Source organism: Podarcis pityusensis, assembly GCF_964106645.2.
Source record: "Podarcis pityusensis genome assembly, chromosome: 10".
Taxonomy (NCBI): domain Eukaryota; kingdom Metazoa; phylum Chordata; class Lepidosauria; order Squamata; family Lacertidae; genus Podarcis; species Podarcis pityusensis.
This window is the reverse complement of record NC_138035.1, coordinates 26,022,060-26,598,775: the sequence shown is the minus strand read 5'-3', so window position 1 is coordinate 26,598,775 and position 576,716 is coordinate 26,022,060. Positions and strand designations below refer to the sequence as shown.

Genomic DNA, 576,716 nt, shown 5'->3' with positions numbered 1-576,716 from the left:
CATGTCAGTTCTAACTACAAATAGACAGACATCTTCGGTGAGAATCAGGAGACTGAGAGGTGTTGACTGAGCAAGTGTGTCAGAAAAAAGAATTTTAAACGGTATTTTTTATTACAGCAGTAATTTACATTAATGGTGTGTATTTTTGTAATATTTGTTGTTGTTTTAGTGTGCTGTACATCACTTATTTTTATTCCTTTTTATTATTTCATTATATATTTATTTGCATATGTTAATTAATATAGAAAAAAAACCTAAGTAAATAAAACTTATTCCCAGCTCTTTTTCTTAATGCATGGCAGGGACATTTCTAGCCTTGCGTAATTCTGGATCCCTGAGTTGAGGCGTCTATGCACCTTTAAATGCTCCATGTTAATGAGTCTGTTATCCTAGAGCAGGTCTCAAGATATTTAAATTCTGGCAGAATTAAAACAGAACCCTGAGTACATGGCAAACCTTTATCAAGTCATGTTATTCCCTGATAGGGTTTCAGAGGCTGTGACTGATTCAGCTGTAAATTGCTATCACTTGGGTATTTCATGGGCACAAGGTCATCTCCACCGACAAGGAACGGGACGTGCAGATGCCGAGGCAACAAGCAAATCAATAGGTAAAAAGGCCATGGGACTAGAGACTCAATCAACAAAATTAGACTTCACCTATGGCAAGAAGCAAACCGCTCAACCAGCTTATAATGTGCTAATTGAAAAAGGGCACATTAATTTTTGGTCACCAGCTTGTTGGTATTCACAATCTCATAATGCAGGGATTCAGCAACCTGACATTATTTCAGAAGTCCTTTTACAAAAAAAAGCTCAGCAAGCAACACAAGGAAACATGGACAGCCCACCTTTCAGTAATTAACTCCGACAGCGCAGTGTAGCGGTTGGAATGTTGGTCTAGGATTTGCAAGACCCAGGTTCAAATCATGAAAACATAAGAATAGCTTGCTGGATCAGGCCAATGGCCTAACTAGTCCAGCATCCTGTTTTCACAGTGGCCAGCCAGATGCCTGTGGGAAACCAGGGAGCAGAACATAAGCAAAACAGCACTCTCCCCTCCCATAGTTTCCAGCAATTGGTATTTGAAAGCACTGCTGCCTCCAGCTGTGGAGGTACAGCACAGCCATAATGACTAGTACTAATGATAGTGTTTTCCTACATCAGGCATAGGCAAACTCGGCCCTCCAGATGTTTTGGGACTACAACTCCCATCACCCCTAGCTAACAGGACCAGTGGTCAGGGATGATGGGAGTTGTAGTCCCAAAACATCTGGAGGGCCGAGTTTGCCTAGGCCTGTCCTACATGAATCTGCCTAATCTTCTTTTAAAGCCAATCCAAGTTCACGGCCGTCAGTGCCTCTTGGGGGAGCCAATTCCCTAGTTTGACCATGCACTGCATGAAAAAGGACTTTCCTTTATCTGTCCTAAATCTTCCAACATTCAGCTTCATTCAATGTCCATGAATTCTAGCATTATGAGAACAACTTTGCCCTATCCATTTCCTCCATGCCATGCATAGTTTTATGAACTTCTATTAGGTCACCTTTTACTCATCTGTTCTCTAACCTAAAAAGTCCCAAACGCAGCAAACTTCCTTCATAGGGGTCACTCCATCCCCTGGATCATTTGGGTGGCCCTTTTCACACTCAAATCCTCACTCAGCTGTGAAGCTTACCGGGTGACCTTGGGCCAATTGTGATTTTGCAGCCTAGCCTACCTTGCAGGGTTGATGTGAGGATAAAATAGGAGAGAGAACATGTTCACAGCCTCCCCTGCCCCCAATTCTTTTTTTTAATTATTTTTATTAAAGATTTTCTTGATTTACAGAAGTATGTGTAATGTCTCTCTCTTGTATTTTTTCCATGTAACCTTTTTACAAATCAGTTTCATTTATTGAGAAATTAGGAAGAAAAGGGGGAGAGATGGGTGGGGGTGGGGTCAGGCGGTGATGCTTCTATTTTGCTTAATGTATGTAGGGTTTGTTGTCAGTGTTGCTGGGGCAGGTTCTCTGCTGTTCACTTGTGTTCCTTTGGTGGTGAGAGAGGTTGGGGTTGGCCTAAGGTGTGGTTGTTTGTTTGTGATTGGCTGTGGTGATTTTTTTTTCATGTGTGAGTGGGGTGGGTGGGTGTTTTGGATCAGGTTAGCCATATTGATTCATATGCTGTTGGTGGATTCTTGTCATTGTCTTGTTGGGCTGTGTATGTGATAAAGGGGAGCCATACCGGGGTAAAGGCTTCTTCATCTGTTTGTCTCCGTGCCAGTTTCAGTTTATTGGTTAATTTTTCTAGTAAGGCTGTTTCCCATACTATTTGGTACCATTGGTCCATGCTTACTCCTGACAGGTCTCTCCAGTGTCTGGTTATGGTGTTTCTGGCTGCTGAAAGTAGGTGGGTTATGAGTTCTTTGTGGTATCCCTGCCCCCAATTCTGAAACATCCTTCCATAATAGGCCGCCGTGAAGTTCATTCTCAGCATGTAAACTTGAATGTTGCCTTTAATCACCAATAGCTTCCTCTGGATAATTGCTACTCCCTGACAGTGCATCAATGTGCATCAAACAACACATGCAGCCTCCATATTGCTGCCCACATGATTGCACTAAGGAGCCTGCATGCACAACTGTCTTTGGGCCTCTTCCGGCATTACTTTGCAGCATGTGAACCAATTCAGAATGTGTCCCTTCTGTGCAACTCTGGTAATGAGAAGTTCATTATGCAATTACTTCCCATACCAATGCTGCAACTCCAGCAGGAAATAGGGCACTGCTGGACCCACATCCTGGGCTCTTGCAATGTAGCCTAGATCTTCTAACAATCCAAATGATGCAAAGGGGACACGGACTGCAGCAGCCCTTCTTATATCAGTAGAAGTCTGTAGTCTTCCTCCTAGCCTTAAAGAGCCAGAAACTCTTTGAAGGATGAAGGGGAAATTGAGAGAGCAGATCTTACAGATGAGATGTGGATATCAATCTGCATGAGAACTGCATAAACAATCAGTAATAGAGAAGTGAAAGGATAGCTGTTTGAAATTAATGAGCCAATTTTCTCCCATTGTGAAACTCAAATAAAATCAGTGACATACTGGCTTGACACAATATATGAATGTGACCCAGAAATGTCTAGCTAATTTCAAATTACCATTCTTTCACTTCATCTGCTTTTAATGTATCAATCCATATGAATATATAATATTATTTAGATTATAACCTTCAAGACTGGGGAGGCTTCACATTTTAATATTTTGTTAAATATATAGCCAGCAAACCTGTTAAAGCTGGAATGAAGATTGTCTGACAAAAGGAAATGCATAGTATGGACTCTGACCCATCAATTATCATTTCTTGAAATCCACAGAGAATTGATGAGATTCCAAAAGGAAGTAATGCTATGTAGGTCAAATGTACTCAACTAGAAAAGTGCTCAATTTATCAAGGTTCTAGGAATACTTGTTATATATTAAAGTGTCACATTGTTGTAGCTGCTACAACAGCAAAGGTGTACAAACAAGAGCATAGCTTTTTATGTAAACCTTCTCAAGGTCAGTGGTAAAATGCTTAATTAAATTCTGTTCTTTAAACTCTATCCCCATGGAAATATAAGGCTGCACACCTATATTTACACTGGATGAAGCTCCAATTAACTCAGTGAAGTTTAGATCTGAATAGACAAATACAGACTGAGTTGAAAAATAACTCCATAGTCGTACAGTGCAATCCTACCCATATCTACAGAGAAGTAAGACTGCAGATCAAAATGATCACCCTCCCAAAACTAACCTACCCATTCCAAACCCTCCCAATCTGGATTCCCCCAACCCAACTCCGTAAACGGTAGAAAAAACTACACTTATTTATCTTCTCACACAAAAAACCAATAATAAGCCACAAATACCTGCACCTCCCCTCCTCAGAGGGAGGATGGGGAATCCCCAACATATAAGCATATTACATTGCCAACAAAGTGTGCCACATAATCCCATGTATACTAGAAGATGAGACAAAACAATGGATACATCTAGAGAGGGACACAGTTGAAAACACCTACACCACAGCATACCCATTCCTCCCAAACAAACTAAGGAAAATTCCCACAAAACTTAACAGGTACACCCAGACCATGCTTAAAGCATGGAAAGCAAAAATAGGTAAACTGTCCCCAACCCCATCCCCACTAATTCCCCTGGCATACCATCCATTATTCCATCACGCAGCACAAAACCTCCAAATAAAAACCTGGCAAACCAAAGGCCTATATCGCCTAACAGACTTCTGTAAAAATAACAAACCCTTATCAACACAAGAAATACAAGACAAACTAGAAGACACCCAAATGCCCTGGTTAACACACCACCAATTACATGCCCTCTTAAACTATCCAGTAGTAAAATCAGCAGCGACTAAGTCCCTGACAACCTTTGAAAACCTCCTCCTAACAACAAAGGGACACGGCAAAGGGGTGTTATCTGCAATATACAAATTACTACTCCAAAACCCCACGAACCCCCTAGACATAATCAAAAAACAATGGGAGGACGACATAGGCTATGAGATTAACCCCACTCAGTGGACCAGAATGTGGTCTAAACCCCCTTTAAATCCATATCAATGAAAAGGAAAGAATTCACTCTAAAACTCACCTACAGGTGGTACCTAACACCAAGGAAATTAGCTCTAATACACCCAAGAACCTCAACAAAATGCTGGAGAGGGTACACCTCCACAGGCACATACTTCCACATGTGGTGGGAATACCCCAAAATCCAACTATTCTGGACAACAGCCATAAAAGAAATATGCAAAATAATTAAGCAAGTACTGTATTAGAAATAACCCCAGAACTGGCCCTATTAAACATATTTCAAAACAATAATGCCCACTCACATCACAAAGAACTTATAACCCACCTACTCTCAGCAACCAGAAACATCATAACCAGACACTGGAGAAACCTGTCAGGAGTAAGCATGGACCGACAGTACCAAACAGTATGGGAAACAGCCTTACTAGAAAAATTAACCAATAAACTGAAATTGACACGGGGACAAATAGAAGAAGACACCTTCACCCCAGTATGGCTCCCCTTTATCACATACACAGCCCAACAAGACAATGACAAGAATCCACCAACAGCATATGAACCAATATGGCTAACCTGATCCAAAACATCCACCCACTCCACTCACACATGAAAACAAAGATCACCACAGCCAATCACAAATGAACAACCACACCCTAGGCCAACCCCAACCTCTCTCACCACTAAAGGAACACAAGCGAATAGGAAAGAGAACCTGCACAAGCGACGCTGACACAAAACCCCACACATACATTAAGTAAAATAGAAACATCGCCACCTGACCCCACCCCCACTCACCATTCCCCATTCCACCTCTTTCCCCCCTTTCTTCCTAATGTAGCACTAATGTCTCAACAAATGAAACTGATCTGTAGAAAATGTAACTTGAAAAAAGAGACATTGCACATACTATTGTAAACCAAGAAATCTTTAATAAAAATACATTAAAAATAAGAAGAAGTAAGACTACTGAGTTCACTAAGACTTGCTGAGTGTGTGCATGCATGTATAGGATACTTACGGCCTTAATTTTGTGTATCTATATGTATATATAGCAGTATAGATGAAAACAGAGGCTAATCTAAATGGTTCAGCTTCTAAATGTGACAAGTGAATTGAATTGATAATGAAAACTGCCCAGTGGCCAGAGAACAAAACAAACTCCCTGTTACTTATCTTAGGATACAAAACTGCAAGTTTAGGGCTGCATTCCTATATGTCCATATACGGTACTCCCTTAACTAAAAATAAGGCTGTGCACACACCATACAATTCAATCACACTGCCTCCCCCAAAGAAGCATGAGAACTGTAGTTTGTTTTTTGGAATTATGTGAAGGATGCATAAGACATGCATAAAATTGCTCTATTAAGTTTTGTTCTCTCTCCACACTTGCAACTTTAAAAAAGGAACATAGGTTACCATTATACCAATTCTTACTAATTGCCTATCAGTCATGACAATGCTTTCTCTGACAGACAGCAGCTCCCTAGGTCTCAGGCAGAACTATTCCCCAGTGGAAAAGATGAGGATGCTAAGGCCAGGACATTAAGCATGCAAATAATGTACTATATTACTCGGCTAAGGTCAATCTGCATCCTTACAGACAAGTCACCATGAGACCAATAAGCCCATCATAAACCTGTATCTTTCTGTTATTGCTGACTCCCCACAACCAAAACCCCACCCACCACCTTGAAGGCATGCACAGTGCAAAATGACAACACAAAAGAGTTATTTTTATAGCTGAGATGGGGAACCTGTGCCCCTTCAAATGTTGGACTCCAACTCCCACCAGCCCCAACTCATGGTTTTATACACTTATACATATGTGTTCTACCAAGACAAAAAGCAATACATATTTTCAGTCACTATTAACAGGGAATAAATGTAGCTGGAAGACAATGAATTCAATATAGTTCAGTTTGACTCAACAAACCACTTCAAAGTTTGAGGAGCTACATGGCTTATCTTTAAATAATATGTGCTCATGACACAGCACTGCGTAATTTCAAGCACAGAGCAACTCTGTTAAGCGTCTGAACACTTCTGTGACATATGCTGAAGGCAAATGAATAAGGGTGGATAGAAGAAATCTGGGGGAGAACGATCTCTACAACATAACTAGCCAAATGGGCTGTTCCTATAATATTTTGGGCCAGCTCCCCACTTATAGAATTTCCAACTGAGATTAGATTTTCCCCAATACTGTGGAAGTTTCTGCATTGCTTAAAGACATATAAACTTGCTGAGCATTTGGTGGCTAGCTGTAGGTCTTGCTTTGCTGCTGTATTTTTAAAAGTTGATGTTGATTTGTTCTCATTTTAATTGTTATTTCATGATATTTGTATGATGTTACGACATTTGTATGGCTTTAATATTCTTGTTAGCTGCCCTAAGATGAAGGATTGGGTAGAAGTACAATGAATAATAGTAAATAAACAAACCAAAACTGTGAGGAAATCTGTAGGTGTGATGTGAGTTCAAAGAGCTGATCTTGGCTTGGCTCAGGGAATGATGGGCAGTAATGGACAGTAATGATCAGCCTTTACTCTAACAACCCAGCCTGTCACAACCATGGGCTCAAATGTTTGCGTAACTCTTGCCCTCAGTATCCCAGACATTGCCTTGTTAAAAATATTTTACTGTGAAGTTGGTTGAATGACCTCAAAGAAGAAGTGCATGACCAGAGGGAGTGCTTGGTACAGCTTCTATTCAATGCCTTCATTAAAAGCCAAGAGGATAAAGTATATTGTCCTTTGATCGAGTCTATAGATAACGCTAAACTAGAAGGATTTGCCAACGCAGTGGCAAAGAGACTGAAAGTACAAAATGATCCAGAGATCTAAGGGAGATGGGCAAATTCAAATAGGATCAGATTTCATTTAGATAAATGTACAGTAATATACTTAGGGAAAACAAATCACAGCACAAGTGCAAAATGAAAGGCATTTGCTCAGACAACAGGGACGAATTTGGGGAGGGCTAAGTGGATAGCAAATTGGAACGAAGCTCACTACACTGCAGCAGTGAAGCAAAGGCTGGTCTGCGATGTATAAAATGAGGCACACACAGAAGGAGTGACCTGTACTGTTTAAGTTAGGGCAATTTAAGAACTACAGGCCTGTACAGACACAATTCCAGTGGCTTCATTACAAAAAAGGGCAGGAGACAAAATGGACATGTTTGTATGTCACACACAGTTTATCATTATGTGACTAGGCTTAAGCAGCTCTTGGCCTTGCATCCTGCCCCTTTCTTTTTCCCTGCAGAGAAGGCACTCAGAAGCTTTCACTCCCTTTTTTGTTTAACTGTGGTTTGTCATTTCATCAGACTCAACTAACTGTGATTAAGATTAACTATATTTTGTTTTAAGGGGAGGGGAGCATGCAAGCCCAAGGCCACCTAGACTCATTCACATCACAATAAACTATGGTTTAGCTGCAAATTTTATCACGGTGTGTGAATGCAGCCATTGCTAATTTCAGAAATTAAAACAGAATATTTAACGTAATCTTATGAACAGAGCTTCTTTAAAAAGAAATAATCTACAGTAAGGCACAGGGAACGTCACCTCATGTTCTTCAAAAGGTTTTGATACCAAAGGAGTCCACTATGATCCTTCTGAGCATTAAAACATAATAATAGATCATAGATTTAGAAGTCACAGGCATTATTAGCATATAAAAACAAGCTAACAGCATAGCTACCTTGCGACAGCTGGCAGCTAATCTACACAGCTGGAGACTGTATCCACATAACATCTTTCTATTTACTGTTGTATGGAAATATTGATTGCATTGCAGAAGCTTGACATTAGAAATTATAACTTGAAGGTTCATTTCTATAGCTCCCACAACTTATGAGTTACAATTATTCTGTTACAAAAGCTATGTGTGCCCTATTATAATTGTTTTAAGTCAAAAGGCCAACAGATGCAAACATATGTTTGTTTTTCTTAATTGGAATAGGGGTCTTAAAACCTTAAGCAGATCAAATTTATCTAAACCGGTGTGGGCACTTCTTCTTTCTTTGTTCAGGTTCACTAGTCCTCATGAAAATCACCATTAAAATGTGCACATTTCCCTCCTTATCTTAGCGATTCTCAAACATCTCAGTATGGGCAAATTTAAAGATAAAAATCCTCAATCACCCATCAATTTTTCTTCCTGCCTGCATTGTCCATAATATCCCCTTTCCCAGAAGCCCAAAAGGAAGCCATCTTCATTTTCATGCATTTCATTCACTAAACCATATATTATTTCAAGTGACTTTTTCGTAGCCTTGGATCTCAGAACACATCTTTTAGTGCTGAAATATTCAATGTAAGCAGGATAATTTTGGGGCTAGCTTTAGAAATACCCATTCTCCAAGCTACAAGGACCCTCCTTGTGCTTCCTCTTTTCTAGATAGTGGAAACCAGGAGCAAAGATAACTTCTTCAAACTGCAAAATCATTTGGCTAAAAGCCACCCTTTTATCCTTTCTGTGTCAGTCAGACCTCATCTGATGCCTATAGTTCTGAGCACTCTAATTTAAGAAGGATGTCAGTAAACTGGAATGTGTCCAAGATGGTGAAGGGACTTGAGACCAACTCCTATAAGAAAAGGTTGAAGGCGTTGGATATGGCCAACGATAAAGAATTCTAGGAGGTGTAGTTCAACAATCCCTGCTTTAACATTACAACACGTTAAAATACAGTTTTATAAATTATTTGCCGTTTTCCAAACTTTTCTTTAAAAAGAAGCTGAGAAAATATTGTCATGTTCTCCTGGGACAACTGCTGTTTATAGTGGAAAATTACACTGCAATAGACATTTTGATAAGTGTTGCAAAGCATTTACAGCAGGTGTGTGAGCTTCTGAATGACTGGTGAATACCCGTCTCATTTGCTCTATATATGAAAAGAGTAGTTAACAATGACACAAAGACCCCAGTCCTCCAGTTACCTCTGCTGCTGCTCCTGGTTGTATTGTATGAATTATTATTATTCAGCCAATCATTAATCTATGCTACAGGGTTGGCAACTCCCACAATTTAATTAAATTTCAATATATTTAGCTGGTTCCCCACCCCCAACTTCTCAACTGATGAAGTTTTTAAATTAATTTCAACAAATTAAGTGAGGAAGGGTCAAAGGGCTGGGGTGATCAGGGACAAAGGGAAGGTATCCTATAGCTTTAAGAAAAATGAAAAATAGAATTTCAGCAGGCATATCTTGTCATGCAAGGGTTAGAAATGCTGCATAGAAGGGGGAATGGCAGCAAGCAGAATGCACCCATGGTATACAGGATTACATTTGGGCCTGCAACAGCCTTCAGCACCCAGGTGCCCCCCAGATGCTGGCTGGGGCTTGAAGTTGTAGCTTTAAACATCTGAAGAGCACCAGGCTACTGAAGGCTGCCCTAGAAGAACTCGATTCCTAAGTCAACAGTACAGTTTGGATGGCCTTTGGCAAGTTTTAATTGATCAATCTCTTCCCCCTATCTCTTAAAAGGAGAAAAATCATGACCTGTCACAGAATGATGAGGCAAGCACAGGGCCAGCCCGCCCATTAGGCAGACTGAGGAAACCACCACATAACCCCAGTAAGTGAGGCTTCTGCACCCTCCTATTTTGCCCCAGGGAACAATATGGGGCAGGCCACCCCTGGGCAAGTATATATATGTAGTCCACTGGGACCATATATAACACTGGTCCTAAAGGATCAGCATTGACTCCCAGTACATTTCCGAACACAATTCAAAGTGTCGGTGCTGACTTTTAAAGCCTTCAACAGCCTCGGCCATTTCTTATTGCAGAAGAGAACTTACATAGAACCAGGCAGAGGATCTTCACTGCGGAACACCCTCCCACCAGATGTCAAACAGATAAACAATTATATGACTTTTAGATGACATCTGAAGGCAGCCCTGTACAGGGAAGTTTTTAATATTTGAGGTGTTATTGTGTTTTTTAATTTTTTGTTGGGAGCCACCTCTAGGAAATCTCTTACAGTAGCAACTTTCTTTCACAACAGGACTGTGATTCACAGTGCCTTCTTAGGGCTGGGAGGACTCAAGGGAAGACTCAAGCTTTACTTCTTTGCTCTTAGGCGTTTTACAGAAGACCAATCAACAGGAATCGGCAGATGAAACTTCATGGCATGGAAAGAACATCATCACCTGCTAAGGTCTGCAGGTCGAGCTGTCATTAAGACGGTAGAACAAAAGAGTAGGCAAAAACAAAACAAAAAGTAAGTAGTCCTAGCTATGATAAGATGATGTCTTCTGTCTCGAGCTCCAGACATTCCTTTGGATCAATATGATGAACCATAGCTACAACAGCTCTTAGTAATTTTCCACTTCTGGGCTTGCAAGTCTTCTTTGCAGATAGCTCAAAAGTGACAGAAGTCAGAACTGGATCAGGGTGCAGGTAGAGAAGAAAAAGACAGTATGAGCAAATCCCTTTCGCTGACAGATGCCTGTCCTGTATCAGCTATATTTTATTGCTATTATTATTATTATTATTACTACTACTACTTCTAAAATATATCAAGGCAGCTCATGGCATGAAAATACAATACAACCAGTCTATAAATATATATAAAACATAATATAAAAACAGCAATAAAATATCAACAAATACTGGTTGGTTAAAAGAAAAATTCATAGAATCAAAGAATTGTAGAGCTGGGGAGAAGACCCAAGGGCCTCTAGTCCAACCCCCTGCAATGCAGGAATCTCAACTAAAGCATCCATGACAGATGACCACCCAACCTCTGCTTAAAAACCTCCAGTGAAGGAGAGTCCAAAACCTCCCAAGGAAGACTTTTCCACTGTTGAACAGCTCTTACTGTGAGAAAGCTCTTCCTGATGTTGAGTTGGCATCTCCTATCTCCTTTAACTTGAAGCCACTGGTTCGAGTTCTACCCTCCAGAGCAGAAGAAAACAAGCTTGCTCCATCTTCCATGTGACAGCCCTTAAGATATTTGAAGATGGCTATCATATCTCCTCTCACTCACCTTTTTTCCAGGCTAACCATACCCAGCCCCTTCAACCATTCCTCATAAGGCTTGGTTTCAAGATCTTTGATTATCTTGGTTGCCCTCCTCTGCACACATCCCAGCTTGTCAACATCCTTCTTAAATTGTGGCACCCAGAACTGGACACAGTATTCCAGATGAAGTCTGACCAAAGAATAGAGTGGTACTATGACTTCCCTTGATCTGGACACTATACTTCTATTGATGGATCTAGAATAGCATTAGCTTTTTTGCTGCTGCTGCTGCTGCTGCTGCTGCTGAATCATGCTGAGCTTGTGGTCCACTAAGACCCCTAGTTCCTTTTCACATGTACTACTAGGAAGACAGGTATCCACCATCTTATATGTGTGCAGACCTGGTCTAAATAGTACCACGTTCAGAAGGCATTTGAAAGAAGGCAGGGCTGGTTCCTGCTGAACCTCTAACAGTGAGTTCTACAGGGCAGGACCTGCCACCCTAAAAGCTTGGTCCCTTGTTTAGGACAACTGAACCTCATGGCCACATCAGAGAATCTCAGTAATCAAGATGGAGTATAAGCTACTTTGAACCCAAGGTGCTTAAGTCTTTGTGAATTAACTAAAGAACCTTCAACCTGGCCTGGTAGGTATACAGAGAAACCCAGAATCTAGAGGCAGCAGGTATTCTAATTAATGGCAAGCAGAAAGCAGAATGTGTGCAGTAGAAATATTTGTTGCTTATGTGGAATAATTCATAACGCTGCATACGTTATTCTATGAAGGCTGCATAATGCAAAGCAGCAGCTTTCAGTCCACAGCAGTCAGGTTAGTCTGCATATCTTTTAATATGCTTTAGGAAATCTCAGTGACAACAAGATTGATAGAAATAGAGGCTAAGGGTGCAAAATGATTTTAATGAATCAGTAATATAGCCAAAATTGCAAAGCATGATGGGGATCAACCTTAAAACTGGGTCATGGTTCCCACTTACAATGGAAGCATTGCCAACTCTGCTTCTTGTTCACTGTAGAAGCCATCACGAAATATAAGCTCTCATTTGAGGGTCAGGGAAATTTCTGGATTGTGGTTGCCAAAAGCCTGGATCATTGTTTAACTGCTAGGATTTAAGAACATAAAAAAAGCCCTCCTGGGGGACTTCCGGGTTGGCGCCATCGGTAATGGCGGATTCCCTCTGAGTTTCTGAGGGACCAGCTCCGCGGGATCGGGTCTGACCGCTGCGGCGAAGCGGGGACCCTTCAAAAATCACAGGCGGGTGAAGCCTGTGAACGTGGGGACTCGGCGGGCACCTTTTGCGCCCCCCCAAACTGCGAAGGGACCCTTTTATGGGCTCCAGAGCGAGACAGGGTGAGCGGCGCGGTGCTGAGAGTCGACTGCTGCTTCCGCGGAGTGAAGCCGCACAGCCGTTATCGGAGAGTGCTGACTTTTTCCTGGGACAATTTGACTTCTAAAGCAACTACCCGTGAGTAGGATAAAATTGGATTTAAAGGGGAAAATAACTTAATTCGGCACCGAAGCGGGAAGGTATAAACAGGAAGTCCGCCTTCCTTTCTTGTAAACAGAGCAAAGCAAAGAGACTGTAAGCAGAAACTTTGAAAGACGTTTGAAAAAAGACTTAAATCCTAACATCAGAAAAACAATCTCCCCTCCGGATTGCAGGAGAGGAGGGGGGAAAGGTTTGAACTGTATTTATCCGCAAAAAAAAAAAGAGGGAAAGGAAGCTAAAGTCCACCGCTTAGAGCCTGGGAACGGACTGCCCTGAGACAAGGAATGCCGCTCTGTGAAAAGCATTATCGGTAAACAGAGTACTTTTGACAGCTAACTCTGCAAGAGAGATACAGTGTTTCTGGACTTCTCCCGGCTTTAAAGTAACTGATTAAGTGCAATTGAAACTGTTGTTTTCTTGTGAATTGGGGGATTTATAAGGACTACTTTTTTTTAAAGTTGCAAGCTTTGACTGTTACTGTGTCCCCCTAGAGGAGGTTTGACATTGCTACAATAACAACTGGGCTAGGGGAATTTTCCATTTCAAAACAAATTCTAACCGTGGAACTGACCTTGGACTTCTATGAGAGTGTTATGGCAGATGGAAGAGGAAAGTTAGAGTTGATTCAGGAAAAAACTACTAGGTCTGGCAGACCCTATAGGACAGATACTGCGTCGCAGCGAAGAGCTTCAACATCTGGTCCTTCTGGACCATCTGGATTATCAGGGGCTGCACCCCCACAAGTTAAACCAAAAGTAATGTCGTCTGAAGATGTTTTGGCTCTGGCACTAGGAAAAATTAATGAATCTTTGGAAAATTTAACTAAACAAGTAGCTGAAACAAATAAACAAGTAGCCGAAGCATCAGTTAAAATTGACCAAAATACTACAAGTATTAATAATTTGGGACAGAAGGTGAATACCAATACAGAGACTATTGAGAAATTGTTACAGGAATCTGCTTTGACCCGAAAGACAGCCGAAGAAGCAAAAGACATAGCAACTGCTACTCAAGAGAAGATACCACCGATATATAGGCAACTCGAGGACCACGGTTTGACGTTGTCTATGATTGAATTGAAGGAGAAACAAAGAAATTTGAGAATCAGGGCTGTACCAGAACTTGAGAAAGATAACTTGACTGACTTTCTTACGCAGGAATTTGCAGACTTCTGGCAACAGGATTTGGGGAAGGAAGAATTTAAGATAGTGAGCGCATTTAGACTTGGAAGAGGAGGAAGGAAGAACAAGGTGAGAGACTGTTTGATTACCCTTCAAACAAAAGAGGAGAGAGACAAAATCTTGAATCTGCATTACCAAAAGACTTTGGAAATATATGAGTCAAGTGTGGAGATATTTAAGGACATTCCAAAACATCTTTTGGACTTAAGGCTTAATTACGGAGATCTGGTTGCCCTGCTGAGAAGTAATAGAATCATCTTTAGGTGGGAATTCCCTCAAGGCCTGTCCTTTAAATATAAAGGAAGAAAGATAAAAATAAGATCAGTCAATGACAAAGATAGATTCTTGAAAGACCACGGAGAAGATCTACAGAAAGAAGTGGAATCTGGAGAAGAGCCAAAAGCACCGGAAAGAGGAATACTAGATATAGCAAACTTATTTTTTGGATTGCATGGTTCAGAGAAAGTGACACCACCGACAGAACAAGAACACACACTTGGCGCAGTTGGAGGTAAAGCGAAGTAACCCCATCATGGCTCTGCAACTATTAAGTTGGAATTGTAATGGCCTCAACTCTCCTCGGAAAAGGAAAAGTGTTTTTCATTTACTAAAAAAGGAACAATTGGACTTGATTTGCCTACAGGAAACACACGTGATAAGGCTACACAGGAAAGTATTGATTAACAAGAGATTGGGACAGGAGTTTATTTCATCTGATAAAGTTAAAAAAAGAGGAGTAGTGATTTATGCAAAGGAGAGACTATCACCGAAATTCATTTTTAAAGACGATCAAGGAAGATTTGTGGCAATTGAAATTCAAGTTCAAGGAGAGAAATTTTTGATAGTAGGAATTTATGCACCGAATGAGGGGAAATCTGAATTCTTTAAAAAGTTGCATGAGACCTTAATGGATTATTTGGATTACAATCTGATTTTGATGGGGGATATGAATGGAGTAGTATCTACAAATATGGATAAGGCACAAAGACAAGTGGTCACCAAGGATGGTAGACTACCGAAAACATTTTTCGATATGACAGACAATTTGGACTTAGTTGATACTTGGAGAACAAAGAATCCCTTGGGAAGAGAGGGAACCTTATTTTCTGAAGCCAAGATGACATGGACTAGAATTGACCAAATATGGGTAACTAGAGGAATGGCACCAAAGATAAAGAAAGTGGAAATTTGTCCAAAAACCTGCTCCGACCATAATGCTGTAAGGATGGAGATGAAACTAATATCAACTGGCTCCTTCAGATGGAGGATGAATGACACCTTATTCAGAGATGAAGAAGTGTATAAAAAGGCCCAAAAAACCTTGAGAGACTATTTTGAGATAAATATGAATACTAATGTAGAAAAAAGAGTAATCTGGGACGCAAGCAAAGCGGTCATGAGAGGGTTTCTGATACAACAGAATGCTATAAAGAAGAGAAGCCAAAATGAGAAGAAAGATAAAATTCTGGAGAAAATAAAAGAAAGTGAGAAGAAATTGAGAGCAAAACCAAAGTCGCAGGAGATTTTGACAGAAATAAAGTTATATCAAGTACAATATATGGAAATGATGAATCAGGAAATAGAATGGAAAATTAAACAAATGAGACAAAAAACATTTGAATCAGCTAATAAATGTGGGAAATTGCTGGCTTGGCAAATGAAAAAAAGACAAAAATTAAATACTATCACAAACTTAGAAGTGGAAGGAAAGAACATACACAACCCAACTGAGATTAGAAACTGTTTTCAGAGGTACTTTAAACAATTATACACACAAGGGCCACAGAAAGAAATGGACATAGATCGATTTCTGAAGACAAATGGATTACAAAAAATCTCTCAAGAAAGTAAATTAATGTTGAATTATAAAATATCTGAACAGGAAGTAGAAGGTGCCATTCAAAATATGCAATTAGGCAAATCTCCAGGACCGGATGGGCTGACTTCTAGATACTATAGATTCTTGAAAGAGTGGTTAGTACAACCTCTAAAGGAAGTCTGCAATGAAATATTGGAAGGGAAAAGGGCACCAGAGTCGTGGAAAGAAGCGTATATTACACTTATACCGAAAACAGAGACTGAAAAGACTCAGCTTAAGAACTACCGCCCCATATCATTACTTAATGTGGATTACAAAATTTTTGCAGACATTTTGGCCAAGAGATTGAAAAAAGTGTTGATGGAAGAGATTCATAAAGACCAAGCGGGCTTTCTCCCGGGAAGACACTTGTCTGACAATTTGAGGAATATAATTGATATTTTGGAAAAACTAGAAGTGAACATAAATACTAAAGCAGTTTTGATATTTGTGGACGTGGAGAAAGCTTTTGATAATATCTCTTGGAGTTTTATGAAGAAGAACCTACAGGGGATGGGGGTAGGCCAAGGCTTTGAAAATGGTATAAGTGCAATTTATTCAGAACAAAAGGCTAAACTAATTGTAAATAATGTGGTGACGGAAGAATTTAAGATAGAAAAAGGGACACGACAAGGTTGCCCAATTTCCCCATTGCTTTTTATATCGGTCCTGGAGGTTTTGCTGAATATGATTAGAAGGGACCAGTTGGTTAAAGGTATACAAGTCGGAGCCAAACAGTACAAATTGAGAGCATTTGCAGATGACTTAGTATTGACGTTACAGGAGCCAGAATCTAGTACCAAAAGGGTTTTAGAACTGATTCAAGAATTTGGTCAGGTTGCAGGATTTAAACTGAATAAGTTAAAAACCAAGGTTTTAGAGAAAAACTTAACACCGATTGAGAGAGAGAGGTTTCAGAATGAGACAGGTTTAACAGTGGTTAAGAAAGTGAAATACCTGGGGATTAACATGACAGCAAAAAATGGGAATCTATTTAAAGACAACTATGAAAAATGCTGGGCTGAAGTGAAAAAAGATTTAGAAATTTGGTCAAACTTGAAGCTTTCACTGCTGGGTCGTATTGCTGCGATAAAAATGAATGTATTGCCTAGAATGTTGTTTTTGTTTCAAACATTGCAAATTGTGGACAAAATGGATTGTTTCAAGAGGTGGCAGAGAGATATTTCTAGATTTGTCTGGCAGGGCAAGAAGCCTAGAATAAAATTTAAAATTTTAACAGATGCAAAGGAAAGAGGTGGATTTGCCCTGCCAGACTTTAAACTTTATTATGAATCAGCAGCCTTTTGCTGGTTGAAAGAATGGCTGCTTCTTGAAAACACTGACATTTTGGATCTAGAAGGCTTTAACAATGTATTTGGATGGCATGCATATCTGTGGTATGATAAGGTCAAAGCACATAAAGCATTTAAAAACCATATTGTCAGGAAAGCATTGTTTAATGTTTGGATAAGATACAAGGACTTATTGGAAAATAAAACCCCAAGGTGGCTGTCACCGATGGAAGCGAAAGCTCTGAAAAAGCTCAATATGGAGGCCAAGTGGCCGAAATATTGGGAAATTCTGGAACAAGAGGGAGATAGACTGAAATTGCAGAGTTTTGAGAAACTAAAAAACAAAGTGCGAGATTGGCTTCATTATTATCAGATAATGGAGGCATATAATTCGGACAAGAAAATTGGTTTCCAGGTGGAAAAATCAAAATTAGAAACAGAACTGTTAGAACCCAAAACTAAGATTTTGTCAAAGATGTATAACTTGCTGTTGAAATGGAATACTCAGGATGAAACGGTGAAATCTGCTATGATTAAATGGGCACAAGATGTTGGACACAACATAATGATGGCTGACTGGGAACAGTTATGGACCACAGGTATGAAGTTTACGGCATGCAATGCCTTAAGAGAGAATATTATGAAAATGATATACAGGTGGTACATGACCCCAGTCAAGCTTGCAAAAATCTATCATTTGCCCGATAATAAATGCTGGAAATGTAAAGAAACTGAAGGTACATTCTTTCACCTTTGGTGGACGTGCCCAAGGATTAAGGCTTTCTGGGAGATGATCTAAAACGAACTGAAAAAGGTATTTAAATATACCTTCTTGAAGAAACCAGAGGCCTTTCTCCTAGGCATAGTCGGCCAATTGGTGCCAAAGAAGGATAGAACTTTTTTTATGTATGCCACAACAGCAGCAAGGATACTCATTGCAAAGTATTGGAAGACACAAGATCTACCCACTCTGGAAGAATGGCAGATGAAGGTGATGGACTATATGGAACTGGCGGAAATGACTGGCAGAATCCGAGACCAGGGAGAAGAGTCGGTGGAAGAAGATTGGAAGAAATTCAAAGACTATCTACAGAAATATTGCAAAATTAATGAATGTTAGAATGATGTTGGATAGAAATTAAGTGGTTTTCAGCTGTAATACTATAAGGGAATATGAAAAATGGATTATTAATAGGTAAAAATTTAATGTTACAATATTTTAAGATTAAAGACTAGGATAAACAAAGAGGGTAAGGATTTGCTGAACCAACAAACCGAACTGGAATACAAAAAAGGGAGGCGTGAGGAGGTCCGGGAAACAAGCTAATGAAAAATAAGTAATGGAAAGGTTGAGTTGTTTTTAACCATTTTTATTTTGTATTTTCTGCTTTTTTATTTTTATTTTGTAACATTTTGAAAATCTCAATAAATATCTTATAAAAAAAAAAAAAGCCCTCCTGTGTCAGAGCAAAGGCCGATCTAGTCCAACATTCTGTTCTTGTAGTGGGCAGCCTGATGCTTATGGGAAGCCCATGAGCAGGATATAAGTTCAACTGCACCATTTCTATTTGTGATTCCCAGCAAATGGTATTCAAAGACATTCTGCCTCTAGCCATCATGCCTAGTAGTGAGCGATGCCTTTTCATCCTCCATGAATTTGCCTAAAGCCACCCAAGTGCTAGCAAGCTCCATAGTTTAACTAACAAGTTTCCAGAGCATTGAATCACAGCAAAGTTAATACTGATTAAAACTGGAATAATATACCTGTTTAGAACGTACAAAACACCCAATAAGAGACACCTGTTTCAGCATGCCAGAAAAGTTGCTTGCATAACTGCATCAAGATAAATCTTTCTTCGCTAGGGAGACTGGCCCTACAGTATCTTGAAAAAAATTGTAGTCCCCACCCCCATACATCATATGTTCAGGATTTTCTGGATGTGGCCAATTGTCTTGGCAAGATTCTGATAAAGTCCCTGAAGGTATTATGGGATTTTATTTTTCCCTGGTCTGGCTTCCTGTGTTGCCTTTCTGACTATGCTAGAAACATATCTTCAGAAGGAGAAGAAACATATTTAAAAAGGAGCCTCTGCCTGACCTCCAATTCCCAAACAAGCCAGCTGGACAGGGTATTGTCCAGCAATTTCATAGGACTGGAAAGAACATGTTCTTTCCTCCTACAGTTTCTGCATGCATAAAGCAGCTAGAGCAAGCACAGTTTAATTTCCATTTGGTTTCCATTATCTGCTCTGCTCCAAGGCACAGAAATCTGGCTTCTCACGAGCAGTAAAACAATACAGTAAATTGCTACTATTAAGTAAACTGGCCCAAGGTTGCCCAGTACCAAGGGAGATGGGATACATGACAACACCATCCATTTGCTGTGGATGTAACCCAAATTTACATTTAAATAAAATTATTCAGCAGGAGCATCTCTAGAGCCTAAACTGCACTGGAGGCTGTAGACACAACCTGAGCCAGCTACTCCTCATTTCAGCAACCTGCTGTTGTGTTAGGTCTGTCTATGCTAAGATGAAGACAAAGACTGCACCAACTCCACAGTCAGTTCCCAAAAGCAGATTCAGGAACCATTCCCTTTTACATACAAAAGGTAGGGCGGGGAGCTCCTTTAAGGGATGTAAAAGAAAAAGCAGCACAATGAAATACAACCTTATCTGAGCAGGGTTGGCAAAAAACAAGGAAAGGAGAACTAAGTTGTTATTAAAAGGCTTGACAATGCACTTTTTAGAGCAGGATGTAGACATCAGCCCTGCCTATCAAACGTGTTGCTAGATGGCTGAAACCATACATGCATTTTCTCTCTCATGTAGAAGAAGATTGGAAGAAATTCAAAGACTATCTACAGAAATATTGCAAAATTAATGAATGTTAGAATGATGTTGGATAGTAATTAAGCGGTTTCTAGCTGTAATGCTCTAAGAGAATATGAAAAAAGGGTTATAAATGGGTTAAAATCTAATGGTAAGGATTTGCTGAACCAATAAATTGAAGTGGAATACAAAAAAGGGAGGTACGAGGAGGTCCGGGAAACAAGCTAAAGGAAAATAAGTAATAGAAAATATGTGTGTTTTTAACTGTTTTTATTTTGTAGTTTTCTCTTTTCTTTTTCATTTTTACTGTAATATTTCAAAAAACCTTAATAAATATCTTATATAAAAAAAAAAGAAACCATACATGCATTTTCAAACCCTTTCATAGCCACTTGGTAATATTTATCAGCGCCAGGTTTAATGCACACTACCTCCATTCAGGTTTTCTCACTTTAAAGGTCACCATATTCCCTCCAAGGGACGCAGGTGGCACTGTGGATTAAACCACAGAGCCTAGGACTTGCCGATCAGAAGGTCGACGGTTTGAATCCCCACGATGGGGTGAGCTCCCGTTGCTTGGTCCCTGCTCCTGCCAACCTAGCAGTTCAAAAGCACAAAGTGCAAGTAGATAAATAGGTACCACTCCAGCGGGAAGGTAAACGGTGTTTCCGTGCGCTGCTCTGGTTCTCCAGAAGCAGTTTAGTCATGCTGGCCACATGACCCGGTTCTGTACGCCGGCTCCCTCGGCCAATAAAGCGAGATGAGCGCCGCAACCCCAGAGTCGGCCACGACTGGACCTAATGGTCAGGGGTCCCTTTACCTTTACCTTTACATTCCCTCCAGCTACTGGGGGGAGAGGCCAGTCCCCTTTCCTCTTCTGCTTCCATGGCTGCAGCTAGCCTCCAATGCATGATGTGGTAGGCTACAGTCGATGGTCTGTGCCCTCTTACTGTACAGTCTGCCTCCCAGTTCCACTGTTGCTTTCCCTCACCATTGCAGTCCCCAGGGAAACTGACATGCCCGGGGAAAAGGTTTCTCAGTCCGTTCAATGCCAATTTCCTCCCTCCCTAACCCACTCCAGAGTCTAGTGAACCTGACACGTTTGAGGGAAAGCTTTGTCCATCTGTTAACAGGGTGACCTGTCAGAAACTGCTGGATCTGTATGCAGCGGCCTTGTGTCACTGAACCGCAGCTGGCAGCCTTCACAGTGAAGAATCTTCTGGCCCTGGGCTGCCTGCTGAAGGGCAGAAAGGACTATCAAAGACTTTCAGTTTCAGCTGAGCCATGCTTAAGCAAGAAGGCCATAGGGGGACATAGGAAGCCACCATATACGGAGTCAGACTGTTGGCCCAATTTAGGTCAGCATTGTATACACTCTGGGAAAGCCTTTTAACAAAAACATCTTCAGTAGGTGCCTAAACACTGGGTGCCTGTCTAATTCCTGCTGGTAATCTATTCCAGAGGGCTGGCACTGTGACATTAAAAAGTCAGTTTCTAGTACAAAGTAATTGCATCTTTGAGGCCTGTGATACTCTGAGCAGTGCCCCATCTGAGTTCACTTGCTAGACAGGGATATACTGTATGTGACAAGGTGGATCCATTAATTCACCTTGCTCCAAGTTGTTGAGACTTGCATACTGCCTGAAAGTCCGAAATGTAAAATCATTGCACAGCTACAAAGTTCATGGAGGATGACCTCAACATTCACCCATGTTCAGTGTTGTGCTTCTCCATCCAACACTAAGTCACCTTAGGACAAAACTGATGCCTAACTAGCTGAAGATCTGGACATTGCCCTAAGGCAGGAAGCCCTTAAAAAAAAAAAAAGAGTACCTGGAGAGGAATTTTGCCAGCTATTTCTGACAGCAAGTACCAGGCAATCTGATAGCAACAGGTCATTGTGCCACTTGATGGGAATGGCAAATTTGCCAGGTGAGGGGAGCATCCGTCTCAGCATTGCTTGCTACAGATGAGTGAAACACTAAAGCTTTTGATATAATATGTACTTATATCTGGTGTCAGTTGTTCACTTTGTGGATGATTAAGTGCATATCACTCCAGAGCTCTCCTCCTTCAATAGTGGCATTCAGAATACAACAAAGAAGAAAGTAACTGAAGATCAACTTGGGGGAAAAAAAACAATTTTCAAGCATCATTTTTTATGTCTGCAAGCATCACATTTGCGGAGTACACAACAGATTCAGGAACAATAAGTGATCATTCTAACTGTCAAAAGGAAACGTGTTCCTTTACTAAGACAGGCACTTCCATGTGATTCAGCCATTTTTTTCTGGATTCAGCCCCTGATTCTTGTATAGTTGTATTTGTTGAGGGCAAGGATGGGAGAACCTGTCAATTTCAGTTTTTCTCAATTTGTTATTTTTCTACTCTACAGTTCTTCACATTTCCATACCAGTTTGCATTTTAAAAAGGGGGGGGGGTTCTCATGAACATTCGTAGACATTTTAGTGTGAATTTCTCCTCATACACACATTTTTGTATGCAACCTTGCCTAATATACTCATTTTGCAAAGCATTTTCTAAAATAATCAATTTTTGTCTATTCTTTTCACTAAGACATGCATTTTTATGCACCTTCGTATATGTATTTTTGTATACATTACATTTTAAGAGAACTGCATTGCGAAATTCAGAGAAGTACAAATTTCAAATGATAGCTAGCTGCATTTCCGTTTGTACATTGTTTCGGAAAGGGAAGATTAGGTAGGTTCATATTAAACATGAATTGAGTAGAATTTCTTCCCCATCCCTAGTTATGGTATAGAACTTTCCCCTTCAATTCCAATGGAGAAAGCAGTTTTACACAAATATGTATCTTAGCTTTGTGATAATCTCTGCAGTCTCTAGTGTCACCATTGATCTTTGGGAGTCAGTGTGGTATAGTAGTAACAAGTGTCAATCTAGGATCAGTGAGACCCACAGTCACAAACTTCATTGAGTGACCCTGGGCCAGTCACTAACTCTCAGATAAACTATCTTGCATGGTGCTTACGAGAATATATGGGGGTGCTATGTATGCCATGCCACCTTAAGTTGCATTGCAAAAAGGCAGATATAAACAAAAGGAATGAAAATAAAATTATGCAATGTTAGTATAATGTGTGGCTTCAGAATGATTACTTCTCTTCCAGTAACCAAGTTGAAACCATGGAAATGTAATAACAAGTTGGTCTGTCCACACTTGGGATAGTCTCATACTTTATGTTTTATGATACACCTTAGAAATGCAACATGTGATTCTTAAAAGTACATGTCTGATAACAAGCATTCACTGGCAATAGGCACCTATTTCTTATTCTCATGGCTCCTTTAGTTATTGCTGAGACTTTTCTCTGTGCCAAACTACACACGATGTTAAATATGTGTACATATTTATCTACTGCTCTATCTATGTCATTTATATACCTTAGATAAGCGTTTCTAGGCAATGTACATAAAAAAGACCATAAATAGTAAAACAATAATCATTCACCATAAAGCCAAATGTAAAACTGATCACTACTTTAAAATGCCTGCTGGAATAAGAAAGTCGTTGCCATGCACCTGAAGTTCAACAAGGAGGGTGCCAGTCTGATCTCATTTTGGAGGGACCACAGCTACGGAAGCATGTTTTCTAATAGTTATGAGCTGTGTAGCTTAGCCCCAGGAGGAAAATTTCCACTGGCATCAATGGAAATTTTCCCTTCTGGCACTAATAGTAGGGCAAATATCCATGTGTCACAATCTCTACCCCTCTCCCATGGCTGCTATTTAAAGATTAAAAAGTGTGCACATTAAATGCCTATAGGCCTTTGACTAGCATGGCATTGTTTTCAGGTGCCTTCCCACTTGCCAAGGTCATGGCACACTTTGGTTTGCATGGGCTGTATGTCAAGCTACCTGTATCTGGAAATTTTGAGAGACATTTGTTCCATGAACACACAGCTTAGGATAGAGTCTCCTCCACTGTGACATTTGCTTGTCCCTCTCTGTGATCATCTTGGAGTCTGGTGCCTTAAAGGGAGTGGGGACAACATCAACTGCACCAGTGCAAAGGTTTTTCCTCACTCCTCTCATACATCAAGCAAAGCCAAACACCGTTTGCATTTATTGAACAGGTCAGTCCAGTACTTACTTGCACAGCAGTCTTGGCTGCTTTTCAGCACTGAACTCTTTTGCCGAGTTCCTTGAAAGTTTTGCTCGTTTATCGGTTTAAATGGGCTGCTTCCTTTGCTTTAATCACTGGCACAAACTTTGTTTGAGCAGGTCTCAAACCCAGCCTTGTAGAAGGTCTTCATCTAGTTAAAGGGAGCCACAGCTGTCTCACAGATGCATTTGTTAAAGGAGCCTGGGATTCAAGTGCTCACCATTGGTCCATATAGCTCAATATTGTCTACCAGACATTGAACCTGGGACCTTCCATAAGCAAATCAGATGCTCTACTACAGAGCTATGGCCCTTCCTGTAGGACGCCACGAGTGAAAAAGCTGGCAGAAGACAGATGGGGTGTTCTGGCCCTCCATTCCTCCACACCAACGCAAATAGCCAGCAGGCTGTTGGAGAAGAGGCCAAGTTTTTATCCCACCTCTGTCAACCCCCAACAGGCTAATTTTAAAAAATACAGGCTAGTAACTTTAGTAGACTTATTTACAAGGCTGTTTTAAAGAGCCCCAGACTTTGTAAACATTCCCTTGGAGGACTCTTTAGATATTATCTGCTTGGTAGTCTCTGCTTGACAGTCCCAGATGCCTTCCAGATTTTCACACTGCGAGTGTTGAAGCAGAGCTGCTGTGAGCATTGACTAGGGTGCAGTTAAATTAATAGACTAAAAACCTTTTTAAAAAGAGACAATGGTAAACACACTTTCTAGGCTAGAGACTAAATTTCACTTAACTCAATAGGATTGCCTCCTGAGTAAACATGTTTAGGGCTGCATTATAAAAAGGAATTCCTAATTAATCAGGAAGCAAGTTTTTAATTAAAATTTTGAATATTTTTGTGTTTATTTATTACAAAAAATTCTATAATCTGAGCCTCAGAGACTCAGAAGGGCCCCTCTCTAGACTACATTTCACAAGGGTAGGGTATTGCATTCTGGGTAAATTAAGATGGAAAGCATCCACTGCAGATGGGAGCCAGTATTAGATCCAATTCAAAAGCAGCACCTCCGCCCAGCCATCAAAGAGAGATGCCCAGGGGTCTCTGGGGGGTGGGTGGTCAGTGATGATGATGCTTCCACCTGCACAGCAGCAGGAATGACAAAGGGGGGAAATATTGCACAGCCACATGGAGGGGGTGTTGGGGGACTGGGAGCCCAGTGGCAGCGCAGTGTTGAGGATCTTCTCAAGTCTGGTACTAGCCCTGTAAATAACCAGTCCTGTTATACAGGACAGTTTTGCCCTGCCTGACAGATTGCTCACCATGTATGGAGAACACATCATCAAGCTAGTTTTATTTGGTTAGCTCAGAAACAGTAAAGTATTTGAGCTGTTCTGAGCATTCCCTTGCTTTCAGCAGATGGCAATCCCGGAAGTTATAGGAATAAATATTAGAGCTACTGTTCCCCAATTAAAAAAAAAATAATGGATGAGATTATCTGCATACATTTGCATATGTCTAAAACAATGGTTTGGAAGGGGAAAGGCATAATTTTAAGATGATGTGCATATTTATTTTTAAAAAGTTAATCGTGTTAAATTTAGAACATTTCAAAGTGGTATAACAAGAATTTAACACATCTGTATATAATAAAAATGCAGTTCTTACCATTCACATAAAATAACAGTATGCACAGCTGGGATCAATCCTCTAAGGCGGCTTGTCTAAAAATTTTTAAAGTCTTCAGTGGGCATCAAAAACCTAGTACTGCTGGTGCCTGCCAAATGTCCACCAGGTCAGATTTTCCACAGGTCTGGTTTTGCAGCGCCAAAGGCCCAGCTCTGAGATACTATGGGAGGGTTTCTAGAAAAGTTGCTCAATATGACAGCTTTTAAAATAGCTGAAGCAGCAAAATTCATGCAGAAACACCAAAACTATATTATACATGTATAACTATGTACTAGTAAGCAGAGCAAAGGCTTTTTATCTTATTTTTCTTTATTGTATTAAAACATATATACCCCGCCTTATTTCCAAGGAAGTCAAGGGGGCATACAGCATTCTCTCGTCCCTATTTAATCCTCACAACAACCTGGTGATGTTGCTTAGGCCAAGATTCTGCCACTGGCTCAGGGTCACTCCAGGTGAGCTTCGTGACTAAGTGGAAATTTAAACCCTGGTCTGCTAGGCCCTAGCCCAGTGTTTCTCAAACTTGGGTCTTCAGATGTTGTTGGGACTACAAAACTCCCACCAGCCCTAGCTAGCAGGACCAGTGGTCAGGGATAATGAGAGTCCAACAACGGCTGGAGTTCCAAGTTAGAGAAACACAGCTAGCCCAACACTCTAACCACTATACCACACTGGCTCCCCAGTGCTGGGCATGCAAAAGCTTCAATCCCTGGCATCTCCAGTTAAAAAGACCTGGTAACCGAGGTAGGGAAGACATAATGCATATACCCTGGTAGACAATACTGAGCTGGATAGATAGTCTGACCCTGGTACAAACCCATTTCCTATGCACAAATAAGAACAGTCCTCTTCCACTGATGTGAAGATGCATTCCACATCACTTGCATAACCCCATAGCTGCCAAATACAAAACACAGGTATTTTTTTGTAACCTGTGCCCAAGCTGCTTTTGAGAACATTCTAGGTGTTTTATTTCATTCAGTCCCTTTTGAGTTCTGAAGAAAGAAGCAGCTTAAGTCAGGAAATTAACATCTGATTCTCAAAAAGTATCCAGGTTTTGTACTAGGTTGCCATCACCTACAAATAGAGTCAGAAGAATATTATGCCTTAGAAATATCTGTCCGCGATGCAGCTAAATGTGTCACAGTTGCTTTTAAACTTAAATTAAAAGCTAAAACTCAGCTATTATTTCAACATTAAAGGAAGAAAAAAGTTACCCTCCAGCAGATCTGTGCCACTTGGAATCCTTTCGAAAAGTGACTGATCAATTTTCAAAGTGCGTTATGAAAGGACACTACAAAATACTGTTATAAATGTCTTCCTGTTATTTCTCTATTAAAGATAGGAAGGAGACAGACAAAGCCTACTGATGTGAAATCAGCAGGAGCTTTGCCCACTTAAAGTTGAAATCTGCTTCTTGATTCCATCCTGAGGTATAATGTCACATTAGAGTGGAAGGAGGGAACTTTTTGGCCCAGTGGGGTAAGATTCTTATCTCTTCCCATCCTGCAGGCCAACTTTGGCAGGTGGGCAGAACAAGCTACCTGTTAATTACCTGATATCATATTGACATCAGGTTACTGACAGCTGTCAAAGTCCCTTGCACAGTGTCTCCCAAATGCCCTACAACCAGCTTGAAACGGCTGTGCAGGGGTTTTGCCAGCCCTATGCTTGGCACTTGGGAAGTGCCAAGCATAAGGCTTGCAAAACGCTTTCTTTCCCAAGCACCCAACAGCCTGCTAGTTGATTAGAGCTTTCTGATTCATGGTTAGAGGTTTCATACTTAACCTTGTGCAAAACAGTTAAGTAAATTAACAACTTGGAAAACAGGCACCATGTGGCTCTGTAATGATAAACAGAACATAACTCTCAGTGGTGACCATCCTTATTTTTGGCAAGTGTGCTGCATCAAATCCAAAGCATGAAGGAGTGCACTTGATAATCATCACTGCTCATCCATTTCCTCCACTTCCTAAGGATAGTTTTGCCCTAGTGCTGGAGAAGCAGTAGGTAAGTACCGTATATAAGCTTAATGGGGTGCCATCCCTCTGAGGGGCAACCTTGCTCCTGTCCAAATTGCCATAAACACCTGCTTTCTGTTTCGTATGTGGTACCCATGCTTCATACTGAAGTCCGCACGGACTGTTTTGTGAGACACTTCCTCTTCATCTCCCCACCAACACTGAGGTTCCCTTTCATTCATGCTCTATCTGCCCCCATCAAGATTGTCAGGATGTATACTTCCTGTTGTGAAGGGGAGGCTTACTTCACATAGCTCTGTAATGATGCTTTGAGGACCTGCTCCCATTGCCCATTCTGTGTCTTTTACTAAGAACGTAAGAACCCTGCTGGGTTAGGCTGGTGGCTCATCTAGTCCAGGATTCTGTTCTCATGGTGGCCAGCCAGATGTCTATGCAAAAGCCTACAAGCAGAACCTGGATGCAACAGCACTTTCCCACATGTGAATATTTTCAGCCACTGATACTGAGAGGCATACTACTTCCTGTACTGAAGATTGCACACAGCCACCATGACTTGTGGCCATTGGTAGCTTTGTTTGACACTGCTGGATGCTGTTCACTGAAAGTGCAAGGAAGGTTCATCCCCAAAACAAATATGCAAAAAAACCCTGAATCTTAAAAACATACCCATTTTAAGATAAACTTTTGTCATCAGCATTTTCCCTCAATTTTAATAGCTACACTAGGAACTAGTCCAAACCCTCCTTTTAGAAGTTCAGAATGAGCTACCTGCCTTTTCTGCTAGGTTAAGAACAGCTGCATGTGGTCTGTTCCAAATGCTGTGACCTAGGATGTTCCCACATATGTGCCACAACCATATACCATCTGCCAAGTTCATGGTTGCTGACCTTCAATGCAGTCTAACAATTTCCTGTCCCCCCCCCCCCCCGCCAAGAGAAGCTTGTGAGGTGAGTGCTACAGGTTCCCCAAATAGAGAAAGGTCTAAGCTAGAAATAAAGAAAAAGAGATAGCTGACAATTCAAAAGCAATTTATAAGTGCAATCTTGTTTCTGCCCCATCTTTGTCATTCCAGCACAAAACCAAAACACACACAAGAGAGAGAAAGAAAAAGAATTTCAAATTAACACGGAAATGGCTTCTAAAAGGGAGGGCACACAAATCAAATCAAACAGGCTCTGTGATGACTGTCTTATAAGCATCCGGTCAGTCATAACTGGAACCCTGGGTAGCTCAGCCCTAAGCAGAAGTGAGTCCACCTGTGTTCAGTGGCTCTTACTCACAGGAAAACATGTGCAAGTTTGCATCTGCTCACTCTCTCTTCAGGCCATGTGCCAATTAGTCCATAAACATTCACCAGTTCTAGTAATTTATTCCCCCACCCACCAGGTATTATGGCATTTGATGACATAAAATAGGTTCTAGAATATATTTTAAAAAATAAACCTTCTCCAGTTGTTTTCTGTATTGTATTTTATTTCAGATTCACAAGCAGACCTTCTATCTTTCTTTCCTCTTTTTAGCTTTCTGATGCTGCTGAAAAACTTGGCATCCTCTCAGCAAAGGAAATATTACTCAACTCTTCAAGGATTTGCCAATCTCCTCTGCAGTGCATTGCAAGTGGCTCAGCAGGTTTTTAATATATATTTTTGCTAATCATCCACCTTGTGTTTCTAGCTCTGTTAATAAAAAAAGAAGATGGCACATGTGGCTGAGTGGGGATTTGAATTCAGCGTTAACAGATATCACTGCAATTCACAAACTACTGCCATCATAGCTTACTGGAGCATTTGCCAACCTGGTACAAAAAAATCTGGAGGGCACCAGATTATTTATTTACATACACACCCCACACACAGTTTAACATGAAACATTTCTATGTAGTTTACATAAAACACAGTAAAATGCTTAAAGAAATAGAAATGTCTGTACCACATTAGCGCCAAAAAAACAGAAATAACATCAACAAAAGCAGAGTATCCATTAGTAAAAAAAAAAAATCACTAAAAGAGAGCAGTGCACTGAATTTTGTGAACCAGAGAAATCCTGCACAATTAGATGGATCTTCAGAAAGCATTTGAAACTTGCCACTGTTTCCTCCTCATAAACACCATGTAGGAGAGTGTCCCAGAGAGTAGGTGCCACTACAGAAAAGGCCCACTTTCAAGTTATCATATGATTACATTCTGCCAATTACAGATATTATGAGCAAGGCCTCATTGGAATATCTGAGAGACTGGCCAGGGAGATAATGAGGAAGGTAAGGAAGGTGATCTGTTAGGTTTCTGGATCCCAAGCTATTTTGAGCTTTACACATCAGTAATGAAAACTTGAACATGGCTTGATACCTAACAGGCAACCAGTGCAGTTCTTTCAGCACAGCTGTGGTGTGTATATAACTATGGGTCTCACTGAGCACCCTAGCTGCTGCATTCTGTACTAGCTACAGCTTCCAAACCAAGAGCAACAGTAGCCCCACATACAGTGCCTTACAGTAGTCTAACTGTGATATTGTCAATGCATGATGGACCACAGTAGCACTAACACAGTCACTGTCTGGAGAGCAACTGAGTGACAGTACAGGATTTGGGTAAAGAAGGTACATAGACAAGAATCTAAATAAATGGAGGAACAGAGGAAGTATGGACCAAGGGGTAAAGGTGGGCAAACTTAATTGGGAAGGGCAACTGGAGCTGGTACTCAACCCCCCACTCAGACACTGCCCATCTTCACACACAAATTTCTGGGAATGTAAGTTTGAGATATTGAGGAATTACAGGAACCTGCCTTATACCAGGACAGATTATTTGTCCATCTAGACTAGAAGTTGCCAAAGTGGTTCACTCCACATAATGTCAAGTTTCAGCTCCCATCAGCCCCAGACACCATGGCCAATGGCCAGATTTGATGGGAGTCGTGGTCCAACTGTCTATGCTGATTGAAAGCAGTTCTCCAAGACCTTAGGAAAAAACCATATAGCATCATCTGTTACTACCTGATGCTTTTAACTGGAGATGCCACAAACTGAATGGGGCACCTTGTCAATGTGACACATATGCTCTACCACTGAGCTACAGTCCTCACCAGCCATCAGACCTGTATTCAGTGCTTTTTTTGTGGGGGGATATAGGGGTACGCAACCCTCTAAACATTTTGTGAATCTTTGTACTTTTGTCTATTTACTGTATTTATTTTTCCCGATTTGAACTATAAAATGGTGGTTTTCTTGAGTCAAAATGAGAGTACCCATTTTTTTAGAGAAAAAAAGCACTGCCTGTATTCATGCTTTGAACTTCTTTAGTATCAGACATGCCACTTGTGGGGGTCACCAAGAAGGCACTTCTGAGTTGTTTTACTACACCGGCTTGCTTGCACTTTTATTATGTTTTGTCTTCAGAGGGTTTCCTAGGTTTCTGCCCAGTAGCACTGAAACAGTCTGAGTGCCCAGGGCAAAATTAAATTACTTTTTTCTTCTTCCGCCATGGTGATTGTTTTTTTACGTCCTACCGCTCTCAATTTTCAGTAAGTGACTCCAGTTTCCCCCTTCTTAAATGCCCTACCAATCCTTGAAATTTATTGGTGGTACCAGGACTAAAAAAGACAATACAAAATGGCACCCCCTTCCCAAAGTCACAATGCAAAGTTTCAAGGCACAGGAAAGGTTGCTTTGGCACCTTAGGCAAAAAAATCCCACAGGCACATCTCCACCTCCCTGGCAGTAAAAATGCAAGAACAATACATTAAACAAGTCTCAGTTTGCTGCCCCTTCCTGTCACCCTATTTAGCTGCCTCTCTTTGCCTAACAAGGTCCTTATATAACATGTCATTTTTCAGAATTCCAAGTGCAACTGGACCAGGTCGCTTTAGGAAAGCAATGGAGGGCTATTTGGGGCCTCAGATCCTCTGGACAATGCTGATGATGTGTTATGAACAAAGCAGAGGATTTCTTTAAATGAGCTGTCTGAGCTGATATTTGTCTGAACAGCTTAGGAATTCCTTACCTCTGTGAAAATCAGTTTGGCTCGACCAAGCTGAAAAGACATGCAATCTATTATGTTTTTCATAGCAGACTGGCTCAATAGACAGGAAATCATTTGACAAGTAAAGCAGTAGGTACAATTTTTCAGATTTTGTGTTTGTACACACGAGTTCACATGCTTTGCTTGCATATTTCACTCTCTTACAAAGGACACTGGAAGGATAGGAAAGATTTTCAGACCCTCTCATTTTGCAACTGCCAAATCCAACAATATACTGTTAAGTTTGCACTGCTATTAATCTCTCTGCTTGAACTTCTATCAAGCAGTGCTTTAAATATTAATTGATTTTTTAAACGTTAACTTAATTTTTGAACAAAGGTTTAAATAATACAATGGCTTGGATCCAGAGTTGCTGAAGAAGAATAAAGGCTGTAGAAGGGGACTTTCCCATCCTCTCTACTCCATTGCTGCCACCTGCACGCGCGCGCGCGCACACACACACACACACACACACACACCCTTAAAAAAGAAGAGCATCTCTGGAAGATTGCTGGGCTCTGTTGGACAGTGTGAGAGGCATGGCACGCCCCAATAGATTTTGCTAGCTGAAGCAAAGAGCAAATTCCACATCCAGGAGCCAAACAGACTGGCCACTGCATCTTGCTTCAACACTGGCAATGAGAGAGCATCCTCCACCACACCTGAGGGCAGAAGGCTAGAAGGGGAGAGGAGGAGGCCATGGCAGGCCATGTGTCACACGTGCCTCTGTCCTCCAATTTCTTGCACCCACTCACTCACAACTCCACCTGGCACCTGATCCCAGGCTGCTCAAACAAATGTTGTAACAGGTTGGCAACAGCATAAGAACACGTCACCAGAGAATGTGTACGCATTTGCAATGCCATTTTAAGTACCAGGCAGACACAATGCCTGCTCACTCGGGTCAAGGGGCCTTCCCCCCCCCAGTGATGTCTCTGTCAGGAGCTCGTCCTACTCTTGAGTAGGACCCTGGCAGAGACACATGCCCAACTGGCGTGTTCTCTCACTCCTGGTAGTTCATTCAGGAGCTTCAAAAGCTTTCTTCTGCACGAACATCACAGCAAACGATGCCAAGAGACACCGGCACACTTAGGGATCTGCAGAGTCTTCGCATTTCACGTGACAGACCTCAGCAACTCAGCATTTTGGCTAATCTACTTTATTTACATATAAACACACACGAAGCACTGCAGCATGGCTCCCTATCTCTCTAGCATCAGACAGCAAAGAGAAAGAACAAAGGATAATAGTCCCACTTCACCAAACACAGTAACACAAACCTCCTGTCTCTTCCCACTTTGTGCAGTCAAAACATACACCGTCATGTGATAGACAAAAATCCCATGACTGCAATCATGGAGCAGGAATTCTAACAGTCTGTGAGACATTAGGAGAAAATGAATAGGCAAGACAGGCAACCTAGCCCAGGTCAGCAATGAACAACCACCGCCAACTCCAGGGTGACGGCTCTGGAGGCAAGGAATAGCAGGGTGGTTAGGGAGACCAAGAACAGGGGCTCCAATCACCACCCAGCATCTGCAACCACATGCAGCCACCTCACTCTGCCTGGTGGTTCAGCCAGCCCTAGTGGGATTGGGTGCAGGAGGAGTGGAAGCAACAGGAGCTTCTCAAAATCAGGAACCACCAGGAGCTTCCTTTCAAAGTCAAATAAAAGCTTCTGTAGGGAATGGCTTTCATCAAAACCACAGTGCTGGAGGAAAGGCATAACAGCTTGTCCACTAGCACTAAATCAGAGCAAACATCAATCCCATTGACGTTTGTTCCAATTCAGTGGTAAACACTGGGTTTTTCCTGGAGAAAGTGGCAGGGCAAGTGGAAGAGTTCTATGTGCCTCTCCCCATGTGCTACAGTCCCAATCGGAATTAGGCCACTTGGTGACCTTTCAGGGACATGTGCAGTTCTCATCAATGATACAAGGTAGCTACTATGCATAATTTTACAGCTTTTAAAGTGTTTCTCAGACACACATCCGAAGATGTTCATCCTACCACCCAAATGTTACAAAAGCTACCCATCTTCAGGCAGCTTACCAGGCGGACCTTCTTAAGAATGTGCGAAGGGAAAATTGATTGCAAGTTGTATTCCCAGGATACACAAACATTCATACACAACATTCTGAAAACAATCCACCCTGTGTGCAAGCCCCACTGAAATTAATAAGGACTAAGTTTTTTATTTTTAAAAAAACCATTTTTGCACAAAACCAATTCACTTCAGCGGGAAACTGTGCAAAGGAACTTCCCCATGGATTCCACACACCCATGCATCCCAGTGTTTGTAGGTCTAATATTCTTGCTAAGGGCTTGATAGAAAAAACACCGTTCTTACTTTCACAAATGAATATTGTGCAGTGGTAGATTTTGACTGTGCACAAGTCATAGATGTGCTTCAACCAGGGTCATATTTTCCATCAAGCCAAGCTATTAACCACAGTTTTGTGAGCATGCTACTGCTTCACCATATGGCAGCTCAGCCCACATGATGTCATGCTAGCTCAGTGATATCAGACCCCACACTATGCTTGTTTCTCTCACTCGTATTGCACATAGCTAGTCCTCAGAGATGAGCAAACCTGTCAGTTTCAGTTTCTCTCTGTTTCACATTTCCCCACTCTTTAGTTCTCTGTATTCCCTTTGTGATATTTTTTACAGCATTATTTCATTAGCATTTTAGCGTGAACATCTCCTAATTTACACATTTCTTTTGCAAAGGACTCCCTGCTAATATAATGCATATATAATATATTTGTAGTAGTACTATATGCACACATATGGCTAGTAGATGCATATTTGCTTGCTTTATTTTGCTAGAATTGCTGCTTTTGAATTATGGTGCTGGAGGAGACTCTTGAGAGTCCCATGGACTGCAAGAAGATCAAACCTATCCATTCTTAAGGAAATCAGCCCTGAGTGCTCACTGGAAGGACAGATCCTGAAGCTGAGGCTCCAATACTTTGGCCACCTCATGAGAAGAGAAGACTCCCTGGAAAAGACCCTGATGTTGGGAAAGATGGAGGGCACAAGGAGAAGGGGACGACAGAAGACGAGATGGTTGGATAGTGTTCTCGAAGCTACCAGCATGAGTTTGACCAAACTGCGGGAGGCAGTGGAAGACAGAAGTGCCTGGCGTGCTCTGGTCCATGGGGTCACGAAGAGTCGGACACTACTAAACGACTAAACAACAACAACAACAACATTTTGCTAGAGAACTACATTGCAAAATTCAGCTAAGTGCCAATTTTGAAGGAGGGCTTGTGTTCCGGTTCACATGTTGTTTTGGAAAGTGTGAAATAGGTATGTTCACCTTTAAAGAATCCCAGCTATACCTTAGGGGACTAGCAGCAGCCCAATAAAATTGTAAGCTATTATGACTTCATTACTCCTGGAGGACCAAGGAAAGAAAAACATGATAAGAGAACAAAGCAGTGGAGATTTTCCACAGCTGGGGTATGTAATGTAATGACAGACCCATCCACCTGTCTTCCATATCTAGTTCTTAAAAGCAAGAGAACACAAGCTCCAAATTCTCACCTGGAAGCATTACCTATAAATGCACATCTTGGATTTGATGCACATACAGTACTGGTCTCATCCTCCAGATGCCATCATTAGTATAATATCTGGTATAGTATGAGACACAGGATGTAACATCTCTTGGAGCACCCTTCAGTGATCTAGCAGGTTTCATACTGGATAACACCTTTATAGACCCAAGTTCCAGCAACAATAGTCGGCAAAGAACACAAGTTACTATATGCTTTCCAGGTTCATAGCCATGTTGGTTTGAAGTAGCTGGTTAAATATGAAGAGACTTGGTCTTTGTAGCACCCTAAAGATTAATGCACTTTATTTTTTAGAGCACAAGCATTTCGAGACTACAGTCCACTTCATCAGCTGTTTAAGTATTATGAGACTGTTAACCTGCTTTTCCAGTTTGAAGCACAGAGCACTCAACAGCAATTGACTAACCTCAATTAAAAATACATCAAGGTGGATATTGACTAACCTCAATTAAAAATGCATCAGCCTTCAACTCGGTATCCTCCAAATGTTTTGGACTACATCTCCCATCAGCCCTGATCACCATGCAGTTTTGGAGGGCACCAGCCTGGTGAAGGCAGTCAACATGCCGGGCTAAGGCTGATAGGCGCTTTAGTCCAAAACCTCAGTAGGGCAACAGGTTAGCAAAGGTTGCCATACTCAGTTATAAAAACAACAGCAGCAGCAACAACAACCATCACAAAAACAGCAAAGCAGCTGCCTTAAAAAAAGAAAAGTATCAGACGGTGCAAACAAAGGAAATCAAGGTAAGCGGAGAACAAGTTACCCAAAACAAAAATTGATAAATGGATCTCCAAAAACCAAGAACTCTACAGTCTGCTACTAAGTATGCCTATTTTGTATTTCTACCAGAAAGGTCTGTCCTGTTGGTTTCATTTATCAGCAATAAGTCATTTAAATATACTGGTCCCAAGTCATAATCAGCACTTTGAATGGTGCCCAAAAATTGTTAGGCAGTTCATGAAATCAATTCGTGTTTTGTATTATTCATTACTGTTTATATCCTGGCTTTCTACCAATTGCACCCAGTGCTGTAAACAATACAGTAAAGCACACATCTACAATAAACTAACAATAGTAGTACACAAAAGAGCAGCACAAAAGTGGAGAGACAGGAACCAAAAAGACTGAAATGGGTTAAACAGAAGCAACCAAGTGAGGGCAGCTGTTTTTAATTTTATAAAGAACTGCCTTGGCAGAATCTTCATTATGATGCAATACACCTTTATTCCTTCATCAGATATTTGAATGGAAAAGATACATACTTGTTCGGGGTGAAACCTTGATTAATGCAATTCCAATTTTGTGCCAATTCCTTGATCTACTACCTTATGTTCCATACCTGTACCTGAACCGAAGAGTTTCTGATGTATGAATTCAGCCATGAATCAGGGTGATATATGGGGCAGAAACCTCCCTTTTGGTATTCTAAAAATTCAGAGTATGTCTGAGCTTTCAACAAAGGGAAATAATCTTATCTACCTCCTTTGCTTTTAGGTTTTGTTCTTATCTTCTGAAAAAATGTTTACACTTCATGCAAGCCTTCTAAACACTATTCTTCTTTTAACATAAGATAGCATTGTGCTGTTTGGCAATAAACTAAGCCAAATGCAGGAGTATCCAATAAGACAAGATTCATTATTATAACCACTAACTAGCTCTACTATGAACATGCTGTCAATCCTATACACACTTATATTGGCGCAAAACTCATTGAACCAGTTCAGTATCTGAGTAAACACACATAGGATTGTACTGTAAGACTCAGTTGCCTCCAAAATCCAGGGTTAATGCACCAGTGTTGTGATGTTAAGTAACGCTATAGCACAGAAAGCTTTGCAAATGCTAAGCCTGACAGATCAAGGCAACCTCCATTGCAAGAACATGCCACTGCAATACAGATAGTGTGCCTAGATACCAAAGGGTAGAAGAGCTCTTGTAACTTTATACAAGGGAGCTTCAGTGAGTGCAACTCATCATGCAGGGATCAGGAAAGCTGTGACTGCTGAATTTTCCTCTACTTCTGCACAATGATTAAGAGGTACAGAATCTCTGGTCTCATTGCATCTGGTGATTCTAACAATAAGCTTTGCATGAGCTGAGCTGCTAGATTGAAGGAGAACTCTTTGTATGATGAAATCATCAAATCTTGCAAGAGGTAAGTATGTTAAAATTAGAATGTACATATAATAGCATGGCCAATGGAAATTGTAGTCCAACAACATCTGGAGGGTTCTGTCTTACAAATAAGGGAAGATTGACAATGACCAGGTACGTGCATTGAGTAGCAGCGAGCATTACTCTTGACCATTCGTAAATATTAGAGTAAGCTGCAACAGAGATGGTGTGATCATGGTCCATTGTATTCTAGTGACAGATGGACTCTTACTGTTAATTGCATGCACTATTATTTCACACTAGCTAAATTTGATTAGAAGGGATGGGAAGATTCTACTCCTTACCTGAATCCTTCTGCTCTACCCCTCACCCTCCCATCCATCAATGAAGTCATGCCCTAGAATTGCCATGCAGGGTTGGGACGGTGAGCTAGCAAGCATAATCTTGTCACATGCTGCTTTTTCATTTCCCCCATAGGAATGAATGTTAACCATTCACTTATACGACATGAGCTAAGGGATACAGTTTTTTATTACTATTAAAGATTTTCTTGTTTTACAGAAGTAAGTGTAACATCTCTCGTATTTTTTCCATGTAACATTTTTACAAATCCATTTCATTTGTTGAGACATTAGGGGGAGGGGGGAAAGGGGGTGGAGGGAGGGAAGATGGGTGGGGGTGGGGTCGGGTGGCGATGTTTCTATTATGCTTAATGTATGTAGGGTTTGGTGTCAGCGTTGCTTGTGTTGTTCACTTGTGATCCTTTGGTGGTGAGAGAGGTTGGGGTTGGCCTAGGGTGTGGTTGTTTGTTTGTGATTGACTGTGGTGATCTTTGCTTTCGTGTGAGTGGGGTGGGTGGGTGTTTTGGATCAGGTTAGCCATATTGATTTGTATGCTGTTGGTGGATTCTTGTCATTGTCTTGTTGGGCTGTGTATGTGATAAAGGGGAGGCATACCGGGGTAAAGGCGTCTTCTTCTGTTTGACCCCGTGTCAGTTTCAGTTTATTGGTTAATTTTTCTAGTAGGGCTGTTTTCCATACTATTTGGTATCATTGGTCCATGCTTACTCCTGACAGGTCTCTCCAGTGTCTGGTTAAGCTAAGGGATACAGTTAAACCTTGTCCTGGTAATCCATGAATGTAAAATGAGAAGGTCCTCCTTTCAGCTGTGTCTCATAATGCTACCTGTTTATCTCTTGCACCACCAGAGCCATTACGAACTAAGCTAAACTGTATATGGATGGTCTTGTTTTTAGCCGTCTGGACAAAGCTAAGCCACAAGCCCTGGCTTACGTGACACACTAAGCCAAATCATGGTCTAAGATCAGCACAGGAGCAGAATGACTGGAGGGGAGCAAAGCAGCGGCAATCTCCTCACCAGAAGCCTGAACATTGACTCATTCATGCTAGGTTTGGCTTTGTGTTATGTGCAAACTGGGCCATAATACCAAAAGGAAAGCTAACACTGTACAGTGTTCAACATGAGTCGGTCATTATGAAATATCCTTTTGTACCCTTTAGAAGAATCTTAAAATACAACAGAGTATCAGAACAAGAGATTCCAATCAGTTGCTTCAATTTGGTTCCCTTGATTTCAGCATTCTGCACCTTGGCTTGTTCAGATTCTGGTTTTGCCTCCCAAGGTTTATATCAGAAGGGTACATCTCTTGGTGGAGGTGAGACACACATAATAATGCAAACACAGCTCAGATCCCATTGAACGTGAAAGCTCATACCGCAGCCCTGCACCTACAGTATGCGTGCATCTGAATAACATACTGTAATGCCTTTCCCATTATGAAGCTGTCTGGATTTGTTGGCAGGGAGGAGAAGCATTACAGTTTGGTTGGACACCTTTTTTAAAAGATGAAAAACTATCCCAGGGAGGCTGATGCATCAGCTTTGTTGCATCTTCTGTGCCTGAAGCTTTCAGTAAACAAGCAGCGACATGAATGAAATCTCCCCAGCCAAAGACTGCGTTGAGCAGCTCCCACGTAACAAAATTTTATTTCTTCTCTCTCTCTGTCTCTCAGCTTCAGTTACAGTTCTACCATTTCCTGTGGAAAAACGAAGGCTTTTGAAGTGTGTGTGTGTGTGTGTGTGTGTGTGTGTGTGTGTGTACGCAATATGCAGCCCAAACATATGAGAAGCCTCTACAAAAATATACACAGCAGCGAAGAGGGAGACAAAACAGAGGTACTCAGCCAAACACTCGGTCCTGGAGTTCACTGCAGATGTTATAGTAAATAATGCTCAGAGACGTCCCCCTCCCCAAATATCTCTTTCCTCCCTCCCACCATGCCAACCACTGTAGCTGCAGTTTCTGGGGGAGGGGAGGGAGTACCACATGTGTTTTTTATCCTTATCCACACACATACCTACTGAAAAGGAAAAGCCAGGAATGTCAGGAAATCTCCACCACCAGTCCTTAACAGAACTGTGCACATTTCTGGAGATGCACAAGTGAAGATAATAATAACAATCCTGGTCCCCATCTCTTCCCCCCACCAGACATCCCTAGATCTGTATGATTCAAACCTTATGGGTAGCCATCAACAGTTCAGTGCTTTGCTCACAAATGGGAGTGGGGAGAGAGATGAGTAGAAAAGAGGCTGGTAAAGTGAAAAGAGGGTCAAAATTCAATGAAGAAGCTGGTATCCATCCCAGGTTCTCAGCTTTTCCATGTTCCATTAAAATTGTTAGAGGTAAAGGGGTAGAAAGGACTTGGGGACTGTAAAAAGGTAGGTTTCTTAAAATAATTATATTGCTACCTCACATTAAAAATAAAATAAAAACCTACTTAGCAGTCTCAGAATGAAGAGGACATAGGAAGGAACTGGAATGAGGAAGCAGAAGGGTGGGGCTTATTCATGATTGCCTCAAGCCCAAACCTGAAGGCAACCACCAAGCTCTGCCCTTGGTGAGCCACTAAGGAGAAGGAAAAATGGGACGGGATTCAAAGGCCTTGACCTGCAAATTGGAGGACACGTTGAGCTTTCCTTGAGCTGTGTGCACACGTGCATGGGGACAACAGCAATGGCTTTTTGAATGCACATGCACCCAGTTTTTAGAATCAGTTAAGGGCCGCATTCATATTTCAGTGTCCTCGTGTGCTTTCTGTGCCGCGTGTGCAAAAGGTTTGATGTGAAGCACACTGTCAGCCCTCCATTGTTCAGTGTAAAACCTACAGCCACAAACTTCCCCAGACTAGGCAAGCAGGAAAACTCTTCCAAACTAGCTGGCAGGAAATATGGTGACCGTCACAGCTGTGAACAGAGGGAGCATAAAGTACCTCTCAGTGGAGGCTGGTGCCCACTGGGACTAGTAAAACAGAAGGCAGAGCAGCCTACAGTAGGTGATGCCAAAGCCAATGGCAGGCATGGCCAGCTAATTTTGTCTCCTTCCTCCTCCTGACTCAGATGAAGGAAGAGGAAACCTGCAGCCAGAGCCACTCCCTGGATTGGATGTAAGTGAGGAAGTAGACAGATGGGAGCTAACTAAGGGCAGACTGAGCTCAGTGGGGCAGTGCCCCGTTCCACCCAACGCACTCGCTGCAGCTGGTACCTCTGCGGTTACATTTGTTGAAGAAAGATCACAAATTTGCACATACCCTCTGCTTTCCAGAGTATCCTTGGTATGAGAAAATCCAGACTGAGGGAGAGGAACATGTGTGGAGGTAGCAATTTGGAGGAGGTCATATGGACAATGGCAAATTAATGGAGGTGCAGGAAGCTTATAATCCACTTCAGACAACAGTATGGATGAGCCTCGTGTGGCTGAACTAGAGTAGTGGCAACGAAGATTAATCAGTGATATATCCAAAGCCATTTTGAAGTCGTTAATCTGAAGTCTCTGGGAAGCTGGGAGCTGGCACTTTTCCCATCACCTGGGCTGAGGATTCCTTCCCCTTTTGTAGCATGCCAAACCAGCTGCTTCTTAACTGGCTGTGGCACATCTGGAAAGTGTGCAAAGTCCAGTGGGATTTGGTGAAACCAAGGAGCCCAGCTCCCCAACAGTTGCTAATGCAACTATTTGCTTACTGTTTTATCCAACTGTGTCGTACTGCAATTGCTTTCTGTATGCTCGGCCTTTTAAAAATATTTTGCTGATTTTGTGTTTTACTGATAATTTTAGAGTGTACACCACTTAAGACAGTTTTATGATTCAGAGGTCTATACAAAATAAGAATAAATAAATGTAACATACTGAAGGTTTGAGGGAGGCTGAGGAGAACAACGTAGAAAGCTGCCTTATAGCGAGTCAGACCATTGCTCAAACCTGTCTACACTGACTGGCAGGGGCTCTCCAGGATTTCAGAGTATCCCTGCCTGGAGATACCAGGGATTGAACCTGGGCCCTTCTGTATGCAAGGCAGATGCTCTGCCCCTGAGCTATAGCCCTTCCCCTAAGAAGTAGGTTATTATTCTAGAAGCCAGCCAGGTTTACAGATGGGTAGATTTTAAAGCAGATCCCTGAAGCATTGTGAATAAAAGGATGCAAGCGATCTAAGATGGTGATGAAGCCAACCTAGGTGGAATAGTTCCCCCAGAATGCCCAACGATGCATCATACAGGGTACAGGAGAAAGACAGCCCTCTTGAGCACCCCTACCACCCCCCAAAAAACCACTTCCCTATTACCCACCTCCATGCACTACAGGTAGACATGAAGTGCGGCCATCTACAACACAGTCTCACCATTTCTACACCATTATCAGAGCAAGAGGCAATATTTCAGGAACACTTCTGTTCAGATTTCTTACCAGAACTACATTTTAGCTAGTGACTACACAAGTGGGTGCAAAGCACAACCACATTCAGCATGGCCATGAGCATCCCTGCACAAGAAATGTCTGGGCACAGGACACAACCCTTAGCTCCAAGCAGTTTAGATCAGCGTAGTTCACAAGCTTTCTCCTCAGCACTAGAACTGCAGTGTACATCTCTCCACTGAAAACAATTACAGGGATGCAGCCCACAGCCCGCTTCAACACAGATACTATCAGAGGAAACAGAATACCACCTTCTCTAGAACCACCTGACACCTTGTCTTTACAGTGTACAGCCCTTCTCCAAAGACAACCACAGAATACAGCTCTCCATCAAAATTGGGCACAAAGTATAGCCTTATGCAAGAACACTATTAACAGTAGACTGAAGCTGCCACATTCCAGAGCAGGGAAGAGACCTTCTTATTCAACAGCTGCACAGCAGGCAGAAACTGAAGCTTTTCCCTGTATGGAGATTCGGTGATGAGCAGCAACTCATTTCTCTCTGGCATGCTACACAGGAGCCCTGTCAGAGGGGTGAATTGGCAACCTTGGGAGAGCAGCTTATTCCATTGTTACAGGTAAGTGGAAATCAAGTTCAGCCACTTAGGGTTAGCATCAAGAGCATGGATGTAAAACCAACAACAGTGGATGAGAAATAACATCCCAACTGAACTGCCACTCCCCACCCCACCCCAACAACTCCAAGGTACCTCTCAGGAAATACCATTAATTTTCACAAGCAAATAATGAGTTCAATGGGAGCTGACTCCCAAGTAAGCACAACAAAAGTGCCTGGAGATGCCTCCGAGTTCATGTACAGATTTATAGCACAACTCTAGACACAAGTCTCATCTCTTCACTGAGGCTTCTCTCCCATAAGGAACAAGAAGACCACCAGCTCCGCATATAGATTGCAGTCTAATAATGGCAAGCAAACTTTGCAGGTGCAACTCCCATACAAGTCATCCTTTGGCCATTCCCCGCCCACAATATGTTTGGTCTTCTTCTGTAAGGGCCAAACACTGTGTGATGTCCCTCCTACTGGGTGGCCCTCGGAGGTGCACAGATATCTCCCCCATCCACCCCTAGTGGGCAGGCTGCGCGTACGCACGCCAAGCGCGCGCCCCGCCTGCAGCCCTCTCCCCCCCCCCCCGCCCGTCCCTGGCACTCCAACAACAGGTGGGCAGGGCCCTGCGCATCGCCCGCCTGACTCACCGCTGGCGTTTTTCCCGCAGATGAGGTGCTGGTAAGGCTGCAGCAGCCCCCACAGCTCCGAGTCGTTGTTGACCGTCTGCTCCAGGGACTCCAGCGTAAACTTTGGCGCTTCGTTGCTGTGGTGGTGGTGGTTGTTGGCGGCGGCGGCGGCGCTGCTGCTGCCGCTGCTCTCTCGGTCCTTGTTGTCCGAAGCGGCGGCAAGAGCGGCTCCAGGAGCCGGAGGAGGCAGAGCGGCGGCGGCGGCGGCGCCCGAGCACTGGCCCCGGTGGTGGTGCGGCGGTGGCGGCGGCGGCGGCGGCAGCTGCGGGGGGTTGTTTGGGTGCTGTTGCGCCTGGAGGTGGTGCAGGTGGTGGGGGTGCTGCTGGGGGTGGGGCGCGGCGGCCCCGGCGCCCAGCTGCAGGACCCTGGCGTAGATCTCTCGGAAGAGGTTCTCCATGCAGGCGGTCAGGTAGATGGCGGCGTGCTCGTGGATGCGCACGGCCACCCGGCTGTCCACCATCCAGCGGTAGAACTTGCCCACCGAGAAGGTGAGGCCGCAGCGGGTCGACTTGCCTCGGCTGAAGCGGTCGCCGCCGCTGCTGCTCATGTTGTAGAGCGAGAGCGCGCCCAGGGCGGCCGCCGTGCAGCTGGAAGCCAGGCTCCAGCCCAGGACGATCTCCATGGCGCTCTGCACCTCGTACCTGGTGCACTTGGCGAAGCGCAGACTCAGGCGCTGAGCCTCCCGGGCCAGCCGGACGAGCGCGCGGCTGACCAAGGTGGAGAGTCTGGCCAGGGCATCTTTGGAAGGGGGCGCTCCGCCGCCGCCGCCGCCGCTGCTGCTGCTGATGGTGGTGGTGGAGCTGGCGACGCTGCTGGAGCTGGCGGCGGCGGCGCCCACCCCCACCGGCCCCCTGGCCTCTTTGCGCTGCAGGAGGAGGAGAACCGCCTCCACCTCGTCGAGGCTCCAGGGGACCTCCTCAAGGTCAGGCAGCAGCCTGGAGCAGTGCTGCTCGGCGCAGTCCAGCACTTCGGAGTCTTCCACCAGGACAGTGTTGACGGTGTCAAAGCTGTTGTGTCTACTGTGCATCGAGTCAGTTAGATGCTGCCAGCCGTTTCCTCCATAGGGGTGAGCCGCGTGGGGGGAATCGGAGCAGCACAGAGACAAGTTGGAGGACCGGACGGAGTCTGCCGCACCACCATAACCCGAGTCGAGGGTCAGATCTTCCAGCGTCCTCACCACCGTCTTACCTCTCCTTGCCATCGCTGCACTTCATACTGCACCAGCAGGAAACTTTGAGAAGAGAAAGTAACAGACCTGCGCCCTCCTCCTCCTCCTCCTCCTCCTCTCTCACGTACTTATTTCGCAGCTTCCTCGCTTTGGCACGCGCGCAGAGCAGCTCCTTCGCGATCAAAATAAAGAAATGCCGCCGCCACCCGCAAACGCGATGCGCACAGGCATGGGAGAGCGCGCGCGAGCGAGCGCGGCCAAAGGATCGCGGCGTCGAAGGTCCCTCGGTCTCTTCCCCAACTCCCGGCGGCAGCAGCAGCAGCGTTGGCCGCCTCGGGTGCTTGTCTCCTCCTCGGTTCCCTGACTCCTGCACTGCACTAGCCCGCAAAACCCAAGCCAACCAAAGAACGGCAGAGGCGGGAGGGGCGGCTGGGAGAAGAGGCGAGGCTAATGCAAATCGCACGCAGAGAGATCCAATGGGAGCGCCGATGCTAATTTCATTGCTACCTTTCTCCCACCCAACCCTCCCTCTCCCCTCGCGTCACTTTCCCCTCCCCTTCTCCCCCTGTCTTCTTTTTGGAATTCGTAGTGGGATCCACAGGCTCTCCGAGCCTTCTCGCTCTCGCTCTCTCCCACGTTCGCTTGGGTGTGATGAGCTGGAAGTGGGTGGTGGGTTTCCTTCGTCGCTGTCTCGAGCCCGCTCCAGTGTGATTTTATTTGTCTTTCTCCGTTACTCTGCAGTTGAGAAGTGCGGGGAGAGAGAGAGAGATGAGGGGAAGGAAAAATAGGGCCAAAAGTGAGAGAGAGAGGAACCCGCAGGATATATTTAGCTGATCCAAAATAGACGATGGGAATGAGCAGCAGTGATTTATGTTTGCTGGACCAGCCCTACAAATTCCAGACTTGGCATGTATTTATTTCTCTGAAGCAGGTAGTAGAAATTAGAAACCAAGATACGAAGGCTGCAGCAGCGGCAGCTGCAGATTCTTGCCGGAGTGCCTGTCGTCTCCCCCCTTCAAGTTGCTTTGCACACTACAGCCCTGAAATATTAGCATTCCAGCTCAGAGCCAGGAAACCTTTTTGGGATGTGTGGCATCTCCTCTGCAGGTGAGGACCTGTAGTCTCATGCGTTTTCCTTAATGTGTGCTGTGGGGCTGCGGGGTGTGTGTGAAGGGATCCGAGCACCGTTGGCACTGGCTACAGAATGCATCGTTACAGGGGAGCCCAGATGGCGCAGCAACACGTACTTCAAAACAAGGAGGAGGGTGAAGAAAAAGAGCCTCTGCGTGGTGCAGAGTAATGGATTTGCTCGAGCCTTTCCCAACCAGCCCAAGATTATCTAACGCCAACTCAAAACACGAGCCCTCGAGGTGCCTGGTTGTAATACACATACATCCCAATCATGATTATGATGCTTTGTATTGATAGTTTATGTTTAATCCTGAGCTGCCTTGGAGGACGCAGTTCACTGTGGGGAAACTGTGTGCAGGTTACATTAAACTGAAAACGAAGCACTTGCCAGAAATATCTTGGCACTGGGATGCAGAAGCTGTAGCCTTCCAGATGCTGGCTCCAAATCCCCCCCCCCCCGTCCCTGACTGTTGCCCCTGCTAGCTGGGGCAGATGGGAGTTGGAGTCGCAACCTCTAGAGGGCTGCAGGCTTTCCCCAGCCTTCTGTCATCTATCCTTTAAGCCAGGATGTCAAACCTCAGGCCCTGCTGGGTAATCAGATTTGATACAGAGCATCTCAGTGCATTCTACACAATGGAACCGTTTCAGAGCCAAGAAGCCCCAAATGGGGAATGGCATTAAAAACAATGGCATCTAGTACTCCTGATGCTTCCGCATGGCTGAGAAGAAACTCAGCAATCTCAGTGTATTTCAGTGACCATTTGGAAAGGAAGGACACTTGCATGTCCACTTGGGGGTTTGCCTATAAAGCCCACTATTTAAACAGCAAAAGATCTTGCAGTGCCACCAAGATCCACTGTAACCCTACATTTACTCAAGATTTTAGATTGTAAGCACCTTGGGGCAGGGACCTGCCATCCTGTACTGTGTAAAGCACCAGCCACACTGGTGTTTGTGTCAGAAACAGCTGGTGCAGCAGCTCCCCGCTCACGCTGTCAGCTCAACAGTCAGCTGCAGAGGTGAGCCAAACAGCCTAGAAGAGGCTGGGCAGGGAAGTCCCACAAGAGAGTGAGATACACTCAAACAGCCAGGGGCTAAAAGCACAGCAAGCAACACATTTAGAGGCAGTTCCAAGAAGGGAGAGAAAGAAAGCAGTACAGATAACCATTTACAGCAGCGTTCCACTGCCACAGGTAAGCTCGCCCACATAGGAGGAGGGGCACTGACATAAAAAGGGCACCAGAAGATTGCGCTTTGCCAAGGGCCTTCTCAAACCTGGAGGCAGCCCTGGCAGGCGACATGCTTCACCCACAAACTTTTCACCTGAACCTGGCACACTGGCTGCCCAGGAATTCTTCTGCTCTCGACACACTGGATTAGCTAATTCGCCAGTGGGAGTGGTTGCAGCACCTTCAGGAGACCAGGTCCAGAACTAAGAAGAGGTTGCAGAAAGTAAAGGCATGACCAGTGGCAGGACATGAGGGTAGAGCTCAGAGGCAAACAGTGTAGACCAGGACAGATACCCTGCATCTTCGGGGGCAATATTTTTGAAGGGTGAAATAGAAATGTATTTGTCATCTATTTGCCATCAGAGACAGTGAGTCAGCAGATCCCTTTAAAATATAGTTTTATTTGGAACTGCTTATGATTTGAGACAGTTCAGGTTCCTACTCTGTATTTTATGTTACTGATTTATGTGCTACTCTCTCAATGGTTACCATCAGCATTCATTTCCTTGTCCATCTTTTCTCAAGTTTGCTCCTTTTTCTGTTACTGTTTATTTTTTAAAAGAATGTCTTAAATAAAGAAAACAAGTAGCAGATTTTGTCTCCCTCTATGGGACAGCAATTAGTCATGCCTGTCCCAAGCATACTGATCTGCCAGGGGGAAATGTCTGAGCAAATATTAATTATAACATGCAATAATTTCCCTGCAGAAATTCAGATTAGATTTCACCTGAAGCGACATAGATTAGATTTCACACAGCACACGTAAATAAAGAAGAAACTGACAGGAAGTTCACACAAATAGGAAATGCCACTGAGCTTTTCAAAGGCCCTTCCTAATGGGTTGGATTCCAAAATGGGAGTCCAAGAACCATTTTTTAGAATTACAATTAATAGTTGAATAATGAACACACTAGATATTACAGTCAACATACTGGAACAACTAGAACTGATGGAAAGGCTTTTGCTGACTCTCACAGCAAGAGTCCAGTGTGGATACTGTAGCTTTTGTTCCGTAACAGGAACAAATAAGGTCAAAATAACAAATCAGAAAGTAGAAATGTTTGAGGGCCTCTGTTTCCTGGGATGGAAAAACACTTTGGGTTTCTAGTCTGATGTTGTTGCTATTTTATTGATGATGATGGATTCCATCTATATTAGACACTCCCAAACTGCCTGAGCAGAATTAGGATGTAGCTGACCTCAACATTTATTTCCTAAAGTTTATTTTGCTCGGTGTCAGAAAGAAGTGAGCCAGGCATTTCAAAGTCAATCCATCCATCTGGACAGCAAACAGAGGCAGCTTCCACAAACCATACCAGGAGGAACATAACACTGACAGTGCCCCCCCCCCTTATGTATCATTATTTGGTCAGGGTAATGAGAAACGGATTGTGGGTGGAGGCCCACCCTTAAAAGGGGAGTAAAAATGAACTCAGCCAAAGGTTAGCTCCCTTCTCCACCCAAGAATAACTAAATCACTGTAAACAAAACAGTAAGAGGTCAGCATAGTTTATACTATGGAACAAGCCCAACATATATCTCCTTTGATGCAAGAGTTATTTCCCCTGCCCCCAGTTTCTCTAGCCTCTGATTGATATCTGTTTTTATTAACCAAAGGTGTTATATTTTCATAACTCTTGTGGAAACACTTTTTAGTCATTTATAAACATTCGCCTTATACTCATAACCATCAGTATAAACTGCAGTGATTAACTAAAGTAAGATCACATGACTTAACTTTTAATTGCATCTGCCCAGGCAAGTCTGGTCCAACCATTAGGCAGAGTGAGGCAATCACCTCAGATCTCATGTGCTGGGATGCAACATACCAACAACAACAACAACTATTATTATTTATTTATTCCTTACACCCCACCTATCTGACTGGGTTGCCCCAGCCAATCTGGGAAGATTCCAACATAAATATGGGGAAAACAACAACCACAACAATAACATCAAGCATGAAAAGCTTCCTGAAACAGAAGTCTACCAAAAATTATGCAGTTTTTTAAACTCTTTTACATCTGCCAGGAGGGCATCCCACACGGTGCGTATGACTACCAAAGCAACCTTCTGTCTGGTTCCCTGTTGTTTCACTTCTCACAGTGAAGGAACCGCCAGAAGGCCCTCAGAGTTGGACCTCAGTGTCCAGGCTGAACAATGGGGTGGAGACGTTCCTTCAGGTAAACAGGGCCAAAGCCACACAGGGCTTTAAAGGTTAACACCAACACCCCACCAACTCCTCTTGAACCCTGGCCATCTACAGGCCTGTCATACACCTCCTAAACTAGCCTGCTGCCCACAGGTGCCCTTGAAGATGTCATTCCATTGTCAAGGCTGACACAAGATTTACCTACAAGTCTAGTCAGCTTCTGTACATGGAACGAGCACGGGGCACCATCGTGTCTTTTGCCTCATGTAATAAACGGTGTTGGTCAGGCTCTCTGCCCAGGAAAGCATGTGAAAGGACTGGTGGCCTTGGCATTGGGACTTGTTAGTAGTCCCCCATGGGAATTTGCCCAAGAGCCTTCACCCTTTCCTCAAAATGGCCCTCTTGTGAAACTAGGGGCATAAAACAGGTCCACAGACTCATTCTGCTTTGTGTAAAAGACTAAAACCACATTCACACCATGCATTTAAAGCACTATGATACCTCTTTAAACACTCATGGCTTACTCCCAAATGATTCTGGGAGCTGTCATTTGTTAAGAGTGCTGAGGGTTGTTAGGAGAACCCTACTCCTCTCACAAAATTACAATTCCCAGAGTGGTTTAACAATCAATCACTCTTCACAGGGAACTCTGTATAGTGTGAATTTGGCCTTGAAGTAATCTGCTGTACTCCTTGTGGCCTCTCCACTTGCTATGGCAAAGCAGAAAGGGCCTAAGCTTGGGAGAAGAATGACTCCATATTTCAATACATCTTTCCTTGGCCGCTAGAATGCCATGCATCTTAATTGACAGAGAACAGTCCCCTTTGAGGAACTGTTAGAGGCTGTCGTCCATTTGAATGTGTTCTCTGTCCAAAGGGTTTCCTGATCCAAGTGTGGTTTCAAGATAAAGAACCATAAGAAGGGAGAGCAGCAGGAGCCTTGAAGCTGTCCCTCTACAACTAGCACATGGACAGCAGACCAAGAACATGCAGGTCACCTGGTCCCAGTCTTCCCTCTAGGTGAGATCTATTGCATTTCTATTTAAATCAAAGTGAGGGAACTTTTTCGGCTCCATGGACCAGGTTCTTATTGGATCCCAGCCTCGTGGGCCAAATTTGACAGGTAAGCAAAGAAGCCAACTTGTCAGTCACCTGATGTCACCCTTGGGAAACTTGCTGGCACTATTACTCCAGCACTGGTTGGTAAAATCAAAACCTGCTTTGATTTGCCAGTGCACAATCAGGAGCACACTTGAAGGCTCCAATTGAGCATTTGCAGCCAAATCTCTAGCTGCCCTGCACCTGACATCACATTTGATGTCAAGTGTTGGGGAGGACAGGATATTTTGGGGAAAACAACTTTACAGGTTAAATTTGAACCCCTTGTGGGCCAGAAGTTCCTCACTCCTGTTTTACAGGATAACAAGTATTTCTAAATATACAAAGGTAAAGGTAAAGGGACGCCTGACCATTAGGCCCAGTCGTGACCGACTCTGGGGTTGTGGCACTCATCTCGCTTTACTGGCCGAGGGAGCCGGCGTACAGCTTCCGGGTCATGTGGCCAGCATGACTAAGCTGCTTCTGGCGAACCAGAGCAGCGCACGGAAAGGCCGTTTACCTTCCCGCCGGAGCGGTACCTATTTATCTACTTGCACTTTGACGTGCTTTCGAACTGCTAGGTTGGCAGGAGCAGGGACCGAGCAATGGGAGCTCACCCCGTCCCGGGGATTCGAACTGCCGACCTTCTGATCGGCAAGTCCTAGGCTCTGTGGTTTAACCCACAGCGCCACCCGCATCCCAAATTTGCATATATACATATAAATCAGCAATTTGCATATATACATATAAATCAGCAAAACAATTTTTCTGCAACTACATGCCCTCTTAATGTACTATTTCTTAGTGGTGCGTTTTCTCTTTTTTGGCAATGTATGGGTGCACATACAGGCTGCACTGAGGAACCCCAAACCTCCTTTGTAATTTCCTCCTTTCTTCTCAGGGTTAAATGAAAAAGAGCGGAGGAGACAATCTGCAGTTTCTAAATGTGGCCTCCCTAGTGGTGCAAATAGAATGCATTTCTTCATTGGTCCCTGCACTGGGCCACATTGCTGGAGGTACCTAGTCTAGTATGGGAGAGAAGTGAGGAAATGCTCCCTTCCTTTTAACCTGGAACTAGTTCAATAAAATATATTTATTCCAGGCTTCTCAGTGCAGCAGAATTCATTAAACATAAATCAATGTAATTTATGAATAATCCCAAATGCCACATATCTCTGCATTCAATTCTGCATCATACAACTGCTTTGTGCAAGGCCATTACTTTATTTCCAGCAGCAGGGGTACCGCTATTGTTGTAGCACGCTGCCCTGTGCTGCTGTGACTACATGACATTCTGCTCCAGTGCATTGACACTGCTGACACAGAACCTATCGTAACCCTCCTAAACATGCATAAGGTGGCACAATAGCTCATAAGTCAGGCTACACATCTGTCATATGTGCTACAAGGACTAAGTGGAAGCTAATTTGCGTTGGTAGCCACAGTATCATGGCCGGTGTGTAGGAGCTGGTGGTAGATAAACTTAGAGCTGCAACATTTAATAGAGTAATAATTGGCTAGATTAATTTTAAAACATTGCAACAACTAACTGCAATTGAAGCAGCAGATTTTATCTATCTATCACATAGCCCCCTGCCTGAGACTCTGTAAGTGTGAACAATTCTGAACTAGATCGACCAGTGCACCTAATCCACATAAGGCAACTACTTATGTCCCTGATACAAGTGCTGATAAAAATAAGCTTGACAAGAAGCACCATCTTAAAAGAAGAGCACTCATTTCTCTCTTACACTAGAGGCAATACCTCTTGCTTTAGGATTATTTTCATGGATCGAATAGTAGGGTGGTGTGTTGTTGTTTTTTACTATTAACACACGCACACACACACACACACTGTATTCTTTATTTTATTTTACTGTCTTTAATTTTTTTTCCTCTTCCCCCATCCTTTTCTTCGTTAAATTTTCAAAGCAAACGAATATTTTATTTACCCAGATATGCACATTTACTCAACAGAATGGTCAGTTAAAATCCACACAATTAAGCAATTAATTGTTGTTGTTATTAAGTTCCAGCCCTAGTTAAAACGAGGTGTGTGTGTGTAGTTGATGAGCACAGAAGGTAATCTCACACATTAGCCAGCTGATCAGAGTTATTATAGTTGCTCAGTCAGCTTCATGCATTCTGTCACAATCCTTAATAAGTCTGGATCAGGATCCTAGAGGAATGTGTATGCAGTACATTCCATGAACACACCCATATATATTTTTTTTCCAACAGCGTTTTCTTTTGAGAAGGCGCCAGCCCCCTCACCCCACCCCAAATTGCCCTTGAACGTCCTGATCTCAGATAATAGCTTGAAGGTTAATTATGACACCTTAACAAAGGAGAAATTGAGGGGGGTGTGGAATAGGCTATACGCAGTGGTAGATTCCGTCCCTTTGAAAAACCCCTCAGGCAATCCCAAACACCACACCACCCTCACATACCAGTAGCAGACAAACTATTTAGAATATGGGAATGGACTGTGGTTTATTCACTTTGCACAGCTGGTGACTTAAACAGGGATTCATGTACTTAAGAGAAATATGATCCACCAAGCTGCCACTTCCAGTTCTTGTAACTTAAATATCCTTCAAGTCAGCAGATGCCTAAAGGCTTAGCAGTACAGAGGACTAGTAAAGTGGCAGAGTGTGTCCTAGTGGGAAAGGGGATATACTTTCTCCTTTGCAGCCCTACGGCTCCCCAATGAGCTGTATTTGAAATAAAAGCCTGCACACCATGCTTCAGTGATAGTGTTTTAATAAAGGCTTTTCAGCAGGAGCTCACCGCTGTTCAATGTAGCAAGACTGAAATTTGCAGGAATGGCTTTCACCACCAGAATAGGTTCTATTGTTTACATGCCACCCAGGGTCCCAGGGGAATTCACTTCCGCATCCTCATCAGAAGCATCTATTAGGTTCAGCGGGGCTGGAGCAGCAACACAATGCACACCCACCACATCAGCCACACCGATGCTCAGGGTCTCTCTCTTGCTGGATTGGAATGACAGTCTTGTGAAAAGGCTATTTTTACCCAGCCATTCACAGGATTTAAGGTGGCTGTCAAAATGGAAATAAGCACAATGAAACAAGCATAAGATCACAGTAAACAATAATTAAGAGGGAAACTGTCATTAGTAACAACAAGAAAGGAGTCATAAAGGTGGAGATTTAAGCATTTTTTTAAAAAAATGCTTGTTTATATCTAACAGTTGTTACCTGCTGACCAAAATTACATAAAGACTGGTGCAAACCTCCAAGGATCCTGTTCTACGAGTGTGACCTGCAACAATATGTTACAGGATAAACTCATAATAGGATTGCTCCTCTTCATGGTTCCAGCCATGCCTTCCTCCAGCAGGCCATTCTATTCCCCTATCTTCAGTTTCCATTTTTCTTTTCCAATTGACATTCAGCACCTGTCATGTTCTGGTCTGATTTCACAAAGGACAAGGAGAGGCAGGGTCAAAGCTTGCCAGACCATGGTTAGCTGTAAGTGAGAAACTTGCTCTAGCAAAGGTTGGAAGTAGAATAAGGCCTTTTAAGCCTCTGTCTCCAGATGCCTTCCTTCAGTCTCCACCTCTTTGTAGAGGCCTTCAGAGCCCTAAAGGGCCAGCTCCCTAGCCTGAAGATGGGGTCCCCCTCCTCTGTTCCATAGGCTTCCTCCCAGTGAACTCCTTGAACCACTGGACTGTTGACATGTGGTGGAAGGCACCCAGTCTCTGTCCCTATAGGCCTGGGAGTTTCCTGTAGGAGCTTCTGCCTAACAGCTTCAGGTACAATGCTCTCTCTATCATTAGCAATCACCTCTGTGCCCTGAAATGACTCCCCATCTGGTGCCTCTGCAGCTTCTGACTCGGTGTCTGATTACTGACAATATGCTCATTGGTCTGTGCCCATCCCCATTTTTTTCAGCTTCTCGGTGTTTCAACAAAATTTTTCTACTTCTGCAAACCTTGGAGTTCCCTCAAGAATTCTGATACCTCCCTGCTTTGGCTCCATGTCTCTTGGCACCCACCACCTGTGTGACAGTGGCAATTCCTTTTGCCAAAAAGCTCTTGTTCCAAACTGTGTTACACCCACCCCACCCCAAAAAAGAATCTGTAGATTTAAAAGATTGGCGGAGAAGGTGTTCTCTGACCACTGAACCTAATTGTGATTTAAAACTTCTTGCTTCATTTACTCCTGAAAATTCTATCATTTTCAAGTTGATCAGTCCTTTGTTATTTGCTGCAACAAGGGATGAACTCTTCAGTTTCTCATTTTTCCAGTCTTAAGTTCAGTTCACCCTTCCCCTAATTTCTCCCAACACTTGCAGGGTTGTTGTTTTTTTAAAAAAAATAATTTTAGAAGTCTGCATGAGAATTTATACAAATATTTATGTGCTTTTCTCCTAATATATACATTACAGGCAAAGCAATAGTCCCAGAGCTATATTCACTGACACAATTCCCAAGGATTTTTAGTCATGCTGCTGAGGTTTACCATGAACCTAGGGATCTTAGAGGTGGGTGAAGAGGGACTTAGAGGCTATTCTAGTTACTGATGGCATCTTTTAAGGATGGGACATTGAATCACTTGCACCTTCCATCTTTGAGTTTGAGGTGCACCAGGAAAGCCCTGCCATTAGGCAGAATGAGGCTGCCAAGGCATGGGGCAGATGCAAAAGAATAGCGAATTGCAGAAAGGTACTGTACTGGAGCTTTCTGTGTGTGCCACATAGCCTGCCCTGAACCCTGTAAAGTAGACCTCAAGTGGGGAGGGAGAAGATGCCCCATCATCAGAATTAAAGTAAGAATCAACTGTCAAAAAATCTGAAAGGGGGGGGTGCCACCTTGCCCTTTGTCTCAGGCAGCTAAGGAGGTTTACAAAGCACCTTGCCCTGTGCCCTGCAAGCTGATTGTCAGGGCTTGCATGGCACTGCAGACATAAGCTCCAGTGATCAGCTGATAATCAGAGCTTGCAAATATATGTCATCATGCATAGAACAGGTAGGAGTGGCTTGACCAAAACAGCCTGGTGGGCCTAATTAGATCTATGTGCTGGAAATTCCACACCACTATTCTAAAGGAGCTGGGGGGAAACAAAGGTATTCATGCAGTTCAACTATGATTTATGCCCACTAGCAAGAGCAAGACCTGCTTTCAAAGTGACAGAGCCTGAAGCTACTTTTGCTCCACAGTCCTATTCAGAATATTCACAGCAGCTGAGAGCAGATGACATACACATGGCACCTTCACAACTGAAATGAACCGTTTTTTCTCACAAGAAAAAAATCTGGTTCCATCTTGCACAATGCTGCAAGCAATTAGGAACATACATATTGCAACAGGAAGAGTCTCCCATAGCATACATCCAGTTCCCCAGTGGGGAGTACTTGAATCTATTGAACAAACTAGACCTTCACTTCAAAGGAATGGAGATCAGAGAGAATCACAATACTAATCTTTCCCACAAGCTTTCCTCATAGATGTTTCTTCATTAGCATGTGCAACTTCTTTTTTCAGTACAGTATACTATATTGAACAAATTGCTTAAGTGACGATCACACAGTTGGAGTGCTGTGGCCCACTGTACAGGTATGACGACTCGCCATGTTAGGTTTCCATGGCATTTGCTGCACACACCCATGTATCGCACAGCCACAAAGCTTGGGGGATAAAAATCTGGGCACTGCCTTGCATTAAGTTCTCACCCTGCAGCATAACATATTTCCACCATTCATACATCTGGTTGCTTTAATGTACTAAAGAAAACACCTGCTTTTCACCTATAGGTGTTGAACTGTACACATGTATACAATATTCAGATGTTCCACCTCCATTTATACATGCATGAATGGCAGAGCTAGGAAAAAGGTTTTGGGTGGGCTTAGAGGAGCTGGGTACACTAATTTGTATTGTCTAATTTGGCCCTTTTTCACTGATAATTCCGGGGCGGGGGGAATTCTGAATTACTCAGGAGACAAGATCAAGAGAAAAGTAGCTGCACTCACATATGTTTAGCACTGGAAATATCCACTATAATAGTTAGGTAAAGATGCTTTTTACAGTCTTACGACAGTGAGCAATTATGTATTGGACTGGATCAGGGGAGACATTCAGTCTAACCTAAGGGAAACCAGGATCCCTGTGTAACAGGGAATAGAAGAGGGGAATTGGGGCAGGTGTAAGATGATGACGACGACGATGACAATGATGATAATTTATTTATACCCCGCCCATCTGGCTGGGTTTCCCATAATATACCTACATTCCCCTCTTCTCTACATTTGGCCTGATCTGCCTTTACTTATGGTTAGCCTACTTCCACCTTCTGCTACCACAACCCTCCTTCCTTTTCCTCCCCACCCAACTCTAATCCCCAAGGGTAATTGGGGAGGAGAGGAGAGGTATGTGGAAGCCCTCTGTACCAGGATCTTGCAGGAGGGGGGGAAGAGACTGCCTAGAACAAACTCAAACAGGGCAGAAGAGCATTGTAGATGAGGTGTAAGATGAGGGGCAGTTATAGTTACAATATGTCCCCAATTCTACATCAGGGAGAGAACCCTTCTCATTCTGTAGATTCCATTCCTTTCTGAAGAGTTTGGATTTGATATCCCGAAGGAGTCTCAAAGCGGCTAACATTCTCCTTTCCCTTCCTCTCCCACAACAAACACTCTGTGAGGTGAGTAGGGCTGAGAGACTTCAAAGAAGTGTGACTAGCCCAAGGTCACCCAGCAGCTGCATGTGGAGGAGCGGAGATGCGAACCCGGTTCACCAGATTATGAGTCTACCGCTCTTAACCACTACACCACACTGGGCAACCTTCCAGGGGCAAGAGGCAAAAGTGGGCAGAGCAATGAGAACAAATGTTAGCACTGCACAGTACACCGTACACTCATTTCTACACATCATCATGCATACCCCTCTTCATCCTCCATTCAGGCAAGTAGGAGACATCAGAGGACACATTCCAGCCTGGCACAAACACTCTAGGATGGTGTAAAGCAAAGGCAGTGAGGGGTGTGACCTGGGGAGAGTCCCAAGGGCCAGAAGGAGATGTCTGAAGGGGAGAGTCCTGGAAGTTCAAATCCTATCAGCCTTTCAAAGGCTTCAGATGACTCTAAGCTGAGACAACTTCTTCCCAAATTCAGCTTGCAGGACTGCCCAGGAGCTGCTCAGGATCCTTAATGGCCTGGCTTGGAAGCAGCTTTGGTATTTATTATGACACCCACTCACACCTTGACGGCCTCAAGCCCCAGCAGAACAGGATACAAACTTTTCACCTAATGGTTAGGGGCCAGCTCTACCATTAGGCAGAGTCAGGCAGCAGTTGATGGTTTTAGACAGACAACAAAGGCATGACCCGCTCCAAGCCTCCTAAGATAGCTAGATGCTCTAGGTGTGTGGGGAGGGGGTTACCCCATCACCAATGTTGAAGTCAGATTCAACTGCCACTCCAGAATTGGGGGGTGAAGTTGACACCATTTTGTCATTTGCTTCAAGCAGTAAAATATATTGGGCCGGCCCTGTAAATGCTGCACATTTCGCAATAGTAATCACCTTCCTCAAACATAACTGATCTTTACTGAACCCATCCAGTCTGGAGACATACCTGTGGAAAACCACAAATTCACAGTCTCTTTGCCATTCCTAATCAGATATACCAATGCAACATTTCAGCTGGGAGGAAGGGAGGCAGTTACTGCTAACAATGAGCTCTCTCATCCATCCTATTAGGCTACTCTCTGACTGATCCCTGTTGGTGGTTATTATTAGTTTCCTGCACTTCTTGCGGTATTATAAAGCCCCAAATCAAGTTACTGCAGGATCTCCATCTAAGAAGATAATGGGCAATAAGCTTGCAACCTTTGCAAAGAAATAAAATAATTTAGCAAAGTTAACACTCAATTCAGCTTATGTTTGGAACCCAAGGGCACAGCTTGAGCAAAAGCAGTAATGGAGCCAGCCACTGTGACACCAGCAGCCACTCTCTCTCATTCATTAATCAGCTGCCACACCAGCTTGTGAAAGTTAACCAAAGCGTCAATTTTAATGTAGGGAGCAGAGTGAAGTTTCCACTTAACAGTTTTGTTGCTTGATTCTCTCTAATATCCCAGAGTTTTCATAGCATTCCCAAATAAGAACCATAACAACAACAACAAGCAGAAGGAGGCTACATTGTCTGGGAAATGTTCTGGCAAGCTTCCTTAGAACTTCACTGCTCAGTCACTTTTCACATACTTTTGCAATTTAAAGTTTCCCCAAAAAAAATTCCATAAAGGAACCAGACACAATTTTAATTTGTGTAGGTCATGCACATAGAAGCTTACAGTGCCAACGATCCATCCACATATGGATGGGCACATATCAAACACGAGTTCTGCTTTATGGTTGTGATGAGCAAGTGGTAGCGCTCAGTTTTTTAAAAATGGGACAACTTGCCATCCATGCAAAGGAACCCACCTTTCAGTACGGCAGCCCCTACTCTTTGGAACTCCCTGCCTATCTATATTAGACAGACGACTTCACTGTATTGTTTTTAGCACCTGCCGTTTTATTTTATTTTTGTTTCACCAAGCCTACCCAGACATGTAATTATACTTTAAAATGGCAGATTTAATTTATATACTTTTTTAAAAAAAAATATGATTTTATTGTTTGCTTTTATCAGAGTTTTTAAGAAACAGTTTTTACATTTTTATTTGTAAACTGCATAGATATCATCTACTGAGTTAGATATAAGTTAAATTTAAAAATCCAACCTTTTAGTCATAGTCATTAATTTCAATAAGTTTCCTCGGAGTAGAACTAGTATTGGATGCAACCCAATATGAATTTATTATGTATTTATTTACTGAATTTATATAGCTGCCCCATAGCATAAGTTATCTGAAACAGAATTCCACCAAAAGTAATATTTTGTAACATTTTCAAAATTCTGCAAGAATCAAAATGGAATCCATCACTGTCAGCTTACCAATGGATAGACTGCCTAATAAAATTCAAATATGTAAGATTTACATATTAAGGGTTTGCATTATGAATGAATAATGAATATTTTAAGAGTAAGCTACGGGTCATCCTACCAGATGCAACAGTAATCCACTAAAATTGCAGTTAAAAGATTAACTCTGATATTAACAGTGTCAATTACCGGTATATCAAGAGGGGAGAAATATTAAAGGGACTTGGTACTTCTGAAAATTTATTCCTGCAGCAATAAGAAAGTCACTGACCCATTCAGTGTCTGCCTTTCTGCTGTCTAACACTGGACCTGTTGAAGAAAGTGTATTGCCTAATAGATGTTTAATTTAATTACTATACTTAGCATTCGTGCACCACTTTTTCCAACGTGCTTGAAACGCTTCTCATACACTGTAAATAGCCTTCACAACAAGCTCTGTAGTGTAGGCCCATGCTATCATTCCAATAAAGAGGGCTGAAACAGAGATAGTGGTTCAATGTTAATTCTACAAAGACCAATAAGTCAATCATCATGCAAAATTTGGCTACCATATCTTAGAGGTGTCTTACGGTATCTTACGTATCTTAGACACCTATGGGAAACTTCCAGTGTGTGGAGAACACATTTTTTTCCAAAATGTATAGCAGAAGATTCTCCTGTCCTCTGCTACTGCTACATCTACTGCACAAATATTTTCATTCTGATTTTTATTTTAGTCAATAAGCATTTGAACTGAACTGCTTTGGAAATTATAACTGGAGTTTTTTAAAATAATGCAAAATGTAAATTGGGTTCATTATTAGTGTTAGAGCAGTAATACTATTTTCATGTGTAAAATACTTGTGAAATATTAGAGAGGACAAGATTATCTCTGAATATGTAAGGTACCGATTGCACTGAATGATGAAAAGACAATCAAAAGTGATCAGTCTTTGTGCATAACTGCACGGGACTCATTTGCACCATGTTTGAATAATACTTTTCATAAAATTACAGCCTAAGACCAAATGGTGCTGGATGGAGGACCTCATAGCTAGGGATAGGAGAGTTTGGTTCATACTGTTACAAAGGTTATGCACCACCACTAAACTCTGCTGAGTAGAATCAGGATTTCAGGGGGTTCCAGGCATTCAACCAAGGGTTGTGTTTCCATTGGGAAAATCAAGGCATTGGATTAGGCCAATGTCTAATCTAGTTCACCACCCTGTTTTCACAGTGGCCAAGCAGACACCTATGGGAAACTTCCAATTAGGACCTGAGCTCAAGAGCGCTCTCTTCCTGCAGTTTCCAGCAACTGGTATTCAGAAGCATTTCTTCTGAAGTAGAGCAGAGCTATCCTGAAATGAATCAGCATGACCAACACCCAAAATCTTGCAGGTATAAATAGTGCTGAAGGTGGGGTTGCATATGACCACTCCAATAGCATAACGAGCACCATCAATATGAACACACAATAAAAAGGACATTTGGAGGGGCTCCCAGAGACTTTTGATGTCCCCAGGTGTACCGTCTCCCTCATTTGTTTTTATGCTTTCCTTTGTGCTGCCTTCCGTGATCTTGTGTCTGCATTCAGGCTTGGCTCTGTAAACCTAGTCTTAAGCTTAAGGCCTTGATCATCTCCCTTTGGTACTGATGCTTGTTTGGAAAAGCTGGACAGCAGCAGCTTGGATCTGGCTAGCAGTGAGCTGGTTTGCTTGGCAGAATGCTTGACTGCTGCTACTTTGGGAATAACACAGACTGCCTGTGTGCTTGCTCCTTCAACCTTGCCATTCCTGCTCCACCTGTTCCCTTATTAAGAAAATATAGTGTTACAAAGTCACCATAAATCTCTAGTGTGCTCATCTATATTTTCCTAAGGTGTCTCAATGCATAGCATTGAGCTTTTTAGCTAAAGGGCTTTACCGCTCCTGGAAGCTTTCATAATAATAATAATTATTATTATTTTAAGTCTGAGCTGTCCCTTCAGCTGCTTTAGTTCATAAAGCTTAGTCAAGTGTTGGTTAGTCTTAGGCTCCCTTCCAATTGGCTAGTAGACTTCAGCTCAGGGCCAAATTATCAATCTTGCAGAATGCAGGTAGTCCATGATCCTATTCTGTGTTGAGCACTTTACAAGATCTTCTTTTATGCCAATCTCAAGGATGACATTTTGGGGTAGAGAGGAAGGAAGGTTTGCACTAGGAAGACTAGAAGGCTCTGTCAATTTTGGTTCTCCCATTTTCTCATTTTTCCAATCTTAAATTCACTTCTCCATATTTCTGAAGCAGTCTGCAGATTTTTTAAAACAAAATCCTCATGAAAATTAGCATTTAGTGCAAATTTCTCCTAACAAACAGATTTTTGCATGCAGTTTTAACTAAATTTTAAATCTATAAATCAAACTAATTTTTGCAAATGATTGATTTTTGTGTGTTTATTTTCTCTTAATATATTCATTTTTATGTGCACTTTTCCCTAATACATGAATTTTTGGTAAACATTATTTGGTTGAAGAACCGCATTGCAAAATTCAGAAAAGTGTGGATTTCGAAGGACAGTTGTTTCAATTCTCATGTTGCTTTGGAAAGTGTGGATTTGATAAAGTCACCTTTAAATGTGAACTCAAATAAATTTCTTCCCATCCCTTAAAGGTAAAGGTAAAGGGACCCCTGACCATTATGTCCAGTCATGACCGACTCTGGGGTTGCGGCGCTCATCTCACTTTATTGGCAAAGGGAGCCGGCGTACAGCTTCTGGGTCATGTGGCCAGCATGACTAAGCCACTTCTGGCGAACCAGAGCAGCGCACGGAAACGCCGTTTACCTTCCCGCCTGAGTGGTACCTATTTATCTACTTGCACTTTGACGTGCTTTCGAACTGCTAGGTTGGCAGGAATCCCATCCCTTAGTTTGCACTAATCCACCTTCATGTGACAAAGGAACAGTAAGTAAATCGTGTTCTAGATACTGAAGCTGTCAAATAAGATAATGGTTAGCAACTGCCAAACTTCAAACCAAATTTGGTTCGTGAAGAGCAGTTGCTAAGCTTGTCTTTGTTCATGCTACAGCAACTCCCTGTAAGCCACATGGGGTCGATGGCATTGGCTGGCAATCAAGAAAGCCCATGCATTGTTTTGGGTTTTTTACTCCTTCTTTGGGGGAGGCAACATAAAAAGCAGCGTTGTATCAGATCCTTGCCAGTCTCTCTCCCTGTATTCTCTGCTCTGACTAGCAGCTGCTCTCCAGGGTCTCAAACATTGGGTCTTCCACCTTATCGGCTACCTGATCTTTTCAATTGGAAATGTCAGGGATTGTACCTGGGACATTCTGCATGCTCAGGTCCATCCAGGCAGTTTTAAACTACGGGACTAGATAGCCCAATTCAACTTTTTGCAGAACAGCAGCATATACCTCAAATGGCACTGGACTCACACATTAACGCAGGTAAGGAGGACAAGTGTGGGCTTTACTGCCCTTCAAGCCATCCATTCAGATGTTGGAACTCAGCATAGATTAGCCCCAAATCAGATATGCAGGTCCCCAAAATCTGAAATGGGGAAGCTGCCTAGCTATTCTGAAGCAACTGGGATATCAGTCCTTAGCTGTGGGCACAGGTGGGGATATCGGGGTTCACATCTCATTTTCCTTTTTCTGTGCAGTTTATCCTGCAATAGATCCATAGTGTCCAAACTTTCTTCTTTCAGGGATTCTCTTAGTTTGTGTTCCAAAGAACACTTGCATATGTGTCAGAGTATTGGGGGGGCATATTCTAGGGTACACACAATTAACATGGCGCCCTGGCCAGGCTTATTAGGCTTCCCTGTTGCCTTGCATGAGTGAGGATCACACCCAGAGATGATAAGCCCCTTGGGCTATGCACTGCAGGGGGAGACAGGTAGTGCCGAACAAGCTGTCCCTCCAGAAAGGATGTCTGCCATGATTGAGGAATGCCTGGGCTCAAACAACAGTTTGGAAACCAATGAAGTAGGAGGAGAGCTGGTTTTACTGCCTCCCCATGCATTTCCCTGACATACCAAGGATACTATTAACAAAGGCTTCCTGCCCTCAGGAAAGGCACAGCTCCATTTTGTTAAGATTACAAAATGGAGGTGTGCCCTTCCTAAGGGTAAGAACTTCTCTGAGGGGAGCTGGGAGGTAAAGTCAGACTATTTATATTCACAGCTGGCTAAGGTGTTCCTGGGGGCCATGGACAACCAACACGAGCAGGTGAAGACAGGAAAATCCTTTAATTTACACTACAGACTGATTACACTACACTAAATAACCAGTGAATTCCAGGACTACAGTGACCAGAGTTCTTTCATTTTGCTTGCCCTCCAACAGCACCAGAATGACAAACCCTGAAACTGTAGCTTTTTTTTTTCAGTAGTTTGTTGCAGCAAAGTCCCAGGCTGGATCCAGACACATCAAAGAAGCGTTTCAGTTAAATGTGTTTTAAATTTTGTATGAGAAATCAGGTTGGCAAAAACAGAACTCCACAGCGCCATCTGGCGTCATAGTGTTAGAAAATGCATATAAAGCACTTTTATTTTGCCAATGTAGCTGAGTCCCCTGTTGCTCATATCCTGGCTAGTTTTCTCATAGTAAGAAGGAGAGAATGACAGGTTCTATGGGTAGAGTCCTGTCCCAGTGCTGCATCACGTTATGATTTTTGTACATCTGAAAATGTGACTACAACCAGGTGCATTTCTAGGTAGGCAACTAAACTAGTTGGAAACAGGCCCATGAAAAAGAATTGCATATGCTAATTTGTATGCATAGATGCCTCTAGTCTAGACGGATTAAGCCATAGTTAATCCCAGTTTGTCAGATGCAGACAAAATGTCAATGTATAATGCATCAAAAATTGAAGTGAAAGCATCAAAAATTGGGAAGAACTTTCTGACCATAACAGTGGATCAGACTACCTTGGAAGGTGGTAGCCTTTCCTTTATTGGATGTTTTCAAGCAGAGGTTGGATGGCCATATGTCTGGGATTTCTGCATTGCAGGGGGTTGGTCTAGATGACCCTTGGAATCCCTTCCAATTCTACAGTTCTAGGATTCCATTATGCAGACTCTCTTTGTGGCTACGCTGAAGGGAAAGAGGGGAAGGAGGAGCTAATGAACCCAGGGATAGGCTAATCTTAGTTACATTAAAAAATAAACCATTATATCTGAATGCAGGCACTATTTGGAGTAAACCTAAAATGAGAATTTTACTGGGCTCAATTTTCCATCTTTAGTATGCCTATCTTTCCCTGAAAGATGCCTGTGACCAGTTTCATGCAATTATCTCACATGTGTGCTTATAAATGATTTATTAAGATCTTCATCGGCTAGATATTTTAATCTGTCCTAATTAAAACTGGCAGAGGGGGAAGAGCCAGTGTGCTTTCCATAATTATGCCCTCAGCCATTGCTCAGCCACCATTTGCAATCGTGGCCTTGTGTTGAGACATCAAAAATGTTCTAAAGAAATAGATGATTATGGTTTTAATTGTTACTAATTACAGATATTGTTCTAGGGTTTTAGGCGAACCATGCTTTGTGGTTTCTCTCACAGAAGGGTGTTTTACAAGCATAATTTGTTACAGACATTTCAATTTTAATGGAAAAATCCAATCCTAAAACTACGGAACATATAGCCAAGTTCCTCACTGTAACCATCAAAACTAGGCCACTCATGTTAAAGGGGAGATAAGTTCTGAGTTAAAGCCGTTTAAAAACTATTTTTGATTGTGCTTTTCGAAATAAGAGTATAACAAAATCCACCATCTGTGCGCATGTATATTGTGTTCTTCTCTGCTGTGATTGTCATGATAACCTTATATTGTATTTCAGGGGTTGCAAACCTGATGCCTGCAAAAGCTTTCACTGGTGCCTCTGGGCAGGTGGCCCAAACTCTAAGCTTCATTTTAAACCAAGTAAGTTTCTAGGCCTCATGGAAAGAAAGTTATGGGGCACAATGTGCAGGTAATCTCTAAGCAATTCCTGTGACGTGAGAGTGAGTGTGGGGCTGCCACTTTGAATATTTTTCTTGGTACAGAGTAATGCTCCTTGTTGCTATTAAAGAGCAACAGCATCAATGTATACAAAACCAATATTGTATGATGTCCAAAATCAGAACCAGCAGGACATAGCTGACTTCCTATGGTAAGGATGAGGTTCTGAGGGAAGGTTCTCTAATTTTGTGTTATGACATGCTGCCCTTCCCCAGCATAGCAGCTTTTTGTTTTTGTTTTTTGGTAACTGGTGCCCACAGCACCCTCCCAAAATTCAAAGTGTGCCCACTGGTCCAAAAAGGTTGTATCTGACTTATATTGTCTGTAGACCAGGTACATTATTACATGCAAATTTGTTGTTGTTTAGTCGTTTAGTCGTGACCCCATGGACCAGAGCACGCCAGGCACTCCTGTCTTCCACTGCCTCCCGCAGTTTGGTCAAACTCATGCTGGTAGCTTTGAGAACACTATCCAACCATCTCATCCTCTGTCGTCCCCTTCTCCTTGTGCCCTCCATCTTTCCCAACATCAGGGTCTTTTCCAGGGAGTCTTCTCTTCTCATTAGGTGGCCAGAGTATTGGAGCCTCAGCTTCAGGATCTGTCCTTCCAGTGAGCACTCAGGCTTGATTTCCTTAAGAATGGATAGGTTTGATCTTCTTGCAGTCCGTGGGACTCTCAAGAGTCTCCTCCAGCACCATAATTCAAAAGCATAAATTCTTCAGCGATCAGCCTTCTTTATGGTCCAGCTCTCACTTCCATACATCACTACTGGGAAAATCATAGCTTTTACTATACGGACCTTACATGCACATATGAACTGCTTCTGTGGCCCTGGTCCTCATTTGGCTTATGAACATCCTGTGAGAAAGATTATGACCTATGTGTAAGGGTGGATCACTTAGTGTTCAGCTGAGCCCAGTTGACATGATGAGCTCAATGGAGGGCCCGCCCAATACATTTGGCTGTCTGAGGTGGAGTAGGAAATGACACACATATACCAAGTGCACACATCCAACACATACCAATTCTCTTCCAAGATGGAAGAGAAATTCACTTCAGTTTGCATTTAAGTACAAACTTACCTAATTCACACTTTTCCAAACTATACAAGAACCGAAACCCAGTTATGCTTTCAAATTCACACATCTCAGAATTTTGCAGTGCAGTTCTCCAGCCTAATGATGAGTACAGAAATGCATATGAAGCAAATATTAAGGGAAATTGCCCTGCAAAAATGTGTATATTAGGCAAAATTGCATGCAAAAGTGTATGTTAGAAGAAATTCAGATGAAAATGCTGGTGAATTTTCACAGGAAGTTAATTTTTCAAACTTTGCAGACTGATGTGGAAACATGAAAAAGTGAATTTAATACTGGAAAAATTAGAAATGGAAATGGACAGAATTGCTCATCCCTTGTGCACTGAACCAGTCTCGAGGTAGAAAACCCCACATGTGCTTCCCCTTCCTGCCAATACTAATGGATATTTATATTCGAATTATTTCCAAATATTTATATTTAGGGAAACACCAAGCCATGTACAAAATTTGCAAAGCACACAATATAAATCTTAGTAAGGCAACATAAAGCACAATATAAAAAACCTGCTTAGCCCCATACACACACAGAGAGAGAGAGAGAGAGAGAGAGAGAGATTGAGAAATGGCTCTGGGAAGTCTGTGTAAACAAATGAGCTTTCAACATTTGCCAAAGACTAAAAATCATTGGTGCGTGTCGAATATTCCACCTAGAGGGGTGCCACCACACTAAATGTCCTGCTTTGAACAACCACAGAGTGGAACTCAGTTGCATATGGCATAGTTTCAGATAATTTCCAGAACTGGGCAAGTCTAGTGATTGGGCAATGTGCCAGCTGGAAATGTTGGAAGCTATAGCTAAATGGGGGAGGCACCAGGTAAAGGATGCTCAAGGGCTATTTGTTGTTTTATGTAACTGGGAGTGGACTAGGGCCTCATGGACTTGAGCCATTTCCCATTCTCACTGAAGAACCTCCAGGAAAAACAGTTGCATTTACAGCAAGGATCATTTCCCATTCCACCATCCCTTTCATCAACATTGACGTTACCCCATGTTGGAAAAAATACAGAATTTTAATGTTTGTCTGATGGCGCTGGGATTGTTGTTTTTTCCAGGTATGTATCTTCCTGTAGACATGTGAAGGGGCCTAACACATTGTCAATATTCACATTAATTACATAGAATTTAGTGCATCAGCAAAAATGTAGTTGGAATTTAAGAACAGTCCATCTGTCAATCCAGTCTAATGAACTTTATTGATTATTACTAATATCATTTATTGGATTTCTTACCCGCCCTTTACCATAAGGTCCAAGGGACAACTTACACCAATATAAAGATTCAATATAAATATCTGTTGTTGTTTTTACAGTAAATGATAGAATGGATCCTATATTTCAGGTATCAAAGGCCAAGGTGAAGAGGCTCCATTTTGTCTATTGGGCAGTCTTGCACATCTCCCATTAATTTCTGTGTGACTGGATTGGAAGAATTTAAGAACAAGGGAAGCTGTCTTATTCCAGGTCAGAGCATTGGTCTATCTAGCCCACTGGTGTCTACCATGAATGGCAGCAGCTTTCCAGGGTCTTAGACAGCTAGAGGTCCTTCCTGTCATCTGTTCCTACAGTGGTAATCCATCTTTTTCAGCTCAAGGGCCATATTCCCTTTAAGACAACCTTCCAAAGACAAGGGCTGGGCCAGAGGCTAAAGAGGGAGAGCAATTAATGTACATTTTACCTGTGGGGCAACATAACTTACCTAGACTGGAATGTCTTTGGCATTAATCCAGTACCTGCAGAGAACCTGGTTTTGCTTATCTATTTCCTCTCCCTCCTAGTACATGCTAAGGATAGGCAGATCTCTAGGCTTCTCGTAAGAGGGAGCCCAAGTTTAAAATTAAGGGATTTCCTCTTATGCTCACCACAAAGATACGTTTTAGTACAGTGGTACCTCGGGTTACAGACACTTCAGGTTACAGACTCCGCTAACCCAGAAATAGTACCTCGGGTTAAGAACTTTGCTTCAGGATGAGAACAGAAATCGTGCTCCAGCGGCGCAGCAGCAGTGGGAGGCCCCATTAGCTAAAGTGGTACCTCAAATTAAGAATAGTTTCAGGTTAAGAACGGACCTCCAGAACGAATTACCGGTAAGTTCTTAACCTGAGGTAGCACTGTACTAGGAACCAGCTCGCACTCCTTTCACACATAAAAATCCAGTCCTGGTTTCCCCTCCCCACAGCTAAGCTTTCATTTCAGCAGTTTAATTTAGTGGGGGAGATTTAGTCTTTGCTGTTGCTACAACTGCTATCCTGTTGGGAATCAGCATGTCTTGCTAATCTTCTGCAAATAACCCCGAGAATATACCTTCTGCCCTTCCTGTGTTAAGGCACCAAAAACGAGCACAGGAAGCTTTCAGCTAGACATACCCTAAAGGCAGTCAAAATGGAATGAATGGGTTTTTGGTGCTGTTGGTTTTCTTTTGTTTTTTGCACAACGGGGCAGAGAAGAGGCAACTGCATACAATAGCTTGGCTTCTTCCTCCTCATCCCCATCCTTCTTATTCAGGAAGCTTAAGGTCCATAGTCTCAGCTGGCAGTATAAGTTGAAATCAGGTTTTTTAGGGCCCTTGCCAAGTCATCCTCTATGGACCCCCACCCATCCAGGCTCAGGGAGCCTATAGCCTCACTGCAGCCAGTCCAGGGGACTTGTTAGTGGCCCCTGCTGGGTTGAAGGCAGTTGTCCAGCCATGCTGACCCTTGAGACCAGCTGTTCATCATAGAATTGTAGAGTTGGAAAGAATCCTGAGGGTCATCTAGTCCAACTCCCTGCAATGTAGGATTATCAACTAAACTAAAGCATCCATAATAAGAAGCTTTTCTTGACATGTCAAACTCAGCATTGGTTCAGAGAGGAAGCTCACTGGAATTCTGTCCTCATTGGGGCTGGCTGGGTTCTTGCCGACTGGGGTGGCGATATATGTGACCTGTTGGGTCTTGTAAAAAACCACAGAGAGTTGCCTCATCTCATAGATAGAATTCCACAGGAACAGAGCAGAACACTTAACCTTTCTGATCTTGATTAGCTTCCACTGAAGCTTAACCATGGGCGACAAGCAAAAGCTACATCAGATAAGCTTGCCTGATAATAAGAACTTTTCCAGGCACTTTAAAGGGACATGCCAAAGGAGGAACAGTGAAAACATAAAGGTAAAGGTAAAGGTCTGACCATTAGGTCCAGTCGTGTCCAAGTCTGGGGTTGCGACGCTCATCTCGCTTTATTGGCTGAGGGAGCCGGCATACAGCTTCCGGGTCATGTGGCCAGCATGACTAAGCCGCTTCTGACAAACCAGAGCAGCGCACGGAAACAGTGTTTATCTTCCCGCCGGAGTGGTACCTATTTATATACTTGCACTTTGACGTGCTTTCGAACTGCTAGGTTGGTAGGAGCAGGAACCGAGCAACGGGAGCTCACCCCGTTGTGGGGCTTCGAACTGCCAACCTTCTGATCAGCAAGTCCTAGGCTCTGTGGTTTAACCAACAAACCTTGACTCATTTAATCTGCCTCTTCCTACAAATGTCACTCTAAGAGTATGTTCACATTAGCAGCTTAAAACATTTTCCCGGCTGCATTTCAAGCCACATTTGCATGTTATTCACATCAGAGAGGGGTAGTTAGCCAGTGGTGACTAGTAGGGTATAAGACATGGAGACTAACAGCAGATGGAGCTAGAGCCCATGACAGGCAGACACAACTAGTTCTCATTTTGCAGCCATCCTCCTTTCTGCTGAGTTCTAAAAGAGTAATACTAAGTAGGAGGAAGCTGGGAGCCAATGCCAGTCCCTGAACTGGTTGTAAGCAAGAAGGCAGGTGGGTTTGAAAGAATCAAGACCGAGGTGGAAGGGGCACCCCATTTACTCCAATGGAGCAGCCTCTACTGGCATTGGCATGGATGGGGAACCTGTGGTCCTCCTGGTGCAGTTGGACTGCAACTCCTACCAGCCCCAGAGAGCCACAAGCTCATGAGTCCTCTATAAAAGAATAGCTTGAAAACATGCATTCTCACTAAGAAGAGTGGATTACTTCAGTGACGCAAACACTTAATGCAGGGATGGAGAAACAGCAGCCCTCCATACGTGGTTCATTTTCAGCTCCCATCATCCCCAGCCTTGCTGACTGGGTCTGATGGGATGTGGAGTACAACAGTATCTGCAGGGCCCTATTTTAACACTATAAAACAGAAAATGGATCTATTTGGCTGATTCCTGGTGAGGTTCTTTTTTATCTTGGAGTATTTGCTTTGCATATGCATACGTACCACACACACACACACACACACACACACACACACACACCAGTTAAACATTACATTCAGAAGAGCATTAAGATTAAACAGAATTAAGTTGCCACCGCTTTTAAATGGCTTAGAATTTAAGAGTTTTAAAATAAGGTTTTATATTAATACCTAAGCCCTTTATGGAACTTATTATGTTTAGGAAGTTGGTATTGCAAAGGCATTATCTTTTCTCTGTATTTTCACTATAACCTGGTTGGGAAGGGGGAGAGCAGTGTGCAAAATAATCAGGCAATTTTGTGCCATGAAAATCTGCTTTGGAAGAGTCTGAAGTACAGTATTTGAAGATGTGAAAGGATACAATTCATGAAAGATGTAAGCTCTCTATTTCATAGAATCATAGGGCAATTATAGAGTAGGAAGGGACCCTGATTATCATCTAGTCCAACCCCCTGCAATGCAGGAATACACAGGGATCGAACCTGCAACCTTGGCATTATCAGCGCTGCTCTCTAACTAACTGAGCATATATACCAAGTACAGTCTGTACTCGTCCAGCTTAGGTTTTTGCAGGTGGTTTGCAGTGTGTGGGCCACTAGAAGCAGGCAGATGGATATAGTACAAGTAGGGGAGAAATTCAGTTCCGCTTGAATTCTAATGTGAATCTACCTAATTCATGCTTTCCAAAACAATCTGCAAACTAAAACACAGGTATTCTTTGAAACTCACACTTCTGCAAATTTTGCGATTCAGTTCTTCAAACAAATAATGTATAAAATGTTTTAATGCATAAAAATACATTAGTGAAAATAATATAAAAATGCATTATATTAGGGGAAACTGCACACATAAATGTGTACATTTGGAGAAATCTGCACTAAAAATGCTGGTGAATTTTCATGAGAACTTTTTTTTTAATGTACACTGTTGCAGAAATGTGCAGAACTGAACTTAAAACTGGAGAGAAAAAAACAAACTGGGTGAAACCAAAATTGACAGGTTCATCCATGCTTAAGTACAAGTCTTAGGTATTTGGACAGGTCCCCTAACTACTGCTTCTTCACCAGAGCTTCTACTTTTGATGAAGTGCTCCTGTTTAGCAGAGATAGTGCTGTATGTGGAAATGTACTCATAGACCAGGGCAGCAGCATGGGGGGGAAATAGGTTAGTGCAGCCAGCATGAGCCTCTCAGGTGCAGGAAATCAAACCTATCACCGAAGGAATAGTTTTTAATGATATTTTTTATCATTTTATCTCCCCATTTTCTGTGGATTGGTTTTATGGACACACCACTTAGAAATGCAAATAACTAATCAGTATATCAAAGTATTTAATTATGTAATTTATTATTATTAAGCAGTAAGATTCTATTTATTAGAAGAAATGCCTTAGCATATAACACAAATATAACAAGTGCCACAAGCATGCCACCCTAACCATTCAAAACTGCATAGGTTGAGGTTATTGGTCCACCACTTTTCACAGACAAACCGTGCAGAAAACATATGGCAAAAGCTGACACAAAAATTGTATTTCAGTAGAGAGAGACAAAAGCTAGTACAGTGGTACCTCGGGTTACAGACGCTTCAGGTTACAGACTCCGCTAACCCAGAAATAGTACCTTGGGTTAAGAACTTTGCTTCAGGATGAGAACAGAAATCATGCGGCGGTGACACGGCGGCAGTAGGAGGCCCCATTAACTAAAGTGGTACCTCAAGTTAAGAACCTCCAGAACAAATTAAGTTCTTAACCCGAGGTACCACTGTAGTTTGGTAAACTGCTTTTACAAACTAGCAAAGTAAAAGGATTACAGTTCCTCAATTTGTTTAAGAACCCATCCGGTGTCAAAAAACCCCCCACATGCTTTTCCCCAAGCGTACAACCCAGTTACAGGACCACCACACTCCTGTTCAAGGATTTGCCTCAGAGCAAACAGTGTTCATGCCAATTAGGAGCTTTTTAACAGGAAACTCAGCTAACCTTTTCTCAGCCTCTGCTCTCAGTCACTCTTCTCAGAATTTCCCGCCCTGGTCTGTTTTCTTTTGTAAAAAGTCCCCTCATTTAATTGGATATGCTCCAGATGCTATACACCTGTACAAGCTGACACTAATTAGACTGGACAAATAGGACATTTGTGTAGACCAAGAAGGAGTCAAGAGAGATAACTACTTATCCTTGTAAGATGATTTATACAGCTTTAAATCTTCCCAGAACATTTATAGGGAGGAATGGGGAGCCTGTGGCCCTCCATACATTGCTGGACTCCAACTCCCATCATTCCTGGCCCATGAGCAAAGCTGGCTGAAGCTGATGGGAGATGGAATCCAACAACATCAGGAAGGCCACTGGTTCCCCATCCCTGAAGTATAGGGCAAAATACACACGCATACAGCTGTAGCTTTATTTATTTATTGTACTCACCAATCTGTGTCACAAAATCAAAGTTTTGTGGGTGACTTCAATTGCTAGGGTCCCAGTCTCAGGAGGTGGAAGGAAGCCTCTTAGCAAAACGCTCCCAGAGATAGGAAGGGCTGCAGGTACAGTCCAGGCCAAACAAACCAAGGTTAAGCACAGAAATACCATCTAGGTTCAAAACACAATCCAGAGGCAAAGTCATGTAATGAGGAGTTCAGGCAAGGTACAGCACAGCAAGGAGAGGTGAGCGGAAATAAGCAGCAAGGTTCCAGAAGATTGTGTCATTTTCAACAGCTGGAAGACTCAAGAGGGAAACCCCAAACCCAGCTGCTTGTAGCGAAGGTGTTTCAGGGATTGCTTACTCACGAGCCACACAATGGCTGTAGGCACATGCTAGGCCATCGTTCTGCAGCTTGGTCCTTTTGCCACTCCTGTTCTGGAGGGCTGGGGGGTGAGCCCACCTCTTCCCCAGACAACTCCAAGCCTTCTTCAGCAGGGATCTCCCTTAAGGGAATCCTCAGCTCTGGTTCCAGAGGGTCCTGCCTGCTCCTCAAGAGCCTTGGCCTGTGGTCTGTGGTGTGGTTCATCCTCTGAGGACTCCGAGTCCAGTCAGGGCCTGCCGTGGCGACTATTGACCTGAAGGGCAAGTCAGCCCACAAACCTTGGAGGAAGTTGCTTTGTTAGTCAACCATCAGTTCAGTTTGCTCAGAGCCATGTTCTCCCTCACAGGAAACAGCAGCCCCACTCACAAAGCAGCCCTCCCAGTTGTAGGCCAGGCAAAGGCCTTTTGCTGTCTGAGGTGAAGGACAAGTTGGTTCTCCCACTTAGCAGGGTGACTGGAATAAAGCTGGCAGTCCAGAGAAAAAAAAGAAAGTAATAATACTTCATAATCTGAATAGAAACTTGAGGAAAAGTAAACTAGAGGTCAAGCCTACATAAATGAGGAAAACTGCTTCAGAACTCTCTTTCCCTCCAGTTCCAACGATCAAATAACAGTCTTCCTCATAGCTAAATCCCAGCTGACTACAATCTCCAGCCAATTAGAATCAGCTGCCATCCAGAACAATAACAGAATTAACTCCTTAAGTTACTTTCTTAATGGTCCCTGCTATTGTGCTTCCAAGACAATGGTCTCCACTGCAAATGAGGCTGCATTTATGGTTGCATTAACTCTTGTCAACTTTCTGTCCCATAGTATTTCCTGCCCAAGGCCTCATTCTGCCTCATGGTAGGGCCAACTCTCCACACGATACATGCCTGAGGTGGACTGAGAAGGAGGTGAACAGGTCACTTATAGGTTTGTGCATGCGCTTATATTGAGCTATGTTGTCTCATCTGAATTAATAAAAAGGACAAAGGCCAGGTGGACCTCAGTGATGATCCTCTCCTCTTAACCCGCAGGAGAAAGTGCATTACAGACTCTGTGACCTAAATGGGTATTTTTCTAAGGAAATAAAAAAGGAAAGGAAATATTTGCCGCGTATACTAACTCTGAAAACATCTCTTTCATTTTTTGTCTCCTGTTAGTGTTACCAATTTTCTTTCCCTTGTGTTTCTGGAACACTGTATGACTTTGCATCAGTTTCCTTTTTAATATTTTTAAAATAGATGTTCTTTATAATATACCTCTTTCACTCGCCTTAGTCATTTCTGTGAGCAGCGCTTCCTTTTCACTTTCATCTTTTGTATTTCTCATTCCTGACCCCAATTTCTCTTCTTTTTTTTCTTTTTTTGCCAGCATCATCACTATACAGTATCTCTTGCCTTTCCAAAGTGCTGCCTGCGGTTAGTGCTATAGAGCTGCTAGTGTTTATCAAGTCCCGCAAACAGCTAGGTCCCATCTTCACTAAATGAAAAGGGGTGGAGTCACCCATTTTCCTGACTGGCAATTGCCGATCAGTGAAATTTCACCTTCTCCTGCCACAGCATCATTCTAGCACTATGAGACAGGAAACCCATTAAGCTTCCTGACATGAAAAAGCAGTGATTGGAAAAGCTTCACCTGTTCTATTTCTGCCTGTTAGACTTCTTAAAGGCACAGGACCTCTGGGTGGGAGGAGGTAGAAATTAAGCAGCAATTAGCCACTGTGCTTCTGTTTGCCATCTATTATCAAGTAAGTAATAAAGAGTAAATGGAATACCAACCCAAATACGGAGGTCACCTATGCACCTTTCACTGATCTATGTAGCTGGGCATGCATTAGAATTCGTACCTCTAGCCCCAAGGCATCAGAGGGACCTCCTGAGCAGTAAAGGGTGGGGTGGGGTGGCTGCTAGAGGGAGGAGGGAGGAAATTCTCCTTCCACAACTTCCATATTCATGTAAGTATCTGATCACTGCATGCAGTTCTCCAATATGTGTGTGAAAGCCTAATTTCCCTGGATCAGGGCGACTGTATCTTGCTGCATAAAGTTGTGTGTCTTCAGTGAAATCTAGACTGCTTTGATTAATAATTGATCATAAAAAGAGAACTCTCTCACTGATCTGAGAGCCTCAAGTAAATGAAACAAATGATATGGCTGCAAGTCTGAGCACTGCTCTTAAAAGAAGAAACCACAGGGCGCTGCCTTATATCAAGTTAGACTACAGTGGAACCTCGGGTTGCGGACGTAATCCGTGATGGAGGCACGTCCACAACCCGCAGCATTCGCATCCTGAAGCGCCGCGTCTGTGCAGGTGCCAGCGTGATTTGGCGCTTCTGCGCATGCACAAAGCGTGATTTAGCGCTTCTGCGCATGCGCAAGTGACAAAACCCGGAAGTAACCCGTTCTGGTACTTTCGGGTTTCCCGCAATCCGCAACCTGAAAACATGTAACCTGAAGCGTCCGCAACATGAGGTATGACTGTATTGGTCCATCTAGCTCAGTATGATCAGCATTGATTGGCAGCAGCTGCCCAGGGTTTCAAAAAAAGGGACATTCCCCACTCCACAAGGAGATGCTAGGGACTGAATCAGGGACCTCCTGTATGCAAGGAAGATGTTGCACCACTGAACTATGGCCTCATCTAGAGAAACCATACTGCCTACACTGGGACAGCAGTGCCAACTTGGAGGGTTCCCTCTTGGAAGTGAGGAAGTGGAGAGTAGACAACAACAGAGAAAGGACTAGGATGTGCCACTGCTGCTCTCCCTCAAATTGTTAGGGCAATTTTGATTCCTGCCCCCTTTGCTTGCTGCAAACACGGATGGGGAACCTGTGACCCTCCACCAACCCTGCTGGCCATTTTCATTCACTCCCCTTCCTACATTTAACACAGCAACTTCTCTCTCTGTTGTCTACTGTTCACTTTCATTGGCCTGGACACTGCCAAATAAGTATGTCATAGAAGGACCTTCCTTGATCTTGGGCAACCAAAATTTGTTGGACTACAACTTCCATTATCCTCATCTAGTATAGCCAATGATCAAGGATGCTGGATTCTGTATTCAAAGCAAACATTGGAAATAGATAATTTAAATAAAATAAAATCTACTGCCATGGCCCCTGTGTCAACCTGAAGTCCATATGAGCTGAACCTTGGCTGCTGTGAGTTAATGTAAAACATCTCTCGAATACCATTCGCAGTTAAGACTTTGAACAATAAGTGAGATTGTGGTCCTAATTAGAGGGGACTGGTGAGAGTGAAACAGCACACCGTTATCTTATGCTCAACTTTGATACCACATGACCGCAACTGCTTTTATGTTTTTGTTTGGTTTTTTTCTTTTTTAGCCTTTTAAGTGAAGGAGTTAATTACAGGGGAAGTCTATTCATTTTCTTCAATTAATGAAATCTGTATGGATTTTAATTATGAAAATCTTAAGAGTTTTACTTGGCCAGAGGGGCCTATCAGAATTACTCAGTCTCCTCTATCTAGCTATAGAGTCATTAGCACATATTAGAGATAATGATGGAAGGAGGGATGCTTACTGTGTGTAGCTGCCGATATTCTTGCATCCTCTGTCCTGCATTAATGAATTGGGTTGTCAACAGCTGCCGGACAGTGCAACCCAAGACATGTCTGATCAAAAAGAAGTCCCACTGAGTTTGATAGGGCTCACACTCCCAGGTAAGTCAATTATTCCAGCCTTTAATTTTGCAAATGCAAATATTACAGTCTTCTGCTTTTTGGTACATTAAACTAAATCCAGTGGAAGTTAGCTGAATATTTCAATTACTATCTTTAACCACCACTACTTACTGCACCAGCTGCACAGAAGGAAGACCAGACTAATGCTTCCATCATTTTGTACTTCCCAAACCTAAATTATTTTGTATTGATTATGGCATTGCCCATGGTTCACCTTCTAAGCATCGCTTCAATAAGGAATCTGCAGGCATACTGTAGCAAATCAGTATCAAAGCTAAATGCTGAACCAATCACTGTACTATTTTAAGGCTCTGCTAGTGTAATTGGGAACACTTGGAAATTTCACAAACTCCCCACTGTGTTTTACCATCTTCCCAGGCTTCACTTGTTTTAAGCGGCCATTGCAAAATGTTACTCATCTCTTCTTACCTTCCATAATCAGTATGATGAAGCACCGTCTCCCAGCACCAAAGAAAAGCATCTGTGTATTCTTGATCCAGCCCTTTGCTTTTCTTCTCCTTGTGCAGAGTGAACAACGAATAATGCAATGGGGGAATGCAGGACCTGGTAGCACAATAGGAACCAGATCAGCATACTGCTAGCACACCTGGAGGGGCATACAAAAGGGAGGACACTGGTTTTTGCTTTAGGTTGGGAGCTGCTACTGCTTTAAGGGTATTCAGATTCATGCATGCAGTGGGGGGTTTTTAGTGTCCATGCGTTGCCTTCATCAAAAGGCCATTCCATATTTTCCCTCCACCATTTAATCAGTATTTGCTGTTTTTGTTTGACTTCAGATATTTTGTGTCAACGGTAAATCTCAATTAAATGGGAAATATGGGTCTGTATTTTCAAGAGAACAGTGGGTGGATGTTGTACAGAACCTGCATGCATGAACACCAGAATCCCTTGTAATCCAGCTTCTATTCCTCTTCTGAAGTCTGAAACCTGAAAACGTTACCTACAAAATGGGACTACAGCACGCGTGTTATGAAACTGCTTGCTAAATTGGTCACTTGTAAGGCCTTGTCAAAAGGTGAAAACTTCACTACTTCCCTTGATTTCTGCTTTAGGATTAGCATTTAGCAGGATGCTACAGACTTTCAAAGAGATGCATCTTGACTGTTCATTCAAATGTGTAGGTAGCAGGAAGGGGCATAGAATGCTGGGTACAAATGACACCTGAGGGAGGAGAGGAAGTGTCTAGACATTAGAAAAAACAAAAGTGAGGGGGGGGGAGCTGTCAAAAGCTGCTATTTGAAGAGCAACAGTTAACTGACACTTGCCACACAATCAACAATGGATCCGTTTTATTTACTGTCCCATCCCAACCTAACATTCTAAGAACAGTAATTTTTAAGACCTGGGTGCCAAAGATTACTTTTTTCCTTCTCCCTCCTCGTCTTTCCCTTTTGTGTTGTGTCTGTTAATTTAACGGTAAGGCTGAGGGCAGGGAGGGCCAAAGGCAGCTTGCTTATTTTTTTGTAAGTCACTTAAGATTCCTTTCTGACTGAAGAGCAGGACAAAAATGTATTAAAACAAATTATAAGGAACTGTTCTCATTACAATAAGGGATTTTTGTCCAGGTGGTAACAAAAAGCGTCAACTCTCTATCCAATTAGCAGGTCTGGGATGTAAGCGTTGATCCAACTGCATGTACGGTGTGCAATTACTTATAGGGATGCACAAGTGCCCTTTTAGTAGAATAAACTACTACCGTGCAGAACAGAAAACACTTTCTGGCTTACAATTTAAGAATGGTTTAAAAAACACTTCCCCACACTGCAAGACAGATGGAGGGGGGGGGAAAGACCTGCGGTTCTCAGAAATAAAGTGTTTCCTTCTGTGGCACTCATTCTTGTTTATATTAAAGATGAAAGCAGGCTTTCACATTCCCTTCAGAAAGGTAGCTATTGACCATCAGATGCACTCTTTCGCTCTTCACAAGAGATGAACTGAAGTTACTCTCTGAATCTAGATTATGGAGCACTGGCTGGGCATATTGTTTGTATACTGTTTACAAAAGTGCTGGCTATCCCAGAGATGTATGAGGTGAAGAAGAAGAAATCATACTTTAGCTCTTGGAGCACCCTCTATAGGTCAATTTGACAAGAACAGAGGTTTGATTTTATTTTATTTTTAAAAAAAGAACTCCACAAAAGCTTGATTACTTTCACCATTCAGATTAACAAATAAATTCATTGGATTTTTATTATTCCTAAAGATTTATATGGATAGTAATAAACCATAAAGAATGCTTTCATATGAACCATTTCTCTAGAACTGGTGTTTAAGTAGTTTATTCTGGTTTTCTGGAGAATCCAGACAAAATGGTTGCAAAAACTACTGCATTCAAGGGTTTTCCTGGGAGTCCTCCATGTTTCAAGACCTGGGCTGCAGTGTTTTTTCTAACTTTAAGTGCAACTGCAGTGCTAACCTCTAATGTGGGAACTGGGAAAGTGGTATTAACTCACCTTGCATGGAGGAGTGGAACTGTGAAGCAGTTGGTGACAGAGAAAAGCTCCACCTTTCTATGAAGCTTGCTCTATATTTTATGGTTGCACTTTGCTGCACTGCTGTCACAGTTAAATTCAAAAAATCAGCTACTTGGGAATTGCATACCAGATTTAGGCCTAGTTCCCTGTTCCTTACTATAGAACCAGGAGCATTTCAACCTACATTGCTACTATTTTATTTCTTGTAATATGTTACTTGTTCCCAGGAATTAAACAGGCAATGTTTGTCCTTTTCTTTTTATATCCTGTTTAAATTCTTTGTGTACTAAAGCAAATATTTACTACTAAAAACCAGAGCAAGTACAGTGGTACCTCGGGTTAAGAACTTAATTCGTTCCGGAGGTCCGTTCTTAACCTGAAACTGTTCTTAACCTGAAGCACCACTTTAGCTAATGGGGCCTCCTGCTGCTGCCGTGCCGCCAGAGCACGACTTCTGTTCTCATCCTGAAGCAAAGTTCTTAACCTGAAGCACTATTTCTGGGTTAGCGGAATCTGTAACCTGAAGCGTCTGTAACCTGAAGTGTATGTAACCCGAGGTACCACTGGCAGGATAGTAATGTAGAAGATAGCATTGCCACAAATGCCATATGGAACCAGGGATAAACCTGCTTCCAGCTGAATGCAGAAAAGAAATGCAGACGGACTCATTGTGAAAGGAATAACAGGAACTACTACCCTGATAAGAGGCAAAATATCAGAAGTAAACATGTTCCATACTTAAGTTCAGTAACTGGACTTCTGGAGCACTGTGAGAGTTGCTTTAAGTACAGTGGTGCCCTGCAAGACGAATGCCTCGCAAGACGGAAAACCCGCTAGACGAAAGGGTTTTCCGTTTTTGAGTTGCTTCGCAGGACGAATTTCCCTATGGGCTTGCTTCGCAAGACGATAATGTCTTGTGAGTCTTGAGATTTTTTTTCGCTTTCCCCCCCTTTTTTCTAAGCCGCTAAACCGCTAATAGCCTTTTAGCAGCTAAGCCGCTAAGCCTTTAATAGCTGCTAAACCGCTAATAGCGCTAATCCGCTAATAGGGTTGCTTCGCAAGACGAAAAAACCGCTAGACGAAGAGACTCGCGGAACGGATTAATTTCATCTTGCGAGGCACCACTGTACGCACTTTTGTCAGTAAAGGATTAGCTATCAGATATGTGCCTTCCTTGGCTGTGGGTGCTTAGGACAATAGCTAGTGAGGGTGATTAAACTCTTCAAATGCTATTTGAAGCTATAAAATTCTATAAACACAAGGTATAAGCAATTCAAAATTTGTATGCTAGCACTTCTTAAAAACTGTATTGACTAGACCAATACAAAATCTGCTCAAAAACAAGACTTAAATGAAACAACCTGTATATACATTTTTATTAACAAGGGCATCCTCACTGTGATTGAACAAGGCAGTGGGAAATACAAGGACAAAACATCAGACATGACAACTTCATAGTTTAACAAAATATTGGCATATGAGACTTATATACAGCTGTATTTTCATAGAGTAACATCTCTATTGTATTTTATACACAGACATATAAGAGCTGACCATTTTGAAAAGACAGTTTGGTTCATAAAGGGGTCAAAAATCCTGCCCCGAATCTAAAAATATTAAATCTAAAAATGATCACGGTCATCATTGTCTGGACAGTTTCCGTTTTATATCCATCCAATTAAAGCCTTTTCTGAAAGCCATACATGAAATATCAAAAATATATTGATGAGTCTATCACTAATCATGAATGCTTATATTTACAGAAAGTTACCAAATTCATCACCAAATGCTTTATTTACAATTCTCTATTTCCCCTTTGTGAGTCATTAAAAGTTTAAAAACCATAGAAATACCAGTTAGAAACAATGCATTAAAAAACATACTTGTTTACAACCATTCAGACTGTGTGAAAATAAATGCATGAAAATGCACATTTTAATACAAGTACTCTCACAAAAACTTTTAATTCCAATATGAAGTGAAATAATTTTGCCCTGAAATTTTAGGGTGTGGATCCTTCTCTTTCAGCAAAGCTGCAAGACAAAAATGAATCAGTCCATTAGGAATTAATTCTCCATAAATATTATATGTTTTCTCTTTCTGAAACTTGTTACCATACCTTGCATACATTTTAATATTTGTTAATATGTTTTTATATGAAATAAAAAAATTCCTTCCTGTAGCACCTTAAAGACCAACTAAGTTGGTCTTTAAGGTGCTACAGGAAGGAATTTTTTTATTTCGACTATGGCAGACCAACACGGCTACCCATCTGTAACTGGAACCATGTTTTTATATGTAATGAATCACATTTTCTGCATACATTGTCTGTTCATAATTTAATTTAATGACTGGTTCATCACTTGCATAAGTTGTGCTGCATGTAAGGTGCCATAAGACTACAATGTGTAGCTTCTTGCTAGCAGTGGAAGTCCAAACAAAAAAGAATGGTGATTTGGGAATTTCAGAACACAAGTAAGTGATGTCCATAGCACTGTCTAATCCTGTTATGTTCAATGAATTGTGGGCAAGGTGCTTGGATCAGTCAGGGTGACCACTTGTGTTCTGGACCCTTGCCCCTCTTGGCTGATAAAAACTAGCAGGGATGGGACAGCTTGCTGGGCAAGGGAGGTGATTAATGCCTCCTTGCGAGAGGGAGTGGTCCCTGACGACTTGAAGGAGGCAGTGGTAAAACCACTCAAGTAATCTAAGTCATTACTGCTCAGTTACCAACCTCCCCTTCTTGGGCAAGGTTATTCAACGAGTGGTCGCAGACCAGATCTAGGCACTCTTGGAGGAAACAAATTTTCTACATCCATTTCAATCGCAGTTTAGGCCCAGTTTTGGTGCAGAATTCAGCGGCCAGGTTGTTCATGAGGACAAGATGGTTTGAGCCTATAAGACCAGCCTTGGCCCGACTGCAGTGGCTGTCAAATAGTTTCTGGGCCCAATTCAAAGTGCTGGTTCTGACCTATAGTTATAAACAGCTCAAGACCACAGTACCTCAAGGACTGCCTCTCCCCGTATGACCTGACCCAGACCCTGCAGTAATCACCTGAGGCTCTTCTTCATCTGCCTCCTACACAAGAGGTCTGGAATGAGCCCTTTATGAGGTGGCTCCCTGGCACTTTTTTTGTTATGTATCTTTAGGCTCCAAGCAAAAAACATTCGTCTTCTCCCAGGCCTTTGGCTAATTAAATGATCTGTGGCTTAGTAAATGGGTGGGTGTAATTATGTGTATTATTATTATTTATGTTTATCATTATTATGCTATACATTTTTGTGTTTTATATTGTAAACAGCCCTGTCAAAAAATAACAGGTAAGAAAAAGAGGCAAAAGACAACTGTCCATAGACATACATGCACTGCAAACTAACAATGAAATTGCATGCATGTCTTCTCAGAAATAAGCCCCCCTGAGTTGAACTGGGCATACTCCCAGGGAAGTGTGTGATGCAGCCAAATATTTGCTGTGAAAGCTGAGTAGGTAAAAAATATTTCCAAATATAATGGGCAGCTACAGAATGCATTTTTTGTGTTTTTAAGAAGAGCAGACTGGTCTTTTTTTCCAGTCTTCAGTACTTGTGTAAGCTACCAAATTTTACATGATCCACACAATGCTATGTTAAACTTTCAGTAACTCACAAAAGTAAAGTTTTTCTAGAGGCCTATTGGAGAGATAATATGACAAAATTATCCATAAGAGCTTGACCTATAAGTCTAGATCTTAGGAACACAGAAAGCTGCCTTATACTTGGAGCACCTGGTCATCTTGCTCAGTATTGCTTACAGACTGGCAGCCGCTTTTCACAGTTTCTCTCCTAGCTCTACCTGGAGATGCCAGATTGAACTTGGGACCTGCTGTATACAAAGCAGATGCTCTCCCGCTGAGGTATAGCCCTACAACCTTTGGTGTGCCTCAAAGTGTAAAATAAAGGAGGGAGTCAATAAAACTTGAACAGAATATAAATAGTGCAGGGCAAATAGATGGCTGTTTTTATATCTTGTAAATTAGTCAAGAAGCTGCCGATTGAGGCAAAGGAGTGTGTAGAGTGGTAAAATGGATTGAATTTGATGGAAGCACAATGTTAAGTGAAGTCTGACAATATGTTTATCCATAATACCGATATGGCATATTTCAGATCACAATGCCACAATATTTTAAACAAAACTCAGAACTAAGGTGACACATCAAAACATAATTGCTGGAGCAATTCTTCATACTTACAATAAATATTTCAGGCATACAGAGAAAAATACAGCAAAATAAACTGTTCAACCCTTCTATATCAGCTGATAACACTCAGCAGTTATATGAATATTTAGGGTTCTTGGTATGGTCGTCATAGAAAGATAGGTGAGATTTCCCAACTATGCGGACGTTTAAGTAATTTGTTGTACAGAATAATTTTCTGTTAACTGCTCCAAACCCTGCTCTACAGCTGCAGAAGAAAACACATGGCCCCAGCTATTCTAAACAGGCTAGAACAGAGTAACTGCTTCAGTACAAAATATGCTTCAGAGCAGGCATGGCTACTTATTCTAAATGCACACTTCATAGGCCTACGGATGCACATTTGCAGCAACATAAAGACGTGCAAGAACTACAGAAAAATACTGCAACCAACCTAGATAAATCTATGTGCAGTGTTTACACTGGGTATGCATTTGGATATTATCTCTAAAGGGGGAGAGCAGAACATGAATATTTATGGGGGTGCAGATTCGAAGCTGCCAACAGGACAGTATCTTAGACCTGCTGCAGCTTAGGGAGGAAAAAAACAAGTTGCAGGACTGACAACTGTATAATGTAATGGTAATAAATGAAAGGAAACTTCCACTTTCTCAGTACAAAAACTATGCATAAGAGCATAAGAATGAGTGGAGTCAAATAAAACAAAATCGTTCCCTTTCCCTGCTCAAAGAAAGTTACACAAATACCTGATGACTGAAGTGGATGGTTATCATCACTCAGCAAGCTCAAAAAATAGACAAAGCTAATGCACAGTTTTAAGGGGTGGGGGCAAGTTAAGCTAAATGGAGCAGAACTGGCAATACAAGTCATATGGTAGTCCCATGCAACTGCTAAAAGCATAAACTGAATGTCAGGACTCTTGGCCACTGCCACGCAGGATGTTAGGTTCAATGATATTTGGTCCACTCCTCTAATGGAAGCTATGTTCTTAACCATTCAGGAGGCATGTTTAGTTTTTTCTTCTGACATCAGCATATGGTTTTCTATCATTAATATCTTCCTTCAGAGTTCTTATTTTTACCCAATTAATTACTGCTTTGTCGCTGGACTTTGGGACCAATGCTCTGAGTTTCCTCTTCTGGATTTGGACGTTTCCCAGTGCACACTCCAGCAACAAGAGATGCTCTTCCTGCAAATTGAAACCAAAGACCTACTTTAAGAATCTATTTGAGTTTCAGATAATGCCATCACACATGTTTATAGAACTTACCTTGCTGAATTAAGTGTGTTTTCTGGCCTTCCCCATGAGCGTAATGCAAAATACCACTCCCTTGAGGGTAACCTGCTAAAAACACATTAAAATATTTTTGAAATGTGTAATAGATCTGCAATAAATACTTCTGATCAAAGTTCTAGAAATTCTTCATACAATTATAATGTATTTTAATGTAAGTGCCTCCAACTGGACTGTCAACTGTGTAAGCTAGGCTTGGTAAATACATAGGGCAGGGGTCAGCAAACTTTTTCATCAGGCGGCCGGTCCGCTATCCCACAGAGCTTGGGGGTGGCGGACTATATGGGGGGGGGGTGAAGAAATTCCTATGCCCCACAAATAACCCAGAGATGCATTTTAAATAAAAGCACACATTCTACTCATGTAAAAACACACTGATTCCCAGACTGGCCGTGGGCTGGATTTAGAAGGCAATTGGGCCGAATCCAGCCCCCGGGCCTTAGTTTGCCTACCCATGACATATGGAAATCTAAAAATTAGTCTTGTTGCAGGTCATGTTGCGCGCCCGTGCCCTTGGCCCCAAGAAATAGCTTTTGGCTGTGTGCATACCTAAGAGGCTAAAATTTTGAAGTCCCATGTGTTCCTGCTTTACTTCCTTCTCCACCTTTCCAGCTGGGATCTGTGGTTAACTTGCATCGCTGAAAATGGTAGAACTCCAGCATATGGGTGGATAAATACTGACAGAACTATCTCACTTTCTCTAAAGCCAGTGAGATTTCAGTGCTTAATTATTCAGGCATACTTAGCTCTCTCTAAATGACAACCTGTATGATTGCTGGCAATACAATGCAAATCCCACTTGAGGAAGTCCCATTTATTTTCTAAAATTCTTCCTCTTGCACCTTGGTCCTCAACAACACACTTACACAGAGGGTAGCCAGGGAATTGGTACTAAAAGCATCTGAAACTTTGCAGGGGCAAGTGGGAGATAAACTTTTCTTTGATTTACAAACTCTGATGCTTCAGCATGAAGTTCTCTTGACTTCATTTTGGTTTCTCTTGGAGAGGGCCCGATATTTTTGCTCAGATACATTCACTTAAAGAAGGTTTAAAAGGAACCTGTCCTATAGAGACAAGGTGCACATAATTACAGGCGGCATGGCAGGAAACCCCTCATTCCTCCTGTTCAATTGGTATAATCCAAAGTACTGGAATAAGTAAGACTTCTGAAGAATTTAATGCAAAACTGAAGCAATGTTGTCTTACCTTGCTGCTGAATTCCACTAGTTCCTGTATGAGATTCTCCTAACGCGCATGTTTGAAGACTTCCTGTATCGGCTTCATTTGTTCCCATTTGAGATCCTGGAAGAACACAAATCTGCATGGTTAGCTCTACTAATTTCTGGGAAGGTATAGGCTTCCTATCAATAGTTAATTTGTTTTAATGGTATCTCTGTCCAAGTGCAATGCAGATACTTCCACAGTCACAATAAAATTAATTTCTGGCTAGACTGTCAATTCGTTTATGATCCTGCCCAAAGGAAGCATTTATTCCTTTGCCATTCAAGAAATTAGACTTTCTGGTCAGTCCCCCAAACTATTTTTGTTTGGTTTTAAAGATTATAATCTGAAAGCTATGAGAACTTCTTCAGCATGTGAAATACTAAACTGCCTGAGCTGATTATGTGTATTTGTGTGCTAGTTACATAGCCCATTTTCTTAACCAAATCCATGTGCAATCTCTACTTTTGCATGTTAACTGAACTTGGACAGGAATATTAGTACATGCAAACAATGACTTGCAAGTACTTTCCTCTTGGTTCAAAGTAACCAAGATAGAAAAGGCCTTAATCCCGATTTCGAAATACTGTATTGTAGAACTACATCTGCATATTATTTTGAAAAGAACTATTAAATATTTAGTCATCACAACTGCATTTTATGATATTATTAATATATATCCTATCAATATTAATATATACAGTGGTGCCTTGCAAGACGAAATTAATCCGTTCCGCGAGTCTCTTCGTCTTGCGGTTTTTTCGTCTTGTGAAGCACGGCTATTAGCGGCTTAGCGGCTATTAACGGCTTAGCGGCTTTAAGAAAAAGGAAACAAACTCGCAAGAACTCGCAAGGCGTTTCGTCTTGCGAAGCAAGCCCATAGGGAAATTCGTCTTGCGGAACGACTCAAAAAACGCAAAACCCTTTCGTCTAGCGAGTTTTTCGTCTTGCGAGGCATTCGTCTTGCGGGGCACCACTGTACATATAACATACTCAGATGTAAACACTAAGGAAGTTGAAGAGTTCCCCTTTTGTAGTGGAAAGGACCTCTACCTGCAACTGGGTATCAGTATAATGGATGCTGTACAAATAAAATGAAAACACTGCATTTCACTTTTCTGGGTTTTTTTAGACTGTGAGTGTTGTGTTGGAGTTCTTTTAACCTTTTATGGTTATGTACTTTATTGGAAACTACTTATTTAAACTGCCTTCAGTACGCATTTATTTGTGGGAAATGCAGTAATTGACTATTGGCTAATTGTGTTCCAGTCCAGGTGCTGAGATAAGAGGCATGATGCTCCCTCAAAAGCTGTGGAGTGAATTAAACCCTATCCCATCTGTAGTCTGTGTGTAGATGTCCACTGTACCTATTAACTGAGTGATTATGAATAATAATGACCATATGCTATTGAAGTTCTAATTTTCGAAAGTTGGTAAGATAGATTTGCTAAATAATACAATGTCATTGGAGTCTTAAGTAGATTTTACTGCTTTCTATTTCCCAGCCTACTTTTATTAAAAATAGGTAGAACTTACCACTGGCATTGGTACAACTAGGAAGGGTTTCCCCTGGTGAATATCCCATTAGGCCACTATTTCCATTCCCATTCCCATTAGAAGGCACTGATGCAAGCAGACCTAATCAAAACAAAATACATTAGCATCAGAATGAAGAACATACATTTTTGTTTAGTCACTATCTTTTCCAATTCTGCTGGTGGCCTTTCTGTATTTCATCCAAAACGAAAATTAGGTCCTCCAAGAAACAGATCATAGAAGAAAATTACAAGGATTGGCAGTATTGTTAAATTTATGACTGTTCATCCAGGCATGAGAACATAGTCCGAATTCGAATACAAAGATTTTAAAAATGCAGGAACGGGGGAGGGGGGGCCGCAAAGGCAGCACCAAGATCAGTATCTGGAAAGTATGTAAAAGCAGCAAATTCTCCTTTCATATGGATGTTCATTTTCTCTTTCCAGACAGAAGAATGCAATGGGCTGTATCCAACTAAGTTAGACACTTACTATGACTAAAAAATGGATCCAACTCCCATGTTTTCAAAAAATCTAATCCAATGGATCATTGAAAATTTCCGATTTGCATCTGGTCAAGTCATCCTCAGAGTACTCTCACCAAATCAACTGAGTTATGTAATTCCATTGATTTCAATGGGTCTACTCAGAGTATACCTTAGCTGGATAAACCCTTTATAGAGTGGTTCACAAAATTTAACACAACAGTTCAACATAAAACAGTTGACATGAATGAAATGCACAAGAGAAACAGTTTTTCATTTGCCAATCCTTTCAATCACCTAGTTACACTCATCATGCCTGGGCCCTGTGGCTATAGAGAAGCAGTCAAGTACAGAAAGAAGTGAACTTCTCTAAATCAAAACATTTTACCATACCTAATCCTCTGTATCGTGATAGTTGCTGGTAGATTTGTTTCATCCTTTCAATATTCAAGCGACTTGCCTCAGCATGATTTACCATTGGTTTAGGGTAATTCACTCCAATTACACATTTTGCAACCTTCTGGACACCCTCGGGGGCATTCCAAGGATCATAGATGTACTTTGCAGGAAACCCTCTGAGTACAGGCAGATAGCGTCTTATAAAGAAAAGAAGAAAAAGTTTAAGTCACCAAGTCCTTTATAGAACAGCTTGTTTAACCCTTTAATTTTTCTAATAATTGGCAATGGTACTTAACCTGATATAGTCCCCATTAGGGTCAGTTCTTCTGCCAAAGCCCACAGGGCAATAGCAATGGAAAAATTGCTGGAAGAAGGAGCTACAGGACAGCCACATCCAACTGCCTGCATTCACACTCCAGTCAGCATCCAGGAGCAATTCTTCAAATACCTTTAAAACAAACACTCTGTTATCCCAAATAGTTTTTGAGAAATACTTTTTCAATGCTGTACAGTTTTGAAGCATTAAGACAAAGCCATCAGAGTCATGGCTGCTAAAATGACTATGACGAGTTACATAAAACTCCTACTCTTGACATAATGCAGAGGAACATATACTGTAAATTCTTGTTCCAAATCCCTGTTGAGGCAAGGCATATGAGGATAACAGCAGAGCCCAACAGAATTCCAAACTGTGCTTAATCAGCAGTAATAATTTTATCTAGGTGAGTTCATCTGCACCAGAAGCACAAAGTGGCTCATATACATAAACTTAGACTAAAAATGAGAAACAAAACTAAGGAGATCTTAAGATGGGCATCACTGCAAAAGGAGTGATCCTAGACTGTTCTGCTGGCCTGGACACTGTTGCCTGCTCACCTGGCTTAAATATAAGATACGTACTGTACTGAATAAATGTGAACATAATAGGTTCGTTCAGTTCTTTGAAAGCAAGGCAGTAGTGGGAGATGCTGCCCCTTCGCTAGTGTCTTAACTTGATTTAGAAGCACTGGGCCAAGCAACTGCTCATATTGTTGCAGCTATGAAGACAGTCCACAGGATCAGATGTTCATGGTATTATTCTCAACTGCTTTAGAACTGTGCATTTGTTTTTGAGGGAGGGAGCAGTGTAAAGAAAAGGAAAATTCACATAGGAAGCTTTGAGCGTGGCATGTAATAATGCCTGTTCTCCACTAGATGATGCTATTTAGCTAGCCTTGCTTAAGTTATATAACAAGTAGCGCATAGCGTTCACTATTTTTTAAGGGGCTATAAATTCCACTCTAAAGCCATAGCAATATCTACCGTTACAGTATAATCCTAAGCATGTTTACTCAGAAGTAAATTCCATCATCAGTGGGATTTACTTCCTAGTATGTGTGTTTAGGACTGCCTTCTCAGAGTATTTATTCAAAGGATGAGACAAATACCATGGCCTAATACTATTATATATAACTTGATGAACAGAAAAACCAACAATACAGCACTAGATACAACATATTCTGTATAAATAGGTTGTGTAGCAAAAGCTGCCTGAAATTTAGAAATATCTGCATAACTAAAATATCAAACTGAAATCTTAAAATGCCAATACAAAAGAAAAATCATCATCAATTAAGGAACAAAGAAATGTACCTTCATCCCTTCTTCCCAACTAATCCACAGATCGCCTCGAGTCAAGAAGCATGCTACAGCATGCCTGGCCAAGTGGTGGATCCAGCCTTCCTGACGTAGTTGGGTCATAATAGCATCAATCCAAGGGAATCCTGTCCTGCCCTCTGCCCATTTTGCCAAAGCCTCAGGATTCCTGTCCCATGGAATCTGCACACATATGGGATTGCCTTCCATTTTATCAAAGCGTGGATTATTAGTGGCTGCTGTGTAGAAGAATTCACGCCACAACAACTGGCCATAGAGAGAAAGAGGAGGAGAGCTGTTCTTTTTTACCTGAAATGATAGCACAATAAATTATTCATTTTTTAAAAAAACAAGTTTTTTTTTATTATTAAATGAGTATTTGACAGTTCAAGTTGGCTGGTTCATACCTTTTTGTATAAGTCTGTTAACTTGAAGTAAAACAGGCGGCAGGACAAACAGCCAAATCGTAGGTAAGGACTAAGTCCCGTGGGACTTGCAAGAAGAGAATTTGCATTCATTCGTGGTCGTTCAAAGTTCGCTACCCAAGCCTTAAGAAAAATGAAAAGGTTATGTACATTTTTCATTCAGGTTTTTTCCCCCTTATAATCACTTTTTTAAAAAAGGAAACTTGGCAACAGCTAATGGCAAACCTAGATTTCAGAATTTGGAACCACTGACGTTTACCAGCTTCAGTTTATTTACCTGTAAATTCTAGAAGCAACAATTGGTCTTAAATCAAAAGGTACTGAGAAAAGGTGAACTCTATGTGAAAATACAGCGACAATACAATACTGACACCTCCCTCAAGGGCCATATGCTTGAGCCAGTTAATAAAGGCATAAACAAGCAGATGAATTATATTTCTTTAGAAGAGTTAACAAGAATATTTGGAAGATCACCTCTACAAGGGAGATACATTTCACTCCTCCCCATCTGCTTTTTAGGTAGGTGTGAAAGAGCTTTTTATTTCAGTTCATCTTTCTGGGAAATGGTGGGTACAATTTAAATTGTTTGTCTGTTGGCCTACTTTGTTCTATGCTGCTCTTTGTGTTTTAGTATTTAATATTTTGATGTTATTTTAGTTAGTTTTTGTACCGAACTTTAGCCTTCATGGGATGATGTTGTGTTTTGAAAGGTAGCATAGAAATCCTCAGATGCTAGTCAGTACCTTTTTACCTCTATACAAGGTATTAAACCACGATTAACTGATGTCTGCTAAGGCTCGTGAATGTACCTTTCTTTCCAAATGTCTTTCCAATCTTGTAAGAGCTTCTGTTTCTCCACCTGGCCAAACAGCAGAAGGCAATCCATCCGTATCAAAACCTGCAAGATAAAATAATTATAAATATAGCAGCCAAACAATTTTGGCAAGAATCTCATTTTCCCAAGTGAGAAATTGTTCGCTAGCATATCAATGCTAAAAATCAAGGATAACAGAGGGGGAAATATCCAAATACTACAAGCTTCTAGGTTCCAAAAAGATTCCAAAGATGTGCATGGCTTCAAAAGTGCTACATATTTACCCACCAAATTAATAAAGATCTTTTATTTCCTTTTCTAATTAACAGACAAGTGGCTACATCCATAAGTACCCTTCGACATATGAAATGATTCCTTCCATTTGCAGATATAGTGGTACCTCGGAAGTCGAATGGAATCTGTTACGGAAGTCCATTTGACTTCCAAAATGTTTGGAAACCAAGGCACAGCTTCTGATTGGCTGCAGGATGGCTTCGGGTTCCAAAGAACGTTTGCAAACCAGAATACTCACTTCCGGGTTTGCAGCGTTTGGAAGCCAAAATGTTTGAGTCGCAAGGCGTTCGTCAACCAAGGTAGGACTGTACTCTCTGAATACCACAGGTCTCTGCTGATGTGGGGAAAGAAGGTGATTCCCCATTTCCCTTCAGCTGTTTTTCAACACACTACCCAAGGGTCTCTTAACTCTCCAAAGCTGGTTTACAGGGTGCAGAAATCTACAAAAATCACTCCGCCCCCCCCACCACTATGAGAGGTCTCTGTTGAATGAAATGGGCTTCTGAAAATAGAAGGGCACCACTGAACACAGCCCAAATTTTGTTACTGCTGTGTCTGAAACGTTTGCTGTAATGCAATAATGTCTAGCAAGTGAACAACAGAGAGCTGTTTTCATTTCGTAATAAAACAGCTTCCCTCAGAATTTTTAAGATAAACGATAGCAATCAACTTCACGTATTTTGACTAGGTTTCTTTTTAAACACATTTTCTTGTTATTTTTAATTGTTTTAGCTGTTTATTATATTTTGTACATCTCCTTAAGAGGGATGTGGAAGGTGATTAATAACAATAATTTTACATTCGTCATCTCAGAAGTAACCCTGCTATGGGGAAAAATGATTATATGCATATGGATATAGCATTAATAAAAGTAGTAGTACTAAGAGCTGTTCAACAATGGAAGAGACTCCCTTGGAAGGTGGTGGCCTCTCTTTCACTGGAGGTCTTTAAGCAGAGGTTGGATGGCCATCTGTTATGGATGCACTGCATAGCAGTAGGCTGGCCTAGATCAGGCATCCCCAACCTGCGGCCCTCCAGATGTTTTGGCCTACAACTCCCATGATCCCTAGCTAACAGGACCAGTGGTCAGGAATGATGGGAATTGTAGTCCAAAACATCTGGAGGGCCGAAGGATGGGGATGCCTGGCCTAGATGACCCTCAGGATCCCTTTCACCTCAATTCTATGATTCCAAGAATTGCTGAATACAGAATTTATAATTGGTCTCTAATGCCCATGCATCTAGATTGATATCCTTTGACCAAATGTTTGTATTTAACTGAAATAAAAGATATGTGATCCCCTACAAAGTTTACAGTCTTACTCATATTTCTTGTCAAATAAGCAAACCAGGTCTATTTTCTGTTATAATAAAAGTTTTTTTAAGTCAATGGTTGTAAGTGTCCTCTGAAGAGAGATTGTTCATTCTTCTTGTAAAAGTTACTAGCTTTAGACACTCCACCTTGAATACAGTACTGGGAGAATAAATTAAGTGTATTAGGAAAAATGCTTCTCTTGACATTCAAACTGTGAATTAATTTAAGGATATTTCTATCAACATGATACTAACTAACCAACAGCATTTGCTCATTATTCTTCTTCAAGTCAGCTATTGTATCCTACAGTGTCAGGGATTTATAATCCCTTTGGTCACAGGTTGAGGGAAAACCAGGGACAGACTTTTTGCGTGCAGCCCTGATTGTCAATTTTCTACGAATAAACACAGACAGTACAACAGAAGGGCCATTAAAAATACTGGCATTTATTTTTGTAGTGTGGGAAGAATATTAATGAAGTTTCTTGGATTACCTAGTTCTTCCAAAGATGGAACACCATATTTTTCATCATGGTCATCAGAAACTGGAGTGGTACACTTTGACATTACTTCCGCAGTAATAGTTTCTACAGGCATCTCCAATGGCTCCATTCTACTTATTAAAGTCTGGAATCTCTTATAGGTAAGGGGTGGCTGTCCTCCATTTAATTCTATAATCCTAAAAACATGGAAGAAAATTTTAACTTATGGTAATGTTGTTACAAAACACTGTAGGAAACTGCATATTTTTCTTACCCTTGACATGAATTCTCTTATATCTACAAATAACAGTCCCATTATATTGCAATTACAGAGCTTACATTCCTTTATCAAATGTCCACAGAAAAGCCTAAAGAGTCAACCACTGTAGTTGTATTAGACTGCAAGTGTAAGCATTACCACCCAGGCAAATAACCAACCTATGAATTAATGATAGAAATAAGTTAGACAAGAAATATTTATAAAAAGTTGACAAGAAAACTAGTGAAAGCCATACACTGCAGTTTTCATCTGGAATGAAGAGCCAATTTTGGCCTGCAATGCCATTTCCCCCAGACTATGCCCACCTATTCATCGGCTGATGCCTCTCATGAGGTCAGCTGATGGGTGAAAGTGCAGAGTCCAAGGGTTTTCTCCCCCCCCCCCCCCGCCGCTGAAATTTCCCAAAAAGTTCCTTCTTTGCTCCTCTCCCTATCAGGGGATTGAGAGGGGAGGAAAATCTATCTTTTGGTAGCATCGCAAGACTTAGGGCTCAAACAGGAGGCAGGAGCGCTGCCTGGGAGTGCTTCGCAAAAGAAAGAAGCTTGGTGTCCATGCACTGCTTTCAAAGGACAGCTTTTGGGGCAGCTTTTTTTCCTCCCCAGCTGGAATTATTATTCTTTTTTGTGAATACTGAGTACTCCAAGATGCGATAAATAAATAGAACACACTTTCCACACTTTGAAAACACTGGTAAGTAAGCTGTCAAATTTGACTGGTATGGAACCAAATCATTATGTGACAATATTTATGAAAACAAAAAAATTCCTTCCAGTAGCACCTTAAAGACCAACTAAGTTAGTTCTTGGTATGAGCTTTCGTGTGCAAGCACACTTCTTCAGTGTGTATCTGAAGAAGTGTGCTTGCACACGAAAGCTCATACCAAGAACTAACTTAGTTGGTCTTTAAGGTGCTACTGGAAGGAATTTTTTTGTTTTGACTATGGCAGACCAACACGGCTACCTATCTGTAACTGGAAATATTTATGAAGCAATACATTCATAAATAGGAACATATTCATGGAAAATATGGTAATGATTTTTTTCCACATCATTGCTAAAACTTATATATATTGCATATTATGTTACCAGGAAGCTTTTCTTTCTCATTTTAAATTCACAAAACTATTAACTTACTTATCTAGGTCATATAAAGTATGTGAAATTCGTACAATGACTTCCACTCCTGCTTCACTAGCCAACTTCTTAATTGCTGCATCTCTCTCCTTCCCAAATGGCTCAGAGTCATACTCAATAGAAAGTTTTGTAATGTTCCATTCCTGCAGTTTTGAAAAAGGGTTAAAAGGATAGTTGTTACAGATCATGGAGAAATAGGGATAACATATATGAACATTAATACAGTCAAACCAAAAACACAAGTGGCCAAATGTATACAGTAGCATATGAACAGCCAAAAAAATTCAGAATTTCTGCAACTGTAGTTGGCTGCACAGAATATGTGAGCCAAGAGTTCTGCCATGAAAGATTTAAGCAAACTGAAGTAGTATCTATAGCTCCCTCCTCTCAGGAAGCTATAGGTGTAACAGTACAGGCTTGCAGAAAAATGAACATCTATCCCAAATGCAGTCTCAAAGGCCTTAAGAGTATAGTGGTACCTTGGGTTAAGAACTTAATTTGTTCTGGAAGTCTGTTCTTAAACTGTTCTTAACCTGAGGTACCACTTTAGCTAATGGGGCCTCCTGCCGCCGCCGCAAGATTTCTGTTCTCATCCTGAAGCAAAGTTCTTAACCCGAGGTACTATTTCTGGGTTAGCGGAGTCCGTAACTTGAAGTGTCTGTAACCTGAAGCGTCTGTAACCCAAGGTACCACTGTAAATTGACAAGTATATCCCTAATATTCACTTTTTTCAGCCACTAACTGAAAAGACTAACTGATCAGATGCATAATCCAGATTAACAGAATCATTAATATATGGAAGCAGGCCTTTCCTCTTTCATAAGTCTTTTTGCACACACTCTACCTTTGTTTCACTTGAAAAATATCTACCAATTTTTGATAGCTTTGTAGGAAGGAAGAACAAAAGAGAAAGGAATGAGCAGATACAACTGTTACCAAAACATACCCTAAGCAGCTTTTTGTTTGTCACTACAAACATCTTAATGTTTGTGTACATGTACAGTGTATTGTGACAGTATTGCATCACAATGAAAATAAAACAATTTTTGAAGAGAGTTTTAATTTTGAACATTTTTATATATATCTGAGAAATGTTACACACCTGAACTTGTGTGTGTACTGCTTTTCGAATTTTGCCATAGCACTAAAAAAAAAACAAAAAAAACCATTGATCCAGAGTAGCTGGATCTGTTCATGTTCCTGTGAGTTTCAAGAGCTCTCCAAATCAAATGTGAATACATTATGTTACGTTGAAACAACTTCATAAATGTATAGAAGTTGCACAGAAACAGCACTGGAGGAAAGCATCGGATTTTACCTTAAAGAGCCTTGGAAACACATCTGCAGGCTGCCCTCGAATCACAAATAAACGAGAATTTAACTTTCGTAAATTGGCATCCAAATCTTCAAGACACTGAAGCAAAAACCTGTAAGGAAGATATAAGGGGGGGGGACACATTTATTTTCTGAAAAGCCTCTCTGAAGTTAACAAGATTTTCTGCATGAAGGAACAGTTGTGACCCAATTGTCACAATTATGCACACATTCAAGGGTTCATGTAAATGTTCTAATAGTGTAAAAACTGGTGTTATAATAAAACCTCACATTTTAGCAGCCTTCCCCAACCTTGTACCCCCTAGATACTGCTGCACTTACATCAGTCTTGGCGAGCATATCTTATGGTCAGGGATTATTATTTCCAGACCAACAGCATGTAGATGGGCACTAGGATGGGGAACACGAAACTGCTCACATCTTCTCAGTGCATAGTCTCACTGTGTAGATGATTTGCCAAAAAAATCTATAGTCAAGATTATTATTATTAAATAAATTTAAATATTGCCCATCTGAGGATCACAGAGCAGTTTACAGTGCTGCCAAAGATGTCAGCAAATTCAGAGAAGATATATTACTCTGTGATATCTGTAATGGAATAATAGCAGGACCAATATGCACTTTTGGAACTCTTAAGACGATTAAGCTCAGACAGGATTTAAATGTTTTGCACAGAATGTTTTCCACAGAATCTATTAGCTGTCAAACACCTTTGCTTTCTTCATCAAAGCAAATTCAGGTACTTTGTTACATTAATTATAATTTCATATTATATTATATTTCAGGTACAACAATTCATGGGAAACTACTGAATTTTATGTGCTGCTAAATGTGCCTAATACATGCGGGTGGCACTGTGGTCTAAACTACTGAGCCTAGGGCTTGCCGACTGGAAGGTCGGTGGTTCAATTCCCCGCAATGGGGTGAACTCCCCTTGCTCGGTCCCAGCTCCTGCCAACCTAGCAGTTTGAAAGCACGTCAAAGTGCAAGTAGATAAATATGTACCGCTCTGGCGGGAAGGTAAACTATGTTTCCGTGCGCTGCCCTGGTTTCACCAGAAGCGGCTTAGTCATGCTGGTTACATGACCCGGAAATACTGTCGGCCAGTAAAGCGAGATGAGCGCCGCAACCCCAGAGTCGTTCACGACTGGACTTAACTGTCAGGGGTCCTTTACCTTTAAATGTGCCTAATACAGTTAGCTTGATTTTCCTGAATGGCAGAAGAGTGATCTTACATTGTAAGAAATTCCAGAATGGTAGCCAGGTTAGTCTTTTGCAGCAAAAACAAAGAATCCTATGGCACCTTAATGATAACAGATTTATCACACTATTAATTTTTATGGACCAGAGTCTGGTTCAACACAGAATGCTTAAGTAGAGATATAATAGCAGGGTCAACTGGAATGAATTTAGAGATACACTTTAAAATGCATTTTTCTCCTGAAACAATTTTAATTTAAGCATTAAAAAGTTGCTAACCTATTTTTTGCTTTCAATTAAGCATGAGATAGCCAAACCCCAGGGGAAGGGGGCTGAGATCAGCAGTTTTGTTAAGAAAGGTATAAGTCTTTACCTTTAAGCTTTTTCTAATTCATCTCATATATTTATGGTAGCATTCCTAGAAATGTTTAACAGTTCATTGTTGCATAATTACATTCCTTTATTAAATTGAATTATCAGACTTAGAACAATTGTAATTATAGAATAGCAATACTAAGTCAACTGCCTGCCTTGCTTAATCCTACAGGTCTTCTGCAATATTCCTATAGTTTGATGGGTAAGTTTCTCATTTTTCAGAAACACAGATGTGCACTGATATTTAAGACAGACTTATATTTCAACTATTGTTTTAAAGGATTGCATTAAAACCTACTCACTGACCAAAAAAATGCAGCTGAGTGGCAAAGAGAGAAAAAACTGCAAACTGGAATGCTTTCTTTCTAGCAATCAGTATTTTTTGTTTGTTTGTTTGTTTCATAAAAGTGATAAACAGCTTGATTGTAAAACAAAAACAAAAAACACCTCACCATGGTTTACAAAAAGATAAATAAAATTCTTTAAAACAACAAAATATTAAAATACTAAAACAGATTAAAATTCACACCAGCATTTCTAAGCATCTCAGTAGCCTTGCCTAAATAAGAATGTTTTTAGTAGGCGCCAAAAAGAATACAAAGAAAATGTCTGCTAGATATCAATAAGCAGGGAGTTCCAAGGTGCAGGTGCTGCCACACTAAACAACTGAGTTCTCACAAATGTGGAATGGGTATTTTGTGGCACCTATACTAGTGCCAATTCCGCTGATTGAAGCAGTCAAGTGGGCACATGGGGGGTAAGGCAATCTCGTAGGTAAACTGGTCCCAAGTTATTAAGGTTTTTGTATAATAATAGCAACACCTTGAACTTGGGCCCAGTAGCAGACTGGCAACCAGTTGAACAGCCACAATTCAACAACAATTCATTCTTAGAGGACTTCTATTATGTACACTACAAGTCTGATATTATGACCTGAGTGCTCTTAGCCCATATAATCAGAGATGAAGCTATAGGAGATATTTACCGTATTTTTCGCCCTATAGGACGCACTTTTTCCCCTCCAAAAATGAAGGGGAAATGTGTGTGTGTCCTATGGGGCGAATGCAGGCTTTCGCTGAAGCCTGGAGAGCAAGAGGGGTCGGTGCGCACCGACCCTTCTCGCTCTCCAGGCTTCAGGAAGCTCTGCACAGCCCTTGGGAGTCGCGCTGGTCTCCCGAGGGTTGCGCAGAGCTGCCTACAGTCCGGGGCTTTGTGCAGCTCTGCGCAACCCTAGGGAGCCCAGCGCAAAGTCGTGCCGGACTCCCAAGGGTTGCGCAGAGCTGCCTGCATTCCGAAGCCTGGGGCACGCTGAAGAGCACGCCCGGGCTTCGCGCAGCTCTCCGCAAGCCTGGGGAGACCGGCGCAACTTCCCGCCGGGCTCCCTAGGCTTGCGGATAGCAGGCTGTTCTGGGGGCTGGGGTCGGGGGAAGCTCAGGTTTCCCCCGCACTGGGGGGGGGATTTTTTTCTTTATTTCCCCCCCCAAAAACCTAGGTGCGCCCTGTGGGGCGAAAAATACGGTATGTAACACCTATCTTATTTGCGAACATAGTACTTCAGTCAAGTGGAAGAGGAAGTTGTTCTTATTCAACAGTAGTGATGGTCTGTATGCAGTCTTAAGTGTCAAAAGTGACCTATAATCTGTATAGCAACCATACAACTTTATGAATTTATTAAAATGTAAATTAACAATTTTAAAGAACGGTTCTAAAATTATCACCCAAGTCTGATCAAAATTACCTCATTTCAAATAAACAGTGCCAACCTCCAAAAGTGGTTCTTTTCTAGAGCAGAGGCAGAGATGCCCATAGCTGCTGGATCCTAGACTCTCATTCCCAGCCCCATTTACCCCCCAAACTTCCATTATATGCTCTAATTTTTGAATGGTGAAAGCTACTATTCATAACCTATAGTTCTTAGATATCTTGTGCTATGAAAAATATTATTTGCACAAGCTCAACTGATATTCTTTATGCACTTATTATTCATTTGCAATTTTTATATCCTGCCTCTTCTTCCAAGAAGCACATGCTTCAAGATGCAGCACACAGACAGCTGTATCTAATGCTGTACCAGTAAAGATCTGTTTATGCAACAGGACTCTCTTCTCCTCCTCCCCACCCCAAATCTGCTCCAGAAGGTCCCCAATACACAGGAGCAGATTTTGAAGATGTGCAGGGTACTGGTTCCTCCCTCCATATTATCCTCACTACAATCATGTGAGACAGGTTAGGCTGCGAGACAGTGATTGGCCCAGGGTCCACAAGTGAACTTATTGGCTTTAAGAATTTGATCCCCCACTCCATCTTGATCTGATTCTCAACTTCAGATCACACTGGTTCTTTGTTTGTGAATCTAGAGGGCAAAAATAAACAAAGAAAAAATACACAACTAATTATTAGCTTTTCTGTTCACCTAATACAGATGAAAGGAAGACACTGCCACTACTGACAATCCCTTCTGAGATTCTAGAAGTGTTTTCTACCCTGCTCTCGCATCTATCTTTTCAACTTTTACAGAGTAGACAAATGCTACATTGAAAGCTGATCAAAGCATTACTCTGCTGATCAATCAAAGATTTTCAAATACGTATGTATCCGTTTTTGTTACTCTGTGTTACTTACAGTGTAGTGCAATGACTAGAGTCTGGATGTGTGAAATCCAGAATCAAATCTCCTCACTAACTACAGATACAAACATATAATCTCTCAGCCTCAGCTACTTCTTTCAGAATTGTTTTAAGGTTAAAATGCCATTTTCACTTTCCCAGAGGAAAAGGCAAGCTATTAACATAACATTCAACTATTTCATTGCACATAATCAGAATTACATTGTTCTATTTAAAATGTCTAAGTACTTTGCATGAAAACTCAATATACAGACACACTGAATAATTTGTAATACAGTTTATCAAGTTAGAATTAAATGAAACAATACTATGCATGCTTTAAGAAAAATGATAATCAATCTAAGTGTGCAAAGGAGGCCTAAATGGAAAGAGAACCTCTTGAGAACAGAACATATACAATTTAATCTTCAAAGTCCCCAACAGATTGGGGAAAGGGAGTGGGGAAGAGAAAGACACCCAGTATAACAAACCCTTAATATTTCTCTCCATCTGTGTTAGCTTTTAATTCATTTCCTTATATGATTTCTAAAGGATTGTTTCAATATGAATCAACAGAAAGGGCTTCTTAAATAGGTCGTTGCTCTAGCAACCAGCAGCCTGTTTGGACTACTCCCGTCACAATGACCTACTTTAAGGATCATGCTACAACACAGTTTCATAACTAGAATTTCAAGTTAATCACTGCAATGTTTTGAAGAGATCACACTGCATTACCAGCCAGAAATAAATCAGACATTTGCTGAAACAGAAAAAGGGTACCACAGCTGAACTATCTGCCATAATTTGCAGAAAAATTACATCTCTGAACACACAATATTCAAATTTCAAAAAGACTTATTTTAAAATTACAACTGTGCTATGAAAGGTGTAAGAAATAGTATAAGAAAGCCTTCCACAATATGAAAGAATATAATACAGTGTAAGGAAGCCAACCAATCTAGTTTTCTTCCATTCTCCCAAATGCATGTGATCAAAACTAGTATCACAAATAGTAATTTTTACCGTTTATAGGCAACAGTCAGAACAATATCTATGTAGGGCTACTGACCAAAGTGCTACAGTACAGACTAAAGAAGTTCTTCCTTTCTTATGGCATAATGGATCAAAGTGCCCAATAAAACTATAGTTCAGATTTTCTATCATGAAAGTTCTAGGACTCAAAAACTTTGCTCATAAGTCTGGATGCACAGAAGTTAAACCTGAATATTGAAAGTCAACATATATAGAGCAGTGGTGTCCAAACTTTTTTCAAAGAGGGCCAGATTTGATGAAGTGAAGGGCCGGATTAGGCACCTGAAACGGACTTTGGATGTGCCTGATATAAAGAGTAGGCAATACCCACTTAAGACATACTAATGCTCACCTACTGAAATGTATGACTAACATGGAATTTCACCCTTTTTTTTATTTTGAAAAAAATGGGGGGGTCACCTTGCGAATTAAGATGTTTTTATTGCTTGTCATTAGTTTTTCAATTTTCAAAAAATGTTAATTTTATTACCTATTAATTACCTCTTTTTTGATCTGATACAATTGGGGTGGGGGAGTCTATCAACTGAGCTAGGAAATCCACTTCCACCCAAATTCCCTCAACTTCTCTAAGGCAGTGTCACAAAATCACTTTTGTGTGTGTAAGAAACACTCATTTTTGTACATAAATTTCTGTAGTTAGCATCTAGTTACAATATTACATATTTCAGTTCTGACAAAACACTATTTTTTGAACCTGGGAAAATATGAAACATCACTAGATAGAATGTAATTATAACATAGAATTTAGGTGAGTAAGCATAATTAGCATTTATAGCCCAGATGGTGGGACAAGGAGTGCCTTTTACCAAGTTCAGCTGGTGTACCAGCAGCAGCTCTACTTAGATTAAACTGATCTTGAATCAGTTAGTGATGTCCTGGTTAAATCCAGACTGACTACTGCAAAGCACTCCATGTGGGGGTGCCTCTGGAGATACTTCAGAAACTTCACCTAGGGTAAAATGCCGTTGCCCAAATGTTGATTGGGTGAGGTACTCAGAGCATATAACTACAATAGTTTAACAGCTGCAGTGGTTGCCAGTTCATTTTTAGGTCCAATTCAAAGTGATGGTTATGACCTTTGAAAACCTTAATGGTTTGGGACTGGGATAATTGAAGGATCACCTACAAATAGGAAGCTGCCTAGATCTTAAGATCAGCCTTGGAGGCTGTGGGTACAATTAGCCTGGCAGACATATAAGATAGGATTTTTGGTGGCAGTCCCATCTACAGAACTTCCTTCTCTGACAGCTGTTCAGATTTGTTTTAGACAGATCCTACAAACTACATTTCCAATTGGTTAAGCTGGTATCCTATACAGTGGTATCTCGAGTTACAGATGCTTCAGGTTACAGACTCCGCTAACCCAGAAATAGTACCTTGGGTTAAGAACTTTGCTTCAGGATGCGAACAGAAATCGTGCTCCGGCGGCACGGTGGCAGCAGGAGGCCCCATTACCTAAAGTGGTGCTTCAGGTTAAGAACAGTTTCAGGTTAAGAACGGACCTCCGGAACGAATTAAGTACTTAACCTGAGGTACCACTGTACTAAGAGTGAGGGGGTAGCTGTAATACATATGGTTATACCATCTGCTGTTGGTTTGTTTTTATTTAGTAATATCAACATTGTATTGATTTCAATTCTGTAGTTAACAATGTTGCATTATTGCTGCCACCTTTTATTTTAAGTACCGTATTTTTCGCTCTATAGGACGCACTTTTTCCCCTCCAAAAATGAAGGGGAAATGTGTGTGCGAATGCAGGCTTACGCTGAAGCCTGGAGAGGGAGAGGGGTCGGTGCGCACCGACCCCTCTCATTCTCCAGGCTTCAGGCAGCTAGCCGCAAGCCTTCTGAGCGCAGCGGGAGTTCCCGCGGGCTCCGAAGGCTTGCGGATAGCAGCCTGAAGCCTGAAGTCCGGGGAGCGCAGCGCCAATTCCTGCTGCGCTCCCCAGGCTTCAGGCAGCTATCCGCAAGCCTTTGGAGCCCAGAGGGAGTTCCCGCCGCACTCAGAAGGCTTTCGGATAGCAGCCTGTTCCGGGGGCTGGGGTTGGGGGAAGCTCGGGCTTCCCCAGCCCCGCAAGCTCCGGGAGTGGCGGCGAGGTTGCGCGCAATCTTGCCGCTGCTCCTGGACCTGTTCTGGGGGGCTGGGATCGGGGGAAGCTCGGGCTTCCCCAGCCCGGCAAGCTCTGGGAGTGGCGGCGAGGTTTCACGCCATCTTGCCGCCGCTCCCGGACCTGTTCTGGGGGCTGGGGTAGGGGGAAGCTTGGGCTTCCCCCGCCCCAGCCCCGCGGCTAAAAACGAAGCCAAGGCAGCGAGCAGGATCCATCCCACTTGCTGTCTTGGCTTCTGCCAAAGCCGCACGCAGCCTCTCCCGGCTGGAGACATTGCGCACAGCTAAAGAGGAAGCCAAGACAGGCATCGGGATGGATCCCGCTCGCTGTCTTGGCTTCTTTGCTCTTTGGGGCGGGGGGGGGGAAATAAAATTTTTTCCCCTTTATTTCCTCCCCCCCCAAAAAAAACTAGGTGCGCTCTATGGTCCGGTGCGCCCTATGGAGTGAAAAATGCGGTATAAATTGCCTTGGAAGGATCCATGATCCTGAAAAGCAGAACTGATAATGCTTCAATGAATGAGAATTAAACTAGTGAGAACATTTACTCTAGTCATGCAATTAAAAGCAAACACAAAAACTAAAGTTAAAATCTTCCATATTTGGATTCCCATTAATGAAAATTAAAATGCTATTTAAGAATGTCCATTGCAATGACAACTAACAGTAGAAAGAACTCATGGAAGAAAAAGTGCTGTGAAGTCTATTTACCGTACATGTGCTTATCATAAATAGAATTTATGCCAGATAAAAAGGTTAAGGTTTCTAGGACAGACTCTTCCATCATCTATATATCACATTGAATATAGCAGGTAAACACATTTGCTCATTGCAAGGAAAGTCCATTGTGTCACTATCATTGTACAAACTATGCTGTATTTATACATAACTGAACAAACTGGTCTTCTCCGATATAACCAAATCTTTATATACTGCTTGACATTATTTAGTTCTCAAAACACTTGCTTCTTTAACAGATGACTCATTCAGTTAGTTATACAACTGTACTGGTCTATGGTGTCTTAGCTGAAGTATTCAGGCAAATAAAGGTCTCATGATGCTACTGCTTTTGTTCATTTTATCATCTTACACAGAAGCCATTTTTCTTTTTTTAAAAGTGATATCCCAGACAGCAGTATCAAACTGTCCTATGAAGAGCTGAATATGCTTCAGAATGTCAGTCTTGTAGTTTCAAAAGCTCTCATCAGCATTCACCATGTATAAGGTTGATAAAGCATGATGTTCTAAAATAATTCCTTTTGATTTCAACAGGCTTATTTCACTCTTTTGTTGATCAACTAAACATTTATTTACATTTTTGGTCCAGAAATAAAGTCAGTAAAATTAAATCCCAACTTAAGAGACAAAATAATTGCTAAAAGGCAGCACCTTAGTTAATTACCAAGAGAAAGAGAAAACTACCTACCTACATTCTACCTGCCAGAATCTGTTTCTTGAAGTGACAGTTATGTAGCTTGAGTACCAGGAGAACAGAGTTTACAAGTGCAACAGCACCATGACTGTCTGTCCCCTCTTGCCCAAGCTGGAAGTAGTGCTTGTATGAACTGTTCATCTGACCTCCATGGCCTGTAGTTATATAGTGGTTATGATTACAATCACCCACCACTCCCTCACCAACAACAGGAGAGGAGCAGTGACCCGGTCAACTGCAAAGCAGGTTAAACTCTCATTACCATCTTCCTGCTTTGCTTTCTACCTTTCTCCCCATGAAGGGAGAGGAGAGATGCCAGATCACCCCTGGAAGACACTGGACCCACCCACTGATTTCTAACAGATGGTGTTGACACCATACTTCTGAGTGGAGTACAGCGGTTAAAATGGGGAGGAGGGTGTTGTTTTTATGTGAATGATTTTTGGACTGGGGAAGCTTGAGGTTTTGTTTATTTGCTAATTAATGGGTCTGAGTATGACTTTGTTATTTGAGTATTGTTAATGCTGTTTGCTACCCCTCCCAGATGTTATGTTATATGAAATATTGATGTATTATATGATTTCCCTCTTATGGTATTGTGTATTGTATATCTTTTTTTGGCTGTAAGTAGCTTACAGACCTTTGGGTAAAGGTAAAGGGACCCTTGACCATTAGGTTTAGTTGTGACAGACTCTGGGGTTGCGGCGCTCATCTCGCTTTATTGGCCGAGGGAGACAGTGTACAGCTTCCGGGTCATGTGGCCAGCATGACTAAGTCGCTTCTGGCAAACCAGAGCAGCACACGGAAACGCCGTTTACCTTCCTGCCGGAGCGGTACCTATTTATCTACTTGCACTTTGACGTGCTTTCGAACTGCTAAGTTGGCAGGAGCAGGGACTGAGCAACGGGAGCTCACCCCGTGGCGGGGATTCGACCCGCCGACCTTCTGATCGGCAAGTCCTAGGCTCTGTGGTTTAACCCACAGCACCACCCGCGTCCCTCAACCTTTGGGTAACAAGTGACTAATAAATGTGGGGGGGGGGGGGGAGAGAGAGAGATGGAAATTTGCCCGAAGCCTAGAGAGTGAATCACAATGAGAATTTCTTAGAATTTTAGGGATTCCTTCAATTACTATAATCTGAAGCACATAATGACCTTTTTGCTGATGCCTAGTCAATATGAAAGTAAAGTAAACCAGTGCCACCAGACAGAAACAGAGTAACTCAATATGGTTATGATTTTTTCTCAAATTTGTTTTATATTTTTCTAAACCACTTTAATATTTTTTCCCAATCAAGTGGTATATGTATGTATGCATAAATAAATAAATAAATAAATAAATAAATAAATAAATAAGTGCAGAGAAGGCCTAACAACAGGCTATTCCACAGGTGACCACACATACTTGTAAGTAAAAAGCTTATACCTATTAAATCTGTGGTTACTGAATACTGTTCCACATTTAAACAGTTATGTGTTTTACTTGTAGACTATTTTAAGAGTGCTGAAAGCAATTTAAGATAAGGGTTAAAACACTAGAGATAAAAATGTAGGAAGCAAATAACACAAGACAGACTTCAGTCCTGGCTTGGTATTCTGGCTTGTTAGCAATCTGTAATGTGAATAAACAACTCCTTGCCAGTTTGGGTGCAGCAACAAACAATATGTTGCTAACCAGTAATACAAGCTTTATATCATTTCTCATGGAGTAAAAAGGGAAAGAGGTTGGCAAGTGGGCCTGCAGTTCATGTCAGCTCATTCATATTCAGACTATAGCATGTTGTTACACTGGGCCAGTACGCAAATTTGGAGCCATATTGAACAATTCTTCCCTCCCAAAACAGCCTTGTCCACATGCAATACAGGAATAACCCTAGGCTACAATTCATGGTTAGCGAGGCGAGTGCTTAACCACAGCACTGGATTAAAACTGCTAGCTAAGTCAAACTTTTGCTTAGCTCACCATGGGACTATTCAAGACTGGGGAGGAGCAACGCAGTTTAGAGCTTCTCTCCAGGAGCCCATACAACTCCAGGAAGTCAGTCTGGTTTACCATGTCATGGAAACCAGGCCAGTATAGTCCCCTTGTGGGCACTATACTCCAGCCTCCTGATCATTTTGATCTTCCCTATCCTTTCAGTTCTTGATTCTCTCAAAAAATGTTAGCAGGGCAGAAGCTTGTTTGATAATTTGATAGTGCTTTCTACCCATTTATACAGAACTGTTGTTATAATTAGCTGGTAACTTCCTGGATGTTCAATTAGCTACTTTCCAGCCCTCTAGTATAGAAGCTAATGTTAGGAACAAGTTATACATTATTGAATGTATCTAACAATATACTCAATTCCTTCCCTCTGCTTCCCTCTTTTGCATAATATTTTGCTTCTTTTTGCTTTCATGTTCTCTTATTCAATTTTCGGGGGGGGGGGTGCCTTCTTGCCCCTGAATCTGTAGCATATGTTCTATTGCCATGGCTTTAAATAACCTCCAAGCTTTTAAAAGAGATGAGATTCTCTTGACTCTCCCTGTCATAATCATTTTTAAAATAAGTTTACTTTTCGAAGTCAAATGTGACTGTTTTGAACTGTGTACACACTATAGTTTTAAAGAATGTTCAAAACACATTCTTTCTCTCAAAGAATTCTGGGCGCTGTAGCTCAGCCCTCACAGAGTTACAACTCCCATCAACTCCTCATTACAGTGCCCAGAATTCTTTGAGGGAAAGAATGTGCTTTAAAGATATAGTGTATACAGAACCTTGGATTTCTACTGGCAATTTTCCAGTTATATGTATATTGAATTTCATATTACTGTGGTCACTGTTCCCCTTAGTTTAGCAACACTTACATCTTGCTCTAGGTCCTCGTCAACACAATTCCAGCTCCATGCCCCACTCATTCCCTAGCCAACTGTTTTAAAAAATCAGTCATTTAGGGTATCTAGAAATGTTGTCTCTTTGTCATTATATAACTCTATGCAATATCACCCACTATTAACACTTTGGATCCCTCTGATTTATTTCTCCATTTCAAGTTCAACTTGATGGGGGGGAGGAGCATGATAATATGTCTCCATTATGACATTATTTTTCAAACCTTGCTTCTGTGGAGGAGTCTGCACCTTTTCTAGATTGACTTCTATGCCCTCCTTGACATGCAGTGCTTAACCACACTTAAGACACATTTCATCGCTCTGTGTATTCGGGAGAGCCCTGAATGATTATCCCCGTTCCACCAGATTCCTCTTATACCCACTATATTTACACAAAAACGTAAGAATAGCCCTGCTGGATCAGGCCAGTGATCCACCTAGTCCAGCATCCTGTTCTCACAGTGGCCATCCTGATGCATATGGAAGCCTGCAAGTAGGACCTGAGCACAACAGCACTCTTTCCTCCTGAGGATTCCAGGAACTGGGTTCTATTTGCTTTACGAGGGGATTTTCAGGGGGAGTAGGGAAGCCATTCATTTAACGTATTGTCATCAAAATATAGTGAATATACTCCCTGCTCTACACCAGAATCATGCACCCATTTCAGAAAACATGGGTTAAAACACAACATGACTCTTGCAGAGGGAAATCAATTAAAAACATGTTTGAAAGATTCTTGTTCCAAATGCAAAAAATAAAATTACATATCTGATCAAGGTTAACATTTATTTATTTACAGTGGTCTGTTCTTAAGCCAAAACTGTTCTCAACCTGAGGCACGCTTTTGCTAATGGGGCATCCTGCTGCAGCCGTGCCACAACTTCCGCTTGAATCCTGGGGCATAGTTCGCTACCAGGAGCATCTACTTCCAGGTTAGTGGAGCTCGTTACCCGAAGTATTCGTAAGGAGGACAGTACGTAACCCGAGGTTCCACTGTAATTTTAAAACATGTCTACAAATGATTATATTGCCCAGAACAAGGCATACATACACTTCCAAGAAGACTAATTTAAGTAATACAGCAGTAGCAGTTATGTTTGTTTGCTACTACACAAAGTTACAATATATTGTATTTATGTAGTGGAACCTTTCAGTTCTCAACTCATTCTTAATTCATATTTACAGCACCCGCTGCAAATGCTCCCCTCCTTTCATTTTACAAATGGGCAAGTCACTGAATCTGTGGCTAGCTGAGACAGAAGTCCAGTGTTCTATTTAAGCTTTCCCAACCTGGTGCCCTCCAAATGATCCAAATTCCAACTCCCATCAGCCTCAATCAGCATGACACACTGTCTGGGATGATGAAACCTGAATCCAAAACATTTGGAGGGCAGCATGTTGAAGAAAGGCTGTTCTATCTACTTCCTCCAGTTACGCTGTCACAATGAATTTCCTTAACTCAAATTATGATGCCACTACCCGTTAACTTTTATTTATTTATACTCCAACAAACTCTACAGTTCTGTGATTCTGTGATTCTTTCCTCAACTGCAGGACCCAAGGCAACATTCATAAGGCACTCAATTTTGATGATGGTAATGCTTACCTCGGGTATACAGTGACAAATCAAAGAGACAATAAAAGCATGTGAAGTTTTGTTGGTTAAATAAAAAAAATCAAAAATCCACTATCAGGCAATACCTTTATTAGAACTTCAAAAAACCTTAAGTCTTGCAAGCTAGCTAACTAAAGAACAAGACACTGAAGGCCCCTGGGACTAATGATAGAAATGGCCCCATGATATATGTCTAACCAGCCTCCTAAGCATTTTAACAAGTGACTACAATATTATTTTCTTTTAAGAATTAAGTACACTTCTGGCCTAGATCTAATCTTTTAAAAAATAACTGATAAGCCCCAACCTATGAAATCCTTTTGTTGGGGCTAATTGTTTAACCAATAACTGGTATTGCATTTTACCAGAGTTCAAAAACAAAAAAGAGAATGCTTCACGTTGCCTTTATCTACTACCCCTGGCAATTAAAAAGTTTTGAAATGATGATTATTGGTTTCTTTTTTGAAATATTTATTGCCATGTATGACTCACTTCACTTAATATGTCTCAAAGTAGAGTTTTAAATTAATATACTATCTCAATGTTGATTTAATGCAAAACTTGAGAAATTCTAAAACTGTTCTGACTCCCATAACAGCATCCAAATGAAAGCTAGCCACTTAATTCAAAGCAAGATTCACAGAAGTCTTACTACAACAACACACTGCAGAATGAAGTACACAGGATCTGTCACAAATATTCTGAGCCACTTTCGTCTTGAACAACTTGTTAGCTAAGAAATAAGGTGCATTAAAAACATTACACAAAGAAACTCAAACTCAACTTTAAAGCTTTTACATTATGAGAACTATAACAAATGCACCAGGAATGGGGACAAGAGAAAGGAGGTCAGTAACACCACGCAAGGCATCTGGCATGTCAGTATGGCAGCAATAGACAAAATTCATTCACAAGTGTACTATGCATTTTCCTTACATCTTACAGTTTTAAGCATCTCCACTAGTATTTCCTTGTGCCTACTATACAGTGTTGATATATTTTACCAAGTATTCATTCAATACCCTATTTTTGACTTCTAAAATCACAATTTTTAAAATGGTGAACAGATGGCAACATACCTTTAGCAGCTTAAATCCAGACCCAAAAGAGGCCCTGGCAGAAATATTTACTATCTGCCATGACCAAGAAATTGCTACCAACCATACTGCATAGTAAGTAGCATAATATAAACTAGAAGACTAGACTAGACTCCCGTCCCTGCCCCCACATCAGTTCTACTTCAAGTAAAAGTTGCCCAGCAGCATTATGTACCAAGTTTTCTAGTTATCTGTGAATTAGCCATGGAACACATGTGGATATCTAGCAGTTCTGGTTCACAATAAACTGGTTTAATTAGTTCAGAATGCAACTAAGAAGCTTCCTTTGAAAGACCTGCACACTCCTTACAGCAATTGATAATCCTCTTCATCTTTATTGTGTTCCACGAATGTCAAAGTAGTCCATATCATTTGTCTACCTTTGCTACTGACCAGACACCAGTTTTGAACAGTGTTTTTGTGACAAGAACTAACCTATTAAGTTTGAACTCACCAAAAAAAAGTCAGATACAGCTCTCATTGCCTAATTTTTCAGCACCATTTGGAACAGCTACATACAAATATACACAAATTTCCCCAATGTTTTATTGATTCGAAGCAACTTTTAGTAGGCCTCTTAGCCTCACAATGTCTGTGGTTGGAAAATGAGCATAACACTGCTTGCGAAATATCCAAGTGAGGTTATGTCTTGCTTTGCACAGCAACAGAAGGAACTGCAAGTACAAGGAAGAGGCTGGAAAGGGCATAATTAGGAGTAGGTCATAGCTAGAAAGAGGAAGGTGAGCATCATGGCCACACATATATAACCTAGGATGGCAAAGCCTCTGTTGCACAGCAAGGGCATTAAAGTGAAAGCTAAGACTCAAGATTACATCTTTAAAGCGGACAGTGACAAACATGTAATGGGTATAACTTTTGGAGCCTTTCACAAATATCTGTTACCCTGTTCGGCTGGAGAACAGGAAACAGAGGTAAGGTTTAGTGGGTTTTTATTTGTTTTTTAATTGGGCCAGCTTTGTTTGTACAAGTATTAAACTATACAATTTTTCTGAGTTCTCAAAAATCCTTTTGACAACACCAACATGGGCTAGAATTTATTCATCGCTTTAAATAAACACTCTTTTGCATGCAGTGAGAGAAGCGCAGTTGCTTAAGAAGTTAACGACGCAATCCGTTCCCATGGGAAATGGCAAGCTTTAAAAATCAAGTCATGCTGAGAACATAAGCGGGTGGCCGAAGTGCGCCGTCGTTTCATTAGCTCCGAGTGCCAGGACGTCAAGATTGATTTCACCGGCGTTACATAGTACCTGAAACGGCGTTGTATAACCAGCGGCCAACGCGCGTGCGCAGACGACGCCCAAACCTCTCCCATTTCCTCCCCCCCCCCCCCATTCCTACCCGCAACCGGGAACCTTCTGAATGGGGATTTATAAAAACCGACCGGCTAAATAAAAAAAGAGCCGCATCCTCGCGCTCACTCATTCACTGACCTCCACCGGTTGATCCCCACGTTGGAGGAGCCCGCGAACCAGGGGTCCAGGATGTAGACGCAGCGCACCGTGTCGGCGCCTTGGATGACTTCCCTCAGCGCCGGGTTGTCGTGGAGCCGGAGCCCCTTGCGGAACCAGTGCACCGCGTTCACCCCCATCTTCCGAGGGGCGCCCGGTTACTCCCCTCACAGGTTCTCCTGGCGGCGGAGGCCGGTGGATGTTGAGGCGGCGGGTGGGGGAAGATAAGTCGGAGGGAAGAGCTGCCGGCTGTTCAGGAATAAATGAAGTCGGCGTCGCGGCTCATGCCGAGCCGGGGTCCCGCCACTGAGGGAAAACACCCTCAGGGGGGGTTATACAGAAGAAGGAACAGGGGAGCTAAGGGGAGCGGGGGGCCGTAGGCAGCGGCGGCTTTAGGACCCGGTGGAGGCGGCAGCTGCGGCTGTGGAGGCGGCGGCAGCTCCAGTAGCAGTGGCGATGGCCTCCAGCGAGAAACGCATTACCCCTTCTTTCCTCAGCCCCGCGCCCGCTCCACGCAGTCGGCGGTTAGGAGATGGAGGGGGGTTCGAAGAGCTCCGCGGAGTTCGACGCAGACCCGGCTCCAGCTGAACGGACAGCGGTTAGTTCCTCTCCTGGGTTTTTCCCCCTCACACGCAGCCACAAACCGGCCGCCGCTCTCCTCGCCGCCCGCCCTGTGACTCTACGCAGCAACCCTGCACTACAGGAGCCGCCCAGCGCCGCCCCCTCCTCCCCATTGGCTGCCCGCGCGGCACGTGACCTCCGGCCGCCTCACGTTTCTGAAATGTGTTTACGGGTTTCTGGCGGGCGGAGGGAGGGAGGGAAGGAAGGAGCGGGTGTCTCCGCGCGCGCGCGCAGCGCAGAGCTCAGGAGCCACGCGGGGCTGAAAGAACCAAAGCCACAAAACTTAACGGCTTACTTTAAAGCACTGTCAACACACACACACGGAGGAACGAGCTCGTCCGAAACGGCGAAGCTCCAGCCGCGAGCCGCCCTCAGTCGACGGACAAACATAAAATGAGGCCAGGGGGCGTGGTTAACCGGCCTCCAGGCCACGCCCTCAGGGCGTGCGCGAATGTCCCGGATGAGCACGGGGCTTCGGTGGAGGTTTCTGTTAAGCGCGTGGCGAGCCGCGTAAATGCGCGCGGGCGCCGGAGCCGCTGGGTTACATATGCGCGCGTGCACGTACGCACGGGGTGCGCGCACTGGTGTCTCTACTCCCCGTCCCCGTCCCCGCTTTTATTGCAGCCGCCTGGGCCAGCCCGTGCGCGGCTCGTGTTTGCAACACATGGGTGAGGCGTGGGCGCGCGCGCCGTTCGGGTCCTTCCGCTCGCACGGATGGCGACGGGGGCGGCCTGGAGCGCGCGGGCGGCGAGAGGCAGCGCTGCGAACCTTGGAGAAGTCGTCGTTATGTAACTGAAGTGCGTGAGGCGGCTGCGGCCTCCCTGTCACCTCGCAGCGGTGCTTCCGCCCTGCTACTGTTACGGTCCGCGTCAGGCGCTGCATTTTAATTTAAATATTATTACTTAGTTCGCCACGCTCTACAGTCAAATAAAAACTCAGAACCTCTTCCGTAGGGCAAAAAACCCCCACCTCTGCTCGTGCTTTATTTATCAGTGCCAGTTCACTTAAAGGTTCGCCCACCAATATGAGGATGCATTTGAGAGTTGGTAATTGTGGATTGGAAATGGACTTTTGCAGACCTTTCTCCAAAGATAGTTTCAAGACCTTCGATGTACATTGCTGGCGTGTTTTTACAAAAAGCATAAACTCTCTCGATAACCCAGATTATGTCATCTGAGAGCCCCTCTAGGCCAGTCCCTGGCTGCCAAGGACCTGCAGCACTGACGGAGATGCTGAGGCAAATGAGGAGACACAGATGGGAAGGCGGGTTTTGGTACTTATTTCTACCATGCAGATTACTCTCGTGTGGGAACATTTCATGGCTCCTGTTTGGAAACTGTACTGTTTACACTGCCTCGGTAATCTGGAGCATCTAATGGCTCTCCAACTCTATCACACTCCACAGAGAAAGGGAGACAATAGCACAACAAAAACAATTACAACATAATAAAATAACAGTAATGTGGTTGCAAGAGTGGAACCATTGTCCTACTTTCTCCCCTCACAGCTTCCATAATGGGACAGGAGAAAGCCAGTTTGATGGGATAAATTGCTCATTCCCTCTCCAAAGCCTAACTTCATAAATGAAAAAGTCTATATTTGATAAAGTGGATACCCTAATCTTGCTCTGAACAAGCTAGACAGAAATAGGAAGTATCTCCTATGCCAACAACATTAGATTAGACAGACTTTAGATTAGTCAAGGCTATCCTGCATTTTCATCCACTTTGCACCAAAATAAACCCATACCCTGTCATTTCTTACTACGCAGAAGCCTTTAAAAAAACTTGCTATTCTACACCATTTGGAAAGTAGCTGCAAGCAAAACTATTAATTCACATACTTTTCCCAGAGTGCATTTTTTCTCAGAATATCTGCTTTCAAAGCCACTTGAAGATACCATGCATTTAAACACATGACTTCCCTTATTAGACTTAGAGAATCATGGGGTCTGTAGCTTTGCCCCTCACAAAACTACAATTTCCAGTACCCTTACTACACAACAGTTGCCTGGATTCTTTGGGGGAACCTTTAAATGTATGTCAGTAAGTTGAGGTGCTGATTTAGTGGGAATTTGAAAACAAGGGTTGTATACGCACAAAGCATTTGAAACACATTCTTTTCTGCGAAGAATTTTGGGCACTGTTAGTTTACCCTTCACAGAGTTACAATTCCCAGCAGCTCCTAACAAACTACAGTGCTCAGAATTCTTTGAGGGAAAGAATACCCTTCAAATGTGTTTTCTAGGTTTAGTGTGTACGCAGCCTATGGCACATCCAGATGATTGTGCAACAGAATAATATCTTTAACATTATGTGAAGAGAGTTTGCCTTAGGGACTTTGGTTTCATGATAATGAGGTATATAGGTGTTCACATCCAAGCCACCTTGGGTCACACCCACTTTGGAAGCATGCCTGGTCTAACAGTACCTAAGAGGCTTGGGAGAGGGAGGGGGTTGCAGACAGCTTCTGTTTAATACACTATAAGGTGGTGTAGGTTTTATAGGGCCAAAATAATGTCGCTGGGAATCTAGTATTAACTGTGTGCTTGACCTGCTCAGCATATTCACTTGCAATTAAGTGGATTACTACAAAGACACCACAAATCTCCAGTGCTCCCTCTTTCATAGGAAACTAATCCTATAAAAAGACGGACCTGTATTTTTAACAATTCAGGGCTTCTTCAACCACAGCTTCCTACATTTTCACTTTTATGCTAAATTTGAAGCTGGGGCATATGAAGATTGTGTATCTTAAGAATGTAGGTACTGCATTATTTATTGAAAAAAATATTAGCTGATCTTCAGTTTTGTCTCTCGGGGTGAGGTACAGCATAAAATACAGTAAATACAATCAAATAACAAATTGCATCAGCAGTTTAAAAATGTGCAAGTTTTGCAGTTTTCCACATGTTTGGAGACTTAGCTGCTGGTATCATGGACTGCAAAGCCTATGGTTGCTCATTCTGCAGTTGGCACGGATTAATAGTGACACATGTGTCACTACAGTAGGATGAAGTTGCAGGCACAGGCTGACCACTGGAGTTAGATGTGTGCTAGATGTAATCTACCTCCATCCCCTTCAAAAGTACCATGCAGATACAGAAAAGGAACTGAGGAATTCAAGAGAGAGAGCATGGCCCACTGTCTTTAAGGGTAGACCTCTACTTGAAAGACATTCCTTTAATAGCCAAGGGAAGGGTTTCTCCATAAGCCTAACGCAGTGGAGGAATGTGAATGAAGCACTGTGTGTCTACCTCAAAATGTTTGCAGGTGCAAACATTATGCAAGGCAAGATCAGGTATAACCACCCAGATACCATCACAAGCACAAATAATAATGAATGCACAATAAAAAAGATGTCCAGAGGGATGCTTAAGTAGATGGGAGGATAACACTTGTTCTAGAATGCTACCATACCTTTCCTTTCCTTATGCAAAAGAAGGCAGATTACAGGTGAGAAAGTTACTTCTTCATTATAGGCCAGGGATTCCAAAATGAAGGCTGAATACTCACCAGTGTGTTGCAGAATTTAAACCACGTATGTGTGTGAAGGTCTTTAAGATGCCAACAGTTTGTACTGAAGCAAACGTCTGGCAGCCAGCGTTGCAGAACTTCACTGAGCATTAAGTAAGTGTGTTTTATTTTTTCAAAATTTATTTTTTCATAATGTCTTTTGCCATAACACACTTCAAAAAAGTCCAAACTGTGGCATAATGAATCACTGATACAAATGGAATCGGAGCACTTCTCAGACACAATACACTTCTTCAAAACAATTCAGATCCCTTTTATTGTTATCTTTGCCACAATAAACCCCTCCCAAATACAGTAATGCTAGATCTTTGAGAGGTCTAATTGCAACTATGCCTTCATTCACACAGATTAATAATAATAATAAATAATAATAAAATTTTATTTATATCCTGCCCTCCCCAGCCGAAGCCAAGCTCAGAGCGGCTAACAACAATAAAAGAAACACAATTTACATAAAATCCCAATCAATTAATTGAAATGCAATCTAAAATCAACTCATTCTAAAATCAATTCAAAATCAAATTAATGGCAACCATTAGGCTAGAGTTCTGTGAGGGTTAACAAAGGAGGGGGTCAGGCTGTGCCCTGGCCAAAGGCCTGGTGGAACAGCTCTGTCTTGCAGGCCCTGCGGAAAGATGTCAAGTCCCGCAGGGCCCTGGTCTCTTGTGACAGAGTGTTCCACCAGATCGGGGCCACGGCCAAAAAAGCCCTGGCTCTGGTTGAGGCCAGCCTAACCTCCCTGTGGCCCGGGATCTCCAATATGTTTTTATTTGAAGACCGTAAGGTCCTCCGTGGACCATAGCAGGAGAGGCGGTCTTGTAGGTAGGAGGGTCCTAGGCCATATTAATGTGTGATTTGTTCAAACAACCCAACATTTGGGGAACCCACCATTTGGGGAAAGGCCTTCCCTTTCCTAAGAAACAACAGTTGGTGGGACACCCCATGCAGCCCATAATAACAATAGAATACTTGCTGATAAGACACACCACTAGTTAAACTGAGGAACAGAGGGAATTGCTGAGCAAAAAGAACAACAAAGTTCTGATTGTATGCATGGTTCTTTCCTCAGTGTAAAATTATTTCAGAGCTGCGCAGTGGAATAGCACCCAACATAGCAGTGTTTGATAATGAAATTTACATGTTAAAACAACAATGCGATTTCCATATTTCTGCTACAATCCATGACCACTAGCTCTTGGCAGTTCTGCCCCTTTTGATGTCTGTCATAGCCACACCCCTATGGAGAGTCTAAAAATGTAGGCAGCTGTGTTAAGCCATATATACGCAAATACAAGCACCTTCCCACCCCTGGAAGAAAAGCAGCAGTACAGTGGTACCTCGGGTTACAGCCGCTTCAGGTTACAGAAGCTTCAGGTTACAGACTCTGCTAACCCAGAAGTAGTACCTCGGGTTAAGAACTTTACCTCAGGATAAGAACACAAATCTCGCCGCGGCGGCAACAAGAGGCCCCATTAGCTAAAGTGATACCTCAGATTAAGAACAGTTTCAGGTTAGGAACGGACCTCCAGAACAAATTAAGTTCTTAACCCGAGGTACCACTGTACATAGAAAAACACCCAATTCATTGAGGTCTGCTGACAGTCATTGAACAGACACTAATAGGATAAATTCAACTCGCAAAACTCACTGAAATTTAACAAAAGATCTTCAGCCAGCTGAAATGCAGCCCTTAGTAGGAACCCCATGAAAGAAAAGGGGGGAAATATATCCAACCTTTCCTTATTTCCCTGACTTCCTGTATGCTAGTCTATTGGAAATAATAGGAAAATGTGAAAGAACTCTTGAAGAAGCATAGTTGTACCACACTCAGTGCCAGATTTATGTATATAAGCTAAACAAGCTATAGTTTAGGGGCCCACTCTCTTGGGGGCCCAAAAAAAATTAAAGGGAAAAAAACCCTGGATGTACATTTCCAAAATACTGTATAAGATAAAAAACAAATAAAATAAAACCTACATACAGTTAGAGCTTAATAATTATTTCACTATTAATATCCTTCTTCTTAGTTGTATTTCACTATTAATAGCCTTCTTCTTAATTGCATTTCAAAAACAGTGACAAATTGTTATTCCCAAAGGACAGCTGGACAGCTGGACATATAAAGGGCCCCATTACCTTCAGTAGCTTAGGGCCTCATCAAACCTAAATCCGGCCCTGACCACACTAGTTCTCTTTGCACTAAGTACTGTACTAAGGCTTGGCAGAACATTGTGTACCATGAAGCAAGAAAGAAATCCAAAGCATCTAATGTCTTTGAAAGCTAGGAGTATAACAAACCCTGTAATTTGCTAATCATATGGTGCTTGTTATGACGTTAAGTGCAAGGTGGTGTTAGTGTTGCCTGAGTGTGCTTTTAATGACATGTTTCCACACCTGAAAAGTTTTGTTTCTTTTTAAGATTTCCACGTGATGCAGTTTCCTGCAAGTTGCTTTTATAATAATTAGAATGTATACCTGTAGTATTTTGACTACTGCGTTACTGATCTAGCTTAAAATTATGTAAAAAGAACCTCTCCTACTTCTTAAAAATTAGGCAGTTATATTAACATTTACTTTTATGTTTAGTTTGCATACTAAACTGCGTGCTTCATGGCTTCAGGAAGGAATGTATTCTATTTGTGCTGGTGTCAGTCAAGATTGACAATCAGATGAAGGGAGTTTCATCAATTAACCGGTCCAAGTGAAGCCATTGTCCACTTTGCACCATTTCAAATTTCAAAACTTGCTGCTGAATAAATGTCAGTCCATGCCAATGCTCACTTAAACAGCTCTCCCAGAAGAGTCCTGGGAACGGTAGCTTTTTGAGGGTGCTGGGCATTACATACACTACAGTTTCCAACACTCTTTGGGGGAAAGCCATGAGTGTTAAAAGTGGTAGAAATGTGCTTTAAAAATGTATGCTGTGAATAAGTATCTCAGTTTCTCCCACTCTTTTGCAAATAAGTGTTTCTGTCCTTTGCGGTTATTATGGAAAAGTGGTGGTTGCAGGGAACGGTGTGTTCTTCTTGTGCTTATTTTTCCTTTTTTAAAAAATCACAACATCAACAAATCCGTTTCAAATCACTCCTCTGGCTTGCCACCAACCCGAGTTGCAAAAGTGGAAATGGTTCGCTCCGCCAGCATTACACCCCTCCCTCTGCCTCGCACAATGAATGGTATGGCCAAGAAGCGTGCCCGGGTAGCTGTTACTGCCGCCTCTCCATTGGTGGAAATGCAGACGCCCCTTTGCTGCGCTTCCGGATCTCCCCTCGCGCTTTAGGCCCGGAGGAGCTGCCGCGCGCGCGGGGTCTGCACTGAGGATGGGGATCCCGGACGGGGCAGTGCAATGTCAAGCGCCCAAGGGATCGCCGAGGCCTGATCTGGAGGGAATGGCGGAGGCAGCAGCAAAGCCCGGCCGCAGCAGCTTTACGGAAGGGAAACAGACGGTCACCCAGCAAGGGCGGTGTGTGGGTTGAGCTCCGACCTAGTAAGTATCTCTCGCTGGAAGGGACAGTCCGTTGTTTGGCACACACCTGGCCACCAGTTCAGTGCCGGATTTACGTATCAGCTAAACAAGCTATAGCTTAGGGCCCCACTCTCTTGGGGGGGCCCCCAAAATGGAAAAAACAACCAGGATGTACATTTCCAAAATATAAGACAAAAAACAAATAAAATAAAACCTACATACAGCAACCGTGTTTTGTGTTGTGTAGGCTCCTGTGATGTAAGTAATGGGCCCCCAATCATTTTAAGTTAGGGCTTAATAATTATTTCACTATTAATATGCTTCTCCTTAATTGCATTTCAGTTCAACAATTACTTTGATAAAATACGTATTCTGTTATGTGCAAATGGCTTTAGATACCTGTTAGGTCCATAAATTACCATATAGCATATATTCAACACAAAAAACAGCGACAATTTGTTGTTGACAAATGACAGCTGGACATATAAAGGGGGAATCCAATCACTGTTCTTTTGGTCTTCTGTCTGAGACCATCAGGGTTGGCATAGCAACTGGGCAGGGCTCCTGTGTATGTACTGGTATGGTCAAGGATTATGGCTGCCCTGTATCAAACCTTTCCCATTTTGTAGTCCTTCCTTCATGGAGTAAAATAAAAGTGGAACAGTGGAAATCCGCTGTATGGTTGATTTTCTATGAATTTATAAAGAAGCGTAGCGTATGTAGTGTGTGTGTGTGAAGTTTGTACAAACTGAATGATTGGGGGGGGTGTTTCCTGCTACAACCTTAAAGATAAAGGAACTGGTTTGGCAAGCTTGCACAGATCCAGGATCTCAAGGATTAGAAGGGACTCGGGCCTCATCCAGACTGACCCCCCCAAAAAACTCCTATCAATATAAAAAAGAGGTGCATCTTCAGCATATAACAAAAGTTGTACAATAGGGGAGCCTCTGTGGGGAGGGTTTTTCAGTAACATGGCTACCTCCATGGTACTTCAAGGGACTGAAGCTCTTTTCAAGTTTTGCCAAAAACATAGTGCATGTCTCCTGAAGTTCTACCTGCTTCTGTGATGGTGAAAAAATAGAGGCCTTGCAAAATAGGCGAGAGTAAGGTTGTGAAATGGGACCTTTAAAAAAATGAAAACAAATAGATTTAACTGTCATGGGTGTGTGAAGGTGACTGGTGCACTTACCTTAACAATACAGATGTAGCAGATGGTTGTGCTTTCCCATCCATTCCTTGGTCCTCTTGATCAATTCCTCCGGCAGTTAAAGCGTGCGGTTTTATTTTACCCCCTATTAGGTCTCAGGAGGTGTAGCAACAGGCACCCAGCCTCTTGCATTGCAAGTTTCTGTTGACCTACTAACATAAATTCTGCTACAGATTAACAGTCGTTTATCATTTATATCTGGCTGAGACAGAAGGTGCAAAGTACTTCACAGCATGCCCATTATTTAAATATGAATATTTGAATGCAGCTGACACAGAGTGGAGCATAATTACAGCCTGGAAAGACTGTTGTTAAACAGGAGCAGAAATCCCCTAAGTGGGGAAAAGATTGTTTTCTTGTTCTCCCCCCCCCCCCAAAAAAAAAAGTTGAACAGGCACAGCATTAATATTATCTCAAATGCTTTCATTCTTTCAGGCCTTCTCAGACGTAGTGCTAAATCACAAACTGAAATGACCCACGTTGCTCCAAATCTATTTATGCGATCTCAGCCTCGCCTGCTGTTGACAGCTCTTTCAGCCTTATGGAATCAAAGACAAAACAGAAACTTTTTACTGCATTTTAGATATACATCTGATGTTGCTGCTGGAGAGAACAAGGCCACTGTACAAAGCCTCTATGAGCTATCTGTGGATATCAAGAAGATCCGTAGGCTAAAGCCATGGGTGCTCTCAAAAGAGGTGACACACGTCAAGGAAACAGCTAAGATTTTGCAAGAAATGGGAGCTGACAAGAGTTCTGTGGCATATATTTTTGAACGCTGTCCTGAGGCAATTCTTTGTAGCCCTACAGATATCCATTATCAGAGAGAATTGTGGTTATCAGTCTGCCAAAATGAAAAACAACTAGTTGAATTAATAAAACGGTTCCCAGACTCCTTTTTTACAGTTAAAAACTATGAAAACCAGAAAGCCAATGTTAGGTTCTTCAAAGATCTGGGACTGAAAAATGCGGTTATCAGCCGGCTCCTAACAAGTGCATCAAATATTTTTTATAATCCTGTTGCAAAGAACAAGCATATGATAGAAACCCTACAAAGTAACTATATAAGGCTAGGAGGTTCACAGGAGAATATGAAGAACTGGATGATGAAATTACTGAGTCAAAACCCATTTATTTTGTTAAATTCTTCGGCTGCTGTTGAAGAAAATTTGGGTTTTTTTCAGAAGAACAAATTCACTGACTTTGAAGTTTTGAGTCTGCTATCCAAGCTGAAGGGCTTTGTTTTTCAACTTAACCCTAGTAGCATGCAGAATAGCCTGCTGTTCTCCAAGAACATCTTCAAATGCAGTGATCAAGAGTTAAAAGAGCTAATAATAAAATGCCCTGCCCTTCTCTACTACTCAGTTCCAGTTCTGGAAGAAAGACTGGAGGGGCTATTGAAGGTGGGAATTTCTGTGGACCAAATTAAACAAACACCTGCAGTGTTAGAACTGTCAGCAGAAATAGTGCAATATAGGATTAAAAAACTAGATGCCATAGGATACAGTCTAAAAGGCAGAACTCTAGAATACCTGAATGGGACAAAAAAGGATTTTGAAGTTACTTACGGAAAGATACAAGAAAAAAAGGAGAGGCCAATATTTAATCCAGTTGCTCCTTTAAACATTGAAGATTAATTTCTGGAATGTATTTAAGAATGCCACATGGGAGTTTGAGATGAAAGAGGTTGGGTGACTTTTTATACTTGGAGAACACTGAATGTAATTGATACTCAAAATGGATTTTTATTCACACCCTACTTCTTTCAGTTTAAATGAATTTTTTAAAACATGGAACTCAATGAGTAATGGGATTGCAAGTTTCTCCACCAAATTGGACACCATCTTATCAGAAACTTAACTTGAAGATGCTGCTGTTAACAGTGTTGCTGATACTGAGTGCAATATACTAACCAAAAGAAAGATAAACCCACCAGGTCATTCTGTATCAGTTTTCAGTAAGTTGACAAATAAAAGCTTTCAAAACAATGTCTTAAGGAAATAGCCCTGTAGTGTCACAGTTGCATAATTTTAACATCCTATTATTAGGATTGCCACACTCCTTAAGAGTGCTGGGAGTTTTGGATTCTAAGCACCCCTCTTCCTATCCATCAACCAGCCTGGGTTTTCACTTTTTTGAAAGCTTTATACCTAAGCACACAAAATAAGCAGGCACTCAGTACCAGAGAGAACTAAGTAAGCTTGGATCAGTGAGGATGCTTTTAAAATCAGCCACATCAATTCTGAACGTTACATTTCTTTTATCCCCAGTAGGACTAAGCATATGTAACCAGACAATACTGTGATCACAATACCTCATTTACAGTTTAAGACCCTCAGTGGAGGGTTGCCACCTTGAATGGCAATTAATTTCTACAGCATTTTAAGTCTAAATATTTCTCTGTTCTATCTCTTTGTTTCAGTCTGGCTACTCATTCTAAAAATAATATCCACATACAAACCAATTAAAAGTCAAACATCTGGAAGACACTCAGAATTTTTTTTACAAAGATCCTTAACAAAAAGGAACAGGATGTTTCTGCTTTAATAAATGCTTTTAGGAGTCTTTGTTAGAGAGTGGTTGAACAGCATGGAGCAGTAAACTGAAATTTTCCAATATCTGCAATCATGCTAGTCAAGGTATCCCAGATGAAGAGCTCCTTTTAAGCTCTCATATAGCCATGGCCTTCTTACAGTCTTTTGCTGTCTTAATTCAGCTCCCCGAAAACACTTATTCAGAGAGTAGCGGTGATAAAATCATTATGTTGGGATGGTTTGGTGTATCACATTCTGGGTTTGAAGAATTCTGTTCTCTCACCCTTTACAAAAGTTTGATGTATAGAAATATTTTAAGTAAAATATTATGAAGCTGGCTTACCATTGTTCCAGCCTTGTCTTGTCTGACTGGCAACAGCTCCCCCCATGGTCTTGAGTACAGATGTTTCCCAGCCTTGCTACATAATTTATTTTTTTAACGAGAGAAATCAGGGTTAAACCTGCAGGCAGAGCATGAGTTCTACCACTTAAGCTACTGTCCTTTCCCTTGGCAGCTGAAATACAGATGGCAACAGCCGGATCATTTATATCAGACTGTTTAATGCACAAAATTCTAGAAACTAGAATAAGTGATTTTTGACAAACAATGGCTTTTGGCTGTCAGCAAAACAAAACAAAATTGAAAAACATGAATCCACTGTTTAGAATTAGAATCAATGAAGCGCAGGTGCTTAGCTTTTTCTTGATTTTAACACATACATTTTAGGAAATGCAGCATACGGAATATTCATGTGTACTTCAGCCATCTTTATACTACCAAAAACACTACAAAGTCAACAAGAACATGCTGAAGAGTTTCCAAATGAAATTTGCAGGGCATGAACCCCATTAACCCGCATTACAGTCCACTAATTTGAAGGCTACTTTGGAGTTAATGGATTATGAATTAGGAGCAAGAGAGCAAATGATAAATCTACATGTTGCTCAGGAAACCTTGAAAATGTATGTGTTAAATTAATTTCACCTAGTTATTTTTAATCACTTGGATTTTATCATTGCCAGTCTTCGGTGCTATTTTGTCGTCGTTCCCCCCCCCCCCCCCATTTTCAGCAAAACTACCTACTGAGCTGCCAATTCTAGGAAGGTCTGTGTTTTCATAGTGAAAATGGTATTGTCTAACCCATCAACCTGCACAGACTCTACTCATTTTCATTTGCAACACTGAAACAAATGATGCATAGCAGCAGCTGTTGTTGAATTCATGGCAGTGTTCAAGAAGCGGGTTTTAGAATCATTTGTATTGTTGGACTAGAAGCCACAAAAAGTGTTTTTATTCTAAGCTAGAAGTTATCCAGTAATGTATGGACTGTAAACTTGGACATACACTTCAGTTTAAACAAACTAACAGCACAAAGGAGTTTTCATTTTGAGGTGGGGGTTTGGAAACCAGCAAGTTACACCTGAGATTTAGCAGTCATCTCTTCAGTCAGTATGAACAGTGTTAAAAAAGTAAAGCTTCTTTCACAGACTGCATTGAAATGAGGGAAATTACAAAATCCTTCCAGTCACTAAGAAAAAATAGATTGTTTTTCACCGTAAGGCATGAATGATTGGTATACCACACAACTACATATATATAGAGACGCACACACATGCACACACAGAGTGAATGCAGTGACCATTCAGAGTTTATAGTGTGTATAAAAATAGTTTCAAAAAGCAAAGATATATGAAGACCCTTTAAGCAGTTCAATGATTCTTTATAAAAAAAAATACAGACGCCATAGGCTTGCAGCTAGAACATCAATATATTTATGGTACTGTAGAAGTTACCAACTGAGGACATGATCTAGCCAATATTTAAAGCACTTTAATGTTCAACTGATACTAAAGGGGCAGGTAAGCACAGGCTTTAGCCCCTCCCATTGGACCAACAGGACTTCAAAGTGCTTCACCTTTTGCTAGGTCATTCCCTCCCTTTTTATTTTCACATTTTTAGTTCAAGACTGCAAAAAAAATCTACAGTGAATTAATATTCATATGTGAGCTACCCTTTCAGATCCATGTACTTGATTCCATGTTCATCAAGTGTAACATTTCACAGATGAGTGCTTGAAGAAATCTATCGTTTTAAATGAAATTCCAGACACTGGGGTATCACACGGCTCTTGTCCCTTTCAGATGAAAGTCATTCACACAGCTCTTTATAGGAGTCTTAAGACCTGTGGCTTTGTAGCAGTCCATTTCTGCAGATTCCACAACCACAGAAGCAACTTCCTTGGCCTCAGTTTCTCTCTTTTAGTCAGACTTATCCTTCTTCTTCCCTGTTAAAGGCACTTTGCTTGTGATAGCAGATCCTACAGCTGTAACACCTCCTGTCACAGCAGAAACACTTCCTTTTACCAATCCTACTCCCATGGAAGGCACGGCTGTTACTGCTGTTTTGGTCATTTCTAGGCTTTTCCCTCCTATCCATGCTACACCACCAATTGTGGCACCAACAGCTCCCTTTGTTATGCTGAAGAGGCCACCAGTCACACGATAAAGCATGCCGGGCTGCTGCTGTGGATGATCTTTTAATGAATCTGAGAAGGAGAGAGATAGTTAAATGTTCAAATCATATTTTAATGTTTTTAAGACAAACAATTGCAGATCCTTCTAACATGACATATACCACATGGACTATAAGCATTCTATGGGATGGCTGTTAGAAGAAGCCATTGCAAGTTTTTTTTTTAAAGGATAACATTTTCAAAAAAGATATTAAAATATTTTGCGTAATTGTTAAACTTACACCACTTTTTCCTTTATCAAGCTGTTGTCTCTTTAGTTCAGTCTTGTAAATAAACTGGAGCAGTGCTTTTGGGGGGGGGGGATAACACAAATTTCCAGAGTCTCAGAACCTTTCAGGAGCACATGGAAGATTCTGTCTAACCCAAACCTACTTTTACAAATGGCCTCGTCCTTGATTTCCTCTCTAAGGAATCCTGCAACCTTTGGTTATGATTTGCTTGCATATTGTGTATGCTTTGGGAAGAACTAGGGTTTAACCATTTTCATAATTCTCTTTGGAAAAGAAAGGTTTTGACCTGCCTTTCAAAATATGGTAAGGAAGGAACATTCCCTCAGATAATCAGCAGCCAGGATGTTTCCTTATTTTTAATGCCTCAATGTCATTTCCAGGCTTCCAGATGTGCATGCCAGTTCCCCACTGGGAAGTAGTGCATATAAAACAGGGATGGCCAAACATGGCCCTCTAGCTGTTTTGTGACTACAACTCCCATCACCCCTAGCTAACAGGACCAGTGGTCAGGGATGATGGGAATTGTAGTCCCAAAACAGCTAGAGGGCCACATTTGACCTTAAAAGATCTACTCTGTGTATGGTTAATGTTGGATACACCCCCTAAGCACCAAACTCTGCATGACATGTTAGAAAAGAATAGGCTAGAATCCTGTACACACTTACTTGGGAGTAAATTCCACTGAACTCAATGGGACTTGCTTCTGAATAGCTCTGAATTAACACCATTTTTTTCTTGTTTTACCAGACTTAAACAGGTTCAGAGCAAATGAATAATAGGGTGCTTCCAGACATAACATTTTGTAGATTACTGGCTCTCCAGAGCACCCACAAGTCTCACTTCTACTGTCAGCTCCCATGCTGATAGCTGCTTGTCCGTGTAGTACAGAGAACACAGCTGCCATCATGCCAACACAATGACGGTAAGCTCTAAAATAATCACTAAGAAATGAGAGATACTTCTTTCCACACCCTTGTTATATGATGATGATGATGATGATGATGATAGGCATTACTCAACTGTTGCTACTGAGAGTGACTCAAGTCAAAGTATGTTCAAAAACTGCACAGTCCAGTATTAACAACCACTTAAACCTGATTGTGTATCTAAGTACTGCAGAGGAGACAGGAGAAAGCCTAACAGTGGTTGACAGATCAGTGAGGTGGTCACTCATTTCAGAAGCCTGTGAATTTCAGTTTTTGTAAGATTAGCTCTCTATGTGAAAAGTGTCGTAAGTTATCTGAATTTCTGAACCACATGCTATGAAGCACACAAGTCCATGAAATAAAATGGAATTGACCACTGTGAAACTCATGCCTATTGGATAAGACAAACTATGCAAGAAATAAGTTCCTAAATTTCATTTAAACCAATAAGCTGGTAATAGCAAGACATACGCAGCCTAAAATAGAAATTCAGGAACATAAGCGAAACCAATAGGCCAAGGTATGCAAGAAATAAAACAGGATTTATTGGCATATAAGCATGTACAGCTTCTGTGCTGTCCTATACGCTAACAGCAACTCATTCTCTGAATGTGGATCCTTATGCAGCCAAAACAACACCATCCATACATAGCAGGGAGGAATCAGCAGTGTTTTGGGAAACAAAGGTTTGCAGAATTTACCAAAAAGCATATGCCGGGGAAGATAAGATGCTAAGAGTTGGACCTGGTTGTTAAAAACCCAATGCCTCCTCAGCTGTGAAGCACACTGTGGAGGCATGGGCAAACACAATTTTAAACTAATCAAAAACATTTTTTTTTGGTGATTTTCTATGCAGAGTCAGCTATAGTCTTGAAATTGAAATACAGTGGTACCTTGGGTTACATACACTTCAGGTTACATACGCTTCAGATTACAGACTCCGCTAACCCAGAAATAGTACCTCGGGTTAAGAACTTTGCTTCAGGATGAGAACAGAAATCGTGCTCCGGTGGCGCGGCAGCAGCAGGAGGCCCCATTAGCTAAAGTGGTGCTTCAGGTTAAGAACAGTTTCAGGTTAAGTACGGACCTCCAGAACGAATTAAGTACTTAACCCGAGGTACCACTGTAAGTTCATAAGAGGGAAACTTATTCACAATTTAGTAAATAACTGATTAATAATGAATAGATGGACTACATTTCAGCCCCCACATTGCATCGCTCGGCTCCTCAGCACTAAGAGCAATCATTTTCTAAAGTAGGCTTGATGAAATCCTTCAAGCACTGTAACGTACGAATATTTCTTCTTCCTTTTTACAAGTTCACTCAGAAGTAAGTCTCACTGGATTCAATGGTACTTACACCCAGGAACACAGGGACAAACAGGTTTGTAGCCGAAACCTTAAAGCTGACAGAACCATGGTAAACTTGTTATTGAAATTTACCTTCTGGTGGCTCCTCATTAAGATATGCAGGAACATCTTGTTCATTTCTGTCTGTTTGATTCATTATTGCCTGTAGGAGAAAAACAACAACCGAGTTCTCATTTGCAATATAGGCACAAGTCAATCTTTCACTCATCTCCCTTTAAAATAGGAAAGATCATGTACAGCCTAATCCTAATACTTGCTACAACAGCCAGTTGGGTTGTACCAACTGCCATGCCAATCCAATATAATGACATTATATGAGTGCTACAATCCGATGTTCCAAGAGCCAGCAATGGCAGTTTTCACATTGTGCTAAGTTAAGCACAAACCTGCCAATCCAGCTTGCATTGGTTTAAAAAACAAACAAAAACATCACTGAATGGAATAAAGAATAATACATGATATACTGAATCAGTATTAAAAATGCTACCACGGGCAGCCATTCAAAGAGCACAAAACTGCAAGAATAGCTCCATACTTGAGGAACAGGCAACTTTGTCTCACTTTCTAACAACAGTACTTTACTGTCAAGAATTATACAGTGGTGCCTCGCAAGACGAAATTAATACGTTACGGAAGTATCTTCGTCTAGCGGTTTTTTCGTCTTGCGAAGCAACCCTATTAGCGGCTTAGCGCTATTAGCGGTTTAGCGGCTATTAAAGGCTTAGCGGCTAAAAGGCTATTAGCGGCTTAGAAAAAGGGGGGGGGGAATGAAAAAAAATCTCAAGACTCGCAAGACATTTTCGTCTTGCGAAGCAAGCCCATAGGGAAATTCGTCCTGCGAAGCGCATTGAAAAACGGAAAACCCTTTCGTCTAGCGGGTTTTCCGTCTTGCGAGGCATTCATCTTGCGGGGCACCACTGTACTGCACAAATTATACTTCACAAATTGAAGAGTCAGCCTTCCTTACTACAGATTTAGGCAATACAGTGGTACCTCAGGTTACAGATGCTTCAGGTTACAGACCCCACTAACCCAGAAATAGTACCTCGGGTTAAGAACTTTGCTTCAGGATGAGAACAGAAATCGCACGGCGGCGGCACAGCAGCAGCGGGAGGCCCCATTAGCTAAAGTGGTGCTTCAGGTTAAGAACAGTTTCAGGTTAAGAACGGACCTCCAGAACGAATTAATATCTTAACCCGAGGTACTACTGTATTCATTCAGACAAGTCTATCTCAAACCCAGATATTGGCACCCTATTCAAGATCTCCTGTTCAGCAAGCTGGTTTTTTTAGTTCACGGAGAAAGGTTCTACCATACATGAAACATCTCCCATCAGTTGCTTCAGGCATCTTGTAATGATAAAACTTTTTTGCTTAGTCTTTCCCTGACCAATAATACTGGGTCTTAACTAGAGTTTTGCATTTATGATACTATTTTACTGGGGTTTTTTGTGTATTTTTGTTCACTTGGCGATTAAAAATTTTAAACGGTTTGGAAATGCTTTTAAATAAATAAATAAATGTTTCCCTACGACTTAACAAAAATGATGTAAGAATTATGCTGAGAACAGGTTTCTCCTCAGCAAGAAAATCCAGTGGGTAGCCACATTGGAAGGGATCCTCAAATATGGTTATCGGGGCAACAATCAGTTTGGTTTGAACAGTCAAGAATTGAAAACATCTGGTAAACTCCACCCTAGAAATGGCAAGCTTTCAAAACAAAACAAAAAACACCCCAGAACAAAACACATTGGCAGCCACTGGAGGCAAAGTGCATGTTTTCCAAATAGGTAATAGGCTGCCCTGTGCTTGAACATATCTTCAGGGTCATGGGTTTGAGGGAAAGGGTTTCCTATACACACAGCTCCTGCTACTCTTCCCCTGTAAAGTCCACTCAGAAGGCAGTGGGTACAAAAGGGACACAGGAGACAGTCTTGCTGGCAACCAAATACAATGAATGTTACCAAGCCCAGCAAAAGTTATGGACTCCTGGACGCTAGCAGAACCTCACAGTTCTTAATTCCAACCATTTATATAGTTTTTCAATAAACAGGGAAGAGTTGAGGTTGCATGGATATTGAACAATTAGAAAATGCAAAAACAAAAGAAGTTTATTTAGTGGCATGCCATTGTAGTAGATTACATTGCAACCCTTTAAAAAATGCTGAACTAATGAATGAACTGACTTTTGGACTTTGATGGGCTATTAATATTAAAATCACCAGGACAAGCTCATCCTCAAGTGCAAATATTTATCAACTGCTGATGAAATGAGATCCTGTGAATATATAACATTCCTGCTCAGATGTCTGCGCCAGATGCAGATTTGTTACCGGACCAAGTTCAAGGTGTTAACAGCTTAGTAGCAGTTTACTGAAAGGATGACCTTACCCAATACCTGCCCATTCAACCACTCTGATCTGTGGAATAATATACATTCTGCACTTGTAAGGAAAAAATATTTTGGCATGGCAACTCCCATACTCTGAAATTTCCTTCCCACTGACATTAGGCAGGTGCTGTATTCCTTTCAGAACCTGCTAAAAACCTTTTTGTTAGTTGAGCCTAGCCAGACATGTATTTTAATCTGTAATTTTAACTTACAATGTATATTTTTAACTGAGGGTTTTAGTCATATTTTGATTTTTTAACTTTGATTTTTATTGACAATTTTAACAAATACATATTATTAGACGTTTTATTTACAATTACTGGTAAGTGGTATATAAATTTTGTTGACTTTAATTAATTAAAAGGGACACATTTTAAGTTATCTAGTTTTTAAATTGCTACTTGTTATTTTAATGTGAAACATACAGTTAAATGTGTGAGAGAGAGATCAGAACTATACCATGATGCTAAATATATCTGCTAAGACAAGTTCTGCGGAAGTCAGTAGGTCTTAATTCCAATTAAGTAAGTTTAAAATAAAGGTGTCAGACGCCTCCCCCTCATACCATACAAGGTTACCAGTCGGAAGCATTTAAAAGGAAGGCAGCCAAGTAATACCATCTAACAGAGTTAGTTCAATAATGCCATGCAGGACATGTTGCCTTATTAATTTCCCAGTCCTTAATTAGGGTCAATTAGATCAGATACAGTTTTGCCAAGAGATGTGGTATTAACACTACTGTATTGGCCACATTCCAGCCACATATCTCTTACAGTTTTAATTGGATAAAGCATTAATCTCTATTTCCTGTCTTTAGAATACAGTACAGTGGTACCTCGGGTTAAGTACTTAATTCGTTCTGGAGGTCCGTTCTTAACCTGAAACTTCTTAACCTGAAGCACCACTTTAGCTAATGGGGCCTCCCGCTGCCGCCGCGCCGCCAAAGCACGATTTCTGTTCTCATCCTGAAGCAAAGTTCTTAACCCGAGGTACTATTTCTGGGTTAGCGGAGTCTGTAATCTGAAGGGTATGTAACCTGAAGTGTATGTAAACCCAAGGTACCACTGTAGTATTAAAAAGCTTCTTTGAAAGCTGCTATTTTGGAAGTAGCACACATTTTAGAAGTGTACATATTCAGTGCTGAATAACAGGGTTTATTATTCTCATCGTATCTGTAATTCACTTCCCAAAATCAATGACGAATTTTTATCATTTAAGCAGAACTGAACATTCCGTTTTAGGCTTTTAGAAGAAATGCAGTACAAAAATAATTAAATTAGCAAAATTAAGCAGCTAACACGTAGATAAGTGTCAAGTACACTACATTTGTTTAAGAAGCATTATGCAGCACTAGAATTAAACAAGTAGTATTAAATATAAATATTTTACACCACATATAATGTACATACCTATTTAACGCCTTGCTGTTTAGCTTCAAGATGACCAGCACAAGTTCTCTCCTTGTTTCCCCTTATTATTAAACAGCAGTCTACAATTATAAACACTGGTCAAATCAACAGAAACAAAAACAGCACGTATCCAGTGAGATTAATAATATAAGAAATTTCCAGAAGTAAAAGAAAGGTTGGTGTGTCCTTATAAAAAAAATGTCCAAGACATTCTTTTTCAAGTGAGGCAACACTTCACTGGCTAATCTTTAAATCGTATATGTTTAACAAACAGGTATCCATATCTTTGAGAGCCACCCAAAGGAGGAAGACAAGAATTTTAATGGATGATACACATAAATATGTGTGCCCTTGCTGTTATTATGCAACTTCAGATTTCAACTGAAATGACAGGCGCTAAACTGTAAAAAAAAACACACAATTTTTTTTGTAGATTGATACTTATTCTGGGGGTGCCAAATGAACCATATACTAAAAGAGTCAAGGCTCCTGCAATCATCCAAGTTTCTATCAGTGTATAGGCACAAGGTGGAAGGTTGCACCAAAAGCTTAAAATATAAACATTTTGGAGCTGCTGCACATGTGTCCTTCATGGCCCTTCCTGTGTGGAAAGCTGCATGTTGCCTATCTACACATCACCATATGCAACAAATGTGCATAAGCCCATTTTGTCAGGGAACTCTGCCATCTACTGGGATTTTCACCATAAGTAGATGTGTGTCCATCCATCATGTTTGATAGTATAAAAGCAGATTTAATGGCATTTCTGACATGAAGTGGTATCCCATACAAAATCTGTCTCTCAGTTATTTTACTGAAAACAATTTCCACAATATCGATATAGTAAAAGTGTGTAAATAGGTCCTCCGTTTGTATAGTGTATAGGCTAAGAGCCCAAGCTGTGAGCCAGAGAGTTCCTGGTTCAAATCTTGCCTCTGCCATGACAAAAGGTCTGGGGTGGGGAATCTGCAGCCGTCCAGATGTTAGAATCCACTCTCCCGTGAGCCCTGCCAGTGTAGCCAATGATGGGAGTTGGGAGTTGTAGTCCAGCAACATCTGGAGAGCCTCATCCCTACACCTTATTATTCCAATTATAGGAACCCTCAGTTCCTTTCCCCATCCACAGTATATGGTTTATACAACAACCATGTAAAACAAGTGAGCAAACTGGCCAGATTATTGTTTTATGAGCGATTTTTCAGTATCTTAAATGTTTGCAGTAGGGTACTTTTCTTCATATTTACAGGTTCATATTTACAACATGCATAACAAACTATTTTGACCGGGTTAATTAGTAGAGTATTCCGAAATAAATTAAGAAATCTGGATTGATGTATTATCACTACACTGCAAACTGCCTCCCTGCAAATATTCAGCTAAATGCAAGACCATATTCTACACGAAAATGCATAACATTAATTCTATGTCAAAGTTTGGAATGGACTTGCACCTTTATGAACATTCCCTGCCTTTGCCTTCCTCCCTGGACTTCCCACACAGCTTTACTCTTCTGCCTTTGCAGTTTCCTATACTGATGGGATATTATCCAACAGCTGAGAGAAGTGCACATTTGCAACCTTGCAGCAGGCCATGTTTTGGGGGCTGGTGGTGGCAAATGCAGAAGTGAGGTCAGAATCACCCCTGTCTCCAATGCTTTTCTGCAAAGTTAGGTGGCATCTGTCATTGGCAAATACTCTCTTAATCCCCTCTACCCCCATTTAGGTTTCTCAGTGTCTACTTACGGTAGACCTACAATTACTTAAATCTAAATATATATAAAAACCAAGACTTACCAACTGTTTCTGTATTCAAAAGTCCTACTGTGGTTTCCTATATGAAAACCTAGGAAAGTAACATGCTTATTAACATTTATATACTGTACAACAGACTTCTCAGAATGTCAATTAAATCTCAGCTGCAACACACAATGGCCTGAAGAAATGCAAGTTATTTATGTGGTTTTTAAAGAACTATAATTAATGCAAAGCTTTGAAGATCTAAGAAAGGCGACTCAGGATGCCTCAGAGCAAGTTTTCCATTTAGCCATAATTTAAAATGTACTGTTTTAATAAACGAGTTCCTACACTCTATCTCTGTGGGCATCTATCAAGCTGCTTAACTATGAGGAAGCACAGGCAGTTCAGTTAGTAGTACTCAGCCTCCCCACATGCCTGGAAAATCAAGAGAAAAGGGAGGTTGTATAACCATTGACGTGTATGATGTACTTTAGTGTCCCAGAAAAGAAGGAATGGAAGAAAAGCAAATGGGGGGGGGGGGAGAGAACTGTGGTTTTCCCGTCACTTCCGTTGTCACAAAAAGTTGAATAAGTGGGATTGTTAGGCAAGAAAGTCAAATCTGAATGTGCAACCTGAAAGTTATGTGACTGAATCGCACCTGAAAATAGCAACCGTCTAGAAGAATGTGGTTTAGCAATTATTGCTAACTGGAGAATCTGCTGGCCAAATCACCACCACCTCAATTCTCCACTGAATTCTACCCAAACAAATTACATGTATTATTAAAAATTTCCATAGTTCTACTCACTTCCCCCCAAAGAAACACTTTGGCTAATAGTTACTCAGACTTTATAATAAAGCACTTTGTGGGGTGTTGAGCAACAGAATGTACTTCCAGCCGCTCTATATCCCACACCCTTCTGGAGAATAAAGCTTATCTATTCTGGGTTTAGAACAGCAAAAGCTGAAGTAAGCATCTCCTAGTGGTGCAGACATATAATTGCTAGCACACTTGCAAACTAAGCAGGGTCCAGTATGGTTTCAAACTGGATGAAGGATTGTGTGTTGAGATTCTTGCATTGCAGGGGTTGGGTTAGCTGACCCTCAGGGTGCAATCCGACTCTACAATTCTATGATTCTAAGGGCATTATCTAGATAGTGAGATAATCATAGAGTAAGATGTGGTATTGTAGGCTATCTAGTCCAAATACCTGCTTCATGCAGGAAATCCACCATCAGAGAATCCTTAGCAAATGGCTGTCTAGAGGGCTTGAATAGTTCCAAAGAAAGGGAGTCCATCATGTTTCTGAGTAATTTGTTTCATTGTGAAACCACTCATTAAGTTTCCTCTAATTTTCCACCAAAATCTACCTTCCAGTAACTTAAGCCAATTAGAGCTTGTGCTACGCTGTCCCTGAAGGCAGGTCAAATCTTTGTTTTCCAGTCTATGGGACAGCCCTTCAGATATCTGAAGATCATGTCCCCTATCAATCTTCTCTAGGTCTGGGACTCGCACAAACGGAGCCTTGCATGAATGGTCAGACAGTTTAATAAGCCTGGCCAGGCATCTAGCACTCAAGGTTTATGGAGCAGAAACTTTCAGGAATAGCATTAGGTACATCAAGTCAAAGGAGTCTTGGGAGAGAAAGAAGCAGAAAAACAAGCTGAGAACAGGCCTGTAAATGGCAGATTGGGAGCATTACTACTTTCTGCTGCAAAAAGCTTTAAATGGGAACCCTGAAGACACAAGGAAAAAAATCACGGATCTATATCACAGCAGTGACGTGGCAGGAGAGAGAGAGAGATGTAACCTGGAACCATGCAGCTGTTGACGTGCTGCTGCCTGGATTCTTTTGCCCGCCCTCTAAAGGGCTCTTCCACGTTGAACACGGTGCTCCTTTCTAATAGAGAAGGTGCTCAAAGTCTGCTGCCAGAACAGCACTGGCAGGAAACCCCCGCCTTCTCTCCCCCTGCCACAACCAACGCACCCCCCCTCCTCCATTTACAGATTCTCATGCCATCTGCACTCAGAAGCAAATTCTACTGTGAATTAATGCCTTTCCTCAAATCCCCCTCCCCCAGCGCTCCATTCAAGCTGTAAACAGAACTGCACAAACAGGCTCTCTAGGGAAGGCTGGTGGACATCATATACGGCAAATGTCTATAAGCAAAGACAAGCTTGGGAGCTTCTGATACTTGCACTGATTCCCCTCTCACACAAAACGCATCACAAGTTCTCCTGCTCCACGACGACCTACATCTGGCCATTTTAGGAGGTCAGCTTTTAAGGCTGCTGCTATTCCGTGCACGCTTACCTGGGGAGTCAGCTCCACCGAACACAGCGGGACTTAATCCGGAGAAAACACGGTTTTGGAGGGTGGGGGGGCTGCCCTGTAAACCGTTTATCCAGAGCAGGAAAGAAGAGCAACCGTTCCAAGGCAAAAACTCAACTGCATTTGTTTATTTTGGAACGAAACGGACATTCTTTTATTTTCCAGACTGCTCCTCCGAGCCCCCCCCCCCCGTTTTCCTCGCGTACCCCGAAAAGCTGTAGTTTTGGGAGCAGAGGAAAAGAGGCGGCGTCTGTGGGCGTCCTTATTCAAAACTGGTTCCCTCTGGCCATTTGTCTACACCCTGCCATTCAGTTACGAGCTCCCCTCCCAAAGCCACCCTTGGGGGGTGTCATTCTGTGCCCCCCATTTCCCTCCTGCCTTGTCCCCCCTTCCCCGGGTGGAGGGCGACGGGAGACCCCTTAAGGGTAGGGCGAGGTGGAGGGGGTCGCGCCCCTCTTTTCTCCCATAGAGAGGGGGGAGATGCTTTTGCCCAGCCCTCCTCGCCTCCCTCTTTCCGCGGCTGACTAGGCCGCGTCTCGGGCTCACCTCCGTCCTGCCAGCTCGCGGCTCCGCCTGGCCGAGGGATCTTCCGCTCGCCCCTCTCCTCTCCGGCGGCGGCAGCAGCAGCAGCTTCTTCCCCCACCGCGGAGCGAACTCGGGCTCCCCTCGCGTTGCTGTGGAAGCTGCTCCTTCGGCGCCTGCCGACGTGGCGACCTACGCACCTCGCCCTGTCTCCGCCCGGAGAACCCGCCCCGGGCCGGCCCCCAGCGCCCCCCGCCGCTCGGAGGGGCGCGCAGGCGCTTCAGCCTAGGCCCAGGCCCGTCTACACGGGCGCTTCGCTCCTCCAGCGGCGCCTCCTCGGCGACCGCTGATGCTGAGGAACCAAATATGAGGAGGGATGAAAGGGACAGCAGCCATAGATAGATATAGATATACCGTATACGTTTTATGTTCACACATACACACCTTTCCCCCATCTCCCAATTTTCCCGTCACTAAGGACGGGTTTATGTGTCCAAAAGTCAGCATTTGCCTGGCTAATTATTACAGTTGCCAACATTTCTTTCCTCAAGATAGCGACCCTGTGCCTTTCAGGCAGAAATGCAAGAGAGGCAAAGGCTTTTCTGCCAGAAGGGGCTACCACAGGGAAAACAACACCTGTCACTGAAAAAAGCAAAACAAAGAAAGAGGTGGCATTGCTGCTACCCGCTCACATGCATGGGGTTCTTGCCAGCAGTTGTCAGCTGGGTTTGGAAATAAGGAGACTATGCCCTAGGCATAGTCAGAGATCAGATCCCGAAAGGTTGGCTCGACCCAATGGCTTCTGTGCAGGTACAACCTATCTGAGTCATGAGCGCAGGAATTCCAGCAGCCATGCCAAAATCCACAACAATATGTGCACAAAGTCCCAATAACGGAAGCGCAGTTGGCAGCCTGTCCCAGGCTTCTAATGGCTAATTATTGTGGTGCCTTGTTTGTGCTCAGCAGCCGCTGATTTCTTTCTCCCAGGATGCTTGAGCAATTACTCATTTCAGGGACTGATGAAATGGCAATTGTATATTTTGCATCATGTACACAGCAGCGTAGACAGGTGTACACTTTGCCATATTCAGATACCACAAAAGGAAAATGTTGCTGGCCTTGGAGAAAAAAATCCATAATCTTTAAACTATAATTTTCATTCACAAGCCTCTCTAGAAAGCAAGAGACATGTCAATTGATAATGTGTCCTCAGATATCAGAATAACATATATGAGCTAGGTAACAGGGGAAAGCTATGGTTGAAGGCTGTCCACTTACATGGTTGCAGGGGACCATAGCTGAGCGGCATACTTTGCATACAGAAGGTCCCGAGTTCAATTCCTGACATCTCCTGTTAAAAGGAACAGGGCAGGTGATGGGAAGGCCTGTTCTCTGCCTGTGATCCTGAAAAGCCACTGCTAGTCAGAGTAGGTGTATGGGGTGTTAGTATCTCTGGTGTCATGCTCCTTCTGGGGTAGTTTGTCCACCTGGGGTTCCTAGAAGTTGTCAGCATGTAACAGCAGCCACACCTTGGGAACAGCTTTTACTGGCCAGCTAAACCAGGTGAGGTTAGCCGATGGCATGGGCAGGGGGGCAACTGTCCCCCTAGATCAAGTAAAACAATAGAAATACTTAACTAACTGAACAATCACATTGGTCCTGCCCCCCCAACAAAAATGCTGGCTATGCCCATGGTCGATGGGTCTCAAACCCTCAGTGAGTTATGTCACGGCTAAAATGGCCGCTGTTTCTTTAATGCGAATAAAGCTGGGTCAGCATGATTCAGCGGCTTGCAGCAGGTTGTATATATAGAGTGAGAAATTTTAGTTTGCTGAGGCTGGGGTTGGTTGGTTGGTTAGTGTTGGTGTGTTCAGTCGCTTTTGCACAAAGACTTTTAAGAATAAAACTCTGCAAGGATATTCTCATGGACTCTTTTGTGCCAACAAGGGTCCGAGGACCAGGCTGAGGAAACAAAGGGAGGTCAGAACCCTTTCCTTCTTCTTCTTCTTCTTCTTCTTCTTCTTCTTCTTTTTTTTTTTTTTTTTTGCTTTTTACAAACACTGACAAGTTAGGGATTTGCCCTGCATGCGAAGGCAGGCTCTGGTAGATTGAGTGGACAAATATTGTCAAGAAGGTGGTTTCTGCATGTGCTGTAGCAGAAAGTGAGGGGCAGATGAAGTTTGTCAACCTGAGAAGGTAGCCCATCTAGGAAAGGAAAACTGTGATCTTAAACCCCTGCTGTCTTGTGAGATATCTCTGGGAGAAGAAAAGGCTAAGGAGTAGCTACATAAATCTGGAGGGTGTTCCTAAGATGGCTCGATGGTGCCTTGTACACCTCCTTCTGGCAACTCCTGCAGCCAAGCTGGTGCCAAACATAATTGCTCAGCTTTCCTTGTTGTCTGGGCAGCCCAGGACCTCCATACACACTGTTGAGGCTTGTGCCCTGGGGAGTTCACTTCAGTTCTGCTAACAGTTAAAGTGGTTTGACTTCACCCCTGGAAGTGAGACAGGTGGATGCCAACAACAACAACAACAACAACACTCCATTAAAGTGAAAGCGTGTGACAGATATATTTTCGTTGTGACACCCAGATTTTAGTACTTTTCCTTGAGAAGCTCAGGTGGCCCCTTCTTTGGCATTTTGACGCATAATTAAACATATTTTTCCTTTGTGCCTTTGGTCTGAGTAACTGAACACTTTAGACCCTGTCTCTTAATATTCAAAACTTTTTATGCTGTTCCATTTTTGTATTTCATTATTTCTTCTTTGACTCAGTGCATTGTTTTTATCATAATCCATTTGTTTCTTTCCAAATTGTTGCTAGTCACTTTTGCCTAAAAAAACTTGATGCAGAAGAAAAAAATGATTGTATCCCGCACTTCTGTTTGAACTCCCCTTGCCCCCTACAGCCTCCTGTGCACCCTCAAAATCTGCCCCAGAGGGCTGGAGGACCATCTGGTGCTGATTTTAGGAATGCTTGGGGATGGGGAGGAAGGGGAAGTCCCATTACACAAATGGAACTTTGCTCCTTTAGTGTTTGTTTATATTATTTAAGGCACTTATATACTGCTTCATCATGAGTGTTTCTAAACAGTGTATATAAAGTGGTTTACAGTGTTGGACACATCCCAGAGTAAGGAACAAAACAAAAACAGCCCTAAAGATTGGCAGATTACTTTAAAAAAAAATCTGAGCAGGAAAAAATAGTACTGTAAAAGTAAAAAAATGCAGCAAAACAGCATATATTACTCTGAGTGAAAGGCAGTAAATCTCTCTTAGGCAATAGCTGGTGAAGCATACAGTGGGGGGAAGGTAAACAATGGAGGCCTTGCCTTCATTCATGGCCTGCTTGTGGACTTCATGGAGGCGTCTGGTTGGCCACTGTGGGAAAGAGGATTCTGGACGCATCATCATAGAGTTTTATTCATATGTGCATTTAATAGATCCATCCTCAGTTAACTAAAAGCCAAATCTCGGCTAACAGATTTTTCAGTGCCAAATTTTAGATGGGTTCTCGGCAAGTTTCTGCTCTCAGTGCAGCAAGTTTAGATGCTAGCAGAATCAACATATCTATTCTAGTAAAATTAAAGGATACAGTGATTCTATTTTTGGTGCCTTGAATGACAGGCTGGAACCGCAATCCCCTCTCTCTACTGCAAAAATTATAAGTATGCAATGGATTTTATTTTAGAAGGGCAAGATGATCTCAACCTCAAATTGTCCCATTCGAAAGGCAAGCACATAGAAAGCAAAACTGTTTACTTACCAGATGCAAGATATTTCAGACAGACTTCTTCTTTGGTGATCACTCGTAGCCAAGTAAGATTGTCTTCCATGAACACAGTTTAACAGTGAGTCCATAAGTGACTGTGGAGGCCAATTCTGGATCTACACGTCCTTCCATAGTGGGGACATAGGTTTCTGGGCGGGAATTGATCACGGTGAGGGTTTGCCAAGAGTGCCTTCCTCTTAGCACATTTCTCCGTGTCGTCCTGAGTTCAAGCGTCTTCAAAGCCCATGACACTTTTCAGATTCCTTCAGATTGAAGCATCACATTCCCAAACGTCTCTCTGCACTTTAGCAGCCATTGGTTCTGACAACCAGAACAGTTGCTCTGCTCTGGAGACCCTCTTCCGAGCCTCATAGCTAGCCTCATAGAAGATAGCGTATGTCTCATTTTGCCCTGCTATCCCAGCAAGGAGAGCATTGCCTATGCCTAGGCACCCATCCACATGCCTCATTTTTTGTTCAACAGTCAGCCAGGGGGAAATAAGTAAATTGGTGCCTTGGACTGGACTGTTTTGCTTTCTTGTTCTTTCTGGCTCATCTGCGTTTTCTTGCAATTGACACGAACCTTGAGTTATCAGAACGCTACAAAAACTATACAACACCTGTTTGAAGAATGAAAAGTGAGTGCATAAACCATAATGCATTTATCATACCACCCTTCAACTCCCTGAAAACATGTTATTGGTCTGTCTCCAGCCCAAATTAGAAAGAATCTGCCCGCATCACTTTTGTTAATGTGTTTGCTGAGAAGCAATGCTTTTAAAACGACAGCAGGTGGAGCCCTTGCAACAGCATTTCCTTGGAGCAGTGTGTTCTGTCCAGCTAAGCAACTGCTTTTTAAACAAGTTAAAAATAAATCAAATGAGTTAACAATATTAATAATACAAAAACAGATCCAATAAGGCCAATCCACAAAATATTTAAAGCAATGTACTTGAATTTAAATCATATAGTTGCTTTGGATTAATAACATAGTAATTAAAAGATAGAAATGTGCATTCATAGTTTGTGGTTGGGTGAAGAGTTTGTTGAGCCCCACATTGTTCATGGGTCCTGGGCTCAGTGGAATTCCTTCAGCACCCAGCAAGACAAAATTACCTGCATAGTTTTCAGTGGAGGTTGACCAGATTTAGCGTCTTCCTCTTCTTGCGCAATTCCAGGGGATGCGATTATCCTTCATTGACCGAGAAGAATGTAAAAATGGATCCCAAGTGAACCACATCGTTATATTACCAGAGGCTGAGAAATATGGCATGGCTGCCTCCCTTAAGCCTTGCCAGTGAGCGTCTAAGATGCACCTGGGTGTCAATGTGGCATAGCAGTTAGAGCGTCAGAACAGGAAACCTAGGCTCAAATCCCCGTTTGACCATTGAGTGACCATCTCTCAGCCTAACCTTCAAAATGGGGCAGTTGTGAGATTTAAACAGGTGTGGAGAGACAGAACGATGTATGCCACCTTATGTTCCCTGGAAGATGGGTGGGATTAGTAAGGGGGAAAGAATAATTAAACAATGTGGCTCACAGATGCTGTATCCGGACTCTCAGAGTAGACAAAACTGGGCTAAATGGACAGTTTGACCTGATATAAAATAGCTTAGCAATGGTGCCATCTCACAAAATTTTGAAAGGAGGTCCATCAGTGCACTTCCTTTTTGGTTTAAGAAGGGCATACTAAGCTATCCTGTCGTGGGCTATGAGGAATGAAGAATCTATCTTTGGGAGTTCTCTTGTTTTTGGATTTTGCTGCTGTTGCTGTTTTGGTTTTTCATTCTGTGCTGCATTAGTTCGCTGGTTTGCGGTCTCAGATGACACTAGTTTCATTTATTGTAAGCCTCCGTGGGCTCATTTGGAGAGACAGGTTAGAATAGCTAAAAACCAAATAAATACACTATCCTCAAGGAAGAAGCATTTCCTTGTACAGCTAGATGGCAGTAATGGCACATCCAATTAGTAGGTAGTTTTTGTAGCTTCTTGAAGGATTGGCTTTTGTTTTCTACAATAAAAGTAAGGGTATCTTTGATCAAAGTTTGTATAGATGGAGCTGGAAGAATGCCTTCATGTTTGTTCCGGATCTTGCCTATTTTTCCTTTGGGCTCCTTCGTCTGCTAGACCCCTTTGGCAGGTGGTAAATCTCAATACCTAAACAGAAAGACCTCCTATGTCCACACAGGCCTCTTCCAGCATAGTTGACGCAGAAGGTCACTTATCAGCAGAGGGGACAGAAACAATGCCAACAAACTATTTCATAAGGAGCGGGCTCTCTTTTGGAGCTGACAAGGTCTCTACAGTTCTTCCCTCCAATATGCAAAACTTCATGCCCAATTACAGTGGCTCAAAAGTGAATTTGCTGAGATGAAGGTAAGCAGAAGAAAGAGGGAAAGAGAAGCACACATTGGTGCCACTACTTGAAGCTATCTTGAAGAAGTGTGTTTTTATTTCTGCTTTAAAATACTGTCATGTAAACCACTTATGACTTTTTTGGAGACAAAGTGATATATAAATCTTGCTAAAATAAACACATAAAACGCATGTTTTGAATACAGAAGATCCCAAATTCAATCACTGGCATATCTAGTTAAGTATTTTAGGTAGATGGGATGGGGAAATCTTCCTTGTATGTTCCCTACTGTATATACACATATATATCCAAAGTACATCTGTGTATGCATTCACTGGAAATATACGTGCAGACATGGCTCTGGATGCATAGAGGACCACATGTGCAAAAAACATATAAACTCATGAATCTGGCATGTTTATTGCATGCCAGGTGCCCGCATTGGGTTTTTGATGCTGTTGTTGGGTGTGGAATTTGTAGTTTGGAACACTATGTGCAATCTAGAGGAAGATAGTCTTATTCAAGAGACTTAAATGGTGTATCTGCATATTTTACTTCAATGGTTTTATGTGGCACTAATGCTGCAGTTATATTCCTTGGGAATTAGTCTTGTTAAATTTAAAGGTAAAGGTAAAGGGACCCCTGACCATTAGGTCCAGTCGTGGCTGACTCTGGGTTTGCGGCGCTCATCTCGCTTTATTGGCCGAGGGAGCCAGCGTACAGCTTCCGGGTCATGTGGCCAGCATGACTAAGCCACTTCTGGCGAACCAGAGCAGCACATGGAAACGCCGTTTACCTTCCCGCCGGAGTGGTACCTATTTATCTACTTGCACTTTGACGTGCTTTCGAACTGCTAGGTGGGCAGGAGCAGGGACCGAGCAACGGGAGCTCACCCTGTCACAGGGATTCGAACCGCTGACCTTCTGATCAGCAAGTCCTAGGCTCTGTGGTTTAACCCACAGCGCCACCTGCGTCCCCTTGTTAAATTTACTTCTGGGTAAATGTGAATAGGCTTGGACTGCAACACATACAGCTTTGTTTGGGTCAAGCTCTAAGGACTGGACCCAAACATGAGCAAATTAAACTCCACTTGCATGGTAGGGTTTTCCTGCCTTCATTGCACCCTGAAAAACTATTCAATTGGATTAGGGGAACCTCTGGAAAGGTGTGGAATGTGGCATGGGGGGCTGCAGCAGGAAGGAGGAATTGGTGAAAATTGGGGGAGCCAATTTTCCATTCATGGCTTCCATTCATCTCTCCCAGCCTATATATAAAGGAAATAAAAAGTAAGTAGGTATCAGTAACAATTTTGAATATTGAAGCTTTCTTAGAAGTTAATACAGAAAATAAAATTGTAATTTAATTCAATCAGAATATTTCATCATTGTGTTCTCCTGCTGTAGCCATGCAGACAAACAATTAGAAGTACCAACATGGCTTTTTCCATTTGACAGTTTGGGAAAGATCCCAAAGCTTATCTAAGTCCCATTGATTTCAGGAGGACAGATTTCTCACTTTTTCTCACCTGTGGAGTATCTTCTTACACATTAATAAATGTCCATATATCTAAGGACCAAGCAACATTAATAAAAAACGTGTCATTTTTTTTTAATAGAAAAGAGGTAATATAGCATTTCACATATTAGGCACAATTCAATAAACATTAGTCATGAAAGCAATGGAATTGGATTAGTCACAACTAACTTCTGCAGGACTGTGTCCATTCTTTTTCCAATTCACTCCCCTTCTGTCTGTTACCCTGTTATTTTAAAAGATTAAAAAATGGAAACCCTGACTGGAAGTTGAAAGCCTGTATACCAAAGCAGGCTGTGAATTGAAGACCTGGTGTAATTAGATTACTGTAAATACTATAAGATGCTCACCCCTGGTGGTCCATGGATGGCATAGGGCACTAAAGTATTATGCTGCAGGATTTGGGAAAGTTTGATTGAAAGCAAAGAACAAAAAAACCCTCAAAATCCTTTTAATCTTTTTTTTTTTTTTGTGGGAGTAGTTCTTTGTGAATTTGTTTGCCATCAAATAACACTCCCGAGATAAAACTGTTCGAGCACATAAGTACTGCCACAAATTAATTTACTGCTAGAGATAAAGCTGTAAGATGGATAATATTTTAAACGAAAACTCCACTGTAATTATTATTGTATTAAAAAAGCAAAAAAGCAGCAGCCCTCATTGCGTTCCCAACGATCTTCTCTCTCACTCTTAAATTAGCAATTCCAATATGCTCCCTTCCAAAAGTGCAGCGGACTTGTTGCTATGTGTCTGGACTCAGCGCGTTTAAACTTTGCTTGGCCCATGCTAAACTAATTTGAGTCAATTTGTCTACATCATCTCAACAATCGTCTTGCGCGTTTTGAGTCGTACAAACAACACGACACGATAAAGGCCCGCCAAGCAGATGCCGACCACTCACTCTGCCGTGGCCGGGCTGTTGCTAGTTCTTCACCATGGTTTCTCCATATCCTAGTGACAATGTTAGTTTTTAGATGGCTGGGTTAAGTCCCTGCCTGGCTAGTTAAGACTTTCTTTACAGAGGACAGGCTCCTATACAACTGCCAACTCTCAGCCTGACCTTTCAAAATGAAAATGGGGGAGTGTCAGCCTGAGTAGCTTCTTAAAAAACAGTCTCCCCTGGGGGTTTAAACAAAACAAAACCAAGAAGATTTCGCAAAGAAGGCGGAAGCATGAATAAGAACAAGGCACCGATATCAGATACACTGCGTCTTATGAACAGTTGTTGGCCTAACGGGTTGAAATGAAACTGAGTATGTAATTTGCTTGCTTGGAGTACAAATGTATATATTACAGACACACACAGAGTCGATTTCGACATCAATATTTAGCAATATACATACAATCAAATGATGGAACAATCACTACTGGTAGAATTAGCTCTACTATATTATTTCACTCTTCAGATTAAGAACATAACCAATAACGACCTCATCCTCCTTTTATTAAATGCAGCTGGATTGGCGATTGCAACAAACTGGAAAATTTAAAATGCAAATATTTTTGAAGACTGGATTTCGCAAGTATGAGGCATCGTGCTTGTGGAGAAATTAACCATTTCACAAAAGAAATATCAATCTTGGGGGGGGGGGGGAGCCCAATCCAGATAAGAGTGAGAAACTGTAAGTGGGTGGTTCCCTAAAATGAATGGATGGGAGGTGACCTGCTGTTGACAAGGTTACACTCTCTCTGAAGGAGCAGGTATGTAGCTTGGGGGTACTCCTGGATCCATTGCCGTCTCATGAGGCTCGGGTGGTCGCAGTGGCAGGGAATGCCTTCCATCAGCTTCAACTGGTGGTCCAGCTGCACCCCTAACTGGGCAGAGATAGCCTAACTTCTGTTGTCTATGTTCTGGTAACTTCTAGATTAGATTATTATTATTTTTTCAATTTTTTTTATTGATTTTCCAAAATTTTTCAACAAACAAACAAACATAAATCTTAACTGTACTTAATCCAATCTTAGTAACATTGTTAAGTGACAGATGGGTAGCCGTGTTGGTCTGCCATAGTCGAAGTAAAAAATTCTTTCCTGTAGCACCTTAAAGACCAACTAAGTTAGTTCTTGGTATAAGCTTTCGTGTGCATGCACACTTCTTCAGATACTGAAGGTATCTGAAGAAGTGTGCATGCACACGAAAGCTTATACCAAGAACTAACTTAGTTGGTCTTTAAGGTGCTACAGGAAAGAATTGTTAAGTGACTTCCTCTAATCCCTTTGGATGAATTTCAATGTATATCATTGTAACAGTTTTCCAAAACCAATTTTCTCATAAAATTAACTTAATCACTTAACATCTTTCTTTCTTTTCATTTTAACTTTAAACATATTATTCTCTAACATCACATATTTAAATCCTAAGACAATCTGGTGTTTGCAAGTTTTTTCCAACTAAGTTATCTTAACATACAGTGGTGCCCCGCAAGACGAACGCCTCGCAAGACGGAAAACTCGCTAGACGAAAGGGTTTTCCGTTTTCTGAGCTGCTTCGCAAGACAAATTTCCCTATGGGCTTGCTTCGCAAGACGAAAACGTCTTGCAAGTTTGTTTCCTTTTTCGTAAAACCGTTAATACCCAGGGTGCATTGCTTGAAGAGGTGCAGTTGCGACTTGACTTCGAGGAGCAACACATTGCACGCGGTGTGGTAGCCTTTTCTGAGGTTTTTGAGGACTTTGCTGATTTTTGAAGCTTTTCCAAAACTTCTTTTGCAGCTGTTTGGTAAGTTAAACTTTTAAAACTTTTTGGGGGGTTTTTGGATTTTGGGTTGGGGTGTTTGGAATTCAAGGACTTGGTGTTGGGGAGAGGTTTGCAAGAATCTGGGAGCGTGTGTGGTTTTTTTCTGCATTTTTATGATTTTTTGTGACCATTGGGGCACTCTGCTGTTTTTTAAAAAAAAAATTCTGGGTTTGAATTTCTGTGTGGTGGGTGGCTGGGGGAACAGTTGAGGAGGGGTTTGCAAGAATCTGGGAGCTTGTGTGGGGGTTTTTTTTGAATTTTTATGATTTTCTGTGACCATTGGGCCATGTTGTTGTTTTTTAAAAAAAAAATTCTGAGTTTGAATTTCTGTGTGGTGGGTGGCTGGGGGGACAGTTGGGGAGGGGTTTGCAAGAATCTGGGAGCTTGTGTGGTTTTTTTCTGCATTTTTATGATTTTTTGTGACCATTGGGGCACTCTGCTGTTTGTTTGTTTTTTAAAAAATCTGGGTTTGAATTTCTGTGTGGTGGGTGGGCTGGGGGGACAGTTGAGGAGGGGTTTGCAAGAATCTGGGAGCTTGTGTGGGTTTTTTTGAATTTTTTTGATTTTCTGTGACCATTGGGCCATGTTGTTTTTTTAAAAAAATGTTTTCTGAGTTTGAATTTCTGTGTGGTGGGTGGGCTGGGGGGACAGTTGAGGAGGGGTTTGCAAGAATCTGGGAGCTTGTGTGGGTTTTTTTGAATTTTTATGATTTTCTGTGACCATTGGGCCATGTTGTTGTTTTTTTTAAAAAAAATTCTGAGTTTGAATTTCTGTGTGGTGGGTGGCTGGGGGAGCAGTTGGGGAGGGGTTTGCAACAGTTGGGGAGGGGTTTGCAACAGTTGGGGAGGGGTTTGCAATTTCTGTGTGGTGGGTGGGTGGCTGGGGGAACAGTTGAAGTTTTTGAAGACTTTGGTGATTTTTAAAGCTTTTCCAAAACTTCTTTTGCAGCCATTTGAGGATTTTGAAGACTTTGGTGATTTGCAGCCATTTCGTAAGTTAAACTTTTAAAACTTTTTTTGGGGTTTTTGGATTTTGGGTTGGGTGCTTGGAATTCAAGGACTTGGTTCAGGGTTTGAATTCCTGTGTGGTGGGTGGCTGGGTGCTTTTGAATTTTTTGGGTCTGAATCACTGATTTTTATTTTTTTTCTGAGTTTACGAAGCTAGGAGCTGTGCTGCCATGGGACCCAAGAAGACTGCTGCTGCAGAGGCCGGCGAGAGGAAGAAGGAGAAGGTGACGCTGGAAATGAAGAAGAAGATCATCTGGAAGCACGACGGTGGAATGCGTGTGACGGACCTCGCCAGGGAGTACGGCAGGAACCCATCGACCATCGGCACCATCCTGAAGATGAGGGAGAAGATCCTTGAGTGATGCAGCCAAGGGAGTCACCAGGATCGTGAAGAACCGCCCAGCTGTTCTGGAGGAGGTCGAGAAGTTGCTCCTCATCTGGTTAGAAGAGAAGCAGCGTGCAGGGGACACAGTGCCTGAGGCCGTGATTTGTGAGAAGGCCAAGGCCTTGCACGCAGACCTCATCCGGGAACAGCCAGGAACCTCAGGCGAGCCAGAAGTCTTCAAGGCAAGCAGAGGCTGGTTTGACTGGTTCAAGACGAGATCTGGAATCCACAGCGTGGTCAGGCATGGAGAGGCTGCCAGTTTTGATGTTCCTGCGGCTGAAGACTTTGCCTTGGAGTTCCTGGAGGTTGTGAAGACGGAGGGCTACGTTCCACAGCAGGTCTTCAACTGCAACGAGACCGGGCTGTTTTGGAAGAGGATGCCCAAAAGGACTTTCATCACTCAGGAGGAGGCCAAGTTGCCTGGCCACAAGCCCATGAAGGACCATCTGACCCTGCTCTTCTGTGCCAACTCAAGCGGCGACCTGAAGATCAAGCCCCTGCTGGTGTACCACTCGGAGAACCCACGGGCCTTCAAGAAACACAAGGTCGACAAGGAGCAGCTGAGTGTCATGTGGCGATCCAACAGTAAGGCTTGGGTCACACGTGTGCTGTTTGTGGACTGGGTCAATCTTGCTTTTGGCCCTGCTGTCAAACAGTACCTGTTGGACAACGACCTGCTGCTGAAGGCTTTGCTTCTGAAGGACAATGCTCCTGCTCATCCTAAAGGCCTTGAGGAGGATTTGTTGGAGGAGTTCAGCTTCATCAACATCATGTTCCTGCTGCCTAACACCACGCCACTGCTCCAGCCGATGGATCAGCAGGTCATCGCCAATTTCAAAAAACTCTACACCAAGGAGCTTTTCAGGCGATGCTTCGAGGTGACTGATTGCACCACCATCACCCTGCGGGAATTCTGGAAGGACCACTTCGACATTGTCACCTGCTTGAAGATGATCACCACGGCCTGGAAAGGGATCAGCCAGAGAAATTTGAATTGCGCTTGGCGCAGCCTGTGGCCGGACTGTGTGGCACCAAGTGACTCTGATGCACCAGAGTCAACAGTGGTGCAGGACATTGTTGCCTTGGGGAGGACCATGGGCCTGGAGGTCACAGAGGAGGACGTCAGCGAGCTGGTGGAGAAGCACGACCACGAGCTGACCACCCAGGAGCTGGTTGAACTGCAGGCAGAGGCTGCGCAGGAGCAGGCCTCGCTGGAAGAGGAGGAAGCAACTGAGGAATGGCTGTCCTCCAAAGAACTGAGGGACATTTGCCTGAAGTGGAAGGATGTGCAGGCTTTTGCAGAGCGGAATCACCCTAACAAGCACGTGACACGTGACCTTGCGAACACTTTTGATACAAGGGTCATGTCGTCTTTCAGGGAGGTGCTGAAAAGGCGGATGAAGCAGCAGACCATGGACAGGTTCTTAAGCAAGAAGCAAAGAGTGGAAGAGGAACCTTCTTCGAGTGGTCCCCCAGAGTCTTAGAAAATGTAATGTACACTTCGTTGATTTTTAAATGTTTTTCCTGTCATGTTTAGAAACCTAATTTATTGTTCCTTCAGTTTTTGAAATGCTCTTTACAGTATGTGTGACTTTAAAGAGCAGTTAATAAACTCTTGTTGTACCAAATTTGGCTTTGTCTGGACTTTTTTTGACCATAGGAACGCATTAATTGGATTTCAATGCATTCCTATGGGATTTCGTGCTTCGCAAGACGAAAAATTCGCTAGGCGAAAAAACTCGCGGAACGAATTAATTTCGTCTTGCGAGGCACCACTGTATTTAACTACATAGTCTTTAAATTTCATCCATTCCTCCTGGTACTCCTCCTCCTTCTGGTCGCGGACTCTTCCCGTCAGGTAGGCTAGCTCCGAAAAGTCCATCAGCTAGATTAAATTATTACAACTCATTATACACGGGACTGCCTATTATTATTATTATTATTCTTATTATTATTTTGTACCTCACCTTTTCCCTTGGCAAGACTCTGAAGACGGTTTGACGGTTATAGGCAAGCCTATAAGACCAATTCTGTCCCAACTGTACTGGCTGCTGATTAGGTTCTGGGCCCAGTTCAAAGCGCTAGAACCTGGTAGATATAAATAGTGATTCCCAAAAGGTGACTCTAGTGGAAAGTGTTCCCCCAAAATAGCCATTTCAAATAATTCATTTTAAAACTCAAATTCAATTTTAAGTTCCCTTGTGCCCACTATGGGCAGAACAACATCAGTTTTCTCCCCAGAAGAGCTACAATTCTCAGCCTCCTTAAGCTACAGTTCTCAGGATTCCTAGGGGGAAATAAATGTGTGTTGGGTGTGCTTTAAATGTATAATCTGGATTAGTCCCCAACTGGCACCAAGCAAAACCACGTTTGAGCTGCATATTTTCAGAAACTCTTCAATACATGTTTGAACTGACTTCATAGCTCACTTTTACAGTTGCAATAAACCATATTGCATAGTGCACAGAAATACTGGCTTTTGTTGACCAAAAATTAAAGTCTATTCCTCACCTAGCCAGCAGATAAGGTTTTAAAAGTTGGCTGGTGCATCCCCATCTAACTGTATTCTCGCTAGCCACAAGGGATAATGCACTCCAGATAATTTGGTAGTGCAATATATTTTGCAATATAAGTCTTTGTTTTCCCTTTTTCCGAGCTTCTCCCCTCTTTTTTGTGCTCAGTTTTGCTCATTTCTCTTGTAAGCTGTCTGGACAGGGAGAAAGGCTTTAGTTTTAGGCAATTCTCTCCCTTTTTTCAGCCTCCCTTTTATTGAATTCCAACCTCCATTTTCTTTTTCTTTTTTTTTTAAAATGGGAACATCATTTATCTTGGACTTTAAGTTGCAGAGGCCTGCAAGGGGCTTCTTTTTCTCTTTCCCAGCTGCATTTGTTGACACACACACAGTCATTCTGGGCTTGAGGTTTCTCTCTCTCCCCCCTCCACCTTGTCCTCCATCACTCACCCCCCCCCCCCACAAAAGCAAGACATAAAGAATCTACAGCTGTGCCCTTTATTAGCATAGTCATTCTAAGCACAAGAAGGAGAAAGAGACTAAATATATTACAGCCATTACCTCCGTCAAAAAGTGACAATTTAAAAACATTTTAGCTTTTCACTGGGAAAGCCAGGAGAACAAAAGCAAGAGCTATTAATTTTTTTGTAAACGCTTTTTAAAATATGGGTCACTTGGCCGTAATCAAGCAAAAGTGCGGAAGAGTTCAGCGCTTGAGAAAAGCTTGTCAGATATTAGTTTTCTGAAGAATAAAAAAAAGAAAGCAACAATCAGGCTTCATAATATGCTAATTTGTACAAAACACACAACAGTGTGATGTGTGCCCAGGAAGATGTGGGTTTGTTTGGCTCTGTGCTCACCAATTCCATCTAGTATAAAGCATGCATATAGCAATTTGGAATGAGCAAACCTTTCTTCTCCAGTTGGGAGTTAAAGACGGCTCAATAACAATAAATAAAAGAACAGCATTTGTGTTTTGTAAAAGAAAGTACTAATTGCCCTTAAAGATGTCTAGAAATCTGGAAGGAAAGCATTCATCCCAACTCTCCCTTTTTACAGTTGACATTTCTAGAAGTTGTTGCTGGTAAATTGTCCCTGGTTTGGCCTTTTAGGGATGGTTTGTTAAAATGTTTGTAAGTGCAAGTTTCTGGCACTGCTGTTCTTTCATTTTCAGCACTCTCTCACCCCAGCCTCTCTCAAACAATCCCCAATCTTTTGGCGGTTAGATTTTCAAAATCTAACAAACTGTCATGGGCACCACCGAATACTTTTGCCCTTCCATTGGCAGGGAAGTTAGTGGTGCTGACCCATGACAAGGCCTTCTTGATGGTAGCTCCCAATTTGTGGAATAATCTCCCTGAGGCACATCTGCTTTCCTTATTGTAAACCTAGAGGCGGAATTTAAGAGCATTCCTCTTTGTCCAACAGGAGAGACAGATATTGTTCTGGGCAATCGTTAAATTATTAGCTGTTTGGATAGGCAGATGTTTACAGATATTATTAATGAGTGGTCTTCAACTAACTATTACTCAGAGCAGACTCACTGAAATGAATGAGTGTGATTTATTAATATAAATAGGCCTGCTCTGCAGAAAGCTTAGTTGAATGCCACCCAATGTTTTGAAATGTTTATTTTTAAAATTGCATTGTTTTGCCGCTTTGTTGTTTGTGTTCCTCTGGGCTTCTCTGGGAAGAAGGAAGGATGAATTTTTCAAACAATAATAATGTCATAGACAAAAAAAATGGATAATGCTCAGAATCTCCTTCGAAACAGGCAAGCCATCCCCCCCCCCAAAAAAATTAAAACAGGCAAAAAAGCAGGGAACACCTCCAAATCACACAAACTCCTCCCAAACAACAGCAAAATGTCAAGAACTCTTAACATTATTATTATTATTATTATTATTATTATTATTATTATTATTTGACAGGTGCAGGGAAGGGTGTTTGTCTGGGTTTGCTGGGGTGACTCCAGCTTTAGAAGATAACAGTATGATCCCACACATACCGGTATTTATTCAGAAACTTTATTTAGTGCAGTTTACTCTCAGGTAAGTATTATATGGTTGGCACATCTATCTGTGACGGGACTGGATACATCTTAGAGGACACACCTACAAATTCATGGGCACGAATGCTGAAGTACTACATAGGGCATAGCCTGTTAATTTTACAACCTGTTGCAGTTATCATATGGAACCGTTGAAATCATTATTCGACAACCATGCTTTTCTAGCTTCAATGATTTTTATATGTTATTAAGGAGAACCTAAGCTTGAGATCAGTTGGTCTGTTCTGCTCCTTTACTTTTACATACCCTCCAATGTTTCTCCGATGAAAATAGGGACGTCTCATTCCATAATGATAATTTTACTATTTATACTCCACATCTTATTGGGTTGCCCCAGCCACTCTGGGCAGCTTCCAACATATATAAAAACATTAAAAAGCATTTAAAAATTAAAAAAAACCTTCCCTATACAGGATTGCCTTCAGATGGCTTAGGGGTCGGATAATTCCATACCCTCCAACATTTCTCCAATGAAAATAGGGACTTCCTAATGAAAAGCGACACATTCTGGGATCAAATCAAAAACCGGGACGACCTCTCTAAATCATGGACATCCCTGAAAATTAGGGGCACTTGGAGGGTCTGCATTTGGGGGTTTGTGAATTTTGATAGACATGCCTTCCTATCACGGTGGTTTCAGTGTGATGTATCAGCAGTGTAAAAGTCAAATTAATTTCAGAACTTGCTGATCCAAAGGCTGCATACCTGGTTGGCATAAATCAGTTTCTTTTTCTAAAAATCCCAAAGCAAATATTAGCAATTACTGTATTTTTCCGTGTATAAGACACCCTCTTGTATAAGACGCCCCCTATTTTTTAGGACTCCAAATTAAGAAAACACCCCTCAGCACTACCTGTGTATAAGACGAGCCCCAATTTTAAACCTATTTTTTTGGTAAAAAAACCCCATGTCTTATACATGGAAAAATACGGTATTTTCCATTAACAGCTTCTAGGGAGATGCTGACATACCTGCGCATTTGTGGAATTCTCTCTCCAGAGAGGCCTACCTGGTGCCATCGTTATACATCTTTAGGCACCAGGTGAAAATGTTTCTCTATAACCAGGCCTTTGGCTGATTAACATTCTATGCATTTTAAAATGTACTTGGGGGGGGGGGCATTGGTTTGTTTTTGTGTATTTTGTATTTTTATGTTTGGAACTGCCCTGTGATCTTTGGATGAAGAGTGGTATACACATGTAATGTAATAAAATAAAAATGCGTATCTTTGACAGGTGCATTAGAAAAGACTCAGTCTTGCACATTGGCTTGTTTAACTTGTTATTCATCGAAGATTTGTAAAGTCTGTTTTTCCACAGTTTGAGCAGTAGAACAGTCTTTTTACAGCCTGTCTTATTAAAGTCCAGGATTTCATTAGCTGTTTTGTGCTAAGAGAATCCGATGGAATTCTCATTTAGAATTCTGCATACACTACAGTTTACTTTGCTCTTTCTGAATAAGATGCAAGAGGTGGATTAATATGGTAATGTTTGCTCTACTGGAAGGGGGGGGGGAGGGAATGTCGTACATTAAAACCATTGTGGGTATTTACTATTTTAGTGAGGTAGCTCATAGCCATTAATTAAAAAAATGATAATTGGGTAGTGATTAAATAGAACTCATTAAAAACGTTTGTCAGGTCTACATATACAAAATCCATATTAAGTAAAAAAGAAAAAGAAAAATGGCCTCACATTAAAATGTGGCTTTTAAAATGGCAGCTTCTTTGCATTATTAATATAATGGATAGAATTCAACTTTGCACCATTACAAACATTTCCTTCAAGCAAGATTGTTCTGGTGTTCTCCTGATTCACCCAGAGCCAGTTTTAGGGGAAATCCCCATGGTACAAGCAGAAGCCACTGTGCAGGCCTCTTCTTGACAGGATTTGATAGTGAATCCTGCCCAGTTGTTTTTTAAAAAAATATTTTCAAAGTTTTAAAGGTTTTTTTTTATAAAAAATTAAAAAATCAATATCCACAGTTGTTGAAAAACTGAGGAAAAAGCAATGATTTCCATCAGGTTCACATATTAGAAAGTGCCCTCCTGTTTGTGATGCTCCACCAAAGCTCAGATTTGCCTGTGTTGATGTGACTGCGTAACATCGTAATAATGATGTCCATGCAGTATTGGGGAATTGAGGCAGGTTCATCACCTTCTAGAACAGTTTTGCTGTCTCTTTTTCTCTGTTCCCGCTGGAGAAAAAGGAGCATTGTTCTGACACACACACACATTTCTTATCTGACTGTCAAGGGAAGCTGTATAGAGCTGCAGGAGACAGTGAAGGCGTATGCTTGACCACTGGAAACCACTGCCCTCCAGCTTCAGTTTTTTAGCCCACTTTTGTATACTTAACTTTCATTCTAGCATCAAATGCTAAAAATTTTTTTTAAAGGTTGTCAAAGCTTCTGAATTCTGCACTCAGCATTTGCACCATGCAAATCACAGAATCGTGCAACATATATATAGTTGCGTATAAGAATACACATGTGCTCTTACATCAGACACAAAATTTATACACTTGTTATAATAGGATCCCTTGAGTTCACACTTGTTTTGCAAAGAATACCAAGGAGACCAGTATCAAGAAGCAGAGGCTGATTTCATTTCCCTTGCTTCATTTCTACTCCCTTTTCAACAGACGATTTCTGCAAGATCTCTGTTCCCTTCCAAACTGTGATATTTTAGAGCAATTCCTATAAGCTCTCTTTACAAGAGGAAAGCTTGTATTCATGTTACCCTACCTGTAGACTGTTTAAAAACAAGTGAGATTTAGAACAGGAAAACCTCAAGTATGTTGGAGAATCTTAATGCAGAACTACCAACAACTTAACTCGCTTTCTCCATGCCCTTTGCCCCTGAGGCAGGAAGAATTATACAGTCATCATCTACAATATTAGATCTGGTGGAGCTAGGGTAAGAAGTGCAAAGGGAAATATCTGGGCCAATAAAGGCACAGAGACTGTACTATTCGTTGGCTACTGTGAATAGGTCTGATGAAGGAATGTGATGGATTCACCATGGATTGGTAAAATTGGTACAGGGGCCTCTTTTCAGTCTGCCCTGGAAATCATGGCTAAGCATAGAATCATAGCTGCAAAAAACCATGAGAGTCACCTAGTCCAACCCCTTGCAATGCCAGAATCTTTTGCCCAGTGAGGGGTTCAAACCCACAAACCTGAGATTAAAAGTCCCATGCTGTACTGACTGAACTATCCCAGGTCCTTAAATGCCATGTAAACTCCCCACAACATGGCACTGATCCACACAAATGACAACTGCACACGACTGCCATAGCAGGCTGCAAACTCCCAGTGATGACTGCATGGTGGCTACTTGGTATAAAACCAGCCCATAGAATAGATGAGTTATTCACTGTTAGCCAACACCCTAGAGGTCCCGGGCCCTAAGGAAGTTACCGGTAGATTAGCCTCAACCAGAGCCAGGGCCTTTTCAACTCTGGCTCCGGCCTGGTGGAACGCTCTGTCTCATGAGACCAGGGCCCTGCGGGATCTGATTTCTTTCCGCAGGGCCTGTAAGACAGAGTTGTTCCGCCTGGCCTTTGGCTTAGAATCAATTTGATTCCCTCCCCCTCTTTCATTTTTCCTTTCACCTCCTGTAAAGAGGCTGCATCTTAATGTTTTAATGTTGTATTTTAATCTTGTTTTTAAAGTTGTATTTTAATCAACTTGTTTTTATTATTGGTTGTTAGCTGCCCTGAGCCCAGTCTTGGCTGGGGAGGGCGGGGTATAAATAATTTTTTTTATTATTATTATGTCTTGCCTCAATGTATTGAACCCAAACTTATTACAGACAGGGAAATGAATTGAGCAAGGACACAATCTACTAGGAAGTTCTACAGTGGAAACCCCATTGAAGTTAGCAAACACTTCTTGGTAGATTAAGGAGGAAAGGAGGAATGGCGAAATGACATGGGAATTTCAGTTCTAAAAATTCACAATGCTACATATTTAATTTATATAAAGTTTTATTGATAGAATGCAACACGTCCTCCACTGAGCATTTATTATAGTTAGGTTCTTTCCACATAAGCAACATAATTCAACACAATCTGCCCTCCATTTCCATTGCTTCATACATTAGAGACTATTTTCATACATAATTCTTTATAAAGACATCCGAGCAGCAAAAAAGGAATGTTTAACACGGCATTTTCCCAACTCTTTAGTTTAAGCCCCTATCAAGCCTTGTCAACCCATGTTTTCAGGCCAGCCACTGTCCCAAGACCAGGGGGTGGTTTTTTAAAAAACAGAATTATTCACCTAGGCAGGCATGGCCAAACTTGGCCCTCCAGCTGTTTTGGGATTACAACTCCCATCTTCCCTGGCTAGCAGGCCCAGTGGTCAGGGATGATGGGAATTGTAATCCCAACACAGCTGGAGGGCCAGGTTTGGCCATGCCTGACCTAGGCTATGTAGAGAGCCCCTCTGCAGCCACAGGATTCAAGCCCATTATCTAATGTGGATTTGGGGACAAATGAAAGTGTTCTAACAAAACAGATATTCAGTTGATCTAAATCTGAATGCTTTGAAAAGACTTGGCCATCCTTCAGAGACTGTTTAATTATGACAGCCAGGCGCACTCGCACACACACACAGACCAGAGATTTAAAAAGCTGCGCCGTTTGGGTAGCTTGTTCCTAAGCCAGTGACAATTTTACTGTGTCAACTTTTATTTAACATTTCCCCTAACATTTATTTAACATTTATCCATCTAATTAGGCAATCTATTTCCTGCCTTTTGACAGAGGGCTGATGTAAGGCAACTAAAAAAAGGGGGGGGGGTGTATCAGATAAATATTAACATTTATTTATTTTAAAATTTCACACTACACTTTTCATCCCACTGAAATACAATTAGCTTTTAAGTTAATAAATGGGGTGTTTTGTTGCTATATAAATCGAGGCCTTAGAAATGCTAGTATAGTTACACCACAAAATTTATAATTCAATCCATTTTGATGGATAAAACATTTGCTGCAACACTGAAGGGTCTAATATTTAGATAATAAAAGATGCTGTGGGTGAAGGGAAGGTGGGTGAGAAAGAAAAGCAGCTGATATTCTAGTCAGAGTCTGAACTCTCTTGCTCGTTGGTCTGATACTGACAGACTACTTCTTCCAAAGGCGTCATTGTGCCATCTGGTCGCACTCCCATTGGTGTTATAACCTTGTCCCTGCAAACAAGAAAAGTATATAAGTTTTTTTTTATTAAAAAACAAGAGCAGAGAGAACTAGCCTATTCACCTCACTTCAGTAGCTCTGTGCGTCAGATTAATTGTAGGCCTACAACAAAACTATAGGTTTCCAAACTTCCGCCACAGGTGGATGAAATCACTTTTATCTCTACCACAGTGCCAACATTTGCCATCTCTTCTCCTCATTTCCCCCCTAGGTAGCTATTGAAAAAGCAGACCTTATTAAAAAGAGAATTCAAAATGTCTTCTAATGCATATTTTTCTGGTCCATGGTCACCGACACTCTTAATTTTTAATTTTCAGTGAAATCTCATTGAATCCCCTCTTGTTTTTGTTGAATTATATAAGTAAAATAAAATCAAATAAAACCAAACCATCAGATCCAAGCACTGTATATTATAACAATGGTAAAAACCCTGGAAAAATAGCCAGAAACCTAATAGAATGGATTTAGTAAGGAAACTCTGGGAACGAATGACTTTAGTAAAATTAACTGAAATGACTAAAGACAGAAAAATGTTTAGAAATTATAAGGAGTTTGAATTTAGTAACACAACGTACAAAAAAGGATTAAAAATCTCAAGGGGTAGATCATTTGTTTATTTAAAAGAAGGAAAGGAATGAAAAGAAGTACCCTCTCTTGCTCTGAAGCATAATTAGGTAATAACATGTTTTATATTTATTGACAATTTGTCATAATTTTAATATGTATATTTAGAAGTATATAAAAGCATTAGCAAATAGACCAATTATGTATATACTGAACTGTATGTTTTCATTAGATAAAGAATAATTATCTAAATGAAAAAGCCAACACTAATTGGAAAAAAAAAATCCAGATATTAAGTCATTCTCATTTTTGAGGGAGCTCAAATCCTTACTATGAAAGAGTGAACAGAGCTTCATACAAAATTGATTGGTGGGGGAAACAGGAGCACAACACTAATAAAGACCTAATTCAGGCAGGCCACATTCATGGAGCCAATTAAGACCAATATGAAAAAAAGAGAAGTCAACCACTAATGGGCTAAGGACAAAGAACAGGTTCTCTGTTTAAGTAAAAATAGGGAAATAAAGAAACTGCCTTTGTTAATTCTTAAATCCTGCTAACATGGCTGTCGATGTTCCACCTGTCATGTGGGGAGCAGCTACCCCTCCGGCTTCAAAACCACAACTGCATACATATTCATTTCACTGAGTGAAAGTAGTCAGTCAGGAAAAGAGATCTGGGCTACACAGCCAGCCTCTAGTGGTGCTTAAGGACTTGTGGATTCATTTAGATTCAGTCAGCTTTCTCTCTCTCTCTCTGCCACCCCTCCTTTTTCTTTTTTAAACTGTTGCTTTTGTTTGCAGCTGTTTAATTACAGGATTGACAGCCATTTTAATCTCTTCAAAGCTCTGAAGGCCTCTCACAGCTAATCCAATTATATCTACTCCACAAGCTACAGCCTCATGTAAAGATGATTAATTATTGATTAAGCCAATCAAACAGTATTAGCAAAGATTTATTTAAGCCTTTCATTGCCTCACATCTGATTATAATCTCGTTTATTATATGTGGATTATGGAAAAAGCTGTAAGGCCAGGGAGGGCAACATTTTGATCCTCCAAAAAACACACACACACAAAAAACCCCACATCCCATCACCCCCACACCATATTTTCAGAGATTATTTTTTTAAGTATACATCACTCTTCACAGGTGTCTCTCAGGTGTTTCAAAACTGGTTTAGGAGAGGCCCATCACAGTGTCAAAATTGGTTATACAAAGAATGAAATCACCAAGATTATGAGAGAGACATGAAACAACTTCCACCAATTAAGGCTGCAACCCCTATACTTACCTGGCTGTAAATTCCATTAAGCTTAATGGAGCTCATTTCTGATTAAACATATATAACGGAGTGTACTGTAAGTGAGTGATGTCAGGGAAGCAGGAAAAGTAGCAACTTCTTATAAAATATAGCCACAAACCCAATAGCGCAGCAACACATGTTCTGAGTAATGCAGGTGCCAGGAAGATTACAGGAAAATTAAGAGAATAGTGGGCTTCATTCCTATGCAATACTTCCATAATACAGAACTACTTGCCACATTCCAAAAACCTGACCACCACAGAGTAGAAATTTTAGCTCTGTCCTCTAAAATATGAAGTACGGCCCATAATCCATCACTCTAAGAAAACTTTTTCACACACAGAATATTTTAATCTTCTAAATGAAGCAAGGGGGAAATCATCAGAACCAAACATTTTGCAAGGCAGAATTATGACTTCTGGGGCACTTTTCATATTTTTTTTCCAAACAGAGACACATGTATTAATATATTTTATGAACATGTTTGACTGACCCTTGATTGAGAACTGCCAAGTAAGTTTGGAGCATTTTTTATAAATAAAAAAGGATTATATTCAACAATTCTTAGAAAACATGCCATAATGAAAACCTTAACATGATGCATTCTCCTTCTCTGTTAGCAGATATCCCATTAATCCCTTCAGATTCACCTACACAATCTTTGCTTCTGCCTCCTGCTTGCCATTTAGCTTGATAACGACTCCAAAACCATTCCCTTGTTTTCAAGGGTCTTTCTTTCTTGCCTGCCCTGTGCACAACAGGTCAGTGTTAACACATGGAACTAATGGCGGTTCTCTGTAATGAAACAATCACATTGCAAACACCGGCCTGTTCCTTTGATAAAATAGTGTATTGGGGACCTATTCACCTCCCTATAATTGAGTGCTACATAATAGTGCCAATCCTTTTATGTACAATATTTTGTTCCACAATTAGAAAAGGCGAGGAAAAACCTATGGAAGCGTTGCTTTCTTCAGTCACTGCCATGATTAATTCTGTATTTTTAATGAGTAAGGCTGCTACTTAGGCCAGTTCTGTTGCATACTTGTTTTGTTGACTTCATGTCAATGTACAACAAAACCCAAACTATGGTAATTGGGACTGTTTCATCAGCAAAAGCATTCCTGCTATTAATACAACATTGGCTTGGAAAAAGCACTCTGTCGTTTTAATTCAGACTATTAATTCATAACTGTGCCACCAATTTATAACTGCAGGAAAAAGTATTTAATAAGCATTTTAATTAATACGGAAAACATCCAGGCATGCATGATGTGCAAAAACAAAGAATTGCAGACTAGTTGTTTAATTTAGCTATATTTTACATTTTATAAAACAGACGGCAGTTTTGGGAATGCCAGTGTTTGACAGATTAGGAAAAACAGATTCTTAAACATTAGATATCTAGCACTCTTCTGGAATACTGTGCAAAGCTTTCTACCGCTACTCTTTTGAGTATTTACATGATTCATCATTTAAAAGGAATCTTACTAAGACTCTCCAAGTCAAACAACCTTGATGTTCTTCATAACATCTAAATTATGAAGAAAATGTGTCTAGGCCCAGAAGAATACAAAACATTTATCCAATTATTTGGAAAGCTTCATGCTCATATATGGCTAATGAGGAATATTTGGGTTTGTGCATTTGCAGCAGCACAGCTGGACGTCTTTATCTGCCCCAGCTGCAACAAAACATATCTTTCCCATATCAGTCTCTACAGTCACAGCAGGTGCTACAACCTTCCAACAGCTTGATCTCACCCCCAAAGACAAACTCCTCCGCTGTCTCTCGAAATAGAATGCCACCTAGCCTCCAAATTTCCAGGTAACCTCATCAAGCAGCTTCATACAGATGTCAAACAGCATTGGAGATGGAATGGAACCCTGAGGAAACCCATGGATTAACTTCCACAGGGTCAATCAAACAGAAGCCTCTCAATGCTATCCTCTGGAACTGGCCTGGTTTGCAGAACCACTGCAAAACCGTGCCTTCTCCTTCCAACCCACCGAGTGTGTCCAGTAAAATACTATGGCTGATGGTAAAACCACTGACAGGTCCAGGAAAATTAATAAGAGACTCCATCTACCTCAGAAATCAGCTTTCAGGGCTACCCAGGCCATTTTAGTCTCAAGCCCAATCTACTGAGCCAAAGAATTTCTCCCTCAGAAATGAAAAGCAACTTAGTTACATTACCTAGAAAGCTTATCAAACATATTGACAAGTTTCATTGCTTCATATTCTTTTTGTTCTTCAGTCATTTCGTCCATTGGGTTGGGCATTGGTTCTTCTAAATGACCTGTAATAAGGTTGATGCTTTGTGGTCGGGGGGGCGGGGAGGGAAGGGGAAAGAGAATGTAAGAAAAAATAAGATTTTTTTCCATGAGGCAGCTTTAAAAAACCCAAATATAACCAATAATCCTTCACAAAGCTTATTCTTTATTGACTTTATAGCTGACATCTAAGACACATGAACATACCTAAATGCTTAATGGCACCAAAACCTGTGAGTAGCCCCAACTTTCGAATCTACATTGGCTTATCTAGTTTGGCTTATCTACCAAAGAACCCTTAGTAATAAGCTCACCAGGCAGGCAATTCTAGTATTTTTCGCTCTATAAGACGCACCTTTTCCCTCCTAAAAAGTAAGGGAAAATGTGTGTGCGTCTTATGGAGCAAATGCAGGCTGCGCAACTATCGCTGAAGCAAGAGGGAGAGCTGCGCAGCAATCCCTCTTGCTGTTCTGGCTTCAGGGATAGCCGCGCAAAGCCTCTTCAACAACATTTGATTCAGAATATTTTTTTTCTTGTTTTCCTCCTCTAAAAACTAGGTGTGTCTTATAGAGCAAAAAATACAGTAATCAAAGTTTTAGTCCACAATTCAGCCCTTTGTGATAAAACAGAGGTCCAAAAAATTAAAGAACATATCTTAGACAACGTTAGAGACAAGACCGGGGTGGCTAACATGGTACTCCTACAGAGGTTGTAGACTACAACTCTCATCAGCAAAGGTCACACGAGTTGTAGTCCAAACATCTGGAGGATACAAAGCTGACTACAACTAGTCTAAGCTTAATACACTGGAGGCGAGAGAGGGGTTGAGGTGAGAGACCCAAGCAGTACCATACTTTGGCTTTGCAGATTTGTATTCTTCAGTGTCTGTATCTTCGTCATCCGAGTACCAGGTTTCCCCTCTTCCTCCTGCTAATAGGCCCCTTGCTGCCAGTAGCCCAGCTGCATTGCCATAGCCAGTGTACTTCAGTAAGCTGTCAACTGAAAAGTGAGAGAGAGAGTTCTACAAGTTTGTTAAATTTAAGTCACATTCAAACATAAACGAAGTCTTCAGATTGTCTGAATGCTCCCTGTCTGATGTGGCATGGAACAGTTCTCTTTTTAAGATGCCAGTGAAGTTGGCATGTCTTCTGCTTTTCTACAGAACTTAAGAGTTGAGAAAAAGAAAAGAGAAAAAAGTTATTCAACTAAGAAAAGCAGCATGCATGGCTAAAGGAAAATATTGTCACCTAAAATAACCTAATTTAAACCTTGATTTTAGAATTTTACACTTCTTGTGCCAACTAAATACTTGTATTTCCAATTTCTTATATAAAATGCAAGATTTTTATATATAACTATATAGTACAACTGTCCATACTGGTGAAATGACAACACTGTTAATGTGTGTGTGTGTGGTTACAGAGTTGCCTCTAATTCAGACATGCAAAATAAACCCATTAGGTTTATTGTCCCACCTGAAAAACTTTTTTGTGTGTGTGTTATGTGAGTACCCAATAATCCCTCCCCCCTAAGAAAGAATCGTTGCAAATTACTGATCACAAGCAGGAGGATAAGAACTGTGTGGAAATTAATTACTAATCAAAGATATGGCTTGTGGGAACATCGAGAAAGGAAAGAAAGTTCTCTGTGACGCAGTCATAAAAAGAGATTGTTATGGCAGGCCTGCCCGCAGGAGGAATGAGGGGGAGGAGGACTATGGCTGTTACTATCATTGGAATGTGAGTTCGGCCTGGCAGGGCCCCCGGAGAAAATTTTTGAGAGCGGCAGGCCTGTGGAGATCAGGACAGACTGTGAGAAACGTTTTGTACGGAGGTGTTGAAATGATGTCTGTCTATTTTGATATGGCTCTTGGATGAGTGTAAAATCCACACAGGACATAACAACGTTTGTTTTTAACCCGCTTGTGGAGACTATCAGAGATCACAAAGAAAGGAATATATGATAACAACAAGAAGATGAGGAAAACAACAAAGAGAAGATTGAATAGAACTGTGAATACTATTTGGACAGAACTATGTATATTAAAGCAGCGGCAAGAGTGACATTTGGATCCCTTTTGGAGCTTGAAGCATGGGTACCCCCAACAAAAATTTTAAAATTTGGCTGTGTAATTTGGAATTAATGTGATTTGGAATTAATGTGATTTGATTGGCCTGTTAATAAAAATTATTTTTTTTTTTAAAAAAAAGGTTTATTGTCCCACCTGCCCATATTCAAGCAGGCATTTGTGACATATTAACAACTTCAATAAACTCTCTACCAGTTTAAAAACTTTCATTTGTGATTGTTCAGAAGCAAATTCTATTTGTCAGGAGATAACCAGGCAAGCAATTGTTCAGAAGTCTGGAATAACCACCCATATTCATTATAAGAACCAGCCTGTACCTCTCTCCTTGCAAAGAACAAAAAGGAATTCTGCAGCGATTTGCTTCACTCCTAGGTCAACGTGAGTCATGAGTCGCACTAGTTTGTTTCTCAGTGTTGTGCCAACTTCAGGGCGATTAGATACATCTCTCAAGGGAGGCAACACCTAAAGACAAAAACAAGTAATAAGAGCAATTAATCTCCAGTGGAAAGTGTTCACCACACTTTCTTATTCAAAAGTATTTGTAAAAATTCTGCTTTAACACTCTGCCTAGCTCTGCAATGAGGTCTTAGCCCCATTCCTTTGTTGCTGCTGAGCAACTACTAGTAAGAGAATACAGGGAAGAGACCCAGCTGCTCAGACCCACTCGCTTGTCTCAGAGGTCATCAGTGGGAGACAGTGCCAGGTAGGAGACCAAGGGGAAAGGATAAGAGCAAGAAATGCTGCCTGAATAATCTTGGTTCCATATGGGCATCATGCAGCTTCCGTTCCTGTACTCCAGGGATGGGAAACCTCCCCCCCCCCCGAAGCTGTTGGTTAACTCCTGTCAGTCTCAGTCAGCCTGGCCAATGGGCAGGGACGATGGTTGCTAGATTCCAACTCCATCTCAAGGGCCAAAGGTTCCCCCATTTGAGTGTGAGGTTTTTTGCAAGCAATAATTTTGCAAGCAACTCTAAGGGCTTCCCAAGGCTATAAAGCAAGATAAAGGTATTATAATACCTTGTGAAAATATAAACAAGATCCCTTAATATTTAAAATAGCCTTCCTGTCAAGTGTTTGTATTCCTTTGTTCTCTGTGGTATCTCTGTCTTCTTCATCTCTGTGGTATCTCACCTGAGCTTTAATAAACTTCCTTATGTTCCGGTGAGATCGGCAGCATCTTGTTAGCAAACTGAGAACTGGAGTGAGACCTTCCCGATAGCTGCTCCCCTAGAATAAGAAATCACAAGACACATCATTTTTCTTCCAAGAACATTGGGATTTTCTACCATACTCCATATTCCTGCTCTAGTGTTTCTCAAAACAAGTTTCCACAGCAGGTCCCTCGTGTCTTTCCCATACCATTTAAAGAGCATTTCCACACCTGAAAATTCACAAAGGAATGCCTCCAGAGCTGTGATTGGCTAATGTTCCCAGGCATGTTTATGACATGTTTTCAGACATGCGGATGATTTTCAAATATTCCTGATCATGATGTATGCATTGTACATTGGGCTGTCTCTGAAAAAGGTTCGAAATCAAAGCTACTGCAGAATGTAGCAGCCAAAACATGAACTGGGACTATGCAGTCTAAATTACATTGGCTGCCAATCTGAAGTGCTGCCTTTGACCTGCATGGTTCAAGACACCAATACCTTAAAGCCTCCTTTCCCCTGTATAAGCCTATCTAGACACTGAGATCATCATCTGAAGACACCCTGTGTGTCTCCACCAAGAGATACTCGTAGGGAGCAACAAGATAACAGGCCTTTTCTGTGGTAGCCCCCCCAATTTTGGTACACCTTGCACAAGGAAGCTCACTTGGTCCCAACACTGCCTTCCATGCATTAGACAGCACTAGTGGTCTGCAGTGGCGTAGCGTGGGTTGTCAGCACCCGGGGCAAGGCAAGTAATTTGCGCCCCCTAACCCGTGGATTTGCGCACCCTAACCCTAACCCCCAGATGTTGCGCCCAGCGCGGCCGGCCCCCCCTGCACCCCCCACACTACGCCACTGCTCGAGGCAGCGACGCTTCCACCCCCTGGAAACAGCAGGAAGGGAGAGCGCTCTTGTGCCCCGGTCCTGCTTTGAGTGCTTCTCATTGACGTGTCTGCTTGGCCACTCTAGATGGGCCCTTGTGGCCTTGATCCAGTAGCCGGGTCCTTCTTCGGAAAGAGCGAGCGCCTCCTAAGCATGTGCAGAGCGCCTCCCTCCGCCCCTGCCACGCGGAGCTCAGCCTGCGCGTGGGCAGGCCCTTTGCGTCACGTGTGCTTGGCAATCCCCGGCACCTCTCCTCTCCTCTCTCTCTCCCTGGAGAAATGAAGCAGTGACCCGACAAGGAGTAGCGAAGGATGGGCGTGTTTCGTCCCTGATCCGGATGAGATCAAGGCGCCGGCAACGGGAAGGAGGCGGGGGAGAAGCAGGAGCAGGCCAGCCGGGGCTGCTCCAGACCCCCCCCCGATCTCTCCCATCGCCGCTGGAGGGGTCATGGAGGCACTGAGCCCGGGAGGCGGGTAGCCAGCCAGGGCGCACCTACCCAACCTCGTCGCGCCCAGGCGCGCTGCTCTCTCCAGCTTCCTCCCGGCCGGGCCAGCGGCTCCACCTCTTCCTTTGCCTCTTTGAGCCGCTTAATTCCCAGCAAGCGATTAGCAGGCTCGGATCGGATCCTGCGGCAGGCGGCACCTCCACCTCCTCCTCCTCCCGGCTTTGCTGCTGCTGCTGCGCAGCTCTTTTCCCTCCACCGACGGCGCGCTGCGCCTTGGAGAGGTTCCCGCTTCCTCGAGGGGGGGCGGCCAAACGGAGACGACGACCCCCCACCCCAAACAAGCCTCGATTGCTTGTCCCTTCCCTCTGGACTCGCGCCCCCCCAGATGTTGCGCACGGTGCGGCCGGCACCCCTGGCACCCCCCACGCCACGCCACTGGTGGTCTGCCTTTCAATAGTTGTTTAGTGTTCATTCTTGTTTAGATAAGGAAATGATATTTTCTGATTTTGGATGAACGATATGTTCCATATGTACTGTATTATTTTAATGGCTATGTGATGATATGCTGGTGTGTGTGTGTGTGTGTGTGTGTGTGTGCGCGTGTGTATGTACACACACACAAGGACCTCTGCTGATTGTGGGAAGCAACAAATAGCTTTTACTTTAATAAAACTAATCAGTCTATGTTTCATTTGTGGGTTTGATATTAAAAGCAGTGCTTCAGTGAGAAATAGCTGTATGTTTGTGTGTGCACGTGCTGTTTTGTTTACTCTGCACAGAGGATCCCTCAAATATGGCATAAATATTTGTTTTTATGCCCCCCTAGTATCTAATCAAAATATTGATATCAATCACACTCATCTTTCTACACACTTGTATGTGATTTGGTTTGTAGGCAAACACTGAATATGTAACACAATTTTTAAAAATAAAAAACCTAGGTAGACCCAACTACCTGACGTTGCATTTCCCCAAGGCCATCTTCCAACCTTGAAAATATTAGATGGTTAAGAATAGGTAAAAACTTGGGGATTTCTGATTCAGGCCCATTTTTGTTATTAAGAGATAGCTTGTGTCAGCTTTTAAGGCCCAACAAGACATTATTACTGCAAACCATATAACAGGTTCGCAACAATGTGTGCTTTTATTCAAGTGACAAAAGGCCGTGAATGTGATTGGTGAAGTGACCAGGAGGTGAGGGGGATGCTTAATGCTTTTCTCCAAATCAAAGTCTTTCCAGAGGTGGCTTTTCCACGCACAGCTGTTTTAAAAGATGGCATTTGTCACAAGACAACGAACATCTAATTAATGTATAAAAACAATGATTTTAGCTCTTATATAAAACAATCTAACCTTGTCAATTCTCTTCTCCATGAACTTCAATAGCACCTGAATTGCATCCATATTCATGCCATTATATTTGATATCTGTGTCCTCGGGATCCTCTTGTGTTGATGGACTGATAAGGACATCCAGACAAGAAACTGGAACGTTGCTTAAAAGGTTGATTGCGTTGCTGAAACAGATTTTAAAAACATTCTCATTCATGACACTATTTTCTTCATACCGTGCCAGCAAACACCACATCTGAATGCCAAGCATTTGTGTTGAAGAACCTGTATGTTCTAGCATAACAGCAGATTATAACGCTGTACCTGTATAACACATAGTACACCCCATTCTAAGATTTCATCTTAGATTCCAAAGAATTTTCAGGGATTTGGTAGACTTTGGGGAGATTATCAAATAAAGGAAAAGGTAAATTCCAAAGTTTAAATAACAACAGGATTGCCGGTATACTTCAATGGAATGGAAGCATGAAGAGTAGAAGAAAGTACGGAATTCATCTTCCTAAAATTCTTAGCATTTTTAAGCAGCAGCAAGTTCTTAGCCTTTTTGAAATTTGTTTATTAGATTTATATGCCACACTTCCTCTCAAAGGAGCCCAAGAGTGGCAAACGCCCAAAGAATAACATGTCTACAAATAATTCCAATACAGATGCAGACTGGGAAAGATCTCTACTTTAAAGGCTTGTTTGAAGAGACCAAGCTACTCCCTGGTGTGAGAGCTTCCCATGAATGGGCACACACACAAAACCTCTGTTTTGTTTCTTTCACACACACCGAAGTCTTTGGCCATGTAACGAACACATGATGTCGCATGTAGTCTGGGGTTTGGCCCATCTGTGAGTATGTTTTGCCTTCTCATTGTGCCACATATATAGCCTGGATTGTGTTGTGGTCTGTGCAGGGGCCCAACAGCATGAACAGATAGTACTACTTGGTGGGCAGGAACTCAAATGAAATAGAGGCTTTCCTGAGATTATGTGATAAAAAAAAATAACAAATCCAGATCTCGCCATTTCTCTCAAACAAGCCCTAGGGCAGCAAGGACTGTTGTGAAGCCACAAAAGGATCACACTCCCCTAGGTGGGCCCTGCCTAAGTTCCATAATTTTTTACTTCAAGAACTGGCAATCCTACAGGCAACTGGCAGTAGAGAGAAAAGTCTTATGGGGAAGTAGTAAGACGAAGTCTGGGGAAAAGAACACAAGTGAGCAGTCTGCATTAGAATTTGTGCACCAGTGATGTTATACATATAACCCTGCCACCCATTCAGGCTTCTGGTTGGCCACTGTGAGAACAGGATGTTGGATTAGATGGGCCTTTGACCTGCTTCAGCAGGAGTCATCCCACGTTATTATACAGCAATAGCTTGGAGACAAAGGAAATAGCTGCTTTGGTAAACAGCAGCGTCAAGATTGTTAGCAGGCTTCAGTTCCCTAGATAAGAGATGCTTCTTGAAATGCACTGGGAATAGCAATTTATACCAATTTGTCTGTTCTGGGTTTGTTTTTTGCAAAAGAAAAACCTTTACAATGCTTACTCAGCTCTGGCAGTTGTGTTAGGATTTATATTGCATTTTGATAAGTGGTTTTGTTCTGTTTGTGTATAATTTGCATTCCTTTTCCTGTTGTATGTAAATTTTATGACCCAGCACTTTATGGTTTCTATGTATTAAGCAAATTAAAAGTTCCCATGCTGAAAAAATAATGCTCTAGAATAGCAAGATTCAACCTAGAGAAGGGTTTTAGGAGAAAATTGCATTGTTATTCTAATACACACCACTAAGATATCATGTAGTGGGAACTGCAATTTAGGCTTATCTAGTCTAGCTCATTTGTATTCCTTGTTTTGTGGTTTATTTCCATTCTGGGAAGTTGTTAGCTTGAAAAGCATTGCAAAAGGCTTTCTTAAGCAATTTTGATAAGCTTTGTTTTTCAAAATCTCCATTCTCTCAACCTCCACCCCCACCCAAACTACCTGTGTAGCTAGCTAATCTTAAAATCATACTTCCAAAGATTAGTGTGTTACAATTTTGATGGCTGAAAGATAACACTGTAGGCTAGACATCTCTTCTTGGCATTAAATTTAGAAGTTCACAAACTGCTTGCATTATGTACCTAGAAGGCACTTAAGCCACAACATTAGCACAGGCAAAGAGCAAACATACATTCACTTTTATTCTGATTCATACAGACCATACAGGCAAGTTCCACTGATTTCTAGTGTATCTAAGTCAGCAAATGGCTTCAGTCACTAATTCTTGTCTCTTATCTCACTTTGTGCAAACATTTTACTTAGAGGTAGTTACCAGAAGTTCTTTTTTGCACAACATCTTTCACCATGCCTGTGACCACAGTACTGTGTAGCTCATTCTCCTTTTTTACTTTCTGGAAGCAGCATCAAGAGAAAGTGAGATGCAGAACACAAGATGGGAGGCTGGGTTTTGTTGCAGCTACCTCACATTTTGCAAGATAACTTGCTTTCAGTAAAACTGAATTGGCAAGAAACAGCAAAATCGAATCAGGGGTGGGGACAGGGACTGGCAGCTTGGATAGTTTCCACAGAAGGCCCCTTTTTACTGGTTTCTTAATAAGAATGGCGTTCCCAAACACCTACAAAATTAATTTTCTGGATCACTGTGCTCGAGCTATTCTTTTCAATAACCAAAGCTTGGCTTTCTGATCTTTGTCACTCCGCCTGACAGTTTTATTTGTGGCCAAGAAGTGTATGAAATTCTCCAGCTACCAGGAAGTCAGTGACTGTGCACAGATCTGCACAATGGTGTTTGCATTCTTCCTCCAGGGGGTAGAAATGCTGTGTATATTATCCCCTCTCTCAGCTTCTTAGAGATCATTAATCACTGGGACATGACATCCACCTACTCACGCTCTCAGCCCCCTCCTGATATGCAAATATGAAAGCAAACAACTGTTTAGCACCACTGAAAGCCTTGATTAAAATCTTGTTAGTTGGCAAACATGGCATTTATTTTAATGCATACAATAATTTAAAGAGTACCTTCAAATATTTTAAGTGACATGATAGATAGCACTATAAGATATATAAGCTTCTCATATGCATCCTGTTAGAAACAGGGAGGAATAAAAAGTATTCTATAATTTAAAGGCAACCAATTTATATAAGTGTTTTTAAAATCGCTCTTCTCCCCGCGGCCCGCCTTCAGACCAGATCCGGGGACAGCGGGAAGACGCGCTGCACCTCCCAGCTGTCCCCGGGGCTTGTGGGGCAGGCAGCGGGGAGAAGCACGCGTCTCCCTGCCGTCAGCCTCCAAACCACATCGGAAGACAGCGGGATGGCGGCGTTCCGCCTCCCCACTGTCCCCCGACCTTGTGGGGCTGGCGCTGGGGCTCTCCTGAAGCCTGGAGAGCGAGAGGGGTCAGTGTGCACCGACCCCTCTCACTCTCCAGGCTTCAGCGAAAGCCTGCATTCGCCCCATAGGATGCACACACATTTCCCCTTCATTTTTGGAGGGGAAAAAGTGCGTCCTATAGGGCAAAAAATACGGTATACGACTAAGAAGCTCTCTGGGGTCTCAGGTAGACGTCTCCATCCCCTGCTACTTTTAAAGGTCAAGAATTCAACTTATGATAAAATGGCATGTACAGTGGTACCTCTGGATGCGAAAGCGATCCGTTCCGGAGCCCCATTCGCATCCAAAGCAGAACGCAACCCACGCCTGCGTGTGCCGCAATTTGCTGCTTCTGTGCATGCGCGTGACATCATTTTGAGTGTCTGCGCATGCGCGAGCAGCGAAACCCGGAAGTAACGCGTTCCGTTATTTCCGGATCACCATGGAGCGCAACCTGAAAACGCTCAACCTGAAGCGACTTTAACCCGAGGTATGACTGTATTGTCCTTCTATTTGAAAATGTTAAATTTTCAGGCTAGGCCAATAAAATAGAATGGCTATTTGTTTTCTATGTCATGCACACACACTATTCTGAAATAAATATCAGTTTTCGCATATAGAAAATTCTACTTCAAGCGGTTCTTTAGTTTCTTAAAGGTAAAGGTAAAGGTAAAGGGAACCCTGACCATTAGGTCCAGTCATGGACGACTCTGGGGTTGCGGCGCTCATCTCGCTTTACTGGCCGAGGGAGCCGGTGTACAGCTTCCGGGTCATGTGGCCAGCATGACTAAGCCACTTCTGGCAAACCAGAGCAGCGCACGGAAACGCCGTTTACCTTCCTGCCGGAGTGGTACCTATTGATCTACTTGCAATTTGACGTGCTTTTGAACTGCTAGGTTGGCAGGAGCTGGGAGCGAGCAACGGGAGCTCAACCTGTCGTGGGGATTCAAACCGCCAACCTTCTGATCAGCAAGTCTTAGGCTCTGTGGTTTAGACCACAGCACCACCCGTGTGTTTCTTACATGGGTATAAATTTTTAATTTCACAGTTGCACTCATAAGCAGTTGAGGGCTGCATAACCAAGGGTGTGGGTTGTGTTATTGGACAATGAAAATGTTCTGGGTTGTATCTGAGTAAATAATTGTGTATATCCGGGGTAGGCAACCTAAGGCCCGGGGGCCAGATGCGGCCCAATCGCCTTCTCAATCCGGCCTGCGGACGTGTGTTTTTACATGAGTAGAATGTGTCCTTTTATTTAAAATGCATCTGTGGGTTATTTGTGGGGCCTGCCTGGTGTTTTTACATGAGTAGAATGTGTGCTTTTATTTAAAATGCATCTCTGGGTTATTTGTGGGGGATAGGAACGCATTCATTTTTTCCAAAAAAATATTGTCCGGCCCACTACATGGTCTGAGGGACGGTGGACCAGCCCACAGCTGAAAAAGGTTGCTGACCCCTGGTGTATGTGGAACACAGTTTGTGAGTGAAAGAGAACTTCCTTGTTCTCCTCCTATATGATCCCCAATCCTCTGGAGCAATTTGGGGTCGGTGAATAGGGGGCAACATTTGTAAACAAAAAATTAAGTTGTTATAACCACCAATAAATTTCTTTGATAAAACCAACCCTTCTCTTTGACGACTTTGATACACCTTCTGTTAAGAGACCTAAATCTTCCATGCAAAGAGAGTGAAGCAGTTCTGCGCTCTCTCACCCCTCTGCGCTCATTAACATTTTTTGTTTGAGCACAGGACTATACCACCAATAAGCCTCCATCCATCTTATATAATTCATTGGGTTGACAAGGCTGATCATTTGCATGCTAACCACAATGAGTCAAGTATCTGTGTGTTCATTATAAAGTTTGCAATCCTCTATGGTTACAAAGAAACCCACCGCAAAATATTTTTAGGTTTTTAGATTGCTTTTCCACCTTATAGGCCTTCAAAGGAATACATAAAAAGCAAAATAAAAATACTAAAGTACAAACCATTTTTGTGCTCAAAGCAGTTTACTAAAATAATAAGTCTGTAATAGAGTCATAGTAACTTTTTATGGTTATGTACTCCAATACTAACAATTAACATATCATTCAAAAATACATCAGAAGTAAGCATAAAACTTCAGTTCAGACAGTTGCTCTTGAACAAAAATGTGGAGTAAGTACTACTTATACTTCCTAAATAAAAAAGGCAGGTGTGTCATCACATCAGAACTAGGCTTAATGTTATTTCTGCCATTAAATTTTCAAAGAGCAAGGAGCATTCCCTCACCAAATCTCATGGAAACACCTGGTAGGACATGTAGTTGTCTAGGTCTTCTACAGTCAGGAGCCTTCCTGACAGCTTGAGCTTAGCGAGCATGAAGCACAGTGATTTTGACCAAAAAGAAAGCGAGCAAATTGCCTCCTCCAGGATATATTAACAGGTCTACATGTTTCAGGATGATATAGAACAGGGACATAACAGAACAAGCAGAGAAACACCTGGCCTTTTTAGCCAAAGAAATATCAAGTCATGTGAGAGCCAAATATAAATATTAAAACGGCTACACACTACTACTACTACAGCACCAACCACTGGATAGTACCAAACAGGAGAGAATCCTAAAGGGTTTGTTATCCCACGGCCTGTTCAGATGTTACTCCCCCATCCTCACCTTCAAGCAAGATGAACCTTGAGGTTGTGTTCATTCTCTGTTCCCCATTCACTGTCAGAAGGGGGTGTGTGTGTGCGCGCGTGTGTGCGTGTTAGATATCCAGGTCAAGAGAGACCAAGTGTTCAAATGATGGTTTGGGCATCACCCCCTTTATGCACAAGAACACGGAGCAGAGATGCAGTGCATGAGTTTGAGGACTGTCCCTGAACTCACCATGTAGGGGAAGAGCAAAGTAATGCCTGAACAGGTCTTAAGGTAGATATGAGCAGGTAAGGGAACAGCACAAAACAACAACATATTAGCCCTATTCAGGTGTACGTATATGGGGCTTAAATGAACAGGTGAGAAGGAAAGAGTGCACAAGTTTGTTAGCTCTGCTCCATCCTTCCTATCTCCATGTGTTGAATGGCAACTGTTTGCAGAAGGGAAGCCTTCCTACTGCTGACAGTTGCCCTTGAATATGCAGAGGGAGAACAGTTATGCACATTCATGCATGCTCTATGCTCCTCATGTATTCATTTAAGCGACATTAAGAATGCCTGAATAGGGCTACTGAGAACAAGGAACAGAATTGTTAACTGCAGAGTGCAGGGTAGAAAGACTAGGTTATGATGAGCCATGGAAGACTGCAGAACTGGGTCTGGAGTCAGAAATAACGGAGCAGGGTTGATCAAAGAGTGCTACTAACACGGTAGTGTGGCTGCAGCTGTTAAATGCCTAACATAAGGGATCAGGCAGAGCTAGGCGTTAGCAAGATAAAGAAACTCACCTTTGGCAGGCTTTGCTTCAGGTTATGCTCTTAATGCCAAGGCCAACCCACAAATGTTTTGAGATATTGGCAGGGAAGAAGGGAAACAAGTGAGCAATTAATGAGGTTCTAGGTATCTCAATGGTACCTGGTACAGAAGGCCACTGTTTATTTATATCAGCTGCTGGAAACCATGGGGTCGGGGTGGGAAGCGGGGGGGGGGGGGGGGAGAGTGCTCTTGTGCTCGAATCCTGCTTGTGGGTTTCCTACAGTCACTTGGTTGGCCACTTAGAGAACAGGATGTTGGACCAGCAGGCTCTTATGTTCTTATTTACAGCAGATTCTGACTTTTACTTGAAGTACCATACATACATATGGAGGCTCAGAGCTTGAGGACCAAAGTATTAAGGGGCATGTTTGTGTGCCCATACACAAATGACTTGACTGTGCTGTCTATGGTTGTTGACCCCAGAACTAGAATTCTTACCAGACTGTGCCTTAAGCAGCAGCCCAACACCCCCCCCCCCCGCAAACCTATCTATCCTTAAGGCCAATTCACTCAGGTGAGCCCTGTTGGTTTCTATTTCCCTCACTGAGCAGCAACTGCAGTCACAAGACATTGTTTTGCAATCCACAGTCAGAGTTACTGTTGGGTTCCCACGGGAATGGGAGACTGGATGTGACGTTCACTGGTTTCCTGTTTTTCACTGTTCTCTCGGTGTTCTTTGTTTCCGAGAGGGAGTTGCTTCTCTGCTCTCACAGAGGCAAGATGCATGTTTGTATTCTCTCAGCATAGAGTGGAAATAAAGTTAAGAATGTGGCACATACTGCTTATCCTTCTGCTGTGTGGACTACTCTGTTTGGGCTCAAGATGAGACGAGCCTGTATCAGCTTCAGATGGCCCGAAGCTGGTCAAAATCTCACAAGCCCTTCCACCATTTTGTCAAGGCTGCAGAATCACAGAATTGGAAAGGACGCAGAGGGTCATCTAGTCCAACCCCCTGCAAGGCAGGAATCTCAACTAAAGCATCCATGACAGATGGCTATTCAGCCTCTGCTTAAAAACCTCTAATGAAGGAGAGTCCACCATTGGAAGCCATGTGCTGGTCCGGTGTACAAAGGAAATCTGCAATGGCAGGTACAGGGCCACACAACACAGTCTTATATTTCCAGAGCTTTTGAATCAAAATTTAATCTTCCATTTAATATGTACAACAGAGGAAAAAGCTTTCAAATATCCTCCAACACAAGGTTGTATCTTAAGATCCACACTTTTACTTAGATTCACCACTGTGAGTGCTTCGGGAAGGATGGAAATTAATCCTGGCTTAGACAATAAGTATCCAGTGCCAAGAAAAAAAAACAAATCATCAGCCTTTCTGGGCTTTCAGTATACATCCTTGCTCCAGCAGAGGTAATCTACTTCACTTCTCTGCACACATGTACACACTTGTTAGGTAAGTCGTTTGATTGGCAACATGTCCAAGTGCTAAGCAAACTACTGCCATTGAACAGTACTGCTTTTGAGGCAACTGGCAAAAGTCTTATTCCAATAATTCCGCATCCTTATGTTTTACTTATTCAAAGAAAAAGAAAAAGATTTTACAAGTATTTGATTTCACTGTAAAAAACAACCCAAAGGTTAACAGAGTGCTGCAAGCAAAGATGTATTAGATCAAGCAGACAATCACTTACCCCAAGGATGGGGAACTTGCGGCCTTGCAGATTTTGCTAGATGCCTGGGCCACCGGTTACCTAACCCTGACCTAGCCAAACAAGAAGCATTTATTTCTAAAATAAATGGACCTGCAATTTCACTAACCTGTGCAACTCTTCAGTTTTGTCTTCAGTAGGACCCAGAGTTAATAAGCAGTGACGAAGAATGGCAGTCATGTAACGAAATTCATGAGAATCGTTCTGTGGACATACAAATTATGAAGAGAAACATATTTAATTATCAAGGCTGCAAATGGGGACTTCTAAGAGTCCTAATTAGAACAGGGATTAAATTAAAAGGGCTGGCACAGTACAAAACCCATATGGGTGTGTGAACTTTGCTTCATATGTTCACATGTTTTCTCAGTCTTCAAAATAAGTAATAGAAGTAAGGCTTCAATTATTATTCATGCAAAATCATGCCATTCTTGCCAGGTATTATTTTCTCCACAACTGAATTGGCTCTTCTTGACAGTTCTTCAAATCTGGTGTTAAAACAAACAATTCCCCCACCGCAGCAACCCGGCCTTCTTACATACATAGTCGGATCATCCACGGTTCAGTCTTGCCCTTCCCCATAGCTTCCTTTGCTCTTCACCTTACTAAGGGCCAAAACAAGATGGGGCAGAACATGCAAGAAGCAATACTGTGCCCATGGGAAGAAATAGTATGTTACTTTCATTCATTTTGCCCCACAAAGAGCAAAGTTCATTAGGTCATAGTATTGCCATAACAACTCCATTGTACTTAATCACGTAATGTTTCACTAGAATTACTGTGCGTAGTGGAAATGTGAAAAATAGGCACAGAACTACTGGCTTCATTATTCTTTTCTCCCATCAGTACAGTACAACAATACTCTCCTTTGAAACTCTTACCCAAATTCTAATTTTGAAAATTACTACAAAAAAGGGGGGGGGGGGAGAAAATCAAGGCCAATTCAATTTTTCTCCCTTATAGATTTCATCTTTCCATCCTGAATTACCGTATTTTTCGCCCTATAGGATGCACTTTCCCCCCTCCAAAAATGAAGGGGAAATGTGTGTGCGTCCTATGGGGTGAATGCAGGCTTTCGCTGAAGCCTGGAGAGCGAGAGGAGTCGGTGCGCACCGACCCCTCTCGCTCTCCAGGCTTCAGGAAGCTATCCGCAAGCCTTGGGAGCCCACGGGAGTTCCCGCCGGGCTCCCTAGTCTTGCGGATAGCAGCCTGCATCCCGAAACCCGGGGCGCACAGCAGCGCGCGCCCTGGGCGACTTCACGCTGGGCTCCCACGGCTTGCAGAGAGCTGCCTACATCCCCAAAAAATTTTTTTTCTTTATTCCCCCCCCCCCAAAAAAAAACTAGGTGCGCCCTATGGGCCAAAAAATACGGTATATCTGCAACACCTTGCAATTCTGTAGTTAGTGTACCATTTACAGTACTTTTAGATTATTAGAAACGTAAGACAAGGTTTCTTTCATAATGAGCCATGCTGAATATCTTTTGGAAATGTCCACTTACAATTAAAACTTGGCAGTTAACAGTTACATATGGTGTGTTTTCTTTCACACTCAAACAGGAGTAGTACTTCTCTTTGGCACTGTTTGCAGGCCAGCACATTGGAGATTAAGTTACTCCTATTTCTTCTGGTGTGTCCACATCTCCCAAGAAGAATTACTTTTTTGCTTGGTGGTGGTGGGGCCTTTCTAGTCAGCCAAACTGCATCCAAACAATAGATCAAATAATATGGACAGAATATTCTGTGCCATAAAATGAGGGCACCATTGTGCAACACTTAGCTAAATCATAGGTCCTATTGTCCTGGACACTTGAGCTTGGACTCCAGCAACTGGAAAATTCAGTTTCAGATAAACAGAAGACTCTGCTTTTGAAATTTATGCTGCATCCTGCATTGCGTTTGGGATGCTACTCCCAATCAACTGTTGCAATGGCAAGGATGTAAAATTGTAGTCTCAGATGCAATCCTCTGGCAGAGAAATAACCCTGGGCAAGATATGTCAGACTCAAATCTTACCTCACTGTGTACATTCCAGCTGTCAAGAGTTACATTAAAGAGAGCTTTCAGTGCTTCGACGGCACAATCTGTCTCTTGCAGTGACAACGGTGACATTTCCTGGTCTTCAGCTGTGATGTATTTATCTGTCCATCTTATGCTAAATGCACTTTCCAAGGCCTGAGTCAACAGTGGCAATCCCTGGAGATCATAACGCAACTGTGACCTGATATCTGTGTGCAGAAGGGAGAGGAGGAAGAGGAGACGCAAATCAAAGCATTTAATGTCTTCGACAAATTGTTGATCCTTGCATTTTTTCAGGAGATTGCAAAGCATAGCTGCCAGGTTCAGTTCCAGACTGAGTTTCTGTGCGGCCGGACTATTAAAAACAATGTTGCAAAGGCATTTTAAAGCTTCCACTATGACAGGGAAATCTGTCACATCTTCCAAAGAATCCTCCATAGTGTCCAGCTTTGCCAGCTTCATCAAGATCTGCATATTTTTCTTTGTTGTTACAGGAACCAATACTTTTTTGTCTCTTGAGAGTATGCGGAGAGCCTCCAGGCAAATGACTTTACAGGATGTTTTTATATCTTTGTCCAGTAAAAGCAATATTCCTTCACATAGTTGCTGAACATACAGGAAAAAAGGAATGAGATTTTACCATTCTGCCTTGCAATGTAACACACCCATAACCCATCCCCACCTCTGATTTGTCATAGAGTATCAATGGTATTAAAAATATTTTAGCTTCAGCTTATCGTATGCTGTGTGGCTCACAGTTTGTGAAATTATATCAAAAGGAAGGCTGCATCAATCAGAACTAGATTATGTCTGATTTGATCAACAAATGGATTCAAATAAGAATAGTACAACTTGGCTTTTCTCTAGCATATCAATTGCTGGCTCTGATCTAAAGCATCAAAATACAGGAATGTCTTCAGTTGTGCCACAGAAAGTATAGGATGCTCCTGAATAGGATGATATAATCACAGGAACTCAGTTTTTTAAGTAAAAAGCAAGTTGCACCCATGCATATAGCTGTAGGCACTTTGGACTACAGTAACTACTCTACTACTACTATTGATGCATCCTTTAACTTAGGTTAAAAAAACAAACAAGATATTTTATTTATTTAACAAAATTTATGTACCACCACATTATAAAGTAGTTATCAAATCAAGAAGTTGTTTTTTTTTAAATTACCAGTTTTAGACTGCCTCTTAGGGTACAGCTCTCACAAACTTGCAAGTATATGGCACAAACCTACCACATTTATGTACAAATCATGGCCAAGTTCAAGGGCTGATGACCATATTAAAGCTCTACAAAGCTGTATAGTGGCTTGTGTCATTTTCAAGTAACAGTGCCAGGTTGCTAACAAATGTAAGCATAGTGTGTACTCTGTACAACAAAGATAATTTCTGAGACATGAGAAAATTCTCTCTTCAACATTTATCACCTACGCAGCTGAACTTTCTTTTATTTGCTCGGTGCACTAACTCAGACACTGATTTGTGTTAGGTTCATAAATGCTTAATAAGAGATTAGAAATAAAGCAACAAGTATCACTCTAAAACCAGTGAGTACTATGTTGGCCAGAGAGCATTCTGCTATCAACTCCAAATCCATTACCGTAAACAGATCAGATAAAGGCATGCAGGAATGCAGAACCCCCATGGGGTTGTCCAAATGCAGTTTCCCACATATAGCAAAGTAAAATACTTCATCTAGCCATTCTGGAATTGCAAAGATCTTACTGAACCTTGCAGCCATTTTGTTTTCATCGATGTAGAGACCAAACAATACAAAAAGGACTGTTTTGTGGAAGCTTCCACTGAAAATTCTACATGGTGGGGTGTTTTTTGCTCTAGAAACACTTGGGAAGCACAAAGAGCAGGGAAGCAAAACAAAAAACACCCTACAAAATTGCCCAGCCAGAAAAAAGTGTCACGTACCACACTACACAGGGCCACTGGCAGCCCCTAGTATTTTAGTCTCCTTGGGGATTATTTACTAAAGTACATGATGTTCCTAGCCTCCCGAACAAATAATAATTGGCATCATGTCATGCTTCCTTCTCCTGGCCTGGCCTTAAGATTTTGCAGTTCATTATGTCTTTTGACCCAGGGTCTTCTCAATTTTAAATTCTCAGTTGATTTTAATTAAGCCCTCCCTAGGGGGCTCATGAGATAGGCATGTTCTTAATTTATTGAATTCAATTGAGTTCTGCAGCCTTTCATTGGTCAGAATGACTATAATCAAGTCAATGAGAACTCTGGGAATAAAGTAGTCCATAAATAAGCTGGAATCTCTGTCTAGTTACTCTATAATTCTCACACCACTCTTGTACGGGCTAATAGCATTCCTACTGTTGCCTATGCAGGATAAAGAGGCTAGTTAAAATCTGACCTGAAAATAGCCCCTGAGAATAGCAAGTGCTATTCAAGTTGAACCCAAGTTGGCCTGGGAGGGTGGGGAAGGGAGGCAAAACATCCTATTCTGCCAAACACGGACCAGCAAGTTGTTGTGCCATGCAAACTGTAGCTGGCAATTGTCCATAACAAGCCACACCTACACAAACATCACCTAATATATCTGACAAAGTGAAAGTTTATACCACAAAACACGTAAGTCTCTATGATGCAGGAGGATTCTAGATATTTCTGAAATTGTCCAGCTACACACAATATGGATAGCAGCTGCCGCCAAAGCAGGTGTGCAGAGGGTATCCAACATGGTGACCTCCAATTCCCATCAACCACAGACAACATGATGAATGACCAGAGATGGTGGGAAATTGTGATCTAAAATAACGGCCAACACCCAGCTAACACTGACCTAAGATATATTAAAGAGAGAGAAATTCATTAATCTACTACGACAAGCAAGAAAGGTGGGTTTTGTTGACCCCTGGTGCCACTGAAACCACGGCACCTTAATTTAAGCTGCATGCTAGTGATTTAGAATCTAATAATAGAGTCCACTGTCAAATATTTTTGCATGCTGTGCTCCTGGGGTGGCTAAATTGGAGAGGCGGGGGGAGTATTGAGAGCATGAGAATGCAACAAGACACGGTAAGAAGGCACGTCACATCGTGTGGAGCCCTACACGGATAATTTGTTCCTGCTACCTATGGTTAGAGGAAAAAAATTTGGGGTTGGGCAAAAAATATTTACACTTTTTTCTTATCTGCATTGTTTAGGGGTCCTTTTGTCAGCATAGTATGATAATGGTGAAGACAACAAGGACAAACGTTTTAGTCATGGAGAAAATGAATTATGCTGAATAACTTAGTGACTAGAACAGCCAGCAATTAAGGATTTAAAAGAACAGAATTTGAACCACCCCTATTAAGTTGCAGATTAAGTTCATTTAGTGAGTCAGTGCCTCCATATTGTTCCAGACTGCCAGCATTCTCAGGGAGCCATAAGTCATCTCTTTACACTCAGTTCCTGTTTTTAGCGTTTATTTTCCCAATTACTTTCATTTCCCCACCTTAAGGCAAAAGCAATCAGGCCTAGACAATCAGCGTTCACCTATCTTTTAAGAATCTGATATGTACTTATTACAGTTAGAAGACAGCTTGTAATATGTGGGGGGTTTTTTAAAGCATGTTCTCCAGAGAAACCCCTGATTGCATTGCAACTGATGACTCATCTACTGGGGCGAGGGGGGCGGGGAGAGAGAAGGAAGAAGAGCAGACTCTGAGGAACAACAAAAAGGTCTCTAATACATTAGGCAGTAATTATACATACACTAGCAGTGCCAAAAAGGCTCCTCTATCAACCAACAGTACCAGCACTTATGTGAAATTTGCAGGTGAATATTATTCACTAATTCACCTGCATCTTCCACTGACTTTAGGTATACTATGGTGTCTCCCCATGTGACCCATAATCTAGATGTGCTGAAGTAGAGATGAAAAACCAGTTGCCCTCCACATGCACCCATCATCCCTGACAAGTGGCCATGTTGGGCGTTCTAGACCAGCAACATCTGGGGAAACCCAGCCAGATGGGTGGGGTATAAAATAATAATAATAATAATAATAATAATAATTTAAAAAAAATAAAATCTGGGGGTCACAGATTTTCACATCCCTGCCCTAAAAAGAGACGATGGTGAACAGGCAACCCAAGGCACAATTAAAAAAATCCTTGGCAGTCACAGAGTGGATACGGACATCTCCATGAACTAGCAAATTACCATTGTAACAAATTAGAAAGCTACTTGTCTATATCATTATGTTAAACTTCACCACAAATAAGGTGAAAAGGCAGAGTCACTGTCATGACCCATGAAGCCTTTTTTTTTTTCCAAACAAAGTGTACTGTCAGAAACATAACTCATCATCTCTTAAATCCAAATAGTTGTAAGAATACATCTTCTAAAGTAAAATAAAATGATCAATTCACATTAACTACAGATGTATGCATTGGGACAACTGATATGAAACGTTAATTCTTTAAAGATGTGGCAACTATGTCTCTTCCTATTTTAAGAGGCAAAAGATGTTACCTTCTTGCCCATTTCCCCACAGCTTTCAACTGTTATATTGTTGATCGGAAGGAACAAATTTACTACTGCTGCAATCAGAGTATATAAAACATGATAATATCTGTATAATTTCACATGCAAAAATAAGCCCTTCTATACATATTAATGCTTATTTTCTGGATTCATTGCAATTTGGAAGGTGTGACTTTTAAAAAGCCCAACATTACTAATGCCTAACAATGAATATTGTTCTAAATTTCAGCAACTTTGTGTTTACAAATTATGATACCAAAAAAAAGGTGAAACCTATATATAAACAAACAAAAAGGGGGCTGATTCCACACTGACATCTTCTAATCTTAGGGAACAGAACACCTGCTGATGGTACAATGCCACTGTAGCACTAGCTGCTTCCACTTCTGTATCACACTTTTGGCTCAGGTTAAGCTTGTGGTCTACTAAGATCCCTAGATCCTTTTCACATGTACTATTGTCAATACAGGTATTCCGCACCTTATATCTGTGCAGCTGGTTTTTCCTGCCTACATTTGCAGCTATTGAAGTTCTTTTTCTTTCTTTTTTTTTTAGTTTAGACCAAGTTCTCTAATCTGTTAAGGTCATATTGAAACCAGATTCTGTCTTCAGCTGCATTGGCTACCCCTACTAGCTTGGTGTCGTCTGCAAATTTGATGAGCATTCCCTCAATACCTTCATCCAAGTCATTTATAAAGATGTTGAACAACAACAGGCCCAGGCCCAAGTTTGATTTTAAGTTATTAAATTCAACAAACATCAAATATACACGACAGAAACAACCCTAAGTATAATGGTCGCCAACAAATCCTGGCATTGTTATAACAGACGCAAAGCAGGGAGAGGAAAAGCAGACTACTTATAGCCCGTAAGAACCCTATATCTCAGTGTACCGTGAAGAAACACCCCCCCCCCCGCGTTTCTGTGTTTCTTACCTTTCTTTTCTCTTCATCTGATGTTTCAAATTTGAAGGTGGACCTATTCTGAAAAAAAAAACAAAAAAACAAATATCCATTCTTAAAAATGTTTTAATAGTCCTCATACAAGCTTTCTGATTTTGCCAGAAAATGCTTTATCACCCCCTCAGAGGCTAACCTTAGGATGTCAACAGTGCAACTCTACGCACATTTACTCAGAAGTTAGTTCCACTGAGCTCAGTGGGGCTTACTCCCTAGTATATGCGTTTACTCAATTTATGATACTCAATTTATTAGCAAAGTGATGCTTGCCAAGACTATAGGTACACCACTTGCTAAGATGGCCTTTAATCACATTACACCGATCCAGCTATTATCTTTAAAGCCCTAAATGGCTTAGGACAGGGGGCACCAGTTAATTCCTCTTCTGCAAGGCTTTTGGCTAATTAAACAATCTATGCATGACCTTTTCAACTGTGGGAAGAATTATTTTTTATGTTTTTATATTGTAAACCCCCACCTCCTCTGTGATCCTTGGATGAAGGGTGGTATTGAAATTTATTAAAGAAAGAAAAGAAAAACAAAAAGTCCCTGGGAAATTTTCTGCGAAATTTATGAGAGACTGTTTGCGTGTCCTGCTCAGTTCCTATTTGCACTGGCTCAGCTTCTCCTATGTTGAAACCATTATGCCACACCCCTTCAGCAGTCATTTTTTGTGACATACCGGTATACCCACCCAACCTCCCAAAATTCCAAATGTGCCCCCTGATCTTAAAAGATTGGAGGCCCCTGGCTTAGAAGGATATTTTAAGGATCACTTCCTCCTACCCTGCTTGCTCCCGGAGATCAGAAGGAGAGGCCCAGTGGCACTGTGGGTTAAACCACAGAGTCTAGGACTTGCCGGTCAGAAGGTCGGCGGTTCGAATCCCCGCGACAGGGTGAGCTCCTGTTGCTCGGTCCCTGCTCCTGCCAACCTAGCAGTTCAAAAGCACGTCAAAGTGCAAGTAGATAAATAGGTACCACTCCGGCGGGAAGGTAAACAGCGTTTCCGTGCGCTGCTCTGGTTCGCCAGAAGCGGCTTAGTCCTGCTGGCCACATGACCCGGAAGCTGTACGCCGGCTCCCTCGGCCAATTAAGCGAGATGAGCACCGCAACCCCAGAGTCTGTCACGACTGGACCTAATGGTCAGGGGTCCCTTTACCTTTACCAGGATGAATGCACAGCTGGACCAGAACAAGAGAGAGGGCCTTTAAACATAGTGCGTAAGGAGCCTGACAATTTGACCTCCATATAGAAATGTAAAACTACTAAACATGTATCTTTATCTCCTGGTATGGGCTGCAACCTGAAATCTGAACCCAGATATAATACACTTTGAATATAATACACACCTATCAAGAAATAAATATTTCAACCAGTCGGCTTTAGATCTGACATTTTAATTACCTTTGCAATACACTAGAAAGCAATGTAGATCAGTGGAACAATGTTGCTATAGCTGGCACTCCAGTAACTAAGCAACCAGCTTGGTGGGCCAACTGAAGCTTCAAAGCTAACCTTGCTTAGAGCATTCAACTCAAAGAAGCATGGATGCTTAATGGATCAATCCACAGCACAAAGGGGGGGGGGGACGGGGGACGACGACAGCTGTCTAATCTAGCTAACAGGAAATACTACATAATAATAATCTAACTAACAGGAAATACTACAAATTTGGGAGAGGGAGCTTCTAGTAGCCACAACACTGTAGGAAGATAGCCATTATTTTAATGTACATTGGTGTTTTTTTTAAGTATTCCTTGTTTCCAAACCTCCTAATGCTATAATACGTGCCCTTTAGTCAACCCAGAGATGTGCATAGCTATGGTCACACATATTTGCTACAACACACTCTTTGAACTTGTTACAGATCTTACACAGCCATTTAAGAAAGGGAAGAGACCATTATCCTAAAGAAAAGAAAAAATAACAACATCTATTAGGAAAGTGTGCGTTCTGCTGTGGTTAAGATCAGATCTGAAGATGATTGGAAAACATAAAAAGAATCTTTTTAAATAAATAAATATAAGAGAAATTGCAGGCTGCTGATGGTGGTGACAGGGGAAGCAGGGCAAGTATAATTAGGATTACATACAATACGAAACGCAGTAGATTAGAGAAATAATGCTTCCCACAGGGAAAGAAATGCTAAGACTGCACAGAGCTGCTGCTAATAAATAATAATAATAATAATAATACAGTATATTAGTTATACCCCACCCATCTGGCTGTGTTTCCCCAGACACTCTGGGCGGCTTCCAGCAAAATATTAAGATACTGGGGTAAATGCTACAAGAATTAATCTGGGTTGATCAGATTGGATAGATTTGTTGTTTTTAAAAAAATGCTTTTTATTGATTTTCAAAAACAAAACAAAATTAAATATTTAATTTTGTTTTGTTTCAGATTGGATAGATTTGGCAAAGATCTGCTCACAGCCACGAAGGGGGCACCGAGGACCCAATTCTTCTGGCAAATGCAGCCTAAATGCGCTTCAGAGCGCCCCATGGCCAGAGAAGAGCTGTTGGGGGGGGGGGGCGGGAGGCTCCGAATCGCTTCGGAGACCCAAGAACTGGGCCTCCCGGTGCTCCGCCAGGAGCAGCCCACCGGGAAAGAGCAGCGCGAGGACGAGGGTCCCGCCCCTCCCTCCGCATTCCAACGGACCACCCGGCGCGGCGCCGCTTCGAGGGGCGAGAGAAGGGTGGGCGTTCTCCTGAGGGGCCATGAGCAAGGAAAGGCGCTCCGAGGCGGGGCGAGCCCAGCCGGCTGCCTCGTCGTTACCTGCTCATTGAAGCGACTCAGGTCCCGCTCGGCCCCGCCGCCGCGCCCACCGAGCGCCGCCAGCGCCGCTTCCAACGCCATCCCTGAGGCAGGGCGCGGCCAGGCAGCCCCTCCCGCCTCTTCTGCTCCGCTGCCGCCTCCTCCTCCCCTCCTCCCCTCCCGGCGCGCGGCAGCTTCAACGGCAACAGCCTCCGTGGCCGCCTCCCCTGACCCTTCTACCTTTCACCTCAGATTACGCCACGCGCGGTGGGAGAAGCAGCAGCAGCAGCAAGCCCCGCCCCCGGAGAGCAGTGTTGGCCCTCCGATTGGCTGGCAGAGGGCCGAGTGGGCGGGCGGCCCACTCGCTATTGGCTGGATTCTGTTTACCTCGGGGAGCGCTTCGCCGAGGCGGCTCTTTAGAGAAGACTACATTTCCCGAGGAGCTTTGCAAACCCTCCGGCGGAGCGCAGTGCATGGTGGGGATCCTTGCCTAGCTACCGATTAGGGCGCGGTCATCTTTGACAAAAGAATCCCTTGCGGGAGGCTCGTCTGGTTGACTGACGTTGTGGTTCTAGGGTTGGCGGACCAGTTTAAACTCTACTGAGCAACAGTGCAGTTCTGTATGTGTCTTCAGAAGAAAGGAGGGAAACCCTCATTGATTTCAATATAACCTGTTGTTGTTGTTGTTTAGTCGTTTAGTCGTGTCCGACTCTTCGTGACCCCATGGACCAGAGCACGCCAGGCACTCCTGTCTTCCACTGCCTCCCGCAGTTTGGTCAAACTCATGCTGGTAGCTTCGAGAACACTGTCCAACCATCTCATCCTCTGTCTTCCCCTTCTCCTTGTGCCCTCCATCTTTCCCAACATCAGGGTCTTTTCCAGGGAGTCTTCTCTTCTCATGAGGTGGCCAAAGTATTGGAGCCTCAGCTTCAGGATCTGTCCTTCCAGTGAGCACTCAGGGCTGATTTACTTAAGAATGGATACGTTTGATCTTCTTGCAGTCCATGGGACTCTCAAGAGTCTCCTCCAGCACCATAATTCAAAAGCATCAATTCTTTGGCAATCAGCCTTCTTTATGGTGCAGCTCTCACTTCCATACATCACTACTGGGAAAACCATAGCTTTTACTATACGGACCTTTGTTGGCAAGGTGATGTCTCTGCTTTTTAAGATGCTGTCTAGGTTTGTCATTGCTTTAGTGCAGTTCTGTATGTGTCTTCAGAAGAAAGGAGGGAACCCTCATTGATTTCAGTATCACCTACAAGTGTATGTCGGATTGCAGGCTACGTAAGAAGTGTTTTGCAGCGGGCAGTGCCTCCACCTAACTGCACACCTTTGCACTTATATTGCACCTTCCTAGCCGCTTTCAGTGAGATTTGGACTGGGCTTATCATAAGCACCCAAGAGCCTGTTCGATCAGGCCAATGGCCCATCTTGTCCAGCAGCCTGCTCTCACAGTGGCCAACCAGATGCCTATAGGAAATCAGCAAGCAGGTTCCCAGCACAAGAGCGGTCTTCCCTCATGTGGTTTCCAGCAACTGATATATGGAAACATTGCTGCCTGCGGCTGCAGAGATAGAGCACAGCCATCAAAAAGACATTTGCCCTTAAATACAATACAGTCCCTCAGTAAATTTAATTTATAGCATAACCCCTCATACCAATATTTTTAAAAAATCAAACATAAAAGAGCCTACTGGCTAATGTATGGGCTTACAATCTTCAGCTTGAATACTGAAAAATATTCACTTTACTTTCTAAATGATCATGGGAAATCTTGCCACTCAATCCCCCTAATTTGATAGAAGGAAAACATTTCACAGAATTCCCAAAAGTAATCTAAGTAAGTCCTCAAATAAACTTTTTTTAGTATTAGTCCCTAGATTCAGTGGCCTGGTTCACACATCTTGCTAAGCCAAAACCATGGCATGCAGACTCCCACAGTGGAATTTAGAACCTCCCATGTTTTTGCTGCTGCACTGAGCTGAACTAAGCCTTATTCAGCTGTGTACAGGCTGTAGCTTTAAAGCACATTTTGAAACACAGTCTCAATTCCCAACAACCCTTAGCAAACACTACTTTGATGCCCTCAGGCTGTGAAGCAGTTTATAAATTTGTACAATAAATAAATAAAAACAGCTTTAGCTCAGCTTCTGAAAGCAGTTTTTTTTGGGGGGGGGGGGTTAAATCATAATGGAATTGCTGAACTGGGGAAAGTCAGGAGTCATTTTGGACAAAGGTGAATAACTTCAAAGCCAGAGATAGACTGTCCCCACCACCCACCCACAAATGCCCCAGAGCCTGGAGACCTGATGCAAGTTGGAACGGGAGTAAACAGTAGGGGCATCTTATCACAGTTCTTTTAGGGACTGGTTGGATATAGAGGAATGGTGGAAGGAACCAGCTGGGGAACCACCAAGGAAAGAAGGCTCAGAGCAGTGGTGGGACAATGATAAGTGGTCACAGGGAAAAGATGGGGACGAGGAGGTGTCAGAAACTGAAGGGGTAACAGGGCATAGTGAGCTGGGAGAGCCTGTGCCAGAGAAGTCCACAATCAGAGACAGAGGATGAAGCAAGTGAGGAGGGAGGCTAAGAGGCAGATATGAGTCAGGCTGGTGAAAAGTCATGGGTGTCTCCCCTCCGACTGCAAAAAACTCCCCTCCCCCCTTGTTTCCTAGAATCAGAAGCATGAAAAGGATGGAGGAGAGATTGGTGGCAATGTGCAGACTTGGTCTCTGATTGCTTGGGGGAAAACCCTGGAGGCGAGGGGTGGGATGAGGCACAGAGAGAGCTTGAGGGGAAAGGAGAATGGGAAACAATGGGTTGTATCATCGCAAGGATTTACACTTGTGCAGTGAAACTTCCCTCTCTCTCTTCCCTGTCCATATGTCCCCTAAATCTGTTCCTGGGGGTCGCCTCAACTCTTCATAATTAGCAAGAGTGCAGGGGGAACGTTCCTTTGGGCATTAATCTTTGCACTAATGATACATCTTAGTTAGATACCACCATTTTTTTCTGTAAATCTCAAGTCCTTAAATTATCTAAGATCCAAGCCTAATTTAGGGCAATTTTTGCAAATCAGTTTACCTGCTGTCCCCTGGAACACAATTTGGGAATTGGTCTACATTGTGGAAACCACCTCACACATCACCAGCTTGCAACTCAAACTTTCTCCTATTAATCAAGCTAAGAACCTTGATTTCATTTTGGGGGGATTGTTTTTATTATTTAAGTGTGAAAATCCTTCATATACCTTGGGTAACAAATAACACATTTCCATTTTAACCATAAACACGGTTATCACCACTGTTGAGTGCTATCAAATATTTTATTTACAAAACAATTATTAAAATGCCTGATGTCATATTTCCATGTAATTATATCTTACCCATAGGGTAATAAGTCCACCATAATTGCTTGCTGCTTTTTCTTTTTTATATATATAATACAGAAGCAAAAAACCCCTATGTTAATAATTTTCTACAAACAAAAAAAATTGACAAAGAGCTATGAATCTGACAAAAAATACCAATGGGAACCCCCCCCCCCCAAAATACAATAATTTCCCGCACACACATACATAACACAGCATAGGTTCAAAGGCACAACTTTGAGTTCTGTACAAGTGTATGGAATTGTCCTGGCAAGAGATCTGGGAATGAAGTTCATTCTAAGCTGTAGGTAAGTAGAGGATTTGTTTAGGTGTGTATGTGTTGCATTGCAACTCTCACACATTTGTGCAGTTTGACAATACTGATCATGAGGTTTCCTGTGTGTCATTAGGCTGGCTGCAAAAATACTTGTCCCCCCATACAGAGAAGTGTGCCTTCAAAGGAGCTTGTATAGGCTTTCCCTCTTCTCAGCTGCTACCCTGCTGGGTGCATTTAGACCAAGATGTTCAGTCCATGAGACCCTTCCAAAGTTCCAGCATCTTGCGCTCCCCAAGACCTCACAGACAACTCCTAGAGAAGACAGGAATAGAGATTTGGGGGGGGGGGGGCTTAGAGAAGCTCAATCTCTGGGATATTCCCAAGAATGTGAATGTGTGGAAGGACCTCACCTTGGAGTGAGCCGCTTGGCCGATGCTACTTGCCCACCGGAATTGTGGAACTGCCAACTGGGGGGAAGGTATGTTGGTACCAATGAACTCTTGACACACGCAAGGTAGCAAGATGTTGCTTGTCATTATGGGCCCATTACCTTTATGGTGATCACGCAGCACGGAAACACAGCCAACAAGTCAGCACTTCACCCAGTACTCTATGTCTTCCACTTTGCAAACTAACATTTGATCAATAGAAAGATGTGTCATGGATACAAAGTTACATGTAAACTGGAGCACTGCCACATGCCGTTTTAAGAAGCCTCAAAGAGGAAACCGAGGACAACAGAAGAAGCCCAACAAAGCATCTTTAAGGAGCTATACCGGTAAGTTAAAGACTGGAGGCAATAATTTGGATCCATCTGCCATTAGTTAAAAGTATGGACTGGATTTCTCACCCCAGCACATTTCCTTAAAGACCATGTAAAATTTGTGAATAAGATTAGAATGGTGGACTAAAACATGGCGCACTTAGGACGCGACTAAATCCAAAGACTGCCAAAGAGTGCTTAAGTGGGATATCTCCTTGCTGCTCAGAAAGCTGCTTTGAGGTGTTTGAACGAACCAGGTCACATTGGCTAGCGGTGCAGGGCATGGCTTGCATTCCCCTTCACGTCACAGCTTGGCTCTATTTGGTTTGCTTCGTTCTTTGAACATACCAGGACCCCCCTGTAGCACACATCTTGCTTTCCGTATTTGCACTCTGCTTGGGAGGGGGCACAATAATTAGGGCTGTGTGTATGCTGCACTAATAATAATAATAACAACAATAATAATACCAAAACCTGTGCAAAGAAAACAAAACACTGTTCAATCTGAGTCCCTTATGCAAATTAATTGTATTTGCATATAGTTTCTCAATTTGCATAATTTGTTCTGAGGCTACTAATATTTAGCAAGTATATATTGTACATCAAGCACTCAGACACTTTCCATATATTATCCGTAGTCCTTACAAGGCTTGGGAAGGCAGGCTAATATCACCGCTGTCTGAGATAGGCTGGTGGAGAGAGAGTGGGTAGCCTAGTACCAGGCAGAGTCAAACACCTATAAAGCCCAGGAAGGGGGCTTAAAGCACAGCATAGGCAGGAGGAACATGCTGCGCCTTTCTGTCATCTGTGCAACATCCTGGATTTCTCCACAGATGTTTTTCTCCTAATGGGGCTTATTTCCAGCCTTAGCGCTCCCTGGAAGGAAAACAACAGGGAAGTGTTTTGCAGGGTAGGTGGGGAACGATGGGTGGGAGCAGAATATAAACACCCCTCTCCCACACACCTATGCTGCATTTAATTCCTCAACTACTTCTCTTTAGGGTAAATTGGCAATGACTCAGTACTAAGGCATGGGCTTGCTGCAGTCAAGCCTACCGTGCACCTTAGTGAATTAATAGCTGAGGCCAGGTTGCAACTACCCAGTTGACACTCCTAGTGTGATGTACAAGGCATTGAAGTGTTCATTTCTGGCCTTGGGAAATCCACTTCTCCTACCTCTGAGATCTCACTGTAATTTCTCCAACACTCCCAGGCCTGCCCATTTCTCAAGGGCTAGAAACTTATTTTTACAATCAATGAATTTTTCCCAGGATACCTATTTCTCCACTCAATATCCATTTCTGCACTCCTGTGGTGAGATTATAGAAATGCAGACTCCATACAGCTGCGACTATAAATTGGGGCTCACAAGCAGGAAAATGGGAGGAAGATTTATCGTAATTTGGGGCAGATGTGGGTTAATGAGCGGAGGAGTTTGTAGATTTATTTCTGAGAGTTAGATTGGATTGTTTTCAAGTCCGTTACACCTCTGGCATTCTCTGAGGAGCTTTGGCTCTTGTGAAGCTGGCAAATTGCAACAGCTATGTTTACGGAGCAGGAACTCAGTTCAGATACAGCAACTTTCAATGGTTAGTGAGGCTGTAACTAATTTAGGCCAATTGCATGACACCTGTAGAAAACACCAAAATAACCATGCTTTATAGCAGCAGTAAAATCTTGCTTGGTTGGAGTAACCCACCATACTACCCCATTTGTATTCCATAGAGGGATGCGGGTCATGCTGTGATCTAAACCACTGAGCCTCTTGGGCTTGCTGATTGGAAGATCGGCAGTTCGAATCTGCACGACAGTGTGAGCACCCATTGCTTTGTCCCAGCTCCTGCCAACTTAGCAGTTCGAAAATGAAATATATTCAGAGTCCTGCAGTGATTTCATGCTCTTTATTGCAGCTTGTAAAACAGTGATTGAATTTCCCCCAAAACCTCAGGCTTTTATGTACATTATTTACACAATGAGTTCTGTCTGATTGGCTGATTCTGCTTCCCTCCTGGAGCCTGATTGGTCTTTTCCTGCAGGCCAATCAGTTGTTGCATTCTACGATCCTACCAGCCTAATAGGCTGATTAACTTCCTCCTGGAGCCTGATCGGGTCTTCTCCTGTAAGCCAATCAGTTGCATCTCATTGTGTAAATAATGTACTGTACATAAAAGCCTGAGATTTTGGGGAAAATTCAATCACTGTTTTACAAGCTGCAATAAAGAGCATGAAATCACTGTAGGACTCAGAGTATTTTTCACTGGCGACGACGGTGGGGGGCAAGCCTGGCGCCACCACTGTGATAAACTACGGCGACGATTCCTGGGGGGAAACCGCGAAGAGGGCTGGACAGAGGAATCCCAAGGGGACAGCAGAGGGATGAGGCCTATAGAGCAGAAGGAGCAGGTAAGGGAGGCAGAACTAGGAAGTCCAGAGGTGACCCCCGAGGCCAAGCAGCCACAGGAACCAGAGCCATGACCGAGTGGACCAGCAGCGCCCGACCCAACAGCCCCGGAACAAGAGCCAGAACCAGGAACCCCTACCTGCCTATTGTTCTAGGATCCAAGCTTAGTACATAACAGAAAGCATACTAGCATGAGTAGATAAATAGGTACCACTGTGGTGGGAAGGTAAACAGCGTTTCCGTGCACCAGAAGCGGTTTAGTCATGCTGGCCACATGACCTGGAAAGCTCTCTGTGGACAAACGCTGGCTTCCTCGGCCTGAAAGCGGAGATGAGCGCCGCACCTCATAGTTGAATTTGACTGGACTTAACAATCCAGGGGGTCCTTTACCTTTCTACTTTACTTATACTTTCGTGTCCAGGATCTTTTCAATCTTCATAGCCATTAAAAAGGCCCATGTAGGAGTTCCGTTAACCTACAAGCCAGGCATTGAAAAGTTTTTGTGTGTCTGTCTTTATTAAATATGTAAGGCTGATACTATTTACCAAGTCATTTTCATTTTGCCCATCCTGTGGTGGCTTCCCCATTGATATAGGCAAAGCCAGGAAAGTGTTGCATGTGCTCATATTCGGAATTCCTCCGTGTGGTCAACGGCGTGTAGATGTCACTGGAATTTCCGTATCTCGTGGAGTGCATGGGTGGGCTTGTGTAGCAAGCATTTGCGGAGGGCACTTCTGGCCAGCGAGCAGTCACTGGGGTTGGATGCAGTCTTGGGGTGCTGCCCATCAAGCACGGCTCCATCCGGGACGACGGGCTGTTGAAGGGGTACTAGATGAAATGACATTGTAAAAATGTTAGGCACGCACACTTTTTGGAGGAAAAGAAAATGCAAGCCCTTTTAATGACAAGCCTCAAAGAGGGATTCGCAGATTTTGTCAGCACAGTGTCCATTTTCATGTAGTTCATAGTAGCATAATAGAATTGTAGAGTTGGAAGGGACTACGAGGGTCATCTAGTCCAACCTCCCTGAAATGCAGAAATCTCAGCTAAAGCATCCACGGCAGATGGCCATACAGCCTCTGCTTCAAAACCTCCAAGGGAGGAGAGTTCACCACCTCCCGAGGGAGACCATTCCACTGTCAAACAGCTTTTACGGTCAGAAAGTTCTTCCTGATGTTTAGCTGTAGTGTAGCTGATTATTGTCAACCAACAGCCCCTGCACTAACAAAAATCAGGTACAACAAAGCTAGCCTAATGCATTTTTAACTAATAATAATAGATTAATATACAATAAATCTCTACTTAACCTGTGCTGGCTCCCCATGCGATTTAGAACCCCCGATGGTACAGGGTTTCAAATTGCACAGGAAGCCAGAATGAGCAGGTCAGCCTCCCCTCTGAAGGAATTCAGTTTGAACATGTGAAAGGCTACAGGAATAAAGGCAAGGCGCATGCCCACACTCTCTGTGATCACACAACTGGAATTGCACGAGGGGGAACCACTGAATAGGGAAGAGTCTGGGTCTGGTTGTAAAGCATCGAAGGCAAGACATCTATAGAGATGCTCATAGGCAAGAACCACAAATCTACTCCTGAGCTCATCAGATGGGAGTGTGCTCAGCCCTCTGGCAGGCAGGACACCTGGCACCACAGTTTCAGACGTGGCTCCAGTCTAAGATGCAGTTCTAACCCCATTTACCCATAAGACCCATCAAGTTCAGTGCAATCCTAAACTCACTTACCCGGGAGTAGTCTCACGAGTTCCATAGGACTTACTCCTGAGCAGATATGGTTAGGACTGCAGCCTAAGTCTATGAAGCCCTAGGCTAGCCATGGGCCACATTTCATTCATCTCGTTGGCAGTGCCATTTGGCACAGAGAAGAACAGACTTCCTAATGTGTTGTTGGTGTGGCGTGCTGATCTGCCTTTCCACTTTTCATTAACATTCCAATGTGAGCATGCCTGACCAGAAAGGAAAGGCTAATAAATGACTGCAAAAACGGGGGGGGGGGGGGGGGCGACGACAGGAATACAGTGTGTTGCTTCTCTGTGTGGCCAAATACCCCCAGATGCAGCTGTGTTTATGAATGTGTCATGAATATAAAAAAGAATAATTGCTCAAAAATAATACGGACTCCCAAATATCGACTATTTTTACAATAAAATCTGTGACGGCTGAATCTCCAACATGGAAAGATTTGTAATGGTGGGTCAACTAATTGCAAATGAGTCAGTGACTTCTTTTTCCTTCCAGTGAAGAGACCATTGAGAGACAATATTTTTAAAGTCCGCCTTGGCCCCTGCCTGACTATTAGCTCAACCAATGAAGCATCTATTCAGCCTTGTTGGAGTGTCCAAAGCTTCGCCATCTGCGCGGATGCCGGCCCATGCTGCCTGAATCACCTTTCACACTTTGCATCCGGTTTAATGAAGAGTGCTTAAGCATGCTGATCTCAAAACACTGGGGCCTAGTGATCTTTGCCAGATATAAAGGCGACATTTGTTGGAGAGCCCTTCACAGGAAATTACCATTTTCTGGGTCAACTCTCTTGCCACCACCACGCTGTTGAGACCTGACAAGAAACACTAACCCCTTTAAGTTGGGGTGACTTTAAGCCGATTATTGTTAAGGCTCTTTCTCCCCCTACGCCCCAAATTAAAATTAGCTCTGTTTCTTTCCGTTATTATTTCAGAAAATACTATTTTAAGTGTCTCCTCCACCCAATGAAGCCTGAGTTCCTTCAGTTTCAGGCTGAATAATAATCCCTTTATTCTTGTCCTTCAGCTTGCCGGCTGATTATGCAAAGAGGTGAAAGGTGTCTCTGTTCAAACAGCAAAATATTTTCCTTCTGAATGCGGCTCTAACTTTATGCTGATTTTACTCATACTTTGGAAAGCGTGCTATTGCCCTTGTAATGTACATCAACATGTACTCTCAACATCTTGGTCTTGTTGTGGTGTTATAACGTGCATCCAGCCACCTTCAGAATAAAGGTCTATTAACTACATTTAAAATTGCATGGCAAAATCAGGACAGACTTAGGATAAATCTTAAATGGATGGATGCATATAAATATATTTCTGTCTCTATTGCTTCTTCGTCCCTTGTTGGAACCACTGAAAAGCGTTCAAAGTGCTTTTAAAATAGTATAGACTCTAACCCACATCCATCAAAATCAATGAAAACTCTGCTGGTGACCTCAGGGTGATGTTGGATCATGATGATGTTTGCTATCTTTTGATAGTTAAGCCATGTTTAAGGCAGTTTACAACATCAGAAGACTTAAAAATAATATAAAAATAATACAAAATTTAAGCAGCCATAAATAATACATGAAACATATCAGTATGCAATGAGATTACACAACCCCACATAATTCATAATTAGGCCTAGCAATAAAGATTAAAAAAAAACATAATATCAATGAGTGCAAAAATTAAACACCTGCAAAATTAAATCTAGACCCCCAACAAAAACGCCTTCACAACAGTTTCTCAGCATCCTGAGCAGTGGGTCTTTTAGGATCCACAGGTAAGATGGTCTCTCTCATTGCCCAGGATCTCAATGTTTAGCCTCCTTCCTCTTTTCTATCCTTATGGATTGATGTGTATGTGGGTTACATATAGTACAGCCTTTTCAGCTTCACCAGATCTTTTTGTCCTGTGTGTCAGGACCGCTACCTGGATCTCCTCCTGAGTGCATTTAACAGCAGCCTTAGCAAGACATATTTGTTGCATTTATATACTGCCTTTCTCCCAAGGCATTTTACAACATTAAAGTACTAAAATAAAACAAGGTTGGCCCTTTGGTGAGGAAGACATAATCTGTGTGGAGCAGGCCCTGATGTTGTCATGCCCAACCTCCTTTGCTTGCTTGCTTATGAGTCCAGGTGGTGTGAATTAGATTGGTTCACTTAAAAATTCTCCCTCCACTGATGGGGGTAGTGATGCTTCTGAATATCAAGTGCTGGGAATCACAAGTGGAAAGAGCACTGCTGTGCTCAGGTCTTGCCCAAATGCTTCCAATTGGCACCTTGAGAACAGGATGAAGGACTAGATGGACCTTTGGCAGGGGATCTAGCAGGGGTTTACTTACGTTCCTAAAAATGCAGGCAAAATTGACAAAATTCTTCTCCATGCCTACTTACAGATGGGAGCAGAGGATGAAGGGTACACAATCTGAGGGAAGGATCTCTTGCGCATGCCCTATTGAACTGAACGTGATGCTTTATCTCAACAAAAAGAGAGTAATTGATTTGGAAATGTAGAAATGCTAAAGTCGTAAGCTGTCTTGGGAATGCCTGCTTTTGAAAGCGGGATAAAAAAAGCTCAAATAAATAAAAATGGGGAATTCTTTACTGTCTCCCCTGTAAAAAAATAAAAGCTGTCATATCGGTCTATTTGAGTTGTTTGTGATATCCTAAGCAATAATGAAAGGATCAGCATTCGGACCACGGAACTGACCTGCGAAGAGCTTCTGTGATAAGCAGAGTAATGGAGGGGTGCGGAAATAGTGGTGTCGTGGGGAAGGGATGGATACTGGCTCTGCATTGAGTGGGGGTGCTGGTTTCCATAGCTGCCGTAGTTATAGCTCCCTGTGTACCTAAAAAGAAACAGAAGATCCTTAGCATTATATTTTAAAAAGCCTCATGTGCTACTAAGGCTGTAATCCTAACCACACTGACCTGGAAATAAGTCTTATTGAATTTAGTCGTTCTTACTGCCATGAATAGACATGGTTAGGGTTGGCTGCAAGATACCTACACTGCATTTTTACACCAGAGCATAGTGTAGCTTTGTAGTTGTTTTGTGTTTAAGGTATTTCCTCCCTTCCTTTTCTCTTAACCATCTTTTCTCTTTTTCTTCTCCATGTTCAAAACATATCCATTACTATCACTTTTACTCCACTAGGACTAGGGCTTTTGCCAGCACCACATGTGTCACAGTCCGGGTTGTAGGTGGCAGCAGTCCAGATATGACATGCTGGGACCAAGGTACGGATGGTAACAATAGCAGCAGTTCAATGGAGGACGGAAACTCGATGAGGCTGGAACTCAGGAAAAGAAACTGGAAAAGGAGAAGGAACTGGAGCAAGGACAGGAGCGTTTAAGCAGGATCAGGAACTGGAGCAGATCAGGAGCGAAAGCAGGAACTGGCAACAGCAGCGTATAAACCACGTTGCTGTGGCAAAGAACCAGGGGAAAATGCTCCTCCGGATACTGCACATCTCCTGATCTGGCCACACCTGCCAGGCCATACCCAATCCCCCAAGACAAACACAACAAGGGCCTTGTTCTGCAACTCCTCACTGCGCTCAGGGCCTGGCCCTGCAAATACTCATGGTACTCCTTACAACATGGCTGAAACCTGGAAGCAAATGCCCTTAGGACATTTTTATTCCTTAGGTTAAGGCTGAAGAACCTTTGGCCCTCAATATGTTGTTGGATTTGAATTCTCATCAGGCGCCTCACCACCAGCACAGCCAATGGTCAGAGATGATGGCGACTGTAGTCCAACCACAACTGGCGGTCCCAGTCGTACCTTAGGTGGAAAGTTCCAAATCTCTACCCCATCTACTAATGGAAAAGGGGCACAATCCACCAGCAAGTTCTTCTGTGCTTGCATACTATTTGCAGGGTATCAACAGCAGGAGGAGGCTACTGCCTTCATCTCCTGCTTATAGGCTTCATGTAGGTATTTGGCTACTGTAGAAAGCAAGATACTGGAATAGATGGAACTTTGACATGAGCAATGACGTATCAGAAAGTGATTATTGATGATGATGATAATAATAATATTGATGAGGCCCTCTACAATACACACAGACATGCAACAAATCTGTCCCTTTAGACATACAGTCTAATTTAGGGTGAACATTTGGTATATCTGATAATACAGATATTACTGTTTTCAAAAGAGATAGCTTTCTTTACCCCCCCCCCATACATATTTGTATCTGCTGCACCAGGAAACAAACCTGGGAATTCAAGCATGGCTGTTCAATTACTCTATTCACTGGCTATGCTGAAAAATGCAGTGGATGAACATGAAGCTTAGCGACCTACCCGTGTTCTTCTCTGTGTGGATAAACAGGTATTCTGTGTGTAACGGATGAAGGAGGCACATGAGGGTTTCTCATACAAGGCAGTTGTTGAGAGTTTTCAGCAGGTGACCCAGCAGCTGTTGTTACAGTGTATGTGAGAGACCATGTATAAGACTGCATGGCCCCTGCGTAAAATAGAAAGATCCAGTTAGCATTCATGTATTTTGTGAACCTCCACTAAAATATGCAAGCATTACAGATGTGGCAGATGCCAGGTGTGTGGGGTCAACTAACTGGGATCTTGGTGCAAGCCAGTATTTTGGGATATGCAACCAGACATGAAACAGTGCCTTAGGAGATGGAGCCAATTACCTGTTGTCCCTCATGAATAGGGATGGCTGAATATAGAAATTCCTGCTTCTCCCAGTTGTGCATTTTTCTAATTTTGAAAATTCATCAGGATTTTAGTGTGAATTTTTCTTAATCACATTTTTTGTTTTGTTTGCCATTTCCCATAGTGTAGACATTCGTGCAAAGCAATTTCCCCTAATGGAATGCACTTGTGTATATAATTTTCACTAATATGCACAGTTTGTGCTAGTATATGCATTTTTGTACACGTTACTTGGCTGGATAACTGCACTTCAAAATTCAGAAAGGTGCAAATTTCGAAAGGTGGAAGGTTTTGTTTCATGCATTGTTTCAGAAAGTGCAGAATAGATAGATTTGCCTTTAAAATATGGACTGAATTGAACATCTCCCCCAATGTCTTTTGAGGAGTGATTTCACTTCGTGACTGACATACAAATCTTAAGCACCTTTACAAGAAATGACCTTTATCTAGAAATGATTTTAGTAGAACTTACTTCCAGGTGTGCTTCTAGGATCACAACCTGTAATGTATATTGAGCCCAATTCTGCCTACTACAAGAAGACACACTGATAAGTAGGCAGCAAAATTATTAGTTATCCATTGATGAAGTTTTATGATTTCTATAAAGGGGTTCAGGCCCATCAAAGGACAATGAACCTGGCAAATGAGTAATCCCAGGACTTTAGAAAGCAGGGCGAGAGAACACCATATAGCCATTGCTTTTGTTCCAGAATTGATGTTGTCTGAGCAATCATTAATCGAGGCTTTGTAATTTAAAAAAGAATTAAGGCCTAATTATCCCTTTTCAGAATGCAGAAGTTCAACAAAAAGATTTAGGGGAAAAGGTTGCTGGGTCTTGCCAGATGTTTTACAACGGAGCAATTTGGCGATGGCTTGCCTTTAGGGAGTGTGCTGTCATGTAAAACTCGAGGATTTAATTGCCTTTTTGTGTGTGTCACTGATTGTCTACAGAAATTGTACTTTGCCGGGCTTTAGAGTTAACATGTATAGTTGATGCTACCAATAAGCAGCAATGTCTTAATGGAAGCTGAAAGAAGGGAATTGCAATCTGTTAGGAATAAAATATGATTAGCTTCCGAGTTATACAAAGGTATTCAGTTTTAAATTTACCGGAACCAATCTTAATAATGCTGACAATTATATAATACTTGCATGCATTCAGAGTGATTCATATATGTTCTTTCAGCAAGGCTGTGTATATGTCAAACAATTAAATCACATGTCTTCCCCTAAAGAACCCTGGGGATTTTAAGTTTGTTACAGATACTGAAAATTGCATCTCTATGAGGGGGCTAATTACAGAATTCTTTGAAGAAGCCATGTGCTTGAAATGTATGGTGTTATGCAGCCCATTTCTTTTCCATGATGAAGCTCTCTCAGACTCAGTCAGATCAATGGTCCAACTAATCGGCATTGGCAAATCTCTGGGCCAGGCTTCTTCAACCTCGGCCCTCCAGATGTTTTTGGCCTACATGATCCCTAGCTAGCAGGACCAGTGGTCAGGGATGATGGGAATTGTAGTCTCAAAACATCTGGAGGGCCGAGGCTGAGGAAGCCTGCTCTGGGCAGAAAGCTTTCTCAGTGCTGCTACCTAAAAACCCATTAAGTGGTGATGGCAGGAGTGATTGCATATGGGACTTTATGCACGTGCTCCACCACTGAGATGTGGGCCTCCCCTACAAGCGGTACAACAGCCCTGCAAAGTTGTTCTATATTATTGATCTACTGCACAGATAAAGGGCTGAAGGTCAGAAAGAGAAGATTTCAAAGGTGCAGCAACAGAACTCCTGCAGCTGCTTTTCAAATAAAAAGCAAGTTGTGGAGGGGATAATTTGGAGCAAAGAAGTGGTGTGGAGAAGGGGTGCTTAATGCTTTCCTTGCCTGACATTTTTCCATTTCAGCTAGCCTCCAAGACACGCTCCCCCTCTGATGGGTTTCCAGTACTCAAATGATGACGGGGGAGACTTGAGTCAAAATCATGCCCCCATCACATGGCCTTCAAAGACAGTAACTAAGGGCACCCCCCCAAATAATGTAGTTCCCCCTGTCCCTCCTGTAATTTGAGCACTGCCCCGTCCTGATTGGACGTCATAAGAAAGATCCATCTTCTTCATTCGCTGTAAATGAGCAGCAAACACACAACCATGCTTTTTCAGGTTTTGAATGTTACTCCCCCCCCCGAAAAGTGAACTACCAATCAGACACCTTCAGCCTTACCAACCTGTTGTCGTTGCTATGCCAACATACTCTGGAGACTGGTTGCTTACAGGTGAGGGTGCAGATGGGACGTCCACTGAGGTGGCAGATTTAGCTGGAGAGAAAGGCACTGGGGAAGGACTTGGAGGAACTGGTTCTGCCAGTATTATCTCTTCTCGTACTTCCACTGCAAAGAAGTGGGGGGGGGGGGAAGAAACAGATGCTGAAATACCACGCCTTTCCTTTTTTATTTCCTTTCTGTAAAAAGGATGTTAAACTTCAATAACAATGTCTAGATTACTATTCTTCTTCCAGCATTCTAAAGAAGACCCTTAGTTTGCCCCAGAGATCAGCCCAAGAACCTGTGAAGTCATAATAAAAGAAAATTTCCTCAAAGCCTATGTGGAGTGTCTGATCACAAACCAAGCATGGCCTGTCCACATACATTTAGAATTATGGCCTTCCCGAACAGCTGCCTGGCTCAGCGCTTCTCTTTACAGAGGGAAAATCTAAAGCTCTGAGTACCTTGAGAATGGACTTCAAAATTCAATTGTACTACTAGTAGTACTACATTGTACTACTACTACTTGTACTACTAATAATAGGGATTTACTCAGGATCCACTATTGTTGGGTTCAAAGGTATGGCCCACCTTGCCAAGCACTGAATACTGTATATTGTAAGATCTGACACCAATGACTACTATTGTAGTTTTTCTACTACAATACTGCAATTTTTTAAAATAAGTAGGTGGTATGAATGAAGAATAACTTTGGGGCATGTGCATCACAAATGAAAATAGTTTTCCTAGTTGTGGCTTCCCTCATCCCACCAGAATAGTGGCAAGGAGATGCATTTAGGAACGCAGAAAGCTTTCCTTCTACTGAGTCAGATCATTTGTCCCACTCAGGATTGTGGACACTGACTGGTAACAGCCTCCGCCCCCTGAGTTTCAGGCTGGAGACATTCCCAGCCCTACCATGAGATGGACCTGAGACCTTCTACATTCAAAACACATGTTCTGCCAATGACTTACGGCCCTTCCCCAATGGACCACTTAGTTTATCTTTGTGCTTAATAGTGATGCAAGTTTCCCCACCTCAAAAAGGGTATAGTAGATTTGGAGAAGGTCCAGAATAGGGCAGCCTAAAAGGTTAAAGGGGATGGAGCGACTCCCCTGTGAGTAAAGGTTGAGCATTTGGGACTTTTTAGGTTAAAGAAAAGGCAAGTAAAAGGTGACATGATAGAAGTTAAAAAAAATATGCCTGGCATGGAGATAGTGGAAAGGGAAAAGTTTCTCTCCCTCTCTCCTAACTCTAGAACTTGTAGACAACCATGAATGATGGAGGATCCAGGACAGATAAAAGTACTTCTTCATGCAGCATATAAACTATGGAACTCACTCCCACAGGAGGCAGGGCTGGCCACCAACTTGGGTGGCTTAAAAAAATGACTGGACAAATTCATGGAGGACAAGACTTTCAATGGCTACTAGCCTTGATGGCTTTTCTTTACCTCCTCCATCAGAGGCAGTATGCCTCTGAATAACAGTTGCGGGTAACTGCAGGTGTGCAGAGTGCCCTGCTTGCAGGCTTCCCACAGGAATTGGTTGGCCCCTGGGAGAACAGGATACAGAACTAGAGGGGCCAATGGCAGCAGCATTCAGGAGGTTCCTCATGTTCTTAAGCGCAAATGAAGCAGCTTACCTGTTCCTCCTTCTCCTTTCATTGCCCTCATGAGCTCATTGGCTCTTTCCTGGCAATGGAGTGATTCTAACAGGTACAATACGTAGTCATCAAACATCAGGTGAATAAGGTGAAAAGATCCTGATGACAAAACAGCATGAGCATAAAACCGTTAATGGAATCCTCGTGGCATTTAGAAACTCATTGGTCCTATGTAGTCCTTCTACTGGTCACTTTATGAAAGGGAATCCCAAACACAATTGGGATCAGACTAGAGGAAGTGGAATTTTGTTTTGTTCTGCTTTGGTTTCTCCCAACTGCTTCCTTCCCCACTCAGTTGAACTGTAAGGGTAACTAGTAGTTGCTACTAGAGAGCTACCTCTCCAGATTTGCAGAGTGTTATGTTCCTTCTGTGAGAAGAGGACACTGGCTTGATCCAGCAGGGCTCATCTTGTGTTCTTTTGACAGCAGTTAAACATCTACCTTTAGCCTCACTAAGCCATTTTTTTGCAACCAACTACCAGAAAAAGAAAGGGTGAGAAAACAGATGGAAACTCTAGGAACTAGACATTTATTGCCATTTTTGTCCTCTGTCTCTTCTTTCGAGTAGAAGTGAATGGGCAGTGGTTTGAAGCTTGCTGACTCAACAGGCTGTGAGTGGCAATGCAGAAAGAAATTGGGTATAGGGCACTATTCAATTGTAGTCTACATCTTAGGGTTCCATGAGCAACATGGTACATGAATAATCAGGTAACCACTTGAACAGACCAAATTTTGGTAATTGGTGATCCTTATGAAGGTGGAAAACATAGCCTTTTGCTCTGGAAAACAAAACAGCTAGATTGCATATTTTGAAAATCTTAATTCCACTTCCTGTTTTTATTATTTTTTAAAAATTGTTCTCTAAAAATATTTTTACTGTTGATATGAAGAGAAAGTACCGAAGCTGGGAGCACTGTGCAACGTCATGTCCCGAATAACCCTGGTGCCAAAACAAGACCACATCAAGAGGAATTGCTGAGCAACTTTCTTCAAAGAGCCTTGTCTCTTAGCAGCTACCTGCCAATAAAAAGAAATGGATGTGATTCAGATCAGATGTGTCTTCACTGTACTTACTTACAGCCAGCCAAGGACAACATTGCATGTGTTCTTCTATCTTCCTCTTAGATAGCTACATCCAATTGTAATTTCATATGAATAGTTATAAAGAAGATTTTTTAAAAAATAAAAGTCTGCAAGTCTACCTTCTCCTTTTGAATGATTTCACTGGTGTGGGTGGGAGAGATGCTAACATAAAGCAGAGAGGGAACAGAGAACCTGTCTTTGGGGGACCTCCAATCTTTCATCCGAGGGGGGGGGAGAGTACCACAAGTGCCCCTTCCCTCTAGGAACTGCACAGAGGAACACCCCTGCTTTCCCCTGTGTTGGGGGTATCAGAAGTGCCACCATGACACCAACAATCATTACACCAATTGTCATGCTCATCTCAGACCTATTTGCATGCCAAACAACCAGGACACCTTGCATCAAGGAAAGGGGAAACTGCCATATTTACCAGGCCTGGAAGCAAAGGGTCAAAAATTAGCATGTGCGCAGATATATATGCAACAGCTGTAGCTACATTCCAGCTGTTTGGTGGGCTTTCTGCTAGCAGAATAACTAAAAATCAACACTTGACAGCCGGCAACTAGTAATCACTTTTTATCGTTAGCGTTTTCAGAGTCAAGGCCACCCACACGAGCTACTTTTTTGGCCCCCCAGTACAATGCGACATAATAAGAGACCTGATATGAAGAACAAGGTAAGTCAAACTATGGCTTAGTGAGAATGTGTGCATACGCAAGCTGCTGTCACAGAGGTGCTCACAGCTGCTTTGCATCTCCCTGGTCATTTTCACTGCTGCACCAACCTAAGCCAAGGTCTGGCTTAGCATGTCGTCTGAACAAGGATACATGGTTAAGCGTTCTCCTAGCTAACCATGTGCTGTAGCTTTGTTTTTAGAAGGGAAATGGCTAGACACAGAGCTCCACACTCTGAGTGTTACCTTCGCCATTCTTTTTTCCTACTGACCTTTACGACGCATCTGTCCACCATGGAATCCAGCCATTCCACGTAGGATTCAATGGGCGACTGCTCTTCCAGAAGGTGATCGAACTCTTGATATACTGGCAGAAAGAAAACCCAAATACAAATAATAAATTACTGTTGCCCTCTTACTGGAGTAAAATGGGGAGGGGGAAATCAGTAACACTTTCCTTGTTTTCCGCACCATTTTTTGACAGTTTCTTCACTTTATAAAAACATGGGCTGTTCTTTCTTTAAAAACATGGAAAAGCAAAAAACATTTGCTGCGTTTGATCTCCCTCACTCTTTCTCTCCCCCCCCCCCATTTTTCCAGCGGTGCCTGCCTATAAGTAAATTAGAGACACAGCAATGATCGTCTTTCTTCCAAGAGCGAAAGCTAGGCTCTGACCCTTTTGATAAAGAAGGTCATGCATGAAATTGATTTAGAAATGCATCAAGATGCTATTGGAACCCAAGAGCGGCTGACGGCCTTCCCATCAGTAAACGCTCCACAAATACGTAACTGATGCTAGCAACATTTATTTATTTGCCATAGCTAAAAGGCAAGCTATTTCCTTTCAAAACCTACCAAACTGTCATATTTAATGACTTCAAAGAGATTACGGGATATTATCTACAAGACGAATGCCATCTTTCAGATTTGCCACAGGGAGGTAAACTTTAAAGATATGTATTTGCAATGGCTTTGCTTATGAAAAGTTTCAGGCTGCTTTTCGCAATGGATCGAAGTGGCTCAAAACCAACAAGAGCAACATTCCATTTAAAACACAGCAGGAAAATAAAATGTGATTAAAGCTGCAATTCTAAATACACCAGCCTGGGAGTAGGCCCCATTGCACAGAGTGGGAGTTACTACATCGTATTCTCACTCTGAACTTGCTTAATATGGTTTTCCAGAAAACTTAAGGCTCCACCTCCTGAGTCACCATTTTGCACCTGGCTCCATTTCCAAGACACTATCTTGCATCTGGGTCCTGTACTTAGTTCAGTGGCGTAGCGTGGGTTGTCAGCACCCGGGGCAAGGCAAGTAATTTGCGCCCCCTAACCCGTGGATTTGCGCCCCCTAACCCTAACCCCCGGATGTTGTGCCCGGTGCAGCTGGCCCCCCCTGCACCCCCCACGCTACGCCACTGGCTTAGTTTACATAAATTTTAACATGTGCATTAGAAGAGGCAGGAGGAATAAAAGCATTTTAGACTCTCCTATGCAACTGACTCACTTCGTCTTCTCTTTCTGCCCTGCAGGTGGGAGAGCTGCTGAGAGTAGGGAGGAAATCTGAGTGGACAAACGGCAGGGAGGGAAAGGGTTAAGCAGCTGCTCTTTCCCCAGGGATCTTCCTACTGCCAGCCACTTGTTGTCTTTTGCGCTTTTAATCAACAGATTAGGATGCACAGAGGAGCCTTGCTGATGTCAAAGAGCAACTACTTTGGCACGCTCTGTATTTGCCATGAGGTCCAGAGCTGCCCTCTCTCATCAGAGCTGAGGGTTTTTATATCCTTACATTGTATTATAAGTTTCCTGTGCTCCTCCCGTGAGTCTTCCATGGTGTATAGCGTTTGTTTGGTAATGCTGTTAAGGTCCACATTCCTCCAGTCTTCCAGCATTTGGAATGTGATGTCCGCACTGTGGATCACGGTTCTTGATGCCTATAATCCAGTCCAAGCAACTCATTAGCTCATGGTTTATTAGCTTGAAAAATAGACTTTTATCCCCTTACACGCTTCCTTGGCAAGTCTCACTAAATTGATTTTCTCATGGATTCTAATCTAGAAGCATTGTGGGTCACAACAGGCATCTATCCATCTATCTACTCACTACTAGGGATGGAAGGAGCGGTCCATTTCGGTTCCATCAGTTTCTCATTTTTACAATCCTAAATTGAGCTCACCACATTGCAACAGTTTGAATTTTTTTTTTAATCTGCATGAAAATTCAACAGCATTTAAGTCTGAATTTCTCCTAATAAACACGTGTTTATATGCAGTTTGGGCCAATGTGCACATTTTTGCAAGCAATTTTCCCCAATTTAATGCATTTTTGTATGTTATTTTCATGAACATCTTGCACACTTCCCCCTAATCTATGCGTATTTCTAAACAATGGTTGGTTGAAGAATTGCATCACAAAATTTGGGTATGTCTTTTGAAGGATAGCTGTGTTTTGACTTGCAAATTGTTTTGAAAAGTGAGAATTTGATAGCTTTGGCTTTAAATACAAACTGAATTGAATTTTCCCTACTTCTCTACTCACCTAAACAGATTACCTCCATTTGTTTGTGCTACAGTGTTGTTTGCTCTACAGTGTTGTTGCTGTTTTAATTGCAAATAAATGCCGTTTCTTTTTCCACATCAGTTGAAGAACAAACATGCACTGGAGTCGGAATCTCTGCCCTTGAACTGTGTCTGCAAGGGCCCTGTCGGTAGGCTTACTCCTTTAGACACACCAAAGGCTAATCCATACCTTTTATCACATCAAAAACAAAATCCTCACACTGTGAATTTGCTACTTCAGTTCCATGCAAAGAGGCACCTGAAATCACACACCTTCCACGTGAAACTGAGGCTGCAGGCACAATAGCACAAACACATTTGCAGCTCTGCCCCACCCCCCATATGTGAAATAATAATGGTGACTAGTATGACCATAACTAGCTCTGATGCTCCAGGGAGGGGGGCGGCTTTTAGGGAAGAGGATATCCCGCTTTATCACTACCCGAAGGAGTCTCAAAGCGGCTAACATTCTCCTTTCCCTTCCTCCCCCACAACAAACACTCTGTGAGGTGAGTGGGGCTGAGAGACTTCAGAGAAGTGTGACTAGCCCAAGGTCACCCAGCAGCTGCATGTGGAGGAGCGGAGACGCGAACCATCATCGTGTGAGAAGGTGTGGAGGAAGGGGGGTGCGGTGGGGGCGGGACGCCCGGGTGTCACTACTGAGGGGGGTGACAAAATGCCGGGCGGCACTCACAGTGTGCCTGAGCTACGTGTCTCTCCTGGGAATGACGCGGTGGCTTGGGCGCCTGCAGGCTCCATGTTGTCCCAAATGGTCCGCCCGCCGCCTCTCCCTCAGCTGTAGGGCGGCTGAGTGGGAGGAGGAAGGCAGACTCCTCAGAGGCCCCACGGAGCGTCTTGCCCCAGCTGGCCCCGCCCCTGGGCACAGGGCACGTGCGCCACCCCAGGCGCCCGATCAGCTTGCTTCACCGCTGCATATGAGGCCTTCAACACCGTATTTTTCGCCCCATAAGATGCACTTCCCCCCTCCTAAAAAGTAAGGGAAAATGTGTGTGCGTCTTATGGAGCGAATGCAGGCGGGAGGCAGGTGGGAAAAGCCCCCAAGACACACGCTCCGCGCAGCTCTTGGGGGCTTTTCCCCGAGGAGAGAGAAAGGACTGACGCGGCCAGCCAGTCCTTTCTCCCTCCTCAATCAAAGCCCGCAGGAGCCGCACACCCTTTAAAGAGCGCGCGGCTCTTGGGGGCTTTTCCCCGAGGTGGCAGCATTTTTACCAAAATTTAAGTGGCTACTCTACTATGAACCTAGAGATATACTTTAAACAATATTAAAATAGTTGTGTCCAGAGACCATGGAAGGCAACGTGGGAGAGGCTATTCTACCAAATATTCTCCAAATATTCTACCAAATATTCTGGAGATGTTTGAATTTCTCCAGTAGGGGAGAGGAGCTCATAAAAGAAAATTATGTCAGAAAAATGTTTTCTGAGAAAATTTGACTCGGCCCTGGTATTTATACAGCTGCCAAAGCAAAGGATCAATAAACCACAGATAAAGCGACCTTGTAATAAAGACAGACAAAATACCTGACAAAGATGATTTAAGGATGTCTGTCTCCGAAGAATTTGAGAAAACCTTCTGGATACTGCCAATGAAGAAGATATTTATTATAATAAACCAGACTGGTTATTTTTGTTATCAAACAAACAAAAGTATCTTAGTTGGAGTGGTACTTTTTGACTTTTTACTAAAATTCCTGTTTTTGGAATCCAAATCAGCACAATTAATTTTCTATGGACCAAGGCCAATCTGCCACTGAAATCCATGGTGCAGCCCAATCCTATCTACACAGAAGTAAGTTCTGCTGTGTACAATGAGGCATACCCTCAGGTTAACGAGGTATAGGATTGCAGGATTCACTGTGACCACCCTGTCCTGTTGATTTCAGTGGACTTAAGTGGGACTGATTTGGGGCTAGTAACTGTAGGACACTTATCACCTGAAATCTGGGTCCATTTATGCAAGCAAAATCCACATTATTTGCTGGTGTGTGTTTGCTTATTACTGGTATATAAATTCACATCTTTATTTTCAGGAATAAATCCAAATAATGTAATTTACATGATTAGTCTTTCATTTTCTTTTAAGAAAAATGTAAACAAATATTTGTTGATGTTTATGAACTTGTTGATGCATCCAAAGCTCTGCAGAATAAACTAAACATGTTAAGAGTATTTTTATACTGAATCACTGCAGTAATCTACAACTGAATATTGTTGTACAAAAAAAATTTAAATGCTTAATTAGGTCAACAACAAAACTTATAAATTGCACAGACCTAGAGTCAGAAAAAACTTTTTTCTGTAGCAAGTTATTTATTTATTACTTGCAAAGTTTTCTATGCCATCAACATTAAATATATATATCATCATAGTAGTGCATGACAAAAAACCAACAATAAAAATCTCATCTGTAAAACAAATGTAGAATACATCATATACTTAGTACTGACTTAACCAGGGGGAAAACATTCCAAATAATTCTCTCTGGATGCAGTTCTGCTTTAGTAAAGCTAATAGCAAACCACAATTAATTTTGAGAGAAGGACTGAACCTATAATATTTGAATAAATTATGAAATTACAAAAATATTATTGAGAAGTTTATATCCCAAGTCTCCTCCACAAAAGGTTATTTTAATTTTTCATGCTAATCAATGCCTAATCCTTTTCCTAAATTAGTTTTCCCTCCCCTTTCATCTCCTTCTCATTCTTCCCCCCTCTTTTTTAACTTTGTGATGTGGAATTTGGCACTTATAAAAGGAGAAGAATTGAGAGCCATGAAATAAAGCAGACTTTATCAATAGGTGATGTGCACTGCAGGCATCTACAAAGCATGCCTGAAAAGAGTGTGGTGCCCTTTCCCGTGGAGATAGGGTAATTTGATCGCCTCCATTTTTAACTCTGCCACCTTTTCTGAGCAAAGGCCTCGAGCTGTATTCAAACAGCCGAAAATCTGGAGAGTTGTTTAATGGTTTTGGATTCACTAAAACTACATCCAGGCCATCACGGAAGAGAAAGTTCAGCTTGGTTCACATAGCCAAAAGGAATTATCAGTTAATTTTGACTCAGTGCTGTGCCAAGTGTTATACCTAAAAGATTATCACACCCCTTATATACCCGACTGATCACAGACCCTCCAAGGGCCCCTATTTTCCAGGGACATCCCTAATTTAGAGAAGCCATCCCGGTTTCTGATTTGATCCCGGAATGTCCCACTTTTCCTTAGGATGTCCCTATTTTCACTGGAGAAATGTTGGAGGGTATGGAGTTATCCAATCCCTGAGCTATCCGAAGGCAATCCTATATGCGGAAGTTTGTTTAAGGTTTAATGTTTTATTATGTTTTTGTATATGTTGGAAGCTGCCCAGAGTGGCTGGGGCAACTCAGTAAAATGTGTGGGGTATAAATAGTAAAATTATCATTATGGAATGGGACGTCCCTATTTTCATCGGAGAAATGTTGGAGGGTTCGTGATTACTGTGCTCTGTAAGAAAGGAACTCCTTCAAATCTATCCTATACAATGCTGGAATTTGGCCCTTAGCATGGAAGAACCTTCCCTTTGGAACTCCTGTTTCATATCATATAGCCACCATCTCTATTGCATTTTTGGCGCTTTCAGAAAACTTTATTTTTTCAACAAGCCTTTTATGTGGATTTATTTTTTTACCCCAGCTTGTGTCAAATTTGAAATGGTTTTTCAAATGAAATGTTTAAAATTGTTTATGAACTTTTTGCATTTTTTTATTGTTGATTTTTTAAATTGTTAAATCCCTTCAAGGTATTTTCCAAGAAGTGATTCATAAATGGAAATAAATAAGTATTTGGGCACTTGTGCTGATGTGGGATGGCATATGGTCTGATGAAATGATGTAAAGATGAATGAGCAAGGAACTCCCGCCAAAAGGAACAGAATTTTTTTGGGGGGGAAATATTTTCTATGTTTGTTACCAATAACAGGTAACACCATGTTGTTTTCCTGACCAAAGTAAGAAATTATACAATACATACGCTCAAATTTGATATTTCGTAGGTTTTCCGGCAAGTCATGAAGAGCCACTTTTAGCCACTCGTCCAGTTGTTTGGCAAACTTGCGTATCACCTGTGTCAAGCTGAAAAGGAAAGTACCACTTCAGAAATCTATGCTGAACCTCTTTCTCTGCATTCATGCCTGCAGCCATGAGAAACTAATGGCTCACCTAATCTACCCTTTGCCCCAATGACCTTTTAAGTTATTGATGCTGCAGTCCCATACACAATTAACAGGGTTGGGGGAGCCCCACTGAACTCAGTGAGACTTGCTCCTTCTGAATATGCATGTATAGGTTTGTACCCAGAATGTGTTGCAAAACAAGAGCAATCTGAAGTGTACACAAAAGCACACAAAACATCGATCAACTCTACTCATTCTTGAAGGAAGGAAGGCAAGTAGTTTGTCAGAATAGTCAAAGACAGAAACAGGGTACAGTGGTGCCTCGCAAGACGAAATTAATTCGTTCTGCGAGTTTTTTCGTCTTGCGAATTTTTCGTCTTGCGAAGCACGGTTTCCCATAGGGTATTAATGGTTTTAAGAAAAAGGAAACAAACTTGCAAGACGTTTTCGTTTTTCGTCTTGCGAAGCAAGCCCATAGGAAAATTCGTCTTGCGAAGCAACTCAAAAAACGAAAAACTCTTTCGTCTTGCGCGTTTTTCGTCTTGCGAGGCATTTGTCTTGCGAGGTACCACTGTAGTTCAAACATGCAGGTGTTTAGTATTTAAAACATATAACTATCTTGCTTGTGAAATCTGCACAGAATATAAAGGTTGTTGTTTCTTCCAGGCTATTCTGCCCTATGTTCCCGTATGTGCAACTTTCACCTTTCCCCTCCTTCCCCTTTGAACTCAGTCCGAAACAACATACTGTATCAGATACATTTGGGTGGCTCTTTATAATAATGCTAATGTTATTTATAAATGTATGTTTCCCTAATAAATAAATAATAATAATAATAATAATAATAATAATAATAATAATTTATTATTTATACCCCGCCCATCTGGCTGGGTCCCCCCCAGCCACTCTGGGCGGCTTCCAACAAAACACTAAAATACAATAACCTATTAAACATTAAAACCTTCCCTAAACAGGGCTGCCTTTAGATGTCTTCTAAAAGTTTGGTAGTTATTTTTCTCTTTGACATCTGGTGGGAGGGCGTTCCACAGGGCGGGTGCCACTACCGAGAAGGCCCTCTGCCTGGTTCCCTGTAACTTGGCTTCTCGCAGCGAGGGAACCGCCAGAAGGCCCTCGGCGCTGGACCTCAGTGTCCGGGCAGAATGATGGAGGTGGAGACGCTCCTTCAGGTATACTGGACCGAGGCCGTTTAGGGCTTTAAAGGTCAGCACCAACACTTCCCCAGAAGCTGCTCACACAGTGGGCTGGAGCTGCAATGCCAGCTTCCCAGTAGCGGCATCACTTACCAAAAAGCAGAGCAGCTATGCAGCTGGGAGGTCAGCACGGTGTGGGCAAATCCAGTATCCCACCACCAATCCAGCATTCTACCACCTCACCCCTTCCCCTCCTGGAAAATGTCAAGCAGCAATGACCCTACAGCTGTGACCCACGGGACGAGCCACTTCTGGAAAGCCTCTTTATTAAACATTGTGCAAGTGCAACATTCTTTGACTCAAAGACATGTGTATGAGCACAGATGCACATACAGACTGGCCTATCAGAACAGACTCACCTATCAGGTAATGCCTGCAACACCGTTGGCATCAAGACTCCGGAAATAGCTTTGTACAATATTGAATCACAAACTCCAACAATGTTTACTACTGTGGAAGAACCCAATACAGGAAGCATGTGAGGTGGCATCCCTTGCCAAAAGTGCAGAAGAAAACTTTGAACCTAGAGGTGTGCCAAGACATAAGGAAGAAATGGAGCTGGTAATATTTTTTTTATTGCCTAGATAACCAAGCAACATCCACTAGCGGTCAGCAGGGCGGGGTGGTGGCCCTTACTTGGAGAGGGGCAAGGTGACAAGAGAGGTCAGTGCAGTGCAAATGCACCAGTGGAGCTGATCAGACACACATACCCCAATGCGTTTGCACAGCACCAACCTTGTGGTCCCCTCACACCTCTCCTTCTTCCTTGATGACATCAGCAATGGGAGGTCAGGTTAAGTGTTGTTACTCCGCTGACCACTACCAATAACATCACTTCACAGCAGGAAGGTAGTTGAACTCAGGGTACAGAGAAACAGCTATCAGACTCACCCCCACCCCCAGTTTATCTCATCCCACGTGTGCAGCTGTCAGCCGCAGACTATTTTTTATTGCATTTCATTTATTTACAAAGACTCAGAAGCCACTTAGTCAAAGAGCTCTCTAAGCAGCATGCATATTAAATCTGTAGATAAAATGCAGCGAAAATCCACAAAACTTTAAAAAAACAACCCCAAACATACATACAAATGAAGAACATTATGTGGCACTTGTAAAAGTGTAAGTTCCACAGGTCAAAGTGGTCAAATGTATGAGGCAAGGTGATCCCTTATGTAATCTGATCCCAAACTGTTTAGGTAGAGGTAGCCAACATAGATTCCAGATGTTGTTGGACTCCAATTCTCATTAGCCCCAGCCAGCATTGCAATGGTCAGCGTTGACAACAGGTGTAGCCCAACAACATCTGGAGGGCTCCACAATGGCTAATCCTGTGTTAAAGAGTTTGCATCAGACCTGTGCAAACAGTATCTCTCACACCTTTAAACAGAGCCTCCTCTAGGAAAATGTGTTGATACTGGTGCACAGATACTGGTCAGGTGGGCTGACTGGGAGGGAGAAGATTCTGTAGTTGAGAATGGCCTCATCCTCACATCACAGTAAGCCACTGTTTATCTTAGACCACTGTTTAATTGTGAACGTCCCTTGGTTTATTTCTGGCTTACCACTTGTGGTTTTGTTTGAAGCAAACAAGCTGCTTTAGACAACATGATAAGCCATATCATGGCTTATTTGAACCATGTAGGAGCCACATGGGGAGGGGGAGAAGCTGTGTGGAGGCCCTTGCGGCAGTGGGAGGCATGTTCATGATTAAACCATGGCTCAAAACAAACTGTGGCTTACCATGATGTGCAACCAGGTCCGTGTTTGAAATTCGGCATTTTAAACCATCACAGCAGCTCAGCCAACAATAAATACCAGAGGCTTCCCCACTATCTACAAGTACAATACAGATGGCTACTCTGTTGCCCATGAAACTTTTAATTATTATTTTCCTACAAACCTCGTCAAAGTTGGCTCTTATTACAGTGTCGAGTATCCTCTGACAGTGTGTTCTGTACATCATAATAAAAGTGGACACCTGGCAAGGGAGGGAAACAATATTTTTAAAAGATATTCTTTTCATAGCAATAATCTAAGATCATCATGGCCATGACTCCAGGCAACGACTTGGCCATTAGGAAAACAGGTAGTGGCTGCCTTATACTGAGCTGCTCCATCTAGCTCAGTATTGTCCACACTGATTGGCAGCTGCTGTCTCTCTTTCAGACATGAGACATTTCCAACCCTACTTGGAAATTCCAGGGATTGATTCTGGGCCCTTGTGCATGCTAAGCAGGTGCTCTCCCACTGAGCTAAGATCCTTCCCTGTGACACAGAGAGTGAGGGTCTGGCTGAGTCAGGAGGGCTGGGGGCACAGACTGTGGAAGGCCCAAGTCACACAGAGAGAAACGCCTTGAGCTGGAGACCTTTAGCTAGACAACTCTAAGCCTAAGACTCTTGTATTAGATTTCTCCCAATTATACTGACCAATATATGGAACATAGCCAGTGAGAAACTAATGGAGAAGTGACAGAAAACTAGGCTAGGGCCCAGGTTGCAAGAGCGGCCCATTCAAAACTCTGTGTACCCCAGCACATGAGCAGAGCCTGAGAGGGTCCAGTTGGGCTTTGGACCTCATCAAAGCAAACTGTCTCTTTGAAGCTGCCTGAGGTTCTGCCACTTTGGCCCATAATATTCTCTGGCAAAATGGGCTTCCGTTTGCAGACAGGATGAGTGCTGGAAATATATCGATATGGGGCTCTTTCTCCTCCTCCAGATAAAAAAAACAAAACCATGGGATATCTGCTATATCTACCTACCTACCTACCTACCTATCTCTATCTATCCTTATGATCAAAAGGATCACACACATATATATATGTATTTTTTCACAATCACTGACTTGCCCAACTAGACATGATGTGGGAGATAAGTGATGGGGTTGCAATTTAAGTCAAGGAAATGGCATAGGCAGGAGGGAATTAACGCCCTGCCCTTTGGCCTTGAGCTACATACCTCCTCCGCTCCCTGTGGTTGGTTATTAAACCAAGTAAGTCATGTTGGGAGACATAGCCACAGATCTCCCACATGATGTCTAGATTGGCAAGCATCCTGCCACATATACATTGGAAAACAAACACTTTAAGATAAGGAGGGTGGTATACTTGTTTCTGGCGCAGCGAGCAGTTAAGCCCCCCCCCCCTAAATAAAGTCAGAGCATCCTTAAACTCACTCTTTTCAAAGGGTGACCCTCCCCCCATAAAATAGACCAACCATTCCTCAACAGAGGAGCAAAAGGGGGTGGGGGGAAGGCAAGCCAGAGACTATTTCACTAGAGTCACCTTCTCCTCTGGCAAGCTGGCTGGCAGATTTAGATCTTTGACATTTGGAAACTCTGGCAGCAACGTCCCCAGTTTGGATCGTGGTGAATACGCCACTGTCTGTTTGGTGACTTCTTTTTTTCCTGTTTCATTGACCCAGGCTGCTCCTTTCTTAGAATACATCACGTCATAATACTGGGAGCTTTCTTTTACTGCAATCCCATAGTAATGGTACCTGAAATGTTGAAATACACATTTGTTAGCGGGAGGGGGTGGGGACCCTCAGAAAGGAGTTATTCACTCAGTATGGTTTTTAAAAAGGAAACTGCGAACGAAGCAGATTTTACGCCAATTTACAAGTTGATGCACGAGTGAAAATCCAGCAATGGAATGTAATTGCAATGTTCAAAGCAATTCACAGTCCAGTCCAGCTGGAGAAGTATCCTAAGGGCTGCCAAATGTGGAAGAGCCCAGTGCTTTTGCCTCCTGCCCAAGGAAGCCTCCTGTCCAGATGCTTAGTGCAAACTAAGCCACAGATGTACAGACCTCCCTTTAGTTCCTGGTAAACGGTCTATACAGTTACTTAGGAGGATACAAAGAACAGCCATGAGAGAATGGCTTCTGGCAGCGTCTCACAAAGCCACTTATGGCAGGGGTAGCCAAAGTGGGGCCTCCAGATGTTGTTAGACTCAAACCCCCCATCAGCCCCAGACAACGTGACCAATAATCATGGATTATGGAAGGCAAGTCCAGCAACATCTGCAGAGCAAAACATTGGCTACCCCTTCCCCATGGCAGCAGGGCACTGCATTAAACAAGAGGGCCAGTGTTTCATTTCTTTTTGTGCTCCTTGTCCACACCACATCATAGAATCAAAGAAAAAGGTAAAGGACCCCTGAACGGTTAAGTCCAATCAAAGGAGACTATGGGGTTGCGGCGCTCATCTCGCTTTCAGGCCGAGGGAGCCGGTATTTGTCCACAGACAGCTTTCTGGGTCATGTGGACAGCATAAATAAAGTGCTTCTGGTGCAAGGGAACACCATGACGGAAACCAGAGCGCATGGAAACACCATTTACCTTCCCACCACAGCAGTACCTATTTATCTACTTGCACTGATGTGCTTTTGAACTGCTAGGTTGGCAGGAGCTGGGACCGAGCAATGGGAGCTCACCCCGTCGCATGGATTCGAACTGCCGACCTTATGATTGGCAAGCCTAAGAGGCTCAGTGGTTTAGACCACAGCGCCACCCGCATCCCATTAACTGTAGAGTTGGGAGGGTCATCTAGTTCAACCTCCTGCAACTTGCATCGTCCTGAAATACTGCGCCTCGGTGCACCTGGAGCTTCTTCCTGATGCCCTCCAGGAAAGGCCTTGGGTCCCCACTCCTTTTCGGGCAGCCAGCAAACATTCATACAAACCCTATCGGTGCACATGTTAAAATGAAATGTGTGGTTGTGAGAAATAGGTGGGGGCAGAAATCAGGGACCTGTGAGTGGCTGCACCTGCCTGTTCAGCTTACATGTGGCAGCAAAGCCAGGTTTTCCTTGCCAGGTTGGCCTGGTGAGAGAAGCATTAGAAAAAACTTGACCTCCTCTATCTCTGGATGTCAGGCAGCTGATAAAGCACAAGAGAGGAGCTGGTATTGATTCTAGCGTACCTCCAGTCCAGAACAAGCATCAAGTGTGAATGGAAAAGCAAAAACTGCAAAGCTACAGCCTTCCCTCCATGTCTGAGGTTGGATGGAAGGAAGGCAGTTTAATAACAATCTAGAGAGTATGAAATATGAAATATAGCTTTACATATCCAATACAGGGAGGGACACAGCTTCTCTTACCTGCTACTCCTCTCACCTGCCATATTCTGCCCACTCCCTTGTCTGCTGGGAGGACTCCAGTTGTACCAACCAGCAGGCAGGGGAGAGGGTAGATTACAGGAGAGGGAGAAGCTGCAGCTGTCCTTCCTCCGGCTGCTTTGGGGGAATTTAAAAAGCCCATATATGTTATCCCGGTTGTGACATGGGGTGCTTCCAGACGGATGCTTCTTGTGAGATGGGTGCTTCTCATGTGCTAACGTTTTTCACAGCATCCATACAAGGGATGGGCCATCATGTCCACTTTGATTTCTCCCAGTCCCCCCCCCCCATCTTAAATTTAGTCCACATTTCCACAAAAGTTTGTGCGTTTGTTTTTTAATCCTCATAAAAAAGCCAACAGCATTTTAGTACAAATTCCTCCAACTATACACATTTTTGTATGGAACTTTTGCCTAATATAATGCATTTCTCTATGATATTTTCACAAATATATGCATATTTATGTGACCCTGTAACTTAGTATATGCATTTTATACACATTACTCGGCTGGAGAAGTGCACTGCTAATTTGGAAAAATGTGAATTCCAAAGACTGGCTGTGTTTTGGTTTGCACAGTGTTTCAGAAAGTGTGAATAAGTTAGGTTTACCTTTAAATGCAAACTGAATTGCATTTCTTTCCCACCCACACCATGTTGTTGGCATAAAAATCCCAGTCTATATCCCCCTCCAATTTAATCTGATAAACCAGGAAAATCCAATTAAAGAGCCTGCTGCCAACGACCTGTTTGTCATATATGGACGACCCATTTACAGTATTAAGGCCCCTCCCAATCTGGAAGCATCCAGACACACCCATGCACAAACTGGAAAGATGGCCACTGATCTCTTCTTCTGATGAAGAGAAAGCAAGCATCTTGTTATCTTTTGCGAATTGTAAAACCCTGGCATTCTTTCCGCCCAAATCTGAGTCCAAGGTGACCCACTGCAGCAGAAGGCAGGGTTTCTACACCTTGAACAGCCTTGGAGAGGAAAAGAGTTTTGGTTGCTGCTAAAACAATCTCTTCTCTGCAACTATTAGAAGTTTAGGAGCTCCGTCGCTCTGTTGCATATCAGACTCTCAGTAGCACTGCTGATTCCACAGAACAAAGCATATCGAACAAAAGAGCCAGTGCCCTTTACTGGACCTAAAGAAGGTCAGATTTGTTTGGTGTTTCTCCCTTCAACACACACCAAAAGCCATATTACAAAAAGGCTCCCAGTGAATAACCTACGACCATACTTAGCCTTTCCGTGACTATGAAACACACATTATTGCTTACTTTGACTGGCCTCTGGTTCCAAGTCTTCTTGTTGTTAACTGCGGAAATTGCTGCCTTATTATCTGCAAATAATATTCATGAGTTAACAAGTTAAAAAACAAAGCCCTCTGCTCAGAATTTAGCAATGGATTATTGGGGGGGGGGGGGCAAAGGTAAAACAGGCTGGAAACTTAAAAACACAGTCTTTGACTCAGACCCGCAACAAGAGTATACAAATATTTTGATTTTGTTTATTTATGTAAATACATTTATAACCTCCCTGCTTCATCCAAAGAAACCCAGGGTGAATAACCAAGAAAGTTAAAAGAACAAATAAAGTTCAATAAAACAATGCATCAATAATTAAAACAGATAAAACAACAGCATCAGCAACTAACCACTCCAACATGGTTAGCAGGTGGGTCTTTAACACCTGGTAGCTCTGGTAGCTGTATAGTTGCCCCTGTCCCTTGCTTCCAGTGTGGGGCAGTGTATGTAAGAGCACATGCCTCAATGGTAGGGCAAGGAATGCACCATTTATTAAGAGTTGCTGCAGGTTCCTTTGCTGAAAAAATGGCAGCCAAACAGGCAGAAATAGCAAGGAGGAGGAGCAGAAACAGGACCAGGAGGCTCCAAAGCCTCACACTGGAGCGCCGGCCTGAACAGGTAACCAGGGATGCCAACTGCTGATGCCAGCCCTGCCTACTTGGGAGCACCTCAATGGCTAGTTGTATGGAAGACAGAGTGATGGACCTTTGGTCTGATCCTGGAAGACAATTATTAGTTTCCTCGTGCATCCCTACAAATATACATGGGATACCAGCAGTGTACCTCCAGAATGCATATTGTGTGAATGGGCTGCAAGGAAAATCTCAAATCTAAGGCAAATTCAGAAGCATGTTCAGGTGAGCCTATCCAGACAGTTGCTTCTCCTGTCGTTGTAGTGCCAACATAGGTGGGCTGAACAGAAAGTACTTCAAATATAAATTTTCTTGCATGGGGTGTATGGAGGGTGCTTCATGTGCAGTCACTGTTCCACCTAGGAGGAGTTTGGATTTGATATCCCGCCTTTCACTCCCCCTAAGGATTCTCTTAGCGGCTAACATTCTCCTTTCCCTTCCTCCCCCACAACAAACACTCTGTGAGGTGAGTGGGGCTGAGACACTTCAGAGAAGTGTGAATGGCCCAAGGTCACCCAGCAGCTGCACGTGGAGGAGCGAGGAAGCGAACCCGGTTCACCAGATTACGAGTCTACCGCTCTTAACCACTACACCACACTGGCCTAGGAACCAGTTATTATCTGCAGGCAGATTCGTACTGTGCCCCTTTATCTTATGGGTTGCTGGGCAGCCCTTAGTAACACTTCTGGCTAAAAAGCACCCTTAGAATCCTGAGTGTCCCTTTTGTTTATTTGCTTTTTGTAGTCCCAGGTGGTTGCAAAAATAGGTTTGAAAATGTGACAGATAAAATAACTGCTAAAGATTTGTAAGGCTGAAGCCAGTATGATTTTGGTTTTTGAAACTAATTTTACTGGGGGTGGAATCATTTAAAGCTACAAACATCAAAATATCTGACACATTTTTTCACACGACTGTGTGGCAAATGAACCCAACACGTTTAATGTCAATTTTCATTTCATCTTGCAGCAGGCATGACAGCGACGTACAAGGAAAAGTTTATTTACAGTGCACGAGACCTTTGGAAGGTGCACTTAAAGAATCCTATTTGAGGAATATTTAGTTGAGGGCTAAATATTTCACGTGACTTAAGAATTTTTCAATAGTTTTGATAAATGGATACTACTGAGCAAAAATGTTAAGTACATATAGCAAAAATTTTCAAGGGCTGGTACCAATCTTTTAAACTTGGGCAAAACACCCATATACTTCCTCTGATATATCCCAGTTTCATTCTCATAATATGCAAATCATGTAGATGGCCTGTAATTATTATTCAAATTAGCTTGATTGCAGATTCTTCTTACAGAGGAGATACTTGTTGTGTTATTTTGCCTGCAATGATTCTATTTCCCACATTTTGAAATTCCCCCGTGCTCAACAACCCATCCATATTTACTGAAAATAATGGAGCAGAATTTTAAATGGGACATACTTGTCAATTTACTGAGAACATCAACCTGGAGGAAGATCTATCCCTATTAAGTTCTAGCATGGATGGCAAGACTGCAGTTGAAGCAAGGGCCCCACAAGTAGTAAAGAGGTAAAAATCAATAGTGGAAAGTATTATTTTGCCAAGATGTGTTAAGCATGAAAAAGAATCCATCCCACGTTTCAAACAGGGAATTAAGATTACAAAAATAAATATAGATGCTTCCTAAACTATGTTCATTTTTTAATTTTAGATCCGTGCAACTGATTAAAATAATCTGTTGCCTCCATTGGCTTTTAACCCTTCTTGTTGCAAATGCCATCATGGCGGCAAAGTGCCCACAACCCAAATTTTGTGATGTACAATTGGATCGCAGCTGCTGTGCAAAAATCGGGGGGGGGGGGGGAAATCACACAACACCATTTACATACAATTTCCACCCTCCCTCTGATTTTACTACTTATTATTTTTTTCCTCTCATAACAGGAAGCCACCCTGGCATTGGTTCATTAGTCTTATCCAGAATGGTCCACACATGTTACAGAAGCGTGGATTTCACTAGCCTTTCTGGTTTATTTTCTGGAGCAAAGAGAGAAAAAAATCAGCAAACAGAAAAACACTTTTGTTGAGCTGTGAAAGTTCAGGCTAGCTATTTGATAAATGAGCAGACAGGCAAGCTGCCTCTCTTTCTCCCTCTCTTTTTTGTGCGGGTTCAATGAAGCCTACCTAAAGAACACCACATGCTGTTCCAGCTACTGATCTAACATTCCGCAACATCTCAGCCTTCCAAATTCTCTTTAATTACACATTAATCCCACCCCTCTCTCTTTCAGTTTGTGCAGACGGGGATGGGGGTTCCTAGGGGCTGTGGGAAAAAAAGCATTTTCTGGGCTTTTTTGTGGGGGCGGGGAGGGGTGCATGTTGTCATTCAGGACGTACTCCCAAAGCAGAATATTACCTCAACAGACCTAAAGCAAAATGAAACATCCCAGCTCACTTTAACACGCTTTCGGAAGTACCAGAAACAAACAAAACCCAACATGTTTCTTTACACTTCCAGTGTTTCAACCCCAGCAAATCAAGAGGGCTTTAGCAAAAAAAATTATCTGTGTACTAAAATGCACCTTTGGTGACCTTCCAGATGATTTAAAAAAATAAAATAAAATAAAATAAAATCCTGGATCTCTCTTAAAGCTACACTTGCGCTAGCCACAGCCCAGCACCGATAGATATAGGCTGTTTTTCTCACATTATGAACGGGGAAGAAAAAAGAAAAAAGATTCATGCAACGGTGGCATTGCTATGAAGATGTTTTTGCAGTATATTTTGTGGAGTGGAAGAAGTAGGTGCCGATACTGTTTGGTGACTGGCTGTACTGGTGGATGGGGGGGTTGTGTGGGAATAGAAAGGGATGAGTGACTAATAATAATAATAATAATAATAATAATAATAATAATAATATATTTATACCCCGCCCATCTGGCTGGGTTTCCCCAGCCACTCTGGGCGGCTTCCAACAAAAGATTAAAAATACATTAAAACATCAGTCATTAAAAGCTTCCCTAAGCAGGGCTGCCTGTATGGGCAGCAGGTATGGTATGTTTTGTGTAAATGTACTGTAGAATCCAGGTGAGACATGCACACGTTAAGTGGAATGAGTGTTGTGTTTTGTGAGCAGGGATGGGGAAGAAATTCAATTCAGTTTGCATTTAAAGTCAAATTTGGCATTTTTTTTTACTTTCCGAAACAATACAAAACAGTCATCCCTCGCAGAGGTACAGTTCCCAAAGTTCCCTGGGAAGAGGGGTTGACTGTTAAGAATTGTAGCTCTGTGAGAGGAACAGGGGTCTCCTCACAACTTGCAGCACCCTTAACGAAGTAAAGTTCCCATGATTCTCTGGGGGAAGCCATGACTGGTATGGTACTGCTTTAAGTGTATAGAGCAAATGGAGGCCAATACTGTCATTCATGGTGACTGTATCTGGAATAGAAGACCATCACATGCACTCTCTTTCTGGTGACACAATTCATTAACACTAGTCAAATTCACTCAGCTACTTTTTGACTTTTAAGTCTCACGCTCAACAAAACGTTTCTTAAACTGATGCTACTAATAATCCAATCACGGCACTGCCTCCCATCGAAAACATCAAAAGGAATCTCCTCCCTCTACTGTTTTTCTCCTGACAGTTTGTATATTTCACAGCTATTATTATTTCAGATTCCCAAAACCCCACTTGAAGTGAGGTTTGGTTGACACTCACCTTTCCAAAGCTGGCAGCATTGACTGGCTGTGTGTCGTTTTTCTCGCAGAAGTCCAAATAGTGCATATAAAGGGCGCTGCGAGGAATGCAGACACCTTCTGCGATTTCGTAGTTCTCCTCCAGCCTTAAAAACAATGATCGAACAATGGAAAACTACAAATAGGTTGGCTGCTCTGTATTTCAACTTCCAAATCTGCAGACTGAAGGGCCAGCCCCTATGCTAGGACATTGTTTTTTCATTCATAAAAATTAGCCAAATGTGTTCTATTTATTCTGTACTGAAATACAGCATACTTTGCACACCAACACCATCATCAATTCTATTAATATATAAATAATACTAATATAGATGAAAATCAACGGTGATGCTGCAATGTGCCACAAATTCTTGCAGTCAGTAACACTTCAAAATGTCTTACATCACTAGAATACTAAGTAATTAAGGATCCAAAGGCTGAAATAAAACATTTTCACACATTTAAAGGCAGTCAAACATTAAAATGCCCTTCAGCACTTTATAACTATTTTCTGATATGCCGTATCTTGAGTGAAAGGAATGCAACCAGAGACCAAACCAAGCAGTAAAATATTGTTCTGCCATACTCTGTATGTGACCTTCGCACAAAAGCTTATGCCACAATAAATTTTAAGGTGCCAAAAGATTTAGGCTGCTATCCTGTACATAGCTTCCTGTGGGAACTTCCTGTGAACTCGGTAGCATTGAGTAGGCATGCACTGGATTGCACTGTGAGCCTGTTGCAGTGAAAACAAGAAATGCAGTCGCCTCTCAAGAATGCCCTTTTTATATTTCAGTTTGCATGGTAATAACTAAACATGTGTAACATGCATATATTTATCTCTTATCATTTAAAAGCAGCACCAAGGTGTGCATGCAGGAAGCTCTGGATGCCTTGACTGAACTGACCTACCTTCAACTCAAGCAGGTTGGTGCTGTCTGTTCTGACAGCACCAATTATCTGTTTAAGGAAGAAGTGGGGAGCTGGATTCAGCCCCTTGTATTCTTGCACTAGTCAGTGGGGCACTGGTGTTAGTTCATCACTAATAGTAAAGCAGTCTTCTGCCTGGCCCTGAAAGGTGGCCCACAAAGCTGTTTTTTTGGTGAGCCATGCCCACTTTCCCCACATCTGATATCATGTACGGTGTCAGATGCCTGGAAAAGAATCACAGCCCTGCTGACCCCTCAATGAGGCCTGTGGAGGACTGGACACATCTGGATCTGGTCCGCTGGTTCCCAGCATTAGCACCCCAAATAAAGGGTCTTGTTTCACCCACAGCCACAGCCTTGGATGCAAGCAGAAAGCAAGCATATCTTTCCCTCCCCTCACAGATTTCAATCTGCTTCTCGCTCCAACTTCCAGCTTACAAACACACACAAGTTTCAACTCTGGCCTTTGTCTTTCTAACTACTAGCCAACTGAAGGGTGGGGAGCCCACCCATTTGCCATCTAGCATAGAGCCACTCCCTTTGCTTCCTTAAAGGCCCATTACCTCAACAGGAAGCTAGCCTGGCTCTTCCAGGAATTAGAAAGGGATCAAGGATGCACCCTAACTGCTCCCCATACTCATAACAATATAATATTAGTTCAACAGACCTGGATTTGAAAATAAACACCTCTCTTTAAATACTAAGTTAGCTGTTTAAGCACAAACCTACTAAGCAGCAACCTATCTTGAAGACACTAATTTATGTCCTGCTAACTGGTTTTAGGAATTTTCTCCCTTATCTTCAAGTTATGGTGGTAATTTGTCTCTGCAAACTATTTCAATAAGATATTTGGTGGTATGAATAGACTCAATAAGGGCGCCGCAGCCATGCTTCCTTTCTTTCAATGGGAATATCATCTCTGCATCTTTCCCCAAATTCATGGACCTCAACAAAACCTCTTTTCAAAGCGCAGAGACTTTGCTTGTATGCTATAACTGCTAATTGGCATGTCAGTTTCTCTGACCAAGACAGGATAGAAAGGCCGTGTTAATTATTTCTCTTCATCATATATTTGATGAATTTCCCCTCTCCTTTCTTCCTTTTCCCCTCTCTGTCTTTCACAGGGAGTCATTAGTTTGACACTGGACAATGTTCCATTATACCTGAACTCTTTTTTTAATGATCAAAAATCCAACCTTGCAGAATGTCTTTCAATTTTTTGCCTCCTCATAAAAAAAGGGGGGGAGGGAACCTTCATCATAAGTTGAATTCAGCTCTAGCCTACAGTATTGTGTAAAGATAATGAACTTTGACTATTATCTCTATAAGTAGTAGAGGAATGTCCTTATAAAGCAATATGAGCTCTCGCAATAAGATTTTGAGGCTACTCATAGCATTACAGCATATCTTGTATTATGAAGGTGAAGAATGGGGCTTACTTCACTGGTTTTACAGTGGTTTTACTTTGCCCGGCGAAGGGTGAGAGAGGAGGGCCCCCTCCCCGGCTGTGCCACGGTTTAAATTTCCCGTGGCCATGCCCCCTACCAGCGCTGACTGGATGGCAGGACCACCTCCAGCCATCGCCCCGCCCAGCGCTGGTGATGTGGCCGGGACGGCACAAGGAGGACGTCAATCTCTGTCCCCTGCCATATCACTCTGGGGGCCCGGATGCCTGGCCCCAACACCGCCCACCATAAAAGGCAAGCGGCCATCTCATATTATGAAGGTGAAGAATGGGGCTTACTTCACTGGTTTTACATTTCTATTACACCTTCTCTTCTCTTTGGAAATCTTTACTAAAGAAAAAAGCCACTGACTTTAGGAGAATATAAGAATACATCAAGATGCAGAAATATTGCACAATCATTTTAAGTGTTCACAGGAGTTGCATAATTTAATCACAAATGGTCTTTGTGTCCAGGAGAAACACTCTGTTAGTCCAACGTATGCAGCTATTTCTTTTGTCATCACAATATACATTTATTGTATTCAGGCCAATCCAGATCAGTTTAATACATCCTGGATTCCAATGGTGTCAAACATCATAAAGCCAAATATAAAAATGGGTGACTCAGACAAGCAAGTCCTGCTGCAAAACAACCAATGAATCCTTGCAGAAAACAAAAACCCATGCAAAACAGATTTTAAAAAATGAACAAAGTTCCAGATCCAGTTAATCCATGGCAGCCAGTTCAAAATACCATGCCCAGAACATCACTCAAGGAAGCGAACCAAACTATATGCTTCAGATCCACTCAACCCATGAAGACAATTCAAAGCCAAGGCATAAGCAAATCAACAATATATATAGTTATCACATCCCTCTCTCGTGCTTATATCCATGCAAACATGTACAATCTCAATTCCTTTCCCTTCCCTTCTCCTTAACACCTCCACCATCACCACCCACAGTCCTCTGCTCCCACTTCCACTGACCTAGTTAGCTGGGCCCCATCTGCATTGGCCAAACAACCTGAAATGCGGCACAGCAGGACAGGCCAGAGTACTGAAATATGTAGCAGGCAGAGCACCCAAGCTGCTGCTCACATATGTCAGCTGGTCCCAAATGCAGCAGCCACACTGCTGCTGCTGCCACCACCACCACGACACTACTCTGCCTTTCCTCTTCCCTTTGCAACTTCTGCCTCCACTGTTCCACACATCCTCTGCTCCCAGGGAGATTGTGGCATTCAATTTGCCTGGAAGAATAAAAGGGAATTCATGGAGCTATGGTGGCAAATTAGGAAGGGAAAAGGAGTTAGTGTGGTATGTAGTAGTACTCTTTCACCTTCTTTCCTTCTTTCCTTCCTTCCTTCCTTCCTTCCTTCCTTCCCTCCCTTCTTCCTCCATAGCAGGTCCTACAGCCCAGATATTTTGTACCTGGCTCAAAGACCCAAAGGTGGCACCTCAGGCCTAGAGGTTCTGGGCCAGACCCAAGAACCCTACTTGTGATCAACCCGACACAACAGGCTTGTCAGGATTGAGAAACTAGGATTGAGGATGGAGCAACTAGGAACAAACTATACCAACATGGGTCCTAAATGAAGGTTGTAGAGTTTGGTGGCAACAAGCCAGAACAGGGACCGCAGGAAAGAGGAAATAGCAAGAGGCAGTTGCATTGGTGAGGAGAGTCGACTGGACTATATAATATAGGCTTTGCCCCTTTCAGACATCTGGGATGCAATAGTAAACAATGGGTGCATTTTGACAGAGCCAAGGATCCCAGGGGTTTAGGGACTGGCCAATAACCTCCAAGACTGTGGATGCTAACAAAATGCTTCAAATAATACTGCTGCCAGTATTTGCTTGTTTTCTTTTGGGAGCAGAGCTCTATGATCTAATTAGGGGTGATGTCCTGGCTAACAAGCTATCTCCAGACTCCATCAAATTACGGGAGAGACTGACGCAGAAGCCCTGTTTTTCCTGTATGGGTGTCGGATAACTGGAAGCACTAGTCAGTGGGGGAAATCAAATTTAACAAAAAAAGAAAAAGGGGAAAAAAGACAAGTGATGTTTGAATATGTAGAAACTGCTAGCAGTCTGTTAGTGCAGCTTGAGGGTGGGGTCTCAGAGGACTACTTTTGCCCATATAACCCTACTCACTTATAAAATTCTTTTTGGAGGGCCTTTTCTGGGTGCCCCGGCCTTCAGAAATGAGGAGTTTCCTGGCTTATGTCAGTTTTGCTGGTTATTAGAGAGAGGCAGGAGTTGTGTTCACCACAGACCAGTCTTCCTCGATCGCCAGATGTTTCTGACTATAATTCCCACCAATAGCCCAAACCAATATGGCTATACTGGCTGGGGCTGGTGGATGCTGAAAACTGAAACATCTGGAGGGCACCAGGTTGGGGAAGGCTGCCCTGAACATGGTGTGGATAGTGCTTTTAAGTGGTTTAGATGGCATTAGTTGTATCTGGGTGGAGTAAGGAATTTCCTGTTCTGTTCTTGATGGAGAGAGAGAGAGAAAGTTCTTGTCTGGCTTTCGGACTAGTGTTTACCGTAAGCCAGGTGTGGGGACTCTTTAGCCTTCCAGGCGTTGTTGAACTACAACTCCCAGGATGATGGGAGTTCTAGTTCAGCAACATTTGGAGGACCAGAGGTTCCCCATACCTCCTCTAAGATTTCAATTACATTCATCTTCATTTATCCTTTCTTTTCTTATCGTCCTTTCAGTTGCATTTGCTTTTCTGAGTCCCGATGTAGGTAGCCTGGAAATACAAAAGGCTCACATCTTATCCTTTAAAAACAATAATAAAAATCTTACCATTGCAGAGTAGCTGGAGTGGAATGTGGTTTGGATGCTCTGTTATTCTCTTTCTCCTCATCTGTTGCGAGAAAACAATACGAGAGAAAAGACTTTCAGTCAAACCACTAAAGCACCAACAAGGGGGATGCAGGATTAACCATTGTACATAAAATCTCACGCTTTCCAGGATAAACTCTGAAAGTTGCATAGTATAGCGGGAGTCAGTGTGAATCAGCATGTAGTTTGTTTAACACAGGGCTGCAGAGCCTCCCTGGGGCTCTCTTATCTGGCCCTCGGAACTCTCCCTGGCCACATTCCCTTCACCAGCCCTACTTTCCATCCTCCTTGAGTGTTTCTGCCTTGATGCACTGAGGCAGCATGTACCCTGATTGGCTATATAGTTCTGAGAGATTCTCCTCTGTGCATTTGGTTGAATGTCATCCTGAAATGTACAAGGCCCGAAGTAAGAAAGACAAAACATCTCTGTTTGCTTCTCCTAAAATTATACCGTTTTAGGAGATTCTAGTGTTTTCAAGACTTTTCTATCTGGATTCCATTTGTGTTATTTGTGTGACTTTGCTAACCAAAGGAATTGCAGTCTAAAACATCTGGAGGGTACCAGCAAAGGCTGACCTGGAGCTTAGTGTCACTCCCTACACCTTATTGTAACTGAACCAAAGTACAAGTATTCAAGATAATCATATACTCATCTCCTGCTTCCCCCTTCCTCCATTTCCCCCTTCCTCCATTGTTTCCCCTTATTTTGGAATGTAAGTCACTTCAGCTAGGGGCTTTGTCATACCTGTTCTTTGAAATGAACAATGTAGAGAGGTAGATGGCCTATATTTAGAAATTAATCAATTAATATGATGGTAACAACAGCTGTAAGCGAAAGATACCATCACCTTCTCTCTGAGAACTGAGCTTGTAAAGGTGTAACAGGCACAATAGAATTTATTTCAAAGATAGGGATCCCCAGAAAAATCCCGATGGAGCTACCAGTCAGAGTAGACAATAATGGGTGAACTGGGCAATCAGTCTGATTTGGTATTAGGCAGACATTGCGATGGATTCAGCCCCTTGTCAGAAGGCTATGGGACCACTGAGAAAATATCAGGTTATTCTCTGTTTTTTTTTACTCTTCAGATAGTATTTTATTTTGTTCACAGGCAATATGAGGGTTCCATTCCTCTCCCATTTAATATATGGGTGAGGTGAGTCCACCCAAAGAGTGTGTGGGTCAGATGCTGAAGGGGTGGTTGTGATGCAATGGTCCGCCTCCTCCTGAGGCCTATGAAGCCTAACGATGGGTTTGATGAACAAACATTGGCCCCTTCCTTCCTCACAGAAGTACTGTGGCAAGAGAGAAGGAGCTACAGAGGCAGAACAGTGGTGTTACCTGGTTCTGATTGGTGCATCTGATCCCCTTCCCTCATGGCTAGCTTTCCTTTTCCATTTACAGCCATCGAGGAGTAAAAGGCTGTTTCACTTGACTGGGGCTTTGTCATTAACATGTATCAAACTGGAATTACCCGGTTGAAAATCTTCACAGAGGCCGGCACCTTAAAATCGGGCTCAGTGAGCTAAGACTGCTGAGCCAATGATATCACAAAGGACAGTGGGTTGACATCAGCTTAACAAACGTGAGGTAGAGTGTATCAAACTACCTCACAGAGGTCTTGACATCATCCAAGCTGGCCAGCAGGCTGCACCCAGTGGCCACGTAACAGCTAGAAGTACTAAACCTACAAACCTAGTACAGTGGTACCTCGGGTTACATATGCTTTAGGTTACAGACTCCGCTAACCCAAAAGTAGTACCTCAGCTTAAGAACTTTACCTCAGGATGAGAACAGAAACTGCGTGGCAGCGGCGCAGCGGCAGGCCCCATTAGCTAAAGTGGTGCTTCAGGTTAAGAACAGTTTCAGGTTAAGAACGGACCTCCGGAACGAATTAAGTACTTAACTCGATTAAGTACTTAACACTGTATTAAACCTAGAAGTATTAAAACACAAGCAGGATGGGGAGACCATTGCCCTCTTTCCATTGTTGCTCCCCAGCTACTATTCATTTGTACACTGTCTGTGGGCATGGAGGGCATGGACTAATAAATAATAATAATAATAATAATAATAATAAAATAATAATGGCTAGTAGCAACTGAGAGCCTTATTCTCCATTAACTATCCTCCACTTTCAAAGCCATCTAAGTCAGTGGCCTCCACCACATCTTGAGGCAGTGAGTTCTATGAATTAGCAAAGCTTGATGCAGTATTGTCACTCCACGCCCCTCAAAAAAACCCTAAAAACCCTCAGTTGTCATATCCTTTCAGAAGAACACAAGAAGAGCTCTGCTGGATCAGGCCAAAGGCCCATCTAGTTCAACATCCTATTCTCACTGATCAGATGCCTATGGCAACAGCATTCTTTCCACCATGATTCCCAGCAAGTAGCATAATGCCTCCTAGTACATAGTCATCATAGCTAGTAGTCACTGATAACCTTATCCTCTTAGGAAATGTAAACACAGCCATATACCAGGGACTAAGCCACCCTGGAATCAGTCTACTTCTGAGTAGATATGCATAGGATTGCATTCAGAGAGACTTTACCGAGACCATTCTGGAAGTCTCACCTGCCCCCACCCGTAATGACTGTAAGAAACATGTGTCTTCTATGAGCCATCACAGATGGTGAATAAGAGCCATTGCAGAGACAGTGCCACAGACAAAATGCTCATATCTACTTTCAAATTGCCTTAAAGTCCATCCTTCTTATTGGAGTGTTCACATTCTGCAGTGAGTCATCAACTGTTGCACATGCAGATGTGAACTGGCTCTCGAGATAGTTGCAAGAAGCAGATTCAAGACCCTGCCCTTTTTAAAATAAATAAATTACAGTTTGTCCATTTTCTCTTAATATATTGCCTCATCTCAGCTTCATGCACACACCACTAAAGCTATAACGCCATGTACAGTGACTTGGGAGTAAGCATCACAGAATTCAGTTGGAATTACTTAGGAGCAAATAAGTACTCAACGGTGGTATCAGGAAAGAAAACAGTTACAATACTAAGCTAAAAGACAAAAGACACACACAACACGTTGCATATATCGTTGGCCACATTCACACTTTACACTGGAAAGCACTATGATACCACTATAAACAATCATGGGTTTCCCCCCAAAAGCATTCTGGAAGCTGTTGTTTGTTAAGAGTGCAAAGAACTGTTAGGAGACCCCTGTTCCCCTCTCAGGGCAACGATTGCCGGAGTGGTTTAACAATCAATCCCTCTTCACAGAGAACTCTGGGCACTGTAGTTCTGAGGAGGGAACAAGAGTTTCCTAACAATTATCAGTACCCTTATTAAACTACAGCTCCCAAATTTTTTGGAGGGGGAAGCTTTGACTGTTTAAAATGGCATTATAGTACATTAGGTTAATGGTGTAAAACATGACTAAAGTCTCCCGGAGAACTCTGGCCTATAAACTGTTTAAATAAAATAATGCTGTGTTCTAGGTAGCAACGCCAGTCATTTTATCCTAACTATGGCCCCAATCAGATGTATGGATGCAATTGGATGTTACCATAAAGCACCAATGCTGCAGCAAGCAAAGGCTCTAGCAGCTCAGCCAGCTGCTTGTGGCTGGAAAGCCAAACAGGATGTTTGTGACTGTTGCCATGGAAACAAAGGGGCAGTCCATTCTGTACTGAGCACCGGATGTTAGCTCAGTGTGTGTGTGTCATATGACCCGTACTGGATGTACATGGGAGGAGTTTCTCCTTGCTGTTGTTGAGTGCAGACATGATTCTCTGTACTGATGTAAGAGGCAGAAATAAATGATGTAAATAGTTTTCTGTCTGCTTCTTTCCCCTCCCTGGGGACACCAAAGGGGAGAGAGGAAGAACGGTGTGTTCCTCTCATACATCTGAGAAGAATCGCCGGACCTCGCCTGCTTATCAGCAGAGGTTGGGAGACGCGGGGAGGTCGACAGGAATATCTGCCGGTGCCTACGCTTGTGGCACATTCCTCTGACCCAGGCAGAATTCCAACATTGGACACTACAGCTTTTGGGTCCTTTCTGGAGATACAAGTCTACTGAAAATGACATATACTTACTTTCATCATTAGAAACATTCCCCAGAGATGTATGACTGGAATAACGTTTGTTTTCACTTTCACTGAGACATCTTTCAATCCAACTCTCTGCAAAACAACAAAGAAGTTTTTTTTTTTTAAAAAAAGGCAGGATGTTTCCCATGAACGACAAACCTTTTCTTTCACTATTATACAGTAAATAATGTTATCAGTTACAAACCAAACAAGTGTATGTGTATCAATAGTTTGCTCTTCCCAGTGCCATTTTTCTAGAAACTTATGGTACCAGAAGAACTCATCATGAACACCTCCCTTGTTCTCTTATAATGGCAATGGCGCCAACCTGAAAGGTGCCAGAACTGAGTTCTGGTGAGTTCCGGCTGGGAAAAAAAAGCCCCGGCTCTTCCTTTCTTTTCCAATATGGGCCACAAAAGGTGAACTGAGGAGCCCCAAAGTGCTTCCCCAGATTACAATGAGGAATTGAACAAAAACTGTAGGACTAGGTGCCAGCATTTGTAGCCTATGTAACTATCTTGAGTCACAAATTCCCCATTTTTACAGTTTGAGATGACACCGTTTATTTGTGCAGATAATAAATACTTGTCACTCAGCAGAAGATTAATCCTTTTTTGCCCTCTCAGAACCTGATATTACTGGGTCACCTTTTCTACTTATTTGAGATATACCAAATGCTATTACACCGATGTTCAAGAGGGGTGGTGCCAGGGTGCCATGCAAATTATCTTAAGGAAAATCTCTGGTGTATATTACATTTGGTGTATATTTTATAAAACACAGAGACTCCAGCACATGCCATTATTGGTATAAAACCACTTGCAACTAACCCTTCTCAGGGAGTTGTCAGAACTGTTAGGTTACTTAAAAAATTCCATTTGGTAATATATGAACCAACATTACTAGAAGGGTCTAAAAATAGAAAAATTCTACATTTCTCTCTGGAAATTGTTACGGTGCTTAATATTAGCCTACAAGTTAGAATCTGACAGGAACATGGTTCAACTCAAGACACCGTATTATTATAAAAGTCTGAAAATGGGATCTAACACTCCATACATGACACTTACAAGTTTACCTCATTACAGAAGCCTGTGATCCACCTCAAAAAAAGGAACAAGCCACACGCATGGGATAAAATGTTGGGTAGTGGGAAACTCCACTCCCCATCTCCATCTTTAATTAGGCTTATATGGGTAAATTGGGGTTGGCATGTCTCACAAACAGCCAGCCAGGAAGCACATGTTTTGCATGCAGACAGTTCCATGTTCAATCCTTGGTAGCCCCAGGCAGGACTGGGAATGTCCTCTGCTTAATGTCCCAGAAAACTGCTGCCACAGTCAGTGTGGGCAGTACTGAACTTGATGGACCCAGTTGTCTAACTCAGCCTAAGGCAGTTCCCAACATGTGCCTATCTATGCTTGCAAAATGCAAGCTTTGTTTACCCATTTTCAGCCTCAATCCATCACTGACAGGAGATAGCAAAGTGGTTGGCAACTTCCCAAAACAGACAGGAGGAAGCAAGAAACACAGACACTAGTAAATGAAAAAATTACTCTCTTCAATACAAAGGCATGCCATCCGGTCTACTTCCGCTCACCTCGTTGCAGGAGGGTTGTGTTCTCATTAAAACCATCCAGTTAAAAAAAAGGGGGGGGGGGAGATAGCTCACTCACACATGTACACATACTCTCTCACACAAGATTGTGTACATGCATGTGTGTGCACACAGAGTTACATGACTAGGCAAAACCATGGGCCAGTTCACCTTCATCATTAGAACATCCCAAGGTTAGAGAGTCCATCATTCCAGCCAGTCAGACACCTCTAGGCAGTTTGTAGGCAGGGAATGATAGTAATAGCTATTCCCAGTTATTTACTCCCAGCACCTGGCATTTAGGAGTACACTGCTTCCAATCCTGGACTGCTGCGACGGGGCTTCAATCCTATTTAGTGACCATGACTAACAGCCACTCTAGATCTATTATCTTCATGAATTTGTTTGATCGTCTTTCAAACTGCCCATACCAGGGATTTGGAGAAACCATAGTTCCTAGTATGACAATAGTATAAGGGGGTTTCTTTTTAAGGGAGGGATTGTCGCTCAGTACGAGAGCACAAGCTTTGACTGGGGAGGGTTGCAACCACTAGTCTCCCCAGTTAAAAGGTATTGTAGAAGCAGGTGAAAGGGGGATCCTGTTCAAGCAGAGGGTACTGGGCTAAACGGACATACAGGCTGACTAATTAATGGATCCATTTTGGAGCAACCCTGAGCAACACCAAAAACACTTTGATACAAACAAAGCAGATTATCACTAATAAAGCTGGCATGCACTCCCATGGCCAGGGCCACAGTGCATCCCAGCATTTGTCTCAGCATTGGGCCTGATGGTGGCTGGTGCCAGTTGCCAACATCCCTTTAAATTTTTAAAATATATTTTTGGGTGGCCAGCACTTTGAAGAGAAGCACTGGGCAAAGTAGCTGCATTTGAAGCTGCCACCATTTCGCCAGTATGCTTCTGGGCTCCGATGCAGCTCATCTTGGACAGGGGCAAGGTGGGAACTGACGGGGATAGAGGCCCCCTTGCCCAAGGCTCCCTCGGAACTGGTCCACTTTGAATAGCTGCTGGAGTAGTAAGTTCTTAGCTTCTTTTGGTTTGCATCTAGCCTGACTTGTAACCATAAGCAGCTCCACAGTGAGCTGTCTATGGTCCTGACCATCTGTGACCTTCTGCTGTCCTTGGATAGTACACTTCTGCAGGCTCCAGCCTGGAATGGGATGTACCCCATTCCTACGCATACTCAGTGGGATTTAGCCGCAGAGAAGTACGCACATGTCATTCAACATCAAGGTGCAGTTATCTAGCCTGGGTGGCGGAAAGATATAGACAACACTCCATTCTAACTAAAGATTGCTTTTTTGGCTTTATTACAAGCCATAGTAAACTGCCGATGAAGTGACGTGAACAAGATGCTTTGACTATCATTTTTGAAAATACAGTCATTTTTAAAGGGCAAAACTCAATCTGATAATCTGTCTTTTTTCGGATTGTATACTACTTTGTCTATCACCTAGGCAATCAAATGGAAGATCTCCCCCCTTTCCAAGTATACAGCCCAGAAGGTCATGGCTGCCCATTTGCTTTTCACCCCCTCTAAATTTCTGCCATGTCTGGTCTAACTATACTATCCTCCAAAAGATGGAAGGCTTCATCAGCTGGTTCCATCCAAAGTTCCATTGAAGTTACAAAAAGTTCCATTACCCCTAGAATTCATAGCTTAGGTTCCCTCCCTCTACTACAAAAAACCCTTTTTATAATATTGATGAGCAGCAGTACCATATCCAATATGGTACTGGGACAAGGGCCCCAGTAAAGACAGAATGGACAGCTGCAGAGCTTAAGCACTGCACCTAATGAATTTCTCTCAGGGCATGGTGACAATGTCACATAGGAAGTCTCAGTCTCATATATGAAACCAACATATTCTTCCTTGGGTTCTAGCTCTGTTGCCTCTTCTTTCCTTTCCCCCCAGCCAGCACATTATTCACTCTTCCACCCCCTGCTAATTATTGTCATGGTTGCCAAGGCTACAGGGTTAACTGCCACCTGTTGCCTTCTTCTGTACATTGCCATGTTACGTTACATTACATTACGGAGCAGCAGTCCAAATTTGGTTAAAGGCACAGGATTCCTCCACAGGCAAAACAGATCAACTCTTTTAAGGAAGCAGGAACAGTCCCAGAATGTTATTGTGAATGGGCTGGGTGCACACACTATCCGTCACTGTCAGCAAACAAGGCCAAGGGGTTCGCTAGAGGTTCATGTGGTCTTTCTTTTCTCTGATGTGCGCATTATGCAGATCCTGGTTACAAAGCCAACTGGCACCATGGTTGCATGGGGACATAATTCAGACAAAGGCCACATTCTAACCATCCATTTAAAGAAGTATCATATCACTTTAAACAGTGATGTCTTCTCTCAAAGAATCCTGGGAGCTGTGGTTTGTTTAGGGTGCTGAGAATTGTTAGGAGACACTTATTCTCCTCAGAGAGGTACAATTCCCAGAGTTCCCTGTGAAAAAGAATTAATAGTTATATAGTGGAACCTCGGTTGTTGAACATAATCAACTCTGGAAGACCGTTCAACTTTCAAAACGTTCAACAACCGAGGCGCAATTGCCGCTCAGTAAAATCCACTGAAAAAATGGAGAAATGTGCCTTGGAAGCCATTCGACTTCCGAGGTACATTCGAAAACGGAAGCGTTCACTTCCAGATTGTTGGCGTTCGAAAGCCAAAACATTCGACATCCAAAGTGTTTGACAACCGAGGTTCCACTGTACCACTTTGGGAACTGTAATTCTCTGAGGGAAATAGGGGTCTCCTAACAACTCTCAGCATCCTTAACAAGCCACAGTTCCCAGGAGTCCTAGAGGAAGTTAGCAGGTCCCTGTAAATTCTACAGCAGCAGTGGGGAACCTCAGGCCCAAGAGCTGAATCTCCATGTCACACCCTGTTCCAGTCCATGTTCCCTTTCCCCAAACTACACCAAAGCCTCCTGGCACTTCTTGCCTGGGTGGAAGATGGAAAGACGAGTGTATGGTGTGGATGCCTGCAGAAGTCTTTGACCTTTGCATAGCTGAAATGTTGCTTACCATTCAAAGGTAAGAAAGGTAAATTTCACCACCCAGTTTTTGTCTCTGGCCTGTCCATCACTGGTATGCAGCCCCCAGGTGGCTTCCCAAGAAGGAATGTGGCCCTCAGACTGGTGAAAAAAACCGATCCCTGTTCTACAGAAATCAGTACAGCTCAGGCTGCCTGAGGGAACCGGCTGCATTCAGCACTCTGATGTGCCTTCTCATCATGCAGACCACAAAACACTCCTGGCAGTGGCTTGGAGGTAGCAAGAAGTTCACTACTCCAGTAGTCAATGTGCACAATGAGCCGTTGCACACAAAAGGATCATGATACGAAGCACCAACCACATAGATGCGGTAAGAAGGTAAGAAGAGCCTGCAGGACTAGGCCAATGGCCCATCTAATCAAGCTCACCTCACCCATCATTTTCACAGTGGCCAACCTGATGCCTATGGGAAACTCACAAGCAGGAGCTTCTCATAAGAACACTATTTCCTCCTGCGGTTTCCAGCAACTGGTAATGAGAAACCTTCTGCCTCTGACCTGGGGAGGCTGAACACAGCCATCAGGGTTAGTAGTCACTGATAACCTTTTCCTCCATGAATATGTCTTATCCTCTTTTAAAGCCATCTCAGTTGGTGGCTACCACTGCCTCTTGTGGGAGCTAATGCTGGCACCGTTTAACTATGTGCTACAGGAAGAAGTGCTTTCTTTTGTCTGACTCTTCCAAAATTCAGCTTCATCACATGTCCCTGAGTTCTAGCGAGAGCGTTCCAGCTGTATGACTTAGGGTGGGCTATAAAAATGATTCCAGGGAACGTTCTGCTTTCTGCTACACTCGCAGAGTTTTTAATCTGGTTATTTTATTGTAAAGAAAAAGTTGGGCCCACAATGTTTTCCTGCTAACAGATACAAAAGGATTCATGCAGAAGTAATGATGCGTTTCTCTTTCTCTCTTGTCCTATCTCACATTCTCTCCCCCCCCCCCATCCTTTGGCCCACCCTCCGAAAAGGCTCTGCGCTAACGTGTCTCAAAACTGTGGAGCTCAGTTCTCCTCTGATGGAAGTGGAAGACAGCCTAGAGGACATAAAAAGGGGGGAAGGGGGAGTCTTCTTACTCTTTTCCTTTAGATGCAACAAAACAAGCATCTAGTCTTGAATAATACTTGCTGCTGAATACAAAGTTGCTCAATAGATGGTCTGTGTACCAAGGCTCATAGTGGAAATGATCCAACAAAGAGAAGCGAGAGGTGAGCAGACTGGGCCACCCATGTGATTGAAATTCAGTTCCCTACATTGCCACCCAGCACTGAAAGCATTTTGTTGTTGTCCTTACCATCATTCATATATATATATATATATATATATATGGGGTTTAGATTATGAGATGCCTGCTTATTGTCTCTGTCAGTCTGAGGACAGCAATGCTGAGACAGAGTTTGCAAAGCCCGGACATTCATCTGTCAGCCAAAACTTTCCATTGACAGAACTCCTGTTCCTTTTTAAAATGTGCAAAGCTTTTATTCTAAGTTAATGCAAAAGATTGTTTCTAACAGACCATTCCTAAGCAAGCTGTCCATCCATGCATGAGCAATAGGTGGAAGAAATTAAGGAAGAAGGTAATCAAGCAAATCATAAGGGGGGGGGGAATCCTTGTTGCTTTAAATATTGTTTACCAATTTGAACCTGGCTATAACAGCTAACAGTTTTGCACAGCTATGTGCCATTCCAGAAAAGCAAGGGGGGGAGGGGTATTATAAGAGGTGATGCTGGTAAACGACAGCAACCCCCCTCCAAAAAAGCCCCCAAGAAAATGGATGGGTTTCTTAAATTAGAAAGCGTTTGAGCAACGTTCTCATTCACATTGCAAAATAAATATTAATTCCGAGCATGCACAGAGATGAATCCTAGAGATGACACCAACAGAGTTCAGAACCGACCCTATCATTGGGCAAGGTGAAGTGGCTGCCTCAGGTGGCAGGTGCTACTATGTATGTGGCAGTGGGGGTGAGCAGCCATGCAAGCTCTTTCAGTTATTACTCTTGAGCGCCTCAGCCACTCGTCTCTGTCGGAGGACAGATCTGTGGGTGCCATGAGGCATCCCCATATCCTTAAGATAGACTGCAGCCCTTGAGTGCAGTGGCCCTACCTTTGGGAAGAGTGAGGCAACCACCCCGGGCAGCAGGGGCCAAGATGTGTGGGGTGTGGAAGAAAGGTGTTGTAGGCCTGAGCCGAGTGCATAACACAGCTAGCTTGTTTCTCTCAGGTGGGGTGGAGGATACTGTCTAGTGCTGGAATAAGATTTGACAGCCAGTCTGGTGAGCTTCTGGAAGGTGGGCCTCCACATTGTCCTTCACCTCAGGTGGCAAAATGCCTTAGGCCAGCTTCGGACATCACGATCCTCCTGCCGCAAGTGTTGAAGCAAGAGTCAGCTGCCAGTCTGGTCAGCCTTCTCTAGGTGGGATGGGAGTGGGTTTGTCCTTTGCCTCAGGCAGGTTATGACTTTTCGATCTGCAGAACCTACACTTCTCCAAGTGCCACACACTGCCCATTTGGCATCTATAAGGAGTTGGTCCTTGTCAGGGACAGGCTAGATGACAAGGACTGGTGGAAGGTACCAGCTGGGGAACCCCCAAGGAAAGCCCCCGAGGAGGAAGGCTCAGAGCCTGGGGATTGGTGGTGGGACACTGAGGAGAGGTCAGCGGGAGAAGGGTGGGAGAAATGGTTGGATGCTGAAGAAGCAACAGGCTCTAGTGAGCAAGGTGAGCCTGTGACAGGGAACAGCTCAGACTCAGAGGCTGAAGAAGAGGAGCAGCGCAAGTGGCTGAGGGAGAATGCCAGGAGTCTACCTCTCCTGTGGTGACAAGCTCCACTCCCGCCTTGACTCCAAGGACACACAGAGATTACAGGTGCCCTGACATAGTTTGAAGCTGCTTGGGAAACATCCAGCAGGGACGGAGATCTAGTGGAAGGCAGGAACTGTCAGTCCTGGCAGCTGCTTAATATGGGCAAGTCTGGTCAGGAGGTATTGCTGAGCTGTATGCCATTTTCTTGAATAAAGAATTAACTACACAGCTGAACTTTGCATCTTGTGTGCTGATCTGCATCTGAACAACTGATAGTCTTTTAGTGTGGCAGCAGCAGTCCGCCCCAAGTACCCCAGGGAGGCAAACAGATACACAATTTAAAAACAAAAACTAAAGCAGTTTCATACTGAAACACTCACAAACCATTCTAAGAACAATTACACTTAAATACGGCTAAAACCAGTTACAGTTAAAAAGTATTCCACAACTGGGAACCATCACTGAAAAGGCCCTGTTGTGGGTCAGTGCCAACCAGGCACCACCAACAAGGTGCCGCCTGCTGAGTTGCACAATGTATTAAACAACTTTGTTTTTAACTGCCTTGCTGGCAAAGCATTCTGGAAGCACATTACATAATCCTTTCTCCTTCTCTCTCTCTACCAAGGGAGAAACAATTGGTATTCAGGCAGATTCACACTAGTGAGATCTCCCACAACAGAAAGCTCATGCTCCCTTATGCATCCACACACAAAACATTAGAGAACGGGTAGCTGAAGTGGAGCCCCCCAGACTACAACTCCCATCAGCTCCAGCCTGCATGACCGACGGTCAAGGATGATGGGAGTTGTAGTGCAACATTGGCTATCCTTGCATACACATATATTGGAAAGCAGTCCATAAACCTCAATTGCTGTAATTACCACCAATTACGCTGCCTCCACCCCTTATTATCTATCATATAACAAAACATCCATTATATCAGCTTTCATCCCAGCTACCGTTTTAAAAGGCAGTTTACTCAGCTGCTCCGGATTTCAGTGTCAAAGCTGATGGTGTCTTCCATTCCAGTTATAATTCGGTACAGACGAATGGAAAGACAAGTGGGAAGCAGTCAGAGAATTAACAATACTTCACTGTTTGCACGGATGGGGGAAAGATTTTTAATTTAATGTACTATATTACTATATTCACTAATAGGGCTCCTCCCGAGGGTGCATTGCAACAGCTTTGAAACTACGAGCCAGCTTGTGCGTACTGGAAGCAGATTGTGATCCAGAGGATCAAGACCTTCATCGCTGGATATGAAATTTGTTGAATTTAGCACAAGTTAAAGATATGCAGCTTGAACCGATGGATTAGTTAGCTGGCTGGGGTCAACCTGGGTCAGAAAGAACAAGTTCAGGCTATGCTTGCTTATTTTTAGAAGCTATTTTGGTTCTGGTGCGATTATGTAATATGGGATGGGGAGGGGGAAAAGGAATTTTAAAGAACTTGGAAGGATCTTCCTGTTCAGGATGCTCCATTCTCCATCATACCCAGTTTTCCATTTTCCTTCTTCTCAACAATCCACAAGCATTCCGTGCTCACTGAGCATGCTCAGTCCTCACTGGCGACCTTCTCTAAGGGTTACGGTAATTCATCCATGGGGCTTTCCCCTCTCTCAATCTTTCCCCCCCAACTTCTGCAAACTTTGGAGCTTCCCCCAAAATTGAGGATGCCCCCCTTTTGTGTGGATGGCCTGTTTTAGCTACATATTGAAAGGACCTTTTGTCGGCATCCCTTCAGCTGTGAAATGTCTCGTCCAGCAAGACCCTTCTAGCACCTGCACTGAATATCTTTTCTTGGGCCAGTCCCAATATAACCTTGTTATCTCCCCAGGCCTTTTAAATTACATTATGGCTACATACAGTTATAGCTCTGTGGCTTTTAGTCTTCTGCATTCAAGTTTGTTGCTGCCGAGTTCCCTCTGTTCCTTAATTTGTGGTGCTGTGTGGGTTAGTTCGTCCCATTGCAATTTTGGTTGCTTTAACCCCTGTAAGTCACCTAGAGAACTTTGGTTGAAAAACGTTATACAAATTGTAGAAATAAATGTATTGCAGTGATTAACAAAACAGAAATTTTAAGTTCTTATGGCAAACATTTTGCCTTCTGCCTTCAGCAGCAGTAAAAAATTGTGCTGTTTCCAAGGTGGCAGGTATTGAGCTCTGAGGATGGAATACTCAGAAGGCTATCAGTCACTAAAACTATACGATGCTGGTACATAGCTGTCAACTTTCAGATTTGAAAATAAGGGATCAGCAGCCTCCCTGTCCCGGGGACAGTCTACAGGATATCTAACAATCTGGGATAGCAGCGGGAAGCAGCGGGAAACAGCACTGGAATAAGAGAATTTCCCGCAAAAAAAGGGAGGATTGACAGCTATGTACTGGTACTGTACTCTAGGTCGAGGCTATATGGTGTTAAATGTGTCCAGCAGGTACATAAAGTTGTTCTCCAGGGGGTGCATGTGGAAATCTAAGCAACTGCCGGCACCACAAAAAAAGCCCATTTCACAGAAGAAAAGCTGACAATACTTAGAAACCCCATAACCAACAACAAGCAATGCGCCTATCTCACACACAGAACCAGAAAACAAATAAAACACAGACAAAAAAGCAGGTAATCATTGCAATCATACAAGCCCTGTAAAGACAAGTATGTGGGCATATGTTGGCAAGTCCCATCCCCAACCTCTGTCCATTCACTTAACTTTCTGTCTAGTCACAACACATGACCAAACTGAACTGTACATAATTACATGTCGTTGGGAACATTCTTCCAAATGCACTCACTGCATGCACATTTACCTTGTGAATAGTGTTACCATAAAGCACATCATTTCATTAGCAAATAGCCTCCCCTACCAAGCTTCTTCTTTTCCTTTTATTGGTTCAGTTTGTCTGGGTTGTCTCTTATTTTTACATTCAGTCCACAAAATAAAATAAAATTGAACATTCCTCCCAACCTTTTGAATAGTTGAACATATTCATAGCCTAAAGCAAAAGCTCTGAGGGTAGGCTGGCCTGTGATCTGAACATACCTTGAACTATTCATATTCGGTCTGTCTATCTATCTATCTATTTCTAACCCACCATCTATCTTCAATCACACACACTCCTAAAAAAAAGCAGCAGTCTTAAAACATCAGGCAAATCACAGTTCAGGTTCAACATTATCAACATTACCCCAAAGCCTGAATCAACAGCCTGGTTTCAACCTGACACTGGAAACAAAGATATTATCAGGGCCAGGTGGGCCTCAGAGGGAAGGGCATTCCACAACTGGGGTGCCACCACAGAGAAGACCCTCAGTGAAGACATGGAAGGCTGACATGGTACAAAATCAACTCGGATTTAAAATATGTGGATGAGTGAATGGAGAGGCCGTAGCTTAGTAGCAGAGAATATGCTGGGCATGCTGAAGAGCCTTGGTTCAGTTCCAGACCTTTCCATTGGACAGGATTAGGTTGCAGTTAATGAGAAAGATCCCTCTCCACCCAAGACCCTAGAGACCTCCTGCTGGCTGGGGCAGCGATTGTTGGACGAGATGGACAAATAGTCCGGACTTAGTATAAGGCAGCTTCTTATGTTCCTTCAAAACACTGAAAGCCAGCTTGTAAACTTCAAGTTTGGGCAAAGTTGTCCTCCCAGTACTGGCTTTGCTGCAGCTTTCCTGAATAAGGTTGGTACTGGGTAGGATGGCAGCAAGGTTGGGGCTGTGTAGATAGACTGGTGGGAGCACCAGTTTCACTCTGCTGGTGCACCTGTGTGGCCCCAGCTTTGATGTGGTCCTGTCCCAGCCTAGTCCTGTCCAGGTAAGCTGTGGTGATGCTGCTGTCTTATATTCTACTTTATATGTCAAAAGAATCTTGCGCTTAAATGGTTCTAAACGAGTCTTGCACAACTTATGACCCACAGTGCTGAGCACAGTCAGTCACTAATCAGGTATGGAATATGGACATAAAACCATAAGGAAAGCCCTGCTGGATCAAGCCAATGGCCCATCTAGCCCAGCATCCTGTTCTCACAGTGGCCAGCCAAGGTGCCTGTGGGAAACCCGCAAGCAGGACCTCAGCTTCTTCTCCCTAGCAATTCCCGACGACTGTGATATAATGTCTCAAACAAGTATACTACTTCTCCATCAGAGACTCTATAACCTCCTTCCCCATTTTTAATGCCTGCAAAGAGTCGGGGGGGGGGGGGAGGTGTTGCTAAGCACATGGGAGGCTATGATACGGCTGGCTGGCTACGCAAAAGTGTAGGCCTCAGACCTATCTGCACTCTAGATTTAAAGCAGCATCAAACCACTTTAAGCAGTCATAGCTTCCCCCAGAGAATCCTGGGAATTGTACTTTGTTCTTTGGTGCTGAGAGCTGCTTTGTTGTTGTTGTTTAGTCGTGTCCAACTCTTTGTGACCCCATGGACCAGAGCACGCCAGGCACTCCTGTCCTCCACTGTCTCCCGCAGTTTGGTCAGACTCATGTTTGTAGCTTCGAGGACACTGTCCAACCATCTCGTCCTCTGTCGTCCCCTTCTTCTTGTGCCCTCCATCTTTCCCAACATCAGGGTCTTTTCCAGGGAGTCTTCTCTTTTCATGAGGTGGCCAAAGTATTGGAGCCTCAGCTTCACGATCTGTCCTTCCAGTGAGCACTCAGGGCTGATTTCCTTCAGAATAGATGCGTTTGATCTTCTTGCAGTCCATGGGACTCTCAAGAATCTCCTCCAGCACCATAATTCAAAAGCATCAATTCTTCAGCGATCAGCCTTCTTTATGGTCCAGCTCTCACTTCCATACATCACTACCGGGAAAACCATGGCTTTAACTATACGGACCTTTGTTGGCAAGGTGATGTCTCTGCTTGCCCTTATTTGCCTCCCAGACCTGCGGTTTAATAATCGACCCCTCTTCCCAGATAACTCTGGGAACTGTAGCTCTGCGAGAGGAATGGGCACCTCACAACCCTTAAGAAACTACAGTTCCCAGAATTCTTCATGGGAAGCCATGACTTTTCAAAGTGGTATGATCCTCTTTCAATGTACAGGTGCAGAAGGTGCACTCATGTGTTCTAAACAAACAGAGGATTTGTTCCACTCGACATGGGAATATAAGTTTTGCTTACTATATCGGTAGGACAATGTAGGAAAGCTGCCTTATGCCCCGTCGGATGCTTAAATTATCCATCTAACCCAGAATTGTCTACTCTGGGTGACGACAGGTCTCCAGCACTGGCCTTACATATCACCTGCTACAAGAGATGCTAGAGAATGGGACTTTTCACATGCAAAACATGCTCCATCGCTAAGTTCTGGTCCCCTTTGCTAAACTATAAATAAAAACAACAACATATCATTCACCTGTTCATTTCTCAACTTTGTAAACACCAGTATCAGAATGGCTATTAAAGTTTCTGATGATGCTTCCTCCCCAACTCCAGTATTTTCAGCAGAAGCATCATTTATTTTCAGCAATGAGAATTGCAGCTCTGTGAGGAGTCTCTCAACTCCCTTCGTGAACTTGCCAGAATTCCTGGGGGTGAAAGCCATGCCTGTTAAAGCGGTACAAGAGCACTTTAAACACACAGTATGGATGTGACCCTGTTCAGCACTCTGCCACCCAATGGCTGCTTTGCACCATCTCCGAAAGAAGCGTGTGACATTTGAAGGGGATCCAGGGTGCCACAAAGAGTTTTAAGGAGGTCAAGGATTCGCTTTCCACTAGCCAGGTTCTAAGTCCCTTTGATTCAGAGAGGCAAACAATTGTCACTACAGATGCACATGGGACAGCCTTGGCACTGCCAGGACACAGCTCAAAAAACGGGCAAAAGATCACTGCTCTCTTTGCCTCCCCAGTTCCTGACTGACTTCAAAACATCGTATTGAAAAGAAGCGTTTAGCTCTGGCGCCATTAAGGCCAACTTTGTCCCAGTAATGTCACGAGCGTGGCTTGTTTTAAATGCAGAAGTGGCAGTCCCATCCTATGCATGTCTACCTCGAAAGGGTTTGCTCTCAGGTCCGTGTGTACAGGATTGCTGCCTGAGGGCCTATTTGTGTGTGTGTGTGTGTTGTCCCTCCGCCTTACACTGCTCTTTCTTTTCTGGCTTCTTTCAGTGCTACCCTGATCAAAGGGAACCCCATTAAGCATTTCAGAGCAACCAATGTGCTCCCATGAAAGGAGCTTTCGAACATCAAACCAGGGCCATGAGAATGAATGAAAAGAAATGAGCTACACCAGTAATAATTTGGCCTGGGTGAATATTGTGCGCTCTCTCTCTCTCTCTCTCTGAGGTGGCCGGAGGGATGCTGCTGGTCCCCTCCCAAGTTTGTTTGGACAGGACTGTTAATGAGTGATTAAGAATGATTTGTTGGGAGCTGTTCTGCGGGGTTTCCTTTCCCTTCTCTTCTGGATGGTTTTTATTTCACAGCAAGCTGCAGGGGCTCCCTCATTGTCCGAGGAAGGAGGGCAACGCATGCTCCATTGGATCCCTGCTCTCCACCTCCCTCCTTCCCCCTTTGTTGTGGGCTCATGGCCTCTCTTCGGGTGCCCCCTGCTTCCAATCGCTGCTTAAAGCACAACTGCAAACTCATAATATTTTGCTTTCTTTCCTCCCACAATTACAAGCAGCTATTTCCCTGGGCACCCCTCTACCTCACTCCGAAAACACGGCTTCCTGCAATCATCATGGAGATGTCACTACTAGGAGCAAGTCTGTGGCTATGAAAACCTGCTAGTAGTTACTCTTCCTTGCAAACCTTTCTCACTTGGTCAGGGTATAGGTAGCACTCTGACTATGGACGGACATCAGACTTGAATAGTGTGTCTCCATCTCCCCTATCATGTCAATATTTTTGAAGCCCTCTGAGATCTAGCTGTACAGAGGTCTTGGGGGAAAGATCCAACATATATTGGGCCCCATCTGCACTATACGTTTAAAGCAGTAAAATACCACTTTGAACAGTCATGACTTCCCCCAGAGAATCTTGGGAACTGTAGTTTGTTGAGAGTTGTTAAGAGACCCCTGTTCCTCTTCCAGGGCTACAGATTCCAGAGTGGTTTAACAATCAATCCCTCTTCCCAGGGAACTTTGGGAATTGTACGATCTGCCAGATGGAACATGGCCCAAAGTGGTTGCATGAACTGGATCCTTGTTTCAATCAAATCTAGGCTGGTTAGTTGTGCCAATATTTTGCTAGATCAGGAATTGATAACCTGTTGCCCTCCAGATGTATTTGGTCTACAGCTCGCAACATCGTGCTGGCTGAGACTGATGGAAGGGGAAGCCCAACACAATCTGAAGTGTCAATGAGCCCACGTGGTGCTCAATAGATTTTGATGATGAACAACTCAGAGAACTGTGTCATCAGGAAAATATTGACACCCCAGGTAAGTTCCGATAACCAGGGGCGAACGAAGGCTAACTAACACCCGGGCGGGGCAAACTGCCGGCTGTGCATGCATTACGCCGCTACGTACAACGCATGTGCATCGCTGCTACATACAGCGCATGCGTGTGACACCACACATGCATTGTATGTAGCGGTTTGCTGCCGGTGCCGCCTGAGTGCCATATGGACGGTGGTGTGATCCTCCACGTGTGGCTGCGGCGGTGCGATGGCTGCTCGCGCCGCCGCGCCCAGGGGTGGCGGGGCGAGCACCCCGCAGGGGGCCTTCTTGTCACCCCTCCAGACATGGCACCCGGGGCGCACTGCCCCCCGCACCCCCCCTTGCGACGCCACTGCAGATACCAACCTGCCAAAATGTTCATGGGTATGTGAATTAACCACTCTGTAATACTTGGCAGGAAAGAGATCAGTTTTGTGGACTGGTCATCACTGAAGCTGAACAGCAGGGCTTAATCTGAACCAAGTCGCAGGGCTCGCCCTTGTGTTTCCTTTAATTTTCCCTCATCCATATGGCGATATCCTTCAACTACTGTTGTTCCCACACTTTGTCCTCCCTAAAACCCGATATTCCCTGTACAATTGATGTAGCTCTCTGATTTGGATTTTTCAGAGTATAGGGAATCTCTGGTCTTAGGGAGGAGGAAACATAGGAGGAGTTGGAAGAGAACATCACATGTACAAAGGGGAATTAAAGGAGACACAAGGGGTTCACAATTCACATTAAGCTGAAGTCCGGACGGGCCCTCAGACTTGGAGCCTATTTTAATGAAGAGTTTACCACCAAAAACAATTTTCCTTTGCAGTTTCATACATCGCTAGCCAGCAAGGAAAGAGGACAAGCGACTTCCTCCTTTTCCACTTATTTAATTACTGAAGCAAGAATGCGCACATCATCCTCACGGTGAATTGAGTAAGCTCCACTCAACTGAAATTCACTCCTTTCACCATTGCGCCCATTACACAGAAAGTGCAAAAGAGAGAAATAGATGCTCAAACACTATTGCCGCCTGTCAGTAAGGTGAAAAGTGGTCCTTGGTGATGGTAACAATTTCCACACATTTGCCATTAGTGGGAATTGCTTCCAGGTCAAAGGTTGCATGAGTTCTGGCATTATTCTTTCTACACATTATGCAGGAGGCGGGGGTAGAATTCTGAAGGGCACCACTTCAAGCTACAGCTGTGTGGGTGTCATTTTTTAAAATGCTCTGCCACATTAAAAAAAGAACCTCCCTGCGTGTCACATCAGTAAGGGGGTCATAGTGTTTTAAGGCAGATGGTAGATCGGGATCTACAGGTACATCTCTGGGTGACTTCCACAAAGGGTTTTGACTGATGATGAGATAAAGAAAGCTAACCAGGAGTTGCCTTTTGTGTGAAAGAACTATGTGTTCAATTCCATTCAGTTCTGGTAGTGAAAGCAAGTATAAGGGTTCAGAACTCTGTTCTTTAATTGTGAGTGCATGCCTTTTGTACCTGATTCACACTGGTAGGTCTTGGGGAGAGGAGGTTTTCTAGCAAGAAACAAAGTCGATCTGACAAGCCTGAAGTTTGCCCAGCCCTGTTTTAATTTACAGAAAGCTTCTTCATGTGAGGGAGTATTCAAAATATATCACATCTACACCACAAACACATACCCTGAAGTTTGAATTGGTAAAACTCAGAATTCTACCAGCTCAGGGTACTCACAGCTCCTCCAGATGTTTTGGGCTCATGATGTTAGCAGGGAGGGCAATCATTTATTAATATGAATAATAATAATAATAATACATAATCCTGCTTTCAATGCAACTTGTGCCTGCAATAGTTTTGGGGCAGTCAGACTGCTTCATTTCCAATCAATGCATATCCTGCATCTTCCTGCTGAAATCCCGTAAGTTTCCATATCACAAATGTCCAAAACACCCCCCACCATCCTTGCTTTTGTTGTGCTAAGAAGAGACTGCAGGATCAGGCAAATGGCCCATCTTGTCCCGCAACTGGTTCTCAAAGCGGCAATAAAACACCCATTTGGACTCTGGAGGGTCCCTCATTCTGCAGAACGTATAGGCTGGTTTCAAATCCCAGCACTGGCAATTTGGCATAAAGCACTTGCAAGTAACAGCATCAGACTATCAATCCCAATCCCCACCACATATTCCGAAACGTGGCAGGGATCGTCCATGATTAAAGAGCCGAATCTTCCCCCTCAATTATATCCTGTTTGCTTCTTCTACTACTTTTTTTCCAAGACACTTGTTGCTGAATCAATGCAACACAGATTTTCACTTTTCCCTCCTAAGGCTCTGGCAGGTGGGAAAAGGTAAAAAAAGAAAAGAAAAAAGAGATGGTGCGTTCCCTTCATACACCCACAACCCCTTTTTAGAACACAGACAAACATTCACACCCCACCGTCTCCTCCAAGGACACACACAGCAGTGGAGTCTCGCTGGCGCCACCGTGGATGGCAGAATGAATGGCAAACATTCAGACCAAATCAGGAGCGTCCACAGAACAGGTGCTGACCCCGTTCTCAGTCAAACTGGTGAAAAAGCAGAATACGGGCCTCAAGGACACACAAAATGTCATCTAGCTTGACAGAAATGCTCTTCTCCATCTAGCCATTCTGCACGCATACATGACCCCTACAACACTAACGTGAAACCACGTGACAGAAAATCCTAAATGAGTCAAGATGGTATCAGGGACACTGGGGGTGCAGCAATAATGACCAACTCTTGAGGGTTGATCAGAAAATGTGAAATTACAACTTCTTAAATGACAAGCATTTCCCTCATTGTGAAGCTTAAATTATTAAACTCTGCAATGAAAGGAATGGGAAAATGGACCCGAGTCTACTCATAACTGATCTGAGATCAGAAGGCCACAACATCAACCACAAACGTTTTTATTTACAGCTTTAAAATATAGCACTTTCTGTAAACAGGAATTTAGAATTGCTAAGGAAGAGCATATACTTTTCACTTACAACTAATAGCCTGTCAGGTGGAAAATAATGGAGAAACACCATTGAAATATTCAAATATAAATTTTAAAAATCTCATTATTCAAGTATTTCACACTTTTGAAATGGCCCTCGTTTTTCCACATGAATTGCTGACAAATTTTCAAGGCTAAGATGAGGGAGAGGGAGAGGAGGAATATTAATTTTAAATATAATTTTGCAGATTAACAGGAACTGGTCTGAAAGAGTTGTACTTTCACAATGAAAGAGAGAACTCTCTCACCCACTTCCTCAGGGATTGCATTAAAAAGAAACAGGTTGCAGAAAGGTAGCTTGGTAGATTTCATCACCTCTCAAAATTCTGTAGGTGGCAAAGCTGATTGGGAGCATTTTGCCTAACAGTTTCAGAAAATTCCCTCTTGATCAATTTTGGCTCAGTGGGCGCTTCCAAACACTTGATATTTTTCAACCACGGAAGGGTAAATCCAGGTTGTGCAATTCTAGCTGATTTGGGAGGTCTTGCGCAACACACCTGCAGGATCGGGCTGTGAAAGTGCAAGGCGACACTTGCTTTAGCCAACTTCTAACCTCCCTGCAAACGAATCAGTCAGAATGCTCAGTAAACAGGTCACCCACTAAATGCCGAATGAAACTTGATTGGTACAGTGGTACCTCGGGTTAAGTACTTAATTCGTTCCGGAGGTCTGTTCTTAACCTGAAACTGTTCTTAACCTGAAGCACCACTTTAGCTAATGGGGCCTCCTGCTGCCGCCGCGCTGCTGGAGCACGATTTCTCTTCTCACCCTGAAGCAAAGTTCATAACCCGAGGTATTATTTCTGAGTTAGCGGAGTCTGTAACCTGAAGCGTATGTAACCTGAAGCGTATGTAACCTGAGGTACCACTGTATTTCATGTTGGCAGCTGAGGGAAGCAATGCAGAAGCAATGCAGAATGACGTGAGGACAAGCTATTATGAAACCACCACTAATTCCCTATGATTTTTTCAACTACATGTTGTGTAAAACAACTGCAAACAAAACCAGTCTGGAGGGGGTTTTATAAGAAAGTATGCCTCTTCAGTCGCAAGTGAAGAGATGTACTAGGTTACAGGATACAACCCTGTGCTGTAAAACAAGGACAGGCCTCCCCAGGCCCACGGCCTCCTTTGCTATTCCTGGGACTGTCACAATAGCCAAGGCTAACCGCTTTGGGACACCCGACCCCCTGTAGCCACAGCTGCCCCCTCTTTCCTTGCAGACATTGTAAAACATCCTTTACACATGCTGCTGAAATTGGATACTTGGTTCCCACCAACTTATTTGTGCAATAATTTGAAACAAGTAAGTAACTGGGAACTAGGCACCAACTTCAGCATCTTCTAAGATGGAGAATGCAAGGGCTGTATCTCCTCATTTGGACACTGAATTACACCCCCCCCTTCCTGAAAGAAGGGTAGGGTATAACCTATGAGGAAACTGGACTAGGCCCTTACCTGACAGGTTGAAGTGTTGATAAGAGGACCGGATTGAGAAAAAGGTGTCTTGCCCTTCTACATCTGGTGGGTTGACTGACTAAGATCTTTGTTTAATGAGCATGTCTCCCTCTTTGGGGAGGGGGACCAGCTCACTAATTAGGGCTATAAACAACCCCCTGCCCTACAAACACACAGACAACCTTCGTTTTCCATTGGTTTCATTGTCGAATTAAAACAAAGAGGATCAGAGGGCTGAATCCCTTTGAATGGCGTATAATGCCTTCATCTCACCCCCAGTTAGAAAGTCAATAAATGAATGATCACCACCAACCTGGCTGTTTGTCCTGTTGCACAGACTTTCTCGCTTCCTTAGTGTTGTAAATTCTGCTTGGGTGAAAACAGGGTAAAGAAAAGGGGACCAGCTAAAAAGGACTAAACTGCTATCCCCACTGGATGTAGCATGGGCAGGAATGGCTAATGCTTTCAAAATAGAGGTGGCTATCCCCAGTTCTGGGGCCTGATCCAGCCTCCAAGCAATTTATGCATTTTGCCCCATTTTTAGCAAGTGTAAAAAATACAAGGGGAGGAAGTAGACACAATGATGGGGTGTACAGCGCTCTGATGGGGTGCGCATCACACCTCTCTCCTCAGCTGATCTGCATGGATCAGGGAGGAAGTGTGTGCACGCACATGCACAAGAGTTGTGGATGGCTGCACCCATCACAGGCGTGTCACCCTTAAAGTGCTGGCCAAGGGTCAATGTGGCCCTCTACTGAAAAAAAGAAAAATATTTAGCAATTCTGCTCTAAAAAGATGGGTGCTGAAACATAAGGTGACCCCCTCCTAAAGGCCCTAACTTTTAATCACTGGTGTTTGAGGTCAATATTTTGTTACATAGCAGGTACTAGGGAGCACTCTGGGCATGCACACAGGTGTTTGCCTTTGTTTGCAAATTTGCAAATATTTCCAGAGCAGAGCTTAAGTGTTAAAAATAGGTTCTGAGGCTAATCAGTGTCTCAGAAGAAGATATAACTGGAATTAACTTGGTGGCACTTTCCCTTTTTTTGCTTCTGGATCCTGGGAACAGGCTTCAGAAGTATTGTAGAGGACGACCACCAGTTGGACTGCCGGGCTCAGGCCCGCCACTGGCCTATTTCAATTAGTCTTCAGCTCCCCACTCCCCGCTGCTCAACAGAAAACGACCCTCCTTCCCTTCCCCTACAATTTCTTTGGTAGAGATTTAATTTAGGGATTTACTTGGGCATGTGGATTGACTCTCCCCATCCCCCGCCTTCCTTATTTTAAATTTGTACATCTATCTATCGTGGTTCCTTCCAACTGTACAATTCTATGATTCTACATTCCTATTTTTAAAAAAATGAAAAGCAAGATATGCCCATTTTATTTAGTGCCATAGGCTTTTCACTGTGTTTCCACAAATCCATTCGAGTTGGGCAAACTTCAAGTACCAACCTGTTGCATGTTCTCCCCAATGGATTTCAACTTTGTACCTAAATTTGGGTTAAATCTGTTTCAAGGTCTCTCTCTTAGCACCTTGCTGAAGATGTTCTTGAAAAGAGAATGGGTTTGTTTAGAGCAGGGGTTGCATCGGAAGAACTGGTTTCGTTTCTAGAGACAGATTATTGTTTTCTATTATTTCAGTCACACACACGGGTTTTTTTTGCAACGGGTTCCTAGAGTTTTACACAACCCAAGAAATGCTGGGCAGTTCGTCGTTCCAGCTGATTTCCTCATTAAGCGATTAAGGAGAAGAGGTGAATGGCGAGGAAAAATTAAAACGAGACTACCCCCCCCCCCCGCCTCCCAAGACACACAGCCGCCGCCGCCCCTTCGCTTCCAATGAAGCCATATTTCTCCCCAAACGCAAAAAGGGGATTCTTTACATAACAACTGAAAAGTCCGAGGAAAGCCTAATTGGATTAAGTCCCCTGAAAAGGAGGTGAAGGTGTCTGAATGGGGCAACGCCAAAGGCTCCACTTTCCCTGCCATCTGCTGAGCAAGGCGAAAGTGGTTTCTGATTAATATTATCTTAATCAAACCCGCTGCCCTCCATCAGGCGCGCCGCCCGGGAAGGTTGGCGCAGCCCGGCGCGCCTTTCAAGGCCAGCGGGCGGCCGGGCCTTCGCTTGGGGGTCGGTCGTCCCCGCCACCGAGCGAGCCCACGCAGCCCATGCCGCCGCCACCTCGAGGCCCGGAGCGCGGCCAAGTCCCCCGGCCCGGAGGCTGCCTTACACTAGAGCCGTCGGGCCAGCAGTCGGCTTTGGAGAGACTTACACGAAAGGCGCAGTTCAGCCCTGCTCAGTTCATGGCTCCGAAAACCACCGCTGCGCGCCCCGTCGTGGAACACGCTTTTCCGCACCCATTTCCCCGAAAGTCTCGCTGCTTCCAAGTGTCGCGTCCATTGCTTAACGCGCGCGAAAGGGTCCTAAGAACACCAGGGTCTAGCTTCCCGGTTCCGACGTTAAAATGGAAACGGGGAACCCCTAAGTGGGGACACTTTTCTTCCTTCGCTCCCACTCAGTCCGTTCAAAGTATATATTTTATATATATAGGAAATGCTTTAAAACAAAACTGTACCTTATACCCTTCTTCCTTTTCCCCCCTTTAAAGTTAGAGAGTGGAGCTGTTAAGGACACCACCCCTAAAACAAGAGGGCCGAGGCCGGGCTCGCCAAGCAGCCCCTCCGGGTGCCTCGCTTCTCCCCTCCTCACGCGCACTCTCCCGGCTGGCTTCTGGGGGCCTAAAACTCTTTCTCCCCCGTGTCTCTGGGGAGCACGTTGGCTGCCGGTTTGGCCTCGTAGCGCTTGGAGGGGGGGAGAGATATGGGCCTGACCCCCGAGTTTTCCTCGAGTCCCTCCGGCCTACTCGGCTTCTTCCAAGCAGGCGCGTTTTCCAAGAGAATCCGTCGCTCAAGCGCCTTTTTGTTTTGTTTTGATTGACCTCTCTTTTCCTCCCCAAAAAGAAGTTCACAGCTGGACCCAACTTTACACTTCAGTGCTTAAAGGGAAAGAAATCATATATATATTTTAAACAAACCCTAAAAACAAAACTGCGAGGGCCTCGTGGAAGGGCAGTCCCGTGGTGACTTCTAGGGAGTCGCTCCAAAGTCAGCAATCCAAGGAGAGCGGCCGAGGGTGTTTATTTCGTAGTAATGAATAAGTAATTTATTAATTACTGATAAATGCTATAAAAATACTGCAAAAATTAACACCGCAGTAGAAAAGTGCCACCCTCGATGCAACTTTTTTAAAAAAGTTAAAGAGAGAAGGGAGGGCGATGGCCGCCTCATCTTTTGGGCGAGGCGGCACCTGCAGTTTCCAGATCTCCTCGGGCTTCTTGGGCTCCGCAGTCCACGGACGAGGCCGCGCGATCCTAGGGAGGTCTGCTCGGAAGTAAGCCCTATCGAGGGCCATGGAGCCTGCTTCCGGGTGAGTGTGTACTGCATAGGATTGCAGCCTGTAAGTCACAGTGCAGCCTCGAACCTCTCTCTTTCCCTCTCTCTGCCCCGAGGGAGCCCCCATGGCTCTCGGCACAGGCCCCGGCCGAGTCACAGGTGTCTCTCCAGCGAGACGCCCCACATGTGAAGCGCGGGATCCTCATCTCTGCTGCCAGGATCGTGAGCAGCGCAGGGGGAGCCCAGAAGGATTCCACACACACCCCACCTACCGTGTAAACAGAATTCAAACTGGATAGGAACCATCAGTCGATATTAAAGGGGGCCGGGAGAGAGGTTAAGGGTGAAATTCTAAGTACATTCCCCTGGGAGGAAGATGCACAGCAAGGACGGAGGCTTTCCCTTCCAAGGGAAAACAGAGGGGAGTTTGGGATGTGCAGATGATGGTGGGAGTTTAGAAGGCCTAGAAACTTTAAATCCAACCCAGAAATAGTAATGACAATTAATAATGATAATATAATTATCATTTTTAAAGTTAGGGCAATTTCCATCCCCAAAAGCCGTCCCAGGCCGATAGCCCCCGAACTTGGCAGGAGGCGAGGACTAAAATCTCGGAATTTCAGCCCTTTCGGAAGGGACTCAGTATCAAAACGGGCCTCATCGTCCCCGGTTATGAAACAGCCTCCTAGTGCCCCCTCCAGCTGATCTCAAAGCTCTGCGCCCCAAGACGTTTGAATTGCGACGAACACCCCCAAACTAACCTCCCACTTCGCAAGCTGCATTCCAGACCCCAAAGTTTAACTTCGCCAATCTCTCAATAAATAAATCAATTCTGCTCATTCAATTCTGCTCGCATTCCTTCAAATGAGAGGCTGCCCAGCTCGATCCTGCCCACCTGGATTTGGGAGATGGGGGGCTTCTGCAAGCCGAGGCACCCTCCCTCGAGAGCAAGTCTTCCGAGTCCACGTGCCTCGGATCGCCCCCCCCCCTTCCAGTGACAACCAGTGAACCTTCCCCAGCCCTCGGGGTCCACTCCCAGGCGCATCCCCTCGAGCGGAAGCGGCTAACCTAGGAGGATCCCATGGCTCCCAGGCCAGCGCGCCGCGCTTTCCTGTGGATCCCTCTCTCGCCTTGATCTCTGCCAAACTTTGGGCGCAAAAAAAGACGGACGGAGTCTCTTCCCTGCCGCCCCGACGGCTTCGGACTGACCTGTGGAATCCATGTCAGTTTCCTCCAGCAACCCACAATGCATGCTGTTCCCATGGACAGTGCAGGAGCCCCCAAAGTCCTGAAGTTTTGTGGAGTTCCCCTGTTTTTGCTCAGAGATGCCGGCGAAAGAAAAGAGGGAGAAGGAGGTGTGCTGGGGTGGGGGGGGTGGAGGTTAGAAAGGGGGGAGAGGGGGGAGAGAAAGAGAGAGAGAAGGAAGGGGGGAGAAGAGAGAGGGAGAGGTCCTCAGTAAATCCAACAGGGCAACGCCAGAGCCGTCAAAATGTTTGCGGATGTTTCATGGGAAAAAGCGTCATTTTATAGGAGCCCTGATGGGAGAAATGTCATTGATAGGCCGGCCAGCCTGATGAATGGCTGCTAGTCAGATGGGGATGTGGCAAGGCTCAATGTGAACCCCATTGTGCCACTGTTTTGAATAAGAAAAGCGCTCCCCCAGCGAGGGGGGCTTCAGATCTACGCAAGCCCGACACTCCCCCCCCCTTCCCCGGCTGCCTCTCCCTCCTCCCCACTTGCCATTAGGGAACGTTTGTCTTGGTTAAAGTTCCAGAGAGAGAGAGAGAGAGAGAGAGAGAGAGAGAGAGAGAGAGACGCCCCCTCTTCTTCCACTGCTCCCCCATCCACCACCCAGCTTTTGGCTGAGATCAAAATTGGCTTAGATCTCTCTCTCTCTCTCGGGCACTGTTTGGGGGCATGTAAAGACTACGTTAGACCTCTTCTTAGGGAATCGCTCAGAGCATCTTGGAAGTGCAGGTTGTTTCTGAACTAAGGAGTCCATGCTAGGTGTAAACTGTTCACACATTTACAATCTTTTAAAAGATACCCATCGAAATGTGAACGCTACAGCTTTGTTTTCTCAAACATCACAGAAATAGGCTTCCAGACTAGAGTATTGCTGGGGTGTAACGTGTGAAGAGGCCCTAAAATGCACACGGGAGCAGAAAACAAACCCGTCTCCCCATCATCACCGGGATAAATCTAAGCGCTTCTTTTCTTCTCTCTCGGTTATTACAGTAAGGAAGAAGCTAGTGCGTGTGTTCCCGGGAGGGGAAGAGATAGATGTTGTGGATTGAAATATGCCTGATCCCATCCCTCTGGAGGTCCCAGAGACTCCCCCCCCCCCTTGCAGGGTTGTTTGGAGGCAGAGATGCGTGCAGGCTGGTGGGGGAAGATGGGAGAAAAGTTGCCCGTTTCTTCTGAAGGCGTCTCTCTGTGTGCTGGGAAGGGCTCAAGCGAGTAGCAAAACTGGAGCTCTGATAAAGTGGCTGGTTTCGAGAGAAGGGAAAGCTGTGATTAGAATATGAATGGAAGGCTAGGAGAGGAAGAGAAAAGGGGATTACGGCTGAATTACTTTGACCATGGACAGAGCCAACATGGTTTAAAAAAGGGAGGGAGGAAGCCACCCTCTCCTCCCCCTCCCTCCCTCCCTCTCCTCTCCCTATATTCTCTTTAAGGCAGGAAAACACACACACACACACCATGCCCACATTCCCCCATCACACCCCATGCCCCAAATGCAGCATATGGAAACCTTTGGAGTGATTCAAAACGGTTTGGAGCAAATTCACTACATGCTTTTACAATATTTTGAAAGTAAAAAAAAAAAAACAAAACAAAAAAACTAACAAGGGGTAGGAAAGAAAGGCCGGTGGAAATTTGCAGATCAAAGTCCTGGGGGGCAAAGTTAAATAGAGAAGCTGGAGTCAGAATGGAAGAAAAAGCCAGAGGGGATGTCTGGATCATAAATTCCAATGAGGTGGTTTAAAACAGAAAAAGCAGCAGCAGCAGCAAACTCTCTGATATCACAGGGAGGAGATAGAAAACACTTGCGATCAAGGAGAAAAATAAATGTCAGACTGTTCCGGGGGTCTCCTATTGGATTAATGCTTTGCAAGTAACAGAAGCTGCTGATGCAGGTGGAGAAGGCACCCAAGGTGCCCTCTATTGTCGAACCCTGGCTAGGTGGGCACATGTCTGCATTGCTGGACAGGCAGGACAGGCAGAAAATCACCTGGAGCCAGGGCTTAATAGGGAGCCATTCATGAATGATAATATATCCAAATAGCTTTACAGAGGAGTTTTCCTAAGTTCCCAAAACGTCTCCTGTAACCTTACACTGGTCATCTTTTACAATGGACCTTGTGCGCCAAGAGTTGGCAGCCCCTGCCCCCTGGGGACTCATGCGGTCCTCAAGCAGATTTCATGCAGATGACAAGGAGGATGGAAGGAGTTTGAATTACCACCACCCCATACTCTTTTTCCTTCCTTTCTTTCCTGAGATACTTAAGAGGGTGTGTTTTCTTTGGCCCTGCTCAGCACCAGCTCTGGGCCCACCCAGTGCCAAGATGTATTGAACACGAAAAAGGTTGCCCACTTCTGCTGTAGGCACAGGAAGTCATACCAAGCTAGGCAGGCCACCACCTTCCTGCTTTAGGAGAACCAGTGTGATGTGATAGAGTGAGTGTTGGGTGATGACCAGGAGGAGCAGGGTGGTCGTCCATGCACCAGATACCAGAACCAGAGTGGCACAGAACAGACCTGCCAATCAGCACCCTTGGGCTGGTAGCTAGCCATGGTCTCCGCTGAAGCTCTCAGTGCAGTTCTGGAAGTCCTTCAGAACAGCAGTGGCTAGTGCCCATTGGGATTGGTGGGGTAAAAGCCAGGGAGATCAGCCAATAGGGGAAGCCAGAACCAAAAGGAGGCAGAGCAATCCTCTGATTGGTTGTACATGAGGCAGTTGGCAGGTGAGGACTGGCTGAGAGCAGACTGAAGGTTGTGCAGCACCCCATTCACCCTAATGGACAAGCCTCCTCTGCTTCAAAGCACTGACTGGCTCTTCGGGAGGGATAGTTACTGACTGGAACTGGAACCGAAAGCATGGGGCTCCCAGTGTGGCATCCCTGTGGCTCCAGCCTTTGCACACTGAGTGGTGGGATCTCAACCCGACCACTGAAAGAGGGACCTCAGGCTGCATGCATTTGGGCAGCCTGACCTGGCAGAGTTCTGGACCACAGGAAGGAGCCTGCGCATATTCAGATGAACTTGCATGAACACATCCCCTTCAGACCTTCCATCCAGTGGGTGGGTTGGAGGGTAGAAGCAATGTAAATAAGGATATGGGTGCGGTGGAGGACCTTGGGGTCTCAGATTTCAGCAGTGCCCTGTGAAACACCAAAATTCTGCACTGCCTGCCTCTCACCTTCCATTCTACATAATAGTTGCAGAGCCCCCTGCAGCGCCCCTGTGGATCCGTGCCCAGTGAAATGTGGATTTTAGCTTGCGCCCCCCCCCTAAACCCACCTCTGGTGGGGACAAGGGTCACATTCCTCTCTCCATGCAAATGCATAGGGAAAAAACTTCTGGAAGGGGTGTGTGTGTGTCAGTTCTCAATCAACCTGGTAGCACACACCGCCCACAAGTGCATTTTTTAATATTCTTTATTTTGTTCTGCTTTTCTGAGGGCATTTGCCCAATCTATGGCAACTGACCAAACTGCGGGAGGCAGTGGAAGACAGGAGTGCCTGGCGTGCTCTGGTCCATGGGGTCACGAAGAGCTGGACACGACTAAACCACTAAACGACTAAACAACAACAACGGCAACTATAATACTGAGCTTGGCAGCTTCTGCCAATACATTTTGCGCTATGATACAGCAATGAAGTACAGTGGTGCCTCGCAAGACGAAATTAATTCGTTCCGCGAGTTTTTTCATCTAGCGAATATTTCGTCTTGCGAAGCACGAAATCCCATAGGAATGCATTGAAATTCAATTAATGCATTCCTATGGTCAAAAAAAGTCCAAACAAAGCCAAATTTGGTACAACAAGAGTTTATTAAGTGCTCTTTAAAGTCACACATACTGTAAAGAGCATTTCAAAAATTGAAGGAACAATAAATTCAAAAATTGAAGGAACAATAAAAATCATAAAAATTCAGAAAAAAACCACACAAGCTTCCAGATTCTTGCAAACCCCTCCTCAACTGTTCGCCCAGCCACCCACCACACAGAAATTCAAATCCATAATTTTTTTAAAAAAACAGCAGTGGCCCAATGGTAACAAAAAATCATAAAAATGCAGACAAAAAACACACAAGCTTCCAGATTCTTGCAAACCCCAACACCAAGTCCTTGAATTCCAAACACCCCAACCCAAAATCCAAAAACCCCCCAAAAAGTTTTAAAAGTTTAACTTACCAAATGGCTGCAAAAGAAGTTTTGGAAAAGCTTCAAAAATCGCCAAAGTCTTCGAAAACCTTAAAAAAGGCTACCACACCGCGTGCTATGAGTTGCTCCTCGAAGTCAAGTCGCAACTGCACCTCTTCAAGCAATGCACCCTGGGTATTAACGGTTTTACGAAAAAGGAAACAAACTTGCAAGACGTTTTCGTCTTGCGAAGCAAGCCCATAGGGAAATTCATCTTGCGAAGCAGCTCAAAAACCACAAAACCCTTTCGTCTAGCGAGTTTTTCGTCTTGCAAGGCATTCATCTTGCGGGGCACCACTGTAGTATCACTCAGAGCATCCGTTATGAATGGCTGGTGGGGTGAGGAATTGCTGCTAAAGCTACATGGAAGTGGCAAGTGGGGGGGAAAGTATTTCCCAGCGGGGTCCCCAGTGTCTATGGGCAGGTCACCCTGTCTAAATTCTGCAAAGCTGTTGTGAATATAAAATGAGAACATAGCTGAACCCACTCTGCATCCTCAAGTGTGGGGAAAGGCCTCTAAATCTGTTGTCAGGTCTTGTGCCATCTGATATATGTTCAGACAGCCTTGTAGTGCTGCAGGGAAGCAGAGAGAGCCCACAAGTTATTTTCATCTCAACCTCACCCACACATCAAATACCTAGCATTCTTGAAGAAGCCAGGACACCCCATCTCAACAATGCTGCTGTAGAGGAAGGCTTACACACCAAGCTCAGCGAAGACACTTTTGCAGACTGTGTAACATTGGGGGGAAAGCAGGTAATCTTCATAATCACCCAGAAGATCAGATGCTCCAAATAATATCAGTGGATAATTGAATGAGCAGGTAACATAGGGTGATTGGGGGTAGTCATTTTCTAGTTACTGCTTTCCTTTATCAACAGGAGAAGGCCCATAGCTGATCTGCAGAGCACCTGATCTGCATGCAAAAGGTACTACGTCTAGTCTCCAGCATCCCTTAAGGCTGTGAAAGACACCTGTCTGAAACTATCCTGTGTAGGTAGGCAATACTGAGCTAGATGGACCAAAAATCTGACTTCTTACATGGCAACCCTCTATGCTCCTAAGATTAAATCAGTTTAGGTTTCATTATTGGATCAAGTTATTTAAAAGCTTTTTCTATATTCTTTTTTTTTGCTTTATACTGTATATATTTTTTCCTGATAACAACCTTTTGTGTGGTGCTTTTAATTTAGCTTTTATGATATTTAACTTCTATTTTTTGCATATATTATTATCATTGCATTAATGGCTTCCCCCCTTACCAACTTTTCATTTGTGACGTAGTCTTGTGATGTACTGCATTTAATAAATATAACCCACCTGTGAAATAATATCTGCTGCTCCTGCATGCAGTGAGTTAGGACTGTTCAGACTTTTACTGTCAAGCCCACCCCTCCCTTTTTTCTTTTTTAAAAATATAAACTCATTTAATTCTTCAACATTTATAGTACATTAAATTCAGGAATGCCAACAGCCTCTTTATTCTAGTGCAGTAATTCAAGCTAGTAAAAAAAGTCTGTTTGCAGACTAAGGGCACCACTTTGGAAAATAATTTATAAAGGTGGTCATTACTTCCAACAGCAAAGTGAGGATTTGGCTAGGACAGGACACAAACTGCATTCAGCATCTCAGCTGGACTAACATCCTAGTGACCTTCACATTGAATAACATTTCTGGTAAACAGCTTTGCCTGGACACTGGAATACAAAGTGATAAAGAAGCTGGACTGGGAACAAAAACTCTGGTGGCCAACATTTTGCCTACCACAGCTCATTGTGTTGATACCGCAAGATCCTGAAGCATTCTTCAGGCCATCCCATCTTCATCAACTATCTGAGAAAAGTCAGTGGACAGAAATCCAACCACACCATGGAAATAATTAACAGTTAGTGATGGGGGAGGAAGGCGATTCTGTTCAGAGTCATAGGTGAACCTCTCTGATTCACACTTTGCGCAAACTGAAACACGACTTTCCTTCGACATTTCAACCTCTCTGAATTTGAAATGCAGTCCCCCCAGCCACGCAATGTCTACAAAAATCCATATAGTAGGGGGAAGAGTGCATAAAAGTGCATTGATCAGCGAAAATAACATAGAAAAAGGAGTTCTATTTGGAAGACTGCTTTGCATAAACATACATATTAGGAAAAATTGCATGCAAAAATGTGTATATCAGGTGAAGTGTGCAACTAAAATGCTGATAGATTTTCATGAGGACTTTAAAAAGTCCCCAGGCTGGAAACGTGCAGAACTGTACTGTATTTAAGATTGAAAAAATGAGAAACTGAAACTGAAACTTACAAATTCACCCAGTGCAATCTTATACATGCCTATTCAGAGGTAAACCTTATTCAATTCAATAAGGTTGCACTGTAAAAGGCTGGTTTAGCCTGACTAAACCGTTGGTTCATGTTAGCCTTCTAATCCTCATTCAATAATTATCAGCGTTTTACCATGTTTCTGACATTCTACAGTTGTACCTCGGGTTAAGTACTTAATTCGTTCCGGAGGTCCGTTCTTAACCTGAAACTGTTCTTAACCTGAAACACCACTTTAGCTAATGGGGCCTCCTGTTGCCGCCGCGCCACCAGAGCACGATTTCTGTTCTCATCCTGAAGCAAAGTTCTTAACCTGAGGTAATATTTCTGGGTTAGCAGAGTCTGTAACCTGAAGTGTATGTAACCCAAGATACCACTGTATTAGTAAGCACTCACATTTTCCCTTCAACTTCTGTCTCTTTAAAGAGTTGTCATTTGTTTTGTATGATTGTTTCTAAGCTTGAACCTGATTATTTAAAACATTTACACATTGCTGCTGCCGCGAGTGCTGGAAGGAAGACTGCTCCCTGCTGCAAGGCCCATTTCCACCTGGCCTAGGGGATGGGTCCCAGACTCATCCTTAAAAGCCAAGAGAGGCTCCTGGGAGACCACTGGGACATTGCTGGAACGACTCTTGGGTTGGGGAAACTGGCTAAAATGTTTTACAATGTTTAAAAGAGTTCTAATGTTGGCTCCTCTGTTTTGTTTTTGTCGGGCTGTGGCTAGTTAAATGTTTAGTTGGGGTTGGCAGTTATTTTAATTTGGGTATAACTTTAAACTGTTTATTATTGGTGTTATTATTGGTTTCTATTGATTTATTGGTTTGTTTGTTGCCTGTATAGGATATTCTGTTTTTTAATGTTTGATGTTTTGTTTTTTATATGTGCTGCAAGCTGCTCAAGAGTGGCTAGGGATGAATTTAGCTGCATCAGATGCTCTCCAGCTCCTGACAGTTTCAAAACACTTTCTTAGTAGACCACAAATGAAACGTGAGCCAGCAGTGTGGTGTGGCAGCTAAAGAGGCTAATGCAATTTTGAATTTCCAGCTTGCCAGTTGTAATAGCACTTCTCTGTTCTGCTCAGCTGGAGTTCAGATCTGGATGCCAGAGTTTAAGGAGAATATCAACAAACTGGAAGGTGTCTGGAGGGTAGCTTCCTGGTTTTTGTTAATTAATCTTTTCTTTTTTTTTAACATTGCTATGTATTCAGTGATATCTTGGGAAGAGTCAAGCTTGGCTGCCATTTATTACAGTAGTTTCTGAGGAAGTACTGAAACAAAAATACATTCTGGAGTTTTCATCAGTATTAACTGTACTACTGCATGAAATTTGTATTTCAACTCTACTGATGCATGGAATTTGTTTCATATACGGATATTAACTTTACTAATTTATACTGGCTGTTGTACTCTCCTGAGGATTAGTTGTGTGTTTTGGATTTGTATGTATTTGCATTACATACTTTTATATTAGGTTGAATCCTTTATTGTATATACATTTTATTTATTCACCATTCATTTTATTTATTGGTCCATAACTTGGTTACTATGTTTGTGTTATTAAGGGACCTCCTTCCTCTGGTTTATCTCTGTGCCTGGAGTGTGACGTCAACAAATGAGGAGGGATCTGAAGTCCAGCTCTTATGAGAATAGGTTGAAGGAGTTGGGTGTATTTAGCTTGTAGTAGAGATGATTAAGAGGCGATAGCATAGCTGTCTTCAAATACTTGGAAGGGCTGCCACATAGATAATGGAGCAAGTTTGTTTTCTTTTGCTCCAGAGTGGGTAGCCCCTTACTCAGTGGGTTCAAATTACAAAGAAAAAGGATTTAGACTAAACATTAGGGGGGAAACTTATTGATGGTATAAGCTGCTCAACAATGGAACAAATTGCTGCAGAAAGTGATAGGTTCTCCTTGGGCAGAGGTTTTAATGCAGAGGCTGGACAGCCACCTATTAGAAATACCGTAGTACTGGTTTTATTGCATCAATAAACAGTTAGACTGGATGGTCTTTAAGATCTTTTCTGACTCTGGTTCTATTCTTCTTTCACATTTATTTATTTACCAAAGTTTACATACTGCTTCATTGTTAAACTAAAAAACCCCACTCCTCGAAGTGGCTTACAAAAATATAAAACATTTCAAATGACTTTTGTGAAGTTAAGTGCCAACAGTCTAGTTCCACCGCAGCGCATCTCTTTTGTAGAGACCCAGCTGGTCCCAAAATGATCCCGAGTTGCTTACGGATCCGAACTCTTCATCCTGACACCACATATTTAGTTAATATACACCGCTCTATCTGTTTTAGCAGCCTCTGCAAGAAGATCAAACCTATCCATTCTGAAGGAAATCAGCCCCAAGTACTCACTGGAAGGACAGATCCTGAAGCTGAGGCTCCAATACTTTGGCCACCTCATGAGAATAGAAGACTCCCTGGAAAAGACCCTGATGTTGGGAAAGACTGAGGGCACAAGGAGAAGGGGAAGACAGAGGACGAGATGGTTGGACAGTGTTCTCGAAGCTACCAGCATGAGTTTGACCAAACTGCGGGAGGCAGTGGAAGACAGGAGTGCCTGGCATGCTCTAGTCCATGGGGTCACGAAGAGTCGGGCACGACTAAACAACAACAAAGTGGACAGAACAGATACCATTTCTAAAAATGCTATCTTAGAATGTCCTCAGCGTCAGCTTCTTACCCACACTTGTTTTCCAGGACCATACAGAGATATTTCCTAATGTCACTAGCACAGATAGTCAGGGGATGCAGTAGCTACATGACTAGATTCAGATCAGTTCAGCACTTTGGAAAGCAGCTTGCTCTGGTACAAAGCACTTTGGAGGCTCAGGGCCTGAATCTGTTGCATCCCTCCCCCCCCCCCCCATTATGGGGAATCAAAAATAGCTGCAACTCTCCCCGCCTGCCCCCCCCCCCTTTGACAGAAGTATGTGCAATCTGCAGGCATAGTAGCCCCTACAAACTGGATAAAGCCTGCCAAATCATAGGCAAATGGGTCCAGGCACCTTTAAAGTTCAGTTTGTGCAGACAGGAAAACTAAGAAAATTTGCTTTGCTCTCTGTGGTTAATTACAAATACGGCATACATCATGCAGATGTCTCTGGAAAAGTAGCATTTTCAGAAGCATGGGGCCAATAACAAGAGAGTTATGAGAAATGTGTGGGGAACTTCAAGCTGGTGTTCTGCTGAATAGGCACTGTGAAGGAATGGGAACTTACTGCACTATTTGAATGGACTGATGCAAATCATATGGGAATTTGCATCTCTGTTGTCTGCTACATCCCTTTCTTGATTTGAGGAGTTTAGAGTTGTGTGAAGCCTGATCTGCTTTGGGGCTCAGCAGAGAGAGTGGGGAAAATTAAAAGCCACTAATTTCCTGAAGCCTGCAACTCAAGGGGCAGAGCATGTGATTGGCAGGGAGCAGGTAGAGAAAGGATATAGAAAAGGGAGCCAGGCTGGAGGTGGGTCTAGCATAAGAAGAAAATGCTCAGTAAGCTTGGAAGAAAGGAGAGTCTGGTAAAGTGAGGGATGGTTTATGTTCAGGAAAAGTGGCTGGTACTTTAATCTACTTTATTTTGTTATTTTGCTCCACTGGGGAATTTGCTGAATTTGCATTTTTCCTTGAAATTCTGTATTTTTTTCCATCTTAGTATACCGTTGACTTGTTTCATAAACCTGTGTGGCCTCAGCTTATTGTAAACAACCTCATGTCTGGAAACCATAAACTGTGCTATTTTGAGAGACTTCAGGGAGACCCAAGGTTAGAGTTTAGGCTGGTGGAGAAAGGGCACACTAGCAGAGAGAATTTCCCCCAGCAAGTTATTAAAACGGTGCAAGACACGGGTGCGTAGTCTGCTGTGGCCAGATCTTCTTTCCCCTGGAAGCACGGGACCCAGGGTGCTGGGAGGCAGCTGTCACAGACACCCATTGATAGGTATGGATGTGTGGGAATGTGCCACAGAAGGACTTGAATGTCCAGCATTTCCAAGCAAGTAGCTATGATAAGATCACAAAACAGACAAGAACAAGGTGGTAAGTTATTTCAACATATCCTCCTTAAAGCACTATATTCGGAGAGCTCTGTAAAACTATTCCCCCTCTCATTTGAACCTATAGCTGACACTCTTAATAGGATCTCAGTACTGCTACACCACAAAAGCTCAAGACCTGAAAAATGTAACTGAAAATTTTTATTCATTAAAAAAAACCAAACATTGTGCAAAAACAATTACACTAACCCCAAACTGTGCACCAGTTAAGACTCTGCAAAACTGTTCCTTGAAATCCTATTGATTTCAATACTGTGTTCCCACTCTTAAGTTTATGCACATATTTAAATACTGTGTTGACAAAGGAAGCAATCCACTAAGCATGGCTGATCTGCAGTGCTTCCATCCATTTGAAGTGGAAACTGAGTTTGCATAGTCCCAGTGCCTTGGTGGAAGGGGGCACCTAGCTTAGTGCCACAGATAAACACCGCCTGAGTCTTTGCGCTAACAGCTTCCAACTGTTCTTCTCCAGCATTGTTCCGCAGTCAAAGAGAGAAGAAAAAAACAGTAAGGAATTAGGGGCCAATTCGGTTTTAGCACTTCTGAAGCCACTTAAGCTCTTTCCGATTATATTTCCGCTTGCCATTTTGTCTCTTCATTCCTCAACACTTTCATTCATTATACTTGGCCAGTTTTAATCTGGGTATAATGTTCATAGACTGGAGTTCTTGGAATAACAGTTTACAGGCATATGGTATGCGCAGGGAAGACACATGACAGGAGGACTTGCAGTAATGGCACCTGAAAGATAGGAAAGAAACACCAAGGTCATTGTATATTTACGTAAAAGAGACAAAGAGATATATCCATTTCTTTATTGTATTTTATCACCATCTTTTGGCTAAATTCCTCCCAAGTTGGTTAAGAATTAATTGCAATAAAATAAATACAGAAAAAACAATTCAAATTCAATCAGCCTTTATATTGGTTAATTTACAAAATGTTAAATTAGGAGAGAGGGGAGAGTATTTGCATCACCGCCCAAATGGCTTTGTCCCTGGTTGCTACCTGCTTCACCTATGATGGTGAAGCACTTGGAGGAGAGAGTCTGCTGGTGACCTCAAAACGCAGGCAGGTTTATATGGGAACAGGTGTTCCTCCAGGTACAGAGGATCCCAAGGTACACAGGGCTTTAAAAAGTCAACAGCAACACTTCAAATTGTGCTCAGATATGAGGTAGAAACTGCTATTTAAATGTTTAGCTTGGGGTAGCTGCCCCAATGAAGGTGGCAAATCATAAGACCCATGCTCTCTTAATCACTGCTATTTATGAAGAATTACTGCTCTGCCCAAAGTCATCCAGTTATGGTCACCTAAGGCAGGGTTAGCCAGTGTGGTGCCTTCAGATGTGGCTGGACTACAGCTCCCATCACCAAGGCCAATGGTCAGGGATGATGGGAGTTGTAGTCCAACAAAACTATGGAGGGCAACATGTTGGCTACCCATGAGCTAAACTCTGTGTACTGGCACTACAGAGCTGAACCGAATGTAAAATAAAGCCAGGCAAATTGTTCCTATGGTAGATGAACAGCTGAAGAAGGAAACTACATTACTTTCCCTACAGAGGGCAGAATGGCTGCCTTTGCAGCCAAGGAACAGAATAGCATCTTACCTAACCAAGACCCCAACTCTTCCCCCACTTCAACAGCAGTTCTATTTAATTTTCCCACAATCCCAGGGAGAACTGCTATGATAGAAGCATTCAGGGACATAGTAGGATTTTTAAACAGTGACTCCGCTCTTCCCTTGAGCACCAGAAAAAAAAAGGGGGGGGGGTCCAGGACAGTCCTTCCCTGTCAGGGTGCTGAACCCCAAACAACTGCCTGATGACACCTGGTGCTGATGCTGAATTTGTGTGCTGCAATTTCGGAACTGGATTATAGTATCACTTTGGCGACTGGTGGCTTTGAAAGTGCCGCTTTTGAGTAATTATTTTATACCTCTTTGCAAATTACATTTTAAGTATGAAATAGGTCAGCATTATCTTATAATGAGCTAATTCCAGTCTACAAAGAAGGGTCATTCTGTACGAGTTCCCTTCCTCTCCCACCCTACTTCCACTACTGGCCCACCTGCTGTAAATGTTTAATGTAAACTGGTGTGCTCCCCTAACTGCAGTACGAGCCTCTGCTGCAGCCCTGTATTACCAAGGAAACCTTCAGTCAGAGGCACAGAAATGTTAATTGTGGTATTCCAATTTAGGAGTGAAGAATGAGGCGCCCCCTCAATCTAATTTGTGTGCTGAATGAATGGCCAGACCTGTACTTGCTGGAGCTGAGAGGAAAGACAACAATACGTTCACCCACACACCACAATTAACAGGTTTCCCCGAGTACGCCTGTCCAAAAGCAAAAGGGAGCCCACTAATTCAGTTGCTCATGGTTTCATTACGGCCAAGCACATACATTTTTAGGGATGATTAAAAAAGAAAAAGAAGGTGGTTTGGGCTGTTTGGATCTTACTCCCCAACCTGTGTAGTGAGATTAAAATCTTCCTCCCACAAGTCATTTGGCATCACATTGAAGCAGAGGCAATAGAGGGGGGAGGCGTGTGTGCCTGAGTTTCCCCCACCGCAGGTAGAAGAGCAAGGGGGCTAGAAAATTTCCAAAGAGCTTCCAGGATGTCAGTTTTCCTGAATCTCTGGGTTGATCATATATGTAGCTGGGGATGCATCTAAGGAGACCATTAAGTTGGGCATTATCGTGCCTTTGAAATGCCCATAGGCATCATCCTAGAGCCTACCCAAAACAGGTTACACAGCATGTTGGGAAGAGAAAATGGCAACCTGAAGACTAATCCTAGAAAGTGTTGCTTGGATATATGAGACAACAGATCTTGTTTGCTCAGTGTGTAGTAGCCCAGTTGGGAGCATGAGACTCTTAAGGTCATGGTTTCGAGACCCCTGTTGGGCAAAAGATTCCTGCATTGCAGGGGGTCAGACTAGATGACCCTCACGGTCCCTTCCAACTCTACAATTCTATGATTCTAAGACAAATATAAATAATAAAATTTATCAACCGCAACCATCTCTTGTATACAGTTTGGTTGCATTTCTGGATAATGCACAGACCTAACTGCTTTGGGCAAGGGCTGCGGCTTGGTGGTAGAGCATTTGACTTGCATGCAGACGGTTCCAGAGTCAATCCCCAGCAAGACCAAGCAGGGCTGGGACAGACTCTGAAGAGTTGCTACCAGTCAGTGTGGACAATGCTGAGATATATGGACCAATGGTCTGACCTGGTATCAGGCAACTTCCTGTGTTCCTAGAAGTTTTCTAGTGGTACAGCAGATTCCAAGATCGCCTCTCTATGTGCCCTGCCTCCCACTGCAGGGCTTCTTCATGCGAAGATGGCAGAGTCAAGAAGAATGCACTTTCGACCGACTGGAAAGAAAGACCAAGAGGTCGTGTGCACTCTTTTGGGCCCACACTGTTTATCCAATTCCCTTTCCTACTTCCCTGTGAATTATATAGCGCCATCTATGTGCATGATGCTTTACAAATGATGAGACAGGTCTCTGCCCCAAGGGGCTTGTAATCTATAATTCCACACAGGGAAGACAGCAGGTGAAGAATGAAGGCTTATTTCCCTTAGGCCTGCCTACAAAAGGGTATGTGGAGCAAGAGGCTGTGCTGAAGGCTTCCCAGAAAGCCAAATACTTCCAGATCTGTGAAATAAAAAATCTGTTTAGCTCAACACGTCATCATTCTACTGGATTTTCTGCCTTGGCAGCTGCATTCATATAGTCACCAATTCCAACCCTCTCAGAATGGCTTTCCAAAATAAGCATTTAGAAACTCCAGCTTAAGGCAAGGCAGCCTCCCACAACCTGGGGGCCTCTGGATGTTTGAGACTGCAACTCCCATCAGCCCCTGCCACCATGACCAGTGATCAGAGATGATGGGAATTGCAGTCCAAAATGTCTGGGGGCACCAGGTTGGGGAAGGCCGGTGTTAACGTCCTTGCTGAGTGCTTGAAATTCTGGACTAAGGCAATGCATAGCTGATGATTGCATAAAGTAAAAACATTCTGGATAGCATTGTTTTTACTCTGCTGTCCCCTCCTTGAAGGAGACCAGTCCTAGTGCCAACAAAATTGTCCATTGTTAAGTTGCACTAGAAATGCTATCTGGTTGATGGTTCTTGGCGATACGTCCAACTCAAATAGCCACCTTCCTTTTCAGTCTTCCATGTAGTTTTTAGAGTCGTGTCGTGCAATAAGCTTGTTTATATACCAATTCCTCACTAAAGCTGGCCAAGACCATTTCAGAGGTCTGGAGCTGCTGTAATTGCCTAGTTTCTATTGTGTTGCTCATTACAGGGCTGCTTGGCTCCCACTATTGACAGACAGAACACATCATCACCTAATAAGAACCTTATAACTGGATAAGAAACCCAATTACAGGTTATGCTCCCTCAACCAGTAAATACATTAGAAGACCAGAATTGCATGCCTTTCCAGAGTTTATATAGGGCAAATCACAACATTTGAACAAGTTTTGTGAAATTGCAAATGCCATTCTTCATATTCCCCTTAAAACTGTAATCTTTTCCTGTAGTAAGTGGCCATAGCTATGGATTGTAATTTTCTGAATATTTATCATTTAATTTTTTTTAATGGAACCCAACAATGGACACAATCATGTGAACCTCAGCGTTAAAAACAAAAAACAAAAACTAGTTTATAACCCTTATGAAAGTATGAAAAGTAGTCTAAAGATTCCAAATTAAAATGTTCAAGAAGCAAAGCTCCTACACCCTTCCATGGCTACATGCATCTTTTTTATAGTCTTCAATTGCTTTCCTCTGACCTCTAAAAACCTCTAGTTCTCGTTTCTTCCTTTTGAGGCTATACTACACCTGGCAAAGCATCTGCAAGCATATTGAGGATGCAGAATCTTCTCTGCTTTGCTGCAAGGAAAAAAACCAACCCTTTCTGCACTTGCAGATAAATATATGCCGTGTATAATGCTAGCCTTTATGTTTTCTACATCCACCAAATACCAAATACCAAAGGAAAATATATATATGAGAGTCTAAATTAAAGCCTTTAAGCTTTATGAAAAGAGCTAAATGACATTCAAAATGCCTGGTGCCTGAAAAGCCGCATGATGATGGCTTATATATATAATTTGTCTTGGCATGAAAAGCTGGTTGTCAGAGTTGGAACTGGGCGTGGTGGCATACAGTCCTTTAAGGAAGCCCACCGATTGTTTGACATGTTTTCTGCCTAAAGGAAAAGGGTTCGGGCCGATGTTGCCGTTGTGCAAATGGGGGGAGACTTCTGCTCATGTAATGGGACTTCACCCTGTAGCCACCCCCCACCATGCACCCTCAAAACTCTGCTTCAGGAGGTCGGGAGTCCCTTTAGTGCAGATTTCTGGGGAAGTAGAGGTTCTGTTGCTCGAGTGGAAGTCTGCTTGCACAGCACTGGATACAACCCATAGCATTTCCCCTTTCCACTACCTTAGTAATACTTCAGGTGTCTGCCTCCATTTATCAGGTCTTAAGTGTTTTGAGAACACTGTGTGGTAATCTGTTCCCCATCCAGTCACTTCTGAGCTTCTAATCTCTCTACCTCCCTTTTGATCTTTCAGCTTAGTACCACTCCCTCTGTACTCCTTTCCACTGGGCCTTGTATAGTGATTTCTTCCCAGAGAAAGTGACTTTTCACATCCTTAACAGAAGCAGCAGTGTTTACCAACGTTCTATTGCAGGTGCCTTCCCCCGAAATAGATAAAATTCTCATGACGTTCCATTACACTACAGCAATTCATCCAGTGGTTAGCAAGTGGTTTGTAATTGATAGTTGTTTTTTTTTTTTTTTTAAGATTAAAAGAAGAGTAACTGAATAAAACTTTTAGGGCTGTGCAAGCCAATAGGAGTCTTGCCCTGTGCAAATAACAGTCTATAAGTCCTTTTCCATCTGTGCCATGGGAAAGAAGAAAAGCTTCAAGAATTTTCTAGGTTAAGCAGGAAAAGCCCTGCACACAGGTAAGACCAGGGAGGGCGACTTGATTTTACAAACAAAATTTGCAGGGAGGAAAAAAAAGTCTCCCTCGCAATCTCTGTTACATCCCTTCCCTCTGCTTTTGCTCTGCACGAGTCCAAGCCACTGAACAAAAGGTATAGTCCCACTAAGTTCTTTTGCCAGCCTTTTCAGTGTGGTCTAATTTGGATCTTAGATGAGAAAAGGACATTGACACAGCTGGTCTCCTCTCTTCTGAAAGCACTGTGATAAGTCAGCTATTTGTAACATGGGTGATACATGCAATCACATCTTTGTCTCAATTCCTACACTCAGCCCTTTTTGTTTGCCTAAGTTTAGATGGTAGCTTATATATATATATATATATATATATATATCTATATATATATATATATATCTATATATATATATATATGGTTGGAATATCTCCAGAAAAGTAGATAATCTTCTGCCAAAAACACAAGGGAGAGCCCAATTCCCTTTTAAATGATTTTTGTCCTGTAAAGACATAATCCAGAAGCTCTGCGGGCACTACAAAAACTTCACTAAACCCCTGACTAGGAGGACTAAATAATCTTTGAGGTTTGCTTTGTAAGAAGAACACAGGCATCACATTAATACCAAGAATAAATTATTAGCATTTTTTTAAAAAAGTCTTGTAAAGAGCTACCTTCCTTCGAGTTTGGCATTACAAGTATCCTCTGTGTCACAGGTCAAAATGCAACTTGTGCAAAGCACCGTATTACATTCATTTGTCGAGGGAAAGCTCTCACTTAACGTAAAAGCAGGGACCACACACATATGCAAGCTTCTGGGTAAACCACATTGAAACATTAAAAATTCAGTTGTCTGCTTACCAGCCAGAGTAGCCTAACAATCCACATTGGCCACACACATCCACTTCAAACGCGTCGCTCGAAATCATAAGTCTTTCCAGCAGGAGCATGCTAGCTCCATAGCCTATCAGGCAATCCCGTTCCATTTCTCCCAGCCGTAAGCCTCCATCACGGGAGCGGCCTTCCGTCGGTTGCCTTTCAATCAAACAGGTAGAGACTTTTGGGAATGTTGTCCCACTGAAACAGGTAATCCCACCCCCCCACCCCCAAAAATAAACCACATCAGAATGCTGCTAAATGTTCAGCATCAAAAGAGTGTCTATCTCTACAACAGGAGTCTAGAGCAGGCTTGCCAACATGGGACCCTCCAGATGTCAATGGATTCCCATGAACCCCAACCAGCACGGTCAATAGTAACAGATGATGGGTGTTGTAGTTGGCAACATCCGGAGGTCATGACACTGGCTATCCCCGGTCAATGTAAGGCTCATATGTATGGTCTAACTTAAGGCTGTAGTTAGGCCCAATGATCCAAAAGGAATGAGGCTGGCCTAAGAGGAGGCACATGCAGCAGAAAAGGGGCATGAATTGCTTCCTGGTCCTCATTCATTCGGCTTATAAAGGGCAACTGGGTGTGGAGAAGTAGAAGAATGGGAAGAGGCTTCGATTCAGCTAGAAGACCACTCACCGCTTCTAACCGCCTCTCCTGGTATGTCCCACAGAGGACCTTACGATCTTCAAACAAAAACATATTGGAGGTCCCGGGCCACCGAGAGGTTAGGCTGGCCTCAACCAGAGCCAGGGCTTTTTCGGCTGTGGCTCCAGTCTGGTGGAACACTCTGTCACAAGAGACTAGGGCCCTGCGGGACCTGACATCTTTCCACAGGGCCTGCAAGACAGAGCTGTTCCACCAGGCCTTTGGCCAGGACACAGCCTGACCCCCTCCTCTGGCAATCCTCACAGAACTCTAGCCCAATGGTTGTCATTAATCTGATTTGAGCTGATTTTATAATGAAATGATTTTAGAATGTTGTATATTTTACTGTTGTTAGCCGCTCTGAGCTCGGCTTCGGCTGGGGAGGGCGGGAAATAAATAAATTTATTATTATTATTATTATTATTATTATTATTATTATTATTAAATAATAATGTCTCTCCACTTGCTATGTGAATTGTGTATTTTTCTTTTTAAGTAGCATCCTGATCTCCCCCCCCCCTTTTCAAATCAAAGAACACCAACATGTCACTCCCTGGCTTCAAAATGACCCGTTTACATTTTTTCAAGCTATAGCTGAAGCGGAGAGCCTTTGCATTCTGTGCAAGATTCTACGCGGCTATAGCTGTTGAGAAATGGAGCAGACCTGAAGGCTGCCTTTTGGTGTTGTGCATTTGTGCTTGTGATCCTGTCTCTGCCATACCTGGTAAGGACAGCTCTGGGCCCTCGAGCTCTTGCGTGCATCTTATCCAAAACCATGTGCTTCAGTTTCTGGTAATACACTGGCCCAAAATAGATGTAGGCTTCTAATGGCTCCCTGAGAAGGAAGAAGAAAGTTTCTTTCAGAGAAGCTAAGAAAGCATTGTTTATATAAATGAGATTACAAAAAGGAAAACAGGTATTAGTGACTGTGAGAGGGAGTAGGATAAATCCCAGTTCCCCCAAGTACTACACTTTCGCCAACTACTAGGCTTCCGGTGGACCACATTCTCTGCACCCCCTTCAGAAATAACCCATGGAGAAGTTCAGGAGCCAACCCTTGAAGTCCTGAGAAGCTTCAGCCAGACACTTGATCTTGCAAAACATTAAAGGATTCAACACAGATCATGGTGCAAAAGAACCCTAGAGCTGGTGCACTGCAAATACAAACAGCTTGTTATTTCAGGGTCTCAATGCCATGGAGCTCTAGACTTCAAGCAGGCATCACACTACACACAGCAAGTCAGCCAAACTAATCTCTCTCTTCTTCCCCCCACCCAAACCAGCTTTCAGAAGAAATTCCTGGCAAAGACTTTTGATGCAGGTATTTGAGGGAGAGAGCCAGAAGATGGGAGGAACGGAAGTGGAAAGGAAGCAGGAATAATGGAACGTGGTAGCCTCAGAAGCAGGAAAGGCCCTGACAGGGGTTGGTACACCTGCCTCCTCCTCTGCCCTAGATTCTGTGGACAAAAGGGGTATTTTGGGTATGGCGAGTGCCTCTTTTCCTCTCACTCACTGCTCTGTGATCAAAGAACGCTTTCCATACAGCTCACTGGAGCAGCATGTGTTTCATTGATTTCTATGGAAGAAGTGGAATGATCTGCAGTTCATGGGGGCAGGGAAAGATGATACAGTGGTGCCTCGCAAGACGAAAGTAATTCGTTCTGCGAGTTTTTTCGTCTTGCGATTTTTTTCGTCTTGCAAAGCACGGTTTCCCAAAGTCTTCAAAATCACCAAAGTCTTCAAAAACCTCAAAAAAGGCTACCACACCGCGTGCTATGAGTTGCTCCTCGAAGTCACCCTGGGTATTAACGGTTTTAAGAAAAAGGAAACAAACTTGCAAGACGTTTTCATTTTTTTCGTTTTTCGTCTTGCGAAGCAAGCCCATAGGGAAATCCGTCTTGCGAAGCAACTCAAAAAACGAAAAACTCTTTCGTCTTGCGAGTTTTTCGTCTTCCGAGGCATTCGTCTTGCGAGGTACCACTGTACCTCTGTCGATACATCCGAGAATAACTAAAATGTTAAATAGCTTCAAGAGAGCTCCTCCAGCTATTAAGATTCCAGGTCATGGGAGAGTTTCCATAAGTCATCCTCTTAAGTCAGTCTAAGGCAGTCTATAAGCTGGCATGTGGAACTGCTCCTGAATTCTTGGTAGGTACAATTGCAATCCATTGCTGTTACATGACCTTCAAGAAAATTATTGGAACTGAAAAGGATAGTGTGGGAGAAGGGAAGCAGTTTTAGGCACCCGAAGCAAATGTAGACAAATTAGAGGATTTCAAAAAACACAGTGGGGCAAAAGAAAACATTTTCCACCCTGCATAATTTCTCTAAAGGAGTCATACTGCCAATGTTTTTCAGCTAGGAACATCCTCATCTATTAGCCTTGTAACTGAAAGGACTCCAAGTGACTTACAGCACATTTTAAAGTGTAAATGCATCATACCATTAAGAGATTCATACAAAACACCTGCAGTTCATTGAGATAAATAAATGTATTTTCCCCTATCCGTAACTGGAGTAGCAAACCAGATTTAGGACAAGCAAATATATAGTTTATGAAAGAGGAAGAATTGACAGATGGAACAGGTTAGTGGCCCAGATTATGTTGGTGTTAGAGTGGGGGGGGGGGGAAGGATGTGGTAGAAAATAGAAAGGTAGGATTAAGATACATTTTAAAAACACAGACGCGTTGGGCCATATGGCCTTGTCTTGCTTCCTAAACCTTCTCATATTCCTTTGAACTCCACATCTCTGAAGACAGTCTGATCAACACAGCAGGAAGTTAACAGGCCAGCCAACTATGCCAGACCGACTCCACAATTGGCAAAAGCCGCTCACAAAAACTCCCAACGGACAAGCACCTGCCTTCAATGCTGTATTTTGCTATTGCATTTGGTTTAAAGCTGTTAATCATATTCCAAGAGCACACGGCACCTCTGCCAAAACTGCTTAGAACTTTTTGTATTTTAAGTGACAAAAAAACCCTCCACTGCAAGAATAAGCTGGCTTCTTAATTTTGTTTGATGCTCTAGTGGCAGGGTTCTTTTAAAATAATAATAAAAAACCATGCGCAGCTATTCACATTAAAGTTATGCACACATGGCACTATTAGATATTAGAAACAGGAACATGTACACAGCACAGCAGTCGCCTGCAGGAGGTTCTTACCCAGTAATGCCAGATGTTACATAGTCCTTCCCCAGGTAGTTATACCCATGACGCACAAGATCTTCACACACGTCCTTCACTTTACTCCCGCCAAATGCAGTTCCGTAGTGAAATCTGCCATCCAGGACACCAGCTTTTCCGGCCAGAAGTTCAATTAGTTTCCCCACCTATGCAGCAGAAAGCAGAGAAAAGTAAGTATTTTAAGTTTAGCGAGACCTCTCCAAATATTGTAGTCTTCTAGAGATTTCTCCCTACAGCTGTCTAAGGTGCAAAGAGAAGGAACTGACGAGGATAAACAAAATCCTGTGGGCAAATACTAGTCCAAACAAGACAGGCTCCTAGGCCCGCATATCCAAGGGAATATTGGGCTTGTGTCTCTTGTTGCATGGCAAACTGAAGGGACTTTCAGCAGCAAGCAGCCTATGAGGTGGAAGGGGAGGCTGCCGTTCAAATAATCAGTCAATTAATATGTCCCACTGGGTGGGCCCAAACCCATGAGCATACTTAAAGCAGCTTTTCAGACCCCAGACAGAAACCTGAAGTTGATCCTATATTATGTAATCATGGCCAATGTTAGGTAGAACAAGTGAGCTGTTTCAGGTAGATTGAATTTGGATATTTTAAAAAGGCAGCATGTTGTTACCATATATATGTGTGTGTGTGTGTGTGTGTGTGTGTGTGTGTATATATATATATATATTTCAAGGAAGGGGAGAAGAGGTTGTGAAATTTTCAACATCTGGTACCAAAATTACTAGGTTGGCTTTTGGGTACTATGCACCCAGAGTTGTGGGCATGGGGGAGGGCGCTTGTTGCTCCACCTCAGGCTGCAAAATGCCTTTGAGCTGGCACTTAGCCAAACAGTTCTCCTGAACCTCTTCATGTTATTCCCACCCAGACCAATGTTTGTCAGCACTGGAGAGCACTACCTGTCAAGATACACAACTTTCCTATTCCACCTTCTGCCCTATGAAGAATAATGCACAGTGTAAAAACTTGCATTTTTCTTTTGTTGACAGTAAATAGATATTTACCCCAAAAGGGTAAGTAGCACTTTTTAATCATGCATTAAGGTCAAGGACTGTAAAAATGTTACAAACCGTCATACGAGATGGGAAGCCGTGGGGATTCATGATAATATCAGGACAGATTCCTGAATCACAAAATGGCATGTCCTCCTGAGGCATAATCAGGCCGCAAACCCCTGAAACACAGAATATATACAGGTTTTTCAAATGACAAAAGCAAGCAATTCATTTTGCAGAGCCAAAATGATGTTTCTGGGCAAGAGTTAAATGCTATTTTAACCTATGCAATTAAAAATAGTTCACTCAAAAACAGACATTCCCTTACTAAAGGTGTTCATAGAAATATAGCTAACAATACTGACTAGGATAAATGAAAGATGTAAACTTAAAAAAAAAATCATTTTGCAGTGATTAACACCACCACTTAGCATCCTACATTCCAGACTACTCTGTACTTTGTGAGAGTCAAGTTATTTTTGCAGAGGCTTTTATCTGAGATACTGACCCCAGAACATGTATTCCTTCTAAACTCAGGCCCAACACAGAAGCTTTGACTAAATTTTGAGGAAACTGAGAGTGGGGGAATCCTCTAATGTTCCTTGTCTTTATTTACTGAGTGGGGTACAACTTTGGTCCACCTGTCAGAGGGAAGGAGTTCTGCTTGTAAAAGGAACTTCCCTCCCTGCCCTGCAGAAGGTTGGGGAAACATTAGCAATATTGGATTACATGCGTCGAAATAACTTGAAAACCGTATGTGTTTATAAAAAAAAAACAAGGATGCATACAATCGAACCACAAACATTTAGAACAAAACATCTATTCTTTCCCAAGTCTATGCAAACCAAATTTTCTCACTGTGTAGGGTGGCTTTATTACAGGTGGGCAAAAAACTAGCTGAGCGGCACAGTAAAATGTTTTAAAATACTTTAGAGTTTGTAGATTTGTACAGTGAAGTGGGCAATACATTTTATAACTGGAGAAAAGAGTTTTGGACTGGAGAAGGTTAAGCAATGTTTACGCATTCTCTAAACAAGGGCTTACTCAACCAGGCACTTGCGGGGAAGGGCAAGAAGAGATTGTGATACTAGGGCTTGGTCAGAAAACACCAACATCCACTGCCCAATTAAAAACACACACACACACACACACACACACACACACACCACACACACACACATACAAAATAAGAACAGGGCCTAGGTGCATGGGATAGCTGTTAACAGTATGTGGAAGGATCGGTGCAATGAAAGAAGCAGATCAAGCATTTCTATAGTTTGTGTTTTTCAATTTAAAAAAACACTTGATTTTTACCATTATTACTGGTTCCTACCCCATAAAAAATCCTCGCCATAAAAAATCTTTTGGTGGTAACACCATACCCACAAAAAAATCATTTTAGTAATTTCCTCACGTGCGAAAAATATGCAAAAGAATTACGACGTAAAATTTACACCCACTTAAATTGTGGGTTTGGCCAAACATACATCCCTCCCCCTCCTCCAAACTAGGAAATTGTGTTTGGTTGCATGAGGAGGAAAGGGCACCTGTAAGCCAAAAATTAAATCTGCACTAACTTAAAATTACTTCAGGCGCTGGAAACCCTTTTATATGCCAAGACGGTTCCCATAGCAGACAGGCGCTGTGTTGTTTGTTTTGTGTGAAAGTGAATGATAAAAGATCCATGAAATCGACACAGAAAGGCAGAACAGCAGAAAGAACCGAGGCCCCTCCATCATAGCAGCTTCTACCCTTTGCTGACTTGTATAACAATGGAATCGAGACGTCCAACTGCAGATCTAACACAGCTGTGCATTTCATTAGATGAAGAGTACTAGTGACACAAGTAAATAATTAACTTATTCTGGTCCGCTGACTGTGCTTATGAGACCAGTCATAGCTGACAGATTTTAATACAAGTTAAACACAAAGAGAGCATAATGAGATTAGACGTTAAAACAAAATATTTAGACAGATTTGGAAGATGGGGCGAGTGGAGTGAACCCCATCCAACTCATCGGGGAACTTTGAAAGTTCTTCTTTCCAAAATAAGTTAAAAGTTCTTAATTCCAAGAAAAAATCTTTTAGCACTCTCGTTTGTAAATATAACCAATTAGCTTCCTAACTAACTAAAGCAGCATCGGTCTGTGAAGACCTGACAAAGTACAACTGTACATCTGCAAAAACTCTTTTTTTTCTACAAGTTATTTTAAATTATTTTCAGCCTATTTAATACACACACACACACACACACACTCTTTAATCAGAGAGATTCATTCATTCATTTATTTATAAAATAAAGCCAGTCTACATATTACCTTAAATTTAATGTTCATGGCTATTTTAAAACGAGCTTTCTGTCTTTCTCAAGTTCTAGAAAGAAACAGAAACTGTTGACACACTTGTTTTAAGGTTCATTTCATGAGCCACACAATAAGTGTGCAAAGCAGTCTTCTAAAGGGGCTACGATGACTGCAGGACAACATCTCCAAGAAACTTGGGGGGGGGGGGCTGCTGTCCTTTGCACACATTACTTGGGAGTAAACCCTAATGAAATCAACAGTACTTCCTTTTGCATATATGTGCATAGGATTACGTTGTCCTCCTTATTTGAAGATACATTCCATTTAGTTATATACAGTGCTTACAAAACTCTCCAGCGGTAAAAAAAACAACCACCATGCTTAAACATTAAAAATCCAGCACAATGACTCAATCCAAAACTAAGAATTATTTCAAAATACCACTTTACAACAACAACAATCTTTATTATGGTCCAGAGACCCAACAAATCGTTACAAAGCAATACACAATTCATACAGCCTACCTCCAGGTTAAACAAGCATTTTGTTCAGAATATAGGGATCATTGGTTCTTGCAACCACTGATAAAAACTTTGCCACTGCTAATGTTCTAGCATATGTCCTGTCTTCCAATACCACTTTTTCATCAAGTAGCCTGACCTTACTAAAATATAGAACTTGCTTATGGAAGATCACCAGATATACACTTTAATAAAAATGCCTTGTATTGCTTCCTAAGCATTGGAGTGGAAATGGACTTTCCACAGACCAGCGGCCTGCTTGGGTGATGAGGTCCTTCAGAAAGGACTTCACCCATTTTTTTCTGTCCCACCCGGCACCATCTGATGTGCATTTGGCAGGAACCTGAGAGAAGACCTTCTCACTAGGTATGCACAAACTTCAGAACTCCCTATCGAGCAAGGTCTGCTTAACCTTCGGGTTCTTTTCAAGTGACAAGTAGAAACCTTTTTTTAATTAGTATTTAAACAGGTGTTTGACCCATTGAGCTAATTTGTCTTGCTCTGCTGCACCGTATTGAAAAATTACTTATTTGTTTAGGAGGGGGAAACACCATACAGAACTGAAGACATAAGAAACAACCACGTGAGAAAGATATAAAGCAAAGGATACAGTTAAATGATAAGTGAAATGAATGATATTCAAATGAAGTTTTACTATGGCAATGAATGGACCACAGTTTGACAGGACTATTAATTTCAGTGGGTCTGGTCCGAGAACTAGCACTGGATACAACTCATATATACTCGGACCAGACCCACTGAACAAAAAAAGTACAATGTCCCAGGCAATGTGTGCAGTTCAACATTATCTTACATTTTGTGGTGCCAAACTGTATTATAAAGAGGCTACACTTGTCCATAAAATGACCAGTAAGTTGCCTACTTTCCCTTCTCTGTATCTTTATAATTTGTACCACTCGCCACGCTTAAGATAACCAATCCTCTAATGTAGGTGGTTTTAGAGGATTATAACTATTTACCACCTGTGGAGCTGTTGATAATAGTAATAATGGATAATGTTATTACTGTTAATTGTATTTATTAGCCACTTCCCACTCCCCAAAAAAGTGAAACTCAAAGCAACTTGTAACCCCCCCCCAAAAAACCCACACACATTAAAAACATGGGTAAAAGAACCTAAAATACAACACACACATATATACCCAATCCATCTCAAACCCACCTAACTAGAAGATAAGCAAAAAATGAAGATCCAAAGGGCTGGGTGAGGAAGAATGTTTTTGCCTGGTGCCTGTAAATGAACAGTGATGGAGCCAGGTGTGCCTTCTTGGAGTGAGTACTCCATAAACATATATATTTTCACTTCTTCTAACATGTTTTTCGCTAGCTGTCATTTTCTGATATATATTTTTTAATGGCCCTTACTTGTCACATTGTTTTTACTGTGTTGTTCTTTATTATGTTTATTGTTATAATCATTGGTCACTTTTTTTAGACCACGTATTTTAATTGCATTTTGTCGTTTGTCACCTTAGGGATTTTACAAGGAAAAGCAGGGTGTGAGTTTAGCAAAACAAACAAAGCAGTTCTGCAAGACAAGGAGACACAGCTGAGAAAACCCTACCTACACACACACAAACAAACACACACCAATCTGAGATTTCCGGTCCAAAGAGACAGTTGCCTGGGGTGCAGTCCCATGTGGCTGGCAAGCCGCATGATGCACAAATTTTGGCTGGGTCTTCCCCCACACAGATGTCATGCTCCCTCCTGTACAGGATTGCACAAGAAGGAAGTGGCTCCCATGCAACAACAAGTACATGTGAGAGGTGGGGGAGAAGAAAGCCCCCCAACCCAAAGAAGATCCTTTCCTGATCATCCTAACAGATGAGTGATCTCATTGTGTAAAGATTAGCATAGGACGTAACTCAAAAGGTTGTTTGCCTGCACACGCCCTACCAAAACCATTATGACAGGGGTAGGAACTTTTTTGGGGTCTTTGGGGGGGGCACCCTGCCATCTGGGCAAATTCCAGGGGTCACTCATTGGTGGTGGGTGGGGACAGCCGCAAGAGAGGCCTGGAGGGCTGTGTTTGTCTCCCAGACCTGTGGTTCCCCATCCTTGCGCGAGAAGAGGAGCAACAGCACAAATCGGAATTTTAATTCCTTTCCAAGAGGCAATCCCAGTGGATTGTGTACAAGGCAGCCCCTAACGTAGCCCCTCTAGAAGAGAAATTATAGTTCCAAATCAGATTAATGTGGACAATTCACATATTGTCCCAGCAGGGTGACCGGAAGCTGAGTCAGGCATATGGGAGTTCACCTGTGTGATTTGGACATGCTTAGATCCATCCCCAAACACAGATCCTCAAATGAAGGAACATTAGACAGACAAGCTAGATAGATGCTTTCTTCCTATGGTAAGGGATTCAACAATTCTGTACTGTTTCAAATACAATCACATGGAGTCGCGGGTTTGCTTTTTCTTTCCTTTTCTTTTGAATTTCACAAAAAGGGTATTGGGTCATTGAGGGCACAATTAAAATGTTATTTATTTATGCCACTTAGATGCTGCCCAATAATTAAAGTCCTCTGGGCAGATTACAAATGAATGAAGGGGGAAAACCTACATGCTCAGATTATGTGGAGTTGTTGAGTATGTGCGGAAGAGAAGAGCTGTAGCCTAGTGGTAGAGAATCTGCTTTGCATGCAGAAGGTCTCTAGATCAAACACTGGCCGTTTCAGATAGGACTGAGAATGACCCTTTTGAAATTCTAGAGAGCTCCTGCGAGTCAGTGTAGTTACGGAGCTGAATAGGTATATGATCCTGAATACTGTGAGCTCTCACACTTAGCACCACGATAGCTATATTATTGGATTCTGCAATTAAGAATATATTTTGGTATTATTTTCGCTCATGCCTCAAGGTTATTAGAAATGGATATTAGCAAGGCATTGCCAATTTTTGTTTCAACATACGTTCTTTATAGATCAGATACCATTTATCTGTGTATTCTCTGTAGCGTCTGCATAGCAAAAAGTAGAATCCAATATGCCCCATTTTCTGTGGAATACACATCAAGTAACTTTTTGTAAGGATAGCGTAGATGTTTTGCACAAATATATCTTTTTTTTAGGCATCAGACATAATCAGACAACTGTTGATTATTTTGCCCCGTTCAAAATATTTTAGCGGGGAGTAGCACAAAATCAAAAGCACCACATATATTTTAGAATACTTTGCAAAAGTATTTGGGTCTTTTGTTTGGGCTTTACTGGTCACGGAGTTAGTGGCCTCAGATCTTGCTCTAAAAGACATAAAGACCTTAAAATTTTACCCTGACTGCTTTTGTTGATGCTCCCACATAGCTTAGCTATTATTGAGAGATCTGATCACATGGGGAGTGTTGGGCACATGGGCCCTGATCCACTGATATGGCATCCTGCAGCTCATGAAGAAGCAGTTTCCATGTGTCCAGGGTCCATGTGAAGGGCCCTGTAAATATCAGAGCCCAGACTGAATGGGGCTGTGTATCTATTAGGTTCCTGTTTTCAAGCCCAAAGTCTTAGGCAGATATTCTGAAGCTTTCAGATACATCCTGCACCAGTTTTGTGTTTTCCCTCCATGTACAAAATCCAAGAATTCATGTCATTTATAGCAGAATATGTTGCTATAATAATAATAATAATAATAATCCCATACTGCTCAGCTATCAAAAAAATCTGTCAGTAGGAGTAAAATCATAAGCATAAGATACTTTTCATAATGACAAAGCTCTTAAGGTTCTAAATAAGGCAAATAATCCTATCATGCTTAAAGTCTGATTCAGCCCATAGTATACAGAGTGCAAACTATGACACATCTGGGTCAGAAGCAACAGCTGCAGTGCTGCTAGTTTCTGTTGGGTAGGATTGCCATATTTTAAAGAGCAAAAAAGAGGACATTATGATGGCCATTCAAAGCAAATAAATACAATTTATCTTGAATTTTACCTTCTACTGTTCTATGCCGCTCAAGCGGAGATCTCAGAATGTGCAAAAATGCTTTTAACTGTATGCTTTCAAAGTTCACCTATGAGCCACATGTTCAAGGTGTGGGATAAAGATGATTTAAATAAATGAACCGATTCAATGCTATTCCTGGCATTAAGAGACCCAGATAATGTGATTTAAACCCACCCCCCGCCGCCCCCCAAAACCCTCTGTTAATTCAGAATTGTATAGAAGTATTTAGGAGATCTAGTTTATCACTATAGCAAAATAAATTATTGCAAATGCCAAAACTACATGGTCTTCGAGTTAGCAGACACTATTTGCTTAAATATGTACAAGAGCAAAGCAGCACCAATTAATTTTAGTTTTGTTCCGTTGCTGAATCATTTGTGGATCTATCCTATCACTTAGTACTTCTCATATGACATCGAGATGGCCAGAATTAAAATTGACAGAAAAATAATACATGAGCAAACTTGATTAGCTTCTTTATTAAAACCATTTTAAATTAGAGGAGGCGCTAGAAGACAATGCAGCTTGTACACTGGTTTCCCATGAGCTGCTGAATGGTCTGGTGTGATAAATTTGCATAGTCTGAAGCACACAAAGAGCTGATTAACTGAAACCCCTACAATGCTCCTGGAAGCAGCTATTGTAAAACAATAACCATAGGAACTTTACAAAATACACATAGCTGAATGACTCGAGAGCTTCAGAAAAATGTGTTTAGGATATATACTATTTGGAAACAGAATTGGGAGATTTTTATTCTGTGCCATAAAATGCTAAACTACCGTAATTTGGGAGAAGGGAGGAGAGGGGGAAAATGGGGGGGAGAGATTTACTGAAAAGGGTCAGAAGGTTACCTGTTTGTTATTTGAGTTAAAATGCTTACTTGACACTCAGAACAGCAAGTTAAGCAGTGGTTAAAAAAAAAAAAAAGTTACGAAAGTTGGGAGTCTTGTATGGACATGCTTCAAGTGGAAAGGGGGGGGAGGGGGGATAATTCTGTGCTTCGTTTTAATTCAATACAATTTTGTAATGCTTTCAGTGCTGTGATCCAAGGGATGAGATGGGTTAAGACAGTGGTGGCCAAACTTGACCCTCCAGCTGTTTTGGGACTACAACTCCCATCATCCCTGGCCACTGGTCCTGTTAGCTAGGGATGATGGGAGTTGTAGTCCCAAAACAGCTGGAGGGCCAAGTTTGGCCCCCCAGCTGGTTAAGAGATCCAACAAGATGGAACCAGATGTTATGGTTAAAACAACCTGTCCCCCAACTCTGAGTTCCACTAAGGCATCAATGGCCGTTTCTCTTCAAGCAGAGCTAATCCACATGGTGCTCCCTAGTTGTCGCACTGCAACTCCCATCACTCCGACTGCTGGGCAGGGCTAATGAGTGGAAGCCCAACATCTGGATGGGACCATGTGGGCTACCCGGGTCTAAAATATATTGCTACTACTCCAGATTATTTAGTACTTAATGGATTGACTCCCATTTTCACAAGGAATCTTAAAGCTCCAAAACTGCATGGAGTTATACAAGACGCTTGTGTGTGGCAAAAGTGACAAGAATAGAAAAAGAAAAACAATGAATTCACTTATGCTTAGAAACTATGAGCAATGCTTCCTGCCCACCCACCCCCAGCCCTCAAAACTTCCTTCTGTATATTTACCCAATTAACTCATTGCTGGGGTCCCCCCCCCCCAAAGCGGTCCAAGGCCTCTTCACTGGAGCTTCATGTATGATTTTAATTCTTTCTACTGGAATTATGTATTTTCTTCCAATGGATTAACTTGAGTTCTGCCTTTAATAGCATTTTAATTGCAGTTTTATTGCACTTTTAGGCTGCAATCCTATACATGCGTCCCTAGAAATAAGTCCCATTGAATTCACTGGGGCTTACTTCTGAGCAGGCATACATAGGATTCCTCAGTTAATTGGATTGGCTGATGTAAGCTGCTTTGGAAGCCTGCTGGCTGAAAAGCAGGACAAAAATAGACTAAGAAAGATACTTCATGTGGTCCTCAGGCCACCATATATTTTTAAAGGAATATGTCTACCATCCTGGGTTTGAGTTTGTGCTTTTAATAGTGTACACTAATTAAATAATACCAGAGAAGAAAAAGGCTATAAGAGGTACTGGATAGTCTGAATAATGTATCTTTATTCTGCACTACAGTGAGCACGCACTATCTCAATGCTAAGGGCCACAGAACTTTGTTTTCCTAAAGATAGCATTTATGAATTTGAAGTCATTTCCTTGTCTTTAGAGGCATTTTAGTGCAAATACTTCAAGAAATGTTTAAGCCTTTATCTGGGATCTTTAGCTATTAAAACAGCTTCTGTTTGCCATTTCAATCCTCCTTCCTTAAATACAGTTCTTCCACTTCAGGAATACTGCTCAGCATTGCTGCTTAGCTCTGTGATCTGCAAGACCATTGTTGGAGGTGTTAATCCTTTTTCACATGAGAGACTGCAAAACCTTCTTTCAGAGAAGTGATATATTGCTTTTTTCACATCAAAGGAGCCTAACTTTCCCCCTTCACTGGGACTTTTACAGAAGCAAGAGGAAATCTGGAAATATAATGATCTGGTGAATATAGAAGTCAGAACTTCTGTGTTCTCCCAGCCCTCTGTGGAATCAAGAACTGATTTCAGTTTTTGTGAATTTGAAAAAAAAGAAGCATGGCTGCTAAATCATTCCTTTTGTTTGAGCTCAATCAAAAGATATCTGGTGGAAGTCAAACTACTGATATAACAACAGGAATATTATCTCAAATGGGTTTAGGTTTCTCTGTTTGGCACTCCAAAAGAATGCAAGGATGTTCCTTGCAAAATTTCAAGTATCCCCTAAACTGCACCCTTTACAGAAGGGTAAAAATGAGAAGCACCAACAAAGTGCATCATTACTGAATAGAGTGTGGTTTTACATCTGCTTATCCACAACTTTCAGAAGATACAGAATTCTGAAATATTATTGAAGCAACATTTTTTTTAATGACTTTGGAGCAGTATTTCCCCCAGCTTCCTCCTTTCAGTAAATACAATTTCCACTCTGTTTTGTCAACTGCAGAAAGTGGGTGCTGCAGAAGATTCTGGGGCACCTCACAGCATACACTCAGCTCCCAGGGGGCACTGACTGAGGCTCTGAATGTACTCAATATTGTCTCATGCTGCACAGAGCAAGAGAAGATTGCGAGTGGTATATTTTCAAAAGGGTCTCATAAAACAAAGAGGAACCAATACTGAACCTATCTGCTAAGGACAACTGTACCCTTCTCTTGCAAGAAGATATATTTTTTAGGTTAGACATTATGGGGTGGGTTCAGGGGAACAGTCATGCAGACTAAGCAATGGTCTAAAGTTCCAAGGTATGCTATGGCATCTCCTGCACTGAAACATTTGAAGAAGAAAGGCTTGACGGGCATTTGTTGGGAGTTGTTTCCAACAGCAGAACTGCGGCTTGGAAAGTGGTCAGGCATCTAGCAAGCTCCAGCTCCACGTTTTTCTATGATTAACATAATTAGGCACGGTATGCAAAGCAGTCAAGCATACCATTCCAAGTGCACTGAAAACAATGCATATATTTTGTAGAGCACTTGGGGAAATTAACAAGTCTGAATGCTTTACGCAGGAGATGTCCTTATCAAGAAACTTCACCTGGGGGATTCCTATTGGTTTCCCCCTAGATTCTCTGAAAAGCAGGTCTGCTACCTTAATTTTGCTGCAGAGTTGCTAAGGGAAGACGTAGAAACTGAGGCCTTATCAGCAATGCATCTGAGCAAGTGGTTTGTTTATAGGTAACAACCTCATTTTCACACTTTGATTGATGCCTGATAACAGAAAGCAAATGAGGCGCTTATGTGACAATATTCCTAACTCGATTTTTTTTTATTTATCGTTTGTTTGTTTGTTTGTTTGTTTGTTTCATTTACAACCTGCCATTCCTTCCCGAAGCTAAAGTTGACTCACATGATACTGGTCACTGCCTTCCAAGACGTTATTGTCACAATCGCTCTGTGAGGTAGAAAGATGGCAGAAAGATGGTGACTGGTCCAAGGACACCCACTGAGCTCCGCAGCATTAAAGATGCATTATCTTTCAAAAAAGATAGCTGGTAGCTTCTGCTTATAAAAATTCCAGGCATGCTCCAAAAGGCAACCCCATCAAGGTCTTGGCAATATTAGAATTTATTCAATTGCCCAAGCTGTTGAAAGGCAGGTTTTTCATCAGCTAAATATTCTTTAATAAAAAGTTAAAAGATATAGTGAGTTTTACACAATTGAGAATGATAAGTAAGGGGCCTAAATTCAGTTAGCATCAGTCCGTCACTGCAAATGAACTCTGCATGTTGTACCATCTTTTAGCCAAGTGGCCCTGCAGTGACCAGAGTGGGATGAAATACCACCTAAGGTCTGGACAGCAGATTGGAAGTGCTGAAACACTCCTAATCCTCATAGGCAGAGCTGGCTAGAAGCATCGTGAACATCATGAAGGGATAGTCAATTGCCTTATTTCAATCTCCTGCTACTGCTGCTTGCCACGCACCCATAAAGTAAACCAAAAGGAAGCACAATGGTGGTTGCACTCAGCTCTGTTGTTCTTTAAAATCCAGTAACCCTTTTAAAGTTTCAACAGATCAGTGATAAGTAAGATTGCAATTCCATCTCCACTTGGATACAGTGGTTCCTCGGGTTACATACGCTTCAGGTTACATACGCTTCAGGTTACAGACTCTGCTAACCCAGAAATAGTGCTTCAGGTTAAGAACTTTGCTTCAGGATAAGAACAGAAATCGTGCTCCGGCGGCGCGGGGGCAGCAGGAGGCCCCATTAGCTAAAGTGGTGCTTCAGGTTAAGTACAGTTTCAGGTTAAGTACAGACCTCAGGAACAAATTAAGTACTTAACCTGAGGTTCCACTGTATATGCATTCACACACACACACACGTACATGCACAAAGACAAAGAGATTGGAATATTTTGGCCAATTGTGTGCAGAATTGTTATTTCAAAACAGAGCAATTTCCATTTTTTGTTAGCATTGTTATATTCTATATTTTACAGTATTAGGCTCCCAGTCATTTGCATCCACTGACACATTTTTAGTAACATGAGCATATGTACTTATGAATAGCTGAGAGCAGCATACCGTATTTTTCGCCCTATAGGACGCACATAGATTTTGGGGGGGGGGGAATAAAGGAAAAAAAATTATTTCCCCCCCCCAGGCGCGGGGCTGGGGCGGGGGAAGCCCGAGCTTCCGCCAACCCCAGCCCCCAGAACAGGCAGCTCTGGCAGCTTGCGGGGCTGAGGGAGGGGGAAGCCGGTGCTTCCCCCTCCCCCAGAACGGGTCCCAGAGCAATGCCGAAGCTGCACGCAGCTTCGGCATCGCTCTGGCAGCTTGCGCGGCTGGCAGCTTGTGCTCCCCCCTCCCCCAGAACGGGTCCCAGTGCGTCCTATAGGGCGAAAAATACGGTATATGTATATACCAATTTTATGCAGATACCCCCATATGCTACAAAATAAGCAATGCATATTGCATTATTTCAAGGACAGCAAATTAAAAAAATTAAACATAACAATGTATATACCTTTTTGCCCATGGCGACTGCTAAATTTGTCTCCAATTTCTGGCCGCCTCGTTTGCCTCAGCAATATTTTGATCAAAAATGCATCCTCAGCATTTGAAGATATCATGACTTTTTCAATGTATGAATCAGTTGCACCTTTGTAACTAACAATTAGGAGAGAAAACACATATTTCATTTCTCAGAAATAAAGCCACATTGTTTGTGGGACATCAGGTTGCAAGTTTTAAGCTCAGACAGCAAATGTACTTTTTTATACTAAAACTACTGCTAAAACACATTTGGAATTAAATTATAAGGAAAGGAATGACAGACACCTTTCTGTCCCTGATTTAAAAATGATACCACTGTGCTTGAATATTAAAAAAGAACATTAAATAAAGAATAAGTTGCAGCCCAGCCCTTCCACGATAAGTGAAAATTTTAATAGAAATGACATTTACCTGAACAACTTCTGCATTTATTGTTACATGAGTTTTGGATGTTCTCTTCAAATAATATACAACTCTACAATTCTGTGATTCTATATATTTGAGGTATACAGCATGTTCCAGAATGGAGCTAGTTTTCTTTCAGAATAAAAGTGGCCAGCTTGAGCACTTTAACAGCATGATTAATGGAATGTGTACTTTAGCCTACAGTTATTCTACACTGCACAACCTGGAAAACTAAGTTCACTGTCTGTGATCCAATGAAGTTCCTGACCTGGTCTCCCTGCCTTCTGCTGCTCAGCTTTATTTCCCACTTTTCCAGAACTAAGCATGAACTATCCACTCTTCCTTTCCCCCTCTGGCTTTTAGAAATAAAGTATGATGGTGTGACATACGTTACGGGCACATCTTTATATTGTGGTTGCTGCGGGATGCTGCTGCCTTCCAGAGGAGTCTGGGTCACAGTTGGCATTGACTTGTTCACAAGCACCTGCTTGTTTTCTACCTTTTCACCTGTAAGGATGTAGGAAGAAGAAAACAGGTTGTGCTTTTTTAATGCATCAAGTTGATCAAAATTATGAAGTACAGTGGTACCTCTGGTTATGTACTTAATTCGTTCCGGAGGTCCGTTCTTAGCCTGAAACTGTTCTTAACCTGAAGCACCACTTTAGCTAATGGGGCCTCCTGCCGCCGCAGCGCGATTTCTGTTCTCATTCTGAAGCAAAGTCCTTAATCCATGTAATATTTCTGAGTTAGCGGATTCTGTAACCTGAAGCGTATGTAACCCGAGGCACCACTGTATTTAAAAAAGTTTTCAAGTAAAGAAAAAATTGGCAGTGAACAGACTACTGAGTCTTATTATTCTAAGTGGACAGTTTTAAAAAGCCACCAATAAGCTTATTATTATTATTTATTGCACTTATCTGTTAATATTACATAAAATGTCTCAAAAAGACATAGAGTTGTAAAAGACCGTCAAATGCAAAATTTTAAATAACATTAAACCCCCATCAATGACTAAAAGTGCTCATCCTGCAATGTTACAAAAGGACAATCATGTTCCGTCCCACTAAAGGATGAACACATAGTATTATTTACTAAAAGTGATCATTTTAATGACAGTGCCTCCTCCATCATACTAAAAGATGAACACCAATACAGGCTAAGGTTTCATCATATTATCTGATCCCAATTAATAGGGCTGGCCCAAAACATTTTGGCACCTGAGGCAGACCCCAAAATGGGGCCCCCTCCCCATCAGGGAAGACGGGGTGAAGGAAGATCTACATCAGGAACAAGGGTGGCGGGGAGGGGAGAAAGATTGTCATCAGGATCTGCCCCTGTGACTCCAACCGCCTGAGGCAGTCACCTCACCTTGCCTCATAGGTGGGCCAACCTCACCAATTAAGAACCAAATACCAGGGCAAACAAGAACTTATTTGCCTGGCACAAAGTTTTCACTTTGTTTAGGTATACTCCATCTTAAAACTCAACTTTGACAAAGCATGCATTATAATTTCATCTACTCTCTGTTACATTGAATGCTTCCCCACTATTATTAATCCCTCAGCCCTTCACATTTACTCTGTTACTTTGATGGAATGCCACAGGGCATGGGGCTGCCGTGTTCTGTATTGTACCTAGCACACTTGCGCAAAATGATAGTTTCTTAAAATACACAAAACATCACTTTATACCTGGAGAGCAAATACCATCAGCATCTAGAATTTCATGGCGCCAGATTGGCTTGTGTGTAGCCGCATCCAGCATGGGTCCCATCACCTTGTCAAATGTTTGATTTGTGTAACGCTTCAGCGTACACTTGGCATTCTTGTACACGAGACACCTTCCAAAACCTCAGAGAAAGCAAACAAGTTGATCAAAATTCCTACCATGAGAGTTAGATAGTTAAGTGACTATTACGTTGCAAGTTCACAATATACCTCTACAGTACAGAAATGAGCCCTCTGAAAAGTTACTTATAACAGTGCTTCTCAAGCTATCTGATGTGGTAGACCGGCAATTCCCATCCCAAGGTACCAGGGCCTGGTACCCTATTTAGTCCCTGAAGCATCCCACCCAACCTGGGCTGTGGTGGAGTCACTGGGGTTTGGCAGCCAGTGGCTTGTGAACTGGCACTGGTCCGTGGACCACCACTTTGAGTAGCACTGATTTATAAGATAATGCAACTAAAAATATATTTCCTGGACACCTTTAAAAATGTAGGGCTGCGATCCTGCTAGAGAAGGCCTAAAAAAATATATATGGAAAAAATTGGCGTGGGAAGTAGATCTCCTGCGCAATTTTTCTGGTCCCCCCCTCCAAGCTTTCACATATCTAGATCCTATGTGTAATTGAAAGTATAGGATCAGGCTGCACTAATTTTGGCATGGACCTCTGCAGGCTACAAAAGCTGGCATTTATTTATTTATTAAATTTATATCCTCCTCTATCTCCATGAAAATCCAAGGGCAGCAAAGATAAAACAACACAATTAAAAATAAAAGAAAATAACACAGTTAAAACACTGTAAAACAATTAAAACCGTCTCTAACAAGTACTATGAAAATGCGATGGGCCCTGGTGAATGAAACCTTATGACACAATAAAATTGTTAGTCAGAGATTGCTAATATGGCTACTCTTGTTAAAACTGTGAGTTCAAAGTGGCCAGAAACTTTCCATAGTTTTAATAAAGGCCTCAAAGTATTTTTTTTAAAGAAGTATCACCTGTAGTTTGCCCTTCTAAAAATATCAGTCAATGATACTGATAACTTTTGCTTGTAAGAACTAAAAGTTAGAGCTAAACATACAAATGCACTGAGTTTCCTTCCTTAGCCTTAACTGACTAAAACGCATACATATTTCTAAACACAAGTAGAATGCCTCTGAATAAACTCTGGATTGAAAACCCAAAAATAGCTGTAAGTTATGCTTGACATATCTACATTATTCAGTGATACGAAGTAATTCTGAACAGTCTTTGATTTCTCCCCAATGTTAGCAGTCTGCAAGAAGGAAAACATTCTGCTTTAAATCATGTCTGCCATTGTTTTAGAAAAAAAGAATAAATTAAGTGTGCAGACATTAATGCCAAAGATACATGTCTAGGAATACAAGTATGGCTGCCTGGCAACTAGCAAGGAGGGGTGCAAAGGCTGGGGAAAGTGTGCTAGGATGTATCAGCACAAGCTGGCAGGAAAGTTTTGTGGCTACGCAAAATAAATGTTAGGCATTTCTCAAGGGGGATGGCACTTTGAAAATGATTGTTAGCACAACACTAAAACCAGATCATCCAGACAAGCTTCATCAAAGTGAAGACAGCAGGATACATTCACACACACACACCAACCTCCGGCAAAATTTAGTACGTTCCTTTTGGTCAGATGCCAGCTCTGCTAAAGGATATATGACACTGCAATTGTACGCATTAAAAAGCATTGGTTTAGAGAGCTTGCTTCCTTTTCAAAAAGTACTCTGGTTCAGGATTAAGTATAGAGGTTTGCTAGGCAATTTTATACTGCCTTTTCCCATTTTGTTTGCTGTAACACAGTGGCTGCAATTAGGTGTAATGCTAAACAATGGTTTATTGTTATAATAGCTTAGCCCAAAACCATAATTTAGGCTGCAAATGTACAGGCCAATTGGGTTCAGAGATGCCTGCTTGCTTTTGTTTTTAATCAGCTCAGCATTCCCAGTTTTATCTTGCAGGCGCTTCTGAAATCAGAGCAATGGCCATAACTACGATTTTCTAGTTCAGGAATCACACCAAACCATAGCTTTTACAAACCACAGGTTTAAAAACACATGACAGGTCCCAAACCATGGCTTGTTAAGTGAAATATTACCCTATATCTGGGGTAGCCAATGTTCTGCCCTCCAGTACTTTTTGGACTCCAGTCCCCATCAGCCTCAGACACCATGGCCAATAGTCAGAGATGATGGGATTTGTAGTTCAGCAAAATGGCTGAAGGATACCATGATGGCTACCCTCTCCACTGAACTGCAGTTAAATTTATTTACCATGGTTGAATGAATTGAGCTGAAGAAAGAAACATAGCTCTCAATCCACTGATAATGGCAGAGCATTATGAGGTCCTTCTTACCTCTGTCTAAAGAAGCTTTGTTTAACACAAGAGCATCTTCAATGTCATAACCACTGTAACTCATCACAGCAACTGTAGCATTCTGTCCAGCTGGCAATTTCTCAAAATCTATGAGTTCTATGGTTTTTGTTTTAACCATTGGTCTTTGGGGATACGCCAACAGATACATAAGAGTATCTATTCTGTTTCTCTGATTATATCCAATGGTACCTGCAATTTAAAAAAGATATTATTATTATTATTATTATTATTATTATTATTATTATTATTTCATTTATACACTGACTTTTTTGCTGTAAGGACTCAAGGTAGCCTACAAATAAAAACAAGAATTGCTAAAAACATTGAAAAAACAATAATAAAAGCAAACAATAGTAAAAGCAAACACTGATAGAATTAAAACTATAAACATACAGAACATATGTTTAAAACATACAAATAAATGCAATAAAAACAGCACAGTACCAGCCCTTTCACAAAAAGCAGACAGTTTCCCCAAAGCCTGTTGGAACAAGGGTTTTGACTGCCAATGGAAGAGAAAGGAGGGAGCCAATCTAGCTTCTCCAGGGAGGAAGTTCCAGAGTCTGGGAGTCGCCACTAAGAAGGCTCTGTCCTGCATCCCCACCAAGCGTTCTTGTGAGGGTGGTGGGACCAAGAGGTAGGCCTCCCCTGAAGATCTCAAAACCCAGATGGGCTCGTATGAGGGAATACAGTCTTTCAGATAGCTTGGACCCAAGTTGTGCTGGGCAATTATCATGAGCAAAATAGCTTGAAAACGCTGTTTTTTACAATACCAACTACTAGTAAGAAGTACTAGTACAGAAAAAGCTGCAAGTACCCAGGCTCTATAATTTGTCTGATAGTGCTTTCAAATAAGAGACTCTAAAGAGTGCTCCATATAGCACTTCTTCAATCTACCTTCAGCTAAGTCTCATCTGTCCTCCTCCTCTGTCTATGTATGCAGCATTTATAGAAGAATGTACCAAAGCGGCACACATATCAAATAAACAGCAATATATATACACGGTTTAAAAAGCACTGTAGTTCATGTTTGTAGACCCATGGGCATTAATGGACTTAAATTAGTCATGTTCATTAATATCAGTTTGGGCCCACTTCAAGAATGACTAGTATTGGAGACAGTGGGTCTAATTCAGACCCTAATGGATCTATGCTGAGTAGAACTTAGTTGAATAAAACTCATAGTCATAGAGCCAATAAGCAAATGTATAACAAAACTATCCGTCTAAACAACTTTATATTAAAAAAAAACCCAACCACCCTGGGTTCACCATTGCCTCAGTGTTTCTTTCAACCTCACTAACCAAACAACATTTATTTACCTCAAGATATCACCTGTCTGCTCTTGTGTTACCTACCCTACAGCTAGGGTGCAAAAGCCACTATAAAGTCTATTTCTCTATCAAGAACTGGGCTTGCAGCAACCTAGTTAGAAATACAACAGCTTCTTCAGTGGATTAGCCATGGGGCAAGGCATAATGGCTGCAATCCAGAGCTGTGCCTGTAAAAGTTTCCCTTTTCAGAGACATGAATGGTGAGTGCATTCCTGAGGTTCCATAAAACCTTTAGATAGCAATCAGTGTATGAACATCACTCCCTGAAAAGGCCAACCTTTCCTGTATGTTTGGAACTTTACTACTGAACAAGGCACAGAGAGCTGGATCCAGACACATTCCCATTGATTTCAATAGGCTTATTCTAAGCATGACCAAGTTTGGATCTAACCCTCATATATTTTTAATAAGCAAAACAATTCATCACCAATATTTTAAATAGCAACATGTATCTTTCTTAAATATGAACATATTTGACAGCTGCATGGGAAGCTAATATGCTAGTTAACTAGTCTAGGTACCTATTCCATTTGAGCTTTTGGAAGTAGTACTCTTCCTACTCCATAAACAGAAGAAAGAATGCTAAAGTATCAGTTTTGTGTTTTTAACACAATTCAAGAAACACTGATTTGTGTAAACCATAGTTAACAATTCTCATCTGATATCCTGCTTTGCTAAACTATGGTTTTCGCAAATTAGTTTTCTGTAATAAGACAAAATAGGAAACAACAGTTTGTTACAAACCATAAATGGCAGGTTAACATTTCCTCTCTTTGTGTGGGAAAGCAGAGAGGAAGGGGAGGGTGGCGTGTGAGTTCCAAACACTGGCTTCAGCATGTTCTTGTAACAACAAACCACAGTTTGCTATGACATCTTATGTTTTTAGCTTGTTCTGTTTTATCTGTGTAAGCTACCTTTAGCCCTGGACTGGGGAAAAGATGGGATATAAATAAATATATACTCCTGCTGCTGCTACTGAATGTATTATTTATATGGATAATTTATCTCTGAGTTCCTTTTAATATTATAGCTGGGATCCAATAGCCTTGCACATCCAAGCATTTCCAAATGTGCACTAAAGCTCCCTCCAATTCTATTCTACTGAAACAACGCACACCGCATGAGACAAGAGACTTGAAGATCCTCCAGAATTTGGAGCAGCTTCTCCACAACCTCTAAAGTTCTGCTGCACATATAGAAGCTACTCAAGAGTCCCTGTCATCATTCATCCAGAGACTGCTTGGAGGAATATGATACTATTACATTGTTGAAGCCTAGCTAGGTGTCACCCGGCTCAGTGCCTGGACGCAACACCACCTGGGAGCCTCAGATCAGCCGCATTCTAAGCTTCTTGAAGGAAAACCAGGATATAAGCATTATAAGTAAAATGCTTAAATAGTCTTGCAACAGCTCACCCAAGCCTATAACCTAAAACCATATTTTTCGCTACTGAGTATGCCCACCATACTTTCCAAAATACATCTACAGCACCTGCATATTATGGGACACACCCATTTCCCTCACTTGAATGACTGCTAAGCCCAAGGATGCAATTTTTGCAAGCAATGAAAGCATTTCAGTGATCAGAATGGGGCAAGGCTGAGCAATGGGTCCTTTCTTCTCAGCAGGAAGCTAAAATGCTATCTCAATAATCCCAAGCTCTTGACAGCCCAGGAAGTGACTAAATGGACTTGAACATGGATCTCCTCCAGGACAATACAAAGACAGTTAGTGGCAGCAGGGGGTGGGCAAAGACGACTATAGAAAGGGCTGGGGTGATTTTTTTTAAAGGGCAAACGTATCTGATGCGATGAATCACCGCAGACAGACTCAAAACAGTCAGTTTATGAGACTCAGCACAAAATTTCCTCAGTGCTGATATTACTTAGCAAATATCCTAGCAAATCTAGGAGGACTGGGAGAGAATTGCAACTATGACCACATAGGGTGCTTTTTTCCCTGGTGGGAGGGAGGAGATTCCATAGGTTTTTCGCAAACGTTCCGCACACAATGTAAAAACTCAATTTAAACAAATCTGTAATATGCCAACTTTAGAAATGCAGTTTTGTCTCCCTGGTCTTTCTTCAGAGTCAGGTGCTTTGCAATAGCAGACAGAAACAAAGCCTTAGAAAAAAATATTACTAAAGATATTCAGCAGCTTTTGTGTTCCCAGCGTCAGCAGTAACGTCAGAGGATTGTATCCAAGGAGCTAAATGTGCAAGACCCAGGGTCAAAGCAGCTGAATACACCAACCTCAGAAAACACAGACAATGAATTGCAAATGACACTGAAAACAAAACGAGAAAAAAAGACCTTCACACAGAAAACTACAAAAGAACTCTACAGATACTGAATTGGCTTTCTGTACACACTGATCCTGCTTAACTGTGTGTGGTAACTAACCAAACCTTCTGAGGCTAATAGTCCTAAAATAGAGTCCCTGGGGCGGGCGGGCGGGGGGGGGGGGGAATCACAGTAAAAAAGAGAGGCAAAAATAAAATAAAAATGACGCATATATATATATGTTTTTTCCTCCAACTTTTTATTTCTGCCAGAAAGTGACAGAGAAGGAACATGATTCAGTTTTAGAATTTATTCAGGGAAATGTGATTTCCAGAAATGACACATACATAATAGTAAAGTATTAATAGTAAATATTTTAAACACAACTTGGTGTTAACTTTTCAAGAGTAAGTCTCAATAACTGAACAGGGGATAGTAAGAACACAACTCTCTGGCACTGCTTGCAGGTGAAACTGCTCCAGATAATTTTTTCAAGGACAGTGTCCAAGAGTGGGGATGGGATGGGAGAGATTTAGTCACAAAGATTTTTTTTGGGGGGGTGGGGTAAATGACCCAGTTTAAAGCTATATGATACAATGCAAATTGGTAAGCCCAGGAAGTGCTAAGTTTATTTTAATGAAGGCTTGAAAGTTTGCGTGTGTGTGTTTGTGTGTTATCATAAATGAGCAAACATATGATACAGGGGTCAACATGCACACAATGCACCCACGCATTGCCCCATTCATTTTAATGGAAAGAGCGAGTTTTGTGTCCACAGGTTCTACAGACTGGGGAGGTGGATTTGCACCCCTGGAATTGCCATGCTCATTTAACGAAATAATAGTGATTGCTAGATTGAGACAAAATATCTTTTTTGGAAGGCCATCTTGTATTCCTGCATTGACATATGAACTGCATGACTAGCACACTCTAATATGAACTACTGGCAGGTGGGTTTGTTTGTTTTTGTGAACCTTATACACTACTTTATATGTACTTGTGATAAATAACTAATGGGGGAAAGTTTAGCCAGCGAGCAAAAGATGGCAAAACATTTGTGAAATAGGATAGCAATGCATTACTATTTGAAATTTAGCATATATGAGAATCTGCTGCTTTTCCACAGTTGTAGTTTGGTATTATGTGTGTTTGCTCAAAGGTATCATCCACTGAACTCAAATCTGTAAATGTGCTTAAGATTGCAACGCTCGTGTTATATGTTACCACATTAAGAAGCCACTGATAACGAGTGCATTCCAGCTTTTCCTAGAAAAGGAAAATTCATTGTAACTACATTTCCATATCTAGATCTTGTTAAAGAACTAGCAATTAATACTGAAAGGTTACACACATTAGTGACTGACAGGAAATCTCCATGTTCTCTGTCAGTCTTTGTGTTTTTATTTTTATTTTAGAAAAATATATAGAGCACAGAATGCTACAGTGCAAGGTGACATAAAGACACTTGCTAGCTCTCCAGCAACACTGAAAAAGCAAGTACAGTAACTTTCATACTAGCAATACCGTTTTAAGCATCTTTAAAAACAAATTTGAATCTCACATTCCACTATGGCAAAATCAGCTTATCATCAATGGTTTTAAAATAATTTAATACTATACAGCTTGCACAACAAAGCAACTACTCAGATGTGAGGCCCAGGTCTTACCCATAGCTTGCTTCCCCATAGCACACTGGTAAGTGTTTCTTGGAGACTGGTTATGGTGAGGGTAAGGAATGAGGCCGGCACACACGCCAAGAAGAGTAAAAGGTTCAATCTCCAGGTGTGTTGTCTCTCTTTTAAGCGGAGGTGGGAGGAAGGGGAGAGAAACAAAAAGATCATGAGTAAGTAGCTATATTTCTTAAAGCTTGCAGCCCACATACAGTCAAACCTTGGTTTCCGAACGCCTCCGTTATCGTACGTTTTGGCTCCCAAATGCCAAAAACCTGGAAGTAAATGCTCCGGTTTTTGAACGTTTCTCAGAACCTGAGTTTCCGACACGCCCTCCGCTTGAGTGCAAGAAGCTCTTGCAACCAATCGGGAGCTGCGCCTTGGTTGTCAAATGTTTCAGAAGTCAAACGGTCTTCCGGAACAGATCACGCTAGACAACCAAGTTTACCTGTACTGACAAACAAGAAGGCTCAAATATGTATTTCATGGCTTTCATGAACCAGGGAAATAATGGAAAAGTCACACAGACAGCGAAGAAGAGAATGGCAAATATAAGGGCTGCATCCACTCCATACATCTGAAGCACTAGTATACCACTTTAGCGGTTGTGGGAATCCTGGGGACAGCAGCTTGTCAAGTGTCCTGGGAATTGTAGCTCTGAGACAAAACAGTATCATCGTGGTGTGACTGTGACCCTGCATTCTAAATCACACAAAACGTTCCTCTATTGCATTTTACAAGTCAGTAACCTAGTGATGCCTTACAGGCTGGAAGCTCCAGGGTGTACAAGAAATCCCCCCCCCCCTCCAAGGGAAAATGTAAAGAGATATGCCGCCCTGGGACCTTTGGACGAAGGGCTGCAAACAAATTAAATAAATAATAACAATATAATATGACTGATCTAAATGGGGAAACAGGCTTGTTCAGGAACCCCGTGAGTGCATTCCTAGTTCCATCAGGTATACAAATGAAAGACAACATAAATATCCCTGAGGAGCATTTTTCATAAATATATAGCATACTTTATCTCAGATATCTGCATATATATGCATCATTCCCTGCTCTCTCACTCCTGTAAGCCACTCAACACAACATGAGGAACTCCTTCCTATGCCAATACCAGCTTTACCACACAAATTTCTTAACGCAGAACACTTACTTTGTAATTGTATGTTCATACAGTGCAATGTTGCAGTCATTTTCCTCGTTCACATCCAAATATTCAACCAGACTTTCGTGTAAAAAGTCTTCAAAATTCCTGAAGGCAGAGCATGAATGTGTAAAAATAACTTACAAATTCCACATTAAGCCCCTGTTATCGCATCTATTTAAAAAAGTGAATGACCAATTTGTGTAGAAACTGAACTGTTACTACTGCTGTGAACTAAATTCTTCTGAAAACCAGCTCATATACAGTGGTGCCTCGCAAGACGAAATTAATCCATTCCGCGAGTGTCTTCGTCTAGCGGTTTTTTCGTCTTGCGAAGCAATCCTATTAGCGGATTAGCGCTATTAGCGGTTTAGCGGCTATTAAAGGCTTAGCGGCTTAGCTGCTAAAAGGCTATTAAAGGCTTAGCGGCTTAGAAAAAGGGGGGGGGAAGCGAAAAAAAAATCTCAAGACTCGCAAGACATTTTCATCTTGCGAAGCAAGCCCATAGGGAAATTCGTCCTGTGAAGCGCATTGAAAACGGAAAACCCCTTCGTCTAGCGGGTTTTCCGTCTTGTGAGGCATTCGTCTTGCGGGGCACCACTGTACTAGCATGAAATGAAAGTGGGGTTTGAGGCTGCCTGATACAGGGTCAGATCGTTGGTCTCACTAGCTCAGCATTTTCTACACCAGGGAGGGGAAGCCTGTGGCCCTCCGCATGTCACTGGACTCCAAGTTCCATCAACCTTAGCCAGCATGACCAATGGTCAGAGATGATGCAGTAGCTGAAAAATATTTGGAGGGACAGGTTCCCCATCTCTGGTCCAAACTGATAGAAGCATCTTCTTTTTTAATTGCTACAGGATCACCTAATGTGATTTATCCTAATTTCTGCATAGCTATACCTAGACAAGGAAACAAGCATGTTGCATGCCCAGTTGCTTACCTATAACCTTGTGCAAGTTCTTCCATATGCTTGCCTGTAACTGCAGGTTTTTGCTTCTTCACAATGATGTAAGGCCTGCATTAGGGAAAAGGAAGAGAGTTAAGCAACACCTTGCATATTGGTTGATAAATCCTTCAGGAGCTTCAGCAGCTGTAGATCCAAACAGTTTTCACTTTTCTCAATCTTCTCCTTAATCAGGGACCATATTTTAATTTCAGATGAAGGTTTCAGTTCATCATACCAAGTCCTTATACAGTGTTCCTTCTAACGGAACAGTATTATTTAAGCTTGCCGATGAGTATCGCAACATTTATTAAGCTTATATATATATATATATATATATATATATATAATGATATTTATTGAAAAAAGAGTTTTTTTAAAAATTACAAGGAAGAAAGACAAAACAGAAAAAGAAAAAGAAAAAAATAAAACCGTCATTTTCAAATTCTCTACTTTCATTACCTTCTTTGTATGACCTCCTCCTCCTCCCTTTTCTTGTATCTTGATTAATAGTTGTATTCTGTCATTACATTGCCTTACTCTATTTTCATCTTATCTTATAAAAAAACCTTAAAGCTTAAGACTTAAATCTTATTTTTACCAACTTCTCATAACCATTACCTTTTTACCTAATTCTTTAAACATTTTTACAAGAGCCAAGTAATTTCATTTCAACATTTTTCTAACATTCATCAATTTTATAAAACATTCCTAATGATAGAAAAAAGAAATAGGAACAATCCAATCTTCTTCCAGTGTCCCTTCCTCCTGGTCCCGGGTTTGTCAGTCTTTTTATCCCATTAGTCTGGCACATTAACCTGGTGATCTTATATCCGAGGCCTTCAAGTCTCTTCCATGTCCCTTCCGCAGCTCTTCTTCATATTTTCCTTTCACTCGTGGGAACTCCAGCTTGGTAGTGTTTTTGACCCTTTTCAACAAATCAGCCCCTTTCCCATAGTCCAGATTAGACTCCATGTGGTATTTTAAGACATGTTTCAAATTCCCTCCAAAATTGAGAGCCCCCACAGCTCCAAGCATCTGACGGCCCATTGCCAGACTCGGAAAGTCCAAACATCTCTGCATAGGGGGGTCAGTCCAACCCCCCATTTCCAAATCAATCCAAACTTTATCTTTCCAAATCTGGTTTTTTCCAAGTTCATTTATCAAATCCAAAGGCTCATTTTCCTGCAGGGCCAAAAGTTCCTCCCTTTCTGGCGCCCAAGATTCAGCAACATCCTCTTCTCTCAACTGTTCTGTCATGGCACACTCCTGTTTAAGTTCCTGGGTGGGCTCCATATAATTTCCCACTACCTGTTCAAATGTTCTGGCCGCATTAGTCATCAAATCCGTCTTCTGGCTTAACTGGTCCAATAGGGCATTTATTTTACAGAAAGCACCCAACAGTGCTTCTGAGAACATTGTCCTACAAGGTCACAAGTCCTTTCCCACGGTTGTAATCTGTGGCAGCTGCAAGCTCCCTAGAATTAGTTACAGTTTCACAGTCCCCCTCTAGGGGGAAAACTTCTGGTTGTTCTTTCTTTTAAGGACAATAGCAACAAAGTTTCTTTTTTTAAGATATTTTGTCAATATTTGTTCCTTTAAAATGCGAAAGGAAACAGTGGAATCACAATGTTACTCTTCTTTTAACTATTTGTCAAAAACATTTGTCTCTGGTCAATGAACTTCAAACGTCAATTCTGACACCCCGCTCCAGGATCAGGACGGTGGAAAGTTACTTTACTTTAAACTCACTTCTGCATGTTTAAACAGTCCAAAAAAGATCCCCCTTCTTCTCCTGCTACCGAAGGGGGATTCAATGATTTTAAACGGTGAAAACCAATCCTTTGAAAGTGATTTTCTAAGCTCTAGTTTACGTTGTCTTTGCTTTCTTCTGACTACAAGGAAACGGAAGGCTGACTTCCTGTTTAGACCTTCCCGTGTCAGTACCAAAGTAAGGTAAATTTTTAAGTCCAATTCCTTTCTAATCGCCAGTTCTTATTTGAAGTCCAATTGTTCAATGTTTAAGTACTCACGAGTGATTATTTTAGATGCCAAATTGTCCCAGGAAAAGGGCAGCGCTCTCCGGCAACGGCTATGCGGCTTTGCTCCACGGAAAAAGCAATTGACTCACAGCACCGTGCCACTTCCCCCTCTTCGCTTCGGAGCCCGTTAGTGGGTTCCTTTGCGGGTTGGGGGGGCGCTAAGGGTGCCCGCCGAGTCCCACGGTCACAGGCTTCATCCGCCTGTGATTTCTAAAAGGGTCCCCGCTTCGCCGCAGCGGAAAAGACCCGTTTCGCGCGGAGCTGGTCCCTCCGGTTCAGAGGGAGTCCGCCATTGCCGATGGCGCCACCCTGGAAGTCCATTTATTAAGCTTATATATAAAAGGACGAGCCGAGTCAAGTTTCTTATACCACGCAGGAGACCTAAACACCAAAACAAATGCTGCTGTATGTAATACAGCAGCTAATGCAATAACTAAGAAACATTAGCAAGGGAATAGGAGGGATATAATATATAATATATTGATCAGCGAATATAACATTCTGTTGATATCACCTACCTAAGTCCAACTCCACGCTGGAGAACAAAAGTATAAAAAATTATTTGCTATTTGGCAACATAGCTTTCAAGCAGGAATGATTTTTCTAAAAGGCTTCTACCAGAACCACCACACAGAAACACTGATACAAAGAATGGCATGCACAAGCAAAACGTCAAGGGCTGTTTCTGTTTGGACAAGACGCTCTCGCAGTGTGCAGTAAATAACTGCAATATACTTGGGAATTCTACTCCAAGAGTCCATGCTAATAGTTCAGAGGCTAATTAGCACTTTTAAATGTTGAAGTGGATATTGGAACCACTGCGAAAGGATTACAAGGGAGTTGGGAAAAGCCACAAGAAAACTGACAAAACTTATTAGTCACCCAGTGGCCCAGTTCAGACAGTTGTTCAAGGCTTCATAAAACATGGTTTGCAAAGCTGGGAATGAGCACTAGGACTTAGCAGTCCTCCTCCTCTCCTCCTTCCAGTACTTGCTGGCTTAGGGTTGTAAATCATGACATAAAATTAAGCCAGAGTTTCCTGTTATGTCTGAACTAGACTTAATATCAGTCAGCTGGTTAACTTTGTTAATGCTGGCTTATTTTATTGGTTTAGCAACTGCCGTTAAAAATAGATTTTTCCCGTTTGGGCCGAATGAGGAACTCTGCTATAATTCCAAGCTCAGATCTTCAAAATGAAGCTAGCATGTGATGAGAGGAGGCGAGTTCATTTCTGGCTTAAAGCCTTGAACAATTATCCAAACTGGTCCAATGTCAAATACACTGGTGCTGCCTTTTATTGCTGAAACATGCATCCATCATGCTGGACCTTCTGGACAAAAAAGGGTTGTTTAGCAGTCACCTTGTCGAGCGAGTTTATACAAAACCTGTTCCTGAGAATGAGCTGAATGAACATGAAACTGCAGTTGCAGTCATTCAGGGAAAGTGTATTTCAAGTTCCTTACCGGCACAATCGTCCTCCATCAGAGGAAATATACACACATCTGTCGGTAAGATTTGTAGAGATTGAAACAAACTCGTTGATATAACCAGCTCTGCGCATTAGCCGAAATGTGTAGACAAGCTTCTGATGGTCTCGGATGACCCCGAGGATGTTGCCTGTTCAATAAAGCAATTCTGTTAAGCACTCTCATCTCCATTACCTGCTATTGCACAACTCTGCCACCTTTCAGACAGAAGGGGCCAACCGTGGCCTATTTTGCTGCCAGTCCTGCTCAATCCCACTCTTTTCTAGGACTTCAGAATTCACAACTCAAGACAGGTGCAGTGCTAACGTTTGTAAACCACATAGAAGCTTTATTTTCAATGAAGTGGTATACAAATTCTGTCAAACAAAATAAAATTTTAATCTTCCACCTATACTTCTAAGCTAAACAACCCAGAAAATTTCAGAAGTGCCATACCGTTAAGGAAAACAAGGAACACATTTGGATAGGAAAGTTCTTCTCCACACAAAAGGTTTACATCTTCTACTCCCAGGTTACCAGCTAATTTAATTATAGGACCATCTTCCATATCAGTCGTAATGTGAGTCATGAGTGCTAGGTTTTTAACCAAGCCACAGGCCTGAAAGGAAAAGAAATAATAATGAAAAAATACACACACAGTTAATTCGTATAAAATTATTTTATTTATAGCCAAATAACTAGAAAAAGACAGCACAACTCCCTTATGTAACAAGAAGTGGATTTCCTTAACTCAAAACTGACCAATGACAAACTGAGTTTAAGGAGTTGACTGGTCATTTAGAAAGTGACGTAATTGCCTTGACCTTAATCCAACAGAAAATCTGGAACTGATTAAAGAAACTTATTAGTCAGAAGCAACCAAGGAATAAAGCACAATTGATAGAAGCAATCATATAATCTTAGTTTCACATGATAACACCTGACGAACTAAAATCCTCGGTTCACTTCATGGGATGCCGTTTTTAGGGCTATAATTGTGGCAAAAGGTTTCCACACTAAGTCCTGACAGAAATGGTGAGAAGTTATGAAATATCCTTTATCGTGGTTTTCTGTTTATAACTGATTTTATTTGGCTATAACTTTTGATAGGATAAAGATAATCCAACACAGCTTGTTGCATTATACTCTGCATTAAATAATCTTTCTAATGATACGCAATATTTCAGTATTATGTTATGGAATTATTCTAAAGAAGACTGGTGTTATGAGCAATCAAACCTCAGAAATACACATTTTGCAAAAGGTTTCTGTAATGGTTCTAGGGGTTGCTCGTGCGTAAGCAGGTGTCTATCTCCCTGGCTGGGTGCAAACACCTGGGTGGGTTGCCAAAGTGAACCTTTTCTGTCCGGACTCACCCGTGGCTGTCTCAATCGCTGGCAGAATCCGTCAGTGGGCGTTTCTTAAACTTCTTCCAGCAAAGAAGCTCTTTGACTCCTAGTCTCCTCCTACTCTCTCTGCGCGAAAGCCTTCTGCGCAAGGAGGGCGTGGGCAACGGAGGACCCCTACTCTCCCCGCTGGTCCCAGGCAAGGAGTCATGAGACCGCCTCGCCGCTTCCCCCATCTGCCCCCCTTCTCCACTGGTGCTACGCTGATTCTCTTCCCCAGAAGATGGGCTGCTTCTCCCGATCCCTGGACGCTCTCTGGAATCCCTCTGGCTTTTGCTCTCTCCCTCCGGCACTGATGGCAGTTCCCTGACAGTTTCCACTATTTTGGCTGCTAGTGCAATTGTTCAAGTTCAACTAATGGTTCAGCATATCAAACTGTGATAGGGGAAAATAAATCAAGTTCATGGTTCTTACCTCTCCTTCAGGCGTGTCTGATGGACACAGCATACCCCACTGAGATGGCTGCAGTGATCGGGGACCACTCACTTTTCTAGTCTTTTCAAACTGAGAAGATATCCTTGTCATCATCCCTAGAGCAGAAATATAGGACAGGCGGGACAATACTTGAGTCACACCCTGACGATCCATCTTGAATCTCTTCAGTGACCAATTCCCCTAAGAGAATGACACAAGTCTGTCAAAATGCAGTAGAGATTTTAACTACTTTTAAAAGTGGTAAAATAGTATATGAAAACAGATCAATCCATATTTGAAAACATGGATGATTCTTAACTGCGGTGGTAAAATAGCTTCAGCTTTCCGCCTGTCCTCAAGACTTTAGGGCAGAAAAGCCTGGTGAATATTTGCGTAAACAGTAACAATACAAGCCAGTGCTATTCTGAAATCAAACTGTGCAAGAACAGGAAGTGGAGTTTGCAGCAACCACCAATCAGCTGGTTGGCAAAGACTCCAAGCCACACTTTCGGCAGGGATAGACATCACTTGGAAGCAACCAAGGGGATCCAGTCCCAGTGGCACTTGCATTTGGTGACAAGCTTTAAAAGGTGCCAAATGAAAGCCTGATTGTCAAGGGCAAATGGAAGCACTCCTGAAGGATGCTTTGCATCCATGTATTTACCTGCCCCACTCCTGACATCATGCATGGCTTGGGGAAAATGTTCTCATGGGCCAAATGAGGACCCCCTGTCCAGCCTAATCAGGTCCATGGGCCAGAGATTCCCCACTGCTCTCCTACCCCTTCCACAGCAAATGAAACACTTACAGTGGAGATGGCATTCACCATGCCATTGGTGATCTGATCTTGCCGCATGTGCTTAACTACATCAAACTGGGCTGCCCTCTGCTTGGGAATTACTTGATCAGCGATCTTTTTCAATTCAGAGTTGAATTTTTTGAACAAGTCTTCAAACAGAAGGGAAAGAAGCTGCAACAGAAAAAAGGAGATTTACAGCGGGAAGCAAGCAATGCATTTAGCAATGGAAGCCACACTGGAGATGCATTAATTGGAGGGCCATTCCTTTACGTTGCTCATCCTGAAATAAGAATGGCACTTTTCACAATCTGACCAAACGACTACAACATAAACAAATGATTCTAGTTTATGGGTAAAGTAGTAATCTGATTTTCAACAAGACAAAGTCGGAACTCTTTCAGCCTGTTCTCAAGAACAGTTGAAATAAAACGGCTGTTATGTAAACGACACAGAGAAGTTCTATTGAAAAGTACTGTAAAAAGAACTATAACAAACAGATATACAAAACACCAGAATAGGCCTGTTTAAACCCTGGATCCTATAAACCTAACTGCTCATCTGCTCACCACCATTTTAAATTTTAAATGTAGAGCTTTTTAAATAGATATGCCACATTACTATAGAAAAACTACTCTAACACATTTTTCATTTTCAGAATTGCTAACATATAGAATGTTATAGAATTGCTAAAACATATGTAAATGTCTCAGTAGCCAAAATATGTTATGAAAATTGAACAGGGAGCAACTCCTTGAATACGGTAACTATCAGTATGGGGAAAGGATTGTCCTTACTAGTTTTGTAAATCTGAATTTGTTCTTTATTGAATTATTTCCTTCCAGCTATTTCTTTCACTTTTTAACATCACACTCGTCTTTTGGTTTGCTCTCCAATTAACCCATTCACATTTCACCCAACTTCTACTAATTAACTTTAGTGGGAACCTAATCCATCTAAAATTTTGCCCTGCGAGCTACAAATGGATTGAATGCCCACTCCCCACCCACCCCTGCTTCAAAGAAAAGCCTTTCCTGCATCCCCTAAAGAAGAAGTATAAGCTCTAGAACTTGGCAATTCTATTCTAACTCTTGGTTTTTACAGCAGCTCTGTCAGGAAGACTGAAAATACAGCAGCTACCAAATGCCAAAAATACAAGTTCCCAGTATACAAAGCATTGTTAACTGCTAAACAAACTAGGTATTCAAACGGGCCCTGTTAAGACATTCTGGAGTCTATTGCATTATTTAATTCCTGCATGGAATTAAACCAATTTAAAACTGTCTCCATTTTCGAAGACGCATTAACACTACTGTGCCCCCCATTGGCCATGGGCCAGTAACTGAATCTACTCTCCCAATGAACATTTCCACTCACAGTATTTGCCATCTTTTCATCATTATCATGTCCCTGCTGATTTGCAAAAAGCACAGACCTTTCTTTGACTTCCATTGCATAACATAATCGTGAGAATTCATTTGATGACTAAAGTTGACATTTATGTGGAATAGGAACTTGAATTTAGGTCAACTATAATGATCTAGTTGGGAACTGTCACAGAGGTCAATCATGGGTCAAGGGTAGATGGGATTCTGTGTCAATTGCACATATCAATGACTACTCAAAACCAACGCTAGGCGCTGAGAGCTTTTCCCCTATGATGGTCAATCTTTCCTGACATCACACAAAACTGAGTTTCCCATGAGATAGTTCCTAAAGGATCACACAGTAGCAAGTAAATGGTCATGTAGATTAATCTACTAATGTGAATTCATCTGCAGAACCTCTGTGTGCAATGCAGATGCTCTACAACACTTCCCCTAATACTAGAACATGAGGTTATCCAATAAAGTTGAACACTGGAAGATTCAGGACAGAGAAAAATACCGGATCCTTCGTATAGCCCACAGTTAAAAGCATAGAATTAGCTACCCCATGATGCACTAATAGCCCACAAATTGACTGACTTTAAAGGGGGTTCAGGCAAATTCATCAAGGTTAAGGTTCTTAATGGCTGCTAGCCGTTATGGCTCTGTATTACCTCCAGTCTCAGAGGCAGCATGCCTCAGGAATACAAATGAAGTGCTAACACACTTGTCATTTCCTGCCTGTAGGCTTCCAATATTGTTAGAACAGGATCCTGGAGTTAGATCAGCCTTTGGTCTGATACAGAAGATCTCTTCTTATGCTCAGATTCCGAAGTGAATTTTGAAGAGGCCAATATGGCAATGGCCTGGACATTCATACATTACTTGCAGATCTCTGGTTACTTTGGGGCTTGGGTACCCATGTGAATGCTATCAGAATGAATCTTCCCTGGATGAGCCTAGGTAAGCCACCGGAAGTTGCCTTATGATCCATCTAACTCACTACTGTCAACACTGACCAAGATAGGGGTCTTTCGGCGCAAAGTACCACTGAGTTATGGCCCTTCCCATATCTTTCTCTATCTATATTTTAAACAAGTACAGTGGTACCTCGGGTTAAGTACTTAATTTGTTCCAGAGGTCCGTTCTTAACCTGAAACTGTTCTTAACCTGAAGCACCACTTTAGCTAATGGGGCCTCCAGCTGCTGCCGCGCCACCGGAGCACGATTTCTGTTCTCATCCTGAAGCAAAGTTCTCAACCCGAGGTACTATTTCTGGGTTAGCGGAGTCTGTAACCTGAAGCGTATGTAACCTGAAGCGTATGTAACCCGAGGTACCACTGTACTAGGAAAAGGGCTGTTTCATTGATGGCATAAAAGATTATTAAGTAATTAGTATATACGTAACTAAAAATTTCAACACTGACTTCAGAAGAAGTCACCACTGAACACCATTTCCCGGCCCCTCCTGTTCAAAATAATAAAGTTAGGTTAGGGGGATACACTAACTTCTTGACATTTTTTAGTCTAAAGCATTCCTTGGCTAATTCCAGTACATCCACAGGCTTTCTCTAAGAACATAGCAAAGTTTCACAATAGCCCGTTTTTAGGTCAAGAGTAAGTGATTAAGGAGAGAACGGGATGGAATGCCAGTGATAATATTCATTTAATTTTTGTTGTGAACCCAGGGTCTTTCAGACAGGAGCATTGAAGAGCAAATTAAATTTGAGGGGTGGTGGCGGCGAAACATAAGGGAGAGGAACTGACAGCTCATCAATTGATTTCCATTGAAAATCCTGAGGAAAAAAATTAATAAAGTAGTTAAGCTGCTGAAATACAGTTTCACCAATTAGCTTAATGTCAGAGAATTCTAATTAGGCGCCTTGAGATTGCCATTTAGTGTTTAAGGCTTTAGAGTGCCAAATTCTCCTTTTCACACAAACTGGTTGCAAAATTAAAGACATTAGGCAGCCTTAATTATATTATCAGAACAGCTGGGATTAGTCAATCTCTGAAGTCAAGGTGGTTTTCTTTTGTCACAGGGTAAAAATCCCTTCCTTTCCAGGGTGCCGGATTTTGGTGCTGTTCCATATCTCGCCCATACAAAGCAAGCTGAATTAGAAAGAAAGAAAGGGGGGGAAATGCCAAACAAACCCTGAGGACAAAGACGAGGGAAATGCTCGGCAAATAATGAACACATTAAGGAAAGAGAAAAGGTAGGTGAAAAGATTAAGCTTGGAATCGGTAGGTTTCGCTAACACCTCTGCTGGCACCTGGCCTGCCAAGCCTCTAGTGGGCAGAAAGACTAAGAGAAAGCTCTGTAAACCAGCTTGGCTAGCGGAAACAACTGTTATCTAAAGCTAAAGCACATTTCGTACTCCCTTGTCCCATGGGGTGTGAAATTAGCTGCTATTGTTTTCACACATTTTTATAGACACAATGCCTTTTATGTCTTCACATTGTGTGGACTGCTATGCTTTTCCTCCTCATACAGGAACAGTCTTTTTCATTCAAATTCTTAAGCAACAGGATTTTTAGCTCAGAAACACAACCAGGGGTGGGTGTGGGGTGTGTTATAGGCTATTTGGAAAGAAACTCTAGCTGAAAACACTGAGCAAAAGGCTTAAAGTGAGGTGTTCTATCAATTTGCAAAATACAGCCAAGCGTACGTCAACAATAGAAAAACACACACATAAGGGATAGAAGTCTGCTTTCAGATGTATTTTTAGGAAGCTAGACTAAATAGTTTAAACCGTTACACAACTCTCAACATATTAGGCATATGCCAGTATTTATGAACCTTTATCGTTTCAGAATCACTAATCAACAGAACCCACTGCAACAAGCTTAAAGTGTGTCTGAACCACACAATTATTTTTTCACACTGAACCTGTTGTGCTGCAGCCTAATTCTGTGGCATCATTTGGGTTGCCTTGGGCAAGGTAAAGCAACCAACAAATTTAATAAATAAATAATATGGTAACTCCATATCAATGTTTGCATGTTGTATAAAAACCCCCAGGGTGGACTTACCTGTCCTGCCAACTCCAATCGTTTGTTTCCATAGTAGTCTCTGTCATCCACTTTGTTGTCCCCCTGAGCTAAAATCACTCTGCGGACCATCACAGCTGTATAAATGCACTTTGAGCGGAAATTGAACTCTTTTACCTGGAACACAGAAAAGGGGAGTAAACAGTTTCTAGTAAGGAACAGCTAGTCATTTGTCCAAAATGCAGCTTAGGTTAAACTCATTTTGCAGTTCTGCAATATTCCCCAGACTCAGAACAGTGTGGCAACATTTTCTCATTGCATTCATCCTTCCAAAAGGCCTACTAGACCTTCACAATAGTTCTCATTTCACGAAGAGAAAGAGAGATCAAGCAACAGCACCTTGCTTAAGAAGATCACTAGGTCAGTTTATGGCTAGATCACTCACACACACACACACACACACACACACACAGAGAGAGAGAGAGATACCCACTTCTGAATTTTACATAGTGTTCCTTCAACCCAACACCAATAATCACAGGTTAGTGTGCGGAGAATCACACACAGAGCTGCACATACCCTACTTCTGCATACAAAAAATAATGAATCAGAATACTAATCAACGCAGGCATTAGCTCAGGAGCAGGAAGTATCTGACTCCTTCTCTAATACACACAAAGAACTAACAATAGAACTAAACAGCACCTCTTCCTGAGGTGCCTTCCTAAATAAGATTGGGATGCTGAACAACAGGTGAAGATACAGTCACCCTCACAAGTTCAGCACGGATTAGTGAAGGTGCTCTGCCAGAGGAGATTCAACCCCCTCTGGTCTTGTATGGTAAGAATCCTATTTCAGCCCACACACCCCGGGGCCCTGCCCCAAAATCTAAGATTTATGGTCATACAGGGACATGGGCAAGAATGGTTGTTGCCAGCAGCTCTCTTGCTTCTTCCATCTTGGTTTTTTTGGGTCCTCCCCACATTCTCTGCCTTCGGACCTTATTTCCTAGATACTTCAGTGCCTGTAAAGTGAAATCCAAATCCAAGTTAGCATAGTACAAATTAAAAACTCTTCTTGGAAGTCTCCGCTTTCCGGGAATGACATTGCATATTAACAACAGATGACTGCGTATGAACAAGATAATTAGCATGCCAAAACCTAAGTTTTCAAAATGTAAAACAAGACAGCAGCGTAAGATGCTTCTTTAATAAGATGACCAGTGAAAATGGACTAGGCCAATCTGGGACTGGTATCTAACGAGGAAGATCTATTAGCACAAGGATTTCTGTTTGCACCACGGATATTCCTCTCTCTCTCCGCTCCTAGTAATCCCCCAGCACCTCCCCCAAATCTGCTCCAGAAGGTTGGGGTCACCCCTCAAACTGGTTTAGGGGGCATGTGGAGGGAGGCAGGGAGAGGAGTGAGGAGGAAGTTCCGTTGCACAGCCAGAAGTCCTTGCACTAATGGAATTACTCTTTGGATACTGCTCAAAGGTACACAATTAACAATACTAACAATAATTATATTTCCTAGTATGGTTTTAACCTTCCATGAACAAAAACCCCATGTTCTGGTCAGTGGTCCTCTAGTGACTACTGTTGTAATAACTCCTGTCTGAAAAGGCTCAAGCATACCCAACATTTCTGCTAATCATGCAAGCCAAAGTAGAAATTTGTTAATAAAGAACTGGACTCTGAGAAGGACTGAAACAGGAAAGAACAGCTACAGTCAAAATGTATAAAATGATCTCTTGAGGTCATGCTAATTTTCCTGCTTACTTACACAGTCCTCCCAAACAATTTCTCCATCTTTTGCACCGTAATGTTCAACCTATGTCCACTTTTAGCCATGCCCAAAACTCTTCCACCTCAGCCTGAGAAATGCACAGATCAGCTCTCAGAGATGGACTTTCTTACTTGGAAAATACCGTATTTTTCACTCTATAAGACGCACCTAGTTTTGGGAGGAGGAAAACAAGAAAAAAAATATTCTGAATCTCAGAAGCCAGAACAGCAAGAGGGATCGCTACGCAGTGAAAGCAGCAATCCCTCTTGCTGTTCTGGCTTCTGGGATAGCTGCACAGCCTGCATTCGCTCCATAAGACGCACACACATTTCCCCTTACTTTTTAGGACGGAAAAAGTAAGTCTTATAGAGCAAAAAATACGGTAACTTTTGCAATCTACAGAAAGCAAAGGGGCTTGACAGACAGAAGACTGTGGCCACTGCATTCTCTGAGCCGTTCCATCAGCTCACAACAAGCAAAACTAAGAAGCCATTTTCTTCTTAGATGGATGCTCGAAATGTCACACACCTGCATCTGTGTGAAAATCTGAGCTTTTTGGCACTCCTCCAAGCTGGGACCAAATGCAGCCATCACATGCTCCTCTGTACCAATCATCTGCACAATCTCCTGGTCACTCTCGACGCCCATAGCCTAGAAGAGGGAAGAAAAAGAAAAGGAAAAGGTAGAAAAGGAGAGAAAGAATGTTGGCTTGGTGCTAACTTGCTGACATTTGCTTATGCTAATTTTGCCATTGTAGTCAGTATTACTCCTAACCCAAAGCGACTTCTCTCAGAAACAGGGCCATCTGGCACTGGCAGCAGCACATACTCAAACTATGAAATGGAAATCTTGATAAGCCAAAGCAGCAGCAGCAGCAGCAGCAGCAGCAGCAGGAAACACAAACGAAAGGAGCAGAGTAACGCTATTGGCAGCTCATTTGCAGAAGAAACCTCATATAGTTTAATAAGAAGCAATGCTCTGCTGCAGTATTTGTATGGGACAAATGCAACAGAGGAAGCCTGTTGAAGAGCTACAGGAAAGGAATGAATGGTATCTTTTTATACACACACCCTCTCTCTCAAGTTATGCAAACTTGCTAACGATTTTGTGCATAGCTGGTGATGATTAGCTCCCTTTTTCAGCAGTAGCTGCTCAGTTAGGTGGCTCACAGGAGGCTGCCAACATTTGCCACTGAACACTGCTGCCTGACGGAGGGGTGACTTGGTGCTATTGAAGTAGAGAAAGTGGGGGGGGTATTATAATAATAATAATAATAATAATAATAATAATAATAATAATAATATAATAAAAAAATATTTATACCCTGCCCATCTGGCTGGGCTTCCCCAGCCACTATGGGCGGCTTCCAACAAAATATTAAAATACTGTAATACATCAAACATTAAAAGCTTCCCTAAATAGGGCTGCCTTCAGATGTCTTCTAAAAGTCTGGTAGTTGTTTTTCTCTTTGACATCTGGTGGGAGGGCGTTCCACAGGGCGAGCGCCACTACCAAGAAGGCCCTCTGCCTGGTTCCCTGTAACTTGGCTTCTCGCAGTGAGGGAACCGCCAGAAGGCCCTCGGTGCTGGACCTCAGTGTCCGGGTAGAACGATGGGGAGTGGAGACGCTCCTTCAGCATGCCCTGTGCAGGTGGCATGGAACTCATGAACATCATGTGGATGCTGCCAGCCAATCGGCAGCCTTGCACCTGTACTGTGCTGAATTAACCTCCCCCACATTTCTTCCATTGCCTTAAAATGCATTCTGGTAAGATTTCCCCAACCAAGCTCCATGTCAGCACACGACATCTTCAGGCAGCTGCTGGGGTCCCAACACCATGGCAGGTCCCACCATAACTGCGCTGAGGTCTGCTCCCTCAAGCCGAGAGTCAATGCTGCTCCATTGGGCCCCATGTGAGGGTTCTTGGAACCATTGTTTTAATTTCCCACAGTGTCAATGACACAGTGTAGGAAATTATAGAATCATGGAGTTGGAAGGGGCCCCAAGGGCCAAACCCCCTGCATTGCATTACAGTGGTACCTCGGGTTAAGTACTTAATTCGTTCCGCAGGTCAGTTCTTAACCTGAAACTGTTCTTAACCTGAAGCACCACTTTAGCTAATGGGGCCTCCTGCTGCTGCCGCGCCGCCGGAGCACGATTTCTGTTCTTATCCTGAAGCAAAGTTTTTAACCTGAAGCACTATTTCTGGGTTAGCGGACTCTGTAACCTGAAGCGTATGTATCCTGAAGCGTATGTAACCTGAGGTACCACTGTATAATGGCGGCAAGGCATAATAGTGGCTACATGTCTGCCTGCCCAAAGAATTTTTGCCAAGGTCACAAAATCCTGTCAGAGATAACTGGCACAGGAGGGGACCCACTAGAGGGCACTTTGTCCAGGAACCCTCAAACCTGGAGGCAGCTCTGCTCCGTCCCCAGGCAGGTGCACTCAATCGAAGGCACTGGTAAATTGCCTCACAAGTTGCCTCTCATGGGTTGGGGAGAGGGAAAGGGAAGGCAAAGAAAAAGGATTTCACACAGAAAGCCGTCTTGAAAGCCATTTTATCTTGTTTTTTCCCCACAGATCCTTAAGCACCAGGTTATAGCTGATATTGTAAAAGAGGCTTAATACGTTAAGAAAATGTTTAACAGGTTTAGAAAGGAAAATCTCCCCAATCTCTCTGTGAATAAAGTGTTTCAAGGCAGCAGCCAGCAGTGCGGGCCTTTGTACGTTCTAAATAATGCTAAAGCTTCTCCTTTCACATATTTGTCTGGAGTTCTGCCATATCATGAAACAGGGAATAAAGTCAATAACACCTCTTTTTGGCAGAGCTACAATATGCTTCTCAGAAGTTGGAAGGGTGAAAAGCTATGCCTTGCATTAATATTTATCTTTAAACTAGGCATAACAAAGATACACCAGCGAACACACAGTGTACTCTTGGGCTCACTGTAAACAGACAATGCACCTCCAACTCACATTCTCTTTAAATTGCATTAAATTCCTACCTAATTAAATTAAATGTGATCACTGGGCCTATTCCTTTTAGAAAGCATTTGCTGCAGCCATTGGCCCCTACAAAACGTTGTTTAGGAAATTACACATTACAGAAGGCAGCACATGGCATGCTCTGAAATGCATACTCCCAGTGCCCTGAAGATGTTCCAGACCCCACACAGTAGTGGTGCTCTAAACAGCTGATTTTACTGATGATAACAACTCCACCTACAACACCCCTGGCCATGCAGCAAGCAGTTGAGGGTAGGGTAGAAGAAGTTGTCCCTAATGCTCAAGCTAAGCATGTCAACGAAGGACTTTAAATAGTACTGCCTACGGCTTTGCCCTCTCCCTTGCAACTCCTTTCCCCAGATAACAGACACGAGCAGGAGGCATCAGGCAACTATAGCTGCTTTAGAGCAGAGCTGGGAAACCTCTGTGTCGTCCTCCAGATGTTTCTGGATTCCCAATAACCAGCATGGCCAATGCAACTGAGAGTCCAATATCATCTGGCTTCCCAAGCAAGTTCTCCACCCCTGGCTTTAGATGAAAGCTTCCAGTCCCTTGGTCCCAGACTCCCTAGCTACAAAACTATAGTCCTTGCTGCGGAATGTCACAATTTTAAAGGCCATTTCACCTATTACACTGCATGCACACACATGCTGAGTATTCAGTTGCATCTGAAGCAGTTGCATATAGAAGGAATGGCAGCAGATTGCAGCTCCCTCCGGAATGTGAATGTGATAGCTTAGACACGGCTTGACATTCCAAGGGCGTGCAGCTTACAAAGCAGCTCTATTTATATATTTCCATTATGTACCACTCAAAATGATTTGCAGCCATAAAAAAGAACCCGTGGGAGTGCATGTGCTGAGCACCACACTGGAAGACATGCACCAGTATAACAGCTTTCTGACAGTACTAGATATAGATCAGTGGGCTGCAGACCCCTGGGAGGCTGTGGAGTTATCTCAAGGGGTTTGTGAGTAACTCTCCTCTGGCCAGTGTGTGACTGATTTCCTCTGCTGCCCTCTTCACAACAGCATCTCCAGAACCACTGCCTCCTAATTACTGATTGTATTCAGGTTCCTTAAAAAGGTAAAGGGACCACTGACCATTAGGTCCAGTTGTGGCCGACTCTGGGGTTGCGGCGCTCATCTCGCTTTATTGGCCGAGGGAGCCGGTGTACAGCTTCTGAGTCATGTGGCCAGCATGACTAAGCCGCTTCTGGCAAACCAGAGCAGCGCACAGAAACGCCGTTTACCTTCCTGCCAGAGCGGTACCTATTTTTCTACTTGCACTTTGATGTGCTTTCGAACTGCTAGGTTGGCAGGAGCAGGGACCGAGCAACGGGAGCTCACCCCATCACGGGGATTCGAACCGCTGACCTTTTGATCAGCAAGTCCTAGGCTCTGTGGTTTAACCCACAGCGCCACCTGGCATTATTGGGGATTGCTTCTGGGGTTTACTGGGATGAATTATGTGGATGGGAGTTGCCTTGTTCTTTTGGGGGGTGCCAGCTTTTTTCTAATAATGATGATGATTTTATTATTTATACCCCACCCATCTGACTGGGTTACCACAGCCACTCTGGATGGCTTCCATCATACATAAGAATGGCTTAGGTCGTTTTGGGGAAGTAATTTTTGGGGCTGTCTGTTGTTCTGAGTAGCATTTGCTGTTCGTGAGTTATTACCCCAATGTACCCACCAATCAACAACCCAAGTAGTTATCTCCAAAAGAGAGTAAATATAAATGTATTTATTCACAAACAGAAATTTATTTATTTATTTCCCTGGTATGCCCACTGATCAATTCATTCATTCAAAAGCTGTACAAGATAAATGAATTAATGTTTATTTATAAATTATTTCCCCAGTATATCCAATCAGCAGCCCAACTAATCAGTCAAATTGTACTAGATACAAACTTGCTCATTTCCAAGTGAACTCAATTGAACTAATCCCCCAAAGAATTAAAATTAAACTTTAATTGCCACTGATATAATATATTCCTGCTTACAGAATCCTCAAGAAGGCACTTGTGCTTTTTTAAAAAATAAGGGGAGAAATGGCCTCAGGTAGGCTTTGGAGATTATTCCATTGATTAAGTCTTGGAGAAGTGCACATGAAGTCTGTGTAAAACAGTGGCAATTGGCCCTAGATTTTTACTCAGGGCTCCAGCTGATCCTCACCATATCGAACAAAAAAAAGTACAAGAAAATAATAAAATGTTTATTCTTAACTCCTCCCACAGTGGTCAACTATAGTGTGATGCAGAAATAACATCACGCTGCGGGGGGTGTTACTTCCACAAGCCTCGTGGTTTACAGACATTCTAAAGCAGGCATGGGGAACATTTTGTGTCCTTTAAATTCTGCCAATGCCTGCAAGAAGAGCTCCACAGGATTGGCTCCTGTGAAGAGTACTTGATCAGAGCCAATCCCTGTGAAGAGTGGGGCATGCTGTCAGCACTGGATTTAAATCCAGCACCAAATGCCAGCCCTGCTTTTGGCATAATTTTTTTGCTGTCACAACTTGGTGCCAATGGAAACGTTTTTATAATTCTACTTGTACCACCAGACGTGTGGTTACAGTTGCAGTAGGATGAAGGGTTAGACATTACTTCTCCATGCAGTACATTACTAAATAATATTTTTTTTTAATAAATGGGAGGAATTATTTTAAAGTATAATGTGACTGGGAGCGACACAAATTAGCATCCCGTGCAGTAGACCCTTAACCATTATAGATGTTCTACCTTAAAATGGATAAGGTAGCAACCCAGTCCACAAATTCCACCCTGTTACATCCACACAGCATTATTTACACAGTTATGTTACAAGCAAGTGCTGCCCTCTTCTGGCAGTGCTCTGTGATCTTTTTAGGGTATTGTTTGGCACAATCCCTAAAGTCCTGTTCTAGCAGCTGAATACATTATATAAAACAGGAAATGAACTAAATATAGAACCAATATGACCAAGGCAACATTCTGGCCAATAGCTGATGCTCTCACTGGGAAGGATTCCAATCAAATCTTAAAGAAAAAAATCCACATGAAAAATTGCATTCTCTCAAGGTATGCATTCTCTCAAGGCATCTTGATACTATTTTTGAACCAATAACTATATAGGAAATTTCAGGAAGTGCAAAAGTACTGAAAAATTAAGTTCCAATCTGCAGATTGAAATCCTCAAACATCCCTGCCTGCAACTCACTTTTATTCCCGCCCCCATCTCTCCTACCCCTGCCTTTTCCTCCTTTTCCATTTTTATTGGCTTAAAATAAAAATGGAGAGCCAGTGTGGTGCAGTGGTTAAGAGCGGTAGTCTCGTAATCTGGTGAACCGGGTTCGCTTCCCCGCTCCTCCACATGCAGCTGCTGGGTGACCTTGGGCTAGTCACACTTCTCTGAAGTCTCTCAGCCTCACTCACCTCACAGAGTGTTTGTTGTGGGGGAGGAAGGGAAAGGAGAATGTTAGCCGCTTTGAGACTCCTTAGGGTAGTGGTAAAGCGGGATATCAAATCCAAACTCTTCTTCTTCTACTCTTCTTAAAAAACCCCAGGCAAAAGTTACAGTGGTACCTCGGGTTAAGAACGTTCTGGAGGTCAGTTCTTAACCTGAAACCATTCTTAACCTGAGGTATCACTTTAGCTAATGGGGCCTCCTGCTGCTGCCGCCGGGCGATTTCTGTTCTCATCCTGAAGCAAAGTTCTTAACCCCAGGTACTATTTCTGGGTTAGTGGAGTCTGTAACCTGAAGCGTATGTAACCCGAGGTACCACTGTAATGGTAATTGTGCCAAAGATAAGCCTCACATTATGTCAAGGTATAACCCAACACTTCGAGACTAGCAAATAAAAGTTTCCTACGGTGCAGAGCAAACAGCTAAAAGAAACTTGCACACAGACAAAGAACAAAAATAAAATAAATATTGAGACTCCTGACCTCAGGGTTGTGGGTTTGAGGTCCATGTTGGGCAAAAAAAATTTCTGCATTGCAGGGGCTAGACTAAATGACCCTTGTGGCCGCTTCCAACTCTAAAATTCTACGATTCTATTATTTCCCCCTTTATACTAAGTATTTGAAGTTCTTCTATAAACTGTTCTAAGGCTGTAATCTTATAGTGACTTACCTGTGAGAAAGCCCCACTGAACTCAGTGACACGTACAGGATTGTACTCCAAGCCCTGATAATGGAGATTGTTCTTTTAAAAAATTACCTTGAAGATTATTGCAATGGGAATATCTTCCGACAGGGTGTTATGCTTAAGGTAAAATCTTCCTTGCTTCACAGTTATATTAGTTCTGCTCTTCTTCTCATGAGTAGAACTGCACATTTGTAAAAAGAAAAGGAAATACCTCATTAATTCAACAAACCCTGACAGCGAGGGGGGGAACTTATTATGGCTTAAAAAAACCAGTATCTTGTACATCAGAACACAGGATTGCTAAAGTATTTTTTGTGCATAAAACCTGGGATCTTATTACTGTGCCAACCTCCTTCCAATTCATGTCTTCTTTGATTGCAAACCTGTAAGCCAGGGAAGGGGAACCTATCATCCTCCAGATGCTGCTGGCCATGCTAGCTGGGGCTGAAGGGAGCTGGAGTCCAGTAACATCTGGAGGGCCATCTGTTCTCCACCCCTACTGTAAGCGTTTATCTATTCTGTCTTTTGTACCATATTTAATTCTTGGTTTATAGGGATTAAATAAATAATTTTGTCTGACCATCTGCCGGTGTTTTCAGAACACAGGCATGTTGCATTTTTTGGAGCACTTAAAATACAGCAAACTCCGCATTTTCTACTGATCCACTTATTTTAGACTAACCAAAGTGGTTCCCCCCTCCCACAAAGCTCTGTTTGAACTTCTGCTCTGTTATTTTTAAGGACCAAGTTGCAAACATTTGGAATTACGTTTAACAAATGGTTACCAAATGTGCATGAAATACGTATTCAAACACAAGGCTCTTTCTATGTTCTTCGTATGAGCGTACTAGTTCTGTACACTCAGTGGAACTTTGAACTCATGTTTCTCAAACTCACCCAGCCACCACAATGAAATATAGAAAGACGCTTTTCAGTTAAGTAATGTTCAAAAGCAGTTTGTTATATGGCACTGAGCAGGGTGCCACTTTTTTCAAAGAAAAAAAGTGGGGAATCTGTGTGGTGCAGTGGTTAATGTGTTGGACTAAGACCAAGGAGGTATAGGCTCAAATCCCCGCTCAGCCATGAAGCTTCACTGAGTGACCTTGGGCCAATCATGCTCTCTCAGCCTAACATTCCTCACCTAGTCGTTGTGAGGACTATGAGGATAAATGGAGAAGGGAGAAAGCTGTGTATGCCACCTTGGAGGAAAAGTAGGGCATAAATAGCACCCTCATCATACTAGGCATGCCCAGACTCCTGGCTGTGCCTAAAGTAATTATTTTGATCCCAGACATGGTATCATAGGAAACCAGCCTGCAGTTACTAAGGAGTTCTTTTACCTGGTAACTGATGCGCCAACCGTTCCTTTTCTGTCAGCTTCCACAATTATTCTGTTTTTCGATAACTGCTCTTGAATAAGAATTACCTTCTCTACACCTTTGACAATGAAGTAGCCACCTGTCCAATAGAGAATGGAAAATCACGATTGACTTTAGTTTTAAACATTAATGGACTTTGCAAACCTCTGAAATGTACATTTTTGCTTTGTCAACTACACTGGCCTGCAGTATTTATTGAGGAAATCTCCGATTCCACTTGTAATTGCAGAGACTGCTATACAATGCCTTCAGTAAACCGAAGAAGGCACCTTAATGCATGGACCTACTTCCCTCAGTATGAACTATGAACTTAAGATGGCTATCTAGTGAAATTCTCCATTGTGCTATCATGACCTCCTGAAACCAGAAGCGGCATAGACAAAGTCTTGGAAGATTCCAGGAATACTTGGGAAATCTGTACAGCAAGTAGACGACAAGGCTTGCAGCTGCCAATGGTACTTCCCTGTCCCTGGGTAGGAACCTTAGTAAACTGCTCTAATCAAAGCAGAAACTTCACTAAGACCCCTCTACAGTCTGAAAATCTCTCATTCCATAATCTGTAGCAGCTCACGTGTTAGAAGGCTCCATTGAGTAACATAGCAAAAGGGATCACAACTCATTCAAAAGGAACAAACACTATTAGAAAATGTTGCTACCTGGATCTAAAGGGCATTCATTAAGCTTGGCAAATTCTGCTGGAGTTTTTCCAGTAAGAACACAATTGGAACTTCGCAACATTACTGGCATCCTGCAAGAACAACAAAGTAAAAATTACCTTGCAGGCTCAGAGTATAGACTGGATTGCTCTCTTTGATTAAAAGCAAAACAAGTCTCTCACATTTTATCACAGCAATTAACACAGAACATGACCAACACACAAAAGTAGTATTTATCTTTATATTGGTAACTTACCTGCCAACAGGTAATGCATTGCGAATAATCCTCTGGCTACCTCGGGTGTATTCAATGTCTACTGTAATTGGAGCAGAATACGTCATATCTCTCAAGCGACACTTAAAGAGAAGAGCCACACGGTTAAATATTTTTCAGGTGGAACGCTACACTCCTTTGCAGTCCTCATATTTGTTCTTTTTCCAATCCTCAATCATTAAAAATCCCAGAGACTAAAATTTATTTGCTAGATTTTTTTTTAAGTTACTGAAAAGAAGCAAGTCTATATATTGCAACACACACAGCACATGCAAGTCCTCCCTCAGATGAGACATGGTAACTTCTCTCTCCAAAGATCTGACTATTTGCAGCAGTGAAAAGTCTAACCTAGTCTTGCAGGTGCTTCTCAGACATCAATATACAATTAACAACTGAAGACAAAATATGAGTAACAAAAATGCACCATGCAACAGTAGTATACTCTTTGGGACATAATATGACCAAAAATCAGTTACAGTTCTTTCATAGTCATCAATTACACCAAGAAGCTCTATTAGCTGGTTCACACAAAGGTACAAAAAGGCTGAGTAGATGCAAATACCTCATGAGGAGAAACAGGTCTTGTTACATTAAAGCTTTCTTCAACATCTGGAGTACCCACATATATATTGAGGTATCTGCAATGAAAGACCCAACTTAAAGATGGGATACAACCCAGTTGCCCAAATATGCAACTCACATTCCATTTTGTTAAACCTTTGGTTTATTAAAAACCAATAAGAAATATATAAGAAGAACCATAATCTTAATGGGAGCAAATAAAGGGATAGTTTCCCCTCAGCTATACAAGTGCTCACCAGATTCTGCTCAAAGAATGGGAAGATTCCTGGGCTGACATCTTTCTTTGTATAGAAGCAAAAGGGGGTGGAACCCTCTTAACAGCAGATGTGAGGAATTAATGGCCCTCCAGATATCCCTGAACTGCAACTCTCATCAGTCTCAGCAAGTAGGGCCAATGGCCTGGGATGATGGGAGCTACAGTTCGGCAACATCTGAAGGGCCAAAGGTTCCCTGCATCTGTTAACAGTAAGGCAAGAGTATCATTTAAGATGGGGTGCGTGCATGTCCATGAAGCAGAATGGGCAGCCTACCTGTAAGTAGGAAGGAAGCCTAAAGCTAAATGTAACCTAAACCAAACTTCAGAAAACAACATAACGGACCTTATTGCAATTGAATCCTATTCAGATGGATCACCGACACCACAGACCATTCTGTACATTTATGCTGCTCCACACAGGATTTCCACTACCTTAAGGGCTTTATTAAATTAAAATGGATTAACCCAAGGACTAAGGGCTACACAGAAAGTACATCAGGATATTGAAGCACAAATCTCATATGTCAGGTATCCACCCACATTCTCTGTCACCACCACCAAAATCAAAGTCAGACTTACTTTAAGTACCACATTGGGTCAGCATCACTTGTAATTTTCTCATTGGCTTTCATTATTTTCTTAATCTGGAAATAAAAGAAGTCTAAGTCTACACATAGCTGAAACGCATGCAATTTATTACACGTGTTGATCTTTCTGATGTTGCTTTAAAAAAAAAGAAAGCTTACCTCTACATTGATGAAATAATTGAATGAATCTATGTGCTGCTTTACAAGACCTTTCACCTAAAATAATCACAAAGGAACATTACCTGGGGTATTAAAAAGAAACAAAAAGAAAAAAGCCCAGAACAAAAACATCCAAATGCATAAAGAGACATCATTTAATTAGCACTCAAAATAAAATTTACCATCCAAATCTTAAACATCACTCATGAAAACCAATTTTTCAACCAACTCAAAGAATGAATTTATGCTTCCTAAAAGAAGGGCACTTACATGACTGAAAATGTACACCAGCTATATTCAGTGCTTGCAGTACTTATCATTAATGAAAACAATGAGAATATTTCAGATTTTCATTTTCAATTTACTTCAATTTATTAAAACCTGTAAATACCATCAATGGCAACTGCACAAATATACTAACCTTCAGAAACGCTGGAAGTAATCTCCATTTTTCCTGAAAACAAAGGTATAGCATAAAACAACTTTTAAAAGATGGAGAATCAATTTTCAAGAAGCTAAATCGGTATATATGCTTCTATGTAAAATGCTTAGTTCACTTGTAGGTTGATATTGATCTTATTAGTAGTAATAACACTTTTTAGATCATCAAGCAAGCTCTTAAAGTCAATTACTCTAACTCACAGATGTGGATGACTGAGGTCTAATTATATATTAAGCTCATTTGTGTCGTCTTCTCTTCCATCATGGAATTCAAGGCAATGTACATAGCTTACATTACTGGCATCAGCTCTCCAGGGTTTCAGGCAAGGGTCTCTCCCAGCTCTACTTACGAGATTCTGGGGATCAAACCTGAGACATTCTGCATGCAAAGCAGATGCTCTACCACTGAGCTATGGCCCTCCTGATAAATCGCAAAATAACCCATTAAGCCAAAGAGAAACCAGCTCAGTCCTTGCACTTTAGCCCCTCTCTTCTAGAGCCCCTGAAACTTCTCATCAAACCTCAAGACCTAGGAAGCTATCGGTCATAGGAGATCCAGAACAGCAGAGTCACAAAGAGAGATGGCAATGCTTGTAGGCTTTTGTCTATGTGTGCTACAGTAACGTTTCTTTCTTTATTTTTTAACGTGCATTTTTTTATTTGATAGCAAACAAACATTATCCGGACAGCGTCCATGTGACAAGAGCAGGTGGAAGTGCCTTGTGCCATTCGGATTAACAGGTAAGTAGACGCGGGTGTCGCTGTGGGTTAAACCACAGAGCCTAGGACTTGCCGATCAGAAGGTCGGTGGTTTGAATCCCCGCGACAGGGTAAGCTCCCGTTGCTCAGTCCCTGCTCCTGCCAACCTAGCAGTTCGAAAGCACATCAAAGTGCAAGTAGATAAATAGGTACCGCTCCGCTGGGAAGGTAAACAGCATTTCCGTGCGCTGCTCTGGTTCGCCAGAAGCGGCTTAGTCATGCTGGCCACATGACCCGGAAGCTGTACGCCGGCTCCCTCGGCCAATAAAGCGAGATGAGCGCCGCAACCCCAGAGTCGGCCACAACTGGACCTAATGGTCAGGGGTCCCTTTACCTTTACCTAGCAGCAAGGACAATGCCCCCTCTCCCACCAACAAGTTCACCAAGATAGCTTAAAGAAGATTAAGGAAGTCCAAGTCTTACTAATCACTATTACAATATATTGAAAGGGGGAAACTCCAGTTCATCTGATGCGCAGATACACCAGGGATATGGACCATGTGACCATCCAAAGGCTATTGGACTCCAACTCCCATCAGCCCACTCAGCATGGCAAAAGGGCAGGGAAGATGGGAGCTGGAGTCTTTTAAAAAAAAGCACCTGGAGGTCCACAGGTTTCCCATCCCATCACTACCCTGGGACCCGCCAACCGACTTGTCCCTGCTGTATCCCCGAAACGGGGAAGAGAGTATCAGGTGAGTGAAAGGGGAGCTCTGCGCATGCACTCCCTCCCTCTGCCTCGGGGGCCAAACAAAGGCCCGAAAGAGCCGGAGCGGGAAGCCGGAGCGCGCGTCCCCCTGAAGCCGCACCGAGGCGTCGTATTTAGTTTTCCACAGCGAGGAGGCGCCTCGGCAGCCGCGGCGCCGCCCCCGTCTCTCCCCTGCTTCCTTCTCCTTTTACCAACTTCTCACCTCCACCGTGTTTACGGGAGCCGCCGCTTGCTCCGGAGTTGAAGCTCCCAGCTCCGCCGCCAGCGTCTCCATGGCAGAGAGAACCAGCCAGTCCGGGGAGGGGGAAAGCGACGAAAGCCCGGCCTGCGCTGTGCGGAGCGCACCGAGTACGGTTGTGAAACCGGCCCCCAGATGCAACTTGACCCGCAGCGCAGAGGTTCCGCCGCAGAAGTGATCCGTCTTTGCCTCAAGCGCTGCTTGGCCAGGAGCGAGTGTGGAAACGCCAGAATTCCTCTTTACAGCTCAGCTTTCCTCAAAACCGATCCCTGAACTGAGGAAACTTCTTCCTGTCCCTCGTTTCCTAACACACAGGAAATTGTGGCACGTCGAGTACGTTCCGGTGTAAGGTAAAGGTAAATGCGGCAATCAGCATCGAAATGGATGAATATAACATAATAGCTTTTTGGTGAAATTGCTCGAATGGGAGCAATAGAAACACAAACCGCTGGTATAGATTTCCCCATTAAGGAATCTGCTAATCATCCCCGTTCATCATAATAGAGTAAAATGCAACAAATAAAACTTTCTTTTGTGATTGCACTACAGTATTAGATACTTAACGTTCATGCCACTTCTTTCCTAATTGATTATATATGTTTTGAGAGTTTTTTGATAGGCAGAAGTACAATAGGTGTATGTATAGTTGCCCATTTCTGCATCTCGGCCAGGAAGAGTTTTACCTGTGGGATTTCTGACATGCAGATGTCACAGACAGCACTGTATAGAAAGCAAGAAAAGAAAGGATTGGTATCCATAGAACAGAACCTACCTGACTTTAGAAATAAACTACTAACCCAGGAATGTTTTAAACGTAACCTGATTCAACCTAGGGACTGCCATTGTGATCATATGCCGTCACTTGGACTGATTCTGGGTGTCTCCTCCTTCCTCAAATGTTGGATCGCTACCAATGGTTGGGTTAGCAGTTTAATGCTGCTTCTAACAATATGTTGGCAACCCAACTGGCAGCTTGGACCTACTGCAACCTACTGCATATATCTAGGTGGCAGCAGTTTGTTTTCATTCTGCTGCTAAGTATTCCTGAGTCCCAACAACAATGAAGGCAACAGGTACATACTAATGGCTTGTAGTGGCCCCTTTTTGCTTATTGTTAATAGTAATTTTTAATTAAAAACAAACACTCACACTGCCATGGCTAAAGTAGTATTGCTTTTACATGAAGATGCCAGGTGTGCCCAATAGCTCATAGGGCTAGCTCACAGGGAAACAAATGCAGCTATTTAACTTGATACGCCCTGCCCACACCACAGTGAATATTGGCAAAAGGAGAGATTGTGAACTGTAATGGCAGCCTATTTCCTTCATTTGATATGCCCTGCCCACAGCTGTTCACACCATTGTGAATAGTGGCAAAAGTGGAGCACAGTGGGCGATCCATATTAGGGACATCAGAAGCTGCCATTAGTCCATCTACCATATTGTTTACACTGGAGCAGATCCCTAGGATTTCAGACAGGGGACATTCACAACCCTACCTGGAGATGCCAGGGATTGAACCTGCTATCATCTGCATGCAAATCAGATGCTCTGTTGCAGAGCTATGGCCCTCCCTGGTTCTAAATCTCCCTGGATTTTTGAATTAGTTAGCAATGGCGGCTTCTCATGGGTCTGTGCAGAGCTGAACTTCATTTAGCCATCAGTTGACCTGTTCCCAACTTCGGCTGCAGCGTCCACATTCAAAATAGCCAAGAATAAATGGTCTCTGCAGTTGCATCTTTTTTTGTTTTACTACTTTAAATGAGAGGGAATCTCCACAACATTTTAAATCACAAACAAATTTAATGAATACGAAATATTAACACACAGAAAAACCCATCTCACAAACCAGTTACATACACTATCTTGCTTTCGTTAAGCTAACAAAAGTAAACATATTTGGATTATTTCAGCAAACAACATGCAGGAGGGACAAGTTAACTGATTAATTTCAACATCCAAAAGGCTGTGAACATTAGCTAAGAAACATTCAAATATTGCTGAATGGACATACCATGCTATATAAAATGCCCCTTTAAAGTCATTTATAAAATCACAAAACAAAGCTTGCTTTCTCTTAGGCCTCTGCATGAGTGTTTTCTAATAAATATTATTGTTTCCCAGGTAAATTAGACGCTTGTGGAGGGACTGTGGCTCTATTTGACTCCTGCAGAGTGCTTAAGAAAACAGAAAAAGATATATACTACAATAAAATGATTACAATAAGGTTTCTTGTGGATGTTTATAACATAACCTAGCCATATCTAAGTCACACGTGTTAGTTTAGACTATTTAATATATTTTCCTTTCAAATTTAAGAAAGTATAGAGTTCCCTTATCAGAATTTGGGGTGCTATTGGCTTCTTGATACAAATAGTTTGTGCATCAAGTCTTATTATTTATTGTTAACATACGCTTTATATTGCAATAGCTCCCACAAAGCAGAGGTTCTCCAAGTCAGCCTAACAATTTTAAAACGTGAAAAATATATATTAAATTCCTATTCCTTGTAATTGGACATAAAATCTTAGAGCAGCCTTCCTCAGCCTCGTGCCCTGTCAGGTCAGCGGTTAAGGGAACTGGAGTCCTGCAACATCAGGAGAGCAGCAGGCTGGGGAAGGCTATCTTAGTGCAAGGCAAGTGCAGGGCAAGGAACACTCTCTTCCAAAGGCATCTTGAAAAGGATTGTGTGGTTTGAGAGAGTAGTCTGTAGAGTCACATATGGCTATCACTAGCACCACTGAATTCATTGAACTGAACAATAACTGAATACGCATTCACCATTTTGTCATTTTGCTTAATCCCACAGGGAAATCAAAACTTCTAGGAAGGAAAGAAATAATTCTGCCTCTCCCCACCCTCAGGCAGGAAGTCAGCCTTAGTCTGAGATAGCTGAGATATACTTGGTAGAGATTTTAAAAAGAAGGTTGTACATTTCCATTTTTTTTATTTAAAAAACCAAAATTGCCAATAAAACTACAATGCTTTTTATATCAAGGTCCTCTGCGATAGACACATCAAAAACATTGTATGGCAAATGGTTTTGAACCTTACTCCCAAATGAATAAAGATTCATTCTTACCAAAAACACACTTTAGGGATATAAAATATCAATTGGGAGTATTTAGAGACTCCCAATTTATATACTTAAAAAGTTTGTTATTGAAAAAGATCACAGTGAATTAGTATTATAAACTGTACTTCCTAGAAGTAATTTTGTTCAAGTCATGATTCATTTCTGGTATAAAAGGGATGATTAGATAACCAAAGTAATGAAGCTTTCCTATATTGAATAGTTTGAGATATGCAAATATATATAAATATATAGTTAGCATATAATAATGCAAGCTCTCAAGCAATCTACTACATCAAAACATTCCTATGGCTTGCTTGAAAAATGTGCACTTATTACCCTTCCATCTGCCAGCTAGACTGTGCAGGGGGTTGTTTGTTTTTTAATACCTCTAAGCAGTTTGGAACTGGGCTGCTATGAAGACTGCTCATGAAGCAGGCAGCAGTTCAGGAGCAATCAGATGAGAGCCATCCCCTTCCACCCCACCCCACAGTTGCCAGCACAGAAGCAAAGGAGGGATATGGAGGAATGAAAATAGGGTTTTGTTAACAAGCCAATTTGGAAAAAGAGCGGTGGGGTTGGGATTAAGAGCTTAATATTTTAATTCAGATCAAATCTGAACCACTAACTTCAGTTTTATTGCTCTGAAGGCATTGGAATAAGCATGTTACTAAAACATCAGCAAGCATTTCTCCAACATGTCAAAACTGTTTGCAAGAGAATACATCTACAGTAAGCAAGTGCAATAAATGTTACAATCTGCCATTATAAACAAAATTAATTATTTGAATTTTTTTTAGTAACTTTGCAGATTCAAGGGACATTTTATTTATATATAGTATCTCTGGTCTAGCCCACTTAGACACACAGATTTATCTCTCTGTAACAGTCATCGTTGCAAGCCATGCACGTTGAGAAGAATACAAATCACAATATAAATACTGTGACCAGGAAGGAACAAAAGAGACCCAAGTATTTCAGTTAGTAGAAGGTTCAGGCTCTGCTTTGCTTGCTTCACTGAAGAGCAGTTTTCGGAAAATACTTGCATAGAATGGTCCATACACCTGTTTATTCAGGTTAACAATGTTGGCATACTGTGATCCAATGGTCTCTATCTCAGTCTGAATCACAGCAAGGCCTCCTGGAATTGTGGGCGTAGACTTTTGAAAACCTGGAGAAGCAAGCAAGCTTCTCATGTACAAATGAATCCGTTTATCTAGAGAGGGGGGAAAACACATCACATAATTAGAATTTAAGAAAGTAAGAATCGGCCAGTAGTGAATCTAGCCCAGCATCCTGTCCTGAACCTGAATGCAACTGAACTTTGGCTTGTATCATTCAAGACAGACAGCATAATGTTCTAAATATGAATGAAGTAGGCCCCTTCATGTTTTAACTGCACGAAAAGCATCCATGCATACATAGAAAGAAGCAGCACAACCTCAACACAGGCTCCACCCCCAAACCCATGTGCTAAGAGTGGACAGCTGAGCAAGTGAAGCTTATGTCCCTCTATGTGGACAGACTTCCCAGGAATTGAAACCCCGTATGATCAAGTTGCTGAGGAGGTCTACATACATAGGTGTCACTATCTCAAGACACCCACATATAGTGCTGTGGACATCTCATCAACCATTTTAAGGTTGGGATTGCAACTTGTTTTGCTACAGTACAGTAGCCTTTGGAAGGTTTCTGCATTTCCTGTGAAGATAAATTTAAATCTGCGTTCCTGCACTGAAGTGTGGGTTCGCATGTTTCCAACAAGGCCTTCAAGGGGCAGAGACAGAAATCAGGAAGCCAGTCCTTATTACAGCAAGCTGTTTCCTCTGCTCTTTTGAACATACTCCTTGCGCTTCTGCCCCAGTCAGGAGGGGTGGCATTTAGGTATGGTGGGGTTTTTTTTTTAGAGGGCAGGGAGAACAAGAATGTTCAGGGTGCAGTTGCCTAGATCAGCCAAGGAGTAGTTAGGGAGATTAACCTCCTGTAGTTATTATATAACCCCTGCCTTTTTCCTCTGTAGAACCGGTAAGGTGACCAGGCAAGGCCAAAGAGTAATAGTAGCAAACCCCACCACACAGATTTCGTTACCCCTGATCTACAGTCAGAAACCCTTCAACCAAACACATAGACAGATCCCTCTGCACACACAGCTCAGCGTGTGGAAGTTCTGTTCACACATAAACAAATGTGTGTAGAGAAAGGTACAAAGTCTGTTGTCCTCCCCAATTGCAGAGATGGGGGCTTACATACACTGATTCCAGACTTCAATCTATTTGAAGTTATCTGTTATACAAAGAACTATAAACTAAGTTTGAACTGCACACAGTGGCTAAGTTCACATGTAATGCCCTAAGCCTAGACGGGATATCATAGCCAGTGTGTTCCTGCTTCAGTCCTGCCACTGCAAGCTAAGCCCTGGTTTGGCTTAGCGTGTCATCCGAAGCCAGATAAACCCACAAGGCATAAGACATAGAACAAACGTTTTGGCTACAGCTCCTGGCTTGTCAAGACAAACCATGAGTCCTGATTTGGATGATACACTAAGTCTAACCACGGTTTAGCTCACAGCACTGCAGTAGCAGCAAGACCAGAGGAGAAACAAAGCAGCCACTATCTCTCTAGGAACCTCAGCATTTGCACTAAGCCATGGCTTAGTATTACATGAGAACCAGGTCAATGAGGGCAGCCTTTTTCATGCCACAGTATTTGATAATAGTGACTGGAAATCACAATTTTATTTGAAATCACGACAATGACATATACACTTAAAACATTAAGATGCCTGTAGCCAGAGAGTTAAGTTACTAACCAATTAAGGAGTTGATAGGATTGTCTTCTTCAACGATGTTGCAGAGCTGCCCTACTAAATTTGTTTGCACTTCCTTATTTAGTGGTGGGAAGCCTCTCTCAGTCACCGACTCATTTATTTCACTACACGTACGAATACCTATTGCATTAAGAGCTTCTTTCAGATCAAAACTCCTGCAAAAAGGGGGGTGAGGAGAAAACCATGTTAATTCTATCAGATACTGCCTTTGATTCCTGCCCCCATATTGACTTTTCATATAGGTTTTCAGTAAGTTCCAACACTCAAGTCTAAATACTTACTTCTTATTCATTCCTTCAAGTAGCACAAATGAAATCCGCTTTTGTTTGTCTACAAAATCGGGAATGCCCTCAATAACTGCAGCCAACATGTTGCTTGTTATGAGAGACACACACGCTATAACCTTCAACTGATTCAGTTTCTCTGTTAACTCCTGAAGACGTCCTTCATCTGTCATTAATGTCTGGAATAAGATGTTTAGAAAAGAGTGTCAACAAAACAGTCAAATCTCCAATGAGACTGAATATCAAAGATATGTATTTTACCAGGAGTTCAATTTATTGTCAAAGGAGTTCATTTAGACCGCATTCACACCATACATTTAAGTTATCCCACTTTAAAATCAGTCATGACATTCTCCAAATAAACCTGGGATCTGAAATTTTTACAGGTTCTGAGAATTGATAGGAGATCCCTATCCCCCTTCCCAGAGCTACAATTCCCATAGTTCCCTGGGAAGAGGGGCAGGTTGTTAAACCTCTTTGGGAATTGTAGCTCTGTGAGGGGAACAAGGGCCTCCTAACAACTCTCAGCAACCTTAACAACCTGCAGCTCCCAGAATTCTTTGAGGGATGCATAACTGAAGTGCCATCATGGTGCTTTAAATGCATTGCGTGAATGTGCCCTTTGTCAGATGGACTGATTGTTGAAAGCACACTGAATTGTAACCATCCATGTGACAACTTCCCACTTTTCTTGTGTGCATTTTGGCCTTTTTAATAGTTTATTTTGCATCTTCATTTTTCAATGTGCACATTCCAGCACGTAAGAGTTCCTTTGGCTACTTAGCCTTCCTTCCTTCCCACAAACTTGCTGCAAGGCTACTTTCTTCACATGGAGATAGGAAACTATGCTCTGGGACTGGTCATGGTGGGTGAGGAGGAAGCTCTTACATCAGGGCTGGGGATCCTGTGCCCTTCAGATGTTGTTGGACTCCCATCAGCCCCGACAAACATGGCCAATGGTCAGGGATGATGGGAGTTGTAGTCCCCCAACACCTGCAGGGCCCACTAGTTTCCTATCCCTGTCTTAGTGAGCAAGAGTCACATGTTACCTCAGGAACAGGCTTTTTCTGGTAATCCCACTGCAAGAGTTTCAAGTAGCTGTTTGTTAGCACCGAAGTAGGACTCAGATTTGTTTTGGACATCCCATTAGCACCAGCACGTGAAGATGTTTCACAGGAAAGAGAAGACAATTCATCTTGTATAGATTCCCTTATCCATTCTGTGGTCAAGTCCAGGGCACCTAAACATTACAAGACAGAAACAGAAACTGTTTTATTATTGCACACCTGGGGGAGGCACACTCTGTGGAGGAAGGCAAACCCCAAGGCCCTGCTCGCAAAAAGGAGGTAGAAGTAGAGAACTGCAGAAAGGCACAGAACAGCTACAGTGCTCTTTGATGGAGATCACATCATAGCAGACCAGTTGCAATTCTGCCTGCATTGTATTATAATGCCGCTGTGTGTATTGCAATGGAGGTAGCGCTCACTGAAGAAAGCTGCCTGTCTTGTGCCATAGCCACTGTCAGCACAAGTTCTGCCTGCGCAACAAGACATATAGCATCACAACAGACTGTGCCGGAGGAAGGTAGGGCCTTCTCCTGGAAGTGCAATTGCATTCACATGGCAGTTTATTCTTTTTTCATGACTTTCCCCTAACTATATTTGAGTCTCCACACGACATGTTCCTTGAATGTGCTTTAGCTCTCAACCAGAAACGAAGCAACACCCCCCAACTTCTCTGCTCCCCCCATCCCTGACAAAGCAGTGCAGCACTCACAGTGCCCCCTGATGAAAACACTGCCTGAATATAACATTTCTGAGCACAGTTCAAAGTGCTGGTGCTGACCTTTAAAGCCCTAAACGGCCTCGGCCTAGTATACCTGAAGGAGCGTCTCCACCCCCATCGTTCTACCTGGACACTGAGGTCCAGTGCCGAGGGCCTTCTGGTGGTTCCCTCACTGCAAGAGGCCAAGTTACAGGGAACCAGGCACAGGGCCTTCTCGGTAGTGGCACCCACCCTGTGGAATGCCCTCCCACCAGATGTCAAAGAGAAAAACAACTACCAGACTTTTAGAAGACATCTGAAAGCAGCCCTTAGGGAAGCTTTTAATGTTTAAAAGATTATTGTATTTTAATATTTTGTTGGAAGCTGCCCAGAGTGGCTGGGAAAACCCAGCCAGATGGGCAGGGTATAAATAATAAAATTATTATTATTACTATTACTATTATTATTATTAATTCCCGTCATCAGTTGTGTCAGTAGGTTGGAGTCCAAGGATTTGCACAAATACTATACAGTGGTGCCTCGCAAGACGAAATTAATTCGTTCTGCAAGTCTCTTCGTCTTGCGAGTTTTTCGTCTTGCGATGCACGGTTTCCCATAGGAATGCATTGAAAATCAATTAATGCGTTCCTATGGAAACCGCCTTCAGACCAGGTCCGGGGACAGTCTGTCCCCCGACCTCTTCTGAAGGCTGGGGGGGGGGGGGACAAGGGCTTTTCTTCCCACCCCCAGCATTTTAAAAAACCCGGGACAGCGGAGGACTTCTCCGCTGTCCGGGGCGATCTTAAAATGCTGGCGGGCGGCATTTTAAAATCGCCCCGGGACAGCGGAGGACTTCTCCGCTGTCCGGGGCGATTTAAAAGCCCCTGGGAAGGCAGGCAGGGGGGAACAAAGACTTTTGCCCCCCGCCGGCCTTCAGAAGGTGTTCCTGCCCTGCCGCCCGGCTTCGGAGGAGCCTTCCGAAGCCGGGCGGTGGCGGGAGGTGTTCCCGGACCTGTTTTGAAGCAAGGGGCGGAGGGGAGAAGATCGCTTCTCCGCGTTGCCGCCCCTTGCTTCAAAAGGGGTCCGGGGAGAAAGGGGAAGACGCGTGCCTTCCCCTCTGTCCCCGGACCTGTTTTAAAGCAAGGGGCAGCGGGGAGAAGATTGCTTCTCCCCGTTGCCTGCCCCGCAATCTCCGAGGGGCAGAGGGGAAGACGCGCGCCTTCCCCTCTGTCCCCTCTTTTGAAGCAAGGGACGGAGGGGAGAAGATCGCTTCTCCGCGTTGCCGCCCCTTGCTTCAAAAGGGGTCCGGGGAGAAAGGGGAAGACGCGTGCCTTCCCCTCTGTCCCCGGACCTGTTTTAAAGCAAGGGGCAGCGGGGAGAAGATTGCTTCTCCCCGTTGCCTGCCCCGCAATCTCCGAGGGGCAGAGGGGAAGACGCGCGCCTTCCCCTCTGTCCCCTCTTTTGAAGCAAGGGGCGGAGGGGAGAAGATCGCTTCTCCGCGTTGCCGCCCCTTGCTTCAAAAGAGGTCCGGGGACAGCGGGGAAGATGCCAGCATTTTAAAAAACCTCGGGACAGTGGGGGACTTCTCTGCTGTCCGAGGCGATTTTAAAATGCTGGCAGGCAGCAGCGAAGCCTTCGCTGCCGCCCGCCAGCATTTTAAAATCGCCCCGGACAGCGGAGAAGTCCTCCGCTGTCCCAGGGTTTTTAAAAAACCTCTCCGCCCCCCCGCCAGGCTTCGGAAGAGGTCCGAGGACAGTGGGGAAGACGCGCTGCGCTTCCCCGCTGTCCCGGAGATTTCCCTATGGGCTTTCGTCTTGCGAAGCAAGCCCATAGGGAAATTCGTTTTGCGAAGCGCCTCCAAAACGGAAAACCCTTTCGTCTAGCGGGTTTTCCGTCTTGCGAGGCGTTCGTCTTGCGGGGCACCACTGTATAGCTTGCAGGTCTCTCATATACTGAATAAGGAGACTTGGCTAACACTCCTGACCAAAAGCATTGTTTAAAGGTTGCTTCTCTGGTATAGCACCACGAACAGGTTTTAGAAGGTGGCTTAAAAGATCAAATTTCTTCCTGCTGGAGCTTTCAGTTCATTGAGGAGGAAGGAAAATGTAAATCTCCCCTTGGACCTCTTCTTAACTAGAGGCCCCAGGCAGCTGCCTGCATCACCAGGCCATTGGCTATATACCCGCCTATGTAAACAAAGGACATACTTGGCGTTTCTTCAAGTATATCTTGGAATTTTGCTCTTTCATAATCCACCAAGTTACGCTGAAGATGAGGTCGAAGGCTCCGAATAGTAAAATTAGCCATATCCATTGTCATGAGATCCAGAACGTGGAATATTTGCCTGTAAGAATACAACAAACAAAAATAGTTTGCAGCCATGTCATCATAGGAAACTTGATTACGTTTGTCCTTTCCCCGCCACGCAGCATATGCAGAGACACAGGCTTATCTTAATTCCCCAGTAGTCCAGTTTGCAAAGGGCAACCGCCCCACTGCTCAAGCATCACAGATAAATTGCAACACAGTCAAACTATTATTAGACACCGCCATGGCAATTCATGAACTTACTCTGTGCATTTGTAGTATCTCTGTGTTAATATAATGCACAGCTTCTACTAAATGCTCACAAGCAATGCAATTAAAATATTCCGGTTTACAACCTACTTAAAATAGTGTATTTGCAGTTAAGCCAGCAAAATCCCACTAAAATGATCCAAGTACTCCCCTTCACATCACTGCTTACCATGTTACAATGGCTTCAGCAGACATAGGAAGATAGCAAACATCTTAATACAAACTCAGACCCACTTTGAGGTACAGCAGGTGATCAGTGCTTGCAAAGCACTATGGGCAGGGCTTGGCAGGTGCCTGCAAAACCCCTTTGGCCCAGATGTATTTTTGTGTGCCCCACACAAGGAATATGTGTAGAAGCTGGATCTAGTAGAATTAATTTTGATCTTGAAGAGCACGGAGAGCTGAAGGGAGGAACAAGCATCACTCTTGCAACATCCTCCTCTACTTTTCAAAGGAGAAAAAGGCAACCACTCTCACCACCTCATGACCACATGGGTAGCAAGTGGGGCACTCGGAGGTTTTGTGAGCATCAGAGGAAGACATCCATGGGTGCCACATTGGCAAGCCCTCTGAAATGATTTCTTCATGGAAAGCACTACTAGATGGAGCAGCATGTTTGAGTAGTAAAACTACAAATGTTAGAATCAATACAAACAAGCAGCATGAAGGAAAATAAAATGCAACAAGGTTGCTGGCCAAGGTGCACCTTCTTGGCAGCCCTTAATTTGGGTTTCCCGCTGTTTTTGGACTACAACTCCCAGCATCCCTAGCTCGCAGGACCAGTGGTCAGTGATGATGGGAAATGTAGTCCAAAAACAGCTGGAGACCCAAGTTTGGGAAACTCTGGATCCCACTCCAGATCACTATATTTGAAAAATCCAAGTTTTTCGCCAATTCTTTGAACAATGCTAAAAGAACAATGATAAAGAACAAAGCGAAAAAGGAAAACCGCACACCAACCTGAACAATACGACAATGTTCCCAGTAGCTTTTAACTGGTTGACATCATGATCCCTTATTGGAGCACACAGCTTCCCCATGGTGCTAATGACATAGTTTGCGAGACCCTGGATGTCAACTGCATTGTGCTTGGCCTGCTGCCTTATGAGGTCGGCATCGAGAACTTCACAGATTTGGCTTCGCATCCTGTTAGCCCCAGGGTTCAGGAAAGAAAGAAGAATCTGAAATATTTAAACACACACACACACACGAATCAAGTAAGGTGCAGCAGCTGTAGTTAAACTGGCTCACCGCAGTAATGCAGGTCTTAGGATTAGAACAGAAGTGTTGCTGTACTGATAAAATTATATAACTGGACCTAAGCTGACAAAAGAAAAAGAGAAAAAAAGAAACCCAAGGTTAACTCACCTCTTTAATTTCTTCAAACAGCTTGATGGCATGTTCATATTCGGGAGGATCTTCATTCAAGTCTTCCTCCAAACGATCCCAGAATGCTTGGTGCACAATTTGCTTTACCCTTCTAGTCAAGCTGTGGCAGGCAGGAAAATAATGTAAATAGTTAACAGAGTTAACATTTGCACTGAAATGAATGGTGCTGAATAAAACACACATTGTATCAGTCTATATAGGTGTTTTGTTTTTTCTGTGGTTGATACAACCATGAGAGTCAAAACAACAGCAATAAGCAATCAATTTTTAAATAATGTAATTACATAAAATTCCACCACAGCAGATACAGAGACAAATAAGTGTTTTTTGTTAGCAACTGAGCTGCAGCAGGATGGAAACAGCGCTGCAGGTGACAAGCACAGGCTGGAATGAAAACTGATGCCTCCTCACATCCCTATGGGAGAGGCATTTGGGTTGATGCCAAGGAGTGTTGTGCCAGATTATATAATTTGAAGTTGTGGGAGTGGTCCCACCAGAACAACTGCAGCTAGAACAGAAAACTAGGAAAAAATTGTTCCTGTATCTACCAAAGAGAAAGACTCGGATATGCAATACTGGAAAGTTTCTTATCATATTTAGGTTTTCTTCTTAATTAAACGTGGATATAAACCTCTCCCTCAATCCTGTTTCCATTCCCATAGGAAAATCAGAATGTCTGGAGTCACTTGGTGGATTTAAATTTTTTTTAGGTGCCAAGCAGCAGTGATTCATACATTTTATGTTTAAGAGCCCCTAGTGTCTTTTCTTGCTTTAAAACTGAATTTATTGTTTTACTGCATTTTGCCCTTATTAAAATCTACCTGTTGTGTTGGCCAGACTGAAACATCTCAGTATACCTGTCCAACCCTAAATGGTAAAAAAAACTTGGTTGGGGCCCTAAAGTCCCTTCTGTGAAATTACTAAACCCCTCTTGCTTACCTGTTGGGTGGGTGTTCAGTGCGCTCCAAATGAAAGCTTTCGTTTACGGCAATTTCGTGAGCCAGAGTCAAGTTTGACAAGTTTCTTGCTGCTGCCATCATTTCATCAAATGTAACCACTTTGGGAGGGCTTGTAGCTGGGACAAAGGAAGGGAAAACATGTTTAGCGTGAAAGCTTAACATGCAAACACTTCAGAGCTTTAGTATTTCTGAATGGGTCCTTTGTAAGTGGAGATGATAAAGGGTGAACCCAATAATATACATAAACACAATTTAAATAAACATTCAGCCCTTTTTCCATAATGGTAGTTAACTGCTTGGAGCAAAGGTGGAGAATTTTGTAGAGTCTTAGAATTGGAGAGTAGAGAGGGACCCCGAGGGTCATTTAGTCCAATCCAATGCAGGAATTTCAACTAAAACATACATCTAGATTTGTGGCCCTCTAGGTGTTGCAGGAGAAGGGGCGCGGGTGGCGCTGTGGGTTAAACTACAGAGCCTAGGACATGCTGATCAGAAGGTGGGCGGTTTGAATCCCCGCAATGGGGTGAGCTCCCTTTGCTCGGTCCCAGCTTCTGCCAACCTAGCAGTTCGAAAGCACGTCAAAGTGCAAGTAGATAAATAGGTAACGCTTCAGTGGGAAGGTAAACGGCGTTTCCGTGCACTGCTCTGGTTCACCAGAAGCAGCTTAGTCATGCTGGCCACATGTACGCCGGCTCCCTTGGCCAATAAAGCGAGATGAGCGCCCCAACCCCAGAGTTGGCCACAACTGGACCTAATGGTCAGGGGACCCTTTACCTTTATCTTAGATGTTGCAGGACTACAACATCCATCCCTGTTGACCATTGGCCACACTAGCTGGACCTGATGGGAGTTAAGAACCTACGAAAAGTCCCGCTGGATCAGGCCAGTGGCCCATTTAGTCCAGCATCCTGTTATTACAGCCAACTAACCGTCTATGGGAAACCTGCAAGCAGCTACCGAGAGGAATAGCATTCTCCCCACTTGTGATTTCCCACTGCCTCTAACAAAGATCAAAGAATATGGACTTCATGGAAGATAAAGGCTAGCAACACCCAGACAGCCACTGCTTCCCCACACTGGCCTACAGCTTGGATATTTCTTGTACAATGAAGCCAGCAGATGAAACCCTTGAAACTGGGGGGGGCGGGCGGGGTGGGGAAACCAAATATGAACATCAATTTTGCACACAAGGTAGTGGTTCTCAAATTCCTGCCATATGCACCAGTAGCTCATGCTAGCTTACAAGCTGGAGAGCTGGGCTTGCTTGAAGAGTCACTGGTGAAACTCTGCCTTGAATATTCGGAGTCGCTGGAAGAAGAAGCTGTGCTTTCGGAGAACCGGGAAGAATCGCAGTCACCGTTCTGCTCATCGTTGAGAGGCATTTTGGGATCCCTTTTGTCAATACAGTACACAGAACCTGGGGTGAGCAAGCATACTGAAGTCATCTAGACCTGTTTAGGTGAACTTTTTTTTTTTTTTACAAAACGCACTTCAGTTTTTTTAATTACTATTATTAGAAAGTGGAATCCAGGTTGGTGCTCTTGCACCACTCACAGAAGTGCTTTTGATCCAATGGACAAAGCCATTACCCAAAGGAGAGGCATGAGGATTTTGCCAATATGTGCTTTCCATTCCAAGGCCATGCATGCCATCTTTCACCCTGTTTGTAGGGAGTCCCCCAAACCTCTGAAGTCAATCTTCTTTTTAAAAAAGTATTGCGGCTGAAGAGGAAGGAGGAATCTGCCACAAATAAAACCCCTTTCCCCACTTTTCCATTAGCAGAGGGCATTCGCTGGATCTAAAGTCCTTCCACAAGCACCAGGGCCGCAAGCGGATGGTGCCCTAAGTCACTACGCACAGATGTCATTTCACAAAACAAGCAATGCTTGCCTGTTGAAACAGAATTTAGTTTAGTTTTGGTATGAAGCTGAATCAAGCCATACTAAGCCTGTTTGGCCTTTGGTTTTCATAACAAGCATATACAGTATAGAGCTTGGATGTTTTAGAAAAAGCTCTTAAGCAAAAGCACACAAAACCGCTGTCTCCATGGGGCAAGGTCATCGCTCACCATGCATTCAAAGCTTTTTCTCCCCACCAATATATTTTGTTTGATAAGAAGCAATTAGTCCTTTGGAATGGCAGAGGGGGGACTTTAAATGAGGACTTTGAAGGTGTGTGTGAGGGGAATTCTTTGTCACGGAGTAAAACATCAGACTAACCTACTTAGGCCAGCAGCTCACAGAATGTGACTTTCACAATTGTGCGGAGATAGATGCAGTTCTCCTGCAAAACAAAAAAACAGAACCGCCCCTGGAAGTTACCAGATTAAATACTGAACATTTATGTAACGCAAGGATGCAAAGGTCTATACATTATTGTTGCAATTCTTGTAACGAAACTGTTAAGTAGCACATTATTTTCCATCTATTTTGCAGACGGGAGAGGCAGGGCTAAGCCAAACACAATGGCTTGCCAAAGTTAGGGTTGGGCATTGGACTGCTTGTGTATTGTGAAATAATTGTCGCACTTGAAAGAGAGTTAACTCAAATTCAACCCTTCCCAGGAATTTAACAGACAAGAGCATCATCGGGGAAGGGCTGTGGCAAAGGGGCACCTCCCTGGCATGCAGAGGGTCCCAGTTTCATCCCTTGGCACCTCCAGGTAGGACTACGAAAGACCCCTACCTGAAATCCTGGAGATTTATATGGTAGTAATGCTGCTGCTGCAACCCACCTTAGATCAGGCTACAACCTAACAGCAAGTCCTAACCCACCATTGGAAGACCAATGGTGAAGAAGTGCTGCACGGGCCAATGGCCTGACTCCGTATAAGTCAGCTTCCTAGGTTCAGGAACCCACTAATGCTGCAATCCGATGCTCAGATCATATGCAGAGGGTAGTCTGGGGATGGGGAAACTGTGGCCCTCCAAGCGTTGTCCCAGCCGGCATAGCCAATGGCGAGGAATCATGGGCGTTCTAGTCCAATGAAATATGGAAGCCACAGCTTATGCGTCCATGGCTCCTCCAGCAACCATGGCTAGCTGGTCATAGGTTACTGACTGGGACCAGAAGGCCTGAATAGATTACATTGACTCCAGCCTGACTGCACTGGTTACCAATTTGTTTCTAGGCTCAATTCAAAGTGTTGGCTTTGACCTTTAAATCCCTATAGCAGGGTTTCCCAAATGTGGGTCTCCAGCTGTTTTTGGACTACAGTTCTCATCATCCCTGACCACTGATCCTGCTAACCAGGGATGATGGGAATTGTAGTCCAACAATAGCTGGAGACTCACGTTTGGGAAGTTATAGGGCTGAAGACCACAATACCTCAAGGACTGCTTCTTTCCATATGAACCAACCCAAACCCTGCAGTCTTCAACAGAAGCCCTTCTCTGTGTTCTTCGCCCAAAGGAGGTGTGAATGGTGGCCACATGAGAATGGACCTTTCATGGTTGACTCCATTTATGGAATGTTCTTCTCAGGGAGACATGTCTGACACCATCCCTGCCAGTCTTTAGGCACCGGGCCAAGTCCTTTTTGTTTACTCAGGCCTTTGGCTAATTAATGTGGCCTCCTACAGTGGTTTTCCTATGTTGTGTTGTGGGTTAGAAACTCAGATATATAAGCTAGGTGCCAAATGGCCCCTTAAACTGAAACGGTCACTGAAACGGTATGCCTAGTTGCCATTTTTGGGCCAGACGGCTCAAAAGTCATATTTTTCAATACAACCTTTTGGTTCCTGAAATTCATTCTGATTGTGCAGATAAAATATCATTAATATAATTCTACAGGATGTGTTGCTAGTGTGTGAAAATAGTCAAGATCCAAGGATCTCCAGGAATGCACCTCCAGATGACGGAGATGTCAGGCGCCATTTTGGTACCCGGGCATCTTCACTAGGTCACAGGTGGCTGGTAGCCAGGTGCAAAATGTGCCTGGTGAATTTCAAACACTGGTGGGTAGGACTTGCCCTTATGAAACACGTTACTGAATGAGCCTTTTGCATTGTTTCCTGACATTGCTTTTATGTCTTGCATTCTATCCTGTCAAGTTACCTTGAGGCTTTTTGTTGTTTAAAATGACTGAGAGATGTTTCTGTTCCTTTTTCTCTTTGCAGATGTTGGCACTCAGAGCAGGTGGCTAGTAGGAGAGGCTTTGTCTCCCCCCCCCCCACTGCTGTGCTGAAAGCAAATAGCTCTCACTCCTACTCTGGCTAGCAAATGACAACACAATGCATTTTTTGTTTTTTAGCTGCCACCTACACAGCAATGTTATCAGCTTCGTGAAATATTTGACAATGTTTAACCACAATCAAATAATAAGCAGTCAAAAGACCAGTCAATTAATTGATAGGCCACTCAAAGACCACCTAACTAAAGGCTCATTCGCACTATACATTTAAAGCACTGCACATTTCAGCAGCCATGGCTTCCCCAAAGAATACTGGGAACTGTAGTTTGTTGAGGGTGCTGAGGATTGCTAGAAGATCCCTGTTCTCCACACAGAGCTGCAATTCCCAGAGCGGTTTAACAAGCAAACCCTCTTTCCAGGGAACCATAGCTCTGGGAGGCGAATAGGGGTCTCCTAACAATTCTGCAACATACTGCAACTCCTATAATTCTTATGGGGGGCATGACTGTGTAAAATGGTATCATAGTACTTTAAATATATGTTGTGAATGTGGCCTAAGTTCAAAATAAGGACAGATTTGAACAAGCCACTATCCAGCATAGCTGCTCACTTGGCCCCTGCTCTCATTTTTGGGGAGCCAGTGATGGAAAGAGCACCTCCAAACACTTCACACAGATAGTAGAGAGAAGCTTCTGCATCTCAGAATATAATGTGGTGAAATCACTTCCTGTGCTAAGGAACAGCAATCATTTTCAATGTGGCTCATGTAGCTCAACAACGAAAAAGATTTCCAGGCATGCACCTGAGTCAACACGTGTAAAGCAGGAAGCAAATATGTCATCATCCCATTAAAAGCAACCAAATGGAATTTAGATTTTCACATGGTGCAAATGACTCAAGCTATTTCATAGCTAATCAGCCAGCAGACATATACTTGCATGAAGTGCCAGAGTTAGGTGTCTTGTTTACAGTCAATAAATCTGCCAGGTGTCCCTTACTTTTAAGGAACATCCCATATTCTGAAACAAAAATCATCACAAGAATGCACAGAATGTAGCTTTCCTTTAAGATATATGTGGCAATATGCAGAGCAGAAAGCCACAACTCAGGTGTCCTGTGTTTTCATACATCTACCCTAGAGCACACAAAATCCTTTTTTTTTCAAAAGCTACAAATCACTGTACAGAAAAACAGAAAGAACGCATCTTAGTCTCAGGCTCATGGGTTTGAGCCCCACATTGGGCAAAAGATGCCTGCACTACAGGGGGTTGACTAGATGACCCTCATGGTCTCTTCCAACTCCAATTTGATAAATAAACAAATGATCTTTAAATAAATAAATCACTTCCTGTGAAACATCTCAAAGCAATTTAACACCTACGATTAAAAACATACATATGAAGCAATTTCATATATAAAAACAATTTATTATTGACAAAGCACTCTTTGGATTCCCATAGGCATCACTTTAGATTTGAGTAAGATTTTTTTAAAGAGATCTATCAGAACAATCTGTACAGCATCTTGAACACCAGATACTAGCTGACTGCTAAGGCTAGCACCGGCCAGAAAACTGTAGTGGGCAAACTTGCAATCTGTGCAAATTTGACACAGGGATATATCAGGGACCTAGAGAGGGACTAAAAATAGAGTCAAGACTCATGGCCAAAATAAAAGAAAGGAGAGGCATATGATCAAGAGCTCTAAGAGTTTCATTCATTCATCCTAATAGACACATACTGGATATGGTTTAGCTTCCGCTAAAGAAAAAAAATAAGATATACTGGATAAGCTCTTAACCTAAATACAGCCTCACTAGCCCATCATCACGTTCTTCCTTTCAAATGGACAGTGAAATGGCAATCAGCACTCATGTTTCTCCAATATATTTATTTAATATCGTTTCAGGCCATCTCTTAGGAGCAAAGTCCTCATATGGCAGCTTCCATGAAAAACAACAATATACTTAAATCGAACATAGAGGTATCAAAAATATGAAACAACTGCTGGAAGAATAAAACCAGTCAAAACATTTCAACATCAGTTCACACCAAAAGAACCAGCTTAGAGTTTGAGGGGGGAAGCAACCTGAAATACGTCATTACAGGCTCACAGGCCTGTGGTGAAGAGGCCACATGTCCCCCAGCTGTGGTTCCACTGCTGAAAAGGCCCCATCCTTTATGCTTACTTCAATAGCTGTTGTATGTGAAGGGCCTCCAAAGGCGATCTTCAGGCAAGGGTTCATACATGTGAAGGTGCTTCTTTAGGTAATCTGGTCCCAGACTACATAAGTAAATAGCACCACCATAAACTGTGCCCAGAAATGTACCGGCAACTGGTGCAACTTGTACAATATTGGTGCTACGTACTCCAACCACTTTGCCATCACCAACATCTGTTTGGAGGCAGATGTTTTACACCAGTTGAAATATCTGGACCATGCTAATCAAGCCTGGTTGACACTTAAAAAAAATAAGCCACTTTTAATGTAGAAAGAAAAATTTAACAAACCATAGTACAGTTGTACCTCGGCTCCCGAACACCTTGGGAGTCAAACGTTCCAGCTCCCGAGCAATCGAAAACCGGAAGTGATTGTTCCAGTTTTCAAATGTTCTTTTGGAAGCTGAACATCCAGCGGGGCTTCCACGGCTTCCAATTGGCTGCAGGAGCTTCCTGCAGCCAAGCAGAAGCTGCGCTTTGAAAGTCGAACATTTTGGAAGTCGAACAGAAATCCAGAACGGATTCTGTTTGACTTCCGAGGTACAACTGTAAGGTTATAATGTTTATCTACGGCGTGCGTCTGCAGTAGAAGATGTACTTGGGCTAGCTTGCCCATTCTACCTGCTCAAGAGTTGTTCCGCAAACAGAATCCGATGCAGTTCATTGGAGGCAATGTTTTCGACACTTGGTGCATTTGAGAACATTAACCAGATGCCCAGCAGGTCTACAGACGGAGACAAAGAAAATAAGAGATTTATGATCAGTGCCTGCAATTGAATTGTGTGATGCACCATCTGAGCAGGAGCTGCCTTGTCTTCATGGGAAGATAAGGAGACCGATTCTGTGATCATTAAGCCCGAACATTGAGATTTCCATGAACAAATTCAGTTTTGGATACCTCTGTATGCTATTCATCCATCTATTCCTATAGCAGCCTGTGCCTCTAGCGAGTTCCAAGCAGTTACTTTGGGTGCACTGGGAAGGAGCAGAAGGTTGGTAGCTAATGCTCTGCATAACTCTCATTGGTCCATTATAGTTCAGTACACCGACTTGCAGTGGCTCTCCCAGGTCTTAGTCAGGAGCCTCTCTAGAGATTCTGGGGATCAAATCTGGGACCTTCTGCAGTCAAAGCAGGTGCTGTACTTTTGAGCTGTGGTTCTTCCCATGACCTGCCAATTCTCCATGGTACTTAATGACCAGATCAGATGTCTTACTCCTTTGCTGATTTTTGGCTGCCTCTTGGCCCTCCCCATGGGGATTCTCCCAGTCCTCATCTTTCTCCTCTTGGGACCTGTGCCTCTAGTGTGACCTGGTTATTAACAGCTCATCATGGGCATTAGGGTAAATGGACTGCCAGTCAAATCGACTCTTCCCTCTCTTCAATCAATAACTTCGTTAACAATCAGCGCTCCATGCTTTCATGTTTGGTGCAGACAAAAACCAATCAATTTCAAGCAGAACCCACCCACAGAGCTACTGCAGTGTGGCCTCCATTCATTTCCATCGGGCCTCTGTGCAAAGGCTATGAAGGACCCAACAGAAAGGTCTGCTCCAAGTACATATAAACCAAATGAGCCTTGTCTGGAAAGTGGGGCAGATCATCTCGAGGGGATACAGACTAGGGGGAAGTAAGCAGTAGGCATGGAAGGGTTCTGCAGTTCTCACCTGTACACTGTTTTTACTCTTTATATCATACCCCACCACAACACACACACACACACTTGTGATACATACTTTAAATTGACCCACATTTAAAGTGATTGCCATGCCACCATCACACCTAATCTGGCCCTCCAGTGAATGGAAATTGGACAGCAGCCCTTGGCACCTTAATCCCATATTGCAATAATTCCACAGCTACTGATAATTAAGTGCAATTTTCACTTCAAACGTCTACTACTCAATTTGGTGATCTACATTCGTGTAAATATCAGAAAGGGTCTTTCTAAAAATGGGACACACTAATGGTTGGTGGCACTCGGGAGACTTCATTTGACAAACAAATTAGCCTCCTTGGAAAAGACTGTACAGGCAAAAAGGCTTATTCTACACTGAATAATATTACAAGGTTTTTTAGACAGGTGATTCTGGTATATTTTTTAACCTATATTCTTTGTTCTTCTGTCCAGTTAATGCAGTTTACTAAGCTTAAGTTCTTACTGGGGTTTTCCTTGGTTTTTCTTACTGCTGCAACAGACAAGGTGTGGGTAATCAGTAACTGGATCGCCTGACACTCCCCCCCCCCCCCCCAAGAAAGCAGTGTCTATTTTGAACTGAGCAGTACATGAGGAGTGGAGGCTTAACCCTTCCTTCCCTGTCCCATAGTACTGTTTTCTACATCTAAATTGTTTATCCAACACTGCCTTGGGGGCCCCAGTAGAAAAAATACAAACATGTTATTTTCAACAAAATAGCTGTAATTCTCTGCAAATGTAAGAGTAGAAAAACCTCACGCAAGAAAAATCTGTAAATGCAATGTTGCAACATTTGTTGAAGATTTTCGGTTTGGAATGTCTCTCTCCTGGTGTTAGCAACTTGCAAAACATGCTTACATGGGAGTAAAGTCCATTGAACCCAGTGGGATTTGCTTCCGAGCAAAAATAAAAATGCAGATGATCTTGTTGGCTGTCATCAGTAAGGGACCAGCAGCAAAATGTTGCTCTTGGTCTCCCCTCCTGAGAAGAACCCTCAGAATTCCAACCAGCCAGCCTTTCCCTTACAGCTATGCATTCCACTCTCCATGCCGTCCATGGTCTTCTATTTAATATTTCCAAATTATACTCACCACTGTCAAGTTACTGAGGATGCTCCATCTTCATTGGGCTGTTTTGGCAGTTTCTCTCCCCACCCCAGTATAAAGTTGTTTTGTACTTCTTCAGGGGTCTCCTGAAGGGTTGTAGTGCTGTGATAGGTTCAATCTCTGGCTAGGGTTGGGAAAGACCCCTGCCAAAACTGGGGGAGAGATTCTGTGAGCTGATGTAGACAATACTGAGCTAGATGGACCATCCAGGTGGTTTGACTTAGTATGAGGAAGTCTATTACTTTCATTCTCCTCTGTGGTTTTGCTTCATTGCTGTTACCAGTTACCACTTGAGTTCACTATTAGATGGAAGAGATATTTGACTTGCTTTTTGATCTTTTTAACCCATATATGTTTCCCCAGATAACCAGGCCTGCCTCATCCCATCTCCTGCCATTCCTACTAGCCTTGTGACCCAGTAAGCATAGTTTGGGTTTGTCAGATTGGCTAATTCAGCTTAGATCCACTAATAGCACATCCCGTCATCCCATTGCTCTTTGCTGAGCTAATCACAAATCTGTTTAAGAGACCTTTGAGTGTTCTGCCGTGGAGGACATACCGCAAAGGGCTTTTTTGCCTATATCACTTTATTTTACCCATATACAGTACAGAGAAATAAAGAACATTTTTATTTCTCCAACACTAAGATTGGAGACAGTAATGACTTTTAAATGCCTCTTAACCCAAGCTTCCTAGACTCTGACAAAAAATTCTTTCTTTCTTGTACAGTATTCAGCTTTATTTGTGACATACAGGCATATATTGTTTTTATCTTCTTTTTAAGAATTCGCACTGAATGTTATTGTGCTTTTATTACTTTTATGTAAACTGCTTAGCCATTTTTATTCTATCATCATGGCAGTCACAAACTAACACTGTTGTTCATTCTAGTGTTATTAAACAGAACACAGTAATCCTGATCTGGAAATTATGTATTTTATATTGTAATTTTATGTTGTGAACCGCCCTGAGGTCTACAGGTAAAGGGCAGTATACAAATGTTAACAACACCACCACATTTCTGGGGCAGGGTGGTGATGGTGTACCCTGGGTCTAACCACTCATCTGGGGTAGTTACCCGCACTCCCAATTCAGGATCTTCACTCCTCCTATCAGTCCAGCCTATGTCAACCCGATTCTTAATCTTTTGACATCCTCATGAATGCTGAGGCGCAGGAAAGTTTGTAGACGCCTGCAAATGCAGGACGTAAAAAGAAAAGAGGCCATACGCTGAACTCGGCCATCCGAGCGGAGGCTTAGTTCAGAATAAACACGCACAGGATCAGACTGCACAATTTGGCAGCCTTCTCCTGCCTTGCTCCCCGAAATCGCCAGCGCTCAGCCGTCGAGCAAGATTTGCGCGAGCAACAGCGGCTCTCGCTGGCCCCATTTAGGCGAGCTGCCCGAAGCTCCTCCTCTTCCTCCATCTGTTTCAGTTATTCCCTCCCCACAGATGTATTTTTGGCAGTTACTCGGAGGTACGAGTGCTTTGGCATTGACCGACCAAAACAAAAGCAGCGTTTCCAAGGAAAGCATTTAAACACGCAGACACACACACACAGCCTGCAATCTACCCCCTTCGCCGTTGCCTCTTCTGCTAACATCTGTTTTGTTTTCTTTGTTAAGCACACAATCCTTTCTTAAAACAAAAACAAAATGCATCTGCCGGTTCCTTAATTATACACCCCAGGAAAATCGGGGGGAAGGGAGAGACGAGAGGAGAAACTTTAGGGGCCTATTTTTATTTTGTTTAAGACACGCAACCACAACAAGGCTTGCAAACCAGGAGCGCTCCCCGCCGCCGGTTCTGCAAGAGGACAGCGGGGTTGTTTACCACCACCGCTCGGAGCAAAGCCTACTGCCCTAACCGCCATTACTCAGGTGTAAGCGCACTGAATAACAGGACGGCTCACTTGCAAAAGGACGGTCATAGGATCGAGCGGCAGCGCTTGTTTTAATCTTGAAACAGAGAAAATAAGTCACCTTGAACTCCCCCCCTCCCAGCCGCGCTGAATCCAGCTCTGGAATATCCCTCTGCAAGCCAAGATTCCATCACACTGGGAACTGAAGTGCGGGGGGGGGGGGAGAGATAGAGAATGCGGAGCTGAACCGGATTATAGATAAATTCCCCCGGGGAGGCGAGAAAAGAGGCGAAAGAGATGGAAGGGACCTGCTTTCTTCCCGCCTCCCCCCCCAAAAAAACCCCGCCCGATGCACTCACCCCAAGAGAGCCTCAGGCAGGGTCAGCCTTAACCCCCCTTTGCTCCTGCTGCTACTCAGCCGTTCTCACCGGGGCTTTAACTCCCTCCCCCCGCTTCACTTAGTTATACATAGTCCTCGGGTGTCTATTAGCAAGCTGCCTGGACGCTTCCACTTCCCTGGGGAGAGGGGGGGGGAGGAAAGAGATTTAATCCCGTATGCGGCAAAGCTCTGTCGGCACGGAAGAGAGACAAGCGGGGAAACAATGGATTTCAGGCTATTATCAAGCAAGGTGCATAACTTAAATCGTGGGGAACGAGGAAAGTGGGTCCAAAAAGCAGGGCTCTTTCTCCACCCCCGTAGGGTGAAATGCTGCTTTCCCGGCAGAGGGGAGGGGACTGAGCGGTGTTTACGGAAGGAGAGCCGTGTCCTCAGTTCTCCCTTGGCTGCTGGGATGGTGGGTTTCCTACTAGTCCGCCCGCCTCCCGCCGCGGGTCTTGGGCTGCTGCCAGCATTGTGGCCAGCGCAGACCTCTCTCCTCTTCGCCATCCCGCGCTCCGTCCGGGCATCGCGAGCCCTTGCTGCTTCCAAGCCGGCGCCAAGCAAGGAGCCGCTGCCTATGTGGATGCTCACTTAATATTGCTTTTATCTCCACTCAGCCTTCGCCAAGCTGGTGCCCGCCAAACGTTTTGGACCATAACTCCCGTCAGCCCCAGCCAGGGCAGCTTAGTGACGCGGGAGCCGCGGAGGGCGCCAGTTTGGCAAAGGCTTTCGGATTCTCTGCATAAAATAACCGTGAGCTGGTTTGGAGTTATTTAAATAAAAACATGTTTTTCGACCGGGGATCAGGGCCGGTCCACTCATGAGACAAGGTTGAGGTGACTGCCTCTGGCGGCAGGATCCACAGGGGCAGCAGATCCCGATACAGCAGACTCTGATGTAGCTCTTATCACACCTTCTTCCTTGGCCAGGGGCACCATTTTGTGGTTCACCTAAATGACTTGGGCCGGCCCTATTGGGGATGGACACCAGCTGGATGGGAAAAGAAGAATTTGACATAGATCTAACCCCCCCAATCTTATTTCTGTATTCTGCCTTTATTTGATCCTGCAGGACAAGGCAGTGTGCATGGGCTTCCAAATCAGTCTCCCATCTGATCTGCTTAGCTGAAGCTTGGGGTTTCATGTGCCTTCACACCAGTTAGCCCCAATAGCTAAATGGCTCTTCAATGTTGAGAGATGGCATATCACTGAATACCAGCTGTCGGCAGCATTAGGAGTGGATTTGCTGAAGGAATCTGATCAATTTTTGATGGAAACAGGATGCTAAACGAAATGAACTTTTTTGTTTGATTGATCAACAATACTTCTTCATGTGTTTCCTCACCCTAAGCATTTCAGTATTGCAGGAGGAACTGTCAATGTTTTTGTGTGATCCAAGGATGAAATATTTGTTTGGTAACAAAATGTAGTTTGAAAAAGTCCTGCTTCTGGAATGCAGAGTTAAATTTAAACTTAGCACCATGTTGCAGGGAAAGACATTTCATGTGGAAAGTTTTGAATAGTTTCTGCTACTATTAAAAAAACCTAGTGTAATAAAAAATGTGCACAGGGACTATATTATGCAATCAACAATGTGTTTGTTGTTATGACCAACCTACTCCTTGTTAGAATCAACTCGTGAGTCATGAGCTTATGACTCCACCTACTTGGAAGACAGGATGCCAAACTAAGTTATCAGTTACCCAAGACTTCAAACACACTCCAGTATCACAGAAGCACCATATGTTTCTCTTTTCCTCCCAGTACAGCTATTACAACAAATACAGGCGACCTGTTTTCTTCTTTAAGTATATACTTTTGGGAATAGATATCTCTTCAAAATAAGAGCATGTTTTATGTTATAAATAATGTGCTGCTCAGAGTTTTTTTGGGGGGTGTTTTCCAATCTATTTTTCATCAAAAAATTCAGTGTGGCACAAGTACAGTGGTACTTCGGGTTACATACGCTTCAGGTTACATACGCTTCAGGTTACAGACTCCGCTAACCCAGAAATAGTGCTTCAGGTTAAGAACTTTGCTTCAGGATGAGAACAGAAATCGTGCCCTGGTGGCGCGGCGGCAGCGGGAAGCCCCGTTAGCTAAAGTGGTGCTTCAGGTTAAGAACAGTTTCAGGTTAAGAACGGAACTCCGGAACGAATTAAGTACTTAACCCGAGGTACCACTGTAAATGTTTATTCTGAAAGTGTGGCCCAGATAAAAAAGTTTGTGAGCAGCTGCATTGCATCATATACAAAGTCAGAACAGCCATTAACTCATTTGTCACGTGTTTAATGTTACTAAGCAACTGGACCTATATAGTAAAAGCAGCCTGTTTCTAATATCTATTTATCTATCTATCTACCTACCGCAAAATGCCTAGGCCCGCTAGATTATGAGGCCCTGGGTTGCAGCCCGTATGTAAACCCGGCACTGGTTGCAGCGGGTTGGACTAGATGACCCTCGACGTGATCCCTTCCAACTCTACAATTTTGTCAAGTCCCGCGGAACTAAACGGGGGTGGGGAGCAGCAGCAGCACCAAGCACGCCTGGAAACGCGTTCCTGCGATGGTTAGAGACCCGAGCCGAGCTTCTCCTTCGAGCCCAGCCCTCCTCCGCGGTCCTGCTTAGGATGGCAGTCCTTTCCCCATGCCGACGCCCACCTCCCGCTGGGGAGAGAGCGAGCTGCAGAAGTGCCTCCCGTGGCGTGGCCGCCTCCCCACCCAGCCTCGGGCGGCTACTTCTTTCCCCTCCTGGTGTGCGTGGCAGCCTCCACGCCTGCCCCCCCCCTCGGGCGCGTTAGGGAATTCGGGGGCGGTGCTGGGAGAGGGGCGGGCAGGAAGAAGCGCGCCCGAAGCCCCTGCCTCCTTCCTTCCTTCCCTCCCTCCTTCCTTCGTGCCTCGGATTGAATGGGGGAGGCAGCGTCGAGGCCGGCTGTGCTGCGCTCGCTCCTGCTTTTCTCGCCCGCGCCGTCCAGAGGCAGCGACGTTCCGCCTCCATCATCATCGGCGAAGTCCGGCGGCTCGCGGCGCCCAGCCTCAGCATCGAACGCAGCATGTCTTCGGCCAAACAAAGGAGCGGCAAGGGCGGCAGCTCCGCGCCGTCCGACAAGGGAGCCCATTCAAACCTCCCCGATGACGTGGCAAAGAAGCAGCAGCAGCAGCAGCAAAACCAGGCTCACTCCAAGGGGAGCAAAGGAGGCGCCTCGGCTGCTGGAGGGGGCAAAGCCTCCTCGTCGTCGCCGTCCTTCTGCAGCCTGGCCAAAGCCTTCAACTTCCTCTTGTCACTCGCTCTTATAGCCGCGGCTGCTTTCTCGGGCTACTTCGTCCATCACCTCTCCGAAGAAGTGAACCGGATCAGCGTCCGGCAAGAAGGCTTCGGGAGCCAGCGGGAGGAGTTGGCCCGCGCCTTGGAAGGGGCTGTGCAAAAGGTATCGGGGGAGGAGGCTCACCATAGCAATTCTCCGGCTCTGCATTTTCTTAAAACTTCTTGCGAAGTTGCAGGGGGGTGAGGGGTGCCGTCGGGGTGGGACTTGGGCTCAGAAGTCCAGGGCCTTGCTCTGTATTTTGGAATAAGTGGAGTGATCGACGTCGTCCCCTGGAGTTCTCTTCCTTCTCCCCTAAAGGACCATTAAAGCCAGAGTCTTACAAATTATGTGCCTCTGCACCCCTGGGCTGAGTGCAGGCCTTGCAATCGTCTCTCTCTCCCCCCCCCCCCGGCCTCTGGTGAATGCGATGGGGTGGGGATGTAAGTTGGCGAGGACCTCCAAACTTTGCAAGGGAGACTTGGTTCAGGAGAATGCCTGGCACTTGTGGCCCCCCAGTTGGATGTGCCAAACGTTCATTTGAATGGAATCATGGGAATAGCTTGGATTGCGAACAGCTTTTGCCTGGGAGTGTTTTTATTCTTTGTGAGGAAAATTTTGGGAGGGAAAGCACTTGGGCCTCAGCAGCCAATTCCCATCTTCCTGTGGATTCTGTTTGCACCGTGTTTCCTTTCGGGCCTGGGAAATCCCCATCCTAAATCAGTCATCCAGTTTAGCATCTTCCAAAACTTGTCCTCTTGCACGGCGTATCAAGCCAGTGGAGTCTCGCCTTTCCACCCTGTTGCATAACTTGCACTTATGGCCCCTCGTGCAAGATTTTTGGCATGACTCTTAGACCATTTCTAGGCCCCTCCTTCAGTTTTGCCTTGCACCCCTGTTTTATTTATTTTTTATTTCATTAACTTATGAATTGTTTTCCATGAACCATCCGTAAGCCCTTAACAATAAAAGATGAATACAGTCATACCTCAGGTTGAATATGCTTCATGTTGAGCGCGTTCGAGTTGCGCTCTGCGGCAACCCGGAAGTAATGGAGCGCGTTACTTTCGGGTTTCGCCGCATGCGCAGACGCACAAAATGACATCACACGTATGCGCAGAAGCGGCGAAAAGCGACGCGTGTGTGCGCAGACGTACCGTCGCTAGTTAGGTTTGCTTCTGGGTGCGAACGGGGCTCCGGAATGGATCCCATTCGTATCCAGAGGTACCACTGTAATAAAAACAATTAAAATCCTTATAGATGCAGACCAGGATAAAAATCAGGGTGTGGGGAACATTTGGACTTCCAGAGGTTGCTGAACTACAACTCCCATCATCTCTGTCCATGGGCCAAGCTTGCTGGGACTGATGGCAATTGTAGTTTGGTAACCTCTGGATGGCTAATGGTTCCCCACTCCTGACTTTTGTAAGTGCTGATCATGTACATGACAGGGCAGCGCTTGTCTGAGACGTCACGGGAGGGAATTCCTAAGGGTCAGCCCGTTAAAGGGTTGAGTCATACATTGTACAGACTGGACCTTCTGATGAGAAGGCATCTGCAATGGGTGAGATGATATTTTAGGTAAGGGAAGCCTATGCCAATCTGGTGTCCGCCAGATGTTTTGGGCTATGGCTGCACTGGCTGTTGCGAATTGTAGTCCAAGTATCTGGAAGGCACCGAGTGGGCAAAGCCTGGTTAAAAGAAACCTAAGGGGTGGTATCCAACAAAGAGATCCACTAGGGCAAGGATTTCTGATGGTGCAGTGGAGCTTCCCTTTCCACTCCCTGGGTGCCCCTAAATTGAGCACCTTTGCAGGGCGAAATTACATTGCATAAGCAGACATTCTTGCACTAGAGAATCTACATGGTTGGATACCACACAAGGTTCTTCATATGCTATATAGAGCTTTAACCACGTAGGTCACATTTGCACCATACATAAAGCGGCGTTTCTGAAATAATTCTGGGAACTGTAGTTCATTAAGGGAGCTGAGAGGCCCCCCCCCCCATTTTTAAAATTAATTTTCACATTTATCACAAAGAAAAAAGAAAAACATTACAAAACATAGAACAGAGAAAACGCACACAAGAAAGCCACAAAAAAGAATTATTACTTCAAATCCCTAATTTCATTACATTGATAACTGACTTCCTCGAGTCCCCTCTAACTGAATATCATTATATCACCTGTTTAACAGTTCTCCAAATTCATATTTCTAATAATATTAACTCCTTTCGAGAGCTGAGAGTTTGTAGGATGCTGCTGTTCCCTTTGCTGAGTTATAGTTAAACAAAGAAACAATCCCTCTTTGTAGGATATACTGGGAATTGTAGCTCTTTGAGAGGAATGGGGTCTCTTAACAGCTGTCTTAACTGTGCTGTTTTTCTAGAAAAAGGGGTGCCAGAACTCACCATGAACACCTCCCTTATTCTCTTATAATGGCAAGGGCGCCCACCTAAGAGGTGCTGGAACAGTTCTGGCAAGTTCCAGCTGAAAAAAGTGGCATCACGTTGCTTAAATTTATGGTGTGAATACCTATGTTGGTGCAGCCCCAGTTGTCCTTGGGGTCAGGCTCCTAAGAGTGTTTAGCTGCAAAGTTAAAAGCATTCAATAGAAACCATTTAACTCTGCATTATAGTTAACTATTACCAAGAACGAATTTAGACATGCCCTTGGCAGAGAGTTTACTCTGCCAACTCATGGAGTAAATGCTGGCTGTGAAAGTGGATAGTTTAGTTTTTGGTTTTTTAAAAAAATGTCCTCCACATCTACTTCCTACAAAGTAAGGGCGGCTGAAGAAATTTGCATTTCTAAGGCTGATAACATCCATAATGCTCCTAAATTAATGCCTTGTTTTGTGCCAGCATGGCATTCTAAATATTAAGATAGGGAAGTCTGCATTCTGCTGGAGCGACACCCAGTGGGGCCATTATTTTGTTGTATTGCTGCTTATTAAGGGAAGGACCATGATCCCATGCTGCGCACACAGATTCTTGTGAGTAGTGTGCGTAATTGCAGAGAAAATATGAAACCCAGCAGATTTTAAATCCAACATTGATTTTGGGATTGTTTGGAACGCAACTTTTTATTTTTTTATTTTTTACTACTCAAGTTTTTACTGGTGGTAAATGGGCAGCTGGTAGAGATGTTTTAACAATGGTGTCACAAGTCGTTGGCTGTGTGTTCCCACCAGCAGTCTGGCTGCTGCATTCTGCACTAGTTGGAACCCAGCCCAAGGGCAGCTCCATCCAGAGCTCATTGCAGTAATCCAGACTTGAGGGTACCAATGCATGGACTACAGTAGTCAGGCTGTTCCTGTCAAGGAACAGCTATAGCTGGCGAACCAGACAGATCTGATGAAAGGCACTTCTAGCCACTTGGGCCTCTAGTACATGGGTTGGCAAACTAAGGTCCGTGGGCTGGATCAGGCCCAATTGCCCTCTGGATCCGGCCCATGTGTGATCCTGAAATCGCCACTTGGATCGGCCTGATCGTTCAGGCTGTGCCATTTTTTTCCTTGGCTGCCTCCCCCCCCCCCCCATGCTGGCACCTCCCTTCCTCCTCTTGGCTTCTCCCTTCTCTGCGGAGGAAGGGAGCTGGGCTTTGATTGGTCCCAGCCAATCCGAAGCCTCGCTGCCTGTGCGCTGAGGCACGGCCCAGATTTGCCACCCGCCCACCTGCCTCTCCGTCCATGGCCACGCTGTGGGCATCATGATGGGGCTTTGGCTGGAGCTTGGCATGCCTGCTGGCCCCGTGCCTGGCACCCGGGAAAGCTGGCCCAGAAATGAGAGACGCCGTCGCTGCTGGTGGCTCCCGACTGCAGGCAGAGCGGCGGAGGAGGTAGGAAAGCAGGGGGAGGGGAGGGGCTGGGGAAGAGAGAGAGAGAGAGAGAGAGAGAGAGAGAGAAAAGCCCCCCTCTGTTGTGTGCGCATGCGCTCGCAGTCTGGCCCGCCACAAGGTCTGAAGGGCGGTGAACCGGCCCCCTCCTAAAAAAGTTTGCTGACCTTCTCTAGTGCTGAGGAGTACAGTGGTACCTCTGGTTAAGAACTTAATTCGTTCCAGAGGTCCATTCTTAACCTGAAATGGTTCTTAACCTGAAGCGTGCTTTTGCTAATGGGGCCTCCTGCTGCCGCTGGCGCGCGATTTTTGTACTTATCCTGGGGCAAAGTTTATAACCTGGAGCAATCACTTCCTGGTTAGTGGAGTTTGTAACCTGAAGCATCTGTAACCCGAAGCATCTGTAACCTGAGTACCACTGTATTCCTAACTGTCGTTGGTGCATCAATATTATTTTAGAAGCATTGTGACCAGTTGCTGTGTGTATTTCATGTTCTTTCCAGCATAGAATCTAGACCAGCGGTTCTCAAACGTTTTTCTCTGGGCCACACTTTCAGAATAAAAATTTGCTTGTGCCACCCCAATTTTTTTATCGATAAGAAATACATTGGAAAACGAAAAGAAATAGCTCCCAGAAGTGTTTGATTGATAACACAGAACACTTCTGTTCTTGCCACACTAGTGTGGCATGCCACATCCTTTGAGAGCCACAGATCGATACGTTAGCACCCAATTTATGTGCAGAAACAGATGCATGGGGAGAATCATCCCCATAGATCTGATTTGCCATTAAATGCAGAAGATTCCTGTCCCTGTTCTGCTATTCTTCAGAATTGCTGAATAGAGGAAGTTAAAGCCTTTTATGCACGTAAATAATGTGCTTTAACATGGACGTATGGCTCTATGTCTGATTTCTGAGGCTAGATTCTGGTTCTGCACCTAAGCACTGCAGAGTATAAGATTAGAAAGGATAAGCACCCCAGACAAAACATGTTTGGATAGCTCAGTTGGTTGGAGCATGGTGCTGATAATGCCAAGGTCACAGGCTTGATCCCCCTATTGGGGCTAGATGGTCCTCAGTGCTCTTCCAACACTACAATTCTATGATTATTTGAATTGGAAACTTACTTAGTCTAAATGATTGAATCATGGGTGCATCAGCATAGGTTTGTGCAGATAAGTGCAGTTGAATTGACATTAATTTTTGTCCACTAGTTCCGCTCACTTTGTTCCATTCCACTGCTCATCTGGCTTCCTGTGAGCCTTGTAGAACTTCCTGCGATGTGTGCTCCATGTCTAGATTTACCTATATGTGCTTTTCTCTTTTAGGTGCAGTCTCTTCAGTCTGCATTTGGAGGTTTCGAATTGACGCTGAAAAACGCACAGCAGAAGCAAGAAGTCACGGAGAAGGCTGTTAGGCAAGGGGAGGGAGAGATCGCTCGCATTGGTGAGGTTCTTCAGAAACTGCAAAATGAAATTCTGAAAGACCTGTCTGATGGCATCCACGTTGTAAAAGACGCCAGAGAGCGAGATTTCACATCGCTGGAGAACACCGTGGAAGACAGGCTAACTGAGTTAACTAGGTCGATAAACGACAATATTGCCGAATTCACAGATGTTCAGAAACGGAGCCAAGAGGAAATCAATGAAGTGAAAATGAAGGTGGCTTCCCTAGGGGAAGCAGAGGTGTACAAACATGAACTTCAGGCTTTGAAAGGCGTCGTTGACGAGATGCAGACATCCATGAAAGCAAAAGAGAAGACTATAGAGTCCTTGAAAAGTATGATAGATTTGATGGAATCGGATGTGTTGTCCGAAGTCAAAGAACTTGTCAATCTCAAGCAGGAGCACGAAAAGTTCAAAGAGGTGGCCGATGCAGAGCACATTTCATTGCAAACTCTACAAGATAAAGTTCTTAAAGCAGAAGAGGCTATTGGACATCTCCCTGGTGAGCTTGAGAGACTCCGGGAAGATCTCGTGCACATCAAGACTTCTGCCAATGCGCAAGAAGGTGATGCTCTTTCCAGAGACATCGTAGCGACTCTGCAAATGAACAGTGAAGGGTTTAAATCCAGGTTCAGGTCTATAGAAGAGAACCTTGAGGCTTTGAGGTCACCATCTGCACAAGACACCGAAGGGATGGAATCTCTTCTCTCCAAGTATGACAGCAAGCTAGCTGCTTTAGAGGAAGAGCTAGGCTCCATCCTGGGTAATTTAGAGAAAGAGGTGCGTTCAGTGACAGATACCGTAAGGAGCCTTAGTGAATCTCAGCTCTCCATGTACAGTGATGTTGAGGAGCTAAGGAGGAGCGTGAGCGACTTCCCAAACAACGCTGATGCACTTGATAACATCCAGAAACAAGTCCGTGCTCTGCTGGATAAAGAAAAGCCTCAGATGGATGCAGGGCAGTCCAGAGATAATCTAGGAGAACTCTCTTCTGTGATAGGTTATGTTGATGAGCTGCGATCTTCTCTCGGCCAGGCTGAATCCGACTTAAAAATGCTCAGGACTGCAGTTGACAGTCTGGTTGCTTACTCTGTGAAAATAGAAACCAACGAGAATGACGTTCAGTCGCTGAAGAGCTCCTTTGAGGATGTAAAGAATGACCTGGACAGGTTGTTTGTGAAAGTAGAAAAGATACATGAAAAGGTTTAGCTACCTAGCGCAGAGCATGTGTAAGTAATGAACTGCAAAACCAAAAATAGTTTTCATAGGCCAAAGAGTTTCGTTGCTGTTGTTGGGGGAAGTGGAATATTGGTGGGTTTGAAACTTAAATCTATTGGTGCCGTTATAAGAATCGTAACACGTTCTAGTTAGGCCCCCATGATTTTGTTTGTTTCAGTTGCTAGGACAAATCGTTTTGCTTCTGCTGTTTAATCCACAGTACAAGAGGAGGAAGCCAAATTATGACAACTGTTGCCTTGATCCATTGGCAAACATGGGGGCTCTGTTATTTGAATGAAGGAAGTAGACTCGAGTGAGCTTGGCGTTGCACATTCAGATCTGCTTCATCCAATCAAATAAAGCAGCTGGTGCGTGCAGGAGCCTTGTGCGTACAGCTGGGTGTGTGCGGGGCTCTGCTCACTGTTAAGAACAAAGTTATTGTGTAATCCAATTCAGGATGTGGACTCCCCAAAATTGGGTTGAGGCTACTTTGCAGCTCCTAGAATCAGTATTGCTGTTCCAAAGAACACACATCTTCTGGTGCTTTTGAATTGTCCAAGGTGGATAAAAAATGGCAATAATGGATAGAATTTAGCCATCAACCAGTCTTGTTGGGACCATTTATGGATTGAAGGCTGGATTTATTTTCAGTTGTGATGCCCTAATTCGTTCTGCAGGGAGCAATAGGAACCAAGTCAGGGAGATGAAACCAACCAGCTAAATAAAAATGTGCCATTTTGATTGTCATGCCAAAAAGAGTGGGTAGAGAACACAGAATTGTTTCCACACACCCCCCAAATCATTTTTAACATGTCCTCTGTGCTGCAGCAAAGTATAATATGTATTACTAAGATCCACACAAAGTGCCTGATCTTATTGTTGACTTCGATGAAATAGAATTGGACCTCAGCCTGATTTTTTTATATATAAAAAATAACTTTGGGCATGGCCAAATGTTGAAAGAATGAGAAGTATTAAAAACTGTTGTTCATTTTTAAGAACCACTGAACATGGACTGGATCCTTGTTTTACTTCCGTTAAAAAATGTTTGCATTTTTGTTTTTCACTTTTTAAGAAATTTGTATGTTTAGAAAGGTACCTAATTTTAGGAACAGGCTTTTTTGGTTTTTTGGAAGCGTTCTGCACATAAAGACCTCTTCGTGTACAAAGAGGTTAGCACTTACTTTTGGAAACAGTACAGCATCAGGGGTGATGGAGACAGAAAAGATGTCTGGCCATATCCGATGTTGTCAGCAATGTGTGTATTCAGAAACTGCTTCCAAGGGACCCTAAGCCTTAAAAGCCAAGGAAGATCCATGGTATTGAGATCAGCTGTTACTTTCCTAAGCTGCTCTTCACCAATTTTTCCTTTTATGAGTCTTGAACAATGGTATAGTTGACTGTGAAATTAACTTTTCCCAGTATCTGTAATGCCTAATAAACAGTTGGAATTTCTGTTAATGTATATCGCAAACATTTTTTGGGATGCAATACGAAAGTGCTTCTGCAAATTTGTGGAAGGCGGGGATAGCAATTGGTCAACGACTGGCAGGACACTGACGAGTGTGCACTGGGAGAAGGGGGGCTGGAGACTGATGGGGGGGGGGAATGAACACCCAAAACAAGCAATAAATCATATCCCTTGTATGACCCAAGTATTTTTGCTAACTTTTCAAAGCTGCATGAAAATTCACATTTAAATACACATTCCTAAATCCATTTTCCTCTCCAAATGCACACTTCTAAATGTATTTTGATAATGCTTTCTTTGGACTGTGAACTGCAGTTCACTGATTTTTGTGCGTTCTGAACATTGTACGTTCCAGTCTGTTCCATTGGTCCAGAGCTGTGGATCAGGCCAGTTCCATCTGAATCGACACAGCTCAGATTCTTCCAGCCTAGCTTTTGCTTACCAGTGTTTCCAATAGTCAACAGAAATAGCGAAGTGGTTTATATAACCACAATAGAAAATGTTTCTATTTTGCCTGTGCTTTGTTTTTCAGTTCCCTCCCCCAGCCCATCTTGCTCCTCATCACATCAATTCATCTCTTTCCTGTCATTATTTAGCCCTGAAGGGGAAGACAGGATGTTCAATGCCCTCCATGTCCCTCATGAAAGAATTCCAGAGCAGAAATTGAATTTTCAAAACATTTTTTGGGCTGCTGTTCAAGGCTTTTCATTCTCAACCTGTGAGACTGCACAGTTTCAGGGTCCACATCTTTATAACTTTGCTGGTTCTCTCCCAGCAAGTGTGCAAACAAATGAATCACAGTTGTGTTTTACGTTTTAGATGCTTGTCTTGGTAAGCTCAAAAGCATAACTTCTTGATTGAAGACGCAATCTAATGCACATATTTTCTGTAGTAAGCTCCATTGAAGAAGCCAGATTTCTGGAAAAAAATCCTTTACATCTTTGCCCTGCTTCACGTTATACAAACATTGGTTCTAGTCTGCTGTGACAGCTATTTACCTATAACAATTTGTTACTTTCAGCCCAACGTCTGCGCAAAGAGCTGAGTCAGGTGTACATGAACCCACAAATTCCGAGAAGTTGGATACAGTGGTACCTCGGGTTAAGTACTTAATTTGTTCCGGAGGTCCATTCTTAACCTGAAACTGTTCTTAACCTGAAGCACCACTTTAGCTAATGGGGCCGCCTGCTGCTGCCGCCGCGTCGCCAGAGCACGATTTCTGTTCTCATCCTGAAGCAAAGTTCTTAACCTGAAGCACTATTTCTGGGTTAGCGTAGTCTGTAACCTGAAGCGTATGTAACCTGAGGTAGCACTGTAAACTGAAAACGACTTGGTTGTGGGTGGGGGTCACCCAGCAATCTTCCCTGCTCTGTGGGAATCTCAGCCTGGGCTGTCAACGCACAATACATATGCCGTTGTAAGACTAGACTGATAGCAAGACTTTGATGGAAAGGTTGCTACAGAAGCAATGGGAGAATATATCTTGTTCAGCCTGCAACCTTACCTATCTTAAGCTGTCAAGATCAGGGCTGGGCTGACCATTGGCCAGCTGTCTCAGGAAGAAAATGTTAGGGGCTGAGGGTGACAGATGCTTGGCTATTCCTCTCTGTGGAGGACATAGTTCTGTGTGTGCCCCACCACCTGCCCCACACCATCTAAGCTAGTCCGCTGCCCTCTGACACTGGGGAGGACACTGTCCTGTCCCGAGTACTGAAATCTGATTCAGCTGCCATGCTGATCAGCTTCTGCAGATGGAATGCAGGAGGAGGGATCATCCTTTGCCTCAGGCAGCAAAATGTCTTGGGCTGGCCTTGGTCAAGATAAACAGCAGGAGTACATTTTAAAAAACAACAGCCTTGAAGTAATGTAGCCTGTATACACTGTAAACATGAAGCAGCATTGCGTCAAAAAAAGGGAGGGTGCTCTGCAAGTGATGAGGAGGGAAAAGGAAGCTGGACATGGCATTGAAGACCTGCTCCCAGATATCCATTAGTGATAATGAAGTTTTTAAAGGTGGACATTTTTCCACCTTCGCCGCATCAAGCAGTTGGTCCCTTACCTTTCCCGCCCCGACCTGGCCACAGTGATCCATGCGACGGTCACCTCCAGGCTTGACTACTGTAATTCGCTCTATGCGGGGCTGCCGTTGAAGCTGTCCCAGAAACTCCAGCGGGTGCAGAATGCTGCAGCGAGGCTCCTCACGGGGTCTCTGCCATGGGAGCATATTCACCCAGTGCTTTTCAAACTGCACTGGCTCCCGGTGGAGTACAGGGTCAGATTTAAGGTGCTGCTTTTGACCTTTAAAGCCCTTCACGGCCTAGGACCCTCGTACCTACGGGACCGCCTCTCCCGGTATGCCCCACGGAGAGCCTCAAGGTCCATAAATAGCAACACCCTAGAGGTCCCGGGCCCTAAGGAAGTTAGATTGGCTTCAACCAGAGCCAGGGCCTTTTCAACTCTGGCTCCGGCCTGGTGGAACGCTCTGCCTCATGAGACCAGGGCCCTGCAGGATCTGATTTCTTTCCGCAGGGCCTGTAAGACAGAGTTGTTCCGCCTGGCCTTTGGCTTGGAGCCAATTTGATTCCCTCCTTCTCTTTTTTCCTTTCCTTCTCCTGCGATGAGGCTACATTTTAATATTTTAATGTTTCAATATTTTAATGTTGTATTTTAATTTTGTTTTTAAGTTGTAATCATTCAACTTGTTTTTATTATTGCTTGTAAGCCGCTCTGAGCCCGGCCTTGGCTGGGGAGGGCGGGGTATAAATAAAAATTATTATTATTATTATTATTAAAGTTTAAAAGGAATGTTGGGAATCTGAGAGAAGACACACATGGAGAGGAAGTGTGGATCTAGGTTGCGCTTGAAATAAAAGTCGCCACACAGGAGTAAAGTCAGCAGGGTCCAAATTTTAATGACAAGGAATAGACACACAGCAAACAGCTCTGGATGAAATCATACGAGGAAAAACAAGTCCCAGCTTGCAGGCTTTTTAGATACAGATACAATCTCTTCCAAGGCTTCAACCGCAACGCTAATACCGGCACTAGCTGATTAATTACACAGATCTAGCAAGAGCTACTAGCCATTACCACAGCAACTGGCTCATTTGACCTTGCATTTGTGATTACCTCTCCCGTTAGGTGATTTATGCTCATGAAGGAAATTCATCCCTTCCGACATATGCCCAGCTATTTCTACAAGGAAGTCGCAAGGAAAAAAATTAAGCAAGTAAAGAGTCTGGATCCTTTTTTTCTTCGATGGGGTGCCTTCTCAGTGCTAGCAGTTTAAATGACAAGTTTAAATGAAAAGGTTTGCATTTCTAATCTGGACCTGGCAAGACTGCATAGGATTTCTCTTCTTTTGTTACTGCAGTTAATTCAATCTGTTGGGCTAGGGATGAAGAGAAGTCAGATCTCTGGGTGATGTGCAGTCAAGTGGGGGTGGGAAATTAATGGCCATGTTCCTTTAAGTGGGCCTCATGTCAGTGGTGGGGGGAGAACTAGATGTGAATTTTACCTTTGTACAATAGGCTTTTCAAATTCACACGCCTCAGTTCTTCATTAAGGCAACCAAGAGTTTAATATGTTCCCCACGCCCGCCCAGCAAAAGCACTGAAGGACGGTGCAAAGCATAACTAGTGAGGGGTGTGGCTCAGGGGGGTGCGTGGTCTACAGAGAGTCCTGAGGGCCAGAAACAGAGTCCTGGAGGGCCACATCTGCCCTTTCCCCAGGCGTGGCATTTCCAGTCGTGGCAGTAATGGCCAAAGGTTTCCAATTCCTTTTGTTTAACAGCAGCAATACAGTGGTACCTCAGGTTCCATAAGCTTCAGGTTACAGACTCCGCTAACCCAGAAATAGTGCTTCAGGTTAAGAACTTTGCTTCAAGATGAGAACAGAAATCGGGTTCTGGTGGCGTGGCGAGAGCAGGAGGCCCCATTAGCTAAAGTAGTGCTTCAGGTTAAGAACAGTTTCAGGTTAAGAACAGACCTCCATAACGAATTAAGTTCTTAACCCGAGGTACCACTGTAATAAAATATTCTTTCCCCTCCCTCCTCTCCCCACTAAAACAGACTCCTGAAACAAACAATGTCTGGAATAAAACCAGGAGTGGATATTTGTGAAAAAGTACTGTGAGCTCAGTTCTAGTACAGTGGTACCTCGGGTTACATACCCTTCAGGTTACAGACTCCGCTAACCCAGAAATAGTACCTCGGGTTAAGAACTTTACTTCAGGATGAGAACAGAAATCGTGCTCCGGCGGTGTGGCGGCAGCAGGAGGCCCCATTTGCTAAAGTGGTCTTCAGGTTAAGAACAGTTTCAGGTTAAGAACGGACCTCTGGAACGAATTAAATTCTTAACCCAAGGTACCACTGTACTGAACAGTTCTAGGCCTAAACTTGGGGAAGGGCTGTAGCAAAGTGGTAGAGCATCTGCTTTGCATGCAGACAGTCCCAGGTTTAATTCATGGCATCTCCAGTTAGGGCTGACGGACATCTCTGAAACCCTGAAGAGCTGCTGCCAGTCAGTGTAGGCAATACTGAACTAGATGGAACAATGGCCTATTCTATAACAAATCCCTGGATGGAGCATGTGCTCCCTGCTCCTTAATGCTATGTCTATTCCCTGAGCTACTGTTTGGCACCAGTTCAAAAGATGAAGACGACGACAACAAGAAGAATCCAGCAAGTCTGAAGTCTGCCAAACTTTGTGCTGGCCGCCCTTGGAAATAACTTGAGAATTGAACAGTTGAAGTCTGCCATCCAGTGGCAATATTTGTAACAGCATTTTAAAATAGAATTCTTGGGTTTTGCTAAGCGTATTCATTATGTTTCTAAAATACCCTTCATCCAAAGATTGCAGGAAAACATGGAAAATAGAAAACCATATAAAAATATGTGAAAACACATATGGACTTAGAGAATGTAGAGTTCTCCAAACACATCTGTAATTGTTCTAGTGGTTGCTCGTGCGTAAGCAAACACCTGGCTGGATTGCCTGAGTGAACCTTTTCTGTCCGGACAGCCACTCACCCGTGGCTGTCTCAATCGCTGGCAGAATCCGTCAGTGGGCGTTTCTTAAACTTCTTCCAGCAAAGAAGCTCTTTGACGCCTAGTCTCCTCCTACTCTATCTGCGCGAAAGCCTTCTGCGGGCCTCTACTCTCCCCGCTGGTCCCTGGCAAGGAGTCATGGGACCGCCTCGCCGCTTCCCCCATCTGCCCCCCTTCTCCACTGGTGCTACGCTGATTCTCTTTCCCAGAAGATGGGCTGCCTCTCCCAATCCCGGGACGCTCTCCGGAATCCCTCTGGATTTTGCTGTCTCCCTCCGGCACTGATGGCAGTTCCCTGACAACATCCAAAGTTTTCATAAGCACTTGTTGACTCTATAGTAAGCTAACTGAAAAACATCATAATTTTCTGAAGGTGACTTCCATTGGGAAGCTGTACTAGTCTGTTGAAGAAAAGCAAAAGTGTTTTGTGGCACCCTAAATACTAATAAATTCACTTATGGCATGAGCTTTAGTGGTCTGGACTAGAATCCACAAGATAATTCAGAGGTGGGGAATTTGTGGTCCTCCAGATGTTGCTGGACCACAACTCCCATCACCCCTAGCCGTTGATCATACTGGCTGGGGCTGATGGAGGTTTGAGACCAACAACATCTGGAGGACCACAGCATCTGCATCCCCGAGGAAAAAAATGCATCTGATGACGTGAACTGTATTCCATGAAAGTTTGTGCTGTAAGTCTTTTAAGTGCCCCAAAACACTTGCTTTTTCTTCTCCTAATGGTTATATTTTAAAGTTATACTAACTTTATATGACCCTTTCCATCAATGGCTTCTAGAGTGGCTGAAGCTACCCCTTGCTGAACTCCTGCCTTTTACACAAGATGTAGTGGTGGCCATCAAGTCTGGATGGCTTTAAAAAGAAGGAGAAGGAGGAGGAGAAGAAGAATAATTATTTATTATTTATACCCTGCCCATCTGGCTGGGTTTCTCCAGCCACTCTGGGTGGCTTCCAACTGAATATTTAAAACAATACAGCATCAGACAGCATCCCTAAACAGCCTTCAGTTGTCTTTTAAAAGTAAAATAGTTGTTTATTGCCTTGACATCTGCTGGGAGGGCGTTCCACAGGGCAGGCGCCCCTACCAAGAAGACCCTCTGCCTGGTTCCCTGTAACCTCACTTCTCACAGTGAGGAAACCGCCAGAAGGCCCTCGGCGCTGGACCTCAAAGTCCAGGCTGGATGATGGGGGTGGAGATGCTCCTTCAGGTATACAGGACCGAGGCCGTTTAGGGCTTTAAAGGTCAGCACCAGCACTTCGAATTAGATACAGGGATGTAGCCTCCTTTCACCACTTTCATTTTCACGGCAGATGTGGTTACATGGTGGTGATAGAAACCTTCAAGTAGCTCACTGGCTTGCTGGAGCCCTGACCCCACTTCCTGCTGACCTACTTGTCCAAGATAATGTATATTTGTTTATTTATTGAATTGCATTCATATCCCGCCTTTCTCCCAAAGGGGAGTCCAGGGAGATATTGAAAAAATTTGAAACTGGATCAAAACAATTACAACTAAAACATCTAAAAGCAGTTCCAGTTAAAAACATTCTCAAAGTGATTGCAATTAAAAACATACTTCCATCCAATGATCTCAAGGTTGCCCGGGACAGTATTCTTTAGGCACTAAATGGCTGGGTAAACAGGAATGTGTTAAAATTCCTCCTAAAAGTTAATAATGATGAAGACAGGCACACCTCACTAGGGAGGGCAATCTGCAACTAGGGAACCATCATTGTAAAGGTCAGCACCGGGTGGTCACCCCTAGATTTAGCAATGCTCAGGTTTGATACAAGGGTTTTTTATGCAAGTACGTCCTACGTGGAAGACACCAGCTGAAGTTAATAGGCCAAACTTAGTCATGTGATGTCCATGATTTCAGTGGGTCTACTCTGAGTATTACTAAAATTGAATGCAAGATTTTGTGTCCGGCTTTTCAAGTGGGCAAAGTTGAAGGGGGAGATTTGGTTTCAGAAGACGGTTCCTCTGTAACTTTGCTGCAGAGGAGATGAAAGGGAGAGCTTTCAATTTTAGCAGACTGAACTGTAGGGCAGGGGAGGGGAGTTGCCTGGTTGAAGTGTTAGTCATCCCCACCCACTCTTCCATTCCTCCATAATGACAATGGGTGGGTTATTGTAACTAGGTCAGCATTAGAAAAATTTTCTCCTGCAAGCTAGACATAAATATACAAAATTCCAGTGGAGAACTCTTTCTTACCCTGGCCACGATGGTCTGCGGTGGAATGAAACCCTAAAAGTTATGAGACAGGGCAGAAAGCATAAGCATGCTGTGATTAACAATTTCCTTGGAATTTGTTTGTGAATTCAAAGTGAACTTTTGATGCCATTTTGCTGTAAACATTCTGTCCCGGCTCTACATCCCTTCATTATTTTTGTTAAAGAATCGTATATACACAGTGTGGCTTAAAGAATTTATATATATTATTAGTAAGGTTGACTTTTTTAAAAAAAAAACCCCAAAACATATTTCCCTGGAAGGAGGCTGTGTACTTTTAATAGTGGTAGGAGCAAGGGAGACATTCAACTGTCATTGTCTTTCTTGAAGTAGTGGCAGGAGAAAGCTGTACATGTTGAATTTTTCCTTATCGCAAACCTGCTAACAGAGCTGTTGAATGGATATTAATAGCTGCATTGACATGGTAATGGCCATAATGTCATAAAAATAATGCCATTTGTGCATTGGTTTACTCCACACAAGGGAGAACACATTCTTTGGTTTTGTTGTGGAGCTACAACAATGAGCAAATTTTTGTTGACATCTATCTGCCTTGAGAGACAATGGAGTGTGCCTCCAGGGGTGAAGTCAAACCACTGCACTAGCAGCACCAAATGACCTCCCCGGGGCACAAATTAATTTTCCATTTGAGAAAGTTGTTGGTGTCCATCTGTCTTGGGAGATAATGGAGGAGTGCACCTTTGGGGGTGAAGTCTAACCGTTGGAGAGTTGCAGCGCCTGCTGTGGCTGTAGAAACTGATTTGGGAGAGGCATGTTTTGTTGCTGCTGGCGCAGATGAAGGCGTCTGGTTGTGCTGCTACAGATGCACCACAACATTTATTTTATCTGTACTCCTCCCAGCGGTCATTCCTTCATGACCTGTCTGTCTTCCAGGCATTGCGGTTGTCTGCAAGGGATTCCCACATAGTGGGGTTGATACCGCCAGCCTTCTTGCAGACATTTTTGTAACGCTGAGGTGGTCTGCCAGCGGGCCTGGTGTCTGAAGTCACCTCCTTGTACAACGTGTCCTTAGCCTCCACAGACATTTGAAAAAACCTGTGGGCAAAATTACTACTGTGTCTAATTCAAATTTGGTAGGGCTATCCGATTCAAACGCCTCACTGGCCATAGCTACTTTGCCTCTTCCCCAACTTTATACAGCTATCATTCCTTCAAAAAACAAAAGCAGATGGTTGGGTGCTTATCCCTTCCGAAAGGAAAATGGGGCCACCCAAAACGTAAGCTGCTGGGTTTCTACATTCTCATCTTGGAATACAATGAGAAATAGTAACACACCCACCACAATTTTTATTTATTTGTTACCTTTTTATCTGCCCTTTCTTCCTAGCTAAAGGTGGCACACGAATGATCCCCCCCCTCCCAAATTTTATCATCACAACAACCCTGTGAGATACGTTAGGCCAGGAGATTGTGGCTACTCATTCAGTGAGCTTCATGGGGATCTGCAGATGCGTCTCAGTAGAATGTGAGAAAGGTTTTCCAGAAGTTCTTGTGGTTCTGAGCTGTAAAAAGCTTTATAGGTCAAAACCAGCACTTTGAATGTGCCATTGAAGATATTGCCTCTTGCCTGCTGGATGGAGAGATGTGTGTAGAATCTGATTTTTGCATGGCTGCAGTGCAAGTATGTGTTGCTCTCACCCTCCCCACCAGTGGGGATTGTGGCCCCTGGAAGGTTCCTGTGAAGCAGTGAGTCCCTCATACAGTACTAGAAAAGTTCCCTCACGCCTGCCTTAGGCAGAGTTTTGTAATGCCCAAAGGTGAGCAACTGTTCTTCTTCTAGTTAAATATTTCCCCATTTCGAGGCATTACTGAACTTCATTTATTTGGTTTAACATGACCTAATGGGCATTACTTTTTCCTTACTGAGCACAGATTCCATACATGTGCTAAGAGCTGTAATGAGGTCATAGCTGTGTGCTCAAGGAAATTACATACCTGTTCCTTTAATAAATTGAATTCCCACTTCTGTTATTCCTTGGGGGGATCAACTATCTTCCAAACACTTTCTCTTTTCCAGGTTTGTATCTCAATCAGATTTTTTAAAAATCAGTTTTGGGGGTTTTTAATTACAAGATCAAGCTATGAGAAATGATACAAATATGTAGAGGTTTTTTACTTATTATAATAAATGACAATCCAAAGATGGATCTATGAACTCTTTGTCTATTATCAGCTATACTGTTTTTATATAGCATTTTTTAAAAATTAGTCTGCTGTCCATGTTCTAACTGGGGATGGGCAACTTCAAGGCCCCTGCTTCTCTCCCGTCTTACGATTCTTAAACTGGAGTTCAAATCTCTCCTGCAAGGCTATTTATTACAAATTTCCTTTGTTCACTTTTCTCAGCATTGCACCTGGTATTATTTATTTATTTATTCCATGATAATGGACACACTTCTCCCTTAAAAACATTCTAATTCTACTGAGTTGAATGAAACCATTTCCAGTTTATAAAGAGAAAGGACATGGTCCACAAAAATGTCAGAATATTTGTAATGGTGTGATTTTTGCTTGGCACAAAATGTTTCCCACCACCTGGTGGAGCTAGAGGAAGAAACATGTTGAGTTCATTTCCTTCCCCACTACGGTTTGATGAGCAACAAATAATTCTTCCTTCACCTGCCTGCCTTTCCATAGCAGCAGGATGCAAAACACTTGCACCTGTACATGTACCTGAGACAATATAAACCATAACAGTATGTTTGTGATTTTGCACTAGCGCAACAACAGCCAGTTTTGGGAACTGCTTTCAGAAGTATTCATTGAGCATTCAACCTGATTTGTTTCCACAAAGTTTGCAGGGCGCTTAGACAATACCAGCTCTTTACAAAGAATTCATTCCGATTTGTTTACAGGGAGGTTATATGGAATTGCATCTAGCAATCATTATGCCACACTTCCCACTGCATTTCCCCATTGCCTTCCTTATCGCAATAAGTTCTGTTTTGGAGTAGGGAAAGCAGATTTGTTGTGCAAGAGCACTAATCAACTTTAACTGTGCAGCCTGAATTTCCCCATGTGTGATTCAATCCCACCTCCAAAAAACAAAAGTCAGGAAGCTTTCTGGGATGCAAACAGCTTGGCTTAAAGTACATGATGCAGTGAGATTTCAGGCTTAAAAAAAAGGAGAGTATATCCCACATGCTGTATCACAAGCTACTTTTAGAAGTCCCTTTTCTCCTCCCCAGTTTGAAGAGCAGTTTTCCATGTGGCGGAAGGTGTCTGCTTGATCACAAAATTGAAGCTCAAAGCTTCCTTGGGGATGCAAAACTAGCCGGCCAAGTTCTTTGGATTCTGGGCAGTATGTTTCCACTTAAGTACTTATTTGCTGGCACAGTGGGGTGGAGGAGGGGTTGAGAAGACAATATTGTTGTCTGAGAGCGGAACTACACATTAGAGTTTCTTTATAAAAGCATGTTTGTGGTTATATCCTGAAACAAGATTTGAAGTAAGCCCATCAGGAGGGGTGGGGGAAAAGGTCTCAGAGAAACATTTGCAAGGCAGAATAAGCAGATATGGTGATGCTAGGCCCTAGCAGCTAGAAGCCAAGCACCCTCTCTGCTCCCGGGCATTGATTCTGCTCCATGCATTATTTAGGCAACCAATCCCTTGGGACACTGCAAAAGAGAGAGAGAGAGAGAGAGAGAGAGAGAGAGAGAGAGAGAACAGTATAGTTCTGTTCCAAATCCACTTTGTGCTTTTTTCTGGACCAGCACCAGTGCCATGAGGTTAGCCATTAGTTAAAATAGTAGATTTGCTAAACAACAACAACAACAACTACTTTTATTTGTACCCCGCCCTCCCCAGCCAAGGCCGGGCTCAGGGCGGCTAACAAGCAATAATAAAAACAAGTTGAATGAATACAACTTAGAAACAAATTAAAAATTAAAACATGGGAAATGAGTGTTTAGAAAGATTTGAACAAAAATTTACATCTCAAGTTTGCATGTAAAAATGCACAAGATTAATTTACCACTCAGCTATTTTCAACTTTGTTGCCAGAGTGCCACCACTTCCAAGATTTGTGTGCGCATTAGCTGCTCCTATTTCCATATCTTATCTGCATGAATCTCCCAGCACAGAATGTTTCCATTGCTTTTATCATGTTATATCATTTCTGTTTCCAGTGCTCAAGTTGTTAGTAACATTGCTTATGTAGCCAAAATGGTACCCACACAATGGGACTCAGCTGCTAGCTGAGGCTGACGGGAGTTGTAGTTCAAAACATCTGGAAAGTACCAGGTTGAAGAAGGCTGATCTTTCATGATTACACTGGACAAGTTTACAAAACCCAACCCTGTGTGCCATTGTGTACTTTACTGGTTAGAAATGGGGGAAAGATACTGTGTCTGCAATCCAAACCCCACATAAGTTGGGTGTAAGCCATTAGGGAATTTGCCATTAGGCTGCAACCACTTCTGGAATCACAGAATTGTAGAGTTGAAAGGAACCAGGAGCATCATCTAATTCAACCCTCCTACAATGCAGGAATATGCAACTGGACCATACTTAGGCCGTATCAACACTACAGACTTAAAGTGGCTTAACAGAGCAGGAAATACTTTGGTCAGCCACTTGATCCAACTTCCTGTGCTGACGTTGAATTGCCCATGCCCAGCTCTCCTACAGTTTTAACTCTCATTGATGTTTGAACCAGATGTACCGTATTTTTCGCCCCATAGGGCGCACCGGCCCATAGGGTGCACCTAGTTTTTTTGGGGGGAAATAAAGAAAAAAAAATTATTTACCCCGCAGGCGCGGGGCTGGGGCGGGGGAAGCCCGAGCTTCCCCTGACCCCAGCCCCCAGAACAGGCTGCTCTGCGCAAGCCGTGGGAGGGCTCCCGCGGCTTGCGCAGAGCTACCCGAAGCCCGGGCGCGACTGCTCAGCGCGCCCAGGCTTCGGGGTGCAGGCAGCTCTCCGCAAGCCGTGCGGGCCCGGCAGGAACTCCCGTGGGCTCCCAAGGCTTGCGGATAGCTTCCTGAAGCCTGGAGAGCGAGAGGGGTCGGTGCGCGCCGACCCCTCTTGCTCTCCAGGCTTCAGCGAAAGCCTGCATTCGCCCCATAGGACGCACACACATTTCCCCTTCATTTTTGGAGGGGAAAAAGTGTGTCCTATAGGGCGAAAAATACGGTAGATATCTGGGGCAAACGTAGCCCATCCTGCCTGGCAATAATGCTTGCAGGCAAGGAATATGTTTAGTGAAATAAAAAGATGGCTCAAGAAAAAGTGTTCTGCTGCATGCCACAGAATGTGTTTGTTCAGGACCTGGGCAGATTCGTTCGCTGTTCCAGGAAAGCAATTAAAGCAGGAGAGTGATGAGTAGAATGCAAATGGGGTGCTGAATGACTGTACTGGATATTTCCACACTTTTTAGTTTGTATTAGGAGGCCTGGAAGCCCTGTAACTTCAGCTTATAGCTAATGATGTGTTGGTGTGAAAAATATATAATATTCAAGGAAACCAGGAAGGATTTTTTTAATTTTTTAAAAATCCAGTCTGCATGAATACAGTATGTGTACACACGCACACACACACACGCACACACACACGAGCGTGCACACACACACACACACACACACACACACAGAGGTGTATATACACAAACAATTGTAAGCCTTGATTATCCCCATGGACTCTGTTTCTTGTATTCAGTATTTAATATCACGATCATCTATAAATGGAAATAAAAAGAAGTACCAAAGGGAAGGAGGTAAGTGAGCTATTTCATAAGCATACCAATATAGTTTTTGTTTTTATTTAAAGTGGTCCCAAAAGGCCATTGCTGTCTGACTCATAAGACTCAGGGAGATGGAGCAACTCCCCTGAGAAGGAAGGTTACATTTCAGGATTTTTAGCTAAAATGAACAAACAAATGGGAACATGTATAAATGTATAAAATTATTCATGATATAGAGAAAATGGATAGAGATTATTCCTCTAAAACCCGTGGTCATTCAGCGAAGCTGGTTGGTGGGAGATTCGGGGCAGACCCAGAGGGTGACTGCCTCATGCACAGAGGTGAAGCTAGGTCATTTAGGACTCTGGACTTAATGGCTTTATGTAGGGCGGGAGTTAGATGGCCAGGTGTATCACTTCAGCTGTGAAGCCCATGTTTTGTTTTTTTGTGTGAGGCGCACAATTAACGTTTCTCTCCTCCTGCCATGCTTGTACATTCCTGATATGCTGAAACAATACATTGCCAACTTTAATTAAAAAAAAAAATGCTGACCATGTGCAATTTCACATTTTAAAATCTCACTTAAATCATAGCTTTAGAAGAGGATTAGACAAGTTCGTGGTGAATAAGGCTATCAATGGCTGTTAACTGTGATGGTTGTGTGCTGCCAATTGCTGGGAATCACAAGTAGGGAGAGCGCAGGCTTCTCAGAGGATGCTGGACAAGATGGGCCTATGGCCTGACTGATCAGGGCTCTTTTTATATTTTAAAATCATAACACCATCCTGTCTATGGGAATAAAGTGGAGTTTGCTTCTGCTGACCTGATGCTAAGCACATTTACTGGAAAACAAGCACAATTTTATTGTGGAAAAATTGATATTAAAAACTAAAACTAAAAACAAACATTTATAACCATGTAAATTCTTGGCTGGTTGCCCTAAACTCTAAAACAGTTTTATTTAAAATAAGGATGCTTTGGTCTGCAAATGTGACATGGAGGCTGGCAACATCAACCCTGCTGTGCGGGAATCCCTTGTAGACGACTGCAGTGTCTGGAGACAGATGTTGTGTATCCATAGCAGTGACCAGAGGAGGAATGACCGCTGGGAGGAGCGCAGAGAGAATAAATGCCATTGTGTATCTGCAACAGCAGAACCACCTTCATCTGCCACATCAACACACTACAATAATCAAGTTTTGAGGTAGCCAGTGCATGAATCACCACAGCTAGACTATCTTGTCTAAGAGTGGCCATAGCTGGTACTAACTGTAGCTGGTGAAAGGCTCTCCTACCTACTGAGGCTACTTGCACTTCCAGCAATAAAGATGGATCCAGAAGCACCCATAGACTATGCACCTATTTTTTCAGAGGCAGTTCCTCATCCAGAACTGGTAACAGGCCAATCTTCTGAACATGGGAACCACAAACCCACAGTGCCTCCGTCTTCCAGGGTTCAAGCTCAGCTTACTGGACCTCATCCACTTCACCACCACACACTCAGTCCATGCACAATCTCTCTTGACTTATGGTGGCATGAGTAGAGCTGTTTATGATTAGCGTACTGATGACACAACTCTGCCACCACCAACCTCTGAACAAATGCACCCAGTGGCTTCATGTTAAAAAGCAGTGGGGAGAAAATCATACCTGCAGGATACCAAAATAGTCTCCAGATACTACTCTTTGGACATGACATGTGAGTAGGAGTGGAACCAGTGTGCAACAGGGTTCCAATACCCACCCCAAAGAGCTGGTTCATAGTAAGTGGCATCAAAAGCCACAGAGAGATCAAGCATGGCACTCCCACTGCACCCAATGTTTTCACTATATGCAATTTTGGCTTTAGATGCCAACCCCGGGATGTAGCCCCTGTCTAAGTTGAGAGCTTGCTGTATCCACCTGGTGCTTTAGAAGAGAACACAGGTGGATGGGGATGCGACTGCGCCATTGTGTACACTAGCGTGGCATGATCCTTTTGGACTTGCAGCACATTCGGCGACCTGATGTTTTCTTCTGGCAAGGGAAACAAGAAAAGGTAGAAGCTGAGATCCTCGTGATTTTATTTATTTTTACACATAGCTGCCCCTAAATCTACCATCAAATTGCTGCTTACATTTGTATCCATCCTAAAAAATAACGGATCGTAAGCACTGCAATACACCGTAGGACAGAGAGAGAAAGAAAAAAAAAGAGAGAGCTCTAAGCACGCACAACTTTTTCTGTTGCCCCACGTCGCAAAGGGAGTCCAGCCTGCTCCCTACTCTGGAGGAAAGGAGGCCCATTAACTGCCGCGCTGTGGAATAAAGCGGAATGCGCCGCAATAAAGGCCATTTGGCACCTCTAACTCCCGAGCCGACGCCCCCTCCCCATTCTGGCGGCGGCGGCGGCTGCCCTGAGAGATCCCGCCCAATTCTGAGGCAAAAAGCGGGCGGGCGGGAGGAAGATCCGCTAGTCTCGGGGAGCGGCTCCTCCTCCGGGCCAAGCCCGGCCCCTTGCCAGCCCAGACCCAGCGAGAAGACACCCCCAGCTGCGAGGGGCTGGCTGAGGAGGGCATGGGGCGAGCCAGGTGGAGGCGAGGCAAGCGCGGCGGCCTCGCTGGCAGGGGGAGCACGGAGAGGGGGCTCCGCTCGGCCGCTCCCGCCACACCAGCGCCGGCCGCCAAATGTAGCCCCGAGGAGGAGGAGGAGGACACTTAAAGGCGGGAGGGAAGGCCTCGGGAGCCTCATGCTTCGCGGGCAGAGCGGCGGCGGGAGACACGGGCTCCTCTCTCCGACCTCGGCGGAAGGGAAGAAGACCTAGGAGCGGGTCCCTTCCTCAGCCCGCTATCGCCAAGCGGGGCGCCTCCTCCCTCTCCACATTCCCGCCTCCATGCGCTCTAGTCGCCGCCGCGGGTGAGGAGGGAAGCCGAGGGGCGCCGCCTTCTCCCCTTCCCCGCCCCTCGTGGGGGTGGGGTGGGGGAAAAGAAGAAAAGGGCCATGGTTGTGGGGCTGGCCCTGGCGGTCCCCGCCTGAAGGGAGGGTCGCCGAGGCTCCTCCCGCGCGGCTAGAAGTGCCTCCCCGGCGCACACGCCGCGCCAGCAGGAGATGGATGGGGCTGAGCTGGATGGCGGCAGCAGCGCAGAAGTGCCTCCTCCTCCTCCTCCGCAAGGCTGCTGCCAGGCGGATGCTGGGGCTCCCGGGGTGCCGGTCGGCGACCAAGCAGCCGCAGCAGCAAGTGCACAGCCGCCGCCACCACCACAGCCAGCAGCAGCCATGGTGGAAGAGCCCGCCGGGGAGGGCTCCGCCGCTGCCCCCGCTGCCTCGGCCGGCAGCGCCCTCGCCCCCCGCGCAGCAGCAGCAGCCCCTCCGGAGCTGAAGAAGCAGCAGCAGCAAGGGGTCAAGCGGCACCACCACAAGCACAACCTGAAGCATCGCTACGAGCTGCAGGAGACGCTGGGCAAAGGCACCTACGGCAAAGTCAAGAGGGCCATCGAGAGGTTTTCCGGCAGAGTGGTAAGGGCTGCGGAAGGCGGAGGCTGTTGGAGATGCTCCGGATGGAGAGATGTCATGGGGGCGGCGGGGGGGGGGGAGCTGCTGTGCATTGCACTCATTCCTGAGCTTTTCCCTTCATGGCGTGTCCGGCCTCACAACTTGGGACCTGAATCCCCCCCCCCCCGCCCTTCAACTTTTTCTAACTTTTGCTTTCAAGAGCTCCCACTATGTGTGTGTGTGTGTGTGTGTGTGTGTGTGTCTTGATGTAGATCTCCCCGCCACGCCGTTATGCGATTCAAGAGTTATTCGGGGTGTGTTTGTGAAGTCTGATTTCTCCCAAAGTATTTGCACCTAGAACTGTATCCTCTCTTAAATCATAACTGTCAGGTGCAGATCATTTAGGAAATTTTTAGTATTGTTTGTAAATGGGCATTCCCCTCCCCTCCAAATTGATCAGTCCTTTTACTGTTCTTTCAAAGTGTGGGCATACAAAGTTCCCTGGAATGTATTGTGTTTTCTAGTAAGCTAAACAGAAAATGCTATTCAGCTTAGAGTTCCTTTAAACCAAAACACTTCATTGGTGGTTTTTATGACCTGAACTTTACTGACCTCTTTAAACAAACACATTGATGCTGCTCCTCTACCTCAGTGAGCTTAGAGTCCACTTGGCTCATCTGTGTCTGCCGGCTAACAGTTTAAACACAGCTGTCCCGATGTGGCATTGTACTGTAACTCCAGCCCAACTTTTTTGTTCTTCTGTCACAGGAGATCTCATGGGCAGATGGGAAATGCTTGTGCAATAAGCTAGAAGCATTGCTATTTTCTGCATTGCCATTTAATATCTATTAGTGGACCTATGTTCCAGCTCATGTGGGTTGGTTCTGTATTTGAGTCAGCTATGCCTATACACATATTTTTCTGAAGCATTCCAGGCAGACTGCAGCTTTTCAGCAGTGTCATTTGTGAGTGAAAAAAAAGTTCTAATACAGTATGAAAATTATATTTAAATGATTTTATACGCAGATAAGCTTGTGTTATGTATTCTTCTTCCATTTTGTTAAATTGTTAAGAGGACAGCTAAACAAAGCAGAGATGAATGCAAATGCTGACTTTAAATGCATGATATTTTAAAGCACTGGTTAAGTGCTTTAAAGCATCTAGGTTAAGTTATAGATTTTTTTACATCATTTTTACATTTTTTACATTATCCATCTAAATTTATTATTTTTAAAAGAATGCTTTTGATTCTTTTTAAATTTGCTTTGAAACAGATGTAACTTTGTAGCTTCATTGGAAACCAGCATTGCTATTTATAATCTCTATTTATTTTAAGATTAAAATGCTAGGTTTAATTTGTTTGTTCCAACAAACTGACTAGCTCAGGATAGTGTTTACTTGTATTAAATATGGCAAAGTGCTTTTGTTTTCTCACCTCTAAAAGCACATACATATTTCTGTAGGGTCTACTACTGCAAGGAATTATAACTGGTTGCTATGACTCCATGCCAGATGTACATTGACTTCTTGAATAGTTTTTCCTTTTCTCCAAGCTCTTAAAATGCAGAACTTCAGTTTTTCACTTTATACGTTAGGGGAGAATGTTGTGGAAAAGGTCTGGGCCAGCAGAGGCACAGGAGTTCATTTAGCTTTTCCTTTGCTTTCTTTGCTCTGTTTCTGTTCTCCTTAGTCATCAGCATTTATGGCATCATTAAAAAGCTCTGAATAGACTCTGTACTGTGACCAGCAGAGGGGGTTCTTGAAGCAAAGTGACTGGCATATTTCCTATCATGACTTCACAGCAAATTGTCAAATAAAGAGGAGCTAAGTATTAGAAATCCCAGGTCACACTCCCACCTATGTCATTTGCTTGCTGTCAGATTACTGGGTTAGGTAACCTTTTCCTACACAGCAGCATGTAAATATTTGGAACCATATGGCAACAGCTTGCAGCCTAGAAACAACTCTAGTACTCTGCCCTCTCAAAGTTATATATATACCTTCCTTGAGTATATATTTTAACCAAGTGAAATTTAGGTATAGCGCATACTATTAGGTGTTCTTGACTGATTAGTCAGATATTGACATATAAAATGTGAGGCATTGAATTTTCTTTGGCTTCTGGGGCAGATATTGTGAAATCTTCAGGGTTGACAGATGGATTGTGATCTGAACCTGATATGAATCTAAAGGATTTCCACCAGTGTCCATGAAGCTATGCTAATATGAAGTCTACATAATGACATGTTCTCCATTATATTTTCATAGTGCAGGGCTTTAAATTGCATTGTCTTACAAAGAAGTGTTTTTCAATCTAGCATTATAACTTGCATGCACTAGAAGCTTCTATTTTCCCCCTCCTCAATATATACACTTATCAGGCTTGGGAAAATCCCAGATGCCACAATGTACAACTTAAAAAAATAAGTATTAGTAGTATCTAGGAGTTTGAAATATTTTTTCAACTCTGTAAAGGGCTATTGCCAAAAAATGATTTTTTTAAGAAACCTGAAGTACTTTTCCGGCCTTAGTTTATTAGATGGAATATAGATTAGTTATATTTAGTTTGTTGTTGGCAACAACTTGTTATTTAAACATGTTTACTCAATAATGCAACAGCTAGACTGGGCTGTGTAATGCATGAAATATAAGAGCACAACCGCCCTGTACAAGGGCAGCCAACTTTCCAAACATTTGTTGGGAGATGTTACATGCAAATGGCTGTAAGTACTAGGATAAAGAGATGACAGAAGAAGTTTGCAAAGTAGAGTGTATTTTGAAAGTTTTGTGGGAGTTCCATCTAGTTGCTCAGATGTAGTCAAACAAAACTTTTTTTAATACTGCAGTCTGACTTGAATAAGATATAAGCAAAATTAAGCAAACATATTCAATGTGAAGCATATGAGAGATGCACAAAGAAAGGAAGAGTTGGAATGGTGCTTGTGGGGAACCTCTATGACACTGTTGCACCTTATTGCCTGTAGAAACAGACAGATGTACATGCTTGGTCATCACAATCAAAAAGGGGTGTGGGCTGATGAAGGTGCTGTAATCACAACAAAGTTACATAGTAGGAACAAAGCATAGTCTATACAGTCATACCTCTTTTTACTTTCGGTTCAGGTTACGTCTTTTCAGGTTGCGTCCCGCGGCGACCCAGAAGTAACGGAACAGGTTACTTCCGGGTTTCGCCGCTTGTGCATGCGCAGACGCTCAGAATGATGTCACGCGCATGCGCAGAAGCAGCAAATCATGACCCGCGCAGACGCGGGTTGCGTTCTGCTCATGATGCGAACGGGGCTCCAGAATGGATCCCATTCGCAACCAGAGGTACCACTGTACTGTATATTGGTTTTGGAAGTAGATGCAGCATTCCAGTTACAAAGGAACAGCATATTGATCATATATAATGTTTCATGTGTGTCCTGAGTTACTCCATGATCTAACTCTCCTTTTCTCACACAGTCATGTTCACGGTCTCTCATGTATCTCAGGTCTTCATCAACTTACAGTGCAATCCTATGCAAGTTTACTCAGAAGTAAGCATAATTTAGTCCAATGAGACTTATTCCTAGGTAAGCGTATAAAGGGTTACAGCCTAATTAATGTGTTGTGGTTTTTTTTACCAGGTTAGTGGGAGCTTTTCTTACTTGTCTGGTCTGTTCTGATAGCCAGCACTGAAATATATTTATATTTCATACGTGGTGAGACAGAGTTGGATGATTCCAAGGTCACCATAAAAAGTGTGTCCCCAATTATAAATTCTATTAAAACCAATGATGGCTGCCCACTGGGGCTGTAGGGTGAGGGCCAGGGCAGCTAGCAGCAGGTGGTGTCAAGCAGCAGAGGAAGCAACATCAGGTTGCCAGGAATGGGTAAGACAAGGAAAGTTCTTAGCATCTGCTTTTTATTCAATATTTACAGAGAGAGGCTTGGAATGCAGCTTCTTGGAATAATGGCCTTGTTTCGTGTGACTCTCCACCCCCTTTTTATCCCACTTCCTCATTCGTCATCATCTCCTCTACGGGTGGCACTGAGGGCCCTTTGCTTCTGAGCCCTTTGCTCTCCTACTTTCAAGGCTCACCGGGTTCTGGGAGGGAGGGTCTGAAATGCTTTCTAAAGACACTGTGTCTGTCAGCTGTTGCCCTCCTGCTGCTTCCTCTCCCTCCTCCTCTCCCATTATTTCCCAGCTTTCCCCCTCATCTGTCTCTGAGCTGTGACCTCCCTCAAACCCCTGTTGTAATTCTGAACTGTCTTCTTCTTCTCTGGAAGGATCAGGCTGGGGAGGCAGTCTCCACCATTACTCCTCTGCCCAGTCCCTGACAGGCAGAGGTTGTGATAGGTGAAAATATTGCATTAGGCAGAAGTTTTAAATTGTGGTGGGGAGAAAAAGTAAGGCAAGGGACTGGACAGAAAAAGTGAGGGTAACAGGCGGAGAGAGCTTTTCTCCACTGTGTTGCAAGAAAGGAAGTAGTGGACAACATGGTGGGTTGCTGCTGTTTACTGGGAAGGAGAGGGGTACGAGCAAGGTAGCAGGATGGTTGGCACAGCGCAGATGTAAAGATGGAGCCAATCTGGCACTCCTGCTAGTATGTTTGTGCTGAGTCAACCTTCCCACGACCTTCCCCTTTCCTTCCTGGTAAGTGGAATGACTCATCTGTTGGGAGGTTAGGTGAATGCTGCCACCCCACTCCACTATCCCCTACTGACAGAAGCCAGCAGTCTTGTCATGGTTCTCTGCACCTGCTTTCGCCCAGTCTCCAAAGTGGTGTGGTGGCTGATCGATCCCCTCTCTGTCGGACCAGAACTGCAGCAACAATAATATGAAAGCATCCTGAACAAATTTTGATTGGTCAATGGACACCAATCAAGAGTAACATTAGAAGGAATATTTTGAAGTGTTTACAACAGATTGATTGTGGGTTTACGTTTGGAAGGAACCAATTTATGCAAATTGCAGGAAATAACTCTGTCCTGATTGGTTAGGTGTTTCTGTTCTCAAGGAAAGAAGGCTACTTAGAGGATTGGTGGGCCTTGTCGTCCTGCCCGAATGCTAATTTTTATGGGAAATTGCTTGAAATAAGGTCACAGCAGTGCAGACACCATGATGGGCAGAGAGTGAGTGATTATAAGAGAAGGAGAGAGAGTGCAAGCTCTGGAGTTAAGGGGAGACTGGTGGCTTTTGGTGGGTTGTTGCCCTTTTTGGCCACCTAATTAAAACAATACTTTGCACAGGTTGGAATATGGGATGGGCAGTAGCAGGTTTCAAGGGAACTGAAACCCAAAGCTTTGGAAGGCTTGGTTGAGGATGAGGGATGTATGTGTCTGAGTATCTGTGGGTGGGTAGTGGATCTAAGAATATAGATATCTGAAATATTTGTGGCTGAGTGTAGTATGTGTACAGGAAAGGTGAGACTGCTGAGTTTGTGGATAGTGGGTGCCAGATGCGGTCAGATATGTAAGTTTTGGTCTTTGAATTGTGGCTTTTAGGGTGAGGAACTCTGGCTAATATTTGGCTGCCTGAAGTACAATTCACAGTGGAATTTAGTTCATTGTTTGCCAAGTTGCTTTCAACCAAAAGCATAATTGCATTGTAATGTGTTATTACTAACAGCTTCAAAACATCATTTGAGAAAAATCATAATAGAGGGAGTATGTAACATTAAAGCATTGTGTGTTGAGCCATGTGTGTGGGTTTTTTGTATCATTAAATTCAAGATTAGGATATTATGTATGACATATGGAGGAAATTATATCTGAAAGCATATATAAAATTATGTTTTGGTATCATACATGTTGGATAAAGCTGTTTGGAACAAACAGTTCCTGCTAAAGATTGTTTAGTGTTCATAGAATTCTTCTCACAGATTCCTTGTAATTATCCATTATATATACCAAATGCTGCCTTTAACCATCTTTTTTTAACAGATGTCGACATTTTGTGTGTCCATTTGGCAGGACATTTTTTTAAAAAACAACAACAGCCCTGTCCTATTGCTAGATACTTGAGTTACGGTGGAAAGAACTACAAAGTGAAATAAATGCATCTGTGCAGCACTGGGTGACCAATTTATTTAAGCCTCAAATGTACCCAGGTTTTCATTTGTGTTCTCTTGCTGTTGTTTTCTGAACTCTGCTTTTTCAGTCAGGCATAGGATTCTCATTTGTCTTGCCCACATGAAAGCCCAGAGCATCTGTAAGTTATAGTTTGTGAAATATCTGCTTTTAAGCAGCACATATTTATCACCATGTCTGCACAGACAACACTGTACATTGTATAAATTAGGAGAGCCTAGACACTGAACACTAGGGGGCTGGGTGAGATATGCCATGGGAGTATAGTGGCTGCCCATGCTGATCAGATATCTTGGATCCATACCAAAACTTCCAGATGTTTAATACATATAAAGACCCTGCAGTAACCTTTCGTTACAGTCTAAAGTGGGAGAAAATACCTCCATGTGGCTAGTTAAGTATGAAGCTATTTGATGTTCAAATTGTAGTAAAGTACATAAAGAAACCAGCATGTGTACCAATGAACCTCTTCTACATTTGTTAATGTTATTTAATATTGGTGATATCTCAGCTGTCTGAGGATGAGCACATACATGGGCTTTGATGTCTGGCTTTTAAATTTTTCACTGGTCCAGGATTGAGTATAAGCCCTAAATATGATACAATTCAGGTCTTGTTCTAATACTTTTGGAGGATAAGAATAAAATATGGTTTTTATTGGTTACTTTTTATTTGAAAAAAGGAGCTATGGGATAAGTTCTTGGTGGGATTGGAATGTCACAAGATTGGGCTAGAAAGCCATCTGAAGATGGAATCAGTTTGCAGAAAATAGGCAATTTCTTCCATAATTTCACAGCTGTAGATATGATCAAAATATTTTTGTGCAGAGCTAATTTACTGTCACTAGCTGGATTAATTTTTCAACACAATTTTATATTTTCCAAAGGTATATATCCCTCCTCTAGCTTTAGGTAATTCATGGAGCAATTCTATACGTGTCTACTCAAAAAGCTCCATTGAGTTCAATGAGACTTAGTCCCACTCGAGTTCATAGGATATTGCAACTTCATAGGCATTCCTTAAATGCGAGTGCTGCTTAGGAAATAGGGGACCCATATTTGGAGGGCAAATCTGAATAGCTCAAAATCCAGCCCTGGAGATCTAGAATCAGAGAGTGCTGTGCAGTTTCTGCATTTCAAAGCTTAATGTCTATAGTTTGGCAATTGTATGCAAATGACATTTGAATTTCTCTTAGAACGGGCACTTCTTGCATTTCCATAATTCTTGGAAAGCAGAAATATCTCATAATCACTTTAACAATTCTGTGTTTAACTGTTCAGAGCAGAAAATATTTGTCAAAAGAAAAAGTGACCAGGGGAAGAACATTGTAGAAATCTGTGTACAGTTGAATGCTACTTCATAGTTCAGTCATAAAATACGTCTAAAAACACAATATTGCTGCCTGACCACAAAAATATTTTAAGATACTTGTAAGGGAAGACATTTGGACCTATACCAGTATGCTGAAAATATTTGATAGCTCTTTTATGATAACAAAAGCTAGCTAGGAAACTTTGGTGTGGCTTTTCTCTGAAACTTGGCAAAAGTTGCTATTTTATATTTTATTGAGTTTGTATTTTGATGATGACTGTTTTAAGTTACTTGTTTTTCATAGCCATCCCTTGGTCTTGTGAAGAAGGATGATATATAAGTCTCATAAAATAATTTAGTATTAATTTAAAAAATGGAAGTGAACATTTCCAAACTCTTCCTTTGGGGCAGCACTGGAAAGGAAGTGCTGGAATACACAAGCCCAATATTTGACTATGGTTCCTTTTGCAGTAAACCATGGTTTAGCCATGATAGCTGAACTAGCTTAGTAATCTCTTTCAAGTTTTTGAGGGGAAGATGTTATAATTAAGGACTTGAATTTATTCACATAGGTCTTCCATCTACAGTGAAATATATATAGAATTAAAATAAACATGGGACTGGTGTCAGACATGGTTCAGGGAGCAGAGTTAAAATTAAACTCATCCATGAGTTCACTGGAATGAATAAACCTTAAATTTCAGTAACCCAGCTGTAAAATAAGAGTAGTAATTTACCTCACAGTTATTGTGAGGATTAATGAGATTAACACTAATAATTCCTTATGTATTTTATAAATTTCCTTCCTCCAGCTTTCCTCTGGTGAAAATAAAAATGTGCCACCATAGATATTATGAATTTATCTGTCTTGGGTATCCTCAGGAGAGAAAACAGGAAATTACTTTTTTGATGGTGCAGTAAGTAAAATTCTGATATTAGTTGCATGGATCCCACTGCTTTAGAATTGGGCCCGTTGTTTGAATGGAAAGTATTTCTTAAAACAGAAAAAAACACACTTAATGACACACTTGAAAGCAGTCTGTGTTATTGTCTGTTGAACAAAGCTTGTGCTTTATGAACTGGCTGATCATAAAGGCAGCATAAATCATGTAAAACATTCTCATTTGCTCTTTGTGCTTTTTGCAGATGGGGCTCATAGAGCAGAAATGCAGTCAGATGTCTGCTCCAGGATATTTTAGCTGAACTGTATGAGTCCATTAAACAAATGTAATGGCTTTTTGGAAAGACTTGCTATGCATTTGAAACCAAATGTTTTACACAGAAAACATCTGGGAAGTATGGGTGTTTGTGTGTGTGTGTGTGTGTATACAGCACATTGGAAAATAGCTTTATTGAGCCCAGCTGGGTGGTTGCTCGGGATGTGGTTGTAGGATATGACAGTCTAGTTGTTATAAGGAATAATTTATTTGAAGTATTGCCATCAAATGAATATTTGGCACAGAAGTGAGCATCTTTGTTTCATTGAGCACACAAATTCTTCTCATTACCATTCCAACAAAACCTGCCATGACATTTTATATCCTGTTATATAAGCTAATTCAGATAATGGCATGCTTTTAAACGGGTGTGTACATTAGAGAAGACACTGTAGAAATAAAACAGTTATTAATCCCTCCTACCCAAAACCCCAAGGTGATAAGATTATATTATATTTTTTTGCCTTAATCCCATGTGCTTGTTAGAGGAATGTAAAAGTTAATGCATGAAAATATATGTTTTTACCAGGTTCTGTTAGTTCCTTAGTATAGTGTGTTATAATTCCATTACACATAGCGGATTTGGTTTCATTTTAGCTGAGCCAGGGGCTTGCTATTTCTAGGAAACAGCTGATAATACATGTGGAAAAAAATGTCCAAACTATTCTCTTGTTAGGATGCTGATTTTAGCATTAAATTGCTTTTGCAGTTTAGGCTGAATCTCCAATTAGAGGAAAATTTGTTTAAAGTTCCGAACAACAGTGCGGCCACATCTTCAGGATAATTTAAATAAAAAACAAAGGAGTGAAAGAGGCTAGCTTAGGCAGACTCCGGTTCATTCTCATGCAGTGAACAGTTCACATTGCACAACCCTGCTTTTAAATAGTTCTACACAGTATGACATGATTTGTGGTATTTGCTGAAATGAAATTCTGGCTGGAGTAGCCGGAGCAGGGAATTGTTCTGCACTCAGGGGAAGGTGGTACATCCAAGTCTGTGTTAAGGTCATTGGCAGGGTGAAGTGGGAAGCCTGAGTTGCTGCTGTTGTTCTGCCTAACTTTTTTTGTGGGGGGCGGGGGGGATTGGCAAAGAGATTTTAAGACTTAGAATATTGAGTCTCCTTCTCCAGTTGTGCTTGGCCTTGGTATATATTGCAAAAGGTAGGTGTGGGTTGCCCCTGTACCCTTCCTGTCATACATTCCTTCTGGTACAGTGGTACCTCAGGTTAAGTACTTAATTCGTTCCAGAGGTCCGTACTTAAGCTGAAAGCACCACTTTAGCTAATGGGGCCTCCTGCTGCCACCGCGCTGCTGGAACACGATTTCTGTTCTTATCCTGAAGCAAAGTTCTTAACCTGAAGCACTATTTCTGGGTTAGTGGAGTCTGTAACCTGAAGTGTATGTAACCTGAAGCGTATGTAACCCGAGGTACCACTGTATTTTCAAGGTGGCCCTCGTAATGTTCTTTTGATTTCTTCTTTAACAAAACGATAGATGATCCAGACATATGAATGTTTCTTAGAAAGTAATCTTTTAAAACTAAAAACAGTAGAAATCCACAGTGTGCAGATACAGCTTCCCTGATGTGGCCTGGTCTACACAGTAGAACAAGATGGTACAATACTGACATGGTAGGTCTGGGGTGGGGACCCTGTGGCCCCCTAGATGTTGCTGGCTATAGCTCCCTTGACTACACCTCATCGTCCTTGACCGTTGGTCATTGGCTGGGGCTAATGAGAGTTGGGATCCATAACAACTTCTGGAGAACCACAGGGTTCCCTACCCCTGTGGTACAGCTTACCACTTCAGACTGCAGGTCAGAGGAAGGGGGAAGATACCACCATTTTATTCATTCATTTTTCTATGTGAAATATTTTAATCCATCATTTCCAGACAGTTAATGAGAATTAAAACATGCAAAACAAGAGTAAATAATAGACACAAAAGAGCAGCAGATAAAAGCCAAATGATAGTCAGAAATTTTAAAAGTGTTACTGCTTTTAAAAGTTTGGGTAAGTTAGAAAGGTTCTTTCCTGGCATGTAAAAGACAGAAAGGTTGGTGTTAAGCATTCTTCCCTTGAAAGGACATTCCATAATGCTATTACTAAAAAAGCCACATTTCCACCTCATTTTTTCTGAATATATAGGCCAGTCTGAGTTATCAATATATCCTACAAAGTTACTTCTTTACTTATTCTTTCTTTTTTCATTACGTTCATTGTTATATGGTGGGTGAAAAGTCAGAGTATATAATTGCCCAGGAAATTATGTTTTGACTTTTGCAGGAAGGTGTGCTGCAACTGTGCAAAACAAAACTGTTCCAGAGACTTTTGAATTATTTCACTTTTCTTTTCTCTGATTTGCCAAGATTTTAATTTTTGTGAAATTTAGAAAGCATTTCTTTTTTAAAAAAGAATAAAAATGTCTGATGTATTAGGAAGCTGATCATTAACAATTATTGTGTAACTAGAAATGTATTTAAATAATGAAAAGAGGCATAAAGAACAGGGTGGGCATGATCAATCTCCCAGCCCTACCCAGGTTATAAAACATGTCAGCCATTGCTTTTACTTTCTTAAGAACTTATTTGGATGGAAAGAACCTACACTTTGTGGAATCCTAGTTTGATGTTGCATTTAGCCCCAGCGAGTGTGGAAGCCAAACATAAACATCTGTTTGGCAATTTTGCAGGAAGTTAAATATAACTAAAGCTTTTGTCCTTTCAGCAGATCTTGCACTCAGTATTGGTCAACATTTGCTGAAGTCAGAATTACATTTTCATAGTTAAAGTTGTGAAACAGTTTTCAGTTCCATTCCAGTTTTGAACTCCACCTCCTTTTGAAAGGAATTGTATTCATTCAAATGTGAATTTGCTTTGAAAGATGTAATTTGTCGGAAAGGTTTTTAATCTATTCATAGTTCCTCCAAACCTCTACTTTGTCTGCTTCAGGTGACTTCTTCCCAGGATCACACATGGTAGTTCAATTTTTGGATGTTCTGACAGAGATGTCTTGTAACAGCAGAAGAGAAGACTCTGCATAAACTATTAGATATTTTCAAATTATTACAATGTCTTCTAACCCTTTCCTGTTGGCTACAGGCTTAGGAAATATACCAGCAGTTTCCAGCATACTTATATTGAATTTGTGCTCCTACCAGCTTGGCACTAAGCAAAGTACATAGAATTTCAGCAGCCCTGCATGCCCCCCCCCCCCTTATCACCAATAGCTACTAGAAGAGAGAAGGAGCTCTGGATTCTATCAGTGTGACCTTCTACCATTTATATAAATAATAAGGTTGGCAGGGACCAATAAAATCATGTCCAACCCCTTAAAACAGGATTACCCTTCCTGCATATCAGTCCACACTGCAACAGACAGTTGCATTATAGTGTCAAGCTTGTATAACAGTTTACTCAAGCAAGGAAATAAAACCGTCACATGGTGCAGATTAAAAGCAAACTATGGCCAATAGCTAATGAAACCTGGGGAAGGTGACAGCCTGATGCAAAGCATGAACAAAACCCATCAACTAAGTATGGTGTGTGTATACATTCTAGGAAGCCTGCATTTGTTCAGTGTGGATGGAGACGGAGATGCAACTGGAAGGTCCAAATGCCTCATGTTGATAAAATTGGTCTGGATCACACATAATGCTAAGCCACCATTAAGCGGCCTATAGCTTACTAGGATCAAGCAAATGTGCTAGTGCATGCTGCTCAAATCACACCTCTACCTCCTCCCTTTTGCCACATCAGGAGGGGCAGCGTACAGCAGATGTAAAACTTACCGTATTTTTCGCCCTATAGGATGCACCGGCCCATAGGACGCACCTAGTTTTTTGGGGGGGAAATCAAGGAAAATTTTTTTATTTCCCCCCCAGGTTTGCGCAGCCATCCCCAAGCTAGAAGAGGGAGACGGAGTGCTCTGTCTCCCTCTTCTGCCTTCAGGGACAGCCTCCCTAGCCTCTGTGGGGCAGCGCACTCCGCTGCCCTGCAGAGGCTTTGCGCAGCCATCCCCAAGCTTGCTTCTCCCCCCCGCCAGCCTCCAGATCAGGTCGGGGAATAACGGGGTGGCGGCGCTCCGCCTCCCCGCTATCCCGCGAGCTTGTGGGGCTGGCGGGGGGGGAGAAGCAAGCCTTGCGAGCCTGCGGGACCTCCCGCCGGGCTTGCAAGACTTGCGGATAGCTTCCTGAAGCCTGGAGAGCGAGAGGGGTCGGTGCGCACCGACCCCTCTCACTCTCCAGGCTTCAGCGAAAGCCTGCATTCGCCCCATAGGAAGCACACACATTTCCCCTTCATTTTTGGAGGGGAAAAAGTTCGTCCTATAGGGTGAAAAATATGGTAATATAGAAAAATAAGCCAATAAATAAAACAAAATGAAACAAGGCTGTGCACAATACACTTGAAAATACTATAAAAACTCCAGCACCGTATACAATAAAAGATTCAATTAAAAGCTAGAGAAAAGAGGAGAGCATTCAAACATTTCTTCAAAACCTGAACTAATGCAGCCAACCACATAATGGGGTATTGGTTTTTTTGGGGGGGGGGGTGCTGGTGGTGGGAAATTTCATAAAGCAGGAGCCCATCCCTGAGAGGTCCCAAACTCTATTGCCTATCAGCTTTAACTGTTAATAGATATTGAGTGTGCATGCTTACTTTGCAAACTTAAAATACGTTGGTAGACCATGGGGCCTTACATAAAAAAAATCAGCAACACAGATCATGCAAGACTGAAGTACACCTGTTTATGTTCCAAACATTATTTTTGCAGAGCTGGATATTACAAGGGAAACGTGGGGTTCCTAAACCTGTGCTAACCCTCCCAGTGCTAAGGTGGAGGCTGGGAGAATTGACTGGTGTGAGAGGCTGCTTATTCTTTACCCTTAACTGTCCCCTGAAATTTTTCCTTTCTTTGTTGATGAGTTAAGCACCTCTCCCACCCATCTACTGACCTCCTGCCAGAACGGAAGTGTTAGTAGAATTCATTCCCACAAGATGTAATGATGGCCACTGTCCAGATTCCCACCCCAAAACGCACAAGCAGATTCTCTTATTTGTAAGTAAAAAAGAGAACCTTATTGAGGCAGGCAACAGTACAGACTCGGCAGCAGACAAAGTGTTCAGGAATCAGCGTTCAGGAGCAGGGCATGTTCGGAACAGGGCAGAAGCAACAAAGATGTTCCAACATGTTACCCTGTCCCTCCCACCAAGACTTTAAAGATGACGTGTGTACTCGTTTGCCTTCTGGGAATGTTGAGATTGCAAACATTCACACTCCATCAGGGCAGATGGGCCTGCTTCCATCTGCAAAGGGGTCACTTGGTTCTAGGTGACAAGCCCGCACCCCCCTGTTCTGACAACTCTTCAGTGACTACCACTTTCTTTCCCTCAAATAAACCTGAGATTATTTCTTTGAAATAATGCTAATTTGAGAGCTGTACTGACTTGTGCCTCTGATTTATCTAAAGCACAGATGTAATACAGGAAGAAATGGCAGTGTTTCTCATACAGCACAATAAATATGACTCCAGATTGAGCTCACCTGGAGGAGCACCACTAATAATGTCAACTCAAAACTGATGAATCATACCTTCTCTTTCAAGCCATAAGGCTGGCAATACACAGAAAACACTTTGGCCATTCCCATCTTTAAAGAACTGGATACTTTACTTAAATAAGCAATAAAGACAGCTGTTTCTTAGGAGTTGTTTAGGCAGAGCTTGGCTTTCTGGGATTACTTGCAATTAATATTTTTTGTTAGTTAAACCTTTCCCTAGAGGGTGTGTTCTGAAAAAAAAAAGCCCTGTCTGCAAAATATGGCAAGTACCAAACAATGAGGGGATGTAATTCTGGCAGCAGGGCAATGCTTAGGAAGTACGTACTCAAATCCTGTTACCACCTAAGGGTGAGGGCAGAGGGTAGGAAGGGAGTTACAAATGTACCTCCCATCCTTTGGGAGCGCAGCATAAATCCTCTGTTCCGAGTGCCTGGTTCAGTTACACAGAATAGCTTTTGAATCTGTGTATAACAGGGAGGAAAATCTCCCTCTTATTCACTCACTAATTCCTCTTCTGTTGCTGAGTCACCACTGTTGATAGGATAATGTTACTTACAGCCAGAGAAACTGGCAGTGCAAAAGTGAAATGCATACACTTAGAAGCATCTTAGTTTTCGGCACAAGCTCAGAGTGTATCAGTTAATGCAAATAAAACTTTGATTTGACATTTATCATCTGCATTCAGGCCTTTTGGTGTCTGAGAAGGCAGCTTGCTTGCTTTCCTTTGCAAGCAGTGTCACAGTAGCAGTAAATTAGCTTTCGTATTAGGAAATGATATTTTAAAAACGGTGTATTGGGAAACTAAACTGTGGAGCAGATTCTTGTAGTTGTGTCTATGTATTGTCTGCAGTGATTTGAAAAGAAAAGAAAGATAATATACGGTATCTAGTCACCTGGTATACAAGTAAACTCTAAGGTGGCTGAATCACTTTCCTCAGGCCCATGTACGTATATTATTTTTTTCATTGCTTGTTGATGCCATGGGCTACAAACAATCTTTGGAAACATCAGTTTCATTTATATTTATTAGGTGAGATACAGACTAAGTTAGTTGTATTTAATTCCCCTTGAAATTATGGGGTTTAAGATAACCTAGACTAGCTTTTTGCACAGATTTCAGTTGTACGTGTATAACTAGCTTAAAGGTAAAGGTAAAGGACCCCTGGCAGTTAAGTACAGTCACAAAGGACTCTGGGGTTGCGGCGCTCATCTCGCTTTACTGGCTGAGGGAGCCAGTGTTTGTCCGCAGACAGTTTTTCCAGGTCATGTGGCCAGCATGACAAAGCCGCTTCTGGAGAAACCAGAGCAGCGCACAGAAACGCCATTTACCTTCCCACCGGAGCGGTACCTATTTATCTACTAGCACTTTGACGTGCTTTTGAACTGCTAGGTTGGCAGCTCACCCCGTCGCGGGGATTCAAACCGCGGACCTTCCGACCAGCAAGCTCAGTGGTTTAGACCACAGCGCTACCCGTGTCCCATGTAACCAGCTTAGGAAGCTGCAAACATACCCCTGCTTTCCTGAGAGTAAGAATCACTGTATTCAACAGAGCTTCCTTCTGAGTAGACATAGTTAGCATTGCACTGTAAGTCTAGCTCCAACACTCAAAAATGTATCTGCAGTTCTTCAACAACAAAAAGACACTTTTAAAACTTTGAAAACATAATAATTGTACAATTTCCTCTGCAGTTTCATCTGTGCTTTCCCTTCAGTGTTGTAGGCCTCATCAGACAAAATATATCAAATGTAACGAAAAGAGCAAATATGCAGTATGTAACTTGAAAAAGAAAGGAACAGCAAGTCTTTAAAAGACAGGATCCCATGGTTTAAATCAGCAGGATCTTTTTGGTTACAAATTGCCCCACTGATAGCTTGGTGTGAAACACTGTATAGTAACTTTCTTGATTATTACTCTAAACAATGGGATTGGGCCACTTATAAATAACTAATTTGACTTTAGCTGCATGATTCTTGCTGAGGTTGCATTGCCATGGAGATGATCTGGCTTAGATGGTCTGAACAGTAAATATTTTTAAATGATCGAACTATCTTGGCCTTAACTCTTGAAATCTTTATTCTCCCTAGTAAAAGAGAGCTCCTTAAACCTTCTTGGCCTTAAAGTAGGGTTGCCATATTTTCGATGAACAAATCGCGGATATGTCCAGGAAATTCCGGATGTATGGCAGCCCTGTATGACTTTTGGTTCAACGCAGCTTGGCATTCAGTGCTAGGATGGCTGTACTTCTGCAGTGTAAATTAATGAGAGAATCGAGGATTATAAATAAACATAAATATATAAGTAGTAATATCTATATATGGTGAAGGAGCTGCTATGAGACTAATCGGGTTTTTTTTAAAGCTCTTTGTATGATGCATTTTTAACATGTTTCACACTGACAGTTGCATACTTTCCTCCGTCAAGGGATTATGTTCTTCCTCTTACATTTCCTCATCCCACTCCCTTCTAGGCTAATTTACTGCAGCACAAACAGGTTGAAATTCCCTTTAGATGCCACCGCTATTTTTTCAACAACAAGACAAATCGGCTTAAAACCCACAACTTCCATAGGGGAAGTTGTGTAGGGTGTTAGGGAAATGCAGGGAAGTTTAAAACGTTTTCTTTTTCACTGTAGTGTCTTCAAGGTTAAATTCTGTTTACTCCTGGCCCGTAAGATGGAAAGTCTAAAAGGAGAGGAATGTTTCTTACTGCAATAGCACTAAATGCGCATAAACTTTTGGAACTGCCTTGAGCAAGCCATGAAATATTTATAACTCTGCAAACCATTTGTAGCCATAAACAAAAATGTAGCCGTGTGAAATGTATTCATATTTTCCAACATTTCTTTTATAAACTAAAACAAACAAACAAAACAAAAACAGTACAACTATCTCAGTTAATTTATTGAAATCATTCAGTCCAAAAATTCAAAATGACATGGAGACATTGCATCAGTATGCCTTCACTTGTCAGATCGTGGAGTGAATTGGGGATTTAGATGTCATCTGGTCAAATCACTGCTGAGACAGAAGACCCACTACTACAGCGTCTCAGATAGGTAACCACTGTCATGATTGTTGCTTCAGTTTATATTCATTTTTTCTTCATGGCAATATCCATGGGGTTATCGAGGCAGGGGGCATGCTTGCAAGCCCTATTCAGTGGCAGACCTTGGTGTCTCAAATTTCAATGGCGTGGTGCCAAAATTTGTTATCCCCTCTTCTCGCCTTCCATTCTACGCCATAGTTGTGGGGGCCCCAAAGACCCGTGGGCAAGACCCTAAACCTGCCTTCTTCCCAACATCTCTCTGTGTGCGCTGTCTCCAGTCTTCCCCATGTTGAGTGGGGGCTTGCACTTGCACGAACATGAGTGGAGCACAGTCAGGGACCCTCCTTTATCAGGCCAGTGTCCCTGACTGTGCACAGTTCTAGGAATTGTGCACATTCAAGGAATTGTGAGTACAAGTCCCCTGCAAACCTACCCCACCCAAACTGGGGAAAGTTGGGGACTGAGCAAGAGGAATATTGCATAGGTATATTGGGGATGGGGCTTGCATTCACACCTCTGCCTCTTGTTCACCCAGCATGTTCAAGTAAATGCTTGAAAGCATCTAATATTGTGATGTAGGTTAGGTTGGGACATAAAACCCTTTCAGACTTTGAGCCACAGTAAAATGAACATGCACAGAGGGGACAATGGCACTGCGGCAGCAGGCTCCTCCCTGTCCTGTGCTCATAAGATGTTTGTAGCGAAGCCACCATGTGGTTTAGCATGAGCTGTTTGCTCTTAAAATTAAAAAATAAATAGATCCTCCTATGACAAAAATAGTAAATTCCATGCCCAGATGAGGCTAAATGGAAATTTTGTTATTTGACTAGACTAATGAATTTGAGACTGTAATTAAATGGTTCCTGAGGTTTCTTGGTTATTACTGTCACAGCACAAACTTCTTAAAAAGCTCCACTGCATGATTTCATTAGAGATCAGTGGCATGTGTGAGTGAGTGGGTTATCCTACAATATGCAAGAACGGCTCTAAGAATGTGCAGATATATAGCCAGTTATCTCTATATCGCAAATGAAAATGAAAACAAATCAAAGTAAAAAAAAAAGATAACTTTATTAGTTCCCACTTTATGATTGGTCTTTTTTTTGCTGTTTAGTGTATAGGAGGATATAGAACCTTGTAAGCTCTTGCCCTTCACTGAGTCAAAAAGTATTCGCATTAGTGATTCTGTTCTGATTAATGTTTGAGTTTCTAGAGGACAGAATTTCTTGTGGCAGTGGTAAATTAAAAACGTAAGCAATATTCTGTGCTTCCTACAGGTACAGAACAGCACTTTTTCTTGTAGAGGCTTGAGTAGATAGTACGGGCGGCCTAACAAAAGCAATTTTTTGCCACTTCAATCTTTTTTTAAAAGTTGTGATGAATAGTCTAAATTAATTGTTCTCCAAGAAAGAATCTGCTTGATGAACAAACACTTTCACAAGATGTCTTCCTTAAAGACAATAATAGCTACTTAGGTTTACATGAGACACATCCATTATGAATAGCTCCTGGCATCAATCCCATCACTGAGATGTCAACAAATGAAGGTTGCAAAATCTCTGGTATTAAAGTATAAACATACTTTTGAAAGGATTCTTTATTCTCAAAGTATTTGTGTTAAAATTCATTCATAAACAGAATTCTGTTAGTGGTATTTATGGTGCTTACAAGAAAGTTCCTTAATGTTTTGATATTGTAATAAAACACATTTGGATCTTGTAGTGCTCTATGACTATTAAAAGCACCATAATAATCTGAAGGGCACCCTTACACTTACAAATATTATTTTTATTTGCGTAGCTGAAGCCATTACAGACCTTACAGTTATAGGTGAATATGCGTGCATGTCTCAATAAAAGTGATTTTAAATAGTTGGATCAAATCCTCAGCAGTCACAGATACGTTTTATTTATTTATTGAAAATGGAAACGAAAGTACTGTATTGCCTTGGTTCTATTGAAGGATGAGTCTTACTCTTAATGAAAATCGGGACCATAGACAACATAACTGCATTAAAAAAGGAAGGGTTTGTAAAAATAACAGTTATATGAATATCATTTTGATTATGTCTTTTCAGAATGAGGGTTGGTTTTTGTGTGTATGTGTGTTTGGTAGAGTATCCAGTTTATGCAGCTTTCTCCTATAAGCTGGTCCTATTTGGCCTGGACCCAGATGCACTGTTTTGCATTCACTGGATGGTATGATTCCCCCGCTGACCCTAGATGGTGAAGAATTTGCTCCCTTATGTGTTTGACAACAAGGTCCATTTGAAATTCTTTTCGAGAGCCAAATGCAGGGCTGTTTAATACTAAGCATATTTTTATCAATGTCTATATTTATTTTTCCCAGGAATGCATGTGCTGGTCCAAAAGCCACCCACATCCTTCTTTCATGCAGAGCATATATGCACTTGCAGCCTCTCCCGAGGAACAAAATGAGAGAAAGAAAAGCCAAGCTTTGTTTGCCAGCTGAAACTGCCTTCCAACCCTTTGGAATTTCTTAAGCATTTGTTCCTCCTTCTTACCATGATTAAAATTGCATCCAGCCTTGCTAAAAAGAAGGCTGCTCAGAAGATCCTTTAAGCCAAAGCTTTGCTTTAAGAAAGAAAGAAATAGCTTAACTTTTAGACCTTTCCATATGAAAGCTCCTCCCCCAACTTTCCTCTTAGCACTTCTAGTACTAATGCAATACTAGCCGCTTTCTATTAGTTCCTCATGAAGCAAGGGGGGGGGATCTTGCTAAAGATGGATAAGTGTATTTATGCTGGGAATAAATAAAAGTACTCAATCTTTGCCACTTTCTTTTCAAAAATGTGATGATCAACTTTAGTGTTAAAGAGGGGGAGATACAGCCTTAAAAAGTCTTTAAAAAAGTAAGGCTTGCCATATGATGGGGATTGCAGCAAGCTTTGTTAATATATTCCACTTTTAAAACAACATGGAAGGAGTACATTAGTGAATTTCTGAGCTTCATTGATGTTGTAGGCCAGTACTCAACATCTAAAGGTTTTTTCTTTTCTTTTTTAAAAAAAGTTTAAATAAAACTGAAAAATCACAAAACATATTATTGCACATACGTCTTATGCAATAGGTGCCCATGAGTCTTTTGCAACCAAGTTCTACATCTGGCCTTGCTTTTTAAATAGATTCAATAAATCAATATATCCCAACAACAAATCCTGCTGTTCGAGTTATGCAACAGAGGCTTTTATGTGCACCGCTTAGGAGTGCCAATGATTAAACCGTATAGAAATGTAGTAAATAAAACAAATATTTCTAATAGGATGATTTCCATGACCAAATAGAAGGCGGGACTTGTAAGATATAGTGAGGCTTCTCCAAAGTCTTTTCATTCAGTCTTAAAAAGATTACATCTTTGTGTTTTAACGTTTTACAATTTAAAGCAAATCAGACACGCAGGGACTTCATATAGGGATGGATGCCTGCTAGCATTCATACTCTGTGTGGATGGTTCATGTTCCATCATGTTGCCTGATTTGATCTCTGTAGCTTGTCTTTCACTGGGAACACACAGTCCCATGTGGCTTTTAGACTGTGAATTTGTGATTCAAGTTTGGCTATTGTTTCCTCTGTTCCCACAGTTCCTTTTGGAAAGACATCTACTCCCATGATTTAGGAAGGATGCAGGAAGGATATGGCTACTGAATGATTGCATAAGTGATGCAGAGAACATGAAATGTAGGGTTCAAAGAGCAATGAGGGCATCTAGAATTTTTTTCAGTTCATTCTGGAATTGTAAGTGCAAAGAATTATTTTAGCTTGGGGGAGTGTTGCTTGTTAAGAAGATTATGATTGAAATTGATCTTGAGTTGGTAGGTCATATTGCTACTGATATTTTTACTTACGCTGCATAATCAGTGTACAAGATGTTATGCAAATAAGGGTCCTGCCACAAGGAGCTTTCAGTCTGAATTTTCGCAGTGAGGGAGGGAGTGATGATAGAGACAGGGTAAGAACCAGAGATACACATGCATTTGCAAGGCACCCATGCTTCATTGTACAGTAATTAGGAATATAGGATTCTTCCTATCCTTTGTTGTTCCTGTAGTTCACTCCTCCCTCTGGGGCACACCTCCTTGATTCTGGTTTAATTTGAAAAATGTCCAAGCTTAATCTTGGAATTGGAGCATGCAAAGTCTACCCCAGCTTCTAGTTCTCTTGCATTTTTCTCCATTCTGTGTTACAGATGTGCTTGTACACTTGGATAAAGCATTGTGGAGGGACGGGACGGGACATTTTTTATGTGATTGTATGCAAGACTACATTAATATTCTTTTCATGCAGTATTTTACTGATGCAGCCATATGGCTGGAGGGGAACATGTCAGCTGTCTGGTCCAACACCCTGCTCATTGCAGGAACATGTGTTAATAAATATCACAAAATAATATTAATACAGCTGTATGTACAATCACATTAATGTTTGTGGTATTTAATCAATGTACACAACAGCACTTATTCTCTTGTACTTGTTACATACTTTTAAAAAGCAATTTGAATGTTATGTGCACCAAGATTTTTCTTGTGATAAACAAAACTATGAATAATTCCTGATATACCAGTTCTACTTCAGTAATACGACTGGATAAATCAAATTCAGAAATCCAAAGAGAAATTAAGGTGAAGAGCATTTTGGAGAATGTGGGAACTGGAGATTTTAAATATGTTAACCAGCACTTTGAATTGGGTCCAAGATAAACCAAGAGCCAAGGGTTATAAAGTAGTGGTTTGCTCTAAATATGGGTTGTTGTCGGCACCCTGATCACAATATCTTGCACCAGTTGTAGTTTCTAAAGATAGCCAACAATAGATATACATGCCCATCTTCCTTTAATAGATCTTGTTGGTTTTCCAGACCAACACTTACCACTCAGCTGTATTGTGCAAACTAATTGCCAGTTTTGAAAAGGGCAATAGCTTTGAATAACCTAGGAGCAAAACAGGTGATAAAACAATTTCATCAAAAGCTGTAACATGTTCTATAAAACATTATTTCTGACAACAACAACAACAACAACAATTTATTATTTATTATTTGTACCCCACCCATCTGGCTAGGTTTCCCCAGCCACTCTGGGTGGCTTCCAACAAAGACCAAAAATACACCAAAATATCACACATTAAAAACTTCCCTGAACAGGGCTGCCTTCAGATGTCTTCTGAATGTCAGGTAGTTGTTTATCTCTTTGACATCTGATGGGAGGGTATTCCACAGGGCAGCGCCACTACCGAGAAGGCCCTTTGCCTGGTTCCCTGTAGCTTTGCTTCTTGCAGTGAGGGAACCGCCAGAAAGCCCTTGGCGCTGGACCTCAGCATCCGGGCAGAACAATGGGGGTAGAGACGCTCCTTTAGGTATATTGGGCCAAGGCCGTTTAGGGCTTTAAAGGTCAACACCAACACTTTGAATTGTGCTCGGAAACATACTGGGAGCCAACTTAGGGCATTTTCACAAATGGCATTGCCACCACCCACTCTTGTAGACAGAATAAAGTTCCCCATTGGTTAAAATGCACGATTAATTTTAAAGTGTCTCATGTTCACTTTTTATTCTGCATTTATCATCATTTAGAGTTAATACACTGCAAATCATAATGTGCTCTTAGCACTTCTAACACACTTAGGTTGGTAAGTTTACATCAAGAGTTAGCTTGGCCTAAATTTGTCCCCATTATCTTCTAACACTAACTTAATTTGGACCATGAGTACACTTACTCTGCATGTGCTTTGAAAATGCAGTCTGTAGAAATGAATGGCTATGCAAATAAAGATCCAGTACTACTAGCTCTTAAAACGTGGGTTGTATTTGTCATGATACAAAAGGAAAGGGTTGTGGGCATGTATTGTAAACTTTATTTTGCTCATTCCATATTTTGCCAGCATCTAACATCTGTATTCATTTTCTGGGGTCTCCTAATGGATTACTTTCATCTGCTTTGTTCCAAGAGTAATACTCAATTTCCTGAATTTATAGGTTGCAATAAAATCCATCCGTAAGGACAAAATTAAGGATGAACAAGATATGGTTCACATCAGACGGGAGATTGAGATCATGTCATCTCTCAGCCATCCTCATATCATCACTATATATGAAGGTTAGTGACTGGTATTCTTTTCATCATCTGTACCATTTACTCATTCAGTTCTAAATTTCTTATTTCCTTTTACATCAGGGGTTCTCTATAACCTTTTCTTCCTACCTACCTGTAAGAAAATGTGCTTATTTGTTTAATATCATAAAAGTTCATTGTACACGAATATTAATGTAGTAAAAAATCTTTTCCATTCCACTGTGTTGATATGGTTGATATATACCAGTCGTTATGGTGTTTGGGAACCTGTAGGAAGAAAATCAAGTGCTCATTTTGCTTCTCTACCTGAGGAGGTGGGGGGTTAGGTTAATAGGATCTTTTTCCCAGCTCCACCACCAGGACGTTCCATTCAAAAGCATTCCATTCCATTACTGTTGCATTTCCATTTTGTCAGGTTACTCTGGCAAAAGTGTAATAGGTAGTTGTCATGGAAGCATCTTGTCACTATATAGCTGGCAGAGGAACTGTGATGCAAAATCCGGCACTGATTACGTATTCACTGTCCCATAAGTAAATGAGGTGATCTCACTCTAGATTATTGTTATGCATTTTGAGTTTTTATTTTGTTTATGTTGTAAACTGCCTTGTGAACTTCATCTGAAGGGTGGTGTATAAATTTCATAAATGATGATGAATATATGATGGTGATGATGATGATGATATTGTAACCAACATTTTCCTAATGGTTCCTGAGATCACAGAACAAGTTTTCATCTAAGTCTGGGTACAGCTGAGCATCCTTTTGAATCAAGATAGCAGACTGAACTTTTCAGAACTGCATGGATTTTTTGATGTCTTAGACTTGAGCAAGTCTGCGGTTGCTAGTATTTAATAAACAAAAACTGTCATTCATTGCTGACCAGAAATACCATTAAGTGTGAAATAATCTGCTAGCGTTAGATGCAGATTGAGAAGAAAGGCCACCATGAAGTTTCTCTTTAATCAAATGTGGTGCACTGAGGAGGGAATTGGCATGTCTTTGGGCCTCAGTGGAGGTATACTTTTGTGACTCAGCCACACTGATGAATAATGGGAAAGGGGCATATTTTAACCTGCAATTAAAGCTTTACCTATTACGTAAATCAGTTAAAACTCATACAGCCTTAATGGAAACCCTATTCTGACAGCTGATGCCAATGATTTAAACAAGGAATTGCTTGGAATCATGTTGCAGTATCACATATTGAGTTGTTCAAATACATGTTCTGTTAGTTGAAAGGAGATGAATATCTGACTTTTTTATTAAATAAAATCTTAATAGAATTTCTAAACAGGGAAAGGGAGGACTTCTGCGCCAGCACAAAGGTTGCAAATGGAGCACATTTTTCTGAATGTAGACTGGAACTACCCAAACACACACACACACACACACACACACACAGAGCGCTGCAGTTGTGTGTCTCTCCCGTGCAGTTAAACTACTGAACAGTCTGAATCCATGCAGAGTTGGGCATGGCCAATCTTACTGATTTCAGTGGTGTGCATAACAACATAGGAAATGGCTGTACATTTAAAGATAAGCAAAAATAAAAGAACACATGTCAAAGAAACCCTTTCCTCACCACCTTAATTATTAGCCCAGGAGCAGAAAATATGGTCGTACAGCTGTACAGAAGTACAGCTTTCTTCTTACACAGTGAATGAGTTTTGTCATATATTTCATTATTTTCAAAATATAGCAGCCTCAGCCCCTCTTGAATTCTTAAGCAGCATTCTTTCCTTTAAACATTTGAAGGAATACTGTAATCTTTTTGCATTGATTCATCAGCCAGTAGTTTATCCTAGAGAGAGCTTTTATGTAACCTTTGCATCAGGAATGGAGAAACTGACCCTCCAGCTGTTTGACGCCCACTCCCATCAGTCCTAAACAGTATGACCAATGGCCAGGGATGATGGGAGACAGGACCCATTAACATCTGGAAGGCCAAAGGTTCCCTATCCTTGTTTTAGAAGGCATTGGGTGGAGATGAAGAATCTATGGCCCTTCAAGTACTACTGGACTTCAGCTCCTAGCATGGGATAGGTTGAAGGTTGGTTCATCCTGGAGAAGAGTGACTAGTGGGGTGCCACAGGGTTCTGTCTTGGGCCCGGTCTTATTCAACATCTTTATCAACGACTTGGATGATGGACTCAAGGGCATCCTGATCAAATTTGCAGATGACACCAAACTGGGAGGGGTGGCTAACACCCCAGAGGACAGGATCACACTTCAAAACAACCTTGACAGATTAGAGAACTGGGCAAAAACAAACAAGATGAATTTTAACAGGGAGAAATGTAAAGTATTGCACTTGGGCAAAAAAAATGAGAGGCACAAATACAAGATGGGTGACACCTGGCTTGAGAGCAGTACATGTGAAAAGGATCTAGGAATCTTGGTTGACCACAAACTTGACATGAGCCAACAGTGTGACGCAGCAGCTAAAAAAGCCAATGCAATTCTGGGCTGCATCAATAGGAGTATAGCATCTAGATCAAGGGAAGTAATAGTGCCACTGTATTCTCCTCTGGTCAGACCTCACCTGGAGTACTGTGTCCAGTTCTGGGCACCACAGTTCAAGAAGGACACTGACAAACTGGAACGTGTCCAGAGGAGGGCAACCAAAATGGTCAAAGGCCTGGAAACGATGCCTTATGAGGAACGGCTAAGGGAGCTGGGCATGTTTAGCCTGGAGGAAGAGGAGGTTAAGGGATGATATGATAGCCATGTTCAAATATATAAAAGGATGTCACATAGAGGAGGGAGAAAGGTTGTTTTCTGCTGCTCCAGAGAAGCGGACACGGAGCAATGGATCCAAACTACAAGAAAGAAGATTCCACCTAAACATTAGGAAGAACTTCCTGACAGTAAGAGCTGTTCGACAGTGGAATTTGCTGCCAAGGAGTGTAGTGGAGTCTCCTTCTTTGGAGGTCTTTAAGCAGAGGCTTGACAACCGTATGTCAGGAATGCTCTGATGGTGTTTCCTGCTTGGCAGGGGGTTGGACTCGATGGCCCTTGTGGTCTCTTCCAACTCTATGATTCTGTGATTCTATGATTCTGTGATTCTATGATTCTGTGATTCTATGGTTCTGCATCTGGAAACATTGAAGACTACTGGTTAATGGATGTATCGAGACTTGCTGGTGTGAGCACTATTTTTTGCTGTAAGGTTTTTATATCAAGATTCAAAACACTTGCTTTCCTTAAACAGGATCCATGTTTGGGTACCCTTTTGACCTTGTTTGGCTAAAGGTGATTAACCTCTGCATTTGTCAGCTCAATGTCAATACAAACCACCCATTTTCAATGGTGGCCAAAATCCACATGTATGTAAACAGGCTTTCTTGTTTCAGAATTCCTTTTGTAACTTGATCAAAATGAATTTATCTCCTGGATTATCTGCAAGAGGCAGATCCACAGTTAGGAATCAGGAGAAATTCCATCCTCTCCACAGGACTCTAATTGGCAGCCTTTTGACTGCAGCTGGAAGGGAAGTGCTTTCAAGTAATTTTTTAAGGACTGAGTAGATTAAGCTGACTTTTCCAGAAGTGTTCTGATTTTCAGAACATAAATTTTAACTTAAAAAGCAAAGCTCTTTTTACCTTTTACCCCCTGAAATCCCTATGTTCAAGAGTTAAATTTTTTTGAGCAGAAACATTATTCTGTGGACTTGCTAACCTCAGAATAATGTCCCATCTGGCAGCACTTTATTTCAGTTTAAAACCTGAAAACAAATGTAGCCTGAAGTTCCTTATTCCTACACAGCCATACTAGCAGTTAGAATCCTTTCAGCCCTGGAAATGTCCTTAGTTCCATTGTATGATGGCTGTGTGAAAAATAAATGTTTAAAGAAGCTAATATGTGCTAAATGGTACAGCAGAAATGAATTCAAATCTAAAGTCCTGGCCTTGTAGTGGATTGATAAATATTCCCGTTATTGTGAGACTGCTCCTACGTTCACATGATGAATAAACCACACTTTGCTGAATTTGGTACCACTGTAATCAGCCATACGAGATCCAGTATGCTACTGTCACAGGAAGATGTAAAACCAAATTGCCAGAAATGCATACCCCCATAATTTTGTATCTGAATTTTTATGCTTTGAGCAAAAGAGTAAATGCGAGAGTGTAATCCAGATTTGGCTAAGACCAAATCTGGAAGTAATTTGTAAGTCTCAAAGCATGGTCTGAAACCATTTGGTGCAGCAACCTTGCTAAGGTTAAGCTAGTCTGGCTCAGATCAATGCCTGGAGAAGAATAAGCAATGTCTGCCTAGGAGCCTCTATGTACATTGTCTTAGGATCCACACTGGAGAAAGCTGGGATACTAATGATGATACCAACAACACCAACCATTAAAACAAAATACAACTAAAAGCCATAAAATAGCAATATCGCAATGCAAGCAATTACAACCGCTAGAGCAAACCAACCAGAATCTCCAAAGTGCTGAATGAAAAGAAATGTGTTGATTAGGCAATGGAAGCCCCTCAATGGTGTTGCCACCCATTCTCAGGGAGCACATTCTAGAGTCTGGGCATGATAATAAAAAATGCCCTGTCTTTGGTCCCAATACAGCATGTAACATGCAGCAAATGGGACTGCAAGAAGCACACCCACCCACCCTTTCCCACCAGAGCAGGTTGATATGGAGAGAGGCACTCCATCAAATACCTAGGTCCTAAGTTCTTCAGGGCTTGGCATGTTAATAATAACAACTTAAATTGGGCATGGTAACATAGGCAGCCAGTGCAGATAATGTAAAACCAGTGTAAGATGGCTCTGCACTGGAGGACTCCTTCATACCCTGGGGTGGTATTCTGGACTAGCTGCAGTTTCTTTACCATCTTTAAGGGTAGCCCTCCATAGAGTGCAGTGACTGATATCACTGATCTCCAAACTCTATGATTACCATACCCAGTGGCTTAGATGTCAAATAACAATGGGGGCAACATGGGGGGACCCTGCAGCATTACTGCCAGGGAACTAAGCAGAAGTCACACGGTACTGCTCTGTGGAAACAGTTGTCCAGGTACCCAGTGGGGTTGAGATGTAGATCATTTAACAGACTGAAGACTACTTCACATAAATGGAATGTATGTATAAAGTACCAGGCTCATTAATTTATATGGGGATGGCAGGTTGAATGTAATTCTTTCTATTGCCATTCTATATTTTAAAAATGAAAAAACCATATACCATTCCTCTCTGAATGCCCATGGTCTGATGCAGAAGTGTCCTTTCTCTGACTAAAATGTGTATATAAAAACAGCAAAGATGTGGGAACTTTTGACATTGTCCTCAGTGTATTCAATGCAGAATGCCAATTGTTTGATTTTGTTACTTTATCATTAGCAACACCATCTAACTACAGTTATCTAACCCACTTCCTTTTTATTTCAGCCTTTGGCTTTAGCTATATTATTTCCATTGTTTACATTTGATAACACCCAAGATTATAATATAGATTTTCCTAGAGGCTAGTGATTGGGAATTGAAGTAATATAAACTAAACTAACCTCCAGAGTCTTCACGCTCCATAGTCCTTGACTTCCTTGCATTCAATATACTTTAACACCTAAATAATACTCGCTTGTTGTAAGGAGGCCAGGCTATGAAAGTGGGGGGGAAAGCTAGCACAACACACAGCTAACACAAAAGAATTTGTGTTCTTTTCTAAATATACTTTTTATGTTATACACTGTGACCCAGCATGGGCCTCCTAGAGCTAGGCCCCATTCACATATTTCTCTTGCTTCAGGAATCTCTGAAATAAGCAGTATAACAGAATGCAGGAAGGTATCTTTTCTATTACCCAGACAGGATCTGGGTAATGATGGGATCCATCATTAATTATTAATTCAAAATATTTGCAGCACTAGCCAAACTCATCACTGGAACATTCCCAACTGCCTTTTTTGGGGGCGGTGGGAGGCAGGAAAATCCATACAACCCAGTACAGTATTCTGCATTTAGTTGAGGCAGTCTCTGATTCTCAAAGTAAGGAGAATATCCTTTATGGCCACAATTAAAGATTAGAATAGCCACACTGTAGCTCAAGTACACTCAGATTTAGTGGGGTGGACTTCACATGCAATGCAATTTTAATAGCTTCCAGCTTAAATCCAGTAAACTGGATTATATGATTGGGTAAACTGGCAAAGATCATGCTAGTACAAAAAGGTGTGTGTGTGTGTGTGTGTGTGTGTTGTGCTTGATTTGGTTGGCTAAATAGCACCATTCTCATTTCTCCCCTAAAATTATGCTTAAACTTAGTATGTTTTATTGGAGTTGGATAGTATGTGTTAACAGGGAAAATATTTGTCTGTGTGTCTTTAACTTAAGACTCCTGCAATTTAATCACTTACTTAACAAAGTTTTTTTTGGTTTTTTTTTATATCAGTGTAATTTAAAGCAAAGGGACGTGGGTGGCACTGTGGTCTAAACCACAGAGCCTAGGGCTTGCCGATCAGAAGGTCGACGGTTCAAATCCCCGCAACGGGGTGAGCTCCTGTTGTTCGGTCCCAGCTCCTGCCAACCTAGCAGGTACCACTTCGGCGGGAAGGTAAACGGCGATTCCGTGCACCGCTCTGGTTCGCCAGAAGCGGCTCCCGTGGCCAGTAAACTGAGATGAGCCCCGCAACCCCAGAGTCGTCCACGACTGGACTTAACCGTCCCTTTACCTTTAATTTAAAGCAAAGGCCTAGAAATGCTTTCCACTTAGATCTGAGTAGATGGCATACAACTGATTTTAGATCTTATGAATGGTTTTCCATTATTCAGATGTATTTTTTTTTAAAAAAATATTCTTTAAACTGAGTAGTTTTCAGATGATTTTATTGAATGAGAAGGTTATTCTGTCATCTGTCCCTAAAATTAAAGACCAACTCACTTGCTGCTCTGATTTGGCTGACCTTTAATAAAAGACCACTTTGTATCATTGCAAAGGTACTTCTGTCTGCTGCTGTAAGGAGGGTAATAAAAATACCACTTTATGGAAAGACACCAGATGGAAGGAATGTCAACATACTGGAACTAATTTAGGAGATTGCTCTGATATAGAGCAAAGGCATGAGGAGAATTCAGATGGTTCCAATGTGAAGAGATTGGCTGCCTCTCTTAAAACAACAAACTAAAATTCTTATCCTGGGGTTACATGTAAACGGAAAGCATTCAGTCCTCAAGGTGGATGTCGGTTTAGAAAAATACCGTACAACTACAGCTTTTATTCTCAATTTAGGATTCCAGAAACAGAAATAAAGTGGGACGTGGGAATAGTTTTACTCCCATTTTAAACATATACAAACAAACAGTTGTAAAAAAAACCTAGCTAGTGTATAAAAAATGTAGCCAAAATAATGTATAGCTTTTTTATTTGCTTTTCTTAGCTTGTGCTTGTCCCATCAGTATACACATACTGTTTCTACCTTTTCACATATAAACTCTTATTTTCAGCTTGCCTCACAAGAGTTTCTACTTTTTCATGAGCAAGTATGTTTTTAAGAGGAAAATTATGCCTCATTGGATGCAGTGAAATTCCAAAGTTCTGAACAAGAAGAGAAGTCTGTGTACTAGCAAGGTTTCCTTCGAAGTTTGGAGCTCCGAATAGAAGCTGAACTCATCATTTCAAGCCTTCTAAATATAGCTGACAAAATGCATTCAGGAGTTATGATAGTACAAGGAGATGTGATGGAGAATAATGGATTGAGTGGTTACAAAATGTACTTCAGTTCAGACACATCTTTGGTAATGAGCATGGAAATTCTTCCCCAGTTTTACATTCTTTATCCTATAATAAACTCCCAAGTCAAAACCACCTGGCCACAATCATGATTTTTTTTAAATAAAAAAAATACCGATATCAGAATAAACAAACACATTTATTCTTAGAATTAAGGGGAGGAAGTTAATATATTGATTGTTTAAACACAAAACACTTTCTTCTAGTTGTATAAAGACCTAACTTTCTACTGGAAAGCATCATGGCATTGAAAGGTACATATACACACTCCGCAGGGAAACTGCATACAGAGCTGAAGGTTCCTGCTTTAAGCCCCAGTGGAAAAAAACATATTTCTAGGGAGAAGACGTTCCAGACATGACCTAATAGCACACCTTCCTATGCAATCTTGTCCAATAGTGAACCCCCTGGAGGAGAAGTAGTCTCTAGGGGTCTCGTAGAGATTTTAGTCAGAACTCACAGGATCCTATGGGGAAAAGTGTGATCAGACTCTTTCAGGTGAGCAGTTCATAGCACCTTTTCTGAATAACATGCTGTGCATCATAATTGCTGACTCCCAGTTGTGGAATGGTTCAGGGTAGTTTTTCTTTGTCTGGCATTTCCATTTTAGCAAACGAAAAAGCGGGAGAAAGCCAAGCAGCCGTTCCTCATTAAATTTGTTTCTGTGAGCAAGGTGGTGGCAGCAACTATACAGAACTACTTTAGAAACTGTCCCAGCTTTACCTGCATTAGAATGGCAGGTCATAAATCAAATGTAGTAAAAATACAGAGGGAAATAAGCATTCCAAATAGTTATACTGAAGCAATTAGTCTATCATCAGCTTAAATATTAGGTCTTAAAAGGGCATAGCATTTATTTATCTCATAATTATTTGGAATAAATAATACTGTGTCTAAACAAATGCATGTAAGTGTTAGGGGAATACCATAACATCTCTCAGTGTAGTGTTATAAATTACAGTATGGCATTATATGAGCATTGCAGTGATATCTCAAATTTTATGGAACATATGTTTAGCATGATGAAAGCCCTTCTCCAGGTACTGTTGAGGAGAGACAATAGCTGTGTGACACAACACTTGCTTTGCATGTTGAAAAAAATAAGTTAAATCAGGGGTAGCACTAATTAAAGTATTTCAAGTAGCAGGGCCAGCTCTGCCAGAAATCTTGAAATGCTGTTGTCAGTCAGCCTAGATAGTATTTGCATATATGTGTAGTGCCTAGTATATTCTTATATAGTATTGCAGCATTTGCATCTTGGAGTAATTAATTCACTCCAGTAAAATAAAAAGAATGTAAACTTCAGTGGCAACAAAGATTTTAGCGTGTGGCCCCAATCCATTTAGTCTGTTCTGTTAATGACAGCTGAACTACTGTACTGTATAGTGACTAAAGTAAAGGTAAAGGGACCCCTGACCATTAGGTCCAGTCGTGGCCGACTCTGGGGTTGCGGTTCTCATCTCGCTTTATTGGTCGAGGGAGCCGGTGTACAGCTTTCGGGTCATGTGGCCAGCATGACTAAGCCGCTTCTGGCGAACCAGAGCAGTGTACAAAAACGCCGTTTACCTTCCTGCCGGAGCGGTACCTATTTATCTACTTGCACTTTGACTTGCTTTCGAACTGCTAGGTTGGCAGGAGCAATGACCGAGCAACGGGAGCTCACCCCGTCGCGGGGATTCGAAGCACCGACCTTCTGATCGGCAAGTCCTAGGCTCTGTGGTTTAACCCACAGCGCCACCCGCGTCCCCTGTATAGTGACTAACTTGTGGCTAATGTGGTGTTCCAGATCTAGAAGGTGATACACTTTTTCTGTGCTTTTACAATTTTGTTAAAAACTGTACCTTAGTCATATTTGTCAGTAAGGACCGGAGTAGGGTGATAAAATTACTTTAGCCTATCAATTTTGATGCTGCAGTCTAATCCGTCCACAGTCACCTCATATAGCTTCCAAAGTTCATTGTTAATGAGGATGTAATCACTGGAATGAATCAGTGCTTCACAAGCTGTTAGACAATCCTCTAGTCAGCAGCCAGTGTTTATCTGTCTGCTTCCTAACACACACACACACACACACACACACACACAGAGAGAGAGAGAGAGAGAGAGAGAGAATTTTACTGAACATTGTAATGGGGCAGAAAAAAACTGCAATCCTTTGTCTTCTACAAGTGTGAAGAGACATATGCCAAAGCCCATGAAGCTACAGGCTTATTGTTGAGAACTTTTTCTTTCACATTCTTTAAATGTTCATTGGCTGAGCCTTCCTGCAGTTGTCATAAAGCTGTGCACTGGTTGTATCACTAATTCTATCACTTTAGGATTATTACTGTAGCATGGAAGAACTGCCCAGTGCAACCTTGGTTCAAGGAGATGTCTCTGTATATTGTATGAATCAATAATAAATCTTTGAAGAAGTAAACAGTCTTTTCTTTATGCCATGGAACAATGTTTCCCATGTACCCGATGAATTGAGAACAGAGAAGAAAAAGTATTCTATGGCAGCTAAAGCAATTCAAAATGGATCAGAGTAAGACTGTCTGAGATTGCTTATTTATATGGGGAATTTATACCCCCCCCCAACAAAAGTCTGTTGGAGTGGCTAACATAAATTTAAGCCAGCAAACCAACAAAGAAAAGCCATAATCAGCCACATATAAATAAAACGGGAGCTGCAGAAAACAGTAAAAGCCAGCTTATAACAGTATATAAAAACTCAGAAATGAAAGGTTCTTTTCAAGAAATGTCTTTAATTATCCTCAGTTATTATGTGATCTTCCACAAAGTACCTTTCAAGTGTTACCCACAAAAACCCATTATTTTGAAATTTGCCTTTTTCCGCTCTAGGAATGCATCAGCAATCAATCGATGTCATGCATGTATGGACTACATGCCTGTGCTTGTAATACTTAGGTTTTCCCCTGTTGCAACAGCATGACCAAGTAAAGATGGGGTAGTTTAAATTTGTAGTTGACCTATGTTAAATAACTCATTTGCTGCTCTCAGTTGGAAATCCCTGTACTTGACTGTACCAGACCACGTTCAAACACTGGAAGTACATTAAATATTATACAGATAGTTCACTATATTCCTCTAAACCTTCTGGAACCAATGCATCGTTGCCTTGGATAAATAACAATCAGTTTTTTCAGTCTTCCTGGTAACTGGGTCTACATTGCTTTCTTGCTTCCTCTCTCCTAGCTAAAAGGATAATTGATTGAAGAAAGGGTGTGTGCTTTGTGCGAGGGAGAGTGCATGCGCAGAAGTTCCAGCTGCCACATTACTGCACTATTTTTCTAGCAAAATCAGTGCAAAGCAACCCTTATTGCCAAACCCAGGTTCAAAGGGCAGTGAAAGGCACCCCAGGGTAGCAACATGGAAGAAACTGGTCTGAAGCAGATGGGAATTCAGCAGAGAAGAGCAATGCTCCCTCCCTTTTCAAGGCTGATGATGTGTGTTTTGTGTGTTCAATGCTTAAATCTAAAAAATTAAAAATGCAGTTGTCGTTTTTTATCTCTAGTGTTTGAGAACAAAGATAAAATTGTGATCATCATGGAGTATGCAAGCAAAGGGGAATTGTACGATTATATCAGTGAGAGACGAAGATTAAATGAACGAGAGACAAGACACTTCTTCCGGCAAATTGTTTCTGCTGTGCATTACTGCCACAAGGTGAGCAAAGGATTAACTTATTTTGTAAATTTCCATTTATTCCCTTTTAAATACCTTAATTGAGTTTGTTTTTAAAGTGGGGAGGTTCTTGCCATCCCACATGACAACTTAAAATCCACAGCAGATTTCTGAGTGCTTTAACAAATCTTTAAAAACTGTGATGTGGGAATAGATTGAGACATTAATATTTGAAAGACAGAGCACACTTTTAGGGATATAACTCGCCCTGTCTAAAAGCCAGAAGCTGGAAGAACTAAGATTTCCTGTATGGACTAACTTACAGTATTGAGATATATTGTTTTCTGGTGCCTGAGAAGAATGAGGAGGGAAGAACTGGGGTTGGAATTGAGTTCCGAAAAGAGTTCCCCTGCTGCTTTACAGGCTTTGTGGGAGGATAGATTCCAGTCATTCTTCCCTTAACCACACAGCAAGTGACTAATACATCTCCTGTCACTAGTTACTAGACTGCAAGTGTTATGACTGAAGTGTAAATGCAAAGACCACCCTGGTGGCTTGCTTTTTTAATCCACCCAGTATTCTCCTTTCTGTCCCTCCTCACCTTTCCTTTACTTTCTTGTTTCAGAATGGTGTTGTCCATAGGGATCTAAAACTGGAAAATATTCTTCTTGACGACAACTGTAATATTAAGGTAAAGGTCATTTCTGTTCTCTGTGTATTGTCTGAAAACTTTTTTTTAAAAAATCACAGGAGCTACTTCTAAACCCATTCAGTGTTTGCAAAAGTGAAATGCAGAGACTATTTTTTTCCTGACTACTTCAGCATTACATTTTTGTATTAATGGGAGTTAAGGGAACAGTCTCTTTCACTTCAAGATGAGTAACAGCAATTAACAGGAGAAACAGGAGAATCGCCATAGAATACAATTGACTTTACAGGTGGTATTTTTGCTGGCTGCTGGGAATATACAAACGTTCTTGGTCTGCAAGGTTCAAGTGCATCCTCTAGAGCCCTCTGAGCGTCCTTTTGATCACATCTAACAAATAAGCAAACCCTGTAACAAAATAAACTCAAGCAAAGCACATGTCCTTCATTAGGAAATGGCCTTGGAACTCCAGGCACAATGATAGCTTTCAGATTTGCTTTCGGTGATGTCATAACTATGTCAAAAATCCTTAGCGAAAGCATGGGAATGACCTTTTCATGCTTTCTGCCAGGAAAATAAAAATGGCTATAATACAAGATGTGTGATGCTGTTCTGGGAAATTAGTGCTGTTCCCAAGTTTCACCTTCAGCTATTGAAAACTCAAATGGTGCTTAATCATATGATACAAGCATTTCTTATATCGGTACCAAATTTCCCATGGCATGGTTTGAAAAGCAGTGACCTTAGTGACACAAAGCAGATCTGGGTTTGGTTGGTGCCTAGATAAGGGGACCACCAGGAAACCCCACATAAACCACCTTGACTTTTGCGGAAGAGAAGATGAGATATAAATAAAGAACAACAATTGAAAGTTCTGCTCTTTACATGTCATACACGCTTTAGCCTTGATGCGTGTTTATGAACACCTGGTGTCTTCTTTGTTTCTGACATAGAACGTAATTGGGGCATTTATAGTTAACAACACAGTCCTAAGCATGTGCACGTTTGTCATCTGTGAGATCAGTGGCTCACAGCAATGCTAGTGAAACATATATGAAAGAACTGATGGTGAAGAAGAAAGTTCATACCACTGAACTGGAACTTACTGCTTCTGAAAAGTCATACTGAGCCCATTACAGTGACAGAATTTGGATTTTCTCAAATGACGCTTCATTTTCTTCTTCTTTCCATCTTCTCATACCGCTGAGGCATGTCTGCTGCGTTTGATATCAAACAAGCTTCCACTATCAGCCTTGATACTGTAGGCTTAGATCTTGCTTTTGTGGTTTCTGTATTAATCGCAGGGACTTTCCCCTCCCTGCTGTTTCACTAAACAATATTTGTTGGCAAGGAAACACATCTGGGATTGTAAATTATTGATGTGCAGTTGAGTAAATCTGGAGGATCTCATTTCCGAAAACATTTGCAAGTATACATTTCTAGGAGACTAGAAATGCACCGTTTTGCAAGTTAATAGAGCTGCTTTTGTCTTTGTAAAAGATTTAACCCTGATCACTTGTTTTAAATGATACAGTTTATCCAGTGATTTTCAAAGCATATTAGAAATGTTTAGGATAGAATGAACCTATCAGTTGAAGCAGATATGTAAATGAAAATGTTTAATATCAAATGAAAATATTTAAAATCAAACTTGCAAGTGGTCCGTGCAAAGGATTTAGTTTTCAGTTTATCTTTTGTGAAGTGGTGGAAAGAGTATGACTCTTATCACCTTCTCTGGAAATGAAGTTTTCTAGCCCTTTGCTGCAGCTGCTGTTGAGCTTTCACTTGCAGACACACTCCTACACTGCACAATGACATCAGGGTATGTCATTGTTCTTCTGTAATTGTAGGAAGTGCCAGCTTACATGCAAGGGAAGTCCCCACATTACCAGGAACCGGAATACAAATACCTAAACTTTGCAAAATCCTGTGGTATGAATCTCTTCCTAATCTCAATTTCAGTAGTGGAAAATGACTGCTGCCTATGTTATGATGCACTTCTACACTTCTTATTAACTTGAAGTCAGCAAGAATTTACCACAGCAAGCTGCACTTTTTTTGCTCTAAACAGTTTCCCACAAGTTCTCACAGCACCTTGAAAGTGTTATTTACTATAACATACAATGGGCACTTAGGAAGCTAGCAAGCCCAAGGATGCAAAGGCAAAGGATGATAATATTTTCCTAAATTAAACAACTGACCAAGTTACCGCCTCTCTCTTCTAAATAACCACAGAAGACAAAAATGCAGATTTAATTAAAACAGTGGGATGTTGGAAAATGAAAAGGGGAAGCAAGATAAATGTATCAACCTGGTAAGGAAATCAACAGGGCTCTGACTGTGTGTTTATAAGTATTGTTTTATTTGTTTAGAACTGTGCACTCCATAGACAAATCTTGGGTTTCATGAACATTGTACACGCTTGTCAATAATTCAGCTGTGTTTGCTAGTCTGTGAGTCAATAGAAAAAGATCCAGTTTCTTAGCTGGTGCAAACTGAAGTAAAGGAGCAATGTCAGTTTACACTGAGCCCAAATACTTGAAGGGAGTGCAGGATTCATACTGAATGAGTAAATTTCATCATGTTTTTTGTAAGTAGTGGAAACAGTCATTTCCTCGAAGGTAAGGGAATTCAAAGTCTGGCTTTGCAGCAACCCCTCCCTGTTTGGAAACCTTTTTTGAATTAATACTTTGGCTCCATTTAAGTGCCAGGAACATGAAGGAATCTTGGCTACTATGATTTTTTTCCCATATTGGGGGGGAGGGAAAATGACAGCTCTAATGGGAAAAGCTGATAAACATCAGTCTGTGATTATGGGAGTTGGCCGTGATAGAAACACTGTTTCCTGAATGACTGAATTGAAAACATGGATACCTGTTAGGAGCTGGCTTTCCCCCCTAAATGGTATATATTTATATATGCATGTAGATATTCATGCATTTTGTAGACTATGCTAGGGGACAGATTGTCCTAAGCACAGTGTACCATGCAGTATCAGAATTAGCATGAGCTGTGGCATGCCCTCCAAATAAAGTCAGTTCCACTGACTACTCCACAATCTCTAATGCTGAAACGATTAAATTTAGATTGACCAAACCACTGTTCTTTAGCTCAAGACTGAATTCCTGCCAGCCAATCAGAGTGATTTGATAAGAAAGTGGAATTTATTTAAGACAATTAACCGCAACCTGAGCCCCAAGAATGCATTTGCAGACTGCAATTGTACACCAGCTGCTTCTAATGAGATTCTAGGCCAGTGAAGGTTTTACAGAACACAGTTTTCCCATAGTTTTCCTCTAAAGGATTACTACAATATGGGTTGAGATACCAGGTTTGTTTTTAGAGCCTTGTTGCAAATGAACTTGAGATGATACATCACAGATACACCACAAATATAGATGTGACAGCCAACAAACTGGTACATAGATGTATAACTGGATTACATACAGTAGATAGTATTTAAAGGTGATGTAAGTCAAAATGGCAGTAATGTACACTGCATATAATGGAGCACAGGGCAATGAAGAGTCATAAACCACAGCAGTGAAAAGGGTCTCACTGGCCACCAAGTGCAATTCTCTGCTCTAAAGTAGTACCTTAACCCATGTAGTCACCCTCTCCAGATTAGGTAATATCCTGATAATAGCATGCCAACAGCAGGTAATGATTATCCAGAAATTCCTTCTAGGTTAAGGGAATCATTTCATAAAAAATGCAAGCCACTCAAGCAAATGAGTCAGTCCATCCACATTCTGCAGAAGAAAGGCAACATTCCTTGGGGTCATTGCCTAATTGACAAGATAGAGAATTACTTCCTCATCGAAATGTAGGGATCACTTGGATCCTGACTCCTGGGTATGGAACAAAAGCCATGTGCTAATCTTACCCAAGATAAAACAAAATAAAACTGTTCTTTAGTACAAGTCCACCTCATTTAGGAACGATTCTTGGGCTGTACCAACCTCTGATGACCTAGAGAAGGAAAAAAGACCAAGACCACAAGGAAAAATAAATCCTTTCTAAACGATTAAGGCCTAGAACTTTACATATTGCAAATAAACTCATGTGAATTCTCATATTCTTTTACTAAGGATGCTTCTGAAATTCTGTTTTTGCTTTCCTGATTTTTCTCCCAAGATATGGAGTTCCATATACTTGGTTGTGTTTTTGAAGTAGAACTGATGCATTAGATAGCCATCAACATTCCGGTTTTTTATTTCTGAATTTTGTACAGCACATCATGAATCCATAGTTTGCTGCATGTCTCTCTTCCACTATTACCAAAGTTCACATATGTATTGTTGAAATACTGTATTTAAAGCGGTATTGAAGTTTGCATCAGGCTTTTTGGGGGTGGGGGTTTTACCAACACTTGTGTTCATTTTAGTCATTCATAAATAGCAGAGAAAAGCAAACTTGATGTGACTGATCATATAGGCGTGCCAAGAATCTTTTGTGTTTTACCAATGCACAGGACCACATGTGCACATCAGTAAAAAAAATAAAATAGAATAATATTGGATGAACAGTCACATCAACATTGTTTTTTCCAATGTATGTGCAGATTTGTAATGTAGAGTTGGGAAAAGTTGCAGGTGAACAGAAGGAACTGAAAACTGTGGGAAACTTGGAATTTATTTTAGAAAATCTCTTAGTTAAAACTGAATTTAGAATAAGTGGAATACAGGGCAGAGCAAACACATTGAGCAATGAGGAGAAAGCTTTTATCAAAGCGATTAATTAGCCAGGGCCCCAGATTGATACTCAATGCCCAGGTTGGTGTGATCAGTAAATCACACTCCCTATCTTACATTTTGGTAAGTTACACTACAGGACTTGGTTGCATTTGTCTTCACAGATTGCAGACTTTGGACTTTCAAATCTTTATCAGAAAGACAAATTTCTTCAGACTTTCTGTGGAAGCCCACTGTACGCATCTCCAGAAATTGTCAATGGAAGACCCTACCGAGGCCCAGAGGTAAGCAGAATGAGGAAGAAAGGAAGTGAAATGAAAATATTATCACACATGAGACCCTGCAACAAAACGTTGCAATGTGGTACCTGTCTGGAGCAATGACTGCTTGGAATTTGATTAAATGATCACAGCCTTGGCCTTGATAAATCAAATAGATTCTTCATCTTTAGCATGAGGAACTGTTAAAATATTGCTTTCATTAGTTTTGCGTACAAACCGCCAGATTTTCTTGTAGCTATCCTGTAATATCTGTAGGATATTAAGCATTGCTGGATGTTCAATGCTTCTTTGAATGTCATAGACTTCAGGTGACCACTTTTCTGTCTGTTATGTTTCTTGTCTCTTTGCTTTAGGTTGACAGCTGGGCTCTCGGTGTACTGCTTTACACCCTCGTTTATGGAACCATGCCCTTTGATGGCTTTGATCACAAAAATCTAATCAGGCAGATCAGCAGTGGAGAATATCGTGAGCCAACACAGCCCTCAGGTATCAAAAAGATCTGGCACAGTGAATTAAAATGATATAATAATGATTTGTTTTACCTATTTTCTAGTCCTTGGTTTATGGAAGTCTTAGGATAATGGTAAGATAAATGACAAAGGGCAGGTGGTTCTCAAATTACTTCCTAATTTCAGCTTTTTAAAAAAAAAAAAATGACTGTTGTGGGAAACGTAGAGGATTCTATGTTAGTAGATTTTATTGCTTTCAGGAAACTTTGCCCACCTCTCTTCAGCTATATCTAAGACAGCAGACAGTATTTTCGTTTTTGCAAATGGAATTGGTCGGACAAGCTGTAAAATGATACACATATCAGTCCTGGTAACTTTGCACAGCAGTATACATAAAAAAATACCAAGGAAACGATGAATAGCCCTGGAGGAGCAAATCATTATCCCAAGAATTTGGTCCCATGTCTACCATCAATAACAATAATTGCATGGCTTCTAGAATCCCAGAGACCTGTGCTCCTCCAGATGTTGAACTTCCCACTCCCAACAGCCCCAGCTAGTGCAGCTAGGGATTTAAGGGAGTTTTAGTCAAACATCTGGAGGACCACAGATTCTCTAGCTTTGTAGTATACAGGAGGTGGCTGATGACATGGTGGCAAATTTAATAATTTTAGACTGACAATTTGATCACAGTGGTAGCCTTTGACATGATAATCTGCAGTGTTTATCATGGGTTGAATTGAGAGTTGGGCTGAAGAGCGGAGTAAATTGCTTCATTTTTCTGCTGGTTGTAGAATAAAAATCTTCAAGCTTGAGAACAGTGGAGTTTGCTGAGGTTCTTGAAGCAATGAGTTGTGTTCATAAGTTAGCAACAATAAGAATAAACTGGACTCAAGAAACCAGACAGAAAAATATTTTATTTAAAGGAGAGCAGGGATCGTTTTGATTATAAGATCAACTATTCTGGATCATGTCAAAGGTCCATCAGGTCCAGCTTCCTGCTTCCCACAGTGGTAATTGGGTGCAAGCAAAGTAGGGTTTGAGGACAATAATTATTTTCTGTTATTTGTCTCCTGCATATTCAGAGGAAAGATGGCCTTTGAACCTGGAAAAGGGAATATATCTGAGAATTGATTGCTATATGGAACCTTCTAATTTAGAGGCAGTCTGCCTCTGAATAAGTTGAAGTTAGAGAGGCCAACAAGAGAAAAGGGCTTAATAAATATGCCCCCTCTCTCCAATAACTCATTGCATTTCAACAAAAGCTTCCAAAATTCTCCCTTCCCTACCCACCCATTTCATTATCATTATCAATACCCATGTATTCCTGCATAAGTGGGTGGTATTCCGTGCTAGTCCTACTCAAAACAGACCCATAGGACTTAATAGACATGGCTATTAGTTCAGAACCAATTAATTTCAGTGGATCTTCTTTTAAGTAGGATTGAACACAACCCAGAATGTATTGGATTGTTAGTCATTCCAGCTGCAAAGGATTTCCCAAGCGTTTCAACAGAAGCCTCCAGAATTCTCTCTTCCTCTCCTTGCAAGTCTCCATCCCAAATGGGGAAAAATAGGTTCTCAAGATGCCTTGCTCAAGGGGAAGCCTGTGGGTCCTGTCCTTTGCCTTGTGATGAAAAAATAAATAAAATTGACTCCCCCCCCCTCTCTCCTCCTCTCCCCCCTCCATACATACTGATGAAGTATTCAGACTTGAAAGAGCGAACAGCCACTCCAAGAACGCATGGTTCTGATTGGTGTAGCCCCTCACCCACCAGCTTGTTTTTTGTGCCTTGGGGCTTGCTTTGCCTCTCAGAGAGAAAAAACATGATAAAAGGACCTTTAAGAAAGGAAGGGGGGGGGGGGACAAAGGCTTTCCTGTTGGTTTCATTTTTTGTTTGTAGGAAATTTAGGTGGGGGCATAGAAAATTTAGTGGTATGGAGGGGGGCAAGCCTGGTTATACGCCTGACAGGAATAGCAAAATACTGGGCAAAAGGTTATCAATAGCAGTTTGGAGAGGCAATCAGAAAGGGGTACCCCAATCTAGAAGAGGGAGAAAGTATAAAAGACAAAGGGGAGGTAGATAGAGAAGGGACGAGAAATCTTTGTATGTGGTGTTCATTTTCTGTTATTTATTACTTATTATTTATTATGTTACAATTAAATTCTGTTACAATAAACTTTTATAATAATTTGAACTTTACAATAATTGGAGGAGAACTCTGGGCTTGAATCTTCAAGCAAGATTGTAGGAAGAATGTTGAGGCCGCATTATAAAATATCTCATGAAATAAAATTCCTATAATAGTAATGTCCTCTAGCAAAAGACAGTTTGAGCACTGTAATATTTTGTGTGTTTTGGGAGTTTGGAAGCACACAAATATTGCAGCATGAGACAAGTCCCCCCCCCCATGTGGAGGGAAATCTTGTTTTGTGTAAACCCTATACAAATGAAGGTTAGACAGTTTGCATGACATACTTTACCATTTACACCTTTATTATGGGCATAGTGGTGCACAACACATCTACTTGCATGGTTTCTGCATTGGTAGTAGCTCAAAGGAATGGGCAGACCACGGCTCACACGGGATAAAGTTTTCAATATGCCTGAAGATGGCAATAGGAAGATAAGGAAGGCTCTGCCTGTCCAGAACATTTGGATAATAGTAAACATTTCTGTTACACGAAAAACCTCCTGTCCCATGTGTAGGAAGGTGAACATGGGTGTGCTGAGAATCTGCCATGCACATTAACCTAGTTGTTGCTGAGTTGATAAATCTGTCTTTGGGTTATACCACTTCAGATTTCAGGTGGGGGTTTCTCCATACAAAACAATCCCCTCTATAGAAAACTAAACGTCAAGGAGAAGGATTATAGCTTACCGTTCTCTATGACATCTAGTTTTCTCTCTGCGTGTTGCTTGTCTGTTTGTTTGGCTGTCTGGATTCATTCATGTGAACTCCCGCCAGCAGGCTGAAGTGGTGCAGCCCAGACACAGGTTTATCATCTCACTGAGAACTAGGCCATAGTGATTCAATAGCCCGTGTATTTCACAAGACGAACCCTAATATGGAAAGCTACTCAGATTACTAAAACACAGTGGCAACTTGTATCATGAGTCTTCAGCTAGGGAATATCTGAAGGCAGATAGCTGTCAAAAGAGCTATAACGCTAACCTGTTGCAGTGCTTTGTTGCACTTGTTTCTATGTCATGCTTCCAATTTAGAATTAAAGTTAAAAAAAAGTCGTGGTAGAATGGTTGAAATTGGTTTTCTTTTCCTGTAGATGCTCGAGGCCTGATCAGGTGGATGCTGATGGTGAATCCTGAGCGCAGAGCAACTATTGAAGACATAGCCAACCACTGGTGGGTTAACTGGGGCTACAAGAGCAGTGTTTGTGACTGTGATGCCCTGCAAGACTCTGAGTCCCCCCTGCTCTCTCGGTTCATAGATTGGCATCATCGTTCTAGCGGCTTGCAGCCAGAGACTGACACCAAAATGAAGTGCCTTTCCAAACCAAAAGGATCTGAAGTCACACTAGAGAGACAGAGATCCCTGAAAAAATCAAAGAAGGAAAATGACATTGCACAGTCTATCCAGGAAGGAGGAGTTGAAAATGCATGCAAGCCGAACTCCAAGAGGCCAAAAGGCATCTTAAAGAAAAGGAGCAACAGTGAACATCGCTCTCATAGTGCAGGATATATAGAAGGAGTAGTCAATCCAGTATTACCCTCCACTTTCAAAATGGAGCAGGAGTTATGCAGGACAGGGATGTCCAGTAAGAACGTTGTGGAGGGGGAGGTAACGGGTAAATACAGCACTAAGCAGTCTTCCTTAATGCCAAAAAAAGGAATCCTTAAGAAGACGCAGCAAAGAGAATCTGGCTACTACTCATCTCCAGAACGGAGCGAATCTTCAGAACTCTTGGACCGTAATGAGGAGGCAGGAAATAGCGATACGTCCCCAGGCATTATTGAAACACTAAGGATAGAGTCTCACAGTCATTCCTACAGGCGCAAAGGTATTTTAAAACATAGTAGCAAGTATTCCACCAGTAGCACAGATTCTGCTCTGATCAGCCCCGACACACCGATGCTGGAAGCCATGGAGGAAGCAATCCTGCCTGGAGATGGATTATCTCGAAGTTATAGCCGCCCTTCCAGCGTGATTAGTGATGACAGCATCCTGTCCAGTGACTCTTTTGACTTGGTGGATTTGCAAGAGAACAGGCTTAGGATAAGGAGCTGTGTGTCTGCTGAAAACTTCCTCCAGATCCAAGATTTCCAAGGACTTCAAAATCGCTCACGGCCACAGTATCTGAAGCGCTATCGGAATCGGACAGGCGATAGCAGTTTTTCTCTGCTTACAGACATGGATGATGTCACTCAGGTCTACAAGAAAGCTCTGGAGATCTGTAACAAACTTAACTAGCAGAGGGAAGATAGCAGGGCTGGAAGGAAAGGGTTTTGGGTACCTTTATGATGGAGTTGGCCCAGTATCAATTTGTTGACAGTGGTAGCGTTATTGAAGTGATGTTGAGCAGACAGACTGAGCAGAAATACTTAAGTTATGTTGAGGAAAAATTCATCTCATGCTCATTATGCAACCTTATAGCTCATTCAGTCAAAATACTACCTAGTATCCAAAGAAGTTACAATAAAGTATGAAGCAGAAACTCTGGAATCTGGCAGACAGAAAAGGATCATATTGCAGTGGCTGTAAGTTGAAGCTAGACAAAATGTAAACTGGAAAAAGGGTACATATATTTATATTAGAGAAGGTAACTAACCACTGGAAAAGCTATAATGCTAAAAGTAAAACAAAACTTTTTTTTAAAAAAAGAAATTCAACTGTTAAGTATAAGAAATCATTTGCTGGTAGATTTGTCAATATCTATATGCCCTAAGGAATATTTACATGCAGAAGAGGGCTGCCAGCTGCACGCATAGTTGCCGAACCAGTGATTGACACTGCCAGTTATCATTTGATAGTGTCGCCTGCTGAAATGTGATTAGTAATTTGAGTGGAAGTTATTTGAATTCATAGAAAAGTTAGTCTAGGAAGAGATAGCAATGTAGTAAAAGGATGAAGTGTTGGGAGTGAGGAAGATTTCTTCTTCCAAGCAAAAGAATAATACGAAATAAATTCCATCAGGGGCTCTGGAAATTGCATAATCGCTGTAAGGCTACATAAAATGCCAAGGAAAGACCAGACAAGAACACTGAGAAGTATCTACTTGCCAGTAGCCTCTCTACATACCTGTGTGTATGTATGTATGGCTACTGAGAAACTAGAATGAATAAAGCAGTATGCAGGCAAGCTGTAATTCATTGAAGATTTTTCAGCAGCAGTCTGGAAATGAGACAATACAGTCTCCCATTACTAAAGGAACAAGGAATTCTAAGGGCGGGGGACATGTGTGCATCTATGCAAACTTAGGTGAACTACAAAGATCAACAAAACTTATGATACCATAAACTGGTAGAATCTTAGTTGGATGAATTGAGTCTTGTAGTTATAAACCTCAAAGAGTTTTACAGAATTCCAGAGCCCTTGTCAGTATGTAATACAATGGGGGAATGGTTTATGAGTAGGAAGAAAGTAATAGGAAAGTAGACTTGAGGGATTCAGTTTAAGAATGTGTATGTATTTGGGTTGATGTTTCATAGACAGTGGGGTCAAATCAGAGAAGACAAAAGATTTATTTCCAATGGGTTTAATTTAAATATTGCAGCTAAAGCAGGGGTAGCTAACCTGTGGCTCTCTAGATTTTGTTGGACTCTAGTTCCCCTCCGCCCCAGCCAGCATGGTCAGTTATCAAGGGTGATGGGGGTTATCATGGAGGGACACAGATTAGCCACCCTTAAGTTAAAGGCTTCAACTCCCATAAAGGTACCACTTGGGTCTACTGGATTACGTGAATGTAAGCCTCTTTTTAAATAGGCACTATGTGTTTGACAGGCCTGGGCAATTTAGAATAACTTCTGGTCACGGTTATTCCAGTAAGCAGCTCTTAGTTCAAATAGAGTTGCATTACTGTATTAGCTTACAACACCAAATTGTTTGCAGCTTTAAAACAAAGTCAACATGCACACATAACTACAGGAAATAGTCCAAGATTCTTTTCCTGCGTTTAACCAGTGCCAACTTCAAGACTTTAGCTGAAAGCAGAAACTATCATACTCTAACTTGGGGCTCCAAATGTTTCAGGGAACTAGTGCCAAACTGAAGAGATTCCAGAGTAAAAGACAAGAAAATACCTGAGCTGGTGGGAAATGTTTTATATTTCTCATAAGTATGCCTGAACTGCCTATACGTTTTTTAAGAACACTTTCACTTCACATTCAGATGGGTGAATTATTTAGTTCCAGTTTCCTGAAAAGGTTTCCTAATTCTTCAGAATAGCTGTATCTCTCTACAAGGCAATGAACCAAATTAATTAACCAGTCTTGGTCAAAGTGACATTGATTCCTTATAAAATCCATATACCCAGACTTCTAGGCATGAGAATGGAATCTCTCCCCCTCACCCACCCATCCCCTGTGGTTGAGTTAGGATTCTCTGTTTACTGTTTGATATATGTCACAGTATGAAGCAAAGGAATATACCTTCTTTGGAATTGCAACTCTAATATTCATCCCATGTGCGATGTGCAGCCCACTCCTAAATCATGTTTACTAAGAAGTAAACAAGTCAAGTAATTAAGCATAGAATTGCAGCCTTGGAAGGATGCAGAAGTCTAAAAGATTTACTGTGCCTTTTTTTGAAACAGAGTACTGCAGTAATTTGGATAAAACTTTGTATTAGCATGAAGATCATGTTTTAATCCGGGCGCGTAAGCCTTGCTCCCTTGGCAGCTGTGACTGGTCTCAGTTGACCTAATGGAGTTTGATTTCAGTGGAACAATACTGACTTACAATGCCTGCCCATCTGGCTGAATTAAATGTTTAATTGATGTATGTAGTGAAGAAAAGGGAACTCAACTGCCCCGGAGACGAACTAGGAATCACCCGTACATCTGAGCTCTACTTAGCCCACAGGGAGAACTGTGGCCCTCCATATGTTGCTGTATTACAACTCACATCATCCCTTTCCATTGGCCATGCTGTCTGGGGCTGATGGGGGTTGGAGTCCACCAACGTTCAGAGGGCCCCGGGTTCCTCACGTCTGCCCAAGGCTGTTGCCCAGGCCTGCCGTCTTGTGTACAAATGTGAATGATTGACTGATTGCTGCCAAACTGGAAAATGTTCTGTAGGGACTTACTGGCATGTTACCATTCCTAGAAGAAGCAGAACACTTGACTGCACATTGTTATTATTATTAGCGTTGTGTATTTTTTTTTTCTTATTTAATTTGGGACTTTTTTTGTATTTCAAAGTTGACTTTTTATTTGAATTTGTCTCTTTTAATTTATTGGTCTGAAAGCCATTTCAAAGGTATAATAATATATTTTGGTGTAATTTAATTGGTGCAGCATTATTTTACAGCTCTGGCCAAAATGTTACCTTTAAAAATAATAATTTGTTGTTTTTCTTTTGCTCATTGTTTGGTTTTATCTCTACGAGGCAGGGGAAAAAGCTGGATAATCACCCAAAGTGTTTGTATTTTTAATCTGATACTGTCTTTTTTATTAAATAAAAAGTCAATAAAATGTGAATGGTGTTGATTTCCCCGTCCTTTTAAAGAATCGGCTTTGGGGCATCCATTTAATGACTATTTTAAACAGGATTGCAACACTTCCTTATAAAAGGTGCTATGGCGTTGAGTCAGAGCTTTTGTCTTCTAGGTATACTGGGAGATGATGTGAGTAATTGTTGGAACTTGAATGCTATGAGCAATTTGGCATACTAAAAGATCCAATATTTTCATCTTTATTTAAGGGATATATATCCCATCTTTTGCAGTGAACAGTTCAAAGCAGCTTAGCAAAATGAAATTCTAAACCACCACCAGCAGAGTAAAATAAGAATTAGAATTCTAAAAAAAAAAAAAACTTAAGAGACTTTCAGTTCCTCATTTGGAGGCAAGCAGTGCTACTAACAAGAGCCAAAATGATTATTTTAGGAGCAACCTTATCTATCCCTTTTGTAGTCAGGGAACATCCTAATATCCTCTGAACAGGCAAAGAAGGAATGATAGTTTGTTTTTTCCTTTTTAAAAAGCTGGATGTGACTCCAAATGCTAATTAGGCAAAAGACTGTTCACCATCTGCTGTGATCAGATGTGTCGTGATTTAAAGAATATTGCTTTTAGCTTGCAGATAGGTTGCCTTGGAGAAGACAAAAATATACATGGACCTCCAATTTATTAAATTCATCACAGTCTACTTTGATAGGCCAAGCATTATCAAGTCTTTGATTCCTAGAAGCCATTTTTTGTGCTTGTTCATATATAAAATCCAAATAGAAGAATTTCATCAAAAATGTACTTTGTTTAGGTTCTTCCCTATATTATAAAGAATGATTTGCCAGTAACATTTTTTTTTTTTAAAGGACTGGAACTACAGAAGTAAAATGCAGTAATTTAAAATAAACCCCCACTTGCCCTACAATTTCAATTCAAACAGGATGGGCTGAGCTTCTGGAAAAGCTTCTAGCTTGGGCTTCACTTAAGATAGACCACACATTTTTAATACCATTCTCCGGGTTTGCACAAAAGTATTTCCAGAGAGTTTACAGTCCAATCCTATGGATGTTTACTCAGAAATAAATCACACATAATTCCATAAGCAATTATAAGTTCCATAAGCGATTATAAAATGGCTTTAAATGACTCGTTCCCACATCCACTTGTCCCTTGCCTAGAAAGCATGGGTCCCAGTGGTCTTCTGTTTGCTTCACTGCTTCCCCTGGGGAAACCCACTCTTTAGTGCTGAATTGGAGCAAATGACAAGCCATGGAAAACCTGATTGCAGTTTGTTTCGATTCAGCAGTAAAGAACGGGTTTCCCAGGGGAAAGCGGTGGGAGTCCGGATGAGCCCTTAGTTTTGAAGTTTGTGATAGGGCATAATGAAGGAGGCAGTTCCACAGCCATGACTGCATAAAGTGACAGCTTAAACTGATAAGGGTGAATGAGCAGTCTAGAGCCAATAACCCAGGCATAGGCAAACTCAGCCCTCCAGATGTTTCGGGACTACAACTCCCACCATCCCTAGCTAACAGGACCAGTGGTCAAGGATGATGGGAGTTGTAGTCCCAAAACTTCTGGAGGGCCAAATTTGCCTATGCCAATAACTCTTTTCAGTTGCTTCCCATAACTTTCTCCACTGAACTCAAAGCTTATCTTACTTGATCCTTGGAACAACCAGGTCATGTAAGTTGGACAGAGCCATAGTAACTATAATGTAGCCAAGGATTGCAATTTGTGCTGTGGGCCTCCCTCAACACCCGGGCTGCTCTGCTACACTGACTCATTTGCATCCCGGTCTTAAGTGTGTTCTCTTAATTTTGGTGAAATTACTTGCCACTAAGAATGCTTAGGATTGCAGATTTCATGTCATAAAAGTGACTTTCAAAAAGGATCCAAAATGGGTGCCTCTTCACTTAAGGTGGGTTTCACTGCCTTCAGACAGCTCTGGCATCTGAAAGCTGCATCTGACATCTATTACATTCATTTTAAGTTGCATGGGGCCTTGTAAAACCAACGAGCCTTTCCCTTACAGGCCCTGTGTCTCTTTTTGGCCACATTCCTCATTTTTAATTTAGGCTTAGCAACTTTTAATCACATTTGGCCTAACACACTTCAATTTTTTTTTTTTTTTAAGGCAGCCCATTGTGTTTTCTAGCAGCAGATACTGCCCTCATCTTAAGGCAGGCATGCAACATCCGTGTGAGTCTCTGGTGACGACAGAAAATTACAGAACGTACATTCAAAAATGCACTCGGTGTATTTTGTGCAGAATGGGATACTGCTTATTAACGCAGCAGGGACTCTGAGCCTCTACAAACCCATAGCTATGTCTGGGAGGGGACAGTGCTTATTAACACAGCAGGAAGACAAGACTTCGCTCTGCTGCCTGCCTAAATGCTGACAAGAGAGGCGGACGAGCATCCGGAAACCTCGTTCTGCATGCAAAAATAGAATCTCCCTGCCACACACATACATTCTTTTTGCAAATGGCAGGAGGCAAAAAGTAATGAAACGCTTTGCTCACAGCAATTGCAGAAAACTCAGCAATTGCAGAAAACAAAGAAAGAGTGAGTTAATCTCAAATTATTGAAAAGACCATGAATTTGGGCTCTGGGGGGATCAACTCTTGGGACAAAATGGAGGAAGGGAGCTACTGTCACACCGCCTGCTAAACTGGGGAAAGACTTCGTATTTTACGAAAGTGATTTAGAATGTCCCTTTGTTTGGCATGCATTATTTGTTAATGCTGTATAGGCATGAGAAGTGAGCCATTTTTAAATTGAATTTACATTCAATCCAGTCTAGCTTTTACATATTTATTTTCCTGAGAAACTGAAGAAAACAGCAAAAAATCTAAGAATTATGTTTCAACACAAGAAGCTGCGTTATACCAAGTCAGACTGTTGGTCTATGCATCTCAGTATTGGCTACACTGACTTAGCAATGGCTGTCCAGAGTTTCAGACAGAATTATTTCCCAGTCCTACCGAGAGTTGTGAAGGTCAGGGGAAAATTGGGGGAAAAACCCTCCTTTTTTTTAGTGACGCGGGTGGCGCTGTGGTCTAAACCACTGAGCCTAGGGCTTGCCGATCGGAAGGTCGGCGGTTCGAATCCCCGCGACGGGGTGAGCTCCAGTTGCTCTGTCCCAGCTGCTGCCAACCTAGCAGTTCGAAAGCACATCAAAGTGCAAGTAGATAAATAGGTAGGTACCACTCCAGCAGGAAGGTAAACGGTGTTTCTGTGAGCTGCTCTGGTTTCGCCAGAAACGGCTTAGTCATGCTGGCCACATGACCCGGAAAAACTATCTATGGACAAACGTCGGGTCCTTCGGCCAGTAAAGCGAGATGAGCGCCGCAACCCCAGAGTCGTTCACAACTGGACTTAGCTGTCAGGGGTCCTTTACCTTTACATTTCCCCCCAATTTTTCCAGTCTCTCCTCCCCCACCAGGCCTTGACATCTCTAGCCCTATCTAGAGATACCAGGGATACCTTTTGCCTGGAAAGCAGTTGCTCTACCACTGAACTACTGTCCAGTGGTAGTTTTTACCTATAACTACACTACTTCTGTCCTTTCTTCCAACAAATACTGGATATATGGAAGATTTCATTCTTCACAATTCACATTTTATACAGTAAAAGAGCAGAACTTTGATCCAAAATGGGGACCACAGTTGGTTGATTTAACTCTTGGAATGGTTTTCTATAATGCAATAAATATACCCAAGGTAGGATAGCTGTGTGATGGGAGGGCCTTAGGAAGCTGCTGTATCAGGTCAGAGGGGCCAGTAACCTTTTTCAGCCATGGGCCGGTCCACCGTCCCACAGACCATGTGGTGGGCTGGACTATATATATATATATATATATATATATATATATATATATTTGGGGGGGGGGGAAATGAACGAATTCCTATGCCCCACAAATAACCCAGAGATGCGTTTAAATAAAAGCACACATTCTACTCATGTAAAAACACCAGGCAGGCCCCACAAATAACTCAGAGATGCATTTTAAATAAAAGAACACATTCTACTCATGTAAAATACACACTGATTCCCGTACCATCCATGGGCCAGATTGAGAAGGCGATTGGGCCGCATCCGGCCCCCGAGCCTTAGATTGCCTACCCCTGGGTCAGACTATGGGTCCATCTCACCTGATATTGTCCATTCTGACTAACATTGGGTTTCAGGTAGAGGTACCCATCAGCTAATCTTGCTACAATGCTCAGGGTTTCAATGTAGCATTGCTCCAATATGATACTCCGGGCGGGGCTTAAATTGCGTTGTGGGGAAATTAAAATGGCAGCTGCCATTGCCTGGAGAAGACAAACAGTGGCACTGAGAACAACTCCATGTCTAAACAGATGTGACCACCATTTGGGGTCAGCTGTTGGCTCTTCTGGAGACCCTTGGTAGCTACCCAACAATTCCAGTCCCTGACACTGAGCCTAGCTGAAGATCTACCACATTATTATCAGGAACACAGAACTAAATTGTGAACTTGGTGACAAATCCATGCAACTGAACAGCTTATGCTTCCAATGGGTATGTGTGTCTGTGTGTATTACACTTTTACCACAGACCTACAGTCCTTTTGAAATATGGTGCCCTTTCTCATCCCACACCCCAAAGAAGCTGGGTAGTTTCTGTGTGGGAGGCCACTGAGATTCCTAAGCCATTGCCCACAGAGATGCAATTCCCAGAAAGCAGAATGGTAGGGTGGGTGCCTGTAAATTACCTTGTTGGTTTCTTCCAAGGCAAATATCCTCTAAAAAGAAAGATGGATTGACCAAGATTGTGCTTACCTTAAGTTGATCAGCTTTGCAATGAACCCAAGGCTTACATTGTGCAATTACTTTAATTAATGACTAGATTTTGTTAATTAAATAGTCCAGAGCTGCTCAGTGCATCCCAGTAATTTCCACAAAGCTACCATTTTGCGAGTTGGGCTGCCTTTTGGTTCCTTCTCTGGAATAACAAAAAAAAAGAGAGAGAGAGAAAGAAAGGAAGAGGCTGTGGTCTGTGGTGATTCTTCAATTAGGTCATCCATTGCAAAGGTCACTAAATGTCTTAACCTTTCCCCATAGAAATATCTACAGCTGCATAGGCTTGCATATGAAATAGAAAGCTTTTGTTTGGATCCAGTGGAGCAAAAGCAAACGATTGTTTAAAGGTCATCTCAGTTTGCTTTGGTAGTTGCAGCGGGGTGAATTGGAAGAAGAAAAACCCACCCAACACCCCCTGCCCCACTTATTTTTTTTTAGATGTTATTGCAGACAGTGCTTTCAAAGACAGGCGGAGTTTAGTTTTTTTTGTGGGGATTTTTAACCAGTTATCAAACAACATTTTCAAATGTGGCTTCCTAGAGTAGAGATACTCATTAGTATTTTCGTATCTCGAACAAAAAACGTATTTATCTGCATGTGTGCCCTTCCACCTGCCCCGAACCTGGGGTTCCCAAATCTCAATGCTTAGCCCCCTCACCCTTTAGATTCTGGCAAGCTTTCCTAAATTTCCTATTCCCTCAGCCACACCATCTGCCCCCTGCTGAGCTTTGTGACCTCTTCCTTCCCTTCAATGCCTGTCAGTGAATGCAGCTGAGGCGCTGCTCTCATTCAGTTATCCATGGCTGGCCTCTTGTAGTTTGCGTTGCTGCTGGTGCTCCTCTGCTGCTGCTGCTGAGTTTTCTCTTCCTCATCAGGTATTTCCTGTGCCTGTGGGGTATCTGAAATACATAAATGAATGCAGCACCCAGAAAAGGATGGTCACACGCCATTTTCTTCTTTTAAGTTTTAGAAGTTTAGTATTAAATATATATCACATTCAGAATTGCTGGTTACATCCACTAACTCAATTGAGAAAAATTGATTCATCAATTAAAATTCAAGAAAGTATCGTTAACTTGTTGCCTAAAATGGCACCTTACAGCTCTGGGATGTAACCAAATCAATTCAGCCTCCTCTCCTCTCTGTTGGAGGGGGTACTATGTATCATATGTAGTGGACTTGGGATAGAATAGAGGAATTTTGGAATATAATATTTAGACTATAATGTAAGTCTTATAATACAACTAATAGTTCAAAGCTTACCACAGTTAGCTATGTTGAACATTTCCCATGAGGACCAGAAGGAGATTCTGACTAAACGTATGGAAAAACTTTCAGACAGTAAGAGCTGTTTGACAGTGGAACTGTCTCCCTCAGAAGGTTGTGGACTCTCCTTTCTTGGAGGTTTTTAAGCAGAGGTTAGATGGCCGTCTGTCATGGATGCTTTAGCTGAGATATCTGTGTTGCAGGGGGTTGGACTAGATGACCATTGGGTCCCTTCCAACTCTAAGATTCTATTATTCTATGACTTACAGCAGGGGTCAGCAACCATTTTCAGCCATGTGCCGGTCGACTATCCCTCAGACCATGTGGTGGGCCGGACTATATTTTGAAAAAAAATAAGAATGAACGAATTCCTATGCCCCACAAATAACCCAGAGATGCATTTTAAATAAAAGGACACATTCTACTCATGTAAAAACACACTGATTCCCGGACTGTCCACGGGCCAGATTGAGAAGGCAATGGGCTGTATCCGGCCCCTGGGCCTTAGGTTGCCTATACCTGACTTACACAGCATAAAGGACTCATAACATTCCTACTGGCAGTGGCCAGACAGCTCCACAGAACTGGAAAAGTTTGGGCCATCTTCATCTCACACAGAGGAGGCAAAAGGTCTGGACGACAGCCTTGATGGAGAAATTGACTAAACCCATAAAGGTGTTAAATAACACCCAGGACTCAGACAATGTTATTGAAATTTAGGATCCATTCACATCCTTTTCTATTGATGACACAGAGAACAGGCATCCACTAGCTATGCATGCCCACCTTAGGAGAAATGTTTCTTTTTCTTAACAAGGATGTGGCAGAAAGGGATAGCTGCTTCTGTTTATTCTTGCTTATATTAAAACCAATAACAAAATAAAATAAAAAAGAGAAAACTCAAATAATGCTGTATACATTCATCATAAGACATAATGGGTAAGATGCCATGCCAGCAGATGCAACATGACTTCACCTTCTCTGCCTCTGCAATGTTGTTCCTCCCTTAAGTCTGCTGGCTTAAGGAGAAGCACACTAATTACTGAGAATGTTTGGATGTGCATATGACTGCAGTCCTAACCATGTCTGCTTAGAAGCAAATCCCACTGAATTCAACAAGGTCTACTCACAGATATGTGGGTTGGCATTTCAGCCTAAGTTACAGAGCTAAATCATATTCAGAAAACATACTCATCTGTAATTGCAATGACAGCAGAAGATTGAAGGCCTTCCGCATAGGAGATAAACAGAAGACATGGCACCATAACTGGGATTCTTTGCTTCTTGCACTTGCTGAGTAAGTATGTACTTAATCAACGGATTCCAGAAATGTAGCCGAGTTAGTCTATTACAACAAACGCAGGAAAAAAATATTGTGTTACTGTAAAGGTTTATCAGATTTATAGCGGCATCAACCTTCCTGGACGAAAGCCGCAGAAACATTTGCCACAATAAATCTGTTAAGTCTGATACAGCAGGCCTCCCTCCTCTCTCTTTTCGCTATCTACTTAAAGAACGTGCCTAAAATATACTTTTTCTGAACTATCTCTTGTATTGTCAGAAGACCGTGTTGCAGTGGTTAACTTGTTTTAGAAGCCAAACCCACATCGTTATATATGGAAGTTGTCAATACACAGAACCAGTCAGCTTCTATTCTCTTGTAGGTTTGGGTTACTGACATTTGTTCTGCGGCCAAGGCATAATTTCTAGTTGCTTAGGTGCAGCCCTGAAGTCATTTGTTTGAAATTATTCCACATGAACAACCATGCAATTTTAACAATTTGAGGGAAATGGCAATAATAAGATGGATCCTCAGCAATTATGTCTAGATTTCCCTGTCTTGGATGCTTGATGATGCTTGTCTTCAGGCCAACACTTTAAGAGACTAGTTCTCCAAAAGGGACAGAATGTAGGAGTGGTGACAAAAGCTCAAAGAGCATCTGTTCACTTCCAACCTTTGTCAGAGCAAGCGGCTCACCAGGAGCTATCCTTGGTGCTGGAACAAGACCAGCCTTGCCTAGTGGGCTCCAAGACCAGACCAGACCAGACAGCTTAGTCTAATATTTCAAAACTGGCTTTGGAGATCAAAACCACTTACATTTTATTGCATGGTTTTAGATTTTATTGCCATGGTCTAATTCGTATTGTTTGCTACTATTGCAGTCATTAAAAATGTGGGATATAAATAAAATGAAATCTGGATTGGGCCTGGAAACAAACCAGGAACCACTGAGAAGACTGCCACCTGCAGTTCAGTGGTTCACCACATGTGGGCCCTACACACAGATTCCTTCTGACAGTAGGATACTAAAGGTAAAGGGACCCCTGACCATTAGGTCCAGTCATGGCCGACTCTGGGGTTGCGGCGCTCATCTCGCTTTATTGGCCGAGGGAACCATTGTACAGCTTCCGGGTCATGTGGCCAGCATGACTAAGCTGCTTCTGGCGAACCAGAGCAGCACACGGAAACACCGTTTAGCTTCCCGCTGGAGTGGTACCTATTTATCTACTTGCACTTTGACGTGCTTTCGAACTGCTAGGTTGGCAGGAGCAGGGACCGAGCAACGGGAGCTCACCCCGTTGCGGGGATTCGAACCGCTGACCTTCTGATTGGCAAGTCCTAGGCTCTGTGGTTTAACCCACAGCACCACCCGTGTCCCTGACAGTAGGATAGGCTGAGAGAAAAAGAGTGGCCCGAAGACTTTCCAGGTCCAACAGCTCATTGATACTTTTGATTTGGCACCACAGAACACAAATGTGGAAGCCAGAGATTCTTCCTCACTTTTGTGCCTGATAAGAGATTCCAATTAATTTTGATCTAATGACTGTACACAGGGCAGCAAGAAAAATGGCCTTCATCTTGTAACATAAAGCACAACATCTCAACGATGCAAGGTTGTGCTGCTTTTATCTTTTGGCTGGCAACCAGAGGAAGCTGGCTTGAATCACATACCAGACCAATTTTGTTCTCCAAGTAAGAGACTTAGGAATGCATCAAAGGAAACAGAGGTTTCTCTACTAGTTTCCTCTGAGCAACACTGATTTACCGTAAATCTAAGGCTGAAAGAATGGTGTTCTTAAAAAAAAAAAAAAAAAGTCTGGAGAACATGTGTCAGTTTCAATCCAGCAGAGAGGAAATACTGGAAGTGTACAAGCCAGTGTAATAATTTAAAATCTATGCTTTCCTGTGTAAAGTTTGCTTCCGTCTAATGTTATATTGGAGAGGTTTTTTGTTTTTAAATAACTCGGGGAGTTTACCATCTTGTATGGAACATAATGTCCCTCTTAAAGGAAGCAGGAATAAGGACTTGTCCAGACAGCAGCTTCCGCACTTGGGGCAGGAGTGCCCAGTGCTTCATTGGGCAAGGGGGGGGATAGATGCCAGGCATCAAGGCTGTCCAGTAAATGAACTAGAAGTGCTTCCCTAAACCCCTGATGGCCATGGATTCTGGCAGAATGGATTTACCAAGTGGTAATTTACCACAATATTCTGATTGTTGTTGTTTAGTCGTGTCCGACTTTTCATGACCCTATGGACCAGAGCACGCCAGGCACTCCTGTCTTCCACTGCCTCCCGCAGTTTGGTCAGACTCATGTTTGTAGCTTCGAGAACACTGTCCAACCATCTTGGCCTCTGGCGTCCCCTTCTCCTTGTGCCCTCCATCTTTCCCAACTTCAGGGTCTTTTCCAGGGAGTCTTCTCTTCTCATGAGGTGGCCAAAGTATTGGAGCCTCAGCTTCAGGATCTGTCCTTCCAGTGAGCACTCAGGGCTGATTTCCTTAAGAATGGATAGGTTTGATCTTCTTGCAGTCCATGGGACTCTCAGGAGTCTCCTCCAGCACCATAATTCAAAAGCATCAATTCTTCAGGGATCAGCCTTCTTTATGGTCCAGCTCTCACTTCCATACATCACTACTGGGAAAACCATAGCTTTAACTATATGGACCTTTGTTGGCAAGGCAAGGTGATGTCTCTGCTAATATTCAGATTACCACTTGGTAATTCAGGTATCAGTATGGTACTATCAAGTGATAAGGTTTATTATTTTTTTTTACCTTACTTCTCTATCTGATCTGAAATCCAAGGAAGCTTCCTTTGCTCACATTTTTGCAAGCAAATTTTCTCAATGTAATTTATTTTTTACATGCTATTTTCACTAATATATTCATTTTAATGCACACTTTCTTCTAACGTACGCATTTCTGTAAACATCGATCTAATGTATATATCCCATGTTCCACCAATTTCTTCCACAAGAAACTCTGCCCCTGTACATATTCAAATCTGGACAATCCCATAAGGTTAACTAAGTGTGAGCATATGGATCAAATTGTAACTGATGAGCCAGTAGACACCATACCCCTCTACAGTGGTACCTCGGGTTACATACGCTTCAGGTTACACACTTCGCTAACCCAGAAATAGTGATTCAGGTTAAGAACTTTGCTTCAGGATAAGAACAGAAATCGGGCTCCAGCGGCGTAGCGGCAGCAGGAGGCCCCATTAGCTAAAGTGGTGCTTCAGGTTAAGAACAGTTTCAGGTTAAGAACGGACATCCGGAACGAATTAAGTACTTAACCCAAAGTACCACTGTACTTGCTAAAACTGAATGTGGTGTAATTCCTTCCTTTTTATTTATACCTCAGTGTCTGTGTTGATGAAGGCTGGGTAAATAAATAGACTGATCCTTCCTTCCTTCCTTCCTTCCTTCCTTCCTTCCTTCCTTCCTTCCTTCCTTCCTTTCGTTTATCAGCTCCTCTTTCCAGAAACAGGTTGTGACACAATTAACATCAGTTCTTCAGGATTTTAGCAAAACCCTGGCTTTTTAGCAAAATTATTATTTTGTTTAGAACTTGTTTCAAGAATTATAATTTGCAGCTCAATCTGGGAGTCAGTATTTTTGTGTGGTTTTTTTTTTTTACATTGGCTTCTCTAAATCAAAAACACAAGTTTCTCTCTGTCTCTCTTTTAAACAAAAATGAAGAAATTGCTCGTATGGTCCTCAGGCTTTTACTAGTTAAAGCTTTAAGGGAAAGTGTTTACATGATGTTTGCTTGCTGAATGGGTGGGGGTGGGGGTTGCTTCCTTTTAAACCACAAATTGACTGACAGGAAGTCTCTAAATATTGCTGGGAGCTGGGGAAAGGTGGGGAAGGGAGTGAAGGTATAAAATGCTTAAAGAGATTCCTTTATGGCAGTTCTAAGCATGTATGTGTTTGATCCCTGTGTTTCACAACTCCCCTATCACCTTACATGACAGTTTGGAGAGGCATGCTCAACAGAGCCAAGGCAGTCCATCCATTTCGTTTACCTTTGATTGGCAGAGAAATAAACAGGGTTCTTTTCCCTGAAGGAGAAATATCCATACTAATGTCATCAATGTCATACACTCCAACATTTCTCCGATGAAAATAGGGACGTCCCATTCCATAATGATAATTTTACTATTTATACCTCACACATCTTACTGGGTTGCCCCAGTCACTCCCAGCAGCTTCTAACATATATAAAAACACAATAAAACATCAAACAAACTTCCCAACCCATGAATCTGACGCATGGAGGCAAGGTTGCTTTTGTTGTTAAAGTGAGACCTGCTGTTTCCCCATACAGGATCTACCCGAGTAGCTCCAGCTTAATGTTTCTGGGATTCTAGACCTCAACCATGGTTTCAGGGCTGTATGCTTCTCAGTCTCCAGAGGAAGGAATTTAGTCTCAGCTGCAATGGAAGAGGTCCAAGTACTTTTAACATGTGTCAATATGGTGTAGTAGCTGGAGTGTTAGACTATGACTGGAGCAGTGTTAGAAACTCAGATAAATAAGCTAGGCCCCAAATGGCTCTTTAAACCAAGGTTACAGTTGCCAAAATGGAACATCTAGTTGCCCTTTTGGGGCAAGATGGCTCTAAAGACTTCTTTCTCAAATGATGGCTGTGATTGATTCTCCATTAGACATCTGGCTGGTTCAGAAGACAACCTTGAGCTAGGTTAAGAGTTTTGAGAACCTAAAAGAAGAAAAGTCACTTGATCCAGGGGCAGTCCACATATATATATTGTCCTGTTCCGACCTCTTTTTCTTAATGGTGACCGCTTTTGCTCCTGCTCCGGCTGCACAGAAAAGGCAACTTGGTTCCAGAAATTCATTCCGATTGCGCAGAGAAAATACAACCAATAGAATTCAACAGGGTGTGTTGCTAGTGTGGGAAAACAGTCCAGATCCAAGGATCCCCAGATATGGGAAGATGTCAGGCGCCATCCTGGTACCCAGGCATCTTCACGTGGTCACAAGAGATTGAAATCCAAGTGCAAAATGACCTGGCGCCTGGTACCACCTTCTTGTTGCTAGCATTGCTGCAGAGTACCTGGAAATTTTGGCAGTTAAATTGGTGCTGTACAGATGTACTGGAAGGACCACCAGGTTAGCTCTTTCTGGTGTGTCTGAACAGCTTTGCCCTTGCCATGGTCCTGCTGCTGTTCCTTCTAGGTTCATCACAACAGAAGGGTTTTCCCCAAGCCCGATTTCCAGTGGGAGGCAGGGGGAGAGGAGAGTGAGTGTGCATGGTTGTTGCTCCTCCAGTTTGCAAAGGTGCCCAGAAGCCTCCAAAGGTTGGTGACCCCTGGTCTACTCCAACAGCCTTATGTGACCTTTGGACAGGTCCACAAATTACCAGCTTCTAAGAAAGAACACTGACTAGTGTTCCAAATCAGAGAAGGGCTCTAAATTATGCCAAACTGTTATTACAAAGGTAGAGAACTCTTAAAGAAAAATGTATTTAAAGCAATCCTAGGTCCAGTTCAGCTACCACCCATTTTGTGAGGGTCAATTCCTGTGCTGCCCTGGCAACCATAGGGTAATTCATGGAAATCCAAATAATGCTTCTCTTTTTAAACTTTTAGAGGTTTAAAAAACCACTGTGCATTCTAATATTATTTTTCCAGGTTGGCATTCACCTGTCACAGGGCCTTTTCAGCCATAGCTCTCCAGATGTGATGCCTTCCCTAGTGGAATGCGCCTGTCTCCATCATGATTAACTTTCCAGAGAAATGTGGGGGAAAACCCTGCCTACCCAGACATTTGGTGACTGTTTCTGGCAACCCCAGAATCACTGTTGACTGCTTTTAGAATGTTTTTAACTGAAACTGCTTTTATATGTTTTTCACTGTAATTGTTTTTAGAATGTTTTAAGTGTTTTATAATGTTTTTGCTTTGCTCTGTTTTAAAATTATGCATCCGTTTGCCACCCTGGGCTCCTTCGGGAGGACAGGTGGGATATACATCCAAAAACAAACAAACAAACAAACAAACAAACAAACAAACAAACAAAGTGGCAAAGCTAGAGCTAGAATTCTGCCTTTACCTTTTGTAAAACTGCTAAACCACCTGGATGTTCCTCACACCAGGAATTCATCTTTCCAGAGGGTGGAGGGAAGAAACCCCTTCAGTTGCCTGGAAATGAAATGTTAATTATTATTAGTATGGCAGCTCTTTAGCGGTGCTTGTAACAGGATCGGCCGAGCTCGTGAACCTGGGTTGGCACACGCACTTGCAAGGAATAACACTATTATTGGTTAACATGTCTGGTTATTTTATAGACCTAGTTAACAAGAAGTGGGGAGGTGGGAGAATTCCTGTATCGTGCAAAGCATTTTTCCGCCTGTCGTTTGGAGCCTTGCCACTGTTTAAATATAAGTCGATTTGCTGCCCTACCATCTGCAGTTTGATTATTTGACTATTCCCTGGCTTGGAGTCAAACCACAGCAGAACACCCTAGCCTGTGATTTACAACCCAGGCTGTGATTATAATGGTTTTATTTTTGTTGGATCTCTGTTTACAGGCTCACTTGTCCTGCTGCACCGTGTTAGAATAACAATGAGAGAATTATTAGGTCTCATTAGCAACCATCGCGCATGGCACACAGTGCTTAAGTCATAGAGCGCTGCCTAAGTACTCTAGCAGCCTAGTTGTGTCTGCTTTCCGTGCAACAGTGAGGTGTGGGAGGATGCCATCAAAAAAACCGAGGGCCATTAATTCTTTTCTGAGTAAATAGAGAAGACATGTATTTCCTGGATTATCAACTTGAAAACAATTGCTATGGCAAGGGAACTGGGCTAGTTGTTTCCCTCATCAAGGTTATGTAAGGTCCCCTGTTTCCATCTCCCATAAAGAAAGAAAGCTGTTCACAGTGTTATGGAAGCAGGAAGTGGATTATGAAAACCGGACACGAACTCTGGGTGCCCTGAGTTGAGCCACAGCTGGGAATATCTCTCACTTTGCCATGACAAGAAAACTGCAGTTCCCAGATGGGTTGATCTCCTATTGGAAGGAATGTAGGTCTAGGGCAGGTGGTGTACAAGTTAAAATAATGGCTTACAATGGAAGAGACAGGGCATAAAAGGAAGTGTTCAGGAAGAGGAAGATCAGCCAATTTGGGTGCCATTCATCCTGACATCATGTTACATATTTGTTACCAAGTGGAATCACCCCTGAGGAGACAGTTCTGAGAGAGGAGAAGACAAAGTGTGTTTGGTCTCAGCTAGCGATGGGCAAATCTGTCCATTTCAGTTTCTCTCAGGGTCTCATTTTTCCAATCCCATCAGTTCATGATTTGTTTTTAAGTCCTCATGAAAATTCACCGTTTTTAAGTTTGGATTTCTCAAAATATATGCATTTTTATGCAAGCATTTTTCTCTGATAGAATGCATTTTTGATGTTATTTTCACCAATAGATAGATTTGCACGCATGTTTTACCCTCATAAATGCATTTTTTTTGTACACATTACTCGACTGGAGTTCAAAATTTGGAGAATCCAAACAATGGCTGTGTTTTGGTCTTCATATTGTTTCATGAAGTGTGAATTAAGTAAGTATACTTTTAAACAGGAACTGAGCTGAATTTCTGCCCCACCCCTTCTGCCAGCTCAGTCCATGAAGGGTGCCTTGCTGTTTCATTTCTCCTTCCGGTGCAGCTGGATGAATGGCCATCTTCATGGTTGCATCCTGCATTAGAAACAAAACAAAACCCAACTCAGTGGTAACTCTACTTGTGTGGTCTCACATTGATTTCCCCTCAAGAATCTTCCCATAGAGTTCCCCACAGCTGGACATGTGTGCAAGAAATATGTGCACAGGTGATATGGAAACTGCATGTTCTGCTTCCAGCCCACGTAAGACGCTCATGAATTCTGTAGAAACAAATCCTGTTTCCTCAGCAAAGCCATACAAGTCTCCCACTGCGGTTTTCAGGTGGCTTTTGGGGCCTGCTGCATTAATGCTTTCAAAGCTTGGCAGAAACACCCCACGCCTCTCTTTCAGTCCTTTCATGTTCTGGGATGCTTAGACCCCCGCCTTTTTTAAAAGAATAAATGCTGTCCTGGAACAAAGTACAAAGCTCTGAGTCAGTCTCTGATGCCACTTGCCAGGACTTGGAGAGGTTCAAAAGACATGAGGGACCATAATGAGCCACAATGCTCTCCCGTCTCCTTGTAACTTTTCCTCAGGAGACGCATACTGTACTGTCACAAGAATGTGGAATGGACTCGCGGCTGAGGTGTTGTTTATTGCTTACTTACAAAATTTATATCGCACACCTTCAACATAAATTTATGTTCCCAGAGTGGTTAACAGAGTTGTAAGAATAAAAAAGTATTATCATCAACAACAGCAATATCACTGCATTATTATTATTATTATTATTATTATTATTATTATTATTAAGCTAGCCTGCTTCCTCAGGCGCAGCAGAGGATACTGTTCCATCACCAGCACTGAGGTAAGAGTCAATGGCTAGTCCAAGCAGCTTCTGTATCTGGGATTGGTGGGTACTACACCATCTTGTCTTTTGCCTCAGGCAACAAAATGTCTTGGGAGGCCTTGTGCTGCCCTTCAGACAAATGAATCTGGACACAATCTATGGAGAGGTTCTTTGGTGCATGCGCTATTGAAATGAATGGGACTTGTGCAAGAGACGTGCACACAAGGCGTATTTCGTGTTTGGGGCTGAGTCAAATGTGCAAATTTGTTGCTCAGCTTCAAGCGGTAACTTGCCCATCAGAATGAGCCATCACAGGTTAAAACCCACAGCAGTAACCCACATGCAGATGTAGATCAAAACTCAACTGCGAGCCATACATTGTACAGCAATGACATGATCTATAGATGCATGTAAGAACTACGGCCTATGCTGTGCTCTGTGGGCCTGACTACACAGTCTGTAGAATGCCTCTGGCAAGAAGAGCCGATGGAGCAGATTGCAGATGTTGTTGAACACATCTTCTCCAGCCAGCATGGTCAATGGTCAGGGATGATGGGAGCTGAATCCAACACCTGAAGACCACTGCATTGGCTGCCCCTGGTTGGTGGCAACATCCCACAATCACATGTATTTTTTTCTGGATTAAGTAACCTAATACGATCGCTTGCTGAGTGACCCAAGAAGCAAGCAGTTTATAGGCTACAGGAGAGCAATAGCAGGACTCAATGGTTTCTGGGTTAGAAATCCCAACCCACTCTGCTTGCTTACAAGAGAGGTGCTGCTTTCATTAGCTCCATGAGTCAAGACCAGTTAACAAGAAACTTGGCTGGATACTTCTAGGAAGACTTGGCTGTGAACTAGCCCTGGGGCATTGTAATCCAGGAAGGTCAAGCAAAAGAGCAGGACAATACACATCTGGGTGTTTTCTTCCACCTGGGACAGCAAACAGTGGCTGTGCACAGCTAGAGCCATTAGAAATAGAAGCAGCTCCATCCAAAGCAGGCTGACATCAAACAAAGGAATATATTTAACTCAACGTCTTCCTATGCATGTGTGTCTAAGTGAATTTAATGGGATCTGACCCAGGAAAGAGTGTATAGGACTGTAGCTTCAGAAACCTCAGTGCAGTATATTCCTATCATTAGGAACCCTATCATGGGTATGAGCTGTTCAGCAGTCAAGACAGACTGCTCCAGAAGGTGGTAGACTCTCCTTCATTAGAGATTTTTGATCACTTAATCATGGATGCTGTGGGAGAGGATTCCCCGCATCAGCAGGCGTTTTGAGCAGACTGTTGAGGTCCCTTCCAACTCCATGATATATTTTGCATTCATCCTGATTTGCTTGCACTAAGATGACAAGGAGGTTAGACTATGGTCACTTCAAGATGGCCTGTTTATTGAGCATTCATCCTTATTTGTTTGTGGGACAAGTAGGGTGATGTTGGCTATATAATGAACATATTTATTCTGATTTGTTTGCTGGGAGGTTAGGCTAGACTGTGTCATCACTAAGTGCTTTCACCATGCTTTCCACTGCCTTTCACTTTTGCTGTCATTATCACAAAAAGTCTGATCATCTGGGGAAGCAGGCTTGTTGTGCAAGACCCTCGCCATCAACTACAACAGAGTAACCTGACTTTCCTGGTATGTGATCGAACCATGAATATTATCTTAGCGTTTCCAGGAATGGTATGTGTGTGTGTAAGATCTACCCCTTTCCCTGAGTTTTTCCTAATCAAACAGCAAGTACATTAACAGCAACTTTTCAATAGCAGTACACTTAAAAATGTGGCGATTGATTGATAGATAGATACAGACAGTGTTGCCTCCCTCATTGGATAGGATATTAATAACAGCTCTATGGGATAGCATGTGTTGGTTTTATTAATCCCAAATCTCATCTCCTGATATATCTCCATATAATGGTAATGCAAGCTAATGATACGATCTCTGTGTTAGTTTCACAATCTATAGGAGCTCTCAGGCAGGTTTAAGCAGAGCCTTATGGATTTGCCTAAGGCCACCCACTGAGCTTCATTATGATCAAGCAGAGATTTCAATATGGATCTCTTCCTGCCAAGCCCATTACTCTGGCCCCTATGCTATCTCCTGAATGTAATCTAGCTATATTAACTCTGTGTGGTCAGGGGGTGGTAAAAAGACCACCCCGTGTTCTTGCACCTGCCCTCAGACCCAGAGAAAGGATTCTGCTGACCCCAAAGGTGTCGTCAGAGAGCGAGCGGGTGGGTGGGTCATTAAGTCGTCCCCTCCCCAATGGGCTATCTGTTGCAGCCGATCTGGTATGTGGGTGGTTTAGTTCACTAGCAATAGTACAGGCAGAGACCAGAACAAAGAGCACTAGCCACCCAGAGGTGAGTCTTTGAGAAAGAGCGGCTGTAATTCTAAGACTACTTCCGTGTGGGAAACTCCTGAACACCCCTGGGACCTACTTAGCAGCACACATGATTAGAAATGCAAATGAGACCTCCCAGCTAGATTACTGTGCTGTCAGCTTTCACACACACCAGAATCTGCATGCAGCTTTGCTGGGGGAGTGTGTGGGTGGGTGGGGGGAGAATCCTTAGCTGTTCTCTAACATGCTCACTACAGTTTTTGCAAATTGGGTCCTCACTTAAAGAGGGCATGTATTGCGGTGAGACCTGGAAAACCGACACCCTGTGTTGTGGGTGGGTACGATTGGTCAGCCACAACACCCAATTGGTAGATCCCTCAAAGTTGGGTACAATCTGGCCAATGGGATGCAGTCCAAACAGTTCGAGGGACCTATTTATGCCCATGCATGTGACCCAGAGCTTCCTCTTTCGGAGCGTGCATTTGGAACACCCGCCCACCTCTCCCTAATTTTAGGGCTTTGCGCTTGACATTGATATGCCGTCGTGTGTCATCTGTTGTTGGGACAGGGGCATGGCAGGAATTTTCCCCACTTCGCTGACTGGCTGTTGCCATTTGGGTTTCGCCTGCCGCATAGCAAATCGTCACAACTTGTAAGGTTGCGGATAGGCTCTGGTTCAGGTGATAGAGATGGGAGAATGCTCTCGCCATCCCTATGTGAAGGGTATTCCATTAAAGGAATCCAGGGACTCGATGGTTTGGTCAACCCCTGAGAGGGGGTTCTGCCCGTGCCTGAGTCCAGGGGGACATTTGGGTGGCGGAGTTAGCCCATTCCCAGCTTTCTGCTTATCCAGGTGTTCACCCTTGGCTGACCTCTGCTGGTGCCCTGGGTCAGCGCTACCTGCATGGCAGGGAGCTAGTCGAACCAGAGCCCATGCAACCAGTCACTTTCTGTAATCAATAAAATTGTGGCCTAAATTCTGCCAAAAAATCCAAACCAAAATTTGAGTCAAATGTGAATTTATTTAGGGGGGAGGTTTCTGGGTCTGAACACACAATGCCCCTGCTCCCCAAAAGGCGTGCTAACATCAGTTCGGGTTCAGCAAAGGGGCCTCCAGTGGAGCAAGGGTTATAGCCTCTTCTGAAGTATCTAACATATGTGATTGACATGAAGACCCCAACCTTTGCAGTTCTTTGGTTCAGAAGACAATTGATTGCCTTTATATCCTACAGCCTGAGCGGGGAGCCTATCGCCTTCCACGTGTTAGACTACAACTCCCATCATCCCTGACCATTCACCATGCCGGTTGGGCTGATGGGAGTTGGTGTCCAATTACATACAGAGGACCACAGGTTCCGCATCATAGTTTTATGCAGCAGGCAGTTGACAGGGTGAGGGCAGGGGGATGGATTGGGAGACCAGGGTTCAAATCCCAACTCAGCCATGAGGCTCACTGGGTGACCTTGGGGCCAGTCACTGCCTCTCAGCCAAACCCACCTCACAGGATCATCTGTCACGGATCCTTGAGTTGAGATTCCTGCATTGCAGGGGGTTGGACTAGATGACCCACAAGGTCCCTTGCAATTCTACAGTTCTATGATTGGGGATTAAATGAGCAGGGGGATAACCTCAAGCAATTCGAAATAGGAATAGAGGGATCATCAGCCACTGTTGTCTTCTGTGCACCTGTGGAAATCTACAATTGCCACATTTATTAAAGGCTTGGCTGACTACTTACAATGGTGTTTTTTTTTATTTTAAAAAATCCATCTGTGGGCATGTGTCTGCGTGTATGCATGTTATTTAAAAAATGCTGAGATAACAGTATTCCAGAAACTTTACATTTTGGTGATGAAAGCTGTCCACTGTCTGCCCCCGCCAAAAAAATGAATAGCAGAGTGTCAACAGGTATCCTGAGGATCACTTAGCTATAGACCGATCTTTGTGTTTAGTATCTCTTACACTATTTCTAGCTGTTAACTGTGATTTACAATATTGCAAATGCTGACATGCGATTTTGTTTCTGGGTCAGCTAGATGGGCTGAATTGCACACTTGAGCCATTCTGGTTCCTCCGCTGAGGAGCAGATGTTGAACCGTCTTCATTTCTCCTCCTCAGAGGACCATAAGGGATGTCTGGTCACACCTCCAGTTTCCAGTGAGGTTATGGAATTGACTAAGTGGGAGTTCTCTCTGCAGCACTGTACAGAACGGAGCCAGAAAAATGTTGTTGTAGCTGTGATCTGCTATGCAGATGTGGTTCAAAGTTGCTGGGTGTTGGAATAATCACCTCAGGTTGCAACTTCTGTAGTGATTTCTCCTGGGTCACTCACACACAAATGTTACAGAAAATATATTGCTCTGAATAGCAGCAGCAGGCCAGGCAGAAATTCAACTGGTATGCTATACCCTAACAGGAAGATACAGGACTGAGAGAGGTTCAAGTGTACATTGACTGGTCAGTCTCAAAGGCGCAGACAGTTTTTCCATTAGGGAATTTTGAGATACAGTCCTGAGCACAGTCAAGGCTACAATTCTACCTGCGTGTACCTGGGAATAGCGACGGGGGAGAAATTAGTTTTGGTGCTAATTTAAAGCAGAGTCTCCCAAATATGCAGGGACGCGGGTGGCGCTGTGGGTTAAACCACAGAGCCAAGGACTTGCCGATCAGAAGGTCGGCGGTTCAAATCCCCGTAACGGGGTGAGCTCCCATTGCTCTGTCCCTGCTCCTGCCCACCTAGCAGTTCAAAAGCACGTCAAAGTGCAAGTAGATAAATAGGTACCGCTCCGGCGGGAGGGTAAACGGTGTTTCTGTGTGCTGCTCTGGTTTGCCAGAAGCAGCTTAGTCATGCTGGCCACATGACCCGGAAGCTGTACGCCGGCTCCCTCGGCCAATAAAGCGAGATGAGCGCTGCAACCCCAGAGTCGTCCACGACTGGATCTAATGGTCAGGGGTCCCTTTACCTTTACCTCCCAAATCTGCACTTTCCAAAACAATTATGACAACTGAAACACAGCCATTCATTGTCATTCAAATTAATTCTCATTCAAATTCTCCAACCAAATTATATTTGCAGGACCCTGCTTAGCTTTGCAAATGTGCTAACTGTTTTATTGCTGCACCACTTGTCCTACAGGAATGTAGAGAGCAGGATTTAAGATTGGAAAAATGAGAGATTGATAAAACTGAAGTTGACTAGTCCTTCCATTCCTAACTGGGAGTAAGAACCCATTGGAATAAGACACATACAGGGTTCTACCCTAAGTCTCACTGGTGCTCAGCCAAACCTAGGCTTCTATCCAACAGTAGTCCTCCTCAGAGTAGGTTGATTAATTTCAGTGGGTCTACTCTGAGTAACACCCAGTGGGCTGCAACCTTTACTTCTCAATAAGCCTGCTTAGAATCATGGTGAAAAGGAGGAAAACTGCTCTTCCATTTGGAAAAATGTCTGGAGAACGAAATGCCACAAAAGGCATTTTAATTTGGCTGGAGTCCTGAGCTGCCGCTTACTCAGCATAATGGCTAATGCAGCCCCTGTGCCTGGCTTAATGGGATAAATAAGGAAGATTAATCGGCTTCCTTAATGTCCCTAAAAAGGCAAGAGCCCAAAGCGATCTATCAAACTGAGAAATAACTGGAAAAAGGTGGTTTCCCTCAAAGTCGGGACTAATGAAAATATGCGGCTTTCAAAGAAGGCAATCATGATCATTACTGAAGAAAGAATGCAAGCCACAACATGTGGTCTGTCTGTTGTGGCTTGGCATATCTTCTGTGGTTGAGCCCCTGCTCCCCCCCCCCCCCAGCCAGCCATTCAAAAAATGCACCTGCTGAGTAGGAAATAAGCTGATGGGCAAAGGAAGGACCAACATCTATGGCATCAGATTCACTCCACATTGCCATCCGTTTCTCTGTAAAAAAGCAAAACAAAACCCTCCCCTTATTTTGAAAGCTCATTGCATATGAGTAACGCTGCAGGCTCTCCAGCATTCTCTACTCAGAGGAATGTGCTATTATAGGGAAGCTGCTTTATGGTCATTCGGACCATTGTTCCATCTAACTCAGTATTGTCCACTATACAGGCCTACTTGGCAATGCCAGGGATTGAACTGACTGGGCACCTTTTGCATGCGCCACAGGTGCTACAGCCCTCCATACACGTATACTCCTTGGAAGTCAGCAGGTGAGGTGGACATGTCTATGACTGGGATCATGGCACATGACTATTTAGAAATATGTCCTAAATTTCCTAGTCAACTGAACTACTCTGGTGTACACTGCTTTAGGAAAAGCTAAACCAGGTGACGTGTACACAAATGCACAATGTAGTAGAAAGTGTGCATATATTGTGCAAAATAACATGCAAAATGCATTGTGCAGGGGATTTGACCAAAATGTGCATATCTCTCAAAATGGCATAGAAATAAAGTGTATACTGCACCCAAATGCTGAGAAATTTTAATCATATCTATCTATTTATCATCTATCTATCTATCTATCTATCTATCTATCTATCTATCTCTCATATTTTTCAATGTATAAGACGCCCCTATGTATAAGATGACCCCTATTTTTTGAGCCCAAAATTAAGAAATAAATATTTTAAACACCAAACAGAACAACTTTGATATTTTATTAAATATTTAGAACACCGGTATATTTAGTACCGTAAACATCAAACAGCGAGGCAAGCTGTGTAATGGTGGCTGCTCCTGTCAGCTCAGTGTAACTCCACTGTAGCTCCAGCTCCAGCTCCAGCTCTCCTGCCTGGGGGTTGCACTTTTGTCTCAGTGTTTATGGTATGTACTGTATTTACTCCACAAGCGCCGGCAGATGCGAATGCTGATCGAGGAGCTGCAACTGCCAGAGCTGCCTGAGTGAGTGTTCTTGGGGAATGGGGGGTCTGGCTAGCCAGGGGACGGCTGAGGGAACCTGGTGGAAGGGACAATGTCTGGAGTGGGGGCTGCTGGGGGGGGGGGAGTACCAGACCAGGGTTTGTCGTGAGGCCAATAGTGAGGGGAGGCTGGGGGAAAAGAATATGGATGGCGGCATGTATTTATTTCTATATTTAATTGCAACATTCAGTGTATAAGACAACCCCCAATTTAAACTTAAATTTTTTTTGGGGGGGGGAGGAAATATCATCTTATACATGGAAAAATATGGTGTATATCTATATCATCTATCTATCTATCTATCTATCTATCTATCTATCTATCTATTTATCTATCTATCTATCATCTATCTCTGTCTCAGATTGGTGAGGTAATGTAGAAAACTGAACTGGAAAAATGAGAAATGAAATGGTCAAATTCCCTCTAAGTTCCATAGAATTTACTGCCTAGTAAGTGTACTCTTCTTTCTTGGAAATAAACCCCACAGAATTTGATTACTTGAGAGTAAACAGGCTGGCAATTGGGGCAGCCCTTTGAAACCTTTCTCCCTTTACAAATCAAAGCCCAAGATGTCTCCAGGAGAGCAAGCCTGCTTGGAGATCACCTAAAGGACTTGCAATCTCCGAAGTTTCCCTTTAGAAAAATCACCCTGAGAAGGAGTGCACTGGTTTTCCAATAAAGCCTCAATAGATATGAGAGGGAGGGATATGTTTAGAAATCCTTTCTATGACCTGCGAAATTGGTGATCATTTAATAACAGGGTATATAACTGTCAGAGCTGCTTCCAGATCCTAGCTCACAGAGGATCACGCTAGCCAGCGATCATTAAATAAAAGTCTTTATTGAGTTACAGTTTCCATTCTCAAGCTGCTGCGTGCAACTCTACGTCTCATGGTTAGATCGGCGAAGCTCCATCTGAGTCTCCGCCCCTTGTACACCAACTTAATATCCTAGCCTTGCTCCACCTTTTCCGCCTGACTGTTCTTCTCTGGGTCCCTCTGCCCCCCGGGGTCTCTTCCTTCCGGGATTCCTCTGACGTTGACGCTGACCCCCCTGACTCTTCTCCCTCCTTTCGGCGGGCTTTAGGACCTGGCTCCCTTTCCGGGCTGCCTACTGCGCCACCTTCCTGTGCATTTGAACTTGGCACGCGCGCCCAACCTTCCACCTTCCGTCTGACCGTTTCTTCGCTCCCCGATGGAGGTGTGGCCACTCCTGACTCGTGCCCTCCCCCCTGTTGTGAGCTGCCAGCGCTTGATCCCTGGCGCCCTTCCTCTTCCCTGCTCTCTGGCGGTGACGCTGGTCCTGATTTCCAACTGCTCCCCTCTGAGTCCCCTCTGGCTCTATCTTCCTGGGGTGTCCCCCTAGGCTCCCCCCTTGCCCTGGCCACTGGTGCTCCTTTCTGTGAATCTTCTGATTCACTGGAAAGACTCGGAGATCTCGGGTCGTCGTCATCACTCATCTTTTCTTCTGCCTCCTCTCCCTCGCTCTCTGTTTCCTCCCTTGCCCTTGCCTCTGCTCCTGAACCCCTGACATCCATCCCCCCCTCGAAGCCCCCTCTTCCCCCTCCCCTCCTTCCGGTGCGGGATCTGGGTGCTGCCGTGTCAGGGGGACGAATGTCGGATACAGTTCGCTTCCCGTGGCGGGCCGCCATCCGAAGTCTTCCGGTTCTTCCTCCCTGCTCTCGTTGACGACGGTCACCTCCGCTTCCATCTCTGTGCCGCCGTGCTCGAAACCCGGGTCGTCCCCGAAAACGTCCATGTCCGTCTCTCCCTCGTTGCCTTCTGGAGACGTTGCTCGTCCTGGACCCTCCAGCCACCTTCTGCGGAACTGCTCCTCTGGTCGATCATCCCACCAATACGAGGGTTCTGAAGCAGATCCCGAGGGTGACCCCTCCGGGGAACGGGCGTCTCGTGTCGGTTCCTCGTCCGAGTCGAACCCCCGGAACGTGCTGGCTGAAAGCGTGGGCGTGAAAAGCCAGTCGTCGAAAAAGTCTGCTGGCATTGGCCTATGTGGGAAGAGGGCATGAAACTCTTCTTTGAGCAGAGGTTCGTCTAAAGCGTAGCCCGGCACCCAGCTGTTGGCACTGGCCGGGGTGCCCTCCTTGGCGAGAAGGTATTCTACCCCCTCTTCCCCCCATCTGGAGTCCAAAATCTCCGTGACTTCGTTGATGCGCTCCTCCTGTGCCACTCCCCCTTGCCCGGTTCTCTCTCGGAGCGGACCCGGTGCCGTTCCTGGTTCCTGAAACCTGTGAGGTGCCTTGTAGGGAGTGAGCACCGATCTGTGGAACACCGGATGCATTCTGGAACCCTCCGGAAGAGCCAGCCTGAAAGCCACCGGGTTGACCTGTTCGTCGACTTGGTAGGGCCCCAGTTGTTTATGCCCTAGTTTCTTCTTCGCCAACGACCTGGCCGGCACTGCGTGGGCTGCTAACCAGACCCAGTCTCCCACATGGATCTCTTCGCCAACCCTTCTGTGTTTGTCCGCTTGTACCTTGTATGCGTGTTTAGCCAGCTCCAGGTGCCGCCGCAGCTGATCGTGGACCTCCTGCAACTCCGACGCGAACGCATCTGCTGTCTGCGGCTCCCCCTCCCCCATTCTTTCCAGTCCCGGGAAGGTTCTAGGGTGCCTCCCGTTGTTGGCGAAGAACGGCGTGACCCCCGTGGACACGTGCTTCGTGTTGTTGTAGGCGAACTCGGCGAGAGGCAGGTAATCCACCCACGTCGCAGGCTGTTGATTCGCATAACATCTCAGGTACTGCTGCATGATGGCATTGACCCGCTCCGCTTGCCCGTTGGTCTGCGGGTGTCTAGCCGACGCCAGGTTGATCTTGACGTTCAGGAAGCCCATCAGCCTCTGCCAGAAGTTTGAGATGAACTGTCGCCCTCGGTCGGACAGAATAGACCGCGGCAGACCGTGAACCTTGAACACGTGGTCTATGAACAGTTTGGCGGTTTGTTCCGCCGTGGCCACCTTCGCACACGGAATGAAATGTGCCATCTTGGAGAACAAATCCACCACCACCAGCACAGCCGTCTTGCCCCTCGAGCTGGGCAGATCCGTGACAAAGTCCAGGGCCACTCTCTCCCATGGCTCGAACGGAGTTTGCAGCGGTTCCAGCAGTCCGGCCGGCGGTCTGTGCACTGGTTTGGACCTCTGGCAGGTGTCACACCTCGCCACGTAGTCCGCGACTTCCCCTCTCATTCCGGGCCACCAGAAGTCTCTGGCTACTAATTCCACCGTCTTCTCCTTGCCAAAGTGCCCGGCAGTGGGCGCGTCGTGCAGCTGCTGCAGTACCTTGGCGCGAAGTTCGTCTCCCGGCACGTAGATGGCCCCTTTACGGATGAGCAAACCATCTCGCAGCTGGAACTCGTCGGTCGCTGCCGTGCCCCTGTGCACCTCTGCCATCTTTGCTTGCGCGAAGGAGTCATCCTGCAACGCTCGTCGCACCGCATCCAGGTCAACTGTCGCCGCCGCGCACGCCCACACTGTCGGTGCGAAGATGTGCATGGCGGCCGCTGGCGTTGCCTCCTCCAGATACTGTGGCTTACGGGAGAGAGCATCCGCCATGATGTTGGTGTCCCCCGGGACATACTCTATTCGGAAGTCGAAATTCGCAAAGAACTCAGCCCAACGTATCTGCCTCTGGTTCAGGAACTGTGCCGTGCGCCAGTGCTCTAGATTCTTGTGGTCCGTGCAGACCTGCACCGTGTGCTTGGCGCCGATCAGGAAGTGCCTCCACGCTTTGAACGCTGCATGAATGGCCAGCAACTCCCTGTCCCAGATGGTGTAGTTCTGTTCGGACTTGCTGAGCTTCCTTGAGTAAAACGCTCCCGGCCTCCAAACCCCCTGCGGGTCTTTCTGCAGCAGGACTGCTCCCACGGCTCTGTCCGAAGCGTCTGTCTCCACCCTCATCGGCCTGCTGGGGTTGACATGAAGCAGCTGCTCTTCCGACGCGAAGAGACGCTTGAGTGCCTGAAAGGACTGCTCCGCCTGCTCTGTCCAGATGAACTTCTTTTTCTTGGAGCTGAGCGTGTCCATGATGGCCGCTGTCTGCATCGCAAAGCCTTTGATAAACTTGCGATAGAAGTTCGCGAAGCCGACAAACCGTTGGACCTCCTTCCGGTTGCGTGGGCTTTTCCAATCCAACACTGCTCGGACCTTGGCGCTGTCCATGGCGAGCCCTTTATCAGACAACTTGTAGCCCAGGAAATCCACCTCGGTCACGTCGAATTGGCACTTCTCCAGCTTGGCGTAAAGCCTATGTTGCTGTAGCCTGCTCAGCACTTCCTTGACGTGTCTGTCATGCTCCTGCTGCGATTCCAAAAAGATCAGGATGTCATCCAAGAAACAGACGCACGTCTTGTAGAGGAGCCCCGCCAACACGTGATGCATGAAAGCTTGAAAAACGTGGGAGCCATTTTGCAATCCAAAAGGCATAACTCTATATTCGTAGGTGCCCAGGGGCGTGAACATGGCTGTCTTCCACTCATCTCCCTCCCGCATGCGAATGAGGTTGTATGCCCCTCGCAGGTCCAACTTGGTGAACACTCTGCCCTTCCGTACCTTTGCGAGGAGGTCGTCGATTCGGGGCATGGGGAAGTCCGATGGCTTGGTCACACTGTTCAAGATGCGAAAGTCCACTACAAGTCTTTTTTGGGGCGTGTCCCGCTTCTTAACAAAGAATACCGGACTGCCCCCCGCTGCCTTGGACTCTCGGATGAAACCGCGCTCCAAATTATGATCTATGAACTCTTTGAGTTCCTGCAGTTCGTCCTCAGACATGGAATACAGCTTCCCTTTGGGCAGCGCCGCCCCCGGCAGCAGGTCAATTTTGCAGTCATATGGTCTGTGGGGGGGTAGCCTGTCTGCCTCCTTCTCGCAGAAAACCTCCAAAAATTCTGCGTACTTGTGGGGAACCGCTTGCAGCGTGCCTAGCTGCAGCTGTGACTCCTCTTCCCCTCCTTCCTGCCTGGGCACGATGCAGTGTTCAGCGCAAAAGGAAGAGCCGAAGGTCAGCTGCCTCTGGTACCAAGCCAGCGTCGGGCTGTGCTTGTCCAGCCAACTCATGCCCAATACAATGGGCGTGTCCGATAGTTGAGTGACATTGAAGCTGATGATTTCCCTGTGATTCCCAAGTCGCATCACCATTGGTGGCGTCTGCTTCACCACTTGCCCCCCTAGCAGCTCCCTGCCATCCACCGTGACAACCTGCAGGGGCAGCGTGGCAGGCAGCAACTGTATAGCGTGCCGGTCGACAAAGTCCTGCCCTATAAAGTCCGCATTGCTTCCGGAGTCAATGGTGATTGGCACGTCCATGGTGATTCCATTGGGCAGCTGGAGCAACGCGGTGAGCCTCACTACCGGTTTGGGCGGGAGGGGGTCCATGGGCTGTAAAATCTCTGGGGACTGCTTCACTGACACGTCTGGCTGGGCCCCAGTGCCTCTTCTTCCAACCAGACTCCGTCGTTTCCCTGCTGTGGTTGTCCTTGCTGCGTTGCTGCAGTTACCATTGCTGAGGCTGCAGTGTGCTTGTGGAGCCTCTGGGGACACTCTTTCGCCATATGCTGTGGATCATCGCAGATGTAACACTTCCTGTTCCCTCTAGGAGGCTTCGCTTTCACTGCTGCCGGTGCTAGGGCTCTGGCTGCTGACTGAGCCCTTGCACCTCCAACCTCCATAGGTTCCGCTCCTCCTACTGGCGGAGGCGTGGATTGCGCACGCGCTGCTTCTCTGGGAAGGAAGGAGGAGCCCCTGGCTGGTTCGCGCCCTCCACGCCCTTCGTCCCTGCTCCACGGACGTCCTTCCAGCCGCACCCCCACCGCCAGCGCCCTCTGAACGATCTCCTGCGTGGTCCGGGGTCTCTCCCCCCTCGCAATTTCATCTTTAACCGAGCCGTGCAATCCCTCCCAAAACAGGTCTCTTACAGGAGCCGAATCTCTGTCCCATTCCAGGGCACTGACCAAAGCGAAAAAGCGGGCATGGTACTGCCTTACGCTGGCCCTCCCTTGCTTCAGTCCATGTATCTGCTGCCGAGCAAGATCCACGTCAATGCTTGATAAAAAGCACCCATCCATCGCTTTAATAAAGGCATCCGCATTTTGGAGCGCCGGATCCTTATCTCTCCACAAATTGCGCAGCCATGCTTTAGCATCTCCATGCAAATGGGACATGATGAATCCCACCTTCTCTTGCTCATCTCTAAAGTCTTTGTTCAGCAGTTGCAGTGCACACATTACATCTGCTCTAAAGTTGGGGTACTGTTGCAAATTCCCATCGAAGTGAGAGACCAGACCGCCTGTTCGTCTCCCCAACCCAATCCCCTCCGGTTTGGGTGTCAGTTGCCCTTGCTTCGTAAGCACTTCCAACCTGACCTGGAGATCCCTGTAGGCGGCAGCTGCGTCCTCCTCTCTCTTCCTGGATGCAAGAGCCTCGGCATTCAGTCGTGTCACTGCTTCTCTGAGTTCCACTATCTGCTGTTCGGCCGTCATGTTGTCTGCCGTTCGTGAGCTCGCTAGTAGGCACCCGCTTTCTCTCCTCTCCGCGAGGACGTAGATGCCCACAATCTAGGGATGGAGCTTACTGTCAGAGCTGCTTCCAGATCCTAGCTCACAGAGGATCACGCTAGCCAGCGATCATTAAATAAAAGTCTTTATTGAGTTACAGTTTCCATTCTCAAGCTGCTGCGTGCAACTCTACGTCTCATGGTTAGATCGGCGAAGCTCCATCTGAGTCTCCGCCCCTTGTACACCAACTTAATATCCTAGCCTTGCTCCACCTTTTCCGCCTGACTGTTCTTCTCTGGGTCCCTCTGCCCCCCGGGGTCTCTTCCTTCCGGGATTCCTCTGACGCTGACGCTGACCCCCCTGACTCTTCTCCCTCCTTTCGGCGGGCTTTAGGACCTGGCTCCCTTTCCGGGCTGCCTACTGCGCCACCTTCCTGTGCATTTGAACTTGGCACGCGCGCCCAACCTTCCACCTTCCGTCTGACCGTTTCTTCGCTCCCCGATGGAGGTGTGGCCACTCCTGACTCGTGCCCTCCCCCCTGTTGTGAGCTGCCAGCGCTTGATCCCTGGCGCCCTTCCTCTTCCCTGCTCTCTGGCGGTGACGCTGGTCCTGATTTCCAACTGCTCCCCTCTGAGTCCCCTCTGGCTCTATCTTCCTGGGGTGTCCCCCTAGGCTCCCCCCTTGCCCTGGCCACTGGTGCTCCTTTCTGTGAATCTTCTGATTCACTGGAAAGACTCGGAGATCTCGGGTCGTCGTCATCACTCATCTTTTCTTCTGCCTCCTCTCCCTCGCTCTCTGTTTCCTCCCTTGCCCTTGCCTCTGCTCCTGAACCCCTGACAATAACGATCATGCATTGGCAGAACATATATGTGGTAAGTACCATGTAATCACCAAGCAAACTCCTAATTATTTTAGGCTTACAAACCAGGACACGTGTTAAATGATATTTTGGGAACCATCGAATATAATTACCAAGCTGTTTAACTCTGGAGGAACACAAAATTACTATGCAGTTGCACCAGGACTATATAGTTACTGACCATGCCCCATCTTCTCCTTTTTGGATGCTAAATGGCACATTTGTCCGTAGAAGAAGAATACTTTGTGCATTAGCTAACTTGTGCATACTTCAGTTTGAGTAGCTATTTCATTTATTTTTCTTGGTTAACACTGGCAGATATTTGCTGGTGTGCTCAGAGAAATTTAAAAGGCCCATTATGTAACGCCAACAAAACCCAAAGCCAAGTTGCCAAAGACCCAGCTCATACTGGCAAAGGAAGACGGCATGGAGAATGGCTAGTTTATGAACCAACTTACAGAAGAGCCTAAAAAAACCCAGGGAGGTACAAAATTTCCCCGTCTAATTTCTTGTCTAACCATAACTATTAGCTTCATTATAAATTCAGCCCGAGAAGGAAATCCTTATATTTGCCTTGCCTTTCACTTTCTTTCACAAGGTATTTTCATTCCACTGTTATGACTCAAAGAGCTCCCCAAGAATCAGAGAATAAAAATGGTCCATAACCCCCTACATTTTGTCCAAGGAGCTCAGCATAGGGGATGTGGTTTCCCCCTCGTCTTTTTATCCTCAAGACAACGCTGTGAGTGTGTTAGGTTAGGGTACTCTGATTGTCCCTAGATTACCCAGTGAGCTTCATGGCATGGTGGGGATTACAACCCTGGTCCAGCGCCTTAACCACTGCACCACAACAAGCTGTGACATCACAGTGACATCAAAATAATCATCAACAAAAGCGAGTGGAGCCCATTTGTCCTGGAGCCTCTGGCACAACTTGCTCAAAAGAAGTCAGAAAAGCCTGGCATGGGGTCTTGATATATTTGAGGGTTTGCTGATCTCAAGTGAGTGGTCTCCAGCTGCCCCTGAGCTTCCCAGTGTTCCTTCATCCACTCTTCTTGTTTCACATTTAAACTGCTGTGAAGAATCTACAGTCCGCAGTTTGTCTACCTCTGTGCTCAACCAGTGGAACTTTTGCTTCCTTTATCGTTGCCCACAATTTGACAGCAGGAATGTTCTGATTCAGCTTTCAGCTCTGGGGTCTTGGATGCCCCTTCCTGCACATATACGTTCATCTCCACACTGAAGGGACTCCTCCAGACTCTCGATGTTTTCCAGGAGGGATTCAAGCATGTACCAGGAAATTTAAGTTTCCACAATTAAAGTGCCGTGCCACCCTAGTACAACAAACGCTTTAAAGAACAAAAACAACAAAAACAAAAACCGACAACAGAATTTCTGCAGTTAAGAAAGTGATGAGGAAACGCAACAAAAGGTGTGGAATCAATGGGAAGACAAACAAATAGCCTACAAGCAAATCAGGAAGAATGCTTCTGCACAAACAAATCAGAATTAAATCTCAATAAAGACCATAGCCATAATGAGCTTGTAGTATAAGCATTTGTGGCTGGGAGAAAGAATAAGGATTTCTACATAGGATTTCATTAATATCGTATTAGTTCATGATGCTACTTCAAATGCATATGATATTCGTTTGTTTAGAATATTTATTTCACACACACACACACACACACACACACACACACAGAAACACAGACACATATCTCTCTGTATATTAGCCCACTTCTCAGGGCAGTTACAGATGACCTGTTCATTGCACATTCATCCTGATCTGCTTGTAAAATGTTTATGCAGGAGTTAAACTATGCCCTGTTTATATTGAACATTTGTTCTTATTGGTTTATGGGGCAGTTACATAACAATGAGCATTCATCCCAATTTGCTCACAGAGTGTTTACACGCCTTCCCCATTAACCAGTCATTCATCCCACACTTTTCCATGCATTTCCCCATGAGTTTCCAAACTGAAAAACAGTTCCAAAATAGTTAGATAGCGGCAAGGACATTAAAATGGTAGTTAAGCAACAAAATAATTTACCTTGAACAAAATTCTCCCCAGAATGCCCAGAACAACACAACAGCCTGCCCCCCCTCTGTGTGTGTGTGTGTGTGTGTGTGTGTGTGTGTGTGTGTGTGTGTTGGCCACAAGGCACTAGGAGGACCATTGATCAGTTTTGCCCCTATGCTTGAAATTCATCCCTATCTGCCCACCCACTAACTCCAAAAAATGCTGAATGGGACTGCATGCAAAAATGCTGAATGGAGGTGGGTGGGAGCATTCCAGCCCAGCACTTCCTTCCCCCCTGAATAAGAAATTTCTTTGCATATTGGAAGAGCAAAAGTCCAAAAACTGGGGCATGTTTGCAAAGAAATCACACAGTTTTCTTCATAGGGAATTTGCCTTTGGGTTTGTGTGTGTGTCTGAAATTGGTTTTGCCCTTCATATTTTTGCGTGCTGGATGGTCTTGCCTCACGACAGGACTATTTATGGATGTATCTGTTCTATCATTTCCCCAAGGAGCCCAGAGCACAGCTTCTGCCTCACTAGAATCGGAGGTCAGTCAGACTGAGGCAGACGACTTCCCTGAGGGCACCCAGTGAGTTGCACGGCTGACTGATGGTTTAAAGCTGTTTCCTGATCATTTCAAAATGGGGATCCTTATCTTATTTTTCTACCTTTGCTGCCAAAGGCCTAATGCCTCTGGATACCAGTTGCTGGGAATTGTGAGGAAAGTACCGTTGTATTCTGGTTCTGCTTGTGGGCTCCTCATGGGCCTCTGGTTGGCCACTTTGAGTACAGGTTTCTGGACTAGATGTACCATTGGCCTGATCCAGCAGGACTCTTCTTACGCTCTTATATAGCCTTTGGGTCTTTTATTAGAAGAACCAACTGGGCGAGCCGGCACCAAGTCTGCTTGCAATGTGTTGTTATGCAAGAATGCCCGCTTTGGGGAACGGTCTGTGCGCATGTACAGAATTAGCCAAACATCCCACCCTGCCAAGACGGTCTCGCTCCCCCAGAGCGTGTTTGGCAAGCCTGCCGTCAGCAGGTCAGAGCTTAGTCAAAGCAACAAAAAAGCCACACAATGCTATGCAAAGTCTGACGTGTGGCAAACAGAGGGCCTACGTGCTAACTTTGTCTCCTCAGAAAGGCCAAGATGCCACTCAGGCATATGGCTTCACTGCATGCACAGGCCTGTCTGCTCCTTTCATACAAGCGTGGATACGGTTCGCCTCAAGAAACATAATCAGCCGTAGCCCTATATTGTGTTCGAAGAAAAGACGGTGGTTTACAAAGGAAAAGAAAAACGACTCTTGCTCTCTTAACCCGTTAGGAACTTTCTAGCAGGTGCCCGTCATGAGAATGAGGGACTCATTTACCCAGTAGAGGGCCTCACATTTGGACCTGCCCTATGGTTGATGGACAATTTGATGTTCAGTTCCAGGACAGTAGGAAAGATGCTGAGATTGCTGCAGACAGCCTGTGTGGTACAGCGGTTAGTGTGTTGGACTTGGGCCTGGGAGACTAGGGTTCAAATCAGCCGTGAAGCTCACTTGGTGACCTTGCAGGCCAGTCACTCTCAGCCTAACCTACCTCATAGGGTTGTTGTGGTAGTTAAATGATGAGGAGTATTACCATGTACCTCAAGCTCCTTGAGGAGAGAGGTGGGATATAAATGCAAACAAGAAAACAAGAAATAAATAGATAAATGTATGTGAGGGTCCAGCAAGGCCCTTCACCTCAAAAACGGTAAAATGTTCATGGCATCATTTATTCAAATTGGTCAGTTATAATTAAAGTTTATGTTTCATAACTACATAGGAAGGTAGATGGAAAACAAGGACATTTGACAAACTGGAACTGAGCGACACTCAGCAGTTTTCTTTCACAGGGATTATGGTGGAGCCAGTTTCCTGAGCTTGCTTTCTGTGGGTTCAAATTCCCTGAGTTGACATTGGGTTTCAAGCTCAAATGGGAGTCTCTCCACTGAAAACATTCTCCTTGCCATGTTTTCCACCAGAAATGAGCAGACTCTGCAGGGCACCGCCCTTTCTGAGAGCAATTTTGCTGGAGACCTTGCCGACAATTGGCTCCAGTTTGCAGACCATAATAATAAACTTCTTGGAAAAAACTGGGCTGAGTTTTGGAGTCAAGTTCTTGCCAGTTTCAGGTTTCCTAAGGTATGTTTCACACCACTGTGTTATTATTAACTGCTAGCCATTACTTATTTGCAAAGGATGAAAATTATGAAGCCCAGTTTACTCCGTGCCTGAGAGATCCATTAAATGAAAGAAGGAATACCTGTTTTTCAGTTTCAATTGTTGGAAGGTGTTAAGACAGTGGACATCTGAAACCACCGATTCTGGCAAAGGGTCCCAGGTACATTATTCTGAGCCACTCTCTTGCATGCTCTCTGCTGTACTTGCCACAATTCAGATGATTTTTTACTAATGATATAGCAGGTGGCAAGTAACAGAACAGGGATTCAAGCTCACTCCAGAACTTTAGATTTGTGCAGTTAAAGTGTATCAAAGCACTTGGTTACCTTGGTGCATCAAATCTACAGTACTTTAAAAACAGAATGGACCTTTTGTGGTTAGAAATGTGATGGGGGGAAGCCCTGAAAAGTGTAGGGTGGATGAAGGATTAACAGGAAGATGTGTAAACACCACACCAGCAAATCAAGATGAACACTCACTGTTGAATAACCTCCCCACAAATGAATTAGAATAATGCTCAATATAGACCAGATATAGTCTAACCGACACATCAGCTTTGTGCAAGCAAAGCAGGATGAATGATCTGCAAAGACGAGATATAGGGCGCTCCCAGACTGTGGCTATTCTCTGGTGGGATTCGGCCGCATGCCAGAAAATGCAGGTTGCACAGTTATAGTTGACTGGGGAGGTCTTGCACAACAAACCAGCTTCCTCAAAAGATTGGACTTTTTGAGATAAGGAAGGTGATGGGGATATTGTTGCATAGGCAACCCATGAACAAATCAGAGTGAATGCTCATTGAATAGCCATCATGGTTTAATCTCCCTGCAAACAGAAACCAGGTAATCTGGAAGTGTCCATAGTCTAACTTCTGCATAAGCTTTGTGCCAACAAAACAGGGTGAATTGTGACAATACTCCAGACAACATAGGTTGTCTGGAGTAACCCCAAGATGCAGGGTTTGACTTTGTCCTTTAAACCACAGCAGCCTTGGGCAGAGTTGGCAGGCTGCCCCTCCCTGCTTGGCAGAAGGGCCAAGGAAACATGCACCCTGAAGCCCATGAGGGTTTTTTTTTACATTCCTACATGCTATGGTTGGTGGTAGAAACTGCAAAAAAGAGAAAATGTTATCCATTTCCTATCAGGTTCTTGAGAGTAGGGCTCTCTGTGTGGGTTGCCTTGAGGCAATACCTGTACTTGATGAAAGAGTGTTGATAGCTTGGTAACATGCTGCCATGGGAACTAAATTGATGCAGGAACATATTGGGGATGTTCTGAACTAGAAAAATGCAGAGAAGGGGGCACAAACATTAGTTTGTTCATCAGTTGAAAGACTGCTGGTTGATTTTTAAAGTGGTCAACACGGCCTTAATATGAGTGCAATTGAAGCGCTCAAACTGAGCATGTGTAAAAGTTGAAACTTCATGAGGCTTATCCATGCCCAAATCCCAGTGTGCCATTGGTCACTCCCAAGTCTCCTGTTCCTTTTCCGATGGGCTGAAATCATCAATTGTTGACTTCTACCAGTCATTTTTGTGGAGCGCCTTCCAGCCTTAACAGCAGAAGCTATACAGCACCTCAGAAGCAGCCTTGTGTGTTGGACGTGGTGGGGACAGGACCGTGGGCCAGGCTGGGATTATTTGGTCTCTTGCAGATTCAGCAGCTACACTGATTTACAACCACTGGGATTATGGCCCAGAATTTTATTGTAACTGTAGATCAGGAAGAGCGAACTTACTGAAGGTCACAGACACTTCAGGTTACAGACTCCGCTAACCCAGAAATAGTACCTCGGGTTAAGAACTTTGCTTCAGGATGAGAACAGAAATCGCATGGCGGCAGTGTGGCGGTGGCAGTGGGAGGCTGCATTAGCTAAAGTGGTACCTCAGGTTAAGAACAATTTCAGTTTAAGAATGGACCTCCAGAACAATTTAAGTTCTTAACCCGAGGTACCACTGTACTATTATTGCACCAATGGCATGTCTCAGAATAAACCCATGAAAATAAAAACCCAGTTTGAAGGGGCCTTGTGTCTCTAATGATAGGGCTGTCCTGGTCCACCTAGTGGAGAGTTGCTGTCACTGCCTGGTCCCTTGCTGAAGACCCCATACACCAGCGGTTTTCAGCACTGTGACACCCTGGGGTGCCTTGAATGATGGTCAGGCAACACTGGCATCTTTCCTTCCACTCCTCCTCTGATGCCCTCTTGCGTCTCTGCCTCCCAAAGGCTTGCATGGCTGCTGCCACTGCTGCCTCCCAAGGTGAGTAAGATGCTGGCCTCACGTTCACCTTTGGCCAGTCTCTGTTGGGCCACTAAGGATGGAGGCATCCTCTTTCCAGGGTGGTATGGTGTGAGGAGGCACCTCTCTTTGGGCAGGGGGCGGGGTGGCTCGGAGACCAGGGGTGGTGGCGGCAGCTGCCCAGAGGACTCCCAAGGAGAGGGAGGAGGCGAGGAGGCTGAGGGAACACTCCACAAGGGAGGGTTCGAAAAGGGGTGAGGGGCTGCTGGCTCTGCAGGCAAGGGGTGACATAACTGGGCTCCTGTGCCCCACAGGGGTGCCGCAGAAAGAATGTAGTTGGTCAAGGGAGCCGTGGACTCCGAAAGGTTGCAAACCTCTGCATTACACCTTTGAGGCAGCCCCTTCCATTGAATACCCACTAAACAAGCACTAGGTCCATTTGTTAAAAGAGCTTTTAGATTATTTGGAAGCTAAAAGCAAGAATCACATTTCTCTGCCTAGCAGAAGCATCCCTCCTCCTTTCATTTGCCTTTCCCTGTGTCTCTATCCTTTTGTATCTTTTGGTCTTTGCTTCAATATCCCATTGACAGTTCATGACTAATTTGCTGCTGCCTCCAGCTATAAAAAGCATCTTGCAGCATCTCTTGCCTTTACTGCTCCCCCTTCCCCCCCATCCTTTTCATGGGCCTGTGGTTTGGGTGGCTTCCCGCCACAGTGTTATTCATTTATAACACCATAACGATCTGATTCCTTGCTGCTATTTTTAAAGTAATTACATTTAGGCTAGAACGATGTTACATAGAGCAGCAGCACCATGCTAATCAAGCACTGGGCCATTATTTAATCACCGAAATGTGTGCTCTAATGAAGAAGCAGCTCTTTGATATCCGAGCCACTTAAATCAAGCCATCTTGGCAATATTGCTCGGTGCAGAACCCTTTTAATGCCACCTGCCACCATCCGAGCCAAGATTGCCTTGAAGCAGCCAATGCCAGAATGTAATGCAAACGGTTAGCGGGAGCAGGAAGAACAAAGAAAATTACATTTGGTCCCTTGGGTCTTTCGGGCTAATCTGCAGAAAAGCCTTGAGCTAGTAAGATCCATGAGTCACTTTGTTTAGCCTTCTGTATTCTGTTTGCATTAGAGTTTGGCACAATGATTTAAGGAGCTCTCCGTCTCAGAGGATGGTCTGAAGGCACACGGGGCCAGGACCAAGCTAAAGAGAAGCAGATTTGGGTCTAGAAATTGTGGCGACGCATCTTTCTCTGGCTTCCTGGAGATGTGTACTTGCCACTCTGGGGCACCAAACATGTTTCCTTCCACCTCCAAAGGGAGACTCTTTGTGGTAAGAAAACCACACTGGAAAGTGCGGGATAACAATTGCAAAAAATGTGACATTGCATAACCTTCCCACAAAACAAATAGAAATGAATGCTCAAGAAATGACTGGTGTCATATAACGTCCCCAAAACTTTGTACAAATAAACCAGGATGAACGCATAAGAAACAGGTCACCTGGAAGTGATCTATATATGTTCTTCTGATGATTGAGGTACCCTAGTTCTCTTAATAGCCGAAGCTTTCAGAAATCCTATTCCGTGAGATGAAGGTCACCAGAATCAACACATCAGGGGTAAACCTGGCCTTGTTTCTTCTTGATTCAGCAATGCAGATGTCAGTACAAAGTAGTCCACGTGCATCAGTACAAATCCTAAGAGCCGCATTAGGATGATATGTGTAGGTGGCAAAACCATAGCACAAAGAACTTAATCCCCTAAGTGCAACTGAATGCTAATCGGGGAGGGAAACTAATCAGAGAAACCCTGTGTAATTCTTCCCCAACTGGCAGAATGATTGACAGGGGGAAAGGATCTCCGAAGGGTGTAGCGCATGAGAGCTGTCACTTTTCAGATTAGGCACCGGCAAGCCCTAGCGACATCCTGATAAGAAATGCTCTCAGCTAAGGGAGTTTATTATACAGGCAGGCCTCCAACAGCTAAAGACTTGGCTGGTTATTTCAAGCCAATACTTACCAGTAAATGTAATAATACTAATCCAGCCCTTCACATTTATCTGCACTTCCCTCCCCCCATTTACAGCCTCCTTCATCCTCCAGCCTTTGAGAGTGTCTCTGGCTCACATTTGCCTGTTTCCCACTGAGGAGGTGGTGCTATTCTACTTCAGATTGCTGCAGGCCCCCCCTTCATATGACAATGTTATTCCATACTTTAAATTTCTGTCTCCCTGCCTACCCCTCCACATCGAAAACTAGGAGATAGAGGGATCAGCTAGTTCAACCTCCAGTTTTTAAAAAAGGATTTGTTGACTTGAAAATGATGAGAAGGACCCAGTCATGGCTAGGGCTATATTACGGACCTGGATTTCCAAGGCTCCATGTTTACTGAGAGAGAGAAGGGTGAGGCAGCAGGGAGCCTGCTGTTGTGCAGGCAGTGTGGCAGTGCCAATCGGCATTCCTGACACGATGCCCGCACCACTTCAAGCTCCCTGCTGCCTTGCCCGTCTCCATTTCTCCATCACCAGAAGTGACACACAACGGGTCCCTTCCAACTCTTCTGCTTCTATCATGAGAGAGGTGTTTCCAGCTCCCCCATCCCTTACCCATGGAAGTCTTATAAGAAGCTGCTGCAGGACTGTGAGAAACATCATGGCTCCTAGGACACAGCCGAAACTGTCAAGCTCCCTCGTCATTTTTTGCTGTTGCCAGGAAGTGTAATGTTGTTAATGTAATCTTGTTGCATTTATAATACTGAAAAGTTAGGTTTTTGTTTTTTAAAAAAACATGTTGCTATATTTGCTATTACATTGTTGTTCTATTATGTAATATGGACATTGTTCTTGTGTGGGTTGGTTTTGAGTTGCATGCCTGTTGTTATCTGTCGCAAGCTGCTTTTGGCATGATTCTTTTTGGGGAAAGTGGCGTACAAATAAAATTATGGAAAAACGAACTATGAATACATACATATTATACATATAAGATGGCTTAGGTCCCTGGGGAGGGGAATGGGAGCAGAGCCTATATATGCAATGTCAACCTGACAGGAGGAGGAGGAGGAACATACGAGGGGGAACGCGTTGAAGACCATGCGGCATTTAGGCGTTTGTACCCTCTGCTGCTTCCACAAGTCTTTGTTGGTATATAAACACATGTACTAACTCTCAAAGGGACGCAGGTGGCACTGTGGTCTAAACCACAGAGCCTAGGGCTTGCCAATCAGAAGGTCGGCGGTTTGAATCCCCGCCATGGAGTGAGCTCCCGTTGCTCGGCTCCTGCTCCTGCCAACCTAGCAGTTCAAAAGCATGTCAAAGTACAAGTAGATAAATAGGTACCGCTCCAGCGGGAAGGTAAACGGTGTTTCCGTGTGCTGCTCTTGTTCGCCAGAAGCGGCTTAGTCATGCTGGCCACATGACCAGGAAGCTGTATGCTGGCTCCCTCGGCCAATAAAGTGAGATGAGTGTCACAACCCTAGAGTTGTCCATGACTGGACCTAACGGTCAGGGGTCCCTTTACCTTTACTAACTCTCAAAAGGAGCCTTGGAGCTTGGGGAGGAAAGAATATTATCTAATATGCTCCAATTTTCTCATCTTCTTGGTGACTCTATACTTTCCCTACAGAAAAAACCAAACATTTGTGCCACTTGCTTGCTGACAGCTTTGATGCCTGCAAGCAAAGCTTACAATTTATAAGCCTGTACAAAAAAGGGGGGGGGGCAGAGGGAAAGAGTGTGACATGTTTGGATCATTTTAAGAGGTGCTTTGAACAGCCTCTGAAGCTAGAAGAGGCACTTGGCGCTGTAGCAAAAATAGCACATATTGCCAAGGTATTTCCAACATGAGAAATTATGATGGACATGCAGGCCTTGACACTACTGGGCCCATTAGTCAAGCTAAAAAAACCCTCACCGTAGATACGCCTTAAAGAGCGAGAGATTGCTAACCCTAAAGCCATAGTGGGATAGCCCAGTTGGTTGAGCATGAATCTCAAGGTCGTGGGTTCGAGCCCCGCATTGGGCAAAAGATTTCTGCACTGCAGGGGGGTTGGACTAGATGTCCCCCGTGGTCCCTTCCAACTCTGCAATTCTATGAGTCTATCATGGATGTCTATGGCTGGCCAAACACTGCAGGGAAAAAGGAGTTTTGAAATACATGGGTGACTGATAACATCCAGCCTGCAATCCAATCTGCTTGTTCCATGCATAACTTTATAAACTTCTATCATGTCGTTCACCTCTTATTTGCCTTCTCTCTAAACTAAAAAGTCCCCAAACCACCAACCTTTCCTCCTAGGGGAGCTGCTCCATCCCCTTGTTCATTCTGGTTGCCCTTTTCCAACTCTACAATACCCTCTTTGAGGTGAGGCAAGAGTATTCCAAATGAGCTTGGCACCCTAGATATGTATGGCCACCTGATGGTATTGGCAGCTTTATTTCCAATTCCTAGCATGGATTTTGCCTTTTCCACGCTCCACCCTAGTGCCCGATACAGGGGTAGGTGCCGTCCTGATGTTCTGGGACTACTACTCCCATCATGCTATGGCCATTGGTCATGTTGGCTGTGGCTGATGGGAGTTAGAGTCTGACAATACCTGGAGGGTGCCACTGGTCTGATCTTTGGGAACCAAATTTATTATTTTTTATTGAGAAGGTTCTTAAACTGCTTCATCAGAAAAGCTCTCCAAGTGGTAAAAATAAAATTAAAGATGAAATACAACCAAAATCCACAGTTCTTGCCGACAAAGGTCTGTATAGTTAAAGCTATGATTTTCCCAGTAGGGATGTATGGAAGTCAGAGCTAGACCATAAAGAAGGCCGATCGCCGAAGAATTGATGCTTTTGAATTATGGTCCTGGAGAGAGTCCCATGGACTGCAAGAAGATCAAACCTCTCCATTCTGAAGGAAATCAGCCCTGAGTGCTCACTGGAAGGACAGATCCTGAAGCTGAGGCTCCAATACTTTGGCCACCTCATGAGAAGAGAAGACTCCCTGGAAAAGACCCTGATGTTGGGAAAGATGGAGGGCACAAGGAGAAAGGGATGACAGAGGACGAGATGGTTGGGCAGTGTTCTCAAAGCTACGATGAGTTTGACCCAACTGCGGGAGGCAGTGGAAGACAGGAGTGCCTGGCGTGCTCTGGTCCATGGGGTCACGAAGAGTTGGACACGACTAAACAACTAAACAACAACAACCATCGTCATAAAGAACAGATTATATTCCATCCTAAAGCTGTGAAGCACACCCAGAACCTCCTAACTGGAAGCTTTGCACTTTGAGCAGGCGGCATAAGATAGGACAAGGGTAGTTAACCTTGTGTTCTCCAGGTGTTGTGGTCTACATATCCAAACAGCTCTAGAGGGCATCACAGTGGCTACTTCTGTACTTGCACAACTCAAGACCACAAAGAAATGGTGAAGGGGACAATTGTTCTGGTGGTGTCAGGGACTGGGCAGAGGAGGAATGGTGGAGACTGCCTCTCCAGCCTGACCCTTCCAGAGAAGAAGAAGACAGTTCAGAATTACAACAGGCGTTTGAGGGAGATGAAGGAGAAGTTGGGAAATAATGGGAGAGGAGGAAGAGGCAGAGCCGGAACAGCTGGCTGACACATCATCACTAGAAAGCATTCCAAACTCCCCTTCTCCAAGAACCCAACGAGCCTTAAAAGTAGGAGAGCAAAGTGCTCAGAAGCAAAGGGCCCTCAGTGCCACCCATAGAAGGGAAGACGAATGAGGCAGTGGGAGAGAAGGGGAGGGGAGATTTACTCAGAGCAACACGATTAATCCAAGAGGCTGCATTTCTAAGCCCCCCTCTGTGAATATTGAATAAACAACATTGGTAAGAACTTCCCTTGTCTTATCCATTCCTGGCAATCGACCATGCAGGGTTGGATCCTCTGACGCCTGACAGGTGGCAAGTTTAAATGCTGCAATATCATCCTGTGGTGCATGGATCAGCTCCAAACAGCACAGCCAATAGCAAGGGATAAAAGATAAGATACGACAGGGAGAGAGGATTTTGCAGTTTCATATCTCTTTTCTTTTATTCTAGTTTCTCTCTTGTTATTATTCTTTGTAGATTAGTTCGTTCTTTTTATTGTATCGTGAAAATTTCCCAATAAAACTTTTCAAAAAAGAAAAAGAAAGACAAGGATCGTGGGAGTTGTGGTCCAAGACACCAGGAGGGCACCAAGTTTACTACCCCTTTAGAATCATAGAATTGCAGAGTTGGAAGAGACCCCTGACGAACATCTAGTCCAAACCTCTTGCAATGCAAGAATATGCAGCTGTCCCATATGGGGACTGAACCTGCAATCTTGGTATCATCAGCACCATGCTCTAACCAACGGAGCTATCCAGTCGTTAGCAGTATGCAGCAGTGTATTTGTTATCACATTCTCTTGTAACATTTTCACCAAGGTTTAACATTTAACAAGATCAAGTCAAAACACGGATTTGCTCTCTTTACAGAAGAGAATCCAGCAATGTAAGCTTCCAAGAATCCAGCAATGTAAGCACTAAGATTTACTTAAAGGCTAAGAGGTATTATACCACCTATTCCATTCTCAAGACGTATGTTTATGTATCCATCCCCAGGCTGGGAAGCTGGACAAGAGAGTGCGTTTTCTTGTGATAACTACCCAAACTAAATACAACCAAATTTAACTTGTACCCAAGATGAGACAACACCTCTAAATTATGCATCATTGAGGTATAAGAAATTACAGTTGCAACGCTATACACACTTACCTGGGAGTAAGCCCCATTCAACTCAGAGCGGCTGACTGGTGATTAGACATACAAGACTGCACTGCATTAATATAGTATTATTTATTTATTTATTTATTATTAGCATATGGCTAGTGAGTTATCCTACCTAGTTTGCCCTGGGTGGTGAAGGAGCTGTTTTGCACATCAGAGAAAATTGACAGCAAGTTGCCTGCAAAATTCATCAGCTTCTGCAGATGGTGAATGTGTTCAGTTACTTGCTTTCCATCTGCAAAGCTTCACCCAAGAATAAAATAGTAATAAAGCACAGTACAGATACCATTTGTTTCAATGGGTATAGCATCAGAAAAATACTCGGGTTTCAGATTGCCGGGAATACTTTCTAGATTAAAAGCACCAACAGCAACAACCCACATGTGAAATACATTATCTTGCCAATCTCCAAATCAAAAGAGATAAAGGAATGATTCATTCAACTGCCAGATCTGCGCAATTTGAAATGCCTTAAAAAGAAGGATGACAAATTTTAACCTGAACACTCAAGTATCTAGTGAAGTCATCTTCCCCAACTGTTGTGTTGCATGAGTCAATACAAAAAAGAAAGCCCTCCATGCAGTAAGATTATAATGTTTGCAAGCTGATTACTACAGTGGCTTTCTGGGGAACCCAGCAATTTAAAGTTGTTTTAGTATTTCTATTGTGATTTTTTAAAATTGCATGTTGCTTTTATTGTAAGCCACCTTGTGGGTTTGGCCCAGACCAAAAAGTGAAGTACAAATTGAGTGAGTAAACAAACAAACAAACAAACAAACAAACAAACAAATAAATGAAACTTGAGGGTCCTTGGAAGGTTAAGGGTGCAGAGTTCATTGGTGCAAAAAGCCCACTTCAATCCCAGGTATGTTCAGGGAAAGATGCTACCAGTCAATGTAGATAATATGGAACTGGTTTGTATATTTGTTTTTTTAACTTACTTTTCTATTCTGGCCTTGCTTCCATTATGAAGCCCAAGGTAGCAAAGATGTGGTTCCCAAGAGGTCACCCATCCAGTAATTGACTCAACCCAGATCTGCTTAGCTTCAGCAAGGCGGCGTCCTTGTCTACCTTCAGACCACACCCTGGGACTGTCTCTTCAGAGTGAGGGCAATGCTGATACGGAAAGCATTGCCCCCTCACTCAATTGGCTGTGTGATCTCAGACAAGCTGATCTTCCTTGCAACCAGATCTTTTTCACAACAGAGCATCACATTGTGAGCACATTCGCGTGTTCTCTGATTGGCTAGGATAAATCATATTACTATTTCAAGGAACGGGATCTTGGAGAAAATGGCACCAATGGTGCTCTAACAGCAGAAGATGGCAAAAACAGCCATGGAGAGAAACAAAACAAAGTTGAGCCTTCACATAATGCCCCCCCATCCCCAGAACCATTTCAGCCCAGACTGGAACTGAGCAAACACTGGGTTGTATCCAATGCTGTGCTGGACAAGTTCTACTGAAGAAGAAGAAGAAGAGTTTGGATTTGATATCCCGCCTTTCACTACCCTTAAGGAGTCTCAAAGCGGCTAACATTCTCCTTTCCCTTCCTCCCCCACAACAAACACTCTGGGAGGTGAGTGGGGCTGAGAGACTTCAAAGAAGTGTGACTGGCCCAAGATCACCCAGAGCTGCATGTGGAGGAGCGGAGACGCAAACCCGGTTCCCCAGATTACGAGACTGCCGCTCTTAACCACTACACCACACTGGCTCTCCACCTCCCCTCACACACCTGCAAAATCTACTCTGAAGGGTCCCCATACCCTCTGGAGCAGCTTTTGAGGGCATGCAAAGGGCTGGAGGAGGCAAGAGAGGAAGAGGAAGCTCTGTTGCACTAGCGGAGCTATGACATTGGCTATGGCCCACTCTGTGCGGCCTTATTGAAACATCTTCACCTAACCTACGGTATGCAAGGGCTAAATTAGGCAGAAAGAGACAGATAGCAAACCATTCACATTCTTGTTGCAAGCTCAGCATTTCTACTTTATTCATAATTAACAAAGAGCCACTCTAAAACCCAACCATAACTTCATGTACTTTTCATTACTCAAGAGGATACGTGGTAGTGGGAAATAACACATATTTTTCGAACGGGGTTTGCTGCAGCACAAAAACAAAGAAGCAATTTGTGGATCTAGCTATATTCTCTGGTTATACTAGTCTGGCTTGGCTCTGTACTCCGAACAAACTATTAGAAATTTTTGCCACATTTGAGCCCCTGAGGAAAGCTCAATTTGCCCAGCGTTCTAATCCTATAGTCCTCAGTCAAAGCACTTGGTGGTGGAAAATTTGCCTCAGTGGCAGGACTGGACCTAGAAGGATTCATTGTTCTCTTACAAAACCAGTAACTAAGGAAGTCTTGTCAGTTTCCTAATGACCTGAACCAGTACACTGCCTCAGAAACACACAAAGCCAGGCCTGAAGGGTCACTCTGTGTTGGCACAATCTCTGCCGCAGCAGGCGGTATGGCGCCACTGGTCAGACTTCATCCTAGCCTCTACTCTGGCATAGCATCAGCCATTGATTCTGCTGCTCCATTTCAGTTCCTCAGCATCGCCACCAATCAACAGTCAGCTTTCTGGACTGGCTTTTACAGTAATCTTATCCCGGCAGTTTCACCACTCTCCACTGCTTTAGCAAACTTCCCAAGGAGGAGGTGGCCACAAAATGTTCTTGCTGGCTTTCAACACCGTTGCTGTTGCCCATCCTCCCTCTCTATTTCTGTCTCTCTTTCATCCCAACCTTGGACTCCAACCCTTTTCAATTTCTCCAGCTGGCTCTTCTCAGTTTGGCTCCATCCACTTTTGAAGAGGTTTGCTCCTCACCTCAGGCTCAGCCAGGCCTCACATGTTATACAGAAGTGGTGACAGGGAAAGCCCAAGTGAATCACATCGCCTCTATTTGCCACCTCTTGTGTAAAGACGGAAAGGGGAAATACATAAGTTCCTCCACTGGATATTACAACAACAACAACAACAAACCATAATAATAATTTAGTAGTAGTAATAATAGAACAGCACTAATTTCATCTTTATTTCCCTCTTCCTCCACAGAGCTCAAGAACATTGTTTCCCCTCCATATTGTGGGATAATCAGCCACATATAACCAACATGCTCAAGTCTAATTAATGCATGAAGGGGTCAATGCCACAGAGTCAGCTGTCCTGCCAGGCTTAGCTAAGTCACTCTCCTACACTTTGGGAGGAAGGTAATCAAGGCCTTTGTTCACGTTCAGTCTACCAGAGAAGCTCAATGAGTGAAGAGGTTCTTAGTTGCTCCAAGCTCAGACCACATGGCTCTAACAAGCCTCCCTTGAGTTCCTATACCAGCTATTTAGGAACTGTCACCTAACTGTAACTAAGCCAAGTTTTACGGCCTGTGTTTTCTGACTGATGTATGGAAAAGCACACGAGTAAACCATTTTTAAACTTACCAAACGTGTGGTGTTTTTCTATGCTACAAGGGAACTTTAGAACTCACAAGGGCATATTTTAAAGGCCTAACAGCCTATATTTCAACACTGTACTTTGCTGCATGTTTTGTGATTTTAAATCTCTGCTGGGTTTCTCTCACCAAAGAGCACTTGCCCCAAACCTGGGTTTTGGCACCCAGGGAATTCTCCTTTATATACATATTTTTACTTGCTACCAACACACATTTTATTCTCATAGCAACCCTGTGAGAGGAATTTGACTGTGAGAGAAGACATGTAAGGACATAAGAAGAGCTCTGATGGATCAGGCCAGTAGGTACTTAGTCCAGTATCCTGTTCTCACAATGGCCAACTGCGGGAAACCCTCAAGCAAGACATGAACACAAATCGTCCTTTCCTTTTTGTGACTCCCACAAAAAGGATTACTGCCTCTGGCCATGGGGGCAGAGCACAGCCTTTGTGGCTAGTAGCCATTGATAGCCTTCAGCATTTGCCTAAACACACAAATGCTGAAAGTGTGGATGGTGCGTATACAAGACTCACACACTTCACTACAGTGCTTTGCACCTTGACTTGTCTATGTCTGTCATTTCCTGTTATTGCTTCAGGCAGCAAGATGTCTTTGGCAGGCCCAATGCACAGCAAATCCGCAACTGGTCTTCCATCCCCCCCCACGTTGTTATGACTTATTTATTATTAAATGCAGCTGCCAATTCGCTTAGAACCTTTGTAGGGAGGAACTGCTCTTTAGTGTCAACACTGAACAAATGCCGAGCAGATGAAGACAAAATGTTTAGTCCCACAATGAGTAGAGCATTCTTAATGCAAGTCTGAGCCTCTGTTGAAGGCACCTGGGCTGAATCCAACAGAGTGATAAACACCTGAAATTACATAATGTTCTCCAAAGGGGTTACATAACCTATGCTCAGAATCACTGACAGTTTGGGTTTTGACTTGCAGCTTTTTGGATTGGGGCCGTGAGCACAACCTTGTTTCCCCCAAAGCTGTTATTAGATGGCAGTCTTAGTTGCTTGTTTCTATTTGATTTCCTATGGTATCATCTGTTTTTCAACATTACGGTCTCCCCGAAGGCACAGAATTATTTTTCTTTAACAAGCGAATCCCAAGGAGGTACCATCCTACAGCCAACTCAGCACCATTCAAAGGTACCCTGGAGCTGATTTTGTGCCCTGCTATCTTACTAAATACTTTTGGCCAAGATACAGAAATATCATGTTTGGGTAACACCTGGGTGCAGGTGATTGCCCTGTACAAATATTGAGCAATTGCCTCCACCCAGTTTATCGTTTTGCTACACAGCAGCAACATGGAAGAGCAAATATGCCTGAAAGTAAATTAGCAATGGCATTGGTTCTCCAGAAAGGTTAGGCTGTAAAACACAGTTTCCAGAGGTTGAGGTTCTGTTATTTTTGCAGCAGGGGTCGGCAAGGTTTACCTTGCCTCGGCCGGTTCACTCCAGCAGAGATCCCTCTGTGGCCAGATCACACGCGCACCTGCGATTTCCGGCGTCTGTGCAGATGCAATTTCTGGTGCCGCAAAAGCGAGTCCCCACGCCACACTGTGCTGCTTTAGCACAGCACACAGGGACTCACCAAGCAGGCGGCTCAGTTCGGGGGCAGTTCAGGGGCCAGCTAAACGACCCCCGTGGGCCGCTTGTGGCCCATGGGCCTTAGGTTGCTGACCCCTGTTCTGCAGCAACTTAAAGTCTTAATACAATCATTATGACATAAACTTTCATACATTAGATTCCACTTAACCAGGTGCTAGAAGAATCGTTGTTGTTGTTAGTTATTGCATTACATCTGATACATATAATATTTGCTCCATTTATCTTTTGCTGTTCTGTCCAGCCTGAATCCTGCAAGGAGAATTGGCCTGGCATAGTAACTATCCAGGACAGGCTGAGGAGTGAGAAGGACCACAGATGCTGTGAAGTTGGTTATATGTGGTCAAGTTGGAAACGTGTGAGGTAGACCAACAAGCAGAGTGTTTCTCCAGCAATATTCTGCAGCCAGTGCTGCCTCCAGCACAGAGGTTGCAAGTATCGCTAACCCTGCCCTTTTCATGGGAAATTTTGGTGGACCAGTTCCTCCAGGAGCTCTCTCATGACCTGAGTCTTCCCTATCCTTTGTGCCACTGAATTCTTCAAAGGTGCCAGCTCCCTGGGGCCCTGGGTACCTGAGCACCCACAAAATTCCCCATGAAGGGGCCGGGCACCCACAAATTTCAGCACCAGGACCATGCATGCTGCATGGCACCCACAGCCCTGGGCACCCATGGTTGTGGGCCAAGCCGGCACTCCTGGAACTCTTCTTCTGATAGTGGGAAGTCTGAGTCCTGGACCAGACACTAAACCATACAGTGGCCTGGTTTGCACATCACAGTAAACTTACTATAGTATGGTTTACCATGACTGCATAAAAATGTGCTTGTTCCCATAGAGAAGTTGGCACTCACATAGTTCCTCCCTAGCTTTTTGGATTAGTGCGAGACTGCAGCTAAGTTTTGGCTTGGTGTTATGTCTGAGCCCAGGCTTGCCTTCTTCACAACTACCTGTAACCAAAGGATGAGCCTTGGGTATAGATTGTGCTTAAGGAGGAAGGACCTTAACCAAGATCCCAGGTTGGGACAGCAAGCTAAGCTAAACCTTGACTTATCTGTCACTGACCTAAAAAGTCTGGAGAATAGCTGCAGACTCCATCTTGGGAGCCAGTACATTCACCCATTCACACTGAGCCATGGTTTGGCTGAGCATGACTTGTGAACATGGCCAGTGTCAACAGCTTCTACCCATAAATGATTAAATATAGTGCAGGGAACTTTGTGGCCTGCCCATAGAGAGCCAGTGAAGCGCTGGCCAAGTGGAAAGCCATTAAAATGCTGCAAAGGACTCTGGGGTTGCCCTGCAAATTCTGAGGACAAAGAACAAGGCAGAATGAAATCCTTCTTCCATCTCCAAGTCCCACATGCTTGCAATCCCCTGCTTCTCTTGTCCCTCCCTGGCTTTTGGAAGCAGAAGAAATTATTTTATATATGTGTGTGCGCGCGCACACACACACGCAACATTTAGCACCGACTCTTTGGTCTAGTGCATACATAACTTAGGTAATGCTGAGCCAAGATGCCCCATCCAACTTTGCCACGAAGTTTGTAGGAGGCAAAGTTGGGGAGGCATTTTAAAGGTCAGGGATCCAGAGGCACACGGAGCCTAGCAGTGCCTGTGTTTTCACTCTGCACACCAAAAGGGCTCCACTTACCTCAGGATCCTGTTGTTGATTCACCAAGAGATAACCTAAGCAACCTCAGCATCCTGGTACCTGTAATAACCTTGTGATCAACAGCATTCCTTGGAAAATGAACCCTTGTTCACTCTAAGCTTGAAAGAGGGAATAACTGTGCTTTAATCTCCTCTTTCCTTTTCATGTCTCTCATTTCCAAGAGAATTAGCCATACTGTACTGCTTCTAGTTATTTACTTTCTATCCCCCTTAGGATCTTCACAGGTCTTTCTACTTTTTGCCACACTTGCCTTCTTCATGTTTGGCACCTGGGTCCTCCTTTCTCTCCTGCTCTTAGATTTAACCCAGTAATTTCTTGTTCAATACAGATCATTGTCTTTGTAATTCATTGCCCTTTCTGTTTGGTTATATACTGCATATTCCTTTATTCTAAGCTCTTGCCTCTTGTTTTATTGCTAATCCCACCTCATATACGTGTCACTTGCTACTTGGCATGCCATTACTTGCAGCTAAAAGACCTGAGCATGTGGTTTTCCTGTACTCATGTCATTGCAGACACATGGTAATAATCTGGCTGCTTGGCCCTTGTTGTTTCACAAAATAACATCATGGACTTTCTCTTCATTTGTGTTTCCCACCTCCAGTAATTATGCATATTTGGGTGGACCCTTGCAGATCGTACCTTTGTAATCAACATAGGGTAAGGCTGACTGGAAATATGGGATTCTCTTGGATGATGGATATTCCGAGAAAGAGCCTGCCCTTGACTGTGTGATTACAATGCAATTTTGATCCAGTGCTTTGCCAGCCTGATGGCAAATACATTACCTCATGTTTATTTACTTCAATAGACTGTATGATCAAAAGCTGAACAGCAGAAGTAACTTCCTGGGTCCTCAACTAGATCCAACAAGTCACTTCACCATCTTGTTTTGAGCTCTGTTTGTGAGTGACTCATGCCAAACCTTTATTTCTACTCATGAACGCAGGTGTGATTAATTAATTATCCAACAGTTCATCTTTCCTTGTGCCAATCATTTATATGGGGCAAAGCTGAGCTGCAGCTTTTTAGGAGGAATGGCAGGGTGGCAGTTATGAGTCTCTAGGTTGTTGGTTTAAGGCAGAAGTCTTTCATTCCTGATTAATTAATCGAGAAAGAGATATGGATTCTGTCTATTTCTAACAACATATGTTTCATTTCAATACCCCTGCTGGTTTTAAAAGGGGTAGCTAAATACCTAATCTCTGGTAAATGTTGTCATAAACTCCACTCTTTGCAAAACAGGCAAATCCTGTGAGATGCTGTAGCAACAAAAAATCATGGGCCCTGTTACAGCTGCACCAAATATTCAGTGGCAGAAACTTTGGGGGTGAATGCTGTGCTTTCCGAAGGGGACAAACCCTTGGTTTTTACCATTTGGGTCATAACCATTATTTTGCAAGGTTGCTGCTGCTGTTGCAGTGTCTTGCCCCATCCCTGGTAATCGTATCCGATCAGGAACTTGGTAGTGAGAGTGACGATATTATGCAAGTCCGTCTGAGTCTATGTGCCCTCAGCTGGTCATGTGGTTGATTCTAACCAATCAGGAGTGCCTTGCCTCTCCCCTACACCACCCACCGACTGTGTTTTAATGATATGATTATATTGGTGGAAATTTGTTGTTTTATTGCCTTGTTATTGCAGTAGGGCATTCTGGGCTTAGCCTTGTGGTTGGAAAAAGCAGCATACAAATATGACACAAAACATAAAAATCAACTCTATGTCCTGTTGATATCACTAACTTCCATCTAAGGATGGGCAGATCTGTCAATTTCAGTTTCTCCCAATTTCTCATTTTCCTCAAACTTCTCCACATTTCCACATCAGTTTGCCATTTTTTTTAAGTCCTGATGAAAGTTCACCAGCTTTTTAGTTTGAATGTCTCCTTAATATATACATTTTATATTCAGTTTCCCCTAATATAAACATGTTCATGTTGTTTTCACTAATGTATGGTTTTTATGCACCCAGAACTGCACTGCAAAATTCAAAGAGAGGTGGATTTCAGAGGATGCCTTGTTTTGGTTCCCACATTGTTTCAGAAGGTGCAAATGAGGTAAGTTTGCTGTTCAGTTGAATTGAATCAGTTTTCTCCACCATTCCTCCTCCTAGCTGATGGGCACCATGCATCAGGGAGTTTCTCCACTGAAATTAAATGGAAGCTAGTTGAAAAACACCAAAGGAAAAATTGGTGTAGCTCATTTGAGGACACGGTTTCTGCTTTTCTCTTTCCTTTCTGTTTATCCTTAGCATCTGGCTTCAGTTTGAACTGCGGAGCCAGCTGGTCTATTTCTTCCTCTGCACATCAGAGCCATTTCTTGGTCCTCGAATAAAAATGATCTTGCACAATTCGTCTTCATTTCAAAGAGGCTTGTGCAAGAGAATGTTTTGGGGGTCAAGATTAGCATGGTTTTCTTTAATGAAGATTTTCACAAATTTTAATGTGTCATCAACTCCTCCATTGGTCATGATATAGTTGTGGGAGAATCACTTTTAGAAATCTGAAATACTTGGAATACTAAATTGAGAACAACTAGATGCCTGTATTACAAAACAAGAACATAAGAATGTCCTTTGCTGGAGGCAAACGAACAATGTGTGCACCTTATGTGATGATGCTAAACTAATAATGAACTCAGGTGCAGTTAAAACAGGGCTACTGAGATGCAGGTGGGCTTTGAAAGAACCTCAAGATTTGCAGATGGTTTTAAAAAAATGCAAATTGAAGTACAATAAAAGAATAGCAAAGGAGACAAACATTTACAGATCTCTCAAGGGTGATTGTTATGTGATTGGAAAGAAGTGACAAGCATTGAAATCAGATAAACAATAAGGAAAACAACAATCAGATATAGCCCCTCTGAAAGCCTGTGTGGGTTGCTGGAGGTCATGCACTCTCAAGAAAAGTATTTATGAAAGTTAGAAACAGAAGCCGCACTGTGCTTTTGCAGAAGTAGAACATTTCTGCAGGATTTGCCAAAATAGAAAAATATGGGGGAGAGGGAGAGGAGGGAACTTCAGGGAGCACAATAAGCTCCCAAATAGCCCAGTAAGAGCCAAGTATGTGGATTGGGTGTTGGGTGAAGGTGGGTGAGGGGGGGAGAGAAATGGAAAGATAGAAGCCAGAGGGAGAATGGAATGGAATATCCTGAAAGAAGGCATAACAGGCTTGCTGGCCAGAACACTGGACAGGAACACATGTGTTGTGAGTCCCAGTCATCTGATACTTTTAGAAGCTATGCCAGTATAGTATAGTGGTCAGAGTGTTGGCCTAGGACTGTGGAAATGCAGGTTCAAATCCCCTCACTGGGTGGCCTTGGGCCAGTCATTATCTCCTAGTCTAACCAACTGCATAGAATTATTTCAAGAATAAATGGGGGGGGGCAACTTTAATTTATTACCCTGAGCTCTTTTGACGAAACGTGCACTCTAAAGGCAATGAACAAATGTAAACAAGGCATGATGGTGAGGTGTTGGCCATCTCCTATTGCTTCTTCCTGGCGTCGGATAAATATGGAAACATAAACCATGATTTCATCCACCTAGGTTGTCAATCAAGACTCCGTGGGTCTTGTAGCTATGGAAACTGTTCAGAGCGCACCAGCCAATTAATGCCCCCACATGTAGACTAGTAAGTTTTATCCCAGGAAAAATGAAGGAGAAAAATGTACAGATAATTGAGAGTAAGTAGGCACTGCAGAAATGAAAAGAACAGGGACCATAATGTGTTTCTCAGGAAAACACATGGTGTGCTGCCCACATTGGATTAAAAAAAGAAATCAGCATTTTCTAAAAGATTAAGTGTACCAACCCCTAAGCAGATCAGCCCCAAAGACTCTTGTGTGTTGCTATACTACCAACATTACTTAGCATGATTTTAACATCTTTATTTGAATCCTGGTGTGGGTGTGTGGGGAGGTGAGGTTGTGCACATAAATGTATAACCCAATGCAAATGTTCCTGGCAGTTCCTTTTGACATTCATACTTTGTAAAAAAATAAAGGCAGCCTGGTTGTGGTGAGGCAAATCCATCTGTTTCCTCTTCGAGTGTTTAATGTACCTTCATGTTCACTGCTGTGCTTCACATTCACGAAAGAGGGAAGCACTCCCAGCAAAGCCTTTGGAATGCTTGTCCTCCCCACCCTCTTTCTGTTTGATTTTCTTCCACATCCCTCCATTTCCATATAGTGCAGTTTCAGGACCCACCTCTGCTTTCCTTTCACTGAGTCAATGAGTCATTGGTCTCGGATAGTTCATTAGTTAAGTATCTTTACCCAATGAGGAAAAGATTTGAAACTGTATAGTAGCCCTGGGGACCAAGTTAGATGTGCTGAGCCTCATTTATTTCAACAGGTCCGGAAAAGTAAAACAAGCATTCAAGTTAGGGTTGCCATACGTCCTGAATTTCCCAGACATAGCCGGTATACTGCGTATAGATTTTGTAGTGTAGCTCAACAACTTTTGTGTCCGGATTTTCACTTTTTGCAATATGCACCCCTAATTCAAGTTCCATTGAAATTAGCACAACTGGCACCTAACTTAATCTGAGTTGCAGTCATTCTGAGTCCACAATGCTGCAGAATGACACGGATTCCACCCAGTTATCGTGTACTGGGTTCTAAAGTAATGCCAAAGTTATCAGGACACAGTGGAACTTGAGCTGGTTATCTGGGGATATATCAATCAGGATTAGATTTATCCTAGTATGCACTACCACTCCAACACTGCCCATAGTATGTAACTATGGGGCAACCAGCACCAGCAAAGTAGCCTCTTTACAATCAAGCTAAAGCGGTCTATCATGCAGGGTGGGGAACCAGTGGCCTCTTAGATGTGAATTACTTTGTTGGCATCCATCTGTCTCAGGAGACAGTGGACTGCACCTCCAGGGATGAAGTCAAACTGCTACATTAGCAGCACCAAAGTGACCTTTACGGGTACAAGACTGGGCATCTTATATGGAGGTCCTGGGCTGTTCAGATGACAGGACTCTCCTCTTGGCCTCACTGATGTGGTCCAAAGGAAAGCAGAGCAATACATTTGGCACTAACTTGGCTGCAGGAGCTGGTGGAAGGAAGTGTACAAGGTGCCATCCAACCATTCTAGGGACTCCACTCTGGATTTGTGTAAGGTTTAACTCCTTAGCCTTATCTTTGCCTGATGGCATCTTGCAAGGCAGTGGAGGTTTCAGATCAGAGTTTTCCTTCTCCTAGATGGGCTACCTTCCCAGGTTGACGAACCCCATCTGCCCCTCACTTCCCTGTACAGCATGTGCAGAAACTGCCTCCTTGACCATTGGACCCACTGTTGGTCTCATCCACTCCATCTGCTGGAGCCTTCACATGCAGAGGGAGTCCTTACCATTGGGGTAGCCCTGGGCTGCAGGGAGGGGTGTGCAGTTGCCTCCCCTAAATCAAGTAAATACATATACTTAACTGACGTATTGTGTCACAGATAACTTGGTTCTACTCCTCCTAACATAAAGTCTGCCCCCCAATAAATCCTGGCTACACCTATGTAACTCACCGAGGGTTTGAGACCCATCAGCCACCCTCACCTGGTTTAGCTGGCCAGGTGTAGCTGTTTCCTGAGGTTGCATGCTGACAGCTTCTCGGAGCCAAAGGTGAGAGCTGAGTGCAGGATGGGGACCAAAGGTGGACAAACTACCCCAGAAGGAGGATGGCATGTCCCCCAGCAGGGGTACTACCCCTCCCCTAGCACCCCATACCCTGCTGAATTAGGCAGGTTCACATTTAAATGCAAACTGAATCTAATTTCTCCCCAGTCTTTAGTTACCCGTGGTGGCTGAAGGAGCAGCCATTCATTTCTCTTAATATTTCTAACAGACAGGGCTACAGCGGACACATATGATGCACTGGAAATAGAGAAAATTGTAACCATAGGAAGAAGCTGCTAGTGTAAGCGGCTTAACTTAAATCATCCGCAAGATTTGGATGCAGCAGAAGGTCAGCAAGTCAAACTCTGTGGCTGGATTTAGCCAAGCACTGCATAGTTTCATTTCCACTAATAGTATTTGCTGCTAAGATAATTGCTGGTGTTCTTATTCCTAAAGCCCCTGAAAGGAAAATGATAGCGTGCAGGATCAAGGATTATCCTCCTTCCTATGTAGGAAGTTGCACAATCTGGAAAGTTGTGTGATGAGGATGGTCAGCATTTATACTGTGGTAGTGCCTGTAAGACTACAAACTCTGGGCCTTGTTCAGCTAGATGCTGTCCAAATATAATTAGGGGGTGGCTGCTTGCATGAAATGTCAGATATAAATATGAGGAGCCATGTCAGGAGTCAGTGGAAAAGTCTGCTTTGCACTGGGGATTTATTTAATAACCCAATAATCTGAACCTTAGAGAGCCTTAAACTCTTTAGAAATGGGGATCCTTACAATAAAGAGTCCAGAAACACATTTTTAACCAGATGTTTCAATTAACCCAGAAGATTAAACGAGTTTCCTAAGGGACATATCCTTTCCATTTATCAGCAGCAATAAACAGAACCGTTAAAATTATCTTCTATAAGAACGCCATATCAAGGTCACTCATCATGAGCGCATGAGGGAAATACAAGACAATGGTTTAGTAAGCCCAACCAGCTGTAGACTGGCTTGTGTATTGTAATACTTGTCTCATTTATTTGGCCTGCCATTGGTCCCTAGCCACAAATCTTGGCTGCAGAGCTGGTATCAGATGTCAGCATCCTCGGGTGCCTGCTGAGGTCATACCAAGGGGCCTTCTGCCAACCAGTAGGACTTCCTGGCCCTGCTGCTCCTTGCTGCTGCCTGTTCATCGGTCCTCTCTGAGCATGTAAGCAGAGATAGGAGTGAGGAGATGGAGCAGCATGGTTCCTGTTCCCTCTCTGAGTGTTTGTGTAGATAAGGTCGAAGATGAGAGAGGGCAAGCTTTTATCATTATATTTATTTCTGCCCCGCCTTTTCCTCCGAGAGGGACTTGAGGTAGAGGAGGAGATGAGGCTGCTAGTGGAGGGGACCCCTTTGAGGAGATCTTGCACAAGGGACCCCCAAAACCTGGAGCCCACCCTGCTTGACTGTGTACGTCTGTTCTCATTTGTCCCCTTCTCTCTTTTGCTAATACAGTGGTACCTCGGGTTACAAACACTTCAGGTTACAGACTCCGCTAACCCGGAAGTAGTGCCTCGGGTTAAGAACTTTACTTCAGGATGAGAACAGAAATCGCACAGTGGTGGCGCGGCGGCAGCGGGAGGCCCCATTAGCTAAAGTAGTACCTCAGGTTAAGAACAGTTCCAGGTTAAGAACGGAACTCCGGAACGAATTAAGTTCTTAACCAGAGGTACCACTGTACCTAGAGGTGATTAAGGAGCACACTGTGAAGTGACCTAACATCAATATTGAAGCCTGTTCGTTATGATGCATGTTGTGGTGCAACATGGTGGTCCCTGATAGCCGCTGAGTGACACCCTCTAATTGGGCTTATTTGGATGGAGGCCTGACTCTGTAGGCTTAATAGAATAATAACGGGGAATAATTTTTCCCAAGGAGCTGGGCAGTTCTTAAGAGAGAAATCTGAGGGAAATGATTGAATTTCAGATATCCGAGTCTGAAGAATGAAGAAAGTCTTGGTTAGCAGAAGGTAGAACAGCTGGGTGTCATCCTATTTTGATTTTTTAAAATATGTAACTGACAGACAGAAAATCAGAAATCCTTTTATCTCTTTCCCCCTTTCCTCTCTTATATTTCTCTCTTCCTTTTATCTTTGTTCTTCCTTTCTCCTTTGTTTTCCTTGGTGTCCACATGCAGCAGGAGAAGCCAGGAACCAACCTGAGTGACTCATTTTCCCACCTCGTGCTCACATGTGATGGGTGGGTTGTGGGTAGGTGGTCCAATGCAAATGAATGCACATGGGCATTTGTTTCCACGAAACATCATTAAGAGTGAGCTGCAAGGGGGAAAGTAAGTTCAGTTATTCCTGCAACCTACCACATGTAAAATGTATACGCTGGGTGCATTGATAAATTGGACCTGAAATGAGCAGCTTATCCAGATATTAGCTGTGTGGTCCCAAGTAGCTTTATAGTACTTAAAACTAACCTTGGAAAGATTAGGGAAACACCTGGATATTCGAATCATCCAGTGACAGGAACTAATATGCTATCGTCTACATAATCCTTACATTCATTGTTGCTGCGTTAGGACAAGGCTCCTATTTTAACAGATGCGCCCTTTGAAAAGCATCAAAAGAATAAAAGGCAGCCAATAGAGAGGAACAATCTGAGGATCCTACAGTATTTCAAGCCTGATGCAACAGGCCAAGACATACAGAATTAAAAAGAAATTGAAGCCGCCTTCCCGCCGCCCCCTCCATCTCCCAAGTTTAGGGCCATTACATTTGCTTGGGATGACAAAAATAGCTTCTTCTTATAAAATGAAATATCCATGCTAAGCCACAAAGCTCCAAAGTAACATCTGGTTCTTCTGCTAAAATATCATCCACTCCAGCCAGCTATACAACCCCAGAGAGATCTTCCTGTATCTTGCTACTGTCCTCTAAATAAGAAAGAGAGAGAGAGAGAGAGAGAGAGAGAGAGAGAGAGAGAGAGAGAGAGAAAGAAAGAAAGGTTAAAGAAAGATGTAGCAGAATGCGTAAAGAAGTAAACATCCTGCAGCAGTTGACTGCATTTACAGAGGTGGATGTTTTCATTTTAGGAGCTGACCCAAAGTGGTTATGGATATCACAAGCACCACAATCTCTGATCTAGATCGCTGGTCCCATGGCAGTTACATGTGAGCTTGTATAAAAACATTTAAAATCTCCTTTTACATTTTTCTTTTCAACCCTATTTAATCTCTGGTTGCACAGTACAAATGTTGAATCTATTTACAATTTGGAGCCGGGTATGTGTGTGTTGAGGAACATGTAGCCCTCAAGATGCTGTTGGACTCCAAATCCCATCAGCCCCAGCCAGCATGGCCAAGGATCAGGGATGATGGGAGCTGTAGTCCAACAGCATCTGGAGGGCCACAGGTTCCCTAGCCCTGATTGAAATCTCCTAACATCATAAAACAAATATAAAATAATAAGAAAGCATGTAATTGTGAGAGAAGGATTATCTGTGTGGAAGCATTTGGCCTATACAAATTCCCCCTTTCGCCTGCAGACCTGACTCCACAGCTGCTTCGCGGTAAAGCTGAGAGCTCAGTTCTCCTTTCACCTGTTTAACAGTGAAGAATTATAAATATAGGAAGCTACTTTGTGCTGAATCAGGCCATTGGCTCATCTCACCCAGCACGGTCTGTTCTGACTCACAGCGGCTTTAAACAGGCCTGTTTGCACCCTATTGTATGCCATCAATTGTGGATGTCAAGGTCCAAGAATGGGATCTTCTGCATGCAACTCTTACATTGTCTCTCCCCATAAGTGAAGGGCTGTGTGAGTTTCACCTTCCATGAAACTGGATGTTCCCACGCTTGCAGAGAAAAACATGTGAAAATTTGTTGCCAATACCTTGTAAAACTGCAGAAACAATGGGAACCCAGTAGACCTTTGAGATATTGCTATTTCAACTACTTTTAGTCACCTTGACACCACTGTAGTGTATTAAAGGTAAAGGGGTAAAGGGACCCCTGAACATTAGGTGCAGTCATGGCTGACTCTGGGGTTGCGGCACTCATCTCGCTTTATTGGCCGAGGGAGCCGGCGTACAGCTTCCGGGTCATATGGCCAGCATGACTAAGCCGCTTCTGGCGAACCAGAGCAGCACACAGAAACGCCGTTTACCTTCCCGCCGGTGCGGTACCTATTTATCTGCTTGCACTTTGACGTGCTTTCGAACTGCTAGGTTGGCAGGAGCTGGGACCGAGCAACGGGAGCTCACCCCGTTGCGGGGATTTGAACCGCCGACCTTCTAATTGGCAAGCCCTAGGCTCTGTGGTTTAACCCACAGCGCCACCCGCGTCCCTACCCTGTAGTGCATTAGTTGTGGGTTTATTCTGCTTTAGTGGTTGTTCCATGATGCTTCCCCAATGCTGCTGCATTATTACTGTCCGGAAGGGCTATAGCACAATAAAACAGGGCAAAATAAAATAAAATAAAATAAAATTCCAGAACATTTGTGGTATGGAAAGTTGTGGGATTTCAGCAGGAAATTACAAGATATGCATTAACTGGAAGATGTATGAAGCCTCAAAACTTCTGCAGACACAAACAGAACTGAAAGTGGGGTTGCATGTGGCTGCCCTGATAGCATCTTAAGAACATAGCATAATGAACACATGATTTAAAAGGACACCTGGAGGGACCCTGGACGTTGTAAGATAGAAAGCACAAACTGATATATCTAGGTTGGCCTTCAGTCATAACATTTCCAGCTCTTTTGATTCTCCCCTTCACCTTGACAAAAGAGGGAGAATTATAGTTTCCTTCATTTCCACAAAATGGGGAGCACTTTTCAAGTTTTACTTACGATGAGGCAGCACTAGAGACAGAAGGTATCTTCAGGACCCTCTAATCCAGAAAAGAAAAAGAAACATTTCTGCACATCAACTTTGCCATATAAAACCGACTTCACCTGCACTCTGGAAAGTTAGTATGTTCTAAAGCATGTCTCACAATGTCTTAGAACATGATCAGCCAAATGGGCCATTAGTGTCCATTGTCTCTCGCCAACAAGTAGGCCATGCCCTACCTACAGAGAGATTCATTTTTCTCCTTTGCACAATGAGAAAACATAGCTCTCAGAAGTTATTTGCACCATTTTATTACGGCAGCATAATTTAGGTTGGAATGGCATAGACCATACTGCACACAGTCCCAGCTGCATGCAACTCTGAAGGCTGCATAATCTTTCACCCGCTGCAGTTGGCCTTTTGAACAGAGGGGGACCCATGCCATCCATGTCTCCATAGAATTCTGAAGCAGGAAAATGGGGCATATTAGCAAGCAAATCCCTGTGGTTCAAAGCAAAGGTATCAGAGAAAAGCCTTACCTTTGATTCTAGCCATGTGAAATCCCATGCTTTCACAGTTTCAGCAAGAAATCATAAATCAGTTCAGGTCCACTGCGAGGATTTATGAGATGCTACAATCCATTAGCTTAACGTGAACTTGATGTCAAATCATTTTTCTGTCAATTCTCATTTACATTGCTTCCTGCTCCATATTTCCCCTCAACAAGCACATGGAAGTGCCATTAAGGATATTGCAGTGGATGTTGGCTGTCATTGTTCCTCAGATGGCTCATTTTATAGGTTTCCTTGGTTTTCCCTCCCTCCCTCTCTCCCTCTCCCTAGCAAAGCAAAAGCTTTCGAAATGAATGTTTTATCCTAAAATCACACAAAGGAAATGCCTAATTGTTGACGTAGGGATGCCACCAGAACCATGGAAAGTTGGCACTTGCTGCTGATGCCCAAGCTTATATGGCTATGGTTATTCCCTTCTTGTGCAGGGACTGGGCATGTTAATTCCCCATGTAGTCTGTTCTTCAACAGCAGAAAAATATAACTGAAGCATAACATCTGCTTTTTCCTTGCATGAGAGATATGTAGATTGTCTTTGCTACGGGAGATTTTTCATCTCCTCGACAATGAGTGTGACACTGCGGAATTTGTGGCTTCCAAGGCCCTAAGAAATGGAGCACCCAGGAATCAGTTTGGGGACCCAAATTGGAAGTAAGACTGGGAGCCCATCCATAGAAGGGGCAGTTGGATGCAGAAGCAATGGTAAGTCAGGTGATAATAATAATAATAATAATAATAATAATAATAATAATAATTTATTACTTGTACCCCGCCCATCTGGCTGGGTTTCCCCAGCTACTTTGGGCGGCTTCCTACAGAGATTAAAAATACATTAAAACATCAGTCATTAAAAACTTCCCTAAACAGGGCTGCCTTCAGATGCCTTCTAAACGTCAGGTAGTTGTTTCTCTCTTTGAGATCTGATGGGAGCCACTACTGAGAAGGCCCTCTGCCTAGTTTCCTGTAACTTGGCTTCTCGCAGTGAGGGAACCACCAGAAGGCCCTCAGCTCTGGATCTCAGTGTCTGGGTAGAACGATGGGGATGGAGACGCTCCTTCAGGTATACTGGGCCGAGGCTATGAGCTCAGAACCTAAGAACATAGGAAGAGCCTGCTGCATCAGCCCATTGGCCCATCTAGTCAATCCTGTTCTCGCCGTGGCCAACCAGGACCCTGTGGTAAACCCACAAGTGGGACTCAGGCACAAGAGCACTCTCCCCTCCTGTGGTTTCCAGCAGCTGGTGTTCAGAAGCATTGCTGCCTCAGCTGTGCAGGCAGCACATAACCATCATGGCTGGTAGTCTTCAATAGCCCTCACCTCCATGAATTTGTCTCATCCTCTTTTAAAGCCATCTAGGTTGGTGGCCATCACCGGCTCCTGAGGGAAGTCCATCTGAAGGTGGGGTGTTAGCAGGAGCAATGATTCAGGTAAGCCAAAGGGAAGGCAAGCTGATAGACTCAAAGTTAGGTGGAGAAACTAAGGAGGGGAGAGGAGGGAGGAAAGGAAGGAGTAAACAGGCAATCTGGAGCAAGAATAGGCAAGCAGCAGCAGAGTCTGACTGGTAGCCTGGCAATGACCCAGGAGGAACAAAAGAGGTTGCTTTGGAGGAATGGTGGTTACTCTCTTGGTACCCGGGGAGACTAGAGGGAGGTGGTCAGGGGATGGTAGACTCCAGGAGGACTGGAACCCTTTCTTGTTCCACTCCTGCACAGTAAAATAGGAGGTGCTGAAGAAGTTCTCACGGATGCCGCTGCCAAGTTGCCAAGTTGCCCGCCACCACCCATCCTACCTGCCTTGACTCAACAGAACCTGTGGGAGCGGCTGCAAAGGAAACACAAGGTGCACACATGTGCCTTCTGCCAAGGTCAACCATCTGGCTCTTGGAGCCAGCACCAAATACGGGGAAAGGCTGCTGCTGTTTTGGTTTCTCGCATCACACACCCCTCAATTTTTTCTCTCTCAACCTAAATTCTGACTTCTTTAAGAATAATAAATGAAATGAAATGAAAATGAAATGAGTGCCAGGGTGGCGTGGTTGTTTAAAGCGTCAGACTAGGACCTGGGAGACCAGGGTCCATGGCCCTAATGGGCCATGAAGCTCACAGTCACTGTCTCTTAGCCCAACCTACCTCACAGGGTTGTTGTGGGGATTGAATGGGGGAAGGGGGTTGCCACGCATGCCACCTTGATCTCCTTGGAGAAAAAGGTGGGATATAAATGCTATTAATTCATTCATTAATTACGCAAGTAAGTAAGCAAACAGGCATCCTAACCCCTAGAGAGTGAGAGAAAACCCTCTGGCCGTGCCATTTGCCAAGGAAATTCCCCTCAAAATGGCAGGGAAGTCATGCAAAGAGTTGTGCTGACTTTCTAGAAGGACACAGGACAGAGATAGTCAACGTGGTGCTCTCCAGATGTTGCTGGACTGCAACTCCCATCATCCTTGACTATCAGCTGTGCTCGCTGTTGTTGATGGGAGCTGTAGTCCAGCAACATCTGGAGGACTACCTATGACGTAGCATACCCCACAAGAGTCCCGGGGAAAACAGGACATTCCATTTTCTCTTGCAAGAGCATAGCAGCCATTTTGAGTGCTGTGATCTTGTGTGATTTCATGCCAAGATCTCTTCCCCCCAAACCTGCGAGCACAGCCCCCAGAAAAGTGCATCTTTTGGGCTCTGTGATGTCGTGTGCGTATGTTGGAGGGTATGTGTGGACCTCCTCAGAACCCCAGACCCCACCTTGTACAGCAGAATTGCTTCTATCTAGAACAGTTCTGCTGTCTGAAAGGCAGGGTGTCCTTTTGGCATAGTAGCGTGCTGGCACTTGGATGTGCTACTACTTTCTGCTGAGTGCTGCAAGTTGCGGCAATATCTTCCCTGGTAAAGGAAAAAGGTGCACTCCATGGCACAGCCTTATTACAATGGCGTTGTTCATCTCGACCTCCCTCTCAACAGTTGCACTTTGTATGCTAAATCGCTTGTATGCTAAATCGCTTGATATTTTTACAAGTGGTATTAGTTTATGTAAGTATGGTTTGCATCTCCTGTATTTATTTACTGCCTGTGGCATAAAGGAGGCTTCCACAGAGTGGAGAGTTATACTCACGCTGCCAAGCAGCAAACATATGAGTCAGATTTGGGTTTTTGAGCAATGTTTTTCAGTGAACAAACGAGGTGCCATGGAAGAGGCTGCCTAGTCAAGCAGAAAACCAGAATTCCTAGGTCTGTTCGAAAAATGGGCAAAAGTTTCCAGGCCATATCGCAAGCCAGGATTCCACCCTAACTCCAAGAGAATAATCTCCTCTTATTTCCCCTTTCAGAATTCAAACTAGAAGGTCTTGTGCAGAAGCACTCAGGTGGCATTAAAACAAAGGAGCACATTTTTATTATAAAAAGCAAGTTAGGTCTTGTTCACTTTTCTTTACTTTATAGCTTGCCCTTTCTCCCAAAGGAGCCCAGGGTGGCAAAGGACAAGTGGTAAAGCAAACACAAAAAGCCTTTAAAGCTTGTGGAAAACAATCCAAACAACCTGCATGCTAGGAAAGATCTCTATCTGAAAGGCTTGGTGGAAGAGGAAGGTCTTTAGTTGGCACCAAAAAGACAATGGTGGGCTTAGCCACACCTCCACTTGCCCTGACACTTTTCTCCAAGAAAAGCTGCGGTTTAGCAAATGGCAATTCTGGTTTAGTGCTAAAGAGCAGGTTTTCTGGGGGGAAGCGGTGGTGCAAAGAGTGGATGGCACGCAGAAGAGTGGATGAGTCAAGAGACGGTGCCTGTCTAATATTTAACAAGAGGGAATCCCAAAGGGCCACAACACTAAAGGTGAGGGACCTCCAGGTTTCTGGAGGTCCCTCACCTGCAGAGCTCAGTGATCAACTGGCTATATAAGGGGTGTTAAAAAAAAATTCCAGTCCAATTCCCATCTTTCCTAATCTTTAGGCACTTGGGCTGGGGATGATGGGAGTTGAGAGTTCAACATCTGAAGAGCAATATGTTGGCTACTCCTGCTCTACTCCTTTGTCTCATGGTCCTCAGCAGGAGCTGTTGCCTAGCAACAAGACAAAATCTTTAAAACATTTTAAAAATAAGCCAAAACAATGGTTTAAGACTATTGTTGTCATGATTTCTTTAGCTGCACACTGCTTGTTCTTAGCTAAAGGCATCTTGAAAACATTCATAAAGCATCATTAGATGTCCCCGCAAAATATTGTGGCCTATGGTAGTCATAGCAACAAAGCTCCATGCTAGCCTTTCCCAACTTGGTGCCCTCCAACTGTTTAGGACTATAACTCCGAGCTGCAGTAGCCATCATGGCCAATGGTCAGGGGTGATGATAGCTGTGGCCCATAACAACTGGGGGGCATTATTTGATGGCTACAGCAACCTGGCTTATGTGAAGGGACCCAAGTATCACTTCAACACAATGGTTTTCAGTGGACTAGTAGTACATCAAGTACAGCAATCATGTATTATGTGTGGACTAGGTCTCCATCAGTGGAAACTCATCCCAGTCATGGACTATGCAACCATCTCCCTTGCGTACTGTAGAGCAGGGAGGCTGACATGCAGCTTGGGCATAGGGTCTGATGGACTGAATGGCCGTGAGTTCATGGCTGATTGCTTTCACTGCTAATCTACCATCTTGGTTTGGTTTTCTTGGATTTTGACAAATGTTTATGCAAAGTCCACAGTTTCTTTGCATCTTCTCAAGATGTCCCGAAATCCATGGCCATGCTGCTTTTCATCTTTTGCTCCCTTGCATTTTAAGAATGCGTAACATCAAACTTCTGTCTTGATCTGGTCCAATTATTCCCTAAAGGCAATTAAGGTGGAACTTCCATGTTGCAAGAACTAACCAGTGTTTTGAATTGGAAACAGCCCTAAAAGCTTTGGAAGTATGTGGTTTTCCATTTCTCTTTCGAGGCTCTTTAATTGATTGGATACTCCTTGGAGCTTTATCAGAACTCCGTTCACTTGGATTTTAAAATGAGCATTTTCCAGAAGATCGTTTTTAGTGCTCACTAAGGGCAGAACTACAACTTGCCTTGACAATTGTAGCATATTGACCAGGTGTTACTGATTGTACAGAGGACGGTCTTCACTTTTAAGGGCTTTCTGGTCCAAATCCAGTTTAAAGATAAAGAACTGGTTCGATTCCAATTAGCTCAGTTGGTAGAGCATGAGACTGTTAATCACAGGGTTATGGGTTTGAGCCCCACATCGCGTGAAAGATTTCTGCCTTGCAGGGAATTGGACTAGATGATCCTTGTGGTCCCTTCCGACTCTACAATTCTATGATTCTATTATTCTAACCTTAAGAAAGAGAGTAGCAAATTGTCCATCAGCACGCATGTGTGATGTCACACATGAGACGACTGCATCATCAGGAGGAGGCCTCCATGACCATGCCCAGAGTGAAGAGGGAAGGAAGGTGGCGTGCCTCTGAGGAGGCGGCACCGGCAGAGGCAGCTGAGCAGTAGCAAGGGAGATGCAGGCATGTGTGGGGCAGTAGCGGCACCTTCTCTCCTCAGGCCCAGCCCCCTGCCAACAAATGCTATGGGTGTTCAATGTCATCTTGGCCCAATAGAATTGGCACACCTACCCTGAGCTATCATTCCCAGGGTTTCTTGGGGAAAGAGAATTACCTGTTTGTGGTGAAAATATGCCTTTGGAAATATACTCCTCCACTGCTCTCAACGCTATAAACGTTCTGCTCTCAACGCTATAAACAGTGAAAGGAACAACAAGAAGAGAAAGTTGGAGGCAGTTGAAGAGGATTATGCTGGACTGGAAAAGCTCATCAGAATACACACGGTCCCTGAAGCTACCATCAAGTTGTGAAGGCTCCAGCCAGCCTTTTGATGCATGGAGTAGTCTGCATAGTAAAGAAATAGCTATTACGCTGGAATCAATTTGAGCTCTATGGGGAAACTATAAAAACCCGGAGCCAAATTTGGCTTTTGGATGCATAAACAGTGCTTCCATTGATTTCAACAGAAGCCACACACATGCTTCTGAAGGGAGGACATGGGACCCTGAGCCTTTAACCCACGGCTGCTACTGCACTCAGTTGATCCATGAGGTAAATAAGGCTCCAGAACAGCAGTAACTTAGAAGAGTTTTTGGACCATTGACCGTAAGTGCTCTGACTGAAGGGTGTTTTCCCCTACTAACAAAACAAGACCAATTTTGCTAGGGTTACAGAAAGGCATAAATAGCCCATCGTTAAAAACTTCCAGTCTACCATAGATATATATTTTTTAAAAAACATCTAACAGCCACTCTGGAAAACTACTTAAAATGAACAAAATCCTTTTTCCAGAGCAAGGGGCAAGATTTGCCAAGGAAAAACAATTAGGAAAGCTTTTTCTTTCTTTCTTAGCACCTATGATTCTGTAACCAGCGTGATTTCTCTACTGGCATTCCAGAACTTTTAGTGCTGTATCATGTAACCTTCGGCCAGGTAGGCTCCCCATCAAGGATGGCTGGGGCTGTTCTTTGAACATCGAAGTGCGTGACATCTGTTTGCATCTTTGCACAGCAACAGGCTGGCAAATGATTCAACGAGGGAAGATTGTTTGCTGGCACAACATAGTAAAAGCAAAGATTTATTTGCTGCCATGAAAAAGAAATACACATCATACATTGCTGGGGAGTGAAAATGTTGTTTGAAGATGCATGCTGATGCCTCTTTATGCACATTCCCCGTACGGCTTGAGATAACAACAGCACATGCAATATTAGATTTCCCAGGGCTTGTTGCACCTGGAACCCTACTGGAGCAGCATTGCAGGTACGAGGGAGAAAAGATCTTCCACCCTGAATATCAGCAATATGGTTATTCATGTTGTTCCATGTCTCTGAGAAGTCAGAGACTCCAGGGGTTCCAGCACTTACCTAGGGTTCCATTTCCTTGGAATGATGGTCAGTGGAGACTGGATATGTGCTTTTATTTACACTTGAGCATAGGAAGGAAGGGCTCACATCATTAACACTCCACGGATCTTGCCTCCCCATTAGGTTCTGTGGGAGATCCCCAAATCATAGTTTTGTATCCAGCATAGAGCAAAATAAGCCTCTGTGCTTCCATCTTCTGGCCTAAACTCGCAAACAGACAGCCCCACTTGGCCTATTGTTCTCACTCCTAGGATGATGTAGAATCCAGCCAGGTAAGGTAGCAAAAAGGCCCACCCAGGACTCACCCTTTGGACACGTAAATGGTGGTGCTGAACTGGCCAGATGAAGCCATTACCTTAACAGAGAAACTCATCTAACAGGTTCAACAGGTTTCCTCTTATATATTCTAACCTCACACACACAATGACCACAGGTTTGGAAGGGATCAATGGGTATCATCCACATTGACCCTCCAAACTGTAACCCTCCCAAAAGCCCACAAGCTGGGCCTGAAAACAGCAGCACTCTCCCAATTTGTATCTGGTGGCAAGACTGCTTTTAGCTGTGTCAACAGCTAACAGAAAAAGAGGAAGTTCAAGGAGGAGCTGTGCTGTGGATTCCTCCTCTCATGTGACCAGGGATGTCAGCCCCAGTGAGTTGGTGGCTGAAGATAGACTTGAACCAGGAACCTCGCCTTCCATAACTTTAACCCCTGCAGTGCCCCAACTATAATAGCTCTCCTTGCTCAGGATTGTTGTGTCATTTGATCTTTCAATTGACCTTTCATTCTTTTCATTTTTCAAGTCCAGACCGAAGCATGGGTGAAGCCTCACTTCCTTTGCTGACATCCATGCAAGTGCGGCTGATAACATAATAGGGACAGGGGGGCAGGCACCCCCCAAAGAGGAGGAGCTTGTTCTTCCACTCCACTCCCCTCAATTTTGAACTCCTGTCATTAACACACACTATTATTTCTCTTTGCCCCTTCTGTGGCCCCTGTCCAGATTTTCCCCCTGGGGTTACCACTGCTGATAATTCATTTATTTATTATTATCGCAAACAGGTTTGGGGTAATGGATGGTTCAAGTGCTTTGGTGAGGATGGCTGAAAAGGTTGCCTGTCTTCAACTGATAGCGCATGGTTGTGTGCAGAAGCAATTGCAGGGAAGGAAGCAGAGAGCTAAAATAAACACCACAAACCATCTGATGAAAGGTGGCGTTTCTCTCTTATCAGAACCATTAAAATTCCAGTCCAGAGAAGAAGAAGAAGAAGAAGAAGAAGAAGAAGAAGAAGAAGAAGAAGAAAGAACAGCAGGAGGGGTCTGGAAACCCTTGGAATCTGCAGTCATCATCTAGGACAGCAAACAGCTTGTGCTCTGTTCATTTTGCTTGCAGCAGCTTGTTATTCTCTCAGATAGGACAGATTACGAAGACTTTTTTTCCTCATGTGGCAATGGTTGCTTGGAGCAACCTTAGGTATGAAGAGGAAGTCTGCTGTGTATTGTGCGTAGGTCTGGAGAAACGGTTTTGACTGAGGGATAGTGGCTGTTTATTGGCATCCGTCTGTCTTGAGAGACAATGGAGTGTGCCTCTGTCAAACCGCTGGGTTAGCAGCACTCAAGTGACCTTCCCAGGGCACAAGCTTGGGCAGTGTGTATGGAAGTCCTGGACAGCCCTGACAACAAAACTCCCCTCTTGGCCTCACTGATGTGGTCCAAAGGAAAGCAGAGCAATACATTTGGCACCAGCTTGGCAGCAGGAGTTGCTGGAAGGAGGCGTTCAAAGCACCATTCAACTGCATTAGGGACTCCACTCCAGATTTGTCTAGGGTGTACTCCTTAGCCTTTTCTTCTCCCAAAGATATCCTGCAAAGCAGTGGAGGTTTAGGATCAGAGTTTTCCTTCTCCTAGATGGGCTCTCTTCCCATGTTGATGAGCCCCATCCACCCCTCACTTCCTGCTATAGCACATGCAAAAACCGCCTTCTTGACTGTTGGAGCCACTATTGGTCTGGTCTGCTCAGTCCACTGGAACCTGTCTTCGCAAGCACAGTATGGGGTGATTATTTGAAGCACAGGAGAGGTGTCCCTCCTCAAACAGAGTTTGCCTCTTTCCTCTGCTGTTCTCTGCCTTTCTTGCTACTCTAGTCTCTCTACCTTGCCCACAGGTAAGTAGAGTGAACCAGCAAAAAGCCTTACATTGGGAAAGGGGAAAGTGGTAGCAGGTGGCAGAGCAGAGGCCTAAGAAGAGGGGTGGGGAAGCTGTGGCCCTCCAGATGTTGTGGGGACTAAAACTCCTATCATTCCCATGCTGGTTTGGGCTGATGGGAGTTGGAATCCAACAACGTCTGAAGGGCCAGCAGTCCCCCACCCCTACAGTAGAAGGAAAGTTTCAAAGAACCACATACACATCACCTCTGCCGTGCTTTTAAAAGAAAGTTTCACTGGTGGGCACTGCATGCTTTTAAGCATGCAGAAAGGCACTTTTAAAATGTTCTAAAAATGCAAATTACATAAGAATGCAACAAATGTATTTTAATATTAAATATGAGTAGAAAGAATTTAGTGCTTACATTAGCAGTGACCTCCATCAGTTCTTGCTGATGGAATTCTCCCATTCTCTGAGTACTTTTTTGCTCCCTCTATATTCTCACCAGAGATTACAGGCAGCATGCACATATTTCCCCTGTTCTTAACAGTTTCAAATAATTGCAATTCTGGGATTAATATTATCTTTAATGTTAATATATGACACTCTTTTCCTTGGCTGTCTCTTTTAGGAGGGCTAGGTTTACTTTTTTTAAAAATGAAAGCTCAGATTCTGGGACCCCTGTCTGGGAGCACCAATCCATCCTGATTTGTTTATGTGGAAGTTACATGACTTTCCTTATTGCCAAAGGCTGGTTGTTGTTTTTTTTCACCAGCGCACCAGAACACTTTATTAGCACAGACCTGCTTGCTGGTATGCAACTGAATTCCTCCCACCAAATAGTAACAGTCTGGAAGTGACCTCGGGGGGGGGGGGGAATCCTGCTTCAGGTCCCTGTGCAATGAAGTACACACACTGCTGGGGTCGTCAGTAAGGCATAAGTCTAAAGCACCCCCACCCTGGTCCATCTCAGACTTCAGAAACTTGTTGGAGGAACTGGACATGGAAGAAGGGGTTGATTTCCTTCATGAGCACAAATCATGCATGTATGAGATAAGCCAACAGGTGCAAAGTCAGCCAAGCCAGTTGCTATGGCAACGGCCCAGTGCCATCTATATGTGTTTAATACACATCAGCTCATTGTGCTGGGGTCTGGGTCTGTGTATTGGTGTCAGACAGTGAGTCTGTCCGTGAGTCAGTCTGTGTTACATCTTGAATTGCTGGGGCCACAGGAATGCTTTGTGCTTTGTATATATCTGTAGCTGCAAAGCCTACAAACTGTGTGCATATATGAACATCTGGAACTGCATTACTGAAGCCTAATTTTCTACAGCAGCAAACTATTTTGGACCCTAAGCTGCCTTTGTATGGTGACTGGAACTCGGGGCAACTTCTGCTGTGTGGGTATCTTGCCTTAGATTCCCAAGAAGACTGGGCACTGGTCATGTCCCTTACAACTCCTTCGATCAATAAATGTGTCACTATGTCTTGCTGTTGCCCGACTCAGTCATTCTTCTGCAATCCATTTCTGTAGTTTTGTGTATGTTTGTTTTCACTCTCAAATAGTTGTGGTTCCCAAAACCTGTACATCAAGGATAATATAAGGTAGGTCCAGAGAGAGAGAGAGTCAGTGGCGGGAGGCAGCAGGGACAGGGACACACACACACACACACACACACACCCCATTCATATGTGTGCTGGTCCGGGGGGGAGGTTACCGTGGGGTGAGGTCCAGGGCCTGAGTTGAGGGTCGGCAGACAGTCCTCCTTGGGCAAAGCGGGGTCCACAGCGAGAAGCCGGGCAAGGACAGGAACTCTGGGGGAACAGGACTGGATGCTGGCCGAAACAGCTCATCAACGACGTTGCTCCCGCAACCTGGGACCGGGCTGACTGGCCTTTATCTTCTCTGAGGCCAGGGGCGGTCCCGGCCCCCAGGAGACCCGCCTCTCCTGGCCTTAAGGCGAGCACTCCTCCTGGGAGAAACCAGTTCCCTTCGCCTCTCTGCCCTTCGCCTCTGCAGTTCAGGAGAGGCTGAAGGGTTACTGGACCCAAGGGGAGACTCACCTGTAGGCACTGAGTCCTCAACCACCTCCGGAGCCAGAGTAGATTCACTTGGTGCCTGCTCCTGTGGATCTGGCACAGGTGCAGGCACTTCAGAATCAAGGCCCTGCCCCAGTTCAGCCGGCCCTGGAGGCGGGGACTCCTGTGCAGGCTGGGATTCCTCCGGTTCAGCCTCTGAATCGGATTCCCAGGCCATCACAATATGGCTTTTGTTTATTCAAGAGCCAGGAGAAACACGTCTTAATGGGTTGCAGATGTTAAAGGGGAGATATCTCTAGACATAAAGAATGCCCTGTGCAAATTTTATTGGGTTAGATGGTAAATCCATTTCGGTACATTTGCAAATGGGGCAGCTACTTAGTTAGATGTAACACCCAAGTCCCCAAGAGGCGCATGATCTGAATGGGATGCATAATTTAAAAGCAAAATGACTTTCGGGAAGGCAGGGGAGGTATTCTGCTTTGCACATCTCATATACCCTGAAAGATAGCAGGAAGACGGATCCAGCACAGGTCCAGCCTTGCCTTGAGGACAGTAAGCCCCTTCAGGCTTCTTTCTTAGCAGGATGATGTCACCACGGCTAAGTCTAAACCTGACTGAAATTGCTGGAGATGAATGATAGCCATAATCATAAAGAGTTAGCAGTTAATTCGAACCAGTGGAATATGCACTTAGAGAGGCAAGGCACTTACGCAGCACAAAGATTCTTGCATTGCAGAGGAGAGTTTATGAGCAGCTGGTTGATAATAGCTTTTTGCAAAAATAAACACTCTCTAAATGCACAACCAGACTGAAAGGGGGGGGGGAGCTCTTTGAATCTGAGGACTGGGAAATACATTATAGGTACAAAGCATTTATCACAAGGTAAATTTGTTTTACTCTTGGGTAGCTGCCATATGTCCCCCAGGTTACTCTAAAGGAAAACGGCAGATACCTCCTGGATGATTATTACTTATCCCTGACAATCCCTGTTTGTCACTTATCCCGGTACCTTTTTAATCACTGTCTTTAGCCTTGCTGCTGCTGTCCAGAGTGGTGTTTTTCCAATCCTCCTACTCTCTGGGAAGCCTCTCCACATTGGTTTATGAGGAGCCACCTCATAAGAATGTCAGCGCCTTGCAAAGGATTCTGACACATTTTCTACAGCAAATGTTCTGTCGGGCCTTGATGTTGACCCTCATCCCGCGAGGCTATACATTGCAGGGGAAGGTTCATAATGGCAACGAAGATGTCATTCAGGCAACATATCTGCCATTGCAAAAGAAACCACTTATTTGCTTCCAAGAAAGCCCAGAGTCCTGAGAATATAAATTGAAGCCATCTGGCTATAGGCAAATGTTAGTTATCCCATGGTGTAGCTACCAAGGGACAAAGTTCAATCTCTGAAGCAGAGCTGAGTTCCCAACATTGTCATTTCTCTGCCATCTCAGAGAACGTCATCAGAAATGGGAGTGGAAATTGTCACAATCTGCATGTTTGTCTGACATCAGGAACAGAAATCATTTGAACTAATATGAGTGGCATTCACTACTACTGGTTTCCTCCCCGCCCTCACTCCACAAACATTATATTTTACTGAAATGAATGGAAGCATACAAGAGCACAGTGGTGGACAGAATAGCTTTTCGTAAAGTTGGCCAACTAGTAAAATGACATTATTGCATATAATTTGTATTGTCTTTATGGTTTTACAGGTTGCCTAGATGAGAATGGGATGCAGCTCAGGCAGGACAAAATGGATAAAATGGGACATCACCCTTTTCATTTCAACGGCTCTTTCACATGATACATATATTATTTCCCACATCTGAAAATGACTGCCTCCTTAATCATCCCACCCCATCTCTAGAGCAAATGATTAATGTAGTTCTGGAAAGGCACCAGACTGTGTCAATATGGATAATCAATATCAAAGCAAATGGAGTTGAAGAACACGCTGCCCAATACCTTATCTTGCAAAACCTTGTTGCTGTTACATTTCTCTGGCACCTTAGCCTGCACCGTCCCTGAACATCCTGGGGTGCCCTCTCAGAGGTTATCATGCCTGCACTTGCCCAGAGCCTCATAAATGAAGCTTGTGAGGCCATTTACATTCCAAGACTCTAGTTTCTTGCAATGCACTGGAGTGCTAATGCCACCAGTGGAGTCTCTTGAGGAATTGTGCGCACATAAGGAGGCTTGTTTGCTCGCTGTATTTGCCATGATCTAAGTTATAGCCCCAGTTCATAGGTTACCACTGGTTCTTCATGCGCTGGAGGAACAACAACTCCCTATGCAGGCACTATAACAATGCAGATGCTATAACACAGGGGTCAGCAAACTTTTTCAGTAGGGGGTTGGTCCACTGTCTCTCAGACCTTGTGGGGGGCCAGACTATTTTTTGGGGGGGGGTGAATGAATTTCTATGCCCCACAAATAACCCGGAGATGCATTTTTAATAAAAGGACACATTCTACTCATATAAAAACATGCAGATTCCCAGACCGTCCATGGGCTGGATTTAGAAGGCGATTGGGCCAGATCCGGCCCCTGGGCCTTAGTTTGCCTATCCATGCTATAACATGATGAACCAGGTAATGTTCTGAGTGAGCTTTTAGTGAATTCCCCACTCCCATGTCCTACCCCCAGCAATTTTAGCCAAATCATGGCCCCTGTAAAACAGTAGTGGAGGCCAGAAGGGGGTCAGTCTCCCACTCTGGCCCCATTGTTAATTCAAGCACTAGGATCAGGCATGTATGATTGTGTAGAAGGAGTCTTGTATAGATAAAGAAGGAATTTGATTGAGTTTGCATTTAAAGCTGAATTGACTAAATTCACACTAACAATATGCAAGCAGTGGAATGACTATCCTTTGAAATTTGCACTTCTCAGAATTTTGCAATTCAGCTCTTCAATCAAGTAATGGGCTCCAAAATGCATATACTAGGGTCAGTTGTGCATTTAAAAAAATGCACATGTTTGTGAAAATAACACAGAGATATGTATTATAGTTGGGGAAACTCACTCACAAAAATGTGTATTGCTAGGCAAAATTACACTTACACACACACACACACACTGAAATTTGCACGGATTTTCATGAAGACTTGTTTTTCATAAACCGTTGTGGAAATGTGGAGAAGTGAATTTAAGATTGGGGAAATGAGAAACTGAGATTGACAGATTCACCACTTCCTAGAGCAGGCACGCCCAAACTTGGCCCTCCAGATGTTTTGGGACTACAATTCCCATCATCCCTGACCACTGGTCCTGTTAGCCAGGGATGATGGGAGTTGTAGTCCCAAAACATCTGGAGGGCTGAGTTTGGGGATGCCTGTCCTAGAGGCTTGCCTGGGTAAGCAGAGGGAAAAACTTTCAGGGATAATGACTACTGACTTCCTTGGGTAGCTCGGTACCAGAGAATCTGTTTTATATGCAGAAGGTCTCAGATTCAATCGTAGGCATCTCCAGGTATGGCGGCGGGGTGGGGGGGAGAGATCCCACCTGAAATCCTGGAAAGCTGCTGCCAGTTTTAGCACACAACCCAGAGCTAGATGGACCAGGGGTCTAACTCAGTCTAAGGCGGCTTCCTATGTTCCTTGTCCCAGATTTTTCTTATGGCAGGCGCTGCTTGCGATGTATAGCAGTAAAAACAAAACAGAGGTCACATTTCCTCCTGCAGGGCTGGCCAGATAAACATTTTGCTGTCAGTGCTCAAGTGGCAAATGGTTCCCCATTCCACGTCCAGGGACATGATATCCAACACCAGCCCAGTTATTTTGTCACCCAAGACAGAATATTCCACAAGCACCTCTCCCTGTCTGTAATAACACAATGATAATAAATAACTAACACTTTGCAGCTTTTTCATGACTTGGAAAATCAGTTGTCTCAGGGTGGGTGCTTCCCTCTGCTTAATGATAGGGCCGGCCCCTTGTCCCCCTGCATCAGGTGAAAATATACAAGGGGGAAACAGGAGTTTTAGATGGAAACATTGCCCACAAAGGAGGAAATTAGAGATATGAGAGGTTCTGGTTTGGTTCACAGCCTTTCTTGAGGGTGGCTGGTTTGAATCAGCCCCAGAACAAAGCCCTTATGTACTATATGGATATCTCTCAGCAACAGAATCTAGCTTGATGAAGGCAACCCCAGAGGGCTGGGAGTGGCTCCCTTTTTTCCGAGGCAATATTTCAAACCTAGTATTTGTCTCTGTACGGATTGGAAACCGTTGCCAAAAGGAAAGAGGAAAAGGGTGGTGATTTTATTTTAAGTTTCCTGTACCTCAATCACTGTCAAAGATGGGGGCTTTGGAGAGGTGGCGTTCCTCCAATAGGGCAACTACAAAGAATAACTTTAATATTTTATTGCTTGCACCAGGAATAGAGAGCATTAAAAAAAGAAAAGAAACATACCATTCTCGGGGAATGAAAGGGGCGGGGGGAGAGAGAGAGATGAATTTATTGAAATGCCATTATTAAATTGTAGTTCTTGGAACAGGAGTATAAATCTGCAGCTAGGGAGGAAGAGGGAGGAAGACAAAAAGCCACTTCCTTCTCACACATCATTAAACCGAGGGCTTAAGGAAAGAACAACTGAAAAGGAACAAGGGCTATTATGTAGCTTCAAAGAGGATCTCCTGTCACTGGCTGGAAATGGGGATACGGAATACCTTGCAGATTGATTCATTGCCCTGAATGGCACAAAATTGCTGGTGGGTTCAGGCCTAGGGCAGTCTATGGCTTTTCTTGCTAAGTGAATTAAACCACACCCAGTGGGTGCCTGGGCGTGTCAGCACGACCACCGCCATCCAGCATCCATTAAGCTGGGCACCAGAGGGTCGTGTCCTGGTCTGATGCTGGATCCCATGGGCAAGGCGGGGCAGGAGTTGCAGGACCACAGACAGCTCCCAGTGAGCCACTTGCTCCAATAAAAGCTGAGAGCAGACTGAACCTTTTGAAGCCTCTGCCCCTGGACTACTTTTCCCAGGCCACTTTGTTGCTCGCTTTCAATTCTGAAAGGGACAACACTCTGGCCTGAGAATGCGTACGTCCCTTCTGTTCCCTAGCCTCCCACTTGGTGCCTTCCTTGTGCCACTGCACCGGTGAGGTTCTGTGGGAGGTATTTGATAACGTGGGCTCAAGAGAAGGTGTTTGCAAGGGCCTGGGCTTTGTCCCTACAGATGTGGGAGGTTCTTTTGGAGGTCCTGATCTCCAGCAGCAGGCTGAGAGCCCTGAACCTTGCCTGCCTTCTGAGCTGGAGACTCTACAGCATGCCTGTTTGTAGAGCTGAAGCTCAGAACTGAAGAAGAACATTAGCCCAGCAGCTAATGATTCCAACTTAGCTGTCAAAATGGTTCCATTGCATCAACTCTTGCTTGCTCCTATGTCACCACATGCTGCCCTCAGCCATGGACTTGTGTTGTTTTTTTTCCTGGGAAGAAGATGGGTGGCACTTTTCAGCTACACTTTTCTTTTTGCTCCCATGAAGGGGTTAAGACAACCTTTTGTGACTTCGTCATCAGTGGGATATTGGCTAGAAGTTCCTTCCCCAACACCCACATGGTTGCTGGGTTCCCTCTCAGCCTCCCCCTTGTCTTTTGAAATCTTTAAATATAGGATTCTCCCAATCACTACCACATTCCAGCGCATGACAGTGGTGAACCTTGCATGCTATTTGCCTTCTACGTCTTTGTTTCTTTGCACCTTCCACCTTGCTCTTTAATATACTTATCATTTAATTTGGAAGGGCTGCTTGGGGACTGGGGACTAGATAAGCCAAAGAGATTTGCACCTTCCTTTTTGCTTCATGCTACTGCAAGAGAGAGAAACCAGGGATCTTACCAAGTTGCATCACCCAGCAGAGGCTGGAAAGGCAGGACAGATCACCCTTCTGAAAATGTATGTCTACCAATATTTTGCATTAAAGACTCTAACAGTCACTGCCATATAATTAGCAAATTCACCATGCTATATTTATATTAATCTATATGACAAAATGCACACATATAAAGGATCAGACATAATCAAACATCCTAGAATTTTTTCCACTGGTTTTTTTTTTTAATCTTCCTCCAGTATCGTCCCTTTTATTTAATGAAAAACCTGGCCAGATACTATAGCAATCTCCTTGTTCATTTTTACATTTCCTACACTTCAGGCAACAAGCAATACTTAGTTGATATGAATACATCTTGTCATCATTTTAAAGCTATTCTTTTAAATCTTCATAGTCAAGGAAAAGTTAAAGCCTAGCGACCATAGATATTCCCAAACCGACATTTTAATATTAGCCAAATTCTTGACCCCAATGAGTCATAAATTCCTTGACCTGTTCCATTTCACATTCAGACTGTAAATGCAGCTTGTACATTTTAGGCAATAAATGTTTATTAATCATTATTATTGCCCTTTCAAATTCAAATTCTTCAAATTCAAACTTAATTATGCTTTCAAAAGATCTGAATTGTAAGCATTTTAGCAAAAGATAATTAATTCCTCTCTATTTATCTTTTAATTCAGAATATGATAAAACTTTTTCATTTATTGCAATATATTCATATCTAGAGGCCTCATATTTCTTCCATAAATCAAATGGTAGCATTTCTCAACATTAAAGTCTGGATCATGAATAACCAACACTATTGGCAATTTGACAGGACTAATCTTTTTTCTTTTCTTTTCTTTAACTTATCCCAATTTCTCCAAAGATTGTAAATTAAACTGGGTGGCTTCTTTAAAGTTCTTGTCATCTTAGATTTGCATTTCTCCATAACAGCGTATGTAAAGGTATTTTCATAAGTGCCTCTTTGTACTGATATTGAAACATATGAGTTTATCTAATCCGGAAGCCAATTTATACAATGTGCAAAATAATACACTTCTATGTTAGGGGTGGCTTTCTCATCTGTTCTCATATTGCAGAATGCTTTGACTCAAGGATGGTCTTAGGGACTACAATTTCAATCATCCATGACCATTGGTCATGCTGACTGGGGCTGATGGGAGTCGGAGTCCAACAGCATCCAGAGGCCATAGTAAGGCATAGATCTAATATATAAGGAGAACAGGGCTGGCCCTACCTTGAGCCATGCTGAGTCACTGTGGACTGGGATGATGGAGGATTGTGGGCCACCCACAGGACCGCACACCACCATCATTGCTGCTGCCTTCCTGGCTGGCTTCTGGGCCACTGCTTCTGGGCCCCTGGTGACTTCTGCTGCTGCTGCTCACCAGCCCAGCACTTGCTCTTGCTTCTCTCATCGATCTGCCCTGCAAGGCTTCTGTGGGGTCCTCCGGAATGCCCACCACATCTCCTTCCTCAGAGTTGAGCCATTGTGGGTGGGATGGTCCAGCAGAAGAAGAAGAGTTTGGATTGGATATCCCGCTTTATCCCTACCCGAAGGAGTCTCAAAGTGGCTAACATTCTCCTTTCCCCTCCTCCCCCACAACAAACACTCTGTGAGGTGAGTGGGGCTGAGAGACTTCAAAGAAGTGTGACTAGTCCAAGGTCACCCAGCAGCTGCATGTGGAGGAGCGGAGACGCGAACCCGGTTCACCAGATTACGAGTCTACCGCCCTTAACCACTACACCACACTGGCAACTGTGGTGCTGATGCTTTGCCACAGATTAGTTTAAAGCGACTGGGAAATCAGGGATCTAAAGAGTGCAAGGAGATTATAGAAGTGCAGAAGCCTGTCTGCTTCAGATTGTTGCTCTCCAGTTTGTGGAGGACAGTGAGGATGACAACAAAGGCTAGAGCTGGCATGCTCATCCCCACAGCCTATGCATGTACTGTATACATCGCTGTAGCACCTGAGGAGGGTTTCTGTCTGTGCTCACAGACAAAGAAAGAATCTCACCTATACATGTAACCTTTTTAACACTCGATTGGAAGCTGCCCAGAGTGGCTGGGGAAACTCAACCAGATGGGTGGGGTATAAATAAAAAATTATTATTATTATTATTATTATTATTATTATTATTATTATTATAGCCCACACTTCCCTCTTAGAGATCACCAACCTGCTCTCTGCCTCACAGGCTGCAACTTCCTCCTTCCCACCCAGCTTTGCTTTCGGTCTTCCAGATTGCAGACGTTCTATCATCTGGAAGAAAACTTCCAGCCAAAGGAATTTAAATTGCATAAAAGGAAGCAATATCCCCTTGGAATAAGGAGGGGATCCATGTTCCTCTCCTCTCCCCGGCAAGTCTTTCATGTGCTGTATCACCATGCCAGCAAAGTATATTGGCATTTTCTAAAACAAAAATAAGAAATTCCAGCTTTCTGCTTTGAAACAGAATCTTACAGCTGCTCACAAATTCCATGTTTCTCATTCGTCTGAATGTTCCATAAACAGTTCTGGGTCCAAAATTATATTTGAGGTCGGATCTGCCACATTTTATTTGAAAAGGGGAGAGAAAGAGAGACAGAGTGAATGGGGAGAGAGAGAAGGAGCACTGCAGTTCTTTAAAGTAATTCTAATGACAGGAATCTTATTCAGAGAATAATGTTGGCATCCAGAAAACTCAAAAGCTTTTCATTTTGAAAGCCACTCTTGAAAAACTCTTGCTGAATTTATATAGACTTAGAAATCATACGAGTTGAATGACATAATGAATTTGGCCTTCACTAATTCCTGATCGTTTTCAGTAACATCTGTTTGACAAAATGGGAGAGTCACCAGCTGCACCAAATTTCTTGTGAGGGGGCACAGGTGGAACACTGGGCCTATGTGAATGAACAAAAGACATGGGGAACATATGGTTTTAAAAGTTCAAAATGTATATAAAATTTAGGTCTATCAACCCATTTAAGAAATCTTAACAGTGCAATTCTGTGCGTGTTTATGTAGAATTAAGTATTGTCTGTTATGGACTGGTTGGATTCAGAGGAACAGTGGGAGGAAACGGCTGAGGAACCAGCAAGAGAAGAAGGCGAGGAGCCCAGGGAGTGGTGGTGGAACAACGATGAATAGATAGAGGGAGAAGACTGAGAGGAGGAAGTGTCGGAAGCTGAAGGGGTGGCAGACTGGGAAAGTCTGTGAAAGACTGGAGTCCAGAATCAGAAGTTGGAGAGTGGGAGAAGGGAGGTCAAGAGGCAGAGATGAGTCCAGCTGGTGAAGAGTCTCAGGTGTCTCCCTGTCCTGCTGTGACAAGGGCAGAGGAGAGATTGGCTGCACGCAGGCGTAGTCTCTGATTGCTTAGAAGAAGTCCTGGAGGGGAGGGAATTTAGATGGCAGGGACTTTCAGTCTTGGCAGCTGATCCGCCAAGTCAGTGCAGATTGTGTTTGAAAGGAATTCATGTTGAAAGGGATTCATTTCCCTCCATATGGAGGGCATAAGAGGTTGTCTCTTGCGCTTTTTTAAAAACTTAAAACAAATTAAGAGGTGGCCAAGTGGTATATATCCTTCCATGTGTTTTTCTTAAAAAAACCCAACACAAAACTTTGTAGTTTCACAACAACTTTTTCAGGGCTTGTTTGTCTCCTCCAAGAGGCCATTATAGGCCTCTGATAGGCCACAGAACATGAGGCTGTCAATAATGCTGCCTCTGAAGAGCTCTGGGATTTATTTATTTATTGGTTAAAGCAAAGTAACTTGAGGTTGTTTTTCTTTAAGAAAACACATAAATGAAGCTTTAAAAAGTTTTTAGTAATAAATAAATAAAATAATTAAAAAACCCCCACACTCTTCAGTACCCTGTCGACATCATGTGGGACAGCCATGTTTCTTACCACAGCATTTCTTTAAAACCTCACCCTCTAAGGAAAAAAACCCCCACTGTTCACAGATCATAACACTGTATACTGGACTGGACCATTGACAAACGGCATTTTACTGCAAATATTATCCTGCAAGCATTCTTTGCTGGAAACTTTTACGATAAAAATAAGAATCCAGTTCTTATTCTGGTGAAGGCAGCTGTCACAAACTAGAATAATAGTTTAGCTCTTGAGATGAGGACTGCTGTTCAGTAGGGAATGAACAGAAAGAACTCAACACATTAAATTACTTTAAAACAAAGATTTATCTTCCCTTTCCCAGAAAAGATAGCCCCAAGGGATTTTAAAGCTATAAAACCACATATAGCGTATCACCCAAACAATTCTTTTTGAGGTTGGATAAAAACCCTTGCTACTAATTATTGGTTAGAGGTGGCCTGTAAGTGTTTTTTTTTCCCCTTTAAACAAAATGCTGGGCTTCATTAAAATGCCTGAAACAACACTCATGGAATTTGCACTTCTAGACTTGCTCTCCTCCTCTTCTTTTTTGCGTATGTTATCTCTATTGACTTTAATGAGACTACAGTAAAATCTCAGAGAAATTCCAAAGATGTGGCTTTTCCAGGATTTGATTGTGGTGGTGGTGGTGGTGGTAAGTCCGAACAGGATTAAGGTCCACCAAAAGAAACTAGGGAACAGTTGGCAGTGTTTAATGTATTTCTTGCAATTATATGTTTGTGTGACAAGCACACAGAGTGCAATGAGATTGAGTGTTTGTGGGGGGGGGGAGGCTTGGTTAATTTCGTTATACACAGGTTGTACATTGACAATAAGGGTATTATTATTATATACCACCTTCCCCCCCAACGGTAGTCATTCTCTCCCAAAACATGGTATACATAGCATTGGCAGGTATACATGAACTCTCTTTGAGTACCATTTACGTAGACGAAAGTTTCCAGTCTCTGCATGTGCTGCAGCTATCTGCTGAAATCCTGTAACTTTTCATATTACAGATAATCTGGGGATTTGGCTGTTTTTTTGTCCCACTTTAGTTGTGCTGCAGTGCAAAAGTGCCCCTTGAGATAGATATAATGCAGTAATATTAGGGAAGCATCGCAGAACAGCCAATTAACTGGAATGTTGGGTGGATGGTCCAGTACAGGTAAAGGGACCCCTGACCATTAGGTCCAGTCGTGGCCGACTCTGGGGTTGCGGCGCTCATCTCGCTTTATTGGCCGAGGGAGCCGGTGTACAGCTTCTGGGTCATGCGGCCAGCATGACTAAGCCGCTTCTGGCGAACCAAAGCAGCGCACGGAAACGCCATTTACCTTCCCACCGGAGCGGTACCTATTTATCTACTTGCACTTTGATGTGCTTTCGAACTGCTAGGTTGGCAGGAGCAGGGACCGAGCAAGGGAGCTCACCCTGTCGCGGGGATTCGAACCGCCGACCTTCTGATCGGCAAGTCCTAGGCTCTGTGGTTTAACCCACAGCGCCACCCGCGTCCCTTGGATGGTCCAATAGAAATCCACTATTATTTCATCAATGACTTGTTGCAGAATAGACCCACAAAAAAATCACCCATCTGCAGGGGCCCTAATGGAATATTGTTTAATATGGTTTTATTACCTGTTGTAAGGCTCTTTGGTTGCTGCAACCCCGTTCTTCATTGCATCATAACTGCTACGCTGGCTTTTTGACTGGACACAACCTTTGTAAAATGGAGATTGGTTCAGATTTGACTGAAACCCCCCCCCCCCCCAGATAACACACAGAGAGGGGCGGTGATGGAAGGAAGCCAAGAATTGACAGTTTGAATACTATCACTTCCTCTTCAAGAAAACGATAATAGCTCAAATGGGCTTCCTTCCCCATTTTTCTTCCCTTAAATTAATAAAGGGGCTCTTTGGAGTGCAACAGGAAAAGAAATGTGATGAATGTGCTTGATAGGTTATGATGAATAGTGATCTGGGGAGGTTTTAGAGACATGAGACACCCCATAAACACAGAATTAATACCAAAGCGAACATTTTTATAATGTCCATTTTGGCACCCATTCCAGCACATGAGGTTAGTAGCTTTATTTGCCATTTAATTAATGCATTAAAAAAATAAAATAAAACAAATAGCTCTTTGCAAAACCATAACAATTCAGTGCATGAGTTATGTGGGTTTGAGCTGGCACAGTTAACAAAAACATTCCTAATGCCACTTTATTTCCACTAACCATTTGTATTGTAAACTCAAGCAAAAAGTTTCATGCCAGATTTGAAGTTCATCCTCAGGGCACATGAAACAACAAGGCCAGACATGGACTGTGCTTTAGAATTGTTTAAATGCAACATAATTTGCAGTAATTAAAGGAACGGAGTGATAGGCTTTTAAACGGAGTCATCCAGAATAATTCAGTAGTACATAGTTCCTTCCTACCTACGGTTTGCCAGGTTGTAATTTCAGAAATGGAGGCATTTTACAGATGTGGTAAATTTCTGGAGTAAGGAACAGAAGAAGTTGCTTGCCTTACACTGTGTCAGACCCCTAGTCCATCTAGCTCAGAATACTGAATGACAGAGTGGATTAACAATCTGTCCCTCTTCACAGGGACCTCTTAGAACTGTAGCCCTGTGGTGGGAATAGGGGTCTTCTCCAAACTTTTCAAGAAATGAGAGTTTAAAGTGGTATCATAGCACTTTAAATGTACGGTATGACTTTGCTCCCTTCTCTTTCTGTGATTTAAAGGCCTGCTTCTTGGATATACAGTCGTACCTCGAAAGTTGAACGGAATCCATTCTGGAAGTCCGACGTGACTTCCAAAACATTTGGAAACCAAGGTGCGGCTTCGCATTGGCTGCAGGAACCTCCTGCAGCCAATCGGAAGCTGTGGAAGCTGCGTCGGACATTCAGGTTCCAAAGAACGTTCGCAAACCAGAACACTCATTTCCGGGTTTGTGGCATTCAGGAGCCAAAACGTTCAACTTGCGAGGTATGATTGTATTCAATATTATTGTTTTGCAGTATAACCAGTGTATTTTAAGAGTATGAGCTGAGAGGTGAGTTTCTTAAAAATACCATTTGCCCATTCCCCAAGATACACCGTCACTGTTCAAGGACACAATCCAGCCAGAGAACAGCACCGGAGGAGGAATCGCAGCATGGCTACTTAGGGACATGGCCTTGGGATGGGTATAACCAGGGGACAGTCCCAGAGACCATGTAGAGATGCCTGGAGGCTCACAAGTAACCCCTGATTGCACACCCCTGTCCTAGAGAAAGGTTTGGATAAAAAATGTAACAAAACAAACAGGGTATTTTTAGTCTGTGTTTTCAAAGCCATCTACTGTTCACCCTGGATATTAATGGCTGTGCTTGTGTTTAACCATTTTTGTACTTGAAAAAGGAGGGGGGGGGGGAGACATGAAACAAAAGTCTGAAGTGTGCTACGAGTTAAAAGGAGAGAAAAGCACAAAGGTCTTGCCGCTAGCTAAACAAAACATGGAAATCGTCACAAGTGGGCAAGCTGTGCGAAGTCTTTTGTGAGCTCCCTCTTTTCAAATTTCCTGTGTTTGACACATCATCACTGTGATGTCAAGGTGACTTAACCTTCTGTGGCACTTCGTTCCAGTTGGTGTGGCCAGGCAAAGGAAATTTGGCTAACAGCCCTGGAAAACAGACTTGGAAAACAACATGGTTGCCATTTTGGCATTGATACCCACCCACCTTTCATTTACCCTGCTTGGAATGTCTGTATTTTATGCTGTTATGACTCTCGGCCCTGCTTTGCCATTGTGATGCAGAGACTCTGCCTTGTTTTCTCTGGCATTCCACGTCGTTTTGCCAAATGCCCATGAATATATCTAAAGCATCAAATAATTGCTTAAAACAATATTATGTTAGCACTTGCTGGCTGCTAACTTTCCAGCTCACACATTTCATTTTGAAAGGATCATTACTAGGAACCTGATCAAAGGGCTGTTGAAATCACTATGGATGCAAACTGCGACTTCTATAAGTTTGGGGTCACATCCTTAGAGACCATTCAATTTGTGTTGGCTTCGTATTAATAAAGGTGCCTGTGTTAGGTACGTCTGCAGGAGTTATTCAGCAAGAAAGTGCCTCACTGTTTTCTTTCTCAACAGGAATACCAATTGGGTATGGTCTACATATGCGGATGAATGACATGGTAGAATCCTGAGGTGGTAGATGCTGGAGTGCAATAGCAGAGATCATTCCATGTGTAACCTAAGGGCTATCAAAGGCTATTAGCTATGATGGCTACACTGTGGATGCAGAAATGATTCTGAATACCAGTTCCTGGAAACTACGGGAGGAGAATGTGTCCTGGTGCTTGAATCCTGCGTGCAGGTTTGCCACAGGCATCTGGTTCACCACTGTGAGAACAGGATGGTGGCCTTGATGGACTATTGGCCTGATCCAGCATACCCTTCATATGTCCTTAAGTTCATTCTGCAGCTGATGGGAGTTGGAGTCCAACAGCATTTGGAAGGCTATGGGTTTCCCCATTCTGGATATAGACGTTCTTAACACATGGAGTGCATCCATCACACCGATAAAGTATCCCCACTCCTGTCCCATGTTGCTTGACATTGGAGGACTCCAGTTGGGGCTAATTATTGAGAATAATTGATGTATTCAAAAATAGCCAATATGAATCATATTCCTGAAGTCTGCTTAGCTCTGGATGAGGCAACAAACACGAATATTAACTGAAGCGTTCAAGTGTGCATGAATAAATGCATAGGAGCCCCTTTTAATTGGCAGGATTTAATCTCAAGAATATTCATGAATGCATCTCTGCACTCATCTAGTTTTAGTCATGATTTTAACCCTTGTGATGCTGATGTCAAGGGGGCTGTTGGGCTTTTCCTGAGCTCATAATTGCCGTGTGCACATGGGCTCTCCCCATGCAATCTGTAGCCAGCATTTTTTCCACAGAGAGGAGGATGCTGCAGGGCCTGGTAGCCAAGCGAAGCACTTGACAATCACTCGAGCAAGCAAACAAAAACTGGTGCATGGTGTGGAGAAAGTAAGCAGAGAGAGGTTATTCTCTTCTCTCATAACCCTACAACTCAGGGTCATCAGATGAAGCTGATTGGTGGAGGATTAAAGGTGGCTAAAAGGAATACTCCTCCACACAGTGGAAAGTTAATCTATGGAACTCACTGTCAAAAGATACTGTGACGGTTACTTGCTTAGATGGCTTTAAAGTGGGGTGAGATGAGTTAATGGAGGATAGAGTTAGGGTTGGTCATGATGACTATGTGCTACCTTCAGACATCAACACAGAACGCTATAAATACTATATATCGGCTCTCCCCATATAGCAACAAAAGTGTTTTTTAAAAGCAAAAAGTGGAGGTTAAATAGAAGCACAGCTAATAAAAAGGACATGCCAGAATGGGGGAAAATATTCTCCAGAGGTTCAGTCATGGATTTTTATCTCAGTTGGTTGAAATCCTGCCGAAAAGAAAGGGTTCTGGCAGGCAATTGAAGATCATCAGAGGGAGGGCAATGCCCACCACCCCAAGCAGGAAAATCCAGAGTGTAGGCATGGCCACAGAAAAGACTCTCTTCCAAGTCCCAAACAGTCTTGCCTCAGTTACTGGTGAGACACAAAGATGTGCCTGTGTCTTGTGCCATCCTGTATCCGGTCTTGGAGAGAAAGTTTTGCCCTGAAGAAGAGAAGAAGAGTTTGTATTTGATATCCCGCTTTATCACTACCCAAAGGAGTCTCAAAGCGGCTAACAATCTCGTTTTCCTTCCTCCCCCACAACAAACACTCTGTGAGGTGAGTGAGGCTGAAGTGTGACTAGCCCAAGGTCACCCAGCAGCTGCATGTGGAGGAGTGGGGAAGCGAATCTGGTTCACCAGATTACGAGACTACTTCTCTTAACCACTACACCACACTGGCTCACACTCATTACTGCTCATTACTCTCCATCTAGTTGGACCTACTTCCTGTATTGACTGCGACTCCATAGCCTTCTTCAGATGTTCCCCTCCCATGATTACTGTCATGGAAGGGAAGAGAATGAGGACATGTTAGCAGCCTCATCCCCTCTGTTGCATCACTGCCACCACTTTTGCAGAATGCCTGCCACCATCATATGGACAGCTGCAGGAGTAGGGATAGTAATGCAACGGCATAGTCTTGGCAATGGTAATCATCCCCTCATGCAATGGTGACCATATGTGAGAAAGGATGCATGTATAGATCTCATGACTAGGGGCAGATGAATCTGCCCGTCTCCGTTTCTCATTTTTCAGATTCAGATCTCCACATTTACTCAGCAATTTGCATTTCTTAAAAAAGAACTACTTGTGAAATATCAACAGCAATTTGATGCAAATCTGGCCTAATACAAACATTTTTGTCTGTTGCTTTGACCAAAATGCACATTTTTGCAAACAATTTCCCATTGTAAGGCATTTTTGTTTGTGATTTTCACTACTGTGTGCATTTCTATGAAAACTGCCCCTAATATATGCATTTTTAAGTATATTGTTTGGCTGGAGAACTGCATCATAAAATAAAATTATTTCCTAGGTTAACTGTGTTTTGGTTAACATCAGCTCGAAACATGTGAAGTAGGTAGCTTAAATTTCAAACAAAATTGAATCCCTCCCCGCTTCCTTTATCTGTGTACTCCTGTACCCCTTGGCATGCTAGACATAGCTGAAGTTCTGAAACAGAATGCACAACAGGATTATGCGATGAAGGGCCTCAGAGATGATCAACACGACACAGCCCCATCTGTGATTCCCCTTAAACCATGGGTAGGCAAACTAAGGCCCAGGGGCTGGATCCAGACCAATTGCCTTCTAAATCCGGCCCACAGACTGTCCAGGAATCAGCATGTTTTTACATGAGTAGAATGTGCTCTTTTATTTAAAATGCATCTCTGGGTTATTTGTGGGGCATAGGAATTCATTCATTCCCCCCCCCCAAAAAAAAATAGTCCGGCCCTCAACAAGGTCTGAGGGACAGTGGACCGGCCCCCTGCTGAAAAAGATTGTTGACCCCTGCCTTAAACAGTGCTGTTTAACACTAGTTACTATTGCTTTGCCCTCTGCAGATATGATCTAATGCAAACGTTGCATCTCAAATGCATTTTAAATGAATCCCTTTGGTTTCCTGATCAATCTAAGTCCTCCAAATTCATTTTATCTCCATGGTGACAAGAATGTATTGGCAATGAAGCAGTGAGCCATGTCATGCTATGTGTTGCTAGATAACGGCTAGCCCAGCTGATACCCTACATTATCTCAGTATTTGGAGATAGTCTGGAGGAATGGAAAACTCCCCGATTATTAATTTGCTGCAGCTTCGCTGAGCATCTCGCTGAGTTAAGAAATAATTATGTTGACAGATTCGACGTGCTTTTCTAGATTAGCGTTTCTGAATCAAAGACAAAGATAATACTTTGCTTTGTTAACTATTTATGTTGGAATCCTGAAGTATTTCAGAGACAGGTTGCCTTTCCTTCTTCAGTATAAATTGCACATTCAGAATCAGAGAGATTAACATAGACATGGTCATTACCAGGAGAGAAAAATATTTCCTTGGTTATTACAGAACAGTAGGTTCTTCCTGCGTGAATTGGAGAAAGTGTTGCACACCCATTAGGGATGGGCAAATCTGTTAATTTAGGTTTCTCTCAGCTTCTTATTTTTCTAATCCTAGGCCCAGTTCTCCACATAGCCATATCAACTCATGAAAATTCATCAGCATTTTTGAGCAAATTTATCCTAATATACACCTTTTTGCTTGAAATTTGGCCCAATGTACATAAGCAAAGCTATTTTCCCTAATATAATGCATATGTGTATATTATTTGTACTAAAACAAATATTGTTTTAAAGCACAGTCTACCCTGGCATTTGGCTGGAGAATTGCAAGATTCAGAGAAGTGCGAATTTCAAAGGTTGGCTGCCTTTCCGTTCAAGTTTTGTTTTGAAAAGTCCAAATTAGGTGGGTTCACCTTTAAATGTGAATTAAATCAAATTCCTTCCCCATTGTTAGGCCCATTCACATTCCATCCTTTGTTGTTATACTCTTGCAAGCCCCAATCTAATGACATAACCAGTAATGCATGGTGAGAGACAGTCATACAGCAGGAGGGGTAAAAGCAAAACACTTTCAATCCTCTTTCATGCCCTTCTGCCACTAAGGGCACATTCACACCATACATTTAAAGCCCTACAATACCACCCAAAGAAGGGTTGTTAGGAGTCCCTGACTCCCCTCCCAGATCTACAAAACACAGAGCACTAACAATCAATCCCTCTTCACAGGGAGCTCTGGGTACTGTTGCTCCGGAAGGGAAATCAGGGACTCCTAACAACTCCCAGCAACTTTTAACAAACTACAGCACCCAGAATTCTTGGGGGAAAACCATGACTTTTAAAATGGCCTCATTGTGCTTTAAATGTATGGAGTAAATGGGGCCTAAACAGCATTGTTCTCAATGAAAGATTTTACACCAGGCATAGGCAAACTTGTTCCTCCAGATGTTTTTGGACTACAAATCCCACTATCCCTAGCTTACAGGCCCAGTGGTCAGGGATGATGGGAACTGTAGTCCCAAACCATCTGGAGGACTGAGTTTGCCTATGCCTGTGTTACACAGTATTTATTCATAATGTGTCAAACCATAAACCAGAATTTCCAGTTCACACAAAAGTGCACATCCTGATACAGAGGGGCCAACTTGCACCACAGATTGGGGTGTGTGGTGCCGTGTGTGATGCATGTGTGTGACACGTGATGCATGCATATGACATCACACACGCAATATCACAACAGAACCTGGGCCTCCTTCCATAGCAGGAGAAGGAGGAGCTGGCTGCAGAAGCTGCATTGCACTCTGCCTCCTTTGCCCCCTAATCACTTGGAAAATCAGAGGGCTGCCCCACAAAACTATTGGCCCCCCAATAGCTCAGCTATTTTGAATAAACCTGAGATCACCATGATGCAAAATTCTTTAACACAAAACCAACTTCTACACTTGCTCAGGCAAGGAGCCAGTCCATACGGCCCTGGTTTTCTTTTCTTCTTGGAGTGGTATTTGACAAAAGGGTTTAAGTCACTGCAGATATGTAACCATCCACATTTTGTTTTGTTATGTTGAATTATAGGCAAAGTGGCAGAGTGGAACTATCCAGAGATGAATAATTCCTTGTGCTTTCAGTGCTCTGCTAGGCTTTGCTTGGCCCTTCTTCTGACTGTGAGCATCATACCAGTCTCTGTTTCTTGAAAGAGCTGCCTAACTGAATGAGCACCTAAACTAGACAATTTCCTAAGTATACAGTTCTCCACAGTGTCTCGCATGACTGGGATGGAACAAATGGACATTTCTTGAGAGTTAAATTATGCATGTATGTGCACCTTAAACCAGGAAGATAAGTCTCTAATCTTTACACAAACGCCTTGTTTCCTGTCTTTCTGATAGTAAGTTAATGACTGCTAAGATTCCTTTCCTATTCAGGTAATGCTTCAAATCTATTTAAAATAATAGTATTATTTTTTTTCCAAAGATCACAGTTGCAGATGGGTTTTAAGACCAGTAACAGGAACAGAGTCAATTTGGCACTTAATTGTTGTCGTATGGTTTTCCTCCATTTAGAAATCATTAAGTTGGCAGGCAATTAAATTAATGATGAGTCTGCTGGTTTTGACTGTCAAGGGATTAGAATAACAGACTGACCAAAGGCATACCCAGGACCAGGTTGTGAGGTTACGAGGGATGGATGAATCTGTCAATTTGGGTTTCCCTCCTTTTCTCATTTTTCTAGTCATAGGTTCAGTTTGCCACATTTCCACATTTGTTTGCAATGTTTTTAAGATCCTCAGGAAAATTCCCCAGCATTTTAGCATGCATTTGTCCTAACGTACACATTTTTGCAAGCAATTTCCCCTGGTATGAAGCATTTCTGTGTGTTCTTTATACCAATAAATACATTTTTATGCACACTTTCCTCTAAAATATGCATTTCTGGAATACTTTGTTGTTGCTGCTGTTGGAGACCTGGAACTCAAAATCCAGAGAATTGCAATTCTTGAACATGGTTATGTATTAGGTCATGAATTGCTTCTGGAAGCATGAATTTGGTATTAAAATGTGAACTGAACTGAATTTCTCTCACATCAATGTTAGCTCAGTGTAAGCTTCCCAGCAAGTGCATCACTGCCGCTTACTAGGATGTGTAGACTAAGACAGGGGGTGTTCCTCAGTGTGCACACACTAGTGGAAGTGTTGGAATGCACAGCACCCCTTCCAACACCTCATCCCTTGTCTTTTCCTTAAAAAGGGAGGAGGAACCAAGTGGCTGTGTGCCGGTGCCCAAAGCTTGTGGCCCTCCTGGACTTACTAAGCTGATATGATATGTGATAATACAGGCATGGCCTCTTTGCGGCTCCTTTTACTGGCGCTGGGTACCTGTCCTTTGCTCACTTGCAGCTGCAGCCTACAGACAAATTAGCAGCAGTGCTGGCTAGTGCCCAGTTGTGGAATGTGAAACACAAGAGCAGTCAAGTACAACAATCCTAGAGTGGACATAAAAGGGGATGTCTGGACCAGCCAGTCAGAACTTCCTGTTTCTCCTGTCTGGGACAGACTTCCTCTGCATGAGACTAGAGGTGGGCGTGACCTCACCTGCCCAGGTAACAAAAGAGCAGGACTTGTCAGCCACCTCTCTCTCTCTGACTACTTTCGTTGAAGAAGCAACATCTGCTTAGCCTAAAATGCCCTCTTGGCTTGTAGCCAAGAAAAGACAAAGGGGCTGTCTCCTTATGGGATAGTTTCCAGGTGTACATTACTTTTCCAAGCTAAGTCTGCCTTCTGGCATCCAGTTGTGAACAGAATGTGAGTGAGTAAACTCTTTTTATACTTTTATAGAAGACTGTGTTGTGTCTTATCTTTTTATGAGGGACTAAAGGGGAATTACCTTTAAAACGTATTATAGAGGCTTTAGTGAGCCTGAGCAAACGCATCCGCTGTATGTTTAAAAAGGGGAATGTTACTCTGCTAAATTGTGGAACTTGTTAACACAAGTTGGAAAGGATATCATCAAACAATATATCCTCTCCTGCATCCCTGAACATTGCCACACCAGTGCCCACCAGGATTGGTCGGGTGGAAGGCAGGGGATACAACGGTAGGCAGAGCGAGAATCAATCAATTTCAACTTTGTCCCTATACTCCTCCCAGCTGAGATCTTCAAGGGCAACACTGAGACTAAGGAAGATGATGCTCACCATCAGTGCCACCCCCTGGACCAGTTACAAGTAAGAAAGTAGGTGGGTGGGGCTTGGCTGACAACAGACTAAGGTTGGTGAGGCAGTGCCCCATTTACCCTAATGGACCAGCCTCTGTTGATTAGCAATAACCCAGTCAATAAGCCCCAGGCCTCTCAGCTCTGGAGGTCCTCCTTCTGATGCTGATGAGGCTGACTGTGGAATTTGCACCTGCATGTGATAATATGGTAACGGCTTGAAAGCGTAAGAAGTGTCTTGCTGGATTAGACCAAAGGCCCACCTAGCATCCTTTTCTCAGATGCCTGTAAGAGGCCCACATGCCAGACTTGAGCACAAGAGCACTCTCGTATTCAGAGGCACCTGTGTAAACTCCTTTTCAAGTCATCCAAGCTGGTGGCCATGCAGTTGGTGCCACTACACTCTGTGGCAGTGGGTTTCATAGTTTAACCATCCAGGGTGTGAAGAAGTGCTTCCTTCTGTCCGTCCTGAGTCTTCACCAAAGTCCAGCTTCAATGAATGACTCTGGGTTCTAGTATTATGAAAATTGAATTATGCTTAACTACTGCATATGCTCTATGATGTGCTTGCTCTCATAAAAATCATTTAAAAAAAATAAAATAAAATAGTAAAGTAAGTAACTGATTCTTAAGGAAAAGTAATTCTGTCGTGATACACTGGCCTTTTCGGTGCAACAGCCTGCATGTGGCTTGGGATGAGCTGTAAATCGTTTTGTATACACTAGCTATAACTGTATATCATTCCAACTTAACTCTTCCAAATTAGCTCTTTCTCTAAGCCATAGTTCTAGTCTATCTTTTCTCATATGGAAGCATTTTGTTGCAAATGCTCTAGCTCCACAATTCCTTTTCTTAAAATGGGAATAGAGGCTGGAACTATGCTCGATATTTAAGTTAAAGTGCACTGTGGGTTTATAGAGTGGCAACAGGAGATTTTGTTTTTTAATAGAAGGTTTAAGTCCATAGTTTGAGTTATGAAGACCCTCACACTATATTAGCGTCACAGCTTCTGTTGCCTTTAAAATGTCTGAATTTTCAGAGTGGGGGACCATTCCCAGCACAGCATCTTGTGCCACAAAAATGCCCATAGACAGCACCTTTGTCCTTCTTTTTATTTTGCCTTAATAACATACCCTTCAACATTTATCTGGTGAAAATAGGGGTGTCCTATTCAAAACTAATAATAATGGTGAAAATTTTATTATTTACACCTGCCCATCTGACAGGGTTGCCCCAGCCACTTTGCATGGCTTCCAACATATATAAAACATAATAAAACATTAAACTTTTTTTAAAAAAAACCTTCCCTATACAGGGCTGCCTTCAGGTGTCTTCTAAAGGTTGTATAATTATTTATTTCCTTAGCTCAGGGGTTGCATAACTCCATACCCTCCAACATTTCTCCTATGAAAATAGTGATGTCCTAAGGAAAAGTGGGACATTCTGGGATCAAATCAGAAACCAGGATGGCGTCTGTAGATCTGGGGCTGTTCCTGGAAAAATAGGGATGCTTGGAAGGTCTGGAATATGAATGCAGTGAGCCCCAAACCATTCATTTTGTTTCATCCTCAGACATCAGCTGAGAAAGCAATATCAGCTCAGTGACTCAATAAATTATATCAGTTGATGGAGTCTCAGTAGATTACGGACAAGGTTATAGACCTGTGGCCTTCCAGAAAGTGTTGTATTCCAACTGTCTTCATCTCTAACCATGAGCCATGCTTACTGGGCTGATGGGAGTTAGAGTCCAACAGCATCAATTTATTTATTTAGAAAAGTGAATAAACTGCTTAATCAAAAACAATCAAACCTGCCTCTAGTGTACATAAAACAATATAAAACAGATAAATTTCAGCAAATGTTAAAAACAAGCATATGTAACTGGATTCTGTGTCTGGATTCATTATGTTTTTTCTTTCTTTCCCATGACAATAAAAACAGAGCATTTGAACACCTTGTAATGCTTAAGTTGACTGTTTTGACATTATGAAAATATAGCCTGAAATTTAAAGTGAGGGGATCTCTTCCTGCCTGCCTCCCCCTTTTCTTACTTAAGACATTACAAACAGCAATTATTAGGAAACATTGAAGCCAGGTGAAGTATCTGAAGACACGGTTACTGAGTTCTCTAATCATCTGCATAATTTGCATTATTGTCAGTCAACAGGCATTCGTGGAATCTGAGTACCAGTCAGGGACTGGGAAGATTAAGAGGAGTGGTGGAGACCACCTCCCCAGATGTCTTCTAGAGAGGTGGAAGGGGCAGATAGTATAGATCCACAGGACTGGTTCAACACAGGACACACCCTAGAGCAGCCTTTCTCAACCTGTGGATCCCCAGATGTTGTTGAACTACAACTCCCATCACCCCTAGCTAGTAAGGCCAGAGCTCAGGGATGATGGGAGTTGTAGTCCAACAACTTTCTGTTCAGCACTTCATGTGATCAGACTGTACATGCCAGAATAGTCTTGTTGAGCTGATGCCCCCCCCCCCCAAGTTTTGGACTACAACTTTCATCAGCTCACCTGACCTCCAGTTGCATGCATTGCTGCTGCATACTGGGATGAAAAAATGAGGCATGGCGGTGAAGTCAGCATGGCAAGGACAGCCCACCAATCTGGCACTCCTGCTAATGCGTTCGCACTGCACCAACCTTGCCAGCTTCTCACCTCTCCGTCCCGGTATGCAGCAGCAATGCAGGCAACTAGAGGTCAGGTGAGCACCACCAGCAGCCTGCCTTCCATCACTGGCTACCAATTAGAAATGACAGTACTAGGCTAGATGAACCAATAGTCTTACACGGTATAAGGCAGACTCATATTCTAACTATGAGAGGTGATTCATGAAGCCAGTTTCCCCCATTAAACCAGCCATGTGGGATGAGTTCTCAAAGGTCATCTTTGCCACTCCTACAAATGTGTTGACCTGCTGTTAAGAGTAATTTATGACCAAAACGTTTTAGTATTCACCTATTCACAACACCCTTCTATTTCAAGAATGAAATGATAAACTTCTGCCTTATTGCACTGGATGACAACAGCTATCTCTCTTGACCTTAGTATCTGCAGACCAATAAAACACAGGAAATTACATGAAAACATATCTAGATCCTATATACAAAAGGCAGGGTCCCAAAGACATTTCAGCATTTCCATAAAAGATTTGGATTTATGTGCTTTTTATCTGCTGGAATCACTGATGGGAGTTCAAAGGTCTTGTGCAACTTCATTCTGTAAAAAAATAATTGAAAATTTGGGTACAGAGATGGGGACTGAAACAAGGGCAGCATTCTTTCACCAGAGGCCGATGTCTGTAGGCATGTAGTAATTTGGGAATACTCAAGAAGAAAATGGGAGGCTCAAAGGAAGCCTTTCATATACAAGGCAGCAATAAGTATTTGCAGTATCAGAGCCAGTGGTGTGCATGGCCCATTCGGATAAAATGTCTCAAAACCACGCCATTTAATTCCATAATGCACAATTATATAACAATATTAATTGTATCATGAACTCTTTAAATGGTCTCATTCATACAACCAGTGGATTTTGTGTTTAAAAGTATTTGAATTTTCAGATTAGACAATGAAGAAGACACACAAAAATGGAAATTCCACCCTACCGCAGGCACAGTCCCAAATCAAAGACATTTCATATCTTGTAGATGTTTCCAAAAATCATATGAAAGTGTAATTCCATAATTTCCCATGTGTAGTAAGAAGTCTGTACCCATTTTCTTTTATTGCTCCTTACATTATAACATGAAACCATGTAGACTGAAATTCCTTCTTTTCTGGATGTTATATGTTAGATACTGTGTTTAAATTGTTCCTGAACGTCTCCCTAAACACTTCTTATCCTTAAAAATGCATATTTTCAACGAGAGGAAACATTCAAGTTTCATCTTCAGTCCCATGTCACTGATGTTTGTTTACCTAGATATCAGAGAAATGTGTTTGTCAGGCAAATATTTGTTCTCTAGCCAAGGTCATCATTTCCTCATATGTTGTATAATCTGTCTCTTTAAGAGGAATGTCTAGATTGCCCCTCCTCTTCGTGATCCAATGAGAACTGGCTGTTCAGAGTATGTTAGTCTATCTGCTTAGCAAAGTCCCCAAGTTGCTGAGTTGTTTTGCTGGTGTCTCTCTTCTGGAATAGAACTGGCAGGTTAGAATGTCATCTCGCACAATGGACATTCTCCTCCCTCTGTGCCCAGAGAAGGAAACACCACAGAACTATCTCTGGCAAGTAAGGTTAGGATATTCAACGAGTGGTTTCTTTATCATGTTGGTAATAATCGGCCCTGACATCGCTGCCATAAAATGAGGACCTCCTGGCACAGCTAAATATATGAAAAGGCCTAAATGGGATTCAAAAGCTTGAACTCAAGACATCTGAACACCACAACCCACTGTAAAATTACCAGCAGGAAATCTTCAACAGAAACATGTTAAGATCATTCTCTGCAGTTGATGTAACCAGTTCACACATTCAGTTGAAAATGTGTCAAAGATATGATACGCACAATACTAGACTTGCTGACACTGTTGATGCAGTGATTTAGGTGAGAATAAAGGACATTTCGTTTTTGCTTGGTTGTGTGATGGATATCACAGACAGATAAACTACCACATGGTAACAATAGTCATTGTCTGGTATTATCTAATGGCTCCTTCCTGAGGATTTTGAGGATGGTGAGAAAATTGTTCAGTTCACAATGTGAACCTACCAAGGTGTGCACTTTTTGAAATAATGTGTGAACTAGAACGCAGCTGTCCTTTTCTGATTTTTGCAATGCAGTTCTTCAAATTCACCCATTAGGGAAAAGTCCACACAAAATGCATATATTGATGAAAACATACATTTTTATATATATTAGAGGAAATTGTTGGACAAAACGGTGTACACAAATGTGCATATTAGCAGGAAAACACATGAAAATGCATACCGGTTTTGTTTTAGACTTTTAAAATAAACTAGTATCGAAATGGGGTGAACTGAACTGAAGATTGGACAAAAGAGAAACTGAGAGAAACTAAAACGGAAAAATTAAACCATCCCTAGTTCTGACCTCAGGGATTTGCCCAGTGGCCAATGGCATGATTGAGTCACACCAGTCACCCAACCTCCCTGCTGCTGAATTGCAGCTGCATAGTGGGATGAAGAAGGGGAGGGGCAACACATCAGTGAGGTGCAAACTTGCCAGCAGGAATACCAGATTGGCTCCGCTGGTGCATTTGCACCGTGCCAGCCTTGCTCCAGCCCAGTACGCAACAGGAACTCAGGTGAGTGGTGAGACCCCACTGCACCATCAGCTATTGGTTTCAGCACACCAGTAATTTCCAATAGACTGTTTTTCAAGGTCTGGAAAACAAACAATGGAAGTACATCTGTGGTTGCTTGGCAGTTGTACTGTGCTATCTTTCCTTTCCTGGCAAAATGGCCTTCTGGTCAATGCTCAGCACAGGAAGCAGGAAGCAGGCAGGTGGCTACCACTGGGATCTTTTGTCTGGTATATTATCAGCCAGATAGCTACGCCGAGTAACTTTGTATAGAAGTCTGAATACCAACCCAGTTTTATGGACTCAGCCTGACAACACATCTCTTGTCTTTACCAAACAATGATGGATGGATTTCTATAAGAGGAATTTTCAATGTTTTTTGATGCACATGTAAGTATGTGGGGGTTTTTTAAGAAAAAGGTGAACTTCCAGAATGATCAACCATCTCAGTTGTGACAGGTACAGAGATGAAGTATTTTGTGGTCACTTGGAATGAAGGATTTCATTCCACAAAATGCAGACCAAATGGTACTAGTAGATTTCCCCCAAGTACTAAAATTCGCCATGTGATACCACTTATGTCAAAATCTGCTTCTGAGGTTCTCTGTATAGCAAAGGCACATGCTTACCTCGCCACATTTGTTCTTCATGTGGTTCTGATATGCCCACTCATTTTTCATTGTGCTCTTTCAGAGAGTTGCGGCCCATGGTTAACAAAGGAGCTTAATATAGCTTTACTTTGAATATACCTACTACTTATCAGTTGTTAAAAGCATGCTCTACACCAACTGGAAACCACAGGAAGCATATGAGGCGATTTCCATCTCCTAAACTTTTGTGCTTGTTTTGAAGGGTGGAAAGAATGTGTGACCTGCAGAGAAGGCGGATGCAAAATATCGAAGCAATTCAACTGAATGGCTGCTGTGCTGTTAAAGCTAAGGGAAAAAATCTGAAGGATACTTGCAGGGCAGGGGAGGAGAGGAAAGGAGAATGAGACTGAATACTGACTTCAGAGACCTTTAATATACCTGGGTTCCATTTTGCTGGGGCTGCTTTTCTCATGTGGATCTCACAGAATTTTCTGGTTCACATTCTGGAATCTGAGGGATTCTGGACTGGCTGCTAGGCCTCATTATTCCACATGTTCCAAAGACTCCCATTCATCACAAAATTAAGAAAAAAAAAGAGTTCTGCTGTCTCAGGCCAACTGCCCACCTAGTCCAGCATCCTGTTCTCACAGTGGCCAGTCAGATGGTTATGGGAAGCCTGCAAGCAGGACCTGAGTACAACAACACTCTCCCCACTTGTGATTCTCAGTAACTGGTGTTCAGAAGCATTTGGCTTCCAGTGACGGATAGCGTGGCACAGGGGTGGTTGCCCCAGGTGCAAATTTGTTAGGGGCACAAAATTTTGACACCTGGTCCCTGATACAGCTGCATGCTTCCATTGCTGACCTCCATTGGAAAATGGCTTCTATCTGCAAACCAGGAAGTGACCTCTCCAGACAATGGAACAACTCTTCTTTTCTTATCTCTGAGGCTGCAGTCTCCTGGATGACCCAGGCACTGTTACGCAGTTGAATGCACATGTGTTCTCCAATGACCATCGGTCTCCAATGACTACAAGCAGCTCTCCAGGATTTCAGACCTTCCCAGCCCTACCTGGGAATTCCAGAGGTTGAACTTGGAACCTTCTGCATGCAAAGCAGATGCTCTAGCTCTGAGTTATGGCCCATCTGAATATTCCTATGAAGTGGACAAAACAATACTAGATTAAAGGGGGGGGAAACAGTATTTGGGATGTGAAACCAGCAAGAGACTTGGCTAGAACATTACATAAAAGCATTTCTCAAGCAATATTATTAAGTATGTGAAGTTGGCAGCAACTCAGGTTGATCTCATACAGATATTGGTTTGGATCCTAACATAAATTAACAAGAACGTTTTCTATCCCTTCATCCTACAGCCACCTGTGTGCTCCCCCAAAAGGCTCTACAGAGGGTCAGGGGAGCGGGGCTCCTGGACAATGTGGGGCGAGGTGCTGAGGACTGTCAGGGGCAGATTCTTTCCTGATGTGAAGTTTCTGGGACATTGTTACTGGGACTGAACAGGATACGTTGATTTTTTTTTGTTAAAACGGAGATTATTGCATGACAGGAATATTGTGATCGTAATGAATCTCATCTTTGGTCGTCGTGTTTTTAAGGTGTGACAAAAACTCAAAGTCACCATGCCCAGGGTTATCTCCAAAGACTTTATTCCCTCTCCCCAAGAATGAACAAATTGATTGTGATATACTTGGGGACCTTTCATTGTGGCATAGCTGACCTGACAGTTCTTCCAAGAATGTTTTTGGAGGGTTTGGTGGGTTCTGGTAAGAAGGTTCATGAATCTGCCCTCACCCTCAAACTCACTACCCCCACAGCACCACCTGACAGCAGCAATTACAGCACTCCTTCAACTCTCAGTGGCTAATAGACACCATCTTTTCTTCCCAGTATCCCCTGGTGTGAAAGCAGGAAGCATGGCTGCCCTCTGGCTAGTTTCGTCATGGTACATCATCATCATGCAGCTTTTAGATCGGAATGCATTTATAATTTACGTGTGGAGTCAGTGTGGTATAGTGGTTACAGCATCAGACTGGGACCCAGGAGACCAGGGTTCAAATCCCCACCCTAATTCTTGGAGAAACCTTTGGGCAGTTCAGAAAAGTTGTCAGCCTGCAACTGACAGCGCCTCAAGGAAAAGACAATAACAGCTAAAGAAACGCAGAGAGAGTCCCTGTTTTCGGCTTTCTTTCTCTTTATGTTAATGGACATGGACTCTTGAGTGGAGGCAGTTTACTTAACAAACTAGGCCGAGTGCCATCGATGAGATACACGATCCACTCCTTTTCTCTTCTCTGGGGCTGCCTCTTGTACAAGCCAGGCATTTTCTGCAACAGAACAGTGTGTACCCACTGTCTTGTTTGTGTTTACCACACGTGAGGGATCATCCGACATGCTGTTCTGGTCTGCCGGGGATTATGTTCCTTTGGCAAAGGAGAATAAGCTTCTTTCCTTGCACTTATATGTGATTCTGCTTGACTCGGCTTCACAGATTTCATTGTCACCTGCTGCAACTTGATCTGAAAGACAGAGACGTGTGTGTGTGTCTTTGTGTTTATAATGACAAGGCCACAGTGTCTTGGCTTTCCTAGATGAATTTAAGGAACATAGAGCCTAGCTATAAGCAGAGCTTTCAACTACAGGATGAAATAATTTTATTTTTCTTTAAGTATTCTAAAAACAGATAAAACATTCTAAAAACTGTTAAAAGCATTCTCTCGTCCAGTGATTTCAGGGTCGCCGGCAACAGTGCCCTTCAAATGCTTGGGTAATCGGGAATGTTTTCAAATTCCCCCTGAAAGTCAATAATGATTGAGACAGACACACCTGACCAGGGAGGGCATTCTACAAACAGGGAATCACTGCTGAAAAAGCCATGTCATGGGTCAGTGCTAACTGGGCAGTCCTCGGTTGTGACATCACCAAAACCCATCTTACTGATGTAGGGTCTGAAATGGTTAATCCTGGGAAATGCCAGTTTTGAAATAATGACTACTTTGAGCAAAAGGGACAATCTATATCATGCACTCTGGGATTTTGTAGTGGCCATGCAGAAATGTGCCCCATTTCAGCTCAGCACTGTTTGGGGCACCCAATACTCTAGAGCTGTGCTCTTCAACCCTGGGTCCCCAGATGATGTTGGACTACAACATCCATCATCCTTGGTCACTGGGTGAACTGGCTGTGGATGATGGGAGTTGTAGTCTAACATGATATGGGGACTCAGGGTTGAAGAACACAGCTCTAGTGTTTATTGAACACAATTATTCTAGCTATGCAAGTCAGAGGAAACAGGGAGCCAAGCATTCTTCATATAGCACATTTGTGTCAGTGTAATAAACCAAAAATAACAAACTGAACCATTACTTCAACATTTATCAGCCTTCATTTCTCATCCACTGACAGCATGCAGCACATTATGCCTTATCTTTTTTAGGCTGAACTGGCTGCAAACATGGAATTTGCAAGCTTCTCCTTTCCTTTTGGACTGCCAGCACAAATAAAGCATTTCTATAATAAATGCAATATATTTAGCACATTATGCTGTTACCCAGAAGTGATTAGAAGAAGTAGCATACATTGACCTAAAAGCTATGATGTGCATAAGCTTTGATTAAATCACTAATTAATAAAGTTATAAAAACAGAAGCCGTTTTCTGACCCCAGACCAGGCCCCCAAAGCGTCTCGCAAACATAACGAATGGCCTAACAAATCAGTGGCACTTTCACACATATGTCACAAGTATCGGTATATGGTAAATTTATAAATAATAGTTGCAGTTCACATGGCAAGTTAAGAATGGCCTTTCTTTGAACCAAAATATTTGGGGACTTCCATACTACTGCCACAGAGCATTGACAGTAACCAGCATGGGCTCTTCCCACTCTTTGCATCAATCCTCAGATGTCAACAGCAGAGAACTTCAACAGTTAATTATCAACTCAGTTAGAAGCTCAGCGAGACCTTCAATATGCTTCAATGGAATTTTCCAACGTTAAACCCATTCAGTAATATACATACAGGCATTCTTCATTTCAGTGTGCCATTAAACAATTATACTTAACAAGGCCTTCCTTCCTCAACCAGCTTTTTAGGGGAGATTCTTGTCCCAGTCTGCTTCTGTATTGGTTTCTATGATTTCATTGTTAATTGTTTTGGGGAGTGATCCATAAATGAAATACAACAGATTAGCATGATACACGGGGTAGGCTATTCCTTTTTCTCTCTTAAAAGCTGACAGATATTTTTCAAGTGAAGACACTGCCCTCTTTCTGCAGCTCATATCAGGCTATTAATCTGCCAGCATTTCATGGGGTTTGTGCCCTTTGAAAATGGACATAATTAGTAGTTAGAGAGGAGCTTCCCCCCCCCCCTCTCTTCAGCTAAGCAAAGGGGCAGTGGAGCAAAGGTGGTGGTGGTGGGGAGTTCACGGCTGGAACGTTTCCTGAATTAAAAAGCTTCCTTTTCATTATTTCTAACAATGGTCTGAGAACTGCTCAGATCCTTCTGTTTAAGAAGGAAGATGAAAAGCTCCATATTTAATTAAGGCAACCATTTAAAGGCATCTTTTGGAGGGCATGGGGACAGGACAGCTTCCATCACAAGTGCATTGAGAACCTGACTTCGTAGTATTCCTAAGCATTGCCTAAGATATAATTGCCTAAGGAAAAGAGATAACACTAAAATACTAAAAGGGCTCCCTTGTTTGACAAACACTGATAATCAGACCTGTGTTTGCCCCTGAGCACAGTTCCAAAGAATGCTTTAATGGTTTTGGAAGTTCCACATATTCAGCGTAGTTCCTGTTCGGGGGGGGGGGGGGAGAGAGCAGTTTTAGAAAATAGCCCTTTTCACAATAACACCTTCAAAGTTTCTCTAAATAGATCTTGCCGGATTTATCTCCTCTCCCTCTCTTTTTAAATTCATTTGGGACTTAGCTTGCTTCAGAGGAAACAATACTTTCAAAAATAGTTTAAGATCCAAATATGCTTCCTTTGAGAGCATAAACAGTGTCAGTCGTTTTCATTTGAGGGTTTAAGCACTTTCATGATTTCAGGTGGTTTAACAAGCCAGATTCATAAACCACGGTTTGAAGCTGGAAATTAATTAAATTAATTAGGAAATTAAACTTTCCCAAAAACTGTTTTAAATCAGAATTCCAGGTTTTTTTACCATTATGCTAAGCCAGGATTGTGTGAAAGTGAAACAAGACGCTGCTGATGTCTTCCTCATGAGTAGGAGTGAGCATGCAAGTCGGATACTTCACTCAGGTTCATCTAGTGTTAAATGATGGCGTAGCATTACATGCAAACATGGCCAGTGTTAACTATGGTTTGTTTGAAATGAGCCAGCTTGAAACTATGGGTGATGAAGCTGGCTTGTTTAAACAAACCATACTTTAACATTAAGCATAACGTAGGGTTCAGAATAAATGCCAATCTGTGGTTAACAGGAAACTAGTGAAAGCTTCCAAACTTCTCCTTGTGGCTGCACTGCAAGAGGAAAGGAGGGGTGGAAGAACATGCAAGCCCAAGGTTTGCTCTGACTTCTTCTCATTATGCTGAACTATGGCTTGGCCCAACATTCAAGCATGATCATAGTTTTTGCTACAACAGATGAAACCTTCTGGAAATTGTTCGTCAGTTCAAACTGCATCCAGGATCCTAAGGACTGGTCTGAGAGACTGCAGGCCAGCCAGATAGGTCCCTGCTCCTTGTCCTGTTCCCTTTTTTCTCTGTGCAATGCTACTGAACCTGCAAATAATCTCTCTCTCTCTCTCTCTCTCTCTCTGGCTTCCTGTTTCTTTGAACTCTATGCAGAGAGTTGCTGCTTCAAGGAGATTAAAAATAGAGATGAAACATGAGCGTTGCTCCAGGTCTGTTTTATAGAGATCAAAAGGGTATCAGTATATCTGAGGAAACGAAGGCCCTTCATTACAAGGCTTGCATCTGACCACTTGAGCCTCTTCTTTCTCCTCCTATGCCAAACATCACGGAGTGATCTCTAATTAGTATTATCCTCTTGCTCTAATTTCAACAAGCCTCTGAGAATTACAAGGCGGGCTCAAAGAAATTCAACCTGAGCCAAGCAAGTTCTAAGTCATACATATAGCATCAGTAAATGCCTTTCAAAGCAGGCACTCCAAATATCTGTTTGACATTCATTTTTCAATCCCAGCCGCAAAACATCCTCATGCTCCATCTTCCCTCTTGCACTAAAGGCAGCCTGACATCCCATCCACAGATACACCGGTAACTCAACTTTTCAAAAACACTCATCTAAGTCCAACATCCATGGCTGAGGCGCAGGAGATAAAATACTGAAACATCTTATAGTTTACTCAGAGTGCCAAGGCAGCCCACGCTCCGCAAGTCTCTCCCAGATTTCAGAAGAACATGCTGCTCTCTTATGACCCCGAGACTAAACTTTTCAGTAGCATAGATTCCAATCATCTGGAGTGAGATGGAGTGTCAGGGAACTGCCATCAGAACAGGGGCGGGAAACAGAGGGGCAGTTGTGTTACAGGGAGCCTCCGAAAATCTTGCAAAGCAGTTCCTCTTCCGGTGATGAGGAATCCCCACTTCCAGTGGGGAAGAGGTGAAAGGACCAGAGGCTGCTGGTGGGAGCCTCAACACCACTTCTGGCACAGCCAGCCAGGAGGGAAGCATGCCCCCTCCGTCGCCCACCCTGCGCAGAAATCTAAAGCGCAAAGAGGGAAGGAAAAGGCTGGGCGTAATGAGACTTTTATGTTGGGGGAGGTCCAGGAAACAAGCACTCCCGGATTCTGCTAGCAATTGAGGCAGACATGAACCTTGGGGTTCTGCACTGTAAATAGTTTTTGCACCTAAATAAAACCAATAAAAGGCAGGTCGGAGTCCTGCCTGGTTACTCGTGAGCAACCACCTTTGCCATCTGACATGGAGATTCCAAAATCCTGAGGTTGGCAATCACCCTGCCTCTCCTGAAAATTCTAACTGCAGTCTGTATCCTTCCCCACTTCAAATACACAGACCTAGTAGAACCCCAGCCACTTGTCATTTTATTTGCCTTGGAGCAAATCAAGGTGGCATGTAGCCAGTTACTCTCCAGCACAGCACTTGAACAGGATTTCCAGGGCCACAGCAGAACATACACACACACAAACCAAGATCTGCTGGGAAGCCCCCTAAGACCCCTGTTTGGATTAATGGAAATAGAAGTCTAACAACATCTGGAGAATCAAAGGTTCTTCACTCCTGATGCAGATGAACCTGGCCAGCACCTTTGACCAACTTACCCACTGCTCCTCTCCTGTTTAAACCCCCAATCTTATTTATCCATAGTCTTTGGATCCTTTCAATGAAAAGTTGAAGAGCAGCAAGCTACTAGATGTTATACTGCTATGGTACTTTTCGAATATACTGCTAGTCATATTTTGTGTTTTGCAAAGTGAAACAGATAGTTCTTTGTTTAAGGTTTAATATTGCCTGGTTGTTAATGGCAGTAATGGAAGTTTGTGGGTAGTTGCCATACCTACCTGCGTCACATTTAGGGGTGGAGGTGGGGAATTTTATTCAGTTCACATGTAAAGGCAAGCTCTACCTATTTCACACTTTCCCAAACTATCTGTAAACTGAAACACAGCCTTTGCACTTCTCTGAATTTTGTAGTGCAGCTCTCCAGCCAAGTAACATGTACAAAAATGCATATACTAGGGTAAAGTGTGGGCATAAATGCATATATTGGTGAAAATAACATACAAACATGTATTAATTAGGGAAAAAATTGCTTTGCAAAAATCTGTGCATTGGACAAAATTGCACAATTAAGAGAAATCTACGCTGAGATGCTGATTATTTCTTGAGGACTTTTAAATAATAACTAAATCAGAAATTGATGTGGAAATGTGAACCAAACTTAACACTGGAAAAAAGGTGAGAAACCACAATATGGCTGAGTTTCTGGATTGGACCAGAGGGGTGGTTGATGTTCTATATTCCAGGCTGCTAATGCTGCTTTAGACCTGGCAATTCCATGTCCACCTGTGCAAATTCTCAAACTGTACATTTGTAAATAATGTTTAGAAAATTATCACAAAGGTCTCGTGTATCTCAGTACTCTCTTTCCCCACAAGGAAATGTGCAGTGCAACCCTATGCATGCTATCTCAGAAGTCACTTCCACTAAGTTAAATGGGGCTTACTTGAGAGTAAGTGTGCATAGAATTGTGGTCTTATTTTGTCAAGTCTGCTATTTCCGCACTGCTCAGGGGAAGAGCAGCACAAAACAATACGTGATTTAATATCTAATTGCATCCTTTGGCATTCTGGGAATTGAGAACTCATGTTGTTGTTGTTGTTTTTTTTTTAAATATTTTATTAAGGATTTTCTTGTTTTACAGAAGTGTAGTGCCTCGTATTTTTTTTTTTCATGTAACATTTTTACAAATCCGTTTCATTTGTTGAGGCATTAGGGGGAGAAGAAAAAAAAAAAGAAAAAAGAAAAGGGGGGTGGAGAGAGGGAAGATGGATGGGGGTGGGGTCGGGTGGCGGTGTTTCTATTATGTTTAATGTATGTAGAGTTTGGTGTCAGCGTTGCTTGTGTTGTTCACTTGTGTTCCTTTGGTGGTGAGAGAGGTTGGGGTTGGCCTAGGGTGTGATTGTTTGCTTGTGATTGGCTGTGGTGATCTTTGTTTTCGTGTGTGAGTGAGGTGGGTGGGTGTTTTGGATCAGGTTAGCCATATTGATTTGTATGCTGTTGGTGGATTATTGTCATTGTCCTGTTGGGCTGTGTATGTGATAAATGGGAGCCATACCGGGGTGAAGGCGTCTTCTTCTGTTTGTCCCCGTGTCAGTTTCAGTTTATTAGTTAATTTTTCTAGTAGGGCTGTTTCCCATACTATTTGGTACCATTGGTCCATGCTTACTCCTGACAGGTCTCTCCAGTGTCTGGTTATGGTGTTTCTGGCTGCTGAGAGCAGGTGGGTTATGAGTTCTTTGTGGTGTAAATGGGCATTGTTGTCTTGGAAGATGTTTAGTAGGGCCAATTCTGGGGTGATGTCTATTACTTGCTTAGTTATTTTACATATTTCTTGTATGGCTGTTGTCCAGAATAGTTGGATTTTGGGACACTCCCACCCATGTGGAGGTATGTGCCTGTGGAGGTGCACCCTCTCCAGCATTTTGGTGAGGTTCCTGGGTGTATTAGCGCTAGTTTCCTTGGTGTTAGGTACCACCTGTAGGTGAGTTTCAGTGTGAGTTCTTTTCTTTTCGTTGATATGGATTTAAAGGGGGGTTTAGACCACATTCTGGTCCATTGAGTGGGGTTAATCTCATAGCCTATGTCATTCTCCCATTGTTTTTTGATTGCGTCTAGGGGATTTACAGGATTTTGGAGTAGTATTTTGTATATTACGGATACCGTCCCTTTACCGTTTCCCTTTGTTGTTAGGAGGAGGTTTTCAAAGGTTGTCAGGGGCCTAGTTGCTGCTGATTTTACTGTTGGGTTGTTTAAGAGGGCATGAAGTTGGTGTTGTGTTAACCAGGGCATTTGGGTGTCTTCTAGTTTGTCTTGTATTTCTTGTGTTGACAAGGGTTTATTATTTTTATAAAAGTCTATTAGGCGATATAAGCCTTTGGTTCGCCAGGTTTTTATCTTGAGGTTTTGTGCTGCACGGTGGAATAACGGGTGGTACGCCAGGGGGATTAGTGGGGATGGGGTTGGGGATAGTTTGCCTATTTGTGTTTTCCATGCTTTGAGCATGGTCTGTGTGTACCTGTTAAGTGTTGTGGGAATTTTCTTTAGTTTGTTTGGGAGGAGTGGGTATGTTGTGGTGCAGGTGTTTTCAATTGTGTCCCTCTCTAGGTGTACCCATCGTTTTGTCTCATCTTCTAGTATATATGGGATTATATGGCGTATTTGGTTGGCATTGTAATATGCTTCTATGTTGGGGATTCCCCATCCTCCTTCTGAGGTGGGGAGGTGCAGGTATTTGGGGCTTATTCTTGGTTTTTTACGTGAGAAGATGAAAGAGTGTAGTTTTCTCTGCCAACTGCGAAGTTGGGTTGAGGGGATCCAGATTGGGAGGGTTTGGAATAGGTAGGTTAGTTTTGGGAGTGTGATCATTTTGATCATGGCTATTTTGTCTGAGAGAGTGAAGTTCATGTTATTCCATCTCTTTAGGTCTTTGTTAATTTGTCGCCACAGGGGCTTGTAGTTGTGGAGGTACAATTTATTGAGGTTTCTGGTTATTTGTACCCCTAGGTATCTGAACTTGGTGTGGCAAAGTTTTATTTTGGTGACCTTCGTGAGTTCTTTTTGGGTGTGAGGAGGGGTGTTGAAGCACATAGCTTCTGACTTTGTAAAATTTACCTGTAGGCCCGACACCATTGCAAATGTGTTGAGTTCTCTGATTAGGGAGGTTGCTGTGCTTATGGGGTCTGGTGTTGTGACCATTAGGTCATCTGCAAAGAGCCCTAATTTATAGGTTCTGCCTTTTATTTCCACTCCCTTGATGTCTGTGGCTGCTCGGATGCGGATTGCTAGGGGTTCCAGAGCCAGGATAAATAAGAAGAGAGACAGTGGGCATCCTTGTTTCGTGCCTTTTTGGATAGCTATAGTGCTAGAATCCATATTGTTAGTTCTGCATTTTGCTGAGGCTTGGGAGTATATTTGTTTGAGGATTTGTAGGAAGTTGGGGCCAAATTTCATGTTAGTTAGTACTGCTAATATGTATTTCCACTCCAAGCAATCAAAGGCTTTGAGGATGTCTAGGGACATAATTGTCAATGGGAGTTTGGTTGCCTTGCTGTGTTCGATCAGGTTCAGTAGTTTCCTGATGGGGTCTGTTATATTGCGGCCAGGGACAAAGCCAGTCTGGTCTGGGGCTATTAACTTGTGTAGGAAGATTTTTAGGCGGTTGGCCAAGATTGATGTGAATATCTTGTAGTCTTGGTTTATTAATGAGATTGGGCGGTATGATTCTACTTTGAGGCTGTCTTTTAGTGGTTTTGGGATGGAGACTATTTTGGAGTGGGTCCAGGTTTTGGGGATGGGGCCCCCTTTTATGATGTCGTTGAATAGGCGGGTCATGTAGGGCATCAAGGGTTCTTTGAATTTCTTATAGAATTCTGCTGTGAAGCCGTCTGGGCCTGGGGCTTTGTGTGGTTTCAGGTTTTTGAGGACCGCATCTATTTCCTCTGGGGTGATAGGGCTGTCCATGAGTTCCTGTTCCTCATTAGTTAGGGTAGGCATGGTCAGTCCTGCTAGAAATGTTCTGATTTCCTTCTCTGGTGGGTTATGGGAGGTGTATAGGTTGGAGTAGAATTCTGCAAATTCTGAGGTTATTTCTTTGGGGGAGAATGTTATGTTGCCGTCTTTTTTGGTGATGCAGTGTATTCTTGTTTTGAGTGCTTTTTTCCTACATCTATTTGCTAGTAATCTGGAGTTTTTCCCTCCATATTCGTAGAAACGTTGTTTAGAGTATAGAATGTTGATCATTGTTTTGTTAATTTCTAGGGAGTCTAGTTCTCTCCTTTTTTGTTCTATAAGTTTGAGGAGTTTTTTAGATCCTGTTTGTTTGTAGCGTGATGAGAGGGCTGTGATGTCTTGTTCTATTTTGCTAATTTTTGAGGAGGTTTGTTTTTTAAGGAATGTTTTCTCTTTTATGCAAGCTCCTCTGGTGACCGCTTTCATTGCGTCCCATAGGAGGGGGGTTGTTATATTGTTTACATCGTTTTCTTTGAAGTAATTTTGGAGGGTTTTTGTGAGACTCTCTCTAATTTGTTTGTTTGTAGTTAGGATGGGACTGAAGGACCATGATGGGGTGGTTTGTGTTCCTTCTCCTATTTTAACAATGACTTCTACTGGGGCGTGGTCTGTGATTTTAATGTTACCTATGTTTGTTGATTCTACTGAGGGGATCAGACCCTGTGTGAGTAGAATGCTATCCAGTCTGGACACTGTATCATGGCGTCCCGATTGGAATGTATGGCTGATGTCTCCCGGGTTCTGCTCAACCCAAATGTCGTAGAGACCCCTGTTTTTTAGCATTTTTAGTAACTTGTAAGAGTTCCTGGTTGTTGGGGGTTTCCTTCGGAGGAAGGTTGCCCATGGGGTTGTGGGGTGGATATCTTTCAGCGATATACCTTTCATATTTAGATTGAGGTCCCCTCCTAGGATTGCTTCCCCTTCAGAGAAGGAGAGGAATTTGTTTAGTGTCTTCTGGAAGAATTCTAATTGTTTCGTGTTTGGGGCATATATGGAGCCGATTGTCAGTTTGATTTTGCCATCTAGTGTCCCTTTAGCGAAAATGAATCTGCCTTTTTTGTCCTTGAGGCCTGTTGTGGCAGTGAAGTTCAGGTCTCTACTGAGTATTATGGCTACACCACGAGCTTTCCCTGAGCCTTGTGCGACCCACTGTTGACTGAAGCGGGGGTCGCTCAGGAGTTTGCTGAGAACTCATGTTGTGGCATGGGCCTTAGTTAAGCATCTCCAGAATAACTGGCCTTGCATATTCTTGGACGTCCAAAACTCTTGAAGTTTCTGAAGCTGCTCTATTTTGGGACACTATTCAGAGCTTCGCTGTGCTCTTAAAGGAAGTGCTTTGGCCACAACAAAGAGGTTTTGGCTTGTAAACCCCTCCCTGCTGCACAGGCTAGACTATTGCTCATCTCAAATGCTGGAGACAAAAACTCCCCAAGAAATTGGCATTGCTTGCCAAGTATGTGGACAGAAACTTCAAAGACAAAATTGCACCATCAGACCAATCCAAGTCTAAAGTGACTACACTGAAAATCAGAAGAGTTTTGTTGCGAAGCGCTATGATATTCACATTCTGATCCACACAGAAGGAGCCAGAGAAGATGTGAAATAGCTGTCATGTGCATTTATTCATCTCCCTGTTCAATGGATCTCCCTGTTCAATGGAAGAGTCTGTGTAGGTTCATCTCTTGTTGTTCAAGACATGAACATGAACCCCACCTCTCTCATTTTTGCATGAATGGGGCATGTATGAATATTTTTATTCAGATTCCGAAGGATATATATCTACTGGCAAATACAATTTCAGTTCTAATTCCAAACAGCTGGAGAGCACCAGTTTGGGAAAGACTGCTGTAGGTGAGATCTGTGCTTAAGGTTGATTTCTATTGCATTCCACTGTCGCTATACATGCTCTGCATTTAATACCTCAGCTCCTGGTTATGGATTGAGCTGTCAGAGTGCTGTAGAAAGCTCAGAAATGTGCAGTGTTGCAGGAGAGCACTCTTAATCAAGTCAACGACTTCAAGTGATCTAATTTAGGATATGGCGTTTTCTATCTCAGCCATGCCAGGGATGCTGTTAGCATAATAGCCTTGGTTGACTCTGGCAACATCCCAGTACACTGGGAAACAAGTACACTGACATCATTTAAGTTTAGAAACATGAGTATGGGGGAGAAAGAATTAAATTGAAGGTGAATGAATTCTGGAATATGTGTGTGCAATTAACAACTAGAGTTTGTCAGCTTTTACCAGAAAGTTTCACATTTGGCTTTCATTATAGGGCTAATCAACAAGCCTAGACTCAAACACCAGCAAGGTGCAGAAGAAAGGCCCTCATGTTAGCCCTGGTTTGCACCTAACCCTAACCATTGTTTGTTTAAGCTATGGTTGGTTGAATGAACCATAAGTTAACCATGAGCTGTCCCAGAGATTATTGAAAAAACATGATTTGCTTCTCCAAACTTTGCTTTGTTTTACAGCTGCTCTTGGGTAAACTGTTGGAAGAGTGGTAGTGGAACGATGCTGGTGCACAGTGTACCCCACTGGTCCCCAAAGTGAGAGGTAATGCCCCCTGGGGAGCAGTGGGATTGTTTGGGGATGCTAAAAGGCAAGGTGGGGGGAGAGACAAGGGTGCCGGAGTAAATGGCTATCGGACTTTGAAAAGCTAGTATCACTGGATCAAGTTCATCAACTTGGTTGAATTAATTAAACTAAATCGTTTTAACTGGGTTTTGAATAATAATAATAATTTATTTATACCCCGCCCATCTGGCTGGGTTTCCGCAGCCACTTTGGGCAGCTCCCAACAGATATATTAAAAATAGACTCAAATGTTTAAAACTTCCCTAAACAGGGCTGCCTTCAAATGTTTTCTAAAAGTCAGATAGTTGCTTATTTCCTTAACATCTGATGGGAGGGCGTTCCACAGGGCGGGTGCTACCACCAAGAAGGCCCTCTGCCTGGTTCGCTGTAACCTCACTTATCGCGGTGAGGAAAATGCCAGAAGGCCCTTGGCACTGGACCTCAGTGTCTGAGCTGAACGATGGGGGTGTTTTGAATTTTATTGTATTATTATCTTCCTTAGTGAGTGCCCCCTCCAGTGCCCCCTACCATAGGGTAGGGGGCACTGGAGATGGGTTTATGGAACCATGAAGGCGGTCGCTCTGAAAAGTTTGGAAACCCTGATTTATTTTATTGTTATTCAACAAGATTTATGGATTGTGTTATATAAAATATCTAACTACAGTAATATAAAATATACCCAAGAAAATACTGATAAGATCAGCATACTTGAATAGAAGCAGACATGATAAAATTATCAAAATATAGATAAAATCAACAGAGCTCAAGAAGAAATATACATGATATAATTATATGTCTGGGTAGGCTTGCCTAAACAAAAAAGATTTTAGCTGGTGTCAAAAACAGAGGGTGCCTGCCTGATAGTAACAGACAGGGAGTTCCAGGGCTGCCACCCTAAAATACTGACTCTTCACAAGAGTGGAACTAATATTATATTGCAGTTGCAAAAGTGACAGTTCCTCAGGCTGAAGTGGTTGCCAGGGCACATATGGGATAAGGCAATCTTTCAAGTCAACTAGTCATGTGATGGGGGGATGCCACCTTGTACTCTGCCTTAGGCTGCAAAATGTCTTGGGCAGGTGCTGGCCTTGCTTGAACAACAGAGCTTAGCTGATCTCCAGAATGACTTGTATTTCTCTTTGCTCCTGACTCCTGGTTTGTTCTCTTATCCTTCTCTCTGTGATCCCAATTGCTCTTTGAGCATGACTCCTGGCAGAGGGCCTTCTCGGTAGTGGCACCCTCCCTGTGGAACGTCCTCCCTTCAGATGTCAAGGAGATAAAGAATTACACGACTTTTCAAAGACATCTGAAAGCGGCCCTGTATCGGGAGGTTTTTAGCGCTAGATATTTTATGTTTTTAGATATGATGTACAGTGGTACCTGGAGTTACAAACCCCTCGGGTTACAAACACTTTGGGTGGCCCCATTAGCTAAAGTGGTGCCTCAGGTTAAGAATGGTTTCAGGTTAAAAACGGACCTCCGGAACGAATGAAGTTCGTAACCAGAGGTACCACTGTATAATAATATTAGTAATAATCCTCTCTCTTGCTTTGGTCTGCCCCTGCCATGCTAATTGGTTTTGGCCACTGACCTGTCTCTCGATTCCTGGCTCCTGACACCTCTCAGACTGTTGCCTTTGCCCAGCTGTGGCATGTAGCAGTGATGCCTGCACTGCAAGGGCTTGAGCCAGATAACACTTGGGGTCTCTTCCCAACTCAACAATTGCATGATTCTGTGTACCCATATTGATAAATTCTGCCCTTGTACAGAATGGGACCACCAATGTGACACCCATAGGTGCACCTGCACCCTCAGAGGCACTCCGTAGTACCCCCTGCTCAAATTAGACTTGAAATAAGCATTCTGTTGGGTGGCAGTATGTGGGTGGTATTCAACTAAATTTTGCTCACAGCAGACCCACTGAAATGAATGAACATTACTAAGTTAGGTACTGTACATCAGTTTCAGTGAGTCTACTCTGAGTGACACTTAGCTGACTATCCCTCTGTGTGTGGTTCCCACAATAGTTTCTTCGATTTGCAGATGTGCCCATGGGCCTTAAACAATAAAAATCTGTATACTTAATTCACAGACATAAGTGACCTGTACCAGTTAGTCAAGTATCACTTTTGTTGATTGATTTCCCACTCAAGGGTTGCAGCTCAACTTTTAGGATTTCTCGTCTTGTAAATGTACTTTCTGCGCCAGTCATGCCTAAGGAAAGCTTGCACATCCAGGAGTTCGTAATTGAAAGCACAGTTCCCTAACATCTGAACCAGATGGTTCTTTTGTATGAATGGTGACACAGAAAGGAATCAGATTTGCATCCTATTATGTGGAACAATAATCTTTGGCCTGTTTTGATGTGTTCTTTAGCCTGTGAACTAGCACCAAAGGGGGAGCAAGGGATTAAAAAAAAGGAAGAGTTGGTTGTAATTAGCTAATGGGAACCTTACACCCCCAGCATGCCTAAAAGGTAGAAATGAAAGATTATATAGCCCAGGAATGAACAACTGGTCCAAAAAGCCATGATCTATTAAAGAAAGCAGCTGTCTGACTAAGGGCAAAGGAATGTACAATCAGCCTTTATCAGGTTTGACTGCACCAGTCCTTATGGTGCAGGTCCTACTCTTTAGATATTTACATTTGTCACATTTATTTTTCTCTCTCCAACCAAAGATGTTTGACAACCCCATTGGATAATTTGTTAGGTGCCAGCATCCTTCAGAGGTAGATGTTTGCCGGGTGGACATGTTATGAGAGCCTTGGGCCATTTCCAGGGCAAGAACAATTTTTAAAAACCATTTAAAGCATTATTGCCATTTCTTAAGATATATATTTGAGTCCCTATCGCATACCATGTTGCATTTTGGAATATCTTGCCATTAAGGCAGCGAGACTTTTGGGCTCCACTGTTATTTTCTCTTTTTGAAAATCCGCAGCACACTGTAGTTATTTTGACTGTCTGCCCAGACTAGTAAATGCCTTTTAAGAGCAGAGATCTTAAGTTCGAACATCTATTTTAGTGACTGTGCTGCTGTTATTATTAAATTATTATTATTTTATTATGATCTTACATTTATAGAGTGTCAAAAGGCTTCTCTGAGTTCTACAGCACAAAGGAGTGACAAGAGGCCCATGGGTAAGCTTTCACGTGCACAACATTGTGAGTGCGCCGTGTTGATTCTATAACTCCTTGTTCATGCCATACCTGGAAAGTTGAGCTGGGAATGATACCTAGCTGGCAGATCTGCTGCAGCCCTTTACAAACCTGTTATTCCAAGCAGTTAATGGAGGGCCCATCCCTTGCTAATGGAGATTCCATCCCAGCAGGCAGATATTCAAGTCTCCACAACAGGAATGGAGAACCTGGGGCTCTCCAGTTGTTCTCGAGAGACAACTCACATCATCTCTGCCCCTTGGCAATGCTGGCTGTAGCTGATGGGTGCTGGAGTCCAGCCGGGGGTGGTTCATCCTATTTTGCCACTTGAGCCATCTGTCATAGATGCTTTAGTTGACATTCCTCCCGCGCAGGACTCAGGGTCCCTTCCAACTCTATGATTCTATGAATGTCTGTAGAAACTACAACTATTATTCAAATGTAAAAAATGCATCCATTGTCCTGTCCACTTCTGCTTCTACCCCCACACCCTAGCTCTGGTTATCTCCCACTTGTACTACTGCAATACGCTCTACATGGGGTTACCTTTGAAGGTGACCCAGAAACTACAACTAATCCAGGATGCGGCAGCTAGACTGGTGACTGGGAGTGGCCGCCGAGACCATATAACACTGGTCTTGAAAGACCTACATTGGCTCCAGGTGCATTTCCGAGCACAAGTCAAAGTGTTGGTGCTGACCTTGAAAGCCCTAAACGGCCTTGGCCCTGTATACCTGAAGGAGCATCTCCACCCCCGTCGTTTAGCCCGGACACTGAGGTCCAGCTCTGAGGGCCTTCTGGTGGTTCTCTCACAGTGAGAAGCGAAGTGGCAGGGAACCAGGCAGAGGGTCTTCTCGGTGGTGGCACCCGCCCTGTGGAATGCCCTCCCTTCAGATGTCAAGGAAATAAACAACTACCTGACTTTTAGAAGACATCTGAAGGCAGCCCTGTTTAGGGACGTTTTTAATGTTTGATGTTTTATTGTGTTTTAATATTCTGCCAGATCAGTGGGGTATGTATGTATGTATGTATGTATGTATGTATGTATGTATAAATGAATAAATAAATAAATAAATGCTGGCTGCAGCTGATGGGTGCTGGAGTCCAACTAGAGGTGGCGCATCCTATTTTCCCACTTGAGCCATCTGCCATGGATGCTTTAGTTGAGATTCCTACATTGCAGGACTCAGGGTCCCTTCCAACTTCTATGAATGTCAGTAGAAACTACAGCTATTATACAAAGGTAAAAAAAATGCATCCATTGTTCTGTCCACTTCTGCTTCTGCCCTAGCATGTGTCCCTGTTGAAGGTAGGAAATGTGTCCAGAAGGAAATATGGCATTTGGGCTGGAAATAGTTCCCCAGCCCTGACTTACCAGTGTGGTGTAGTGGTTAAGAGAAGTAGACTCGTAATCTGGTGAACCGGGTTCGCATCTCCGCTCCTCCACATGCAGCTGCTGGGTGACCTTGGGCTAGTCACAGTTCTTTGAAGTCTCTCAGCCCCACTCACCTCACAGAGTGTTTGTTGTGGGGGAGGAAGGGAAAGGAGAATGTTAGCCACCTTGAGACTCCTTAGGGTAATGATAAAGCGGGATATCAAATCCAGACTCTTCTTCTCTTCTTACCTGTTGAGGGTTGGGGCAGGGCACGGTGGCAGCAACGTTGGGAGCAAGGTTGAACTTACCTGGGTGCACCAGCAGGAATGCTGGATGGCATCTGCTGGTGCATGTGTGCAGCCACAACCTCACTGCTGCCCCTTCCTAGGCCTGTTCAGGTTAGCTGTAGAAACCTTGGTATCAGTAGGAAAGCCCTACCCCTCCACACTGGAGGAAGCACTTTCTGCTGGAGGAATAAGCATACCACCCAACGTTGTCAAGCCCAAGTCCGGGATGCACATCTTCTGGGACATGCTCTGGGTGAGTGATCCATGCCTCACTTTTGCCCCGCAAAAAGTGCTTTCTTCAGGGCGACAGCGAGGCATGAGAGATTGTGGCACCCAAAATGGCTGCCGAGGTCTCAAGCAAAAAATATGGGATGTCCTATTTTCTCTGGGAAACTTGGGAGGTATGGAATAGAAGCTTTGGATCGAACCTGAAGTGCTTTGTCCATTAAAGGTTTTTGCCTATGATATCTAATTGCTAGTTCCTTAGTAAATAACAACCATCCAAATTTTACTATTTTTTTTTTCAGCCTGCAAAATTCAGTTTCTGATAATGGTTGTTTCTGAACAAAGCCTAAACCACACACACACACACACACACACACACACACACACACAGAGTGAACAAATTACTTCAGCATTTTACCTAGTAATAAAGGAATTTGGCATAAAATGGGGAGGGGGTCTCTGTCCTCAAGGAACAGATTGAACACATTTTAAGTGTATATATTTTATCTTCATGGGATAAAGTTGGTCTTCTGTCTCAGTTTGATGGATGGACCCAATGGCTTATAAAGCCACTTCCTAGTTCTATTCCCCATTCTACAAACTAGTCATGCCTTACATTTCTTGGGATGAACTCTTGATCACACTGTTGTATTTCAGTAGCCTCCTAAGCTCTGAAATGGAATAAAGATTATTGTGACATTTTATTTTCATCTTGCCGTAGGGAACTTATCTGTCTAAAATCTTCCATTAGCACTGAGTGCAATGGGACAGCATCAGTAACTTTTAAAGCTATATAATTATTTTACCAAAGCTCCATTAAACCATCACGTAACCATTCCATATTTACAAAATAGAGATTAATTGCCTGCCTTTTACAGTCCCTGCAGAGAGTAATATCTATTAAGCTTCGCAGAAGAGCAGTGGGATTATTTTAAGAACTGCTTATTCCCCCCCTCCCCCCAAGTCCTGTCTTGCAGAGATTTAACTTGCATAGTAAACTTTATTAATTGCAATGCCAGACATCCTTTTTCCCTTTGGGAGAGACCTTCTGTCCATTAAAAATGGAAACCAATCCTGAGTGGGATTCATTCCAGTCAATGAAGTGGAGAAACTGGGATAGCATGCTCACAGATACATATATCTAATTATATCTATATAATTACGTACACACTACTCCTAACAAAAACCGTACGCAGTTACCTCCCAGGAACACAACTCACAATGAGGCAGATGTGATCTTTATTCCACCAGGTTTACCAAGCAAACATTAGACTGAGAATGTGGGAGACGAGGACGTGAAAGCAAATACTTCATATCTTAAAGAATTCCCACTGGTTGATTGCGAAAATCTGTTGGAAATGCCAATTAGTCAGGTTTCTCTTTGTCTCGTTTCATTCTTTTAACATTATTAAATCAGTGTGTCAGGAACTCAATGGGTTCCTCAAATACGAGGAGGAGACTTTGACATGATGGAAGATGGATTAATTTTTTACCGTCACTGTGTTATCGATGGAAAGAAAGAAGATGAGGGAATAATTTAACTTGAACTCTCAGCCATACTGTGCTTCTTTCAGTCAAATAAAAGCATATTGAGTTGGGCAGGAAGGGGAGGGGGGCTACCTCCAATCAAGTGTTTAATCTGAGCTGGGGTTCAGCATTGTTGTTACTCAGCACTGGAGAATGTTTGCACTAACCCTTTTCAGATGATTTACTCCTATGTTTACTGTTCATCTTTTTTAACTCTCCAGTTTTCTAAATGTCTGAAATGCAAATCTTGCTGTCAGTATTCCTCTCCTACCTTTTTTTTTGTTTTATGTTTCAATATCTATTCATTTTACGATTTTTATGATGTGTTCTCATTTTGTAATTTTATGTTGTGAACCACCCTGTGATCTTTGGATGAAGGATGACATACAAATTTAACAAATAATATAAATGAACAATAATTATAATTATAATAAATAATGTGTGCATACAGGTGGGTGGTTCAAGAAGTGAAGTCAAAGGAACAAATGAATGATCCGTAGGGACAGGAAGGAACACCACGGACAGAATAATTGTCACACACAGGAGGAATAACAATATACTGTATTTTTCGCTCCATAAGACACATTTTTTTCTTCCTAAAAAGTAAGGGAAATGTTTGTGCATTTTATGGAGCGAATGCATGGTCCCTGGAGCTGAATTGCCCAGGGGCAAAAAGCAGATCATGCTTTTTTTTTTTTAGAAAGAGGGAAGGGGGTGTTGAAACAAAGCTGCTGAGCAGCTGATCGGCAAGGGTTCGGGAGGGAGATAAGGGACTCTAGAGATAAAGGAGGCTGCCTGCGAGGGGGGAGATAAAAGCACATGAATCCTCAGGATTTTTGCACTGGGTCACCCCAAATTCACCATCAGATCACATAGCATGTCCATGGCTACAGCCCGCACCAAAAAAATCACACACACCCTGTTTCGTGGGGCTGCAATGGCGCAAAAACGTGGTTACAAAGCACAGATCCACATGGGTCCTCAGGATTTTTGCATTGGGCTACCCCAAACTCACCATCAAATCACATATCATGTCTGTGGCCACAGCATGAACCACAAAAATCTTACATCCACTATTTCATTCAAAATATTTTTTTTCCTTGTTTTCCTCCTCTAAAAACTAGATGCGTCTTATGGTCAGGTGCGTCTTATGGAGCGAAAAATACGGCAGTTTGAATGCTTCACCTATGGGTTTATAAATCATTTAATGTGTCAAGACGAATGGATGTCATTAATATTGCAGTTGTTGTATAAAGGATTGTTATTTTGACTGGATTGTAATTGAGATGAATAAGATTTTGGAATGCAGAAACAAAGTAAATCATAAAACCATCAATTCTAGCATGCGGGAGGCCACCTAAATTATATAATTTGGCATCCAAATGATTGGGATTAGTAATTGTATTATAATTTGGCATTGTTATAATGAGCCTACCATTGGATCATTGTAATTGAAAATTAATTTTAAAAAAAATTGTCAAAAAATAATAATGAATGATCAGTAGGGCGCCCACTTGCATCTCACCAACAACCGTGAAATGCATCTGCCCAAAAGAGTGTACCTATTTGCACAAAATCTGCACATGCGAATTTATACATATCCATATGCATTTCAAAATAATTGCTGTATCCTGAAATACAACACATTTCACCATAGTGGCAAAGACAGTGATCAGGTGGCCTTGCAACAGGATCATTCTGTTGTCCAGCTCCTAGTTGTCAATGGATAGCCTCAACACCCCTGCCCTTATTGGTCTACTCAGATCAGGGCAGCCATTAGTGCTTATCAATGGTTAAAATGTAGCCACTTAGTTGGAGGTATTAAACCACTCTGGAAATTATTGGTCTATGAAGGGAACTGGGGTCTCCAAACAACTTTCAGAACCCTTCCCAAACTACAATTCTCAGGATTCTTTGTGGGAAGCAATAGTTGTTCAGTGTGGTATAGTTGCCAGGCTTCAGGGAATCCGATCCTTCCCACGGTGGCAGACAATAAGCAGATAAACAAGTAATTTATTCCATAGTTCACAGAGAGAGACGAAGGAATGCAGCCTCCCTAAGATAATGGCGTTGCTCCGAATAAAGTCCAACCCCCTCCGTCTCTCCTATTCTGCATCACCCTTGCGTCGGCTAATCTGAGCTTTCTGCCTCTGAGCTTTCTGTTCTATTACCCTCAATGCACGCCTGGTCCTGGGAGAGGGAGGGTCAGGAATGCTCTCCAAAGACACCGAGTCTGTCAGCTATCTCTCCCCGGTGTTTCTTCTTCCTGCTGTTCCTCTCCCAATATTTTCCAGCTTCTCCCCTCTGCAGCCTCTGAACTATGACCTTCCGCAAACCACTGTTCTAAATCTATACTGTCCTCCTGTTCTTGGGAAGGTTCAGGAGAAAGTGGGGGCAGCTCCCACCATTCCTCCTCAGTCCAGCCGCTGACAATGGTACAGCTTTAAATGTGTCATGAAGATGGGCCGAACTCAAGGCCTGCATTGCAGGTAAATTAGCAGAGGTTGGATGTCTACTTATCAGATATCCTGTCATAGTAGGTTTCCTGCACTGACAAGGGAGTTGGGCTGGATGATCTTTGTGGTTCCTTCCATTTCTATGATTCCAGGAAAGAAAATTCTGGGTGTTCTCTCTGAGAAAGAACCAGCCACTCCCTTAGCAAAAGCAATTACAGCTGCAGCTTGAAGAATCACAAGAAATCCCCTTCATATGATGGTTATTTTTACATCCACTTCTTGCTGTGTGTCTTATCTCTCTTCGGTTAATGGCCTAAGAAACATACAAGATCCTTGAGGCTGCATCGCAAGCCTGCTGCTCCTGACTCATCGGCAGTGGAATTCATTCAAAGTTAGAGATTTCTGCCCTCCCACAAGTTTCTGTTTGTTTGAACTTTCTCCAGCAGGTGCATGAAATCTTGCCTTGAAGGACAGGGTGGGAGTTTGGCCTCTGAGTGTTGTGCAACTTCCAAGCATTCATTTACTGCAGAAAACAGATGTTACAGAACAAACATCGTTGATAAAAGCGAAAAATAAATAAAACTTTGGATAGCAGACAGTAAGAGACCAGCCTGCGTGTGTCATACAAATGACTTGAAAGGAACGTCTCGGAGGGTGTTTGTGCTAGCATTTTGCTGATGGTTTAGTGCCGGAACAATCACTGGGTGTTCCTTCACTGCTGTAGGATCACCACTTGCTCACTGTCCCATCATCATATGCATTGTAGCACGCACATGCCGGGCGGGGCATGATGATGTAGCAAGCATGTCCCACACCTTGCGCACGTGCCCCATTGATGGTGCAGGGCCTGGGGCACCCACATTCATGGTTCCAAGCCAGCACAGCTAGTTCCCAGTGAATGGTGAATCTACCTAATGCCCTCCCGGAAACAATACACAACCCAAAACACAGCAAACGGCTTCCGCGTCCCCAACAGTCCTGGGAACGTCAGCTTCTCCCTCACCATTTTACAGATCCCAGAAGCCTTGAATCAATCCATCAGAGGAGAAAGAAGGCACATTTTTCCACATGTGATGGACAGACAAGAAAACAAAGGTATATTGGGAAATGATCTATAACGAGTTGAAAAAAATGTTTAAAATTACTTTTGTGGAAAAACCTGAAGCTTTCTTACTAGGAATTCTAGGTCCAGAAATACCGAAGGATCAGAAGAGACCATTTATGTATGCTACAACATTTGCGCGGAAGCTACTCGCCCAAAGATGGAAGGAGAATAAATTACCTACAAAAGAAGAATGGTTGATAAAGGTGATGGACTATGCCGAAATGGCGAAAATGACTGAGAAAATCAGAGATCAAAAGGACAATAAATTTAATAAAGAATGGGGAAATTTTATAAGTTACTTGAAAGAACACTGTAAACAATTAAAAACATTGGCACGATTGTAAAAAACACTTGCAACGAAGCGAGAATTATGGTTACAACTGAGTTTTAAGAAAATGTAGAGGATATGATATGATGCAGTTTGAAAATAATATTTAGGGAAACCATGGACAGGTAGAGGGAAGTCTTGGGATTCTGAGAATCCTATTTGTAAAATGATTATGATTTAAGTATGATGATAATTGTTAAAAATGAAAACAATTTTTATTTTATTTTTTTAAATCATAGAATGGGAATGGGACCCTGAGGATCATCTAGTATAATCCCTTGCAATGCAGGAATATGCAGCCGTCCTTCATGAGGATCAAACCTGCAATCTTAGTGTTATCAGTACCACGCTCTAACCAACTGAGCTATTCCAGAACCAGCTACAATCCAGGATTCCTTGGGGAAAGCCATGTGTTTTTAAATGAGTGGTGTGTATGCAACCTATAAAACAGTATTTAAAGTTGCATGAAATCATTATCATCCTTTTTCTTTTGCCATATTAATGGTAATGCTTGCAATTCTTAGTTCTAGCAGCATTACAAAAATTCTGCCATGTAATATATACACATATATACCAATAGATTATTATAAGTATGTATCCCATCTTCCAAACAATGAAACTGAGGGGAAGGGCAAGACAGCCACCAACAGTTTAAAGAAGGTTCCACCCCAAGTTAAGGAAGTCATAACTCATTCCCAATAAATGTTTATTAAAACTAACTTGAGCTGAAGTGGGGCATAGTTTAAAAAACTATTTGGAACATTTTTGGCAACATACTCCATGTTTTGAACAACAATCTCTCCATCAAAATTCCATGGTTAGACCTGAAATCCAAACTCAATTAAAAATTCAGTTCTCCCCTAGTGTATATTTTCTCATGGTGCAAAAATTCTGGAGTTTATCTGCTCTGCTGCTTCTGGCTTCAGCTTCTAGTCAGGAGGGTGGATGACTCATACAAGCTCATTTTTGTCTTGTGACTTCCTAGCATCTGTTCACCAAAGAGCCCAGAATACAAACACTATTTCTTATCTTCCACCTGTGCCTATTTTGGAGCTGTTCAGTCATGGCGGCATCTGCCTGGATTTTTCTTTAGAATGTTTGCTTTCTGCTCTTCCTCACCCATCCCCTTTTTCTTACAAGATCAGGCTCTGCGGCATTGACTATAGAGAGGTTGGTTGAAAATGTTCCCCTTCTCCCTTTTGGGTGAGTGTGCATTCTAATGCCCCATCTGTGCTATATGTCGAAAGCAGTATCATACCACTCAGCAGTCTTGGCTTCCTTCAAAGAATCCTGAGGTCTATAGTTTGTTAAAGGTGCTGAGAGTTGTTAGGAAACACCTGTTTGCCTCACAGGGCTACAATTCCCAGAGTTCCATAGGAAGGAGGAGGTGTAGCCAGCAGCTAAAGTGGGTGGAGCAATGGCAGCAACACTTTTATCACAGTTCAAGGGCAGAGTCCAGCCTGGTAAAACCACTCAGAGGAGGCAAGGGTGGACAGAACAGGGTCAGCAAAGTGTGGCTGATGAGAGGGTGGTGGCCTAGGGAGAGTCTTGAAGGCCAGATTGAGAGTTCTGGAGGCCTGTCAGGGACATGGCTGAATCGAACGCCTGGGAAGAGTCTGAGACTGGAGATGAAGGATTGCCAGTACAAAGAGAGCCAGAGTCTGACCCTGGAAGCGAGAGATCAAGCCACAGACAGGACAGGAGTGTCCTCCCCCCCCCCTTTATCAAGAGTTCCCAGGCTCAGAGAGCTAACAGGCAGAAGGAGGGGAGGAGACAGAAGACATTGAGGGGTTTGCTAGGCAACCAGGAGGGAGACAGCGTTCAGAGGAAGTGTCGTTTGAAAGTGGGTGGAAGTTTACCCCCCTTCTCCCCAAGCCAGAAGGGCTGAAAGGGTTAAGATGCTACGGAAGTGCAAGAGAAGAAGGACTGGACTTTGGCACCCTGTGTGTTGCGACAGGGGCAGAGATTCAGAGTGACCAACTCATAGCAAAAGAGTGGCAGGCTCGGAGCCGTGCTCTGGATGTAATTTGTAAATAATTTTTATCGGGGCTTGCTTGCCTGCCTGAGATCCTTACAAGGCCTGAGATTCCCCACCCCTCATCCAAGAGCATGATGGACCTGGAACCATGGTCGTAGCCAAGGGGGGGAAGGGAGAGGCAGCTGCTGCCCTAAATCAATAAAAATCAATAAAAATACGTAGCTAACTGAGGTTCTGCCCCCCCCCAACAAAGGGCCTGCTCCCCTAACAAAAGGCCTGGCCTCCCAACAAAAGTCCTGGCTATGCCCATGCCTGGAGCCATCCGCAGTAGTGTATAGCAGATTATAGGATCATAGAATTGTAGAGTTATAATGCAGAAGATGCAAACTGGGCACACAAAAGATGTTGGGTTGGGTTCATTTGGGAGCGAGGGAAGGATAAAAATGTAATTAATAATAACAACAGCAATTGTTTTGTAACTTGAATGGCATGCCATGAGATTCTCCTCCTTCACTCCAATAATTGACACTTGATGATGCTACATCTTTTAGAAAGGAACTCATGAGGTTATTTCAAAGTTCCCTTAAATAAAGTATCCCTACCCCCCCCACCCCAAAGACCCATATAACTGGTTTCAAAAGTTAATTTCTTTTTTAATTACTTTTCCTCCTACTAACTGGAACCATTTATGCCTTTGGAGAATGAAATAAAGAACTCTGCATTATCAGTTATTTGCTTGCATTTATATTGGTCTAAAATGAAAACCAATAGCCAACTGCACAGATTGATTGCGTAAGACCATTTCTCCAAGACCATTTTCAAGAGATCAATTTCTCCAGAAAACAAAAACAAAGAAGAAATATATAGCAGATGTCTCGTATTTCAACACTTCTCTCATCTGTTGGAGATGCAGCCATTTAAAAGCCTCCAATTGCACATCTGCATGAGCCTTAGGGCACAAGGGAGAAACCCTAAGCTGGTCTGCTGCTGATCACACCACAACTGCCAGTCCTAGTTCTTGAAATGGTGTCATTCACCAAACTTTGAAGTATACCATAAGCTTTGCCGCTCTATGGAGAAAGACTGTAGCCCAGTGGAGGAGCATCTGTTTGCATGCAGGAGGACACAGGTTTTTCCCTGGCACAGAAGCATAACTATGCTTTATGGAAAAGCACATGAACCTGACCTTTGGGGAGTTTGTAAGTAAACCATTTTTAACCTACCAAATGTGTGTCCTTTTTCTATGCTAGGGGAAGAGGGGAACTTTGGAACTCAAAAGTACATATTTTAAAGGTCTAGCAGCCTGTATTTCCACATTGCTGCAAATTTTGTGGGTTCTCTCACCAAAGATTACTTGCCCCAAACCTGGATCTTGGCATCCAGGAAATTATTTTTTTATACCTACTTTTTCCTTGCCATCAACAGAGTCAGTATAAGGCAGTTTCCTATGCACCTATATATTCCTTTAGAATTGCATAAAGAAATATATTTGGAACTATGATGTACCTAGCTGTAAGTCTCATTTAAAATTTCTCAAAGCCTCATTTATATGCAGGACTTGACATCATCCACGGGATTATGATTTCTGCATTCTATGAATCAAGTTTCATCCTGACTTTCCCATCACAGAGATTTTTTGATTTTTTAAAGTCACAATAGGAATGAAGTCTGCGTGCATCATACATAAACAGTAAATGCCTAGCTTTAGATTTGGGAAAGGAAATTCATGTGCGTGCTTAGGAGATCAGTGCTTGGACAAATAAAAACACCAAAACAGGAAAATGAGGCAGTGCTACACTTCTTGATGGTGGCTCAGGGGAAATGTAATAATCTCTAAACTGTAATATATGAGGCTTTTGGCTAGTCACAGTACACATATGTATTAAGAACTAGAATAAATATGACAGATGCAATTCCCATCTCGCACGTATGGAATCAATTACAGAAAAATAAACCCTGAGCAAGCTCATCTATCCAAAGTGCTAGGGAAACATCTAATACAGTTGCACACATAGGAGCCAACTCCAGGGGGCCGTAGGTGCTTAAAGGTAAAGGTAAAGGGGCCCCTGACCATTAGGTCCAGTCATGACTGACTCTGGGGTTGCGGCGTTCATCTCGCTTTATTGGCCGAGGGAGCCGGGCGTACAGCTTCTGGGTCATGTGGCCAGCATGACTAAGCTGCTTCTGGCGAACCAAACCAACACACGGAAACACCGTTTACCTTCCCGCCGGAGTGGTACCTATTTATCTACTTGCACTTTGATGTGCTTTCAAACTACTAGGTTGGCACAATAATATAATTTTGGGGACCGGGGACCCACAAAGTCAATGAGCAAAGTTGGAGAGAGGCATCCAGCCAGTGAGGCACCCTCAGATGTGGAGGCAGAATCTCTCTGTCTCTGAGTCCAAGCCCCTCCCCACAGAAAAGGGTGACTTGCTGGCTGCAGAGAGGAGGGGGGGAGGAGGAGAAGGAAGAAGAAGAAGAGGAGGAGGAGGAGGAGGAGGAGGAGGAGGAGTTTGGATTTGATATCCCTCTTTATCACTACCCAAAGGAGTCTCAAAGCAGCTAACATTCTCCTTTGCCTTCCTCCCCCACAACAAACACTCTGTGAGGTGAGTGGGGCTGAGAGACTTCAAAGAAGTGTGACTGGCCCAAGGTCACCCAGCAGCTGCATGTGGAGGAGCAGAGACACGAACCTGGTTCACCAGATTACAAGTCCACCGCTCTTAACCACTACACCACACTGGCTCACCAGTGGAGCCCCCCTCCAAAAACACAACACAACGTTGTGCATCGTGCGTACGATGTACATGCAGCCATGTGTGTGTGACATTGCAAATCTGCGTTACAGTGACAGGCACCCACAATCCTGAGGGAGAGAATGGCACCTGTCAGGGACTAGGCAGAGAAGGAATGGTGGAGACCACCTTCCCAGCTTGACCCTTCCAGGGAGGAGGAAGAGGAAGACAGTTTAGATTTACAACAGGGGTTTGAGGGAGGTCACAGACAGATGAGGAGGAAAGTTGGGAAATATTGGGAGAGGAGGAGGAAGCACCAGGGGGCAACAACTGATGGGCACAGTGTCTTTAGAAAGCATTCCAGACCCCCACCCACCCAGAACCCAGTGAGCCTTGAAAGTAGGAGAGCAAAGATCTCAAAGACAGAGGGTACATAACCCGTAGGGGAGATGGGGTGTGTGGAGATTCCACTCAGGACAAGCTGGGTTCTATAGCCTCTCTCTGTAAATACTGACTAAAACGCAGACGGTAAGAAACATTCCCTTGTCTTTGTACATTCCTGGGCAACCAGCCGGGAGTCACTGACAGCAGCCTGACAGCACCCTTGGTTGCACATTACGGCACAAAGAAGAATTATGCCCACAGAGTGACAGTGACATGGTGAACACGATGAATCTGTAATAGTGATATCTCAGAGGCTCTCTAGACAAGCAGGTCATCATCCTAACATTTGTACGGCTTGTACAGCTTCTGATGGCTGTATAGAATGATCCCCACTATGAATAAAAGCAAATAAGACAATTAGCTTTCAGGGAGAAACGTTCTCACCTAGCTTTCTCCCTAATCTACTGGTTTTCTATGTAGGGATGGGAGAGTGATTTGATTCAGTTCACATCTAAAGGCAAACCTAACAAATCTGCACTTCCGGAAACAATATGCAGTCTGAAACCCAGCCATCCTTCGAAATTCCCGTTTCTCTGAATTTTGCAATGCCATTTTCCAGCCAAGTAATGTGTACAGGGTACAGAATTCTGATAAGATGGAGATGCTATAGGAGGTGGTTCCAGGGTCCAGGAATTAGATGTACAACCTGTTCTCAGGTGGTCCGCACACCCCCTGAAGGAACCTACTTATTTGTAGAGAAAAGGGAGGGGAAGTTCCATCCCACAGTCAAAAGTGATTTAGTTGGAATACCACCCATTTTATTGTATTTCATTTCTGTTTTATATATTGGCTTGAGATTCTTTTGATTTCTGTATGTGTTCTGTTTTGTACATAGACAATGAACAAATTGTACAATGCAGGCAATCAGGATTGGGACCCCAAATTCCCCCTCGGACACTTCCTAACAACCTCTGTGCATTAGAAGAAAATATTCTCGTGATGCCTCCGACCATAAAGTTGGGGTGATCAGCAAAAAGTATATTATCATGTAAAAGACTTGAAGCTTAAAATGGACTTTTAAAAAATGAAGATCTGTCTGACATTCCACTGAAATATTTAGCCTTACATGATATATATACAACAGTTTTATGGGAGCATTTTGACAGCTGAATAAATTCACACATTGCCAGGCATGATATAGCATTATTCTGTTTTAAACAGTTTCAGTCAGAGGCGAAAAATGTAAAGCTGGTTTCTTTGTTAGGGGTGTTAAATCAGAGGAGGTTTTTTTAACAGTACCCTAAGTTGCAGCTAGGCTGAGCTTTATGTAAACAGTGTGCGAGCATCCTAAAGTGCTTAACTACCTAATGGAGGACAGAGAAGGAAATAAAATATCCAACTGCAGATAAAGCAAAAGCGGGGAGATAAATGGTGTGAGGTTGACAGCTGTGACCTTTTTTATAGTTTTCCTTGATGCACAGATGATGGAAGGAAATGTCCACTTTCATATCCTGACAGAAATTTAAATGGCTGTGTGTTAAAAAGCTTTGATACTCACTGCTAGCTAAGGTTTTCAAACATTGTTGCATGGCCGGGGTGTTTAACATGTGGCATTGCTGAATTACAACTTCCAACATCCATGTCCATTGACCAGGCAGCCTGGGACTGATGGGGGTTGGAGTGTCTGGAAGGCCACAGATTCCACACCGCTGTTACAGTATACAGTGGTACCTCGGGTTAAGTACTTAATTCGTTCCGGAAGTCCGTTCTTAACCTGAAACTGTTCTTAACCTGAAGCACCACTTTAGCTAATGGGGCCTCCTGCTGCTGCCGCGCCGCTGGAGCACGATTTCTGTTCTCATCCTGAGGCAAAGTTCTTAACCCAAGGTACTATTTCTGGGTTAGTGGAGTCTGTAACCTGAAGCGTATGTAACCTGAGGTACCACTGTAGTGTAGTGTTTAGCCTGTTAGACTAGGACCTGGGAGACCAGGGTTCAAATCCTTACCTGGCCATGAAGCTCACTGGGCACAAGATGTTGGACATAATATTATGTTCGCTGACTGGGAACAGTTATGGACCACAGGTATGAAGTTTACGGCATGTAATGCCTTAAGAGAGAATATTATGAAAATGATATACAGGTGGTACATGACCCCAGTCAAGCTTGCAAAAATTTATCATTTGCCCGATAATAAATGTTGGAAATGTAAAGAAACTGAAGGTACATTCTTTCACCTTTGGTGGACGTGCCCAAAGATTAAGGCTTTCTGGGAAATGATATATAATGAACTGAAAAAGGTATTTAAATATACCTTTCTGAAGAAACCAGAGGCCTTTCTTTTGGGCATTGTCGGCCAATTGGTGCCAAAGAAGGACAGAACCTTTTTTATGTATGCTACAACAACAGCAAGAATACTCATCGCAAAGTATTGGAAGACACAAGATCTACCCACTTTGGAAGAATGGCAGATGAAGGTGATTGACTTCATGGAATTGGCGGAAATGACTGGCAGAATCCGAGACCAGGGAGAAGAGTCGGTGAAAGAAGACTGGAAAAAATTTAAGGACTACTTACAGAAATATTGCAAAATTAAGGAACTTTAGAAGGATGTTGGATAGAAACTAAGATGTTTTTAGCTTGTAATGCTTTAAGAGACATGGAAAAAAAAGGTTAACAATTGGGTAAAAGATTAATGGTAAGGATTTGCTGAACCAACAAATTGAATTGGAATACAAAGAAGGGAGGTATGAGGAGGTCCGGGGAAATAAGAGTAAGGAAGATAGGCTATGGATCATTATTGTGTTTTTAACTGTTTTATTTTGTATGTTTTTTCTTACTTTTTACTTTTTTGCTGTAATTTATACTTTTTTCTTTGTTTTCTGTATTTTTGTGAAACTTTAATAAATATCATTATAAAAAAAAAAAAAGAAGCTCACTGGGTGACCTTGGGCCAGTCACTGCCTCTCACCCTAACATACCTCACAGGGTTCTTGTGGATATTAAATGAAGAGGTGAGGGGGCACCATGCATGCTACCTTGAGCTCTGTGAAGAAAACTGTGGGATATCAATGCAATAAATGAACAAATAAGAATGTATTGAAAAGCTGTATGGCACCCACTGTGGGGCCACAGCAAAAATGGAGGGTTTTTGATGTGGGAAACACAGCTTTCAAAGCCCACAAGCTATGGTTGATAGTGGTTAGGGCTGAGGTAAGCCAAATGAGGCCAGAGCTGGAAAAAGGCCGTCCAAGCCACCTGAACCTCCTGCAACAGTGTTGAATCCAGGAGTACCCACAGACTGCAGACCTGCTCCTTTGAAAACAGGCTGTTTCCTCACCTCCCAGATGTGAGAACTTGGGGCACTGATACCTTTGCTGTTTCAAGATTTAGCCTCAGTTTATTGGCATATATCCAGTCCATTAAAACTTCCAAGCAACTGTTATCCATGTGGTGGGCACATCATGTTGGCTAACCCTGTATTGGGATAATGAAGGGCAGCCCAGAGAGAAATGCAAAATCTATCACATGAAAAGTCATGATAGCTCCCCTCACTTACACTCTGCATTGCTCTGATTCTTGAGAAGCTGCAAATAACTACGAACTCTGCAATAGTTACTTGCCTTCTTGCCTTAGCATGCATTCATCATGATATGGGGATTACCTGCACATCTTATATGACCTCCATCCATGAGATGGAGTGCATGGAAAAATGTAGAAAACCACACATTGCAAAATTCTCCTTGTCGTGTAACAGGGCAATGTAAGCAATTGGCTTCCAACATAATTCCATGCGCACTAACTAAAGCACATTTGAAGCCAGTCATGGGATAAAATGTTCCTCTATAGCCACCCACTGTGTATCAAAGATGGATATTTTTTTTAGCTTGAACTAGGTAAAATAGCATGCAGACTAAAAGATTTGAAGAGATGAATGGGATCCTTGAACAGAAACAACACATTTTCCGAGTGCTCTTATATAAACTTTCCAAAGCAATGTAATAGTTTTCCCAGCTGCGAAGTTCAACCATTATGAATGATTATCTGCACATTCTCCCTCTGCTCCCCCCCCAAAAAAACCCCTTTCTTTTCCTCTTGAGAAGCTGGTTTATTCAAAAAGACCAGACTGTATCCTATCATCAGACCTCCAAAGAGTGAAGAGGAATTCAAAACGGGGTCCAATGTCTTCTATCATTTCAGTTGGTAAATTATAAACAATACAGAGGTTTAGAATAAGAGAACGGGGTAGCCTAGTGTGTATTATTCAGCATGATTTAAATGTACAACAGTGGGAGAAATCTGCATTAGACAAAACCAAATTGCAAAACATCTAGACCACACAGAGAGAAATCCCAAACTAGCATGAAAACTGAAGACAAATATGACCTTTCTTTAAAAAAGAAAAGGCCTTAAAAACCAGTTTCTCCTAAAAGTCAATGGCTGAGTACACACCATACATTTAAAGCACATTTAAGGCACATTCCCATCCTCAAAGCTCATCTGGGAACTGCAGTTTACCATTCACAGAACCATTCCTAGCACCTTTAACAAACTACAGTTCCCAAGATTTTTGGAGAGGGGTGTCTTTTAACGTATGGGGTGGAATTCCACATTGGACTAAGGTGATAATTTAATCAGCAAAAGCCATTTCTGCTTGCCTTTTGGAATGGTTTCCCTATGCTGTGCCCTACTCTGGAGTTTCTCCTGACCCCCCCCCAAAAAAAATCCCAATTTGGGGTGTGTGCAAGAGGGAGCCCTGTTGCACTATCAGGGTTTCTTGTGCTTGCTCCAACTAGTCCAACCATTAAACTGAATTCAGCTCACGGTGTGTACACAGCCAATGAGTTTGATTTTTTAAAAAGAAACTATGCAAAACCTTACAAACAGAGTGTAACTTCAGCTCTGCTGAAATCCCAGGGAATCTTGCCATTGGTGTCACTGGATGTCAGAGTTTCAGACAGACTCCTCTCATTCATCCAGGGAACCCTGTGTGTTCTTAAAGTCAAAACTCTTTTATTTCCCCAGCTCCCCTGTTCATCTCAGCGGAAGAGTATCTAACCCATGTGTGCAAAGTTATATGCACATGGATTGGCTCCCTCTATCGAAATCAATGGAGCATGTTCCAAGAAGGAGCCCTCGACGTGCGCACTGGGTTGGTGGTGGTGCCTCATGGGTTCCAACGAGATTGTGGCTGTGCCCGTGTCTCTTTAAACTTTGTTTATGCACACAGCAGATGAGCCATGCTTCAGTGATAGCTTCTCACAGAAATCTGGAAGTTAATTTCAAGGCCCATGAGGCCAGAAAATGGAATCACATTTCCAGAACTACAAAAAAGAGAGAGAGAGAGAGAGAGAGAGGGAGGGAGGGAGATGGGAATGGAGCGAGAGGAAGAGAAAAGATACTTTGCATCGCTGAACCGCAACCCAGGTTCACTGAAGTACAGAAACATTGCGCAGCTTAGGCCAAGAACCGAGAGCGCAGTTACAAGCCACAGGAGAGGAGGTTCCAAGGAACTACTTGGCAGATGAAGGAGGAGCTGGATACAGAGAAAGAGAACAAAGGGATGCACACAGATTAAAAAACAATGGCCTTTAGAAATCCCCGTTTTTCTTGCATAACAAACTATGAAGGGCTAATAGTAAACACTAGCAGCCATTTCCTGCCCCATTTCCCGCCCGCCCCCCTCTGAAATGGAGCTGGGTTTCATCGCATCTATCAGGAGGAAAGAGCTGCAGCTTTATTTACACAGTGCGGGAAGATTATAAATAGCTGGCTTTGGAATGAGGAGCATGACGCAGCATTGCAAGAACGACAACAATAACAAGTCAGGCTGCCAGGCACACTTCTCTATCTGGTAACACCATAGCCATTGGGCTGAGCATTACCTCACACTGTTGCTACTCACTAGCACTGCTGATAAAGGCAAAGAATGTTGATCTTTTTTCCATAAATAACACATGCACTCCAACATGATGCTGCAGTCAGGCACTTATTTTATCTCCTCGCAACCCCAGCTCATCAGAGGGGTCCCTCACACGAGCTGTATAATATGCAAGGCAGAACTGACTGAAATACCACTATGGGTGGATGAATTTGTCCATTTTGGTCTCTCTTGGTTTCTCATTTTCCAATCTGCATCACATTTCTGTGATGTTTTTTTAAAGTCTGTGTGAAAAACACCAGCCATTAACAGTGCATTTTCCTTAATGTACACATTTCTGTACATGGTTTTGCCTTATATACAGTTTTGAACACAGTTTTCCCCAATATACTGCATATTTGTGCATTGTCGTCTTAATGTATGCAATTTTATCACACCTACGCCCATTTCTGTACACATTTTCCACACCGCAAAATTCAGAGGTGTGAATTCGAAAGACAGCTGTATTTCAGTCCACATATTGTCTCAGGAAGTAAAGCTGAGATAAATACGTTTGCAATTGTAATGTGGGAACTTGAGGGCGTTGTCTCAGACTTGTTCAAAACTGCAGCCTCATCGGGCGAAACCTATCGTGGGTTCTTGCTGCTCCCGAGCTTGGCTCACAATGCTGAAATTAAATCAATTTCTCATCATCTGATTGAGATGACCTCTAGCTGACAGCTAAAACAGAAGATCATAGAGCCCCCTATGAGGCATTGACATGTGTGCATGCAGGAGCCAGGCCCTGTGACCAATAGGACTTTGCAGGACTGGGGCCTTCCTAAGTTTGTTCTGAAGAGGTGAGGCCGATTGGTAACTCACAGCACCTGGTGGCAAGAGCTGGGAAGGGATATAAGGTCAGCATTTCCCTTCGGCTCTTTGCCATAGCAAAATGCTTCCTGCATTTGGGTTCTTGCTTCCTGATCCTTGAACCTCGGCTTCTTGACTCCTTGCTTCTTGTTTCTTGATCCTCGGACCCTTGACTTCATGCCTCCTTGTTTCCTTTTTTTTTTTTTTTAAAGATATTTATTAAAGTTTCAAGAAATACAAAAAAGAAAAAAAAATACAGAGTACAAAAAAAGAATAACGTTTTTAAAATATAACAAAAAAATAGAAGATAAAAAGGAAACATACAAAATAAAACAGTTAAAAAGACATTGATTTTCCAAACCTATCTTCCCTAGACTTATTTCCCCGGACCTCCTCATACCTCCCTTTTTTGTATTCCAGTTCAGTTTGTTAGTTCAGCAAATCCTTACCATTAAACTTTTACCCAATTGTTAACCTTTTTTCATATCTCTTAAAGCATTACAGCTAAAAACCTCTTAGTTTCTATCCAACATCCTTCTAAGATTCCTTAATTTTGCAATATTTCTGTAAATAGTCTTTAAATTTCTTCCAGTCTTCTTTCACCGACTCTTCTCCCTGGTCTCGGATTCTGCCAGTCATTTCCGCCAATTCCATGAAGTCAATCACCTTCATCTGCCATTCTTCCAAAGTGGGTAGATCTTGTGTCTTCCAATACTTTGCGATGAGTATTCTTGCTGTTGTTGTAGCATACATAAAAAAGGTTCTGTCCTTCTTTGGCACCAATTGGCCGACAATGCCCAAAAGAAAGGCCTCTGGTTTCTTCAGAAAGGTATATTTAAATACCTTTTTCAGTTCATTATATATCATTTCCCAGAAAGCCTTGATCTTTGGGCACGTCCACCAAAGGTGAAAGAATGTACCTCATGCCTCCTTGTTTCCTGACCCCCAGACCCTTGGCTTCTTGACTCCCAGCTCTCTGACCCTCAGACTCTTGGCTTCCTGACTCCTGGCTTCTGGACCCCCGTTCCTGCTCCCACCCCGCTATCTTGCCCCCAGTTCTGACGTCCCCTGCCGGGACTTCGATCACCCGTGAACCGGACCATGACAGGTATCGGTTGCTGGGTTGTGCCTGCGAAGGGGAATGAATGTGTGAATGCTGAATCTTTCAACATGGGTGCTTCAAGATGGCAGCCTCTTATTGCTCTTTAATTGTTGCTTTTCTGTTTTATGTTGCATCTGGAATTGCAACAGAGTATCTACACCAGGGTGGTTGTTGTTTAGTTGTTTAGTCGTGTCTGACTCTTCATGACCCCATGGACCAGAGCATGCCAGGCACTCCTGTCTTCCACTGCCTCCCACAGCTTGGTCAAGCTCATGTTTGTAGCTTCGAGAACACTGTCCAACCATCTCTGTCATCCCCTTCTCCTTGTGCCCTCCATCCTTTCCAACATCAGGGTCTTTTCCAGGGAGTCTTCTCTTCTCATGAGGTGGCCAAAGTATTGGAGCCTCAGCTTCACAATCTGTCCTTCCAGTGAGCACTCAGGGCTGATTTCCTTAAGAATGGAGAGGTTTGATCTTCTTGCAGTCCATGGGACTCTCAAGAGCACCATAATTCAAAAGCATCAATTCTTCAGTGATCAGCCTTCTTTATGGTCCAGCTCTCACTTCCACACATCACTACTGAGTACATACACTAGGGAACATTGGCTGATTTTAAAAAAATATGATTTCTGCTAATGCTCTAGGCACGAATCACCTCAATTTCCTCCCAACTGTTGCTTAATCATTTCCGGAAGTTGTTACCTTTTCCAAGCATTAGACAGCAAATAAGTTTATAGAGAGTGGCTTTCCCTCTAACTGTGCATTCTTTGTGTGGAAAAAGGGTAGCATTCTGCCCGTCCTGAGAAACTGCAGTTCTTTCCCTTTTTGCAGCCAGAGTAATTAAAAGCACACACCAGGCAATGAGAACTTTTGAATTAGGGGGCCAATCAGATTAGCAGTGATGGAAAAAGGAAGCAATTAATCAGGTAGAGACCAGCAGCAGAGGCCTTAGAAACAGGAAAGGGAAAATAACAAAAAGGAACATTCACACCTGTGTAGTTTCTGATACTATTCCATTCTGTTTGTTTACAGCAGATTTTCTGAGGCAGGAGAAAACATGGCGCAATCATTGGGAGAACAAGGCTGATAACATGAGGATGGCAATGCCCTCTGAACCTGAGCTGAGGCTGATGGGATTTGGAGTCCAGCAGTAATCCCACATTGTATTAGAGAAAGGAAAGAATCTTGGGTGGAACAGCAATTTTTCAAAGAAGCACTTTGCAGAAAGGCAATCACTCAGTCTAAAGTGTTCATACCCAGATTTCTACCACTTTGGCCGACATGGTGCCCTTCCAGTTGTTGATGAACTCCAACGCCCATCAACCCCAGCCATCATGGCCAATGTTCAGGCATGATGAAGACTGTAGTCCAACAATATTGGGAAGGCACCACATTGGCTACTGCTGGACTACACCTTTGGTCTGTGTTTATTTCTGCTTTTTTATATAAAAAAAAATAGTATTCCACACAAACAAAAACAACACATCAGGGAAACATGCAGTAATATGTGCCATAATTTGGCAAAATATATTTACATAAGGGTTGATAAAAGGCAAGATTATCTGGGGAGAAAGTTCCACAGATGGGAAGCCACCATTGAAAAGACTGTTTTCATAGTCTCCGCCCACCTCGCTGTGGTAGAAGAGTATCTTAATATTATGACAGCTCCATGATGCGATGTGCAGAGAAGGTGCCTAGGGGGCGCTACAGGTTGTTGCAACTATGATGTAGTGAATGGAGCAGAACGGAAGATGAGAGGTGGGGGTGTGTGCCAAATTTTGGCCTCACACAGGACATGACTGAAATTTGAAAGAGCAAGTTCAGTCCCTGCAGTAGATCATCAGTAAGAACAAAGCCACACGGAGGCTGGTTGTTTCTTCTGTATAGTGGTAGCTGGTCTCTTTGGGACTGCTAGGGAGAGCAGCGGTAGGTGGAGCCAGAGCCAATGACAGGCAGTTCTGTCCCCATCCTCTTCCCTGTTTAGTTCTATAAGGAGGAAGCTGGCAAGCATTGCCACCTCCTGGACCACTTGTAAGGAAGATGGCAGGCAGGGGGCGGCTGCTTGAGGGCACACTGAAAGTTGGCGGAGCAGTACCCCACTCATGCCAATGGACCACCCACTACTGCTCCTACAGACCTCATGACAGAGGCTGGTCATGCTCAGACTGTTTGACTAGTGGCAAACAGCCTCCTTTACTTCTAATGCTGCACATTTTGAAGAGAGACAGTGAGATGTAGTGGCCAGAGTGTGAGATTCAAATCCCCATGAAGTTCACTGGCTGACGTTGTAGAGATTCATTGGGGAAGGAGGGGAAGCCATGTACACCACCTTGAGCTCCTGGGGGCTGGGGGGGGGGGGAAAGGTAGGATTTAAATGTGATACATAAACAAGTAACTCAAAAGATAAGTGGTCCCACACAACTATGGTCCAGTCATCTAAAAACTACTCCTTATGTATCTTTTTTTTTGCCAGCTGGTGTAACATTCCTCAATCTTTTACCTCCTTGCAGACTGTTTGTCAAGGACAAAGAGAGCCTGGCTTTCCTCAGCAAATAAATAGTTTGCTTTATAAATGCTGTCAAAAATCATACAGAACCCCAGTTAGTATGCTTTCAAGGACACTCACAAGATATTCCACAGTTAATCACGATGACGCCCCCCGCCCCTCACACCTAGGGCATTTTCCTTTCTGCTGTTTATATAAGGCAAGGCAGGGAGGTTAATAAGAAAGTATTTGGTGATTTCCCCCCACCAGCCCCCACCGCCATTCAGCATTTTGTCAAGGCCAGTTAGAACCAAGCAAGTCAACAGAACTGCAAAAATCTAGGAAATGCCATTGTCAAATGATTTGTTAATAATAATAAATATTATTAATAATAATTTATTTGTACCCCTCCCATCTGACTGGGTTGTCCCACCCACTCTGGATGGCTTCTAACAGAATGTAAAAATACAACAAAATATCAGGTATTAAAAGCTTCCCGAGGCATGTTTTACTGCCTCCTGCATTATCTTCAATATCATCCCATACTTTATTTATATTTATATATTGCAACTTATCCTAGCATTTATTTATTGACAGTTTTTAGCCCATTCAGTTTCAAAGCATATGCATAACCGGTCAATATGAGTATGTTAAAGATCTAATGACGTTTTAATATGGAACCCAGTGGGAAATACCCTTGTTGAAATCGAAGTGACATGGGCAGCAATCCTATATATTACCCCTGGAGTACCGTCCGACTGAAGTCAATAGGGCTTGTATGGTGTTTGCCCACTCATTATGGAGACATCATACTGGGGGAGAGAGAGAGAAAGGGTTAAGAGGCTGACCAATAAGAAAGCCCGGGGGGGGGGGGAGCCTAACTGTGTTTAAGGCTCAACACAGGGGTTTTGGCAGTTAGTTTGGTTGGTTTCTTGTGGGTGGGAGGCATAGAAGTCAGAGTGAGTTAGAGAGAGGGGAGACAGGGAGGGTGAATCAGATTACAGTGTTTCAAAGTATTTAAAACTTGTTTGCATTCACAATAAACTGTAATCTTTGTTAATACGTTACAACCTGACTGAGTTTGAATATATTACCAGGGAAACCTGGTTGGTGGCAATGGAAGAGATAAGCCGTGGTGGGGCAGGGTCAATAGTCCATGGAAAGACCAGGGGCTCTGTGGAAACGCCATATGCATATGCATAACCGGTCAATAGGAGTATGTTAAAGATCTAATGACATTTTAATATGAAACCCAGTGGAAAGTACCCTTGTTGAAATCGAAGTGACATGGGCAGCAATCCTATATATTACCCCTGGAGTACCGTCCGACTGAAACCAATAGGGCTTGCTTCCCAGTAGCCAGGCATAGGCTTGCATCCTTAAAAATGGAATCCTAAATATATGCACTAGGATATCAGAGCCATTGAGTTCCCTGGAATTACTTATGAGTCAACATGCTCAGTATTGCTTATTTAACTCAGTCCCTTGATAACATATAAAAACCATGTTTTCTACCATGTGAACTCATTAAAAAGAAGTGCTGCATAGGCTAGGAAAATAAATAGTTGAGCACATGCTCAGAAAGGGTCTTTGTGACAGCAGCACATAGCAAGCCTTGGAGAAGGGGGCAGCTGGAGTTAAGTTTACGAAGGCTCTCGTTGATTTAGGAGCTTCCTTTCAGAGTTCAAATATCCACTGCTTGGCCACGAAGTTTAGCCAGCCATAAAGACACGTAATGGAGTATAATAAATGTATGTTCGCAAAAGTGGCTTGGGCAGTTACTATTAATGACAAGCTGATGAATAGTTTGCCTTCTGCTCAAGAAAGCTGCTTGACATCTCTCTCTGGTCCATTTAGTCAGATGGAAAGGGGTGAGAGGGAGGGGAAAATGGCTTATTTGCAACCAACCTTTAAGCAACCAGGAGACAGACCATGATTAAGTCTTGATACCCCCCCAGAGGTTCAGTGAAGGGGCTCTTGAGATATTTGCACAAAGCTTGGTTCACCAACATGCTTATTAAAGGTTCATGTTGAAAAACTGCTGACAACGTCACTAAATGGTATCTCGACCTGATACAGTTAAGGGAAGACTCTGTCCAGAGTCGGTCTTTTCACTGGTGTGGGTGAACCGCAGTTTAAACCCAGCTTTTTCCGAACTGTTTTCACTTAGCAAACTAAATAGTGGCGCATGTCACCAGGGGCCAAGATCCTAACTGTGTCAGGATAAGGGTGTTGCCCTCTCAATTGGAGTTAACCTCTTGGAGAGACAGGAAAAAGAGTTTTCCTGTGGGTTTGCAGTCAGTTTTCCCTCAACTCCATAAAGCTGATTGCTAAGCAAACTTGGCAGGCAGATACCGTGATTATATCTGACAGATGAATTCATTGGTTGCACAGAGACTAGAGATCAGGCCGGGACAGAATGCAGGAATAAAATGTAGCCTTTAGTTTAAAGGGATTAAAGTCTCATATATATCCTGGCCTCATTTAACTGTTAATATTTTCAGGATTCAGCACTCGACAGTCACCTATGGGTCCTAGCTATGAAAGCAGGGTGTTCCCCAACTGTGTATCTATCTAGCCAAGGGGATGGGAGTCATAATTGTCCTGACTAGGGATAGGGGGTAATTCAACTCAGTTCCCATTTAAAGCCCAAACTTCCAGATCTGCACTTTCTTAAATAATATGCAAACCAAAATACTATTAGCCTTTTAAATTTGCACTTCTCTGAATATTGTGATGTTCTCCAAACATACAATGTTTACAAAAATTCATATGTGCCTAAATATGAATATAGTAGTGCAAGTAATAATACAAGAGTGAATTATATTTGGGGAAATTGCTTGTTGGTTTTATTTTCCCTGTTGCTTCTTTTTCTAAATGATCATGTTGTGCTTTGTTTTTATGTTTGTGATGATTCAATGTTTCTATTGATTTTGTTGCAAGCTAATATTTTTAGAGGTGAGCTATAGTTTAACTGCAGGAAGATCAGTACACATTTAAAAACAAGAAAAGCTTTCTAGCTATGAAAGAGCTATAGAAGTGGCACAAAGTGTTGCTAAGGGTCCAAACTACAGGCCTTGGTGAAAAGGGGTGGGGTGGGGAGGAATTAGCAAATAAAAGAAAGAACATTTTGAAAGAAAAATTAAACCGGGGAAAATAAAGAGTTCAGCATGTTTTATGATTTTACTAGAAGCAGTTAAAAAGACCAAGAGGACTGATATTATTGTTAAAAACAGCTAAGAAAACAGTGGTTTTTATTTTAAAGAAACATGGTGAAAAGCAAAAGTTGTGAGGTGGGAAGGCTGAGCGAGGCAAAACGAAAGCCAAAGGAACCAAGTGAAAACACCGTTGGGAGGGGATGGAAGTGTGAGAGAAAAAAGATCTAAGGGGAAACCAGCGATTTAACAAAAACTGTGATGTGACAGAAGAAAAGTGCAGTAACCGGCGTTGTTTAGAATTACTCAGAGATGACAAGACTGAGGGGAAATATGGCGGCCAGATGTAATTGCAGAAACACAGTAACACTCACAAAGCTAGCATTGGCTTAACTGAGGCGTTTAAGTGCTGCCGGGCATGGTCAGTAGCACCACCACAGGTGAGAGAGGGATGGAGCCAAATCCCTCGCCAGACTGGGCTCACACCCAGAGCTAATGTTGCAAGGCATGAAGAGCAGCAGCTGGGTTTTCACAGGTGACAGCGGGAACATATGAAAATGAACCCACTTAAGTAAGAGGGCAGACTATTTCTTCCCCCTAAAGCTTAATTTCTATGAAAATTACTTTTTCACATTCATCAGGGTCTATACAATTGAAGTCTATACAATCCTGTTTACTTCAGAAGTTCCCTGGGTCTGTGGGCTTTAACCAACTGGCCAGCCTGAAGGCCTAGTGAAAAAAACGCATGGCAGGGTTCTTGGTTATTTTGCACACATCTCAGGCCAACATTGAATTGCATCTTACAAGAACGTAAGAAGAGCTCTGCTGGATCCGGCCAATGGCCCATTTAGTTCAGCATCCTGTTCTCACAGTGGCCTAACAGATGCCTGTGTGAAGTCCACATACAAGACATGTGACAACAACACTCTCCCTACCTGCAATGGAAGGAGAACATAGCTCCTGTGACTATTGATGGATTTATCCTCCCATGAATAGGTTTAATCCTCTTCTTAAGATATGCAAGCTGGTGACTATATCTTGTAGGAGCATAGTCCATCATTTTAGCTATGTGCTGTGTGGAAAAGTTCTTTCTTTTGTCTGTCCAACTTCATTGGATCCCTCCAGGATCTAGTATTATGAGGTAAGGAGAAAAACTTCTCCATATCTACTTTCTCCATGCATAATTTTAAACATCTTTATCATGCCCATCCCACACTTTAGTCTAGTCTTAGACTTCTGTATAGAACTGCAAAACCCAATCACAAATATTATCTTTCCCCCCCTTCTCCCCAGACATCTTTATTGAAAGTTCAAAAAGTACATAATTATATGTGCACTAAACATGATGAGACGTAAATAAAAGAGAGAGAAAGCCTTAGGCATTTTGACACCTGAAGCCAAATGTCTAAAGAACACCTCCCTGTTCTGGGCTAGGATTCATTTTAATCACACGTAGAGAAGGAGAATGGAGGCTAGAAAATGATGGCCCCATTGGAACCTGTGGCCAAACCAAATGGTTTCTGGTCAACTCATGGTAAGGTTAGGCCTGCCTTTAGCCTGTACTAAAAAGTCCTTTGTCTCTGGAACAGCACCTATATTATAACCCCAACGTCCTGCTTTGAGTTTGGTGAGTCCAGTTGGAAGTAAACCACAGGAGACCCTGTGCTAGAGCAATCCAATATGGCACCAAACTTCTTCAGCCATCTCTGTTACCACATGAGGAACTGCATGCAGATCCAGCATCTCCTGACACTGAGCCATCTAGCCAACACCCTAGTCTGCTTCGAGAAATTTCCCACCGTGTTTAATGTGACGGTATAAGCAGTGCTGAATGAAGTGAATGACATCCTTTGTCTTCATTAAATGGCAGTATTGTCAACATTACTATTTGCTGCTGCGAAGCCAATTTTCAAGCATGCTGGCTATTACATCTCCATGGCCTTTGGGTAATTTGACATTTTTTATTAAAAAAAGTTATATATTTTTCATAAACTTGAACAATAGTTCTGAGATCCATTGGCACACGCTTTTGACAGGGCGCTGGCAGCAGGCAGCGCTCAACAAAGCTTGCCAATGCCTGTGTGCATTCTTCTAAGAATAACTCAGTGTCCAAGAATTTGGCCTGCTCTACCACAACCCATGGCCAGCAGGCAGCTGTTTTAAATTACAGCAGACTGAACTGATACTGGCTTTATTATAGTTGGACTGACACCCCGCTTTCTCTTAATCATCTTAATGTGCCCCCCCCATGCCATTTGGCTGGCAGCTTGCGTGGCACTTATTTATTACACCCAGTGTATTAAAGACACAAGCGACAGATTGGCGGGATCATCTTGTACACATAGAGCACGATCAAAGAGAAGCCAGCGCAAGCTTCGTTCCAAAGCAGGGGCCACTATGGGATGAGAGATGGGGTTTTCCTTGGAGAGCAAAACAAAGGGATCTGACTCTTTAAAAACAAAACTCTTCTTATTTTTCTTAGAAGGAAAGCACATTGTAAACTGCTTTCTCGTTATTAGCTTCAGTTTCACTTTGAGTTTAGAAGAATTTCACAGAGTGTTTATTACACTGCAATTGATGGCCATTGCACAAAATACCTCTCCCCCTTTGAGGACCAGCTGCCAAACAGAACATTCAAACCCTCCAATTGTCCCTATTTTCCAGGGACAGTCTCAGATTCACAAAGCTGTCCTGGTTTCTGATTTGATTCTGGAATGTCCCACTTTTCCTTAGGGCATCCCTATTTTCATCAGAGAAATGTTGAAGGGTATGGAGTAATGCAATCCCTGAGCCAAGGAGATAAGCAACTATACAACCTTTAGAAGACATCTGAAGGCATCCCTGTATAGGGAAGTTTTTTTAATGTTTTATATTTTATTATGTTTTTATATATATTAGAAGCTGCCCAGAATGGCTGCGGCAACCCAGTCAGATGGGTGGGTTGTAAATATATTATCATTATGATTATTGAATAGGGCATCTGTATTTTCATCGGAGAAATGTTGGCACAAATGGGCTTTCCTGCAGGCAATGCTAGAAGCAATAATGGGGACCTGGCCTAACACCTCCCAAGTCCCCTTCAAGACCATTCTCCAGTAAAGTTGATTTCTGAATAGGGCTTTATAGATCTTAAAAGTATCATGTTCTTATGGCCTGAGCCTGTAGTTGAAAAGTCTGCTATAACAGCCTGATGCAAGTGGGGTAGTGTCTCAAACCAGTCTTAGCCTCTGCCCATGAACTGATTCAAATAGGGTGTCCACTCGTGTATTTTAAACACACAGTTTAGGGCCCCAATGAATCTGGAGATCTCTGGTACAAAAAGCATAATGCACTCTTCATATCTATACCAGGCAGGCCAACCCACAGGCGTCCAGTTGCCTACCAGTCACTGGCAGAGGAAGAGGAGTGAGGGGGGAGCGCACCGCCCCCCGCAGCATGATCCTGGTGGGGTGCCATCCTGGCTGATCCCCCTGCGCTGGGCGCCACGTCCCCAGGACACACGCCAGCCCCGCCCCCGCCTGCTCTCAGCCCCCCCCCGGTGCCGGAGCATGAA

At 43.0% G+C, this 576,716-nt stretch overlaps 10 protein-coding genes and 3 long non-coding RNA genes across 31 annotated transcripts in view; 5 read left to right on the top strand and 8 right to left on the bottom strand.

Moving 5' to 3' along the window:
* ABTB3 (ankyrin repeat and BTB domain containing 3) overlaps positions 1-47,794 on the bottom strand; it is a 250,373-nt gene extending 202,579 nt beyond the window's left edge. For 2 of the 6 annotated variants that reach the window (XM_080971671.1, XM_080971670.1), the window contains exon 1: positions 43,690-47,794. In XM_080971671.1, the coding sequence (XP_080827797.1) occupies positions 43,690-44,929 (1,240 nt within the window). In that variant the 5' untranslated portion in view covers positions 44,930-47,794. The remainder of the gene's footprint in view (positions 1-43,689) is intronic. The other 4 variants (XM_080971667.1, XM_080971669.1, XM_080971672.1 and 1 more) reach the window with 3 other exon arrangements.
* Positions 47,795-81,090: 33,296 nt separating this feature from the next.
* CRY1 (cryptochrome circadian regulator 1) lies at positions 81,091-113,197 on the bottom strand. 4 transcript variants are annotated; one of them, XM_080971708.1, is made up of 14 exons: positions 112,389-113,193; positions 96,569-96,677; positions 95,251-95,393; positions 93,850-94,034; positions 91,743-91,831; positions 90,916-91,056; positions 90,506-90,817; positions 89,170-89,321; positions 88,868-89,070; positions 87,991-88,092; positions 86,440-86,535; positions 85,210-85,281; positions 85,021-85,128; positions 81,091-81,776 (listed from the first exon to the last, which is right to left on the bottom strand). In XM_080971708.1, exons 1-13 carry the CDS (start codon positions 112,544-112,546, stop codon positions 85,025-85,027), a joined length of 1,866 nt encoding a protein of 621 aa, XP_080827834.1. In that variant the 5' UTR covers positions 112,547-113,193; the 3' UTR covers positions 81,091-81,776; positions 85,021-85,024. The 4 variants fall into 4 exon arrangements, with proteins under 4 accessions (XP_080827834.1, XP_080827833.1, XP_080827836.1 ...); XM_080971707.1 differs by having other exon boundaries at positions 85,210-85,284; positions 112,389-113,191; XM_080971710.1 differs by lacking the exon at positions 85,021-85,128 and having other exon boundaries at positions 112,389-113,197.
* Positions 113,198-119,766: 6,569 nt separating this feature from the next.
* MTERF2 (mitochondrial transcription termination factor 2) lies at positions 119,767-123,224 on the top strand. Its single transcript, XM_080971786.1, has 2 exons — positions 119,767-120,050; positions 121,672-123,224. Exon 2 carries the CDS (start codon positions 121,707-121,709, stop codon positions 122,871-122,873), a length of 1,167 nt encoding a protein of 388 aa, XP_080827912.1. The 5' UTR covers positions 119,767-120,050; positions 121,672-121,706; the 3' UTR covers positions 122,874-123,224.
* Positions 123,225-125,040: 1,816 nt separating this feature from the next.
* TMEM263 (transmembrane protein 263) lies at positions 125,041-141,424 on the bottom strand. Of its 5 annotated transcripts, none has more exons than XM_080971864.1 (5): positions 137,246-137,463; positions 134,424-134,472; positions 132,631-132,725; positions 128,903-128,972; positions 125,041-126,316 (listed from the first exon to the last, which is right to left on the bottom strand). In XM_080971864.1, the coding sequence occupies exons 4-5, from the start codon at positions 128,964-128,966 to the stop codon at positions 126,030-126,032; spliced, it is 351 nt and encodes a 116-aa protein (XP_080827990.1). In that variant the 5' UTR covers positions 128,967-128,972; positions 132,631-132,725; positions 134,424-134,472; positions 137,246-137,463; the 3' UTR covers positions 125,041-126,029. The 5 variants fall into 5 exon arrangements, with proteins under 5 accessions (XP_080827990.1, XP_080827988.1, XP_080827991.1 ...); XM_080971862.1 differs by having other exon boundaries at positions 132,631-132,710; XM_080971865.1 differs by lacking the exon at positions 137,246-137,463 and adding an exon at positions 136,682-137,148.
* Positions 141,425-157,564: 16,140 nt separating this feature from the next.
* RIC8B (RIC8 guanine nucleotide exchange factor B) lies at positions 157,565-187,799 on the bottom strand. Its single transcript, XM_080971787.1, has 10 exons — positions 187,609-187,799; positions 184,807-184,854; positions 179,360-179,968; positions 177,453-177,547; positions 168,864-169,026; positions 166,161-166,256; positions 165,347-165,491; positions 163,795-163,939; positions 162,864-162,983; positions 157,565-158,790 (listed from the first exon to the last, which is right to left on the bottom strand). The coding sequence occupies exons 1-10, from the start codon at positions 187,687-187,689 to the stop codon at positions 158,679-158,681; spliced, it is 1,614 nt and encodes a 537-aa protein (XP_080827913.1). The 5' UTR covers positions 187,690-187,799; the 3' UTR covers positions 157,565-158,678.
* A 7,098-nt stretch (positions 187,800-194,897) lies between these two features.
* RFX4 (regulatory factor X4) lies at positions 194,898-259,056 on the bottom strand. 3 transcript variants are annotated; one of them, XM_080971698.1, is made up of 18 exons: positions 258,427-259,056; positions 234,512-234,598; positions 230,411-230,471; positions 225,201-225,324; positions 220,849-220,910; positions 217,735-217,948; positions 216,354-216,431; positions 214,813-214,976; positions 213,101-213,201; positions 210,617-210,675; positions 208,307-208,451; positions 206,791-206,885; positions 205,662-205,779; positions 204,742-204,861; positions 203,061-203,222; positions 200,468-200,582; positions 198,867-199,005; positions 194,898-195,229 (listed from the first exon to the last, which is right to left on the bottom strand). In XM_080971698.1, the coding sequence occupies exons 1-18, from the start codon at positions 258,467-258,469 to the stop codon at positions 194,957-194,959; spliced, it is 2,160 nt and encodes a 719-aa protein (XP_080827824.1). In that variant the 5' UTR covers positions 258,470-259,056; the 3' UTR covers positions 194,898-194,956. The 3 variants fall into 3 exon arrangements, with proteins under 3 accessions (XP_080827824.1, XP_080827822.1, XP_080827823.1); XM_080971696.1 differs by having other exon boundaries at positions 200,468-200,630; positions 258,427-259,053; XM_080971697.1 differs by lacking the exons at positions 234,512-234,598; positions 258,427-259,056 and adding an exon at positions 231,792-231,999 and having other exon boundaries at positions 200,468-200,630.
* Positions 259,057-262,024: 2,968 nt separating this feature from the next.
* Positions 262,025-266,915, top strand: LOC308457723. Its single transcript, XR_013977081.1, has 3 exons — positions 262,025-262,106; positions 262,949-263,638; positions 265,857-266,915. It is a non-coding gene; the product is annotated as an uncharacterized lncRNA (long non-coding RNA).
* Positions 266,916-269,152: 2,237 nt separating this feature from the next.
* POLR3B (RNA polymerase III subunit B) lies at positions 269,153-330,598 on the bottom strand. Its single transcript, XM_080971673.1, has 28 exons — positions 330,466-330,598; positions 328,776-328,808; positions 328,355-328,411; positions 328,188-328,252; positions 327,333-327,408; positions 326,753-326,853; positions 326,497-326,588; positions 325,802-325,919; positions 324,534-324,642; positions 317,846-317,968; positions 316,437-316,553; positions 315,572-315,706; positions 311,184-311,345; positions 310,376-310,576; positions 309,012-309,174; positions 308,553-308,706; positions 305,045-305,119; positions 304,111-304,209; positions 302,949-303,076; positions 297,644-297,853; positions 295,236-295,394; positions 293,934-294,051; positions 293,111-293,253; positions 280,815-280,918; positions 279,715-279,881; positions 277,268-277,381; positions 275,871-276,044; positions 269,153-269,767 (listed from the first exon to the last, which is right to left on the bottom strand). The coding sequence occupies exons 1-28, from the start codon at positions 330,535-330,537 to the stop codon at positions 269,638-269,640; spliced, it is 3,399 nt and encodes a 1,132-aa protein (XP_080827799.1). The 5' UTR covers positions 330,538-330,598; the 3' UTR covers positions 269,153-269,637.
* A 120-nt stretch (positions 330,599-330,718) lies between these two features.
* LOC308457720 lies at positions 330,719-342,610 on the top strand. The gene is made up of 2 exons (XR_013977077.1): positions 330,719-330,851; positions 342,416-342,610. It is a non-coding gene; the product is annotated as an uncharacterized lncRNA (long non-coding RNA).
* TCP11L2 (t-complex 11 like 2) lies at positions 332,285-354,890 on the bottom strand. 5 transcript variants are annotated; one of them, XM_080971741.1, is made up of 12 exons: positions 354,746-354,890; positions 350,346-350,448; positions 345,594-345,657; positions 344,618-344,791; positions 343,355-343,490; positions 342,395-342,515; positions 341,987-342,207; positions 340,657-340,793; positions 337,735-337,925; positions 336,683-336,864; positions 336,384-336,556; positions 332,285-334,790 (listed from the first exon to the last, which is right to left on the bottom strand). In XM_080971741.1, exons 4-12 carry the CDS (start codon positions 344,754-344,756, stop codon positions 334,552-334,554), a joined length of 1,539 nt encoding a protein of 512 aa, XP_080827867.1. In that variant the 5' UTR covers positions 344,757-344,791; positions 345,594-345,657; positions 350,346-350,448; positions 354,746-354,890; the 3' UTR covers positions 332,285-334,551. The 5 variants fall into 5 exon arrangements, with proteins under 5 accessions (XP_080827867.1, XP_080827869.1, XP_080827868.1 ...); XM_080971743.1 differs by having other exon boundaries at positions 345,598-345,657; XM_080971742.1 differs by lacking the exon at positions 354,746-354,890 and adding an exon at positions 352,510-352,762.
* A 2,238-nt stretch (positions 354,891-357,128) lies between these two features.
* CKAP4 (cytoskeleton associated protein 4) lies at positions 357,129-366,027 on the top strand. Its single transcript, XM_080971728.1, has 2 exons — positions 357,129-358,191; positions 363,232-366,027. Exons 1-2 carry the CDS (start codon positions 357,817-357,819, stop codon positions 364,555-364,557), a joined length of 1,701 nt encoding a protein of 566 aa, XP_080827854.1. The 5' UTR covers positions 357,129-357,816; the 3' UTR covers positions 364,558-366,027.
* Positions 366,028-381,472: 15,445 nt separating this feature from the next.
* On the top strand, positions 381,473-430,898 carry NUAK1 (NUAK family kinase 1). The gene is made up of 7 exons (XM_080971699.1): positions 381,473-382,528; positions 405,705-405,825; positions 417,062-417,213; positions 417,797-417,862; positions 422,676-422,795; positions 423,146-423,278; positions 426,528-430,898. Exons 1-7 carry the CDS (start codon positions 382,121-382,123, stop codon positions 427,670-427,672), a joined length of 2,145 nt encoding a protein of 714 aa, XP_080827825.1. The 5' UTR covers positions 381,473-382,120; the 3' UTR covers positions 427,673-430,898.
* Positions 423,440-504,782, bottom strand: LOC308457718. The gene is made up of 7 exons (XR_013977075.1): positions 504,425-504,782; positions 445,836-445,962; positions 444,321-444,409; positions 438,156-438,309; positions 437,232-437,300; positions 435,678-436,597; positions 423,440-424,346 (listed from the first exon to the last, which is right to left on the bottom strand). It is a non-coding gene; the product is annotated as an uncharacterized lncRNA (long non-coding RNA).
* Between the last annotated feature and the right edge of the window lie 71,934 nt (positions 504,783-576,716).

What these genes read in the sequence shown, in the direction of transcription:
- CRY1 (XM_080971707.1), bottom strand. Translation starts at nt 112,546, where the DNA reads ATGGGGGTGAACGCGGTGCACTGGTTCCGCAAGGGGCTCCGGCTCCAC. An exon ending in AAAGACATTTGGAAAGAAAG is followed by an intron (nt 91,057 to 91,742) that starts GTACATTCACGA and finishes ATTTTTCTTAAG; the next exon opens with GCTTGGGTAGCGAACTTTGA. An exon ending in AACACACTTAATTCAGCAAG is followed by an intron (nt 85,129 to 85,209) that starts GTAAGTTCTATA and finishes TTCAATTTGCAG; the next exon opens with GAAGAGCATCTCTTGTTGCT.
- MTERF2 (XM_080971786.1), top strand. Translation starts at nt 121,707, where the DNA reads ATGACCCACGTTGCTCCAAATCTATTTATGCGATCTCAGCCTCGCCTG.
- TMEM263 (XM_080971861.1), bottom strand. Translation starts at nt 141,058, where the DNA reads ATGGAAGACAATCTTACTTGGCTACGAGTGATCACCAAAGAAGAAGTC. An exon ending in TCTGAAATATCTTGCATCTG is followed by an intron (nt 137,574 to 140,988) that starts GTAAGTAAACAG and finishes TTGGTTCCTCAG; the next exon opens with CATCAGCGGTCGCCGAGGAG. An exon ending in CGCGAGCTGGCAGGACGGAG is followed by an intron (nt 134,473 to 137,245) that starts GTGAGCCCGAGA and finishes TTACTTTCCTAG; the next exon opens with GTTTTCATATAGGAAACCAC.
- RIC8B (XM_080971787.1), bottom strand. Translation starts at nt 187,689, where the DNA reads ATGGCGTTGGAAGCGGCGCTGGCGGCGCTCGGTGGGCGCGGCGGCGGG. An exon ending in TGAGTCGCTTCAATGAGCAG is followed by an intron (nt 184,855 to 187,608) that starts GTAACGACGAGG and finishes TTTTTTTTTCAG; the next exon opens with AATAGGTCCACCTTCAAATT. An exon ending in CAGATGAAGAGAAAAGAAAG is followed by an intron (nt 179,969 to 184,806) that starts GTAAGAAACACA and finishes CTGTATGTTCAG; the next exon opens with CAACTATGTGAAGGAATATT.
- RFX4 (XM_080971696.1), bottom strand. Translation starts at nt 258,469, where the DNA reads ATGCATTGTGGGTTGCTGGAGGAAACTGACATGGATTCCACAG. An exon ending in TAAGAGCCAACTTTGACGAG is followed by an intron (nt 214,977 to 216,353) that starts GTTTGTAGGAAA and finishes GCACACCTCTAG; the next exon opens with GTTCAAAGTTTTCTTCTGCA. An exon ending in TGGCATAGCAACGACAACAG is followed by an intron (nt 200,631 to 203,060) that starts GTTGGTAAGGCT and finishes TATTTTACGCAG; the next exon opens with GGGCCATGCAGTCTTATACA.
- POLR3B (XM_080971673.1), bottom strand. Translation starts at nt 330,537, where the DNA reads ATGGAGACGCTGGCGGCGGAGCTGGGAGCTTCAACTCCGGAGCAAGCG. An exon ending in GTAACATCTGGCATTACTGG is followed by an intron (nt 277,382 to 279,714) that starts GTAAGAACCTCC and finishes CTTCCTTCTCAG; the next exon opens with GGAGCCATTAGAAGCCTACA. An exon ending in CCCAGAGCTGTCCTTACCAG is followed by an intron (nt 276,045 to 277,267) that starts GTATGGCAGAGA and finishes TTTGATTGAAAG; the next exon opens with GCAACCGACGGAAGGCCGCT.
- TCP11L2 (XM_080971741.1), bottom strand. Translation starts at nt 344,756, where the DNA reads ATGCCTCTCAACGATGAGCAGAACGGTGACTGCGATTCTTCCCGGTTC. An exon ending in TGTTTGAAGAAATTAAAGAG is followed by an intron (nt 342,208 to 342,394) that starts GTGAGTTAACCT and finishes TAAATATTTCAG; the next exon opens with ATTCTTCTTTCTTTCCTGAA. An exon ending in AGAAAAAGCCTGTTCCTGAG is followed by an intron (nt 336,865 to 337,734) that starts GTAACATGTGAC and finishes ATCTTATTCCAG; the next exon opens with ACATTAATGACAGATGAAGG.
- CKAP4 (XM_080971728.1), top strand. Translation starts at nt 357,817, where the DNA reads ATGTCTTCGGCCAAACAAAGGAGCGGCAAGGGCGGCAGCTCCGCGCCG. An exon ending in TGGAAGGGGCTGTGCAAAAG is followed by an intron (nt 358,192 to 363,231) that starts GTATCGGGGGAG and finishes TTTCTCTTTTAG; the next exon opens with GTGCAGTCTCTTCAGTCTGC.
- NUAK1 (XM_080971699.1), top strand. Translation starts at nt 382,121, where the DNA reads ATGGATGGGGCTGAGCTGGATGGCGGCAGCAGCGCAGAAGTGCCTCCT. An exon ending in TATCATCACTATATATGAAG is followed by an intron (nt 405,826 to 417,061) that starts GTTAGTGACTGG and finishes TTTTATCTCTAG; the next exon opens with TGTTTGAGAACAAAGATAAA. An exon ending in TGAGCCAACACAGCCCTCAG is followed by an intron (nt 423,279 to 426,527) that starts GTATCAAAAAGA and finishes CTTTTCCTGTAG; the next exon opens with ATGCTCGAGGCCTGATCAGG.